Here is a 487664-nt window from a genome sequence, read left to right as displayed (position 1 = left end):
TTTACATAAGTATCGGTAAGAGGGGCTTTTGTTTGTTAATTACTAAAATATTATAGGGTCATTTCGCCTGTTCGCGACCATCGCCCAGTTCGCGTCCATTTTGCCGATCTCCTTTAAAAAAACTTCGAAAACAAGATAATTAACACACCAATCAAACGAAAGATCATTACCGCTAATACGTTAATGTATAAGAGGCACGCACAGATAGACAAAAGTTCTGTGCGTCCAACCAATCCTTTTAGAAAAAATAATTAGTCTAGGCTCTTCAACAAGAAAGCGCAAACACGTTGAATTTTAGATAAAAATTAGTGTGCAGCGGCGTGTTTGATGGTAAGTTTTATATTGTTTTATGTGAATTTTAGGGTAGATAGGTATTTCTACAGTTTAATGATGAATAAAGGTATAATGTTTTTTATGAATTTGGTAATGTTTTTTATATTTAACGAATAAAATAAGGTGGACGCGAATTACTACATCGAATTTTACAAAACTTCCACTTTGCGTCCACAATGGACGCGAACTAAAACTATGCTCTATACTAATAAACCAAATTGCGTCCACTGTTTTCGTTAAATACTTGCTTATAAAAAATAATTAAAACATGGGTACTGTTTAATATATTAAGATTAAACAGTAATTTTTTTAATTTTTTTTGTTATTTTAAATAAAAAATCAACATTATCATCATTTAAAATTCACTTTAAAAAAATAAAAATATTTTTTCTCAACATTGGTTTAAGTAACTTAAAATTAGGCAATTAATTTTGCAACTTGAAAAATAAACAGTAATCAGTTCTGTTAATTTTACCCTAAAATCACAGGGAAAGACCCGCGTTGATTATAGTAAGTTTTTGGCCATATTAAATTAACAAAACAATATAACAATTTTGTCTAAACATACAACTAAAAGAATTGTTGAGTCAATAAATTATCAGACAAGGCATATTCTTTGAATATTTTTTTTATCGATTTATTCTTCTCTCGAATATCATTTAATGCTTTCTTTAAGTCTTCTTCTGTGTATGTTGTCTTTTCCTTCTTTTTTCCTGTATCCGAAGAACTTATCTTAAATGAAATTACTTAATATATTAAGATTAAACAGTACATTTTTTTTATTAAGATATATACGTGGTTATAATTAAATTATATTTTTTTATGAAGATATATACGTGGCTCTAATTAAATTATAATTTTTCTATTTTTTTATTAAGATATATATATATATACGTGGTTATAATTAAATTATAATTAAATATTTAAATTATAATTATAATTTAATTATAACCACGTATATATCTTAATAAAAAAAATACTGTTTAATCTTATTTTAAGTTACTTAAACCAATGTTGAGAAGAATTATTTTTATTTTTTAAAGTGAATTTTAAATGATGATAATGTTGACTTTTAATAATTAAGTTTATTGTTAAATAAAGAAATTGATCTAATACAATCTTTCTTTATTAATTCTTAAAAAAATCACCCCTATATTCCTTTTCTAAGCTACTGGACGCGAACTGGACCATGGGTGGACGCGAATTGGATTTTGTGGACGCAAACTGGGTAAAACGCCTAATTTTGAGGTTTATCGATTTAAATAGAAAACTTAAGATATTTCTAATACAATTGAAAGTTAATTTTAAAATAGAGTATATAAGGAATACATTACACCAATTTGACATGGAAATGAGTGCTGGAGCATTTTTATTATCGCCGTCAAACTTGCCAACTGCACTAAATGGTCGCCAACAGGCGAAATGACCCTAAGTAATTTTTTCTCCATGTGAAGTATAATACCCATGTTACTCCTATTTAGTTTTATTGATTCTAAAGTAATAAATAATGCTTTTACTAGATGAACAGGCTTTGGGATACTCCCTTTCCCATCCTCTTCCCTCCCTATTCTACATAATCATAAAGCACCGAACGCAACCATAACTGCGCAACGAACGCCAACCTACGAAAGACTAGGCAGTATGGTCGAAAGACTTTAGCCTGCCCTATGGGCAAAAAAAAAAAAAAGCAACGAACGCCATCTTTTGAACTCATAGACAAAACTCCAGTTACGAACTCGGCAATGGCCGGCCGGCATCGATAACTGCGCGCGCGGTGTAAAAAATCAAGTTAAACCTGTGAATACGACTAAAAGTGCTCTGGTGTTGTGATCCCTGTGTTCCTGGCATCCTGTAAGTACTTGATCTTTCATTCAGTTAATCTCACAGCCTGTTTCTAGCAAAATACCTAAATCAAGGCGTCCCCGGCTGGACGCCAAACTCAATCATATATTTTGTGGTCCATTTTATTTGGTCATTGTGGTCGAATTCCTGTAGATTACAGCTTATTTAAGCATTCTCAGGTTCAATTTCTATCGAAAACTCTGAGATTATCTAGATTTTTCAATTTTAAAAGTATTATCCTACTAAATATTGTTAGTCATATTCGCCGTGAGTACCTAACCTATGTGGATTCACAGGTCATCTTCATTTAGTCGGGTTATATTACAATAATTTTCGTAACTATTTACAAAGTAAATTGTTTACTATCTTATATGAATATAACTAATTACAATTAAAACTATTTCACCTAAACGTATTGATTTACTCCTAATACAATCTCAACTTAGGTTCGCATTTCATACGTGATTTCTTAATACCTACATACTTTACGAAACAATAACAAAATGGAGGAGGGCAAACTAAAACTTCTTCAATCTCAACGCGAATATGTCTATCGTGATATTCAAATCCTTTATGACTTATCAATAGCTATGATTCAAGATCATTCAAAGGTATCGTCGTTCAAGGCGAGATATTCTCGGATACATTCAATTCGCGAAGAATATGTTTCGTTATGTAGTAAAATACAAGCATTTTAGTTAGCTATAAAACCTGATGCGCAAGTGTCCCAAAAATCTTTGAGTTCGTGTGATGATTTGTACTATGCCGTAATCAGTGCAGCGGCTAACTTGCCTACTACCGAGAAGAGCGGCAACGTCGACGGAACGTCCTCGCATACGTCATCGGTTCTAGCGCGAGCGGAAGTAAAATCTAACTCGGGCCGTAACACGCGGCTACCTAAACTTGAGTTGCCTAAATTCGATAGCAAAATAGAAAACTGGCCAACATTTTATGATATTTACAAAAGTTTGATTCACGATAATAAGTCGATTTCGGAAATAGAAAAATTTCATTATTTAGCGTCTTGTTTACAAGGCCCCGCTTTGTCTATTGTCAAAGGAGTTCCGATGACCGCCGATAATTACGAAGTAGTTTTTAATAGTTTAATCGAGCGTTATCAAAACAAGCGTCTTATAGCTTTGTCATATCTTGATAAATTTTTCAACCTGCCAGCTGTAAAATCAGGCAACTTCCAAGATCTGCAAAAGTTAACAGGTGAGGCTTATGAGGCTTACCATGCTCTCTAATCAATGAAAATCGAAAACTTGGGTGATTTTGTTTTGTTTCATTTAACATCGCGTTCGCTCGATCCGGACACGCGCATTCGATTCGAAACTCAAACAAACATTTCGCAAATACCTACCTTTTGTGGATTGTTAAAGTTTCTTCAAGATTATGTTAAAATCTTAGAAACTAATCAGCTATCTTCTAAATCTAATAATAATTTTAGTTCCCCGCGTAAACTCGCGTATACAAAATTTCCGCTCGCACCCGCACCGCGCGGGCAAAATAGCAGCGGACAAAAACGCTCATCTTATCTCGCTAAATCGAACTCACTTGCAAATGTGGCTTGTGCTCATTGCAATAATGCGCACTCAATTTATCAGTGCCCTACCTTTCAATCTTTAGACTCTCGTGCTAGACTCGCATTAATAACAACTAAAAATAATATGTGTACAAACTGTTTACGTACAAATCACGTCATAGAAAAATGCTTATCAAAAATGACTTGTACGGTGTGTGGTTTACGTCATCATACCCTGCTGCATATAGACCCAGCGCCATCCACCAGCGCTGAAGCGAACGTTACAGCTCATTCTCACGCTGCAGTTCCCAATCGCGACATGGTTTTACTAGGAACCTGTCAGGTGCGCGCGCTCAACGCAGGATTGTTTTATTACTTCTGCATGCGCAAAAACACTTGGGTTGAAACTCCGCCGGTGCAATTTTACCATAGCCGGACTAGGACAAAACTCAGTTACACACGTAAAGGGGGTGACAGACTGCACTATACTACCTGTACATGGTGATGCCGCACTTTAATATCAAACCAGTCGTATTAGATAACATCACAGCTCTAATACCTAGCGTTAAAGTACCATCAGTCGTTCGAGAACGCTCCAAACATCTCGTGTTAGCTGATCGCGACTATGATGTTCCCGCCAAAATTGATTTATTAATAGGAGCGGAGCTATTCCCCGATATTTATGACGGTCAACGTATCAATCTGGGGCCCGGTTTACCTACCGCGCTGCATAGCGTTTATGGGTGGATTTTGACAGGGGCAGTCAATTCTAATTCTGTACCCTTGAACACAGCGTGCTCTTTAGTGGCCACCACATTTAAATTAGAGGAACAAATTCAAAAATTTTGGGAAGTGGAGGAACCACCACGCGCTATTATCACCGTACCCGAGAATGATACCTGCGAACGTATGTACACAGATCTAACCTATCGCGAACCTAACGGCCGATATGTCGTACCTATCCTCTTAAAGGAAGGCGATCGGTCATTGGGTGAATCTTATAGTAATACACTCTCGCGTTTTACTAATCTTGAAAAGAAACTTAATCGTCAGACTGAACTTAAATCCGACTATGTAAACTTTATGCGCGAGTACGAGAATTTAAATCATATGTATCCTGCACCTGACCCTGCAGTACCTACTCTCAATCGTTATCTCATCCCTCACAGTTGCGTCGTTCGCCCAGAGAGCACGACCACTAAATTGAGAGTAGTATCAGGCCTCTGTCACTCTCTGTACTTGCGCGCGATAAATGCCTACCGCTCGCTGGGTTACCGGTAGCCCCACGCGGCTCAGGGCGCACAACAGTCACACGCGCCGCGCGCGCACCAATTAGGGCATGCAATACCGGTTAACCGGTTTCGTTTTTACCGGTAAATCGCCCATTTTTGCGAGTTTTAAATTACCGGTAAAAATAATATGAAACCGGTAATTTACCGGTTTTTACGTTTTTCTGATAAAATATAGCAAAATTGTTCATTTAACGTCAAATCTTTGTTATGTAGCCTGAATATAATGTAATGTTGCATTCATTATGTATTGTAAGAGTGTTAAAGTTGCTGTTTTTTAGGAAAGTAAACTTGTGTGTCCTTAACTATCTCTAGGTTAGATACAAATCTTCTTTCTCATCTTAATTTATAAAATCTAAATTAATCTGTTTTTCCTCATAGCTGTCAGCTCATACTAGGTACAAATGTATCTAATGCTTATTTTACCTACTCTATGACCTTACTGAGCAAGGGCTTTTACTTCACCACCATGCGGACAGCTCTGAGGACACGGTGGAGCACACAGTCCAGGTGTGCACTGCCTGGGAAGGGTACCGCCGTGTTGTCGTCGAGGCAATAGGCAGCGGCGACCTTTCGCGTCCTTCCCTGGTTCAAGCCATGGTCCGGAGCTAGAGGGAATGGGAAGCCGTCGCCTCCTTCTGCGAAGCAGTCATGCTCGAGAAGGAGACGGTGGAGCGACTGCGAGAAGCACCTCTCATCCCAGCCGCTGTAGTGGACCAGGAAGACACCATGGGCGCCAAGGCTCGAGACACGACTCCCGGCCACCGTAGGCGTCGGTCAGTGGGCGGTGAGTTCGGGTGGCTCATCGTTCCACCGTCTGCATAGACAACAGACCCGTGTCAGCGGCGCGCGTTGTTCCACGGGCTCCTCAGGGAGATGTCAGCAAACCCAGTGGGGCTCAGCAGGGCCAAGGCCTGCCGGGGCCGCGGGATTGTTCGAAAGAGTTACCGCGACCCTGGTCCATAAAACACCTACTAAAATACATGGTAAAAGCCATGTATTTAGACAGAAAGAGTCTGTCATTTGATGATTTACCATAAAAAAGGGCTTTCACTTCAATGAAAAATATATTTTTTTACGGTAATTCTTAGCGTTTATCCCGTCTTGTGACGGGGTCGGCTTCTTCCACTTCGCTCTATCCTCATGAATAGACATCTTCCTCTTCGAGTTCGCAGATTTTCATGTCATTCATTACGACACTCAACCACCACGGTTTCGGCCTGCTTTTGCGCCTTTGACCGGGTATATTGAGATTGAGTATTACACACTGCCGATGTCCTCAGGTGCCACTCCTTTTTACATGTCCGTACCATCGCAGCCGTTTCTCTTGCATTTTGTCGGTGACATCGCGTACGGATGGTCTGACATGTTTTTTGTTACGGCCCACGTCACAAAAAACGTTTACCACCTTATACTTTGCATATTTATTTAGTTTGTGCTTTAAGACTACCCAATCTTATTGTTATAATATCACATTTTAAAAAAAATTACAAAAATTACCGTTTTACCGGTTTACCGGTAAAAATATTTTTATTACCGAATTTTTACCGGTAATTTTTGTTTTACCGAAATTGCATGCCCTAGCACCAATATTATTATTTTTATTTCGTGGCATGTTATGCTGTTGGTTTTTATTAGGTTTTTAAGCTTCTCACAAACTGATGGATTATTTTGAGTTGTGTCGGTTTATATGTGACTATTGTAAGATTTAGAAACATTTTATATGTATGAACTTATCTAGTAATTCTATTTTTTTTAAATAAATTAATACTTATCTACTTTATGATTTTAACAACAGAGATCATTAGGTACTTATTTTACTTTAGATACCTACTTAGTTATATGAACTGTATCTGTATTGTGAGTTTTGTAGCTCAAAACACATTTCGAGTATAAGTAGGTATAGTTCTCGTCCAACTAAATGGTGGCTTGGAACATTGCATATATCGCTGCGCAGAAACCAATTTTGGGTAAGTAGGTATGTATCAGCGGTCAGCGGTGTTGTGCCGGGGTAATAGGTAAGTATAGAATACTTGCGTGTTCTGTGCTCGAAAAGTAGTCGAACACCTCCATTTTTTTGGGAAGTAAGTTACAAATAAGCGTAACTTTGTTTCCCTATTTAATTGTAAGAGGCAACCCTACGCTCGCTGTCGGCACGGTCGCGGTCACTGAACTGTGCGCTATCGCATTGAAATGACAATCGAGTGCTGGAGCTTTTAAGGTTCATTTTCTAACGCAACTATGAATTTGTAGGTAGTTTGGGAACTTGTAGGTGCTTATAACAGTAGGTATTTACTTTTTTGTATGGAGTGATTTATCTGTTACGTAGTAACTATTATATAATCTGTGGTAGTATTCGATGCTAGCTCTAAAACTACTAACGGTCTTTCTTTAAATGACATTGTTTATACTGGCCCAAAGCTTCAAGTAGATATTGTTGACATCATAACTGGCTTCAGATTACACACAGTAGTTTTAACGTGTGACATATCCAAGATGTATAGAGGGATCTTAATAAGACCGGAGGATCGGAATTATCAACACATACTATGGCGAGAATCTCCCAGTGATCCAGTAAAAGAGTACGAACTCGCGACTGTCGCCTACGGAGTTAGTAGTTCACCTTATCTGGCCATCCGCACCCTCCACCAATTAGCTGTCGATCATGGCGCCGCGTATCCACGCGCAGCTGAAGCTCTTCTTCATGAGACATATGTCGACGATATAACTAGTGGCGCGCTCTCTGTACGTGAAGCTATAGAACTAAAAAATCAACTTATCGCTTTACTAGGTTGTGCTCAACTTGAGCTCCGAAAATGGAGTAGTAATTCGCAATCTGTTCTTAATACTTTGCCAGTAGATCATTGTCAAAAACCTAAACTTTTTTCTGATGAAAGCGATAAATCAACTTTAAAAATCTTAGGAGTCCAATATGACCCTGTGAGTGACAACTTCAGTTATTCACACTCCCCTATCGAGGACGGTGAATGTACGTCAGCACCAAAAGTCGATGAACAGAATCAACATGACAAAACACCTGTTCACAATAAAATGCCATAAGTTATAGTCGCAACTAGGAAACAAAATAGACTGTACACCAGAAACTTACAAAAGTCGTTAAACACGAGTATTTCAAAAGTATCTGTGCACTAGTATTCCTAAAGTCGCTATACACCATCAATCCAAATGTCGCTGAACATCATTGTATCAAAAGTCACTAAACAGCAGTAAATACAAAATTAGGTTAACAAAGTGTATTTTTAATGTTGCCGTGTGTTAATGTACTTTTGACGCTCATGTTGTTCAGCTACTTTTGGGACAGTACTTGCTTGACCTCACTAATGTATGGTAACACGTTAGTATCTATTTCAATAATTTTAATAATTATTTTGGAAATACACTCTTTTGCAAAAAAAGCGGGCCCCTATGCGAAATCTTAGTTTTAAGGACTTTACGTGTATTTCAAAGGGTTTTAATGATTGTAGTATGTTTCTAGCATCAAAAGGGTTAGCCAAGCATGCGTGAGAGTGTATTCTAAATTTGAATTTTGTACAATTGCTAAGAAATTGGTTAAACCTTGTTTTGGACTAATTGCTGGCAGAAAGTTCGTCGGTGTTTTGAAAAGTTTTTGAAGTGATTTTCAGAAAACTGATAATGTAGTTTTAATAAATGATTAATGTACCTTTTTGTTAGATAAAACATTTTTGAAAAACTATGCGTATTTGATAAAATTTTCACCTGCTCTAAATGGGCTATACTGATGATTGATGGCAATGTTAAGAGTTTCGGTATTTTAGTGTAAAGCGTTCTTCTGTTTAGATATTATACCCACGTGTTTTAAAATATCGCTTTTTCATAATTAAACACTATTTACAGGAGTATCAGTACATTGGGCTGCGACAAAACCAATTTAAAGTAAGCAGTGCCGATCACAACTCGTCTCCTTTCGGACTTTAACATTTTTAAAAATCTTGAAATTCTACAAAATACAGAAAATAGCGCATAGACTGTGAGCACGAGGTCTTAAGGTCTCGTAATCACTGATTTTCAAACAACCTCGTCTCTTGGGAAACTCTGTAGACCTCTGAAGATCTATGAGTCTGAGCGTTCAAATGGCGTGTTTTCATCCCACTGACATTTTATTAAATAAACTTGCCTGCACCGAGATTTTCTAGCATCTACAGCACTTTCCTGCTTAAATCATAACAATAATTGGCTATCTGCTCATTTCTTAAGAAACATACGTTTGGTCAATACTTTTGAATTCTTAACTCCCTTGCAGCGAAATCATCGTTTATTAACCCGATACCTACCGATATGGAGTTATAGAGAGCTTCAACGCGGCAATAATTAGACTTTTTAGATAGCTTAAATCCTCCTCATCATTTTTCATGTGGTTAATTTTAACATTTATCACAAAATTTGGTATTTTTTAATGTCAAAGTCCGATACGAGACGAGTTGCGATCGGCACTGCTTACTTTAAATTGGTTTTGTCGCAGCCCAATGTACTGATACTCCTCTAAATAGTGTTTATTTATGAAAAAGCGATATTTTAAAACACGTGGGTACAATATTTAATCAGTAATTAAAACTGCATTATCAGTTTTCTGAAAATCACTTCAAAAACTTTTCAAAACACCGACGAACTTTCTGCCAGCAATTAGTCCAAAACAAGGTTTAACCAATTTCTTAGCAATTGTACAAAATTCAAATTTAGAAATACACTCTCACGCATGCTTGGCTAACCCTTTTGATGCTAGAAACATACTACAATCATTAAAACCCTTTGAAATACACGTAAAGTCCTTAAAACTAAGATTTCGCATAGGTGCCCGCTTTTTTTGCAAAAGAGTGTATTTCCAAAATAATTATTAACATTATTGAAATAGATACTAACGTGTTACCATACATTAGTGAGGTCAAGCAAGTACTGTCCCAAAAGTAGCTGAACAACATGAGCGTCAAAAGTACATTAACACACGGCAACATTAAAAATACACTTTGTTAACCTAATTCTGCTGTTTAGTGACTTTCGATACAATGATGTTCAGCGACATTTGGATTGATGGTGTATAGCGACTTTAGGAATACTAGTGCACAGATACTTTTGAAATACTCGTGTTTAACGACTTTTGTAAGTTTCTGGTGTACAGTCTATTTTGTTTCCTAGTTGCGACTATAACTTATGGCATTTTATTGTGAACAGGTGTTTTGTCATGTTGATTCTGTTCATCGACTTTTGGTGCTGACTGTACCAAGCGTTCAATCTTATCTAGCTTCGCGCGTATTTTCGATCCTCTAGGGTGGCTTACACCTTGTATCCTAAAAGCCAAATTGCTCCTTCAAGATTTGTGGCGTCTTAATATTTCATGGGACGAACCTGTGCCCAGAGATGTAGCTGTAGAATGGCAAACCTTTATAGCTGATCTCCATAACTTACTTCGGGCCCTCACTTCGGAGGCATATTCGAGAGCGGTATAAAATCTACCAAATACCATCTCAAACGTATAATCGGATGGCAGGTTCTTACCTTTGAAGAATTTTATACGATCTTAACGAAAGTAGAAGCCATGTTAAACTCTAGACCTTTAGTGGAATTATCTTCCGATCCCGACGAGGTTGACGCTCTTACAGCTGGTCACTTCCTCATTGGTGGACCTTTAATATCTCTGCCTGAATCGGTACATTCTGAAAACGTAAGTTTACGTACTCGTTGGCAGCTCTTACAGCGCCTATCTCAGAGTTTTTGGCGCACTTGGCAGAGGGACTATTTACATACTTTGCAACAGCGACTAAAATGGTTTAAACATGGCAACCATCAGCCAAAGTTGAATGATCTTGTAACCATTTACGAACCCAACTTACCTGCTAACGAATGGAGGTTGGGTCGTGTTGTACAGCTCCATCCGGGTAAAGATAACATAACTCGTGTGGTAACAGTCAAAACATCAAAAGGCTTACTTACAAGACCTGCTGTCAAAATTTGTCCTCTTCCAATTGAACAAAACAACTAATTTAACTACGCAATTTTTTATTACACATTATCTTATTATCTTAATTATTTTCTTAAATGTTTATTATTACTCACCTATCTCAAAACTTATACGTATCTATTATCTTATTATTAATCTATTAACTAAAAATCTTATAATGATGACATATGAATCTGCATAGGCCCTCGATCTTAAATCTTAAATTATCAAACCGTATCTTATGAAATCCCTGGGTGATTTCAAGTGGGGGGATATGAACAGGCTTTGGGATACTCCCTTTCCCATCCTTTTCCCTCCCTATTCTACATAATCATAAAGCACCGAACGCAACTATAACTGCGCAACGAGCGCCATCTATTGAACTCATAGACAAAACTCCAGTTACGAACTCGGCAATGGCCGGCCGGCATCGATAACTGCGCGCGCGGTGTAAAAAATCAAGTTAAACCTGTGAATACGACTAAAAGTGCTCTGGTGTTGTGATCCCTGTGTTCCTGGCATCCTGTAAGTACTTGATCTTTCATTCAGTTAATCTCACAGCCTGTTTCTAGCAAAATACCTAAATCAAGGCGTCCCCGGCTGGACGCCAAACTCAATCACTAGATATGATTGGGAACTTGTTTACCTACCTCATCCATCAAGAGTCATGTCTTGCAGTTTCATTTAAAGAAATACTTAAATAAATAAATACTTAGGTATAGTATTCTTGCCAACTCATTAATTTTAAAGAGTTTAGTTTGCAATCTGAGGGCACGGCAGTGCCCCAGCCAAGACTCGAGCAAAGCGGGCACGGCCGTACCATCTTTTCTCGAAGCGTTTCGCGGCTATTTCAGCCCCCTGTATCTTCCATGTGAACAAAGCTAGGAGTTTAGGTTTTCGATGACCAAGAGTAAGTATTAGAACAAGCTCAGTCCCAAAATTACAAGAAATTTGAATAAATAGTTTACGAGTTATGAGCGATCAAAGTTACACCATTTTGTCACTGACTCACTCACTGACCGATCATCAAAAGTCTAAGGTACTTCTAGCAAACTTAGAACCTTCAAATTTGGCACCAAGATAGGTTATTGGCTACATATAAAGGGAAAATTATAAAAACCTTAAAACTTAATAAAAAAATAGGAAACAAATTTATATTTGCGGTTTTTCAAGAACATTGTGTATGAATTTTGACTGCATTGATAACTTTGTTATTTATTTATGTATAAAATGTTACTATTTGTTTTATTGTAACTTAGTGTGGTATATTGTTATTATGTATTAAATATACATACATATGAATAAAAAAGCTAGGTTAAAATAAAATGAATAATGATAAAATCTTTCATATTAATGAAGTGCGATAAATACTGCATGCTCGCTCGATAGATGGCGTTGTCCTGGTCTAAATCGCGCTACGGTTTTTAGTTAAAAATTCATGTGATAGCGCCATCTACCTCTGAAATAAATCTCTTTTATTCTAAAAGATATTCGATTAAAAAATTCGACAATTTCGAAATTGTTTAATTTATTTAAAAAAAATGTTGTTTACGTGCTAGTTTAGTTCTACATATTTAGTTTGTTATATATTTAGTTAGTTGCATGTAAGTTAATTTAATTTGTTATATACTTAGAGAAGAAGGAGACCTACAAAAAATAAATTAGATCCCACCAAAAACATTAAATGTAAAAAAAGCCAATCCTCTACGCAATTCCTCCACCGTAAAAAGTTTGGAGATCGCATAGAAGCCAAGTCCTGTTCAACTTTATTTGTAATAATAAATCAATATTTTGTGACTATCAATAGTTTTGTTCACATTACAATAATATTGTCTTGGCCATGAGCACAAGTTAATAGTCGCTCCCTGAAATAATGTGTAAATACCATTGAATTGATACATTCTATATGGACATGATTTTACGATTGGACTGATTGGAATTTGAGATCACCATGGACTAAACATGCGCCATAGTAAATGTGCAGTTCATGATTTTGGATGATACTGACTGTCGGTCATTTAGTAACAATTGAAAAAACTAAAAGTATTTAATTCTGTGATATTAAACTTCATGATTGACTTTCACCTCTCCAAGATATGCTGTATTATATTTGTAGTTTATTGTGCTCATGGTCAAGTCAATATTATTGTAATGTGAACAAAACTATTGATATAGTCACAAAATATTGATTTATTATTACAAATAAAGTTGAACAGGACTTGGCTTCTATGCGATCTCCAAACTTTTTACGGTGGAGGAATTGCGTAGAGGATTGGCTTTTTTTACATTTAATGTTTTTGGTGGGATTCATTATTACTAAAGTTTAGAATTACTAACTGCAGTTAGTTAAATGTAAGAAATCGTTATGAAGAAGTTAATATGAAAATGAGTAAGTAGCAATTTTTAAGAAAATTGTTGATCATCTTGTACACCTCGAACAACGCCAGCAATAAGCTGGCGTTTGTTGCATGTTGTAACTTATTAGAGTATTCATTTCGTTATTAAATACTTGTCAAATTCAAACTCCCTTAAATAAAATTAACATATACATATCAGTTGTGTTAGCACCCATAACACAAGTTGATTAATAACTTAGCATGGGGCTAGCCCACCGTGTGTGAAAGAGTGTCCTGACATATAACCTTATTTAAAATACCCTTAATTACCTGACTGCAGGCTAAATGTCGCCACACTAGTGCAAGGCATCGATTATATCCAACATGGCGACGGATATCAACAATAACAGAAATTCATTAAACACACCGTATGTGTGTCAGACTTGAGTGAAACTGTTTGTGTAGCACTTTGAATATCAGGTGAAGAATGTCGTGGTGGCCTAGTGGGTAAAGAACCAACCTCTCGAGTATGAGGGTGTCAGGTTAGTATAGTTATCGGCACGGATATCGAGCCATGACCTTCACCTGCGCAGAAGCGATTTACTGCCTTATTGCCTTATGCGTACGGGTGCGCAAAGCGATCCCCACTCTTCCGCCGAGAGCCCAATATCCGTGCCGGTATCTGTACCAATGCAATTTTTCTAAGTTTGTATGTAGTTTCTAAGTATATCTTGAACACCAATGGACCGATTAAAGGTGAAGGACCTTGAGGAAACCTGGATGTTAAAGTCTGAAGTCACCAACGTAACGCATTGAGCAAGCGCGGTGATTAACGCTTAATACATTTTCAGATTACTATGAATTTACCTACTTAAAAATCATTCCTAAAATGCTATTCCTCTACTACTTGCTTGTAAACAAAAACCTCGTCACAATAAACTAATAAACCGCCAATAAACATTATTACATACCTACCTATCGCATTGCCGAACAACAGTGAGGCACTCGCCCTCCCTGAGGACACCGGCCCCGACACGCGAACAGATGCGCCAGTAGGCAGGTAGTAAGTAGGTAACATTATTTACGTATCGGTGGGGCTATATTTATTTGACGTAGCCACGCGGTTTTGTTTTGGGGGCTGTTGGTATTGATTTCCCTTTTTTTTGAGGTTAGTAGAATTTTCGAAGATACATTAAACATCCATGTAAACATCTTATCCTCGCACTCAGAAACATTCAATGATTACATAAGTCACTCTTTAGTGACGGATTCTCATAGAAATTCTGCACTAAGGAACCACTTATGTTACCTTTAAAATATGTCTCTGAGTGTGTCCATTAGGAACTATTTGAGTGCATTTTAGGATATTTCTCGTAACTGCTACTAAGTTATTTAAATCATCTTCTGATTTTTATGTAGTAGGTATGATTACAAAATATAATTTAAAAAAATCTAAAATACTCATAATTGACAAAAACGCAGTTGCAGCGGCTAATCAGTTTTTAACAAACCATTTTTAGCGATGAGAAGTTTATTCATTTTCTCTCACATAATTCTAAATATTCTCTATTTTAGTTTCTTAACCTATGTTTTACTAATCAAAAACTTAAGTCCTAAAATGCAAATGTTCTGCATTCTGCACACATAGCTCCGCCCCCGGGACTGCGCGCTAAATTAAACATATCCTAGACAAGAGGAGACAAATTAAAATTGTTGTTATTTACATGCGCTGTAATTAACGATGAAACCAAGCGGTATGTTTTAGTTTTAATTAGTGGATTTAGTGGCATTTTTTATTATTTTTTGTGTATCATTAGTAACTTTGAAATAAGATATGTCAGTAGGGCCCGATTGGATTTATTTAAAGTTTTTTGTGAGTATGTGTGAATATTGTTACTTATCCTACTATGTACTCGTAATATACTTGATTTTTATCGATTCAGTTATCGCTTTGAACGTTATACTCGACGTTAAAGTATAACGCCTCGTTTTTTTTTGTTAGCTTTTTGTGACTCAACTCAAGTCTCAGATGGATAATTAGTTCAATTCGTGGAGTAAGCAATATTTGTTCATACATGGGTTAGGAATCGAACTTAGATAAAGCAAATTAGTGCCACCCATTTTAATACAAAAGGCAAAACACATGATAACATAAACTTTTTATTCTCCACACAATATAAAACGGTTCGTGCCGCTACAGCCGGCGCTCGGATCACGCGCGTGTGTGGAGTTGCACTTCTGTGTGCTTTTCATAATCTTTGACTATTGGAGCGTAGTGAAATGCTGTGTGTTGGATGTGGGATTGTTGTGGTTTTAGTAAATTGAGATTATAAGGGATTATGATTACAATTGTTAGGTTAGGTTTTGAAGGAGTAGTTAAGAAAATTAAAGGCTCCTAAACGGGGTCCAAGATATTTTTATACTTATTTGAGTTGTGTGGGAAGCATTGCATATGCGTTTTTTTTTTGTACAAGGACATCAAGCATGGCAATACTGAACTATAGTGAAGGAATTAATAGCTATTTCCTGAGTTCTATGGTTCCCTGACCTATCAACACAAGCATAAATACCTACAAACATATATGAAGGCATGAAGGCAGTCGAGCGCATGTCGAGAGCTTTATAGCGTCTATAAAGAAGTCCAGTTCGTCACGATTCACATCACTCTAGCGGAGTGTTACTCAAGTCATTTCACTACAGCTTCGAGTTAAGCTGCTGTTGCTTGAGTGTTTATTGTACAGGTTTAATTTAACTTGTCAAGTTGAACTATATTTTGAGCTGGAAAGTAAATGACATTCCTAGGGTGAATGCAGAGGTACATGTATCATATTTATATACGTAAGAAATTGGGAATTTTCTTCACCTGATCAACATCGTGGAGTCTTGTCATAGTCAGGAAAAAGATACGAAAATATGTCTTTAGTGTAAGTAATGACTAATGTGTAAGTAAGGTCAACGACGTTGCAAAATCCACAGTGAAAATTATGATGACTATAGTAGTAAGTAGTATATTTTTTTCATCTCACCATCTCGGAAAGAGTAGTTTTACCCTTTGATATCTGAGCGCAAAAGCCGTTTTTATCCTCTAGAGCGGCAAAGTGATTTGAATTTAGAACATCGTGTGCAATACTCCATTTGTGACAATTTTGATAAGACTTTTCAAACAAATACATATTAAAAAATAAAATACTGATTAAAATAATTATTCAATTAATTAAGTAATTTTTATTATTGTTTTTACATAGATTTTTAACCTCCTTTCATTTTTAAACTGAGTTTTCAAATAAATGAGCTTTAATAGTTAGGTACTTCTTTTTAATTTTGTTTTTTTGAGTTTAGACATTTCCTCGATGAGGTGGGATGAAAAGTTACGTGTTGCACTCGAGTGCAAAGATTTTTCACCTTGTGCTCTTTTGATTCCCTCGCTATCGCTCAGGATTCTAATTTTTTGAATCCTTCGCTTGCTCGGTCATCAAAATTGAGCCCGCGGTTAAAAAGCAACTTTGCACTCTTGTATAAGAAATAACTATTTCGTATGACTTAATCGCGAAAGTTCGAAAGTCAAATGTTTGTGCGTCACAGTTGGTCACAGCGCAACAGTTCGGTGGAATCTCGTCTTCAAGCCTACACTAGTGAGGCTTCTCCCCTTCGGTAATTTCTGTAAGTACTTACTTTATTACTTACTATAACTAAACAGCTGATACATCCTGTTAGCGACTGACATATTGCAAGCTTACGATAAACTATCGTGGTATGAGATCAACGATTATAAATTGGAGATATTTTAGTTGGTTGTTACACATACCAGGGTGACCATTGTTACTACATAAAGGCTTCAAAACTACAGCACCGATTCAAAAATTCTTTCACTTTTGGCAATTTACACTGTTCCCGAGTAACATAGGCTATATTTTATCCGGGCAGGTACTATTTATGTATTTATAGCTAGTATTTCCCGCGGTTTTTAGGCACATGTCGGGCACGGTTTTTAGACATATTTCGGGTAGAAAAATCTTTAATCTGACAAAGCCGCAAAATTAATTTTAATACTGTGAATAATTTCTATAAAGAAATATTTATAAAACAATACCTTACCCGAAATTGATCCAACCAGCGACTACTCTTACATGGTTTAGAAATTAACAACACATATTCTAATTAAAACCTACTTAACAATCTTGATCCAAACCTAACATCTTTCTATCCAAACAAAAAGGTACCTACAGGTGTACCTTGCGAGAGCGAGACAGCAACATATTGCGCAGACGCACCTGACGTGACGTCACAACAGGTGGCTAGGATCGTTACACTTAATGCCACAGGATAAAAACATGAGCGGAGATGCCATAATACGTATAGTTGGCATGGCCAAAACGATCAATAGTAGTTAACTAACGAAGCGTTTTGGTTCTTTGAGACATTTTTCAACGATTTTTGATATTACCGGGTCCAAAGAAGGCGTATAAGGGCGAAGACAGTAACGTTCCTCGGCCCCCGCTCACCCGCATTTTGTCGCGCTACTTTCTTAGGAGATTTTCCGTTATGGCACCTCCGCTAGTCATTTATTCTTCGTCTACCAGTCTTGGTATACTGGTGATTGGAAACAAATAATATATGGGATGTATTTAGGCTGTGTGTTTGTGTTTTTGTACGAGGGTGAGGTGAGAACAGCTGGTAGGCGCGTGCGCTCATGTGTAAAAGTTATAATAAGAAGGTTTTTGAGGTTCATTGATAAGTTTGTTGTATCGGTTTTATGGTGTTTTGGGGTAAGGAATAGTTTTGTGGTGTCTTTATAGGTGAACATTATTTTTGAGACAGAGTGTGCAAACTGAAAACTTTTCTATGTGAAAAAAGTATAATTAAAAATACGTATTATCAGTCATACATTCATTTTATTACCTTACCTTACCTTTTTATAAAAATCAAAACGATGTAACTTAAACATTTAAACTAAAATGGGAAAAATACAAGACTTAGGTACGTTACTCCGTGTGTCTATTTTGTCACATGCAAAATAGCCATTTTTTGCATTTTTTTGCAAAATGAAGTAGGTATCCGTAACAATCACATCCGGACTCGAACCCACATCCAGCCTCACAGTATCCCACAACAGCTATCACATTACCGATTGTCGTTCAAACCACAGAGTTCACAAAAAACCTCCGTCTACAATAAACATTAAAATCACTATAGCTAGTTACGTATGAACATTATGGACAGGAAAACAACGATTTACTTTTAATTCTATATCCCGTTATACTGCGACACTACCATATGTACAAAAACATTAGTTTTCAAGTTGTATAATAATATCTTACTTGCCGTGTTAAAGAAAGTAATTCTTTACTCGATTGCGTCAGAAGGAGTGATATGTTTTTGTTGCACTGTTTTAAAGTTATTTAGTGAATGTAACGAGCTTTTGTTAATTAAATTATTTATAATGTAGATTTCACCGGCGTGGAATAGATTTTGCATTCTACGCAAGTTATGGGAATATTATGTACCACAAACATATCAAAGTATTGTCAACTACAGATTATTATTAAATGCATCCTACACAACACTACCTACTCCATAGCATTCATTGTTGACACAAAACTACACGTGTCTTTGTGAGTACATGTGTCTGACCGTGTCTCACCGTCCGTCGTGTCCATCGACCAGCGTCTAACAAATGGACGTGTCAATCACTAGCCGACGCGGAGACATGCTCAGACTTGTGTAGGCTGACACGTTGTGTGTAGTACATTTATTTTGTGTTGGTTGTTGTTACCCAGAAAGCGTAGTTTGATGTTGTCTTACGGTAAAAGCAGATTCATCAGAATCAAACTGAATTTTAGGATTCTGTATATGAAATCGTATGTAACCTCGCACGAATCGGTCAAACGTCCGAATTCTGATGACGTATGAGTACATTTAAACGATTGCTTCCTGAAAATTCAAAAAGCTCCATTGAATTCAAGGTCCTGTTCTTCAGTGGCACTCATGACCATTAAGGCTTAAATGTTAAAGTTAAGTGAAAGTATCTTAAAGGGACTTACCCATTTGCTAAAAGTCCCTGTTTTATACAAATCTTTGAAGCTCCGTTTTCGGCTGTCATTTGTTTCGAAAAGCTAGAACAACCACAATATGGTTACAAAATGCTTTAATAAAATTCTATAATATATGAAACATTTCATATCAAGTCCTGGTTGACCTCAGGTTGAAATCTTGACATAAACAGTCGCGCTTGTAACCACAAAAATAACCACATTAGTTCTAAGCTTGTTGGACCTAAGGCTTTAAAACCTCGGGTTGCCACAAATAAAAAATATCAAATTATATTTTATAGAATACACAAAAAGCCACGACGTAACAATAGCAAGGAGATTTCAATACAATAATTCAAAATACATTTTATATTATTTTACAAGTGGCAACTCGAAGCTTTTAGCAGAACGGATTTCGAGTAAGTTTTGAGTAAAAAGATGAAACTTTACAAAATATTCATACACGATTGAATTTTATATGTATTTTCAAACGATATTTTTGTTTGAAATGTTTTTCTTTGAGTTTCAGTGGTATTGTTTTTGCTTTTTATTGTAGGGTCTGACCACAGATTATATAATAGTTACTACGTAACAGATAAATCACTCCATACAAAAAAGTCCATACCTACTGTTATAAGCACCTACAAGTTCCCCAACTACCTACAAATTCCTAGCTGCGTTATAAAATGAACCTTAAAAGCTCGAGCGCTTGATTGTTATTCCAATGCGATAGCCCACAGTTCAGTGACCGCAACCGTGCCGTGGCCGTGCTTAGGGTTACTTCTTACAATTTATTAATATTTAAGTAGGAAAACAAAGTTACGCTTATTTTAAGATAGCCTTTTTTAAAACTGAGTTTTTAAATAAAAAGTAATATCAAGAATATTTTTCTTTAGTTAACTATTGTATTGCCTACTAAAATGGAGTATGGGTACATATTACTAAATATTACCTAATACGTAAGCATAGGTAAGTGTTTAAGTTAAGTTTTCGTCAAAATGAAAGGCGGTTTCCAGTTATTTTTCGAGCACAAGTGCCATACCCCATATGGTACAACTCTGTCGAGTGTTGATACATACCTAAAATTGGTTTCTGCGTAGCGACACGCGTAATGATCCGAGTCGTCATTAAGTTGGACCAGAACTATACCTACTTACACTCGAGATGTGTTTTAAGCTACAAAACTCACAATACAGTTCATATAACTAAGTAGGTATCTAAAGTAAAATAAGTACCTAATGATCTCTATTGTTAAAATCATAAAGTAGATAAGTATTAATTTATTAAAAAAAATAGAATTACTAGATAAGTTCACACATATAAAATGTTTGTAAATCTTACAATAGTCGCATATAAACCAACATAACTCAAAATAATCCATCAGTTTGTGAGGTAGCATAAAAAACCTAATAAAAACCAACAGCATAACATGCCACGAAATAAAAATAATAATATTGGAGCGCGCGCGGCGCGTGTGACTGTTGAAAGCCCTGAGCCGCGTGGGGCTACCGGTAACCCAGCGAGCGGTAGGCATTTATCGCGCGCAAGTACGTCGAGTGACAGAGGCCTGGTCTGACTTTTGTTTTTATTCGTAGTTATGTAAATACGAGATGAGTTTTATGACATTGTTCGTCCTAGTGCAAATAATCTGTAAAATGTAGAGCAATATTTAGTATTAATACAATATTTATAATGCGTGATGGTCATACATTGTTACGATTAGGTATTGACATGTTTTGTTTATTGTGATAATATACGTAAGTTTAAATAAAATAGGTAGACAGACTTGTCGACTTACGACTTACAATATAAAGAGAATAATAAAGCTCTTAACTACTGTCAAAGTTTGAAGGTAATATTAAAACCAGTATAATAATTAACACTTAGATCATTACGCTATGGGAAAATAAAGTGAGTTTATGTATGTAATTAACTCACAGTTGACATATCATTAAAGCCCTTAAAAATAAAACAAAGACCCATAATTTTCCCACACAAAATCCGACTCGAAGGACCAAATTTTCCATAGGAACATCTTTTTGCGAATCTTCTTGAACATAATATTGAGAAAAGTAAAAAAGACGTATAATACCTCCTTTTTGACCATTCCCAGTGTTAAGGCTAGTCCTGTGCGCACGACGCGTAAGGTTTGACAGACGGAGAGTGACAGCTAACCCTTCAGTCGTAACTCAACCCTTCTCACGTCTATGGGAATGTGAACAAGTGACAGTTATAGTTTACCACAGGTTCCACTTGGAATTGTCAAGGAATAACCTCATAGAAGAAAGTTTTACAATCAAATGTTTAGTTTTTTTTGCCAAATGTAGCGAGTAAAATAACCTATCTTGACTTTCACAAAGATAAAAAGAAAGAAAGAAGAAAAAAAAACCGGCCAAGTGCGAGTTGGAATCGTGCGCGGAGGGTTCCGTACCATTATTTAAAATGAGCAAAAAAAAACACGTTTGTTGTATGGGAGCCTCCGAAATATTTATTTTATTTTAGTTTTCAGTATTTGTTCTTATAGCGGCAACAAAAATACATCATCTGTGAAAATTTCAACTCTCTATCACGGTTCATGAGATAAAGCCTGGTGACAGACGGACGGACGGACTGACAGAGGAGCGAAAACAATAGGGTCCCGTTTTACTCTTTGGGTACGGAACCCTAAAAAAGTTATGCAACATGAATTCTAGAATAAAAGCTTAAGGTTACCTTTTTTAGAAAGGAGCGTAAAATATAGTTTTTATAGATAGTAACTCCAAAAGCTGAACCCTAACATAATATCATTTGTGGATTACAAAACGCTACACTTTTTGTGAACTGAAGCTCTAGAAAGCCGTTAGAAGCTCAAAATATCCACATTCCCCAATTTTTGCCAAAAGTATTTTCAATGTTTAAAATATGCCTAAATTCCCCTAAATCTTTACATTTCTTACAAAATTCATAATCATATAAACCGAAAACCAGTAAACAGAATATATTTATTAGATGCAAAATGGTGCACACATCTCCGGAGATGCACCGTGCATACCCACTTAGTTTATTATTCATAGGAGTTATAGCATAGCCGAGGGCACGGCTGGAATTAGACCAAAACCCAGCCTAGAATATTTAGAACCTTAGCGTACCGCAACGTAGGACCAATTAAGCCTATTACTTTAGTCCTACGAAACTAAGGACTCGGTGTAAGCCCATTGTGTCATTTCTAGTCGTTCTAGTGCTATTTAAGTAAAGGTTTATGTACATTTTAAGTTACATTAACTTTGAAGTAGGTTTGTTATCAAATTATCGTTAAAATTAAGTACTTGAGTCAAAAGAATTTTAAAATGGTTAGCTTGTTATAGGTACTTGTAAAATTCTAATTCTCATCAACATATTTCTAAGTAAGTTGTAGATAGAAATACTTTTGCGATCCTAAATTTAATTTAGAATGTCAAACTACACGGTTTATTGTGAGATTGATTCTCAAAACTAGAAACCTAAAGGTGAAAATGACCCAATCTCACCCCAAATCTGTAGGGTTAGGGATTAATCGGGGGATCTCGATCCCTCAACATCTCCGATCCCTTACCTGATTAGAAATATCCCCGAGATATATCATGTACTGGTCCTCTTACCTTCACGAATTTATTTAAACGGTCAGAATTCCGTCCTCAGTTAATATATTTTATTAATTTTCAAAGGTTACTTACTCATGTAAGTACATTTTATTTTTGCCTCAAATTCGAATAAAGGATTATTGCTTTCAAAAAAAGTGTAGCAGAGATAGAAAAAGTAAAAACTAATGATAGTACAAGACAAGTAAACGATGCGTTAGTAACTCTTCATTACCCTTGATCTTAACCCGATGCAAAGCTTCAGAAAATAACTATTTTTTCTCTTCACACATAAATGGTAATCGTAAATTAATTGTTTTATACTCGGACAAGCGCAAAAGATTTATATTTACTTACTAAAAGCTTGCACTAAGATGGGAGATTACTCTAATCCGCAAAAATACGTAACTATTTTGCGTTCACTGTGAAGCTTAAAGTCTGGAGCGAGTAAATGAAATAATTTTGGCAAAATCTGGTGGCTTGGTACCTCGTGGACAGTGGCTTTGTACCACTTTGTACATAGTCGTGTAACCGCTAACAAATTCGTCTAGAGAGATGAGAGTGGCGCACGTTCGCTCCCCGGTGTCGATTTTCAGATCAAACAAAGTAAAATTGTGTTTTCCTCGATACAGTGAGGATTGTAATTCTGTCAGTAACTGCTGGTCAACTTGTGACGGTTTATTGCTGAATGTGTGGATGTTTCAAATATCGGTTTGAGAAACATGACGATAAACTGAAAAGCCATTTGAGTAAATATTTGGGTGGTTTAGTCATTTAGTTTTATTTGAATTCTGAAATCCGATTAAGCAAAAGTTTTATGGGGCCCCTGGCATTAGCACATGTATGTTACCTAGTTGACCGCTGAAAAAGTCTCATAGAATTAAAAAGGCCAAAAAGATTCACTTAGATATACTTATAAAACCTCGCGACTACAACTAAAGTGCACAATAATATAAAGTAATAATTAAGACATGAAGTCGTACAACGTATTTACACGTAGTTTTAATAAATGTTCGCTATTCATATGTCGCGAGCGAGTGCACGCTGACCCGGTTACCTGTCTCTACAAAGTGCAATTTAATCAACATCTAACTTACATATTCATACTAAACGAAGTTATAAACAGTGTTTTAGCACTAATTGTAATTCCGCTCTCACTTGCACGGAACTGCGCACTAAATATACACTAAAAACTTAATCGAAAAACCCGCAAAACGTGTTTATTTGTGAACCGATTGAGTCGTGGAAATAGTAATTTGTAGCTCACACAACGTCGCCACAACATCATCTCTAAAGTTAGCTTTTGTTTAAACCGCTTTATTCGAAAACATGCCAAACACATTACTGTAGAACATACTCGCAGTAAAAGGGTCTCTAATGTAAAACCACAAAGATTTAACGCCACTACTCATTGCGAGCACGAAAGGAATTCATGTAATTAAACTCGACTCCCGAAGAATTAAAATTCATTCTGAAAACCGCATTGTGCTAATATACTAACGTTTTTAGAGGTAATGTGGTCAGAGTTTCCTCTGGGCTCCTAGGCAGGAGTTGCGTGCATTCCGCGGCCTGAACCTAAAAGAGTCAGTTAAAATAGGGCACGCCACTTCACAACGCTTGTCTTCACCGAATTCTGGTGACCTGGAGAGCACGCACACACGCGCATAGCCACCCCCGTGCGCACGGCGACGCACACACGCGCGCGCCGCCCCTGTCGGCCCAGTGTCGGCTCTGACGTCGCGGGGAGCGCTCGTCGCTTCATGCCATCCGAACGACCGAACGCGCCGAATGTTTTCGTATCTGGATTAATAAACGTCGATGCTTTGTGTCAGTATTTACTACAATAATATCGTTAAATCACTGCGGGAATTGTGTCTTGTTGGATATCGTGTGCGAAACTAAGGTTTCGGTCAGTGAGCTGTGATTTTCGGGTGTAACTATTACCCGAGGAAGTGTCAAATTTTTGTGATTTCAGTGTACGCAATCGCCGACCGTAAGCTATTTTGAATGATTTATATTATTTTTCGTTGGTCCGCGCCGCTCGTCCGGCGAATGAAATATATTCTCGTCTTATATCTGTTCTGTTAGCTAGATTAGATTGATGACGTTCGCTGGGATGCTGCTCTATTATTTTTTCAGCGCATTAATCATCGCTGACAATACCTTTCAGGCACATTCATAAAATATTGCCCAATCAGGTTAATTGATTACATTAATATTCGCACCACCATACAAATCACGATCCCAAGTTGGTCCTTTTCGACAAAATTTCGCACATGAGGTATAAAAACACAAGTCGATAAATGTATAGAAGTGTATGGGTTCTATGTTGACAATATCCTCGAGACCCATCTGGGCTAGCTTGTGGGTATCTATTACACGAGCACTTTCGTTAAACTAGCAAACAGTGCCCACTGACCGATTTCAGCAGTCTCTGATGTTTTCTATGATGTAAAATAGTAGCCGCGCCTCAAAGGACCAAAATTTTGAAATAAAAAAAATCTGATGGGAAATATTGTAATTGGGAAGCATTTTATTGCGAGCTTTCACCAAAGCTTGCTATAACTGTCATTTAAAATAAATTTTTGTTTGCATTCCCTGTGAGCCAAAATAGAATTTTGTTGATAGCCTTTTGAGAGTCAACATTTTACTGTTTACTGATATTTTATCATCAAATGTACATATAGGGGTTGAATTTCGTGGAATTTCAAACGTGAATTATTCCACAAAAGTTGTTCGTACGCTGAATTAATGCTTGTTTGTAAAGAGTTTATTTAATCACAGAACACGAGGCAACATTTTCAGTTCAAATTAAGACTTTAGCTCACGAAGAATTTCTGAATTAATTTACACAGAATTCGTTACACATGAAGTGTTTAGAGTACCTACAAGTACGAACAACTTGGATAGAACAAGACGAGTCTAACGAACTTCTTCAGAACACTTCGACACATAATTATTACAACTCAATTCTTAGTACAAAAGGATCAGAGTCTAAACAGAACACACTTGAATTTGCTAACATGATGGAAAATATTTATAAGTACTACGAAAATCTGTTTAAGTTAAGGTTTCCTATTATAAAGAAGTTTTAGAACCAAGGATTAATAGGAAAATGGTTTATAGATTTGTCTTTGTATCACGATAGGGTAGATTGTAATGAACAGTAATTTCCTTGGCGCTGTAATTATGAAACACTCATGAATGCGGTTTGTTGTCTTCACATTATTGCCATTAAAGTAAATTGAGGTATTGCCTGCGATAAATAACTGAGTTATTGCCTCTGATCGTTATATTCAGCCGATTCCTGTGAAAGGAATTCAATTTATTTCATGCGATAATAACAGGCGCTCAAAGGTATTATAGGATACCTATATTATGCAATTTTAGTAAAAGACAACAATTTGTTTTAAAATGTTCCTAGAAATGCGTTTGCATAATGCCCCTACATGTTTCGTAGCAATTATTTTCAGGCTTTTCATTTAATAAAAAACCCATTTTCAGGCTTGATTATTTATACAAATTTGGAGATGGGAATTTGAATGGTAGGATCCTCTTTAAAACATCTATGACTGGTATTTTCGTGTGATTTTTTTAGTGATCTAACTTTTGGTTTATCATCCAATAATTCATCATACACCCAGATAAAAATTCCACATTTTCCCATGCTTCTTTATTACTTAATACCATTTTACAAGTACAAACACTGAAGGTACATAAGTATAGTATTAAAAACAAAAGGTAGGCAGATACGCGGGTTCACGTTATATTGTAACGGTTTTCGTTTGTTTCAATAAGGAAAGGTAAACAACTGGTATCCATTTCCATCATATTTTTTTCTCTTAATGGAGATAGGATTGCATCAATGGTTTTGCCGGAATTGGTGTTTATTTGCTGTGTGAAAATAACTTGCTGTGGGCTATTAAATCTGTCAGCATCTTCACTAATTGTCGAAAAATTCTGCACGTCAAAAACTAGCTGTTTAACGTGGTTTCACCCGAGTCCCTAGGAAACTATTTCCCACTCTCCGATAAGCCATAGCCAATGCGCTTTCTCAAGCACTTTTATATGGGTGTACCTTTCATTTAAAGTTCAGTAGATTCGGTGTGAAAGCGTGAGAAAAATACAGACAGAGTTACTTTCGGAATCGAAAATTGGTAACTTGTTATTAATTGATAGGAATTAGAAGATGAATCTAAAATCTCATAAACTCTGGCTGGATTTCATTCTTAAATTAATCGTGCAATAAGTACGTCTATCAGATGGTAACGCGTAAAAGCCATCTGAAAACAAAAGACAATCTATTATGAATCCGCTATTGGAGTAATGTTAAGCGTAAGGACCCGGTATTTTGGATAAAAGGACCAGAATTTGTAGCAGAATATAAAGTCGCGTTTTCCTTATAGATAGAATATTTAAAATTGTTGCTTAGAGTGAAAGTCGTATTGGAAATTGTCGTGCTTTTCGATAAGAATGTTTGCGTTTTGACTTACAATTTGGCATTTTTCAAGTTCTTGTTAATGATGCAATTGAAAGTTTAAAGATAACTTTTGACTTTTAACAACCTAGCAAATAGGTACATAGCATAGTAAACAATCGGGATTCAATTTCAAGTTGTATAACGTTCAAGTCTCAAATACGTTTTTTATTTCGTCTTTTAATTGACTCCAGTGACCTTTCCCTAACATACGACGTCTCACGTTTAAGGGCGAAATAAAACTGAACAAACAAAGGATTAGAATTCATTCTCGCCAACTTTTTACAGCTCATATTCATGACTATAATCCTGTCTGAACCAAAAATACAAAACAAAAACAGATCTATGAAAAACCGGCCAAGTGCGAGTCGGGTTCGCACACGAAGGGTTCCGTACCATTATTTATAAAACGGACAAAAAAATCACGTTTGTTGTATGAGAGCCCCCCAAAATATTTATTGTATTCTAGTTTTCAGTATTTGTTGTTATAGCGGCCACAGAAATACATCATCTGTGAAAATTTTAACTCTCTAACTATCACGGTTCATGATACAGCCTGGTGACAGACGGACGAACAGACGGACGGACAGAGGAGCGAAACAATAGGACCCCATTTTACCCTTTGGGTCATCATCATCATCATCAGCCTATCGCAGTCCACTGCTGGACATAGGCCTCTCCAAGTGCACGCCACTGAGATCGATTTTCGGCTTCTCGCATCCAGCTCCTGCCAGCCGTCTTGCGCAAGTCATCACTCCACCCTTTGGGTACGGAACCCTAAAAAGCGAAATATTCAGTCGTCTGACAAAAATGCCCTAAAACGTGTTTCAGATCTGCATGGAAATGTCTTTATCTCGTTTATAGTTCAGATTTACGATGCTGTGTAAAGCAAATCGCTTGTATTCATCAATATCGACAATATCGGTCGGTATTATGCATCTGTAGTTGTGTATGTTTGTTTGTCAGTATTAACATAATGTGATAGCGTTTCATCTAAATTGGTTTTGATGTGAAAGAAGGAATTTTATTTGTTTTGACAGATGAAAGATGGCTTCGATGAAGTACTTGTGGAAATCAATACGTGCGTACAGAAGGACCAAAAGCTTATCGTTCATGAACGTTATAAATTAATTAGGAGTAAATACATATTTTTATCTAAGAAGAAGTCTGTGCTGTACAATGGGAAATTAAAAAGGTCGATGATGATGACACATTTACAATAAGTTTGATTTCATCTCACGCAATGAAATATCAATTTTTAAATAGTTACTTACTAATATGTACTTTGTAGAGGTATTCGTGCTATAGGACGAACATTTTGGCATTAGCTCCCAGTAACTCCGGACGCTGGTGAATTTCAGTGATTCACAAAGTAAACCTTTCCAGCGCTCATGGAATCCGACTAACAAATTAAATGTACGTGTGTGCGTGATCATACAGACACGCGCATGTATGTGTGTGTGACGTCATTAGCATAATGTATTTCTAGTTATCGCGGATTGTGGGTCTCGCTTTTGATTCGCATTTGGGTAAATGTTTTGGGGCCGTGATCTCAGAAAAGTTGAATAAGGGTTTGAGTACCTATATGTATTTATTGACGGAACATATGTACCAAAGCAAATAATACCAACAGATTAATGATAGGCGTGATTGAGTCTGCTATTTTAAGCATAAAAGAGAACTTAAGCTTGCAATTTCAAACCAAAGGCATTAACAATACCACAGATGTGTCTAATGATAAAATATGAATTGAAAACAAAAAGACAGAGGGACTTTCCTTGTAAAATCCGTATTGTAACAGGCAGGTGGCAACTGAAATCATTCTTGAATAAAAGAGAAAATGTATTTGTCTCGCCTGTTTTTTCGCTCCCTCAAGACTAAAATGTCAATATAAACCAGATTGACATTTGGTTCTTCGGGAATGAAAATATTTCCGTAAAACAGTATTTGCGTTTTGGATTTTTCTGGTTATTTCTGATAATTGTGCACGTGATTTAAATAGGAAATGTTTAAGAGGGCACTGGCTTTGCGTACAGTTGATAAGATCGGTAACACTTTGTTTTGCAAGACCGTTAACTTACTGTACTCTGAAAGATTATGAAACGTTGTAACGTAAATGTAAATCTCATTTAAATAAGTAGCGTCTTGGACACTGAATCTCAGAATTTAGCGTCTTTTCTGTAACCTATTTAATATTTACTTAGCTCTTATTGCTAGGACTCAATCTTGATTAAAGTTACCTTACCGGATAGTTATTAATAGCCTTACTTATAAACGTGAATTAAATATAAGTAATACTTAAGGGCTGTTTAAGAAAATTCTTACTTATAAACGCTGCTTAAGCATGTCTTAACGAACATTTAATCACTACTTAAGACTTTAAGTGGTGATTAGTTAAAATGTTGCTTAGAAGGTGATTAGACATTTTATAAGTAAGGGGGTAAGTCTATATTTAGAAAACGTTTCTCTTAAAAGGTTGCCTTTAAGATTTTATTAAGTTCCATGATTAAGGTGACTTATTAAGACTAGTTCTTCTCCAAAACCATGAGTACCTTCATATACATACATATAATATGTATAGCTTTCTAGCTATTTGCCGCTATTTCGCCCACATCTCGAGGGAACGTCTACACGCAAAAAGGAAACGAAATGATCGTAGTGTGTCCTCCCACACGTATCAATAGAACCGAGTTATTTGCATCAAGGAATAACATTCATTATTTCTGTATATTTATTTATTCAGTTTTACCTGTGTTACTCGGTTGTGGAGGTCAGATAGAAAGTCGTCCATGAAGAACACTGATACTTTACACTGGGAACCGACCCCAATAATTGGGAAAAGGCTATGCAGATGGTGATACTTTGTCAGTTTCACGTTGATACCAAACTAATATACAGACAGATTTAATTCCAGATTTAATGAGTAAGAAGTAGTAAACTGAAGTTAGTTCAATATTTTCTTCTACAAACCATTTCTCAACTACCGTCGACATCGCTATTTAAACTAAATTAATCATACTTTCGAACTTTATAAAAGCAAGTGAAATATTAATTTGATTTTCTTTATAATGGTGAAGATTGCAGGAGTATCGGGTAGCTAGAAAACGTTCTGCAGCTCGTTAATGCATCACGCCAGGGGGGTCGGCAGAGTGGAACGTTACATGTTGTTAGTCTGTTTTTTAATTGTGTTCCTGAGGTGCGTGTAATGGAACAAAGTAAGATAATAAAGGGTTTAGACGCTGGCGTGTAATGTGTTGCTTTTATTGTAGTTTTATAATTCAATTATTTGTGCAAATTGGGCGAGTGTTAAAGAGAATTTGACAAATCTGTTCTATAGAAATGAAAAATGTGTGTTACGTTTTTTTTGTGTGAACATAAATGCTACAGATTTTAAGTAAAAAAACATAGAATAATACAAGTTGTGGAAAGCGAGTTACGAAGTATAATTATTCAGGGCGGTGTCACAGCGTCCACCATTAATATTAGTCCATTGCCTGTCTGTTACAAACTCGCCGCCTCACAAACTTTCCTTTTTGTATAATTTCCTATATAGCTACTATTTTTTATCGAGAATTAATAGGACTATTATTCAAAACTGGTCCTTTTTTGGTTGGAAAATCATCGAATATTCCAGCTGTGGGTGCAGCATGAGGGAGTGTCAGATTCTTACTGACTAAAATCTACCATGTTTCTTCTTTGTGTACCAAGTACCTTTGTGTTCTTTGTGTACCAGGCAAAACTGATCCTTAGATACGAATTTTCACCAGTCATCGTATCTCTTGTAAAGAGATTGTCACACATTGGAAGAAAATATATAAATGTTTGATCAAATTGATATATTTTTTTCAATCCCAACAAATAGATAGTATCTAGTATTGAAAGCGCAATTATAGCACTCTAATGATTGTGGTGAAAATGTGTGGAAACCGCAATTATCTATGCATTTGAATCGTAAAATGTTTTGTTATTGCAATTCCCACAGGGTTTGTATGTGCTTATACTATGTAGGACTATGATATGTATAGAGCTTCCATGCAAGGAGGGAATAATAGTATTCTATACATATTTAGTTATCTAAATATCTAAACTAAAGAGGAACATTTTTTAACTGAATTCCCGAAATAGAGGTGATCCTCAATTCGTCCGAATCTTTTTTAAACCTTTTTTTTTGTATGCAAAATTCCGAAACTATTGAGTTATTTGGAAAATTCTTTTACTATTGAGAAGAATATGAATAGTTGAATGAATTCCCTTGGGACGCGGGTGAAATCGCGAGAAATATCTAGTTAACAATAAAAGTCTTAAACAAAACAGGTTTTATATTATTAGTATTTTGCATAATCTCATTTATTCCTCTAATCGGAATTCTTTAGCGAAAGGATTGTGAGGGTGATCTCCGATGTTATCTTGTTTATTTTAAAAGTTAAATTAGATTCAGATATCTCCTCGTTTGCTCACAAATATTAAATGCAGCCGATGTTTTCATTGAAGAAAAACATCGAGTTTCATGTTTGTTTTATAAAGGTTATTGACAGAGGCGATGTCAAAGTTTTAGGGATATTTGAAGAGACGTGATGATCGAGTGATGTTTGTGACTATGAAACATAAGCACGTGTATTGATCCTAAGGTTAAGCAACGCTTGGTCGTAGTCGGTTCGTAAATGGATGACCATCTTGTCATAATGACTTTATCATATGCTATTACGCTAAAACGGCTAAAATGATTATGGTGACATTTTTTAGGAAGATAGTTGGCATCTTAAAAGGCCAAGATACCTTATCCAGGAACGTTCCGATGGCAAAATGTAATAAATAAATTAATCCTAAACGTACACTGTTATGATACTAAAAGACTGCAGATTGTCTGTATCGATAGACATTTTAATACAAATTCAAGGAGCAACAATTTGTTGGAATCGCCCGGGCCGCTGCGACTGTTTATTTTTATGATTCTCTTCGTATTGGAGTTTCTACAATTTTGAGTACAAACAGTACTTCGAGGAATGGTAATCGCTTAATATACGTTTAATATAAAAGACTTATTTTAAGTGTCATGCGTTTAGCAGAAATAACGACTGTGATAGCATATTTTGAAAAAAAAAAACTAAATGGTTTTTTGTAAATGAAGTATGTCAATCAAAATATCAGAATTCAATGAATTTGAAACTATTTGTGTTAAAAAAATTCAAAAAATATAGTATAATATAGTATACGCTGGCTATTGCTGTTATTGGAAAATTCTGCGTTTGACATTCAAAAGCATAAAATTATTATCATATTTTTTATTATTTTTCATTTTTGCTAAAAATATTTATTTGCTTTTGGACTATATACTCCTTTCTACCCACACAAAATAACGATTGAACTCGTCTATAAAATCCCTCTACGGTAATAAAAACTCGTATACTTAGTAAAAGAGATATAAATAGTATATTTAAAGCGTCCTATTTCGGTAATCTCATTAACCGCCGTGATTTGCTCGACATTTATCGATTCTGTTTGGTCGTAGTTAAAAATAGCTCCCTTAGTTTGTATTATGTATGTGTATGTATAAAGGTGAACGCACATTTAATCGACGCCGAACGAAACGAATTTTAAAATGTTCTCTATGAAATATTATGATACAGCAAACTTGACAGCGTTGAGTCATTTGATTCTGATGAAGAGGCTCCTTAAATGATATACTTTGAATGTCGTTATTAGATTCCATGCAGTTTACAGTGTGTTTGCCAGGTATGTAATTACACACTAGCGGAATGTCAGCCCGGTTTTCCGACGAGCCTTGACGGGCAGAAAAACTAAGCCGAAAAACCGCTAGTACTTAAGCCCTTTATGTATCAAGGCCGCGGAAACTCTTTCCAACAATCCCACAGCCGTGGGTGCGAGCCTGACTTTGATTAGTTCGGCGGATAAATGTGTGTCCACCTTTACTTGCACTCAGCTGACGCGCGGATGAAATGTGTCTGTTTGTGTGTTTGTACTGACGTGTGGAGAGATGTGATGCTGTGTATTGATGTCTTTCAGCCGGTGGGGCTAATTGATGATTTGTTTTCAGAGTTTAAATAGCGTGAAAGGGTTTTCTTAACTGATTTTCTGTGGTTAGCCGGTTTTGTCGACTGAAAATATGAAACCGTGAATTTTCTATTTTATGTTCAGTCTATCTAAAATTAATCAAGGAAATTGGTCGAGCATTCTTCTTGCCTCGAATATGCCATAGATATGTAGATAGACATAGACGAGCCTGTTAGTTAAACGCTATATAGATAAGATTAGAGATGATATAAATCTCTATAATATAAGGAGCTATAAAAAGAAATTCAGAACTTTCGAGTTCGAGTTCGAATGTCAAAAATCTTTCAATATCTCTGTCATTAACAGTCATTATACTAAACATTAACAAGTATGCGAGCTATATCCCTGTTAGCGAAACGAAATGAGGGCAACAGAACATTTCACATCATTATAATTTGTGGCGCTGCTCTAAATCCGACCTGTTTGATACCACAGCTTTTAATATAATTTGTTGGAATGCATCCCGAGGCATTAATGACCTATTTGTAAAAATATGAAACATTACTTCCAAATTATATGAAGAAGAGCTGATCAGGTCATTTTATTAGAATCAATGAGATGGGTTTTAGGTTATCTGAATCCAGAGCTTTTTAAATGAACGACCTAAAAATCTTGGTAAAATAATGACCTTTCTGAAATAATTATGTTCGGTGAATGGATCTGCTTGACATAAGATTCCACCTTGCCTATGGCTAAATAAATAGGGTCAAGGACGCCTGAATCTAACAGAAGACCAAAGAATTACCGCGGCCCTGGTACTTACTCGAAGTCTGATACTCCTTACCGCTGCACCCAAAGTAGAAGGAGTCATCTGACGATTTCACACTCAAAAGTGTTACAATATTTGGGCGCTTTTCCCTCTTCACACATATTCAGTCATAGCTCATAGTGAATATCAAGATTTGAACACAAACTGACAAAATGTAGGTGAAATACCTCTGCTTATCCCCCAGAGAGTATAGTTATTTGAAATGCAAGCATTTGAGTTCATGCCGCGCATTCAAATCAATGGCTTTGTGCATAGTTTTCATATAAAAACTACTAGTATTCTATACTTTATTTATTTAGACCTTGCTTTCAGTTGTTCGTGCCTTTTATTCGAGGTTTTTTGTTTTTATAGTGCGAGGGTAATCTCTGAATTTGTGTTGTTTTTATGTGTTGGTTATCTTGAAATTTTTGTTTGGCGAAATAAAACTGGGTCTGAAATTGTATTTGAGAATTTTAGGTTGTTTTTTTTTATTTTTAATTTTGGTATGTTAAATTTTCATGCCAACATGTCGCGTGCCATATTCAAGTAATACATTTTACCTGTAAATAGTTTTTGTCTGGAGAAGTTTCAGAAAATGCCTGCAAGAATCCAACACTTTACAGAGGATTAAAGTTGGCACCTTTCCTCTAATATGCCATAATATGTAGTTGCATTAAGTGACGACAAAAAATAGCACGTAAAACTCACAAATATTCGCCCGGTAAATATGAATAATTTCCCTTTACATTCGTATCGCAGTAAACCCGTGTGAACCCGGCACTACTCACTTTTAGCTACGCTTGACCCAAATACCGTGTGTTCCCGCCTTTACGCCGAGCGCCTGGAGTGCGGCTTTAGAAATTTTGTTTTATTCAGGATACTTACTTCTTAGTTCAAGTACTAAGGTCTAACGTTTATTCTGCCTGGGGTAGTAGCTCGTATGGTCTGTGCCTGATCTTAAAAACTTGAGTTACCATGACGCTTCTTACTAGGAAAGCTAGGAGTTTTTTCGCTACTCTTTCTTTTGAACGCAATAAAGGCGTAATAGGTGGTGTTGCCTTAAGAATTCTGTTACTTGATGGCAAAATTCTGCACAGAATTCCCAAGAATAAAACGGTCTTGATGAAAAAGTTTTAATTCGGGAATAAAACATGCGATGTTCGGCAGATACAATAACTACTTCGCTATCTTGTCGCCAAGTGATGGTCCATAGTTTTCATAAACTGAACAACACATACAAACGTGATGTTATGCAAAACACCTGAAAGGTCATTGCCCTTAAATAAACAAAAGCTAATTAGCGTTACAATGTAGAACTATGAGTATTAGTAATAGTGAACTAAGACAAACCAAACATAGCGGGTATTGAACTAAACTATAGTACTCATTCATAGATTAGTTGCGAACTTCCGCGTCCTTACCGAAGTTATTGATGGTACAACTTTACATAACAATATTATTAACGTTTGCCTACTATTGTTAGCTGAATTTGTAGCCCTCTATAAGTATAAGTATACCCATTTGACCGACACAACTTGAAAGTAATATAGCATTTTGGAAAGTTGTATCGAAGTGTGTAAGACGGAATGGTTTGTATTTGGGTATCATTTTTAGGGTTCCGTAGCCAAAATGGCAAAAACGGAACCCTTATAGTTTCGTCATGTCCGTCTGTCCGTCTGTCCGTCTGTCCGTCTGTCACAGCCGATTTACTCGGAAACTATAAGTACTACAGTGATGAAATTTGATGGGAATATGTGTTGTATGAACCGCTACAAAAATATGACACTAAATAGTAAAAAAAAGAATTGGGGGTGGGGCCCCCCATACATGTAACTGAGGGATGAAATTTTTTTTTTCGATGTACATACCCGTGTGGGGTATCAATGGAAAGGTCTTTTAAAATGATATAAAGTTTTCTAAAAAACATTTTTCTTAAAGTGAACGGTTTTTGAGATATCAGCTCTCAAAGTCGTAAAAAGTATGTCCCCCCCCCCTCTATTTTTATAACTACGGGGTATAAAATTCTAAAAAAAATAGAGGTGATGCATGCTAATTAACTCTTTCAACGATTTTTGGTTTGATCAAAGTATCTCTTATAGTTTTTGAGATAGGTTGATTTAACTGTAATTTTTTTACAAAGCATTCAAGCATCCCAGCAATCGAACTTAAGTTTATAAAAATTTGTCAAGCTTACGATTCCTGATATTTATGTGACATTTTTATTAATCTTGTACTACACTTTGCGCTCAAAAAATTTTAATCAACTAGACAGCTAATAATTAATAAATTGGACTTATTACGAAGTAAGAGTTACAAAATTGAAAAAAAAAAAGAAAAATACAAAAGCTGATAAATACATAACCCTCCTTTGCGATGCACTGTCGGGTAAATGTAATATAGATACGATGAAATATTAAACTCCACGATTGTAATAGTCTGATCGGAACAAATGATTGTAATTAGTGCATTAACTGCATAACACTCATGTGTAAAGCGGATCAAATTAATTTTATTGAAAACACTTTCATGATTAGCAGTTTTAATGTTTTCATTTGTTTGATTTTGTGTCATTATTTCAAATAGGGATCGTGGATTTTAATCACATGTTATGAAACAATGTTTTTGGGTTCGCGATTAACTCAAAAACTCGTTATTTTCATCTATAGATAGAGTAGAAACTACTTTCCGCCCCGGTCATATTAAAATAAAAGTATTTACACGGATTTTATCGCGTTTATATTAATATTATTTAATCCCGACTTTTCGGATCCTGTACAGCATCCATGGTCACGGTAGTAGATTAAGTATATGTTTTTCTAATACACTTATAAGCTATACATATATGAACACCAAGTTTCATCAAAATTTCTTGGAACAGGTACAAACATCCATAAAGTACAAACTTTCACATTTTTTCAAATATTAATAGGATTGATTGTTATTTAATGTATCATTGAAATAATCAATTGCTCTCGTACTGAAACTACATACGAACATACAAACCCACGGAAGCAATACCTACTGATTAGTATCCAATCAGTTGACTGCAGCTAATCAGATGCCAAATGTCGTGTTCAACAAAGAGCTACAGAGTGACGTGTAGCGTGACATGGTTGTATGTGACAGTTATTGCCTGATACATTGCACCTTTGTCACACTGTCTATCACAATTTTAGAATTCAGACTTCATGTACAAAACGGGAGAAACTATTCAGTTCATTGACAACAATAAAGTCACTTTTGCTTTGAAAAGCTGTTTAATATGAAAATTGCAAACGCAAAAAACGCAACGCAACAAATCACACGCAAAAATCATAGTTGTTTGAAGTAAACTAACGATTATGTTGTCGCTATATTTGGTACTTTTTTATACCGAATCTATAGATGAATGATTTCTAATGAAATTAAGTCACAGATATGCTTACACCTTCATATTGATTGAGAGATGACCACTGCCTGCTTTCTGATCATGATCCCATTTATCTAAAAATATGAGATGAAACGTACGACCCATAATCCCTACATCATCGCACTAAAATATAATTTGAGTACAAAATCTTCCTTTAATTACTGCATCTACAATAATAATCATCATGACTCCTTCACATACATCATTAAAAACTATTACAGCACTTACATCATTCACTATTACTCAAGCAGTATTTACAGAGGTGACAACTAGGAGTTATGCCCGATTCGTCATTTTAGTGATTTGGCATCCATAAAAAACGTGTCCCAGTTGGTCATTCAATAAAATATTTTATTTTGCTTAGTCCCAATTGGTCATCCGTACTTTATTTTGTAAAAAGTACTGTCAACAAGATAAGCTTTACAATATTGTAATATGTTTTTTTTTTTTTTATTTTGGTTATGTTTTTTCCGAATATGGCAAGACGCTATTAATAAAATCGCGAGTTCAACGGCGTCACACACCGCACGGCCAAAACCAAAATACCAGGATCGCATAAATCAGATGAGTAATATACCAATCAACGAGTGTCCATGGAACTGCCCACCGTGTACTAGGACCGCATAACTTACAGGAGTATAGCAGTCAAGAGTGTCAGGATTTAACGTTTTTTTCCTAATTGTAGATAAACATACCAATTTACACCATCATTCATCATTTTTATGTATACAATCTCTTTGCTAGTTATGGGCCCCTGGTACTTTTGTTACCGGTACAAAAAGTCGAGTCACATTTTCGGGTTTATAAAATGCCCATGTTGTCTTCACCTGTGTTTTAATGTTTTTATTATGAGAGCTATACCTTTACCCACATCGAAGTTTTTTCATTTAAAATTTCTTCTAACACTTTTATTTCTGACGGTATTCTGATACGTGAAATTTTATGCGGGTGACCAATCGGAACTCAAAATTTAAATATTAAATTATTTATTTTGCTCGAATGACCAATTGGGATTTGGTGTATGGAAAAAATAGTTGGTGACCAATCGGTACTAATGACAAATTGGGAATAACTCACAACTAGCATACCTGGCTGTCTACTGGTAACAGCCAGCATTCCTACTGTCTACTGGTGACACGAGTACTTCGAGCGATGACTTCAACAGTATATTATGTCACACGTAACATCTCAATGTGATTTTTATTTAATTAAGCGTTCAGACTTTCATGCCAAGTTTTTGTATCTATGAATGTGTTTTCTATTTACCTTTTTTTCGGTCTTTACAATTACATGACTACAATTTTGTTGAATGCTGAATCTAGATTTTGAGTGTTTTGGATACAATCACACAATTCCCGAAACTGAATAACATGAATTTTAAACTTCTGACAATTAACCACTTCCCACGTTCGTATAAAAGTAGCCTGCATATATGTTATTTTGATATAAGCATACTTATAGGTTATCGCTGCCAACTTACATCAAAATATCTGATAGTTTTAGCCTGAAAGAGGAACCACACACACTTTCGCATTTATTAATATATATTTTATAATATTAATACCATATTGCCCTTGCAAAAGTCAAAATAGTACATGCAAACAAAAGAAAATCGAAAGTGCCAAACAATACTTGTAACATTACCAAACAATGATTTCTCAAGCGACCCCCAAACTAGCTGCGTCTATCATTACATGAACATTAGTACTAACCTGTAATTTGTACACGCAAGCTAGTTATTCCCACATCATAACTACTGTTGGAGCCTTTTCCTATGCTAGTTAGAATCGGCTTCTAGTTGTGCCAAATGCAACTACTAACTAGTATCTAATACCTACCTGTGCTGAATGGTGAGATTATCTCCTGTATCTACAAACCATTTCTGGCTTTTAGACTTTCTAGCTTCTACTCGCCATCATCTACATGTATGATCAAATACTACTCAGTAGCAAGCGTTGTTATAGTTTCACGTCAGAGGCCGACAGGCTTATTTGAGAAAACTCTGACAAAAGGACTTGTTGGGTGATTTAAACCTGCAGCTCACTCGATAAGAATAATATATATATGACCTTGTTATATTGCCCCACAACTAGGTTAACAAACTTGCACATTTCTTTTAAATATCCAGGTTTCCTTATGAGCGTTTGATCGCTAGTTAGATACATTAGCACAAACCTTTACTTTACTATTAGTAAACAGGTCTTGAGGAGATGTCTTTTCCACCAAATACCTACCAAAAATATGATCAAAACCATAGAATCTAAAAGCACAAATATTCCACAAACCTACACTATAGTCGACCTCGAATTCCCGCATGATACGAGCTTCATCAGTATATTTAGTATGAATGGAGCGACAGCGTTCGATCTATTTGAAGCGCGTTGTGTCATCAAGCGAAATTATACTTACTCGATTTTATTGGTTGATTTGATGTTTTTCCTCTGGTTTTAATAGACGATGTAGGTAGGTCTTACTTCCGATTCATATAACATTAATTTATTCATACGTTAATTACTTTTTATGACGAAGGGACAAATGACTGATTTGTAGATAAATACCAGTCTCCTTACATGTTTCTTCATTGATAAAAATATGATGTTGGCCTAAAAATATCTCAAGGGTATCCACCGATTTAAAAGAGCACGCTTATTCAATCCAAACAGTGCAAGATCATTACCTAAAATCTTAAAGCACAGTGGTCACAAAAAACGAAAACTTTGGATAAGAAATTCATTAGTTCCTATAATAATTCACCAAGAAGTGATAAAATCGTTTCGTCGTTTTCGTCCGTCTCGTCGCCATTGTGCGGTCACCCAGTGAAAGCTGTCCGTGGGAAGTTTATTCTGAAAAGCGAATGAAGCGCGACTCCTGCGCAGCTATGTAGGTCAGATGACGTCATCACACGTCGATAGCGAGCGACTCCTATATTTATTTGTGTTATTGAAATATAAAACATGTGTGTCGAAGAAAAATGGATTTCGTATGATTCCAATATGTGTTCAATATGTTCTACATTCATAATTTAAATCTCGGCAATAAAATAAAAAAAAAATATGTTTTCAAATATCTTTTAAGCAATCCTATTATTAAATGCTCGTGCACACTGCAGATTTTTTTTTTAAAAAGATTCCAATCAAAGTTTTCAGTCGGTTTGATACCGGCTAAATACCTGATCTTTGCAATGTGCGTACTACCATTCATCTTTGTACTGATTTATGAGCCCAAACAAACTATTCGACCAACTAAGCCGACCAAAAGATTGCAGTGTGCGGGGGCTCCAAATACGCATTTTCAAACCAAAATTTAACACACACAGTCAAACCTCAACATGTAATGGTTATGTCTGTTCTTCAATGCGAGAAAGGTCATAAGAAAAAGCCTACACGTCTTTATCCACAACGCAAGCTAAGAAAATCAAAGTAAGCAATCCTCACGTAAATTTTAACATTCGCTACATTACCCACTACTTGCACCCACATAAACCTCCCAAGAAATTGACCGAAAAAATATTCCCCGATGTAGTTGTAAAAAAATATTCGATTCGTTCGTTCGTAGGTCATTTCTATTTACGTTTGGGTCGAAGCTGCCATTCCATTTTATGGGCCCTTGCTATCGGTTAGATATTTTTGTCCCAGAATTAGTTTTTGCTAAAGACCTTTGTAGTTTCATTTGTTTGTGGTTCGCGTTTATTCTTAACATTTGTATGTTTAGCTTCAATGTTTTATTGTAAACATTTAAATTGGGAATCAATCGGAGCAAATAATTGTGGCCTTATTTATTTTGAGATAAAAGGATTATCGCTATGTTTGTTCGATTGATTGGTATTCGTAACAAAAGCTGATATTTTTGAATGTTAGAATGACATTTTTGATACTGTAAACAGAAAAAGAGATCCAATAAAGAGAGAACGAATATCGGAGAGATTAGGCAATCTTATATGATAGTTCATCAATGAAAATAAAATAGAAGCATACCATGCTGTTACGATATATTAACAGCCGCGTCGTGGTCGCCACAACTATTTGTGTTACGGGGTTAAATCGACGATAATATCTACAGCTAAACTGTTCGTTTGTTTTGATCTTTTATATCCTACACTTGAAACTACTCCATATGTATTTTCATCCTGAAATGTAACGCAACATTTTAATGCACTTTTTGCTCAAACATCATCATCATCATCATCTTCCGAGTCTTTTTCCCGACTATGTTGCGGTCGGCTTCCAGTCTAATCGAATGCAGCGGATGTCTGATTTTACTCAAAGAGGTTGACAGAATGAAGTGTTAGTCATATTTATTTCTAATTTCAGACCTCACATTAAAAGTTATACATACTGAGTACCTATGAGTTGTTGGTTCATTAATCGCCCATACATTGTAGCCACTTTGTATAGCAACTGCGAATTAATTACAGAACACAGCAAATGTTTCGAGCTATTCTCTTGCAACGTAAACTGCACTTGTATATAACAGGTGCAGTGTCAATGGCAGTGAGATTGCAGCGTTATGCAATACTGCAGTAATGTGCTGATACCGACTTGACGCACCTAGTTAGGTGTTTGGCTAATCAATAGTTAGCTTCATAGTGTTTGCTCGTGATCGCAGTTTCTTGCTCTGGCAGTGTGTTTGGTGGGAATTGTCGTTAGTGATCTTCGTTTGGTTTTAGGGAGATTTTCTTCTATTCTAAAGGGATTTGAATATTGGAATACGTTTTGGATTTTTGTTAAAAGCTAGATTATCATCGGTTAAATAAGACGAGATTAATTTAAAAGCATACCTTTCCCATTTCCTGGAATTACTGTGAGAATTGCAATTTTTGCATGGGATTACCATCAAGCCGACTATCATCTTTCTTCCAAAATATACTGATTAAAAGATATTAAAATATAAAAAAGATTATAAAATATTAAAAAAATAGGTATACTGATATATGAAAGGTAAAGTAGTGGATGCCAAAATAATTTTCATCAGCAGTAAATCTTTCTTTTTTATTGCTTTCAAGTGAACGAAACTCACCTAACTTTCCACCTCTAACTTCGTACATACTGGTCAATAGTAAAAACCCAGCTATTCGTAAATAAAAACATTCTGCTTCGTATGCAGTTCCGTGTCGACGGAATTCCTTAGTGGTGCGAACTATCTCACTCGGAGTTAGTTGTTAACTTCTAATACTGCTGCTTACCTGGTACTGCTCAAGAACTAGGTCACGTCGAAGTCATGATCTGAATATCTTTCTGTGTTAGAATTAATCATTTAAACCATTATCATTATCATCATCATCGATCTATTACGGGTATTGACAAGGTCCTGCATGATTGATCTATGGCTCATTTTGCAAAATTGATCGCATCACGCTTGCCTAAGTTTGACGTTTTGGCCAAAGTTTTCTCGTCATATTTTCATTCGTCATTTGTCAATGGTACACTAATATACACTCAGAATGCATAAGTACCTAATAACTGAAGTTACACTGTTAATTGGACTTTCTAGCCAGCCAGTTTCTTATCATCATCCGTCTTAAGATACCTGTATCTTAGCCAAAGCCTTATCTTCTTTCCTATTCTACATTGCCTTTAACACTATCTCAAAAATCTTCACCTAAATTCTCTGATCAGAATTTCGCACATTGTGGAATATTTCGCAAACGCACATCTAATTCGGTAATGAGTTCACGAGCGCCGCGGTGGTCTGTCTTGTTAGTTATTACTGATCGCGTATGTGGATGTTTAGGAAAACTGACTATCATTCTGGAAGTATATCAATGCCTATGGATGATGTCGAAGATCTAAGGTGACATGAGATGTATCTTATACAAATGACATAGATTGGGTGAAGGATAGGAGAAAAACCATGGAAAGCTGACCCCAATACCATATAGGATATATAGAAGGAAAAGAAGAAGAAGAAGGAGTATTGGATGTTGTGTCATGAAGTATGTTAGTATGTTGAATCAACAAAGGTTTCAGTACTCTAGAAATATGTAGGTTTGATGATAAAGTACGATATGAAATATAAAATAGCTAAAAACACAATAATAAATAATCTAAGGTTTAAATAAAACAGCAGGTAAATATTGTTATTTTGATAACAAATGGTATTGGAATTGATTTCACTTCGCAAATAAAAACGAAAGCGATTCCAATTGAAATTGAAAGATGTTTATCCAATTAGTGAGAGCTAGCTGTGACACTAACTGTTATTGAATCAATTCCTGCAAGTTTCTGCATTTGTTTTATGCAAAGCTATTGCTGCTATAACTATTAATTAAACAATCTATGTGCTATTTTATCTTTGAATTATTTTTTTTCCTGAGTCAATCTTTATGTGTCAAATCGATTGATCAAAGATATTCATACTTATCTCACCCCAAGCTATTTACAAATTTTATTTTGGTTCATCTTTCTTAACCATATATTCTTCTTTAAAAGCTTTGCTAGCCCTAAAAATATTTCTGATGTCATTGTCACATCTAAATTCAGCATTTCTTACATCAACTACGGATTCAGTATCAAGTCATAACATCGCCCTTCCTCAATTCTGAGCCCAGTATTACGCGTGCACTGCCGGTTTACGATCGACACGCGCGCCGGTTTTAGAATAAACACAGCAGTGTATGGCGAATCGTCAGCCTTGGCGAGCAAGGTCGGGAGTTATTAGTTTATGACTCGTTATTGAGCTAGGTTATTGGGACGTGTAAAATCCCCTATAGCTGCGTGGAGTTTTGTTTTATGTAATATCAGAAGTTCTATAATCATAGCTTTAGACTTACCAGTAACTATTCTGTCAGTTGATAGGATAACAAATAAAGTTCCTCCGTAAGTACACATTAAATAAGTGTATTGAAAAAGGCAACAACAATTTTCTCGTATTGTGGACAGGTGATCCTCCGATAAATCAAAGTGATCTTAAGAATACCTATTCAGAACGAATTCTCTTCCCTCGAAAAAACAGCCTTCCCTTCGTAACAATATAACAACAAACTCTTTTATACGAAACAACCCTTCTGTACCAGTGACCCCAAATCGGGGTGCCCCGAAATACTTATGACTAATCAATTGACTAACTAAAGAAACTGACTAAATGGTGGAAATAATACCGTCCGAGGCCGAGCCTGGTCAGTCAGTTGGCCTCCATCCAAATGCTACCAGCGCCGCACCGACCCAAGCCATGAGCGATGGAGATTTTAAATGCAAAGATTCACCCAAAATTTCCGCCTTTGAAAAGTAATTTTATTACCAAGATGGTAATGTTGAAAATTGAATAGCCCAAATTGGCGGGTTATTCGAATTTTTGGGATTATTTCTCTTGATTTGTGCGCTGAATATAAAGCGTTGATTAGGCTCCGTTTTGGAGGTTGATTTGTATGGAAGAGCAGTATTATAAGTGATTGTACCTTTCATCCGGTTTAGCGCTGGCAATATTGTAGCCGGTGAATGTGATTTGTTTAATGCAGCGGCTTGGAACTGTACCAATGCGCTTCGATCTGTTTCACTGTGATAGGTTTATACAGCGCTGTCCTTGCACTACGCAGATTGCAATTTTGATATTAATTTCCACGTTTACATAAATATCTGTTTTGGCTTCACACATGAATTGGGAAAATTGTGTTTATTCTGTAACGAGCTGGCTACAGAGTAGTATAGATTTGTTATAACGGTTATCAAACCACAAGAGCAAGATAAATAATATTCCAATCTAAGTGAAATTACAGGACAAGAAGGTACTAATAAAAGGGGAAAATAATAAAATTATCTTGTAGCAGATTCAACTAACAATGTCCGTAACACATTTTAAAAACTAATTCAAGTTTATTAATTTGTTAGCTTACAATGCGGAGATAACGTACATTTTAATATAGAATTTGGAACTGTTCCAAAAACTTACTCGGCTAATAATTTACTTTGTTGATTTAATTAAAACGTTTTAAAACATTAGACTTGTAAACTATGATTTTACGTCAGAAAGTTACAGACAACGGCTGAATAGAACTTGCGAATCATTTGATAAATTAATTCGTGAAAGTTTTCTATTATTTGTAACGTTTTTGCTTGAAATAGTTCCAAAAGCTCTGATTGATGTTCTTTTTTATCTAACTTTAGAGCTGAGAAATTAGGCCATTTGAGTGCATCTGATGGTTCTAAATATTCAGCAGATTCGTTACACTGTCTAATTAGTTCAGTCGAAATGGGCGTATGATTAGAAGCTCTTTCATCACTAATGAAGACGAATCATACGAGGATATTAACGTTTGGATGTGAATTATTTCCGACAATGATGTGTTTAATGATTATTAGTAGTGATGCATCGGTCGTTTGTGTAATTTTGGTGATACTAGCTGTCTGATTTAATTCTGAGGGAAGTATCCTGTTTGTAAACAAGTCATGTGTTGCCCTTTTCATGTGTTCTACCTAATTTCTGAGCCAACTGGCATATTGATTGATTAGCATCAATTTTGGACGTATTATTTTGGTTCTAATTAAAAATCTTCTCAACTGCAGCTACATTAGATCGCGTTATATTGCAATAGTAATTTTTATGTACTTTCGTTATATTTTCTTCATTTTTAACAATAGGTACTTCTGTCATTGCGCTCATAACTTGGACCACCACACTACAAAACAAACGTGGTACCAAAATGAAGCTAGAGAAGTAATGAAAAATTTCCAGCAGTTACATTTGAAACAATAATCGTTTTTATTATCAAAGCTATAGAGACCATAATCGGGTCACGTAGTCAGCGGCGATTTTTCTTTCAATAAACTAAGATGATACTTTTATTTGATTCGGACAAACGTTTTCTTTAAGACAATATTTATTTAACGTTTTTAGATTTTTATTTACGATTCATATAGAATTACTAATTGATTTCGCTCGTTTTGCGAAATGACGGGAAAGACGAGAGGTTCCTTCAGTAATTTGACGGTAGCGCTTAATAGGAAACGGATACTGGGATTTGTTCAGATAAATCCAAATAAGTTATTCGATTCACTTAATGCTTTCGCAGAAGAAATTGTAATTGAATGTTATAAGATTCTTTTTGAAGGACGCTTAATGATTGGAGACTTTAGAGAAATGTACTGGATATACTGTTCCAAAAATAACACTAGTTTACAAAAAAATATTTTTTTTTTGTTCATGAATTGAAACCTATATTATTTAAGTAGGCTATGGACGGTTACTAAAAAAATATTTTTTTATTTTTCGTAGCACGTCACAATTCGGAGATATTGATGACTTTTTTTTTATCTACCCGCAATTGTTTAAATGCGTTTATCGTTCTGTTTTGTTAACAACTGTGTGAATCAAAAGTCTCATTTTTATATAAAAATGTCATCTAGAGTGTGTAAACTACATCTAGATCGATTTTGTTATGTTTGTGGGAAAATTGTTCAGTTAAATCGTGGTTTCCCTCTAACAAAACCATTGCAAGAAGCCTATTTACAATATTTTGGATTTCCGGTGTCAAATCAAGATAAAAATTGGGTTCCTCATGTGATTTGCACTAATTGCAGATTGGTCCTCAGCTCCTGGTATTCAGGTAAAAATAGATCACTGAAATTTGGTAAACCAATGATGAAAAATGTTACCAAAGCTTTGGATAAGTCCAAGCCTGCATTTCAATATCTCGGCTCTGTATTTACGAATCTTTCTGCGGCTAAATTAAAGGAAGATAAGAAGAAGATATTTGTGGGTCCTCAAATCAAGAGAATATTGGACGATACAAAATTCGAGGGCCTTTTAACCGATGTAGAAAAAGCAGCCTGGAACTCTTTCAAAAGTGTCGTTAAAAATTTTTTAGGCAATAAAAAAAGTGATAATTACAAAGAGATCGTTGAAAATTTATTGCATAATTATGAGCGTATGGGTGTAAATATGTCACTAAAAATTCATTTTTGCATTCCCACTTAGATTTTTTTCCAGAAAATCTTGGTAGTGTGAGTGATGAACACGGTGAGCGATTTCACCAAGATTTAAAATTATTTGAGCAAAATTATCAAAGTTTTTGGGACGAAAACATGCTAGGGGACTATTGTTGGTCTGTTGTGAGAGATACAGATGAAAATATTTATAAAAAAAGAGCAAAAATTACCCATTTTTGACTGTCTATCGTTTATTTAGATGTATTTTTTGTAAAAATCTTCTTAATAAATATTTCAAAAACCTGACGTGCTGGATTTTTTTAAATATTTTTTCCGAGATGTAGATACCCAAAGTAATGTAACCGTATGTATTCCATTTCATGAACAAAAGTCATGTAAACTAGTGTAATTACTGTGTTCAATTTTATGTCAGAATATTAATGTTTACGACAAAAGTTACTGTCGGTAAAACTTTTACTTGTCGACGAATTATTTCTACTCCTACTTATACTATCTCTACATAAAAATTATGTACTTCCACCTGCGGTTTTAGCCCAGTAATATCTGTAATATCTAATTTGACCCATTTCTTTCCAAGTTTCAGCAAAAGCTGTTAAACATGACTGAGGTTCTCACATTCACACCCATTTCTTAACTATCAGTAGGTATTATTTGATATTCCCCATTATTGTAAAATCTCGTTCCCCACAAACGAAAACAGTTTACATCGGTTGGTCCGGGCAGTAATTGTTTACATGTATCTTGTCAAACCGCCAACTGGAACGCCAAGATATTTGTACTCCTTCAAAAACGTTTGCATACGATCTAGATCGAAGTTTACTTCAACACATTCTTGTACCATCCTTCTTACATTCCTGATTCTTGCTTGCTTACGTTCAAAAGTCTTGCTTATTTGCAAGTTTGAGGTAAATACTTCTTTAATGCTCCCTTGCTTGTTGGTTGGTTTCTGTTGGCAGACAGCGTGATCTAAATTTAATGATAAGTCATGTTGTGTGTTTAGATATGATGTGATTTCTGCACGTGTATTTAGAGAATTCGTAGAAATTAGGATTGTAGCTTCTTCTACTTCAGATCTTACGTGTTCAATCGCTTTAATTTTCTTAAAAATATCATGCTCAAATATTTCGATAACCTCTATTTTAAACTCTAAAATAATAACTAAAACCACGACTGTATCTGTAACTAGTGTATGACATACCACTGACCTATATCCCAGTTCAAAATCAGGTCAATGTTAAAACATATTTCATGCATTAACTTCTACATAACCAGCTTCGAATACCCCATCCATTGATGACTCCCCAGAGAACACACCAGACATACACAACACAAACCACGCAATGAATGTCAAGTGAAATGTACGCAGAGCTTCGAATGTATGGTCAGCGTCATGGTAACGATGTGACCTTGACTGCCGGAAGACATAAACGGTTTATTGCCCCAACGATGGCGGGAGAAAATAACTGGCGGTTCGTGGCAACGGAGTCAAACTTCTTCACCTTGAGATATATTCTGAAACGTTCATTCAGTTTAGTAGATTGTAGGACGTTTGGACATGGATATTATATGTCAGATATTGTCCGGTGGATCTGACAAAAAAAGCTTTATTTGTAACGTGGGTTGCCCATTATTTGTACACTTGTAAAATCCTCCTAATCGAATTAATTACGTCAATAGTGCACTTGTCTGGAATCGAACTCACGACTTCTCGATGGTTAAACTGACAGCAATTGCTGCTTAGAAAACCGCACAGGACACATAATAAGAAGTTTATCTAATGCCACATTATGTTGCCTAGCTGTTTGCGACAAATTGATAATTTTATATCCATTCACAGTCTCCATTTCATTTTACTAAGAAAGAAAATCATATCTAGTCTGTGGTTGAAAGGTCAACAAAAAGCATTGCACATTTATGTATATACTTAGCAAGGATTAATGAGGATAAAGGTTTTAACTTAATTGATGTTGTTAAACGTTGAAATAAAACGAATATCTTTTCAAAAGATTATGCAAATTAACAAGAGTAAACAAAATACCTGACACTAAATAACATCAAAGCTTACAACTAATTCAATAAAATTAATTTAAAACCCTCCATTAAATGACAGTAACAAGATTAGCAGATTCAAAAAATAATTCCCATTCGTCCCTCAGGCGGGGGTTGTTTCAAAAGGGGTGGTTTAATTTAACTGTTTAAATGCAGAGAGCATATCATTGGCTACAATTACAGTAACGATAGAGCCCAAGCTACGTAACTCATGATAGATCACTTCACTTAATTCTGCCTTTGTATCAACATTGCCCTTTTCAAACTACATTTTTCTAAAAGTATTTTGACAAATACAATTTGGAATTCTTTCTTTGTGAGCATTAAATTGAGTAGAAACTGATGTTCAATGCTTTTATTTCGATAAAGCGATTTCACTTGCATTATTAAGCAAGCTGACTTGTGTTGTTATATTGCTCTTAGATTGATAACTTAGATATTTTAAGTGCATTTTGATTTTGAGTCTCATTAAAAACATATTTTTGATTTCATTAGTCTTTAAGTTCAAAGGCTGAAATTGTATAGCAACAAAAAAAACTGTTGCTAACACAAGCCTTTGCTAAAAGCTTTTCGTAAGAAGTTTATTCAATAAGAGTTTGTGTAGCGTCTGAGTATATTTATTCAGTATTACCGTCGGCTTCAGCACTGACATTATCCCTCCACGAATATTTAATTTTGCGACAAAATTTTACACCTTCCCTCATATTATTTGACTCGGTATCAACTACAGCGACAACTTAAAATCGTTGCATTTGACAGTTCCCAAACTAAATAGCGGTGTCGGTATTATCGGGCCCGAACCTAATCGATCCGGTTATAGCCAGTTATTACTAGTTGTTGCTGGATATATCTCGTTATAGTAAACAATGGCCGGTTCGTGTTGTCGATTAGGTTATTGTTCAGAATAACTGGGATAATGTTGATAATGCTTTTGTTAGCAATGGCTGGTTCGCAACATTTGATTTTGAATTTGTAATGTGCATCGACTTTGTTCTTGGAAATATTTAGCGTTCGCCTGTTTACCTTGTCTATTAATGTTATCAGTATGTAGCAGTCAAATGCCTTCCATTTAATTTTCATATTAATCTGAAGGAAAATTGAAGTTTCCTAATACTGGAATGTATTCATAGGCAATAAGGAATGTTTTCTTATAATCTACCTGACTACTAAAAAGCTGTTATTTCGGAACGTCTCAAGAGACTTCAAGTACTCCGTTTTTGTTATTGGTTATGATTATTTCCCATGAAAAACGAAATAAGATTGCTCAAAAAATGCAAATTCACAAACCTTCGAAGAACTACATCATATACCTAAGCATATAACCTTTGGCTTGACATAAAACACACCAAAGTAAGCAAAACAAACAAACCTACACATACTTTCTCATTTAGAACATCAGTAAGGAAACTCATACATCTGTAGAAAGAGCCACAAACAGTGAGGAAAACGACACATCACACACACACACATACATACACAACACACCGAGGAAGGAAAGATAATGGAGTACTCATAGGGCAGGCAGATTAGGCGCCTTCTTGTAGGTCTAGTAACTCGGGTTTCTTGTCAAATCAGGAACAATCTGTCAAAGATTGGTCGTAATTGATTGGTGATTTTATTTTGAAAATCATGGGCTGGTTCTATAGAGAGCGTGTAAGGGAGCTCGTAACGTTCCGCGTCCCCTTAACACTCGCTTTTGTCGCGCTACTTTCTCAGGAGATTCTGCGTTATGACATCTCCGCAAGTGATTTCGTTCTCCGTGTCACAACATGACATGTAACAGTAATGTAATATCAACAACAAGTTATCTGTGACGTCACAGTCACTCGCTTTGCGGAGAAAACATGTTGATTATGTGATGAAGGCGAGAACATGTTAGGAGAGATACAAATGGGTGATGATGTAGAATTTAAGGATGATATAATTAGGGTATTTTGTTTGAGTAAAGATGGGTTTTGTGGGGTTGACTGTAGGTTATTTTAGAAGTGATTATTTTTTATGGTGGTAAGTCTTGTAGATGAATTAATAAACTAGAGAATCTCGAAAGAAAATATAAACATAGCCCCCCAAATGCCCGCCCTTCACCATTTCTTATGTGTATTTTTCCTATGTGTTGTGTGTCGTATGTATGTGTCTATTTTATCCTATCCTTCATTACTCAATCTTTGATGATTATAATGAATACAATATAATTCATATGTTTTGTATAAGAACTGATGAGTACCTAGTATCCCGTGACTTTCATTAGATTCCTTTTGGTATTTTGCATGATTTTCCTGGAAAGTACAATTTTGACTATCCTTTTACATCTTTTGAGAGGAAACTGCGTCAAAATTCCTTTGTAAAGGTCAGTGGGGCTAAACCGAAAGCTCTATTGTTAGGGAAAATGTTCCTATTTTTGAATGTATTTTAAAGTTCCCTAAAGCGTAAAAGTTGTGATGTTAAAAACTTCGGTTAAACCGCAGTATTGGGTTAATAGATATGTTTGTTGACAAAACTTGTGGTTAGTTTGCTTCATTTACCTTTAATTAATATTGTTATGAGAGTAACTTCTTATATTAGTCTGTTTGTCACTAATATACTCTATTATAGGTAAAAGTTTGTCAGTCTGTATGTAGGGGAATAATAATCTCTAAAATATCCTTAACAAGAAACAGACTAAGTTAAGTATGCTACATTTTCCCAGTACCAAAACGTACCAAAACGTAGTAAATACCAAAACTGATATACATTTTTTAAACTGTAATTAAAGATCCAAGATATTACGTAGCTTTTTACTCATGTGAGTGAGCCACTTCCCGCACGTGGGCAAAACCACAGGAAACACTTTGTATGAGGTAAAAGCTGATTATTTTTACGAACAAAAAGTTTATTTCTAGCTGAAAGAACTCCTACACACATCCGTACAGGCTAAGTTTGTAACTGAATTGTTGCTAACTAACTTGTTGATACCTAAACCTTATTTTCTATGTATTTAACTCTTTTATTTAACTTCTCGTAATCCCAGTTAACAGCGTTCGTACACATTATTTAACTGACAACGTGACGAGTTAATGTTGTAAATGAGGAAAATACATTTTAAGAGTACGCTTATGTAATTCACTTGACTTTTCATGTTTATTAATGGGTTACGAAAGGAACGTGAAGAAGACCTCAAAATTCACGAAATTACCGGTTCCAAATCCGATGAACTGACGATTGGTAACTATAAAAATTGTTTGAAAAATCTTAGAAGTGTGTGGAGGCTCAAATTCAATCTTAAAGCAGTTGTATGTAGCAATAACATTAGAATACCTTATGAGAAGACAACTAGTTATCCGGGTGCCGGAAGATGCTCTCATACAAATTAAAATTTAAAAAAATATATGAAAATTCTAAAACATTGATTAAATAATGTTTATGTAAAAAGCAAAACACAATAAATAAAGCATCCTCCTAAGTAAAGTTCACCACAAGTAAGTTGAGATCTAAGTTAGAAGGCTTCTGCTCCATGTAACGGATAACGATAATTGTTTGGACAATCGTCGTTATTCCGTTACTGTAGCGTCGTAGCGTCGTTACGCCGTCGCCGTTAACTTTGTGTAGATGACAGTTAGAAGCACGAGATAAAGGAAGGGTGACCATGGTTTGTGTTGAAGGGAATGATGTATTTGTGATTGTTATCTTTGCTTGTTGGTTTGTTAATGAAGCTGTGATTAAAAGGAGATGATAAATAAGTAAAAATGTAGGTTGTTTTGGTGTATTTACTTGGTTACTAATTGTTTCTGACAGGATAAGAGCATCAGAATAAGGTCTATTATAAGTTATTTCTTAACTTTTTGATCTGCTTAAGACATAATGAGTGTTAACTAAAAGTTAGTACACAGATACAAGAAACTCGACAAGCCTATCCTTAAAAATGAGGACATCCTTTACTCTATTAAATTAAGAAAAAACCCATCCATCACACACCTATGTCCACAAACATACAAACATTATCCCATACAATTATCTCATCCATCAAATTATTACATTGTCCCCAAAATCATGGTCCCCCTAGCGCAGAGGCTACAGTTAATTAAGCCACCTGGCGTAATTTATAATCTGTTGTACAATTATGGAGGAATAAGGGTGTCCCTTGCAAAGTCGGTAGGTTCAACCATGGAGAAATAAATGACGAGCAGAGATGTCATAACGGACCGGGGCTGCGGGATTGTTCGAAAGAGTTACCGCGGCCCTGGTACATATAGGGCTTAAGAAGGAATATGGTGGGTTTTAGTCAGTAAGAGTCTGACATTCCCTCTCGCTGCTAACCTACAGTGGGAGAGGTCGTTTGATGATTCCCAGAAAAAAAGGACAATATCCTAAGAAAGAAGCGACGCTAAAAATATGTTTGGGGGAACGAGGATCGTTTCTGTTTCCTTATACGTACGTCTTTGGAACTCGCCCATTTTTTGTAAAACCATACATTTTTGACACATTTTTGTCTCAAAGAACCCGAACGCCTCCTTTATTTACTCGTAAATGATCGTTTTGATCATGCTCACCGTACCTACGTATTTGACCTAAAAGAAGGTGCCGGACCTACCTGTCTTATGGAATCTCCGCTATATTTCCTTACTCCGTGGCTAAGGGTAAGGGTTTGGGGTAAGGGTAAGAGGTACACGAATATTTCTTACAACTTCGGAAGCTTTGAGGAAATTTCCCAACGATGACTTTTTAACATGATCAAGTGTACTGAGTTTATTAATAAACTGTGAGGTGGGAAGGTTTAACTCAAGAAGGCGGGTGAGGTTTACTTGTGTGTGTAAATGTCCGTGTATATTGTCTTTGTATGCGTAAGCTCAAGAGCACTCATTAGTTCTTGGTAATACAAAGACAGTGTGAATGTATATTTACAAACACAAGTTTGTCTCACCCGCTTTCGTGAGATACATCTATGACTACTGTGGATCGATCGATTAGATAGGTCAAGGTTGGTCTTTGTATGGATAATCGTTTCCTTAAATAAGCTTAAAACTAGTGAGATGGCACCTTAGTGCTCGCACCTATATTCTTGTGTATTAAAATGTCACGCTACTACAATGCCTGTTCTTTCAATTATGTTCCATCGTCATAATCCTATGAGTTTCATAGTGATAATGAGGTGCAATATCGAGGGTAGGTAATCAAGTGAGCTGTTAAGTGTTCTCCTTAGTATTTAATTGAATTTTGGACTTCTAACAAATCCTTCATATATGAGCCTTTATAGACTTTCTTGGAAACTAAACGCCAGTTGTAACTCTTGTCTCAGAGAAGATCCCACGTGTATTTTGTAATATAGGTACTTGTTTCCATTAAAACAAGGCACGTGGAAACCCACTTATTTGTGGGAACCTTTGACCTTTAAATAGGAACATTAAAAAAAAAGTGCAACATGTCTTTACTGACCTTAAATAAAAATATGAAAATGAAGTTCTTTGAAGAAATAAACAAAACGAAATGTTGATATTCAATTCATAATGCTTAGTAAATTTTAGTACACAAAACCTTTATTGCCTCTACACAACTAAAAAAATTATAATCAACTTTTGGCTCAAATATAAACTATAATTAATAACTAAAATAGACTTAAAACAAAATAGGTGTTAAGACACATGGTTGTTACCTACAAACTTCATGTAATTTTTTATATATCTTTTGACCCCATATGCCTAGTTAAGGGTTAAAATTTCACCAGTACATGACGGCTGATGTAAAGCGTTCTAGAGAATTCTAAGCTCTGTTAGCGCGATCCTAGTGTTCAAAGGTTCAATCATTCGGGTGTAGGTCGATTAGCTTCGATAGATAGTTCTAGTTTCTGTCTGACTGACGCGTTAGGTGAGGTAAAGCTACTGTTAACATCAGATGAAAAGTTTTTTGAGATGAAAATTTCCCCCCTTTGTTACTTTAAAGATGGGTTAATTTTAAAAATGTGTTACATTGCTTCACTAAGAAAGGACTGCAGACTAAAGACATAATTACCATGATTATTAAGTGGCTATTGATACATATGATATTGATTACAAAACTTGCAACTATAGAATTAAAATGGCAACTCTAGATGTATATAGTAAAATAGTTTGGTATCCAATAAGTTTTCATAACATACAGAACAAAGATTTTAATGTAGAGGTAAACTTAAAAAAGTTTTTAATGTCGGACCTTGATAAGACCCATCTCACACAATCAGTCTTATCTTCCAAACTTAAAACGGAGCTTCCAAAATGAAATCCACTTTCGAACACTATCTTCGAATTTTGAATACCTATACCGAAGTGTTCCGAAGTGAATGGGAGCCAATAGGAGCAGCGAGTGGCCCGCTCCAAACAATGGCTTAGGAAGGTCGCACTGGTTAGACAAGGCTCGGACTATTGTGTAGCGCGTGACGTCACAGCTCCGTCACTATGGAGGTTGTAATGACGTGGTTAAGTCCTGTATAGTGATTCGGGTTTGCTTGGTTTTGGTATAAAGTGGGCTTTGGGCTAATAATGTGGTTTCTGATAAATTGAAGTTGTTTTAGGCTAAGTTTGTGTTTTATTTAGGTGTTACATCTATATCTATCTACTTTCTATGTCACTATGATAGTATTCTCAATTCTGATTCCAACGATTTAAAGTTTTTATTTGTACTTATTCTAAAATTTTGAAAGAACGGGAGCATGAAAACTGCTCTACTGAAACTAACACTCATCTGCCTAGAATGAGTCCAACTATGGTGGAGCCGGCTTCCACTCTAACCGTATGCAGCTGACTACCAGTATTATTATTGAAACTATCACTACCATTACCAAGTAACTGAAATTTTCACTCTTGTATCTTAGTCAACCAAACCCAGTTTAAAGCTTACTGAAGCAAGAGCATAGCAGGGGATTCCGTCACAAAGTATTTCAATTTATCTTCACCGATATTTGAATTTAGTGAAGCGTTTAAGTTTCGCATCTTCGTTCAGTTAGCTCCCTTCGAGTTTCATCTAACTGGTTATACTTAACCCCGGAAATTTGCGTTCGGATCCGCCCGGGACACGCGAATATTGCCAATAAATATTATAAGTGTTGTGTATTATTTAGCACTTGTGTGGCTTCCCTGTGATTAGATGTAACACGTTTATTAATATTATCTGGGATAGAACTTTAGTATGCAGTGTAATGTCGTGTGTATTCTGCATGTTGAGTAATGCATAATATTAGTTTTGCTGTAATTAAGGTGCGGATTCAACCTCTGTGTCTACTAATAGATCCGTGTAAATTGTTTGTCTGTTTACTGCTACATTACGTTTTTATGTCACAGTTAATAAAAGCTTAGTTTTAGTCAGTTTTGACTTAGTAATTAAACAAATTGATAACCTAAATAATAAAGTATGTCCATAGAAATTCTTGCCGGCTCTTCTTCTTGAGACCAACTTTTTGGAACCATGCAACTAGTGTGACGTTTCATATGAGCCTGTCAAGGTGTTTTTGAAATAATTATTTTATTTGTTGAAAAGGTATCTGATCCTCACTAAACACAAAATGAAGCAAACCTCAGTAACACAATACTACGCCAATTTCAGGCTATATAACCTGAAATTCAATTTGGCCCTGTACACCGAAATGTGCAAGTGGTAGGATAATATTATTCTATATTAAATCAGCAGTAACAAGCCAGTTCTCTGTATTTGTGCAAACTATCTGCTTGAACTGGTGGCCTGGCGGTGGAATCTTTGACTTTACTTCATAGTACGTAATGAGGATAAAGTTTCTGAACTACATGATGTTGGGAAAATGTCTCTATATGAGAGTAAAGAAAAAATGTGTTTGTATTATGTGAATGCAGGAGCTTTTTGTTAGAGCTGGTGTAAGCTGAAAGAACAGCTGAAATATCAGTTCAGATGAGCTATAGATTCTTTTTCTTCTTTCGTGTCGATGACATGTCTTATAGAGTCTTATGAGTCTACACTTTGTCAGCCCAATATGCCGCCACAGCGAGAGCTATAGGTACTTACTAAGTAAGTAGTCTTATTAAGTAATGGATCATGGTCATCGTCATGTAATGTAAGATTCTCAGGTTAACGTTGCATTTAGTAAGGTCTAAGCTCAGAAAAATACAGATTTTAGTTTATTTACAACCGAAACCTAAGTTTTCAGAACCAAGGTGACACTCCCTATTCATAACAATTTCGTGTAAAATTCAGAAATGTTCAGTCGCATTAACCTTACAATACAGGTAATTAAGAGGCCCGACGAGACTATATAAATTAATAAAATAAAATAATTAATGAAAGGCATTAATCTCAGTCTAATGGACGCCTTGAGTAATGATCAGTACTACGACATTTGCGAGTGTGTGTGTAATGTGAAATTTATTCAAATCGAGCTGTTTGGAGAAGTAAATTGAAAAGGCTATCGTTTAAATTAATCTAATTGTTACAAAACAACGAGACTGCTTAGAAAGCGTCGTGATTTATAACAAGCAGTTTAAATCACACTTGATTATACATGTTAAGTTTTCACGAGATCGTTTGTCACCATCAAAATGCTTTCCAAAGGAGATTATTTTTCAAGCGCTTATGGAGGTACAAAATGCAGAAAAATCACTGTTTAATAAGCAACTAACAGCTGAACCAATTTTCCATCTATCCTGAAAACCCCTCACTTACCACATTTGCAAAAGACCTTCAAAACTGTAACCAAACAAAACCCACAATAAGGCCTAAGCTCCACCACTCCTCCCAAGGACACAACAAACAGTTCACAATAAAGGAAACCTTCCGACAGTAGCTGATTGATTCGCGTCCCGTCAGCGGTGATCAGACGCAGGACAATATCATTGCTAGTGTAGACACCCTAGTGTGGGTGGTACAAGAGGGTAGATAGGAGCGGGTTGGGTATACTTAGGGACGCGTAGTGGAACTTGAAGATAATATACTGCGTGGCTATTAAACACAACAACCAGGTACCTACCAACAACCTACCTACTTTTTATTAGGTATTTTATCATAAAACAGCGTCTCAGCACAATATGGTCAAGGTATTCACTTCGTCAAACTTTCTCTATGAATGAACGGAAAAAGGTCCAAGCTTTTCTCTCACTATCGTTGTCACAATTTAAATAAACGTTTTTGCTAAATAAACGTTAAATTCTTAGTTCTCGTTTGGTTTTGAGAAAACTGTCATACGTATGTCTGACAGCTAAGCAAACCTCCGACTTACTTGTCTGGAAGGAGTAAAAATATTGTCGTTAACATCATTTTCAACTAACAGAACACTACCAGCTTCAATCGCTTCTTCTTTAATCTTGTACCACAATCTAACAGTCGTCAAAGGGAGTCAATATCCCATTCTTCTGTTTGTAGTGGGAGTGACACGCGGAACATGCGGTTATCAGCCACCAGCCACCTTTGATGGAGCCACGAGCCACTCCAACTGAATGAATTAGCTTTATTGGATTTTTGATGGAGTTTCCTTCTCAATTGTGGTAAACGACGACTTTACATGAGGAAAAGAAATCCCTGAATTGCTTGATTTAGTGGTGTATTTTGAAAGGCAATTGAATTAGGTCAATCAGTAAACTGCTTATATGATATGTGAATTGTATGCTTGTGTTTGTGTCAGAAAAATAACCAATCAAAAACCCTGTAGGGGCAGAAATAAAAAAGCGTTTAATTGTGTGATTGTAGACGGAGACATTATAATAAACATCGAAGTATGATGTTCTTACAACTATCCAGTCGTAAGATGAAAAGTGAAAGGATTGAAGACTGATTCAGGACTAACATTAACTGAATGGAAATACCTATAGACCAATGAAAGACGAAGATTCCACACAACATGAAACCTTACTAAACCTATACATAAATAACTAACACCCCATAAACTCAGGACATCCAACTTCGCCACAAACATCGGACTACAAATCTGATAGTTGGGCCAACATCGCCATAGTTGGCGCACATACTTGCAGCCATGTAATGAGGCAGACATTGTTGGGAGACCAGGCTCGGGTTAGATGGACGGACTTAATTTACATGCTTTGGAAATGGGCCGGATTTTTGGAATGGTTTTGTAATAGTGATTTGGTTATCTTCTTGCAATTTAAGGACAGGTTTTTAGTAGTATATAGGTGGATGAAAAGATTCCTCTGTTGTTGTGAATTTTGAAATTTGGTGCATCGAATCCGTTTTGGTGAAAAACGTAAGAAATAAATAGAGCTACTAGTGTGTTTCAATATACCTACCTACTCTTTGACAAGTACACTATGAGTTTTCCACGTAAAATAAACTCTTTTGCAAAAAAAGCGGGCACCTGTGCGAAATCTTAGTTTTATGGACTTTACGTGTATTTCAAAGGGTTTTGATGATTGTAGTATGTTTCTACCGTCAAAAGAGTTAGTCGAGCATGCGTGAGAGTGTATTCTAAATTTGAATTTTGTACAATTGCTAAGAAATTGGTTAAACCTTGTTTTGGACTAATTGCTGACAGAAAGTTCGTCGATGTTTCGAAAAGTTTTTGAAGTGATTTTCAGGAAAATGATAATGCAGTTTTAATTAATGATTAATGTACTTTTTTGTTAGATCAAAACATTTTTGAAAAACTATGCGTATTTGTTAAAATTTTCACCTGCTCTAAATGGGCTATACTGATGGTTGATGGCAATGTTAAGAGTTTCGGTATTTTAGTGTAAAGCGTTCTATTGTTTAGATATTGTACCCACGTGTTTTAAAATATCGGTTTTTCATAATTAAACTCTATTTAGAAGAGTATCAGTACCTTTGGCTGCGACAAAACCAATTTAAAGTAAGCAGTGCCGATCACAACTCGTCTCCTATCGTACTTTGACATTTAAAAAATACCAAATTTTGTGATAAATGTTAAAATTAACCACATGAAAAATGATGAGGAGGGTTACAGCTATCTGAAAAGTCAAATTATTGCCGCGTTGAAGGTCTCAATAACTTCATAGGTATCGGGTTACTAAACGACGATTTAGCAGAAAGGGAGTCAAGAATTCAAAATTATTGGCCAAACGTATGTTTCTTAAGAAATGAGCAGATAGCCAATTATTGTTATGATTTAAGCAGGAAAGTGCTGTAGATGCCAGAAAATCTCATTGTAGGCAAGTTTATTTAATAAAATGTCCATGGGATAAAAACACGCTATTTGAACGCTCAGACTCATAGATCTTTAGTGGTCTACGGAGTTTCCCAAGAGACGAGGTTGTTTAAAAATCAGTGATTACGAGACCTTAAGACCTCGTGCTCACAGTCTATGCGCTATTTTCTGTATTTTGTAGAATTTCAAGACTTTTAAAAATGTCAAAGTCCGATTGGAGACGAGTTGTGATCGGCACCGCTTACTTTAAATTGGTTTTGTCGCAGCCAAAGGTACTGATACTCTTCTAAATAGAGTTTAATTATGAAAAACCGATATTTTAAAACACGTGGGTACAATATCTAAACAATAGAACGCTTTACACTAAAATACCGAAACTCTTAACATTGCCACCAACCATCAGTATAGGCCATTTAGAGCAGGTGAAAATTTTAACAAATAAGCATAGTTTTTCAAAAATGTTTTGATCTAACAAAAAAGTACATTAATCATTAATTAAAACTGCATTATCATTTTCCTGAAAATCACTTTAAAAACTTTTCGAAACACCGACGAACTTTCTGTCAGCAATTAGTCCAAAACAAGGTTTAACCAATTTCTTAGCAATTGTACAAAATTCAAATTTAGAATACACTCTCACGCATGCTCGGCTAACTCTTTTGACGGTAGAAACATACTGCAATCATCAAAACCCTTTGAAATACACGTAAAGTCCTTAAAACTAAGATTTCGGAAAGGTGCCCGTTTTTTTTGCAAAAGAGTGTATTTTCTCATAAATTTATAGGAAAATGTCTGTTTTTGAAATGAAATCAGATATCATTTCATTAACAATTCAACATGAATTCTTAGTAGCGTATTAAAATTAAGGCTAATATCTGCCATGACCTCGGAAAATTCCATGGTAACGTGATTCAATGTCTTGGCCATTCATTTATTAGTCACCAAACGGTAATACAGAATGTTTCTCACAGTCCAAACAAACATGAAATAATTATTTTGAGTCAAGGTTAGTTTAGTCTAATACGTACCTATTGTCTCCTTTGCTTTATTTTTGTTATAAAAATAGAGGTAAGTAAATCTGATTAAATATAAGGTACTCTTTATAACTACAATATTGCAAAATTACCTACTCCTAAACATTAACGCCAATTTTTGATACCACAATAAGAAAATATTTTCAGCTCATAACTACGCCGCTCGGTAAATATCTAGCAAAAACAAAAGAATATTCTTTATTGGTCTCACAAACAGGCTTGTTAACTAACCAGATGTGACTCAATAACTCTATTCTATTACCTCAAGAATAATAATATTTCTACCTTTTAGTTTCATTTGGTAAGAAAACGAAAGTGAGAATATCTAGACTTAGCTTCACGTAATCATATTCGCGTATCTGGCTAGTACAGAAATAACTTCAGTCTGCACTCAGTTTATTTCTGTTAACGGAACCAAACTCATGTGGTGAGGAGTATAAATAGATCCTGCATGCCCACTGCCCAATTCTCCAGAACAATCGCTTATCAGTCTTCTTTCGGGTCAAATTTCATTTAAAAATATGATATTTTTAGTTTTTCGATCAGAGTCGACCATTTGATACGATGGTTTAGTGTGCAATGTCAGGATTATATGGAAAATTGGCTGGTAGTTAACATTTTCGATTCACGGGAAATGGTTTAGTGTAATCGGCAATATAAAACTGGTTAATATTTGGTTATGTACTGATACTAAAGAAGTAAAAAAGATTTTAATGTGGAGTACCTTAAGGACGATAATTAGGTCCACTGGTTCCATTCAGCTGGTATCGCATTACCCATGTTTTTAATCCGTAATACGTTTTCCCTTTATACTTTACTGTTACAAAATTCACGTTTTGCGCGTTGGACAATTGCGCTATACAGTCACATCACAAAACGGTTAGTTTTTTACACAAATACCCATGTAAGAGAAAAAAAATACTGAATACTCTCGTACAAAATGTAACTAAACCAGCATACTGCATATTGTGAAAATATGATCATAAATATTGTGCTCGTGCAAACATATGACAAGACACATTGATACATTACAGGTAAATGTTTCAGGAAATCGTTTGACAGAAACACAAGCCCCACGTGTTTAGTTCATCGACCATTAAGCGCAAGTGATTGATCACTTACCTGTGTAATTGTTGCCAAAACATGCAGTTTCTTCATACGAGCTTCATGAAAGATATGCTAGTGAGCCAATCATTTTTCTAGTAGTAAGAATTCGCAAAGGGAAATGACTTCATCGAAATGTAGGCGAACTCTGGCAATACGCCATTGCTAGTACTATTTGATCTTTAACCTAAACACAGCGATGCGTTATATTGGACGATGCCAACATGTTGTAAAGATGGACCCTGAAAAAATTAAGTACCTGTAAAAACTAGACAAGTTTTTAGATAGATTCTAGTAAACTATGATTCAACGATGAGTAATACTCTAAAAACGTAACGATGCACCCATTCAGCAGATGTTTACAAAACGTGCGGAAAGTTTTCTTACAGGCAACTTAGAAACTTTCAAATTATCTCATGATTTTGAAGGGTATTAGGTATTCGTTTTTATCCGCGTTCCGATGAAACTATTTTTCGCACCTGGGTAAATATGGCCTATGTCACCCGAGTGACGACGAGCTACCCAACAATGTACATTTTTTTCAGGTTGGTTCTGAAGTTTCGGAGCCTTTGTGGTACAAACTATCCTCTTTATAATATGAGTATACCTACACATAGATTGACAAATTCACTAAACTAAGTAGCACACTACAAATAAAGAGACAAAGTATCGAATTAACCAAAAGCAGACACCAGTTTAATTTGAATGAGGTGTTTAAATATTTCGCTGAACTAATCCGATCGCCTGCTAATGCTAATTGTTCGCGACAAAATACAGCACACTCCGAAATAAAGCAGACAAACTAATTCCGATATTGAATTAGGTCACAACACTATGATTCACGGATTTCGGGAAATTGCTACTATTTATACTATTCTCATTTCTGTATCATGAAAATGAGCAAAGAATTATAATCATAACCTGTTATGTGCTGTGCTTCGGATGGCATGCTAAACTGTGGGTCCCGGCTGTCATTTAACATCCCTGACAGTCGTTACGTGCAGTCAGAAGCTAGTAAGACTACTAGTATTAACTAGTATTACCAAGGGGTATTGGGTTGCCCGGTAACTGGGTTGAGGAGGTCAGATAGGCAGTCACTCCTTGTATACACTGGTACTCAGCTGCGTGCGTGCGTTAGACTGGAAGCCGACCCCAACATAGTTGGGAAAAAACTCGGGAGATGATGGAACGTCCTGTGATGGTAAGGAGTTTAGCAGATGCTGAACCGTTTTGTCGCCAAAGTTGAACGGACGACATATAGAAACTTAGGTTAATTCCCATTTTATTTGTACCTATTGTAAGTCAAGAAAGGATTAATCATTTATTCAATTCTAGTAAAGTTTAGCTCTAAAACTAAACACTACACCAAAAGCCACACAAAACAAGAACTATTTTCAAATAATAGAAAATTCATGAGGTCGCACCAAAAATAACTGTAGAATAGAATTAAGTTTATTTGAATTGTCCAAACTTGAATTGAATTAGAAATAGAAACTAACTTAGCTTTTAGTAAATAAGTAAATATACAGAGAGAGAGTAAATAGCCAAGTGTTGGATTACAAAATAGAAATAATTGAAACGATTTTGATATAACCTTTTGTAATAAATACGATATTGTAGGAAGCTGAATTGTTGTAAAACTGAAACTTTGATTGCCGGCTATCGGGTTGCGTGAAGCCGCAGTTAATTGAGTCCACAGGAAGGAATCGGTTAAATGATACGTATTCATTGCTCATTCAACCGAATTGTTCAAAAATATACCCTCTACCATTTTTATAAAATTGTTACGTACATTTTGTTTTCTAAAAAGGTTTTTCATGACATCACAGAAGAGTGAAGGGAGTTTTAGGTGTTTGAAATTAATCAACCTAAGTACAAGATATTTAGTTGAACTAGTCAAGACTGATTTCAATAAAGTAGCATCCTCAATAAGAGTAAGTTTCTAGGCAATAAAGTAGATGAAACCTAAGAAACACTTAATTTTATTCACTAAGAGCCGTCAGAGTCGGTATTAATTTACCCAACTATAATCCAATAAGTCAGAACTGATATTAATATTATACGAGAAGCGCGGACCAACGTGAATAATATACACGCGAATTAATATATTCAACCAAACACCGTTTATTTCGCAATCCACAATTCCCGCTAGAAAACCTATAAATGTACAATTTTATGCAATTAACAAATAATTATAAATAATGTAAGTACTTACGTGTGTTTTTTCTTTTTTCAGGTTATAATTCCGAATGAAAACCGACTAGAAATGTTTTGAGTTAGTTATCAGTGTGTGTGTAAATAAGCTATCATAGTGTGTGTGTAGTGGTAATGGTGTGATTAGTGCGCGCTGACACGAGATGGCGTTGAAAGCGGTTTTGATCATTCTCGTTCTGGCCGTCGTCGGGGGCGGACGCGCTGCTGCTGAAAGAGGTAAGATTTTGATAAAATTTGAGTTAAAGTGTAAGGAAAAAATCATAGAAGGGCGAAATTTTATTATTTTCTCTGAAATATCATACAAAAAGCAGAGAATCACTTTAATTATTATTTTTGTCAATAAACGATCAATTGGTTTTTTGATCTCTCTTGTCAACTTCAACTTCAAATATTTATTGCGATCATGAGTGCTACATAGGTGTTATAGAATGTAGAGGTACATACGTGATACCCTGTTAGGGCGCAGCAATACAATTTTAATATACAAAAACATGTAAAAGCGATTTGAACTATATTTGTACAGCTTTTAACACAAAGTAAACTTTTTATACAAATATTTGTAATTTGTGCAGTGTGCAAATAGTTGTACTAAAATACCATGTAATTGAAATGTAACATGTACTAACAAATTAAAATATATTGTAGTTTAGTGAAGTACACTAAATTGCAAACTATTGAGCCACTGACCACCCATTGACCTACTCTATAATATGTTCGCAGCTTCGAGTTTGGCTCACAAATCTGATTATTAATTACACTGTAACAAAGTAAAATGAGTTACATTATTTATTACAGCACTTACATTGTTTAGGACTAATCTAGGATTATTTACATACATTTTAGCTTAAAATTACTCTCAACAACTATGAAAGCAAACATTAAGGTTTTTGAAACTGACCCAGATTTATTGTTCTCAAGTGTAAAGCCTACACTTTAGGACGTCCACCTACTTCAGACTTTTTGTAGGACCGATAATAAGACCGATTTTATGTAGGACGATCTTACTAAGATTTTCTGACAGACTTTTTGTACGATGTGTAACCAGCACTATTGATCAGTTTGTTTAATTTTTCTCTTACAAAAAATCGGTCACCGATTATCGGACGTGGGCAGCCTCAGGCACAAAATTTTGCAAGAGTACGTGTTAAAATAAAGCAATAATTGGAATAAAATAGTTGCACGCGCTGCATGGCCAATTTTATTTTAAACTGTGTTGCAGCCATTCCGGGCCTTTCGTATTTTATTTAATTTTCACACAATGATTGGGCCAGTTGGCTCGTCAGAATATGCAAATTGATAGTCATTAGTAAATTCATTTGATTCTAATACAATGGGCTGCAATTGACGTTCCGTGGTCGGTCATTGGTTCTAAATTATATGCATTTGTAGAAATCATTTTTGATATTATTATGTAATGTTTCATTTAGTTGTCATCGGCAAAAATGTGGTTGAAAACTAATGTAAGCGACGTTTGATGATGAAACTGACCATTGTTATAATATTGAGGTTAAGTCATATATTAGATACGAGCTATAATAATATGTGAAATACGTCGAGTAATACGGAACCTGATTCAATTAATTTAAGGTACAAAAAGCCCGCTCGAACATTCCACTTATTTGATATTCTGTTATCGCATAGAGCGCGCGAGATTATGAACGCTCGCGTATTTTCAGTTCGCGTTTCCACATTGTTACAACTATTCGTGAAAAATTCGCATTTACGAACCATGTTTATGTATTCATGGCTTTTTGTTTAATAATATTACCGTTGCTGGTGTTACAGCAAATAATTTAATTATTGAAAATGTTTGGCTCACACAGATGAGCTTACATTTTCGATATTAAACAACGCGCCATGCAAACATTGAAGCTTGAAAAATTATTACTTACCAGAATTAAAACAACGCGGATGTTGTTTTGTAAATACAATGATGATGTAGATGCATTAAATATTAGTACAACTGATGTAATAACTTATAGTTCCTCAGTAGGTATATAACGTAAGTTGTTATTCAATGACTTCTCTGATTCTTAAAGTGACAGTGCCTAGCCATAGTCAGACTTTTGACCCATTCACGTTCCTTAGTTTCAAACTATCCTGTAGTTAGGGTAGGATCTAAGAACTTAATGTGAAGCACATTCGAACATCTTATTCTGTTGTAGATATATTCAGCTTCATATTTTCAGGTTTCAGGTTTTTATTTACCAATATTCCAAATTAAAAAGCCACTCTAATATCCGGCACTCACAGAGTGCAGCAGCGAAATAAGGCAACATTTTAGGCTATCTATCGGATAGCGAGGAAGTCAAATAAGTGAATTATTGAGCGCACAGGTAGTGTGCAGTTGTTGGGGATGCAACAAAACAACTAACTGACAGCTCGGGTGTGTGATGGTGGGGGTAGACGGGCGGGTATGCGGCGGTTGAACGCTGGATTGAGCGTTTTTTTGGACGGTGTTTTATGTCATCATCGCGTACGATGGTTAAGGTCATGCTTTATAAGGTTACTAGTTAGTGGTATTATACGAGTTTTACTGTTATGTAATTTAATTTGTTATGTAAGCACTCCAGAAGCTGTTTGACTAAGTAGTTAAAGCACAAGCGCTCAAGCATGAATTTGCATTCAACCAATGTAATTTTTAAGATTAATTGTAGTGAAATTGTAGTAATTGTAAGTAAATAACATATATCTATTACGTAAACGATGTGTAAAAAAAAACAGATTTTTTTACTTTTATATAAGGCTTTGTTACATAATCCAAATAAATAAAATTTTACGGGTAAATACACACTATCAACCGCTGGTCTGCTCAGCCCCCAATCAGTTTCGTCCCGTAACCGCGGTGACGTGAGCTTAAAAGCTTTCCAGGATTTTTTAGTGTCGCCATCTCTGTGGCGCAGCCGGAACTACCACTAATACTGCAGACTATGTATATTTTCATGGATTTTCATAATTTATCATCGTATGAAGCTGGAATTATTAAAAACTTACTTTAAAGGACCACGAGAAAGTACAAAAGGAAAATAGCATTGGTAAAAAAGTTAAGTGTAACGTGCAACGTTATTGTGATAAAGAAGTACATAATAAGTTGCTGGGAAGTTTGTTCTTCACCACTTCTTCTTCCCAGCCATAACACTAGGAAGTGGTGAAAGGGGGGTTTTGGGGCGTTTTGGGGGTGCTGTCCTTTTGTTTTGACGTGAAAAAGGGCTAAAACCTAGCCTACTTTCAAAAAACGTTTTTGACTTTTGCATAGTAAAGTAGTAATAGAGTAAGTGCATTGCCTATGTTTCAAGAAAGAAGTACCTGACTAATTAAAAAATATTAAGTACTATACTAGGCAAAACGAAACATAAAACTAAAGGTACAATTTTCCACCAGAATCAATAGTTGAAATCAAAATGATAACACTTGACAGAAAACTTACACTACCCAATGCATCATTAACTTCGCATATAAATCAAGCGACATAACCTACTTTACATCTGTCTAAGACTACTTTATATTGTAAACTAGATCAAGTTCAAAGCTTACTGTCGCGTACATCTGCGGTGATGTATGGCACATCGAGGACCGAACGATATTCAATTTCACAGCGCTCGTTCCAGCCCGTTCACGAAATTCTGCACTTTTTAGAGTTACGCACGTTCCTAAACGTTTTGAAGTTAAATTATAAGGGTTGCAGGTCAATACAGAATTATTAGAGGTGGATTTCTATTATATCTCTATCCGTTGATTTGAGAGTAAAGATTGAATGTTGACATTAGATCCATGTAGATGATGTCCAATTTCTGATCGCAAAACAATAATGTATAGGTTATAATAGCAGCTAGATCGCTTTCATGCTAATGTATTCTGCTGTGCGTATAATTTGGACTACGCCAGGCATAAAATCTGTTGAAAGAATTTGGGTTTCATCGTTTGAACCGGTAATCGTCAGTTATTTAGGCTCAGGGTCGTCAAGAGAATCGTCATCGTCAGCGCGAAAAATTTAGCCGATTTGAACGAAATTTTGTACGTCATAACAGCATTATAAAGAGAAATCTTACTAAGACAGTCAATGCTTATTCATATTCCGATATCAGATAGATTCAGATATTTATAGCATCGTACACTTAACCATGAAAGAATTGCCCGAAACATTCCTCTGACCACTTTAGCTGTCAATACAGGTTCAAAAATAGACACAAAACAAAACACGGCATGCGGAACCACTCGCCGCGCCGACAACTTTGCTATCTAAATCTATTTCAATCCTTTTGAAGATACTAGGGGTATACTGACGTTTGCTAGTTTTTGTAGCATTCAGTTAATTAAAGTTTCGCCAGTCTAGGTTTCTGTCTAGTCTATTCTAGTTTTCTGTTGCATTGTTTGTCCCTGTTATGGAAGAATGGAAAAAATGCTGCTTTTTTGACCTGTCGTGCGTGTTTCTGAAAACATGCTGGTTTTTATCCAATTAGAGAGGAAACCGAATCGAGGTTCCTCACATGCTTTGTGCATTATTCTGTGAAGGTATGGTGTGTGTGTGTGTGTTAGCTCGTGCTGTCAGAACAACAAATATGATTTGTATTCGCGCGTGTGTGAGTGCGAATGAGGATGAAATACTAATGTTAGTGAGTTGAAGAACGTTATTTGTTTATGCTGATGAGACAAAGACGTGAGCTTTTGTGTTTTTGAAAATACTGGATGATGTTACCTACTAGGTATTCAAAGTATTGTCATAGGATCAGAAATCGATGTAGATCACATTATATAAAGTATTTTAGGGGTAATGTAGAAAGTCAATGATTGCTAGTGATAATCAACATTTTTTTTTTCACAAAACTTGAAATTTAGTAAGTAACGTTCGCAAAAAACACCAAAACGTTTACAAACGACCAAAAACGCCTATAGATCGGAAATGTATGCGGAAAACATGCTTGTTCCCCTAAAACGTATTTAAATATTATCAAATAATATAGCAAATTATTAAACGTGGCAATATTCAGATTTAATATGACGAGGGGAGCCGGGGGCCGGAGCCAGGTCAAATGCAATTTATGAAATGACTACCCAATTTTACTTTACAATTTCCGTACGTGCTCGCTCCATGTATACGAGTAGTACGGGTGGCAAATATGTCAACGTGCCGCTTAAAATATATTAATGTATAATGAATTATTTAAATTCGGTTTTGGAGTGGTTAAGCTGCACCACTTAAACCGCAGAATGTGTCATAAAATTTATGCAGTGATATTCATTTTCGAGTTTGCTAAATTATTTTCGGCTCTCGAAAAATTGTGTTCTATACCGAATATTGTAAGGAGTTATACAAGTATAGAATCGCCCACCATCTCCAAATATTTCAGTAGACTTAGTCTAAATATTACGGCGTTGCTACCTCAAAGGAAAGACAAAATATCCCATTACAATTCGTCCCACCACGTTCCAATTTGTGATGTAAACAAAACGTCTAGAACGCCTCTCAGACTCAAATACTTTGATGTCACACATATTATTATAAGAATACCCACAGACTGCAGACTAAACAGTCGGCTGACAGTTGCCCTGATAGCAATTTTTTTTAAAAGATAATCTTGATTTCAAACAAAGTTTTTAGCTCGTCTGATAATGGCTACATACCAGATCATTGTAACGTGCGTACCTACTACCATTCATCTTCATACTGATTTATGAGCCCAGACAAACTATCGGCCGACTAAAAGTTTGCTGTGTGTTCTTATTTTAAGTAAACAGCTGTAATGTTCGGGATACAGCAATTGTTTTTTGCGTTCCAACTGTTAGCGAAATCTATAAAAAAATTGAGTTGGTAACCTATTTCTGATACTAAGCCGTAGGTAGATGTATTTGGAAGGGCGTGGCCTTAAGTAGAAGAGACGGTTAAAATCTATTTTAATTCAAAATTTTATTCTAAGAATTAAAAGGATAGATCAAACAGTGGGTGGGTTTAATACAATATTTTAATAAGGCTGATTATAATTGCTTGATTATTTTAATGTCGAATTATTTCACTCTTTTTTTAAAGCATTGTAATTTTTTAAGGATCCTATTTAAACATAGATAAAATAATATTACAGAATACTGTTAAACATTTACCTAATCTCTTAAAACACTTGTATTGGTAAGGTCAGAAAAAGGCTGGCACCTACTTAAAATTTCTTTTAGGCGAAATTATTTAATTTATTAAAACAAAATCTTGTTTGATCGCTCATTCCGTTAAAAGTTTTATCTTTTGGTATTTTAAATAACCAGATCAAAGCTTGTTTTGTTAGATAAGACGAGAAAGGGAATCTCTTATAATATTGGCTGGAAGATTGAATTAGTCATTTATTATTTTTAGCCATAGATAATTATTATATTTCCTAGGACTATCTATAAGGCATGAAAAAGTAGTAGAAAACTATAAAGCGTGAAATTATTATTAGCTACCTGTTCTTATTGCTTGTATTTTCGTAAATAAATTTCTTCTCAAAAACCTTTTCCTTTACAATTAGGCACGGAGTGAAATAATGCCAATCGCTCGAGTTGTTCATGCGGATACTGAAATTTTATTTATTTAGATTGCTTACTTTTTTATAAAGATTTATCTATACTTTGGTTCGGTTTTCCTTGACCCAAATTTTGTAAGAAAAGGGTTTTTATCCTGGCAATGTAAAGATGATGCAGCCTCTTAACCAAGTGCGGATAAGAGCACTTTGAAGGCACGATGGGGACTTGACTTGAAAAATATGGCCACCCATCCAAAACAATGCAACATTGTTGAATATTGCTGGATTTCTATAACCTTTCTATGCAAAGATAAAGTATATAATAAAATAATAATTTTATCATTAGCTGCATATAAATTATATCAAATTCCAACTTCTACAAAATATAGACTGATTATTGAAATCTGTAGTAGGTATATAAGTACTATTCTATTTATTACGTTTATCAATACACAATTATTATTCTATATTGTACTAGCTGTTGCCCGCGACTTCGCCTGCGTGGGCAATATAGAATTTCCAATTTCGTTTATTTAATCGTTCATTGCTCAACCCCTGTGGGTGATAGCGTGATAATATATAGCCTATGTGTTGAACCGGCCTTCAGGTAATAGTCATGCAAAATTTGATTTAAATCCATGCAGTACTTTTTGAGATTATCCGGGATAAACATACAGACAAACAGATAAACAGACATACAGACAAAAATTCTAAAAACTACATATTTGGGTTCAGAATCGATCATGGATCACCCCCCAAGTATTCTTTTAAAAAAATATTCAATGTACAGTTTTGACTTTCCTATCATTTTATTATATGTATAGATATTTCAAGTGCCATTAAATAGTGGAATACTCGTAACGCATTTTGACCTAATAACTTACACATAATTCATAGAAATTATTAGAATACCTGCTGATTCAAATTAACTGCAGTACATTAATTAAACAACCGACATATTGTTTGTACATTGGTATTTCTAGTTACATAATACTAATCAAAATTATTTTTAAATTCTTTCCCATGTCAGATCATTACTTCTTCCAGGTATCTGACCTCACTTAGTAAGCTTTTACCTAAAATCCAATCTCTTTATTAGATTGACCAATCAGGAAGTAAGTATTTCCATAAATTGTGCCTTTGAGCAGAATCTCAATAAAGTCATTAACAATATTGCAGTCCTTTACACTTGTGTCAATGCTCTCGGGACATCAGATATTTACGAGACCAACCTTTGATGTGAATAAATAAAACATTTTAATGAGTTGCTTCATCTGCCGACAGTACCGCGTAATACGTTATTACGCAAGGGCCCCGGGGAAGTGAACGATTCATATGTTTTATATATTAAATTTACCAAATATTCCGGCCAATTCGCCTAATATATGGGTTATGTGCCCTTGTTTAGGTGAAGTGTGATTGTTAGGCCATTTTTCTATATTTGGTACGGGCTGTTTCTCCGTGATTTGACCTGTATCTCGCGGGAATTTCTTCCTGTACCTAGACAAAATATAGCCTATCTTACTCGGGTAAAGGCTTGCTTTAAATCGGTTCACTTATTAGTTACGGAGCCTTTAAGGCACATACAAACAAACAAAAAATGTTTCTCTTTATTATACCTACTGGTATTAGTATAGAAGAAAAGATAGAGTAGACAGATTTAATCAGATTGGCCTATTTACTGTACATCAAACCCGGAAAATAATAAACAGTCTTTCGAAACGTCATCATGCTCAATCAAGCGAGGAAAATCAGAAATAGTTTTATACTTAGAAAAAAATATTTAAATACAAGATATCTAAGCAAGACGGAACACTAAGACAGTCCTAGTACTAGAATCATCCGATACTTTTGTTCACACAGATTTCCCAACAGGCAGCCAGCCATTCAGCATGCACAGTGGTAGATTTTTAACACCCTCCAATTTTACACGCGGCGTTAAAATTTCACACATTTGAGGTTTTAGTGATCCAAAATTAAATATGTATGAAGTGCTTACAAAAGTTTTATTGGATGCCAATTGTTGAATGTGATTTTCAATTGGAAACGAACAAGCAATTTATTTTCAAAGGACTGATTATTCGTAAAATAAAATGTTTTATTTTGTCCGAAAATAAAAATGATGAGTGTTGTACAATGGAAAAATGTGTTAAGGCTTAATGAAACGGTTAGCTGTTTTTAATACAACTGTTTTTAATACCTGTTACTGTTACAGCCTTTTTATTATTCCACTGCTGGGCACAGGCCTCCTCTCACACGGAAAGAGATTGATTCTGACGCTAGCTCAATGCGGGTTGATGATTTCAGACTATACATATAGTCCAGGTTTCCTCAAGATGTTTTCCTTCACCTTTTTATCAGCCATTGGTGTCCAAGATATACTTAGAAAGTACATACAAACTTAGAAAAGTTGCATTGGTACTTGCCTGACCTGGAATGGAACCCGCGCACTCATACTTGAGAGGTTCGTTCTTTACCCACTAGGCCACCACGACTTCTCTTTGCGACTGGTATGTCTCAAGTTGCCATATTAAAACAACTTTAGCTATTATATATAGCCGAAATTCACTGTCTCCCACATCGAACACTGTAGCAATATTTATGATGTCGTGTAGTGGTTCCGTATACACGAAACCTTTAATTGTTGGACTGCTGTAAACAGCTCCCCGAAGAATATCGACGCTGCAATATTTAACCACTGCAGTGGCCGAACGTTTTTGGTGCAGTCAAACTTTTACTTACTTTATTATTTTTATTTATTTCAGTAAGTACGGAGATTTTTTTGGCTGTCTTTACTTTGTGTAACGTAAAGAAAATGTATTTTATATCTTTTTTTATTCGAGTTTATTCATTTTGGATTTTAAGACAAAATATTCTGATATTCAGTATTTTTCTTTATTTTTCATTTTTCCTGCACATTATGTCTCTATTTTATTTTGTTCATGAATGGACCTGCTTCAATTATAATTTCACTACGTACATTTTCACGCTGATAACACTAGCAAATTGAAAGTTGAAAAACTCTTCAAAAATCAAAGCTGTGTAACAATTGACTTACGTAATACTGGGGCTGCCCCCTGGCCGGTCCAAACATAACGTAATTATGGGAGGTCCCCTATTTGAATCTAGGATGGCATGTCTGCCTCTGCAATTGAATTTTGAAAGTTTTTTGTTAGTTTTTAGTCCCTGTCTTTCTAGGATGTTTTGAGGCAACGACCCCGGTAGAATATGTTACTTTTGAGGTTTTTTTTGGTGCACACAAAGGTCAACAAAATGTTTACTCTATATGAGTTGCAGAAGCTATTTGGAATTTATTTCTGTTTTTGATTTGGAAGCTGTTACAATGCAAGATATTTTTAAATAATTGTGTCATTACGAATCATATACGATAACCATTCACTCCAGCATCCATATAACTATAACACATAAGGAAATCACACAATACTGACAAGGAACTCATTAAAAAATACCAAAAATACCAGAACACGAGCGTATTCACTCGCGGAAAAGTTGGAAAACCGGCACTCTCTGCCTCACAAACTATTATTACTTACAAATAGGACATACGATTCTCTTGGAAAACAAACTGCTATATCACAACTCTTCCCAATATTAAACCTTAACACTTACAACATAAAGTTCAATTTCCCACTTCATAGTTTACTAGGAAAGTGGTAGCGTATGAAACTTAGAAAGACAAATTTCGTACATAACTGAAGACCAGTGAAGTTTGATTTTGGTTAGAAACCAACTAGATATGACTGGAATACTGAAATTCTAGCGACAATTAAACTTATTCAGATAGAAAACTTTATGGAAAACAGAACGTGAAAGTGTTGTAAGAACAAAATAAGTTAGTACTTCTTAAAGTAATGCTAATTGTAGTAGAAATAAATGACTAGAAGCGACAGTTTTGAAACATATACAGCCTTACTACAAAAACTTAAACATCCGTTGAACACTTGTGTAAAAAAGTGTGGCTGCAAAACGGACCTTATTGCAACGTCATAATCTGAAAATTTTAGACAAGTGTTCAACAGACGTTTAAGAGTGGTACGACCAATAATCTTCCTAGAAATATATACACAGTACATAAGGCAAATATAAAGCTTTCTGAAGTTGACAAGGTAATACACAATGATAATAATCTCTCCACCACGTGTGAAATTGTTTGGGAGATAAAAATAAAAATATATTTCTAGTGACCTTGAACGACACAGCTGTTTATACTCAGATTCAATGTTTACCTTAACTCAGCGGTTTTCATATTAATAATATTTGAATAGTTAGGAGAAATTACATCGGTTGCTAAGCATTATTGAATAATGACTAAGGTATGTATGAGTATGAGATTATATGTTTCTATAGGTATATATAAACTTCAACTGAAGATCCTCGTTTTAACCGCGCACATGTTGTGTTTTAAAGTTAAGGCGTCAATGTATTAAATTCAAATCAGTGGATAAAGACATGGTAGAACTGGCTTGATAGACAAAAACGCTGAATTGAGAACCCCCTTATTTTAGGGCAATCGTTTAAAACATTTCTTCAAATCTCAGTATTTTCAAGGTCACGTCAAAGCCACATCTAGACACGTATGTCCTTGAGTCAGTAATAATAGATGGAATAGTTGTCCAAGTATTCGGGACTGAAGGCAGTTTTGTTTGCGGTCGTTTTGACCCCAGCGAGGGTTAATAGCGGGACCTTCAATTATAATACGCAATTTAATTGTTCGGATAATGTTAATTAAAGTAAAAGCTTTGGAATTTTCTGCTGGTTTTTTTAATTGCCTTTTTAGAGTAATTTTCACTTTTAGAATAAGACTCATGATGATTATCATTTTTAGTCTTCTACTGACCAGAGTTTTCTTAGTCTAGCGACGCAATGAAGCCCTTTTCCAAAATACCAGTCCCAATTTAAACCTTGACCATTAGAAATATTGAACTTTCGCCATTCTAAAATTACTCCAGCACACTGTAGAGAATCTTTACCCCAGTTTGAAATGTCAGCCGTGAAGTGGGTCATTTTAATGCTAATAAGTAGTGAATCGTGTTGTGTAAGTGGGCATAAATTACCGGCTTCTGTCCGGTACCTAAGGGGACGTAGGACACAATGGGACCCTTTGTTAAGCCATGGCTGTAGAGCGTAGTGAAAATTTAGTGGAAGAATATTTGGAAACCACAGTAGGGTCTATAGTTTAGCTATAAAGTTATAGAGACTTTTTTTCTGTTATAGGTAGGTTTTTCTTATTATAAGAATATTCTCCAGAATCATAAGTGCGTTTCAAAGGGAACATACAGGAAACGCATCACGCATACTAAAACCATGACTTGCCATTCGATGATCTTGACTCTGCATCAAACATACATGTTTACAAACAATTAAAGGCACTAGACATTTAATTATTGCAACACAAAACGTCCCACATCGCCAATAACCCTCAACAACAATAACCTTTCCATCAGGAAGATCCCAATACATAGCAATCCAAGAACTCAGTACAACATCAAAATGGCCGTTGTCCGGGTCAGCCGTAGATTCCGGTCAAAGGTTGCTCGTATAGCTGTCCGCTGTCCGGTTGTCCGGCTGTCGTGTAAACCGGTCCGGACACTTGTTATTTAAGGCCCGGGACTGCAGAATGAGGGGACTCCGTTCATATTTAAACTGATGGTTAGTTATGGTTTCAACGCTCGTGAACTACTTAAGGATGGAGGGAAATGGGAAGTTAAGACAATTGCTTTAAAGAGTTCTCGGGAAATGGAGGAGGAATTTTATTTGGAAGTTCACATTTAACTTTTTACCTGATAACGCCAGAGAGTTTTTTTTTCAACTTGATTTTAGGTAGAGGAAGAGATATACGATCACAGTTAACGTACTAATTAAAAAATCATATACATATGTGGTTTAGATCTAAATACAACATATCAACAAACTAGAATATTCTATCTTAACCCTTTGATACACTTCGAGATGTCCATAAAACTCAGAATTAATTAAAACAATAACACAAAACAGAAGTTAGAACCGCAGTGGGCCGAGAATAGCTCCCTGTGGAAGTATCGCAGCAAGTTGGACAGAAGCCATACACATCGGTAATTAATACCGATTCGGGCGGTACGCAAATAGTCACGCTATTGGAACTTCCAGTAAATGCTAGTTCCTTGACATGTTGGGAACTGTTTGTTCTCCAAAACTTGTACATGTGTAATTTGAGAATAGAAATGACACAGTAATGATGTTGCAGTAAAAAAAATTGCAATTATATTTGGTTTAGGTAGTGATTTATTGAATCCTTTATGCTTTTCTTTGCTATCATTATCAATACTAGTTTAAGCGATCGGCTCTGCCTTTCTCGTGGCGTGGGGTGTAGAGTAGCCTTTTTAAAGGAAAAGAAGATTTGAATTTGTTGCAGTAATTAAAAAATCTTAATTTACCAAAAAACTTAATTTTGTTTCGATCTGAGTTTTGATGGAATTTTCCTACATTCTCTTTCATTTCTCAATCTAGGTCAGCAACTAAAACCGTTTTGGTTATTTAGTCGTAACAGACATACACATGATCTACTTTATCATGTATGATGTTAGTATTTACAGCTCGAAACATTTATTTGCTTTGAATATAGATAGGATCAATGTGATATTAAAAGTTCAGAGTATCACCCTCGGGTTCGTGGAATATATTGATTCCTATGTGTTGGGTGATTACATTGCTATTTATTTTATCTCGTCCAATCGTTGTGTTTTATTGAGTGGAAATTGAGTCTTTGTTATACGTGTTTTTTGAATGTTCAACAATTTTTTATGTGATAGCTGGAACTGAGAAATTATTTTCGAAACAATTGTAATGTAATTCGTCGCTTTTGTAACACAATTTGTGTTTTTCTATTTACTTCAATTTTCTCTTCTTAGGGCCAATTTTTCAATCATCGGATAACTTCTATCTGATTATTGCTTATAATTTATGCCAGATTTCGCTTTCTGTAACTATCTCTACCTGTGAAACCAAAAGTTATAGTTTATGTATCAGACAAATTCCCGATAAGCTATCAGAGACTTTATCAGTAACCGGTGAAACCCATAAATATATTTGTGCAATCAAGTTGATAACCAAAAACTTAAATCGCCCTAACACCCGATTATTTAAACCACTTGATCCCCAAAAACCTTCAAAAACAATAACAGCAACCCCGATCTAAAGTTGAACCATAACAGATATAATATCGATGCTTACGAAGTGTAAATAACTTGCCGTTTCAGGGGTATTGTGCCCCCGTTAGAAACAATGGGGGCTAATGTTACCCTTTGTGGAAGGTCAGTCATTGTTCCGCGGTAAGTGTGCCGATTTTTGCAATCACTGGGATTTTTGGGTGGTTACTGGTAAATGGGAATCATATTTTGTGGGTTTTGGTTCTAGATAATAATGCTCTAGGTTAGGTTATTTCTTATCTTAACGTTATGAGTCCTAACTTCTAAATACTTCATGTATTTTTACTTAATTCGGTTTCCGAAAGTTGTTCTTTAGATGTTCTATTACTATAAAAGAGTTACTTACTCTTAACAGGTAGAAAATTACTAAAAACTGGTATAGCAAAAGTCACATTAAACAAGTCTATATTACTATCTTGCCAAGCCCTAGGAAAAGCGTTTTATACTTTTCATAAAAGTGTTTCATGTTTTCCAATATAACGTCAAATAACTTCACTCTTCCAGTATCATCAACATTTAGTATCTTATTAACTCCATCTCGATTACATTACACGCGTTGCCATGCTCACTAAATCAGACTAATCAACCACTGAAATATTACCAACCAGTCTAAACCAGTTATTGCCAGTAAATTCCAGAATGAACCAGTAATATTGATCAGATAATTTCTCATCACGGCCGACCAATGTTTGCGGGTGGAATCCCGTAATTTCTCAGTAAATAGCCAAATAAATTTATTTAATGGTAATCCAATGATCCTGGGTGAATTACTGTCAGGTAGCGAGTGTTCTTAGTGCTAAGACCCTCGGGGAATAAGGCTGGGCCTGTTATTGTTGTATGAGCGTGACAGTGGGTCACTTTTATTTATTTGGGTTGTCTCATGTTGGGTAGCTACTGATCTTCTTTCTATAGTTCCTAAATAAGTTATTTTTGCTGGCTTCTTGTATTCGTACACGCAATATACTTATCTCTCCTCCCATATTTTACTCTGTGCACAATTTTCAGTCAACACATACCAATAATATGATTTGTTAAACATAATTACTTCTGCCTTCGTGTTAAGGGTTGTTATCAAAATGTTAAACGTGTATTCAGCTTATGATTTCCTGGTATCATCTGCGTCGCAATTCTGTACAATTCAATAATGTAACCGGTTTCCTAGAAACAGCTCGGTTATCGTACGACTGTTTTCAATTAACTATTCCTCTAGTTTAGTTCAGAGATAAGTTTGAACAATCAACCTGTGTGGCTTTTCCGCCCAAATTCGCTAGTTGGAAAATGTATGTAACCATATGGAATTTGTACTAGTGACTATGTAATGTACATACAAGAATTGTCATGCTCCAATCGAAGGTTGCAAATTTTTTGCAATTTTGTTACAATCAAGACGATTTATACGATGCATACAATTTTCCATAAGGACCTATATAAAATAAAAACTTTTGACTTTGACTAAGGACCTTCACATTATGGCATTCATTCATAGAAAGCTTCTATGTATACTTAAAAGCTTTGCTACTTATCGTCCCTCAAAACAAATGAAACTCAACACCCTCAGGGTTATCATGACCATTTACAAGTTAACACAAATAAATCAATAGGAGACACTCGCTAAGCCGAAGCGTGGAGCTGGCTGCGAAGACACCTCCTGCCCACCCCTGCTGACTTACCATCAATCTTGCACCGTCGGATTAAAAGCTCGCCCGCCCTTTCGGGTTGGGGATAAGAAATATTTGACAAACGACTGTAAATCAGAAGGTATACGCGCAAAAATTAATGAGGTACCTATCTATACCTACTTATGGAGAACAAAATGAAGAGCGGACATGTTATAATGAAAAATATTAAGGAAGTAGTGTCGGCGTTTTGATCACATCCACCGTGCAATATGATAGGTACTGCAAATGTGACATTTTAAGATTTTAAACTAGAAGGCAAGAAAAATATGTTAAGTTTGTTTATTTATGTGTCATCTAAAGCTTATTTGTTTCTAACTATAAGCCATTTGAACACTTCTAGCAGTGGTTTCAGCAGTTGATCACCACATTCGAACTATTTTGTATAAAGTGGTACTTCTGCGTGAACTTTAGTAAACGAGCTAGGGTATCGAGTGTAGTATTGCGAGGATCCCCGGATTATGAGGGATTCAGGCAATTGTGGACACATTCGGCTGCGACTTGTATTTCCACTAGTTTGGACGTTGGAGACTTAAGATTTTGCGGGTCACTTCGTTTTGTTATAACTGTGTTGTTGTGAGCTTTCAACTGGATTAGTTTATGCTCAATGCATTTGTGGTACTGGTTAACTTTGTGTCTTAAGAAATTTATAAGTTTTAAGTATAGCATAAATGCCTTTTGACGTGACTAAAACTTTTGTGTCTTTAAGAGGTGCCACATGTGTGCTACTAAGTGATGTTACCCCTAAAACAGATACTAAGTACAAAACAACTAAAACGCACAACACATAAAACACAGCCATTCATAACACGAATGAAGCTATCTGCAAAAACATAAACCGTTTTTTCATCTAAGAAATAACTCACAAAAATGTGAGATAAAGAAAGGGGCCACATAATGTGAGAGAAGATTGCATTTAACTATCGTGTGGAGATAAATGGCGGAGGGAGGCTTGGCCCTCTGCCCTCCAAGTCCCAGCTTCCGTAACACAAATCAGATGTAACGCAGTGGATAGGCCCACTAAGGTTCGGCGCGCAGCAGGCGACCAAGCGACTGCGCGACTTATAATAATCGTGTACGAGATTGTGTCTGCGTTGAATGTGCAATTGTTTGGAATACCCCCTCTTCTCTATTTGAATGAATGTGATTTATATTGTGTTTATCATTACCGTTAAATTATCTTGTTAAGAAATGATTTCATTTCTCAAGATAACAAATGATGATGTTTATTATTTTAAGCACTTGAAAGGTAATGATGTAGTTGATATTGGTACATGAGTGATTGTGCACTAAGTTTATCTATAGGACTCTTTTGATTAATATCACACCTTACTGTAATTTTCAACGCTAGAGTATCTGAAAGAGTAAAAACAGGATAAATGGCTGAGCTTCAACGGGTCTTTTTCATCCAGCAAAACATTGCAGAATTCGACAAGAAATCGCGTCGTTATCTCGACCGTACTCAAGTGTGTGCTCCCCTAAATAGATTTGCCGTAATTCGTAGTATTTTGTTAAATTAGTCCCGTTTGTTGTTCCTCCCTGAATCGCGCTAATGAAGTTTTCTTATCGACACAATGGACCGATTCATTATCGTCAAATGCTTGTAGAAATAAGCCGACCTTTTCTAACTCAGCGTCTGTCGAGAGAATGGCCTCGTGGCTAAGTGTCGATCGATCTGTGAGATTTAGAACTGCTATTCCCCCAACCTTATTATTTACTTCTTCTTCAGCGTTTGTTATAAGTTCAGCTTATTTCAATTATTCTCCAGCATTCTTTGTAGCTTCCTTATCTGTTAATTTATTTATTTTATCACGTAGGACAAATCTCATCAATTCTGTTGTTGTCAAGTAAGATCGTGTGGATCTGCTGAGTCGTGATAACCAGTAATGATGTTTTCTTATTAAGTTGCGTAATTTTCATGATTTGACTGTTAATGGGATCGGAAACAGCCTCTGGTTGTTACTGAAACTGGTTGTTTAATAAGAAAACAGAATTAGCGTTCCTACGTGTGAAGTTATTTTACATTTATTATTCAGAGCAGGTTATAAAAAGTGTAATGTTACTATAACCGTATACGATGCCTCTAAAGACTAGCTAAAAAGACTAGCTAAGTCTTTCGTTATGTTTTACTATCAAAAGCATAGTTATTTGAATCTCGTGTATATAAAATCCGTCAGTATCAACAATTGCAGTGATTTCAGCTAAACATTGAAGTTACTTGATGCTCTGGAACTTTTAACTCATTCTTTATTTACGTAAAAACCACACAGTTGTCGCGAGCACTAGCATAAGTCTTGCAAACACTTGCAATAAAACTTCAATTTGTTAAACCGCTCACAACCCTCTCAGGAACGAGGGAAAAAATAAAATTTCCATCCCCACACGACTGAGAGAAAAAAAAACATTTATCACCGCAATACTATGGATTCTTGAAACAGTCATATCAGCAGCTTTGACTAAACAGACTCGACACAATCTCTGCTTATACATCCATTGCCGTTTTTCTTCTGTATCAAGTAGACTGGTTCGTGCAAAAGCAGCGATGTACATCGAATGGTGTTAAACTGTCGTTTTGTTTATCCAGTTGTGTGTTCCGTGGTAGGGGGTGAAGGGAAGTGGGGAGTGTCGCGAAATCGCCGCGTTTTGTACACGATAATACCTCTTAGACGAGCTTCCCCTTGAAATGGGGTGACGCCAGCGGATCCTAACAGAAGATTTAGTAGGTTTAGATGGGAAAGTAACATGACGATGTTTTGTACTTGAATTAGGAGAAATAATTAAGCTATTGGGAAGTTGTGATGTGATGATAAGATATTTCACCGTGATGATTATCCTGAAATAAATAAAATCAAAGAGATTGAGCCCCATTTGTTTTTACTCAACTTCGGTTTTTGAGCCAGACACTAACTAGTCAGCTATATTAATTGTATACTTTTCTAGGAGCAAATACCAGGTTTTAACTACTATTCAGCTGTAAATGAAAGTTAATCGATTTTTCTAATGAGAATTTTTCATGTTTTTGTAAAGTGTACTTTCTGTTATTTCTGCGATACAACAAAAAGCTGTAACAACATAATAGTATTATGCTAGGAGTTATTTTAGTAAGGATAATTGAATGAACGTAATTCCCATGTTTGTAAGGAGTTCTTCTCAAGTAAAGCCGGGTGAGAGTACTGGTGAATGTTTCATTTGTTTTTGACATCTGTCATTGTGGTGTTTGGAGATGAAAACTTTTTGGTAGTTCAAGTTTGACTGTCATGTCGTTTCAAGGAAATAGCTTTTGTCTTATGTTAATTATTTTATAAAGGATATCTCAAGTATAAAAGCGTTAAGGCATGTTTGGTTTACATCATCATCTACACCAATTGTATTTTTGACATTATTAATGATGAATTAATTACATTACAAGACTCTCTTTGACTCAAGTTTTTTAATCTATTGGTATAAGTATTTTGAATGCCAAAAAACTTGTCACACATTATTTACTCCAAAAGGCATTACAAACTCTTTGGAGTCCCAAGTAAATAATTCAATGCACCCAACTTAAAGTACCCTGCACTTTAACAAACAAATACCCTCAAGCAAGGATTACAAAAGCTAAGTAAATACACTTTATTTAAATCCTTCCTACCAATAATAAAATTCAACGATAGTAGGACCCCTAACATATAGACCCCTCGAAATAACCCCTAGGAGATTACGTGTTATCAAATCAAATTGTGCCAGTCTGCTAAGCACGGGAATCGAACCCCTAGCTAGAGCCATTGTTGGATTTCACTAATGACGTATTGAAGTTTCATAATCTGGTCATATGGAAGTTGGTGTGTCTTGTTGAATTGTGTTCGGAAATGCTTGAGTGATTTTGATGGGGTAGTTGTAGGTGGATGTAGAGACAGGTATGTTTTGACGTGGGGTTACTGAATACGATTTGTTGATATAAAACGAGAAGATCGTTTCCCTTGAAACCTATACACATGATATACGCAGAAATAAAATTAATGTACGTTTCTCAAGTTGGTGGAACTTAAGAAACGTATATTACAGTTATACAACAGAACAGTTTATACAACAATATTTTTTGTTATTTGTTAGAACTTCATTTATGTGGTTAAGACTATACCAAGTTTTTACAAGATCATTTGGTTCCCCTGTAGCTAAACAACCGAGTGCAAGCAGTAATAAATTACACCTACCTACAAAAATAACTAAGTATACCAATACTTTACCAACCTTATCTTCTCAAAGAAAAAAATAGCGACATATCTAGCTATAAGTATTGCATTTTTTGCCATTCCTCTTTTCTAAGCCATCATTGTCTGGCCGCGTTATCATGATATATGTTCACGCCGCGACGAGTAGGGAGCAAACCTTACCGTAACGAGGACCAAGCGGCCATATTGATCCGTTTAGTTTAGTGGGGTGAAGTCAGATGAAAACTTTAATGTATTTATTTATTTTATGGGCTTACAACTGTATTGTGATTTTTATGTGGGTTATAAAAGATAGAGGGAGTTTTAGGGTAAAATGGAAATATTCAGGAATAAATATTTTATCCCTTCTACGTGGTTCATCAAACTGGCTCAATAAATTAAATGAAAACATAAGCCTTGAATTAAGACAAAACATTTTCTTATTCTTCTTCTTCTTAGCGTTTATCCCGACATTAAAACATTTTCTTATTATATGGTATTAATTGGTATCAATCATATTGACAATAAGAAAATTTTTACGTTATTTTATAGATTGGTTGGCGTCTAATTTGTATTAAAACAAGTATTTACTTATCACACTTCAAACATCAGCAAAACCATAGCAAACAGCAATTTTACTTTACCCTCATAACTTTAATTCTAACTTTACTAGACATCTTAATAGAGCAGTTAGAACAAGGTCCCTTATTGTGGAACTAGGGTAACTAGTACACGAAATAATGGCGCCCAACAAGACTTGCCTACATCATACGTGTCGTGTGTAATGAAGACATGAGTCTGTCTGTCTGTAGGGCCTTTTAGTTTGTAATTTTGAAACACTTGTTTGACTGGAGGGCTAATAATTATATACTGTTGTTAAGTTTGAAGTTTTTTGAAGATTTTGTTATTTGAGAGATACCTTTTTAGTAGTCAATGAAATATATCACTGTCAAAGAATATGTTACCTAATTATGTTAAAATTAAAAGTTTTTATCTGCCATAACAAGTGCAACAAAAACTACATGATATTTTTATACAGCTCATCATTATGTTACATGACCCTATGTCACCAATAAGGCACAAATCTTTTACTTCGCTCAAAAAATCCGATAGCATAGTAACATTTTGCGCTACTTGGTAATCAAACCCAAGATTCCGCACCAAACGAAACAGCCACACAAGTAGAATAACGAAACAGAAAAACTTCGGAACAACTCAATAATTATCCAATAATACCGTACTAAAGCAATCGCAGGCAAACCCGCGGCTTGAACCAATGCGCCGTAACTCATTTACTTTCCTAATAAAAGGCGATGTCATTATCCTAACAATTTCCCTTAAGGGTTAGTGCACACGGCCTCAGTGGGGCTCGTTATAATCTCCGGACTTAATCTTTATTGCAAGAACATGGAGCGTGTGGATACGGCCTTAGTTTGGGGATGTATGCGAGGCCTCGGGATGTATGCGAGGCCTTCTGATGTATTGTTCTGATACTGAGATTTAGGAGGGGATGGGCAATTGTTTTTTTCTTGAGGAACTTTGGTACTAAGTATGAGAGTGTATGTACATATTTCTTGTGGAACTTTGGTACTGAGAGTGTATGTCTATGTACCTAATTGAGTTTGGACTGTAAGTTGCTAATGTGAGTGTTATTAATATGGTCTTACGAGTTTTCAAAGTCGGCAAAAGGAGGCCGTCTGAAATACAAATTACGTAAAGATAAAGTAATTTTTTATTTTATTTAAATAGGCCTATTCAGCTCTTTCGAAACGTCAAGCTAGTTACGTGATTCCGTTCTCGTGGAGAAGAACCGGCAAGAAACTCGATAGATACTCTTTAAAAAAAAGTATTTTTCTACATAATAGTTCATAATAGTTTCAAGCTATCCATAAGAAAGTAGTTATAAGTCTAACAAAGAACTAAAGTATTTCAATTAAAACAAATTCTGCTTCATTTCCCTAGTAGTTACAAGCAAATTCAACATACTTTTTGTTACTTGCATAAACCAGACCCCCTAAACGACACCTCGTTACATAGTTTATGAGGCCTAATGTGGCGTCTAGACATTTTTTCCTCACTTTAAGTTGTTGTTCAATTATTCGGGGCGTGTTCCGTGTGAACAAGCCCTATTTAGTCGAGTTAGTACGAGTCTGAACTAGGATTTATTTAATTTGCAACTTGTGTTGTATGTTGTTGGTTTTATGTTAACACTTTTTGTGGGAAAGAAAGAAAGAAAAGAAAATTCTGAGAACATAAAGAGGTTGAAAAATAACCCTGTTCTTTGAAACCAAATTATTAAAGGAGATCATTCAAGTCTCGAACAATTTGTACCCAAAAATGAATGTGCCGGCCAGAAGAAAAAAATAGTAGATTCTTGTAGAGAATAATGCCCTGAAGATTTTTTACTATTCCAAGAATCGTCTACAATTAACCCCCCGGCTGCTATTTGACTTTGAAAATACCAAAAAATCTCACAATGTTTGGAGCATTACATAACGGCCCCAAACTGGATAGGGCAGCCGCTGCCTTCAAAGGACTCCTGCCCAACCTGGGAAGTCATCAAATGACTTGGGCTGTGGGGAAGTCAGACACTTACAGATTAAAACCCATCATGGGGAAACCAGGGTCGCGGTAATTCTTTCGAACAATCCCGCAGCCCCAATAGGCTTTGTCCCCGCTAAAAATATCGTATGATTCTTGTCGAGGATGTCCTGAAGATATTTTACTAATATAAGAAACATCTTCGGTTAACCCCCAGACTGCTATTTGAGTTTAAAGTGTGAGAACCGTGAATAAAAAATCTATACTTGAATGTTACGGGAAATAACGTCCACAGTATTTTTTTAACTAATCGAACGTCTACGATATACCCTCCCCCCCTCCTGCTACACCGAGTAGACTTACTGATTTAAACCCATCATTTTCCTTCTGATAATGTACCAAGGCCGCGGTAACTCTTTCGAACAATCCCGCAGCCCTGGCTGGTTCTAACCCTGGTGGGCCCCACTGGGGTTTGCTAACTGTCTGAGGAGGGCTTGACTTGTCAACGCTCGCCGCCGAAACGGGCCTCTTGTCTCCAAGGAAGCGGAGGGACGATAAGCCTCCCTAAAGTCACCGCCCACACCCAACGCGCGTGGTGTCTTCCACGTCTACCTCAGCGGATGTAATGAGAGGCGCGAACTCTCAGTTATTGCACTGCCTCCTTCTCTGGCATGCTGCGCAGAAGGAGACGAAGGCATCCCATTCCTCCTCGCCCCTATAGATTTTCCTTTGGCTCATAGTGCCTCCGTCTCCTTGGAAATAGCAGGTGTCGGTGGCGTGCATTGTTCACGCCCCTCTCAGAGAATCAGTAAACCCCAGGCGACCCCCAAAACCTGGCGGGACTTCGGGGTTCGAAAGGGTTACCGCGGCCCTGCTGCATGGTCAGAAGGAACACAACAATCAGTAACAGGCTCCTCGGTGTAGCAGGAGGGAGGGTATATCGTAGACGTTTGATTTGTAAAAAAAAACTGTGGACATTATTTGCCGTAACATTCAAGTATAGATTGTTTATTCACGGTTCTAACTTGAAACTCAAACAGCAGCCTGGGGGTTAACAGAAGACGTTCCTTATAATAGTAAAAAAATCTTCAGGGTATCCTCGACAAGAATCGTACGATATTTTTGCGGGGACAAGGCCTATCGGGGCTGCGGGATTGTTCGTAAGAATTAATAATAAATAATGGCGTCCACGGCCAATTTCGGCCAAGGCGCTATTCTCATTTTAAGGAGATCAGCCAGCTGCGCAGGACATATTATAGTGCATGAGCATTTGAGCAGACACAGGTGCAGTCCCTATTCCTTCCCTCTCATAACCCGATGGGACGGCAATCCGACACGACCGGAGAGAGATCAGGCGCAGGATCGACATTTACGTGCTCTCCGATGCACGGGTGAATCAATCACCAACTCCCAGACTGGCTGGGGCTGCTTTGTGAAAGTTTAAGAAAACCCACAAAGCGATTTCGGCCCGACCCAGGAATCGAACCCGAGACCTCGAGCACAGCAGCCGCGCTTGCAACCACTAGACTAACGAGGCAGTCTAAAGAATCGAATGAGTTGAAAGAATTACCGCGGTTCTGGCTACCCCATGATGGGTTTTAGTCAGTAGGAGTCTAACTTTCCCACAGCGAGAGGGGAGTCATTTGATGACTTCCCAGGTTGGGTAGGAGTCCTTGGAAGGCAGCGGCTGCTTTCTCCAGTTTGGGGCCGTAATGCAATGCTCCAAACATTGTGGGATTTTTTGGTATTTTCAAAGTCAAATAGCAGCCGGGGGGTTAATTGTAGACGATTCTTGTAGTAGTAAAAAATGTTCAGGGCATTATTCTCTACAAGAATATATTATTTTTTTACTCTGGCCGGCACTTTCAGTTTTGGGTACGAAATGGATGATCTCCTTTTATTGAGAAAGGCCACTTATCTACACTAATATAACAAAACCATTGCCAATTTAATAAACCCGGTAAAAACGTTCCGAAATGACTTAAGCGTTTCTTTCACTTTTGTACAGTAGACTGCACATCAATGGTAACTGTCATGCACCTTAACTCAATAATAATAAGTACGATTTTCCTATAAAACTGTTACCACTGACCTGAAGTTGACTGTACCATTTCCGAGTAACATCTAATAGGCTATATTTTATCCAAGTACCTAACTAGCCAACTAGCTATGTTATGTGACCATCTCAAATTAGGAGTCTACTTCAAAAACTAGATCATCTATCCAGGTTTCCCACAAAAATCTAAAATAGAGTATCAATGTGAATACCCGCTAAGAGATCATTATAAAGCCTGGCAGCATCTGCAGCAGAACTGGGTCACCGTTCAGTTATACTGCAACACAATTAAAATTCTCGCTTAATTAGTGTCACAGTTATTTGCTTTATTTGTTGCCAAAGCCTAAAATGATTTTCTATGATCAAAAAAATTTTGGAAATTCGAGTTCACATTTTAAAAAACCTAGGGAAGGCTTTTTCCGGGAAAAGAAAAGTGTTCTCTCAGAATATGTGGAACTACTAGGTTTATATACCTAATTATCGTAGTATTTTATAAAAAGTGTATTCCTTCTCAGAACATCCTAATATTTTGTTAGTTAAGTTAAATTACTTGTAACTTAGTAACGAAAAATCCGTGTAACATCTGTCCTCATTATCTTTAATAACTGTGAGGGCAAACAATACCACTAAATACTAGGAAAAAGTAATTTATTTCATGTTCAGAAAAGTCTAAAACCATTTTTGTTTAGTCTAGACATCACAGTGTTACCGAGAGATTTAGAATTTTCCTCAATTATTTCGTGACAACTTCTTTAAAGCTTATAATACCCTAGTACATCATCTATCTAGCCTTGGGGTCGGCCAGCCAAGACCAGTGTTTTACAAGGAGCGACTGCCTATCTGACCTCCTCGACCAAGTTAACCTGACAATCCTAGGTTGTAAGACTAACTAGCTTCTGACTTTAATCGAACCCCCGCTTATACATGAGAGGCTGATTCTTTACCTACTAGGCCACCACGACTTTGAGTCAACTTCCTTAAAGCTCATAATATCCTGGTACATTTAACAAAAATTCAATTACAATAAATTATCCGTCCAGTTTGTCCCTTTCGGCTTAAAGTGTTATCTATATTATTTGATAGTCTCTAAACGGGGTTGTATCGGCACATTAGCCGCGATATAATCTATGTTGCTTCATTGTTACCTCAAATAAACACCCCCTAACCTCTACTAGGGGTGACAAACTCGAACGATGTGAGAAAAAGCTGACAGATACGAGTTTCCTTAGTACCGTGTCAAAATATGAATATTATTTTTTTTATGCCTAAATAATTAATTTAAGTTTTTTATTGAAAAACTATTATGTTGATATCAATTACTGATATAAATGAAAGTAATTGATTCAGTGAAATTGATAAATACAATTTATTGAAAGCACATTTAAGTCTACAAGTGTTAATTTCAAAAATCCATTTTGCTGTATTTGTTAAAATTACTCGGATATTGTTTCAATTTTGTTTTTTTGATGTTAATATTTTTAGTATGTTTGTTAGAAAAATATTATACAATTTCAATTTTATATAATTTTACAGTAAGTAACTAAATCACATAATGGAAACTGTAACTAAAACTAAATCGCTTGCATACGATTTAATCAAAGTAATGCTTCATTTAACGAACACGATGCAAGTTTCATTACTTACGTCCAATCAATTTGAGGGTAGGACGCAATTTGTTTGACAAAAGACGTTCGAGTTCCCCTAGTAGTGGTAGTTATAGTGAGATGTTTAGATACACATACAATGTATTAGAATTAATCATGGCTAAGAGAAATACGAAATTTTTTACGATAAAGTTTGTTAAAAATCTTGGAGGATAATAACAGTCTTTTTACATTGACAGATTTCCTGCTCGGTTTTTCGATGTTGAAAAATCAGCCAATGTAAAAAGTCCGTTATTTTATTTTGCTGAGAAAATATTATTTCAATTAATAATCTGACTTCAAGTAGGCAGTGAATGCATTTTTTACAAAATGGTAGTATATGAAAGAAGAAGAAATATTACACATACAGAATTATTATGTAAAACAGTAAGTAAGAAAAACTGGTTTAAAAGAGAACCTTTATAAATAAAAAAATAATACTTATTACAGAATATCATACAAAATGAGTCAAATAAAATAAAGCAACGCGAGCAGTTTTCTTTTAAGCATTTCACCACTTAAACCCAATACAATGTAAAACCCATCAAATAAGTCCAGCTGTTATCATCCTGTCTATTCCCAACTAAACATGATATATCTTCTCTCTACACAATCCCTCCTAATCGACAAGGGTGAAACGTAATTTTCTACAAAACAAATCAATGTGAAACTATAATGTATTACATTAGTTCAAAGGCTGGATGCAGCCATGCCTTTTGCCCGAACGTGACCTAATTTAGAAGAAACAAAGCGATCCCAAACGAAAATATTAATCTTAATTCCAAACAAACAAAAATATACCTTAACACTTTAAGAATAACGTTTGTTTCAACCGAAAATTGAGATTTGTTCCTCCATTTTGCTGTACAACGGATAAATGCCGATGACATAAACAAAAACAACCCTTATGCCCAGGTAATAAAGAGAACTTCTAGCGCAAACGGAAAATAGTCCGTATATTTCAGGACATCAGTACAATTTTCAGTGTTTAAACAAAATCGGCTTTTATGTTGGAAAGAATAAGGGTTACAGCGAACGCAAAAGAAAATTGGCGCTGACGCCATGGATTCGATAAGGCCCTTGGTTTCAATCATTGGCAGAATAAAATTCGGTATCTTCTATTTCGTTTTGTGTTTACTCGATTTTGAGTTAAACGTGATTTTGAATATATTCCTTACGCAAGAGAAATTGAAGAATAAAGTCTCATAAACGAAACATTATTTTATACGACGCATTTGTAGTAAAACTGCGGAGATATGAAAAGCAATTTTCCCGTCCATAGCCATTTAATTTCACTTATGAAACTACGTAACCAGGACTGTAGAAATTCGAGCGATCTCATCGATGCGATAGGCAAAAAGATTCAAGCTTTCCACTCACCTGAAAGCACCACCATTTTAATAATAAAAATCTAATTCGCCCACAAAATGGCTAGTAAAATCTAGCTACCTGAATAGTGGAGCTTCCTTTATATAACAGTGAGGAAGAAGTGCCGTGTCAGCACATAATACATCTTAGTGCGAGCGCAGTCGGTCCGGTCATGTCGTCGCTTCGCTGACTTGCACTTCTAAATACATCTCTTAGAGGGTTATGGGCGCCTGGTACCTAAGACGTTATGCGACGGCTGTTTGGCCTGGGTACATATTAGCTCGCTGTTCACATTTCGGATTCCTTTGCTGGTTCCAAACTGTTTGTTCACGCGTGGAACTATGTTCATCTTAGTGTAAATGTAAGCAGGTAATTTATGTTAAATCCTCGTGTATAAATTAACGGTTAATATGAATTTCCACACGGGTACACTAAATATGTTGAGCTATATAAGGATCTAGTTTAATTATGTCGACTATAAACCAGGCCATTACCATTTTGAATGTAGCAAATATCTATAATTTTCAATTTCCAAAAGTATTATCTAGTCCAACTACTTAAGTTAATTCTCTATTCACTGATAAAACCATTTCAGAATCTGATAAGGCTCGCCCGTCGTAAAACCGTAATTCGTGAAATCCATCAGGTCGGACATTGCTCAAGGAAAGTCAAGATATCCAGTCGACGAAGTAATTTCACTCGCTTAAATTGTGTATAGCTCTGAAGATGTCTGGTAACCTAGTACTTGCACAGCTATGTCAGGACATAATCCGTCTTATTGCAAACTCTCGAACTGACTTGCAATTCCAACTGAATACCTCTTTAGATGACATGCATGCCTGGTACTTCTGGTTTTGAAGTTTCTAAATAAAATGTTTGCATGTTCTAAGCAAACCGTAGTAGAGAGAGATATTTTACTGCTGGTATCTTTTATGTGTTTTCTTTATACTATGAAGTAAACATTTTCTGCTTAAATTATCTTTTTTCACGATAACTACTCACTTCTCTGCTGTGTATAATTTCATATAGAGAATTTTAATAAAATCTTGGCATATCGTGTTGGTACTCAAAAGCATGTTGCTACGAAACTTGACCTACTAATGTTAGATTCTCGTTAAATTTTGATATTTTACTGTATATAGGTTAGTCTAGCCGCCGTCAAATTCTGAAAAGGCCACACCTATTTTTAGTACTATGTGGGTTCACTAGTATTGCCTCTCTTGGTCCTTCAAACAAATGTATACAAAAATACAATGTTTTATATGGAGTATTTTGACGGCGTATGCTTCCAGAGCCTATCGGATCACGTCCCAACTATTATGTCTAAATTTTATCCAATAACTGAAATATTGGTTGGACGTGATGTCTTTTTTACGCAGCCATTATTTTTTGCTTTTACGCGAAAAGTGGACTTTTATTTTGTAGTTTCATTTTGGTAAGAGTAGGTCAAAGTGGTGTTATGATTTTTAAGTAGCTACGTTCGTTACGTAGACACAATTTTAATTTGTGAGCTCTAAAAATAGACTGGTTAGTAAAATGATGTTGGAAAAACAGTTACATATATTAATGTAGGGTTTTGTACATTTGTAATAACATTTAAATTCAGCTGTCAGTGGATTCGAACCCACATCATTCTATTTCCGACATTACCCATAGAAATAATGTTGATTGTGTGATATGCCATGGCATCCCATAAAACATTCATTATTGTGTTCCGCAACGGAATCGAACCCACAATTGTACGATAAGGAAGGATATCATAATTAATTTTCTTTATGTAAACATTTACTAGAAAGTTAAACAATAATATTCAACCCCTGACACGTTATTTCATCCCTTAACCCAGTAAAGGGTACATTTCACGATATATGTTGGAACAATCCTTATTTACTCATCCCTTGATAAACTGCGTTCATTATAAAGAAAAATATACGCTCGCCTTTTTTAATTTAATCAAAATTATATGAAAATACGCGACCAAATTATATTACTTGCGACAAATGTAATGTAAACCTTATTTCGTTTGTGATAGGGTCGTGTTTTGATTCGTCTAGTGCAAATGTGTTGGTATTTGAGTAAAGGGCGATCGCGAATCAGTCTGCTACGCGAACCTCTGAAAAATAACAAAGATCGTGCTGAAAAAAATTAACAGATGCCTCGGTTTGTACGGAGAAGGCTTTTGAAAGTGAAATTCTTACAATCTGATTTAAATATGAAAACCGGTCAAGTGTGAGTCGGTTAGTATTGATAGCCTTTGCAAATTTTTCTTAGCGTCCATATCTTTTGACAGCAAGTTACGCAAGGGACCATCTATACTATCACAGGGTCTATACTCTGTATTTAGCATTAATAGAAGGTCACTTAGGCAGACAGAGATAACGCAGTGATCCTATAAGGGGCTTTATTTTCCTACCCCTATTTTTCACAACCTCAATTTTCCGGCCCTCAAAAGTATTGTAATTGCGGAGGATTAACAATTTATTAGAATATACTAAGTTCTATCTCAGGTTCAATCTATCAATCGAAACAACTCGTTATTCATAAAATATCGTTATATCTTCAGTTCTTTATGAATACTTTACATTCCCTGTTATTCCACACAGGTATAAAATGCAACATACAGTCGCTTTTCCGTAATATATCCTGAAAACGTTTCATACATATACAAACATTTACTCAGATCTCCGGTACCCACACGAAAGAGCAAAAAAACAAAATTAAAATATAAAAAATCTCACTCCATTTAAAACAACAAGGGTGTAGGCGTTATCAGTCGGAGTAAATAATGAAAAACATCCCTTATAAATGAAATCAGACCGGTTTCGTACTGTTGTTTCGACGGACATATATTTTATATGTAGATATAAGTGTATGTACGACTGGGAACAATTAAATTTTCATTGCTTGAACGGTGACTGAATTTACGTACATGCACCTACTCAGTCATTCTGCTGCCCTGGTGCTTGGAGTTGGAGATATTCCTAGAAGCAACGCTTGTATGTTTTCGTGTGTCTTTGAATTACTTGTGTCCGTCCACATGAAAATTCGAAAATTAACACACTGGCGGATTTTCCGCGTGGTTTTATTAATCGATAAAAATATATATGTAACGCCTTTTGGCGCATAAGAAAGTATACAGGCAACACCGCTCCGCATAATCTACTAAGAGAAACCGCGCGGAAAATACGCTGGTGTGAAAACGTTGCTTAAATATTCACAAACATTTCTTGTTTTTTTAATCATTGTTTTTAAATAAAGATGGCAATTTTAAGACTGTAGCTTTAATTAATTGTGTTTTCATGTCCTGTTTCCTTTGATATTAAATATTTTTTCTTTCTTTTACAGGTAATGTTGTCATATCCAGTCCATTTGATTCTACAAAAGCAAAAAGAACATGTAAGTTAATAATATTCATTGAAACTCGTTGGATCGCGTGTAAAGTACGAATATTTAATTAAAACATTCTATAGGAATCAATTTATGTCCATACAATTCGATGGGCTCAAAAAAACTCCAATTTATTCATGTGGTTTTTACCTTGAAATTGTATAAAAACTGCAAACTCACCTCTATTATGCAAACCCATGCAATTATGATTAACCTAATTTTATATGACCTACCTTTGACATAGAGTACCACTATCAAAATACTAGCGTACATATTACATTCATACACCCGGGTAAGAAGTAGCCTATAGCATTCCTCGATAAATGGGTTTTCTAACACTGAAACAAATTTCAATTCGAACTAAAAGTTCCTGAGATAAGTGCGTTCCAACTTACAAACACAGTCTTTAGGTTTATAATACTAGTATTAATCCAGGTTTACTATCTGTATGTCATGGTGATTCAAAACGCTTTGCCCGTGCGACCATAACTGTACAAATAACATATTATTGTGGGGTGTAGTTCATGAAAGGTAGCGGGAGCGATAATCGTTACTAGTGATGGTGTTAAATATCACGCTTTTTGAGAAATTATTCTTAGTAAAAAGTTAAATAAGTCTCGTTCTATCTGCGCTTTAGAGCACTTTCATATGGAGTGGTAAAATACTTGGCGTATGTTTTCAGACGTGACTTTAGCTCAGTAGTTATCAATGGTTTGCTATCACAACGCCCAGTACAGCCACGCGAAAAATCCGCTTGTTTGAAAGCCAATGTAAAATAAAAATAAATACGGTAAAGTCTTTAAATAACTATATTTATGGTTACGAATCAATATTTAAGTCTTTAAATATTGATTCGTAACCATAAAATTCATCAACTTGTGTGTCGCTTGACATATTCCTACCATAAAAGCCAGCAGCCCAGGTCTACTCTCACCCGCTACCTTTTATCCCTTGCTCCACTCTTCCAATGAGTTTACCCAACGTATGTAAGTGACGTCCTGAGCAAACGGTTCCCGTAACTGATCCACCATCAGACTCGACTTGAGGAGATATCCTGTGTGTGTGTGTGTTTGTGTGTGTGTCAGTTTTACGCCTTTGTCACGGTTTAACGTGATGGCCGGTGTTTGCTTGTGGAGTTGATCTGAATTCGCTTATGTGGTAGGAGTAAACTTAAGATGAAGTACGGTTTTACGATGATAGGTGTAACACATTTTCTAGTAGTAATACACATATATGTCCTGAGGTTTATAAGTACCTGCAAATGATTTACTTTGGAATTCAACTTACAAGTTGTAAATCGCCAATCCGCCTTGTTACTCAAGGTGTGGTGAACAAAAGTCTTTCCTTTTCTGTATGAGAAATACCTTACAGTGCGACAGAAAAAAGACTGATGATGAACTTAGTTTTCGGTTTCCATGTTTTTACAAAATAACTTATACAAAATATCTCATTCTCTCTTCCTGATTTTCTCTGAATATTTCCCTTCTAGAAAGTTTTTGCTACTCTCCGCAGGAACCCCTTTGGTGCCCGACTTAAGCCTAATACATACGGCGTCTGCAAAGTTTCTCCGCACATAATTTTTACTTCGTCTTTTCAAAGAGACAACTTTTTAACAATCTAGTATATAATTCTTATGAGAACGCGGTAACCTGCTTGTCTAACACCCTATCTTCAAGCCAATATACCCCATATTTCAAACGTCACACGGTCCATAATTGCTTAAATGGGCCATCGGTATACTGATACAGAAATATGAACTGTATGGTTCTTAATTTGAGGTTGAAATTTCAATGATAGTGAACTTGTCAGTGTTAAAACAATCGTGGGAATTTTTCTTGGTATTGTTTTTAAACTCTCCACATAACCTTAGGTTCATTTTGGTTCAGTGAACCTAGCTCAGTCGAGTGTGACACAAAACGTGAGGTTTTTGCTAAAAGATAAACCTGTTGTATGGAAAGATGAGGTAAAACATTATTAGGTATTTTAATGTTCATGGGAAAGTGGAGTTTTGCTAAAGAAATTGATTAGAATAGATTCATATTCAATTTTCTTGTCAAAGCTTGGAGATATTGCGTGTATTTCTGCTGTGTCTAGCTCTGTGACTTAACTTTTTCTTACTAAACTTCCACGATCACGCTTCAAATTATTTCTTATCTTCGCCATTATTACTCTTTCTCGAGAAACCCGATCTTAATGTTCCTATCTTTCTTCTTCCTACTTGGTAATATGCCCCAAAATATCAAACACAGTACAGTACGAAATGGAATTTACGCAAAATTATATACTTTTCAAAAGCAGCTCGACACACTAAAGAAATCACACTTAGAAAAACAAAAAACACCGAGTAGAAAAAGAAAATTTTTGTTCATGTTTCTGCTTAGGTAGTTCATGTTCCTTAAATTATTCTGGTATGTGTTTTCCAATAGCTCGTTATAATCTTGTACGCCTGGTAGCAGCCGGCCAGTCTCAACCACATGATACACGTGCGAGACGGACAGACGGACGTGTATCATGTGGCTGAAATAGACACGGCTTCTAGAATCTTCTAGTCTTCTTTCAGTACGTAGAATCTTCTAGAACCTAGAGTGAGTTTAAAATGGTTAGAGTAACTGTTCCCCGTGGTTCCATTGGCGTTCCGAAAGAACTACCTCGCGCAGCCAGACCAAAACTATGCCCCCATGTTCTGTTTTAGGATCTAGACTATCTGTGTACCCAATTTCATTTAAATCGCTTCAGCAGTATTAGCATTAAGTCGCGATAGAAAGACAGATGGAGTTTGATAAGTAAAGTGTGGATAGTGCCAGTAAATCAGGAAACATAATGTTTTTGGATATTTCGAGATCGATAAGAAAGAAAACCCCATTAAATGAAATAATTCCTAAATTACTGTTAGTACAGATTATGAATGAGTGGTATTTTGGTTAGTACTATACAGATGAAAAGTTAAATAACTAACTCAAAGCCAGATGACATGCAACCTAATTTCAACATGACATGAACAAGCAAATATCATAATCCAATTCAACAATTTGTTCAAATACGGAATGAATATTAGTAATACCGCATGTTAGTCGAAACCTATATTATTTAGATAGATAATATACCTACATATGTAGTTTATGTATATGGCCGATATTTGTAGGTATATTATATGTCAAAGTAAACGAGGAGGCTACATATTAATGTCAAATAGAATGTATTGGTCTTGTTTATTAATTATTCCTAGAATAAATACGTAGAAGTTATGTACTAGTTAATAATTAAACGATTACGGTTTTCTTTCTAAAAAATAAGAGTATATTTATTGATTAGGCACATTTTGAAATTAGAAGAATACTATGATCTCCAATACTAGCTTCTACCAACAGTTCCACTCGTTTCCCGTAAGAACAATCCGCGCGGGGTTTCCCAGATAAAAATAGCCTATCGTTTTTCTGGGAACATGGGCATATTTAGTAGAAATAAATAAAAAAATAACGAGGAAGTTAAAAATCGATATTCATAACTTCTGAACAGCTAGATTTTTTGATTGTTTTGTATACAATTTGATCTAGACCCTATAGGGTCTGAAAACGATTTTCCCATGCGAAGTCAGGCTAGCTTATATATTTTTATATAAAAAAGATATAATATGTAACAGTACTTACGTGATATCCGTGTAGTATGTTTATCCAGTTTGTGAGTATAACGGTTCACTCCGCTTTTATATACAGCCGTGTTTGTTTACACCTTATGTTTTGCTAGTTTTCAGCGGTTACAGGCTGTTTTATTTAGTACAATATTAAAATGAGTCAAGGAAATGTAGGGAAAGGCAAATTAAGTATGAGATTGTATTTTAATATTTTTGGAACAATATCTGCTATTTTAAATCGTTTTCGTACTTATTTTGGTTACAGCAAAGGGTTTCGTATTTTAATGTGTATTTCTTCAGTTTAACTTATGTAATCCACAATGACTGAATAAATCTAATGTGCAGACAAAAGTAAAATAAATTACCTATATTATTACATCAGCCTGTATCTTTGTCGAAAGAAAAGAGGAAAATGGGGCTTTGTGGCAGCATTCCAAGAAAATATTAATTTTCGCTATGATATGATAGAAACCTACTTTTCTTCTGTACTTAACAGATTTTCCGGTAAATTACTTTTAATACAAAATTGTATGATAATGGTAACTCCTATAAATTAAAAATGTTCAAACCGATTTTATTTATTATTGACTCAAAACTCAACTCAGCCGTTTAACAGTGAAAATGAACTAATGACTAGTGAAAATACTTTTTTACTTTTTTACTGTGATCTCAAATTTATATTTGAAATTTTATTTACAATTAAAATTAAAAATTATTTATAAATAGTTTTATAAAAAAATAATACTTGGTAATTTAGTACCTACATTTGCCGTTTCTCCTCTCTTATTTACTCAAGTGTTTACAATTTTTGTTTTTTGAAGGACAATACAATGCTGGTAGTAGTATTGTTTTGATTACATAGTCTGACTGACGTAATAATTTTCACTAAGTACCTATGTATAAAAACATAAAAAAAAACACAATACAATGACAGTAAGTAGTAAATATTGAAACAGTTTTTTAGTATCACAGAACAAAAGAATAAACGTCGTCTTCAACAAAATCGAAGAAAATTTCTTTCCAAGTACATATGTATTATATGTAAGTAGACAATGTGACAATTAAAAAATATATATAGTTTGTTTTGTATTAGGAAGATATATTTTTATAGTTTGTAGGTAACACAGACGACTCTTTGTGCTAAAACTGGTTTAAGACATTGTACTGTTAAATATTGTAGGAATAATTCATTTATACAGTTACACGAATACACCTGTATTATCGCAAATAGAATTTAATTTATTGTTTAATGAGCCAAAGTCCTTTGCATATAATATCAATTGCAAACCTTTGGAAAAGTACCCCTTACGGTATATCTTTCTTAAAAACGAATGTCAAATATTTTCTCACCCTTCTTCAAAACTGCTGAACTGATTTAGATGAAATTCGGTTCCCAGCTAGTCTAGAGCCTGAAAAAGGACATAGACCACTATTTAAGTGCTTGCGGGTAGTGGTTCTCCCTGGGACATGAGCGAAAGCGCGTTGAACAACTAGTCACAAAATATAACCATTTTTCAGTTCTGCACTTTTTTACAATTGTAATAAACGCCTGCATGATTCGCATCGCAACAGATAAACTAACAGAAGTTTATTTCTGCTATTATTTTCAGTTTTAGTCTGAAATTGGAGCGTGCTCACAAAATATTGACAGGCGTTTTACACGTAGCTGTGACCTACATATCCGACTGTTTTTACTGACGACAAATTGTTGCACTTTTGATATTAACTGTATCTTTTATTGTGATGCTAGCTAGTGTCTTTCACTGTACCTGTATTTTCTTCCTAACGTCTTTCAAAAGAAGGAGTTAAAATGCCCTCTGCGTTGTCTTATCTAATGGCGCTTTTACACGGGCAAAGTTTCTGCGCGACAACGCGCGTCACGGCCGTAGAAACCTTCAGGAGTGATGCGTGACAAAATCCTCTAGTGTGAAAGGACTTTCACTTTGTCAGCAAGTTTCGTATCTTAGCAACAAATACAAAAATTTTTGACAACGAATCGATTTCCAAATTTTTCAATTTCCAAATCGGACGAGTGCAAAAGTGAGTTAAAAATCTCCGACTTATGTTAGATCAATTTTATGTTAGCTAATGCTTTGTAAGAGCAATACGTATTTTATGAACTAGGTTTTTGAAAACCAAAAAGGCTACATCTAGGTAGGTGGTACCTACCCACACAACAATAATAATTCTGTTAAAATAAGGCCAACATTAATGATAGGTCATGTTTGACAAGTGTTTAAAATAGAATCATGTTTATTTTATGCCTTAAAGCGGTTTCACGTAGATTTTCACAAAAACGAGACGTACCCACTCGTTAGTAGTTTACTTTATTTCTTTTTACTCACTTTTAATTAAACAATGAAGTGAATAAAGTTTTTGAACTACATAAATGAGTTTGCTCTTTTGTTATTGTGCTCGGTGGGAGGTGGACTGTATCAATAGTTTGCGGTAATCACCGGGAAAGAGGGAAAACCCGGCCTTAAATTAAACAACTAGTTAAAGAAGTCACGAAAAAAACGAGGGGGGGCTCGCTGCGAGACGGCGCGATGACAACTCAAAAAACAGAAACAAAAGACGAACTAAAAAGTAAACAGCTAGTTGCAGCCAGTACTGCAAGGAGTTCGGAATGCGTACGAGCCTCGCCCTCGTTGGTCAATTTATTAGTTTAATGAAATTAAAAATATTACAACAAAAAATCAAAGGGTAAAAAATACAAAAGATAAAATAACAAAAACTAATTCCATCGTTAACATCCCCCACCCCAGTGCGTCAGCACTCATTCCCGATAGCTATATACACAACTCGTGCTACCGGTCGTCGCAATATGCCCGACTTTGTTTGCACCTCGGCGACTCTGATGCGGCCGTCTTGGCCTGGCATCACCCTTCGAATTATGCCGCGTGGCCAAACGTTTCGTGGGGATGCGGGATCGACAATTAAAACGAGGTCACCCACTTGTAAGGGCCTCTGCTCCTGCTGCCACTTCTTTCGCGGACGCATGTCCGGCAGCACCTCCTTCACCCACCGTCGCCAGAATGAGTCAGCCAGCTGCTGAGCAATCCTCCACTGTTTGCGCAAGAATGTATCTGACTCATCAAAGGTGCCCATAGTCGGTAGGTTTGAGGATGAGCCAAGGAGGAAATGGTTGGGTGTTAATGTCTCGTCAGTGTTCGGCTCAACGCTCACATGGGTGAGGGGCCGACTATTTACCATCACTTCAACCTCTGTCATGAGAGTTTGTAGAACAGCGTCTCGAGGTGCTCGCTCTTTCAGCACGACCATCAGTGCGTTTTTCACGCAGCGGTTGAGTCGCTCCCATGCCCCACCCCAATGTGGGCTGGCAGGGGGGGAAAACGTCCATGTAGTGGTCATGCTGTAACTCTGTACTCCGTCAGCTAAGAGTTTCTCATCCAATTCGGAGACACACTTCTTCAACTCCTTGTCGGCGCCTCTCAGATTAGTAGTACCATTATCCGAGTAAAGGTGTCGCGGCCACCCGCGTCTCGCTGCCATTCGTCGGAGAGCCATTATGACGTCATCGGTAGTAAGGCTTCCTACGAGCTCAACATGTATAGCCCTCACAGTGAGACAGGTAAACAACACGCCGTACCTTTTTTCTCGGCGGCGTCCTATGGTCACTTCCATAGGTCCGAACAAGTCCACTCCAGTGTGGGTAAAGGGACGCTGATGATGCGCCAATCGTCCCTCAGGTAGGTCTCCCATTCGAGGAGGTCGAGGCTGTGCACGCCTGATTCTGCACAGCATGCATTTTGAAATGACATGTTTAACAGTAGGTCTAATACGTATAATCCAGTACTTCTGTTTCAGCTCATTTACCACCATCTCCTGATGGCCGTGGAAAGCTCTTTGGTGATAATGCTTCACAATCAGCTGAGTAATGTGACTGCGACCATCTAGTATAACAGGTTGCTTAACATCTGGAGTTATTTCAGGAGCAGCGTTGATGCGGCCTCCGCATCGCAGGACTCCGTGCTCATCTAGGTACGGAGACAACGTAAGTAGCTTACTCGAAGTAGGTAGTGGCATAGACGCTTGAAGTAGCTTAATCTCTCTTCCAAATGATAAAGCTTGTGAGTGCTTTATTAGTAAGCGTTCAGCCCTGTCCATCACGTCATCATTCAGATTACAGGTGGAAGCTATCTGTTTTCTCTTATTGATGGCCTTGATAATGTTATCAACGAAGGTAAGTACTCGACTTGTTATTCGTAGCAAGCGTAGCCATGAAGAAAAGCGTGAAGGTTCAGGTACAGGTAAGGTACAGGTTTCTATGGTGTTATCAATTACTGTTACACATTCTAATAACTCTTTGTTCGCAGGTTCAACGACATCTAGCGGCCAATGCTTATACAAGAAGGTAGGTCCCTGTAGCCACTCATCTTGTAACACCGAGCAATCGTAGCTTTCTCGTGTGGCTATATCTGCTATATTTAGCTTAGTCGGCTTCATAATAGTTTGCTTGAGCGACGTCGTCGACAGCGGCGTAGCACTGGTGTTGTCCGCTACGGGCGTAGCGCCGCTCGTAGCACTCGTAGGGTCGACGAGGTCATTAGCCGACAGCTGATGCTTTGATGGTGAAGCACCGATTGGCTCCAGCGTGAAGTAGCGTCGCACGTCGTCATGCAGCTCGGCGGTCGCGGAGACATCGGCAGTAGCGACGACCGACACACACAACGTTATGTGCTCAGTTTGAGTACCCGGTACTCTGCCGTGCAGGCACCAACCCAATGGTGTGCGGGTGGCGCATGGCTCGCCTGGCTTGCCTACTAGTGTCTCTAAACGTAACAATAAATGGTAATTATCCTGCCCTATAAGCACATCGGGTTTTTGTGACGTAACACACAGATCGTCCTTAATATCGCGTAAGTGGTCATAGGTCTCGCACTTAAAGTTCACTGACCCTTGTTCAGGCAAACTCAGTTCGTTGACTCTACGCGCACTTATATTAAACTTTTCACCGAGTTTGTTAGACACGATTAAGTTCACTAGTTCTGCCGCACACACTAACTCGTTCTTGCCCCATGCGCCACGAACTCGCATGGTCTGTGTACGCCAGCGACCGGCGCGCGCAGCCAACGATGCGCTGATCATTGAGACGTTGGAGCCTTCGTCAAGAAGTGCACTTGCACGGAATGCACCATTAGGTCCGTGAATAAATTCGGGAACCACTTTCAACCGCACTGACCATTCGTTGTGGTTGGTGTTAATGTGAGTTACCACTTCAATTGGTTCACTACCAGATTGTGTTGCCGTGCTTGGGGCGACGACCTCTTCGGCGGTAGCGGTCGGCACGTAGTGCGGCAAGCGATGATGCGGTTGTCCGCACGCAGTGACGTCACATAAGTTTTCTCGGTCGCTAAACTTGCAGACTTGAGAAGACTCTTCATATGCTTGCTTAAACTGTAGCCAATCAAGCGGGTCACCGTCAAACTTCGGTAAGTCTTTTGGCATAGACAGTCGGTTAAGCAGCTTAGTTTCTGCCTGGTTGGCGTTGGTGGTTGCGGTGGCGGCGGCTAGGTCCTTAAGCACACATGCCGATTGCATGTGCATAGTGCCGTCGTCAGTACCGCTCTGGTTTGGTTGCACGTTCCCGAGCTGAGATGGGCCGGCGTTATCCAATTGCTGCAAGACAGCGTCTTGCCGTTGTGCCGGGCGCAGCGCATCGTCGTAACAGCTAGTGACGCGCTGTATCTTCACCCACTCCTCGATCCGAGACGCATTTTCCTCTTCACCAGTTTCACCATCAGCTAACGACTGCGAGCCGCAGCTGTCCAGCTTCGCCAGGTCGGCAGCCAGCTTCTTTTCAATGAGTTCCATTTTCAGAAGCGCCATTTGTTCCGCCGCCTCGAGTATCAATCGTGCCCTCCTCGCCTTCACTGTAGACCTCGCAGAAGGAGATTTTACCAATGGTCTTCTGCTAGCCTCGGACTTCTTTACATTAGTAGGCGTAGGTTTTTCAATATCTTGTTCTCGGCGCGCCGCGCTTCCCGTGTACACCATGTTTTTTTTCTCAGTTCGCGGTGTACGAAACATCCGAGTTGCTGGAACGATCCGGCTCGAAGGACCAACGGATGTGCTCGGTGGGAGGTGGACTGTATCAATAGTTTGCGGTAATCACCGGGAAAGAGGGAAAACCCGGCCTTAAATTAAACAACTAGTTAAAGAAGTCACGAAAAAAACGAGGGGGGGCTCGCTGCGAGACGGCGCGATGACAACTCAAAAAACAGAAACAAAAGACGAACTAAAAAGTAAACAGCTAGTTGCAGCCAGTACTGCAAGGAGTTCGGAATGCGTACGAGCCTCGCCCTCGTTGGTCAATTTATTAGTTTAATGAAATTAAAAATATTACAACAAAAAATCAAAGGGTAAAAAATACAAAAGATAAAATAACAAAAACTAATTCCATCGTTAACAGTTATTTCATTTTAAAGCGTTTTAAATGTAGTTCGTAGTGTTTTCTTTTTTTTGTAAATAGTGGTTCTTTATGTTCTTTGGGTGCAAGCGATTTACTTAGGGGTTTTAAGTAGCTTATAGTTACTATGTGTAGTGTATAGGATACTGCAATACAATTTTAAACATAGGTTTTACTCTTCTCTCGTCTCTTTAAATTAATACTTATTACGACAGATATAGTTGAAACATAAAGTAATAGTAGATAAAATAAAATTGCAACAGAATCAATATTTATTGACAAAATAATAAGCAACACAATACACATATTGGTCATTTACTAACAAGGCAAATAGGTTACAGTTATGTACGGACAGTTTTAAATCAACCGAGTATTTCAAACTTTACATAAACTTGACCAAACAATGTATTCCACTAGATATTCCAAGCTTCACGGATGATAGCAGCACCATACTCAGCCACCATCATAACAGCAGCATAAATCTTCCCTCGAATCAACGTGGGCATCACAGATGCATCCACAACACGAAGTGACTTCACTCCAACCACGCTCAAGTCACTATCTACCACGGTTCCCATAGCGCAAGTACCAGCGTAGTGCCACATCGTCGCTGACATCGATACTGCATAGCACTTCCAGAAATCATAGTCACTTGTCGCTTCTTTGCAAAGCCCTGTGTCAACTAAACTTGCGTTGACCGCTCTAAAGAATGTCGTGTTTAGTACCTTATTATGATCCATAAAAGCTCTAGCTATTAAATCAATATCCTCATCATTACTAAACATGCCTGTGTAAATAACAGGATTGTGTTTTGGATCGGTACTGGCTAAAGTAATGTTGCCTCTAGATTTGGGCATGACCAAACCGAGCAATGTGAATAATACTTTCCTATCTTTACTTGCATCGTAAAAGGCTTGGGAGATGTTGTATGAGTAGCTGAACATGTTAACGCTCAACTGTAGAAGATCGCTTGAGTTACATTGGAACTCCAAGTTGATTGTATCATAATCTGCCCAAGGGTTTGAAGAGTTGAGTGAAACATAACCGTTGAAAGAAGGTACGGGAAATTTGTGAGGGTTCGAAGCTGGAGGATTTGGATCACAAACGTCCATTTGATATGCTATTGCAGCACACGCATGATCCTGCAAGTTTTGTCCAACTGGTAGATCTGATATTACTTCGATACCTAGTGATTCTAAGTGTTCCTTCGGTCCAATGCCTGAAAGCATGAGCAGTTTCGGACTATTTATTGCACCAGCAGAAACTATCACCTCATTCTTTGCAAACAATTCATACGTTTCTCCAGTGGATGAGGTCACTTGAACTCCTTTGGCTACCTTGTCCTTAATCAAAATCTTAGTCGCAGTAGTGAATAGAGATAGACATAAGTTGGAGCGATTTTGAGCCCGTCCTAGGTATGCTAAAGCGCTGCTCTGACGTATTTCATCAGCGATCTCGAACAGATTCTCTCCATAGCCAAGAGCAGGGTCTCGTGAGTTTATATCTGCCACTATATCATGCCCAAGTTCAGCAAAAGCCTCCAAATAATTTATATTCGAGGCATATCTTTCTTGAGCTATCTTTAATGGTCCATCCGTGCCATGGTATGTACCGTTGTCTAATGCGAGAAGTTTCTTATCTACTAAAGTTTCCATTTTCTTCAAATATTTTTGAACATATTCGAAGGACCACTTTGTATCGTTTAGGATTCTTGCCCAGTTGTTATAATCCTCTGGGTCGCCGTAGGTGTGCATCATGTGATGTAGGCCACTGCTCCCGCCTAGCATCTTGCCTTGGACCATGGTGACGAAGTTACCTTGAAGATTCTGTGCAGTTATACCATCATTCACTGATGTGAAGTTGTAGTCGTATTTGGAGCGTGCTAGAAGCGTAAACCAGGCTGGCAACTGTAAACAAACAAGTAAGCTCGAAAATATGGCTTTCAAAATTTACTCTTATCAAGAACTGGTTTTGAAGATCTTACTTCTGACTCCAAAGGAGGATATCCTCCAGCTTCAATAAGCAAAACGTTGACATCTTTGTTTTCTGTAAGTCTGCTAGCTATGACGGAACCAGCTGATCCTCCGCCCACAACGATGAAATCAAATGTATCACCATCTGAAACAATTATGTTAGGAAGAAAGGCTTTTGTAAAATTAGACAACTCCCTTAAATCCTTAATTATATTAATTCCCACTTTTTGTGCGATAACGTGGGGAATATCAAATATATATGCTACTTTCCCTGCTTTGGCTAAGAATAAATTGCATTTGTTTCACGTTGCTTCAATCTGCTTGTCATTTTTAATCATCTATTCATCATCATCATCATCATCATCAGTCATTTTCTTTCTGCATGCCATATGCCTTATGCTATGGGGAAACCAGGCCAGCAGCTATACTTAATACATAAGAAAACAAAATACTACATACTGTTAATGGCACATTGAGATGGAAACCTCCATGCACTTGGAGTAACAGTCTGCAGCAACTGCAGAGCTAGTTGCATGGACTGAATCGTTGTGATCGCTGCAGCTGCGTCCGCCATCACTGAAGAATACATATAAGTCTATAAATTATTATTAACTAACTTCCGCCCGAGGCTTCGCTTGCATGGTGTGTTGATAAAAAGTATCCTATATTCGTTCTAGTACCAACAAGAAAATGTGCACAAAGTTTCATGATAATCGGTTAAGTAGATTTGTGTGAAAGCGTTGCAAACAAACGACCTTTCGCATTTATGATATTAGTAGGATAGTAGGATCTATCGAACATAAAGATACTACAATATAATAATGTAGATGACAAATGGCAAGAGCTGTCTCGTTATAGCTCAATTTGAAATTTTGAAATTACACCCCATCATTTTATTATTTTTTACAATTGATTTTGGACTTACCGAGAGAGTTGTAAGTTGTGCCTTATCCAGAAGTAAAGATGAATACCCCAAACTGTTGTTGACTTATATACTAAATGATTTTAAAAATATATTCAGATTGGGTAGAAGAGGCAAGAAAGTTACACATACATATAAAATAATTTATTTTTAATGGGAATACAAAATGGTTCAGTTTTAGGGAGATAGTGGTATTATGAGTGGTCAAAATCCAGTAACTTTTTGTTTAGAACAGAGTCTGTCTGAGTACCATGGAGTTGACCATGTCAAAAACCTTTTATATTATATTTCTTGATTTTGCTGATTGTAGTCACTTCTGCCTTATTTCCCCAAATGTAGAAACAGCTGGATGGAAATTTTCTGAGTGAAAGAACATTTCATTTCATTAAAAATTTTATGAGCAAATAAAGTAATAATAGGTTTTGACCTTGTTATAGTTGTTATTGACAGCAGATGATATTACAATATTTAACATCAAATGTGTCGATGTTAAAATCTTAACTGTTAAAATATACAGGCATACTTTGTCCTGTTTTCGTTTTTAGACTATCTGTACGTACCAAATTTTATTTTTATCGATTCAGTTTTTCCGTGAAAGCAGTACATATGCAGATAGAGTTATTTTCACATTTATTATATTAAGCATGTGTCATTTGCGGTTTGTACATAGTGCATAATTAAGTTTAAAGTATTTTTGTCAATTTCTTTGTTTATTTCACAAACACATGTAACACGTGTTTATACCAATGCCATTGGCATTAGTATAAAACAAATTCCAACCAAATTATTTTCTTTTCTTTCTGCAAGAGACCGCTGTGAACACAGGTAGTAAGAAGGTAACAAAATTATTGATTTCCTTGTTTTAATTTTTTACTAATTTTATCACAATGCTTTTAAAATATTGATAATAATGTCGCTTAACAAAACTTATTAGTGTTAAATAAAAAAAAAATGTTTAATTTTTATTAAAAGCCAAACACAATTGCCATAGCATCATTCCTATTCTTTTGTCGAAATTACATGCCTGAAATCTTTACTAAAAGCTGAATACCTTTACCATCATTCTCATTTTTTTGTTGAACGTAACCATATTCTAGAATTTTCCATTAAACACATATATTCCATGCATCGAGAATAAAGTCAGCAGCTCTTTCAGCCACCATCATCACCGCAGCATTAGGGTTAGCACTCACTTCTGTTGGGAAAGTCGAAGAATCTACTACCCTTAGACCATCTACCCCCTTTACTTTCAACCTACTGTCAAGCACAGAACCCATCGCACAAGTTCCTACGTAGTGCCAAAGACTAGAAGACGTAGCTACTGCATAACATTTCCAAAAATCATCGGCAGGTACATCTTTGCAATATCCAGTATCAACCAGTTTAGCATCAATACTGTTAAAGTATGTCGTCTCCAACACTCTATTGAAGTCTTCTAAACTTTTTGCCATTAATCTCAAATCTTCTGTTTCGTTGTAAGTTCTAGTATATACCAAAGGATCATCTTTTGGATTATCACTAGCTAATAACACTTCTCCTCGTGATTTTGGCATTAACAGATCAATAATGACGAACAAAACACTCCTGCCAATATTTGCGTTGTATGCTGCGTCGCAAAAATCATTTGAGAATTTAAACACGTTTGAACATAGTTGGATTAATGCATCTGAATCGTGAGGGAATAAAAGAGTTATAGCTTGATAATCTGGATAAGTTTGAGAGTTCAGAGCTACATGACCAACTGTCATGGGAGGCAATTGAGAAGGATTGGCAGCTGGGAGAGGTGATGTGTTATTTTCCATCTGATAAAGCAGGATTGTTGTTGGATGATCCTGCAAGTTCTTTCCTACAGGAAGATTAGTAACCACATCAATACCTAGAGAGTTAAGATGATCTTGAGGCCCAATACCAGATGACATCAGAAGTTTGGGACTGTTGAATGCACCTGCAGACACTATGACTTCTTTATTCGCAAAAAATACTTGGCTATCACCATTTGAATCAATAACCTGAACACCGATGGCCTTTTTGTTTTCTATTATAATTTTAGTTGCCGTTTTATATGTAGCTACGCATAAGTTTTTACGTGCTTTTGCTTCACTGAGGTACGTGACTGCAGTGCTTTGACGAAGGCCATCAACATTGTTGTATAAAGGTTCGGTATATCCAAGCAAATTTGGCGCACTTAAATCATCGAAAATTTGATGCCCTAATTCTTCAAAAGCAGCCAAGATATTTTGGTTATCAGGGCTCGAGTCTCTTGCTATTTTAACGGGTCCCTTAGTTCCATGTTTATCCTTAGATAGTGTTGCTAGTAATTCTTTATCAACCAAGTTCTCTACATTTTTGAAGTATTGTTCTAAGTTATTGAAGTTCCAGAGGGGATCGTTTAGTATCTTCGCCCATTGGTTGAAGTCATGTGGATGACCTTGAACGTAGATCAGATGGTTAAGAGAACTACTGCCTCCTAGCATCTTGCCTTGCGTGAGACCAACGTGGTGACCTTGTAAGTTCTGTGCCGTGTAGTTGTCGTTCACTGACGTTAAGTTGTAGTCGTAAGGAGTACTTGGTATGATAGGGAATAGTCCAGCCAGCTGTAAAAAAAAGAAGAAGTCCATTACTTGGGGTAGATGCTCAATAACACTTTTGCATGAAGAAATTAGAAGAAAGCAAAAATGTATAATATTTACTGGCACTATGAGATGAACACAAAGACGGAAGAATTACAAACTATAGATATGATAGATCCAGTTCAGCATATGCATTCCCAGTTGCTGATAATAGTTTTGGAAGTATTTCATGAAAATGTGGAAAGGAAAGCAGCAATTAAAAGTGTATCTTAACCTAGGGTAATAAAGTTGGAATTTCAATAGCAACGTTAGGCAATTGTTCAGATGTTCTAGAATGTTCGTAGTTACCTGAGATTCTAGTGGTGGTGGTCCACCAGCTTCTAACAGTAGAACGCTGACGTCACTGTTAGCTGATAATCTGTTTGCCAGGACTGATCCTGCAGACCCCGCGCCCACTACTATGAAGTCAAAGGCACTGCCATCTGTAATATATTCAGAGAAAACAAGTTAACAGCTGTTTTGTATAAAGAAAGGTCACCAAATAAAGGTAGACTTCAATCGTTCACTCTCAAGTGTAAAATATTGTCAGCTGTGAAGGACTTATTTGAAACAATATAACACAAGATGTTACTGTTTACATGAGCTGAACTAACTCTTCGGTTTTAACAAATTTCTGAAGACATTTGTGTATAGGAATAATGCCTTATACCTAAAAGGTTTTTTTTTTTGCTACAAGACGTATTAGATTTGATCAATCCTCCATGAAATACATACACTGTTTCGCGCGATTCTGCCCATGTTCTGAGAGCTACATCACACATCCAGATAAAAAGAACATTAAGTACTTTAATATTGTTAGAAAAAGGTGCATTGAAAATCTGTACTTGTGATGTATTAAACAAAAGTCTAAATCACTCACTACTTGGGCTGCAAGCTGTTGGAAACCTCCATGTAGTCAGCTGCAAGGTCGAGACCACTTGGAGCGCCAACTGCACCGTCTGGATGTCAGACAGGATTGACGCTGATGCTGACATATCCTGAAACAGCATGTATATAGTATGTACAGCATATTATGCTTGTATACTCACTAACTTCTAGTCGGCCGATAGTTTGTTTGGGCTCATAAATTAGTGTGAAGATGAATGGTAGTATGCACATTATAAAGATCAGGTATCAGACCAACTGAAAAGTGTGATTTTATTTATTTACTTTAAAAAGTACTGCCACATCACAAACATTTAACATTCGATTACTCTACTAAACTAACTATTTTTTTTAGTTTATGGCCTAATGCATGTGACAATAATGGCGTACATTACATCAAGATTTTCTTTAAAATAAAAATGTGCTGACTATCGGGTCATTTCTCGGCCAGTCTAAACAGTCGACCAATTACTTTAAGTCTTGAATAAATGATGATCGAGAATATAAAATTACTAACGACGCACTTAATATCTCTATATGTATTAGCTGTAGACACTTGAAGCTAAAAAGCCTAAATATTTTTTTCATAACCTTCTAAAATTATATTCAACATTATTCATTATTAACATTATCATAATTTTATATTATTTTAGTGACGATATTATTTAATATCGTTAATAATATTTTGAGTAAGTTCTCATCAATTACAAATAATTTTGGTTGACTTTGATACTCTTATCGTCTAAATCAAAGCGAGCTTTCTATTTTAAAGCTGCTATTTTCTCTGAATTAATAGTAAATGAAACAGACTTTCTGCGATTTATCTGCAAAGTTCTGAATTAAATGTGAATTAACAATCTAACAATTGTTTTTAATTCAACTTTCTTAATGAGACCGCGAAGAACAATTACTAAGAACTGAAATTATTTTCTTGGCCTAATGTAAGTGCTAGACTTTAGACAAAGAAATAATGAACATTAAGAAAAATAATTAATACAAAGTAATTAAGAGACTTACCGAACTATTTCACTTTCAATTGAAGAGAAAACATGTGGACTGTTTATCTGTTTTTCAACATCTTTTTATACCAATTTTTGAAAGAGAGGAGAAAGGAGTCGTATGGACAAATACTTAAAAATAAAAATGTATACCTATATAATTGTGTGAACATAATTTAATGTAAATATCTGGTTGGAAAGTTTAATCTCTTATTAAATGTCTGCTAAATTACAGTCAAATCTGGTAAATATTTTTTCGAAAACAAAAATGAATAGAAGATGATAAGGTGTAAGAGTTTATTTTTATTAACAGGACATAGAAGTTTCATTTTCACTATATTATTTTATACATTCACTATGTAGGTAATTAAATTCATATTTATTTTATACACAGCGGAATCCACAAATTGGATGATAAGCATTCTCAAAGTTTTCAATAATGTCTTAGAATGGCATTGAGAAAAAACTTCATAGCTCATGAAAATAAAACAGAGTCTTTAATACATTTATACTGTCAATTAACCTGACGTTACCAAATTCGAATTAAAGTGTAAAAAACATGGAAAATTTTGCTACTATTTGCATTAAAATGTTTTATTGCTGCAACTGTAACAACAACTTTGTGTATTTTGCAGTAACGTCATTACTGAATTAAAACTGCCTGTCATCCGACTTAAAATTAATGAATTAACTAAGTATACTTATTACAGAGCAATAATTTCACATTTATGTTTAGACTGAAATAGACTAAAAAATAATGATATACCAAGACCACTAAAAGGCGAACTATTTAGTACATTTATCTGCCATGTGGCAGGTTGCGGGTTCGATTCTCATTGTAATAAATGTCGAGCCAAACTTACAAAACCAAACTTATAAAAAAATTGCTCATTCCTAACTGCTCATCTTAATATGCAAACAAGCTTTCGAAATCAGTACGGATTATCTAAATATTGTGTATCTACATATGTTTTTGAAATACATAGGTAAACAAACCCAGCACAAAGATTAAAAAGTCTTTCAAGGAGTCAAGAAAGTTTAAACGTGTATTATGTGGTGCACGGCACTAACGGCTGACATAGTCTACTGGTATACTCGAAGATCAGAATCCGAATAGGTAGATACCTATACACAAGAAACGATTCGGTTTGCGTTGTAAAAAAGTAGCGCTGTCACATGAACTATTTTCGACAACTGTATGCGGTTTTTCTACATACCTACGATACGTTCATTAAATAGTTGTTGATCAAGTATTTTTTTTACAATTAAGGGGTTTTTGTTTAATATGAATATATCACCCCATAATCAAGTACCTATTTATCGACGCACGTATGATCCACATGGCAAAACTGAGTGGAAAATCCGCTAGTGGGCAATTTTAATTCTATGAGGCTTATTTCCAACATCTACCATCCGTAAACAAAACGAATCGTTTTTTCTCTGACTGCTAGAAGATTATGGTCTACTAGACCACATAGCAGACCGAAGCCAGCCCACCTGAGGGTTCGTGCCGTGATGCCGTCCTGTGACGATTGACGGACCGACGCGTCAGCAGATCTGAAAATACATTTAAATAGTTTATTAGTATGGATCTGATAATTATGAGAACATAAAAACATTCAGTTAAAATAATTAGTTATTTTGACGTGCTCAATACTGCTTCACTTGGGTTTTGTATGTATACTTCAAAATTAAGACGACAGCCGGTCTTAGTAAGTCCAAAATCCATGCAATAGTTTTGAGTTTATTGCCAGCTGACAGAAGGCGCGGAAAAGCAGTACTGTAGTAGGTGAAAATTCATACTTATTTATTTTGTTTTATTTTTTATCAAAAGGAACTCCAACAAAGGATACACATTACATGCATAATTAGAAAAAGTTATTTAAAGATTTGTGTTCCTTCAGTTATAGGAAATGCTGATAACTTACATTTACAGGCCATATTTGCCATTGTTGATAACATCCACTGATGTGCTTCTGATAATCTTCTGAGGCTTATTCGTGACTATGATATTCGTGATATGTATATGAAGTAGTCACCGCCCTTCAAACTTATTTATGTTGTAAGTTTGACAGAAGTTATTCAGCTCTAATCTGTAATGTGAATACATTTTGTTAAGTTTTGTTGTTTTATGACTGAGGAAGAAAGAAGATCATGTTTTTGGTTATTGAATCTGTGCATACGTATATTGATTCTGATGATTTTGACACCTCTATAGCTCAAACGCCTAGGTGAGATGTTGGGATAGTTACACTGGGTGTGTGAGTAAAAAAACAATAAATTATGGAAGATAGGTATTCAACAGTTGTTAACAAGTTCTATTCGGAATTTGACAAAAAGGGTAATTTTTTTAACAAAGATTATTGCCTAGTTACATATTTTTAACTGATAGGTATCTAGCCAGCTTTCGGATTTCACGCTTCCACGATATCAAGAGAGACTCTAGTTATTAATTAAGCAAAAAAAAATATTAATTACTACTAATATACCAGTTGGATATCGTATGACCACATACTGGCTGCACCCAAGTAAACGTAACTTTAAAAAAAGTCCAAGATAACACATATGGGTAGGTTTCTTTAACTTAAGTTCAACTTACCGGTCCGTATGTACTTAGAACTGTACGTAACTTAGTTCCAGAAAGTCAATATTATCATGAACTTAACTTTCCCTTTAGTGGGCAGTGATGCATTCCGAACAACCATGTCTGTTAAGTAAACGGAACCATTAAAATAACTATTGTTTCGGGTTAAAATAAACTTAATTGTGTCTTTAAGTAGGTACATTTGTGGAATTACAACTAAAGAAATAAATAATAATATACTAAATTTTGGTCTGTCTCCAAGGAAAATGTATTGTTTATCTTTTTTATCATGAAGTTCTACTTCACAATATTTTTGGCTCCATTATCAGGTCAGTTCGTCAGTATCATATTGTCATCAAAACTACACACAGCTGACAATTTTCATGAGCCTAAGATCCTTGGAAGATGGTTAAATTACAAAGTTACCTCAAATCAACCTCATGAAAGCGTGTTAATAATATTACAATAAAATATGGAAAACAACATAATATAAATAGGGGAAAAAAATTATATTTTTCAAAACAACAAAACAATAACAACTAAGTTAATCCTATTATCAGAACAGAAATATAAGAGGCCTGTAACTTACCTATTAAGGAATTTTCCGCCGACTGGTAGCCAAATATTCCACATCAGGTATTTATACTGAACAAACAGATGTACTGAAAATATTCATAAAATTAACACCAGACGCCTTTTTACATTTATGTAATTTATTCATTTGGTAAAATAAAAATTGATGCAAAATAGCTTTGAAAAATTATTTATTTTGTCCAAAAAATTGTGTCAAGTGTGGAATACAAGGTTCGCATTAATTTTAATAATATTTTATTTTATTAAAAATATGTGTATTGAAATATCCTTGAAAACTCACAATCAAATAAGGATGTTTTTTATATACTTAACATATTTGTACAAAACACGTGCACATATGGATTGACAACTGGCCAATATATTATTGAAATATTGTGATTATTATATGTTTCGCCCGTGTTCCGTTGAAACTACTCCGCGCGTCCGGATAAGAAGTTCAATAGATTTCTTCGATAAATTGGCTATCTTGAGTTCTTAAGGTTAGCGCGTTCATACACCCATCGTTTAAGAAATAGCCCCTGACAGGCTTTGGTACTGATAGGCCAATTTCCCATACAGACTACAACTTCTTGCAAAAGTATCCAGCTACCCAAATTTTCATCTGCCTAGCTTTTTCCCAACTATTTTGGGATTGGCTTCCTGTATAACCGGATGCTGCTTCAGCTGAGAACCAGTGCTTTACAAGGAGCGACTGCCGGTCTGACCTCAACCCGGGCAACCTAATACCCCTTGGTAGGACTAGTTGTCACTTTCTGATTTATGACCACCCGTAACAACTGCCAAAGATGTACCAAGCTACGCATATGCTAGATGCTCGCAATAAATAATGTTATTGTAAGCCACAATACATCATTAAGGTTTTTTCTGCCTCAAATGAAGTAGTTAAATATTAAGAGAATCAATAGAAAATTACAGCAAAAATCACAACTGTTTCCCTATATGTTTGCTTTTCGAAATAAGTGTAATAATTTCTTTAAATACCACATTGTTTACATAGTCTGGTTTGTAATTACAATTTACATTCTGAAAATAAATATTTGTACGTAATTTACACTTATTTGTTTAATTTCTTTCATTCACTGGAAAATTATGAATATTCATAACTTCAATTTTTGATTTCTTCATTTCAATATTTGTTCGTTGTTTAAATAAATAATGAGTAGATACAATATTTTTGAATACTAACAAACATTTTAATTCAACGTTGATTTAATTCCAGACGAAAATGGTAAACACAAGTTTGATTTTAAATATTATTTACAACAAATATCAAGCAAGAATAAAATATAAATTAAACAAACAAAACAATAATAAGCCATAGATATTCATACATCGTGCGCGCAAACCGAATTACTTGTATTAAAACATTCCGATCATATCTGAAACTCCATTTGCATACTTACTATACATGGAGAACAAAATCACTAGCGGAGATCTCATAACGCAAAGTCTAAGAATGTAGCGCAAAATAATGCTGGTGTTCGGGGGTGAGGAATACATACACCATCTTTGGAACTCACACATTTTTTTAAACCAATTCCCCAATCAATTAATACCCATCCCACCCGAACGTTACGTTAATTTTGTAGTACCTAACTGATCGTTTTAGTCACGGCTACCGTGTGTTACTTGACCTACAAGCCCGACTTACCTGTCTTATGGCATCTCCGCTATATTTCATTCCTCCGTGATACTATCTCATTATACAGGGCGTATTTTTACATAAAGGACCAATTGTGATCAGAAGGTACGGAACCAATGTTATAAATACAGTAAAACCGATTTATTTGAACATAAAAGGGCTTTTTGAATGATGTTCATTTATTTTGAGTGGCCCAAGTTTGAAATTATTAGAGACATGGAAAAAGGTAATTATGGGTAATAGAATTGATTTTCTCGATGAGATGACTTTAAATATAAAGGGGATAAATATTTTGCTGGTTTCTTCCCTAAAGGCTCTGAAACTACTGAAACGATTTGTCAAATTATTTCACTGTTGTGAAGCTACACCCTCCTTTAAAACGCATTTGAAACAGCAAATTCACAAAAACAGTAACTATCAGCTTTCTTAAAATATCAACCAGATTTCAGCCTTTATCGAAAACCCCCAAAAAATTATCATTCTCTTACAAATTACACCAAGGCAAGCTTAGGAAACGAAATCGTCAGAGCGTCTGTAAGAAGTCATTGATTTTGTATCGAGAGTCGTTTGCGACAAAATGGCCCGCCATTTGCTTTGCCAGCGAGTATTCCAGAATAATTTATTGTAATCTGTACCTGTACGGAAAATCGCTTATTTTTTATCTGTATCCTTTATTGGTGATTAAAGGAACTCTTTGAAAAAGGTTTTAAATGGAGACGGTAAGAAGATTTTGTGTTTATTTATTGTGTTATTCTTAAACTGTTTTATTTCTGTGTTTGTAATAAAAGGAGTACTGTTCTTTTATCTTATAAGACGATTTGATTCTCAAAGGCAAAGTTAAAAACTTTTGCGTTCTCCTTTATTGAGTAGCATGTACGGTACTGTATTTAAATACATATGAATAAGTAAAAAACACACAACAATTTCATTAGTGGGTCCTAAAAACCGGTTTCTATAGAAAGTAATAACGAAATGACTAAGTTGTCCCTGCCTTGGAAAGTTACAAAAGCTAACAAAATTCTCACAAACATAATACAATGCACTTCTTAACTATAATGAAAGAAAAACTTCAGAATAAAAAAACTCTATTCAGTCTTAAGTAGTTTTTTGAACCATTTTCTTATCGAAAAAAGAATAGCTCGTAGTCTTTACAAAACTCTTAAAGTAATTCTAAGCAATTTAACTTGGGACTGCATCAACCTTTGCTTAAAAATAAAGAATTTAAAAACGCGTTTAAATCTGCCTCTAAGGGCCCTACAGGTTGGAAAATAATTTCTTCAAAACGAAAAGAGTTGAATTGCGAAAAAATGCAAACCGCAGACTAAATAGTCGTACGACAGTTGACTCGATGGTAAGCACTTTTGTTTTTGAAGAAAATCTTGATTCCCATCAAAGTTTTCAGTCGGTCTGATACCGGCTGGTATAAATACCTGGTCTTTGTAATGTGCAATATTGCAATGATAGTGCACCATTCATTTCCGTCGGCCGACTAAAAGTTTGTAGTCACACTATAGTCTATAGACTATGCAGTCGGGAGACAGTTAGTGCGGTGGTTGGCAATTTTAAAAGAAAATCTTGATTCCCATTTCGTACGTACTAGGTATGTGCGCACTACCATTCATCTTCATACTGATTTATGAGACCAAACAAGTTGTCGGACGACTAAAAGGTTGCAGTCTGTAAGTACTCTAAATCTGCAGCTAAGAGCCCTACAGGTTGGAAAATAATTTCTTGAAAACGAAAAAGAGTTGAATTAACATTTAAATGAATAGAAGTGCACAATTGTGAGTAACGAACTTTAGTATTCAAGCCGCGTAATTTTTAGAGCAGGTTGGAAAAATTACACAAATATACACGTTTTTATACAAAGGATGGAAGAGGTTATGTTATTTGATATACCTAGGTATTTGCAGCTTGGATTAATCTATACTTAATATGATAAAGATAAAACATTTTTTGTTCGTTTGTACCCTAAAAGCTCCGAAAATACTAAACCAATTTGAAAAATTCTTTCACTGTTGGAAAGCTACACTCTTGCCGAGTAACATAGGCTATATATTTGATCCTGTTACAGACAGCAGTTTCCACGAAAAACCTCGGGAAAACGGACAGTTGGTTATACCTAGTTAGTTTTAGCCTGGAATATATTATTAGAAGAAATTCCTGAATTTTTAGCCTCTACTGCATTAAAAGTTTATTAAGATCGACTTTTAACCTTTATTTTTTAATTTCACGTAGTTTTTCCTTTTGGAATGCTTTGTAAAGTGGAGTTTAATTAAATTAATGAAAGCTTTTGTCGGCCATTGCGAAGCATTGTCTGTTCAATAGCTTGATAAACATTAATTCATATGTGTGGTCTGTTGTTTATTTTCGATGTTTGTATGAAATTACAGCCTTTGGTAAGGTATTTTATAACTCTCAATACATATATGAATCATTGTCACCTCACTGATCTGAACGAAACACATATAGAGAGTTGCTACTTAGTTGCTACCAGCTACCACTAGTTGCTACCAATTGTTATTTTAAAATAATTGGAAATTATTTTATGGTTGTCTTAAACAAAACATTAATGGCTGATTCTGATCACCCTTATTGAAAGTATATGTTTTTATTTTTTTAGAAAATTATAAAAGTTGGTCTGAAACCAATCATTAAAAATGTAACAAACAAAATATTTCATTACTGACTAGCTTCCATCCATGGTTCCATCTGTCCCGCGGAAGCTATTTCCCGAACATGGATAAAAAACAGTAGCGTATATTATGTTATTCTCATTATAAGCATTATTACTTATTTACTATATTACAATAAGGAAGTAAGTAATAACTATTCAACAAAACAGGTTCCCATCACTTACCTGTACTAATGTTGAAATTAATGATTTATTGGTATCGTATGTCTCTAAGAAGATTTACTACACAAAGCTCTTTATCTGCTGTATGTACACGATGTATGACGTAATAGTAATGACGTCATAACAGTCTATTGTGCGGTTAATTACTGGTAGTGTGATATCACCGTTGCTGGTTAATCTCCGGTTCTGTTAAACTGTGGTTAGTGGGATCTTTTTGGATTAAGTTTATTTTTATTTTATTTAAATTGGGTTTTATTTATCTTGGATTGTATTTAGTGGTATTTTTTTGGGATTGTACTTTGTCGGAAAAATTAAGTGTATTTTTTAGTAAAAAAATACTTAATTTCTGCTGAAATGTTACCGTTCGCTGCAGACTTATGACATCTGTTCCCGTTTCTAGTTCCACTTAGACAGTCCCGTTGCATCACTAGTACATAATTAAAATAATAGTGGCAGTACATAATGGAGTACATAGTGTAGTACATAGGGGGAGAACATAATGTAATACATAGGGGCAGCACATAATGGAGTACATAATGTAGTACATAGGGGCAGTACATAATGAAGTACATAGGGGCAGTACATAATAGAGTACATAGGCGCAGTACATAATGGAGTACATAGGGGTAGTACATAAAGGAGTACATAGGGGTAGTACATAGGGGTAGTACATTATACATATATCCTATATTAAAAATCTTACAGCAAAATCGAATTAATATTTTTTATGCTGCTATCCATCTCCGAGCAAGGAATTTATCTAACTTAAATAAATAATAATTTAATAGGCTAATGTTAAATAATAATCTAATTTTGATGTTGAAGTGGAAACACAACACTAACACGGTACAATCCGCCCTCACGTTATCTTTCAGCACATTGCCTCATTATTTTCAGTTAATTAGACATTAATTCGGGGTTATCTTTGATTAGAAGTTATTGTTCAACAGATTGCAATATTTGGAATTTCCGAAATAGTTTCAAATATAGACAAATATTTACTGGAAATTGAGATTCCAACAAATGTTGTGCACTTACAGTTTCTGAAAATAACCAAAATATGACATTTCTACGAATTAAAGAAAAAACGTTTAAAGCATTGACATAATAACATACAACAGTATAAAATTACATATTCCAAAGAACTCGCTTATTACACTATTTTACCTCTTTAAAATAAAGCTTATTTTTACAAAATATCTCCGCTTACATCTTCATAACTGTAATTTACAGCATCCAGCTCCGTACTAACGCACTTTAATATAAATAACCAATTACTTTAAAAGTGCTTTTACTAAACATTTTCTCGGGAAATGTTTCTTGAGATAATTCTGAATAAAACTCATACGATTTTCTTAACAATTTCATAATAGAATCTAACGCTGGGGCACCAGTATAAGTTGACCTGCTATTCTATCCACATTTCTTTGACGCAGGGGTCAAGTTATAGTGGACTTATGATGAATATATAACTCTGTTGTCCTTATAAAGGGTATGTGGCTATAACGTGTTGAATGTCTGGTATTTGGTATCAACATTGCTTTGATGTTTGAGACACGATAGCGAAAAATATAGCTTTGATAATTTTGTTTTAGAAGACGGGTGATTTCAATTAGTTTTTTGTAAGGGTGGGAGTCTTATTTTAAAACGTTTCTTTTATTATTCTCGTTTAGTAATGGGGTTTTTCTTCTTTTAAAAAGAAAGAAAGAAAGAAAGTCTTCATACAACCAACCCATAATCTGATTCACTAGGTACTAACTTAAAGTAATTATGTAACAAAAGCCGTTTCAATTTGTTTCTACCACATTGATATATAATAATATACCTGTGTATATGTATATTTTTACTTACAGATGTATTTTTGTTTGTTACAGGTAACAATAAAACATCAAAAAAATAAATTGTTGAACAGAAACAGGTGAAAATCCCGCGTTCAAATTAAAACTCGATCCGGCAGTAATATGTGAGTTATGACAGTTGTCCGTAATTTAATCAATATAACATTGATGTATGTGTGTTATTTACCTTATTTTTTTCATCAAAAGCAATAGCTTAGGATTCTATCTATGTTTGTATGTATGCATGTTGTGTTCTCCGTTTGAGTAGGCAGTGCTGAAAAGGCTAGCCAGATGATGACCTATCTCAGGACGTAGGTAGATCTTTATATTGTAACTAGCTTCTACCAGTGGTGTCACCAGCATCTCGTGGGAACCTCTGCACGAACCCAGATAAAAAGTTGCATTCCTTAATAAATGGGTTACCTATCCAACACTAAAGAATTTTTCAAATCGGACTAGTAGTTCCTGAGATTAGCACGTTCAAGCAAAACAAACAAACTCGTCGGCTATTATTAGTATAGATAGCCACGGGCCATGTAGCTATTAGAACATGATATATATGTTATGGACCAAGTGATAAATTGGGCAGTATACATAATGCCCGGTCATTATGAATAATGCCCAATATGAGAGTGCAATTTGATAATAATTATTCAAACAATCAAATTGACCGGGCACTATACATATTGCCCGTGACCTTTTGGGCAAAGTAATACAAACATATTTAATTTCATTTTTTTATTGTTATTGACATTTAACTTAAAATAAACTAAATATAACACATCCCATATCAATTGACAGAGCATAGAAGTAAGCATGCAACATGCAGCAAGCATGGCTTCTGTCACGGCTCCGGCGGTCCCATGCGAGCTTATCGTCGCAGATGGTTTTCACGCTCACCACCGCAGCTTCGGCTTGCTGGCCGGCTCCGCCGGCCAGCCTCAGCCGCGGCGGCGAGCGCTTCAACTACCTGCGCCTCAGCTCGCAGGCCGCCTCGCTCCTCCGAGCCTACGCGGTTTTGAATTGCACTCTAGGGGTAGGGCAGACAAGACTACGTGGAGTCGGTTTTGCAGCGATTCGTTTTCGTCACTAAGTTCAGTTTTTAATACAATGTTTTGAATCCAAATTAAATTCTACCATAAAAAAAAAACGAGCCAAGAAAAATATTATAATTTCCCATTAAAATAGAACATATAATTTAAAACAATAATCATAAAATATGTTGCAAGTAACAGGATTTATTTATTAGAACAACTGCCACCCTCGCAACGCATAAAATATAGCTTTATTATCAAATTGCCCAACGATCATGTAGCAATATAATAATGCCCGTGCAATGTGATAAATAATGAAGTTAAGATAGTTATTAATCACTTGGCCCGATAAAGCTAGACATTATTCATAATGCTCGGGCATTATAAATAATGCCCGAATTAATCACATGGTCCATAACATATACAACACATTATTTCTAGATTTGACTATCTTGCACTAATAGATTTTATTTTATTTTATTTTATTTTTATTTTTATTTTATTTTATTAATTTTAAGGAAACTTACAGCTACATACATCGTTTAGTTTAGGGTAATAATGTGGAAGAGGGCCAATAACAAGTTTCCACTCATAACAATCAAAATGGGCATTTACACAACGACGAAAAGTTTCAGTGTACATATCAAATTACAGAATTCTGCATACAGCCAAAATACAAATACAAACAGAATAAAAAACCATGATGACAATGTGTGAAATGCACAAAGATACTATTGTAAAAAGTTCCTATTCAAAGAAACAGCAACACAAACGTTTCTTTAATTGACGGATACTGGTTGTAAACAAATCCAGCTCTGTATCCTGACACGCTGCATTAAAAGTTCTGCAAGCTCGTAACATAAAAGAGTTCTGTCTATAGGCCTTTTTCTCAATCTGTACATTAAGGAGATGTGATCGCCGCAGAAACACAGACGGCACACGCAGTGCAATCCTACTCACCAGCTCAGGGACATCAACAGATCCGTTTACTAAATTAAACAGAAAAGCGAGATCCGCGATCCTTCTCCGCTCATGTAAAGGTAGAATGTGAAATTTCTTACATCTGCTTACATAGTTAGGTAGGTAGCAATTAGAACGATACTGAGTATACCTTAAAAATCGCTTTTGAATACCTTCAAGGCGATTTATGTAAATATTATACTTTGGGTTCCAAACTTGAGAGGCATATTCAAGATGGCTACGGACAAAAGCACAATAGAGAATCTTCATCGTTTTGACATTCTTGAACCCAGAGGAGACCCTCATAATAAAACCCAAAGCTCTATAAGCCTTGTTTGCGATATTATTAATATGCTCATCAAATATAAGCTTTGAGTCAAATATTACTCCAAGGTCTCTGATGACGTTGACCTTGGCAATTGGCGTATCAGACAGCTTGTAGTCATACTTGATAGGGTTTGGCTTACGAGTAAAGGTGCACACATAACATTTGGATACATTCAGATCTAGCCTATTTTTGACACAGTAATTATGGAACCGGTTTAGATCATCCTGCAGTAGGTGAGCATCCTCAATGGTTGACACTGGCTTCAGAATTTTCATGTCATCCGCATACAGTAAGATTTTACAGTATTGGAAGCAAGAAACAATATCATTGACGAAAATGTTAAACAAAAGAGGTCCCAACAAGGATCCTTGAGGAACCCCTGACGGAATGTAAATCGGTCTTGAAGTGTACCCATTGAGGACTACAGTCTGACATCTATTTTCCACATATGATGAAAACCATCTGTATAAGTTACCCCTCACACCGATCCGTAAAAGTTTGTTAATCAGAAGCCCATGATCTATACGATCAAAACACTTGCTATAGTCGGTGTATATAACGTCAACCTGGGACCCCTTGGACATATGCTCCGACAGAAAATCACTGCAGACCACGAGATTGGATGTGGTGGAGCGACCTTTTAAAAATCCATGTTGATGTTCTGAGAAACTTAGTTTAAGTGACGATGACAATTGAACATGTACAATTTTTTCCAAGATCTTAGCAAAAACACAGAGTTTGGATATCGGTCTATAATTGTCGACGCAGTCCTTAGGTCCTTTTTTATGAATTGGCGTTATATACGCCGACTTCCAAATAGTAGGCACTACCCCCAATTCAAACGAACGTTTAAACAATAATGTCAGTGGAACAGTTAGACACCTGGCACATTTAACAATAAAAATTGGAGGAATATTATCCGGGCCTGCAGTTTTGTTGATGTCAACTTGCTTCAACAACCGAAAGACCTCCTCCTCTCTCACATCAATGGAACAGATGTCGGATATGCCAGTAGTGGACAGATCACCAGGTGAGTTTATTCCAGCAGTGGAGCACTCGTTCGAGTCCTGTCGCTCTTGGAAGTTGGAGGAAAAGTATTCGCCAAACATATTACATATAACCTCCCCATTACTAGATGAAATATCACCAAATTTAAGAACCGATGGGTAAGAATTGGTTTGTTGTTTGGATTTGACATATTGCCAGAAAGCCCTAGGGTTTTTAGAAATGGCTAATTCAATGTTCTGTATATAATTATTAAACATTTCCTTTTCCATCTCTTTAGTCCGTTGCCGTAAAGTTATAAAAGCTTGGTAGTCCGAAAGATTTCCATATGTTTTAAATTTAGAATGATATTTTGACTTTTCTTTAATGATTTTGATAAGGGGGCTTTTGTACCAAGGCGGATACTTACCATTTGGGACAATAATTTTTGATGGAATGTAAGTATTATGAAGCAAACTGATAGTATCATAAAAGAATTTAATAGCTTCTTCAATAGGCCTAGCACTCAGCTCAAGAGGCCAATCAATTGCCATCATTGCTTCCATTATAGCATCATAGTTCCCTTCCGCATATAAAAACTTGACTCTAGGTCGAGAATGCAGCTGATGAAGTTGCACAAAGTCGGCAGAGATACACAGTGCCTTATGGTGTGAGTCTTCATGCACCAGGGGATCCTGACTGCAAGTGACAATAACTTCACTGTTCGACAATACGAGATCAAGAATCCTATTGTTCACGTTACGGTGATAATTGTACTGTAACAAACTACAGGCGCTGAGAGTATCAAAAAAGTTGGTTTGAATAGGTCCTTGCAAGTTACTCGGGGTTAGGTGATCACCGTCTGCCGCAGACTGCCAATCTATATTCGGTTGATTAAAGTCCCCAAGCACCAAGAACTTGTCACTAGGATGTTTAAGAATGATATCAGCTAAATTACTAGAAAAAAGGTTAAGTTGTTCCAATAAAGAATTTCCGGATTGTTGACTACATATGTAAACAACACATAAATGTATTTTATAAGTTACTTTAGGCTTCTTTTGGTGTAAAGTCATGGTAATCCACAGATCCTCGGCAGACGAGCACCATTCACTGCGAACACTAGCAACGAGCTCCCGGCGCATGGCTATTAACACTCCCCCACCCATAGTTTGTTTAGTTTGCGAATAGTTACGGTCGCGTCTCCATACAATATATCTGTCATCAAACAGTTCACTGTCCGATATACCGTCAATCAGCCAGGTTTCCGTCAAACAGATTACATCAAAAGAATTCATACAAACGTTTCTATAGAAAAGATTTGTTTTCGTCCGTAGCCCTCGAACATTTTGGTAAAAAAAGCTAATAGGTGCCATAATAATTCCAATTAAAAATCAGCAAAATGAATAAAATAATATAAGGTACACTCAGACTATGTATCAAATAAAAAATCCTAACTCCAACCGCATTCAATGTGTTAAAAAAGTCCGTTTTAAAGTAAAGGATATAAAAAGTAAGAAATTTAAAGTGCAAGCAGATTTCAATCCTAACTGCAAAAAAATAATGCATTAAATGGCAAAAAACAAACACTAATGAGTTGAATGAATAGGCGACCCAAAGCGATAAGGGAACAAAGAGCTGGCGAGAATGGAATGCGCGCAAAAAATACACACCTGCGTTTCTCAAACTTTCCACTATGGATTTTACTATTACGACTTCTATGTCAATATAAACTGAGCAAACTTTCTTAAATCTAATTAACAACTTGAAAGACACATACATCGTTTTAATTAGCCCACAAACTTTTTTAAATCCTGTTCTGTTTTGATGCAGTATTTTGGGGACGAGGAGTTTTTTCGCACAAGGATTTTGCAGCCTCTAACCCACACATGCTCAAAGCCACGTTCAGCCGCTTGTACTTTGGTCTTATTGAGCAAGAGTTAAACCACACAAAAAAATATTCATGCATATAACAACCTTGATCTCTGCCAACCCCCAAACGACACTTGTAATATCACACCTAGAGGTATTTGCATGACAAAAATCCATAATTTATACACCGTCCCCTTCCCCATACCTTGAAGACATATTAACAACATTCACAAAGATAAAAGAAAACTTGTTAGAACAAGAAAGTATTCGATTCCAGTCGATCTCAAAGTTCACTCCCAACTTGAGAAACTCTGTAATGATTTGGTTTTGAGATAAACATGCTCGTACGTATATACAGTATTGAATCAAGGCAATATTTTGTTGACAAATTTACAGATTAACATTTTGTGTATAATTACTGTTGTGTAGTGTAGTGGAAATAGTTATGCTGTACAGAGTGTCTAATTTATAAGTAAAAGGTACTTATGTTTTATATCACAAAAGCTTGTGAGCCATACTAGTAATGCTACCGAGCTTACGCATACAAAGTCTATGTACATGTACATGAATATGATGTACGTACCATTATTATTACACACATTAAAGTATTGCTCTCCAAAAACATCCATAAGAAAATATTCCTCCGAAAATCCCCGATTATGAAGTCACCCCCTTGTTTAGGCAAACCAAACGTTATCTACCGCACAAATGACACAATAACTTTGAAAAATTACACGAAAACGATATAACATCTAATCTTGTACCGTTATAGCTCAATCTAATCAACCCTAAACCGTCGGTTAAAGACACACTGAGCAAACGGCAAACTTTAAGTCGGCCGATAGCTTGTTTGGGCTCTTAAATCAGTATAAAGATAAATGGTAGACGCACATTACAAAGATCAGGTATTTAGCTAGTATCAGACCTACTGACAATTTTGACAGGAATAAAGATTTTCTTTAAAAAAATATGCCAACTGTCGGCCGACTTTTTAATCTGCAATCTGCGAGTCTAACGATATAGGGGTACACCCGACCCAGCATATGAGGGTTAAAATTTAAAGCTCGTAAAAGTTTATTTCAGGGTTATGGTATTATGAGCCTGCTGGAATTTTCTAGAACAATGTAGCAATGGCGTTTTAATGTTATGGCTTTTACAAGTTTTGGGTGATTACGTGGGAATCGGTCTAGATGACCGTATTGTTGCTGGGACAGCAAAAGGGTAAAATCACCCTCATTATAATATAAGCTACAGGTTTCACTTGCCTACATGGAAACATATTGATCGTAAAAAAATCTCAATTTCATCTACATATGTCTTATATAATACCTAAAAAGGAAACATTTTTTGTTTGTATCCTAAAGGCTCCGAAATACTGAGCCGATTTGACAAATTCTTTCATCATTGGATAGGTACTCTATTTTCAAGTAACATAGACTATATTTCCTAGGCAGAAGTTGCCACGGGATACGGGTGAAACCGCAGAAAACACATAGTCAAAAATAAAAATCGTCTTTTTTCAAATATCCTGGAACAGTCTCATAGAATTTTTCCCATTTTCATTTCCAGTCAATAATAGTTCCATGTGGACTGTAGGTAACGCATGCACTGAAGTGCTTACTTCAGCGTTTGCAACGACAAACTTAGCCTGTAAATCTTGATGCTTTTTAGTTACGAGTCGTCCTGCCAAGATGTTTCCTACTAAACACATTTTTACAGGTACTTTAGCAAACTCAAAATATACGAAATTCACATGCACATACAAACGTAACGTTTAATTAAATTATACTTGAGAAGTAAACACAGTTACCCCTCCACTCAATCGTAAATATAAGGGAGGGTACATATTCATCCCTTATTATTCCCTATCGACTCGAGAGCCGAACAAATTCCCGATACATTTGTCTTTTGGCTAATTATTCAGAAACCCTTCAAATTGCTACCAAGCTTACTCATGAAAAAAATGTACCTATCTATCAATCTACATTTACGTTTCGTTTCCGCGAAAATAAGCTTTATTTTTTGTGCAATAAGGTTGTAAAGAGAGAATTTTTAATTTTGCTAAGAGTTTTACTGAAGAGATTGCCAAATTATGTTTGCTGTTGAAAATACGTAAATTGCTTTTACTGCTTTTGAAATAAGGTGCAAAATTGCTCGGACGAAATGTAAACCGAGGTTGGTTGGAAGTATTTTTGAGGCAATTAAGTAGAGTACCAGGAAAAAATGTCGGTATCTTTGTAATAATTATGTAAAATATGATGTCAGTGTTTTTAGGAAACTGCTGAAACAGAAAGAGTACGTTAAAAGGAATACCACTTCATTAGAGCTAAGTGTTCGAGGTTTGTTCATTGAAACTAATGTTGACGTTCTTAAAGGGTTTTCTGAGCGAAAAGGAAAAATTCTTGAACTTTAGTAAAAGAGAATTTTACTTTTATTAAATAAAAAGAAAATGTTGGCAGTACATTTAATAATTCATTAAAGAAATCATAAAGAGGTTTCTTTGAAATTATAAAAATGCCTCCGCTAGAAATATGATTTATAATGACTTAGGAATTATTTCAAAACGATCAATTATTTATTTATCTTCAAAATTGAAACAAAAAAAAAAATAATTTCATTTTGATCATGACGACAACATAAATTCTAAAGTCAATTTACTTAAAATGAACTATTTACTTAAAAAAGAAGCGGATGAGGATGAACAAAAATTGTCTCAAAAATAGCCTAGTAGTCGAAACTCAAGCGCCACTAACCGCAGCTGGTTTATTCACACAGATGAACAACCATAACACTGAAAGTGGATGACCTGGCAATGTTAGCAAACTCCCACAGATGCAGGCTTTAATAATTACAGAAGCTACAGACGCAGAAAAGGGTTACAAAGCTAGAAGTGGAAATTTAGGAAGATACAATAAATGTAGGTTAGACAAAATCAAGCTTAATAGACAGCTAGAAATGATAATGAACATTAAAGGCGGTACAAGCATAAACAATAAACAACTCAGTATGAAAACAAAAACGATCCAGTTAATTATGTAGGACCCCATGTTCCCGCTTGTGGCTCTTCCTACCTCCTACAACATTTAATCACTTTAACACAACATGTTTTTTTCAGAGATTCGCTCAAAAACAAACATAAGAATACGTATACATCATCGAAATGTGTAATATCCCAAACATTCCCACGAAATAAACCCAACATCAGTATAAAACACATTTTTAGGAACGTTACGTCTCCCGGGAGCAATGCTTGACATGAAACAATGTTTTGACACCATCCATTTTACAAAGACCTGCCTCACCTCCCCACTCGTAAACAAGGGTTACCAGAAACGGGAACACAAACCACTACTGAGGGCTCAACTTATACTGGGCATAAAGTACTAAGACCATTTAATAAAGAGCTAGTATTTCAAGTAGGTATTTCGGCCACAGAGGTCATGTTATAATGGATTTAGAAAGTCGGAGCTTGTATGGTTCACAAAAGATTTGGTTTTATAGTTTAATATTGCAGTTATATTTCTTAGAGAATGCGCAGTTTGTGTGGATTTTTCTGGTTCCCTCCTTTTATGGTTAGGGGTGTTAATCTTTTTAGTAATTCAGTGTACATAAGTCTGCCGGGGAAGACAATATCGCTGTTATAAAGTAACATTAATATTGTGCTGAAATAATAAAAGTTCCGAACTTAAAAGATACATTTTTGCACGCATATGAAGTTTTAATAACGCTGGAAATATAGCTGAGGCAAGATTATTTCATAAAAGTATATTTACGAGTATTTTTCCTATATTTATAATGAATTTGCAAATTACTGAAAAGGCAACAGATGTTTTTGCTTCGTCAAACAATTCAATAAACTCAGAAACGTATTTACTATTTACACGTCGTGTTAACTCAGGTGAGTATCATAACAAGCATTCGGCAAGTAATCATGTCCTCAATTGAAGGAAACATTTTATTTTCGACAGCAAGGACATAACAGTTTGTCACTGGATACTTCCAAAGGCAGGTAGATATGAATCTAATTTAGTTCATGCTGACACAAATAACAGAAAGGTTACAATTTATTGGGAAAAGGCGATTCAGTAAATTGTGTCCCTCAAGGTACTATCTTTGGACCGATCTATGTGGAAGACAATGGGAAAGTGCATTTATACAGGTATATTAAAACAATATAGATGCAATGTACATATGTATATTAAAACAAAAAACACATACTTCCAAAGATAAGCATTATGAATCGTACTTTATCAAGATCAAAATATTTTGAGATTTTTTCTAGACTACGCGCGGCATATTTCTTTCCCATAAAAATACAGATTTTATTAAGACCTCATTTTTAGGACTAGATCTAAAAGAATACGTTCCATGAAGCAGCAGCTACTTATTACTACCCTCACAATTGGCTTTATCTGAACAAAAAACGGATCAGAAACATTATTCCGGGTATGGGTCAGCAAAAAAGAGTTCAATTTAATACATTTTATTACCGGGAAGACCTTTCTTCTACCAAAATAGACCTCACATTTATTCAGGAAGATAAGAGTATCACGATTCGATTTCCACTTCAATCTCCATTGCTTTATTTCAATAGTCTATCAAGGGGTGATATCGTAAAAATTCTGCAATGGATAGTGAACTTAGAGGAAGTTAGAGGTTTTTTGTCGGTTGCGTTTCTCGCGTTATAGGCGCAAGATAAAATAGTTTTATTACAGGAACACATAAACCATTTGTGAAGAGGTTTATGAAGATTTTATGTTGGTGCGAAGGTATAAAATATTATCAGTGGTGTCGAGTCAGTGATTTTAAGGGCGCTTAGGGTGTAGGGGTCGTTAAAGGAGCAAAGATATAAGACCCGGTAGTGGGCCGTAGAATTATCAGTTATGTCTCCTTTATTTTACCACTATACGGAGATAAGTATAGAACTTACAACGTTACAAGGCTTTTTAAGATGCTGTGTGCGACTGTAAGGTTGTTTATGTACCAATTCTGTCAGGGTTTTTTAAGCTGTTATAAACAGATGAATGTCTCTAAGTTTCCTATTGCCTAATTCTTCCTTCATAGTGTACGTGATATAGCAATAAAACTTAAAACTCTTGTAACAAAACAACAAATCAATAGCGACCTTGGAAGCTATTCAAATTGAAAACAGTTTGCAAAGACGAAGTACACTGAAACAAAACAGAAACTTTTCCAAAAAAATATTTCCTCAGATACATGATTAATGATTTGTAAAAGTTTTGACTAATTTTCTTGAGTTTTAATGAATTCCCTTTGGCGTCCGACATTGGAGACCTTTTCAACTTATTTTCTGTTTAATCTCGATAGGAATTTGTTGTAACAGTTCAATAAGTTCTTCTGTCAGATAATAATAAGTTTTGGGACAAGACATTTTGAATATAATTTGTTGAAGATTAACTTTTTGTTGGATCTTTATTGAAATTCGTATTAGATGGACCAATCTATTAGATAAATGTTTTATGATAGGTATTTTTATCGATTCGATTTTAACAATTCTACCAAAATTATAACAAAAATAATAACTCAGACTGAGAATATCTGAGCATCAACTTTAAAATGTAGTATTCATCAAAAGGGCCCAAAACCCTCAACAAAAAATAGTACTTCAAAACAAATCCCAGAAGTTTAAAATTACGTCCATTTACGAGACCCAGCATTCCAACAAACCCGCGAACTGGCCGCGCATTCATCACAGACAACAACTGAAAACATAATAAATCCTAAAACAACTTCGCCTTCAAACATGAAATTACATAAGAACTAAGAAAAACTACGGTCCGGGATCGAACCTGCGACCCAATAACCTTCAAGGCCGGTTTTATTTCCAGCCAGTTTACGACTTCGTCAAGAGTTACGACTTTTCGTCTCAAACTGGGCTGCCAAGTTCGGCTGTTAAAAACTCCCTTGAATTGGCTAAAAATACTTCCAAAGGAATGCGTGAGCAGAATTCTTTAAATATTGTGTTGTAATTTGTCAATGTTGGCGAATAAATGGAAAGCTTGTCATGTAAAATATGGCAACATTATTTGTTGTATGTAAAAACAGGATGAAGCGCGTTTGATGGATTGTTGGACTACATTGGCAAATCACATTTAATCGTTACTACTGAACTAGTTTTTTGTTCCTGCGAACTTAAAGTGTCCTATTTATGTTTTTGCAGAGAAATTATTGGTAAAGTAACTTTTATTCCGATTACTTGTATAAATACTTGTATATTCAGTATTGTTATCACAAAAATAATCGTACATTTGATTTTAAGAAAAGATATTTCCTCCATAATAGTTAATAAATTACCAAGTTGAAATAGCAATGGGCAGGCCATATTACTCGCAGAGCGGAGGGCCGATGGGGTCGAAAAGTGCTGGAGTGGAGACCACGGACTAGCAAGCGCAGCGTAGGACGTCTACCAACGAGGTGGACAGACGACCTTATAAAGGTCGCCGGAAGACGCTGCATGCAGGTCGCCTCCAACAGGTATCTGTGGAGATCAAAGGGAGAGGCCTATGTTCAGCAGTGGTCGTCCTATGGCTGAGATGATGATGATGAATAGTTAATAAAACTTCTACAGTATTAAGTGTGTTTCAGTAATTACAACAGTTGTCAAGTTGATTTCGTCAAAAGCTTATTTATTTCAAAGTTAAAGCCGTCACAAACTTCGAGTGTTGAGTACTAAACTTGCTTTGAAACGATAAAAAAATTTACTACACAATTTATGTGAAGTACACAATTTTCGTATTATAGCACATATAAAAGTTTTTCAGGAAGGCTCAAGTGTCGTAACCAAAAGTTACCGGAATTTGAAAATTTTATACGAATATTGTTGCCTTAAGCAGGAATTTTCTTCCATTATAAACTTAATAGTGCCATTCACAGCTAATAATAATGTACTTTAAAATTAATCGATAGACGAAGATACATTGAATACAAATAAATATGATCTCGTAACTAAGTTTCCCAATTGTTGCAAACATCGCAGAAAAACCAAACTCTCCCAACAATGCAGCAAATTTTTCTATAATAGCAACACCAAGCCTCTTGTCCCGACCTCTCGCCCCTGTAAATTTAAATTAAGACATTCCCTTTGTAAATTTTAAGTAATGTTTGCTTTCTCCAAATTATTTTGTTTTTGACCATCGTCGGGTTAAGACGTTGTGTTGTCTTTAAAACGTGAATAAATTCATGAGGCCCAAATTGTGAATTTATTTTAACCAAACTGGGAATGTGGGGAGATTAAATTGTTTTCTCTTTGTACGCACGGAATTTACGGTCAATGGAAGAGATTGTACGGAACTCGAGTTTTACATTGTATTTAGGATTCGCTGCAAGTGGAGATTCTTTATTTAGGATGCAGCTGTTTGTGGTTCATTACGTTTCTTCATTTACAACTATGTAGCCACTATTTCTCTCTTCTAAGCCTGTACAAAATATTGGTGTACTTATAGCTACTAGAGTAATAAAATATGAAACATACTAATGGATTGGTACATAAGAAAGAGAATAGACTATTCTTTCTAAAGTATCAAATATAACAACCAAATCAGATCAACCCTCACTTTAAGATAAAACAAATGAAATCCAGAAACAAATAGCATAAAAAATAAGTGTTTCAGAGGGACAAAGAAAATAAGCAGTTGAGTTATTTTTGCAAACAAAGTCAATAAAGGGATCAATCGGGGCGCAATTATAGTAGGACGGTGGAGGCACGAGCACTCGCGCTAACAATTCGAAGGCAAACGCCAACTTTGATCGCTATACACGCGTGGGGAGTAAGCTAGGAGAGCATAGCGATTTTATTAATGATAATACTTAATAAAAAAAAAAAGAATTTAAGTAAGAAATTAGTGATACAGCAAAATATAGCTGAAGAGTTTGCTTGAACGCGCCCATCTCAGGAGCTACTGGATCGATTTGATAAAATATTTCAGTGTTAGATAGCCCATGGATTGACAAAGTCTCATTATTTACCCATTGTTTACAGTAATTATATTCGAATTCTCAAAGTGGTATTAGTTGTAGCGTTCGAATAAATAACTCGCTCTAAAATCCTTTTCAACATTTAGTGAGTATTAACAAAGTAATTCTATAGTTTCAAGTTATTAGATACTCTGTTTTATACTAAAGGGAATTTCCCCAAATTGAGTTCAGAGTCTTTAGGTCTTAAACTAAAGTATCCAGGTAACATATTAGAAGAACCTTCATTCAAAAGATTAACTTTAACAAATCCTTAACTTGTTCTATCTTCGAGGTGTCAGTTAAGTGAGCTGTTAGCAGTAACTGCTAGTAACCCTTTGATGTTACTTTTATCTTTAAAGTTGGAAGTGTTGAGACCTCTGGGCTTTGGTGCCTAAGCTCCAACTTTACTGTTGTCAGTTAACTTCGCACAGTTTTGAAGGATTCCTGTGAAACATTAGAGTATTTGTTTCAGATTAAGAAGTGAGTTGGATTCCGTTTGATAGTGTATTTTGTTACGTTCTCAAACTAGGTCTTAAGTTATTATTTAATACTAGGGAAGATGCTAACAATACTTACCTGAATTGAAGCATGATATTGTATTTAAAAGCTTTGGATAATTTACAGCAAGTAATTGAGACATAGTAAACCCAGTTTGTGACCTTAAAGTACCGAAATAGGTCCCTAATTATATTCTTGGATTACTCAAAATTATCTACTTTACTAAATCCCCAATAATTATTTACTGAATTCTCCATAAAATCGTGTAACTTGTTCCAAACGCGAAAACCTTGAGGTATGTTTCAGTTAGCACTCAGTTAACTGAGTCGGCACTGCCTTGTTCACCCTTTGATGTAACTTACATCTTTAACCTCTGACTTGGCAACTTAGCAGTACTTTGGTTTTATGCCTAACCGAAAGTTCAGGGAAAAATACTGAGTCGGCTTGTTGTGTCTGGCTTTTATTTGTCGAAGGGTATTGTTTCAATTGAAAACAATGTACTTGATGATATTTCTATAAAGCTAATTTAAGGAATAACAGAATTGATTTGGAAAATTATTTCAGTGTTTGCTGAGAAAGACTGTAACTTTTCATTCAAGAGCGCGAAGTAGTCCTATGGGACGCAGTGGAAACTGCGGTTGAAAATAGTTTGTTTAATTTGACTCTCTCATTGAGCATAATTTCAGTACGAGCCTCCTCATTTTGCAGTTGGTTAAAATGCATCAATATCTGCAAAAAGCTTCAGGAAAAGTCATGAGGTTACATCTACAAATCAAGACAAAAGCAAACCCACAGAGACTTTATTGTATTAGGCTATTATGTAGTCCGTTTTCCCTGAGTCTCCTGACAAAGAAAGGTCACCTACTTTGTACACCCACGACTAGAGGATTATGAAAACATACTGCGATCGTCAATTTGTTACTTTGACGAGATCCTTTGCGTAAGTCAGAACATGCTTTTAGAGCACACTACAAACTTTTAGTAGGCCAATAGTTTGTTTGGGCTTATATGTCAGTATGAAGATGAATGGTAGTACATTACAAAGATCAGGTATTTAGCTGGTTGACTAAAAACTTTGATTAAAGTCACGATTTTCTTTAAAAAACCACTTTCGGGCCAACTGTCAGCCGACTGTTTAGTCTTCAGTGTGTGGCTACTCTAAGTCTAGATAAATACTATTTTAGCAAGGTTTTAGGTTCCAGATTTTGACCTTTTCGAATTTAAACCTTTAGGACTTAACCAAATTCTGGGTAAAATACTGATACTCAGCTACAGTCGAGTAGACTGAAAGCTAAATGGGAAATATCTAGGCAGCTAATGATTATGATTGTATAAGAAAGCATGGCATAGGTAAAGAGCAAAGTATATAATCATTATTGTACCTACTATCATTTACAAATATTTACACCATGGTCAATCGGTCAGAGTACAGTCAACCAAGTTTCACTACTACTATACCTGACCATTGAACTAAACTCAGAAAATCACTCTGTACCTAAAAACCGTAGAGAGAAAACTTCTCTAAAACAAATACAAGAAGATACGTGTACGAAACAAAAGTTTTAGATTCGATAGAATTAAATCAACAAAGTCCAGTACATTGTGGAATCACTCGCTTATTACATTTGGCCAATCACATTCGAGTGTTCACGACGGCTGTTGTGACGTCACTGGGGCACCTAAAATGCTGCTTTCTTAAGTATGTTTTGTTTGTATTTTTTTTTGTTTGGTGATGAAGGTGACTTGAAATTTTCTTAGGGCTATAAGTTTTATTTTTGTCAAAGAAATATAATTTTCTAGTGTTTGAAGTTATTTACTAAGATAATATTTATCTATTTACTTTAATTTCGATGTTTTGCTCATTTTTAAGAAAATCCCATGAAAGGGTCTTAAATACTGTCTTTGCTGCAAGCTGTGTATGCTTTTGATAATGATGCTTTTGATGCTTTTGATGAATTGGATAATGATACTATAAAGATAGATGGTAAGCCACTAGAGGAAGTAACCCATTTTAAATACCTAGGAAGCAATATCAGACATGATAACACCCTAGCTTCTGAGATACCACTACGCATCGCAAACTCCGCTGCAACCTTTGGACGACTGAGTGATCGTGTTTGGAGATCCCATGACATAAAGCTGCAAACTAAAATTGACGTGTACAAGGCACTAGTAATGCCTGTGCTTATGTACGGCGCAGAAACTTGGTGCCTGTACAAGTCAGATATTAAAAAACTCGACACATTCCATCTCAGGTGTCTGAGGTCCATCCTTAGAATTAAGTGGCAGGATCGCATTCCCAACACAGAGGTGCTCCGACGGTCCAATATGTATGGAATGGAGGCGTTGCTAATGCAGCGACAACTCAGGTGGTGTGGACACGTCCTTCGAATGGACAACCACCGTCTACCTAAAGCGGTCTTTTACTCAGAGATGGCTGAAGGTAAACGGAAGCGAGGAGGACAATATCTACGCTACAAGGACGTGTTCAAAAGACATCTGAAGGCTTGCGGTATTGACCCTAATGATTGGGAGAGGCTTGCTTCAAATAGGTCATCTTGGCGCAAAAACATCTACCAAAATGTCAAGCTATTCGAAGCAAAAAGACTCGAGGCTTTAGACGAAAAGCGCCAATTACAAAAAGAGAGACCTAAGCCTTCGTACACCTACACTCTCAATGCTGCGGGTCAGTTGTACTGCAGCGCTTGCGACCGAGTCTTCAAATCAAAGCTCGGTTTAGCCAGTCACATCAGGGCTCACGCTAGGAGGTGAATTTGCCATGGGTCGCCGTTATCGAAATCGATAAGGAGGACTATATATATATATATATATATATGTATGCTTGCTTATGCTATGTGTATGTTGCTAAATTGATTTTTTCATTACTTACACAATTTAGTTTTCTGAACAAACCCGTAACTATAAAGCAAATTTTAATCCAGAAATACCTTTCAAACTTATGCTTTCATTCCATGCAAACATCCAAAACCAGCCAACTTACCGTCTTCAAAAGTATATACCTAAAAGGTTCTTCTCATCGACGTTTATTTCTAAACAGAAAATCAGTTGGAACACATTTCCATCAGCTTTCAGAACGCTTATCAAGAGTACATCAACACATACAATCTATGTATTATGTACGTATATATGTATTATGTATGTATGTACGTCTAAATCTGCGTAAGCCGACGACTGGGACTTTACACGTCATATACTTTGCATTCGTTCTTGTTTTTGAAAGGAAAAACTTGGAGATAGGATGACTGTTACACCGTTAAGTAAATAGGCTTTTTTATTTGTGTTCGTATTTAAGTTGGTACTGTTGGTTAACTGAATAATTCATATTTATTTAATTAATTAAATAAAATATTAGTCATATTTATAGGTAGGATTGAAATAAACTTTGCTTTTGAAATAATTGATATCTACGTATGCAATATGTTTAACTCCTAAATTGTTTACTCTTAACGCTCGCTACGTTTAATATTATACCCTTACACATCTATTACTTAAATATGTCAGACACAAGTCTTTCAAATACAAACTGCCTTCCAAAGAAATTATTACAAAATTAAAGCTTTTTATCTTTCTAATATTGTAAGTATTCCATTTGGATTCATCCTGAGCGTATGTAGATGTGGGATAAACGTTTGTTACACGTCATTTGCACAAACAACATTACACAACGGTGTAACAGTCGCCTAACCCTCCGACCTCCACTTAAAATAATACCTTCATTTGCGACATTGCATACGTAAGCTTACCGTGCGAGTGCGAGTGTGCGAGCGTGCGAGCGTGCGAGTTACCCGCACGCCGGCAACACTCGCACAATGAACGATATTATACCACGGTTTAATTTGTGAAGAGGTGCTCGTGGCTCGTGGCTTGTCTACGTGGTTTTGCTATATTTCTGTTTTGTTAAAGGGGTTAGGTTGCCGATTGTTTTGAAATAAGTGGTTTTAAGAGATATAAATGAACTCCGGAGTCTATTTATGAGTAGGTAAAATTATATTGAACTTACTTACCTTCTAACCTTAACATTAACTAAACTATCGATGTTGCTGTCATATTGTCATAAATACTTTTGTGTTTTATCTCAAAATCGAAGACTTTTGGAGTTCAGAGAACCTGATTCTTACATAACATTAGTTGAAGTTTTATAATTTTCATAAATAAAATCACGATAACATGATTTGAATTAAAAAAAAAGAGGCATAATGAAAAAATTATACAAAACTAAGTCAAGCCTTTAAATAAAACGATAATGTTGTTTAAAATTTTGTGCTGGATTATTTTTATTGGTCTCCAGGGATCAAAAATTTTGATATAAAATATTAGGGCCTAAAAATCTAGAATAGTTTTAACGATTATGACAAGCGCTCCCTAGGCCTTGTCTCAAAACTTTCCAAATTGGTTCATTTGTTCAAAATTACGTAATAACAAAAGTAGTTTTTTTAATTGTTTTACTACTATGGTTTTTTGTGTTGTAAATATCTATGTATATAACTATGTAAATAAATAAACAAAAGTAGTATAAACTATGTTAAATTATGTAGGCACAACTTATGAATAAATTATTGTAACAAAATTGACTGATCCTGTAATCGAACTTAAATCCTTATGCTCAATAGTGACTTATCTAATACATCAAGAGTCAGTCTATAAAATATTAAGTTGTCAACGTAAAAAAGAAAACTATGACAGCCAATCTTATTTGAAGATGTCACAAACAAATACTGAAATCCAATGCCTGTCTCATAAAATATGTAGTTAAGAAAATTCAGTCCTTTGGATAAACTGAAAGCCGACCTATGTAGCCAATAGGTAAAACGTCAGAGTGACATGTTATAGAGAAAGAAACCTGTACATTGATCGAAAGATTTTTTCAATAATGAAAATGTTGCGAAAAGTTATGGTTTATGCACCTGGGTCGAAGTTACAATGCAAATTTTAAAATTACCTACCTATTTAGTGTAGTTATTTGGATATATAAATAACTCGAATAGTGTAGGAAAACAAACAAAAAATATTTTTTATTTATTTATTTAATCTTTTACAGTCAGGCAACAATGGCCCATAGATACATAACTTAAAACCGCGTATCTATCTTGAGCAAGCGTGATGATTAACGCCCATTCCTTCTCTGTATGAGAAAACGCCTGTGCTCCACAGTGGGATAGTAAATAAAAAGCCTGACTAAGATCGCTCAATATCCTTGAGCCATACACAAAGGTACATTAATAAAAAGGTCTGTATCTATATTTGTATCCATATCAAGTTCCCACCTGACGTCGCCCGCGAATTTCCCATACATTCGAAACAAAAGAAGTAACTCTTTATTCTGCACACATTTACACGTAATTTATTAAGAACACACACAGAGATGAGGTAGCTAAAATGACGCTTGGTGAGTTGGTGAATTATGGTTGGAACTGAGTTGCTAATTGAGTGAGACTTTTGTATGTTCTTAATAACGTTGTTGCATTGTTGCTAGGCGATTTGCTGTGTAGTTGTTAGAGAAATATGTTGTGTAGACGATTCACTAATTGGATCGTGTATTTATGGTTTCACATTTTTGTTATAGCTATTAAGCTATTACAAAAGTATAAAGCATTAATAAAATGAAGTGGCCCCCTCTATCGCGAACAGGGTACAATCTAGCGATAGTTAGAGCTCTAGAGACATTCTTTTGTAAATTGATCAAAATAGGAACTCCACTTTTTCCTACCCCGCCCCTAAGACGATCCACTGACCACTTTATTTTCTACAAATTAACAATAACAAGTATTTAATGCACTCGTAATAAACCACTAACAAAAAACTGCATCTCAGCAGCATTTTACCGCTCCAAAATTCTTCCATGTAATATACAAACTTAATATGATTATGGTGATGTTTGACAAAGACGACTAAAAGCCTCTCCTATGATATGTAAAGCGCGCTCATCTCGCGTTATTGTTTCATACTTTTGTCTTGTGAGGGTAGCCGAGTATTCTGTGGTCGATAGATGTATGTGTTACAATTTGTTAGGGATTTGCTTGTTTGGTTTGGTGGGGAGTTTGTTTGATCATGTTTTTGGTCTATCGTTAGATAAAGTGAATATTATTGGCATTTGGATCTAAGACTGGGAATTGAAACTAGGAACTCTTAGATCGAAATAAGTGAGGTGTATTTTAATTGTCTGTTTCCTTCCTGTATCATGTGTTATCTTCCCATCAGATAGTTGTACTCAATATTGACAAAAAATATTCTAATATTTCAATAAATTGCCAAACATTTTAACCAGACCCCATTTTTTAGCAAAGAACAATTTCACAAAAGCTTTAAAACCCCTAAAGGACTAAAATACCGGCAATGTTGCCAACGTCAAAAAAGCCTCCGTCCACAATGACAAATAACCGACTATTTAATTTAATCATTCACTCGCATGCTCACCGTTCACTCATTCGTTCTGACGGCCCTCGCGGCGCGTCTAATTTCATTCACTTTTTGTCACTCTTAAACCATTGAGCGTGAATATTTTTTTATTGTTGCAACATTTACCTTTTGAAATATGCAGTAGTTTTGCTCTTTTGTCTCGTGGATAGTGAATTTTATTATTGTGATAAAATGTCAAGTGTTTTCATTGAGTTATGTAACTTACTGCAAAGATTTTAGATAATATTACATACCGAAGGATTTTTTGACGTTGATTTTTACAAAAAAAAACCGACTATGATAATATACCTACCTAAAACCTTCTCCTAAGTCTGATTATACTGAAAACCGCATCAAGATCCGTTCAGCCAAACATGAGATGATCGCGCGCAAATACACATACTTATAGGCCAAATAAGAACCTCCTTTTTAAATCAGTAAATAAGTACCAATACAAAACAGCAAATTCCTTTGTTCTCCAAATCAATTCCGCTATTATACCGACAACAACAGAGGCGTATACTATTTAAAATTGTACTACACAATCATTTTCCGTGTGACAGTCCCCATTAACATGACACCCCGGCCGTGGGGGTCAGAGACTCAGACCCCTTCATTTAACATGCACCCCTAGTAACTGGACACAACTCGACACAACTGGACACAATAATAATTGATATTGACAGATTCTAAAACTGTAAGCTGTTGTTGAGATTAGATTTATGATGATTTTGAAGGATAATCTTGAATAGTTAATTATTGTCGATTGACTTTAGCTATTTTGTGGGTTGAGGTGTTGACAGCGTTTTCAATAGTTTGATTTTGATTTTAAGGTGAAGATAGAATCGTATAATTATTGAAAATTGATAATTCCTTCTAGTCAGTACTTCATTTATTGAATAAATTAGAGCTATTCTACAATACTTGTAATGTAGATATTGTTGTTGTCACAATCAATTATGTATTTTTACCCAAGTCAGTAATTTGTAAGTAAAATAAGGTTCTTAAATTAATCTTGTAAGACTATAGATTAACTGTAGCTTTTGTTTCATCTTATAATTCACCAAAACACAGTCTTCATACACTTGCTTAAGCTTGCATGTACTTATTTTTAATTGCATGTTAGTATTTAAACGGAATTCAAACAAACTTTACATCGGTACACTCCGCCACAACTTTTCACATTTGGCAAACATTTTTGAACAATTAACCTTTTAAAATTGTACTGTTTCGCCTCCAAAATAGGTTAGTAGCCAGTTGCCAAGATACCACTTACGTACCAAATAGGCGAAAATGTACTTTGTTTTCTTGTAAATAGGGGTGCTAGTGGGTGAAAAGTTATAGTTGTTTTAGTAAATGCCGTTTCCTTGCCCCGAGCAATTTGTTGGTTAATTTCTTATTATTTCAACTTTGGAACTGCTTAATTCTGTTGTCAGTTATGGACGGGGTAATTTTTTGGGACAAAACAAGACAAATAAGGGATGAATTGGGGTTGTATGTGGGATGAGTGGGGTTGATATGACGTGTGTTCAGGAAAATGAGATAAACTTTCCACGTGAAAAAATAGGCTACTAGAGTAATGTTAGGTAGAGTAGGGTATTGACTCAAAAGTGTATTCAACTTTTGGTGACATGTTCACTCATTTAAGGGTAAACGAGTAATTTCACAGATGAAATGAAACTCAAATGTTTCTTAAGAAAACCGTTGAATATACAATTAGGACATGAGTTCGATTCCCATCCATTACATTATTGACATGAACCATCTTCATAATCATAATCATCGTTTATTTGTTTAACATAAAGCATATTAAGCTTTATTGAAGGAATGAAGGATCTTGATCACAAGATGTTACCAAAGCCTAAAAATTATCAACTAACTAAGCAACAAACAACTTGAAACACTAACCAACAACCCATTTATCGTAGCAAACACTAACATTAACAAAACACGGGCCGAGGCTAAAGCTTGGGTTTCCTAGGAAAGCGGTGCCGTCATATAGCGGCCGTAACATTACGGACGCAAATAGACGGTCGTCTTTACGGTGATGATATGTGGAAAGTTCCACGGCCGTTTTAACACACCGTCATAAACTTTTTGTTAGTTGTATCATACTTACTAACCTGTTTTATTTAATATTTCTCCAATTGCACGTCACCAATTCTGTTTTAGTTAACTTTTTCTATAATTTTCACTTTTTATATTATTTACTAGCTGTTGCCCGCAACTTCGTCTGCGTGGGCAATATAGAATCGTCAAAATACTACTTATCCCGTAGGTGCATTCTTTCACGTGACAGTATAATTAGGATTAGCACTTAGCAGTCGCATAGATTCAGTGATCAAGGTTGTGTTGTGGATGTGACCATTTATCTAAACAAAAGAAGTAAAGTTTGTGACGTTGTGAATATCTCTGAATCTAGTCAGCCAATTTGGAAAATTATTACGTATAGTGCGTAAGTAATTTTCACAGGAAACAACTATAATCTATGTCTACATGCTTTGAGTCTGACAAAGCTGTCATTTGTACATTTTCTGCAGCTGCTGTGACTAATCAGAAGCCAGAAAGTCTGTCAGTCTTACCAGGGATATCGTCTTGTGTAGTTGACTGGATTGAAGATAGGTAGATAGGTAGTCGCTCCAAGCAAAATATTGGTACTCGAACAGATTCGGCGACTGGAAGCCAACACCAACATAGTTGGGGAATAGCTGGATGGATGATGAAATGAGTCATCATCATCAGCAGGCGCATAGGGTAGGATAGTTTCACTTACTCACTATGGTAAGGCTGACCCCACATTAGGCGTGCGCGATCCTCGGGCGTGTGAGTAGCGCGGGCGTCGCGAGCGCGCTGCGTGAACATCGCGTTTTGCTGCCCTGCGGCATGTGTAAAGAGTGCAAGCGACGCGCTCGAGGCGAGCACGCGGCGCTCGAGTTGCGTTCTTACCCCTTCGCCCGCTATCCCCGCCGCCCGCTAAACGCCTTAGCAGTTAAACGTCAAGGAGAGCGGCGCGTGCGCGCCGCGAGCGCGCTACAAATGCCGCAGGGCAGCAAAACGCGACGCTCACGCAACGCGCTCGCGACGCACGCGCGGCGCCCGCGCTACTCACACGCCCGAGGATCGCGCACGCCTAATGTGGTGGCCTAAGCCGGGACTCCACCGAAATGTTTGCATTAGTTCACGAATAGGCAAAATGTACGTATCTGAGAGAGTCCACTTCATGTGTTCGTACTTGAAACCTGCAGTTTTGCCAAGATTTTCAAAATGTACGCTCGCAATTTGTCATTTCTTGGTGGAGCCAGCAAATCAAAAGAAACATAAGTGTTGTATACTGTGCGTCACTACCGCACACTGGGAAAATTTCGCTCTTGCGGAGGACGTTTATATACCATATTTTGTGTCACACGTAAACAGGACGACAGTAAGTATCCACCGAAACACTTTCAAAGATCTGATGAACGAACAAATCAGACCTGACTTGGTCACCTGGGGCCAATCAGAGCTCTATGAAGCGATAATACGCTTTGGCTCCTACTGCTATTGTGGTTTCTGAAAATTTATTCACCTCATTCAACGATGAATGTAATTCTGATGGTACTATTAAGAACACTTGCTTAGCGCAGAAGCTGACGTTGGCAGGTCAACTCTTTGACTTCTCGAATAGGATACCATTGGTTTTTGTGCAATGCACACCTGCAATGCATTCTGGATTAGGATAGGATATAGGTGGATAGGATTTGCAACAGAGAACAATTCTGTCTTTGTAATTGAATGATATCAGACGTAGTTTTATATAAAAGGTGTTTTTTTAGACTTGGCTCGGGTCTAACTGAGACTGTTCGTAATCGTGAACAGTGTATTAATTGCGATCGGAAGTTGAAAGTAAGCATGTCTCTGGTATGCGACGCGTATTTTGTACGTTTTCAGACGCGATAAGGCAGCTCCCATTTCTTATCTGCACGTTGTATCTGGGCTGGTTTTTAAAGCTACAGAAGCCTACATTATCTCACGCTTAGCAGCGCTTGCGAGAGATAGATCCTGATTTCTTCTAGGATTAAGTTTTCATATTTTGCATCAGAAAAAATAATACTACTCACTCAAAGTAATTTGTTTAAGGCCACCACATTAGTGGAAGATAAGCTAAACTATGTTTATGAAAAATCCTGATATGAACTCCATCTGTAACTTTAAATTATAATTAATTGTTCCACTAAAGTCATCATTTTTGACATAATGTTCAAAAAATAATTTAGATGGCACCGTTTTAAATTTGGCTGAGATCTATTAATTTTCCTTTCATCAAGGTAATAATTATAGTTGGATTTAGATGTGGCACGGCAAACTGACAAACACTATTGAAATGTCTATCGAAAAATTACACTACGTGTTAAAATATGGTGAATTACGGAAAATACACAACTCCATCTATTGAAATAATAGTATATAAAGAATGTAAATGGTAATTCATTGTTATTTACCACCTCGCTTCTTGATGTATTTTATTTACCACAGATGGAGCTACTTTAACCTGTACTGTTTTGTCAAACAGATTGCGTGTCGTAATATTTTACATCTTGAATTCACTAAAATAATCATATCTCTTGATAGAGTGAACCGATTTCGATGAAACAAAGCCTAAATAATACCCCAAGTTACGTAGAACTTTTGTATATAAGCATTGTCTGCATTAAATTCGTATATTTTACGTGAATCCCGAACAAACAATCCCTTTCTACAGATTTATTATATGTATAGATTGCTTCGTGGTTACGAACGAAATCTATTAAAATTTCGTCGTCCTCGCTGCTCCAAAAGTTGGAACTCATATTTGACGTTGTTCCGAAAAAAAAAACACAAATACGTATTAAAAAAGCGTCACCGCTTTCAATAAAACGTTCACCAAACTATCTGACACCGTCAAGACGGCCGTCATGCAAATGGCGGCACCGCTTTTTGAAGTTACGGCGTCAGTTACCGCTCTCTAGGAAACCGCCCCATTTTGTTTACATAGACAACGTTCTGGTGACGTCATTCACCGCTGTATTACGGCCGCTACATGACGGCACCGCTTTCCTAGGAAACCAAAGCTTAAAGGCCGTTCCCAAAACCTATCTATCTACTTATTTACTTATAGATAGAATTTAGACATTAGCCCCATATAAGTAACTAGTTTTGCCATCAGTTCCACCCGCATCCTGTAAAAACCTCTGCAATAGCCCAGATAAAAGGTAGCCTTCCTCCTTAAATGGAGATAGGCTTCCTCGATAGATGGGCTATCTAACACTGAAAGAATTTTTCAAATCGAACACGTAGTTCCTGAGATTAGAGCGTTCAAACAAACAAAATGTTCAGCTCTATAATATAAGTATAGATTTCAAATTCCTATCTCCAGTCACCAAAATCATAGATAGATGGAATATAGGGAGCGGCCATAAATCAATACTAGTTTACAAAGCTAAATCATTCTGACATGACTAAACATTATCCTGTGTGTAAAATATTAATAACTGTTTGGAAGCGAGCGTTGCTATCAAACTGTGATGTATTTGCGGTGTGGGCTGTTATGCTGGTTAAGGTATGGACAGAGTGGAAACTTTGATAGTTTATTTATTTGTAATTTAAAATTGTTTTGGCTGTAGGAAAATTGGTAAAGATTTTATTGATGATTGATTAGGCATAGGGTGGAAAATTCGTCCTGTATCTGGATAAATATAGCATGTGATATCACTCGGTCAAAGTGTAGCTTTCTAACAGTATAAGGATGCTTCAAATCAATTTAGTACTTTTTGAGCTTTAAGAGAACGAAGGAACAAAAAAAGCTCTTCAATATCAGTTTACATTAGGGAGGAAGGTGTAATTCGCTGATTTAAAGACCAATTCTCTTATCATTATAAATAGCTTAAAGTGATTACAACAGGACATGAAGTGTTATCATCAGTATTACATGTTGCTTGATGAGGTAAAAAGCGTTACTTTTTTCAATTGAAGTCCTTAGTAGAATTGCCTATTTTCCCCACATCTATCTTTAGCAATAAGAAAATATTTATTTTTGAAATAATATTGTAACGAACACTTCATATTCGACACTTACATATCATTTTCCTTCTCAAGTTCCTCAAAAATAGATATAACAACAATTTCACTTCTGAGTCAATTATTTGCGATTAATGACCATGCTATATTTTTCCTTGTTATCAGGAAAGATTAACTTTATTATTTCTATGGAACGTTTTTCCATGACACGTGTAAGATGGATGATAACGTTTATATTCATGCGGGTTTTCTGAGGCAGTACCTCTGTTTCATGAATTATCATACGTTATCGTTATTGGTTATTTCTGTTAATTTTTCTAAGAATTAGTTTCAGTAATTAGTCCCTTTTATTTGGAAAGGCTTTTATCGCAGCTTCTTGGTAAGTCCGGTTCTCACACTTTCTGGCTTCTGACTACTGCCAAAAATGTTCAAATGACAGTCAACTTAACGTGATTTCCGAAACAAGGAGAACTTTTCATGTCAAGGTCAGTCATCCACGGACGGATCGCGCTTGTGGCTATTACATATAAAAGCTCCGAAACTACCGAACCCATTTGAAAAATCCTTTCACTGTTGGGAAGCTAGACTTTTTCCGAGTAATGTAGAGTATACTTTGTCTGTGTACGGGAAGAAGTTCCTTCGATACCATGGGGCTAGCTAGTTATATAATAACGAAAGAATTACTCGTTTAAATCAATAACTTTTTAGGGTCCCGTTCCTAAAGGGTAAAACGGGACCCTATTGTTTTCGCTCCTCTGTCCGTCCGTCCGTCTGGCTGTATCTCATGAACAGTGATAGTTAGAGAGTTGAAATTTTCACAGATGATGTATTTCCGTTGCCGCTATAACAACAAATGACTGAAAACTAGAATACAATAAATATTTTGGGGGGCTCCCATACAACAAAGGTATTTTTTTCTAAATAATGGTACGGAACCCTTCGTGTGCGATTCCGACTCACACTTGGCCGGTTTTTTATATCACCATGTTTCTATGTAATTACAAAGTTCTAAATTAAGTTAATTATGGTATTCAATGTAAAATCAGCTTTACAGCAATCACGTATAATGACATCGTCGGTGGCGAATAGTCGGATTTCATTTAATTTATTGGTTTTATGGCCACCATTGTTTCCTGTACAATTAACGCTATGGGATGGGTCTGTAATGGGAGATATTTTTTTATGAGGTTATATAAGCTGAATTTTATCGTGTAAATCATAGGTTACATGGATGTGTACACAGATCAGTATTTGTTCGGTTAAGTCTAAGATCTGAATTTATTTAAAACTGGGGAAATTCTGTAATTCGTTATGTTGCCATTGCTTACTTGTCTTCGAAATCACTTTTTTTTCATGTTTCCTTAAGATCGTTCATGCATATTACGCTGCGTTCTCTCAACTTAACGTTTAATTTTGATTGATGTGTACTGCAACTTCACCACCGATACATATCGTGTAGGGTTCCATAGAAAATCCATTTGGAACCAAGGTAAAGGTACCAGTGTCGCGTATTATGTGTAAACGCCCTAAGAAATGTGCATATTAAGAGTAAAAGTACCATTTCCAGGAAGGTTTCTTTAAAATATAATTAGAGCATACAATAAACTGTTAGCATGAAAAATGTTTTCAATGTAATATAACAGCATTTGCTTACTTTATTTAATACCATAATCTGTGTTCATTTACCAGATGCTCATTACTTGAAACCGATCAAATAAATATGCAAAAAATATTCGCATTTCTTTTAACAAGTATTAGAAAAACTCAAATTATTACTCAATTAGCCTAATACTATCATCCGACCTTTAATCTCAGTAAAACTTAATCTACCCTCAAACGAGTCTATTAAATATTGGAGCGATATCAATAATCATAACCATTTACTGTCATTTATTGGACAGAGATCTTCAGAGCTAAGAAATATTTTAATAAACTTAATCCAATTATCTCATAAAACCTTCAGCCGTGTACCCTTAATAGAGAATCCTCCAAAAGGTATCCCCATCTGAATTTCAGCCAATTCTTATATTTAACGAACGAAAAAACTCCATGTACCCTCCAATATAAATTATCTGGTGTCAACTGCGTTCTATTTTATCTCCAACGACTTTCAACATGCAATTTTTTACTCTAATACCTTCATCTTAAAGTTTAAAATTCCTTGAAACAACCAAAGATGTAACCTTCATTCAAAATTGGTATTTATGCGTAAAGACATAGATTTGAAATTAGGGTTGTTCTAACAATCAGAGTTCATTAAACGGTTTTCAGATCTATCCTTGTAGTAATAAGGTTGTATTTTGATTGGCAGGCGTTTGTTAGGAGTCATTTATCAGGCTGGATAGGAGATGTCAGAGGTTGATATGGTGTGGTATATAAAAGGTGATGTTTTTGCGTGATATAGGGTGTAGCGTGCCTAATGTGTGTGCAACTGGGATTATTTTCTTGGATTACGTGAAGTTATTGCTTGTGGCAACACATACACACACTGAACAACCGATTTTTTTAAGAAGTGTAATATTTTTACATATTTTAAAAACTATTTTTTTAAGTTCTGTATAAATCTAGGTAACACTGTAAATGGTTAACATACATAACCTATAGCCACGTTTAAGCGTAAATGCAGTATTTCTTAGTAATTTAATTTCTGTATCTTTATTGAACGTCATCAAGCTATGATTACATTTACAGGAAAATCAATCACACTTTTCATAGAATTCGAAGAACAGAAATACATTTTCCATATTCCATGGAATTCAAGCCGTAGTAAGCTACCAATCATGTTTTCTATAGCTTTGTTTAATTACTTTTACTTCACAAATCGTGCCAAAACTACTACATAGTTCTTCAAACAAACCAAATTATTTCCACAAGAAAAAATAACTAGTAATTTTTGGTACTCGATTTTAAATCTTAAGCTCATGTCATAAGATGTCAATTTCTTTGACAAGTGCAATCCGAATAGGCATAAAAGAGCTTTTAATTGAATATTAGCGTGTCAAGAACCATTAGTAAAGGGCTTATTACATTTGACTAAATTCAGTCGTCTAAATAGGTTTGTCTAATTAGGTTTCTAAATGATTTAATGAAAATTACCTTCCTAAATGCGATTACATTTGACTGAATTTAGTGACTGAATCATTTAGACGACTGAATTTAGTCAAATGTAATAAGCCCTTTACAGTTAATTGGCCTTCCCTGATAATGATTTACTGAGTATAGTTTTTGACAAAGGATTTGCAACTATAAACTCCACACAATAGAGTTTAGTTTCGTTTAACAAAACTAATTTGTCAGATTGCTGTTTAAGAAATAAATTCGAATTTCGAATGTCAATTCTTCATTTAGTTTTTATTGTTTGATTGTGTTAGACTAATTTGATCCTTAAGCTTGGTGAATAAGGTTTAATTTTATTTGTGTTAATTGTTTCAGGTACTTATCCATTGTTTTGAAGTTTGAACTGAAAAACGGGCAACAACCGATTGAGTTTATGTAATAACGAGGTGAGTTTGAAAATGGTATTTCGTGAAAGTATTGAAAAACTCGCTAGACGGAAATGAAGTATTTTTACACGCTCAAACTACTGAACAATAAACTATTTAAATAGCGGAGTTTCACTAATTCGCTAACTCGATTTTCACGAAATTTCTGAAACTAACATATTTTTGTACGATTATGATGAGATCTTTCGGAATTCAATCCTTAGAAAAGTCATGACAAAAGTTATATGACTTTTCAATGTTTTAACATCTTCAATAAATGCGTATGCGAGCTTGATAAAAGGCGAAACCAAACGAAAATGATTGCAGTTTCAATGAACATATGAAAATATCATTTATTTGATGCTATTGAAACTGAAGTATGAACCATGATTTATATCTTTGAACTAAGCTAGGTGCTGCAAATATTCTTTAAATAGAAAAGCAATAAGTCATATAAAAGTATTGAAGCAAGAACTTCATACATCCGAAAATCTCAAGACGCCAAGAAACAGACCCACTAAATCATTACTTCCAATACAATACAAAATAAAGTTGGAAACAAACTTGTATCAAAAGTTCTGTACTTACCATTCATTGTAGTACAAAAGGTGCTCAGTAGGGACCCATACATCATAGAAAAACCGGCCAAGTGCGAGTCGGAATTCGAAGGGTTCCGTACCAGAGCAAAAATGAGCAAAAAAATCACGTTTGTTGAATGGGAGCCACCCAAAATATTTATTTTATTCTAGTTTTCAGTATTTGTTGTTGTAGCGGCAACATAAATACATCATCTGTGAAAATTTCAACTCTCTAACTAACACGGTTCATGACATACAGCCTGGTGACAGACAGACGGGCGGACGGACAGAGGAGCGAAAACAACAGGGTCCCGTTTTACCCTTTGGGTACGGAACCCTAAAAATCAGCCATAAGTTGTAGATAAGGAGGTTTTTCTCGGAACTTACAATGTTCGTGATATATTAGTTTAGTTTTCAATGTTGGCCAGTGGGTCGGACGAAAGGTAATTCGTAAACTTTGAGAAACATTGTATTTTGGTATTTGTAAATGGAGTTGTTGATAATATCTCTAAATATAATTGTGTACGAATAAAGTCAGTTTGTATTTGTTCAAAAAGATCATTCGGCTTTTTGTGAAAAAAACATGAATAAGGAGAAAAATCTAATAGATTGTATCTTTTTCATGAACAAGACATGAATTATTATTTACTTGGCAAAATATACAATATTTACATGATATACATAATAATTGCACTATAGATGCTATGGCTACTATTTGCCTTATGACCAGTTGCTAAATAAGTATAAGTTGTTAACTCTAAGTTCCAGACGTCAGTATCTGGAAGCCATGAATCTCTTTAAAATTGTCAGAAATAAGTTGGATTGTATAGATTTAAACAACTTGTTATGTTATCTTGTTCCTAGAACCATACATAGACGACGGGTGTGTGCCGGTAAACTTTTTGCAGTGGGCCATTCCCGAACCAATACAGGTCTCCGTTCCCCCGTTCGTCGTATGGATGCTAATTATAATAAGAACTTTGTACATATTGACATATTTACTTGTACCATGGGCCAGTTCAAGAGTCTTATTTGTAAATCACTCAGTAATATTAACATCAACACGTAGTTTATTCCCAGTATTGTTTGAGTATGTATAGTTAGTCTTTGTTTTTTTTTAGTCTTCTAACTTTAGCTTAATTTTTTTTTTATGTCTCTATATGTTTTTATTAATTTGTAGATAACGTTGTGGGTTGCATTGTTACATCTATTTTAGTTTATAATGCCTGTGTTCACTATTTACAATGTAACTGTTTGTTGTCTCTTCCCAATAAAATAAAATAAAATAAAAATAAAATAATTTTCACATAAACTTACATTTAAGAGACAAAGTTATTTTTGCTATCTTCAATTCTTCAATCTTACTACCTTTTAAAGGAATCGAAATTGACAAAACGAAGGTCAACAAACAAACAAAGGATCAAAGGGAACAAAGGGATCGAGATTGACGAAAGTCGTGGTGGCCTAGTGGGTAAAGGACCAACCTCTCAAGTGTGAGGGCGCGGGTTTCGGATGGCACGTTAAACTGTAGGTCCCGGCTGTCATTGAACATCCTTGGCAGTCGTTACGGGTAGGTAGTCAGAAGCCAGTAAGTCTGACACCAGTCTAACCAAGGGGTATCGGGTTGCCCGGGTAACTGGGTTGAGGAGGTCAGATAGGCAGTCGCTTCTTGTAAAGCACTGGTACTCAGCTGTATCCGGTTAGACTGGAAGCCGACCCCAACATGATTGGGAAAAAGGCTCGGAGGATAGGAAATTGACAAAACCGAGCATTTATACGTAACAAAATCCCATAGAGTGAAAGCGCTTTTAGAGTAAATAAATAAAATAACGATCAAACAACCAAAAATCACATCAAAAGTAAACAATAATCATAACATATCATCAACTTACTATATTTGTAGAACACACTAGAAGCGAATGAACCAAGCAAACCTAATTAATCTTAATCAATGTAATTACACAACAGTATAGATTATTGCTTCAATGTGAACTCAATAGATAACAGGCTATCAATGGACTGTCACGGAGTAAGCAAGAAGAGCGGAGATACCATAATGCAGGTAGGTCAGGCATTCTTCTTCAAGGTCAAATTCGTACGGTGACCATGACCAAAATGATCAGTTCGAGTGAACGATTTTTCGCAATACAAAAAATAGTGGGGTCCAAATAAGACGTAAATGGGCGGAAACAGTAACATTCCTCGTCCTCCGCATTTTGTCGCGCTACTTTCTTAGAAGATTTTCCGTTGTGGCACCTCCGTAAGTCATTTTGTTCTCCATGATATCTGTCTATACGTAAGTACTAGTCGTGTAGATCAATTTGATGTCGTGTCTGCTTGAATTAGTATATAGTCTATTGTTTCAGTGTTCTAGCAGTCACGTAGGACAACTACTATGCATAAGGTTTTTTTTATGGAAAATCATCAAATGACTCCTCCCGCTGTAGGTTTAGCAGCGGTGAGGGAGTGTCAGACACTTACTGAGTAAAACCCACATGTTTCTTCGTAGGCCTTTTATGTACCAGAGCCGCGGTAACCCTTTCGAACAATCCCGCTGCCCATGCATGAGGTCTCGGGTTCGATTTCCGAGTTGGGCCGAAATTGCTTTATGAGCTTGATGAAACTTGAATAAAGTAGCGAAGTCTGAAAGTTGGTCATATACCTGTGAAATATTTCTTTTAAATAGTTCAGTAGTTGACTGAAATTAGCCATTCAAGCAAGAAAACTCTATTGTAATATTTCAGCATAGATGGTACAGAGTACCTAATGCATGGGGATCCGACTCGCACTTGGCTGGTTTTTTTTTAACATAATTTTCTCACGGAACTTAAAAAAATATTTACTTTACTACATATCTACTATCTATTTCAAAAACAACAAAACCTCACTATTACATCTCACTAAGACCCAAAAACAGATGAACTGACGTACATTAATTGTTCAGCACGACTGAAGCCTGAAACTACAGACAAACAGACATTTGTCTTAATCTCCACAGTTATTCCTGAAGTTCACAGTTAACCAGAATCAATATGTTTGAACTGTAACTGAATATCGATATGAAACGGGAAATGACGAGGGTGAGCCTTGAAGATTTGGTAGTCATTGTGTATGTCAATGTTTGGTCAAAGAAATCGCACTAATATTGTAAACGTGAAAAAAATATTTGTTACTCTCTTATGAAAAAACTATTGAACTGATTTTGATGTAAGTATTATATCATGATATGCTGATATGTAAGCTATATTACTGGTAAATTTCATCAAAATCCATTCAGTAGTTTTTGCATAGAAAAGTACATATGTACATAAACCCTTACATTTTTCGCATCTATGTAATGTAAGACTATTGGATTGAAGAAGTATATAAGTTACAACAAAAACTGATTTTAAAATACTCGTATATATCTTAAAACTCAGTCACTGAGTATTTAGGATTAACCATACTCCTCAAATAGGTAACCACAAAACTTTTTTCCCCTAACAACCTTCTAACTTTAGCACTAGTTTCCTCAAACAGGGTTAGAACCAATATGTCTGACTGGCAGTCAAATATCAGCGCTTGACGTGAGCTGACGAGGGTCTGACTATCCTCAGACGCCATCTTGGATATAATCAAATATAAGGCTTTTCTTAAGGAAATGTGTTTGTATAGCTGTTACTTTATATTTTTGGTGATTTTATTCAAAAATGTTTCGGTATTTTTAACAGATTTTTATGTTATTTAAATGTCCTTAGCACCTTTTTGGGTTTTACATGTTAGATTATATATTACATACTTGTTTACTACTTATATACTTTTTTGTATAAATCTACATAGATAGTTTTATGTTCACGAGAATTTGTGAATCTTAGTTCAGTAGTTACAGTAGGTACCTATACTTATTTCATTATGTACTTCTATCTGCATTTTCTTGCTTATCTTTTCGGCAATTTACAAATATTTTACGATATAAAAACCCTTCATGTACACATGTAAAACAAAATGGCCGTGTATTCAGGTAATAAAGAATGTGATGCGCATTCATCCAGCTCGCTGAGCGTCAGAACAACTCAATCAAAATAAATCCGGCCTACACTCGCGGACATAATAACAGCACAGCACGTAACTCCTCAATTATTTACAAATTACATCGCACGATACACATTAAAACACAATAGTTTCCAATTAAGCATTTTTAGTGCAACTTCGCATTCCCAGTTTTTAATTAACGATTGAATTATATATCGCTTAATTCGAATACTTCGGTGTGTACTTTCGTTTGGCCGAATCTGTAATTTGTGACTTTTGTCCCAAATTAATAGTGCTGTATTTGCTTCGCTCTCGATTCGATAAGCACTTTAATAATAAATCTAGTGATGTGGTTAATATCGATATGTGCGTGTTGATAATGTGCAATTATAGTGTGCTTTGTATGAATATTATTGTTCAGTGTTCGTTCATTTATTCATAGTTGGGTAAATTTTATCGACCATCCTCGTTTACATCAAACTGTTTGGTGCTGTTTCAAATTTCGGCTGGCAATTAATTAAATGGCTTTCATTATTTATGAAATACTAGATGATATACAGTAAACATACATACTGAATACAATGCTTATATTTATTTATTACATACCTAAAATTTTTCTAACATGTTTCGATATTGATCTTAAACATAATTTAACCTTAGGCATAAAATATCTAATTAGTCGTCAAAGAATGTGACCCAGATACATAGTTAAGTTCAGACAGCTTACAACTTACTTCTACGACTTGATTGATTACCTGATACCTACCGCCTTGAATTCCTTACATCATAGGTACTTAACCGCTACTTTTCCTAATGTTAGGAAAGTTTTTACGCCCCAATAGGAAAGTTTTTATGAACTTTAATGATAATGTCACTGATCAAACAGTCAAATCACAAATTCTTATTTTGATTTTCACTTTTTGTTCTTGTACTCTAAGCTCTGAAACTACTAATCCAATTTGAAAAATTCTTTCACTGGCGGGAAGCTACACTATCCAGCTATAATATAGACTATATTTTATCCAGGTACGCGAAGTAGTTTCGACGGGACGCAGGTGAAACCGCAAGAAACAGCTAGTAAGTTATTATAACTGCACTTTTTCAAACTACCAGGCAGTCAGAAGATCATAAGAGCTTGTAAATCTGACCCCTCATCTAACTGAAAACGAAAGCCGTGCCGTCAGTAATGACTCGGCTAATTGTATTAGCTTGCCCCCCGGCGTTACTCGCGTCCAATGGACGCTGATCCGTTTGGTACTAGTGGAAGTCGAACGCGGATTTGGTATAGATATTTTTAGTCAGTTTTTATCGATTCAGTTAAGGTCTGCTAAGGTTTAGTGCTTTGTTCCCGACTCTGATTGGGTGACGAGGAAACCACGTCGCGCACAAAGAGGTGCTGCGGTCTTAGCAGTTTTGAGTGAAAGCACTTTCATAATGGTGCCTTTTCGTACTGCCTAAAAATATTGAGTCTTTCCTCAACTGTTATGAATGTGTAGGTAATTGTTATAATCCTGACTGTACATGTTTCTATGAGGTTAAAACTGACTCATAAACTGAAAGCTATTCTGTAACTTGTCGGCTTTATAATCATGCCTAAACGTGTGAATATAGTGGTTGAGTCACTCTATTCAAAGCCCAAAATACCATTAAACTCCTGAAACTGTTATCCTCAAAAAAAAACATCTCGCTTGAAACAAATCGAGAACCCTTAATACCGCCATCTGTTGAGGAAAAAGAAAGAAATAAATTAGTCTAGAAATTAAATAATGCAATTAGGCGAAGGGAGGGAGTGGCCTTTTTTATTTTTGCGAGAATTACAGGCTCTGGAGTGGACGGCTGGATTTCACGAACGTTTCAGATGATAAGCGAGGGGGATTCAACCTTGGGGTTTTTTGAAAGATATAGTGTGTAAAGCCGTGGGGTAAATATGTAAGGTTAAAGTAATAATGATGGGTAACATGTTAAAATATTGGGGTGAGACGATTTTCAGTATCGCTTACTGCAGTTTGTAATGCTGTGAAATTGCGTAGTCAGAAAATATTCAGTTGTAAATAAAAGGAAAATATTTTATAGGTAAAATATAAAATATTTCGCAAATAAAAATGTGTTAAATTTATTCTTGGCAATATGAAATTAATGCTTTGTGTAACAACAAATTAATACAATCTATGTATATCCAATATCGGTTTTTTTCAATGAGAAAAGCTTATTTAAGTACTATAAAGTGTCGCTAAAAGGTTCACAACCATATCAGAAACAGTAGAAAATATCAGAACTACCTTAAATGCTCACAAAAACGAATATTTGAAGCACCCCGCGATAGTTTTTCAAGAAAACTGACATAGTAGTCGGAACTTTGGCAATAACCCGGCAGAATTTAGTAGCACCCCATCAATTTGGAGGTTCGTGCTAACATCGCCTCATTCTACGTGGCCGGGTTATATATTGGTGTTGGGAGTTTGAGTTTTTTTGGACGGATTTTGTGGAAAAAAAATAAAACACTTACGGTTGTAGTGCAGTGAGGTAAATGGTGGTCTATCTGAGGTTAAATCAGTCTGTTCGACTATGGCTGACTATTTAAGCGCTTTATACAGAAAACGATTTTTTACAGTCTTCATTTATGTATAGGTAGAACTAGATAGTCTGCTAAACATGATTATTTATTTCGAATTTTATCAAAGTAAAAACATTAGGTATATAGATTCCATTCCAACTATATTAGAGTTGGCTTCCAGTATAAGCGGATGCATCTGAGTACCAATGTACCACAAGAAGCGACTGCCCAGCTGACCTCATCAACCCAGCTACCTACCTAGACAACCCGATACCCCTTGATAAGACTGGTTATTCAAAAGACACCCTATCAATTTAAAACCTTCCAAAATTATATCTATCAGAACATTTACCTGAGTATTACCTCCAAACAATTTTCTATCAAATTAACCTCTGTCTACACACCGCCATCTATTCCACGTTTACATGAAATCATCTAATTTAGCTAAACCACTTCACTATACGTACTAGTTAAAACTAATTTAGTATCGGATAGCCGGCAGCACTTGATTTATGCTGGCGAGGGCGTTCTCCGAAACTACTGTCATTACTCACTGGAGCATCGGTTTTTATGCTAACCGTACCGTGAGTGATTACCTAGCGAGAGGAAGATGTATGTTAACTATTGATTGTAGGAGAGATTTATTTTTAATTAATTTGTTGGTTTAAAATAGTTGTTTATACCGATTTTTGAAATTAGCTGTCTTCTTTTCTACATATCTATATTAATATTATAAAGCTGAAGAGTTTGTTTGTTTGTCTGTTTGAACGCGCTAATCTCAGCAACTACTGGTCCGATTTGTAAATTTTTTTCAGTGTTAGATAGCCCATTTATCGAGGAAGGCTATAGGCTACTTTTTATCCCGGTACGGGAACTAGTTCCCACGGGATGCGGGTGACACCGCTGGCAGAAGCTAGTTATGATATAAGGAAGAAATGGAGATGATATATGAATGGGATAAGGGTAGGAGGATTATGATGATGATGATAAGAATTTAGTACGGGTATAATTTAGGCGGTCACCAAAAATATTTTTAAGACTCTAAGCTGAGGCACCAAATAAAATAAACAACTCCAAAAAAAATAAATTGACTTTATTAAAAGGGCACTAAAGTATATAATGTTATGATCCAAAAAAAATTAAATAACATCAGAAAAATCGCAAATCTCGCACAAATATTATTTTTGGTTCCCAAAATGGATTAATGGTCACCAAATTCTATCCAACTAAAAGATTAATATTACTACCAAAAATCAAAGTTAGTGACGAAAACGAATCGCTGCAAAACCGACTCCACGTAGTCTTGTCTGCCCTACCCCTAGAGTGCAATTCAATTCCGCGTAGGCGCGGAGGGGCGAGGCGGCCTGCGAGCTGAGGCGCAGGTAGTTTTAAGGCTCGCCGCTGCGGCTGAGGCTGGCCGGCGGAGCCGGCCAGCAAGCCGAAGCTGCGGTGGTGAGCGTGAAAACCATCTGCGACGATAAGCTCGCATGGGACCGCCGGAGCCCTGCAGCGCCGGAGCCGTGACAGAAGCCATGCTTGCTGCATGTTGCGTGCTTACATTTTAAACGCACTGAGTTACACACAAATTCATATAAAAATAAATAAGCGACGTACGTTTGGGAACCCTAGTATATTAATTGGTATTTGGGAAATATTCTAGCGATCGTTAGCTTTTTTAGTCTAACAAAAATGACCAAATTAGGAGTCATGGTATTACATAATTGGTAACATCTAAGTAGTGACAATATATAATATTTGGTCTAAAGTGTATTTTAAAGGCGTCCATATATCTTTTTAGTAGTCAATAATACGAAAAAATGTTTTTTTCTAATAATATTTTTGGAAACGTTATTTGGTGACCATTTATCCATTTTGGTAGGTAACCGTTTAGAATTTTTTTGGTAGTAAAATAGGTACTTTTTTGGGTGGTGTTTAAACACAAGCCATTTAGTACTATCAGCACAAAGAATATTCTATACGTATTTGCATTTAATATTTCTTGTTATTGATCTTACAACAAAACGTATAAACTGACCAGACTAAATACTGTAAATGAAATTACATCTTTGTCATATGCACTTATTGTACTCATTTATGAAAAATGACTGTAGTAATTTCGATTGATATGACCACTTTTAACCCCAAAACAGTAACATAACAAGCAATTAATTAATCATTACATTGCCATCATTTTGAAAGGCCACCAATGATTTAAAAGCATCACTCGTGTGATAATTTAAATTATACAGTGTCATGTGAAACGGAGCGCAACGGATTGTAATAGGGCTGTCACGCGTCTGAAATTCAGGCTTAGTGACGTACCACCCGGTCTGACCGTTATCAGACTGTTTAGTTTCAGTAAGGCTTAGAATACCAGTGTTAGAATTAGTGTGCGGAAATTTCTGGATGCGGAGGATTTGAAACGCTGTCAATTATGTCTAGTGTGTTTGGGATAGTAATTAACGCTGTTTAGAGTCTATTAATTTCGTCTATTTTGGGGTATGGTGATAGCTTCGAGATATGTGATGATATTCATGCATATATTGATTAGAAAGATACTCAACTTGCGTCTACATCACTAGGTGTCAAATAAACGCCCAAAGCAATAGATCGCACCAACAAAACACCCCGTAAATAAACTCTACTCTCTTAAAAAATAAAACTAATAACACTAGCCCCCCATTCTACCCGAAAAGTCCCCAAAAGCTGTCAGCCCTGAACTCGGCCGTATAAAGGGCAGTGATTTGTAGCTTCGGAACGTTGTACATCAAAGTTCCGAACACCAGAACACCTGGATTTGCGACTCCCCCGGGGGATAAACTATAGTTTTGCTCGTTTTTTGGGGGTGATCGATGGGGGAATAGGGGATGAATGGGTGACAGGTTAGGATTTTAGGTGAACTAACCTTGGCCTGGAGTTTTTGATGATTTATTGGTGCGTTAAGCTATCGTGGGAAATATTCTGTGCTGTATTGAAGTTTGTAGGTCGAAACTATTGATTGAAACAACAAACTTTTTTAGTAGTAAGATTTTGCATTTCTAAAATTACTTACCCAAAGAGGTATATATTTTGACGAGGATATTTTTATCAGTCTTTAGACGAGACAGTGGGCGGTGAAACGTCTGTTACCATTATTTATACATATTTATTTAAATATTTTTAGGGTTCCGTAGCCAAAATGGCAAAAACGGAACCCTTATAGTTTCGTCATGTCCGTCTGTCCGTCTGTCCGTCTGTCACAGCCGATTTACTCGGAAACTATAAGTACTACAGTGATGAAATTTGATGGGAATATGTGTTGTATGAACCGCTACAAAAATATGACACTAAATAGTAAAAAAAAGAATTGGGGGTGGGGCCCCCCATACATGTAACTGAGGGATGAAATTTTTTTTTTCGATGTACATACCCGTGTGGGGTATCAATGGAAAGGTCTTTTAAAATGATATAAAGTTTTCTAAAAAACATTTTTCTTAAAGTGAACGGTTTTTGAGATATCAGCTCTCAAAGTCGTAAAAAGTATGTCCCCCCCCCCTCCATTTTTATAACTACGGGGTATAAAATTCTAAAAAAAATAGAGGTGATGCATGCTAATTAACTCTTTCAACGATTTTTGGTTTGATCAAAGTATCTCTTATAGTTTTTGAGATAGGTTGATTTAACTGTAATTTACGGAACCCTTCGTGCACGAGTCCGACTCGCACTTGGCCGGTTTTTTTCGACTTATATCCGAGACGTCAGAATAAAAATAACCTTAACATGGAGTTTATCTTTACTAATAATAGTAAAGAGAAAACATTTTTTTATTTGTTTCTATCTTAAAGGTTCCAAAACTACCGAACCGATTTGAAAAACTATTACCCTATTAGAAAGCTAGCCCTGAGAGAAATATGTTATGTGTATTTTATCCATGTTCGTGAGGAAGTTCCTCCAAGACGCACGCAAAACCGCAGGAAAACAGCAATAAAATACATACTCCATACAAAAATGAATATTTAACCTACGTAAATAAGTGGCAGACCTTTGGGGTCCCTTGGCAAAACTATTAATTACACATTAGTAGGTTTGTTTGTTCGCTCATATTGTAGTTAAGTAAATAAATAGCAAGTGCCTAATGAGAGCGGGTGATGAGATTTCTGTATATCATGTTTATTTATAAGTTTGTTATTTGTAGATTGGAGATACTTTGAATTTTAGATGGTTTACTGTTGGGAAAACTGGTGAATTAATGGTTATTGAGTTTTTGTTTTATTAACAACTTTTTTTCCCGTGGTTTCACACGCGTCCCGTGGGAACTACTATACCGAAATAAAATATAGCCTATGCCATTGAGGAAGAACGTGAACCTACAGATAAAGAATTTCTTAAATCGGTCCAGTAGTTTCTGACTTTATCCATTACAAACAACAATATTTTGCAAGAAACTCAGAAACTTATTTCAGAAATTATCATTGTAGGTTTACCTTTCATATCATTTTATATTTTAAATTGTGATTACCAAACTGAAAAGCTGTCAGTGTTTCCTTAAAAACACCTTAAGGCCGTATTGGCGTAGGTTGAAATTAAAATTATTTGCCATAGATATATACCTATGTGAAATAGTTTTGAAGTTTGAAATATATTCGATACCTATGTGTATTTATATTCTAGCAAAAATAAAATTCAAAGAACAGCACAGTCAATTAAATTAAAAGGTGAACAACTCAAAGCAACATATTGGTTCCTAGAAAGGTTTTTCAAATAAAAACTGCTGTGTTTCTATATTCCTTTTTAAAAGCAAAAACTAGGCACGCCATTTTAAAACAATTCTTGAACTTTAGAGTTTTTAAAATGTCTGCAACAGAGTGTTTCAACGTATTTTTTTATTATTTTTTAGTGTTTCAAAACACAATTTTCCTCTTAATAAAACTTTTTGAAAAACTTCGTCTTTGTCGAAGGGAACTTTGGAACGCAAAAAATTGTAGTTTTTTAAACTAATACTGAGATTTTTTTTTGTATTAAAAAGTAAATAAAACCCTTTTTAAACTTTGAATGGTGATACTTATAATAGAAAACACTATGCTTTCTGTTTAAAAGTGTTTTAAAAAAGAAATTAATCCCGAAATCAATAAGTCCATAACTAACAGTACCTATAACTAAGTTACCATTAGTCTTTGTACGTTACTATATCTTAGTTTTCACAAAAAACGAGATGTTCTTTATGTTTCACCTATGTCAAATAAACCTATAAACAAAATCTTAAAAACTAAAGCACACACAAACTCACAAACAAACATAAACCGTCCCAATAAACAAACACAAATAGGTACAGTCAACGACAAATGTGATTGTCCACAAAAACAATTGATGACAACTGTACTATGAATAAAATTCGACGATAACACTTGCGTGCTCGGCCGTACGTGAATGTCAAATGTTACGCGACTGGATTAAATACTGCTTTGAATATTCGTTACTTTTGTTTTTATTTTTTTGCTATATAAAGTACTCAAAAAGTAGGAGTGGCCTAGAGGGTAAAGAACCAACCTCTCAATGTATGAGTGCGTGGGTTATATTCCAGATCAGGCAAGTACCAATGTAACTTTTCTAAGTTTGTATGTACTTTCTAAGCATATCTTGGACACCAATGACTGTAGGTCCCGACTGTCATTGAACATCCTTGGCAGTCATAAAGGGTAGTCAGAAGACAGTAAGTCTGATAACCAGTCTTACCAAGATGTATTGTGTTGCCCGGGTAACGGGGTTGAGGAGGTCAGATAGGCAATCGCTCCTTGTAAAGCTGGTACTCAGCTGCATCCGGTTAGACTGGAAGTCGACACCAATATAGTTGAGAATATAGCTCGGGAGATGATGATTATATAATGTTAGCTTGTGCCCACGGTTTTACTAGCGATTAAGTAAAATTACTTCGTAATACCCGATAAAAAGTAGGAAATAATAATTCCAAGGAAATAGAGACAGGAAAAGATACCTATCTCACCTCAGCCTAGACATTTGTCAAACAAAAAAACTTTTACGATTATGACAGCTCACCATATTTTTTACCCCTTACAAGATGACATGTACAAATGATACCCCATTTTGTCCCCAAATCCTTACAATTTCCTCCCTTTACCTTGTAAAGCTTGAAGGTACGACCTGTCGCATGGAGAACAAAATGACTAGCGGAGGTGCCATAACGGAAAATCGCCTAAGAAAATAATGCGCCAAAATGTGGGTGAGCGGGGGACGAGGAACGTTACTGTTTTCGTCCGTGTACGCCTTCTTTAAACCCGACCATTATTGTGATACCAATAAATCGTTGACAGATATCTCAAAGAACCCATACGCCTCTTTAATTCGCTCGTAACTGATCATTTTGGTCATTCCCACTTTAAGAATTTGACCTGGAAGAAAGCGCTTGACCTACCTGCGTAATGGCACCTCCGCTCATCTTTCAATTCTCTGTGACCTGTCCCCACAACCCCCCACAATAACATATAACTTGTTTATGTTAATGTTAAAATGTTCACTACCGGCTCGAACTAGTTAAAACCAGTCTGAACCAGTTTCAACCGCCGTAGGGTTGCCGCTGTTATGTAAAATAATATTAGATTTTAATTTAGTTTGTATAATGAGTTCATTATGAGTTGCCAACTGTTATTTTATGTGTAAAAATAATAGTTCTATGTTTTTGTTAATGAGTTAGTTATTATAATGGCATGTGGGTCACATTACATAGTTTTATTAAAGTTATTCTAATTATGCCGACCGTTTCTCAATTTATCATAGTTTTCTTTACATTTATTAGGCACAAGGTCCTTTCCTTTTTAAAATCCTTTCATCAATATCACAATTGAATCTAACTTGGTTGAGCCACAGAAACAAAAGGATACAGAACAGATAAGCAAAATAAACTCAATAACATTTTGTACACCATTTAGACGAAATATGACGAACATCAATACATATTTAATCACACATGGGTAAATTTTAAGTAATTATAATAACCCATTGAAACGGAAAGTGGATTGATTGCGTAATCATTGAGTGAAAAGTTTCAAATTAAATTGAAAATAGTTGTGGCAACCCTGAGCGAGTTTTATTGATGAAAAGTTATGGCAATAGCGGCGAGAAACAATGTATTTTATTATTACAAACATTTTGTAGCTAGCTATTTCTAGAATGTTAGGCATAAGTTCCTACATTATAATAGGATTTACCTAGATTTTATTTTCACACATTATCTGCCTACATTATTACCAAATAAGAGATGGCTTCCAGTCAAAAAGTAGCTAACTTGTTTATATGTATTCTGACGTATCAGCAATGTAACTGCAAAGTTTCATCAAACTCCGTTCAGTACTTTCTGGATGATAGAGTGACCAACATACACACATTGTACAACCTTTCAGTGTGGTGGAGCGGTAGGCGCTTAAAAATACTATTTTCATGATGTTATTTCTGCGAAACGATTAATATTAATAGTAACTTATTTTACGTAAATGGGAATTACAAAAATCATATAGTTTCCTAGAACACTTTGAATAATTAATTAATGTTATTTCTCATAATTTACACATAATTTTTTAATATTATAATTACATTGCTCATCATTTGATATTAATAAGCCACTTTATAACTTTAATTGTTTGTGACACTAAACGCTAAATTTTCAGTTAGGTACTCGTAAATATTAAACTTATAATAATCCCTTAAATGTTATGATTGTTAGTAGGTAATCTATACTTACACAAAAAAACAGGAGAAGTTTGTAAAGTTGCCGTTGTTTCGTAGAGTACTAGGTACATATGTTCATACCTTTATCTGGTTTTATTGTTCTAGAAATCTTTCAGTATCAGGTAGTCTATTTACCTGGGAAAGCCATAGGTCATTTTTTATCAGACTTTTAGAAGAAAGAACAAATTCCCATCGAACCATCTCCCGCAGCTGGATAAAAAATAGCCTATGTCCTTTCTCGGTGTACTACAATTTCATATCAATCCTTTTTCAGTAGTTTTGGCGTGATAGTACGACTGACAGAGAGAGATACTTTCGCATTTATAATATTAGTAAGTATTAATCAGAATGTAGCAAATTATTCGCGGTGGTAGATACTCAGAATTAGCCGCGTATCGTCCCGGGTCAGTGCGCATTCATTTTCACTTAATTGACTATGAAAAATATCATAAAAGAGGTTTTTTTGGGAAATGGCAGATAAAGGCTTTTCCATAAAGTGTGCAACAATCTCTTCTGAGTATGAGAGAGGCAGATTGATATATGTAGCAAAAGCAGTGCTTACATTTTTTGCAAAAATACCTACCTGATGTTGTTACCTGTTTACTGTCAACTAAATATAGTGTTTTAATTAAAGAAATGCTATATGAGTGAAATGTAATTCTGTTAAATTGTATCAATTTTTTAACCTGCAAAGTTAAGTTAGTTAATTATCAAAGCTTATATAAAAGGTTACTTTAACAAATAACCAGTTAGTACCTACGGAAAATATGTTTGGCTGTAAATATCTATGTAGTACAATGCTCTAAACATACAACACATCAATTTAGCACTAACGCACAGACAGACAGACATGTAACAGGTTACATTACACCCCCCGGGAATGGGGGGAAACCTAAAATACGTCACTCCACGTAATGCCTTTAGTGCTGTCTAAACTATCAATGGCGCATTTATCCACAGAGTAGGTGCATGAGAATAGACAGTACCTTGTTATACAGGTGTAGGGCTGTTCACTTAAATCTATACTATAGTATATTACTAGCTATTGACCGTTATTTCATCAACGTTCCGCACTCGGAAAATATAGAATATGATGTTATTCTGTTGTATATGTTATGCCAAGTTTCATCGAAACACATTCAGTAGTTTTAACGTAGAAGAATAATAGACAACCACATAATATTCCGGCTAGTGATTACATAATATTGCGTTTACCAAGCTGATGAGTTTGTTCGGCAAAACGTGCTTAAAATTCAGGAATTAATGTCCCTATTTAGTGATAGTGAGAGCTAGATAGAAAGTAGAAACAACTAGTTACCAATACCAATCTTCTATTATTTTGTAGATTTAACATTTGTCTCTAAAACATTTTTGTCGCAACGTATGTGATAAATTGAAATGCGCGTTCGTGTACCGTTTTCACAAAAAGCAGCTTTACCTATTTAGTCAACACTAAATATGGAGAAAGGGAATTTTTCCAAGTTTCTGAAATTCCCAGAGACACTAGCTCAAACTAGGACAAATCCTCGTGAACTAGTATAAATGGCAGCCCTGCGAGGATCTAGTTGGAAACTGTCGGAAAGCTAAATGACTATCGATTGCTGTTAAATCGCTTTATCCTACCTGATGCGAGAGTGCAGTCTTTAACCAAATGAGAGCCGGTTTGACTATTTTCTTTACGTTTGAGAGGTCTTAAATAACTAAGGATATTATTCTGTCTTGTAAAGTTATCATGAACTTTTTAATTGTTAAGTTAAGTGTTGTGTAAAAAGTCGTGGTGGCCTAGTGGGTAAAGAACCAACCTCAAGTATGAGGGCGCGGGGTCGATCCCAGGTCAGGCAAGTACCAATGCAACTTTTCTAAGTTTGTATGTACTTTCTAAGTATATCTTAGACACCATTGACTGTGTTTCGGATGGCACGTTAAACTGTAGGTCCCGGCTGTCAGTGAATATCCTTGGCAGTCGTTACGGGTAGTCAGAAGCCAGAAAGTCTGACACCAGTCTAACCAAGGGGTATCGGGTTGCCCGGGTTACTGGGTTGAGGAGGTCAGATAGGCAGTCGCTTCTTGTAAAGCACTGGTACTCAGCTGAATCCGGTTAGACTGGAAGCCGACCCCAACGTGATTGGGAAAAGGCTCGGAGGATGATGAACTTTTTAATTGTCCTCCTGATGGCATGTACCTTTACTTAGAATATTTATGCCTATTCAAGAATGAGCGCTACGCAATGCTTTGCTCAATGCGGATTGGTGATTTTGCACATTATACTTCAGGTTTCCTGTAGATGTTTTTCATCTTCTTTATCCAAGTTGCATGAGTACTGGACTAACCTAAAATCGACTCCGAACACTCTTACTTGAAAGGCTGGTGCTTTAATCACTATGCCACCGCTTTTCATGCTATAACTTGGACACAAGTCCCTCTAAAGGAGATATTATTTCTAAAAACTGTACTGAAATAGTAAACGGTTTATCTTCATGCATAGCTACTTTTCCATAAAAACTAGGTACCTAATCCTTTATCGAATCTAAAATATTATTCCGAGTAAAATCTCAAGTTTTTATAAGAAAACACCTCGAGAGCTTCCTTCAAAACTAGGAACGAACAAAATCTGCGAGAGAACACAATATAACGATATTACCCACTGCAGCGGAGCGAATTACCAACCCACGCCTTCAATACATTCAAAAAACACCCTTATTTTCTGCACACTAAGTCACAAAATCCTCTACACCCAACAACAGAAATGGAAAATACAAAATTAGACTCTACATCTATAGTTTTAAAATTCAATTTTCAATAAAAGCAATTCCACTTCTGTTATGAAAAGGCAATGATTTTCCGATTGTGAGCCGTATCGTTAGTGCATTAGGGTGCAATATCATTTGTCTTGAATTAAATGTTTGTATTTCGCTGGTAGAATTGGGATACATTTACTTACCTTACACTAAATGTTATTCAATTTGAGTGTTTTTAAAGGATTTAAGTGTGAAAATGTAAGAGTATCTGGTCTCTACGTTTAAAAGCTTTATAATATTTGGTTACATCGAGTTTTAAGTTACACGTTTTATGGTTTTAAGGCGATTACACGAGTATGTTACTCAATCTATGAAATTAATTTCTTTAGAACTACTTTTGGTCTTTTGTACATCATAAAAGTTATTCGGACTACTTATTTAGGTGTTTTATCTATACTTATAAAAAGCTCCGAAACTACTAATCCTATTTGAATCTTACTCTTCCCTAGTAACATAATAGGGTTTTAAATTGCGGGAAACGTCTAGTGTTAAAAATAAACTACTAAAGAATGAAATGAACAATAAACATGTAGCTTTTAAAAAAGCCAATATTAATGTAAAAAAATACCTAGATCGACCACCATTATCTTCCTAAAACATCGTTAACGTCTAACCTAGCTTCTTCAACAAAGCTCGTCTTAGCATTTTTTCCCATACACCATAACCCAAGCCTATCTTATATCCAGCATGTGGTATCTTCCACCACCATCATAACCTGACCTTCCCTGCGTCCCCATCACCGACCAAACTTTTCGAGATAAAGGGATCTTTAGAAGGAAGAGAGGGGTCTAATCAAAATGGTTTTTGAAACCCGATAGGTGAAGCCTTAAGAGTTGGTAGGATCCACTTGGGTGGGATGTGAATGGTACCTTTATTTTTTTATTTTTTTAGACAATTTGCCATGTGGTGTAAATCTGGTGTTGTTTGAGTTTTTAGTTGCCAAATGGTGTGTGTTTGATTGGTTTTGTAATATTTATGTATTGATGCAAGTTTCAATGCATTGTTTAATTTGAAGTAATGTTACAAAGTTTTCAGCTGTGAGAGAAAACGAACAGGGAAGTGACTTGATTAGAAAAGTTATTTCAATAGATCAAACACAATAAATTGTTTGATAATTATTTACAGAAGAAAGCTCTTTTGATACAGATTCCATGACATAAGACTCTTGAATTAAAGAAGCAAAAGAAAATACAATTATTTTAAACAAGAAACAGAAAAAAACTACGTTTTTAGGTTTGTAGATATAGATTAAGAATTTATAGATAGTTTTAATTTTTTATTGTAAATAAGTATTTCAACTTATAAATGAAAAAAATATGTGAGAAGAACTCTCCACAATACATTAATCCCCAATTTACAAAAAGCACATACGTAATAATACGAGTAATTACGATATCACAAAAACAGTTTCCCATAGTCCCGGGGTTCGAAGCCGGCGGTGGCAAGCGGAGCGTAGCAGATATTAATATTAACGCGCCCGTGGGAACAACTGTACTCAGTCAAGTGGTTCTTTACTACGAATAGTGCTTTCCGTATAGGTTTTTAAAGTTTTTAGAATTAGCTATCTTTTGTTATCGTCCTTAAGTTCTATCTAGTAAACTAGGAATTACCTAGCGCACTAGGATAAAAATTGCTTTTGATACAAACCTTCTTCGATAATGGACTGTCTAACATCAAATGATTTCTTTATAAGACAGATGGTCTCACATTTTGGAAGCATTTCGCTGATCATGATTTGAGTATTATAATCGTCTGCACAATATCACCTGTCTTCATAGAAGCATCTTAAGGTTCAGCCGTTTTACCGTTTTAAAAATAAACTTGCACCCTAATATAATGAAATGCGATTAGTATACATATTACCTATACATATATTTGGATATCTGTACATTGCTTTTTCACGCAAAAACTACTGGATGGATTTTGATGACATTTGGCTTTTACTTAATAAAGCTTACATTATATCGAAATAACATACTCATAAGCTACATTTTATTCATGTTCCTTCAGGACACCGTTGAAACTGGAGCCAGAATCCTGTTTATGTAATATTAGTACCGACCGAGGGATTATGACTTACATCTGTCAATAATGATACTCGTACTAAACCACTCTTCTTTTACCTATCACAAGACAAGTAGCGTAATATAATTACCCCATCCATACATCAGAACAACACAATAATTGTTTTCCCAACAACATTCACAGCGTGTTCTCTTTTCTAAGACCTTGACATTCCGAGGTCAAGGTCAGAGAGAAATACGAGACGAATCAAACATAGGAACACCATTTGTGGACATCTAATATTTATACAACTCTATATACATTTACCGTAATTTTGCCCGCGTCCCCAAAGTACTATTTACTACACTCGGATAAAAAGTTGCTATTATTTTTTTCTGATTTAAAATTCCAAATTAACACTTCATCAGGTTTGACTAGAGACCGATACCAATGTAGTTGGAAAAAGGCTAGGCAGATGATGATTTAGGGATATGTTTGGATTGCAAGTATTAGACACTGTTAAGCATTACGGCGTATTTAGACTACATTAGGTTTCTAAACTTTATTTTCAAGTGAAGTGAGATATTATTGGTATTTACCTTTTACAGTTTCGTAGAACGTACTCTTGGTATTTACATGAAGCTTCCATTTGATACCATCTATTCTCGCTACTTCTTCTAAGAATGTCTGTTTCTATGTACATACATATAAGTTACGTGCCTACTAGGAATCGTCTGTGATAAGATTCAATACGGTAATTATTCTATAATTTCTGCGTATTTGTCTTTAAGTTTGTTATTAAACTACATTATATTGTTGAAACTAGATAATACAGAATTATTATTTAAATCGTAGTGCATTTAGCACGTGCCATTGCAGCGTTGCAATAATTTTTGGAGACATATCTTGGTCAATCGATGATAGAAGTTAAAAAGCTTAAACTTCTAAATAAGCTTAAAACTTATTTCAAGTCAAGTTATTTAAAGCTGTACAATATTAAAACATAGTCAAACTTCTACGATTGTAAAAGTTACGAAACCATATAGATAATTTCCCACTGTGACCTTGACATTTGGAGTTCAAGGTCACCCGGAAGATTAAGTGACAAGCCTCGGGAAGTATCTTTGAAATAAAAGGTCACGAGTTTTACGGAGTAATAGGAATACCTTGTCGTTGCTAGGCAACGCTGTATTACACTGTGTGGAAAAATATTCGAGCCCTTTTGTTTGTGATATATCGAAGAAAGTATTTATTTACGAGAGAATGTTTATGTGAAAGAAATGTGGTATTGATTGAAATAGTTATGTTGCTGACTTACTAATGGGTTTAATGTTAAGACTCAAAATAACATACCTGGCTAAAAAGTCATACTACCTATTCATCATCATAAAAAATATTTTAATTTACGCTATAACTGTTCATAAAAGTGAGTTATTCCCAATTTGTCATTAGTACCGATTGGTCACCAACTATTTTTTCCATACATCGAATCCCAATTGGTCATTCGAGCAAAACAAATAATTTAATATTTAAATTTTGAGTTCCGATTCGTCACCCGCATAAAATTTCACGTATCAGAGTACCGTCAGAAATAAAAGTGTTGGAAGAAATTTTAAATGAAAAACTTCGATGTAGGTAAAGGTATAGCTCTCATATAAATATAATAACATTTACATTAAAACACAGGTGCAGACAACATGGGCATTTTATAAACCCGAAAATGTGACTCGATACTTTTTGTGCCGGTAATAAAAGTACCAGGGGCCCATAACTAGAAAAGAGATTGTATACATAAAAATGATGAATGATGGTGTAAATTGGTATGTTTATCTACAATAAGGAAAAAAACGTAAAATCCTGACACTCTTGACTGCTATACTCTTGTAAGTTATGCGGTCCTAGTACACGGTGGGCAGTTCCATGGACACTCGTTGATTGGTATATTACTCATCTGATTTATGCGATCCTGGTATTTTGGTTTTGGCCGTGCGGTGTGTGACGCCGTTGAAATCGCGATTTTATTAATAGCGTCTTGCCATGTTCGGAAAAAACATAACCAAAATAAATAAAAAAAAAACATATTACAATATTGTAAAGCTTATCTTGTTGACAGTACTTTTTACAAAATAAAGTACGGATGACCAATTGGGACTAAGCAAAATAAAATATTTTATTGAATGACCAACTGGGACACGTTTTTTATGGATGCCAAATCACTAAAATGACGAATCGGGCATAACTCATAAAAGTCACACATAATAAGATTCTTGCAAAAACCTTCTCACCCATTTGATGGCTGAGCCGTTATAATATTGTAAAAATACCGCCAGTGTACACACAGGGTGTTGTGACCTTGTGCGGAGGATTCACGCTTCGTTGCTCGCTCCTTGATCACGCGTTTAGAGCGTACGATGCGGGGGCGATACGATGTCGTGGACGTTTATTTTAGTATGGTTAGTCAAAGTATGTAAAGATTAACTAACGTTACAATTAGTAATATAATATCTTATGTAGGAACATCTGAACTGGGCTTATGTATTTTTACATAACTGAACATTTTATGATAACTGAGCGATTGTGCACAATAGTTGGTTTAGATTTGAGACTACGATTTTTATTAAAATAGTACGTGGTTACGTACTTACCTAAGTATGTCCAAAATATAAATTTATCATCAATCATCGATTTTCTAGTTAATTAAATAGCACACATTAAAAATAGTTTGTAATTGAATAAACCAACTTTACCAAAGAAGACAAACATCCAATCATAAAATACTACAACGATTTCATATACAAAATCGTACACTCTAAACATCCTCAAGTATTTTGTACCCACGATGGCGGATAACCGCGCGACACGGCCCAGCGGGCACAAGCTTTGTATTTTTATTATTATACGTAGTCAACACATACAGACAGACAGACGGAGGTGACAGCTTTCTTGCTGTGTCAGTCAGTTCAGTGATCTTGACCTTGAGTTTGCACAAGCTTTATATTTTTATTGTTATATAAGTAGTAACACATACTTACATACATAACGACAGACAGATGGAGGTGACAGCTTTCATGCTGTACCAGTGATCTTGACCTTGAGTTGTGACATAAATGGAACACGATGTATTTACACTGAATAGAATAAAAGCGAGTTTTCTGTTCGTAGAAGAAATATCTTTTTTTTTGCCAGGTTATATTATTAATAGGCTATGTTGTTGAATATGATGAGATGTTATGAAGTATGAGGTTTAACAATACTTTATACCGTCTTACCTAGTACAAGTGAAAAAGTCAAAGTAACAAAAATCCAAGTAGTTAGTCGTGTATAATATGGTATCGGTTTAAGAATACGCTCTATTGCGAATCAAACCCCAATTTCATCCTAACTCTTTCAATTATCACCATCTTCCATCCTAATCTACACAAAACTCACTGACACCTTACCACAAACACACAACACCTCAAAAGTGACACACATGACTAAAGCACACCTTACAATAGGCACATCCTTATCTTCCCCTTGGACCCTCGAACCCGTTCACGCGTGATTCCTGACCAACCAGGATGATGCCAGGAAACCGTTGGGCGCCGTCGAGTGGAACGAAGGACGTAAAAAAGGGGAACATTGTCTTAGAAACCGGTTTTTTTGACGATGAGGTGTCAATTTTATTTTCGTTTGAAACGGGGTCGGTTTTTTTGGGGTTAAGTGTAATTTTTATAATGTGGTGTTATGGTGGTTTTGGTGAAATACGTAGGTTTTTATGTAAATATGATCAATTTTATGCAACTTTTAGAATCGCTACAAATTAAAAGTGGAAGTATTCAGTAATCCATAATTAAACTGGCCTAAAACATTTAGGCAATTCCGTATAACAAAAGCTATTGTAAAAAACAAAAAGTTATAAGTACCGTATTGGAAAAAACTTAAGAATTAAAAGGAAAGTTACAGTGGACATTGCTCAAAGAAAGCCCTTTCTTCGAATTTTATTATCAAAAAGTTGTTGTCAATACACTCATATAAAAGAGCGTGAATTCAAAAGATTCATTTAGCAATTAAAAACTAAACGGAAGTACGATTGAAAAGTTTCAAGCAACTCGCTTAAAACTCCATCATTCATTCATTCGTTCGTTCTTATTAAAGTCCGACAATTACTGCGAATGAACGATCCGAAAGATCTTCGGTGTCAATCTAATGGAATATTTTAACATATTTTTTGATAAAACGGGTGTTAAGAAATGTATCTCGATGAATTTGTGAGTCGACAATTATTTTGATGATGTTTTCGTTCTCGATACTGTTTGCAGCTTTTTTTATTATTTACTGGTAAATAATAAATACTAGCTTCTGCGTATGAATGATCAATAATACCAGGATTTAACGAGTAAAAGGCTTACAGTTACAGTTGAACCAACATTCACAAACATATATTTGGTAACTTTAAGTTTATGTTCTAGTTAGAAGATTATACATTTACACCCTATGTCTGTCTGTCTTATAGGTAGGTGTGAAGAAATAAAATAAGGAGTTGGATCCTACCATAGTATAATTTTTTTTACTTCGATTACTGCCAGTGTACTCTCATCCAAAGCATAGACTGAAATGTCCAAAGTCTTTGATAAAAAATCGACATAATTGACAAGGTCTTTCTTTATTAAAGTTGGTTAAAAATATGGATGCAAGCAAATGTCACAACACAAGTTTTTCTATCAAAACAAAACAAGAAGCATGGTGGAAGTTTATCAAACGACCATCATAAAATATTTTCCATGAGATGTAGCAATTTGTTCAGAGTTCCCTCAGACGGACTCGTCTCCTGAGAGAACTTACACAAGTCTCCGATGAGTTACTTATTAAAATTCCATTTCAAACTGTTCAGACGTTTAGATATTTTGTAATTGAATACGAGATTGAAACTGCTGTTAGTGAATTAGTATGACTTGTGTGTAGGTTGTAGTTTTGTAAATTTTGGTTAATTATATTAGTACTAGCTATTTCACCTGCGTTTCGAAGTAACTGTTTTCCGTACCTGTAAAAATCATCTATGGTACGTAGGTGTAGAGGTATGCATGGTGAAAGACTTTGAAATCGGTGGACTAGTATCTAGTTTTTTGGTAGCAAATATGCTCCTATGATAAATATGTACTTAAGTATGTACCTAGTTGTTAAAAAATTAAGCCCGGGAAGCAATTCCCTTGGGACCAATAAATAGTTGTTTACACATGGGTAAAACAACAATAAACAAATCTAAGAATGTAATTATGGATCCAGGGAGCTTGATATTACCGCGCCACATACGAAAACCATGAAAAATATTAAGATTAAAAATACAATTACCATACATAGTGAAATGATCCACCCAATGCACTACAGTCACAATACAAACTCCATATACATAAAGTAAGTACTTAGTTCCGTGCTTACCTCAGGACGAACTTTTCTTTTACCAATTGAAAACAAGTTGTAGTCGAGTTGAATTCAATTTTACACTTACTTGCCGAGCCAGTAATGGAAAGGTAAAGAAAAATTGTTGTTTATGCATAGTTGAAAACTGGCGGTTTTAAAGGAAAACTGTGGAGGAAAAGTTGTTTATGTTGTTAAAGGAATAATGTTATAAATATATTTGTAACGTAAATACGCGTCAATGGTTTATTTTTAATTTTTTTTTTCACATTTCTAGTTTTGTGTCGTGGTTTTTTTTTTAATTTAAAACAATTGAATGAATGATTTTTTTTCTACATAGGCAGAGCGGTTGTTTGTACATAATAGTATTGTTGTATTTGGTTTCTTCTTTATGCTTTATAATCAATATCTCTAAAGATTCAAAAAGTATGCACAGTTATTGAGCTTTTTGTATTTTATTGTATCCAAATAACAATCAAACACAAAAACAAGACAAAATTAATAATTTTAGATACATAGGTATAATTTAAATGGCCATATTTTTCAAGCCAACTACACTACCCACAACAAATACTCCTATTACCCATCTCACCCCGTCACGACAACACAACGACTGCAAACTACCCCATAATTAACAAGCCTATGAAAAAAATCCACGTGAAAAATGCTGCTTGCATTTTCCCTATTTTTCTTAAGTCTTCAAATTGTAAAAGGCTCTCACGGAATAATAGAGGGGTAAGCACAAGTGGTGCTCATGCTGAGACCGCCACTGAATGAGAAGTACCTTACCCTAGCAGACATTGACGGAAATGCATTTTTTTTCCAACCTAATTGGTAGGTGGGAATACTGGCAACACTGCCCCTCTAAATTGACTAGGTAATTCCAGTGTATTTACTTGTTTCCGTTTTTAATTCCGCATTCACATTTAATTAAGGGGCATTGTGCAAATTAAGTATTCTAAAGCCGTGTAATTACTTAGTTAAAAATGTAATGAGGATTATTATTTCCTTGGTGCAGGGTGACTTACAGTTGCTTATTACAGCCTCAGGGTAATTTCTGGCCACTAGGGTTTTGTTTGTGACAAAAAAAATGGTAATTTACGAAAGCATTAGTTACATTTTACAGATTTAGTAATTTTAGTTTCTGTTTCTTTATTATCATATTAATTAAAAAAAAAACCGTCGACATTTAGAGGGCATGGAATAAACAAAAAAAAATATGATCAAAAAAAGATGAATGTCAATTATTATTGATCTCAACTAAACCTTTTATATTTTATGAAAACACACACCAGACATTATTATTCATCCAATACCACTCCTTTTTAACACAAAACCAAAATTCGAGTACATAGCTTCGAAATTAATATTCAAAAGCAAAATATCAAACAACCTCTATAGTGTTTTATAAAAACTAAAATCTGACTTTAAAAGAAGAAAAATATGCAAAACAAAGCATAGAAGCTGCATTAATAATAATATTTAAAAGAGCTTTCCAAGAAATTTTATGCATTCTGGTTTTTGCTGAATTGAAAAATTTAATTGGAAAAGGCAAATACTTTGTTTTCAGCTGCAAAAAATATTGAACTATGAGTAAAATACATAAAACAAAACAAAAATATCTTTTGTTCGTTCATATATACGGATCATTGAGTTATGACTTTTAATCCCGGTTAGGATAACACCTAACTAGTAAGTCTGACACCAGTCTAGTCAAGGGGTATTGGGTTGCCCGGGTAACTGGGTTGAGGAGGTCAGAGAGGCAATCGGTCCTTGTAAAACACTGGTACTAAGCTGCATCCGGCTAGACTGGAAGCTGACCTCAACATAGTTGGGAAAAAGGCTCGGGAGATGATGACTACTTGGTAAATATTTTATACAACTTTGCTATAACAGGTATAAATAGGGACAGTTACAACACACAAGCTTTCATGGATACTTGCATATCTGAGTCATAAATGAATAAAAAAATCTTCACACAAATACAGTAGATAATAGAACTTAATCTCATAAAACCAATGCACTAATCTGTTATTAATTCATTGAGTAGCCTTTTACAAGATGGAGAAATGCCTTCACTCAATAAAAAATGCCAGATTTTTCATCCCTTAAGCTGCTTATAATATAATTCCTTCCAAGAATCTTAAAATTTCTCCTGAGTAGGTTGTTGACCCGTCTGCGACTCTGCTTAGCCAATCGATAGTCTAGGCAATAAACTTTGACAATAAAATATATGGCCATTCTAGACCGATTTTCAGGAAAAATTGCTTTTTCATACCTATTTACGGGCGTTTGAATACCTATCTGTCATTCAGTAATATATCAAAAGGTATTAAACGCATTAGAAATGAAAAAAATAAATCTTCTTTAACTTTTGATTTGTAAAAATTTCCTAAGATTTTTTACTAAAGGATTAAGTACCCAATAGTTACTACGCACTAAAAGATAAGTTTTAAATAGTTTGTGACTGTTTTTTTTGTAATTTTCATTAAGTTATTAGATGCCTAATTACCACTCTAACATAAATAATATGTCTAATCGGCTTTCTCTCAAGTAAGAGAAACATTAATTTCTTAAAACAGCGATTATAGATATAAATTGCAATGGGTTCTTAAATTATTTGTCAACATTTCATTTCCGAAACATGAATAAAACAACTACCTATAAAAATAACATAAAATTCTGACAGCAAAAAACCTTAATCCCGCGATAAAATAAACCGACTCATCCCCATAAATTAAAAAGTTACATGTTCATAAAAACGTCATCCGCCAAACTGAAAAATACCATAATTAAAATATTATCCTGTAAAGTGTGTAAAAGCCTTTTAAAGTGGGTGGGGTGAAAACAGCTCATTTTTGCTCTCGAGGGGGGTGAACTCAGCCTAAAACTGAGATGTTCAGTGCTTGCCACTTGAGACCTCAGGGTGGGGGGCGCCCCATTCATTGGATTGTCGACAGCACTCGGATTTCCCATTGATTGTATTGTTTCGTTTTTCCTCATATTGTTAACAGCAGTACTCAAATTAGTTCGAAACTTCGTTCTATAGAATTTTTGTAATGGAAATCTGTTTTAACGGGTGGAGCGATTTTTTTTAAATTCGAAATACGCTGCAGTTTTTTGCTGAGATTGGAGTTTATATTGGAAAAAGTATAATTCATTTTACATTTAATATGTTTATCGGGAACGACTATTAATATAAAGTGGGTTCATTATCACAATGAAATTATATGAATTGATAACATTATAAAGCATTTCAAAAACATGGAAACATATCTAATTAAATATAATTTGAGAGACCTAAATGTAAATCATACCCGTGCTTTTAGTACTGTATCTATTTTTGGTTTATTAACAGTTTCACTTTATACTATGTAGTAGTAGTATGTATCCCGCGGTTTCATCCCAGTTCTGAGGTAACTTTCGCCCATACCGGGTAAAAATATTACTCGGGAAGAGTGTAACTTTCTAACAGTGATTTTTTTTTTCAAATCGGCTTTGCAATTTCGAAGCCCTTAAGGTACAAACTATATTTTCTTACTTTTAGGTATTAGTACAAATACACGATAAATAAATCACCATTATATTCCCCCCCCTAAGAATAGTGTATTAATAAACAAATAAATATTCCACCCAAAAACAAAAGAATGAACATAAAAACACACACACTCGTCCAAACAGAAACACAGGAAGGTCGAAAAAACCCCATTCATAGCGGTCCCATAGAATTTTCAATTAAAGCCATGAATCTTGCAGTACATGGCTATGTCCTCTATGGGCACCATTGAACTGGCCGGCCGGGATCGCCTTTTATTTTGAAAACCTATTGAAAGAAGGTTAATGAGAAACATTATGTGTTGTGTTGTCGGTGGGGCGAAAGCGGATTGTAATAGTTGGTGTGGGGTTATGATATATTTGTTTACCTTTGTGGGTTTTTGTTACAATTTTAACTATGTATGAATGTATTTGTGTATACTGACAAGGAATGCGAATATGCATTTGTTTGTTTTCTATTTCTCACTCTAAATTACAGACCCGACTTTGATAATTGTTACGGCCTTAAATGGCGACGATTATCTTTCTTTCGAATTTCCTTGCTGCGGAGATAGATTTGCATGAAAACATTGAATAAATAAGTGCATCATAACAACATACATTCTAAAGTAACACACATAACTAAAAACAACCTTAACAGCAAAAACATACAATTCTCATCTGCACAAATTACTTCAAAAAGAGCAACTTAAACTCGAAAGACTGAAACCTACCGCATCAAAATAATATAATTTGAAACATAATCACAACAGCCCTTGGTTAAAACAACATTTATTTCTGCATTCTAGATCTTTCTAGTGCATTCTAGTGCATTCTAGTGCTTTCTAGAGCTTTCCATGCATCTGTCGTACTTGTATGGAGGGCTCTAAATAGCGCATCCAGCGTGCAATATTATTAAGAGCGATGTATGTATGTGTATGTATGTCTGTTTGTAATTGTATGCTTTAGATAGGATTTGTAAATGTTTGCTGTGAACTTAATGTTTTTTATTATGTTGGGTTTTAGAGGAAGAATCTGTATGCGTGTTTGGTGGAAATTACTTTAGGTTTATGATTAGTATAGCAGGACATTGATTCTTTAATTTTTCTTCAGTTGGACAGTTTTGAAAAGCACTGTGTGAGTCTTGGTAATAAAATAGCTAACTATATCGTAACTATATATATTTGTCCAAAAAAATTTATCTATCGCGACTAGTTTCCGCTAGCGGTTTCACACTCGTTCCGAGGAACCATGTAGCGCACGCGGTTAAAATAATCTAAAGTCTTCCTTCATAAATGTTAGCTTACTCGACTTACTCTGACAAGATTATTCAAATTAGAACGGTTGTTTCTATGATTGAAATAAGCGTGTTTCAAGAAAATTCAGCTTTATAATATAAGTGTTGATATTGGTAACTTGATACAAATCATTTACAAGTAACAGATACTTTACCTATAATTTTTACTTTTCTCCACAAGTGATTGATCATTCCTGAATTCTATAAGAATATTGAAGGCAATTGTTATGTTACACACAACACAAGATTGATTGATTGGAGTACATCTAGTTTATAAGGCCTAAACCATTGTGCTCAAATGTATGAAAGAAATCAAAAATTTTTATCTAATAAGTTAGAAAAGGCTGTTGAAAAGAAAGTTAATAAAAGAGGTGTACATTTCAATGGGTATGTAAATCATAATATTCTTTAAAGTACGATAAGTTGTGGTTAGATACAAAAGGTCCTGTGCTTAGGTTAAGCTACAACTATCTCCGTCAGTTTATCTTATAGCACTTTGATAGTACTCTGAAAATGTCCAAGAAAGACTATCAGTTTTCTTAGTATTGAAAAAAAAAACATTCGAATTAAGAATCGCCTTCTTTTTGGAATTTCACTTTTGTTATAACAGTAAATTATGACTCAATACACAATATTTTATCTATCTATGGTATATAAAAGGTACATAGTGTTATAATAAATAGTGTAATTCTACCGATAACAACAAATATAAATGTATAGTTACTCGTCAAAACCAAACTCATGTTCAATACCTATTCACCTATGAAATGAGTCATATTATTTAGTTCAAATTACTAATGAACTATGATCATCAGTACATAATGGCCAAAATACCCAATTTTTGCTCCAAAATTAGCGAGTGAATGAACGAATGATATGAACGAAAAACACAGGCCGTGCTTTCATTCAAATGTAAATGTTCACATTTGCATTCAAATGAGCCTGTCTAGAATTATTACTGTCAACGCAGAGCCTAACGGTTTAAATTAATATTAATATGAAGCTGCTAATTTAATAAGGTTATATGAGAACCTACTTATCTTGGCAAAAACACCTCTAAAGATTTCCTTTCCAGAGTCCATGTTTTCTTTTTGTCAATGTGTCTACGTTTCTTGAGTGATTTATATACCGACCCTAAATGCGCCTAAGGTAAGTTTTTCGTACCTTAAATTACCTATGAATCACTAACCTCTAGCGTAATGGACAATATCCATATCGTTTTTGAGTTTAACGCGAACATTCAGACAAACATGACTATGGACTTTGTTTTATAATATAGACTTAATAGGTGAATTAGGCATATTCTTATTTTTGGCTGTAATTATGATACACACACCAAAATATACAGAAACTCCACCCTCCAGTCCATCTAAACCTGAACCTATTATAAAACGTGGACTTAAAAAAGTATCAGCTTGAGTCGAAACCACCATCTTGACCAAAGTTAATGGTTTTAACCTAGCACTAAGGTTGGCACTTTTTAAGACCACATTTCATACTAAGGTGGCAAAATTCTTTAATGCTAAGAATCCTAACTCAAAATGAGAAAGGTCATAAATCCTTAAAGATATCTCGAATCGTACAACCGAAAATAAAACAGGCTATTTATTGCAACGTCTGTAAATACTGAAGGTATAAATAAAAACATTGATCACGATGCTTTGAATAGATTTCTCAGATCTTCATTCGGTATGTTATCGTGAGGTCATTGACATTATAATGTATTTTTCTTTTTCACTAAGAGTGTTATTTTCTTTCTTTTTCAGGTAAGGTTTTTGCTGACTTCTTCATTCGAGAGATTGGCTTCGTTTGTGAAAGTTTATTTTATTTTTTGGTAAGTTCCAGGTTTTGATTTTTGCGATGTTGGAACCTTTCTTTTATTTTACTGTTTATTATGTATTGGTCGCGAATACTGAATTAATGTAGTATTTTAAAATAAATATCCAAATTAATGCCATACATATTTTATAATCTTACCCCAGTTTCAAAATTAAATTGAAAGTAAAGTATTAAATTAAATTAAATCTTCGAACCATTACACGGTATTGGATTCAACTTTTTGATGGAGAAGCATCAAATGACCCTTCCTGCTGTGGGTGCAGCGTGAGGGAGTGTCAGACTCTTACTGACTAAAAGCCCACCATGTTCCTTCTGGCCCCGCTGGGGTTTGCTGACACTCATTGAGGAGTGCGCTGGCTTCCCCTGAGTATAAAAACAGAACCCCTTTTCAGACAGTCGCGTAAAAATAACCAAAAACCACACCCCCATTTTTGCCGATATTTTGTGCCAACCATACATACGAAAAGAACTCCACTCCATTCATGATTACAAATTCAGTTGGCGTGGACAATGAATGCGAAATGTTCCAGAATCAATCTATTGTTTTTACGTTATGCCTGGATCTGCGTTTATTTGACGATTCCAAACGTTACAGCTGCTTGTCGCTTCTAGTGGTTTTTTGTTCTTTATTCTTTGTTTGTTCACGGTTTAACGGGAGTTTGGTATGAAAAGGTTAAGCTGTGTAGGGTTATAGATGTAATTTTTCTTTTGTAAATATAATAATAATAATAATTTATTGAAATCAAAGCCAACATGGACCAATTACAAATTATAGCATAACATAATCATAAATATACATAAAATTAAAAAATTATACAAATACATTTAAAATAATATTTCCACGTTAGCCCGTACATGTACCATGTCACAGTGATACACGTACAGGCAGTCAAAGCGCTCTGCAAATGCGCTCAGGATACTATTTGGGCTGACCCGCATCCTGCGCACCAGGGATGTGCACCGCTTGCGCATGGTTGTATAAAAACAATCCACGCGCGCGTCGGCGAACATCCCCGAAGCGCTACCGAAGCGAGGCAGCCCCAACAGCATCCTGAATGCATTATTGTACTGGACGCGTAGAGCGCTGTACTGCTTTTGCGTATAATTCACCCACAGACTGCTCGTGTAGAAGGACGTGCAAAATGCCCTGAACAGGGTGATTTTGACGTCTCTTGAACAACGAGCAAATCTGCGTGCTCTCATATTTGCTCGAACAGACAACGCTCTACGCTCCCTTTCGATGTCAGTGTCGTCTTTCAAGTCCGGGGTAAGAATGTGCCCAAGGTATTTAAATTGTTCTACCCTATTTAGGGGATACCCATTCAATTTAATTTGAGGTGTTTGACTTAAGGACCTTCCCCGAGCCTGAAAGACCATCCACTCACTTTTCTTTGCGTTGTACTGCAACCCGTGTTGGCTGGCATATTTTTCGCAAATGTCAAGCAGCTGCGACAATCCACCTGCAGAAGCACTCAGCAGCACCATGTCGTCCGCGTAGCTAATATTATTAAGGCATATTCCATCAATATGGCAGCCGACATGTGTGCTGCTGAGCTCCTCCACCAGTGCGTTTACATACAGGTTAAAAAGTTTCGGCGAAGTCAGCCCCCCCTGCCTCACGCCGCTCTCCAACCTGTATGGTGTCGAATACGCCCCCGACCACCGAACAACGTTGATCTGGTTCCCATACCAATATTTTAGAGTACGGATTAGTTCCTCTGGCATAGGTGTCCGATGTAGTTTTTGCCATAGAATATCGTAGGAAACCAGATCAAATGTTTTCGACAAGTCAAGGAAACAACCAAAAATGGGCGTATTTTTATCTGTGTAGTATTTGACAGTTTGCTTCAGACACAATATAGCCGTCTCAGTTGAAAGACCTGACTTGAAACCAAATTGGTTGTCGTGTATGTGTACTTTATCAAGCTGAGTGTTCAGCAAACTGTCAAACACCTTTGCGACAATCGTAGCCAAAGAAATCGGACGATAATTGCTCTTGTCACTAATGTCACCGGTTTTGTTTTTGACAACTGGCACCACCACAGTCTTCATCATCTGCGCAGGTAAGTATGAATGCCCCACGCACAAAGAGTAGAAAATCGCTAGCACTCTAGGCATATGACTTCCCGCGTACCTTAGGTGTTCAATGCTTAGGTTGTCATGGCCCGGAGACTTACCTCGTGACATTGATTTAATCGCCCATCGGACTTCCTTGGCCGTAAACCGGACGCTGACTTTCCGACCACTACAGTCATCAGCGCTCGACGACTGTGTAATATGGTTTAAGTACTTTTTTGGGGATGTTGCTGGTTGAATTTTAAATTGGTACCTAAATTAAATGCCAGCATTTGTTTGCTTTATTGGCTTTTAATGCATAACTTATAGTATTCACTAATAAATAACATATTTTTTCTCAACGGCGAACAAAGCAACACAGTTTACCTACATTCGATGTACTTTATTTTAGTCCCGTTTAATATAAGGCTAGCTTATTGCCAGTAGCCAGACAAAAACCAGGCTCTTGATTAATTCCAATGAAGAAATCTAATCACAGTCCCGGAATCTAATTGAACATTGTCCTACTTACTAATGATTATTCTGTATCTATGTAATCAATATGAAGAAAAAAGCCATGAAATTATTTGCTTTTTCGGTTTCATCCACGTTCAAGGAGAATAACTTCTCAAATCTGGATAATCCTAGACTATGTTTTATTTGAATGTATAATCTATATTACTACCAAGTTTCATCAAAACCGCTTAAGCCGTCTCCGCGTGAGCAGTTACAAGCACACTCACAAACTTTCTTTATAACATTACTGTGACAAAAATAGTACAGAAACAACACTAGCCAACAAAAAAAAAAAACAATTTTACTTAAAAAAGGGCAGTCGAAAAAACGGCCGACACGACAATATAAAATAATTCGTACACAAAATTCATACGGTGGCACGAAGTTTTAAAAGCTTTTCGTTCGGCGAATATTTTACGGACTCCTATTGTGGGACGTAACTAGATTTGAATGAGTTGACGATGAATCGGTCGCCAATCTAACGGGAGGGAACATTTTTGTGCTGTCCATATTGGGTTTATGAATATGTTACTTTGGTACTTTGCTTGTTTGGTTTCTGTGTGTGACTGTGGTCTTGTGTTTTGATTTGGGGATGTTCATTATGAGAGATAACTAGCTCATACATAGTTTGAGATGCTATTTGGTTCAAACACCAAAATTAGGTATTTTCTTTCTATAGGCTTTAAATACCTGAATTTGTAGTTTCAGGGTTATGGATGTTGATGAAGTTCAGCATTTAGAAAAATACAATATTCTTCTGTTTTTGTGCCAATTTAATTTGTATTCAGCGCAGCATATTTTCTTCTATCATACTTCTCTGTCTTACATCGTCTCACAAGTGACGTTTTTCTAGCCACATCTTTCATAATAATTCACCTATATTTGTGAATAGGTAGGTAAACAATTTCCGTTCTACTGTACAGAACTCGTTCTAAAAACACATCAACATTTAGACATAAACAATAAAATTTTACTCTCCAAAATAAAAACAACAGTAGGTAAATAAAGCTTCGATGGCCACATAAAAAATACATGAAAATCAATCGTTTTAACTGAAACTCATAAAACATAACACAAACAAGGATTTATAATTTATTCTTGCCAGTTAATTTTTAACACAGCGTACATGGCAGTAGAATTAATGAGAACATTTTAACTGGCAACCCAGGAGTTTGAATTTTTATGGCAACATTGGAATATATTATCTGTGCGTTAATTGTTATGTGTTGCTGTTAAAATTTATTTTATTGGAAAATTTTATTTTAGGTTTGCGTTATAGAATTTTGTTTTGTAAAACTTCGTACCTATTGGTAATTTAGAGCTTAAGTATAATATTTGTTCTTGGCTTACATTACCTTGATGTATTAAGAAAGGTAGGTAAGTAGTAGAATCAGGTAGGTTGTCAGAATTTCACATCGAGAGTAAATTTATAAATTCATAATATTATCTTTTTTTTAAGAAACTGTTCTTAACGGTTTTATAAAAATACTATATAAAAATATCATCTAGTTTGCATTGTGTAAAATGATGGGTCAAATTCATACCACTATACAAGCCTCTATTCATATTAAGTGGATTTTTAAAAGGCCAAAATGGCCCTCGTTTCACACAATACCTACATAGTTCCCCGAATTCATTTATTGCACGGTTAGAGTACACTTTGACCCGTTTTAAAAGGATTATTTTATAGTGATGGCATTTGAAGTCCATTACGACCTCCCTACTGACACACTAGTGCTGACCAATATTTTTTTAATAAAAAAAAATGCAAATGTAACACTCTACGGCCAACGTCAAAAAAAAAACTGACAAAGCGCGCATATTTCCCCGGAATTTTTAACGCGTTCCGTCATTGCCAGTAAAAAATACACGCCCGCCATGTTAATAGAACATTTTTGAATTTGCAACACTGACGTTTGTCGTCGGAGTCGTTCTAAATTCAAAACGCTAGCTTCGTGCCGTAGGGCTATTTGTTATTCGAATATATTTTCGAAATCGGAACATAATATAATGCGACCGTTAGAAATAATCGGTTCCACGTACGACCTTTGTGTAACGGGATACCTTTGTAATTTGATTGCGTTATAAACGGCCATTTTGTTTTGGTATTACTGCTTGGTATTGGCGCGGAATTTTTAGTAACATAGCTGGATGGAATGCTTTAATAATTTTGCGTTATGATCCTTTATGAGTCTCCCTGGCTAGACTAAAATAATAAGTTGCAATAAAAAGGGTGGTAGTAAGAATCCATACTAATATTATAAAGCTGAAGAGTTTTTTTGTTCTCAGGAACCTGGACCCTATTGAAAAATTCTCTTTATCATCGAGCTATTGTAGGCTACTTTTTTAGCAGGTGCGTAGAGTAGTTCTTACAAGACGCGGTTAGAAACCGCTGGCAGTCACATGATGAACTTTTGTTATTTTTTAAATAATGTAGGCTTCAAAAAAACAACGTCCTGAATCATAATAATAATATCTATTATTATGGACCTTGTTTAGTTAGTTACCTAGAACCCATTTTACACAGGTGCACACAATTTTAAAGTCATCTTCTTCCAATAACCTCTTTACGTAGCATATTTACAAACTGTTCAAGTATTCACCAGCGTCACATCATAAGCTGCATCACGCCATCTCATCAAACTCTAAGAACGCGCTCACACTACAAATATTTAGTCGGCCGATAGTCGACTTTTGCTCATGTGGCACGTTAAACTGTAGATCCCGGCTGCCATTGAACATCTTCAGCAGTCGTAACGGGTAGTCAGAAGCCAGTAAGTTTGACACCATTCTAACTAAGGGGTATTGGGTTGCCCGGGTAACTGAGTTGAGGAGGACAGATAAGGCATTTGCTCCTTGTAAAACACTGGTACACAGATGCGTCTGGTTAGACTGGAAGCCGAACCCAACATAGTTGGGTAAAGGCTCGGAAATAGAAGAAATCAGTATGAAAAATGAATGGAAGTAGATACGTAACTACGGTTAGGTATTTGTTATCGAAACGACTAAAAACTTTGATTGAATTCACGATTTTCTAAAAAAAAAAAACCTACCAAGGACCAACTAAATAGTTTGCAGTGTGTGTTCGTTCTTATGCAGCGAGCGACAATATCGTTTAGAAACTACATCGTTCCAGATTGTTCTAAGCGAAGTTATAACAACATGTGTAGTTTAAAAGTTAGGGATTTAGTTTGTGACCTTGGGTTTAAGTTTGAGATTTACATAGCTTAACGATTAAGCACGTACTAGTAAAATAAAAGTATAGTACATTTTAAGTAGTTCGTAGGTACATTTTAAGTCAGATTTTGGATTTTGGTGTTTTTGATGAATAATTATCTTTCCACTACTTTCCGTAGGTGGGTAAAAAGTATGTCTATGTAATTTCTAAGGCTTGAGACTATTTATGTACGAAACATTTACAGTGGTTAAATAGTTTTGTCGTTAAAATCCAACGGACAAGCTTACAATGTACAGACAGACTTCAGGCGTTTTTCATCCATATACTTTAATCTTTTTTATATGTTGACTTTTACACTAATGCTAAAATTAATGCTACTCATATTAAACTGCAATAATTTGTGCGTCATAGTCCACCGGTCTTCAACTCTACGGTATTAGCGAAATCACAATAAAAACACAACCCTTCTCAACAGACGGGAGAAACAAAAGACAAGCCTTTATACTAAAACAAAAGGCAATTAGCACAAAACGCTACAAGTGTAAATATCAATGAAAATAACCATTACAGCAATACCTCATTACGTTCGACATCTCAAGTTTCCGCGATTTCCTCCCTGAACATCAAACCGAAACGCACTGAAATAAAAACGCACATTAAACGCAATAAAAACGCTGTGGCAAAACCAACATGTATTTACCACCCACTATTTTAACCTACACCCCTATTTCTATAAGTTTAAGGTCGATATTCCAATGACATTTAGTTTGACAGCAGCAAATAAACTGTATATCGTTGTATCGCAAATAAAGAGGCCATTGAGAATTTTTACGCGGAGGTATAAAACATGTCTTTACGACTTCTGCTCCCCTAGTACTTTTATGATACAATAGCTCTTACCGTTCCTGCTTTTACTCCAATCGATGGCACGTATCTAAGTCGTTAGAATATGTTTATCTTAAGGGTTTCCAGTCGAGCGTAAACGCTTGAATTGAGTGTAGAATATTGTCGTGTTATGTGTAGAGGGAAAAGTTAATTGATTCATTTTGGAAGATTTTTCTTTTTCCTACCTCTTTTTGTTTGTTGGTTTGTTCTTTTGTGCCTAGAGCTCCAAAAAACACGGAAAATTAATTAAGTAACTGTGATCTTTCTCGGTTGAAACCGCGGCAAACGGCTCGTTCTCGCACAAAAGGATATTTTTTTAACTACTAAGTATGTATATACGATAAATATGTCTAAAATTATCTAACTTAAACAATGTCACCTCGTATGAAGAAACCTATATGAATGAATACCCTAAGATCGATTAGTACTTAACTGAGATTTCAAAATGGCTGACTTAAAGCTCCATTAGACTTATCCCATTAGCCACATCAATCCAAATCACATATTACAATACCTAGCATTCAAATCTCAAACATCATTCAAATACCGACCTACCATTACTCATTCAGATACCAAAAACATCGAACAAAGACTATATTTGCACCGAAGACTTTATCTAAGTTTTTATAACATAAAAGGTTTTTATTGTCATACCACAAAGAGACAATAAAACTCAAAAAAGCGAGAACACTTGACAAGTTGTTAAAAACACGAACAAAATATAAGTATAACATAGAAAAGTTTTGCGAAGGCTCCAAGTATCGGAACGTCAATGTACCTCTTAATATAAGGTTGTAGGTTTATTACTACTCTGCAAGTTATTGCGGGCCTAATGATGCGTAAACTTACGTGATGATCGTAAATAATATCTGCGAACCAATCCTGACTTTACAACCATACAAATTGAGACTGTTTTTCATTGTATCACTCCCCAAATAGGGTTGTATACGTTTTGGGTTCGGATATCCGAAATAGTCTGGATCGAAATTTGAATTAGGATTCCCGGATGGGTATCCGAAATATTCGCGGACGGTTTTGTGTGATGTCTATGCTTGATATTTCAAATCATAATTTCAAATATTTGCCTCCATTTTATATTGTTGGCGAGGCGTTTTCACGGCTCAAATAAGCTTATTGTTATTTCCAAGTAAAATCCTCGTAAACACTGAAAATTCCACATTTTAAATTAAACATAAATCATCGTTAATATTGGTTGCAGTATGAAGTGGAATTTAAATTCAGGCTTTAAAATACGCGGTACGAACGCTTACTCATTAATAATTATGATTTTTCAACAGAAAATTTTATGTGTATTTTAATAAGTTATTTATTTTGCTGAATATTCTTTTAATTAATGTTAATATGAAATTGTTAATTGCATATTTAGCTTTTATTTTCCGACAAATTGTGCTAAAATAACAGTAATATTTTCTCATATAATAACGGAAAAGTTACGTTTTATCCGATTACCGTTTGCCGACTTCACTAGTGACCGAATATTATCGAGAAAACAAGGCGAACATCGATATGTTTTATTAAATCGAGCGAAAATTTGGACAATGGTCGATATGGTTGCAGGCCTGTATCTTATTACAGGAACCATATTTGGAACTAAATATTATTGCGTTATTATGGCCACAATGTAGGGACCTCTCGCGTATATAGGTTGCATAGTTACAGAATCAGGTAAAGCTTCGCGAGTTACGGTTTCTCTTTCGGATTGGTGACCAGATTTATTATTTTGTTTGTCTGTACTAATATAATCACACTCTTCCCGAGTAGTATCCTACTAATATTATAAACGCGAAAGTTTGTATGTATGGATGTATGGATGTTTGTTACTTTTTCACGCAAAAACTACTGAATGGATTTTAATGAAACTTTACAATAATATAGCTTATACATCAGAATAACACATAGGCTATAATTTGTAAACATATTGTTCGAAATACTAAACCTGCGCAGACGAAGTCGCGGGCACCAGCTAGTAGGCTATATTTTATCCCGGTAAGAGCAGTAGTTTCCATGGAAAGCGGGTGAAACCGCGGCAAAATGGCTAGTTTCATAAAAATGAGCACACCTCTATTCAAGAACTTCTTCGAAATATTGCTATAAATTTTAAAAACTACAACAAAGACAAAGTAGTCTCAATATAAAATATTTTTCAAAGGCAAACTTGGTTATACAATAAAACTGATTCTAAAATCACCGTCGCCATGTTGGAGAACTTGTTCACTTTGACAGCAGCGGCCGAAGCTAGAAGTTCGCAATTTATACACTGAATTAGATTTTAACAAGAACAACTAGTTGTTGGTATGTTTCATGAAACTAGGAATAGCATGACTTGGTAAATAGACTACAATAGAATAAAATATGTTTGTTGCGTTTTTTTCAAATTTTTTAGCTTTATTGGATGGATGTATAAAATAGTTTTCTTTCTTTTCCTTGCTGTCATTGAAAATGTTTGGCAGTCGTCACGGGTTACGGGTGTCTTACAAGGTATTGGGTTGCCCGGGTAACTGGGTTGAGGAGGTCAGATAGGCAGTCGCTCCTGGGAAAAGGCTCAGGAGATTCCGAAATAACAACTATTTTCAATTTTGCATAACACATTTTTTGTCCATTTTTATCTGTTTTAATGTGTCCAAGATCTTTCTTACACTACCTATTACATCCTTTCAGATAACTCGAGTAATTAGAGTAAAAAGACTGAAAGTTAGACAGACTGAAGTTCGAAGCTTATTACCGTTCGATTCTATAGTAAAGTCGACGATTAAAACTTAGTCCTAGAAGTAGTCGATAACTTTCAGAAATTACCGAAAATTAGAGTCTGACAACTGGTCTTGCCAATGGATATTGTGTGAATGGATTGAGGAGGTCAGATAGGCAGTCACTCCGTGTATCATTCGGTACCATTACGTATTCAGTTAAAGTAATAAATGTCATCTATGCTTATATAATATACAGGAAACACTTTTTGCTTGTTTGTTTGGACCCTAAAGGCTCCAATACAGAACCGATTTGAAAAAATCTTTCACGGTTGGAAAGCGACATTCTTCCCGAGTAACATAGGCTATACTATATCCCAATTCGGGCAGTAGTTCTCACGGGACGCGGGTGAAACGGTGAGAAAACGGCTAGTAATCTATATGGAGTTTATAATGCCCATATAAACATTGTAACAACTATGGCTCATCGAATACTTGTCATACCTTCACTCATAAATTCAAATGCAATTTCCGTACGATATAAACTGGGTACCTTACCTCGTAAAACCAACTGAAGGTAAAAATTTAACTGTTTCTGGTAACATTGTAAGTAATACCACCTTTATGGTTTTAAGTGACTCATGGTTAAGAGTTATTGAAATGTCAAGTTAGTCAATGTTTAATCATTTGAAGATGACATTTGAGAATGTCAAATTGTTGGTCCCGGGTTCGATTCCCGGTACGGTCAATACTTTTGTGATGAGGATGCTTGCTGACAGTAGTCTGGTTGTTAAAATAAGCATTTTTAAGGTTAAATATATAAGGTATATGCAGTTTGTCAATTGTGTTAGCATCCATAACACAAGTTAATAAATAGCTTACCATGGGGCTAACTGACCGTGTGTGAAGGTGTCGCGATATATAATTGTATAACGTATGAAGATCTGTTTCAGTATAAAAAGCTTAAAAAATAAAACCATTTCATATGTAAAAATATACTTACATTATATTCTATGCTGTAAAATGTTTGTAAAAGCCAAAATATTCAATTGAAACGCAAACGACGGGTAAAAACACTCAGAATGTTTATTAACGCTTGTTTCACAGATCATTACACTCGGAATTGTACAAAAACAATAACAATAAACAAAATAAAAAATACCTAAAAACACTCCGGAACGCATTTTGGCACTACACCCAATTTGCACAATTTTAAACGCAGCAGCGGCGAAATATGGAACTAAAATAAAATCGTACAATTTTCTCCGTTTAAAACGACTACTAGCGCCACGGTTGCCAGCAAAAACAAAATTGCAGAACTTTAGGTTATGACATTCCCGCGCAAGATTATAAATTGTTGCTTTTAGCCAAATTAAATTCGGAACACTTAAGAATGAGGGAGATGGTGCTATAGGATATTCAAATGGGGGAAAGAGAGGGGTGTAGTTTAGGTGTTCTGCTTGAAATCACGTCGTAAATGTGTTGTTTATAGTAGGCATTTCGGAATGATGTCTTTTAATAATATCGTTGTGTGGTGATAAAACTGTCCTTATTGCTTATATTAGTGATATGTTGGTGTGTGTGTGTATTTATGTCTCTCTCTGTGTGTGTGTCTGTGTGTTTGTGTGTTCGCGCTATAAAGGGTGCTATTAAAGGGCGAGGGCACAATATTGTTGTAACAAATTATCGTGAGCATGATGTATATTGTTTGGGTAACTGTTTGATAATGTTCTAAGAAAAATACATAAAAGACACACTTTCTTGGTTACATCACATAACTGTGCCTATGTTTCATATAGATGTAAGTAGACACGTAACGGGTTCATTTAAAAAATGCCAGTTGTAATTAATTCCAGTTTATCTATTACACCTAGACAAAATTATTATCCCATATCCATTTATCTGGTCGATTTATTTCGCGAGGTACTGAAAAAATTACTCGTTTAATAATATAAGTCTAGCAGAAAAGATATAACTGTTTTTGAGCGACAAACACGCCTAATGTAACGAATAAACAGCTACTCCAATTTTATCGCTATATAATCTCAAGAAGCATAAAAAAACCATTCGCATTTCAGCACTTTTCTCAACTGGCCATTAATAACTTACTTTACATTTATATAAGTACATCACTACACTACAGTGCAAATAAATAGACCACTCTTAGTCTTGTCAAAATAATAAATTTCTGCCTCTCAACTGTAGCGGGAACTGCTAAAATATACCTATCTCGTTCTTACACGAGTATTGAAGATATTGCCGTCTTTTTTTATATTAATATCACTAAAAGAAACGATTTGTATGGGAATCCTTTGTATTTGCTATGTATCAGACATCAATCGTTTGGCGTGATCATTTATTTCTTACCCTCCTTTGAAGAGGTTGATGGTGAAAAACGACGCGTTTTATGGGAACACTCTCTTGAGATATGTAATGGCAGAAATACGTAATATTTGTGACGTTCATTGCCTCGTTTTTATGAGGGAACAAATTATTTATTTGCGAGAATTTGTCTTTGTATGTGTGTGCATTAAATTCGCGTTAGTCTTGGAGGCTGAATTTTTGGAAATCTGGTTAGAGAGACGTCGTTATAACGATGCTTATATTGTATTTTGTTGGTGCTAAACTGCAGTTTAGAGTGCCAACAGTAAGTATCATACATGTTGTTATGTGGCAAATATACTTACCTATGTAGCTGAGGTAATAAGTCATTATTATTCAGTACTAGCTTTTGCCCGCGACTTCGTTCGCATGATATAGTGACTTCCGGCATATTTTTGGTTTGACCAATAGATGGCGCTATATGTCCGGAATAAATTTTATTTTTTATTTTTATATATTTTTTTTAAATAAAAACTATCCTATGTCCTTTCTCAAGTTCCAAACTTTGTCTGTACCAAATTTCACACAAATCGGTTCAGTAGTTTAGGCGTGAAGAAAAGACAGACAGACAGACAGACAGACAGAGTTACTTTCACATTTATAATATTAGTTAGGATGATATCAGTGTATATAAACCTTATCTTCGAACGCTACAAAACCTATACAATATACCATTTTTTTGTTTATATTATCCATCACTACAAAGTGTAACTTAATATCAAGCAAATTCTCCTACGTCGATATTTTCCAAGTTTCTCTAGCTAAAGTGTCGATGTCAGAACGGCGAACAAAAGTCTAACTATCGCGAAAAAAAGAAAAAAGACCCAGTCAACAGAAGTGAGATGTAGGTCAACATTATTGCAAGATAGTGTAAGGTTTTTTGTGTCGTTTTTATGCAAATATGGGAGCTGCACTTAAAAAGACGGGGCTGAATTTTTTGAAATATTTGCAAGATGTCGTCTGACGTTTTGATGTAAAAAGATCGGTTTTGTTGATGAATTCTGAATATTTACTATCTCGTGGTGCATTTGACCCAGAAAAAAATATCTAAGTAATTGAAAGAAACTCTTGACTGATCTACAAAATTTTTGTGAGAAATGTATATTTGATGCAATAAAATATTTGGACAGCCCCATGGCTCACACAGAAATGTTTGGATGTCTGAATATTTCTGACTCTTTCTGTCAAAAACGACTAAACGGATTTTAATGAACTATAGAATGAGCAGTGATGTAGCTTACCCTAATATTATATACCTAGATGAAAGTTTGAGGCTTGTGACTCTTTCACGTATTTTTGCATAAAATGGCGAATGTTAATTAAATGATGAATTAGTTATAAAATATCATATAGACTTTGTATTCCAATTCAAAAACTAGTTCCCTCGGGCCGCGGGTGAACCCAAAGGGAACAGCTAGTAAGTCCATAATTTCCTACCCCGTTAATCTAACCGAGGCCATAGTTAGTAATTTCCTGAAGCGAAGGCTTACAGCTGAAAGCGTCGGTAACGCGCGCAAATAATTTCACCTCAACATTGTTCGATCCGCTTACTGCGATCCGAACAGCGTTGGGTGGAATATTGAAACATTCTGTCTTGTATACTTCATTTACGTTACCAATATGTGTATAGTAAATAGGGATTCTTACTAGACTTTGCTTACCTGTAAGCAGGCTGAATCTCATAAACGCTATAGTTAGACAGTTGAAACTTTCACAGATAATGTATTTCTGTTGCCGCTATACTTCTATAACAACAGTGATTTTTTACGGATTTCTTCGTGCGCGATTCTGACATGAAAATTCATTATTAAATTAGTTGAGATTTGAAAATAATAATGGCGGCTATGGAGCTCTGTGTCCCTCATACAGATGTGTGCAAAATAATTAAAGACGCTCTAATTTCTCAATTGAGTTTACTTTAAACAATATTTCACAGGTATTATAGCTGAACTTCGGATAAATACTTATCTCCGTTTTGACTTACTACTTCATACCTTCCACTTCAGGATACAAAGGGTCACATACAACCAATAACTTGAACACAACATGGCGACACCTCTAACTCCTGCTAACTCCTGCACAGATGACAGCATGGCATATTTCAGTCAGGTTTACGAACCTCACTACCTCGTAAACTATGGAATAATAACTTCTATGCACAATGCATCGGGTTCTAAGGTTTTCTTTTTCTTTTATGTCTTGAGATGGCTTGTGCAATAGTTTTATGATGTGATTAAATCTTTGGTTACAATGAATTTATTGGGGAGTCTCATATAATATGTACTTAAAATTTTGAATGTATTAATGGGTTATTTTATTCGTTCAATTGTAATAGTCGAACTCCGAAAGTCCGACTTATAAAAATTCCTTTTAAGAAATCACTTATAAAAAAAATATTAGCTTGTTTATTATTGTTCCCATGTAAATGACTGTGTGTTTTTGAGAATAACAAATATCTTTGAATATCTTTGATATAAAACATTAAACAAACTTTTAGTCCTACTTAAAACTCTCTTTGTTGATGCAATTTACGAAAGTATGACACTGAAAACATGATGTAAAAGTAGCACTAAAAATTGATTGCCGTTTCAGTCAGCCTTGAGAAATTCAGAGAAACTACTTAATACATTTTGTCTATCACCCATATATCATACAGACTTCCACTTCTACCCACCTCCCAACACACAACACGTGAAGATACACAACGTCATATAACGGTATAAACTGAATACGAAAGCCAACGATGATTGGTTTCCATTGATCTTCCTCTGTAATTCGCCTTAACTCCTAACTCAACCTGAATGTATTTGACATGAGTGCCGTAACAATAGGGTTTGTGTATTGACTGGGTTTTGGTACCCGGTTGGTGGTTGTACCTGTAAAGAGGGAACTAAAGCAGTTCCCTCTTTAAGTATGAAAAAGTAGTATATAGCCTTCCTTATGGGCAATCTAACAATGAAATATTTTATCAAATAAATTGGCCCGTAGTTTCTATTTTAACTTTCTTTTGAAATATTGTTTGGTCCATTTTTATACTTTTTTCTGTTTTTGAAACATATTTAGTCTATCAAAGGGCGTGCAAAGAATAACGTCTAGATATAATATTTTTATACTTCGTAATTAACTCGACAGTTACTGAGTAGATGCTCATGCAGTTTTCACCTGGAGTTAGAGCAATCAAGCAAGCAAGAAAATTATCGTATATAACATCTATTTACCTATATATCCAAGGTGTAGACAGTTCAGGCTTCTAGTCTAGACATAAAACAGTATTTATACTCTAACCTAGGTGGCTTTGTGGTCGTAAAACAAGTGAACTCGTAAACTTTCAGGAGAACGCGTTAGTACGAACATTCTTGATGTTTTACTTGTCATTCGGAGGGTAGTTACAGACTGGGAGATATAGATTTTAAGTTAGCTAGTCGGAAAGTGATAGTTTTACTACAGGTTGATATTGAATATTGGTACTGAATTTTGAGAAAGAAAATAGAGGATTTTCTTTGTCAGAATATTCACATTACTATTGTAAATCTTGATTTTAGTATATAATTCTTAGGCTTGATTGTTTGACTGCTTATGTGAACTTGTTTAGAGAGTGGATGAAATTCACAGGGACAAAAGTACCTATTTCTCAAAAGATACCAAGTACCAAAGATATGCAAGCCCCCACAGCCATTAAAACTGTAAAAAATCTACCAAAAAATACTTTCATCCGAATCAAAGATTCTCCTTCTTGGGGAGTCGGTTAAAAATGTATACACTGATAGAATATTACAAGACCCAAACCAAAATTATCCTTGTTCACTTGTTTCGAGATCATCGTAGCTTTGTCGATCAATTCCATCAGCATTGCTCACAATCCCAACTCCAATATTTTTTCATTACCTGTCCGAAGTCTGGATCTATGCCAGATTGTCAACCGTCCCCTCTATTGTCTATGCGTATTGTCTCACAGACTAAACACGCATGTAGGTATATAGACTATAGATTCCTCTGTCTATGGGCCCGAAGCCAATACGCTGAAGCCCTTAAGACAAGTTTAATTAAATGTAATGGTGACATATAACCGACGATTATCCCAGAATAGAACCTATCTAAAGGTATGTTATACATATTGTTTACTCTATCTATAGTATGGTACTGTTGGGGTTGTGCACGGGTGAACGACCATCAAGTTTTGGAAGGTACAGTAAATTGGTGGGTCCCGGCTGTCATTTGAACATCTTTGACAGGCGTTACGGGTCAGTCGGGTCAGTCAAGTCAGAAAGTCTGACAACCAGTCTTACCAAGTACTTTGGCAGTTGATAATAATATATACAATAGTCAGAAAGTCTTACGAGTCTTGCCAGGTTGAGAAGGTCAGATAAGCAGTCAATATATATAATAATATTTAATCAATCAAACAGTCAATCAATCAGTCAATCCCAACATAGTTGACAAAAAGCTAGGCAAATGATACTACTAGAAAAAGAACAAAAATTTCCCCCACCCATAAAACATTTTACCTGAAAAGTTACTTGTACTTTTAATTACTACAAAATCCCGTCACACTTAAAACAGCTATAACTTACACAGATAAACATACTGAAAACAACATTGTAAATATAAGCAGGGTCGTAAACGTGGCAACGATCGGCAACAAGGTTGCGCGAGTTAAAGTTGCGCCACTTTACGATCGAGGCTGTAAATGTTACAATGTTACAATGTCGCTGATTTTGTGTCGTTGTTCTGTGGGCTTTTTTAAACCTCTTTTATATTTATAAATGTGTAAGTAAAAGATGTGCTTAGGCCGCTTCTCCCAGTAACTCGGGTTAAAAGACTTGTAACCATTTCTATAACCATCTATCCCATAAACCAAATATAACCTAAAGTATATGTCGTTTTTTAGTCAGGGCTGACTCATTGATCAGTAAATGGCAAATTACTTACCTACAGTAATTCGCTATGACTACCTGAGTACTATTTCATGAGAAATAGAGAAAGTTCATCATCATAATCATCTCAGCCATAGGACGTCCACTGCTGAACATAGGCCTCCCCTTTAGATCTCCACAGAAATCTCTTAGAGAAAGATGCTGTAAATATACTAAAATAAAGACTCTACAATGCTAAATTATAAATTATAACTTTCTGCAAATTGTTAGTATCATTAATATACCTTTCATGTAACAAACATTGCTACCTATACTTGTAAAAATAAATCTGTATTTCTCAATCATTAATTAACGTCAATGTGTACTGTAAAAAATATCATAATGATACAGTGATTCTGTGTAAAAAACTTGCAACTACCGCCGGATGACGTCATAAACGTAGTCTCGTTTGTAATAAATCATATACGGTGTATTTTTGCCTGGCACGGGATGAGACATGGAGGAGGTAGAATACAGAGTGTTTAAATTATTATAGTTTTTAGTATAAATAATTTATATGTAATTAAGGCGCATTTATCGCATTGGGGTAACCTGTCATAGTAAATGTGTGTAGATGAATAAATAAATAAATATAACAACACATTACCTTTATTTAAGTCGCATATCCCATGGCATGTGTACCTTTTGTTGAAGATATTTAATAAAAAAATATGATTTAAAAGTCGTTACTATATACTATACAGACTTACTTGCTTGATTTTAGGTAGTAAAGTACCTAACATTTAGATGCCTTTTAAAGCTTTGCAAAATACAGTTTTTAGGCACATTGACAAATTGGACATTATTTGAAAGACATTTATTTTAAGATCTATGTAAAGCCACAACTTATCAAAAACCTAATAGGTCATTTGTTTTATGTTCATTGTCTTGTCATATAAAATGGTGGTATTTAAACTTATTAGGCTATTTTCTACATATCTACATCTAACTTTTAGTCTAGCTAACCGTAACTTCAAACCAGGTATTTTACAAGAATATACAAGCTGCAATGTTCATACGTTGTAATGATGAGTGAGTACTCTGAACGTATTATACTCTGTTACAAATATTCTGTGTAATCGAATTAGTTGTTATGATAGATCGTGTAACAAAGAGCTGATTTATGATGTGTGAGCCATCATTGTGTATCATTGCTATGGGGGTTATTATGGTGTTGAAAGTATGGGGTTACTTTCATATCTTTTCTCGATTCTCTAATAATATGCGTGTGCGTGAGTGACATGAAAGGATTGCATTGGTTGCAGTAAAATAACTTCTTAAAGTTTTGTAAATGTATTTCAAAATATAGCTTGTTTATAATATACCTAAGCTAAATTTTATCCAGGTGTGGGAAGTAGTTTCCTCGAGAACGACTGGAGAATAGTTTAGACAATAATCACCAATTTATCCCAAAACACTCAACACTTGATCTTAGTTATTTCAAAACAATAAAATCGTGTAAAAAAAGATTTTCTAGCTACTAAAAAGGGAATTATATTTCACATCAGATGATTTGCTACGGCGTAGCAATTGACTACGCTTGCTACGTAGCCGCGTAGCAGAGTATGAAAGCTAGTTGGCTACGCGCCGATAAATATTTTTTCGTTTCTCGAATATTTTTTTTAAGGATATGGTTGATTTGATGAGTTTTGAAAACGAATATTTTTGTATAGAATTTAACTGATTTTGATTCTATGAAATAGTTTACTGAATTCCATGAATTACTGAATAGATTTTAAAATATCACAAGTGGTTTCGATCGCTTATAATTATTTGTTGTATGATAAAATTGTTCCAATATTTTGTAAAAAATATTCAATAATCTATTGAGACGAGAGCCACTCTTTTCATATTTGTTTACTTTCAAAACATTTGAAATCTGTTCCCACAAATCCAGCTAAAATCTATCATATTTCCCCGCTATTTTAAAACTCCATAATTTCCTAGAAATGGCCATATAAAAAGTGTCCCTTTCTCAAAGGAAGGCGTTTCCACGTTTTGTGGAACAAAGTATAAAATATAAGATTGGTAAGCGACAAACTTTGTCTCAAGCGAAACCTGCTCTGTTCTATAGCTATGCGTAGGGTTGCCAGAATAAAAAAAAAGTTATGAAAACACATCATTCGAGCAGCTTTAAATTTTATTTACATACATGCATACATACAAATAGTTACAGTGCCAAATAAATATTTTGATTAAAAATTTTAATTTTGTGTCAATAAACTTTTGACTGCTTTATTAGCGTTCTGCATAAAGCAGATAAAAATCTTTCACCGTGTATGCTGTGTAAATAAAGTAAAGTCTCATACATGTAATAAATCAGCATATTTATAAAAAAAAAAAACAATAACTGAAGCAAAAGTAGGTACACTTTTTACTAATTTACCAAATCATTTATTTACGAACGATATTTGTTTCCACATTTCATTAAAAAAGTAAAAAATTACCCGCAAATATTCCACAACTTTAATCATCAAAGCATTATTACTTTTCTGAACTTTCCAACCCGTTCACAACTTGCCTAACTTCGCAAAGTATAATTACGTTCCAAATTTTTTTGCTCCACAAATATTCGGAAACTTTCGGAGCTGGCAACCCTAATGCAAGTTGTAACCGGTTGAAACCGGTTTCAAGTGACACTTCTAAGTTCGACTGCGAGTGCACAAGCTCGCGAAAAAGTTATAAAATTACGAATGCTTATTCTTATGCCGAACTTTGTTTTTTTTTTCAAAGTTATTCGTTGGTTAAAATAAGCTTATTTTAGAAATAATACGAATCAAATTTTGTGAAAAAAAAAATTACACCATGTAGAAACCTGAAACAAAGAACTTGAAATATTAAAATCTCGCCGTGGTTTTAGGGAGGAGTAAACCATGAATACTTACAGTTAATTAATATAGCCCTGTTAGTAGTATAGTTTATTTATATGGTACTCCTGCTTAGAATGGCATATTTATACAAGTACTCTAAAAACCAAAACAATTGCTATAACAATGTTTATTTCCATCAAATTAAACAAGCTATTCTAACCTTTCTAAAGGGTACGAATGTACCACTGTTTCCCTTTCGCCCCACTATGTAACAATTTCCACTTAGCCCCATATTACCATAAGCCCCACTCTACAATATTAAAGGTACCAAATAACTATGTTACACATTCATGATTGCCGTCAATTAAGATCTTATTGCGAATGTAATAGGGTTCAAATTTAATCGTTTTATGTGCGTAATAGAATTTGTACAAAATGTGAGACGGTAGCAATAATTCTTCAATTAACTGAGCGTTTGGTGCGTGGGGGGCGGATGGTGTAATTTTAGAGTTGGCATTACTATTTCTCATAAAAAAACAAGAATATATTAATTGCCTCACTTATAACGTGTTAAAGAAGCATAATTTTTAACCGATTTTAAAATAGGAGCAGTTTCTCAATTTGACTTTTTTTCGAATCTTGAAATCAAACTTGAAATATTCGTAACATATCATGAAATCAGCTGATAGTAAATTGCCCACGAGCAGAAAATATGCTCTCAAAAAAGTACAAGAAAACCTTCACTATCCATTTACATGTACTTTGTTCTAACTGCTTGTTATTTTTTTTTGCCAACAAAATGTTACAGACGCTAGTTCGCTTCCCGCTCCGCTTATGCCTTTGTACCACACCCTAACACATCAGCGGTAAGGTACAAATCAGTCGTGAGGCAGCGATTTATGCCTCGCTCGTCTCAAGGCGCCTCGATTACTTGTAAACCACCTTAAATTGCGCTATACACGTCACAGGGAACTATTTGATGCGTCTTATAAGAATGTTCTTGGCGGTAATTGCTGTGAATTGTGAATTGTTTTAAGTGATTTTGCTGTTAAGAAGGCTATATCTATCTTATGTGGGTTCTTAACAGTGTCATGTATATGCTTACTTCCTCAAAAAGAGATAGCAAACCTATCGGGGTTCGTTAGTGAAGAAACCAGCTAATATTGCGGGGTTGTTCACGCGAGTTACCGCGGCTCTGATACATAAAGGGCTCCAGAAGGAACATGGTGGGTTTTACTCAGCAAAAGTTAGACAAAAGGGTCACTTGATGATTTCCCACCAAAAAATAACAAGGTATTTTCTTACTCAGTTTCATGAATAAAGTTTACGTGCTTCGTGGTTCGATAGTAGGAACTGGATTTTAAAACACTATGATCAGGTGTATGTGATGTTGTCTATAGAAAGTTAGTTACAAAGGGTATTTTTTGAGAAAGAGGAATTTCGTTTTCTTTCTGTCTTTCATTAAAAATGGTCATTGACAATTTTCTGCCTAATTCTTCAAGCTCAAAACATTTTGAGGTCTTTATTTAATTGAACTTCAAAATTAACGCGCACAAGTCTGAACTGAGAGAATTAGTCTAGATATTATGAAAACCGTCCTACTTTTCAGTCTAGGAATAAGAAATATTAATTTCTAGGTCGACCGCTAGGCTTTTGTCTCTGCAAGATAATTAAGTGGGCGAGGAATAAAACCTTCAACCTTTAAAAGCTTGTTCAATTCAACGCTATTGTGATGTACTATTCGTAATAAAGGGACATTTATTTATTTATTTAAAGCAGGCCCAACAGTTATAGACTTAGAATAACAATAGTGTTACACACACAGCCAATTACAGAATCTCAGATATACAGGAAACATAGAAAGCTATAGAAACAGGATCGAAAAAGAACGCACTTTTGAAAAAGTCAGTGTTTATATAGCCAATTGCGCACAGAAGGGCTACTGGTGTTAAGAGGCCAAATGCAAACCTCTTACAAAGATTGTTGAAGACCTTTTTAGCTAAATTAATTACTTAAAGAAGTCAAACGCGTTGGTGTTTGTACTAAAAATATCTTCAAAAGGTTAATAGTATAAGTCGATGTTCTTAATAAATAGCTTGCTAAATATTCACGGTAAGCCCTCGAAATAATTCTAAATGCTGAAAAGGATTAACAATACCTACTGTGTAAACAAGTTTTCAAAGGAATAAATACTGTTCCTAAGGTATTAAGAAACCTTTAGGCCTTTTTGCCAATTAAAGTTAATAATTTTTCAGTGAAATACTTATCTATTTTGTATCATCAGCCAATTCCCTAACACTTCTGAACGTAGTGGTTGTTTGTAGCTGAACCTATGAGTTCCAACTATCCCTGTCTTGGGCAACCCGCATACATCAACTATCCATCTTCTTCAAACTGTGGGTCATTAATATAACTATAATATATTTTATATATTAATATATGTTAATATAACTATAATTAATATAATATATTAATATTGTTTAAGTTTCTTTAATTTTAACTGAAGATGATGTATGCATGATGTGTTCTCCTGTAATTGAAGGAGCACAAATCTACAAATAACTTTTTTATAATTACGCATGTAAGGTGTATCCTTTGTTGGAGTTCCTTTTGAATAAAATAAAATAAAATAAAAACTAGCTTTCTCCCGTGGTTCCACACGCACCCCGTGGGAACTACACTGTACTCGGATGACAAAAAAAAAGTTTTACGTTCTAAGCTACTTTCCCAAGAATTTTTAACCAAGTAGGTTCAGTCGTACTTCAGTTATAGGCAGTGTACCTGACATATTTTTTTTTATATTAAGTAGTTAGAAGTTATATATTGTAAGTTACCTTCTCAATTATTAGCCAAGGCGATTCACTCTATCTTGGGTCATAAATAGTGTTACTTACACGATATTCTTTTATACTAACAACATAGACTTCAATGAAATTCACTCTCAGACACAAAAAAAATGCATGCAACTCTACCCCTTTTAATAAAACGATAAGACAGAATAACCCTAGTAAAATTCATATTCGTACAAATGATGCAATTCCGTGAATAGTGCAAAAAGGGTTAAACTGTGCAACACGGTATATATTATGCTGTGAAAAATACAGACCACTTGAGTTCCGACGGGACTTAGCGCGCCTTATCTTCAGTGACATACGGACGATAAGGATGGTGAACGAACAAGATATTATTTTTCAGATAAGGTAATTCTGAGACTTTTGCAATACTTTGGGGATTTGTAACTTCTAGCTGTAGTCCGTGCTAAGTTCTATCTTGGTTATAGAAAGGGTTCAAATTAAGCCAAGTACAGTATAGATTTTGAGACTGTTGTTTTATCCGCCAATGCGAGTATTATAAAGGGTGAAAAGCTTACTTGATTGCTTAAATATTCTAAGAAACATGATCGAGGAAGGCTTTTATCCGGGTGCGCGGAGTAGTTCCTACGATCCACTAGAAATATTACTAGTGGATTCTTGTCATATTATAAAGCTCATTATAATCTCAGGAAGCATTGGTCCTATTTGAATTATTCTTTTAGTGGTTGATAGCCCGGGCTACGTGTGAAAGTTTTCTTCGTGAATAAGTTACAAACATCAACACAAACTTACACCTTTACAATATTAATTTTGAAAACAAATGAATGTTATCCATCTTTGTGGTCCGTATGTCCATCGTTATCTGAGCACTAACAGCAGCCCCCGGCCGGTACTTACTTGCGGAATAACATTTTTGATTGTCATCCCCTTTCTTTCTTTCTTTCCTTTTATCAACCCTTTGGCTATCTTGATGTAGATTATGTTTCTTTTATACAAATGCTAACTGGGCGCCATTAGAGGTGGTTCTGAGGGTTATTGAAGATTCTGCTGCGAATTGTTATGATGTTTCGTTGTTTATGATTTTGAGGAAAAATCGCTGTTTTGGTATGTAAAGTTGTGTATGTTTGTTAAAGGAATTTGACTGTTTATTACACCAAGATATTCATTTCTAATATTTTTTTGCATGTACGGTATGAAATTTTTAGGCAATCCGAAAAATAATCTAATCCAGATCTTCAGCAGTAATAAAAGCCTTAAATGATTTTTGGAGACTCGAAAATATTACTAGCAGAGGAAATAGTCGTAAAACCATTAAAGTCTCTATGTAAGAGGGCTAAACAATCAAATATTTTTTGAAAAGGGACCGGTAGTTGCTCAGATTAGCACGTTCAAATAAATACACTCTTCAGTTGTATAATGTAGTAGGTATAAAGATGCAACTCACATCATTCACTTACCATCCATGTAACGTAACACGACTATATTTTTGTCTGTCACTAGTTTTTCCCCACAAAGTCTGTTGAGGCGAACAAACCACAGTTTTTAACTCGGCTTCGCTCACAAATGCGGTCTGTGTTCACTAGGCTTTGTTAGCGAAAACGTAAATATAGGGTACCTGCCTATGTAAGTAAAAATCTAAGCACAGGTGACATTTTTCTTTGTACATATGTTTTTAATGTTGAATTTTGTGTTCCTGATAATATGTATATATTGTAAAATTATGAATTGAAAAGGTATTATGAATGAAATGTATTCAATTCGTAACCCAGACACATATTTACTTTCACGATAATAGATTACACAAATTGACTCTTTCAATTCAATTCAGTTATTTCATGAAAAAATATATTATTCTACATTCAAATATCAAGTTCGCAAACATAACTGTCACATTTTTTCTTAATTGTTAAACTAATTACTTTATTTTAATTGTTTCAGGTATACATCGATCGAGTTGGATCAACTATATAAAAAAATACGGATTTAGTCACAAACATGAGTATGTAGAAACACACATAATATTATAGAAAAAAAATATATATTTGAAAAACATAATTTCCTCCAACAAGTATCAATTAACTTGAAACCCTAGCCTCTTAAAGTACTAGGAGCGCATAAAGCCTAAGGTTATACATTTTTCTCGATGGTTTTAAAATGGCGGTCATAATGCACCTCTCATATTTGCATTGCTGAAAGACTCATAATGTTGCAGCCAGGTAGGCTTTTATGCTGATGGAAAAAGGCCTTTGTAAACTGAAATACTGGTACAATAGTTTTGTTGTAAGTTTTATTTATTTAAATAGTGTAAGTATCAAAATTGTTTGGATTCGTTAATCGAGTCAAATCAATTGTGGTAATTTTATCACACTGTGCAGTAATCGGTCTAAATGCTGTTTTGTTTAATGCAATCACTGTATTGTAATTTTTGTGTGAAACACAATGTTTGTCAGTCTGGTTCTATGTATGCATAGATCTACAAAACCAAATTCTAAAAAAATGGTGATATGTACACTAGATTGTAAAGTGTAATATAAATAGTATTCCATATATACTTTCTGTGGCTTCAGACAACTTTTTGATTCATATTAAATAATTATTTTCGTTTTCTTAATTGCTTGTTTTATGATTTTATCAAAACTAATAGGGGGCCTAGTGTACTCTAAAAACATAACCTAGAAACTAAAGATTAATTAAACTCCCAAATGAAACGTAACCAAACAGTACACACATAGTTATTATCACTGTTAATTGCTGATAACCAATTATCGGGACATTCTGTTAAATAATTGGCACCAGTTAATTGTGTAGTGTTGTATTATTCTGACGCGTAGTGCCGGATTATATCGATAAAATATTATTTCGGTAATCAGAGTTCATTTAAATGAGTTCTCTTTGGTTCTTTCGTAGGAGAAATCGTAAATTGGATGTCAGTTAATTATGCAAATGTTGGTGATTAATGATTAATTTTCTGGATTGATATGTCAGTAATTAATCTTCTTGGATCATATTTTTACTTTACCCTTTTTGAAAAATATGTGTTTTTTGTAAACTGATTGTTCGACTAGTTTTAAGGGAATAAAAATGGTTTCCATTGAATAAAAATTTGGATTGTAAAAACACTTCAGCTAAATCTTCATCTTCGATGCCAAAATCCTAAGCATACTGCTCATAAAACACATTTTTTATGTATGCCAGCACTGAAATGGAGCGCTCCACTCCAAAAAGAACATGTCGATAAAGAAAATATTTTCATAAAATTATCGATACATTTTCGGCGACACTTTCCCATCACTAAATCATGAGTGTGCTAAGTGCTTCAGTTGTGTTCAGTGTGAATCCCAGTCGCTGTCACAGACACGCCACTTCAAAAAACTACCTCAAAACATGAGTAAGGGCTAAGGAAATAGTGATTATAGGTATATTATAAATGTTTATTTGTATATTTAAAACCTTACTAAATGTTTGGGACACAGATATTCCAGAGTGACAGAAAGAACACAGGCTACTTTTTACCCGTGTAAAAACAGTAGGCCATAATTTTTAAAACCGTTGTATTACAATCTTCTATGTATGAAGTGAGTGAAGCTAGCATGATTTTGTGTAATTTAGAGCCACCTCAAACTACAGACTAAACTGTCGGCCGATAGTTGACCCGCTGTTTTGCTGACAATTTATTTTAATGGTGATCATGAATCCATTCAATCTATTAACACGACTTTTTAATACCAGCTGGATACCTAATTGCTGTAATGTGCACACTATTCATTTCCATATTCATTTATGAGACCGATCAAACTATCGGCCGACTAAAAGTTGCAGTAGCTCTTACACCTAATCTTTTGCTAACACATACGAAATTGACCATCCACAATGGCGCTCAGTAATATACCGACTTCACAAAGAGAGTATTCAAAGCTTGAGTGCATCTGTGGTTAATTAATGATCGCTGTAACAGAATATGTTAAGATTCGGGCCATTTTAGACGTGATTTATTCATGTTACTAAGTTATTTTGGTAATGTGGGACCTTAGTTAGTGAACAAGGGGTTTCAACAGCGTCAACTGGGAACTACTTCGCGTACCTGGATAAAAAGTAGGCCTTTTCACTTTATCAATAATGTATTAAATAATTACATAACATATAAACAAATAATAGGCCACCGATACTAATTTTTCAAATCGGATCAGTAGTTTCGAAGATTAGCTCGTTCAAAGAAACAAACGGGTATGTTTGATCAGTTTTATAATATTAGTCTTCCTAGATAATTATAGAGTTAATATCTATAGAGAAACGTGAATATAAGTTTGTTTGTTACACTTTCATGCTGAAACGGCTAAACCAATCGAGGTGAATTTTGGCATGGAGAAAGATGGACTTAAATTATTAGATACATAGATTACTTTTGGGCACCTTACACCTAAGTAAGATCATTAAGACATAACGTTCTCATCTCACCTCCAAACTTAACGAAACACAGCTTAACTAAGTTATTGCTAGATCATATAAACTTGACTTTAAATCTAATCCTTTACTGAAATACAAGGACCCGTTAAAGTAAAGCTTTTAAGTTATGTTTGTCGGAGTTTAGTAAGAAACACTATTTATTGGTATCTTGGAAGGCTTAGTAATGTAAGCTTTGTACCTAATGTAAATAAGGCTAGGAAAGGACGATGTAAAATGATATGTGTTTTTCTTTTATCATCTATTATTTACAACTTACTAAACAAAACTATAATATTACTAGCAATTTTCAGCAGTTTCATCCGCGTACCGGGTGCATAGACTTAGCTTTCCAATGACGGAAGAATTTTTCAAATCGGTTCACCACTTTCGAAGTCTTTATTCTACAATCGAACACATAAACAAAAAAAATGTTTCCTCTTTACATAGTAGTACTTTATACATACGAAAATAACAATTATTTTTGTACCTATGTGTTTTGCTTCCACGCCAAAATTACTAAATCGATTTAAATAAAGTTCAGCACACGCTGTTCGGATCACAGTAAGCGGATCGAACAATGTTGAGGTGAAATTATTTGCGCGCGTTACCGACGCTTTCAGCTGTAAGCCTTCGCTTCAGGAAATTACTAACTATGGCCTCGGTTAGACTTTGTTATGCTAATCTTTTGTAAGTGGAAGAATTTTGTGTTATATGTATGTGGAAGCCAGTAAGTCTGACGCCAGTCTAACCGAGGGGTATTGGGTTGCAGTAACTGGATTGAGAAGGTCAGATAGGCAGTCGCTCTTTGTAAAACACTGGTATTCAGTTGCTGCTAGACTGGAAGCGAACCCCAACATACGGAGTTTCTTTCCCGTTATTATCCATAGGAAGGAAGCTATTTTTGGAATGAGCAACTAGAGTCAAACTTATTCGTATTTTTGACGTTCATAAGTGCTGGTAAAGGCCTAAGTGAAATTGAATGATTTAACTTTTTCTTTGACATATTTTGGCATGAGCTAGCCAGATGACTTCTCCTTATAAGAAAAGAGTTGATGCTCTTAACAAAACACAGAATACCATACAATTCCTTAAAGTCGGCAAAACACATTTATTATCAAGTCTTGTTCATTTAAAAGATGTTCTCCTTCTAAAGGAACTTGTACAACTAAGATGCTATTTACTTGCGGAGGGGTTGAGACGGGGTAGGGAGGGGGGGGGGGCTGAATTTGCAGCCTCAGTTTACGAGATTACGTTTTGAGTATACGGCCGAAAGACTGGGATGTTGCGAAGATGTAGGGTATCTGGATGGTGCATCATTGATGTCGGTTTCAAAGGGGTTGAATAAAGTGTTAAGAAGTTGTGAAAAAATAATTGTAAAATTACCAGTCTGAAGCCCGCTTGGCTATTTTTTAGTTTTGTTTGTCATTGGTCATATTGTTAATTTTTTTTTCACTAGTCCAAGTCCGTTTAAGACTCACAAAATCTTACGTGAGTCGAGTTGTAATGCATTAATCAGGCTTTCAAATCTTACCTATTCATTTTATTGATATATCACTCTGTCTAAATGAATACAGTAGTCATAATTACGCAACATTATTAGTTCCCTTTCAGCTCAACTCAATGTATTATTTACTTCAATTATGATGCTGCATTTCACCGTCCGATTTATGCGAATTGCGATGAATGACCTTCCAACTCTGAATACATAGTGTATGTAACTTTGAATTTAGAAAACGAATACATCATGACCATGGAGAACAAAAGACTATAGTGGTGCCGATGTCTCAAAGAATCCCAACGCCTCGTTAGTTCATTCGCAACTGATCATTTTAGTCATGCCTACCATAAGTACTTGACTTTGAAGATGACACCTGACCAGATTAGCGGAGATGTTATAATGCAGGTAGCATTATAGCAACTCCGCTAATGTGGTCATACTCCGTGATCAAAACACACTTCTCTCTTCAACTACATCCAGCTACACTCAAAAACTACGCTCATCTCTTCCAGTTTATCTAAATCTCAGTGTAAAATCCCTAAGTATGTATATGCCAGGCTTTATTAAATTTTAGACACTTACTCGGCCGGCATTGTTGGAACTTTCACAGGATTATGTGCTTGTAATAAACTAAGTTCTTAAAACATGCCATGTATTGAAATCTGGTAGAGAGAGTTTACAAAACAACCTTGTTCGTAACATGTACATTATTATCGAGTTCTTTAGATACGTTAAAGAAGATGTTAAGATACGTGGAAGTTAAGTATGTACTTGTCAAAGTTGAACCATCATCATCACCCTTTTTGTTTTCCTGTGTATTTTTATAGGCTGCGGCCTCTTTTCATACAGAAAAGGAATGAGCGTTAATCACCACGCTTGCTCAAGGCGGATTGGCGATTTAAGACTGTTGAGTGCAGGTTTCATTAACAATGTTTTCCTTTCACCGTATGGTGTCAGTGTCCAAGATACACTCATTATGAAGTATGCCCAGGCTTTTCTCGAGCGACTTAGGCAAGCGTGAGTGCCAGTGTTTTACAAGGAGCGTCTACCTACTGACCTCCTTAACCCATTTACTCTGCCATAGATGTTTAACTGACAGCCTAAATCCACAAATTTTACGTGACTTTCAAAACACGCAGGGACACGTTATGACAAAATGATCACCCATCCACGGAGCGACACTTAATAAGTAGCTATATAACTAAAGAAAAATCATATTGTACAAGTACTTTAGTTCTGGATGTTATTGGCTACAAAAATTCCTATTCCATGAAAGACCTCTTTTGCCCGCCATTCTTTACTGAAAAAAGTACTACAAAATGTTTCAAAGCTAGTTTAAGTAAAGAAAGTCAAGTGGCACATGCACTAGATCGATAGCTGATGCATATGCGAGCAGGTCTTTGTAGTTAAGTACCGCAGTTACTGTCTAGCACAGATAGTCTAGTTATGTAGACTGTAGTTAAACTAGGTTGTTAGGTAAGGCTGATGAAGGATGAAAAAGTTTTATGTTACCTGCTTGAAAAGGTACCTAATGTTTGTGTATCTAAAGTGCCTGTAATAGGTCTGTATGAAATAAATATTTGACTTTAGGTTTTGACTTTTCTAGATGTTTTTTTTGTGAGGGAAATAGTTATTGTATAGAGACAAAACTGTAGCTGACGTATTTAGCTATATTTCAGTTAAGTTTCATCAATATCCGTTTAGTAGGGTTTGACTGAAACTTAATAAAACTACTTACGAATATGCAAACTTCACAGGTAAATGATAAAAAACTCTAACGTAGGTGTGTAGGTATGAATTTTTCTACTCAAATACATTTAATTAACACTAAAATAAATAAATAAGCTACTTACTCAAAGTCCTAAATCTACACATTATAGAGGTAATGAAAGTTTAACTTTACAGTGAAAACAGAAGTTTTACAAAAACATGGCGATCCCATCATAACTTGTTTATTTACTCAGCTCGCTTGTAGGCAGACACCGCAGTCATTAACTAAAGTAAATATCGAAGAGCACTTGACTAACTGGAACCGCCATAGCTCGAAGCTAAGTTATAGTCGCGCGGGTCGATCGATCATAAGCTTAAGCAATGTTTGACGTGGTTTGTTCGTGGATGAGTGACCATCTTACCATGACGGGATCCTCCGTGTTTTGAAAGTGAGTCCTGGCTGTCATTTTAACGTCTTTGGCAGTCGTAACGGGTAGCTAGAAGCCAAAAAGTCTTACCAAAGGAGTTTTGTTGCTCTTGAATTTTAGATCACAACGTTACGTACATGTACGACAAAGTGATCAAACACTAGTAGGAGAGTATTGGGGCATCTGGATCAAATGATGATCCAGATACCCCAATACTCTCTTTTCAAAATGAGTACTGTATTCAGAATTTTCTATTCAAAACGAGACTTCTATTCAAAAACCTTTATTCAAAGTAAGACCTCTATTCACTGAATTAAATAAGTATCGTATCCAGAATTCTCTTTTCAAAATGAGACTTCTATTCAAAAACCTTTATTCAAAGTAAGACCTCTATTCACTGAATTAAATAAGTATCGTATCCAGAATTCTCTTTTCAAAATGAGACTTCTATTCAAAAACCTTTATTCAAAGTAAGACCTCTATTCACTAAACTAAATAAGTACTGTATTCAGAATTCTCTATTCAGAATGAGACTTCTATTCAAAAACCTTTATTTAAAGTAAGACAACTATCTTAGTTACTTAGAGACCCATCTATAGTAAAAAGGTGGTCCCTCAATACTTACCTTGTCTTTTAGGTAACTTCAATTTAATATGTTTCCTGAATTGCATTCCCGTATATAATTATATCACGTTTATATATTGTACGTTATTTATGTTGCAACTGCTTACAAACAGCATTTATTTAGACAAATCGAATGAGCGGTTCATACTAACAGACAAGAGCTGTTCTATGTCTTTGGAAAGCAAATAACATTATTTGATGTTAAAATCATAGGTGTTCCGGAAATAAAACTAGAAACTAATGTAAGATGATGATTTATTTATGTTAATAGAGTTCTTAAATAAAGACTTTATTTTCTACACACCACTTATTTAAACAAAATACATTTCTTAAAGCACATATATTGTTATGATGTAAACAACATACAATATCTGGAGAAGTTGAATAAGTGTTATACAATGTTTCTAAACTAGGACATTTTTTACTCTCTAAATTATGTACATTATCTATTTCTAAGATATCTTTTAACCATACCACTTTTTCACTACCTTTAGTATACACAGATTTATTTTTAAAAAAATTACCGAAATTAGCTTTATAGTTAAAATATGGTACGAAGCCCTCGTTCCAGTTTATTCCTTTGTTTTTTTCTATCCAAGCTATTCGCGATCGTTCTTTTTTAGACAAAGTATAAAACGGTTGAGGTGGTTTTATCAATAAAACCTGAATGCGTCCTTTGCACATTATTGCTATTTCTTTTGGAATAAAATTGTTTCCTTCAGTTTTAAACCCTTGGACGTCAACGATAACATTCATGATAGTTTTCTCACAATATTACTTAAAGGTCTGTATTCGTAAAGTCGATCGTTTATAATTAAACAATAGGCAGATGTATTATCTGGAATATCTTCAGAACATTCAACTTCTATTCTCACGTCAACTGGTCCCGTTTTAAGTGAATCGTTCTGTCTTGAGCAATCAATCACAAAACTGGAGCTATTTCTTTGAATTGATTTAAGCTCAGCAACGGATCAACGCCTAAGTTGTAGTAAGACTGACGAAAATTAGTAAACATCTCATATAATATACTATATTTGCCTTCATGAAATTTCAGATTAAGAGAGTCATACGGATAGTATTGCGAGTTTAGAAACAATTTAATATTGCTTACATTGCAATGATCAAATAAGGCAGAGCTTCTATTTTTGTTTGCTTTTCGGTTCGTTTGCAAACCAAATATCACAAACCTGGGTTTCTCTAGCTGGGAAGTAGTCTTAACTGACCATGAATGTTTCGTTGTTCGTGGCAGCAATGGATATTCATACAAATCCCAATTTCTAAATGCTATCTGTATGGAACGATCTCTCTCTAGGCTCTTGAGCAATAATAATTTATTACGATCTGAAACTTTAATATGCGGCACACGCCACTGTATTTTCTGTATGTCGATTTCTACGTTATCATTTTTTTCTGTAAGCACACAGCATAATGCGGAGCTACTTCGTTGTAATATAAGTTCATGTTTACAATTGATAATAATTTTGTCATAGTCTTCTGCAAATCCCAGTATTCTATTTAATGGTACAATAGCACTAAAATATCCATTTTCTAGTTTTGTACCATTTAAGTTCCATCCCAAACTGCAGCAGCTTTACTTTCACCTTCATTCATTGAGACATATGATTTTAAGGTTGTTGTAATACCAGCATTTTTAATACGATCGATTTCAACACCATTCAATTCGTACCTAATATCTTGAAACAAATATGACATGGGGTTGTTTATAAAACAACATCCTTTTTAACTATTTTTCCTGCAGGATCTTTACTAGATACACTTGCATACCCTTCTATATAAATGGAACTTCCTGATGGTAATAAGTACAAATCTTGTTGGTGAATGGGTATTCTGATTTCATCATTTTCTTTAAAACTGGTAGTATATGGATTGTAGCTATGGATCTCATAGCTCTCAATAGAGTTGTCATGTTGTGGTAAATCCATTATTTGCAGCATTTTTTAATTTAATTTTAATCCAATATCTCGTAGAAATTGTTTATTTTCTTTTGTAATCTTTTTTATTTTTATCGTTTTGAGACGTCTCTCTTCTTTGAAGATAGGAAGGGAAATATTACATTTTCCTCTCACATTAGTTGTTTTATAGAAGACCAACATTTTATTCTAAATTTACAAAAGAGATTAGGTATCTTAAATAATTCAAATAACACGACTAGTGCTTGTCATCACTTACATCCTTAGAATGCGAAGATGATTAAAGAAATAAGTATTTTATAATTAGTGTGAGTTACAAGGGTATAAATAATTTTGTAATATAGAATAATAAAAGACCTTTAATTAGGTTACGATATTTTATTACTTTTCCAAAATGATTTCAGAAATTTTAGACACAAGTGTCCACAATTGTACAAGTGATCACGCTGTATGTTTTCATAATTATACTGAATATTTTTCTTTCCTATGTACTTCATAAATTCTTTAGGAGGTTTTAAGTTACCATAACTGTCGAAATATTCTATGTAGTCATTTATTTTGCCATAGGCTACCCAATGAGTACCGGTGTTTTTAGAAGAGTCAAGATTGATCACTCCGCATTCTATTGATGAAACTTTATCCGGTAATTTATCTCTCATAAATACACCTCGGAAGAATGGAATATTATTTGAATGCTTAATTATATCAATATTGGTTAAAGCTCTATTGGGTAGCCGAGAGTTTAGTTTTTTTTCTTTGTGACATAAATCCCTAAACCATCTTTGTAAGGTTTGAGGTGTAACCCTCTTCCAATCAATAACGTTTCCATTTCCTTGTTGTGTCGTTCCGATTCGGCTAATTGTTTCTTGGCTATTTTATATGCATTAATAGCTTTTACAATCCCAGCAGCACCTCCTGCCAAACTGCCTGCAGCAGATAATCCAGCAAATATCGGTACTAACGGAAGAAATCCACCAGTTTTTGGTACTGGAATTATCCTGGGTAATTTTATCGGAAAATCGGATGCAAAGTCTTTAGCTGCTGTGTAAGCTAATTCCATCAATGCTTTCTTACATGAAGGTTTAATTTTTTTTATATGCTTTTTAGTATGAGAAACAACTTTTTTAAGAGTTTTCTTAAAACCAGCTCCTGATCTTGTTTGACTGGTGAGTTTATTTGAGGTTGTTTGCTTACTTTTGTTTGCTATGTCACTTCGTCTTATTTTCATTGTTATTTCTTTAATTTTCTCCAAAGAAATAGCAATGCAATTTAATTTTATTCGAAACAAATACAGGACTTAGTTGTTTAAAGAGCAAATCCGTAATGAATAGTAATCATATATGTATTTCCTTAAATACAGTTTAGAATTATTTATTTTTTTCACTTAAGTATACTTATAATACATTTGTTTTATCGATCCAGCTGTTTTCACTAGGAGGAAGTCCGAGCCATTTAACATATACCTGGTTTCCTTTTCGTTTTAAAACCTTTTCAACTAAGTATACATCAGGATGGTTGGTTTTCTGAAGTTCTTGTGGATAAAAGCTCCTAGTATAGGACGACATCTTGCATCTTCTAACAAATAAGTCCTTGGATTCGTTTCTTGTATTTTTTTAATCTTGAATATTTCTGTGGACCAGTTTGGGTAATATCCTTTATCAAAACATCCTTTGTATTTACTTATTCTAACAAAGTCACCGATGTTAAATTTCCTACCCGTTGTTTTCTTCCTACATTCTGCTAGGTGAATGTATCTCCGCAATATGTTCCTTTTATTGATATGGTTTACAGAAGCTGGTGATTGTCCAATAGTTCTATGAGTAGCGTTATTGTACTCATTTACTTTTTTGTCGAGTGTTCCATTATACCAATTATAATTTCCGTTAAGACTAAATTCTTTGTATAGTTTATTCTTCAAAGTTCTTATTAATCTTTCAACGATTGAGGCTTTTTTAGTGGAATATGTAGAATAATGGTTGATTTTATACTTTCTCACAATATTTTTGAATTTATCATTATAAAATTCTTTTCCTAGATCTGTTTGCAAATTTTTTGGAACACGTCCTTTAGCTAATAGAGCTTTAAACTCTTCTGATACCTGTTGCTTATTCTTTCGTTTCAGAGGAATTGCCCAAGCGTATTTTGAAAAGGTGTCAATGATTACCAGTATATATTTATAACCACTATTCACTTTCGAAATTGCTTGCATATCCATCAAATCAGCTTGCCAAAGATCATCAATATCTTTAAGTATGACCTGCCTTCTCGGAAAGTTAATTCTTGCACATTTATGAATTTCATTTATGACGTCTACTTTGCTCATAATGCTTGTTTAATTTTCCTGCTATTTCTTTTAACTCAATACTTTTTCAACATTTCTTATCCTATAGTCTAAATTTAAAATTAGTTTCTTCAATTCTTCAATTTTTTTAAAAGCACCATCAACTTTTAAAATAAATTGCTCTTCAGTAATAATTTTATTTCTACTAGATTCCTCAATAGTGTTTTCAATTCGCTCAATATTTACGCTACTATCAGCTCTGACTGATGTTTGTTCTGTGTGAATATAATTAACATGTACATGTTCATTCATCTTCCGTAAAAGTAAGTAACTGAGAATATTTCAAAGCTTATTATTCTTTTATAATACCAGCCTCTTTTAACTCTTCTACTATGGATAGAATTTCATTGTCATGATTTGTATGACCAGCATGTTTTGAAGAAATCAGGAGTTTCAATCTTTCAATTAATTCATTAGGGTCATCCCAATAAACATAATCTGTATTGCTTTTATATTTTTTTAAGGTTGGTAAGTTGCCACCACTTTTGGTTGCATTACCTGCTCTTCTACTTGAACATCATTTTGTTGTGAAAATAAAGGTTTGATAATTTGACGATATTTCAAACTTTTGTCTCCTTTATTTGACCATTTGAGTGAAAGTCTCGTTTGTGTGCATGTGTATTATGAAGCATATCTTTGTAGACAATTTTATCTACTTCAGTTACCAAACTTAGGTTGGGTTTATTGCGTAGCAAAAGTTCTTTTAAACCTGGTGTTAATTCATAATGCTTATTGTTTATAGTGACTATATTTGTTTTTTGTGAATCATTGACGTTATTTGAAAGAGAAAGTGTTACCTTAGAATTTCCCATCATAAGATTTTTGTTTTCACTACGTATCCCAAATGGTACATTTATGTTATTCTCATAAATTTCCATCATATCTTCTTTGTTCAGTGAAATTAGTGAATCGGTGGACTTTTTTACATGATTTCTTGATAGAGTGTCTTTATATTCAGAATGTGCACTATGGTCTGTTTTTATAAATTCTTTAAAACTTTCATAATCTAGAGATGAGCTGAGTTTTCCAAATGTATTGTTTTCATCTTTAGAAATGTCAAATATCTTTATATCTTTATCATTCACTTTAACTAAAGTTTCCAAGGGATCGGTTATTGGTTTAAACGCCTTTTTAAATTTTAAATTAGCGTTATCTTCTTCATCTTGTAATATTTTTATTTTATTTTTTATAGTATCTGCTGATTTTATTAATTGTTCCTTAATATTAATATCCATCGTTTGATTTTCAATCATACGCAACTGTTATTACAGCTATTGGAAGTCGATTGATATGTTTTTCCATTGCGCGGGTATATATGCATATTCTAAAGGCATATAAATGTATCGAAGCCTTGTCTGTATCTTCCTTTATTAAGAGCGCAATCTTTATTTATTAATAAAAAATCAAACCGATCCTGCCATATCATAGAGCAAAGTTTTTTAAATTTTAACCACTCCATATCCGTATTTACATGCTCATTGTAAATATGTTTTAAATTTTCTCGTCCTGTCTGAAGATAATTATAAGATTAACGTTGTCTCGTATTAGTTGTTTAGGTATTTTGGAATAGGTTTGTGATAAATAAAACAATCTATGTGTTTATGCCTTCCCATTGCAAAATAATTACGAATGTTAACTTGTTTTTCACATGCAACGTCATCAAAAATCATTAATGAGTTAGCTAAAGCATTATTGGGATGTATTATTTCTTTATTATCATTGAAGACCGAGAATTTAGCACTAGGAACATTCTTCATAACTTGTTTTAGAAAACAATACTTTGGCTGGAAAGCTGTCTTAGAGTATAAATATATATGCTTGAATTTCAAACCGTTTTCATGCAATATTAAATTGAGCATTACATTCGTTTTCCCGCAGTTAGATGGACCACATATTATACATCTGATTGTATTAGGCAAAAGTGCACTGTGTTTTATTTTGTGTGATTGATTTTCTAACTTTATATTACTAATTTCTAAAGTCTGGGGTTGCTTGATGAACTTCATTGTGAAAAGTGAGGCAAAATAACGTTACTAGTCTATTTATATGTTTACAGGTTATCAACAAATAAAAATCAACAAAGAGTAAGTAGCATACGTATATTTTTACTTATAATTAAAGTACAGTTATTATAAAATACAATATTAGTATTTAATACATTATACTAAAACTATTAATACACAATACTAAAACTATAATACATTAACTAAAATAGAGTTTTATAGTGACCCCAAGGTAATGTCTCAATTTGATTTGGGAGTATGTATCGTTTATCATCGTTTTTGTTCATCACCACTTTGTTCACTTCTTGTGTGTATAATACATGCTTGATTGACCTAATCATATTCATTTTACATGATTTACTCTCATTATGAAATAATGCCTTATTGTAATGCGATATATCTAGTCTATTTGTAACTGATTTTGAAATACCTTTTGCTTTTTATTTGTACTTTGGAAGATAGCAAACAGTAAAGTTTCGCTCTTAAGCCAGTGAATTCAGTGATCACGTCACCACCTAGTTCATCTTTAAAGAGTCCAGGAACTTTTTCATTTATTCGTGGTATTAAATAAGGATTATCTAAATGAAAATTACTTGTGTCAAAATCTTTTAAATTATTTTTATATCACTGTAAATATCTTTTGTATATATTAAATAGAGTAGACTGTCAGTGTCTGTGTAACAAAGTCTTATATTATTCATGTATTTCTTTTTCATATTATAATGATACTGATAAAGATGTAATTTAGCATATTCTAAAACACTGAAGCCTATATAAATTGGTCTGTCTAAAAAAATTTTCTCGGGTTTTAGCTGAACTGCTACTAAATTTTCTGAAAATACAGATACAGATTTAAAATTAGGTTTACAAATTAGCTTTTCAGCACCATGTTGCTTATTTGTAATATTATCTACATCAACCCATTTTGTCGCTAATTTAATATCTACTTGTTTTCGTTTATTTTCAATCGTTTTACCGAAAATAGAATTATTTAAAAGCTTGAAAAAATCTTTCTCGAATGTAGTTGTGGATGCTTGACGCAGGCTAGTGTTTAAATCAATATATTTTTTTAAATATTCTTCTTGTCTAAATGTTAGAATACGGTGGATTTTTCTTAAAACAAGTCCGTTTTTCAAACATTCCTGTAAATGAGTGTAATGAATTACATAATTAAATTTATCATATAAATTAGCTATAAGTTTAGCTGTCTTTCCCCCTGGTGGTATAAACTTTTCAGGAGCAAAAGGTAAATCACTATGAAAATCATGTACGTGCTCGGGATATTCGAGATCTACTTCTAATATAAAACCATATTGACTTTCATCCGATATACTCATTACATCAAAGCAATTAACTTCCTTCTGATTTAGAAAACGAAACTCTGTAATTGGGAACTTTTTAGTCATTGCGTAACCATACAGATTATTGCAATCGAGATATATCAAATAACTAGAAGGTTCTAGATCATTAAATTCTGGCAAATATTTATTGTTAGCCTTCGCATGACGTAATGAGCACTGTGCTAGACCACCGCGTATGCCCTTCTCTAGCATTTGATACATTTCTAAGTCATCTATTAAATCAAGCTCAACCTGTGTATAGAGCAGCATAGCATCCCAGCTTAAACTAGGTGCAGTTACGTAGTAGGCAGGATCTAATTTATAATATTTTAAACTTATATTTCTGAAATTTTCAAATATATCGCACAATAATAAAACATCACATTTCAGGTATAGATCAGTATACTCGCCAATAGTTGTTATTTTAAATGCATCCCATACAGTTTTTGCATGCTTATATTCTTCATCGGTAATATGCTCCATTTTCAATGTGTTATAAAAGAATTCTTTCGGAGGAAGTTTTGTTTCTTCATACTTTTTCCAAGTATTCATGTAATCATAAGGATAAATACCTTTAGTTTTGAGCAAATATATTAAATTATCATTTCTCATTTCCGTTGATAAATGCAAAAAATCTTTATCTGTCAAACTTTTGCTTAGTGCATCTAAACTTGAGCTTAGAAACTGAAACGAATCAATAAATTTAATTTGTACAGGACGGTTACTATTATCATGATCTATGTATTTAGTAATGGTTAAATATTTTTCTTTAGTTTTGGGTATTATTTTAATATGACCTTTATGTTTTGCTAATTCTTTTATAAAAAGATGGGAATCATAATTCGATAAATTATGAAAAATTACAGGTATAAATGGACATACTCTAAACATTAGATTACATTGAGTATGTGCAGGTCCTCTATACTTTCCTGTCACATGATCGTGGTCACGCACTTTATCGTCGAGTAACAAGCGATCACAAATATGACAAGTACTTGCATTGTTATATTGGGTTTGTTCTTTTTTAGTTAAAGGTATCATTTGTTTTTTAATTAATAATATATCATTTATTTTCTTCACATCTTCTATTAATCTAGTGATAAATACCTCCACACAATCTAGACCTCTATATGTTACATATCTATTTTGGCGGGGATCATGTGAACAACATATGTAATATGCAAAACATGAAGGTTGGTGTTTTTTTAAATTATGTGTGTTTTCAGATTTCTTTTCGAAACAATTTACCAATAGACTTTCAAAGTCTGCGTAAATTACATAGTTGATTTTTTGTTTTCGTTCATAATTCTTGAAACCCAGTTTACTATTTTTATCAGGTAAAATTGATAAAGTTTTAGAACAGATATGAGATCTATACTTAGTTTCACAGCTATAAAATTGTAAACATGACTCACACAGAAAAAAATTACCTTTATGATTTGTTACTTGTCCTCGTACTAAACGTGCCAGGTCTTTGATAAGACAGTAATGACTCATTCCTTTTCTTTCTAAATATAACAAATTTACATGTATAGATCTTCTTTTGTTTGTTAAATATAGAGGGCCGGTTACTGTTTCGCTCTTATTTTCTACTCCATAGACATTGATACTTATATTATTGTTGGTCTCAAATAATTTTATGTCTTCATATGAAACAGGGAAAGACATCCCTTCAATATTAAATATAGAACTGTAATGTGGATACGAATTAGTCCTGCATACATTCTTCTTAACGGGATATAATGAAGCTACTACACTCCATAAAAAGCAGCAATTGTCATTATTTTGAATATTAATACAACTTTTCGAGTTTTTAAGTTTTTTTGGTAATTCAAGGTAAGTACCACCTCTCATAGGACAATATTTATTAACATTGATTTCAAGATGGCTCACTGATTTAAAAGACCATCCAGATTCTTTGTGTTCGAATTCTGACATTTTGCATTTTAAAAGTTCAATAGCATTCGAATAGAAGTCACTTAAAATCGTGTTATTACAAATAACTTTATATTTCGTATTAAACGACTTAAGTTGTTGCTCACTTGTTTTTGGTAACACAAAGTGGGCAAACAACTCGAAGTTAATCTTGACACAAGTATTCTTCAATAAAGACATATGTATAAGTTTCAGGACATCGTTCGTATTCTCACACAAGAATGCTTCGGGTGTACAGTATTCAACACCTTGTGCAGGGTTTAAACGATATGTTATGATTCTGTTTTGAAAGCACTTGCAATTACAAAGATATTGTTAAAATGGCTTTGAACTAAACTATTTGACTTATGTACATTAGTTCTTAAATGATATTTCAATTCAGTTTTCGGTAATTCAATCTGACATTTTTTGCATATTATTAATTCATTGTTAGGATCATGGATATCAATTTCTTTTCTATTAATTCATTACTAGGATTATGGATATCAATATCTTTTCTATTAATTCATTATTAGGTTCATTGATATCAATTCCGGATTCTTTTCAATCTTCCGCGAGGAAGATACTCGAGGTGCTGTAAAATAAAACAATAATAGATCTAAATGTATTTTTATACGTGAATAAATTGTAATTACAAACTAAGTAATTGAGTAAATACTGATTGATTACATTATTGACATGAAAGCATTTCAAGTCAGTCATCATTTAAAATAAACAGCAATAAAAGAAATATAAGATTACATGTACCTATTACATTTATAAGTATTTTTAAAGTTTTTTGTAAATAGAAAAAAAAATCGTAAATATAAAGAAACGTTAATAGTAACTGCTTACAAACTCTAAAGGACAGTTCTTAAACTCCCGCCTGGTCTCGTCAATAAAGTCTTTAAGCCGAGCCCATGCTGGCGTATTATTTTCAGTGCGATTTTTATTGAAATAATTGAATGACGCCACCGATTTATAGGTGCGACATGTTCTATCGTTTTCACATCATAAATTTTAATTCTATGTAGTAAGGGCCCTGTTTTAACTCATCGGTTTGCCGGCTTAAGCCGTTTGCAACCCTACGTGTGAAATAGGAGTATAAGGGAGTTATTTTTATTACCCTTTAAATTACTTGCTGCTATCTCTTCACGATCATCGTCGCTGTCACTACCAAATAAGTCATGGCTCGTGGTCTTCATATCGCTTCTCTGGGGCTTCATAACAGGACTGATGGGATGAACAGTAGGCGACATCGTCTTGAGCTTCTTCTTCTTACTGTCCGGATGCGATGATTTGCTGGCGCTTCTCTTAGCAGCATCGCCGGAGCGTGAAGATGAAGACGCTGATGACGAATCCTTCACGTGTTTCACCCGTGTCTGTTGTTCCTCATATTCGTCTTCGGAGGAAAGAGGTGATCAGCAGAAGTTGGTCCCGACCTGAACAAAAATACAGATAAAATAATTAGAATCAATAAAATAAAAAGGATTAGGTACCCAGATACCATAGTCACAGGTAAATAGTTCGAATATAATAATCGAAAAGGTGAATAGTTCGAATGAAGAAATAGATTACATTGTGATTGTATTGAATCTATACAAACATTTTATTCTGTTCATTCATTAGAATCATTCAATATTATTATTTTTTATATAATAAAAATAACAGATTAATAGATAATTATATCAGGACATGTAATGAATGAATAGATGAGTATTATAATAACAGGATATACAGGTAGGTACTTACATTCTTGAGGATTTGATTGAATAGGTTAACACTTTTGATAAAATTAAACTTGCACGCTGATTTAGTTCAGGAGTGATTTGTGTTGTTATTCGGGAGCCGTTTATATAGGCCTAAAATCACGTCATTCTAACCAAATATGTAAAAATGCACGCTTGCAAAAAATAAAAACTAGTTGTCACACGTGGTTTTACCCGCGTCCCGATGGATTTAATTCCCGTACCAGGACAAAATATAGCCTATGTTCAACGCATTTAGTGTAGCTACCTAATAGTGAAAGAATTCGGTTTGATCGTTTCGGAGCCTATTCGCGGCAAACAAAAAAATAAACAAACAAACAATCAAATCTTGCCTCTTTATAATATTAGTAGAGAAATGCTGAGACTGCAGATGCTGCCATATAAAGATTATTTGCGATGGTGCATACGAGCGTTTAAATTGTAGCGTTTTCGGTAGCTCAGTCAGGCAGACAATCGTTTGTAAATCGCATATTATGTAGATGTTCTACCAATTGTAGAAACGATGTATAGCAACTTCTACCCACGATCGACGCAAAACAAGCAGTTTATAAACTTTTTCCATGTATAGGTAGGAAATATGTTTATCAGCAGAAACGCTGCGGTTTGCACGCTCGCGTACATTATTTCAACTTCTTACACGTGGAGTACCCAAATAAGAACTTGAATCTCACGTTTCTATAGTATATTTAAAACAATGTATAATTATGTATTTAATTTTATAATTTTGAACCTTAATGACAAGAAAAAACAAAATGCGAGTAAGTATAAAACCAGAATAAAATCCTGGAGAAATCACATTCCCGTTGAATATCTCGTTCTACAATGTCGGTAAGTCAGCCTTTTCTAAATAATCAAACATTATTTTTATTTTTGATACTTTTATTCAAATAATATCTACATAATAATTCTACTTAACCATTGTATACTTACGAATAGAAACAGTTGATATTTAAAATAATAATTTTAATTATGTATTGTTTCAGAACTCCAGTGATATTTTCATCAATGATTCATCATGCTCCCAAATACCGGCAGCGCAACAACTACGTCAAAATGTTTTGAACTACCTAGAGAGGGAAAGACCGTTCCGGTATGATGAAATAAGATCGAGTCCATCGTACTCTCCGATTCCAGCAGCATCAAGAGAAAGACCCTTTCAATTCGAAGAAAGACCGAGCAGCAGCGGCCCTGAAAGAGTTCCTAATAGTAAAAAACGAGGGACCAAAACTTTGTATTCGTACATTAAAAAGCCTGCAAAGGGTTTACAATCGAAAGTAATACGGATCCAAATCTATGATGCAGAAGATTTAAAAAGTTCTAAATTATGTGAGTGTAGGGCTAATGTATGCGCTCAGCATATTGTTGAAAATGTGTTTAACGATGATATATACAAGTGCGCAAAAGATATGATAAGTAAAATTCAAAAGAAACTGTAAATAATTCATAAATAAACAATATTACTGATGTCTGTCTTTTAATTACCAGATTAACCTATTATTAAACAAGCATTGCTCACTTATGTACCTACTTACCTACCTACTCAACTGTATATAAATTAATTACCTATTCGTTTTATCAAACATAATTCCTATTGTTTGATGTATAGGTACCTATTTGAGTATATATCTGCTCATATCTTATGAACTTAAGCCTGATTGAATCATATTCAATAGTAGCAATTTTTATATGAATAAACATACATTGGTATAGTTACGGAGGCCTATGATGGGTAGAATCAGAATGGAATGCGCTCAGTTTCCTTTACGGGAATATGTAAACATTCTAACGCACCTAGCAACGCTCGCCAGTTGGATCATTTATAATTATTGTCAACCATTAATCATTATTAGGTAAATGCTTTTTATTAAATGCTATATTGTGTTTTTGCTCTCCAAAGACATAGAACAGCTCTTGTCTGTTAGTATGAACCGCTCATTCGATTTGTTTAAATAAATGCTGTTTGTAAGCAGTTGCAACATAAATAACGTACAATATATAAACGTGATATAATTATATACGGGAATGCAATTCAGGAAACATATTAAATTGAAGTTACCTAAAAGACAAGGTAAGTATTGAGGGACCACCTTTTTACTATAGATGGGTCTCTAAGTAACTAAGATAGTTGTCTTACTTTAAATAAAGGTTTTTGAATAGAAGTCTCATTTTGAAAAGAGAATTCTGGATACGATACTTATTTAATTCAGTGAATAGAGGTCTTACTTTGAATAAAGGTTTTTGAATAGAAGTCTCATTTTGAAAAGAGAATTCTGGATACGATATTTATTTAATTCAGTGAATAGAGGTCTTACTTTGAATAAAGGTTTTTGAATAGAAGTCTCATATTGAAAAGAGAATTCTGAATACAGTACTCATTTTGAAAAGAGAGTATTGGGGTATCTGGATCATCATTTGATCCAGATGCCCCAATACTCTCCTACTAACACTAGAATAAACTTGGCGCACAAATATACACACGAAAGTGAGCGTCGCTTTCGTGCTTGGTAGAGCCATGACAGTGGCGCCTCCGGTTAGTTGAATAGTCCAAGGTAAATATTGAGTCGAAAACCCTGTATTTCGATTTGTGATTTTCGCCGAACGAATAAGGTTATGTTTTTGTGTACAAACCGTGTATATGTCACATAAAATATATATCGCTTGAATAATATAATTGGTTTAGCTGAGTTGTGTCTTTAGTACGAACAATTTGTCTCTTAAAATTAAATGTTTTTGCATGTAGAATAAATACCTAGTCCCTGCTTATTGAAATATATTAGGGAACTCTTATTTAAGCAAATAATAATGTCAGTTATATCGTTAACATTTATGTAAATCCTATATACCCTAGAAAAAGTATTCCAATCAAGATTATTAATAAAATAAAAAAGTAACTCTTATATTTTAAATGTCAAAACCTATGAACTAGAAAGTTACTCAAACGCCCACCCACTTCCTACGTATTTTTGAAAGCAGACAAATTACCTAGCAACGGACAGACAGCTGAAAATATATATTTTTATAACGAATTTAATTAATATCATGTTCCTTTCTAGACTGGAAGCCGTCTAAATCTAATTAGGTATCCGAAGCTAATTGATGGAAAGATTTCATCTAAAATATATACAAAATCTACTAAATATACATTACATTAAAAAGCTGCAGAGTTTGTTTCAACGGCCAAATATCAGAAACTACTGGACCGATTCCAAAAAATATATAAAAAAAAAATTGTCCATTGATCAAGGACGGTCCCAAAGAACAAATAGCCTATCTCCGTCTTCAGTGTACTCGTCGCCAAATTCCATCTAAATTAGCTCAGCCGTTCTAGCGTGAAGTCAGAGTAGACAATCTCACTTTCGCATTTGTTATATTAGTATTGACTAGTAAGGATTATATGCTTATTCCTCGACGCCATCTTGGATTATGTCTGTCCGACTTTTCGTTAGGAGATTAATACTCAAAGTATGATTGATTAAGCTCAGGATTATGTATATAAAATTAGATAAGCTTATGAATAAATCGCGGGGAGATTAGTTTTTATTTTCAGCATCAGTTATTATATTAGATATTAGGAGTCATAGAGAATCGGTATGCCTAAGATTTGATTAAATAAACTGAAGTCTGTTAGGCACCTATTGTATAGTTTCTGTATTATATCAATAGGATAATTAACTAGGTGTATACTGCCATGAACTCGGTGTTCAATTAATATACTTTACCAAGGTTGAAAATAATGACATTTTCAAACTTGTAACTCTTTTGGATGGGTATGACAAATATCTACCCGTTTTTACGAAGTTACCACAATTGTATCTCATAATCAACATTTACAAGACTATTTCGGTATCTCAAGCCCAATTTCACCGACAGTATAAACGTCAATTTACTTATAAAACTATTTCACGTTCAATTTTCAATTCAAACGCTTCTTTTAAGAAACTAAGTCCGCTACCCTTATATTGTTCGTGAAAATAGCCACAGTACAAAACTCTAGTCCCAATCTATGGTCACTTTAACAACTCTCAAGAGACAACGTTGCTTCTTCCTAAAATCTCAGCACTACCAACAAGTTGCATCACGTGCACACTTCGCACGTTTAGCACGCTTCGCACGTGCTCAGTACGTGCGAGGTACACGTGATGGAGCGTGACCATATCGCTTTGATAGTGGCGTGTCATTCAGCTGTGACTTTTGATAAGGAAATTGTTGGAAGTATATTTCATTTTGTTGGTTTCAGAATCCCTAAAGTTTTTAGCCGATTTCCCAAAAAGAAGAAGGTTATCAATTCGACCGTTTGGACTATTAAACAGACTGAAAAAAGGAGGTAGTCCGAATTCTTTCACCTTTCTTTTCAGCACCTATTCGTATTTGTGCTTTATATCTATGTGTTGTTATTCGAAATTCTATGTAACATCATTCATCTGAAAGTATTTTGTTTAGGTTAAAATTGCAGTAATACGCTGCCTATTTATCGTTCCTAATTTTGAGACGCCTTTCTTTTTAACTCACATAACTTTTACTCTATGAAGTTCATTAGTTACATCTTGGAAAACCTACTTCTATTCCCAAAAAAACACTTCAAAACTACTCAAATGCTCACTCATACATTTGGCACTTTCCTCTCGGCGACAAATTGTCACACAGTCGCTAAAGATTTCTTAGTAGTAACTTGTCATTCAGGTGTTATGTTCGATAAGCAATGGATAAAATATTTTTAAACTCTAACACTATAATAATACTTAGATCTTAAAAACTCTACACCCATAGAAACCGCTTCAAAACTATTCAAATGCTCACAATATTCACACCGCTACTTTTGACACTCTCCCCTCGGCGACAAATTGTCGCTCCGGCACGTCGCGTGACGTCACACAGTCGTTAGTGCCATCCATCGGCGATTTAACTTGTTCATGTCGATTTCATAGATTTTTACACCATAAGCCCTCGCAATGCATTTTAAACTGTGATGGATTTTGTGTCAGAATAATTTGTGATGCGAATTTTTGTATAAAAAGTAGGGTATGAAAATTTTGTGGGTAGGGGTTAAAATTACCTGCATAGTCTGTTGTGATATTAGATTATTTTACCGTTAATGTTTGACAGTTTGAGTGAGAATTTATGTTGTTATCTTAACTTGTAGGATAAAGAGGAAATAATTTGAGTTAGTTTGCACTCTAAGGCTCCGAAATTGAGCCATATTGAAAAATCCTTTAAATGTTAGGATGCTGTGCTGTCCCCAGACGACAAGGACTATACATATATATTTTATCCAGGTGCAGGAAGAAGTTCCCTGAAACCGATGGAAACAACTCATTTACGGATAAAGCTAACTTCAATTTGTAAATGAAACTGCTGTCCTAATTCGATACTCCAATTCAGATTTAATTCCAGTTAATGCTTGTATCTAGAACACATTACAATGAAAATTGCTAATATTTGTTTCAGAGCATAATGTTAGTATTAAGGCACATTGCAATACAATCACAACAATGTCCATTTGTTCCTACTAGTAATTGCAAAACGAGGTTATTGCATATTTAACTTTATGTCCAGTGCTTAATGTTCATATTTGTATGGGCCAAATTGATATTTACCGATGGTGTAAAGTTTTCAGACACAGTCACCAAAATCACTCTGTCAATTAATTTTGTTGTTGTTTTATGGAAACTGATAAAGCCTAGTCGAAAAGTTTCACCTTTATGATGTCAGATAAATTCATACGTGGCCTAAATTCAGTCTCACTTAAATCCATCAAAAATGCATCAGCTCAAAATACACACCCCAAACATAGAACCATTTCATTTGCAGAAAACACCGAATCATCCATATAGAGTTGTGCAACAAAACGAACTGTACAAAAATAGCCGGTCAGCTGTCAATTGGATCACTAACTAAACGGAACATCGGATGTGTCCTAAACTTTGACTTTACAGTTACCTCGCACAGGTCACAGGCATTGTTCATGAAACTTTCATGCAGTTATTTACAAAAGCGACCGGACACAACACTGTTGGCTGCGGGAAATATTTTTTGGGAATTTTCGAAAATTTTAAACGGATACTGGATGCAGGAAGCTGGAATTTCGTAGGGAGTTCGAAATAGTTCGCTCTTTGGAGTTGTGTGGATCATAGAGCATTTTGGTAACAGAAAAAGAGATGACTTTGATTCGGATACGAGTGTCTGGAAAGTTTTTGGTCTATGTGCAGACTTTATTAATGAATCGATACTCATATTTCTAAATAAGTACCGGATCGATTTGAAAAGTCGTCAGTGTTAGATAGCTCATTGGTTGAGGACGGTTTTGGCTACATTATGTCCGAGTTAATTATGTTATTTCTACAGTATGCGCATGAATGCGAGATAAAACATAAGAATTTGGTACCAAATCCAAGACAGACAACAATGCAAATGAAACAGTTATTTACACTGATTTCTGAAAACATCACCCCTATCATGTACAATACAGATACCTACTTACCATTTAACGACCACCTCCTTAGAGATTACGTTCAAAAGAAAAATCGAGCACAATAAGTAAAAACAAAGGAGCTACCAACAAGACAACTTTAAAATTCCAGTGTATTCTTTCAGCGACAATTCCTTCACGGACTGGGACGAAATATTTCTCAGTCGCATTATATTCTCAAAGTCAAGAGTACCGGCCATTATCAGGAGTAGCTATTTCCTTACAACATATCATAGAGGAAGGCAATCTGTGTGAAAAATCGCCCACTCAAGGGAATAGTCACGCCGAGTGGCGATTTGTCGACTTTTTTGTCGCGTCGAGCTGGAAACTGGGTATAAATTATGTTGGGTGTTGTAATGCGTTTTTCGGTCGAGTTTTGAGTTTATTTTTGTTGAGTTATAGTGAGGGGTGCGGTTGGGTTATCGATGTACTTCGTTTTGTCCCTGATGGATGGTTTCGGTTATTGGATCATGGGTTTTGTACGTCTCTTTTTGTCTCGTGTGCTGTGCCAATCTTTTAAGTCTACCTACTGGTTCTCTTTGCACCTTTGTGCACTCAATATTTCTTCACTCTCATAGCTTGATGTAATCCGAGACCACCGGACAGACATCGCTCAGTTAAACATATTGCTTTCATGATTACTTATATATTACTTATACTCATTATATTACAACAGGCACGTGCCAAAATATATTTTTCCAAGCAACAAAACACCCCACTAACAAGTTACACTGGCGAGCCACAAAACCGACTCAGGTAACAATTTGTAAGTGAACCACTGCTAATCCCAAACGGGATATTAATTTGATCGCACTTGGAATATATTTCGTCTACACGATATAATATTTAATCCCGGTGCTCTCAGTTTGAATATATTAATTTCAGTGTTAGTTCGTAACTTGTTTTGGGTGAAGTAATTTTCATATTTTGTTTTGGGCGTGTCTATTTTTGGCCGTGAAGTGTAATATTGTATATTTTGTGTTGAATACTGTAAAATAATAAGTTTTCAGCCTCTCAGAAATGAAGGTTTATGTTTCATTAATAATTTGAAATGTTATGTTATTATTTAATCAGTTACCTAGCTAGGATTTGCATAGGCGTATATTGATGGTCCCGCATGAAATTCCGTCTAGTTGTTCTTTAGTTTACTGAATTCAGATAAATATATTTTATTTTTATTTTATTATTTCACTTATGTATTTATTCTTTATATGTATTCCCTTATGTACCCTTCCTATTTAATACTCTATTTTGGTCTTCCCTTATTTACATACGTACCGATCCGCCTCTAAATTAGGTACTGCTAAGTTTATAAAAATACATCCACTTATTTTGGCATGAAAGAGTAACAAACATACCTTCATAAAATTTAAAATTTCTTATCATTCTTAAAATTCAAAATAATCCACATTTAACCCTCAAATTAGACACAGCAACCATACCAACTTAAACTTATAACTAAAACGCTAAGCAGAGGCATTAAATATAACATATGACAGCATTTAAGTCGCCATAACTTAGCGAATAACTTAACACTAACATAAGCGCATAAGTTGCCAAGTGCGATGCGTTTAAGCTTAACTTGACAGCAGCATGATGGGACCAACGGTGCGCGTTTGAGGGTAAAATTGTAAATGTTTGTAAAGAGGTATTTTTTTACAGAATAGCCTAATTAATTTGTCTTATTTACTGAAGGATGTAATGTTATTGAGTTAAAACCTTGCTCTCGGTAATTTAATGAAATGTATGTATGTGGATTTACAAAATAACCAATCTTGTCCAATAAAGAGAAAACAATATCTTGAGTGTTTGTTTGCACCCTGTTGGCACCTAAACTACTGAACTGATTTCAAAAATAATTTAACTTTTGGAAAGCTACACTCTTCTCGAGTAATATAAGCTATATTTTATCTCAGTACGGATAGCAGTTCCTACGAGATGCGTGTGAAACCGCGGTAAAACGGCTAGTGATGTGTATGTTAAATAAATACAATCTTTTATTGGTTTTCCTAAATACGTTGATATTTTAATAAAACTAGATGAGACGGGTATTTCTAAACTGGCCTTGAGAAGTTAGCCTGAAACTAATTCGAAGGTCTAGTCCCTTGTAAAGTCCAGACATAGTAAAATGTGTTATATATTATCAATTTAGGCTCGTGTATGAAATTAACTTGTGTTAAACCATACCTACTTTTAGAGCACACTGCAAACTTTTCGTCGGCCGATAGTTTGTTTGGGCTCATAAATCAGTATGAAGATGTATGGAAGTACGCACATTACAAAGATCAGGTATCTAGCCGGTATCACACCGATTGAAAACTATGATAGGAACCAACAATCCAGTCTGCAGTGTGAAAAAAATAATTTTTTGTTTTTTTGTTTGTACCCTAAAGTCTCCGAAACTACAGAACCGATTTGAACAATTCTTTCACTGTTGTAAAGCTGCAATCTTCCCGACTGACATAGGCTTATGTTTTACCTATACAAGCAATCAGTCCCACGGGACGCGGGTGAAACCGACGTAAATGACTAGTGTACTAACAAATAACTATATTCATACATTCATGACTTACAAGTAGGTACATGTACAAGGCATTTGACCTTTTCAAGGACCTCAGAACGGCATAAGGTCAAAGTGTGTCCTTCTACCCTCTTAGACGTTTTTACTTACATCCGTCTTACGTAAGATGGCTAAAAATAAATTGCCCATTTCGAGGTTACTTAATTTGAAACATTTTAGTATTCCTTTTGATAGAAAACGTTTAAATGCTGGCAAGAATAGAGTAACTCGAGCGAGTCAAAGATTAGATAACAGTTACAAAAGAACTAAAGAACGTAGGTATCAGATTTTTAAGCATATATAATTCTTCTAATTTCATCTGTCTGGTTATGGGAATAAGATATAATGTTTTTACAGAGCGTTTATCTGTAGACTAGGCTTTTTGTTCTATTTTTTCTAAAACCTTGTATAAATAGGACGAAACCCCGTGAACTATTCCTAATAATATTGTTCTAATAAGACGAAATATGTTATTAAATCATAAATCACCTACATCACTACCGGAAACTAAAGTCATCAACGTAATGATACGTAGACAGGTAACAAATAAACAACTACAAAGTATTATGAACAATGGCTAAATCAAAATGACATACTTTTTGTTCATACAATAATTATATAATTTCATCGTCAACAAATGCGGAAAGCTTTGTTACATCATCGGAGCTTACAAAGATCGGAGCATCGGAGGATGATGCGTAAACTGAATGATACCTGGTAGTGACGATTTAAGAATTGTGGGTTTTTCTTTAGGTACATGTCTATGTACACGACTTTTTATGATCTTTGGAAGATTATATGATGTAATAAAGCTTTCCGCATTTGTTGACGATGAAATCAAATACCAATAATGAGACATTATTTTGTGAGGAAACATCAATAAACTGAGTACAACCAGACCGGCCAGTATATTTAAATGGATGAAAATATAATAATTTTGGAATACAATATTTCAGTTTTGTTGTATCAAATTTCCATTTTGACGATTATAATTAGACTGTACCAAAATTAATAACTCCAATTAAATCAAATAATGATAATGAATAGCTTCGCTGCAATCAATCAACAGTAGGCAGTAGACAGCAGGCATCACAGTGCACGCTCATCTCGACGCCATACTTGTGAACAACTCGTATTAATCATAACACTCTTCCTATTTGCCTGGCCTTAGGATTGTTGAGGCCATAGAAGCAGCCTTAAATATTGCGTAAATCATGTGATAAACCATTAATATTTCACGTATACTCGTATATGGTAGATGATAGTATGACAATGGTAGGGTTAATCACGCTTGACGTGGTCGGTCCGTCCATGGGTAACCATCTTGTACGAGTGACGACGTGTTTCAGAAGACACGTTAAGTTGGTAGGTCCCGGCTGTCATTTGAACACCTTTGGTAGATGTCATGCGTAGTCACAAGACAGAAAGTATGACGTTAAGTCTTACTAAGAGATGAGCCGATCAACTATTTAGCAGACTTCTTAATTACAGACTTTCTGGCTTCTGACTACCCTGAGACATTGGGCTAGTAGGTGTACTAGGTAAATAGTAGAATTCCAACTATATCTTGTTAAGAACTCCGGCCTAATTATAAACCCAAATTTACTAAATATTACTATTTTCATAAAACTTTCATACACTACTTTAACTACTCTATCCTCACAAACCAAAGTTCCGACCAAAACAGCTTCAGAAAACACCTAAGAACTTTATCCCCAAAAAACCTCGTAGTTTTTAAGCTTCCTTCCCCCGCTTATTTCGTGGCCCCATCTCAAAGATGCAAACAGCAGATTTATGTTTCAAGATTAGCAGCGAATTAAAAAGTTTCTCAAACTCTGCGCTTGGAAGTGAAAAACTTTGGGAAACATTTGATAAAAGTATTCCCGTGTTTATTTATGGGTTTACGACGAATGGGGGGTTTTATTATAATAAAATGTGTTAGGTTTGTGGATTTAGTTGAAATTGCTTTGATTTAGATGAAGTTTTATGTAATTGCTTGTTATAAAAATTCAAGTAAGTGTAGCAGGGTTAGCCAAGCTTTCTACAATCGTTGCTGCTAGGTTCGACATACTAAATCTTAGCACAAGTGCAAATGGTAATAACTTTTCACAATATATTAGTAAAACTTAAAACTAGGACGATTAATAAAAAGTGTATCTGCATGACACGTCTACGTTAAAAACTTTTTTAAAGAGACGCTGCTTGTTATTTGTCCACATTTCAAAGAAAAAATATAGTTTTCTGATTATTATCAAATCATCTAGTTAAAGATTATTATCCCCAATAACTTTTACCCTCACTATTACGACTCACATCATATCTATTAATTTTCTCATACCAAATCCTATATATGAAGAAAATTGTTTTTTTCTCCCATTATCTCTGTCGTGGGATATTTTTTCATAAACCAAATTGGACGATTCCCCCTCACATTATCGTTAAGCACGATAATGGAAGAAAAATGTGTGTTACGTCATCGGTGACGTCATCGCTTTTGTCGCGAATAGGGATGGCGAGTGTCGATATAAATGTTATCGATGTTTTTTTGTTTTGGCACAGTAAATAGAAAAGCTTCAAATAAAAACAAAGATTTGAGGTTGTATTTTCTGTTGGCAAGATATGACACAGTTTTGTTTTATACATATCGTGATTTTTACCTATTCTAGGTTACCGTAAATTCTGTATTGAAAATAAAGTAGTTAATTTCAAAAGTGGTGCGCATCATTCTATTCTCTCTTCTTAACGTATTGTACACTGTAACTACTGAGTTGTATATCTAGTGAATATGTAGTTATGTAGCTAACCCTTTGTCTAACTTTCCGATGAAACGAGCTAAATATTATACAGAAATCTCAACCTATTTCTCTAAACATTTCAGATATCTGTGCAAACTAATCAATTGTCATAACAATATGTATTAAACCTCAACCATTCACAATAAACTACATTAGTTAAGTAATAGATCATGTTGGTACATTTCATTTCACATTTGAAATATGGCCGCCGATAGCAAGTTCGCGTGAAATTGTGTTATCGTAGGTCTAGTGATGTGCGGGTGTCGATAGATAGTGAAGGCAATTTATTGGGATTTAGTATTTTGAATGCATAACTGATTTATTGGATTTTTAGATATTTTTTGTGTTTAGTATTTCTTTTTAGGGTTATGTGGTTAAAATTTTAGAATATAATACTAATATGTTGTATATAAACGATGTTGTAAGATAACCTTTTTAATAATTTTTATCACATTCTTTCTTAAAACAAAATACTGACTAGATTTTCCCTAAAAAACTCTGTTATGTAGGGTGTTGTCTGTACTACACAACAGTTATCTGAAGAAATACTTGGTTTTGAAACGTCAAATTACTCAAATTTTTGGGATTAGGCAGACACACCACTTCTAAGCTTTAATTTTGCCTGCTTTCTAAGCCCAAGTCTCTAAGCAGTAAATACATTTTTTGACCCACTGACCGTATTGTCCAGTTTTCCACAGCCATGGTCCGTCTCCCTACATTTCCATTAAGTGATAATCCATGTACCCCAACTTAAAGCGGTCGGTATAAAAATATACAAAAACATTGTATTTTTGAGGTCAATTGGACCTCGCGCTTTGAATACTTAATGCTGAATTGAAAGTGTGTTTTGAGTTTCAATTGTTAAGAATGAAAGAGATTTTTTGTGTAGTTGTTGAGGGTAAAATGTTATTTTTAGATGTATTAAAGAAAAGTTAGATTTTATTTGTAACTAGCTGTTTCAACGTGGTTTGACCCGCGTCTCGGGGAAGCTACTTTCCGTACCGGTATAAAATGTAGCCAATGTTACTCGGAAAGAGTGTAGTTTTCCAACAATGAAATTTTTTTTCAAATCATTATCGGTCCTGCAGTTTCGGAGCCTTTAAGGTACAAAAAAACAAACAAAAAAAATGTTTTCTCTTTGTTATATTAGTAGGTATAGATCAGGTATTTGGTATGTCATTTACTATTACTAAAGTAACTGAAAAATCTAAACAACTATCTAAGTAACTTCAATTTTAACTAACTAGAACTATATAACACAGACTCCATCACATCATAATAACTCTATCTAAACTTTAACTACACTTGTACCTAGAATCTCAATTACCAACATTGTAGTCTTCAAAGTTAAAGCAAAGAAGTGAACACAAAAACCGATAGAAAAGTCGTTTGGCTACTCGTTTTAAGTGCACAGCGGTTTCAGGCAATGATCTGAAAACTCTGACACAAAGACTGAAAATAAAAAATAAATAGTGCAAACTGTAGACTAAACAGTCGGCCGATAGTTGGTCCGATGGTTGGAAAAAAATATTTAAAAAACAAAGTATTTTTTTTGTTTCAAATAGGCCTATAAAAGCTCTTTCGAAACTTCTAGCTTTGCAGGGTTCCAAAGAGTTGGTCTCATGGAGAAGAACCAGCAAGAAACTCCAAAGACACTCTTTTTAAAAGAAAATAAAATTATTTACAAAAGTTTTCTATCTATTCCTGAGAGAGTTATAAAATACAAATTAAGCTAAAAATCGATGTAAAGCAATTAATTAATTTAAATAATATCTTGATTCCAATCAGTTTTCAGCCGGTCTGATACCGGCTAAATACCTGATTGTTGTAATGTGCGTACTACCATTCATCTTCATACTGATTTATGAGCCCAAACTAACTGTCGACCGACTAAAAGTTTGCAGTGTCTTGTTACACTTAAAATAAACAGTAAACATTTGGATGTAGGATTGTGTCGGAATTAAATTAGACTTGCTTCTTTTACAGGGGTTGAAGATAAAGAGGTTTTTTGTTTCTTTTGCGGTTTAAGATAAAGATTTTCTTGTATAGTAGTCGATTTTCCTTTTTGCTAGACAAAGTTTAACATAACTTTATAGAAAACAATAGCATCGAGTGTTTTAAAATTAAATGTTTTCAAACCGAATGGAACGCTTAGATAGTCGAGATCAACTATAAGTATTAAGCTACTAGGAGTCAATACGAGATTTTAAAGTACAAAGTACTGGACAGTTTTTATCTTGCATAAACAAATTAATGATCAGATTCGTTTTACCTATGTATGATGTAGCGTGACATAAGTTTTAGAAGTATTTCTTTGGAAACCTTGACGAACCCACGAGAAACAGCTACATAGGTATAAAACTCATTCCTAAGCTTAACTTGAAGATACCTAGGAAAAAAGGTAAAAGAAAACTGTACGTCGTATTCCAGACGGTATAAAACTAGATATCTTTTACCTCAAACACATTGAAAAGCCAATACGTTGTAAATTTTGAAGCTTTCCAAATGTATTCGCTCAGCGGTTCGATCTCGTTCATTCCATTCGTTCATTTCGTACAACTTGCACGAAATATTAACCTATTTTGCTGAAGATGCAAGATGCAATGTTTATTTATATTACGTATGTTGGTGAGCAGTCTGTTTGTTTGTTTGTCTGTGAAATATGGTTGAGGAAGTTGAAGTTCCGTTGCTCATCTATTACTAAATTGTGGTTGCCATTATTGAGCAATTAGGGAAGAAATCATTGTGGGTAAAAAAATAATATTTTAACATACCAGAAGCCCAGAAGCCCAGAAGGGTGGGTGCACTCGGATAAAAAGTAGCGGATAGCCATCCTCACTCAATGGCCTGTCTAAGACTAAAATAATTCTCAAATCGGTGATTCATAGAGATCAGCTCTTTCTAGCGAACAAACAAATAGTATTTTTCGAGAAACAATGTTGATGAAACCTTTTACAAAAACTACAACGTTCACACCAATTTAGACAGAACTACAATAGCGAATAGCAACTAATTTGCAGCAGAGGTACTAGGGTACCATGCGCAGGTAGGAGGTAGCATTGCAACGTAAACTATGTTGTTCAGAGCTGTGTTATTAGAGCGAGTGTAAACATGCGAGCTAGTTTGTTACGCTGTGTTGTTGGGCCATTAAATCTAAAGTGATAGGTTTAATTGCTACTATGTATGGATAAGAAATCTTTATATATTGTGTAGGTGAAGAGTTTGTTTGTAGCACACTTATCAAAGGAACTACTGGGCCGATTTCCAAAATTCTTTCGGTTTTAAATAGCTACTTTTATTAAGTAGTAGAAATTCTCATGTACACGTGAAACCGCTGTTAAAAGCTAGTAAAATAACATAGGTATAATTTTAACCACTCATATTTTATTGAGCTTAAAAAATATCCTCTATACATACATGTTTTCCTAGAATCATCAGCCAAGCATTTTCACCTCAATATGTCAGTGCAGGATTCCAGTTTTAAACGGATCCAGGTAGTGTTATACATGGTGTAACTCTGACATGTTTTCATGGAATCACCTTTTATGTTTCTAGTTAAACGTCGAATAGTTTTTGAATTGTTTCTGAGAACACTATAAAGGTGAAGTAAATGGGAAAACGAGTTTGGGAATAATCGTTCATGGAAATTGGGTTGTTGTGAAGATCTAGCGAAGTGATGTGGTGAACCTTGGGGGAGGCCTTTGTCCATCAGTGGACATCTTACAGCTGAAACGACAATTCTGAAAATCATACTGACAGCAATACGTATTTTACACAATAGTAAAACCATCTCTTTGTCATCCATGATAACACAAAATTCAAAGAATAGCCCATCTTTCAAAACCCTAAATACCCAGTCAAAGATTACCAAAAGCCAGACTAGCTTCTATTGTCTAGACTGAAATACTATTGTCTAACTTTTTACCTAAAGATAAGACTGACAGCGGTCAAAATCAACTTTTTACAGGAAATCAAAATGGAACAAACTTTTACTTTCCTCAGTGCCTTTCAGAACTTATTATTATATTTCTCAAAGTTACCCTTATAGAACAAATTACGAGGTGAAATTACCCTTTTTGTCAAATAACTTTGGAACACTCAAAATTTTCGCTAATTTGTCAAGTTTCGATTAGAGAGGTTCGATTGTTTTGTAACTAGTTAATTTCTTTGGAGAGATGGTGCTTGTTTTAAAATGGTGTAACAAAGAATTATTATTTGCTTCTGTTATTTAAATGTCCTGTAGCTTTATGCTGATACTTTGTTTTCCTTGCTTTGTATGTCTTATTTACTAAATGCATTAGTACTGACATTTATTTTATAGTAAGATTAACTACCATCAGTGATAAGACCCGAGTCCTGTAGATACTAAAAGTAGCCTATAATCTTAAATAAATGGGATATCAAACACGGAAACATTTTTCAAATCGATCTAGTAGTTCCTGAGATAAAATTATTCTCATATCACTCAAAGAGCTGGCAATAGCTGTATCTTTACCTACCATTACCCGGTCTCGCTACCTCTCCTCTTATAAACCCGCTGTTTCTAAAGCCCATCTAAACATACACGAGGACAAATGAGTAAAGTTTTCTAATAAAAAACCCTTACAACGCGTGAACATACGATTTTAACTTTTTTCTGTCTAACGATATTATCATGAGTTTCCCGTGATTACCCTTTACCTCCGTTACCCTTGGGTATAAAGAGGGTATTAGGGTAAACTTTGTAAAAGAGTTTGTAATTATTTTTCCCAGGGTGTTTTTGGAAAACTTTGTTTTGTCAATAAGGTTACGACATACATATTCTATCAGTTTTTTTTTTTTTACTTTTTAAAAGGGGCTCATTTAACGCTGATTATTGTGGGTAAGTGTCGTTATTATATTTTTATCCAACGACAATCTTCCCAGTATTTCATCACCGTTCCTATCTTTAATTTCTTCGAAACGTTTCTTTCATTGCTGCTGTAAATAACTAAAAAGGTACTTCAACAAATGAATTCCGAAAACGCTCCCCTTTTTACCAAAAGGAGGGTAAGAGATAAGTGCAATACTTTCTGTCGTAGTAAATAATATTTCCACAAGCGGGTAGAGTGCCAAATCGCCGGCAACTTCGCAAATTAGCCAGATATTTATGTAGCGGTGAAACTTTTAATGTTGCGTGTAATGTACGCTTGTCAGACGTTTTGCTGCGTGCATGAATTCATTGTTGTTCCGTTACTTAGTTGTTTGGTAGTTGTTATTTTTTTGGAGATTGTTATGTAAATGGTTTTTTGTTGCTTGGGTTTTCTTAAGATGTTATTTTTTTTTGCTGTAGTATATTTAGTGATATTACATATTATCGCATATTTTGCGATATATTTTATCTGAAAAAGTATATTATATTTTATAATTGACCTACTCCTAGTTGAAAATTATGACATCATTTAATTTCATTGAAGAGCACCTTACTTAAAAACCTCTAGAAGTTATTTTTGCAGACTAATAAAATATCGCAATAATAAAAAGAAATATACGTAGTCAAAAACTCTTGTAATATTTCGATAATTAAGAGAACTTTCTTAACAAGCCTATTAGATACAAAAATATGCTAAAACTAAAAATTCTAATAAAACAATTAAATATTCCAATTTTAATAAAACTCTATCACCTATTGTAACTTTTCTCATAACCATTGTTAATAGGGACCAATCAGAAAGTCCTGAACTAAAACAATGACTGACATTATACGCTAACTGGCTAAAATTTTAGGCTAAGTGTAGACTAGACCATTTAAAATAGTAAAAAGTTTAGTCAAGAAACCAGCTTCAGGGTTATAGCTAATCATAATGCTTATTTGAATCAGTGTATTTAATTTTCATATAGTTTTTATTTACTAGACTAGAAGAGAAGTAGACCGATTTAGAACAAATGCACAGGTTATTTTTTAAGAAATCTCAAATCTCTTTCAGGATGGTGTCGGGTTATTTGTTGTATTGTCTCAATTAATATTTTTTCCTTGATGTTTTTCTTCTTCTTAATGGAACTTTTAAGTTTTCAGAATTTAATCATGCCTAAAAGTTATACTTAAAACCTTATCTTCGACTTCTAGCAAACGCTCTTCAGTCTACACCGCCCCTAAGAATTTTCTCAAAATACGTTTTCATAATGAATTCAAAATGGATGCTTAACAAGTTTAGTTAATTTCGTTTTGGCAAATTGAAATGGTTACCGAAGATGACATTCTAAATTGTTTTGTAACGAGTGCTCTAATTATATCTGGCTTTCTTAATGTTTCAATTTATTGTCAGTTCGCGGTATTACCAGAATGTCTACATTTTAATGGATTTGACGATTTTTGGGGAAAATTCGTGTTGGTGTATGTAGATGACTTTGTTATTTTTGGCTGGTTTTCTTGGGTGGTATTTTAGATTTGAATTTTAATAATTTGTAGTTTAATTTTAGCTGAAGACGTAGGAAGATGGCTGACATGATTATACTGAGATATCGATTCATACTTAATGTGATACTGATGAAATAGTTTGATCAATATGTTACACAATAAAGTACTTTATGTCCGGTCACTTAAAAGTTTACCTAAATAATGAAATGGTGCATTCTTTGCCTCAAAATATTAGGGGTTAAAGAATGAAATTGCCGTTTTATTCTAGTAGGTTTTTGAATTGCCATAGAGTCTTCATGGTTTGAGGTTTTCGAATGAAACTTTTTTCACGTGGTTTCTGTGATGTTCTTCTTTTAAAAAATGTGAAACATTTGATTATCGATGTTCAATTGTTTTTGTTATTCAACTTAAACAAGAAAGATGGACACTGCGAAAATTTGAGTAATTTTTGAATATGAATTCCGACGCGGAAGTAAACGGCAGAAACAGCCCGCAATATCAATGCTGCATTTGAAGAGGTGTCTGCTAATGAACGCACCGTGCGATTTTGGATTAAACGCTTTCGTGGTGGAAACTTCGACTTGAAGAACGAGCCATGAAAAAGACCGCCTGACAGGTGATTAACGAGAAATTAAGAGAGACGGTGAACGCCGATCCTAGTCAAACTACCCAGATACCCATCCGAAGACGAATAATGTTGAAAAAATTAGCAGTAAAACAGCCACGACTCATGAATCGACCTTCACCGTTATTGCTCCATGACAACGCGAGGCCTCATACAGCAAAAGAAACCGTTTTAACTCTTCAGGAACTGCAGTTGGAAACTATTCGTCTTCCTCCATATTCGCCAGACCTTGCTCTAACGGACGACCATTTTTTTTTGTGATTTGGACAATTATCTGCGTCACAAGAAGTTTCTTTCCAGGAGGCAGATCAAAATTCTTTCACACAGTTTGTGCAGTCTAGATCCTCAGAGTTCTATCGTAACGGCATAAATGACCTTCTTATTAGATGGCCGCAATGTATAGATAATAATGGCAACTATTTTGATTAAATAAGTTTGTTAAAAATTAAAAAAAAATACAATTTAGATTTTCAGTACAAATCGGCAATTTCATACTTTAACCCCTATTATCTAAGTCAATGATTCGTAATATAAAGGAAAATAATTTTAAAATCTTGAAATATTACGAGAGTCAAAGTAATGATGTACTTGTTGTTAAAGTTCCTAACAATATGTCTCTGTCTACATTCTTACAAGAACTTGCAACTGTTGTATTGCAACATAACTTATTATACTTGCTTCTATAGATACAGTAGGTAGTCAAAAATCTTAAAGTGGGGATTTCTTTTATTGTCGAAACTGCTTTTTACGATCATACTTAGAGTACAGCAGTGCAACTGTTTCACTGCAAACTTTAAGTCGGCCGATAGTTTGCGGATTCATAAATTGATATGAAGATGATTCATAACTTACTACGATCAGGTATTTGGCCGATATCAGACCGACTAAAAACTTTGAAGACATACACGATTTTCTTTAAAAAAAAACTTCCTACTTTTGGGCCAACTGTTGGCCGACTATTTCGTCTGCAGTTTACAAATATTCTTGCGTAAAAGGACAATTCAACCGCAAAAAAGCCACATTTCACAATTCGAAAACAGTTTAATAAAACTTCCAAGTTAGAAGGGACGCCATCCATAATACGAACATTGAACCTTTTAAAAACTATGACAATAAAAAAGATATATTTCCTCAGAAAGTTCGCCTATAAACGTGTTACATGTAATTGGCCGACAATTTATGTGGCGTTCGGAACTCTTCGGAACTGTTCGGGTGGAATCGGAAACTTGAGAATTGAGTCCTTACGCAGTTGATAGGACTTTGTCACAGTTAAATTGACTGTTTTTATTCGTTTTTTGGCAATAATATCGTTGTTTTGGTAACATTAAGCTTTATTATTTTTGTAGTTAATGTCGTGTGAAACGGTTTCTATGATTTTTATAACCATCTTACATGGTTATGGTGAAGCATTTGTACTAAAAAGTTCATAGACTTCGGTGTTTTTTTAAATAATAATAGTTTGTAGGTACAATTATATGCACAGCCAGCTGGCTGAAATAAGCGTTCGATCAAATGGTCCTTTGACTGAACAAGGCCAATATAAATATATAAAAAAACTTGATTACATTATTGAGTATGTATACGACTATGTAATGTCATTGAACATCCTTGGCAGTCGATACGGGTAGTCAGAAGCCAGTAAGTCTGACACCAGTCTAACCAAGGGGTATTGATTGGGTTGCCCTGGTAACTGGGTTGAGGAGGTCAGATAGGCAGTCGCTTCTTGTATAGCACTGGTACTCAGCTGAATCTAACCGAGACTTTAAAGCTGACCCAAACATAGTTGGGAAAAAGGCTCGGAGGATGATGATGATACGACTATGTAAATTACTACATAATTGTACTACGTAAGAAGCGGAATATACCAAACGCGGGTCCCAAAGAGAGTATGTCCCTAGTCTAGTATAATTTAAAACTGAAATAACTTCATTTGCATTCATAATCATGATTCTCTCAAAAAGAAAATCTCAGAACAACTTATTATTCATCTCAGCAGACATTTTATAAAAATTAACTACGTAATAGGACTTGAAAAGGTCTTAAATCTTTCAAACCACGTTAATAACAATTAATAAGCTGCTCTCATCAAAAATTAATGTTGCAGTCATTTTAGGCTTTGAAAAAAATTAAATATTGACTTTTCATTCAGGTTTATAACATTCTAACCAACAGACACAAAAATGGGGTTTAATGACTTTGATCGCTGTGTGTTTGTGTGTCGGTTTATGACACAGCAGCTCCTAAATTAATGAACCGATTAAGATGCTGCTATTTTAAATCAAAGTAGATTTTCCGTTGGTAGGTCTTAGTCATGTTTCACTAAAAGCAACGCAGCTATTTAAAAGCGACAGCGTCAACAGCGACAAGAATCTTGTAATGTCATATTTACGCTTGTAAAAAGTACTTTATTTCTAAAAAGCCTACTTGTGTAATGATTTATTAAGCCACATATTATCATAAGCCTAATGTATAATTTTGTTACTTAGATATACTGAGTATGGTTTAAGTATGTTTAACGATCCTTTGTTGAAGTCTTCTTGTAGATTTGTTGTTTGCTGATATACATATTTAATTTTACATTTCTTTATGCCTCTAAGTATTTTAAATATGTAGATGTAGGTTCAATTTACAAGCTGATCTATAAGAAATTTAAGTATTTTCTTATCTCAATAACCTCATACCTATACTAATATTGTAAAGCTGAAGAGTTTGTTTGTTACAACGCCTTGAATCTCAGAAACTGCTGCACCGATTAGGAACAAAAACATCCAAGTGCGCGGACGAGTTTTAAGGGGATGCGGTCGATGGTATTGTCATACAAATACGTAAGATGCTATGATCAAATATTTTACGCTCCAAAATAATAAATTAGCACACTATAATAAATAACAATTTACCTTTATACAAATACTCATAATTTAACGCAACAAATAATCCTTTTTAAAACCCAATAAACATGAAAAAGAAACATTCAAATGCTTTAAGAAAGTATCTCCAAAAAAAAGCAGTATTATAACCCACTAAGCTTATTTGTCGACCCAAATGTCCGTCACAAGTATTATCAAAACCTTTTTCACCTCTAAGTTCACGTTCAATTTAAATCTCATCACTTCACAATTCTTTTATTCTCATTGTCAAACATCAAAACACGGGCCATTAAAATAAAAATCATTTCTAAAACCATTCAAAGGACCTTAACTCAATTCTATCTTGAAAATTTTTTTTTTGCTGAAACCGCAAATTATTCTTTTCATTTTGCTTGAAAAAGCGAAATAATAAGCTTTTGTTTAAGTCAACAAAGGTGTTAATTTAAGAACACTGCCATTTGTTTGAACGAAATTACAATTCTAAATCTGTCACCCTATAAAGATATTACGCTTATAATCTGTGATTCGAAGACATTTTAATGTTGTAATTTAAATCTTAGGGTCTCCCCACATTTATCAACGCGAAACACCGTTTAAAAAAGTCTTTATATCTACGTTATAAAGGTGTTTCTAAAATGCAGGATTGTTTGAAAGAGTTACCGCGGCACTGGTACATGAAGGGCTTAAGAAGGAACATAGTGGGTTTTAGTCAATGAGAGTCTGACACTCCCTCACGCTGTTAACCCACAGCGGGAGGAGTCATTTGATGATTTCATATAAAAAAGTTTTATTAATACCAATTGCATCGGCTTGGCTCGGACAATACGTCGCGACACCGGCTGATGGCAAAACGAGCCGTTTGCCGATTAGCTGATGGCATTCGTCTTTATAAGTCGAGTAGTGTGATACGCACTCGGCTTAAGCCGATTCCGTGTCGATAAATGTGTGGAGACCCTAAGACTACCCGCACACAGCAAACTTTTAGTCGGCCGATCGTTTGTTTGGGCTCAATAATCAGTATGAAGATGGTAGTACTTAGAAAGATCAGGCATTTAGTTGTATCAGACCGACTGAAAACTGTCTTTAAGGCGAAAGGATACGCCAAACTACAAAATGGACCTCTCTTTGAAACACTACTACTACTAGACGAATTGACCAAATAATATAAAAAAAAAACTTGATACGCATAACATATTTGATTTTCAATTTTAAGTTATTTTTTTTTACTATCGTTTATACTTTAGTCGGAAAAAAATCTAATAAATCGTCTTTATTTTTCCAATAATTTCCTTACTGCTTTCAAACTACTGAAGCGATTAAAATATTTTTTTCACAATAAATTAGTCAATGTATTGTTTTATTAAGTTTAAGTTATTTTTTTTTTCACATATATTACTTTCGTGCCATTAAATCAATAAAACCATATTTTTACATTCGCGCCGGCGTTCGCGCTCCCTCGGACGCGGAGGCCAGTCTCTCCTCAAGGTCGTTGGGCTATGCTTTCGCCTTAAGATAAAAAAGAAAAAACAACCATCGGGCCACTATCGGCCGACTGTTTAGTTTGCAGTGTGTAGGTACTTTAAATCTGTCACCCTATAAAGATATTACGGTTACAATCAGTAATTCGAAGACATTTTAATGTTGTAATTTAACTCTTAGGGATAAAAGATTAGGGTCCTAATTTGAATGGGGTTGTAACAAAGGAGTATGAATGTATAATGATTGCTAGTTTGTATGTGCAAATGTATAATGTAAATGTTATATAATAAATCGCCTTGTTTTGAGAAGTTCAAAAGGAATGCCTCGTTTTATAGTGTCTAAAATATTAAGCCCTTGATATCAACTTGTGTCTAATTATTCCTTATTATATCATTCTGACTATTGGGGAATCCGCATGAACATTCGTGTTTTTTGAAGAGAACTTTAGTAGAAAATTGTTATTTTCCAAAAAATCCTTGCTATATTCTTGAATTTAAAATTGCCCAACTAGCTGCAATTACAGAAAATCATATTCATGTCACAATGACAAGTTTTCCAACCCAAATAATCACCAAAAATATCTTCAAAAACCAGTTGCCATGCAACACAATTTCCATAGCATAACATTTTCAAGCTTTTTACACGAGTTTTGTACGTTTTTACGAGACTAAACCCCGGAACGTTGAGCTGGAGGATTATGGCGCATTTTTCTCGAAACAAAATTAGCAGTTGTTCCGCTACAAACTTAAGCTGTAAGGCTGGGTCGCTTAGAAGCGGAGGCGGGAGCGGAAATTTGAAAGGAAATTTTCTGAAGTATATTTTGTGTGGGTTTTGAGGTAGAGGTAATTAGTTTGAAGATGTTATGGAAAAATGACTGTGACTAAGCTATTGCCCGCGGTTTCACTCGCGGCTTGAGGAAACTACTTTTTGTAACCGTAAAAAAATAACATATCACCTTCCTCAATAAATGGTCTATCTAACACTGAAAAAAATTTACAAATTTTTCCAGTACTTTCTGAGATTAGTGCGTTCAAGCAAACACTTCAGGTATGTAGTATATGTATTAGGGCGTTCAAGCAAACACTTCAGCTTTGTAGTATAATATGTGTAGATGTTTCCACATTTTCACTCTTCATTTCTCTCTAAAAAAGGCTTTTTCTCTTCACCAACTGACTGAAAACAAGTTTTTTTTAAACCATGTCGTCTCCATTATTGCGCATTGCACTTTAACTCGACAAAGACCAGAATAAAGATGTCATACTAAATTATCTTACAGCGCTCTCATTTGGATGAATAACACTTTCTTTTGTTTTAGTTCCTTCTTGAACAATTTGTAGTGAAAATTATTATAAAATATGTCTGTTACTGTCATAATTTGGTAATAGTTTAATTTTATTACTTCGACTGTAATTTCTTTCATTAGGCCAACGAAAAGGTACACATTTGGCAGCTGTAAAATACTGGTGCAAATGAGCATTGAACCCTAAACTTATTGATGCATAGCACACCCCTGTACCACTAGACCAACGATAAAAAAAATAAGTGTTCTTTCAGAACCTATTTTATATTTCATTTCCACAATTAAATTAACCAAAATACCAATCTCAAAAACACCCCAAAAATTGCAATAAAGCCAATTTCTAACACTTGAACCAAAACATTCCCGAACCGTGGTCTGTCTACACCAGCTTACTCCAAGCTTACACGTTCCAGTAATATTAGGATTATGCAACTAATAAACGGGAACCAAGGCAAAAATAATAAAAAAATCTTTTCAAGCAGCGAAAATATTTTAAAAAGCGTACCAGCCAAGTATTTTTATAAGTCCCACTCCTGTTTTGTTAGAGCGAAGAAAAGGAAAAAAACTCTTATTTTCTCATGTTTTCCTAGTACTTCGCTGGGGGTATTCTTATCCTGGTATCATGCAATGTGGGGTATAAAGTGTTTTAATTATGTAAATGCTTTTTATGTGGTATGTGATTTTTTTAACATATGTAGTATGTTTTCTCAAGAAATGCTACTTGAAGTTTGATACTTGTTATAAAAAAAGTGGCCAGAGATGACACAAACCTACTTCTTGTCGTTAAAATATTGACTACTTATGGCTTATATTATCTCTCAACAATGTAACAACTATGTTTTATTACCGACCACACAATAAGAACACTTACGATCCATATTTACTCTCCAGAGAATATAAAAAAAACTGCTCCAACAGTTTTAAATCCGATACCACAAACAAACAAACAGCTCTCTATTACAAAATATCGTCTAAAAAACCAACAAATAGTTACCAATACAAAATAAACGAGTGTTAAACAAAGCGAGCTATTTAATTGAACCAGATTGAACCGGATCGCTCTGGATCGCAGCGCCGATAACCGGTTCGTACCAGGATTATTCGGAATACTGAACAATGGCTAAACGGTTTTTAAATATTTTGTTGTACATTTTTTAAAATATTATTTATGCTGATATCTTAGGCCATGCATACATTACTAAACTTGCAAAAAACGAAGCAGCATATGAAAAGCTGTAAGTAGGTATTAAGTACTAGATTTAAATGCTTGAATAGTTATAATCCTTAATACTCATGCTTATTTTCAAGTTAAGCTGATGTTATAAGTGAAGACTTGTAATTGGCTTTCAAGTGTTTAATCTTGTACTACATTAAGTTATTTCAACTGTAATTCCATGTAGATAAATAGAATAATAAGAAGTATTTTAAGACATGAATACTATCTCAAACTATAGTGGGTCGGCTTCCAGTCTTAACCAGATTGACCACGCAATAGCCCATGATATTATTTGATCAGAAAATTAAAGCAAAGCTTCAAGTATTGTATTTTCCGAATACATGAACAATTGCCAATTTATCGAAAGAATATACAAATAATATTCCATATAAACTTACAACCACATAAGTACTGTAACATATATATTATAGTACATTAAATATTGGTTTAACTTGCCAATCAGATGTTAACGTGCATCGCTAATTAAGCCAATAAAGAATTTAACATCATTATTTAAAAGCTTACAACTCTGTTGATTTTTGTGTAATTAAGTAATGAAGGCTGTTTGAGTATGATGTGTCAATCTGGTTTTATGAACTTTTGCGATAAATCCAGTACTTATCGTAAAGTTTATGCAAGTTGTCATATTGTAACGAACGTTAGTAAAGGAAAATAATTTAAGAATTTGAAGTACCAAAAACACTATAATTAAATAGATTGTTCCCGTTGAAATCCAGCTCATTTATAAATAGGTCACTTAAACTTTTCATAAAAAGATTCATGCTATGGTTATGATATAAATTATTATTATTTCTTGTGAAATATGGGGGCACGGCAGTGTCCCAGCCAAGTCTCGGGTAAAGCGGGCACGGCCTTACAACTGTACAAGAAGACAGTTCGAATATTTACTTATTTATTAAAGGGTTTACCAGCAGCTTCTGTGTAGATAAAGCTGAGAGTACAATAAAACACAATTTTATACACATAACACATCTTTATAAAAATTTGAAAAACACTCTTATCACAAAAATCCCCCAATTTACCCAAACAGACAGCATTGCTCAAACTAACCGTCTAATCTTGTTTCAGATCACGCATCAGCGATAGTAGGCACCACAGCGCGCCTGCGATGCCGCATCGACGGACGTTCCTGCGGCGCCATGCATAGCATCAAGTGGTACAAGTCCGAGTCGCGGCTTTACGTGTATTCTATATCGGGGAACACGGCTATTGATAGGCCGGAGGGACCTATGAAAGACAGGTGAGAGTTTTTATTTAATTTTTGTATGGTTTTGTTTATAAATTAAGGCTTTATTACGCACCGATAAATAGACGTTAGTTCTTAAAGGAACTGTTTCACGGAATGAATTTTCACGAAATTATCAATGTAAGAGTTTCAAGAAAACCGGACTTTATAGTGGCGGTGAAAATGAGTGTAGGTGTATGGTAATGTTTGTGACTGTACAGTAGAAATATAGGCAAAATGGATCATAACAATTATGCTACTATAGAATGTAGTTTTTTGTGTATTTTCTTACAAGTTACAGACATCAGACAATAACAATACGTTTCTTAAAAGACTGTTTATCTTAGATCGGATGACACTACATCACCTTTAAAGGATTTACCCACACATACCACAATAAAACCGATAAATTTCACCGTTAAAAACCGAAATCAGCGCAAAATAAACAAGTCCACTAAAGACCTCGTGACGTAACGGCCATTGTTCATAATGCCCGCACTTACCGGCTATTGTGTGGAATGACACCGACGATACGTCTCTGTCTTGGCACATTTTGTGAGAAAATATAGCATTGTCTTATTTCTGAGATCGCAAACTGTAGTGTTATGAAATTTTGCTGAAAATAGTGCTGTATTTTTGTTGTGGTTTTGTAGGTGAGAAGTATTGGATTCGAAGATATGGTCAATATAATTATGACAAGCTAGCTTTCACCCGAGGTTTCACCTGCCTCCCGAAGAAACTGCTTACCACAGCTATGCAAAATATCCAGTATGTAAATAACTAAGTTTCATCAGTAGCCGTTCCGATGTTTGTGGGTGAATAAATAACAAATACACACTCACAAAATCATCGCCTTTGTAATATTAGTGTAATTTGATAAAGTAAACATTGTTACTTTTGAAAATAGGAATCTTCACGTATCAATAATAATACGTGTAAGGCGACTAAAGGAAATAAAGTCCAGTCCAAGGAAGTATCCAGGAATTCAAAAGTATTACTGGAATGTAGAATGTTATAGAAATTGCTGACATTCTAGTATTGTGCCAGGTTTCAATAGGCTTGCCTCCTTACCTAAATATGTACATATGGGACTTCCAGACATAATAATTGGTGAAGATTTGTGAAATTTTAGCATAACTTTGGGAAAAAAAGACATGAATAAAAGGCTAAAAATGGAAAATATTATAGTACTTTCATAATAAATCTGACTATAATTCAGTTTATCACTACGCAAACTCGTCATTCCGTCAATTTATACTGAAATCACAAAACACATTAAAAATTAAAGATGTCCAAACTATCAGTAACAGCTGATCACATTTATATTTCAACAAATTAGTCTAGACACCCTTTCTGCTACCCATCAGTACACACACGTGTTTAAATTACACATACACCCAATAAACTATATTTTCAACCTTATTCCCAAGCAATAAGGTAGTGTCCAAATCCCAAATTAACTTTGTCCAATCGTCCTTCACACTGGACATACGTAATTATCCTGCACAGACACTGCAGACAAATTTAAGCCTTAATTAACAAGTAATAAGGTGTCAATTTATATTTCGTGTGCCACACACACGACGTAAATCAATACTCCCAAATTCAATCCTTATTTCCATATACGTAAGGTGCATGTTAAGTGTTGGTAAATTTTACCGATAAAGTTTACCTTGCTACACTTGGTTTGGGAGTACACTCGATTTTGGTCTTTATTTGTATGGAGATAAGGTGCAAGTGAAGTGCAAATAAGGAGGTTGGTAGTTTTCACTGTAAAACTAATTGAATTCACAATGAGCGCAAAATGGCGGACTTATTACGTGTTCGAGTGAATTTTTAAATCTCTGAATTGGTATCGAATTACGATCGAAAAGGTTTCTCTTCAGTTTTTCCAGGAAAAGGGAAAAAATATAGAATTTTCCACTTATATTTTGTAATAGGAAGTTTTATTAGTTTCGATTCTAGGAATGATATTATGATGCGCTGTTTTTAAATTGTGATCATTTTTGCTATTCGCTTTTTACAACTTTTTTAGCTTTTATCCATATTTAACGCAACTCTTCATATTTAGAATTCCTATGAAACGTTTTTAAATATAAGTTAACATTATTCGGTAACAATTTAATCCCGATAGATAACAATTTTCTATTTCATACTAGCCTACCATTGAGTATTCAGGGGTAACTGGATTGAGGGGGTCAGATAGGCAGTCGCTCCTTGTAAAGCACTGGTACTCAGCTGCATCCGATTAGACTGGATACCGACCGCAACATAGTTGGGAAAAGGCTCGGGAGATGATGACAAAGTTTCATGTACGATGTTTGATATAAATTGCCTGCCAAAAGCAATCAAATAAAATGAGTGGCAGTACTAAAGATAAAATACTCATTCAGAACGAATGAATGAACAAATGATTAATTCTCCCTTTTATACTAAAAGAAAGTCTTGAAGGAGATTAATCAGAAGGCAATAAGAATTGTCGGTATATCTACACGTAATCCGAACGATCGAAAAAGATGCCACTCTGAGCTTTAGGGAGAGGTCGCAGTGAGAGCGGGGAGCGACTAATTAATGCATGTATGCAAATGAATTGCTTAACATTATTTTTAATTAATTTCTTCTCTTCTAAGTTCAGAAATTCTAGAAGAACTGGTTACAGAATTTTTTGAATGGATTTCGTACGTTTGCCAACATGAAATTTTAATAACACTTTCAAGTTCAGTGGAGTGGGGTTTTGAGATCTGAGCGAGATAACTTCCTTTTTCTCGGTCTTGGTGTAGAGAACATGAAACACAAATATAATGATACCGACGAAATTACAAATATTGTGAAAATAACAAAGATAAAAAGGAGTTTAACACTTAGTTTTCTACATCAAGGGCAATTACACGGTTAGAATAAGAGGCTTTGTACTGTTTTATGGAGAAAAAAAAACTTTTGTTTCAAAATCGTATAAAAATCTTAACAGATTATATTTTATACCGATGATGTGTTTTTTAATATTTTATTTGGCTTTTATTTTTAGTACATACCAGTTCCTTTAAGTCCCCATATATCGCTGTCGCTCCGCTCATGCAATATAACCTCGCCTTATATAGGATTTATTAACGAGTGATAATGGAATCTGTGCTCAATGTTGATGTCATTTGGCATTAAGTGGGTTTTTGCGCTTCACGGGAAGAAACCTTTTCACTGCAGTTGGCATATTCATTCAATATACATGAGATTGTAGCGGTTTGTCTGTTTTTTTATTGAATTTTTAGTTTTTTAGTCTCACAGTTGTACTGGTTTCTAAAAGAATGCCATTTTGAAATATCGATTGTGTCAATTCAGATCATTTTTAATTACGACTTTAAAAAATGCAAACAAATGCAACAAATAAATATTGATACAAAATCTGTGGTATAATACCTAATATAGTAATCCAAAAACAAACCTTTGTAAGTTCTCAGTCACGGGTGGGTGTATACATAAATAGCCTTCGTCTTAATTCAGTATGCCCCCGCATCATAATATAATTCACCACCCACCTCAGCAATGTAATAGAACACTAATAAACATACATACATACATACATTTTCTCAGTCTTCCATACTTACGTGACACCCAGCCGATCACGTAGCGTATTACTACGGCGTAGCGCTACGCCGTAGACCTCGCTACGCCGTAGCTCTGAGGTTACATTTAATTCTAGTCAATTTAGATTTCTTGATACTTTACCGACTTTTAATAAGTGCTTTGAGTACAAAAAGGATTTTTCTCTTTTTATATCAAATTATAATTTGGTAGACGTTCTCTCATAAATATGTAGACGTTGACTATAAGGCAGTTTTATTAAATTTCGCTGGAGGCTTTTGTCTAGATATATTTAGGTAATTTCTTTGCTGTCATTATTTTTGACTGATCTAAGCTCAAAGGTGACATTGCCGACCAAAGCTGGTATGTTTTATATCAAGATTTTTGAGTTAATTAAAATTAAATGTTTGATTGATTTAATCTCTTAGGAATTTAGTTTAAAATTGATTAGTTTAGTACAAACACAGACTTTTGAAATTAATTCCAGTTAAGAAGATAGGTATTTCATTTAAATGATAAAATACGTCAGAAGTATTATTTAGTAGCTGCTAGATAACATTTTTAATAATACCTTATGAACATTATTTGCTTGCGAAGAAGATTGATACACTATAATATAAATTTAAAAATATGTTTGATTGAATTTACTTTGGCCAGCGAAATTTTTCAATGGCATTTTAGCTCTACAGTTTTAGCTCTAATTAATTCAAACGAATGCATCAAACAGAATTTTATATGACAATCATAACCTAACAAAACTACCTTTTTACAATTCCACGACATTTCCTAATAAAAATAAAACATTTAAAACAAGGAAATCCAATAAAAACCTCAGCCAATTTCCCTGAAAAAAAAAACCACTTAAACCCAACAACAGCGAGTTACCGTAAATTACAGGAGCCATCATAGAGGGGGATTCCTGAAGACTGAATATTTTAATATAGCTTCAAGAGAATACAGGTGACAAGCCCACGTTGTGGTGTTCATAAATCTTTTGTCGGTACTGGTTTGTGTCTTATTTAAAGGCATATTTTTACACCTAGTCTTCATGTAGTAAGGTGAAAATGTAGTTATAGAACTAGAAATATATTAATTCTAATCTATTACGCTGAAAGTAATTATAAATCTGATGTACCAAACACTCAAGTGTTTAGTTTTACTAAATGCAACTATTTCAAATGAAATACAGTCGTATGATTCGCGGACATGTATTTAAATGGTAGCTTTCCTTTGTAAATAGCCTATTTAACACTAAAACTTCAACAACTACTGGTTCCTTATATTAGCACACTCGAGCAAACAAACTCTTCATAATATAGACTTCATAATATGACTAGCCTTATACTTTCCCAATATATACTTGACACACGCCTCTGACATAAGTAAAAAGATTACAATTAACAAAATCAAACATGACCATCGAAATCTGATTTGTACCAAGATACACCTCTGCTTAAACCCCCTAAGGAAAACAGGCGTCATATTATATAACATAACTTGTATAACTTGATAACATAACTTGAATTACAAGCCGACATAGGCCCAACAATCTTTGACAAACTTCCAAGTTTAACATAGGCGACGATTAAGTTAAAGTTAGTTACAACACCTGACTAGACTTAGGATTACAGAGTGACTTAGCAAGCCTCATTTGCCTAGGCACATGGTAATAATGGACTAATATGATCTACACTTAAAAAGTCGTGGTGGCTTAGAGGGTAAAGAACCAACCTCTCAAGTATGATTCCAGGTCAGGCAAGTACCAATGCAACTTTTATAAGTTTGTATGTACTTTCTAAGTAAAAATCTTGGACACCAATGACTGTTTTCCGGATAACACGTTGAACTGTAGGTCCCGGCTGTCATTGAACATCCTTGGTAGTCGTTACAGGTAGTCAAGCTAGTAAGTCTGACAACACTCTAACCACAGGGTATTGGGTTGTTCGGGTAACTGGATTGAGGAGGTCAGATAGGCAGTCGTTCCTTGTAAAACACTGGCACTCAGCTGCATCCAGTTAGACTGGAAGCCGGGAAGGGCTCGGGAGATGAATATGATCTAAACTTGCAGTTTAAAGTTTCCACTTAACTGCATCGGTAGCAGTTTAATAAGCTTATTTTAACTCTGTCGGCAGTTACAAAGCTTTCTGGACTTAACGTCGTTACTATAGAATTAACTGGTAAAATCAGTCAGCTAGTTAATTAATCCGGAATATTAATTTTGTGTTGGCGAGTTTTTGTACTTAATTTATTCATTTTGTGAAACTGCTGCAGAGGCAAAGAGATATTGGTACATAATATTAAAAGGCAGTGGTGGTTTCATGTTTTTCTTTGGATTATAGTAACTGGAAATTGGTTTTCATCACGGAAATCTAGCCTTTTTATAACCTGATATGGTGTACATAAATACAGTAACGGCCTTTATTCTTTTCACAATGTTACTAAAATGATACAATGCCTATAATTTTTTTTTGAAGAAGATAAAAAACCTAGTTGTTAACATAGAAAAGAAGTCCGTATTTTTAACCGGCTTCCCAAAAAGGATTAGGTTCTCAATTTGTCGGTATCTTTTTTACCACTAAGCACTTCTAGTTTCAAAACCACCACATTGCAAGTGAGTCAAAACTGACTTTATCACCGTCCGTTCATCAAATACCTTCAATCAAATATGAAAGTAGCGTGCGCCAAATAAAGCCAGCTCTGCAATAACACTGGGCTTAATTGGGCACAGTTTGGCGGTGCTAATTAGCCTATTCGAGCGAACTTGTAATCACTATTTAAACCTTAAAGTTGTTCAACGAGTTCTGCTTACTGATAATTTTATAACGTTTGCACTGGATTTGGGAATTGTTATTATCGAATTAGGAGTGTAGACTGCAGAGTTTTAGTCGGCCGATAGTTGGAAGATGAATGGCAGTACGCACATTACATAGATTAGGCTTTTGTGGTATGAATAAGGCGGCCAACTTTCCGAAAACTGAATGCGGGACTTAACCTTTCGTGAAAAGGGGCATTGAAAAATGATCGGAAGGAACTGATAAAATAAAAACCGTAAGCAAAAAGCTATAATTTAACCTATCAATATCGTGTCACAGCGTGCACTAATCTCTTATTTTCAAAATCATTAGGCCTCACGAGTTCAGTAGAAATAAAGAGAACGAGATTATATTATAGGTAATCTGTGTTCCTGCACTGTTGAGCGTGCGCGCAAGTGGGTGTTGTGTAGAAGCGTGGTAGAAAAATAGGGATGCGGGACATGCGGGACGCATACAACGTTTTGCGGGACTATTTTACTAATAATTTCAAAACGGGATTTCGTCAAGCATTGCGGGACGGTCCCGCGGAATGCGGGACGGTTGGCCGCCTTAGGTATGAAGTGAGGCGCGGGGGCGGGCTAAAGCGGTGATTGACCCGCAGTGCATCGCGTCATAGAAGTCACTCGGGATTGTTTTTTTGCTAATAAATCACTTCTGCGCAGATGTAGGTCAGAGCTCAAGATTCGTGCCGATAACTATATCAGACCGATTGAAAACTTTGGTTGGATTTTTTTGCTTACAATCGGGTTAACTATCGGCCGACTGTTTAGTTTCCAGTGTGTGGGTATTCTAAGAGTCAGGGTTAAAGCCTGCGTTTTGGGGTTGTTTCGACTGTAATTTTAGCGGCTTTCCCAGGAAATACCAGTCTTAATGGAAGTGTGGTTAAAGTTTTGGATAAGAACAGTTAACGCGAAAGTTTGGTTATATTTAATTTTAATTTGGATGTTTGTATGCAATGGCAGTTTAAATTGGGTTTGATACAGTATTATTATGAAATTAATATTCCTTTACTGTTAGACTTAACTTACGGTACTGTCATTGTCAATATCGGCTTATCCTACAAGCAAAATATTATATTTTCGAAAAACATTCTGTCTTTGTAGAGAATCCAGATAGATTAGCTAACTTACGAAGTAAAAAAAACTAAACTATAAAGCAACAAGAAAACAATCCAAGAATACAGAACAAAAACCATACATCTAAACATCAATTTTAATCCAAAAGGACACTCAACCAACTTGATTAGTTGGAAACTGAACCGAGCTTAAGCACCGGTGTATAAATCTGCAGTAAATCCGTTTCGGTGCGGGCTAGCCTACCCACTACTTCGTCCTACGTTGATTTGTACCGGTCGTTAAACGTTTTTGGAGCGTAATGGCACTTGCATTTGGGTCATACTGATTTCGGTTGTCTGATGGGATTGGTTTAAGTGGTATTGGTAATGATGTATGTTAATGTGTTTGTTTTGCGATTTTGATTGTTTTTTATGTATTAAATTATGAGAGAGATAGATACGAAACGGTAGTGTCCTCAATTTCTCTCTTCTTGAAACGAACCTAGATAACTTTATATTATCCGAGCAAGCCATTTAAATAAAAACAATAATTTTTCAAAACAAATTCTACGCCAGAACATAACATCCTTCATAAACGCACAGCCAGCCAACAGTAATTACATTACTAACTCCATAAACGTCAACGGTATGAAATATTAAATAAACATAAATCTCAACCAACATAGCTTCAGTTATGCATAAAAACTGCATAAGCCGCCATTTTTATTGCACCCGGTTTTACTGCCACATAAATATGAACCGCTTTGCGTTGGTTCGAACCGGTTAGAACTGGTTATGACCGGAGTGGTGCCAGTTTCAATATCGCGATTTGAGGTGATGCCGGTGTATGGGAGTAGTATAGGATTAGTTCTTGCGGTGGGAAAGATAGACCTATTTCTAGCTGTGGGAAATCCTGTATTTTATGGGAGTTATGATAAACAGTAGGTATGCAAACAGTTGTGATGCTATTGAGGTCAAGAAATCACGTTAAATTGTAAAAACAATTAGACTATCAATCTCCTTTTTGTTCTAGTTAGTAGTGAATATTCATTGAGAAAAGCTTCAAGTTCTGTAAGCTACCTCAATCATTTATAAGTTAACAAAGTGAAACGGAATAATACCTACCTGTTATTATTTCATACACAGAAACACGAAAATAAAACACTTAATAATTCTAGGCGTCTGCAACCTCAAAACGCCACAAATATCACATCTCATTTTTAGTCCAAAACAGAATTGCCATATTATAAATTAAGTTAATAATACAATCACAATTTGGCAACACCAGAGGACCAATTGGGACTCATTTGCATACTCCATGCACTATATTTCGTTCATCCACTTTAATGGGTAGTTGGAAAACTATGCCGTACGAGTTAACTTATTGGCTCTGTTCACAGGTCAACACTGTACTTGTAGCCTATTTTGAATATGAAATTGTTATAAAAAAATTATCATTGGTACATCGGTCAAAATTTTGAATATATGAAAAAAGAATTTTTGACATGACGTATGATAAATTATTTTAAAAAGGCATTACAACCAGTCATATTGACCTAGTGGTTCTTAAGTATGACTGTGCTGGTGATATTCTATGTACTACGTATATGTGCTTTCTAGAGTATATCTTGGACATGGTGAAGGGCGGGCGTTTTGGGAGCTGTATTTTATAGACCTTTAAAAGGAGCTGATTTTCAGCTTACTTTGAGTATATGAATATAGAATGACTTTTTTATCATCAATGACTGTTTAAGGAGCAAGGAAAACATCTCAGGGAAAACCGGCCTATAAAGTCTGAAAGCACCAATCCGCATTGATCAAACATGGTGATTAATGCTTAATCCTTCTCTGTGTGAGAAGAGGCCTGTGCCCAACAGTAAGACGAGTCCTTAAAATTCCTTAACCTTAAACCACCACAAGTTTAATCACAACCAATAATTAACCAATTATGTACACCTTAACATTTCTCATTGCAAAGCAGATCCTACATTGTCTAGCCATAGGCTCCCAGTAGCCCTATTTTCGGCACAAACAGTGCATACCTCGTCCGTTATTCGCCACAGTGAGGGCGCTCAATTATCTGCACTGACTAGCGACGGGGAATTTTCGATTCGAGCCAGTGGTTCTCAAACATGTTGGGTAATGGCCCCCTTGTGGGAACGTTTGTCGTGGTAATGGGGGAAATAGTGGCCAATTGAGGTGGCTTTGATTGTTGATAGATAGAATCTGATGGTCAACTAAAGAATAGAATGAGAGGAATATTAAAAGTATTATTGGTAATAGAGGTAGAAAAAAAAATGGAAGTGAAAAATATGTTCCAATGAATGATAAAAACAAGATGACTCTTGATGATTGTAAAACGCTTGCATTGAAATACTAAAAAAGTGAATTTTGTTGCCTAAAAAGCTTAATATTTTTTAATAAAAATTACAGTTTTTTGTCGCACGACTAAAAATAATAAGGTCAAAATCATCCATGTTAAATTAGCATAGTTTGAGCATCACTGGTGCAACAATATTTGTTTAACTCGGCCAATAGTGCGCAAATAGGTCGGATTCCCTCATACGCGTTGATTTAGGAAAGTGGCCTAATTATGCAGCTGTTTTGGTTCATATTTTACATGTTTTGACTAATATTACATTGTTGATTTTATTAGTGGTGTGTGATTTTAACTAACGTATCTACATGTATATACCTGCAAGTATATTTGTGCTCAGCCCTTTCCCAACTATGTTGTAGTCGGCTTCTAATCTCACCAGATGCAGTGTTTTGTATGGAGCGACTGCTTTACCCTTTAGTAAAACTGTTCAGATTTTCTAACTTCCCTTAGCGATTGTCATATTCATTTGACAGCCAGCAATTTTAGGTGCGTTCTAACACACAAAGAAACTCGTCACCCATCCACCGTCCGACCGCACCAAATGTTGCTAAACCTTATGTTCGATTGACCGTGCAACTTTTACTAATCTGTTCAAATGTACCAGCTCTGAGACTATACTCATATAGATATTGTTTAATATAATGCAAAGTTTATTCAATACTAATAACTATTTGCTAGAAGCAGGAATACAATTACAATACACTATGCTCAAGAATATTGCAATTACCGTATAATAACCCGATCGAATATCGAGAGTAAACTGTAATAACATATAAACGTGTGTACTATAATATTGTACATACAAGATTGAGTCTTGATATAAGTTCTTTGTTTAAATACTTATACATAAGGCAAACATTTTAAGAATAAACTAAGTTACAACCGCTCGGGTCGATCGATCACAGAGTTAAGCAATGCTTTGCGTGGTTTGTCCGTGGATGGGCGACCATTTTTGCTTCGGAAGACACGTAAGTTAGGTACTGGTTCGATTAGAAAATTTAATTTACTTATCACGGGAGATGGGCAAAGCTGCGGGTACAATCTAGTCGGTTATAGTAACTAACAATTAGTTAAAGCAAAAACAATTTTACAATAATATTTTTTTGTAACAAATGTTTTTTTTTTTCATCTCCTATGAGAGCCCTTGCATCAGTTATTATTTTTGTTTCGGGAATACAGCAGCAGTATTTAGAATTTCCCCGAAAAAACATATTTACAAAAATAAACATTTTGCTAAAAAGTTGCGTCCATACCGCTTTCAAGTACGGCCGTTCCGGTTTAAAACCACCCCGAACCGGAATGCGCTGGTTAAAACCAGTATTTTCCGGCCGGCCGCCCCGTATATTGGGGTCAAAGGGTTAATATTATTATTTACTTATTGCGGACAAAAAGCATCAAAATAATTTTGGTCCTTTTTTACTTGGGAAAATGTTTTTACAGGCTTTTGGTCTTTTGATGGTTAGTATTTTTTTAATGCCTAATGAATTTCTTTTCAATTACGCTTCAGTTGTTTTTTTTATGTTTACAACTGTGTGTGGGCTTACAATATAAGTCTTGGAATTATTTTTAATCAATAAAGCGTTGAATTTAATAAAAATTATTATGAAAAGAGGACCTTTTTAAAAAGTTACTGTTTTACTCTATGTACATCCATGTTTTTACAAATAAAATATCTTGTATCTTGTACCTCTCAATCTATAACTACTTACTGACTACTACCTCTTTAGACCACAAATACGTTAAGCCTTCGGTTCTGAAAACAAAGGAAGAACATTTTAAAGGTTTAATATTAACTCCAAAAGCCATTTATCAAAGTCTTTAAGTATTCTTAATATACTGAGAATAGCAACATCCGTAACTGACAGTTAACTTTCATATCCTACAGTTAACCTTAACTTCAAGATGTATACTGCAACTGCAATGAAAATTGCATTCCATTGCAAGCATTCTTCATTCCGTATTTCATATCTGAGACAAGCGGACTGAGAATAATAGAGGAAATATTGCATTTTTTGTTATATTTAGAGTAGGTACACACTGCAAACTGTTAGTCGGCCGATAGTATTTTTGGGGTCATAAATCAGTATGAAGACGAATGGTAGTGCGCACATTATAAAGATCTGCTATTTAGCCGGTATCAGGTCGACTGAATGTGACTTTTGGAAGTTTCTTCACACTGGAAAAAGTGACAGCCATTTCGATAGCAGAATCGCTGTCACCATTAGATGCTAATTACCTTCAAAACCACGAGGGTATCAATTGGTAGCGACTAATAGTAGTTGGTAGCAATTAGGTAACAACTCTCTAGAGGGGATTGATGAGAAGTGACAGCGATTCTGACGGTTACGAAAACTTTAATTGGAATCAAGAATTTATTTCAAAAAGTTTGCCAACTGTCGGTCAACTGTAGTCTGTAGTGTGCAGCTACTGTTATTGATATAGTCAGTAATATTGAACTGTATTTGTGTACTGAGTTTTCGAGTTCCTTCGTAGACCTAGTTCATGTGAAGACTGTGTTTGCATTGATGAAATAGTCGCATGTATTATTTACTTTTCTGCATTGCAATTTTGTAGTCGTACATTTTGTATTGGGAATATTGCCTAATATTTTCTACTAGCTTTCGCTCGTGGCTCGCGTACTGAGGGAACTACTTTTCATCCCCTGATGAGGATAAATAGTGTATATGTCTGAATCCCGGGTTTAAAGGTAGCTCAATACATAGATACCTTTGCTTGACACCCCATCAATGTTCAGCTAAATCAGTTCAGCTGTTCTTGAGAAATAGAACAGCTAATACGACTTTTATACAAAGAAATGAAAACCAATGAACATTTGTTTTTATTTCAGTATTAACTATGGGAGCTGTATTTAGGACCACTTACGCCAAATTTTATGAGGACCCAAGTAAAACCGCGGTAAAACGAACAAGCGTCAATAAATCTCAAAACGTTTTAGCAGATTTCCATCCCAAAATTGTCAACTGGGAATAGGTTAGTCTTGCACAGGCGATAAGCAATAGCTTGGAAATTTGCCAAAACACACTGCAACGGAATAAATCTTTAGCCGACTATTTGCCAAACGTGTTTTCGAGGCGAGCTTTGGCACTAATTGTAGTCTTGTCAATTATAAATCGCGAATTAAGGCTAATGTGGATAAACTGCGGAAAGTTCGCTTCAGTATTGAGTGCATCGTAATATAAACATACTGGATTCACTTGAAATAATAAGCTATCAACACTTACTTACGTAATGAATTCTGGTCAGAGCTATTTGTGACTCGGACTACCGTATGATCAGTCATGCCAAGGGGTATCAAGTTGCTCAGGTAACTGAGTTAAGAAGGGCAGATAGGCAGTCGCTCCAAATAAAACACAGGTTTTCAGCTGCATCTTGTAAGTCTGGAGGCCTTGTAACCTTGTTGACCCATATTTTCATAACGTCACATCGTACTATGCGAGTGGGGGAATAAAGACGGAATTTGAGCGTAAGCTTGTGCATAATATAATATGTATCTGTAATATGTCCTGCGCAGTTAGCTGATCACTTCTCACAACAGCTGTGGCTGAAGATTAGCTAAAAACACCATTATTGATACTTTCATAACCACTAAAGTCATGCTTCAAAAATATACCGGCCGAATTGAGAACCTCCTCCTTTTTGGGAAGTCGGTTAAAAAGGCCCCTTCATATTATTGCCTTCATATAATATAATTCAAAGCATCGTCCGATTTTCCTAACAAAACATGAGCATCAATAAAAACGCTAAAAGGTTCGATTTGAATCGTTTTCAAACAAATAATATCAGTTATTCAGTTCGCGTTCAGACTGCTGGTCGACATGCACTGTTTGTTGTCGCCCTTGGGGTGACGCTAAATAAATTTCAGTAGGGTGCCAGTCATAAGATGTAGGTAGAAAATAGTTTTGATTTTGATCACCATTACCATAAAAATTACCACACACTGCAAACTTTTAGTCGGCCGATAGTTTGTTCGGGATTATAAATCAATATGAAGATGAATGATAGTACGCAAATAACAAAGATATTAAGATACTACAAGATATTTAGCCGATATCAGAACGACTGAAAACTTTGATAAAATTCACGATGTCCTTTAAAAATATCTTTTCCAATCATCAGAGCAACTGTCGGCCGACTGTTTAGTCCGAAGTATGGTTGAGTGGCCCTTCGGTACGCGAAATGAGTAACAATATGGTACGTGAAATATTAGATAATTTAAAAATTAATTACATGCGTTATAATTATAACTGTATGTATCTTCTATTATTGTGTATATTATGTGACTAACAACTGTGTGTGCTTTTAACTAACACAATAATATTTTTTTACAGTTCTGAGCCTAATACAGGATCGAGGTAATGTATTTTTGCCATGTATTCTTATAAATTTTGATTTCATCACCTTTTAAGTTTTTATTTATTTCACTTGAAACAGTTGTCTATATAAACAAGTTTTTGAGTTACGCAAAATATTAAAACTACATATTCAAACTCTAGGAATCAACCACGAAATTGTAAATTGTTGAATGTATATCAACAATTTGGGTTTAACAATTTCCTGATATTTGGGATTTAGATTTCGATAGAAAAACCATTAATCCTAGTTATTTGGCAGTTTCCATATTGAATACTAGGTAACACTTTCCCGCACATGGATTTACAGTAGGCCATATGTTATTCCGATGTATGGGCCTATATTAATGCCAAGTTTCATCAAAATCCATCCAGTAGTTTTAGCGTAAAAGAGGAATAAACATCCACACATACCTATATACAAATTTTCAAATTAATCATATTGACAACCTTCATAAATACTACTCTTAATAAACTCACAAAATACACCCAAACCAATAAATTGCCATACCCAGACAAAGGCAACACATAGCCATCGGCTGTACCCAAAATAATAAAGTTTATGCATTAGACCGGGGCCCAATAACCGAGCCTAAATAAATACTCGTTCGTTGTCTGAATACAAGAGTGTTGGCGCCTGTGGCTCCGGTTTTTATCACTACTGTGGATATCGGATTGTTTTTGTATGGTAAAATGGTTGGTTAAGACATGTCTTTTATAAACATTTTAAATGAGAATGTAGATGTCATAATTTAGTTACTTATAATTTGATAGGGAAATTATTTATTTGGGGATGAACATTGGTTATTAATCATATTTCATCTTGAAATTGGACTTATACCTTTATTAACTGTTCCCTGTGGTTTCATCCATGTCCCAGTTCTCAGGCCCTAGACTATATGTAAGTATATGCTGTGTATCAAACATTTAAAAATCAGTTCTATAATTTGGCGAGAAACCGCAAAGAAAGAAAAACATTGCATTCATAATAGTGTCATATGACTGATATCAGTATTCCATAACTATTTCCATAAACTTCGAATAGCGTCATTGCGCTAAAAAAACTTATCAAAATACAAAGATACAAAACTTTAACCTCCTGAATACAAAAGAAAAAACATACATAATTAATGATCCAACATCGCTAGATACAAAAGATTATCTTCAGAAACCAACGGATAGTTTCGCATCAAAAATGTAAATCCATTATTGAAATATTAACCAAGTTGATATAAAAAGTTATAATGTATTCAATGGGAAAACTTGGGCGCGCAAGAGACGTAGTTTTGTCACAACTTTAAATTATTTAAGTTTTTTAATGGTATTTTTTGTTTGTGTATTAAAGAATTGTATTGATTTTGTGAAGTTAGAGATAGAGTTTCATATTATAACAACTGCTAGCTTACTTCTTCACGTACCTAGATAAATGGGCTATCTAACACTGAAATATTTTTTTCAAATCGGACCAATAAATCTTGAGATATAAGAGGGTTTAAAGAAACAAAATATTCAATCACTTCAATTCTTGAAACATTTACAAATAAACACTCTATGGCCTATTAACGGCCCACAAAATGGGAATCACATTCCTACGGTCATGACAAAAGTCCTCATAACCTATTCCCATAAGAAACCCATTAGAGCATAGTATACAATCGGCACGTGCGGACGAAAGGACCAGAATGGCCGAAAGGACCAAAATGGGCCACAGGACCAAAATACAACAGTATCGCATTAACTGCTATATATATATTTATATTATATTATTACGATGTTTGGGTCAACCTATATTGAAAGCCTACTATTGTGGGTGCTATATTTTTTCGTATATTATTTTTCTATAGAAGCCAGTTTTTAGCACTTGGATCATGTTTGGAATTTTTGATTTCTTTGTATAATGTAACGAACTAAGTTATAGTACGGGGTGATCGATCATAAGTGACCATCTTATGATGACGAATTCATCCATATTTTTGACGGTAAGTTAAATTGATGGGTCCTGACTGTCATTTGAACATCTTTTGGCAGTCATTACGGGTAGTCAAAAGCCAGAAAGTCTGACAACCAATCTCATCATGGGGTATCGGGCTACCTAGGTAACCGAGTTGAGGATAACATACTTTAAGAAAAGGCTAGGCAGATTGTATATAACGTGTGACCTACTAAAACTTGCACGTGTTGAAAATGCTTAAACAAGCTGAATACATTAGCATAACAACTCCACACAAAAGAAAAAAAAGCTTCTAAATGCACCAGTCCTCAGAAAATACTACAGATATTTGACTCGGCCAACTATCTCGCAATTTCTAGGATTTCCAAGTACATAGTCAGAAGTCTGAAAGTCTAACGACGGGTCTAACTTACTTGAGGAGATTGGTATTACCAAGTAATTGGATTGCGGAGTCACGCGGTGGTACTCCGTGAAATAATGATGTCTAACCGCATCTGATTAGACTGAGAGCTGAACTAATATATAAAGCTGGAGTTTATTTGTTTGTTTGATTTAGCGTCTGAAATTGGTCGTCGTGTTTAAATTATTTGAGAGTATTTTTGCGTTTTTGGATAATTGTTAAATGTAGTTTTTAACATTATGATGCTCTTCTATACTAATCTTAAGTTGATACAATAATGAGAAAACATTTTGTTTGCTTGTATGGTTGGTTACACCCAAAATGCTCCGAAAGTACTATACCGATTTAAAAATTCTTTCACTCTTGAAAAGCCCGACTATACCCGAGTAACATAGGCTTTATTTTCGGGAAGAAGTTTCCCGGGACACGGACAAAATCGGAAGAAACATCTATCCTCTACATTAACATTAAAACATAAACACATATTATGTTAATTAATTGTGTAAGATATACGAAATAACACAACTCGCCATGTTAGAAGCGGGTGATTATTTAAGCCCTTCGTAGAAGGACCAAAAGGGCCTCTATAAATCCTAATTCTGTGATATAGCCCCGGGTTTATGGCCTATCTTGTTATATGATATATTAGATATATAATAGGTACAAAGGTATGTATGTTTTGGAAACTGGACATTGTAGAAGTGATTCTGGTTCTTTGAGATTTGGTACCAAAATATATATACTTTCTTCATAATGGTGTATTGTAAAACATTGGTGTTCAGCTGCATCCGGCTAGATTAGTAGTAGTAATAGTTTCTGTGGTATTTTGGAATTTTTATTTCATTTATTTATTTAAAAAGGTTTAACAAACGCATTTTGTGTTCAATAAAGCTTAAGCACAAACTATAATTTATTTCTGACTTTCACAGTGATAAAATTACTTTTAAATGACAATTGTAAACTTTTTAATATTCTAACGACACTATTTTTTTATGATGTGAAGGAGTACCTAGAAGTAATACCTACTAATTAAATTCTTACACAAATACATAACATAGTAACAACAAGATATAAAATAACAAATTACATCGTTTGTAGTAGTGCCTCATTACTCATTAGTGTATAAAATATTAACATTAATATTTTTTGTGTTACACGTGCCTCCATACAAAAATAAGTGTACATAAGTACAAGTCCCGTCAAAAACAAATTCAATGTCACAAAAACTCGAAACATGTTAATTAACACAAAACATTTCTTTTCAACAATTTCTCGCAATTTTTTTGTTGAACAAAGTTTTACGAAACCCGACTTGTGTCACGTTCACCTTTTATGTCTTTCCCATGGAGAACAAAATTTCTATCGGAGATGTCATAACGCAAAATCTCTTAAGAAAGTAGCGCGTCAACATGCGGGCCTTCGGGAGACGAGGAATGTTACTAGCTCCGTTACACGCCTTCATTCAAAATAAGATTGGTTTTAATTTGACAAGCAACCCAAACGCCTCATTAGTTCTAGTAACTGATCACGCCTACCGAACATTACATTGACCTGCAAGAAGGCGCCTGACCTACCTTCCTTATGGCATCTCCGCTATATTTCCTTCTTCCGTGGTTTCCCGGTTGTTGCCAAATATATGGGAAACCTTGGATTGTGTATTATTCTGAGGCTATTGTCCGAATTTGGACAGAACGGCTCTGACGTGGGGTTTGCTAATTTTATGGCTTTTTTTCTTGTTCATAATGATGAAGTTTACTTTGCTTTGCGTTTGTGTCGAATGGGTTTTGGTTGATTGTGATTCACTTGTAAGAGTATTGTTTAGTGCAATCATTTGTGATTTCATGGTTTTCAAAAAGTATGTAGGTATGAGTGTTTGTGACAAATAGTAATTCAAAGTCACAAAAAATATATTTAAGCATATGTAAGCTGAAGAAGACGGAAGACGCTGGATGCGGGTCGACTCCAACAGGTATCTGTGGAGATCTAAGGGGGAGGCCTAGGTTCAGCAGTGGACGTCCTATGGCTGAGATGATGATGATGATGATATGTAAGTATCATCTCCCTGTCTGCGCAATGTGTTTTCTTATTTTATAACCTAGTCAAATTACATTTGAATTAACAAAAATACGCTCAACTTAGGTGGAGATATTTAGGCTTCTTAATATTTTATTTATAACAGTAAACCTAGGGTTACCCCCAAAATTTTGCTGCATCATTTTTATGTCTAAATTGACTTGGCTTTCATACTTCTTCTCTCACGTCTTTGTCATGGTTGCTATGGTTATCAATACAAGATTTATCCAACTTTAATTACATGTAACATATACTTACACAATTCTCCACTATTTTTAATCAACATAAGTCAACTTCTGGTTAACTGAACACCTTAATAATCGTAATTTAGCACATTATAGTAGCCCACACCACACACACATATAACTTCACAGATTACTATCTAGTTCAAACAGACTATAACATAAACAGGTAATAATTCACGCAGATAATCTAAATGAGATCTGTGTTCAGTAGGTTATAGTCGGTGATGATCGGGTGATAATGTATCAAGTTATGAAGCACCTTTGATATATGTAAAATAATGGACATAGGTCAGAAGTCCTCAATCCGAAAGCTATGTCATTTTTTAACAGTGTTGCTATTTTTTTAAGAAAAAAGTTGGTTTAACTACTCAATTCAATTGTAATTGAAATTCGCTTATAATATTTTAAATTCTCTATTTTTGTTGCAATCTTCGCTAATATTATAGGCAAATGTAAAAGTCACTCCTCTTGTCTGTTTGTCTTCAGTTTGGTCTTTCAGACCAAAACCACATAACCGATTTAAATGAAATAACAGCACACACGGAAAGTCTGAAGCCTGAGAAAGGACATAGGCTTTTTTTACCCGTTTGCGGCAAGTACCTTTGACGCGGGTGGAACCTCGTCGAATAGCTAGTTCAACATAATTATTGCTAGTATCATCTCCAAGAAAAGCTAATAGTACATAATACCAGCATTTCCTTTGTTTAAACAACAATGCAGTATTCTTACTACGCAAATATTAATGAAATGTTCGCGTTTAACAATCCAATTACTTTGTACAGTCAACAACAGCACGTTAACCGTTAAGAGTACTGTGTCCGACAAAGTGGCAATCTCACGAGATACAACGTTGTGTCGATAACTGTACCTACGGGTATAAGCTTTCGATACTAGTGACCTTTAGATCCGAAGATTTTTAAATAAATACTGTAGGTGTTCAACATCATCTGTCAAAAATGTTCCCAACTATGTTGGGGTCGGCTTCCAGTCTAACCTGATGCAGCTGAGTACCAGTGTTTTACAAGGAGCGACTGCCTATCTGACATCCTCAACCCAGTTACCCAGCTAGGCTAGACCCCTTGGTGAGACTGGTTGTCAGACTGGCTTCTGACTTTACTCTATTGTTATCAATGTGCTCTATTATTCCAGTATAAAGACACGGTCACCGATTATCGGACGTAGGCGGGCCTTGTAGGAACTGATAGTCCTAAAAAGTTAAAAAAATAGATAAAAAAGTACCAAGTAATTTCCAAAAATAGTCAAATGAGCAAAGTATTTTTTTATGAAAAGCAAATACAATATTCTACTATAATATAACAATAAAAAGGCAATATATTCCGAATATTAAATATTGGAGTCAAATTAGACTTTCCTAGAAACAAAACGTAGGCAGGTTACGTGTTTGCTAAATATAATATAGAGGTAGTTGATTCTGTATTGAGCATCGATATAGGTACCTCTAATATATAATAAGATAATTTAGTAAGAAAAATACCTTCAAAAAGTCGTGGAGGCGTAGTAGTTAAAAGAAGAGTTCGATTCCAGATCAGGCAAGTGTAAATATATGTTGGACACAAATTAGGAAATCTAGACTTTAATTTTACTTTTTAACTTTAATTAGTCTTTTAATCCATTTTTTTTTCAAAAATCAAACCAAGCAAAAAAATAAAATAAAAGAAAGTCGTAATACGTCGTATCGTAGTCGTCACGTGAGATCTAAATGAACCGGTGCCATGTTCGGACAATCGAAGTGCAATTAGATGCGTCCGTATGTACCGTCGTCAATATAGGTGTGTTAACTTAATTTCTGAGGTAAATTATTATGCAACAGGTATATTATATAGTGAGTGAGTCTTTAGCCGACTGCCGAAGAAGAGGAGGTGGTGAATGTTTAGTCGTTACTATTTTTATGCTTACGGTAAGCAAATATCGAATCAGCCACAGTTTGCAAAAATATATTTTTGTTGGAAAAGTATGGTTGAAGGAATTTCAGAGTAATCGGTGACACTCTTTGGATTCGAAAGTCGACTTGTATATTTAATTGGTCCACCTACTGAAAAAATATCATCGATACCTACTCGTTAAAACAAGTACAATTGGATAATACCTACGGTACTGTCCTACTAGTATAATTTCAACCTCTTTTTGTATGTAAAACTTGGTTAAGTTGTACTTAAATCAAGTGCACGTTAAACGTACCTCAGTTAGGAGTAAAAGTTAGCTTTATTACAAAAGTTTCCGCTTTGGTTGCTGTGCTCAGGTTCAGATTTTCATAGCGGGTTTGCTTGGACAGTCTTTGCTTTTTTATTTGACAAATATTACGTGTTACATTACGTCTAAATCTTTATTCAATATTTACTTAAATAAAGCTAAACAGTTGGTTTGCTTGTTTGAACACACCAATCTCAGGAATTACTGGCCCTATTTGAAAAAATTGTTTGCGTTAGATAGCTCATTGATGATGGCTACTTTTTATCTTGACGCGCGGAGTAGCGCCCACGGAGTGCAGGTAAATTCGCTAATAGAAGCTAGTAATATATTAAAAGTCTGCGATCATCATCACCACAGCTATGGGGCATCCACTGCTAAACATAAGACCCAAATTAATTCCCAACAGGTAGAACATTTTCAATAACCTATATCAAAAAATACATCTCACTTCCATCTTAACAATTCTGCAAACGCTACCTGCAATTGATACATCCCCCAGCTAATTGAGGGTAGGCAAGGAAAAATCGATTACTCCCCCATTTGGGGGTAATTTGGTTCCCTTACACGGAGTCCTAGCTCCGTAATGCCGGGTAGTTGAAAGTCATTGGATTATCGAACTATTGGGGGCAGCCATATTTGAGGTCGGTCTTTGTGAATACGTGCGAAGTGAAAAATATTCCTTTGCCATGCTTTTGTTGGCACCTGTAGTATGTTTCGTACTTTTTTTTTGTTCGGAACCTTTCGTGTAGAATTGAATGTTGGTTCGTTTGGTCAACTGTGTACCTAGCTAGATCTATGTAAAATGTTTTGTTTTAGTAACAAGACTCTTTGGTATATTTCTACGTGTTAATAGAAGGAAATATGAATTTTAAAACACTCGTACTCATTTGCATACAGTTAGACTGGAAGCCGACCCTAACATAGTTGGGAATTAGTCAAACGATGGGGGTTTTTTATGATTTAAGTTTAAGTTACAATAACCTAATGTTGATGTTAGGTCTTATTGTCTTCAGTGATTCATAGTGAAAATAAATATGTAGAACATGCGGAATCATTTGTATTTTCCAATTTAGCGGAAAATGGACATGAAAATACTTTAGATAAGTTAGCAATTGTTTTGATTTTTTTAAGCTTTTTCTGTTGAGCATTAAAAAAATAATAAACTTAGTCATACCTTATCAATTTCTCGTAGTTTTACATACGTAAGTAATCGAGGAAACAGCTCGAATTTCATCACGCAAAACAAACATTAATAACGAATGTTAATTGCTCATATTATGGTAATTGCTAGGAATAATTTACACGGAACTAACGCTTTAAGTTTATTTCTTTTTATTTTTTATATGGCATTTAGTATATGAAACCTTTTTATGTTTTTATGAATCATCCATGTTTTCCAGACACGATAAATTAAACAGAATATTATGGAAATCATTTTATTCTAATCATATGTTGAACTAGTTGTTTATATAGAAAAAAGGCATACCAATACAGAAACAGTATAATACAATTTTTGTTATCGTCATCTGCCTAGCTTGTAACTATGTTGGGGTCGATTTACAGTTGAACCAGAGTTTTACATGGAGGACTGCCTATCTGACATTCTCAACCCAGTTACTTAGATAACTCGATAACACATGGTGGTTAAACTTTTTTGTTAGGCTTTTTAGAGAGCTTCTGAATACCTGTAACGACTGCCAAAGATGCTCAAATGACTATTAGAACCCATAACCTTAACGTTCTTTCCGAAAACCGAAAAAAAAAACAATTAAAAATATAAATCTATTTTGGAAGATGACGAGTAAACATCATGCTCAATTTGATAATCGCATCATTTCTATGCTCACTTTCCTTCCTTAAGAAAAATGAACCACGCCCCTACCCTTAAAACCTCATTTCCTCACAAAACCATATTCTTTTAACACGAAAAAGTCGTGTCGCCGTCGTGGCTTACCACTTTTTCCAAGTTGGTAACACGTCGACAATAGCAAATCTTTTAATCCGACCTCTATGGAGTTGCGGATCGCAGTTCGGAACTCGGAGCCTGGTTAAACCCAATACGTGACTCGGTCGTAGCGCTGTCGTCGCGTGATCGTGTTCGTAAGGTGTAAATGGGATTTTTTTTTGTCCTTTTGATTTTTTAAATTGAGAGTTTTGAGTTTTTGATATTTTTTTACCTACAACCTTTACGTTATCTACCTCTAATAAACAATCTAAGGATGAATGTTAGTATAAGGTTTTATTTTCATTATTGTTAAAATGAGGGGAACATTGATTGTATAGAAAGGCAATTACATTACCTATCATACCTTAACATTATATTACCTTTAAATTACATGCCCTTATATTACATAGTCATTTTATATCAAGTTATTGGAATTCGGTAATCAATGGCTTCCCAGGAGGGTTAGCCTCCGTTGTAAAAAGTGGTCCCAATAGATAAAAAGTTACCAAAATGTACCATTAACAGAAAAATACTTCTGTTTATAACATTGTATTTATTATTTTAATGCTATCTTACATTATTCCATATCACAGTATAGACACTAGTTCTACCATTTCTCGGAAATTAACAAATTAATACAATTTTAGATTGTTACATGCAATACAATAATTTATAATTTCCAACTTTGTGTTGGTATGTTAATTACTGCATAATTTTACGTAACAGTACTGATATGAAATTGATTTTATCAGTGTGACTTTGTAACATTAAAGGGAACGAGTGTTAAGTTTGATAAACCCTATAGAAATCAATCCAATAATTTCCCATGGAAGATTATCATTGAAGGAACTTGGTTTTGGATTATATTTTGCCATCGACATGGAAAATTACACAGGCGCAACTCATACACAGAACTGCTGAGATAGTCCCAGGTTCGATTCCTGGAATGGTCATCATTTATTATGTCATGAGCATGTTAGTTGGCTGTGATATTGGTATTATATTTTAGAACCTATAGCAATGATCAAAAGTTTCCATTTTGGTTACTAGACCCTATATTATGTGAAAGGAAAAAAACATAGACAAGGATCCATTACATCAAAAGAACCCCAGCTAGTTGTACATAGGTATAAATACTCATAAATACCAGCACATCATTGCAAAAATTCACGCGAAAATTTTCAACTCACAGCATTTTCGAAATGAAACTCCAAATTGAAATTACGAGACCACTGGACCGAGAACAACAAATCACAAAAATCCTAATAAAAAATTACTTAGTTTGTAAACTTAATTAAATCCCTTATCACGCTGTATCGAGATAAGGGGAAAGTTGAAATTAAATTACACCACCCGACTTAAAGGTCCTAGTCTAAATGGAATGAATCTTTCCTTATCTCTGATTATGAATTTCGAGAAGAGATTTTTGGTCCTTTTGCAATTTTGGTCCTTCTGCCATTTTGGTCCTTAGGTTTCTGATTTATTAGTCCGTTGAAAGTTTTTCTAATTCCTTCATCAATCACGAAAAAATATTAGTTCTTAGATAGAGTGGATTAAGAAACTTTTGCTAAGTTCTAACTATGACTAATTATCTCAATCATAAAAATATACATTGTAATTTAAAGTAATTTCAAACACGGCTTTTTGTAATGGTATATTTTTGTTCAAAAGTATTTTTTCCACCCCAGCTGTCCAAAAATTCTGATTAATTTAAAACTCCCACAGGAAAAGCACTGTTCCAAATTTTTAATACCTTCCAATTTTTTTTTACGTTCAATCGAACAGAAATCGTGATATACTTAATTGAATAATTCGTGGGGACTTTCAGTAATAATTCCATTAATTTCCCCGATCGTCCCCCAATTACCCCGGGGGTGAAAGTATATTCGACGGAATTCCGTCGCGAACTAACTACGGCTCGAATTATGAGTAATCTCGGATATTTAGCTGAGACACTCAGGATTCGTGTCACACCGAACTGTAATGATGAAATATTAATTTTACTAGATATTATGTAAAATTTTGTATTAGAAAAACATTTTTTTTATTACGATTAGAGTACTATTTTTAGAGTAAAGGATGAATAGTTGTGTCCAATGTTATGCTAAGGGCAATGATTTATCTTTGATAGACATTGAGGTACTACAGAAAAGTTGTTGGTAATTGAAATAGTTAAATCGCTTGCCAGCTTCTAAGCGTCTTAAAAGTTGCTGGGTACATATTGAGTTTCATCGAAAAACATTTCAATTATTCAGTTAGATACATAGCAAAATCTGAGAAACAGAGAAAAAATATGTTATTTTTAGCTAAGCACAGTTTTAGCTTTCATACGAAAATGCCTAGAAAATCCAAAGCTGTGGCGCAGCAAACGAATTTTTCTATCTATATTCTAGTCCGTAACCGAAATCCAATTTCCGACCAAGTCTCTACGGGCAGAGCCTCAGCAATTACACTGTATAAGTTTATTTAAAGAACATTTCAACGGTTTTTTAAACTCTTGTTACGCTTCGGTGTAACGGACGGCCGGACAATACAGTTGAAAGAAGACACAACTTAGTAGCGAAGAATTAAAAAGTTTTTGATTTTTTGTGTCTCCAACGAGCAATGGACAGCACTTTGTATTAGTCCGTATCAATGAGGAAGGAACGATAGCGGAGATGCCATAAGGAAGCTAGGTCAGGCGCCTTCTTGTAGGTCAAGCGCCTTCTTGTAGGTTAAGCAACGTACGGTAGGCGTGATCAGTTACTAGAACTAACGAGATGAGAGAGCTCCCTTGTCAAGCATCAAAACGAATCTGTCGAAGATTTCTTTTGATTGATTGGTGATTTTATTTTGAAAATAATAGAAGGCGTGTAAGAGCGGAGCTAGTAACGTTCTTCGTCCCCCAAACACTCGTATTTTGTCGCGCTACTTTCCTAGGAGATTTTGCGTTATGACAACTCCGCTAGTCATTTTGTTCTCCATGACTTCTATACATTTCTGCACCCCTAGTACTTTGAAATGAAGATTAAAGTCGTCTTTTGTTTTAAACTGAGAAATACTTTGATTAATTCCCCTTAAGTACGTGATTTATATGAAATCAGAATTGACAGAACGAAAGTTATATTAATTTTTATTTCGAAGAATTTTGTATGAAATTCAGACTAAGTCTGCTTTCTGTAACATGTCATTTGAAATAGTTACTTGACAGCTATATCTAGGTATTAAGTTTGTATTTCAGAGAAACCATTCTCTTAGTATTCAATCCTTCTAGTAGTTTCGATATAGACTTAGTGTACAACTAAGTACCTGTAAGTACTATATTTAAAGTTCTGAACTATAACAGTTGAATAATTCTTAGGAAGTCGATGATTTCAAACCATTTTGCAGGAATAAATAGAATACTAACTTATTTGTGTAAAATTATTTATATTCTTTGCAATAATCCATTTTAAACTTATATTTTTCCCACCATTTAAAGGAAATTCATTATTTATCGTAATTTTCTTAAACTTACTAACCAGGAATCGTACCCCAGCTAGGTCACAATAACGAGGCAAAACAGACATTACAATAGGTACCTTAACTGACTTTAATATACCTAAAGTGCTTTAAGGAGATAAATCCTAATCCTCCTCTTACTCCCAGCATGCAAATGTACCCTAAAAACTTATCCGCATCAATATGCCAATGACGTCACAAAATTACACCTACCCTCATTATGCGAACTGTAATCAGGACCATAATAGCATACGTGACTATCACAACAACTTTATATTCAGAACTATACAAGCCAAAATCACCTTTAAGATTAAGACGTTAGAGTTGATATAGGAGGTAAAACTTAAGATTGTTTAAAGACGACATGACATGCAGTACCAATTTGTCTTGAGCTCTAAAGTTCAATACTTTGGTTTGGATTGCAGGTCAAGCTAGAGTGGTTGGTTGAATGCGGGTCATATAACTACGAATGTACTAAATCATAATAAAACTTGACTTTTATTGTTATACTGGTTTATCCCGCGGTTTTGGTCGTTTCGATCTCAATAAATATTAGGTCTGTTTTACTGTGAACTATGTGCGTTTTTATCGTGGGTTATTTTTGTCTTTTATTAGATAAAGCTATGGAAAAAATGGGTTTTTGTTTAGGAAAAACGTTTGAAATAAAAACATGGGTATGTAGGTTATTTTTTTTATGATTGTGTATAGTTTTATTCGATATAAACTTGGATATAAAAGCCGTTGTCGTCGTAATTTTACATACCTGTATGGTTTGTTTTATTGTCATTGGATGTTTTACTACGTAGATAGGAATCAAATATACCAGTAAGAGGTTATTATGAAAGGAATTCGACCTTGTTAAACATGTCATATACGTATATCATAAAGCTTATTTTACCTGATCTCAAAATACAACCTTAAATCTTCCTTCTGTACACAAAATACCTATTACAAGCACTGCTATTCTTTGACTTTCATGCCAATGCTACTGAACCGATATTGGAATTTGCTACACTGATAGTCTATAGCCTGAAAAAGGACATAGGTTACTTTTTATCCAGGTGCAGTAAAAAGTTCCTTCGGGACGCACAACTGTTTACCCAATTTGAAACAAAAGCAATAAAGAATCACTAAATTAACTTAAAACACACTAAAACACTTCTCAAAACCCAAAAAACCAATATGCTGAAAACCTTCCTTAAGTACCTACATCTTCAAAACACCAATCACTACCACTACACTGCTTGCCAAAAAAACCAGGCCACTTGCAATCTTCGAATAAATCACCTTTCTGACGCATTCGGTACATATCTTAGAACCGAGTAAAACTCACAATGGCCGTCGGGATAACCTGACTATAATTCATCCCCTCCCCAATATTAGGGGGATGGGATTTACATACCACATTTCATTCGGCCTACCCATCGGATGGTTGATTTATGCCGTCTCTCCTGTTCTTGAGTGGTGGAGTCCAATTTGAAGAATTTTTGGGTATTTTTAGTTTTTTTTTTTAATGTTGTGGAACCTTTAAAATAGCATTAAGGATTTGCAGTTTCTCCAAAGACACTCAGGAAAGATTTAAAACCTGTGAATCAAAAGTATCAGGCTATAAATATAGTTCTAGGAACTATTTGTGACCAATCTCCTTTCAAAATTACTTCAAGATAAGAAAGTTAGTTTGCTTTTTAAGGTCTCATAAAGAAATTACTGTAACTAATTAAGACATATTTTTAAAATTATTTTACTGAGAAAGATGATGAGCGGTAGCGGTAAATAAAGGCAGGTTTTATATTTTATTTTTCATATATTCTATTTTTTTTTAATTCTCCGAAAATCACATAGAAAATTAACCTTATTAAAACCCGGTCCTTCTATCCGCTACCTCCTTTAACTAAAACCATTTCCATACAACATTTGCGGTGGACCGGCGAATAAATTTTATTTTTTCTTTGGGAACGACACGCCATTCGATTGTGGTCTGATTTATGTCATATCAGATGGATTTGTAATTGGACCGATGTTCTCGTATTTACCTCCGTTTTTATCCGAGGTGACTGAAAAATGGCCTAAGTTTTTTTGCTTGTGCGCCAGTTTTTTTGGCTTCGTAGTGTACGTAAAGAACAGCGCTTTTGTAATGGTGGATTTTGGTCGTGGTTAGCATAACTGAGAGTGGAAAAATGGATAGATGTGGAATATATTTTATATCAATTGTTTTTTAAACGTCATCATTGTACATAAGTTGTACATAGTTTACAGTTTCTTCACAGAGTTGTCAATTGTTTAAGACGTGATACCATCCGTATGGGCCGAGTGGAAACTGACAGAGTTTGAAAGTCTGAAAATGCTGTAAATGTATTACTAAGAGATTGAGTAGGCTTACATTGACTAAGAGATTGGGAATAGAATAACCTAATAACTATAGATGTATCAGATTATTGTCATGTTTAGAGGTTCATCTTGACACACAAATAAAAACGAGTCGACAATCACAGTAACTCAGCCATTCACTAAGCGAATAAAACACTAGATTTAGGGGTAAACACTTTATATTACTTATTACATAGCCACTAAAAACTCAATTCCATTTGACAACAAAACTACAAAAAGTTTATGTGTCATAACTAATCGTCGTAAATAACAATTAATGTATTGCTCGTTAGTAAATAGTAAGTGTTATCGTAGCCACAGAGCCATTTACATACTTTCACGTCAAACTACCCACATTCTAACACGTGTATTGTTGGCTCGTAGCACTAAAACTATGGAATTTCTACCTAATGTAATGTAGCTTATAATCGTCTCCAAATAAGTAGTCTTTATTGCACACAATACATATTTAGATGTCCATGCCAATTTTCATAAATATTATGTTTTGCTATTTTATCCAAAAACTATAACATAGATACAATTTTAATAAGCTTCGGAGAAGTGACAATTAGCATTACCTATAAAAAACCCTGTTTAAAAGTGGATAACATTAAGTGATATGAACCAGTTTTTCTGTGCGTAATTTCAAAAATAAATTGGTTCTATTAGTGTATTCAAAGAGACCAGAATGAATGAATGGCCAATTTTTGTGGGTCACACGTTCAAACTAAAAATAATTTACAGCTCTCGTACTTTACCTATGTTTAACTACTAAATATTACAAACAACAAGTATACATTTTTACCACGTATTAATTTTAACCACCATAGGTTCAAATCACATTTAAAAAAACACTATAAAAACTGCAATGACGAGTTTAACCTTTAAAATAAACCTACGCAATACAATCCCACGGTTTTTTTTCACAAACCACAACCGCCCCAAAACACCCTTCTACCACAAAGCAAACATGATTTTCGTAAAACACGTGATAACTCACAGTGACACACAGACGGACAAATCCTACAGACACTCGAACTTACGGCCCGGCTATAATTCACGTTCACCCCTCACAGCAAATGTGAGGCGTGCATAAATTATAACTGTCCTATGATAGGTTTAAGTTTCAACTTGCTAGTGGTAGCGAATATCTATGAGAACTGTAGAACTGTGGTATAGAAGATTTTTTTCTTTTGTTGCTGTATATTGCTGTACTTTTTTGTAGAATGTCGCAAATGCTAGGTCACATTCAGCTAGGATGACACACAATTATTTTAAGATATAATTGTGCTAAAATGCCAGTAAATGTTTTATTGGTTTATTTCGTTAAAGGAAGGCATTCGCTATCTCGTTTTGAAATAGGCGACTTTCAACCAATTCTTTAACAAATCACTGGGGTCATTTAACAAATCATGTCAATTTAACAGTAAGATATCTTGATATTAAAAGTAAATCAATGCGCTTATAAGGGCAGCGTAAGCGCCATTTTCCTGTCATTTTTCCCCTCAAAACTGAGGTACTAAACTTGAGCAAAAAAACAACTACTTACGGGAAGTTTTTGCCGCTAAGTCGCGAAGATGGAACGAGCTCATCACGATATTTGCTTGAACCTGTTCGTAGGGAAAGCGCAATTCTTAAAGAGATAATCCTTGTATAAAGCCTCTTATTTATATTGTTGGGCTTTGACAACAGCGGTTTTTATGCTTTGCTTATGTGCCTTTTTCAAAAAAATTTGTTTTTTTTGGTGAGATGAAAAAGTGGTTTAAAAATATGAAATTGGATTTTTTATGGTATTTGGGTGGTCGGTAATATTTTGTTCAAATGTGTTTTCCACTTTCATTGCACATTAAGGTAGCTTTTCAAATCCTAGCATCAATTAGTTAAGTATTAATACATTTACTCATAGCATTCAGTTACTACAAAACTAACTCTAAAAATCATTCATAATATTTTAACAAAAAAAAATGACAGCAGAAAATTGAATCCACAAACGGAATGAAGTCGCTACAACATACCACGACAATATCTAATCATTCCAAACTCTCTCGCCAATTTCGGAGCCCCACTTCGTTCTAATCTCGACAGACAGCTAGTGATAAGTGCCCTCCAGCAAATCCTTAAAAATGACGACACCGTGTCTCACACAGAGGTTTTGTCATATTAGTGGACTACCACGGCGATATATTTCGGCTTACACAGAATTTTGCTGGAAAACCCAACGTTCATTAAGGAGATTTTTCGGTAAGATTGTTTGTGGAAAAAATTGTGAAGTGATGTATTTTTTTTGTGTGTACTTTGCGGGTTTTATTAGAAGGTATGATGTTTATTAGTGTTCTTGAGGTTTGTAAAGTAGTTTACAATCTTTTTACCGAAGCTTGATATTAGCCAAGATAATATATGATGACTGTTTTAATAGTAAAATATTTCGGCACTTCGAAGTTATCAGAATTGTAGAACAAAATTATATTACATACCAGCCATTTTCCTGCGGTTTCACCCGCATCTCGCAAGAAGTTCTTCCCACACCTGGATAAAATGAGTTACTCGGGGATAGTGTAGCTTTCCAACAGTGAAAGTTTTTATCAATTTTTTTCAGTAGTTTCGGAGCCCTTAGAGTACGAACTGACATATCAAAATCAAATCTTTCCTTTTTATAATATCGTGTAGTTGTAGACTAAAATTGTAATACATATATCTTTATGTAAATTCTCTTTTGACCTAAATAGCCATGGTTTCCTAAAACCGTCGGTATATCAAAGTTTACGAGATCTACGTGGTAAGGGACGAACCAATCGAATGAAATTGCTCCTTAACTTTTATTATTTGAATAGACAATTAAGACCTTTATTAAAGTAATTAGGGTTTTATAGAGGTATCTTCTTTATTGGTCTGAGGAGACGCTTTAAAATTGAAAAATTGTTCAATGTGATTTTTTTTTTGCAGACCTTTGCAAAGAATTCAAATTAAAGTTCATATAAGTTAATTATCTCGTATTATGCTTGAAGACTGCAGTATTTTCTCAAAGGTTCTGGGGATGAAACTTCAGTTAATTTTCATAATTTAATTTTCTTCCATTTTATATTAGGTACATAATACCCGACATAAAAAAAATAAATCACAGAGCCATTTAACCTTATCATTATTTTCTGCCTAGCCTTTTCCCAACTATGTTGGGGTCTAGTTCCAGTCTAACCGGATGAGGCTGAGCACCAGTGCTTTACAAGGAGCGACTGCCTATCTGGCCTCCTCACCTCAGTTACTCGGGCAACCCGATACCCCTTGGCAAGACTGGTGTCAGACTTACTGGCTTCAGACTACCAGTAATAACTGCCAAGGATGTTCAAATAACAACCAGGACCTACAGTTTATTCTACCCTCTGAAACCTAGGCATCCTAAACAATTTACCAACAGAAATATTTCCACCTTAAGAACCGTTTAAACTTTACATAAAAACAAGCAAAGAAATTATATTTATCGTCATTGCAGCTAATGCTTTGAGAAAATAAAATTTTAGACTAATTCCGTTTATTGGAGAAGTTTGCCCGGGTTTAGCCGGATTATCCTTTATTCGTATTTTTATTTGGGCTTGGGCCAACAACAGGGTTTTGGATATCACTCTTGTGTTTTTCTGCCTCTTACACTTCGGGAGTTTGCTTTGGATTTAGATTGTAAGTAAGCTGTGTTTTGGGCAAATAATTTTTGGATTTTATTTTGACTTTTTGAGTGAAACAATTTTACAAAAAAGTCAAATGTAAGCAAAATTGATTATAGGAATCTTAAACGCTATAAAAAGTTATGTCATCATCCTCCGAGCCTTTTTCCCAAACTACGTTGGGGTCGGCTTCCAGTCTAACCGGATGTAGCTGAGTACCAGTGCTTTACAAGGAGCGACTGCCCTATCTGACCCCCTCAACCCAGTTACCCGGGCAACCCAATACCCCTTGGTTAGACTGGTGTCAGACTTACTGGCTTCTGACTACCCGTAACGACTGCCAAGGATGTTCAATGACAGCCGGGACCTACAGTTTAACGTGCCATCCGAAACACAGTCATTGGCGTCTAAGATACACTTAGAAAGTACATACAAACTTAGAAAAGTTGCATTGGTACTTGCCTGACCTGGAATCGAACCCGCGCCCTCATACTCGAGAGGTTGGTTCTTTGCCCACTAGGCCACCACGACTTCTATAAAAAGTTATGTACCTAACTAAAATAAATAGTTATATACCTTTTAGGTAAAACATGTTAAGCTATATGCAGTTTATCAAAGGCATAATTGGGATTTAAACAATATATCTAGAAAACGTTTTTAATCACGCCTTACTTTAATTTCTTGAACAAACCGAGCCCTCATTAAAACTCCCAAAAATTCACACAACATACAAAAACACATTCTACACTTAACACCACGTAACAACACAGTTTTAGAAAAATGTCCCCTATATTTCATCCCCTAAATCCTGAAGGGCGTTTACATCCATCCAATCATGGGACGATAGGACCACAGCCTCCCCCGGGCCAAAGGACCGGAAGGATATGACGTCATCAATCATAATTCCGACCGGATATGAGCGGACAATTTAGATAATGTCCACAACTGAAGATTCATTTGAATTTAAAGCGATTTAAATTTGAGTTGCGTGGTGAATTTTGGGATGTAATAAATTCTTGGGAAACTAATTAATATTTTTAAAATAATAAGATTGGCAATTTAAGGAATATGCATTTACTTTTATAAATTCTTTTACTGTTAGAAAGCTAGACTATTCCCGTGTAATATAAACTGTATTTTATCCCGGCATGGGAAGAAATTCCTCCGTAACGCGAGTTAAACCTCCGAAAAATCGCTTGTCTACAGTAATTGTTTAAATCTTATCTTGTTACCCCCTAAAAAGAATCCACTCAGAATAAGACCCTACTTTCCTCATCATATCAATCGAATATTTTCAATCATCACTCACGACTTTAGATAACATATACCATTACTCATCCCATACTATACATGACTCATAGCACACTAAACTAACCATGTACAAGTACATATATAACTTTACTTACTATAGTAGGGTCAGCACATAAAGAGTGTCACGTCCACAGGCACTATAATGTTTACGATAGCGCACTCATTTGCGGAATAGCAATGGTAATGAAAATCATGGAATGAAATGTGTTGGCTTATTTCATTATGTACATACCTAGTGTTTATTGCACTCGGATGCAAAGTATTTGGGTCAATAGGGTAGTGTCCAGGGTCGAAATAATGAAATAATATTTAGTCCGCTTTTTAGATAATCAAAATATATTTTTTCTTTTTTTAATTAAACATAAAATGACAAAGATAATACACTTCAAAAATTAGGAGTGGGGGCCTTTTACGTCACAGTGTCCTGAAAATTGTAGCAACCTGTGACGTCACACTCAACTTTAACACGCTATATCTTAACAAGTTCTGATCCAATTTAAAAAAGAAAAAATACGTGTCGCTTAATTTTGGACAATCTACAAGACGGACTAATTATTATTTTTTAGGAAACTAGCCTATTGTTAAGTTTTAATGTGTATAGCAAAACAGTTTTTTTATTGTCATCTCAAGTTCCTTTGAAAGGTTTCGTCACTATTGAACTATGTTGAAAAACTGGGGGCAGCATGCATACAAAAGTTCCCGTGGTCCTTTGTCCAATATTTTACTGACTCCATTATTATGCTCACAAGTGTAGTACAATTAACACAAAAAATAACAATAACTGTAAAAGAATACTCACTGTTTATATTTTTCTTCTTCAAAGCAAGTTAATCTTATATCTATAGACTACTACCTGTTTTCCCGCAGGTCGTGGTAACTACTACATGTACTGGGATAAAATATAGCCTATGTTACTCAGGCAGACCGTAGCTTTCCAACAGTGAAAGAATTTTCCAAACCGGTTCAGTAGTTTCGGAGCCTTTAAGGCACAAACAAAAAAACGTTTCCTCTTTATTATATTTGTATAGATAGCTGGTAAAGTTAAGGTTTAAAAATAACCTAAAGGTACCTGAAATGCATCAGCTGTTAAATAAACCCATAAGACACCCACAAGGCCACAGGATCTCATTACCATGTTTTATAGCTAGTTTTATGGGAGCCCATAAATAAGCTCTGTGAGGTCCCTATATTCGGAATGTCACCGATGTTAGCAAACTTATGGCTTGTAAGGTAGACAGTTTTATGTTGAAGTGTGAATCTTGGGTTTAAACCTGATATAGGAATGAAGTTATATTTATTACTGTTATGTTCTGAAAGAGTTTTAAATGAGACGCAATGTTTCTGCAGAGATTTCTCAAGTTCCACTTTTGTTAGTTCAATTTCAGTGTTAGATAGTCCATTTATCGGGAAAACCTATAGGTTACTTTTTACCCGCGTGTGCATAGTGGCTAATGAGTTTATAAAGATGAATCAGGTTCAGGATTATTAAGAGTAAAAGGAACTGTATACAATATCTACATTTTCGATTTGTTATCTGGCAATATGCTTAAGTTCTATGTATTCGTTTATCTTTTCTCAAGACTATATAAATAATTCAAAGCAAAACAATATTTTGTATATGTTACCGGCCGAACCCGATTTTAGGACAAACCAGTTTTGCCTAGGCTCAACTAGTTCTTCCTATACGCGTTAGGATTAACTAGTATAGCCTAGTCCAAACTAATTTGTCCTAAGCCCGATAGGACGGACCAGTTTAGGCTAGGCAAAACTAGTTGATCCTAATATCAATACGCACACTCTAGGATAAACTGGTATGGCCTAGTCTAAACAATAAACAAATGTAGCAAGGTCGGAAAGTAACTGAACAAACATGTCAAGAACTGCAGCTACGAAATATTCTGTTGGTTCAGGCCAAGGTTTTGTGAGATGCAGCTGCAACAAGAACTGTTCCACAAACAGATGCCAGTGCAAGAAGGCAATGATAATCTGCAATTCTAAGTGCCACCAAAGCAAACCGTGTAAAAATAAATAACAATTTTAATAATTAACATGATACTCGTATGATTATTGCTTCTAAAAAAAAACCTGTATTATTTGTTATTGTGATTGTTTGTACTTATTACCAATTATTATGCATAACTTTTAACGACAACAATTTTAATTTGAGATTTGATTATTGCTTCAATTAAAAAACAAAAAATACTTACCTATTATTTGTTAGTTAGCTACATATATGTAGTTTGATTGTTCGTATTATCAATTTATCCATAACGACGAATCATTATAGTTTAATAAAGATGATTATTTTTCTAAACACGTTTATCCTAGAGTGTACGTACTCATATCAGGGATCAACTAGTTTTGCCTAGCCTAAACTGGTCCGTCCTATCGGGCTTAGGACAAATTAGTTTGGACTAGGCTATACTAGTGAATCCTAACGCGTATAGGAAGAACTAGTTGAGCCTAGGCAAAACTAGTTTATCCTAAAATCGGGTTCGGCCGGTAACATATACAAACCATTACTTATGCAAGTATGTTTATTATACCATACATATTTAGATACAATATATTCAAGAAGAAATATTAAGATATGTAATATAAAGAAATGTCTCAAGGATACATTAATGAACGACAAATCAAACATACAGACAACACTCGAATCATGCCCAACACAAACGTATCTGAAATAATTTTAAATCATACCTTGCCATTCAATTTTTAACCTTAACTCATTAATAATACAGTCTAAATTAATAACGCTCTATATCCCATGATAACACTGAAACACCTCATGCGAAATTGAACCCTATGCCTAAGAGTATAGAGTTGAGATTTCATTGGTAGGAAAAGTTATGTCTTCAGTGTGTTATAGTACCATAAACTATATTGCCTTTGGCCCCATACCAGTAGTAAGTACTTGATTTTATATTTCCATAAGGGATGATGGCTTCCCTTTATGGGGTTCACTGATGTGGGTTAAGGGGAAGGATTAGAGAGGGCAGAAAGTCGCTTAAACCATGAATAGGGTCTTAAAATTAAGAATGTGGTTAAGATATAGTGCTTACTATAGTAAAAACGAGTACTCTCATAGTTAAGATGGCTTTAAGGTAAATACGGCGTTTCTTTTTCAAAATTTTTACTAACATTTTAGATGCGAAAGTTACGTTCTTTGTCACGCTAAAACGGCTGAATCGATTGAGATGATATTTGGCTCAGAAATAACGAACTATGCTCTCTCTGAAATATTTTCTGCAGAAAAGGGTAAATACCCAGGGGCAGATTGTATCAATTATAACGTGCCTAAGAACGTTTTAATTACTATTTAAAAGAACGTAAATAAATAACACTTGCAATTTCAAGCACCACTTTACTTTCCCGATAGTTGCAGTATATTTAACAGTAACTTTATATTTTGCAAGTTTGATCACTAGCATTATTTATACCAAGAATCACTACAAAGAATGAGGTTCCACTAACTGGTTTACTTAAGAACTTCTTCTAGGAACTAGGTACAATAGGACCTTACTCGTAAGTAGTCTTACCAAGGGGTATTGGGTTGCCTGTTTAACTGAGTTGAGGAGGTCAGATAGGCAGTCGCTCCTTGTAAAGCACTGGTACTCAGCTGAATTCGGATAGACTGGAAGCCGGCTTGGCAAATATAACTGGTTCTTTCTTAAGAATGTCTTCTAAGAACTGGGAACAGTTATTGTTTAACCTTACCCTTAAGTAGGGTCGATCCGGTTAACCGTTTATGACGAGCATACCGCTTGTATAGCTTAAATATTTCAAGCTATAGCTGAACATTGTGAACATCAAGCTATATTTAGTAGGTCATAAACGTCTCGGCATTGTTTGTGGGTAGTTGCATATTCAGAAACATAAATGTCTATATATTGGGTGGATGTTAAATATTTTTTTACTGTAAGGTAAAGTTTAGATGTAACAGACAAAATAATTTTGTTTTTTTGCAATAGCTAAGTATAGCTATAAGTTTAGTTTCACTACTGAAAACAAACAAATGAACGTTGAAATACAGATGGCCTTACTACAACAACTTTAACCACTGTATTACACTTGTCTAAAAAATGCTCCAAACAAAATGAACCATGTCAACGTCATAATTTGACATTTTTTTAGACAAGTCTTAAACTGATGTTAAAAAGTTTTTGTGGTAAGACGGAGAAAGTCTAACGCATAGCTCATTAGGTACTTGTTTAATAAACATGCAACTGAAAGAAACATACATAAAGGTTTCTAATATTTACACATACTTAATCAGGTAGGTACCATCTAAAGAAACACAGATGTATAGTTCTTGAATAAAGTCTACTTAAATGACATTATTGAAAAGAATATTACCTAACTTTAACCAACTTAAAAAGAGTCAAACCCGCATTTTCTCGCACACTAGGGTGACCATATCGCTACCCATAAAAAGAAACAACAGCAGTTAACCACACATCCGTCATTCCATGGACATTAAGGTTTAGTTCTAACGAGAAAAATGCCATAAACCTATGGTATAAAAATTCTATGGATGACGGGAAATTATTTCCGCTCGTAATAATTTTAGTGTTTTACCGTAAAACTGTGGTTCGCCAATATGTCGCGGCTATTAATATGTTTTCAAGTAGTTTTACTAGTTTTACGGTGACATAAAGATTATGGAAACTGCGTAGTTGGTTTAGAAGCAATATGCGACTGCTGTGGTCTCGGGTTTGATTCACGAGTCGAGTCGAAATTGTTCCTCAGTCACGCTTTAAAGTGTGAACGGAAAACCACATTAAATAGATAGTAATATGGATAGGTATTTTATCCAGGTACAGGAAAAAGTTCCCTCGGGACGTGGGTTAAAAGCTAGCTAGCTTTTATTTAAAATCAAAATCTAACAAGCGTTATGACGCCTCACAGCATGTTAATCACTGAGCGAATAAAAGTTCTTATTATAAACAAAAAACAAATTCCTAAACTAACAACTAATAACAAACCAACAAACGGACAACATAACAAACTAAACTAAACACATACCTGTATCGAAATTGGAAACAATATACATATACATACATACATACCTACATTAATAGCAAGCAAAGCAATGGTATGACCACAAAGCCAATCCTACCGGCCCGATTACTGCCACAAGCCAAAGGAAACTAGCTCTTATTACAACAGACTTAAGGTCCAGTATTTTGATATAGATTATGATTTTGACCCTTCAATATTGAGGGATGAAAATTGAAATATAATTTTGGATTGACGTGCCGTATGTTTGTTGTGTATTGTGATTAGAATTTTACGAGTTTTGTGGTTTAATTTGATGCAGCTGGTTAACGATATATTACATTAGTCCACGGTTTCACCCACATCCTAGAAGTAGCCTTTATATTATTCTTATACCTATGCTGTTTTATGGCCAAGTTTCATCCAAATCTATTTAGTAGTTTTTGCGTGAAAGACGAGCAAACATTTATATATCCACACATACATTATCTTTATTCAACGAAGTAGTAACTGCAATTTTAAGAATCCTAAAAATCTTCGTTTGATCAAGCCAGCATTAAAAAAAATTGTCCTCCCTTCAAAAGTTCCCTTACTTCAAAAAAATCTCAGGAATACTATAAGAACAAAAACTGACATTTAAACAATCATTCTACCCTCATATTACAGGCACTAAAGATATTACAAAGTTCACCGCGGTTCCGACAAATGGTCTAACTGACATTCAACCTTTTTTCAAAAAAGTATCCATTGTTGCCAACAGTGAATTTAAAATCTCCCCGGAAAGGATGGCCCTGTAATTGTTCTTTACTTTGCAAGTTAATTTTTTGCAGCATTTGTGGGACTTTTTGACTTTAATGGAGTTTAGTTTGAGCTGCTTTGAAGTTTTGGACTTTAGAATCTGAAGGTATTTTTTGTAAGTGCACTATCTTTTTTTCCGCCGTTTTTGTCAACCCATTTTACTAAATATTTTAAGAGATGTGTGCTGACAAACAACTCACGATAATTAACGATATTGAGAACCACACACTGAACTTTATTGGTAGTTTAAAATTTAATTAAATCTTCTTCTTAAAAAATCATGGATACGTCACCATTGATATTGCAACAAAAGAAATGTACACTTCATTATGCTTAGCTACGGCAGTTTTTGAAAATGACATTATTTCACCGCTACATCAAAAAATATAACTATTATATCACTGTTTACAGCTATCAATATCCACAATTTCTCAGTGTTACATTCTCATTTCACAAAACAATACCCAATCTTCTTGCAGACCTTAAGCTGGCAACCCAGTCTCGATATAACAGCCAATAGTTTTGTGCGACGGCGTCGTTCCGCTCCGATGACGCACGAAATCGCCCGAAGGCGCCCGATTGTTTCCTAGCTTAGAGACGTTTTATTATCATAGGGTTATAGGTGCTGTGTTTGTGTTGGGAATTGAAATATTTTACTTTACTTTGAAATGCTTGCCGTTATACATATAACTATTATAAGTGCTCGTAAAGGCTTGTAAGTGCTTGTAAATCGTGCATAAGCGCTTGTAAAGGACTAAATGAAATAAATGATTTGACTTAAACTTTGACTTTGTTGAGTTCATTTAATTCAAAAGTGCACCGATTGGAGCTAAATCGCTCACCCAGATAAAAAGTAGCCTTAAGTTTTCTTTGTACTTTAATGAATATTCTATCTCACACTTTTCTTTACACTATCTAAAAGATGCGAATAGCTCGCTAAACCAAATAATCGTACTCTCTTGTTTTATACCCCTTACATTGGTGTTTTAAATACCAAAGTAATTCTGTCTATCCTATCCAGATTTTAAACCAAAACTACTGAACCGAATTAAATTGGTACACAGATATTTCTCGTATAAGAAAGGATATAAGGTACTTTTTATTCAGATGATGCGTGAAGTACATAGTTCCGAATACCTAGTATTAATACAAATTAACACATACATACAATACGTGATAGCAAATAGACCAACATAATTGATCTGTCGGGAATCGAACCCGCAACATGATAGTTCTCATTACATGGCACATACCTGGTTGCATTGTTGTGTATGCAAGTTGAGTGCAATTTGCGATGCATTTCCTTTGTTAAATACTGTGGAAAATGTGAGGAAGATTTCTATGAAGTAGTATTAGATGTGTATGTGAATATCTACACGTGGATTTTATTTTGAATAAATATTAAAGACATCTAAAATTTTGATTTAGTTGAATAATGTCAGGTTAACGTGAATTTCTCAACTCTATTAGGTACATTTTTAGGATATGTACTAAATAGCAAAATGTTCCTTTTAAGGAACATCTCATTTAAGGAATCAATCTCATTGAATTCATTTTAAGGAATCAACTGTTTACAGTTGATTAGATTTTTCTAGATTGTTTGAATCCACTTCTCTTAAAAATCTTCTTAAAAAATGGTTCAGAACCTTACATGCACCAGTTCGACTCAGTTGACTATTTCTTCTCACTCCACCTCCTCAAATATCACAGATTTACCAAAAAATACATCTACTGATGGCTAAAACACCTCGCTTAAAGCCTCATAAACATAAACAGAACAGTCGTGTTGTGTTAGCGATGTAACAAACTGTGTGCTGAGCTGAGCGATAGCCTCCACGAGCTAATATATGTGTTCCCCGGTCACAACAGCAGAGTTTAGTTGAAAGGATTGTTAAAAGCTAAAAGTAAAATACAGGTTGGAGTTGAAGTTTTGGTTACACTACAAAAAGATACACTTAAAATTACTTTAGGACTACTCCCGTATAAAAAATAACCTATCTACTTCTTCAGGTAACCTACTTCGTACCAAATTTTATCTAGAACCAATCTTCGTACCAAATTTTATCTAGATCGGTTCTACAGTTACATATAGGGAGAAAGCGTGAAAAAACTCACTTTTTACATCTATAATATTGAGTAGTGTACCTAAAAACTGAAGAAACACGCCTTTGACAAAATACTGGTGACACAAATAAGTTTCAATAATGTCCCGTTGATACATAATGTTATTTTATTTTTTTTCCTTTCTTGGTTGCCAGAAAAGCCGCAAAAATGTTACGTTCATTCATTCGTTTCACGTTTTATAAAAAGGCATGATCACCTTAACACAATAACACTATTATAACTAAATAAAACACGAACAAACAAAAACTCAAACAATTTTCACAATGAAGACCACTTTTTCGATTAAAATGTATTGCGCGGAATGCTACGCGGTATGCTACGGCGTAGCTCGTAGCCCGTAGCCCGTAGCTCGTAGCGCTACGACCGCGTAGCACACACCTTTAGAATAGAAAATGTTTTACGAGGCATACGTTTTTGTGTGATGTTGTCGGAGGAACATTTAACGCGAATAAAAATATGTAGTAGTGTTAAGATTTTTTAGGTGAAATTCTTGGTATTTTAAGTAGTTTTGGTGTTTGTTTTAACTGTATTTTATTTTTAACTGGCAATTATCATTTGGTAAAAAACAAGGCAATGATTATTGAATAAATACAAGCTTATAAAAGCACCAGTTTTTGCTGTCAATGTAATCACGATCTGCCAACTTTACTAAGCTCCAGGATAAAACTTTTTAAAAATACGTACATTGAAGTAAAAAAAAATATTTCGTGATCTCTGACGCTTTTTAGCCTAAGCTTCTCAAAACCGTGTCCCATAAACGGATGACATCTTAACATCCATAATTATTTAATTTCTGACATTCTCAACACACTCATAACTTAACAAAAAAGTAACATAACAACAAGTGACCCAATTTCCGTGCTGGCAGTGTACACGCCACAAGAAGCGCTTGTCTGTGGCTTGTAACAAACAGCGCTCAGTCGGACCATGGAGAATGAAATCACTTGCAGAGATGTGATAACGCAACATCTCCTAAGAAAGTAGTGTGACAACATGCTGGTGTTTGAAGAACGAGGAAGGTATGTTTAGAAACCAGCACATAAAAAAAACACCAATCAATCAAGACTGATAATTTGGCTGTCATTGAACCTTTTTGACCATCGTTACGGCAGTTGCAAAACTAGACCTTGAACTTTCCTTGGACTGGAAGCCAATCTCAACATAATTGTGAAAAAGTTAGGCAGATGGTAATAATCACCAGTTACAGACAATCTTTGACAGATTGGTTTTGATTTGACAAGAAACCCGAATCCCTCTTTATTTCTAGTAATTGTTCGTTTTGATCACGCTTACCGTAAGTTACTTTATATTTCATTATGGTAGACCATCAAATGACCTCCCGCTGTGGGCTCAGCATGAGGAAGTGCCAGACTTTTACTAACTAAAACCTGCCATATTCCTTCTTAAGCCCTTTATGTACCTGGGCCCCGGTAACTTTTACCACTTTTCTAATTCTTCATCTTCATCGTCGCAGCCATGTTACGTTGACCTACAAGAACACGCCTGACCTACCTCATGCCATCTCCACTATATTCCATTCTCCGTGTTTGTAACAAACAGCCCTGTCAGTCGGACCGATGTGCGGTTTGCCCGCGAAAACACAACACCTGCTCGTCCTAGGTATTACGTTATCTAGACATTTTATTAGAATTTTGGCTAACTGGGTCTAGCTGGGTAAATTGGGTACTATTTATTTTGGGTTTTGGTTTATTTAGACATGAAGTTAATCTGTATCCGTCGTACCACAAAAACTTTTAAACGCTAAAAAAATACAAATTATGAAGTTGAAATGGTCCGTTTTGCAGCCACTCTTTTTTTTTGGAAAGTGTTTGTTTTTTCCTTACTTAAAACTTCATTCCAACCAATTACTCAACTAAATACTCGAGAAAGTTATTAAGCTATATCTGTCAAAATTTTTGAGTTAAACCCCCTTAAAAAGCACACAAGCCATCACAACCAAATTGCTTTCATAACCAGCATATACAAAGATATCCACAAAGTTATAATGCATATTATACATTCACCCATCCATAAACCGACCTCAGTAAGCACAATTTTATTACACGATACTATCTAAATACCACAGACTAAAAACACACCACAGAGTATAAAAAGAGCGAAACTAAAAAGGTCCATAAAAACTCGTTGGAACTCCATGGTGAGTGCATTAAACTATTTAATGGTTAGCAGTAACTAGTTGGCGGTAACTGTTAGTTAAACAATAAGCCGCGGTTAAAACTACCGTTAGGTTTACTGGAGAGGGTTATGAAGTTTTTTAGAATATACTGTGAGAGGATTTTTATGTTGTTGTATGAGAGCTTTTGTGATGTGTGGTGTTTTTATGTTATTAGGGTGTTAAAAGTCTATAGTCTGTTTGATGGTTTGGTCATATCAAAATATGGATATGTACTCTTTACACGGAATATCAAAATATCAATTTCAATCCCTGTTTTATGTCATGGATAACTAAATGATGGGTCTAACGCCATTATGACCATTTAGTTTTACGGACTAATAATACGTACTCTTTGTATAGAATATCAAAACATATGAAAACCCTGCACTATACCACATATGCTTGAATTAGGATTTTTACACCGTGTAACTTGTAAATACCCCATTTCTAGAACATTTTCTTTCACTCTTTGGATAACATAAGAAAAGTGTTAATTTTCATCAAAGAATTATTTACCAGTCTGCTAAACATATCCATGATTTTTCAAATACACTTAATAAAAGCCACACATAGCCTAAATAACACCCTAAACAAATCATCGTTTTCCATTTACCCATAAGCCATGACCACCATACTTAACACAGCTTCAGTAACCAGCCAACTACCTAATGAATATTGGCTTTCCTCTATAACTATAAACATTAACTTCTAGCCGTTAAAAGCACTATAAACTAGCTATCTAGCCATCAAGTTGTAAGTTTTTAAATATACCAACTTCAAAGAGAGGAAGTTTCGTGTTTACGGTCGTGGGGATTTTTAAAACTTAAGTTATTAGTAAGTGTGGCAAACTAAGGTGTGCATATTTTATTTTTGAGCTCATTAAGAGTTTATGTTTATGTTTTATGGTTTTCTCACACGCATTCTGAGTATAATTATTTTACAGACCTCGATAAAATTAACTCTCAGTCTTTAGGCAAGTAAATAATAAACAAAAAAAAAACTACTTTTGGATCAATAAAATATGTAAAATTGAATTTCTTGCCGGCTCTTCTCCATGAGACCAACTTTTTGGACTAACTTTTTGCAACTAGTGTGACGTTTCATAGGAGCATGCAAAGGCTTATTTGGAATAAAAAAAATTGATTTTGACTTTGAAAGATTCACTATAGAGGTGAGATTTCTTTCAAGATTTCTAATAATAATTTATCCTTAATTTATATAGGTGCAAAGGTCCCAATCATAATTACAACATAATCTTAGTATTCTAAAACTGCATCTTCCTTTCTTAATTTTCCACAAGCAGGTTTCCTCTCTAACTTTACAGTGTAAACCGATTATCAAGTTAAACTTAACCTCAACGAATTCAAATATAACGACATAAATTATTCAACAACAGCACAGGTGCGAGTTGTTGCATTGTTACGAGAACTTCAGTTTTGTTGCTGCAACTGTTGCTTGCTGTTGCTGATTATGTGATGGTAAATAATAAGCTGGTAGTATATGCTACAGATTTTGTTAAATAAAGTCTCGGGGGGCTCTGCTTATCCTACAAAATCGACTTTGGTAAAGATACGTTGAATTTGTAGCTCTTGGAGGTGGTGGTCATTATGGGGTAGTTAGAAAAATGCCAAAAAATATGACAATCAGTCATATTAAGGAGTTCTGAGTTGCCCACATAATTGGGTTGACGTTAGAAAGACAATCGCTCCATATAAAACACTGGTACTCAGTTATGTAGTTGATACAGGTAGGATCAGATTCTGATGATGATAAAATCAGGCTTAAAAATCTGATGTTACTATTGGTCTGAACTTGAAATATACTCTATACTCATGTACAAACGAAACGTTAAACGCTGTGCAGTCTATCATAATTTAAACCTTATACACAATCCTTTTCTATTTCAATACATACACCATACACAAAACCCACCACAAATAGTACAATTTAATCCAATTTTTCAATCTACAGCAATAAATTACACAAATAAATTGTCCACCTGTACTAAATAGAAAGGAAATAAAAAAAATGGCTTCCTCCGGCGACGGGCAGTTAATTTGTCGATGCCACTTCCAGGCAGTCGGTTTAAGGTCCTTAATTGTATGTCCCGGCTTTGTGTATTGTCTGTTCGTTTGTAGGTCTGTGGGAATGGTCATTGGGTTAGGATTTTAGGTATTTTAGTTTAGTTAATGATTTTTTGGGATAGTGATCTCTTTTTGCAGTTGTGAAAATAAGAGGTATGAATAAGAACATAAAAAGTATATATATGACTGCTACGTCCTCATGAAACTAGATTTTAAATATAGTTTTGGAGTTTCAGTGTAAAGAAGAACGTATGAAAGAGTTCCGTACCAACTCTTGACAATGTGACTTCACTATAAGTAAGACATTGTAATATTTGTAAGACATCTTGGTCTCAAGATCTGTGAGTAATCATATAAAACAATTTCGACTATTAAATTCTAGGATCTATAACAATGTTTTTTTAGTTTATACTTACCAGGTTAATTTTAAAAGACGTATCCCATTAAATGAGATAAAACCTAATTCATCTCTTCCTTTGCCCACTTAAAAACTGGACATTTTCGTAAAAAACAAACATTGTCATCAATTATTCTGTCGTGAAGCGGAGCGTCCGAGCGTTTGAGTCATCAGCCAGCTCGGCTGATTAGCGGCCGCTCTATAATGTCATTAGTCTGTAGTCGGCTGCTTTATTCTGTAGTTATAAAGTATTGTGGATGCATAGTGTGTTTAATACATACATAAGTAGCTTTATTGAATACTAGCCGTTTTCCCGCGGTTTCACCCGCGTCCCGTGGCAACTACTGCCCGTACCGGGATAAAATATAGCCTATGTTACTTGTGAATAATGTAGATTTCGAATGGTGAAAGAATTTTTAAAAACTGTCCAGTAGTTTTTGAGCCTATTCATTACAACCAAACAAACAAACAAAGTTTTCCTCTTTATAATATCAGCAGTATAGATTATATTGAATCAGTTTTTATTTTCATAATACCCATAAATATAAACGGATTTCAGGATATATAAAATTATGAGGATATTAACTATTTTATTTTCTAGCTCTGGTTTCAAGTCAATTAGAGATTAAATATTTTTATGCAGTAGTTTTATATTACTTTTATATCACAACAGATACAGATATAAATGGTGCTATTATATACAATTATTCGTTATCATAATCCTTTTTCGATAAAAGGCATCAACAATTTTAGCTAATAACTTGGACATGTAAGATTTCAAACCCTTAATGATTTTTAATACTAATATCATAATTAGAAATGAGCATTTGTAAAATCAAGCAAAAGTCAAATTTACCTCCTCTTTTTGAAGTTGGCTTATTAAATTCCGCAAAAGCAAGTACCTCTTGGACCCCAAAACTCCCGTTGACGTAACTAAAACAAAAAAACCCAAATTCATCTAAAACTAAAAACAATTCGGTCTCCTAATCCCAACGCACAGAGCTATCAATCTATTAGACAGTCCACTTAATTAACTCAAGCTGGTCCTAACTTGCAATCTCACTGAAGGCCCATTAGCTGAAGGTTTTAGCTGAAAAAAAACACGTAAATACGCCCAATGCCCAATGAAGTTCCAGATTTGGACTTTTTTGGATCATGACTTGGTAGTTTGGAAAAGGGATTCGATTTTCGGAGTAGTTTAATTTATTGTCATTAAAAACTTATTTTACTAAACCACATTGAGCAAGGCTGGTGATTCACGCTCAATCCTTCTCTGTGTGAGAGGATTCCTGTGCCCAGCAGTGGGACGATAAAGGCTGATGATGATGAAAAGCGAAATTATAAATTAAAGAACTATGTACTTCATACAGAGTGTCCTTCGAAGTTGACAAAAAACTTCACACGACCACACCCTTGTCCAATTTAACCCATACTTTATGGGATATCCTGCATATGAGGAAATTTGAAACTGTCTCTTGTAACCAAAAAGCTAATCATCAATAAAAAAGCATCTTTGTTGATAAACTAATTTAAACTTATTTCGTCACCTGTCTATTTGACTGTTCTAACATATTTTTTCTCTATAGGTCTTTACTAGCTTAAACCGTTGTATCCCTTCATTGTCAATTCTGACACTTCTTTTTTTTTCTTTCCTTATTAGTTTAAACAAGTTTCACCTGTCAATTTTGACACTCCTAACGTTTTTCTCTCTTTGTCCACAGAGTAACAATATCGTACTCGAAGAACATGACATACGCCGAGCTGGTCATCAATGACGTGAAGCCTGAGGACGAGGGGGTGTACCGCTGCGAGATCACCTACCTTCAAGTTGGGGAGGACTGCAATACTGTGCAGATTACCGACTTTCATACTTATAGTAAGTACTTTTGTTTTATTGTAGGTGGTGATTGGGTCTTTCTAGGATGTTCTGAAGACTATAATATATTATATGCTAAAATTGTTATGATATAGAATGAGACAGAATTATTTAAATTCAGAAAAAAGCATTACTCTTAAATGCCATAGTACATCTATGAATGAATATGAATATTTATAGGTAATATTTCACGAACTTTGAGGTCTTATCAAAGCGAGTTGCTATACCTGAAGGTTGCAGTAATTCGTTATCACACATGGGTATCGACTTCTTTCTAAAGTCATAAGTAATCAATAAAACTATTCGTAGGTACTCAGAAACTTCACCCATGAGAAAAAGAAACAAAACTATAACAGGTTTCTATGTTATTGAAAGCCTCAAGTATCAACTTTAGTTTCTAATCGCTACAATTATTTCAACAACAGAAGCACAAAATACCGCAAAAATCCAATTTCAAAACTTAATTATAAGCACATTAAAACTGAAACTAACTGAAAAATCAAAACAATTAACTATTTCATAGTAGCGAACTAAGTAACCGTAGACTGTAGACTAAACAGTCGGCCGATAGTTGCAGCCATCGGGTCTGCAGGAAATGTTTTTTTTAAAGAAAATCATGATTCCAATCAGTTTTCAATCGGTCTAATTTCATCTAAATACCTGGTCAAGCATTTGCTTGGACACAGGTGCACTCACCATTACTTCACTCTCATAGCTCGATGGGACGGACGGTAATCAGACGCCACCGGAGAGAGATCAGGCGCAGGACCGACATTAACGTGCTCTTTGATGCACGGGTGTATCAATCACCAAGTTCCAGGCTCCGGGCTGCTTTGGGAAAGTTACTAACGGCCAGTTTCTTCATCAAAAGTTAAAGTTAAAGTAATGTCTAAAGTTAAAGTAACGGTCAAATTCGTTTTTTCAAGGCTAAATTGACAGCAAAATTCATAGAAAAATTGAATTTAACCTTAGACATTACTTTGACTTTTACTTTGGCTTTAACTTTTGATGAAGAAACTGGCTGTTAGACACACGAAGCGATTTCGGGAATCGAAACTGAGACCTCGTGTACATTGACCGCGGTTGCGACAGCTAGACCAAAGAGGCAGTTATTCATCTTCATAATGATTTAAAGGCCCAAACAAACTATCGGCCGACTAAAAGTCTGCAGTATACTCTAAACCGTTTTGCTGTTATTTTCTTTGTTCTCAACTATAAGTAACTTGTGATGGTTAGTGTTGCTGGCGCAAGTAGTGCGGGACATATCGCGCTCATAAGTTGTGTCAACATGACAGCCAATCAGACGGGCGGGTGGCGTAGTGATGCGGGAACGTCGATATCGATTGTTGTTGTTTAGTTTAGAATATATGGGAGGCTAGAGAATTGACTACTACTGTTTTTTTATACGATTGTCGTGTTTGAAATTATTTGAGTGGAGTTTTTTGCTGATTATTTTGTTTTGCTGTTAAATAATTGCGTGCTGGTAGTATTATTAATTAACAGTTGTCATGCATTTGTATATAGTTATATTAATGCGTTGTGTAAATTCAATTTTAAAAATGATACTTAACAGCTAAAACTTAATGCAATTATTCGTGAATTATTATTACAAATAAATAAAACTAGACAAACGTCAAAGTTATGTTTAACTTAATAATATTTGACGGACTTCAATATGTCAAGCGGGCAGATAAACTATTATTTTTCGAACTTCAACAAAGTTTAAAGTTTGCAACATCTATAATTCAATGATTAATAAATTTACACAAACTAGAACTTTACCTTTACTTATGTCTGAGAATGTTTATATAATAATATAAATATATCAAAGTATTCAAAGTTTCAAAATGTTTGCCCCCTTTTAGCGATCAAAAACTTTGTTTGATTGCTAGTAATTGATTAATGGGCTGGCTATCGATTTAATTTATTATGGTTAATGAAACTTTGAGTTTTATCGATAACTTTATCGGTAATTCTGCATACCTGTTTTATAATGTTATATATATGTTATGGACCATGTGATTAATTCGGGCATTATTTATAATGCCCGAGCATTATGCATAATGTCTAGCTTTATCGGGCCAAGTGATTAATAACTATCTTACCTTCATTATTTATCACATTGTACGGGCATTATTATATTGCTACATGATAGTTGGGCAATTTGATAATAAAGCTATATTTTATGCGGTGCGAGGGTGGCAGTTGTTTTAATAAATAAATCCTGTTACTTGCTACATATTTTATGATTATTGTTAAAATTATATGTTCTATTTTAATGGAAAATTACAAGTCTAGCCACAAAATTATTAATTGGGCAATTGTCATCTGATTTACTTACTCGGCCTCGTTTTTCTTGATCTCATTTTTCTTGGCTCGTTTTTTTAACTTGGATTCAAAACATTGTACTAAAAATTGAACTTAGTGACGAAAACGAATCGCTGCAAAACCGACTCGACGTAGTCTTGTCTGCCCTACCCCTAGAGTGCAATTCAAAACCGCGTAGGCGCGGAGGGGCGAGGCGGCCTGCGAGGTGAGGCGCAGGTAGTTGAAACGCTCGCCGACGCGGCTGAGGCTGGCCGGCGGAGCCGGCCAGCAAGCCGAAGCTGCGGTGGTGAGCGTGAAAACCATCTGCGACGATAAGCTCGCATGGGACCGCCGGAGCCCCGCAGCGCCGGAGCCGTGACAGAAGCGATGCTTGCTGCATGTTGCATGCTTACTTCCATGCTGGGTCAATTAATATGGGATGTGCTAAGTTAAAAAAATGAAATTAAATATGTTTGTATTACTTTGCCCAAAAGGTCACGGGCAATATGTATAGTGCCCGGTCAATTTGATTATTTGAATAATTATTATCAAATTGCACTCTCATATTGGGCATTTTTCATAATGACCGGGCATTATGTATACTGCCCAATTTATCACTTGGTCCATAACATATATTTCTAGTTCATCCATATGTCAAAGGATGATACTAAGATTTTTCTTTGCTTACTGTTACTGTTACAGCCTTTTTATCGTCCCACTGCTGGGCACAGGCCTCCTCTCACATGGAGAAGGATTGAGCATTAATCACCACGCTTGCTCAATGCGGGTTGCTTATGACCATAAAAATAGCAGAGTGGGAAGTGTTAATATCCAATTTAACATGTCGTATATCGAACTTCAGATATACGGGAGACACGATTGATTTTCTATTTCAGTAGTTAATTAACTTATAAACCGCTTTATAACAAAAAATGTACCAATTCACACAAAAGTTCTTAAATATTTTTTCATAAAAGCTATCGACTTTTCCCATCACTTGTAGACGTTAGGTTCTCTAGGATATTGCGCTCTACCCGCCTCGGGCCACTCGATTCACAAGGTGCCACGCACTCCATCTCTGTCTCACACACCGAACTAAACATATTGCATCCCTTTCCTTCACGAAAGCATACGTCTTTTCTATGAAACAAATGGATGTGAGATATTTTATTTGATACTTGACTGTTTACGATCGGTTTTTCTTTAGATTACAGGATATTTTCTTCCCGAGTTATTTATGGGAAAGTGTTATTTTCTTTGGGGTAGGTAAATAAGGAGATATTTTTTTGAAATAGGATTGGGACTTATTCTAACCCTCCTGTCTTTTGGAAGACACGTTAAAAATGGAAGCCAGCTATCATTTATACATTTTTGGTAGTTGTTACGGTTAGTCAGGAGCCAGTAAGTCTGACAACCAAGATATATTGGGTTGCCCGGGTAACTGGGTTGAGGAGGTCAGATAGGGCAGTCGCTCCTTGTAAAACACTGGTACTCAGCTGCATCCGGTTAGATTGGAAGCCGACCCCAACAAAGTTGGGAAAAGGCTAAACAGATGACTATAATATTTCCTTATTATATTATCGCTAAGGTTACGTTTGTTGCCATATTTTAGTACAAGCATGAAAATACGACGATTTTAAAGTGTTTCTCAAAAGTGCATGTTGATATATGCGAATGAAGTCGTGAGCAAAGCCTAGTGAGCAAAGGAAAACAAAATATCGTCCGTGTGGAGTCTGTGTCTATATGAAACCGAGGCGTTTGGCAACAAATAGAGAAGGATCTGTTTTCTGTGAATTTTTAGGGAAGAAAGAAAATGTAGAGTTCAAAGGTAAAGATGGTCGTCTTTGTTAGGTCGAGAAGTTAATTTGAGATTGTGTGACTTTTGAGAAAATGCGTTGATGACAGTTATTTGAGATATAAGACCGCCCATTGTTTTAACCCAGTTTTTTAAATATTTTTGTTGTTATATAAATTGGTGTAAATAACAAAGTCTATGTCTATGGCCTCCTTTATTCTTACAATGATGTTTAATAAATGTAGGTACTAAATAGCTTCTATTTTTGAATGAATTTGCTGTTACATTGTTTAGTAAAATGAATAATAATATTTACAATTTAACATACATGTTACATGTACAATAGTTGACAAAAATTATACGAGATTATCTACTAAGCTATTAAAACGCGAAAGGACATTAATATTCAATAAATTAAATGAACTAAAGACTTTCGAATTTGCATACAAATGTGATTAAAGATTTTATCACTATTGGTTTTAATAAAAAAAAAAATTACCAACGAACTCAGCTAGTTAGTTATTGAAAAAAAGTTTTAATGATCTTACGGTTTTAGGTTAAATAATTATCTATGGGAAAAATTCAGTATTACAGACGTATGGAAATCTTTTCAATAGTATTTTTTTTCTTTAATAGATGCAAAAGATGTCTATTCAGTGTTTGCCCACTATATCAAACAGTCTGTGACGTTGTAACTCTTAAACGGGTGAGACGAATTTCATGAGGGTTTTATTTCTTAGTTTAGGGCAAATATTGAAAAGTCTATAAAATTGGCGATATAAATATGCAAAACACTATATTAATACTGTAGTAATTAAATCCATGAGAGCTGAATCCACTACAAAAATTAATGAAAAAACGAATGCAAAATAATAATTATCCTCTTTGAAATTATTTTGTTTATTTACATCCAAAAATCTAAAATCGCTAGAAGGGACGTACTTTGAAGATGCATTGCAGACAGAATTAACCCTACACTTGCCGTATCGTTTCTAATTCTAAGCTTAACCCTTAAACGCCGCGAGCCAAGTGAGGGTTGTTCAAGAGATGGGTCGAATGTACCCTCCAGGTATTTTCAAAATCTTTGGGTTTATTTATGTTTCAAGGTATTAAATTATTCGTGGATAAATTGTAAATGACGTCGGTAATATACCATGTTATTTGAGATATAATAAAATAATCTATACTAATATAATAAAGAGGATTGTTTTTGTTTCTTTCTATTCTAAAGGCTCCGAAACTACTAAACAGATTTTAAAAATTCTTTCTCTGTTGGAAAGGTAGACTTTTCCTGAGTAACATGACTATATTTTATCGCGGTACGGGCCGTAGTTTTTACAGGACGCGGGTGAAACGACGGGAAAACGGCTAGTTTGTACTAATAGGGTTTTGTAACTCCTTATGAATGTATATTGAGAGTCTTTTCACGTAACTTTCCCAGATAAAAGTAACATGAAACATTGCCTAAGGTTCCATTTATTTCCATGCAAAATTTTATCTAAATCAGCCTAGCCGTAAAGATAAAAACTTTGCATTATTAACTAGAGGTGACTAAATACAGCATAGATTAGACATAAATCCTAGAACCCAGACTTTATGGCGCGTGAAAGAATTACAAATACTTATTAGTAATTCAGCAGATTGCTGATAAAATACTTGAATAATATGTTTAATAGAAGGTTTTTGAGACCCTAGAGAAACAACCGAGTCGTGAAATCTAATTAATTGTGAGGAGCCTAAACCAATATTGACTTCATTTAATGAAGTGAAAAAGTTTTTTTTTGCTCTCAAAGAAGTGATTTTGGAATTTATTTTTCTTTCTTAAATAGGTAATAATTTTTAAATTGTTTTAATGTAACTTTTGATCTTTGCTCTTTGAGTATTGAAAATTCTGTAAATAAATTAAATCCTTTATCGTTTAAGACAAAGGCCTATTTATAGATTCCTAATTTTACTTTTCCTAAGCTTTGGTATTAACAGCCTTTAAATACCTAATCTCTTGTTAAGATTTTATAATTAAATAATTTGCTTTGCTAATAAATTCTACCTTAAAGAAATCTGCTGACATGTACACAAGTTTAAATAAGTTTTCTATGATTTTAGCTGCCTCCTCAGGATTCCATGCTAACATTAGAGTTAGGTCAGTCAAAAGACATATCCTGGTCAAGTTCTTTAGTGATGCATGAGGTTCTTTTAGATCTACCTGAACCAATAGAACTCTTAGTTCATACTTCTTCCCTAAATAAGAAGAAGAAGAATGAATGAATGAATGAATTCGGGAAGAATTATGAACTAAGAGTTCTATTGGTTCAGGTAGATCTAAAAGAACCTCATGCATCATTAAATAAGTACATATATGTTAAGATTCAGATGCATTAGGTAAGACTGGAAGCTTACCACAGCATAGTTGGGAAAAGGCCAGGCAGATAATTTTTAAGATTTTTTCAATTATAAAATTTTATATTCCCTCTAAGTGCTTCGATTGAGTTTTATAGGCATTAATATAAATTACCAATAAATAACTCCCAAAACAAAAACATGATCCTAATAAATATTCAAAATAAAATAATTCCCAAACCACTTCAATTAACGCTAAAACAAAAACAGCAAACACATTATTAACACATGGCTGGCCTTTAAGATAAATCACCAATTTATTTCTCGAAAATTCCATCCAAAGGGTACATAATGATAAACAGGTTCTGCACAAAATGGCCTAAATGGGTCTAAATGACCCCACCATTTTATTGTTCAAAGGATTACGGGGTCGATGTGACCCCCTAGTAGTTTGAAGTGTGACATGAGCAATGGAGGGTTATAATAAAATTCAGCTTAGCTTGCGTCTGGTGTATACCAATTTTGTGCAGCGGTTAAGAGTACACTGCAAACTTTTAGTCGGCCGATAGTTTACGGCTCATGAATCAGTCATCACCTGCCTACCCTTTTCACAACTATGTCGGGGTCGGCTTCCAGTCTAACCGACTGCAACTGACCTACCAGTATTTTACAAGGAGCGACTGCCTATCTGACCTCCTTAATCCAGTTACCCGGGCAACCCAATACCCCAGTAAGACTGGGTGTCAGACTTACTGGCTTCTTCTACTACCCGTAAGGACTGCCAAAGATATTCAATGATAGCCGAGACCTACAATTTAACGTGCCTTCCATAAATCAGCGTGTAGATGGATGGTCGTAAGCACATTACAAAGATCAGGTATTTAGCCGGTATCAGACTGACTGAAAACTTTAATTGAAAACAAGATTTTCTTTAAAAATATGTTTTTGTTCAACTATCGGCCGACTAAAAGTTTGTAGTGTGTGAGAGCGCTAAGGGTTGATGTTTTTCGTGAAAAATTCTGTAGGGTTATGACGCCATAAAAGTGGTGATTTTAAAGTATAATAGGTGAATAGCTGTATTTTTATCTTCGTAGGTTTTATGAGCACTTATGACTTGCATATTTAATGGATTATTTTTCCGACCCAAATATCGACCAATAGAATTGCACCATTCGACGTCACGTGGTACAACCTACATGGTATTATACTGAAAATTTTTTGAATATTTTCTCTGGTCGTTGCTACGTCAAACTGACAGGTTGTGGCCGACATTTGGGACGGAAAAATAATCTCCCGAATACCGCACGAGCTTCATAATTATCTGGCATTTCCCTCAAGGTTCCCTGCAAACAAATAAAGTCGTCAAGTTTTTCAGGAAAAATCACTCGCGCTTCGCGCTCGTGATTTTTTAACCTGAAAAACTTGACTCCTTCATTTGTTTGCAACGAACCTATCGGAAAATACCCGATAATTTTGAAGCTCTTGTGGTATTATAAGTGAATATTATCTAGTTTGCATGTTTACTGAAATACAACTTATACCGAATAACACTCGTAGGTACTTAGGTTAGAGAGCATTTTAAACGTATTTTTTGAAATTACTTTTATTTAACTTTAGCTATTTATTTTCTTGTGAAAATCTCTTAATTTCGAAGCAGGTAGTTACTATTTGTGAATCCATGCAAATGAATTCACTACTTCTATCACTATAACTAATGCTATATCTGAAACATATCAATTCTAATTACATTTTCAGGCTTAACTATAGCTAAATTAAACCATATACTCTTACAAAGTTATTCAAAAAATTTCTGCAAGACCCAACCAGAACCAAACCCACAAAGATAATATCTTACCCAGCAAAATCAACCCCGCCGCGAAAATATTTCTCTTAAACAAAATTACCACTTGCTAAAAGATTGAGTCGGAATAAAAGCAAAAGAAACACGACGCGAAAGCATGTTTCTTTTACCCGCAAGTAATTCGTAAAAGGACATATTTTTCAAGGGAATAGCTGTTTTTAATTCTCAGCCCCTTTCAGCAAGTTTTGATGCTGTTGCCTCTTGTAGGGCCTTTTATATGATACGATTTTTTATTTTTTTCCGGTTATTTATTTCACAAATAAAACATAGGGCACTTGCTATGTACTTGTGGTGGTAAATGAAAGAAAATTGTCTAATCGTTTTTGAACATAATTTCAGTAAAAGAAATAATTATGGAATCAGGTGTTTCTTTGCGATTTATTGTCTCACGAAATTAATGCTACACATTTTTTCTAACATTTTATATAATTTTAGTACATATAATTTCGGACGAGATAAAAATAAAACTTTATACTTATACAGTTGTTTTAAACAGACTTAATTCAGAACATGAAAAAATATAAAAGAGTGCTTTTCATAAAGTGACAAAATAGTGTAATTTGTTTATGCAATAAACTCCTTTACCCTTTACTAATTTACTCACAAAAGCACAACTCACCGATTGATCCTAACCGACACGATTAATCGTGCCATCGTATCGTCTCCTCTAAACATTCCCACAAGTTTATTCAGAAAATATTGGTGAAAGCTGAAAGGCTGCTGGTATTCGAGCGGTGAATTAAAATGTCGCCGACTGTACCTGCGAGGTGGCTCCCATTCATCACTGGGGCTCGTGGCTAAGTATCAGCCACCGATCGAACGGTAGGCTAGGTTAAATAGTGTGGGTGATCAATGTTTTGAGAAGTTCTTCTGTGGCTCGTTTAATTGTAGCGGTAATTACTTGCACTTTTCTGTTATTCAATTAACTGGGTTGAGAAAGTCAAGTAGGCAGTGGTAAGTGTGATTTCTAATAGAAGAAAACTCTATTGAGTATACTAAATTTTCTCTTAGCCCTGTGTCTTATAGAGCCTTGTTATTCCAAGATGAGAGGTATTTTTATTTAGTGATCTGGAAAGGTCAATGCGACGTAAAAGGAATAGCATTCAATTAATAACTAAAAAAATTAACAATCAAATCGTTGCCCAAATTAACATCACCAAAAATAGATTAACCAAATTGATATCCCGATCACAGTGTAGTATGTCAAAACACTGTCTAAATTACAGACTCAGTGTATTTAACACTTTCATTAGAAAGCGGCGTAATCAAAGGGATTGTGGACCTTTGATGTCGCCGGCTTTGTTGCGTAGACAACGGGTACATGGTACATGGCCTTATTGGCGTTGTTTGGTTTATAATGAAGTCTCATTAGTTAGGTAACAGGGTTAGTGACGTGTTTAACCGTGTTTGATCTGATGACGGTGGGTTAGGTAAATGTTTTGTGGTTACACATGTGATTAAGGTTATTTTTGGATAGTATAAAGTTTCTTAGTCATCAAACAGAAGGTTCTTAACTAGGCCACCGCAACTAACATAAAAATATCATGTTGAATATGAATCTATTTACAAAGTTACTATAAAATATGAATGGAGCCAGAATATGATGAGCGGAATACAAAATAATGAGATTGAAAATAGATATTTAATCCTAGCTTATTCTGAGTTAAAATAAATTATTTGCTATATTTTTCTTACATGTCCATCTGTCATAGTGAAGGACAGCCACAAAAGTAAATAAAGTATATAAATTTTATTTATGTAAGTAAGTCAACCCTCACTACAATTATAATTGAGAATGTAACTTGGTCTGTGGAGCTTTTACGCCAAAATTACTGAATTAATTTAAATAATATCCTTCCTTTTCCCTGTAAGCGAAGTATACAACCTGAACAACAAAAATTATTAGCAAGAAGCAAAAGCAACCTTCAGTAAAATAACTCACATTCACAACTACAAAATAAATCCTAACAACGCTACAATATCTTCGCACCAAAAAAAAAAACATATTACACCCAAAAACAAACAACACTTACCCGACTGCGAAAGGAAGGAAACGTCCTACATATCACGCGTGTGTTGAGAAAAATGCACTTTTAGTCGGTCGATTTATTTCCAGTGTACGATATACATTGCCGGCTCGCTGTGCTCAGGAAACGTTGCGCCGGAACCGAGCGTACAATGGTTATGATACATTGTATTTCAGACGATAAAGCTAAAGTGATTCAGTGGCTGTTGCGCGATGAATTTATCGCGGATGTCAAGAGTTATTATTATTTTTCAGTCGAAAATATTTTTTGGTGTGAAAGTCTTTTTTTTAATTTTTTAGGGTTACTTGCTCAAAAGTTTAAAACAGGAGCCTATTACTAAAAGTTCCCTTTTCGTCTGTTACCAGGCTGTATCTCATGAATGGTGATAGATAGTTGTTCACAGATGATTTATTTTTGTTGTTACTATGTCAACAAACGCTGAAAACTAGAACAAGATTTTAGAGTTCTGCTATAATACATACAACAAACGTGTTTTTTCGATAATGGTACGGAACCCTTCGGACGCGCATCCGAATCACGCTAAGCCGATTTTTTCAAATTTTTTTCAGCGTGAAATGTATTTTTAATTTTTATTTCAAAGTTAATGGTGTCGTTTGTGAGAATGAAATATGAATCTAGATTTCATATTTTAGAGCTGAACATAATAATCTAGTAATGGAACTGGTTTTGATTAAAAAATCTTTTGACGCGAATGTCATCAAAAGGCAGAGATTTTTATTTGAAAAAATAGATAGGATTAATTCATATTTGCTTGATTATATAGTTCTAGTTAGTGCATGAATTTTATTCTGAAAAAATCTTTTGGCTGTATGGCGTCACACAAAGTTGATTTAAAATCGAAAAATAGACTTTTTACTCTCCTAATATGTATTTAGAACATATTCAACGTTCACATTAATTGAGTAGCTACATTTGGCTTAATACACTTCAGCACTGACCTATTTCTAGAAAAATACCACTTCTCATAGTAACTAGAACGCTTTGTGCGCTTCGCTGGACTAAAATGCAATTTTGATTATACTAAGTATCTATTTGCTTCGGTTTCAACGACACGTTACGTTGTCGTGTAGTTTTGATGTGAAGTAGAAACAAAGTAGGAAATCTATATTCGTAAAACTTACGCCTATAATACCTCTACTAGTAGGATCATAAAAAGTCTTAAGTTTCTAATAAGTTTCTAATAAATTATAAAGGCGTTTCTCAGATAGAAAGTCTTACATTTTACAACACCCCTACCTACATACTAACATACAAACAAACAAACAGACTCACGTTCGAAGCATAGATCTTAGCACCTACACACGCAAGACATTACTCTCAGATAAAATATTCGCATAGTCCCGTACCTGCACACTGCACACTTCTTAGTTGCCCGACAGTTTCATCGGGGCTTCACAAGTATGAAAATAAATGGTGATAATGATGATGATGTCCTCCTAGCCGGTTATCGGCTACAGTGGCTGTTCTCATGTAAGGAGATCAGCCAACTGCGCAGGACATATTATAGTGCACGAGCATTTGCTTGGATTGCGGGGCACTCACTATTCCTTCACTCTCATAGCCCGATGGGACGGCAATTCGACACGACCGGAGAGAGACCGACATAAACGTGCGACACAATACACGGGTGTATCAATCACCAACTTCCAGGCTCCAGGCTGCTTTGTGAAAGTTTCTAAAACCCACAAAGCGATTTCGTAATAAATGGTAAAAGAAATGGTAGTACGCATATGACAACGATCAGGTATCAGACCGACTAAAAACTTTGATAGAGTTCACGATTTTCTTTCTTTCTGAAAAGAAATCCTACCATCGGAGCGACTGTCGACCGACTGTTTAGTCTTCGGTCTATAGAGTTTAAAATAAAATATTCGCATCCTACAACTATTCAGCCATCTTGAAGTGTTACATATGTTTTACTACTAGAAATGAATTTTATTTTACGCTCTTTTCAAAAGAATCAAAGTTGAAAACATTCTGTGTCAGATATAAGTATGTTTTAAAAGGAATTTCTGAGTTTCTAAAAGCCTTTTCTGGTGAACGTTATTTTGTTCGCCTATTCTTTTTCAAATAACGTTAAAATCGTTTTTCTGTAAGTCTAGACTTAGATATTTGTATGATCGAATATGACCTTAGGCTTTCATATTTTGAGACATTTAGACTGTTGAGCACAAAATATATGTATATAAGGCATTTTGGGTATATGACAATTTGACATTTGAAAAATCCAAAGTAATAATTGAAATTCTGTTAACAGCATTAAAAACTGGCACATATGTATGTAAGGCATCAGACTTTTTGTAGGCCAAAAAATTGGGCAGATTTTTTGTAGCACGTTCTGATCACGATTTTCTGGTCAACTTTTTGTATGACATGTGCGTTACACTATTCACCTTCAGTGTTTTCTATTTGTCTCCTACCAAATATCGATCACCAATTAACATCAGACGTAGGCAGCCTAAGTGTACTTATTCAAACAATTTTCCACAATAGTGTTGTACAACAAAAATATCGATAAAATTTCTGACTCAACCCATCCCTAGTGGGTCTGAAACCGCAACAGAATGGGTGCTTCAACGCGGCTCTTGTAACAACGGGATCCCATTACACCTTGATGACCCTGTTCTAAAGCTTGAATATAACGCACCTACATTAAAGGGGTGGACAGAGATGTAGCTTGAAATTCTTTGGGTTTTAGAGAAATTATGGTCATTTTTAACCGAATTCTATAAAAGGAGGTTCTTAGTTTGGCCGTTTTATGGGGTATCTCTTTCGAACAACCCGCAGCCCCGGCAGGCCTTGGCCCTGCTGGGCCCCGCTGGGGTTGCTGACATCTCTTTGAGGAGCGCGTGGAACAACGCGCGCCGTCGACACGGGTCCGTCGTCTAAGTAGACAGAGGGACGATGAGCCACCCGAACTCACCGCCCACAGACCCACGAACAGTGCTAGGGCTTATAATTGAGTAATTTTGCATTGAGTAAGGTCTAGCTAATAAAACACGTCATACTTTTACCAATTACCACAAAGCCAAGTAGCATAACTTTTCTTCCCAATTTCACGATATAGTGGAGGTATCTTAATTATACAAATAACAGATTACTTAGTCATTGACATCAACTAAAACTGCTCATAAATAAACGATTCCCGTAACTGTAAGGTACAAGCCACTTTTAAAACAACACAATTAAAAACTTATCCCCGTACAAAACCAGGACTATGGGTAAAGTAAAGCGAATGACGTCACAGGTCAGTGAAGGGCGTCATTACACGCGAGGTGACGTTACGAGCGTCATCAGACGTGGTCACTATGTATGCGAGTAGTGATGGGACAAGAAGATATCGATAGTTTTGATAAAAAGGTTTTTTGTTGGTTCAATTTTGATGCTGATATTTGTACTGGTTTGAGAATGAGAAGTCAAGCTAATAACTGAAATTTGGCATTGATCAAAATCTGAAATACGGGCAAGTAGATACATAGAGGACATACCATCATCCTCCTGCCCTTATCCCAATTTTATTTGGGGTCGTAGAAAAATAATGAATTTTATTTTGAAATTATATATTTCGAAACATAAACAAAACCCTTGAAAGGTTTACAAGTAAAAATATCCCTAACATGTTTTATTAATTGGGAACCAAAAACATGAGAAAATTAAAAAACAATATCGGCAGCAACATAATATTAGAACGCTAAGATAAAATACATAAAATTTAATTTGTTTATAAAGTAAACAGAAGCAAAATACTAAACTAACAAGGAAAAACATTTCATTTATCTTCAGGGACCAAAATACATGTCCCGGATGACATGTTTGGAAAATAAACAAAATTGTATCGAAATTGTGGAAATAATTTCATGTCTATCGAACAATTTTGTTGTTTGTTTGCGGTAAACCATTCATTGGTTTATGCAAATTATGATTTTGTTACGAGTTTTAGCTGTCAGTAAGCCCTTTTGCTGATTTAATTGAATTCATTAATTCCGTGTTTATATTTGGTGTTATAATGAGGTGTTGTTAATAAACAATAACTTATTAACAATATTTAAAACACGTGCGAAATAGCATTATGAATCCGCTTAAAACTATTTTAAAGTAAGCTTGTTATATGTTTTTATTTCCCAGATTTAGTCTATAAATGATTAATTATTTCGTATATTTATTTTACAACATATTTTCAACTTTTTCAAATATTCAATACAAAAAAAATATTTACCATTTTTATAAAATGTGCCCCTAATTTACCTAAAAGTCAATTTCTGACTATTACAAACCATTTATCGATCTATCGATAATAGAATCGTTTCCCATCCCTACAGGATCGGAAGGGTCGTACTACAGTCATTTCACGTGACATTACTCGAGGTGACCCGTCGTATGGACGGTGTAAAACGTTGTTTGGGCTAAGTTTTAAGCGGTAGCGAGTGCGATTTTGTCCAAAGTATATGTTTAAAATTGATTTTGATTTAACTATGATCTAGTTTAATAAATACATGTTACTTGGTTCAACGCGCCAATCTCAGAAACTGTTCGATCATTCCAGTGTTAGACAGCCCATTTATCCAGGAAGGCTATAGGCTGCTTTATACCCGGTTGCCACATATTAATTTCCATGGGACGTGGTTGAAACAGCTGGCACGCAAGGTATTCTATCTATATAAATTATTCACTCCCCGCTACATCCTATAACTCAATCCACGTCATTACACGAATATTCGACAATGATTGGTCCAAAGCGCGGGCATTTTTTCAAAATGTCCCGGATTTCGACCGCGGGATAAAAATGGCCCACTTTTCGTCGCCGTTTCACCGGTAATGGTGGGTCCTATAGACCCGATATGCTGGATTATACCCATCAATATTTGGGTGTATTGATATTCGTTTAAATGGTGGAAATACTAAAATGTATGTCACTGCAAAGTAGAACGAACAACTTTTTACAAAAAAATAAAAATAGCTAAAAAACCTTCTGATAAATACTATGATGAAAATTGGTTTAGCCAAACGAGAAATAAATAAGACATACACGCAGGTCAAACAAACATAAACCGAGATCCTCCTTTTTTTAAATCGAATAAAATAGCAATATACACCACTGTAGTTGAGTAAATTTACTTTATTTTAAACCTACTATAAATTCAAGGATATCACTACGTTCCCATAACTTTCAAAAGACCCAATTCCTTAAACCGACCTAAAAATACAAATAAAACAATAAAATAGACGTCCAAAATCGCTTTAAACTGCAGACCCACAAACGTTAGAATTTAACTGCAAAAATCAATCTAAATTAAAGTAACATAGAAGGAATTCAGCGGCCATTTGTCAAGATTACTCTGGCCACAGAGATAAGCTTCTAGAATGTACCCAAAGAGTTATTTTCTGGAGTAAAACCGCTCATTTCGGGACCATTTGTCTCAACGATCACAACGTATGAACGGCTTATATTACTAATATTATTTGATGATGGTAAATTCACATTGAACGTTGCTGGATTTTATTTGAAGACAGTTTATTGGTGGAATAGATTTTGAAGATTTTTGAGATTTGAGGAAGTGTTATGGAGTGTCGGAGTTTTCTTAGTAGGGGAATATAAACTATACTCATGTTAGAAAGCTGAAGACTTTGTTTGAACGCGCAAATACCAGAAACTGCTGGTCTGATTTGAAAAATTATTTCAGTAATACGTAGCTCATTCATCGAAGAAGGTTATGTTCTCATAATGTCGGTGCAAAGCATCACAGCTGACGATACCTAGTGTGCCTTTAGTATTTCTTCTGGATGTAAATAAAAATTCTCTCAACGCCAAGAATTAAACGTTAATTAACTGACTTACCAAATAGGTAATCAAGGAAATATTCTTCTATTTATTGCGTTCTTACCAGACCAAAAACTTCTACAATTACCAATTAATGTCTCCTAACATTAATAAGACAATCTTAGGACATAGTTTCGACAGAAACATAGAGTACAGAACACGGAGAACAAAATGACTAGCGGAGGTGTCATAACAGAAAATCTCCTAACAAAGTATTGCGCCAAAATGCGGGTGTTACTATCTTCGATCTTATATACTTTCTTTGGACCCGATATATTTTTGTTAAGTATACCAAAAATCATTACACATGCCGAACGCCCGGGGCTGCGGGATGGTTCAAAAGAACCGCGGCTCTGGTACATAAAGGGCTTAAGAAGGAATATGATGGGTTTTAGTGTGGCTTTTTGTCTGTGGCAACCCTGTTGACAAGACGTCAACAAAACTTCTCCCAATTAATTAATTTAATTTAAATATAATTTTAGTGTTATTTATATAACTTATAATATTAATTCGCAATAATAACAAAATCTTATTGCTGGGACGGTAAATTTTTGTGATATAATTGTGTTTTTACTGTGTAATTATAAATAACCAAATCTCGACCTGTCAAAGTTCGAAACTTGGTAACGATCTTTGAAAGTTTTGAATTAAAGTGCATTGTCATCGTGAAATCCTGTAAGTACTATCTTTTTCAACTTTATTTATTACTGAGAACTCCTATTCTTCATCAGTGATTACTGGAGAAAATAATTTTCATCATAATAGTGCATAGAAAATAGTTTCTCACACAAACTAAAATACTTTCGTAAACATCCACCTGAGTTATTGTTTTTTTCTGTACAAAATGGAAAGAATAATGACCAGGAAAGCCACTGCACGTTTGGAGGAAGCTAAACTTCAACAAACATTAGTGGAACTTAAGAAATATAAGGATTTGTGTGGGGATCTACAGAGGGAACAGGATGACAATGAGAAGGAAGTACTTCAAATTTTAAACAATAATAGTAAACTCAAGAGTGAGATGGCAGAACTACATTGTCAATTAGTTAACATCACAGAAGAACGGGATAAGCTCCAACACATTGTTGACCAGTTTGACCGGTGCAGCGATGAGTTTGACACAACTCTCAAACACAACGCTGAACTGAAGTGTAGGTTGAGTGAAGCCCAGGATACTATTATCAGGATGGAAAGTACCAGCCAGAAACTTCAGACAGAGCAAACCAATGCACTGTTTGAGGAACTGGTTGGTACCACTCCGGTGCGGTCTGCTGACTCACTCTTGAATAATAGTTCTCAAATTGTAACCATTGACCTGACTACTGACAATAGTTTTGCATCAATATCTCAGGTAAAGCAAATCATTGGCAGCAAAAGCAAAGTAAAGAAATATGTCAAAATAAATAAATTTATTAAAAGGACTCAAAAATTAATAAAAAGTAACAAAAATAACTTCACCAAAAACCACAAATCTTTTAACAGTTGTAAAAAATTACAATTAAATTTCAACAATAGTAGAAAAGAATATGAGGTTGATATACAGGATCTGCAGTCAAGGATTCTCCATTTACAAGAATCATTGATGGCAGTTACATGCAAATATCAAACCTCACAAAGAGAAATGGGTGAGTACATACTGGCAATGAACGGCTTGGTGGATCTGTGTAGTGAAAATGAGAAAATGTTTAATTCATTGACAAACAATCGAACACCAGGTTGTGAACAAGATCTGCCAGGCTGTTCAGGGTTAGATGATTCTCATCAATCTTCTCATTGTATTAAATTAGATGGTTGTAAAAAAAGTACTTCCTTCGACACACAAAAAACAATAAAATTAATACAAAATGAAAATAATAATTGTAACAAAATAGTAATGTTTAGTGATGAAATTGGACAAAACATGTGTCACAAATTACATCAATATTTAGGTGACCAGGTAATAAACTATTGCATGCCTGAAGCTACTTATGAACAAATATTAGACAAAATATTAAGCAGTAGTTACTGTCCAACTACTACTTTAGTTGTACTAATTGGGAGAAGAGGAAATGCCACTGTTAAAACAGTAATTAAATACTTTGAGTGTTTATCGCAATTAAATGTAAATAAAATAGTTTTATATGCTTTTCCCTATGGCAAGGGCTTGTCGCAGACAGAAAATAACCATAGACATAAATGCAATCTTAAATTGCAAACTATGACATTGTATAATGAAAAATTCAATTTTATTGACTCTAATGTACTCATTAGTAATAATTATTTTATGACAAATGATAATTATTATATTTGTAATTTTATAAAGGACAAATAGCAAAATCGCTATTTTATTGTATTTTTAACAAAGCCAAATGCTTGGCTAACGATACTGCTCCTATTGAGCAGTCTAGTTTATTTTTTTCACAGAACTTGGAATTAGTTCCAAGTGATTTAAACTCCACCACCAGACAATAGAGCCAATCTCTAGCAGTCAATCAATTATTTTGAATTGTGACATAAATGCAATTATATGTTCAAATATAAATACCACAAATAATGTTGTTACTTCTAATCCATCAAACCCTTTGAGTATAAATACTAGAAACAAACACAATCTGAATATATTCCATCAAAATATTCAAGGTTTGATTGGTAAAGAATTGGAATTGGAGTTGTTCATGAACTGTAATAATATAGATATTTTATGTTTAACTGAGCATTGGCTTAAAGAGCATCAGTTCATGTTTAGCTTCAAGAACCATTGTGTAGGCAGCTCGTACAGCAGAGTAAATATAATACGTGGTGGTTCTCTAATAATTCTTCGCAATACTATTAAATTCAAAGAACGGAAGGATATTGTGAACCTTTCTGTTGAGCGAGTAATTGAGATATCATGCGTTGAGCTTGAGCAGTTCATTGTAATGAGTGTATACAGGCCCCATGTGCAACATATACAATTTTTGAGAAGCATCTGGAAGATGTATTATTCAAAATTTCTAACAATAATAAAACAGTTGTCGTCTGTGGAGACTTTAATATTAATATACTGGAAAATACTGCTATTGTTAATAATTTTATAACTCTGTTTCAATCATACAACTTGTACAGTACATTTCTCGAGCCAACTAGAATAACTAGCACTAGTGCTACATGTATAGATAACATTTTTACTAACTTAAAACCTTTAAACAAACATATTTTAAATGTGTTAGATTCTGATCACTCTGGTCAATTAGTTACCTTTCCCATGAAAACTATCAGAGCTCAGAGAAAAAATGTAAGTTTTATTCCTGTAAACAAACATCGGTTGGAACTTTTTAAAAATAACTTGATTGAAAAACTGCCTGAATTGCCCTATCATGATAATCCTGATCAAGCTTACACCCTTTTATTCAACTTAATTAATTGTGAATTTAAAAAAGTTTTTACTACTAAGTCCATATCTGTTTGTGATCAGGTAACATTTAGTGATTGGGCAACGCCGGGTATTTACAAAAGTAGACAGAAGTTGTTTGAATTATACTATGAAAGATCATTCAATCAAGATGAAACATTTAAACAGTATGTTAAAAACTATTCAAAAATATTTAAAAGAGCCTGCACCACCGCTAAATCAATACACATAAAACATAAAATAAAAGCTTCTGGTAATAAAATAAAAACTACGTGGAATATAATCAATTCAGAAATAGGCCGATCCACTGTACGGAATCGAGACTTCCACTTAAAAATAAACAATGTAGACGTTAAGTCGGACTTGGGGGTAGCATCTGAGTTTGAAAATTTTTTCACCAATATCCCTATTTTAACAACCAGAACTCTTATGTCGTCTTCCAGTTCGGCTTTTACAATATTAAAAAATTGTGTTGCGGAATGTGACAAAGGTTTTGAATTCTCAGTTGTTAGCTCTAGGGATATTATTCAAGCGTATAAAGATCTCGATGTAAAAAAGACTGCTGACCTTTGGGGATTGTCAGTTCAGATAATCTCATCGATAATTGAAATAATTTCACCTTATTTAGCTACTGTGTTTAACTCTTGTGTTGCATCTGGTGTTTTTCCTGACTTAATGAAACTTAGTAAAGTAATTCCATTGTTTAAATCTGGTAGTACAACCGATCCATCAAATTTTCGGCCAATTTCAATTTTACCCACTTTGAGTAAAATTTTTGAGAAGTTAATATTACGTCAATTGTTGAGCCATTTTAATAGAAACAATTTGTTGCACACTAAACAATTTGGATTTACCAAGGGTCGTTCTACTACGGATGCGGGCGTGGAATTGCTTAAAATATATTCGAGGCCTGGGAGGATTCGCAGGATGCGCTCGGTATTTTCTGCGACTTGTCCAAGGCTTTTGATTGCGTGCACCATGATATACTCATCAGGAAACTTCACCACTATGGTATCAAAAATAAGGCTCTTGACCTTCTGACTTCTTATTTGCATAATAGAATTCAGAAGGTAGATGTCAACAGTAAGAGGTCTTCTGGATCTACGGTCACCATGGGGTTCCGCAGGGTTCAATTCTAGGCCCTTTTTGTTCCTTATTTATATTAATGATCTTCCTTATCACATAAGGGACAATCACAAGATTGTGTTGTTTGCTGATGATACTTCACTCGTTTTAAAATCAAGCGCCAACTCGACAATTTTGACGAAGTTAACAATGCACTCTCTAAGGTTGTTCATTGGTTTAATGTCAATAATCTTCTTTTAAATGAGTCTAAAACGAAGTTAATTAAATTCTCAACGCCCAACGTAAGGCAGTTACAAACTAATGTACAACTAAATGGAGTAGAGTTGAAGCCTGTTGAGTCAACGGTATTTCTTGGTTTGACCGTTGATTCCAAACTCCAATGGGGCCCACATATTGTTAAACTGTCAGGAAAACTTAGTTCCGCCGCCTATGCTATTAAAAAGATCCGTCTAATCACAGATGTGGACACAGCCAGAATAGTTTATTTTAGCTACTTTCATAGTTCAATGACGTATGGGATCCTCCTTTGGGGAAACTGTGCGGATGTTGAAACTATATTTATTTTACAGAAAAGAGCTGTTCGAGCCATTTATAATCTGGGTCCAAAAGTTTCTCTCAGAGAGAAATTCAAAGAAATAAATATTCTGACTGTTGCCTCTCAATACATTTTTGAAAATTTAATGTAGGTACGTTCATAAAAACATATCAGACTTTGTTCAAATGTCTGATGTTCATAGCATAAATACTAGGAATAAACATAATCTTGCTGTACATGCTACTCGCCTCCACAGAGTAAGCAACTCGTTCATGGGTCAATGTATACGCTTTTACAATAAACTTCCCAAAGCGGTTCGTGATTTGCCTATCAAGAAATTTAAAAATCATATAAAATCCAAACTTTTGAAAAAAGGATATTACAAAATATCTGATTATTTAAATGATAAAAAAGCTTGGGAATGAGCTGCTCGCTTAGTGAGTGATATCTTTTCAAATGCCTGTGTATTGTTACTTTTGACATTTAAATATATATTATCATCAGATAACATTTTATTAATGACATTGTTTATTGACATTTATATATTATAATTGTATTTTTTTTTATATATTATTATTTTTTTTATTATTATTATTGTGAATGTGAGTATCGTGTATGCGAGCAACATTATATATTCTTATAACATAAATACTGTCTGGCGGGTTTGAGTATTTTTGAATGGCCTACGCAAATGTTCTGCAGATCTGGTATCGTCGTGTGACAGGTCGTTGAGCTCCCTAAGATATGGTCTGAGCTACACGACGACTGATGCATGCGTGCCGTCTGTTGGGACTGGTCAGCTCCAGCCTGATGTGGCTCTTTCCTCAAAAGGCCATTCCAGACCGCGTACATGGTGACACTCACACATGATATTACTTGATTTATAACATGTTTGGACTTTAAAAGAGACTATGACCCTTGAGTTTGTTTCGGCGTTTCTTCTCAGGGATCAGTCAGTTAGGAAATGCCGACCTCAGCATTCTTAAAATGACGTGTAAAAGTGATGTAATGTCCAACTTGCAAAATAAACGATTTCATTTCATTTCATTTCATTTCATTTCATTTCATTTCATTTCATTTCATTTCATTAGTCAGTAAATGTCTAACACTCCTTCACGCTGCTAACCCACAGCGGGTGATGATTTCCCATAAAAAAAGACTCGTTAGTTAACTCGTAACAGATCGTTTTGGTCATGTCCACCATACGTATTTGACCTAGAAGGCACCTGACCTACGATCATTATGGCATCTCTGCTCTTCCTTACTCCGTGGTATAGAAGTAATTTCTGAACGAGTGCTGCCGCGGGATAAAGTTAGAAACTTTGTAGTTTCGAACTCATTAGCTGCACATGGTCATAGTTTAGTGTATGTCTGTTCGTATGTTCGTGTCCATGTGGACTTTGTGCATTTGTGCTAATAGCGAAATTATTTTTGGTAGGATATGTACAGAAGTTATTGAAATATTTGCTGCGTCGCGCGGTTTCATCCACGTCCCAAGGGTTTTGTTGCTCGAATTTAAATAAAAAAAAGTGTTTATTGTTTTTCAGGCTTCTACTATCAGACATATTTGATCTACCAAACATACTGTATACTTCTACTATTTACCAAACATTTAAATCGATCAGTATTTTTTCGTGAAAACCCATAGAAGAAAAATAGAGTTAATTTCGCTTTTATAATATTAACTAGTTGGTTACTTTCAAAAAGCATTATTTCTCAGTTACTATAAATAAATAACGGTTAGTTTTGCCTACGAATACAAGGTATTTGACATATCCCATAGAGGTAAAGTAAATAGAAATAATACTGGGACTGCCTCCGGCTTGGCCAGCCACTTTGTTTATCAGTCTGTAAACAAACTATGTTAATTCGAATCATTATGACGTACTTGCATTAATTGAGGACAACACGAACCTAGCTGACCAATAATAACAATACCAAAAATACAAAATAAGCTGAAAACCTTCATTGAAATCCGCAATATTCCGCAATTTTCTGAAAACTAAACAAAACAAACACTGAAATAAAATCGCGCTGAATCCGATACAAAATTCCGTTCAAAATAAATATCATTTTGGAAACTATTGCGTTTCGGACATCGGCTGGTCGACAGTTTTGTTCTTAGAGCATATAATCATGGAACCGCCATTATCTATAATAGAAATATATGGCCAAAATTAAGCACGAGGAATGATAGTTAGTCACGGAGGAAGGAAAGATAACGTACGGTAGGCGTGACAAAACGATCAGTTACCACTAAACTAACTTCTAACTAACTTCTTAGGAAGTTGTCAGTTAATTTGGTTCTCCATGATAATAGCTCTCTTAGGCATTCTCACAAAATTGAACAAAAAAAGCATAAACCTGACACCTACACTAGGGTGTCCCAAGACATAAGGGGGATTTTTTTTTTCTCGAATTAAAGTACGCATACCCTCTATTTTTTTTCGTTTTGACCTCATTATCTCCTATAATAAATATTATCTCGATCAGACAGTGGTAACCCGTGCCGACTTAATGTCAAAGTTTTCACATGAAAATTTGTACTGACTTACTATGGAGAAATTTAGATCTTAATTATTATTACTAAAAATAAACCTCGAATACATCCAAATAATGTTTTATCTTCTCATATACATTGAAAAATAATTTCATTGTTAAAATTTTCATTTTAAAGTAGTTTTTTTTTTACAGTCAGGATAAATTTTCCGATGTTCTAGGACGGTACCTAACAATAATTGTTTTTGTTCCTCATCTACTGTGATTAATCAATAAAAGTCTTGCATGAACTTCACCGATCTTACGGCCACATCGTTCACTAACTCTCAGTGCTGAAACTTTGGCTTCTTGATACGAAGCATTATTTGACTAGAAGGTAGGACACATTCATGTAGAAAACTGTCATTAATTTTAAGGCGATCGATCAAAGAACTCGTTTTTTACTGAAATGAAGTTAGAGGTGATTTTTTCATACAACGTACCGTAAAGATCTTCTTTATTTAAAAAAAATTAACTAAAGACAAAATAACCCCTGAAAAACGATACATCCAATCGCTTTTCAAGAGTTATTTCCTGTAACTGTAGGCCGGCTGCTCTCCTGGCTGTCATTTAACATCTTGGACAGTCGTTTTGGGTAGTCAGAAGCCAATAAGTCTGACACTAGTTTTATCAAAGGGTATTGGGTTGCTGGGTAACTGGGTTGAGAAGTCAGATAGGCAGTCGCTCCTTGTAAAACTCTAGTACTCAGCTGAATCCGGCAAGACTGGAAGCCGACCCCAACATAGTGGGAAAAGGCTCGGGACATGATGATTTATTCTTATTAATCAAAATCAAACAAATTACATATCTAAGTTGCTGAAAAAGTCGTGATGGCGTTGCTTAAAAACGTCTTGTGTCTTTTGTCCCTCCAAACTTGATACAAGGTGACGAGTTTCGTCACACAATTAGGCAAAGATTTTGTTGGAATACGCGCCTTTTCCCAGTAGATAATGCATTCGCGAATAGTAAGATTTACGTTTTCATTCACAATTAAATTAATTTCCCGAATATCACTAAGGTAAACGTACCAATAGTCGTCGGATTTCGGAAATCACTGACTTTGAAGCGCTACTGTGTGTTAACTATTCAATAGAAAATGAAAATTTTTGCATGACGTGATAGAGTATTTATTCATTATTCTAATTAACTAATGTTTTTTTAATCATTTTGATGGGTTTATATACTTATTAAGGCAAAAGTACAAAAAGGGCGATTTGTAGCAATAGTCGTCTGATTTGTACGGATACTCGTCAAATTATCCCAGTACTCGTCAACTTTTAATGCTAATGTAAACTCTCTGCTCTTGAACATAAGGTTCAAGTTATGTACATTTTTTTTGTGCTTGAATTTGTTAAGCATACTTGTGCTTTTGAAACATCAGGTAGGTAGATAGATAAAAAACCAAATTCCTATTTAGAATAGCAGGTCATAATCTGTTAGAAGAGCAGGTATTCAATAAAACAGATACATGGTTGCATTTTAATTTATATTCCTATCTATCAAACGCTTGGAATCACAAAACCAGTCTATGTATAAAATATCTATATAGTTATCGGCACGAATTTGGAGCTCTGACCTACATCTGCGCAGAAGTGATTTATTAGCAAAGAACCAATCCCGAGTGACCGCTATGATGCGATGCACTGCGGGCCAATCACCGCTTTAGCCCGTCCCCGCTCCTCACTTCATACCACAAAAGGGACCCAATAAAGACTTCTGCGGAGGAGTAGGTCAGAGCTCAAGATTCGTGCCGATAACTATACTAATATTATAAAGCTGAAGAGTTTGTTTGTTTTAACGCGCTAATCTCAGGAACTACTGGTCCGATTTGAATATTTCTTTCAGTGTTAGATAGCCCATGTATCGAGGAAGGCTATAGGCTACTTTTTATCCCGGTACGGGAAGTAGTTCCCATGGGATGGGGGTGAAACCGCTGGCAGAAGCTAGTATGTTATATTTTTTAATCATAATAACGATGCAGTCATGTGCATATGTAGCACGAGTAAAATAATAACTTTTAAAATATTTAAATTGTGAAATAAAATAACTAGTATTCACAAAAAATAAAAGCCACATTCATTTATATAGCTTATCGCGAAATAATTACTAACATTTATAGATATGTAGGTAAGGTTGTCATTCATCAAAACTTCTGAACTGCTTAGCGCATGCTAAGTACCATTTGCAAAAATCTCTATAGACAGTTTAAACTGTCTACTGTCTTAAAGGTATCAATCAAAAAATAAAATATGATTAGGTACAACTAACGACCAGAGTGGAGTCGCTAGAGCAGGGTTAGCAGCCCTGCTCGGATGGTAGGTGCCTCGTGGTAAGTGGCGAGTGGGCCGGTGATGTTGGACCCACAGGGAGCGCGTGATCTGCGTTAAAAGTCCGCCGAGGTATCCTCACCCTTCAGCCGCTCATGTACCTGTTGAACTCTTGTTGCGATTTAGCAACTGATTCCCGGGGGCCCAGTAAGTGAGGTGGCGAGTCTCCACCTGCCATTTTAACATGTATTTTATACATTGTCATCGGCAGGTGCCATAGTTCCTCATCATCATCATCCTCCGAGCCTTTTTTCCCAACTATGTTGGGGTCGGCTTCCAGTCTAACCGGATTCAGCCGAGTACCAGTACTTTACAAGAAGCGACTGCCTATCTGACCTCCTCAACCCAGTTACCCAGGCAACCCAATACCCCTTGGTTAGACTGGTGTCAGACTTTCTGGCTTCTGACTACCCGTAACGACTGCCAAGGATGTTCAAGGATAGCCGGGACCTACAGTTTAACGTGCCGTCCGAAACACAGTCATTGGTGTCGTTGCAGGATATACTTAGAAAGTACATCCAAACTTAGAAAAGTTGCGTTGGTACTTGCCTGACCTGGAATCGCACCCGCGCCCTCATACTTGAGAGGTTGATTCTTGGCCCACCAGGCCACCACGACTTTTTTCCAGGTGCCATAGTTCCTATAGTTTCCTATATCCAATCAACATCCCTCGCAACGCAATAGCCCAAGTAGTTTTCCTCCATAGTTAGCAATACTTTAGCACAGAACCGGAGATAGTCCTTGGGTTCATTTCTATAGTATATACAGGGATAATCGTCGGTTTTGTGTCACCATTTCATTAAAGTTGTCTTAAAAGGGCGTTTTAAATTTTTTTGCTGCATCTGATGTTGTGTGTGGGCCCTTGATTTACAGCTTTTATCTAGACACACGGCAGTGTGTCCGCCAAGTTCGAGCAAAAAAAGCGACACACCGGCCGTGGGTTATATTACACGAACCATTTCGGGCCAAATTCGAACACCCTATAACTCAAAATCTATTTTATTTACGCTTATCAAATTTCAAGTATCTGTTGAGACCCCCTCACTTATCTAAAATACAAAATTTCATTAATATACCTATTGTAGGTCTTGAGATATTGACGTCAGAAAATCGCAATTTTTACTATACACTCACTGACTGACTGACTGACTGACTGACTGACTCACTCATCAAAAACCTAGACCACTTCCAATGGTCGTATTGACTTGAAATTTGGCATGGAGGTAGGTCTTTATGTCAAGGTAAAGGGAAAAATCTGAAAATGGTCAAGTGTGAGTCGATTTTAAAATAATGAAGGTGTTTTATACCCCTAAGGAACTAAAACGAACTAAATTTATCTATATTTATATAATATATCTTCGAATGGTCGTACCGATCTGAAATTCGTTACAAAGGTTTGTATTTAGTCAAAGTAAAGTAAAAATCTGAAAACGGTCAAGTGTGAGTCACTTTCGAAAATAACGAATGTGTAACTTTGATCCACAAACATAATATATGATAACATGTCATGTCAGTCAGTTACTACTAACTTAGTCATATGAAAAAAATAAAATAAACAACCTTACAAAAATAAATGAAATCCCACCCAAAACAAAAATGTGAAAGACTGCCAAGTTCGATAATATGGGAACGCTTCGCCTATAAAAGAAGTGAGATCTGAATAAGTACCAAGTTCCATACACATACCTCAGTTAAAAATAGTTACTTTTTAATGATGTTACTTGGCAAGTTTTAATAGAAAATTAAATACTTGATTCATTGCATTTAGTAGGTTTATAACAAGGTGTGTGAAAACTTGCCAAGTAGCATCATTAAAAAGTAACTATTTTTAACTGAGGTATGTGTATGGAACTTGGTACTTATTCAGATCTCACTTCTTTTATAGGCGAAGCGTTCCCATATTATCGAACTTGGCAGTCTTTCACATTTTTGTTTTGGGTGGGATGATTTTTAAAAGGCCCTTGCTTGTAGTTTCTTTCAGTCATGATCTGTTATTAAAATTACGATCATGCAATCACTAAATACAGACAATTTTAAATAAAAAATCTTACTTAAGATTACTCTTTACCCATCAATATCGAATACGACAAGCAAAGAAGTGACAGCGATGGAAGCTATGTCATCTTAGTTTTAAAACTGATTTTAATATTTTTGCGTCAAAACTAGTTGAATGACATAATTTTTATACAGGCGCTATTAAGGCACGTTAGGAAGACGCGGTACAATACGCATAACGAAATTCAGTTATTTCGAACAAAAAGCATAGTGTAAGAACAGTCAATTTTTGTTTGCCACAAATTGTAATCCAGGCGTAGTAGAAACAAAGGCTAGTGCTAGACCTACTTGTACCCAAAGCGGTAGATCTTAATCAAATGGCGGCGGCCTACAGCGGCCAATATATACCTGAAAAAACACTCGTAGAAAGTGCATACTTATAGAAAACAGGGGATTTAACCATTAAGAAACATATTAATTGAATCGAATAACATGACTGTGTACGTGCATCTAGAACCAGCAGAGTAAAATTTACCCCTAAGAAAAAGCTTAAAGGAACGCAGTTTTTAACCCCCGACGCAAAAACGACGGGGTGTTATAAGTTTGACGTGTCTGTGTGTGTGTGTGTGTGTGTGTGTGTGTGTGTGTGTGTGTATGTGGCATCGTAGCTCCCAAACGGATGATCCGATTGTAATGCGGTTTTTTTTGTTTAAAAGGTATGTCAGTCGGGAGTGTTCTTAGCTATGTTTGGTGGAAATCGGTTCAGGTCTTCAAGGTCATCAGCTCGTTTGCTAGATGTGATAGGAATGTTACACGCTCAGTTTACTTGCAAGTATACGTGGGATCTGAAATTTGAAACACTAATGTCTTTTGGAACCACTGAGCTGGTCTGCTGTTAGTGCACGAAGGTAGGAGACGTAACCCTGAACTGCCTTTTAGTAAACCCATCGAGTTTGGGCTCGTTGAATTTGTCTTGACGAGTTCTCTTCATGTTTCTGACTGACGAGAACCTGATGCTGGTAATGGAATGTGGCGGATGAAACCCTGAAATGCCGGAATGAAACGGATAAACCGATTTATATTTTTGCTGAAAATCTAGAATGTCCAAAGGTTAATCTTTATTGTTTCTCAATCTGTGCAATTCTCCCAGAGCCAGTTTGTCATGAGGATTGTTATACAGCTTCCTTTGGCCGAGATCGCATATAGCGACCCCATCTTAAGATAAAATAAATTAAACGAAAGAAGGAAAAAATAAGGAGCTCCTTTAAAAAGCATGAAATAAAATTAAATTATAAATTTAAAAAAACCCCCGACCCAAAAAAGTACGCAATAATTATGACAAAAGTTAAAACGCTAAACCCTATAAAAGCAAAAATAACTTTTAACACTACGTAAACTAAATTTTGACGTGTCGGGGGACCGCTTTTTACCTTCATAAATACTTACATAAATCAAATTATACCTACCTAATTACAACATTCGTTTAAAAAAAGAACACGTATCTAAAGTAATGAATTAGAGCGGTCCCCCGACACGACAAAATTTAGTTTACGTAGTGTTAAAAGTTATTTTTTGCTTTTTATAGGGTTTAGCGTTTTTAACTTTTTGTCATAATTATTGCGTACTTTTTTGGGTCGGGGGTTTTTTTAAATTTATAATTTAATTTTATTTCATGCTTTTTAAAGGAGCTCCTTATTTTTTATGAACAAATGTAATCTTAACCTTAAATATGTTTGTTCTAGACAGTTATCAATTTTGTAAAAGTCCCGATATTAGCTATTTATTCGCATTTTGTACTGTAAAACACAAAATATCCTCATTATGACGAGTTTAGGTGCAACTTTTGAGCATGTCCCAGTAGTCGTCATAATAATTGTAAAATTGACGGGTTTTGGGTCAAATGGGAGTTTTGAAGTACCAATAGATGTCACATTAAAAAAATATATCTTCTATGTTAAAAGTATTCCAAATTGCATATTACATCGCTAGCAAATAAACTTAACCATCTAATTGAACAAAGAAACATACCACATACCCCACTGGAGTTATGTAAATCAAAACACAAAACCACGTGCTAAGTTTCACTTTTGACAGCTGAACTTCACGAAAAAACGATTTTGTTAGGGCACACACGTTTGAAATAACATATCTTAGAAGCCGTGACTGTTAAAACCCCGTATTGTTATTTCAATTGTGCAATATATTATGAAGAATATGTTGATATATAAACCGGCCCATTTTAAGTTCAGTAGAAAATAATAATAAAAGTTTTAAGATTAATTGACGACTATTGGGGCATGACGACTTCACCCGCGTTTACCTTAAGTACATAGTATACAACAAAGTAGCTTTTTCTGTCCCCGTGTCCCGTTGTAAGCTTACCTAATTCTTCAAAACTACGCAACCGATTTTCATGCGTTTTTCTCTAATAGATAGAGTGATTAAAGAGGAAGGTTTACATGTATAATAACAAACATTAAATAGTGGAGAAATATTGTTATTCCGTGCGAAGCCGGAGCGGGTCGCTAGTTGTACAATGAAACTGCCAGAACTTGTCCATTAGACGGAAGTTTTGAGCCCTTCATTTGATGCTTTAGGTCCGCTAATTAAAAATATACCCTTTTTATAACTGCGTAAGTCTAGTGACATGTTGGTAGTTTGAAAACAATGATTCGATCACTAAATAACAAGAAATCACAAGCACATCGACGAGTTAGATCGCGTTAGTCTTAGAGAGCAAGTATGCCATACATTCAAATGTAAGTCGGCACGGGTTACCGTGGTCCTACCATCATAAAATTTTATTTATAATAGTTTTGGACCAAAAGGAAAAAAAATAGGAGGGTATGCGTTAAAAAAAAAATGATTTTGATTTTTTTGGGACACCCTAACCTACACTTACCGACAGTCTTAAACCTTTGGCATTCCACAATGCCGTATCCAGCAAGTTCAATTCTCTAAGCCTCTGTCGAAAGGCAACACAGAAACGAAATATAAAACAGAGAGCAACGCCTCCGCTGGAGATCGGCCAGGGCTAAATAAATATGTATCAACTACACTTGAATTATACTTTAGGAAAACATTTCGGTAAAAATCTTTTCGTTTCTTTTTTGGGGAAGTGAAAATTTTTGGGGTGTCGGTATTTTTTGCTGATTTTTTGGGAATTCTTGTGGAAGCGAAGGCAGCTAAGAAAGATTTTTAGACATTTCCGTGGTACCACAAAACCGATGTTTTCTAACCAGCACATCGGTCCTTCTTGTTATCTTTTTGTTTTGCTTGTATAGCCGTACAGAGATAAAGTATTTTTTGAAAATCTTTGTTTCACATAGTTTTATCTACTCTTTAAAGTGAAACAAACAAACATACTTTCACATACAAATATTAATAAGTGCAAAGTCTAATTTCCTGGCTATTCAAAAATCCTGAACCTTTTTAAATGTTTTGTATACACATTTTATACACAGTCATATAAAAAGTAACGTATGTCCTTTCTCAACTTCTAGAGCAAAGACTAGGTGTCGGAATATCGTCATAAATATATATGAATTGAATATAATGTATAATAACTTATCTTACATTGTTCCAACATTGAGGAACACAGACGTTTACGAGGTTCAATCACAATGATTGATAGACACAGCCCGCCAACTTGTTACAGTGTAGTGCCAAATATTCTGCCGCCATTCATCTTGTGTCGTTTTTATGTGGTTAGTGTAATTTGTTGAGTCAAAATTTGGGTATTTGAGCTACACTTAATTGCTATAAGGATCAGCAGAATTTTTATGTTATCTTATTAGGTTTTTCTTAACTAAATAGTTGTCTGGTTTGGTCGGCTTCCAATCTCACTGAAGGCAATAGTAACAGCGTTTTACACAGAGTGACTGCCTATCTGACCTCCTCAACCCACTCAACTAAGCATCCCGATACCTCTTGGTAAAGCTGGTTATCAGACTTTTCATCTTCTAACTATTCTTAACGACTGAAAAACTTCGCTTAGCTCTCAAAAATAAAACTGACCTACCACAACAAGACCTAAAACTAAACAAACATAAAAACAATTTTATATAAACATACATAATTAAAGCTTATCCTAAGCACGAACAATTTAAGAAACTTGAAAAGGAAATGAACTAAGCCCCATGCGTTGTTAGTTTCATTGCCATGGAGAACAAAATGACTAGCGGAGGTGCCATAACGGAAAATCTCCTAAGAAAGTAGCGCGATAACATGCGGGTGAGCGGGGGACGAGGAACGTCACTGTCTTTGCCCTTATACGCCTTCTTTGGACCCGAGATTTTTTGTAATACCAAAAATCTTTGACAGATGACTGAAAGAACCCGAACGCCTAGTTAATTCACTCGTAATTGATCATTTTGGTCATGCCCACCGTACGAATTTGACCTAGAAGACGCGCCTGACCTACCTGAATTATGACATCTCCGCTTATATTTCCTTACTCCGTGTTCTTTCCTGATAGAAAAGTCCAAAGAATTTACAAAGTTTGCCTTTAATTAAATCCGGGTAAGAAAGAAAAAAAAGAAAATATATTACTTAGTCCAAGTAATTCTGTTTTCTGATCAGTGGATGGGAAAACAAATGAATGAAAGAAGATGTATGGCGCGCTTTATTTAACTATTCTTATTTATTTTCTTTGCTTAGATAAGATTTTTATTGAGATTGATATGTGTGTATGTTTGGTTACTTTTTTATACGGGTGAACGTATTTTGATTAACCTTGCCAGTAATATAGCAAAATATAATAAAATATGGACTATTTTAACCCTGTTGCGGAAAGTAATTTTCTCATTGAACGGATAAATCTGAAGCTAGTAGTTGATGAATCGTGCTCAAAGCATCAAAAATTAATTCCCACACAAAATACTCTAAATTAAACATCTCATATGAAGCTGAAAACCCAAAAATATCTTCTGAAAACCACCCAAACTCAAAGTGCACATGTTACAAAAGACTGCATTCACACAAAGTTTATAATAAGCTGATAGTTAAACATGAACCAACAGTAATTAGGAACGCTAGACTTTAACCAAAGTTGTGACTTCTCAGTTTTTAATTATGGACTCGCTAGTTTGTGCGAGTTTTGAAACTGTTACATTTAGAGTAATATTAATATTGGTGTAATAAGCCTGTTTTTGTTAAAGGATTATATAGAGTTAGATTTGAGCAGAATTCTCCAGAAAATTTGATATAATCTTTGAGTAACTTTTAATAACTTTGAGTAATTTTCATTCAACCAGGCTGTAATTTTGTCTAAGTTTAAAAATGACTGAAAACTGAAACTATCATCCAAAGACAAGACAAATGCCATAGTTCCATCAGCATGTCGATTCTATAAAATATCACAACTCACTTCGACATCACTCTCACTTCGACTTCGATCTAAAGGTAGAATTCCGTGGACGCGACAATAGTCAACCTATGAAAATGTATGGCACCGTTGCCGAGGCCCGTGACAGTCGCGCGCGGCCGACGAATTTCGTAAGCTGCTCGCGGCATTGTCAACAATTTAATTCTGGTTTTACTAAAATTCTATAGATGTTATTAAGCGCTAGACCATGTTGAGAAGCGTACGGCCGCCAGCGACTCACGAAATTCGTCGTCCGCGCGCGACTGTCGCGGCCCTCGGCAGCGGTGCCATACATTTTCATAGGTTGACTTTTGTCGCGCGCGGCTGCGACAATCGCGACCCACGGAATTCTACCTTAAAGTTTCGTGATTGACATTGTCAAACTACACTAGCGCTACACTATCGAGCGTGTTGACAAGTTGAACTAAATTAAAGTCGAGATTTTGACAGATCTGCCAAAATCTGTCTATCTATAGGGAGGTAGGGAGAGATGGGCAGTTGGGAGACATGATCAAATCAGATTAAAGGGGTCCTTTTATTCTGATTTGATCATAGTTTTTATTGGGTAGTTTACGTTACCGACTGGTAACGGTGTTCATCCATAGACTATCTGTCATTTCTGTGAGTTGTCAAGAACAAACACTCGTAAAAGTACTTAAATATTTTGTTGCGGTTTCGGATCGTTATAAAGAGAAAACTAATGAAAGGTATGTGTATTTTCTATTATTAATGATTGATTGTCAAAATCTCCAGTTACGATTATAGTAAGTCGATGCAATCCACACCTATTATACCTCTAGAAGAGGTACTACAGCAATAGTTTATGGGCCCCACGTTTTTATTTTAGTCTAATATGACCGGGACCACCTACGTAGGTTGACAGGTAAGTAACTATTTTTTATTTTCTAGTTTTCAGTGCACATAAGATAAAACCGTTTTACTTAAGTTTTTTTACCGATTTTTTTTTTATAAACTAAGTCAAAAGTGTCCAATGCTCCCTATGGTACCATGTAATGTATAATTTGTAAATTTTTGTTCTTCTTCTTCAGTGAAAATTTGTGAGGTTATAAATCTGCGCTAAAAATCCTTTATAGAATCTTGTTTCAGGTACCGTTGCCAACTTGATCTAGGGACTCCATATTTATCAGCTGTTAATTTTATTTTTTAACCTTTTGATACCTCTTGTATTGCTCGTTATATTAAATCTTTAGGAATTTCCCGTCGCAAACCATTCTTTTTAACCCCCGACGCAAAAACGACGGGGTGTTATAAGTTTGACGTGTCTGTGTGTGTGTGTGTGTATGTGGCATCGTAGCTCCCAAACGGATGATCCGATTGTAATGCGGTTTTTTTTGTTTAAAAGGAATGTCATTCGGGAGTGTTCTTAGCTATGTTTGGTGGAAATCGGTTCAGGTCTTCAAGGTCATCAGCTCGTTTGTTAGGTGTGATAGGAATGTTACACGCTCAGTTTACTTGCAAGCATATGTGGGATCTAAAATTTGAAATACTAATGTCTTCTGGAACCACTGAGCTGGTCTGCTGTTAGGACACGAAGATAGGTAACCCTGAACTGCCTTTTAGTAAACCCATCGAGTTTGGGCTCGTTTAATTTGTCTTGACTAGTTTTCTTCATGTTTCTAATTGACGAGAACCTAATTCTGGAAATGGGATGTGGCGGATGAAACCCTAGAATTATATATAACCCTGGATCAACAAAGGTCCATCTTTATTGTTTCTCAATCTGTGCAATTCTCCCAGAGCCAGTTTGTCATGAGGATTGTTAAACAGCTTCCTTTGGCTGAGATCGCATTAGCGAACCCATCATAAAAGAAGGAAACATTAAGGAGCTCCTTTAAAAACCATGAAATAAAATAAAATTATAAATTAAAAAACCCCGACCCAAAAAGTACGCAATTATTATGACAAAATGTTATAAACGATAAACCCTATAAAAAGCAAAAAGTAACTTTAAACACTACGTAAGTACCAACTAAAGCATGTCAGACTAAACAAAATTTTGACGTGTCGACGGTTTTATTTAAACCGTTTAAATATCTCGTAATGTTGAAACTGATTGTAATTTTTAGGATAGCTCTTTGATTTTATCTAGCCAAACATAAGAAATGGCAATAAAAGTTGATTATCTGTAAAATCTGATTTTTTATGCAATAAATGTGAAAAAGTGCCCATCCCTCCCCTACCTCCCCTAAAGTATGAAATGACATTACGAATCGAAGTGAAATGCGAGTTGTTGATCGAGTTTTATAGAATCCCAATACAGGAATCAAATTTATTATTACTATGCGAGATGAACTAAAACTTTTGATATTTTTATAGATCTAAATTCGTCAATATGTCATCTTTTTTGAGAAACGTAAATTCAACTATGACAGCTTACTTTAAATACCTATCCTTTTTAAATTTAACATTAAAAACAACGTAAAATTAAATACCCAAAACATCTCAAAAATCTATTAGCCAAAACAATATATCCAACCACATCGCAGTACTGGAAGTCTGGAAGTCGGTGGCGATAAAGTCGCGACTTCTGCCAAAACGTTCGTTGGTCCCGTGATTATCTGTTGGCTTCGAAAGCCGGTGCTTCAACTGGGCTGCAGCCAAGATATGGAGACGAACACTCTTATATTAATTGTGGAGGTCTGAGAGATTTGTTCTGAGGATTTATTTGGGAGAATACATCGTTGCTTGTGTGATCCTTCTAATATTGCAAATGTGGAAGTCTGTAGATTTAGATGTTTGTTCCTCAATCACGCTGTAAGTCTGAACGAAATTTGTTCAAATGCACCCCTAAAAATTGGTGTCAAACTGAAAACATAGTGAGGATATTTTTAACAAAGTGCAGGAAATATTTCGCTCGGAACGCGGATGGAACCGCGGGTGGATGCTAGAGACTATATTCATCTCAATATCATAATCAATAACCGATAATAACTGCATGAAAATACCGCTTTGATATCTGTAGATCTTGTTTATTTTTACCCAAACCAGGTAATTAATTTTCACTATACGTAGCACTTCTCAGTAATCACTTCTAACCTATTTTAAAATCACTAAACCAATTACCAAAACATAAGAAAAAATTTCTTCACCCCTCCTTTTAAAGCGAACCCAAAAAAAGCCGAAAACTCCAATACACTTCAGCTATTAATAAAATAATTTTGCTTCAAAACCTTTTCATGATTTTTCTAAATCCAAACCTCGATATTTCTTTGAGGAAAATTTTTCATTTGATAAATGCTGTCGGTGGCGCGGTGGCGCAAGTAGTGGGTAGTCGGGCCCGCAAATAGGGCGCAGTAGCGAATCATACATAATTATCTCGTAGGCGCTTTGAGAGGAGTCATCTCATTATAGAGTTGAAGCTGTTTATAGATCACGATACGATGGATGGAATTTAGATTTGGTACATATCACATATCAAAGGCAACTATAAATATCTTTGACATTTGAGTCTTTAAAATATCAGGAATAAATCACTATTCTCCTATATACAAGGTTTTTCCAAAAACATTTCTCGGAATTTGAAAAACAATTTAAATGACAAAATATATATTTTTCATTTTACATATAAGCAGCAAGTGCTACAAGAACTTTTTCTGTAGTCGGATAAAAATAAATTAAAAGTTTATACATCAAAATGCTCATGTGACATAACTAAAAAATCGTATTGTGTATCAAAATGGTCCTATATCGATGTTTAAAAAACCGTTTTTCAAAACTACGTATCGTCCCCGTCCCGTGACATATAAGAGGACCGCAATAACGATCTCAGATCGAAAGTATTTCATAAATAACGAGAAGAGTTAACGATGCACTCACAGCACTAGTTTGTCCTCATTAAAACGAATTAATTGACCGTACTCGGTTTTTATATCAACGTCCCTGATAGCTATGTAACTGTGATGTGAAAAATTTCTCATATACATATAGCTTTTAAGACCATGTTACGAAAAACATGATAAACTGTAGGTCCTGGCTGTCATTTGAACATCTTTGGCAGTTGTTACGGGTAATCAGAAGCTAGAAAGACTGATAACCAGTTATCCGGGCAACCCAATAAGGGGTATTGGGTTGCCCGGATAACTGGGTTAAGGAGGTCAGATAGGCAGTCGCTCCTTGTTAAAAGCTGGTACTCAGCTGCATTCTGTTAGACTGGAAGCCGACCCCAACATTTTTGGGAAGAAGGCTAAGCGAATATCTATTATTATATTTCTTCAAATTATATTGATCTTTGAAATGATGTCATCATAATAAAAAATACCAAAATAAGAATTCCTTCTTTTTTGAGAAGTCGGTTTAGTATAATTGACAATGATGGATACAATATCGGTATCTTAACTGTAAAAGAACTAACAGTAGACACACATTACAACTTGCTTATGACGTTAATTATATGAAATTGACAAAAATAAATTCTTTTTACAACTCCCTACAAACAATTAATTAGAGTATTGTTAATTCATAAAGTGAAATTACTCTAAAAATAAAAGATTCCTTCAATTTTTATCGAAATCAAATTTGAAAAGCCATTAAGAGTTCCAAAAAAGTTTTTTTATTGAAATCTTTGTTAGACAAATTGTTCACGAACATAATAAAATTATAAAACAGTCTTAAGTACTTATTACATTTATTGGAATTTGAGATTTCAAGCAAAAATAATAAAAAAATGGAGCGAAATTGCTAGACAATTGAACTATTGTCAAGCGAAATTTTTCTATTTAAAAACTTTTATGAATTGCTTTTTTAAATAGACTGGGCTTAGAATTTTTAAATATCAGTCCATTAGGTTATTTTTTGTCCTATTTTATTGAGTAAAGTGGTGTTTTAGAACGATTAGAAATAGGTTTTTTTTTGTAATTAACCTTTGAATTGTGAAGTGAAGAATAATAGCCAAAAGAGGTATATAAAAGTTAGCATGTTTGTTAATATCAAGTTATCTGAAATACAAGTTTCAAACATTTCATACAATTAACGTTGGTAAATACACTCAGACATATATTTCGTGCAGTTGTTTTCCAAGAGTTACGTTACGTATTTTCTTTACAAAGTTTCTTTACTTTATATTTTACATTTCTGCAACTTTGTTGTCAAGTTTTAAATTATTTACTCTTTAAATTCACAGCTTGAGAAAATTATTGCTTCCTTAGAACTGTTTTCTTGGTAAAAATTCAAGATATATATTACTGTTTAGATTTACCAATGGCAAAATGCGATGCATTGTCGGCTTGCCACTGACAGCGAACTCCGTGCCAAACCGGAGTAGGGATGGCGGGTGGCTTATCGATATTTTTTCGAAAATATCGACAATTAGTTTGTGTTATTGTAAGTCGATAATAGGAATGTATTACCTGTCAGTTAATTAGGGTTATTGAAAGTAGAGTTAACCATAAACGACCTTACAATATAACATAATTTGGCATCATAAATATTTCAATGTACATAATATTCTGAAAGTCTAACATAATAATTAGCCAGCAAGCAAGTCATAGTCATAGTTTAAACTAGATTCAAAATGAAGCAATATCTTTTTTTATTTATTCCTTTATTTCAGGCAACTGGGACCCACTGAAAATACAATACATAAATAAATGACATTACAACGCTTATACACTAATATATACAAAAATAAAATAATTAAAAGCTACGCTATATTGAACATTCTGCTTTTTTTAATAAAATACTTTACCATCTACTTAGTTAAAAAGTTTTATTAACACCTCCCTACTTTTCTCTAACCTCAATTTTAAATCACCGCAATAAATTCAAGTCCACACAACACAAATCCCCGCGAACGTCGATAAATAATAGGATATCGATAACCAGTGCCGCCCCCTGCATTAGTGCAGCAAGACGTGGCGATAGGCCAACGCGAGATTCTGACTTATCGATACATACGCCACAGCACTAATGTGTTTGCTATCCAAGTTATTTGTTCCGAATGAAGTATGTTTGTATTTTTGCCCACTGTTGGAGATAAAGTATGGTTTGTTATCTTTTTGTGTGCATTGGTATTTCTGTATGAAAAAAATAAGACATCTTAAAATTAAAATGTATGTTCTTAATTACGCACGAAATTATAGGTATTGTGGCTTTTTAAATTCAGTTTTTTTAGGAAACCAAGGGCTGAAGATAGTTTTCAATATCCTAATTATAATTCTTTCTTGCTTGCCTGTTTGGTCAACTCCTTACTCTCCTTAGTTTGAAGAGACCCTTTTCCCAACTATGTTAGTACCAGTTCTAACATGTAGCGACGGTATATCTGACCTCCACAACCTACAACCTGGCCGTCAGACTTTCCGGCTTCTGACTACCCTACTAGGAAGGAGATACCTTTATAAAATAAACTACATACAACTACAGTAAAAATTCCTCTACTACATACAAGAACATATTTCTACAATACACGGGAGGAATATTTGTATGGACACGTGTGACGTCACCGCGCTGCACGTTATTGAATTTTTGAATACTTCTCAAGTGGGAATTTTTGAGGAACATTAGATATAGCTTTTCGGGGAAAACTTGTTGGTTTTTGGGGAGTTTTTCTTGGTAATCGAAGGTAGTTAATTGAACCTTTCATCTTATTGCTTTTAACTAAGATGCCTATATATGAATGAGCGATGGATGTTTATTTTTCATACATAATTGTGTACATACCATATGCAAACTTACTTTCTATAATCAAATAAAAGTTATAGATAATTAAAATATGGCATCGATAAACTCCTCATCACTGCCCACTGGAAGCGTACTTAATGTATTCGGGGATAAGAAATAATGAAATTAACAAATCATCCTCCGAGCCTTTTCCCAATCATGTTGGGGTCGGCTTCCAGTCTAACCGGAGTCAGCTGAGTACCAGTGCTTTACAAGAAGCGACTGCCTATCTGACCTCCTCAACCCAGTTACCCGGGCAACACGATACCCCTTGGTTAGACTGGTGTCAGACTTACTGGCTTCTAACTACCCGTAACGACTGCCAAGGATGTGCAATGACAGCCGGGACCTACAGTTTAACGTGCCATCCGAAACACAGTCTATGGTGTCTAAGATATACTTAGAAAGTACATACAAACTTAGAAAAGTTGCATTGGTACTTGCCTGACCTGGGATCGAACCCGCGCTCTCATACTTGAGAGGTTGATCCTTTACCCACTAGGCCACCACGACATTTGACCACACACTAGACCACAATGAAATTGACAAATGGGAGTCTTTATTTCTTTTTAAAGGCCAATTTGACAAAAGGCAGCCCCCAAAAACCTTCACCAACATTCACTAATTCCAATGCGTTTTCTGTGAGAAGAAAAAATGGTGAAAAAAACTCCTTATGACATTTTACATAATTACTTGTAGATTTCCGATACCCAATTTCCCAAATTATTAAGTTTCAAACCGAAATCAAAACGCTACAAAACACTGAAATTCAAGCCTGACACGGCTGTAAATGCACCCGTAAAGGTTTTCATACGAATTTGTATACAGTGTGTTCACAAATTGCGCGTATTTATCAGCTATACAGGCGGCTGCTGAACCGCGATACTGTTTGAATACAGGATGCTCTGTTTTTGTGTACTGGATATGACTGCTCTTTTGGCTTTGTTTACGAGAATTCTATGTATGTTAGTTGAGCATAGTTGTTGTTTTTTTGACTATTTTTAGTATCGATTTTGTGAACAATGACTTTATTGCCGAATAGTTGGGATTTAGGTTAATTTGCCCAAAAATGCTCCATACGAAAGCGATCAAATATAGATTTTCATTTTCTACCTAATATTGTTTAATCAAATGTATTATTAAGTGGCTGTATTGGTTGACCAGGATAAATAAAGCGTATGAATGTCACCTGGGAATAGTATAGCGCCGGAACAGTGAAAGAATTTTTCAAATCAGTTTAATAACAATCTTTGTAACACAGTGAGCTCTTATTAACTGAACAAGGGCCGAAGTAAATTTTTCCCAAATCGGACTGATACATGGACGAAGTCGCGGGTCAAACTTATCAAATCTGCATGAGACTGACTTCGACAAAGTTGCCTTCAAAAACTATAGTTTCTCTTCAAAATAGTGATGACAGAAACACTTCTAGTCATAATCCAGAACCTAGTAATAGTATTAACAGTGATTATGTTCACTTTATATACAGAATATATCTGTATAACGCGCGATTCGCACGATGCGTGCGTTTTACTGTGGACGTTGTTAACGCTGTGCAGAGCAGGGGTGGGCGAACTTAGGTGAATGTTTTAAGGATAAAGTATAGCGTGAAAATAGATTAGTACATGAATACAGACAACTTAAAATCATTTCTTCAAACTTGGCTGCTAAACAGCACTTTTGAACTTAAAAATTTACAAAAGATACCCTCCAAAACGCTCTCCTTTCACCACTGCTTACGTATTTTTGTAGGGAAGACCTGTAGATGCACATAGGTAATTTTTTAAGGGTGAAATGTGTTTTATATGATTGACTGGAAGAGAATGTATTTTATCATTAAGTTTTCCTATAAGTATATAATTTTTAACCATGAAGCTTAAAGAAATTACTGCATAGCTTCTCAAGTCACCATATATTGAAGTGACAATGAGCGACAGTCTATTTAAATCTGTTGCAAAGTAGAAGTCTCGCTCTGGTACAGCTTTCATCCAAAAACTTCGGTTTGGTGACGCTAAGTAGCTAATTACGTGCTTAAAATAACAACAATATTTGTCTGTGATTAGACAAATAATTCTTCTGCATACCACCACTGGTTGACCATCCCTGCAATAGTGTATATACCGTGACATGGTCAATTAGCATGCGCGTGTGTGTGTGTGAACGCGCTCACACGCCGTGGTTACTGAGCTTAATCAGGTTAGCTGGAATTTTAGATAATTTGTTACTGATTGCGTTTCAAGGGAGTTGAGTTTTTCAAGTAAGTGGTGGTCTTACTAGATTATTTGTAGTTAATGCTGTTCTCTAAGAAACTTCTCTATAGTGGTATTTATGATAATAACTAAGGATTGTCACAAACATCTGTTTTGGATATCTGTACTAACAAAAATGTGTCGCTAACTTTACAATGACGATAAAGCTACCATAAGATATTATTTTATTTTTTACCCCGTAATCCCCGTGTTTCTTACACAGTTTGGCCCGTCCACATTTAGGTAGAACAAGTTTTTCACAGAGATTAGGATTTTCCAAGTCACATAACAGGTATTGACCGGGACAAATGCAATCACAATTTAAAGCTATCACCACAAATTAAACCAGGTACTTATCACCCTAAACCTCGATAAAATTACAGTTAAAAACACATCTACATTACAACAGTCCCATAAATTAGTTTCAACCAGGTTATCTACCATCGATGAATATATTAAGTTCTAAACACCTCGACTGTAGTTAGGATTAATTAAAGCATTTTAACAGTATAATTTATTCAGTTTAAGCATTTGAGTTTAACTCTTAATGTTGTAACATAAATTGAGGATTATTACAGCTGAACGCTTGAGATAAACGCTGAGTTAAAAATTAAGAAAAAGATGGTGTTTTCTTAAAGTATGATGATATTTTAACTTAGAACATACTTAAAATTATTTTTCTATAGGTTTCTTTAATTATGGCGTAGGTAGAACTTTAGTATTCTGGCTTAGAACTCAATAAACTACATAATTGTACATTATTATTTGTTTTTAGTACATAATAAGTACGAGTACAACAAATTCGCAGGAAAACCAACAGCATTAAAAACGAATATATAAAAAACAAAAATTGAAATAAAATTCTAGTTTGCTTTGCCTATTATAGGTGTCCATATATAATATTCCCGTTTTAGTACTATCAAATGATAACTTGAAAATTCCAAAATAAATAAAGAATATAAAAAAAAACTTACATATTCAGTAGAAATTCAGGAAGGTTGTAACCTATTTCCCTGAAAACATCGTAAAACTACATCGGTCAAGTATCGTGGAATTTGTCTTACATTTCGGAAATATGGACGGATCTCACCGGTGAACATGCTCTATATTATTATGCATATTTTATTTTAGAGGACAGGTATCTTTTCAGTAGTTTTGGTCTTCATTTTTATTTCTTACTATTTTCTGCCCATGGTTTCACCCACTTCCTGAAGTAATTCCTACCCATCCATGGATAAAATATTATTCTAATATAGGTATTAAGTTTATTCTTATGGCAATTTCTTATTCTTATGGTCTTATCTTAATTCATTCGGTAGTCTCTGTGAAAGAGGAATAAACATCCTTACGTACAAACATTCATGTTTTTAATATTAATTAAGACTAGCTTATACCCGTGGCATTACCAGTGCTCTTTTATACGTCAAAGACCCGAAGTTATTCGTCTACCTATGGTCTCGTAGTAGGTTTCGGAGAGACCGTCTGCATTTGAGATTCTACACACCTTATTAATAAAAATACTTCTACTTAACTATTAAAGAAATCAGTCTAAATTGACCGGTCACTTCTCACTTTTTTTTTCTTTGCCTTAAAATTGCGGTAATTCTCACCAAAGAGTATCAAAAACACAATTAAAACTACCAATACAAACAAAAACGCGAATACTATCTTCGCTCGCACTCACGAAGTAGGAACAAGTACAACTCGTAATATATTCTCACACAAACCATGTGTTTGGCACTAAGCCGGCAGCTCATTGCTATGTGCACATTTGAGAATGTCTCACTGATAGCGAGAAGCGATTTTTATGAGCGGATGACTAACTAACGTAATCTTAAAAATAATTGGCTAAGTAACAGCCGTATAGGTCAGAAACTACTCAAAAGCTAATCAAAGGTAAAGCTTGGCTCGGTCAACCCGTGGATGAGTGACAATCTTTGTAATGTGCAGCTCCTCTGTACCAAGAAAACCATGTTAAGTCGTCTTTACTGCTATTTTATATTAATTTGATAGCCATCAAGAATATTGTGAAGTCATAAAGACTGATATATAAAATCTGACAATTAATCTTACCAAAGTAAGTGAGCTGGTAATTGGGTTATAAAGAGGGTCCACAAATGTACATAGCTGTAAGCTTATTTTGTAACACCATATAAAACTTGTGGAACGCAATAAATGATATGAATATGAATATGAGGTAAATAGTCGCTCCATGCAGAAAATCTGGTACTCAAATAAGTCCCTAGTTTTATTTATATTTTTAGTTCCCTAGTTTTATATATATAGTAATTTATACTAGAAGTCAACCTAATTGGGAAAAGTCTAGACAAATCAAAAGAAAGAAAGCAGGTTAAACTAGTAAAAATCTGACATTCCCTCTAAACTCATAGCGGGAGGGATCATTAAAAAATTTTCTATTTACAAAAAAGGCTCATATAGAAACCGCTAACATTGAGACCTTGCCCCATGCTCTAGATCCAACCACACTACCCACGAACAAGGGGTAAGAAGATACTAAATGGTCACATTAATTGTACATAAAATCGCTTTATTTAATCCACTAATACACTCAGTACTAAAAACATTTAATTTTCTATAGTTTTATTAGCCAATTCCAACTTGTTAGTTTTTTATTTGCGTGTAACGGAACGTTGGATAAATTGTGCGCGGTTTGCATAAACATTGTAATGGCGTTAGTAATTAGGTCCCGAGTGTATAATACTCTATTATTCAGTATTTTTTTTCTTTTTCTGTCTTTGTTATTGCTGTTAAATGAAGTGTGTGGGATAGAAAATAAAATGTAGTAACATTTCCACTGTGCATTGAAATAATTGATGTTTGTTTGTTTGTACCCTGAAAGCTCCGCAACTACTGAACTGCTTTTATTAATTCTCCCATTGTTGGAAAGCTACACTACCCCTGGATAACATGAGCTATATTTTATCCAAGTACGGAAAGTCATTTCGATGAAATGCAGGTAAAACTGTGAAAAACAACTAGTATCTTTATAAAACCATATATATCCTGATACTTCATAACAGATTTTCTTCAGAAGTCAAATCTTAAACCCAGTTTCCTACTAGCACATGTAACACAAAGATAAAGTTACATAGTTAATCTCGTATCCCCTACAAACATGATCCACCAATAATTTAGATAATAGTTTTCAGTTTGCAACTCATACACAATAATTCAGGAGAGACCGAAGTCCACTTAATGAAAACAGAAGTGGAAGTGGGGCCTCTAAAATAGCGGGAACGGAAAACAATAATAATCCGGTTTCATTCTCTTCTATGGCAGCTGTTCTCATATAAGGAGATCAGCCAGCTGCGCAGGACATATTATAGTGCACGAGCATTTGCGCCACGATTTGCGCAGACACAAGTGCACTCCCTATTCCTTCACTCTCATAACCCGATGGGACGGCAATCCGATACCACCGGAGAGAAATCAGGCACAGGACCGACATTTACGTGCTCTCCGATGTACGAGTGAATCAATCACCGACTTCCAGGCTGCTTTTGTAAAAGTTTCTAAAGCGAATTCAGCCTCAGCCGGGAATCGAACCCGAGACCTCGATCAAAGTAGTTGCGTATGCGATCACTAGACCAACGAGGCAGTAAATGCTTACTTTTCGAACTATCAATAACAACTCATACATAAACATATATAAATATATTTTAACTCCCAAACTCGCTAGTTTGATGGCTCCACAAGTCTCGTGTTTGCAAGACGCAGATCTGTTGGTTATTGCCATAACTTGTGCAGCGCTGAGCCCAATATCGTGAGATTTCATTAACTACTACCCCACTTATCCTGGCTAAATCTTACTTGGAAGATTATGATATTTTTGTTCGAGTATTGATATTCAAATAACTTAGAAAAACAGTCAAAAGTAAATCTTGCAAGAATTGGTTTTGAAACCTAAAATTACTTCCTTAGTGAATCCCGATCCTGTATTAGTGTCTCCAAGTAAAATCATCAATAAAAAAATCTAGTCTATAACTTTCTTAGATTAGGCTCTACGTTTACCTATACATATACCTAAGACTGCCTAATTTTTGTTGCGAAAGTATATGTCTTTTGAAATGAATTCACACTCTGGAATTTATTAAAACCTTTATTGGTATAAAAATATCCAATGACATTTCAAACTCATCGCAGGATTACACAAAACTTAAAATAGAACCTTTACAAACCCAATTTATCTTACCAAAACACTGTCAAATTAATAATTAACTTCAAAAAAAAACTCACAAAATTAATTAACATGTCCACCACTCGAAATTTGATAAAAACATAATAAAAACCTTTATCATTATCCTCATTCATCCCACTTACTCTGACACCTTCCATATATGTTTATCTTACTTGCCAAAATTTATACCATAAAGCGCTTTCATCCAAAGTTAATTAAGTGCCCTGAAAATGACACCAGTTAATGAAAATCCAGCTTTAATTCAAGCGGAATGCTTAAAAAACTTAATTATCAGATTACACGGAACCCCTGTCATCTGTTGACAAGTTAGCACCTTATTAAATGTGCGTATGATATAGGATGATCATGTTATGAATGCTTTTTGGGTCCTTTTTTATGTTACTGTTTATTTTTGGGAGTAATTCTTTGGCTAAGTACCTACCTAAGTAGGTTATTTTTGCAAATATATCTACCTAGCTTTTTCTAAACTATGTTGGGGTCGGCTTCCAGTCTAACTGGATGCCCTGAGTACTAGTGGTATACAAGAAGCGACTTTTGTTGCTTATCTATATAAATAAAAATGAATTGTTGTTCGTTAGTCTGATAAAAACTCGGGAACGGCTGGGCCGATTGAGTTGATTTTGGTTTTAAAATGTTTGTCGTAGTCCAGGGTAGGTCTAAACGGTGAGCAAATAAGGAAAACACGGTACAAAGTTCGCCGGGTCAGCTAGTATTATCTATAAAAAAATTGATGCAACTGAACGGAGTGAAAACGATTTGCATAGGGAATTGAAGATTCATAGAAAGTCTAGACACCTTTAACTTTGGCGTGGCAAAAAGAGTAGTCTATATTGCCATAACTTGATATAGCTATACAAATATGGGAGCGCTCTTAGTTAAATAATTATCATGGGCATTTAGAGATTAGTTAAGTTTATCTCCAGGCTCGACCATTTTGAAAACAAATTAATTTGGAAAATTGCTTTTCTCATCCAGATAGTCCCCTTTCATATAAATAAACAAACATATTTCTTTCCCAAATATCAATATGTATAAACAAGAGCAGACTATTACCACCACATCTTGCTTCCCAATGTTGGGGTAACGGGGTAATTCTCCTCAAGTCGGGGGGTAATTCCCGCCAAGTTGAGGATAATGCCGGTCAAGTGCGAGACTTGGCTTAGCGGATTGTGGTGAGGAATAACGAATATACGTTGGGGAAGATAGTATTAATGGTATTAACGTTGCGTAAGATTAAAAGTTTTGGGGGTTTGTTTTAGCACTTCTAGAGGTAATCTTTTTATGGAATATGTTATCTTTGTTACAAAGAAATAAAGTTATACTTTGAAATTATGTTTTTGTTAGAAATTCACCTTATGCGTTTTCCTGCGGTTTCACCCGCGTCTCGTGAACAATTGCCCGTACTAGGTTACTCAAGAAGAGTGTAGCTTTCCAATGGTAAAATAATTATTCAAATCGGTTTAGTAGTGTCAGAGTGTCTAGATAACAAAGAAACGAAAAAAAAGTATTCCTCTTTATTATATTAGTGCAAAGAGTATATTTTATTATAGGTCAATATTGCATACACTTACATATCCAGTTTAGTAGTTAGTAATGGCCACCCACAAACATATACACCAACATAGCACAGATGAAAACATACATACATAGAAACATCGGTAAAACTATGTTGGACCGTAGAACTACCGTTATCCTTCAAAACTTGAAGCGAAGCTATAGTATATGTTTAGTGACTCGGAATATTAGTAAAGTTTCCTATTGTTAAAAGGAGGAAGGAACGGTACGAATATTTTTTCCTGCATACAAGGAATTGGGAAAGATATTCACGACTTTGAGTTTATGCATGATTTTGTATTAAAGGATGTATTCTATTGATGTGTGTATGTATGCGTGATAGTCAGGCATGGAAGTTATTTCTTGTCACCATTTATAGTAATTTACAGTACGCTCATTCCTTTTCTATGCGAGAGGAGGCCTGTGCCTAGCTGTGGGACGATAAAATCATCTCCCGAGCCTTTTTCCCAACTATTTGGTACAGAGATAAAGTTGACCTTGAGAAAGATCATAGGATAGTTTTTATCCCGGACTTTTGAAGAATTTTCTTAGAATTGCGATATAAACGAACTCGTCACGGGCGAAGCCGCGGGCGAAAGCTAGTTTATGATAAAACCAAGGTCTCACAGCACCCCTTTACACTTCTGTTTTCCAAGAACCTATCCACTAGTCTCGGTCTACAAAAAGGAATCAAAACTTAACCTCACCCAATCACAGTTAAGCTTATGCAGCCATCTTTACTGAAAGGCAGCGTGCAAATATTTTTCCTTTGTAAATTCCATTTTCACTCTGCGGGATTTTAACCAAATGAAATTTTAAATCCTCCTATACATATACGAAATATTTTGTTTAACGAAATATGTTTTCCATTAATTAATTGTTTTCAGAATTTGGCTTCGTACTCATACAATTCGGTACACATGGGTGATTCTATGTTATCGTAAGGTACGCTGTATTAATTTGTGTTTACTTTATTTACTATTTTGTGTAGGTTTATGTGAATTTAATTAACGAAGTTATAGATATATTTAGCTGGCTTTATAAAATACTGTTATTGATCTAGCCAAGGCACCTAATGTAGAGTTTTGAAAAATCAAATTATAATGTAAAAGCATTTTATTTTATGTAGACCTATTGAAGGTTCTTACAAACCATTTCCAATAAGTTAGTCCTATGGAATGAAACCAACAGGAAACGTCGTAAAGTGATTGTTTACGGCGTTACTTTTCGGCGTTCTAACTTTGTATGAAAATTATTTAGTCAGTCAAATTTTTTATTACACATTTATATATTCGTGAACAGCATGTCGATTCTATAAAATATCACAACTCACTTCGACATCACTCTCACTTCGACTTCGATCTAAAGGTAGAATTCCGTGGACGCGACAATAGTCAACCTATGAAAATGTATGGCACCGTTGCCGAGGCCCGTGACAGTCGCGCGCGGCCGACGAATTTCGTAAGCTGCTCGCGGCATTTTCAACAATTTAATTCTGGTTTTACTAAAATTCTATAGATGTTATTAAGCGCTAGACCATGTTGAGAAGCGTACGGCCGCCAGCGGCTCACGAAATTCGTCGTCCGCGCGCGACTGTCGCGGCCCTCGACAGCGGTGCCATACATTTTCATAGGTTGACTTTTGTCGCGCGCGGCTGCGACAATCGCGACCCACGGAATTCTACCTTAAAGTTTCGTGATTGACATTGTCAAACTACACTAGCGCTACACTATCGAGCGTGTTGACAAGTTGAACTAAATTAAAGTCGAGATTTTGACAGATCTGCCAAAATCTGTCTATCTATAGGGAGGTAGGGGAGAGATGGGCAGTTGGAGACATGATCAAATCAGATTAAAGGGGGTCCTTTTATTCTGATTTGATCATAGTTTTATTGGGTAGTTTACGTTACCGACTGGTAACGGTGTTCATCCATAGACTATCTGTCATTTCTGTGAGTTGTCAAGAACAAACACTCGTAAAAGTACTTAAATATTTTGTTGCGGTTTCGGATCGTTATAAAGAGAAAACTAATGAAAGGTATGTGTATTTTCTATTATTAATGATTGATTGTCAAAATCTCCAGTTACGATTATAGTAAGTCGATGCAATCCACACCTATTATACCTCTAGAAGAGGTACTACAGCAATAGTTTATGGGCCCCACGTTTTTATTTTAGTCTAATATGACCGGGACCACCTACGTAGGTTGACAGGTAAGTAACTATTTTTATTTTCTAGTTTTCAGTGCACATAAGATAAAACCGTTTTACTTAAGTTTTTACCGATTTTTTTATAAACTAAGTCAAAGTGTCCAATGCTCCCTATGGTAGGGAGGCTTGGAAAGACCATGTAATGTATAATTTGTAAATTTTTGTTCTTCTTCTTCAGTGAAAATTTGTGAGGTTATAAATCTGCGCTAAAAATCCTTTATAGAATCTTGTTTCAGGTACCGTTGCCAACTTGATCTAGGGACTCCATATTTATCAGCTGTTAATTTTATTTTTAACCTTTTGATACCTCTTGTATTGCTCGTTATATTAAATCTTTAGGAATTTCCCGTCGCAAACCATTCTTTTAACCCCGACGCAAAACGACGGGGTGTTATAAGTTTGACGTATCTGTGTGTGTGTGTGTGTATGTGGCATCGTAGCTCCCAAACGGATGATCCGATTGTAATGCGGTTTTTTTTGTTTAAAAGGAATGTCATTCGGGAGTGTTCTTAGCTATGTTTGGTGGAAATCGGTTCAGGTCTTCAAGGTCATCAGCTCGTTTGTTAGGTGTGATAGGAATGTTACACGCTCAGTTTACTTGCAAGCATATGTGGGATCTAAAATTTGAAATACTAATGTCTTCTGGAACCACTGAGCTGGTCTGCTGCTAGGACACGAAGATAGGTAACCCTGAACTGCCTTTTAGTAAACCCATCGAGTTTGGGCTCGTTTAATTTGTCTTGACTAGTTTTCTTCATGTTTCTAATTGACGAGAACCTAATTCTGGAAATGGGATGTGGCGGATGAAACCCTAGAATGATATATAACCCTGGATCAACAAAGGTCCATCTTTATTGTTTCTCAATCTGTGCAATTCTCCCAGAGCCAGTTTGTCATGAGGATTGTTAAACAGCTTCCTTTGGCTGAGATCGCATATAGCGAACCCATCATAAAAAGAAGGAAATAAAATGAAGGAAAAATTAAGGAGCTCCTTTAAAAAACCATGAAATAAAATAAAATTATAAATTAAAAAAAACCCCCGACCCAAAAAAGTACGCAATTATTATGACAAAATGTTATAAACGATAAACCCTATAAAAAGCAAAAAGTAACTTTAAACACTACGTAAGTACCAACTAAAGCATGTCAGACTAAACAAAATTTTGACGTGTCGACGGTTTTATTTAAACCGTTTAAATATCTCGTAATGTTGAAACTGATTGTAATTTTTAGGATAGCTCTTTGATTTTATCTAGCCAAACATAAGAAATGGCAATAAAAGTTGATTATCTGTAAAATCTGATTTTTTATGCAATAAATGTGAAAAAGTGCCCATCGCTCCCCTACCTCCCCTAAAGTATGAACTGACATTACGAATCGAAGTGAAATGCGAGTTGTTGATCGAGTTTTATAGAATCCCAATACAGAAGTCCTATAGTGTATTCAAGAAAATTATGTCGATCTTAACCTAGCTAAGAAAGGAGTAGTTTCAGGGGTATTAATTATTTTTCAAAACAAACATTAATAAACACTTAAATCACGCTAAAACTTACCGATCCCCCATAACTACCACCAGATGTTAGCACTAACACTAAATTAATATAACCAACATTTCGCAATCAAAGTTTAACGAAACTTTCCAATATTAGTGTGCATAAGTTGCGAAGGTCCAAGTATATTACCTTGAGGAACGCTTTATGTTGGTTACAACCTGTTACGAGTAATATGGCAATTTAATCAGTTCTTTATCGCTGTTCGGGTCTCCATATTGGTGGGGAACTTTTGTTAATGCAGTTTGAAAGGTCCTTGGGTTTTGTCTTTAGTTATATTGGGATTGTTTTAGTGTGTGGGGTGGTTGAGTGTGTCATTTGCTTGGTTTAGTATGTTGGATTGAGTATTCGGGACGATTGTACTTTAAACGAACGTTTCAATAGCTAACCCTTTAACCAAACATACTAAAATATCAAAACTTTGTAAAATAAGTTGATTTAGTACCTCATCTAAACATATTTTTATATTTTAATAGATCAGTTTGTCAACTTGTCCACAAAATCTTCGTAACGAGCGCGAGATTTGTTCTATCAATCATTTCTTATTAAAACATCTTCAGCCACCTTGCTTAAGTTATTCAAATTACTCCAAGCAAGCGACAGGAGTCCACAACTTGTGCCAGTACTCACCTCAATAGAGTCTGAAGTTCCACAAAAAATTCTTACGGGCCTCATAAAAGCTTATCTCTTCCTCAATGAGGCCTTTAAAGCCATCTGGTGCCAATAACCATTTGGGTACCTAAAAAACTGGGACATTACCATTAGAGTCTGTCATTAACCTTTATTTTCATGAAAAATCTATAGATCCAACGTCATGATTGGTTCATCTGGATTGAACAAGAGTGTTACTGTAGGTAGTCATTACAATATCTGTCCGAAAATATCTATATAATATCTGTCTTGAAATCATTGCAGGAAAAGAAGTATTCATTTGTTCAATACTATAGTAGCTTTTCAAGCTCTATTCGTATTTAATACACAAAATATGAAAGCAAAGTAGCTAGGGGAAAGCAGGCTAAACCGCTTGAGAAATAAATAAAGTCAAAGTCATTAATTTATATTTATGCATATTAATAAGTATTTTTTCAAAAACGCCCTTCATTTACTGCAGTAAGACTTTTGTAATTAAAAAACACAGAGTATCTTGTATATTCTAATAGTTAAGGGTGTAAGCGATACAGTGAAAAACAGCTTATTATTATAACTTATACAAATAGTAATATCTACTAAATAATAACAATAACACTATTATCCATCGGAGTGACAATTAATAATTCAATAATTGCAGCGATCAAGCCATTTAATGTTTGGTTATGAAATTAATAATTAATTGCTATTTAACGTTATTAATAATAATTTAGCTGTAATGGCGGTTACATAACTGTATGATACTTATTTATTTATCAAAGCTACTGGTGTTGGTATTTACTGCTTATTAACTGCCGTTTCGAATATGTAAACTATCTACATATTTGTTGATTGGAGATATAATATTGAAATCAGCCCTATACAAGTCCTATCAAATTCCTACATCTAGTAAATAAATGTGATACAAAAGATAAGACGAATAAGATAGATAGAATATGTTAAAAGGCCATAAATCGACTTCAAGAATTATAAATTATTAGCGTTTTTTTTGTTGCTATTTTACAGCAAAACGGCTGAGTTTATTGAGATTATGATTAAGTATTAGCACCCTGAAGATCGTTAGAAGTTATATACTCTTAAACGGGCTTGTTAAATATCCTTTTTGAGTGAGGGAAAACCTCAAAATAAAGCTAGTATCTATAAAATATCAGACCTAGATTATATTAGAGCTCCTGTATAAGTCGAGGCTAAAATACACGAAAATAACATTATACTCGTACATTTTGTAATAACCTAGTTAGGTAGTTGTTCAGTACTTGTATGAATACATTTATATAAAGTTAAATTACATTTCTAAATTAATCTTTAGGTTAGATATAACCAAAACCGAAGGTCCATCCACGACTAGGTGAACTACTTTCTGTTACTGGGTAAAAAGTCGCGTACAATACCTCATCGTTTATGTATGTATATAGGTAGTTTAGAGCCAAGCAAAATATGTTTTCAACCTATCTACAAAATTGATTTAGGCACATAGGACTCAGTAGCTTTGGCAAGGTAACAAAGAGATAAAGTAACTTTCGCATTTATAATATTACCTAGTAAAGATTAAAGTTTCTCATTCATCATCATCTGCCTAGCCTTTTCCCAACTATGTTGGGGTCGGCTTCCAGTCTAACCGGATTCAGCTGAGTACCAGTGTTTTACAAGGAGCGACTGCCTATCTGACCTCCTCAATCCAGTTATCCGGGCAACCCAATACGCCTTTGTATGACTAATTCTCAGACTTAGTGTTATAGTTTCTTCCTACCATATCCAATAATTTTTCCACAGAGACAATGGTCATTATGAATATTTAATAAAAGAAAACATGGTGGCCCAAATACCGTGGGACATACTCATTGTACAAAAGTTTATGCCGTCACCGTTTACTGGTAATTAGAAGGGACGTTAGTGCCACATGGTGCAGCCAAATTTGTGTAGACCCTCGGCCAATGGGGGATTGGGGGCTTGGGGGATTGGGGGCTTTAATATATGGGTTATGGCTTTCAACAAGTTGCTGGTTTATATCGTGTTGCGGTGGTTTCAAGGTCAGGATTGTGTGTTGATTGTTGTGGAAGTGAATTTTGATAAGTTATGAATTATGATTTTAACAGTGCAGCATCAGTAAGACACGTTATGGAATGTAAATAAATGAATACTGTAGATCGTTTGTTTGGTTTATACGTCTGCGTAGTGAACAATCTTTCTAGCCTTTTCCCAACTACATTGAGATTTCAGATGAATACCAGTGTTTTAATGGAGCTACTTCCTCCTAAACCCTGCCTAGGCATCATGATACCTCTCTATAACCCAGTGGTAGTAAGACAGTCTGACTGGCTTGTAAGGACTGCCAAAGATGTACATAACAAATGACAGTCGGGACCCAATATTCAGCGTGCCTTCCAAGACTCACTTTAGTGCTTGCGTCGTAGATTCCCTTTTAACCGTTTTCTTGACTTCGAATATTGAGATTCTACAGTATACATGCTTTACAAAAATAAAAATGCAAATTCAAAGAAAAACAGAAAATAAAATTGACAATGACAAGGAAACTGAAAAATATAAATAAAATGAAACTCGATACATAGAAAACGAAGTGTTGTATTCTGGAAATTCCAAAAAGAAACAAAATAATTCTATTTGTCAGTATTTCGATCATCAATTCATCGGTATGTGCATTTTCAACTTTATTCGTATTCAGTATTTTATCTCCAACGAAGGAATTTCAGTTCGAAACGTATACGTAATCTAAAAAACTGTATCATGCATTTTCGAACCGATTTCACAAACATTTTATTTTACTTGGGGCAATACTAAAATGCGAATCTCTTGCCAAACAAAAATAAACCTTATTTGCAACAAAATAAAACTGAAATCAATTCGTAACATATTACTTCTGTTTTCGACGTGCATCCAACCACTATAACTCACTTCGGAACTTGACAAAAGTTGAAATTTTATCGTAAACTCGAAATATTTCCAAAACTTATACGAATATCGGAACTTGAGTGATTTACTGTACAACTTGAGAATATAAATGAGAGCTTCGGTGTACACTCGGCGGCGCAGCTTTCCAATTGCCAATTCCAATGAATATTACAGCAGTTTTTTTTTTGTGATAAATTGGTATAAATAAATTTTCAAGAACAATTTGCATTTTGTAATGAATTTTGCTTCGACCACCTTTTTATTTTGATTTCATTAAAAGTTTCTTTTATAAATATTTACATCCGTTTCGCAAATAGAATAACATCTGACATTATACCATCATCAAAAGACATCAAAACATTTCAATCCAGAACACTAAATCAAAGCGAAATCAAAACTAGCTTCGCAAACGCTAATGAAACGCGTCACGAACAATCGGACAAAATAACAATTAAACATACCGTCGGGTAATAGCTCCCCTCATAAACGCTCACTAACTGACAGATGTCAACGCTGTCAGTTTTCCCGCCAATTTCACTGTCACAGCGGTGAGGTGTTTTCATTGTACGATGATTTATTTGGGCGGGAATAGTTTATAGGCATATTTTGGGAATAAGCTATACAGCCTAGGTTTTATTGATTCTGATTTATCAATCAGTTTCTACTTTTTATCAAATTAAGGGTAATCTTTTACATAAACTTAATCGTATCTATCTTAACGACTCGAAACTTGAATTAGTCCTTCTTTATGTTTTATTTTATATCCATTCAATATTGTTTGTCTTTTACAAGCTAAACCTTAAAATCTTATATTTACATAGCCATTAGGGAAGAGTCAGTTATCGATAATGTATTGACGTGTAAGATATTTAAAAGATCAATTCATCGATTAAATCTACTGCAGTAACGCAATTTGAGCAAACATAAATTAAGATTAAATCATATCAATATTTGCAAATATTGTATCCTGGAAAATTTCAGTACAATTTTTTTGTTATTATAAGCAATCTTCGTCCAAATTATCGGAAAAGTACCACCACCTTTAGCTAATATTCTAAAACTGGCCGAATGTTCTAAAGTGTTTGATCAAAGCGTTTGTTGGTATTATTGTTTAATTAACGCCTCGTTATTGGTAGACAATACCGCGGTATATTTAGATTTAGACAAGTTGTGACGGGGGACTGACGGCTTTATTGTTTGAGGCGAGAAATTTCAATAGTGGTTTCTGTATTTATTTATAGTGTTAGGATACAGGGTTTAAAAGTTAATGTGAAGGTACTTTTCAGTTTATTAAGTTTTTAATTCATTTAATTTTTATGATAGTCAAAAACATAAGCCTTTGGCATTAGGTTTTTGCAACTTTTTACAGGAGGTTTTTTTATTGTAAAATTTCTGAAAATTCTTTCAAGGCTGTCATTTCAGTTACATGTTACCATAGACTGTCATAAATGAAGACTTTTGTAAGAGAAAAAATATCATTATGTGAAAAAATCCTATCACATTTAAGGTTTAATAAAAGTGTGACACACCACAACCTTCAAGAAGATCATTTTTCTCAGAAAAGATGACGTTTTAGAAAAAAAGACATTAAAATAAAATAATATCAGCTGCGAAATAAACCAAATCAGAGTGTCACAGAATATTCGTCTAATATTGCGTATCTGTCAAAATTCCCGCTCTAATTCCCAAACTGTCATGGCGTCGCAATACCTGTCAAAAATGACGTGTTTATTTTATTAACAGGGTGACAAGGGCAGGGCAAAGGTAATAAGTAATAAGATATTATTTTTTAATGTAATGTATTTTTTTTCTTTATTTTGATTTCGGGAAAGTAATTTTGAGTATTTTTTGTTTTGTATGATGTGGATATAAGTTGGATTGGGCAGGGAAATACATATTATGTGCTTCTAGTAAAATTAAGGATAATGCAATGGAAATAGGTAATAAAACTTCATTTCATTAAAACATTCGAAAACAAAATATGTGTTATGTTATTTTGTAGACACGTGTCACAAAAAAGTAAATTATTTTTAGTAATCATACATCATTCCTCATTTATGAGCTTGTGACTAAGCCGCAATACTTAATTAAATAAACAGAAAATATAGAATTTAATTAGAAATTGTATAATACATTGTTACTCTCCTAGAATTATCCCAATTTTAACAAACACAAATATAAAATTATAAAGAACGCCACTTAGGACAAAATATCAACAACCACTAAATAAAAATACAGTTCCGCAAAATAAAACTGAGTTTTTAAACTCAACAGGCAGTCAATACGTTCAAAATAAAATCCGACCACGGACAATCTATTGAAAAGATTAGAAAATAACACAGTGTGTAAGGAGGTTGCAATAAAACAAATTGATAACAACGACTGAAAAGTATTTACCTCGACAAATAGAAGAACCGAAAGCTTTTACAAACAGCTCTTCAATTTACTCTATTACTCTTTCAAGTCTGATAGTAATTAATAATGCTGGGATTTGTGTCGATAAGCTGAGATATCGATTGTTAATACTCTTACTGAAGTGAGAAGATATTAGACTCATCTTTATTTGTGGTGTTTGGGTGTGGGTACAGGGAAAATTTTATAAGTAGAATTTAGCATTGAAAACTGTAATGAGTTATTATTTATCTAAACTAATATATAAAGAGGGAAGATATGTTTGTTTGCAACGATCTACTGAATCGATTTGAATCATTCTTCACCATTAGGAAGCTACACTATCTGCGCTGAACATGGGCTATGTTTTATCCAGGTACGGAAAGAAGTTTCCATAAGACGGGTTTTACTATATTTCTGTGTGAAGTTCCCAAATTGGGCTTTTTGCCTACACAAACTTCATAAGCACGCCAAATTAACAAAATGCAATGAGAAACTTAAATGATAAAGTGCTAAAACTTCCCCAATACTTGGCATAACAAGACAAAACATCGTTATCGACATTTCCAATCTCCAAACCGCAAAAGTCCAAACAATTCCATTACTTTCGACATTTCATTTTAACTAACGAACTTCACGTGCAACCAAAGATATAACGAGGTGCAACCAAATTATCGATAACCGCAACTTCGAGCGGACAGTCGGGAACTTATCGATAACTGTGTATCGACATTTCCCAGCACTAGCAGACGACAGATAAGCATCAGTTGCACAGAGTTAATTAAAGTCGGTCTCTTTTAAATTAATTAGAAATGATACAGAGAGAGATATTTAACTGTGTTCTAACGCTTTTGAAAAAGATTTAAAAGTGGATTTTATTTTCAATTTAGTAATGAAAACTATTGTGAGTGCGTTGGGGATGTTTGTTTTTGTTTTTATTGCAATGTAATCGTTGTTACATTGTGTTTTGAAAATGTTGAGTACTGTCTGGTTTAGATTTTATTTTGAGTTCGATTTTATTAAGTTGATTTCTAGAATTTTATACTTGCACGCAGGTTACTAATTTATTGATTTAAATCCATATTTCACTACCATATTTCTTAAAATAAAAACCTAATATATTTTCAAACCGAAAAAAAAACATTCATATTTTTTCTGAAATAAAAACGTAACAGATATGAAAACCATAACAGACTTCATGATTTCATTTAATTATTTGCAAAAGGAAGAATATATTTTATGAGCACTAAAGCGGGCCATTCACGGAGCGACAAAACGCTGCGACGTTTCGCTGCACCTACAATTTAGGTGCACATGTCGTACGATGCAACAATTTAGGTGCAAATGGAGACTTTAACTCTAGGTGTTGTAATATTTCATACGTATGCACATTAGTCGTATCTATTATTTCTCAGAAGGAGGCGAGATTTTACTAGTTGCACCTCATTAAATTTTCTCAAGAAACATGTGTTTTTGTGAATATGTGTGAATGTTTCAGTCTGAGAATGTTTTTGTTTTACCAATTTGTAGATATTTTTGTCTTTTGACCATTCTTTTTTAAAAAGACAGTTATTTGTTATAGCAAATTAGTGAAAGTTCAGGAGTGCTTTTATTCCTCAATAAAAAAATGACACTTTTTTTCTATTCACTTAACTGACTTCTACATATTTACTCGTCATATAGTAATATAAAAGTAATACAAATTAGTTTTAACTCAATTCCATGCTGAATATCATAAAAATCAGTACAGATTTTCAAACAAAATTAAATCACATTTACTTTATAGATTTATTAAATTGCATATTTTCATCTTCAAAACGGCAAGGTTCTTAAATTCTCTGTACTAAAGCAACTTGCGATTAATACCACAGTTTGGCATTCCCAATCGATTGGAAATTCAATTGGTTCTAAGTATTGAAGATATGATTGGAGGGCTGTGGTTTCAATCAAATGCAATACCGTTGGTATTAGTTGCAGTGTGTATAGATTTTCATTGATTTTGGCCTGGCTGTGGACATATTCATTTGTTTGGAAATGGCATTTGGATGTTGTAGCTTTGGTAAATTAAAGCCGTTTTATGTATGATTATGCAGGCTATGTTATATTAGTTGCGCTATATGCATATTGACACATTATGTACCAATATTTTTTGTTAAACTTTCTTCTTTATACATGAATATATGGCTAGAAATAATGTTACTTGTAAAATGACGGCGGATAGAAGAGTATGAAATGAGAAAACATGTTGCACTAAACCCAAATAAAATTGGGATAAGGGCAGGATGACGATGATGATGATTCTTCTTTATGTGAGAAATAAACCTTACGAAAGAATCCTTTTGTTTCCTATAATGGGAAAAATGAATGAGAACCACCTTTTAAAATGTACTTTGTAAATAAAATGTAATATTTCGACAAAACCAAGGCTTTATTAAACAAAAAATAAATAGAGATGAAACATACTCAGCACAGACACAGGCAAAAAATTTAATAAACAAATCCTTCGTTCATAAATCCGAAAATGCATTGTCATTTTGCAAAAGCGACATTTCAATAAATACGTTGACCCGATTTTCCACAAAAGTCTACTAATGAACAGGCAGCTTTACCGACTTACAGGTACAGTCGAGTACAGCGCTGGTGAGACAATCAGCTAACAGTATTATCGATGACAAGAGTGTTTATGTACTGAAATACAGTTGAGCTTTTCGCTTATTTTCATATTTACTAGAGTTTTTTTGCGGGTGTTTCTGGGTTTCAACACTAAAAAGTGGCTTAGTAATTTTAACTGACTTCCCAAAAAGGAGGAGTTTCTCGTTTCGTATGTTTTTGAACTCCATGCTAAATTAAATACCAATCAGTTCAGCCTTGGTGCACAATTATGACAAGGAATATGATTGTTTATTTATTAATGTTTAGTGTTTTTAATACGGATAAAAACTAGAGCCAAATTCTACTTCATTTATTTTTAAGTATTTTGCATAATACAAAAATACATTTACCACACTTATTATAAGGGTCTCAACAAAGGAAGGCCTCATACCAGAATACTTAAAACCCAGGCACAGCTGTTGTTACCCAATTAGCTCACCCTTTACGAACTAGATGGCGCTGTCCTCAATTTATTATTCAATATGGCGGTTTCCACGATTATTTTCCGTGTTAAGTGATAAATTGGGTACATATGTTTGAAAAGGCCATTAGTGTGGTCTGCCCTTGGGTCCAAATTAACGGCCTTTTCGTTCCTATTTCATTCATAGCTATTTTTGTTGGGCCCCACATTTAATGGGGTACAATATGTATGTATGTATGTAAGATTATATTCTTGTTTCTATTTATATGCTACAGCTAGACATAAATTGGAATTTAATAGTATTAATGTACCCTGAGACCGTCTCTAAGGATATTCTCTACAAAATTCATCAGCCAGTTTACCGTTACAAAAAAAATAAAAATAAATAAGGGTGTATATTTTCACCTCATGTAGGAGGTAATCTTTGGAACCGCTGGTCGGATTTACAAAATTCTTTCAGTGGTAGATAGCTACAATGTTCCTGCGTACCATAGGCTATATTTTATCCCGGTGTGGGTAGTAGTTCCCAAAGGACACGGGCGAAACCCCGGGCAAACGGCTAGTTGTCAAAAAAAAAACATAATTAATACCCTCTTTTGTCCACAGTAAAACCGAAATCAGTGGAAGTGGTAACCGGTGATGGGAAGGCGCTATCTGATGGTGCTGTCTTCGGGCCCCTGCTGGAGCGAGCCAAGGTCAACATCAGCTGTACTGTGCACGAGGGGAAACCTCAGCCCAAGGTCGTTTGGTACTTCAGGAAGAACAGGGGAGATGATTTGAAGGAGTTGAATGGTGAGTAGCTTTTATACTTTATTTTTTAAGGATTTGATAATAAGAAAATTGGCGGTTCGCAGCTGAATTTCGAGCACAACTATCTACTTAGTACATACATGTGGCCTACAGTTTTTCTGGCGGCTTCAGATATCCTGATACCATGACGACAAAAAGTTTGGCGTGATCATAACTGTATAATGTATCTCTCAACTCTAATGTATCTCTAATTTAACTTTAAATTCTACCTATAAAATATAGGTATCTGCCACAGAAATCGTAATCCTGACAGTGATAGAAAAGCAAGAAGCCTTTAAAATTGCGTGTTGTTTCGTTATTCAGCCATTAATGTCTCAATTTGATCAAAATATCAGCAGCACTGAATATTTTAACCTCAAACGTCTTTCAAAATTACTCTCCTACCAAATTCCCCAAACTTCAAAATAATTCCAGTCCTTCAGCCAGATTTAATCTCAACACCAACATCTAGAGGTAAATACAACACTCGTGTCCAAAATCTATAATTTAGTTTAACTCCATGAAATAATCGGTTATCGAGGCTAAATAATCTCTCGGTTATCGGAGGCTAAATTAGGCTAAAATTGAAGCCTGTCCGAGATTTGTGGTCAATCGTTGGGCATTAAATCAAAACGTATCCGGTCCGTTTCAGGTGGTTTCGACCGGTCCGGTTCAGGTTTTCACCGGTTCTACAGTACGCATAGATTCGTTGCGGTTTCAAATACATCATGGTTAGAAGCAATCTCGGTTATGGGTGTTTTATGGGTTTTATGGTTTTATCGGCGGAACATAAAATAGGGTTATGAGTTGTGATATCTAATTATGGTTATTCGTTTGGCACGCATAGCATAGTTGTTTAATTCTGAATTCTTGAGTACTATAATAAAAAACTGGCCAAGTGCGAGTCGGACTTGCGTCGGACACTTTTATTCTAGTTGTCAGTATTTGTTGTTATAGCGGCAACAGAAATACATAATCTGTGAAAAATTCAACTCTCTAACTATCACGGTTCATGAGATACAGCCTGGTGACAGACGGATGGACGGACGGACAGAGGAGCGAAAACAAGAAGGTCCCGTTTTACCCATTAAAATCTAAATCAAAGCCAGAAAGTCTACCTTTTAGTATTCACATCTTTTCAGCGCTAACCACAAGACAAACAGTTTTGACTCTGCCCGGTCGTGAATTCGATTCCCGATCTGTCCATATTTATTATTTGGGTAGCTACGCCGAATGTAAAGCAGTATTGATTTTGGTTTCGGTCGTAGGTCTCATGAAAATACTGTTTTTCTTTTGAATGAAAACTTTCAGTAGGTTGTGTACTACTTTCCCTATCAATAATTTCGGACTTTCCCCTGGTTTTACCCGAGTTCCCAGAGAACAATTTTCTGCAACCGGATAAAAAAAAGATAGGTACCCTATGTATGTATGTCTAGAGATTGAGACCTTTCTCACTCTCACCAAATTTCATCCAAATTAGTTCAGTAGTTTTAACGTGAAAGCCGAACAAACAGACATATGACAGGCAGAATAACTTTCGCACACTTTACCCAAAAACATTTATAAGCCATCTCCTTTAAAAGCATGACCAGCTATGTGACAATCCAATTGGTCTAGACATTTGAAATAAAATCAATTTTATTCGCAGCACTCAGCAGATTGAAGCGGAATTCTTCAGGCGAAAATATCTAGGATTAAATATTTCCGCCTAGGCTAGAGTGGAAGTGACGGTACTGACAGACGAACTAACAGTCGGGTTAAGAATTAAAGTTAACTGAAATAGCTATTTATTGATTTGTTTGTGACCTAATTTTTAAGGTCTGTCTTTGCTCATAAAGCTGAAGATTTTGGCTGTGTGATTAAATACCGCATACTGAAAAAGATTGCCTATAAGTTTTCTGAATAAATGGTTTATCTTGAAAGGATTATTTAAACCGGACTTCTAGTTTTTGAGATTTTTGAAGTCAAGCCTTTATAAGTACATAAGTATAACTGTAAATTCGAAGACATTTTCTTCAAAGGCATTTTATTAAAAAAAAACTGCGTAATCAATCCTTCTCTAGCAAATGTCATGATATCTTATTCTCAGCATTATGGCAGCAATTCCCTTACACCAACGATTATATGAAAGTAAATCTCATTATTACTATTTAGGTCAACAATTTTGATAGTTCCCACATATACATAATTCCTCTACCCCTTTCTTCTAAACCCTGATGATACTATCAAGTACTAGAATCGAGCACAATATGGCCCACTTCAGAATTCCGTAGCTATCTGTGAAACCATTTGTATGCGGAACCCGGCAGCGAGTGATAAATTACACAGCTTGGCACGTGAGCTCTATGATGCATTCATATCGAGTTTTTAGGGATCCGTCGTTATTTTTGTTGAAGCGTTTCTTTTTGGGGTGTTGTTTCAATTGTTTTTGGTCATGAAAGATCTGTATACTATACTAGGCCTCTTCTAAAATAATGGTATCATTGAAGTTAAGGGAAAATATAGCCTTGTAAAATAATGATAATTTGGAAATTAATAGAAAGTATAGTCAAGATTTTCATCTTACTAATCCTGTGTTGCAGTAAGATTTTGAATAAAGTTGAACCTGTATCTTTTTTCACCGTCATTACAGTCTTTCGGTTCTTTGATTGCGTATCTTCGAACATAAGCTTGATTTTAATTTATAACCCAAAATAGTCGGAAAAAGGCGGAAAACAAATTTAGACTGTGAACACTGAAAAACTGTCAGTTTTTCTACTCTACATATAATAATCCAGTAAACTTGTGTTTTTTGTTAGCTTGTGCTGTTTCACTGCAAATATAATTTTTAGATCTATTTCAGCATTATTTTTACCAAAATATGTACTTCATATAAATATTTTTGTATATACGGAACCTTGACCCACAACTCATGCTTGGCATTTCAGTGGGAACGTGTCTTATCCAACTCGTTTATGCTATTAGCAGAGAATTTGATACTTTCATGTAAATTATATCATGCCGGATTATAATACTTTGTATTTTTATATTATTAATGACAATAATACGTGTGGCGTAACGAGTTAATGTCGACAATTTATAAAGCTTAAACTGACTTGAATAATGGGTTTTTAAAATGTTAAAGTTACGTTCTATATAATTGGTCAAAAATGAGTATAACCTTCATTAACCCACCTACTTACTTTTATGAAATTGATAACTTTAATCTCAGATATATCTGCTTATCCGATTTACAAAAATATTCAAGTATTAAATAGCCTATTTATTAAGGAAACTTAATTACATTTATACTCCCACTAGACGTGGGTAATGTCCCTGGCAAAAGCTTGTCAATAATACATATCAGTGCTATTATTTTCCTTTGCAAAGAAAATTATATATCAGTATGAAAATTCATAGAATTTCTGTAATTGTCTAACAAATTACTATGGGGGAATATGACTGTGATTTGAGACACAATTTGTAGAGAAATAGCATCAATTTTGTGTCCCTGAATAACATATCACAAAGCCATATATGATTTCATCGATATAATTCTGAAATACTGTATAATATTCACTTATAATACCACAAGAGCTTCAAAATTATCGGGTATTTTCCGATAGGTTCGTTGCAAACAAATGTTTTTCAGGTTAAAAAATAACGAGCGCGAAGCGCGAGTGATTTTTCCTGAAAAACTTGACGACTTTATTTGTTTGCAGGGAACCTTGAGGGAAATGCCAGATAATTATGAAGCTCGTGTGGTATTCGGGAGATTATTTTTCCGTCCCAAATGTCGGCCACAACCTGTCAGTTTGACGTAGCAACGACCAGAGAAAATATTCAAAAAATTTTCAGTATAATACCATGTAGGTTGTACCACGTGACGTCGAATGGTGCAATTCTATTGGTCGATATTTGGGTCGGAAAAATAATCTGTAATATTCATAGCAGTAATTTTGAAAAAAATATTTCAGTGTTAGATAGTCCATTTACTGAAGAATTATATTAGTGACCTTTTGTTAGGGTGCTGAAAAGTGGTAAAACATACTGGAAAAGCTATAGGTAATAGTAATTGATATTTAATAAAAAAGTCATCCGTGATTATTTGGCATTCCTGGGAAGAATCTAAAGAGAGAGAATCTAAAACTGATAATTCGATAAGTATAATTTTTTTGTGATAGATAAAATAAAATATGTCAATATCTAAACATCATCAAAAACTTATGGAGAATACTCATTTATCTTTAATAGTGATCTCATAGCTTTTCACATTTACGACTACAATCAATAGATTTTACTTTAAGACAACAATTTAATTCCCCCATCTTTCTAATACTAAGTGGTGAATATTCATTCAGTAGTTGTTATCCCCACTGAGGTCAAATATTCCAGTCGAGTCGCCGAACATATAGGTATCTGGAATTAAATAAATCGAAACCCATTGCGAAGTAACAGACAAGCTCAGATATTCATAGAAACCGTTTGGAATATCGTTGCTACATCTACAGAATATATTAGTCCAACTATGCCAGTTAACAAGGGAATTTCAACCTTATACCTAAAGGATAAAGTATAAATTGGTTTGTGGTTGAAGTTATTTTTGAAAAATCATTTTGAGATATTAGTTATTTTGGACGATGTGGTCTTGTTATCTCAGCAATTGGATGAATAAATAAAGGATTGGACAAACAATTGATTTTAGGAGATAGAGTTATAAATTGCAGTTAGTATTAGATGGCATTTTTTGTGGCGATAAATGGTTGAGTCTTTGTGAAAAAAGATCAGTTTGAAGCTTATTGAACCTTAAAACTGATAGCGAAAGAGTTAATTTTGAATTGACCTTTTATAATGTGGTTACAATTAGGTACAACAATATTTATGAATTGAAGACTGAATTATTAGTAAGTTTGCTTGAAGTACTGAGAGATCAAAGTACTAGTCATGTCCTTAATTAGTGTAATTGGCTTGCTATGTCTAATTATCTAAATGAATAAATACTAACATTACCTACTAAACATACTGAATAAACGAACCATTCCGGATTCTATATAACATGTAGCTAAATGAGTACATATTTAGATATATGTATATCTAATTTCGATGAAAAGTATGATATCTGTGCAAACCATTAGATATTATGTCATGAAAATCCATTCAGTAGTAAACTTTATGATATAAAGCAATTATTATATAAAGCCAAGTATAACACTTAAAATTACCCAAACTCAAAACTCCACTCAATTCAAAACCCATCAAAACTACTTCCAAAAAATAACTATTCCGTTCCCAAAAACGGTTTTCCAAAATAAAATCCCCGTTCCGATCACTTCCAATCTAGTCAGGCGTCAGAATGACTCCCCACAGAGTGATTTGAGTAAATCTCTACTACTATACAATACATATGTCTATCTGTACGTGTGTGTCAGACGCATGGAGAACAAAATGACTAGCGGAGGTGCCATAACGCTGCGGGATTCTTCGAAAGCGTTACCGCGGCCCTGGTACATAAAAGGCCTACGACGGAACACGACGGTTTTTAATCAGTAAGAGACTGACACTCCCTCACCGTTGCTAACCCACAGCGGGGTCATTTGATGATTTTTGACGTCGATAAAAAAAATGTGCCATAACGGAAAAATCGCCTAGGAAAGTAGCGTGCCAAAATGCGGGTGTGCGGGCGACGAGGAACGTTACTGTTTTCGCTCTTACACGCCTTTTTTGGACCTGAACATTTTTCATAATACCAAAAATCGTCGACAGATGTCTCAAAGAACCCGAAGGTCTCGTTAATTCACTCGTAACTGTCATGTTCACCTTACGTATTTAACCTAGAAGAAGGCACTTGACCTATCTGCATTACGGCATCTCTGCTCATATTTCCTTACTCCGTGGTCAGACGTGTTCTGAATGTAGCTGTCCTGTCAATTGTCATGGGATTATGATGGTAATGTCATGGTGAAAAACGGAAAATATGGAGTATTATAAAATTATGGGTATATATTTGTAAATTGCGGATAAAATCTTAAGGTTCATAAGGTTACCAATCATAAGGTTAAGTAGGCTTGGCGTTGTCGATCTATCTGTGAGTGACCATCTTGTCATGACGAGTTCTTTCGTATTTCGGAAGGTACGATAAATTGTAGGGTTCCGACTGTTATTTGGATATCTTGAACAGTCGTTATAGCAGTTAGAAAGTCTGACAACCAGTCTTAGCAAGGGGTTAACATGGTAACTGAGTTGAAGAGATCAGATAGGCAGTTTCTCCTGATCAAGTGTCTGAAACACTGACAGTTGACTACATCTAATTAAGACTGAAATTCAATTGACCAGATTTTTTTGTACCCAATAACTTATTGCATCTGAAAAAAAAACATATTCATACGAATGAAATTACGATCTTTCCGTAGGTCCTTTTCGAAATGAATAAAATTTCGTTTAGAAAATCCTGTGACGACCCTCGCTGTGAGACAATTCTGTTGTATGGGTTACCGACAGGAATTCACAATGAACCGGTTTCAGGCCACCTGTACTGTAATATGACATTCAGGGAAAATATATTTTGTTTCATATTTTGATGGTAAGTTTGATATGAGGGTGTTTTTTCCCTTTTCCAATTTTGTAAGTAATGAGGTATGTGAATAGTCATTTAGATACATATTTTTCTGCTATTTTGTTTACATCATGTGTATTTTGTTTACTCATAAAATTGAAATATCAATTGCATGTAAATCGGCAAGGATGAAATAACGAGATTGTTATCCAAATTCAATTTAATAATGCAACTTGTACTCATGAAATAACTTTACCGTTCTAAACTAAACGAAACCGAATTCTAAAAACACCGTACCATATCATAATACATTAACGCAACATTAGCTTAAATCAAGAAAACATTAAAATAACCTTCAAATTCCAAAAGGCATGTGCAAGTAATAATAATTTGCGCGGAACAAAATCCCCGACCGGGAAATATTCTAAAGCTCCCAATCTTGGCCTTGGCCCAGTGGTGGGGAGACTGCAAGTCCGGGTATTCCGGAAAAAATCCCCACTTTTAGCCGGACAAAATGATGGTTTAGATATTTTAAAGTTACATAGGTATGTGTGTTTGTACATGTTTCAGTTAATGACTACGTATATGCAAAAGTCTGAATTGTTAATGCAATTTCAATGAAAAAAGTGAGATTTAAGAAAAAATATCTACTTTATATCCAATAGTGGCCGAATTCATTAAAGTTCATTCAGAATTCTTAATGTAATTTTAAGCTATCAAAAAACGACCAGCTTCAGCTTTATTACCAGAAGCACATACACATTTACAACCCAAAGAAAACATACCAAAAACATTTATTGATTAACACAAAACCAACCAAACTGAAATCAAATCAAACAATACAAATTCATGAAAAATCTGAGCCGAGCACAAGCATTCTCTTTTGAGCTCAAAACTGTATTTTATTTAAACTTCAGTTCGAAGATAAATATTTCGAACCCTAAGTGAGACGTCAAAGGGCTTCAGCAGAACTATTTCTCACTGTCGAAAAGCCAGACGGTCAAGACGTAGGTACATTAAACAAAGATTTTTCAAACTTCACTCGAATAAAGATCGACTTTGCAAAATATTGCGCTGCAGGCATGCAAATATTGAAAACGAAAGAAGGATTACTTCAAAAAAGAATCTTAGAAATATATTAGTTTAATAACGTACTTGGACCGTTAGAATTTGGGTTGTAATATCAAAATTTAATAGCTGAACTTTTACATAAAAAATGTTTTGATATCATTAAATTGGTGAGAGTTCACGACCTTTTCTGTTTCAAATAGAATTTCTAATAAAAGGTCTGTTACTCTTTGATTTCTGTATCTATACCATTCATACATCTATTGATTTTCAATGAATTAAATATAATTGTACCTTCTCTTTCTTTATTTTGTATCAACAAATCTACCGATACCATTTCTATCTTCACTTCACTCATTGAATTCGAAACGTGAACTTTATCAAAGTTTATTTAAACAGAACTATGTAGTGAGTTAATTAATTTCTTTTCATACACCATTTTCTTGTTTCTTGAAACTTGTTGTTTCATTAGTGAACCGAGTAGCACCGAAGTTGTTTACACAAAATTACCTATCTGCCCCGAAGTCACTAGCCTGGGGTTCTAAACCTTTGCAGTGGGTACCAAAAGTACCCGAGCTAATACTTTGGCGAAACTTTGAGATTCCTTGGCAAAGTTTCCTGTGCACTTTAGCGTCGGAATCTGGCTATCCTTTGTTTCTTGGTGGTCTATTTTTAATTCTTTATTGAAAGAGGTATTCCTTGGAATCAGGGCTTGTGGATTCTTGTTTGAACTGCTTTGGTTTTATATTCTATGTAAAGATTGTCTTTAAGAGATCGGTTTTAGTGATAAGATCAGCCATTGTGTCACTAAGCTTTTTTTAATCTCGGTTTGCTTTTTGTAATTTAAATTTCTATACATATAAAAGAATATATATCTATCTGTTTACCTCTCCAGGGTGATTTTAAGATCAATTTACGTATTTTCATCAAGTGCTTTTAATATATTTTTTTCGGGTTTGAATACCTGTTACCTAAAACACCTTAGCACTGCGCAAACCTGTTTCGTTCCTATACAGAATAACACAAAGAAAACACCCACACCTATCAGACTCAACAAAAAACGAGAATTCGAATATTTTCCACCCAATCTAGTTCATCGAGGAAAAAACCTCAAAAACCCACTCGTTGTATGAAAAGGAAATAACAAACACTATAGAGGCTGATACTGAAAAATGATAGCAACCATTCAAGCGGAAGGTTTTAGAGGCAAAATTATTGGTAGTTTATTTCCAAACGATTTGAGAGTGGCAAAACAACGTAAAGTATACGGAGCACGGAGGAGGAAAAGATAGCGGAGATGCCATAAGGAAGGTAGGTCAGGCACCTTCTTGTAGGTCAAATTTGTACGGTGGGCATGACCAATGCGATCAGTTACGAGTGAAGTATCGAGGCGTTTGGGTTCTTTGTGACATTTGTCAAGGATTTTTGCTACTACAAAAAAATGTTGGGGCCAAAGAAGGCGTGTGTGTTCGTCGTCTCCCGAACATCCGCATTTTGACGAGTTACTTCTTAAGAGATTTTCCGTTATGGCACCTCCGCTAGTCATTTTGTTCTCCATGGTCCGAAGTGTCGCTTGCACTATCTCAGAGATATGTCATTTTTATGCAGAAATTTCAGATTTCAGATGCAAATATAAATACAATCTTATTTCAAGTTACAGTCTTGTTCGGAACTTATTTAAAGATTCTGCATAGTTTAAAGTATTATTATAATATTGTGCTTCTGAGTAGATATTCTTAGTTTTCTTGGTTTTCAAGTTGTCAGTTTATGAATAGAAATGACGGTAACAGCATTGAGCGTGTTGCTGAAAACCTTTGATAAAACTAATTGAAACTTTTGTTCTAGAAGCTTTAAGTTTGATAAAATTGATTACAATCTTTTGTTTTAAAGCGAATGAGTAAAATAAACATGGCTTAGTAACGATTTTACCAGAAATAAATGCTACAGCTTTCCTTCGATTCAGCCAGCATCCAGAGAGATTACCTACTTCTTACTCTCTGGGAAAAGTAATCTATAATATTCTCAACACCAAATTGTATTGCAATTGATTGCAATTTAAGCCTGAAAATAGGTTTATGTACAAACTAAACTATTGCTATATTAAGGATCATTTTCTTATAATGTACGCTTAAGTTAGGTAAACAGACATAGAGGGCAATAAGTAGCCTATCGTGATAGTTCAAACCAATAACCCACCGTAATACCGTAATAACAACCAATCAAAGGCCATCATGCCATAGTTACAAAACTCCAAATGATTCCTTTAGTAAACACTTTCCACAACTCAAAGCAATATCTTCTTCTCCCGAGCCTTTTCCCAACTATGTTGGGGTCGGCTTCCAGTCTAACCGGATGCAGCTGAGTACCAGTGCTTTACAAGAAGCGACTGCCGTATCTGACCTCCTCAACCCAGTTACCCGGGCAACTCTGGCTCTGGTATGTTACAAAGCTCTTCACGATTCCTATGAAAAATACTTGCCACAGCTTGTAATAGTATCCATGGTAACCAAAAACAACGAACTACATCTGTCAGAACTCAGATTCAAAAATTACATTCCAGTGTATTGTGTACAGCGGTTGTCAAAAAATTGTTATGTATGTGACAACGAGGGGAGCGAAACCATAACCGAGCTACTATCAGACAGTGATGCTCAAATGTTTTGTTTTTTTTGACAAGAGAAAAGGAAAATAAAGACGAAGTTTTGTGAGAGTTTTTGTCACTTCTTGATGTAAAAGCTACTGAAAGATGTAGTTGAAATGGCGGGTGAAATGATTTTTGACATTGCTGTGTTTTAGTATATTTTTTAAGTTGGTGTTTTTTTTTGAGTGGTTGTACTTTTTTTGGTTCAATGCAAACTGCTGCACCTATTTCCTGTTTTGTATGCTCTTTGAATATAAAAAAAAAATCTTATGAAATCATAAATATTTTTAAGGACGGGCAATGGTCATGAAATAATGGTCTTAGGCATAAACAACTTAGTAAATACACACTATTATTGGAACCCTAGATTCATTTTGGTACTACTTTTTTCTCTCACCTAAACCCACATGCAAGGCCAAATAAACTTTGAAAACCATTGTCCCAATCAATCAACGGGCCGTCAACCACGCGATATGAACCGGTATCGTTAACCAATCGTTTGACAGCTGACGACCGATTTGAAAGTTTTGCAAAAAAAAAAAACTTTTTTCATTTTTTTTTGCAATTTTTTTAGTTTTTTTTTTTCATTTTTTTACATAGCAATCACAAACGTGTGATCAGATTACAAACGTTTCGTTATTTTTTTTTTACTTTTTCGGTGTATGCTTTGATAGAAACCTTTGATGTATGCCGAGGATTTTTCGATTGGGATTTTGAAAGCTGCTAGTAAAAAATAATGGTGGCTGCTAGTAAAAAGTGAATGTTTCGTTCGGTTCAAATATTGATCGCGGATTTGGGTTACGGATGATTTCTGGTTGTGGATACAAAGGCATTTTTATTCTTTTGGTTTTCTCGTCGTCTATAGGCACTGTCTAATATTATGAAGCTGAAAAGTATATTTGCCTGTTGGTTTGAAAGCGCTAATCTCAGGAACTACTACTGTCTGATATGAAATATTTTTTCAACATTAGACAGCCCATTTATCTAGAAAATTACTTTTAATGCAGAGACTTTTGGAGTTAACATAGGTTTCCTACTGTTATATACTCTCAAAGTAAGGACAACTTTAAACACCCTGTATATCACCTATATCACCGTATTATTTTTTCATAAATAATTCTAAATCACCGCAAAATTGAATCATAAATTAATGACCTTACCTTAACCGACCTTCAAAACAAAACCACTAACGGACTTCCATAAAACTCCTATAAACCTCATACAACAGATTAATTATAAAGTACTTAATTATTAATTGGCATTTGACCGTAACAGTACACGCATACTAGAAACTTTTAGTCGGCCGATAGTTTGTTTGGGTTCCTAAATCAGTATGAAGATGAATGGTAGTAAGCACGTTACATAGATCAGGTATTGAGCCGGTATTAGACCGAATGACAACTATCAAGACTTCCAGCCTAGAAGTCAAATGGTGCGACTGCCTATATGACCTCCTCAACCCGGGCAACCCAATACCCAATATATGACTGGTGTCAGACTTACTGGATTCTGACTACCTGTAACGGTTGCCAAGGATGGTAAATGAAAGCCGGCCGATTTTAGAAAAGTTGCATTGATACTGGAACTGGAATCGAACCCAAACACTCAAACTGGAGAGGTTGGTTCTTAACCCACTAGGCCACGACAACTTTTAAAGACTGAAAACTATGATTGCTATAAGGATTGTTTAAAAAAATGTTTGTTTATCATCAGGGCAACTGTCGGCCGACTGTTTAATCTGCAGTGTGCGGTTACTCTCCCGGCCTAACTATAAAACTGAAAGTCGCTACCCTAGGGGTTCGTTTTAATTAAAATTTCTAAATTAAAATGCCAATAGTTTGTCACCCCTGTGTTTTAAAGTTTGGTATTAGGAAGGAGGGTGAATTTGTGCGGATGTTTTTGGAAATAATTGTTATTTTAATTCTTTTTGATTTTGTTTTTTTAAAGTGTGAGTGATTAGTTTGTGTCTGTCTTAAAAATGTCCCGGTTAACTTATGGGTTTCCTACGTTATAATGACTTTTCATTTATTATTAAGGTACTCTTAAAGCTTAGTAAGACCAATTAGGTATCCTAAACGAGACATACTGGTCAAAAGATTTGATTTTATTAATTTAACCTGCTAACTCGTACTCAAAAAAAAATCGGTAAAAAAACTTTTAAGTTAAACGGTTTTATCTTATGTGCACTGAAAACTAGAAAATAAAAAAACTGTTACTTACCTATAAACCTACATAGGTGGTCCCGGTCATATTAGACTAAAATAAAAACGTGGGGCCCATTACCTAACTATTGCTGTAATACTTTCTTCTAGAGGTATAATAGGTGTGGATTTCTACTTACTATAATCGTAACTGGAGATTTTGACAATCAATAATCAGCCGTAGCGGCTTCACCAGCGAACGCCGAGCTCACGATCTACCAAAATATAAAGATATGCTTTGCCACAGGTAGGATTTCAGAGGGCCCCCACGTTTTTATTTTAGTCTAATATGACCGGGACCACCTATGTAGGTTTATAGGTAAGTAACAGTTTTTTTATTTTCTAGTTTTCAGTGCACATAAGATAAAACCGTTTAACTTAAAAGTTTTTTTACCGATTTTTTATTTTCTAGTTTTTAGTATTTAAAGAAAATGCCTACCGAATATTCCTCATTCTATATATGGGTCAGCAGCGGTGAGGGAGTGCCGTACTCTTTCTGACTAAAAACCGTTGTGTGTCGTCGTAGGCCTTTTATGTACCAGGACAATCCCGCAGCCCAGGCAGGCCTTGGCCCTGTTGGGCCCCGCTGGGGTTGCTGACAGTATTCTACTTGAGTAGCCCTTTCATTTGATACCCATATTGAGGGGGTTGTGGAAAAAATATGTAATCCGCCATTTTGTACCGGCAGCCATCTTGGATTTACAATGTTATTGATATTAGTATATTGTATTGTCATCGGAATTAAAGGTGTGTACCAAATTTCAGATCAATCTGACAACAGCAAGGTACTTAAATTTGAATTACTAAATTTGACCCAAGAATAAATAAAACAAACAGGGTAAGCTAAATAAAACCGTTTAAAAACACTGGTACTCAGCTGGTCCGGTAAGACTGAAGGCTGACCCCGACATAGTTGAGAAAAGGCTCGGCAAATGATGACGAAATCTAGAACTAACTAACATATAAAATAACATATAATCTCCGTTGAAACTTGTCACGGTATTATCAAGAAAATAGGAAAGCTCTTAAAAGTTAATCCAAATTCTATCAAAAAGCCCTCCTGAAAATCCGTCCAACTAGAAACAAACAAATCACTGTTTAGCATTCACAAAAAACGTAACCTACATACATTCTCTAATCGCAATTTCAAACGGTTTGCTTCAGAAACAAAACACGGCGCGACAAGGGAAATCACGGTCCACAAGTTTAATTAAAATTAATTACAATGCGTAATTAAAAGCTTACTTTTGCAACTATTTTATTATCTCTATCCCTCTCGAACGTTTGCAGTCTGTATATTGCTATCTCGTCTGACCGTTTCTCTGCATCGCGTTTTAATTGGGGAAGTTTTTAGATTTGGAATGAGAAACTATTGTTTGTTTGTGTTTTTTTTTTTGCAAAATGTTGTGTTTGTTTTGGATATTGAGTAGTGATGAAGTGTAAGGAATTTCATTTATTTCACGAACTAGTAGATTCAACATCATATACCTACAGTTTTTTCTACCATGTTGGGGTCGGCTTCCAGTCTCACAAGATGCAGCTGAGTACTACAGTTTTATAAGGAATGACTGCCTACCTGATCTCCTCAACCCAGTTACCCGGGCAACCCAATACCCCTTGGTCAGATTGGTTGTCATACTTTTACGCTTCTCTCTAACGACTACCAAAGATGTTCAAATGACAGCCGGAACCCACTAAAGTGCCTTTCGAAACGTGCCTTTCGAAACGTGCCAATTTAAAACTTGCTGAAATAAAATAAAACCTAACACGATATTATCATACGGTAGTGCTGGAGTTTTAATTAAACACAAGGCTAGATTTCCCCAGTCGCAGCGCCTGCTGGCCACAGTTCTACAATATTTAGTATTTTGTATAGACAACGATGAAACTAGGACTTTTGGATACAAGATGTATGAAAAACTGGTGATTATTTGGCGAAGATGATAAGTTAGAAAGAAAGAAAATACATTGTTTGATGTTAGGTATATTGGTAAATAAAATAAAAGGGGGTTTGTTTAATATACTTCCATTAAAGATACCTTTTTATTCATCACCATATTATCCATTGCCATTGAAACGATATTGCAAAAGTTTGCTTATGTTTTTGCTTCTATTCTACGTAAAAAACTACAGAAAGGATGATGAAACTCAGCAAAAAGATACCAAAAATAACATAGATTACCTTTTATCCAGGTTCAGGAAGTAGTTCCCTCTCCGTAAACTACTAGTCGCTACTAAAAGCTCACGTAATTAAAGTCGTAAAAACTAAACTACAAGACACGTTGCTATGATATAATGGATTAGAAACTTCCAGATGCTACAATAATATAATTATCTTTTATGTTCATATGTCTGGAGGTCTGACTTTTATTATGAAAGGAACTGTTTCTCATATCCTGGTAAAAACTATCATATTTCCTGTATTTAAATCCTGTGTTCACATGCCACAGTCTTCAGTATATAATATCTTTGAAATTGACAGATATACAAGAGTTATTCGCAATTTATTAAACGTATCAAAAATGAAAAATTAAATTAAATTAATTAATTATTAACACTTCATTCCACCATAGTTACGTCGCTACGCAACATCATACATACATATAAATAGTACACAAAAGCCTTCTTTTTTATACAGGCTATATAAAACAGAAATATTTTTTAAATCCGCCTAGTTTCTGAGATTAGTTAGTACAAGCAAATACAAATAAACTCTTCAGCTTAGTCAGTTAAGTACAGATTTTAATATTTATTTATTAAATATTAAAACGCTGGACTCTACAATCACTACGTATTAAAATATTCACAAATACGTAGTTATATATAGTTTCACAAAACTTCAGCACAGCAATGTCGGAATGTTAAAGTTTCGCGCCTCTATACACAGGGGGAGACTAATTAAAAACCGGCCGACTCACGCCCAAAGAAACGGCACAGAAGCAACACCCTGTATTTAGGTCACCGCTTCATTATACGCCTTTTTTGCTAATGACTGGGTATCTGGATTTGTGGCTTTTTGTATACTTTTTCCAGGCTATATTTTTATTATCTGGTAGTTGTTAGTATAAAAACATCTTAATAAAAAAAACTACCTCTACAATGTAAGAGACATTTTAATTATATTATTAAAATTGACTGCCTCGTTAGCCTAGTGGTTGCAAGCGCGACTGCTATGACTGAGGTCTCGGGTTGGATTCCTGGGTCAGGCCGAAGTCGCTTTGTGGGTTTTATACACAGCAGCCCGTAGTCTGGAAGTTGGTGATTGATACACCCGTGCATCGGAGAGCACGTAAATGTCGGTCCTGCGCCTGATCTCTCTCCAGTGGTGTCGGATTGCCGTCCGAACGGGCTATGAGAGTGAAGGAATAGTGAGTGCACCTGTGTCTGCGCAAATGCTCGTGCACTATAATATGTCCTGCGCGTCTGGCTGATCTCCTTATGTGAGAACAGCCGACGTGGCCAAAATTGGCCTTGTACGTATTATTATAGTTACGTTTCATCATCAAAATCCATTGCATATACCTAAATTAAACTTTCCCCAACTATTCCCGTATAGGTCAACCGACAATCTTAGCAGTAGATTACACTACCATACACTGGCTTGCACAAAACACGGCACAGTGGACAAAGTAACGGCAAGTTGGGCATAAGCTGCTTCAATAATAACTGGGAGCTAAACAAACCAGCGTCTAAGTTTACGAGACCAGCTAAAATCTAGCCAAGTCGTCAAGTTGGGGATGGTCTTATCCATGAGCGAGAGCGATTTTGAAAATTTATGTTAGTAATACAGAAGTAGCAACAATAATATGTTGCTACTTCTGTATTTTTTTTGCAAGGAAAATTGCAAAATTGTGCTAGGAAAATTGCTCACTATAATTATAATAGAAATGCGTCTTTAGTAAAAAAAACTATCATAAAATCCCAAGGGATTGAGCCAATGAAAGGAACCATTATTTTTTTAGTGCATGTAGGTAGGTAGGAATTTAGTTTTTAACATGTTTTGAACAGATTTTTAAGTCTATTTAAAATTGATATAATAAGGCACTCTTAAGTAATTCCACAGCCATTTACACGTTTTCAGACATTTCATGTGTTATTTTCGACTTCTAAAAAGGCATCAATTAACTTATTTCTGTCTTCTTTGATAAGGCTTTCTACTACTAAATCATATACTTGAGCAACTAAAATAAGTTCAGTCGTTACTTAACCCGCTCCGCTACCTCCTATGCCCTATTACCCCCACTCTTGCATTACCGCTGGAATCTAGTGACAAAGCCGATGTGGACCAACTCAATTACATACTAAGAGCGCCCACCAACACGATTTATACATACTAAATACTATAGTATGTTTGATTAATTTATTTCCTTGTTTTTTGGGTGCTGTTGTGAAAGACGACGTTCAGTGCATGCTTCTACAAGATGAAGTGTTGATTTGATAAAGATTTTAGTTGTATCAAGTGGAAAATCTGTCTGCATGGCCACACACATACTACCACTGTTATAATAAATGTGGAAGTAACTCTGTATTATCTGTCCGGCTGTCACTCCAAAATTACTTAACCAAATGAAATTAATTCATTTGCACTACTTATTCAGGCGCAGGAAGTATTTCTTGCAGGACTTTAGCGGGAAAGCAGCTTGTATGAAATTAATGACATAGAACTGCTCATAAAATGCAATAGATGAAAATAATATTTTTATCGATTGCATTTAGATAGATAAGTAGTTAGGTGATAGGCAAATCTTTCTCCAAAAAACCTATCAAGCGACATGTGAACTAAAATAATACCAGTAACTGCAGTAACTTAAAACTACAAACCAAGAATCACCATTCTAACAAATTCAAAACTCAAAACCAATCGGTTAAATCTTAAGTACTTACTTTCCACCAATTTCGCGTTCATTTGTTTTCCGAATTGGAAATTTCTAGTAACTTGTGCGAACGCTTCACCGGGGCTCAAGGCGCAGAAAATGGGAGAAAAATCAATCACTAAAAGTTCACAAAACTTGCTACTTAAGGGCCTGACTTAGTTTAAACGCCGAGAAAAGGACACAGACTTTTTTTGTTGGATAGCTTTATGCAATAGCAAGGAAAAAGTTTTTTTTTTCTTTTTTTTTGCTTTGGATTTTGAGTTTGAAGTTTTGCTAAGTTTTTTCGTGCCTGCCAGTGAGTTGTTGAGTCGCATTTTATTTTTAAGTGTTTGAGTTTTTTAGTAAGTAAGGCTAAGAATTTTGACCTACTTACATTTTTTCCATCACTTCCAATCATAAATTATTATAAAAAAAAAAACTACTTAAAATTCTTCCCCAAAGAATTCAAGATGGCATTAAACAAAAATTTCTTGAAAACAGTTTCCTCAAAAGACTATATTATGTTTATTAGACTCGTATAATATATTGACCAATAAAAATGGTAATTTCGCGGACAAAATGAAATTAAACCGAGGGGCGTTTGTATGAAGAGATTATCTAGCACGATGAGCAATTTGATATATTAAAGCAATTTTATTTATGACTTGAGGAAAGTAAAATGATTGTTAAATCTGCTTATTCGGCTTTGGAGAATTATTGCTCGCCTCGCTTTTGGTTCGTGGAAATTTTTCCATGGCTTTTTAACAGACTGCGTAATGACGTCCGCGTGTAATATTTTATGTTTTGATTCGTGACAAATCTTGTACCGTAAAAAGAATAATTTGATTATGCTTAAAAGTATAAGCACTGGTAAGATATTTTCGAATCTATAGGTTTTTTCCTTTAGACTTATTGAATGCAATATTGGAGGCAACATTTTTGAGTAGCATGTGAACTCAACATTTTAATAAATGTTGATACAATCTATATTAAAATTTTTCGTGGTTTTAAAAATCACCCATATTTTAAGCCAAAAACATTATATTTTAGAGACCTCGAAAAAAATCGGTACTCAGATGCAAGTGGTTAGACCGGAAGTCAACCTCAAGATAGATATACCTGATCGTAATATAAGCAAAAAATATTTTTTTCAATTTCACTATTCTAAAGAATAGTTCCTTCTCACATATCACTCTCATGAGTGGAAGTATCTCGCTCCAGTGGGCCGGAGCGTCACACCAAGGCAAGGATTCCTTCGACTGAAGTGAAGGCCAAGCCTTTTATTTGGGTTGTAGCTTCCTTGGATACTTGGATAGTTGGATATACAGGGGTATATTGGATAGTTTCAGATGCTTTGAAAGGATGAGTGAGCTTTGTTGGATATTGTTTAATTTTAGGAGTTATAGTCACGTTTTGCCAAGTATAGAAGGTTGAAAAGATGGCTATTTTAAAACAATATCTATATTTCCAATTTATAATATTTGTAAGTAGTTAAAACTGCAATCTAGGCGATGGTTTCAGAACTTTCATTTTTTTTTTCATTTCTCATTAGGTATTAAAACGAAAATATTTTGCGATATGTGTAGTTTATACAACTTAACCGAATAAATTTATTTTGCAACCCAACCAGAACTCCTATAGAAAATTCTAATACACAAAATACCTAACCTTTCTTTCAACGCACCCTATAAAAGGCTATTTCTATTCCACTCGCAAAGGAAATCAACTACCATTTAAAAAACAGGAAAAGCCGAAACTACCCACTATATGGGGTAACTACAATTTATGGCTGGCAACACAAATTAATAGCAGTTTTCGGAAGCGAACCTAATTGAGAATTGTGCTCGATGCGTGCTTGATAGCTTAACTATAGAGTTTGTATTTATTTTGGTAGTTTTTTTTTGTATGTTTTTATAGATGAATTGGGTGGTTCGCTAATATTGGGTGTATTTGGACTTGGTTTCTTTAATGGAGGCTATTTTGGCTATTGGATAATTTGAAATAAGGAAAAACTTCAATTTAATCATTAAATATACGGCGGTAGGAGTCACTTATTACACTTATTAAAAAACTAAATTTTGGTTATTAATTACAAATATATTTTTAGTCTATTTCCATATCAAATATTAAAATCTTTTCTGCAATTTCGCAGTGGCAATATTGTATGTATATGTTTAATGTTTTAATTAATTGCACTCAAATGCCATCATCTTAAAAACGAGTAATCACAAATCAAAGTCTAAAAGTATATCTTACATTTCCACTGAAAGTCAAAGTCGAAGTAAAAGTCTTTCATCGAGAACGGATTCAAGCACATTGATTGCCACGCTTGTTCGTCGAGTGTTAGCCATTTCGGTCCATTCAGAGTCTTTGCTTGAGATTTTTCCTATACCAAAGTCTTTGTAAGTATAGTTGAGGGCAAAGAATGTAGGTCACTTGTGTGTTCAAGCTAGGTAAATACAAAAATGATTTTTGATGTTCCGTACAAAGAAAATTAGTAGTCAAAGAATATTAATTGACATTGATTGCTCATAGCGCAATTGAAGAAACATTGTTCAGATAGTCTGCCTTTGTTACGTTATAGATTTTTGCCTAGAAATAAAGCAATTACTATAATTAAAACATTAGATTTCCAAAGATTAAATCCTACAAATATTTTTAATGTGAAAGTTTGTGAGAATTTATAGATGTATGGTTGTTATTATTTCACTCAAAAACGGCCAGACCGATTTATTTGAAATTTGGTATGTAGATAGGTGACCCTGGATTAACACATAGGCTACTTTTTATCAACACACCAAACAAGTTTTCCATATTTTAAGGTACCTACTGAAAACATAAGCGACTTTCCTCTACCTTTTTACCCAGAATTCGGAAAAGATAGCCTCCCAAATATCATAAAATTTTCAACAAATTCAAACATTATCCAAAAATTACAAAATACAATTTATACGGAAGGTAAAGTAAAGGGGTATCAAAAATGTGGTGTTACAGTTTCCAAAAGCAGGTAAAGCAAGGGTTTATATCCATATTTCATGAGATCCCTCACACAGATGGCAGTTTACACTTCATTGCAAAACGTTCCGTTTCACGTAGAAATACCTGAACGGTTCAATTGATACGATTTATTTTTAGTTTGGAAAGATCGAGAAATTAGGATTTGGAACGTCATCTGTGAAGTTTGATAGGATTTGTGTGAGAATGAAAGATTTCTTGTGATTTATGATGCTTGTGATATTTTTTGTGGATTTACGTGGGTTGGAATGAAATTTTATTTTTTCAGTGAGAAGATGTCTTATGCCACCTGGTAAAATTATATTATTCAAATATGAAAAGAAAAATAAGTTTATCACCTATCGTAATGTAATGATGTTCCCAATAATCTATTTGTTAGTTTGGTGACTAGTTAGGTATAAGAATTTTACATCTCTCCTAAGGGGATAATTTCAAAATTCTATCTTTCAAACAAATCAAGCAAATCAACCAAACAACGGGCTTGTGGTCGTAAAAGAACAGAGCAATGATGTTCAAAAACAATTGAAAAGTAATTGCTTTATAACAACAAAAAAGTGTTTATTTAAGTGCCAAACTTCTGCCTACATTAAAAGAAAAACAAGCGAGAATCAACACTACCCAAATGAAACCATCTATTTTTCTTATTACCTCGAAAACAATTCGCAAAACGGTAACAAAACATTCATCAATAATAGATTGCGGGGTCTAAAGTACCCGTAGTACCGTTTACCTCAACCGTGAAGCACATTTCATATTTTCGGAATCCAACCCCCGCTGTTGTCCAAATACCTTCCCATTTCGTGTAATAAACGGGGTCTTTTGTACCCGTATCAATACAGGGTTAAAATACGACTGGTATCTATCACGATGATGTATGGGCGGTTGAGGGTTATTTTTTTTATTTTGCAATTACTGGTAGCCTTGACTAAGTTTGTAGGTGATGGAGTGGGTTTTGCTCATCATGTGGCAATTTTGGAAGTGTAGCTAGGGTAATGGATTTCGTACTGATGGGGGAAAGTCTTTTTTTGCAATTAAAAGACGTATGAACATCATGGCTCGTGGCTAAGTATAGTTATGGCACGGATAATGAGCTCTCGGCGGAAGAGTGGGGATCGCTTTGCGCACTGTATACTTAAGGCAATAAACCAATAAATCGCTTCTGCGCAGGTGAAGGTAAGGCCTTAATATCCTTGCCGATGATTATAACAGCCGTATGTGTCGATCGATCACAAGGTGAAGCAATGTTTGGTGCGGTTTGTCCTTGGATGGGTGAGTTTCTCCGTGTTTCTGAAGACATGTTAATTTGATGGATTGTGACAGTCATTTGAACATCTTTGGCAGTTATGGGTACCCAGAAGCCAGAAACTCTGACAAGGGGTATCGGGTTGCCCGGGTAACTAGTTTGAAGACAGAAAGGCAATCGCTATACCTATATATAAAACACTAGCACTCAACTGCAATCCTACAAAGCCAAGTTAAGCAGTACACGGCCTCCTAGGCTGAACTACGAGATGCCATTACAAAAAAAAACTGCAACCCTCTAATCAGCTAATCTATGAAATTCAAATTTTAGAAAAACTGAAATTGGTTTATGTTCCAAGCATAACACAGTCTAACGATTTCTATATTACACTCAAGTTATCTGTCAAAAGTTACCCATACAACAGACAATTTCTTTCGAAACTTCGAGAATAACTGTTACATTTCAACGCTACACAATAGAAATATGAAATCCAGGCTGAAATTCAGACAATACAAAAAGCAAGCTGGTGAAATCTTAGCCTGTTTCACTGAAACAGCAGTTTTCAGGCTGAAAGCTAGGCGTTTTGATAGCTCGCTGAATTTTAGTTTACACATCGTTATGAAGTTTAGAACTTGTGTAGCTATTGTTTTTGTACAAATATGTGTTTTGTTCAATGGTTTAGAGGTTTTATTTTGAATTTATTTGTATTTTTTTGAGCCAATTAGGTACTTCTACACTAATGTTATAAAGCTTTCTTATTTACTTGAACGCGCTAATCTCGGGAATAATTGGACCGATTTGACAATTTCTTTCAGTGTTACATAGACCATTTATCAGTTGATTTTAATGTTGTACTAATGATAAGTTTTACCGGCTACTGATAAAGTCTCTGCTAGCCTATAGGGAGATTTTATGAAGGGTAAATTATAACTTTGTTTCACAGGACTTAGATAGCAATATCTGACAGAAATTATAAACAGCCTTTATCTGGCAGATAGCTTTAATTCTCGGATAACTAACTTACACTTAATCGGAAACAAGTGATACCGGGCTTAAGCTTTTAAACTACAGAGTCTAATCTCAGGAATATCAGAAAAAAATATCAGTTCTAGACCAATTGATTCCAAACCGCACAGTGGCCAATCCATAGATCGTACTCAGAAAAAAATCACTAGAAAATTTTAAAACGAAATCCCACGTATATTGTATCGCAGGCGAGCTGTTTGATCGCGGCAGGCACGTGCTATAAATCTCCGCTCTGTTCCGTTCTGTGGTCGACATTTATTTTGTTTTGTGTACGATACCTTCTAGGTTTTAATCACTGGGCTGCTATATGCGATATATGCCCTTGCGTCTGCGGTTGATGGTTGCGATGGGTTTTCTGTTTATTATTTAGTGGTAACGTGAAGGAAGAGTTATTTCATATTAATCAATGATGAAATTATTGTTCTATAATGTCACTAGTTAGTTGGTATTACTAGAAAGAATGTTACTTGTAAGATGACGCTGACGGAAGAATATGGAAGACGAAAACATCCTGCGTTGACCCCAAATAAAATGAGGATCAGTGCATATGGAATAATGTCATTGATTTACCTATATGGTTTTGTCGTCAAAACTGCAACAATAGGATTTATTTTATACCTTGCTTTTGTCCATCAATAAAGAAAACTTTAAACACTATGCAACAGTCAAAATTACCCTTAAAAAAACTATCAAAATCAAAACCTAATCACTCCAACAACCGATTGTTTCACAATCTCCATTCGATTAGTCTACTAACGTTTTCTCGATACTCGGCAATAATCGAGTTAGCACTCGAGAGGCAGTATCGAGATTCCTGCCTCAGCTGCTAAATGAAGAGGTGCCTCGCTCGGATAAGGCACGGCGTTTGAAGGGTTAAATCGTTTAGTTGCCTAGTGTAATGTGACGCATTGCGTATTACAATAGCTTCAATAACTACTGATAAAGTCTTACAGGAACTTATCTGACAGATAAAGTGTAACTTTTGAATATAAGTCTTGGATACAAATATCTGGCAGAAATTATAAGCAGCCTTATTTGGCAGATAGCATTAACTATAGTTCGGCCGCTCAGAGAATGCGTTTCTGACACATCGCGATTGATCTGACGACGTAACTTTGTAATGGCGTTGCAGTACGATAAAAATATTTTTGCTGGTTGTTTATCGTTTTAACAATTGTTGAGCATTAAAACAACATTATTATATCAATAATAATCAATGAATGTTGTAATTTTGTGCCAAATAACTTGGCAAACAATATTTTTCTAAATCTATACTGCGCTATTACAAGGTTATGTCAGCGCTTTATATTTGTAGTGCTGTGCTAAAAATAACAGGCAAGTATCGTAATCTGTTCTGGTTGATGGTTCTTATACAGTTATACTTATAATATAAAATAATACGTTTTGTTTTTCTTTTTAAGAATTTGAAAATAATGGACTATAGGATAACTTTTATGAAATATAAAAATAAAACTATGATCAAACTGAACGCGCGAAAGAAAGTAGCATTTTTATAATATATTTAGGTTGAAAATGGTAACCCCAAATGGCATCATGGGCCGTCATTTTGTGACGCTAAATAGTCATTTGTTGTCGTTTCGTGCGCTAAGACTAAGTGCCCTGCCTCATTAGGACGCCAATGGCGACGTCGCCGGCTACGTATCCAAGCAGTTAGTATTGAAATGTATGGAACCTAACTCACTTGGCGACGGTTTGGTAACGTCGCCAAATTGGAGGCGTGGCCACGAGCTACAGTTCCCTATGTGGCTTCTGGCTACCGTGGCAGATTGGCGACGTGGCCACAGTAGCCACTATAATGTACACGGTAAAGCGCACCTCCCTCACACAGTCGCCAATGTGGTCGCCAGTCAGCTTGCAATTTCTTGAGCGACGACGTAAACAATTGACTGTCGAGACGCCATGGCCACTCGACATGGCGACATTTGGATGCCAGAAGTAGCCAGACCTGTGCCGCTGGCGACGTCGCCATGGCGTCCCAGTGAGGTAGAGCTCTAAAAACCTGATTTTGGAAGATTTTGACCGAGATATCAGGATTGATTCTGTTATTGATAATACCACGTAATATACACGTAGGCGAAGATGATGATGAAGACACCACCTCCTCAAGCGAATCGGAGTCTGATTAACATTCTGTACGCACATTCAATTCAATGTACTTACTTTATTGCATAGAAATACAGATTGTAACTTTGTAACAAAGAATAAATAAAACGATTTTATTATATGAATATTACCTTTTTTATAATATATTTTAGTTATTTAAGTGGAATCCACTTTAATAACTAAAATATAAATTTTAAATGATTCCGCCAATTTAAAACGAAAATAATCTTAAAATAATGCGGCGGTTTATTTTGGGGGAACGGTAACGAACTCAGTGTTATGTTGTGCCCATCACTAGTCCTGACTAACTGATAGGTGTCAGGAACGCATTCTCTGAACGGCCGAACTATATCAGATAAGTAACTGGCAAATTATCGGCAACCAGTGAAAACGGGCATGTTTTTGAGTTAGCACTATGTATTTAAGTCGGTCGATAGTTTGATAGGGCTCATAAATGATGAATGATAGTGCAGACATTACAACATATTATGTTTCATCGATCTCAGTGGCGTGCACTTGGAGAGGCCTATGTCCAGCAGTGGACTGCGATAGGCTGATGATGATGATGATGATGTTTCATTGGGATCATCATTCATCGATGTTTTTATTGGATTCACGATAACATGTAATTAAATAGTTTTCTCTCAGCATGTATGTATCTTCAAAATATACTATGAACTAAGTGCTAAGACAGTATAGAACACAATGTTCCACGTTCTAAAGGATATTATCATATTCTTTAAAATCTAACCTAAACATATATTATCCTTGGTTCCAGGTGAAACCGTGACTCCAGATAACTCCACCATCACTCGTATGCTGCTCCTCACGGTGACTCGCGAGGAGTTGGGGGGAGAGCTCACCTGCGTGGTCAGCTCAGCAGCCCTGGATGCTGACATTGTCAAGAAGATTAAGCTGGATGTTAGAGGTAAGATGTGGATGTTACTATAATACCTTATGGGTTCAGAGATCGGCAGACTAAAATGGCCATGTTAGGTTATTAAAAGCGTAATATCAAATTGGTATGGATGGAGTAAGGGTACTGATAAAAATGGTGTCACCAGGGTTTAGATTTTTATATTTATTTTTTAACTTTAATTTAGTGTATATATTTAGGAGAGGTATCTTCTGAAACTTCTTCTGAAAAACTGATCTTAACAGATGGCCAAGAAAAGTGGTCTGTAAAGTAAACATTGCTCACTGTTGTATTTATTTATGACTTAAAATTTGTTCTAAGTGTAGCCCAATATTCAAAATCTACATCAAAAGTCCACCAAAAGTCAGTAACATAATTTTTAAATAAATAAATACACTTTCTCACTTATTTTTCAAAAGGCATCACTTGAAGCAGAATAGTATGTAGTGCAGTGCGCGCATCGTTGCACATCGAAGTGCATTCAATACACTCGCCTGCATTTTATTGCAATCCCTATGAGATATAACGCCATTGAATTATTATATACGTAAATATGTATGTCTTTTGGATGGCCTGTTGGTAAAAAAGTAAAGTATTTTAGTGTCAGTAAAAAAGACATCTGACTGTAAAAATAAAACACAATTTTGTAATGTAATTTTGTTATTAAATTAAGACTTTTTCAAGAATACAAATGTGATATTATTGAATTTTCATAATGTCAAGCATAGATGCGTGATGCCGAACACGTAAAAAAACTATCTAAATATGATAAATATTCCTCACATAGGCACACAACGTCATCTAAATTCAAACTAAGCAGAGATCGTACTATTACGAAGTGCTAAATAACTGAGACTTCTAAACCTCAAAACTAAATAAAAACACTGAACCTTCAGACATACATATTAACTACCTATAGTTATCGGCACAAATCTTGAGCTCTGACCTACATCTGCGCAGAAGTGATTTATTAGCAAAGAAGCAATCCCGAGTGGCTGCGGGCCAATCACCGCTTTAGCCTGCTGCCGCGCATCACTTCATACCACAAAAAAGACCAAATAAATTACTTCTGCGCAGATGTAGGTCAGAGCTCAAGATTCGTGCCGATAACTATACTTCGCCACTTGCCCTTCACATCATAAAAGTTACTCAAAAATTGCAAAATTCACCCAACTTCAGTTTACCCCATCCATAGTAAGCCATCAGAATTTCTGCTATTCACCACAACCGCTACTCAAGCAAACCCAAGAGACAGGTTTTATTCAAATCCAAAGGAACTTACTGAAGTTAGCACAAAGTTCTAACTTTGGTGTTAAAATTATAGCATTGAGCCCTCAGTGGGTAGCGATTAAATTGTTAACCAATTGTTTTGGGACGTGGCTAGTCGTTTGTGTAGGTGATTTTGAGTACAAATGTCTTAGGTTTACATAATAACTAGAAGTATTCACACGGTTTTACCTGCGTCCCGTGGAAACTACGGCCTGTTCCGGGATAAAATACAACTTATGTTAGGCCGTATACAGAAAGAAAGCTGGAAGAAGCTGAAACTTATAAGCGCTTATCCGCGCTTGACCAGCTTCTTCCAGCTTTCTATCTCTAACCTAACTCGGGAAGAGTGTAGCTTTCTATCAGTGAAAGAATTTTTCAAATACATAGGTTGACAAGTTTCGAAGCCTTGAAAATTCGGGTACAAACAAACAAAATAATGTTTTCTCTTTATGACGTGAATATAAATTTTGAAAAGAAAGGTCCTAGATTTATTTAGACAGCCTAAAAGTAAGAATTAAGGCTTTTTTCTCTTTAAATATTGATTTTGTTGGCAAACAGGATTCAATGCAGCTGACTATTTCCAATTACAGGTATCATAGCAAAATACATGTTATAAAATAGAATATTCGATATGACCGACCATCTACCTACAGGTTTGGTCGCAAGTCCCAAAGTATATAAAATTTCGACCAAAACCTTTAAAATATTACCATTTCAGGTAAACTTTACGCGCTGATATTAAAATAATTACTTGTCGTCCTCCAAAAAATTTGCAATATTTCTTCCACGAAAATCCTCGATAGCTATTAAACGTTAAATTGGCTCCAATTTTTAACCGCCATCTTAGAAACATAGTCCTTATAATTGAAGACATTAATAAAATGGTATCACAAGACTAAATGAAAATTTATTCCTTCGCCAAATTAAACGCGAAAAAGTCAACGAATTACAGCTAGGGGTAACGATTTAGAACTTGCAGAATTAGTTTAATGGTTCTCTAGTTGCGATTGTTTTTACATTTTGGACTGGTTAAAGACATTTACTTAAGGTGTGATACAAAAAGTGCAAATGACATGAAAGTATAATTACTCTTTGATTGATATTAACATCAGAAAAAAGTTGTGATCTACTAGGCCAGTGATAAAAACACCATCCTCACAAATAATAAGTTATCAGGTTCAATACCAGTTGAGACAAGTCTCAATGTAATTTTGCAAAATTACAGACACATTTAAGTAGGTATATCTTTTACACCAATGTCTGAGTAAAGGTCAAGGAAAACATCTTGAACCTGGACTTTTAAATCTAAAATCGTCTCTGTCTTGACAAACCGTAGTGATGAACGCCCATTCTTTCTTAATAATGAAGAAATTGTGATGATGATAGCCTGGAAATGGAACCTATTAATACTAGCAAACGTTTTTACCTAAATTACTTAGCCAAACCACCACTTCCCAAAAACCTATCAAACTTCAAGCAGATAAATTAATCAATATATTTCACAGGTCAGGTAAGTACCAATGCAACTTTTCTAAGTTTGTATGTACTTTCTAAGTATATCTTAGACACCAGTGGCTGATAAAAAGGTGAAGGAAAACATCTTGAGGAAACCTGGACTATATAGTCTGAAATCACCAACCCGCATTGAGCAAGCGTGGTGATTAATGCTCAATCCTTCTCCGTGTGAGAGGAGGCCTGTGCCCAGCAGTGGGACGATAAAAATAGGCTGTAACTATTTCACAGTGATTAAATAGCCGATAGCCAACTAACACATCCAATTATGTTTGAAAGCTATCCTTCTATCTTGTCTATGGTCCCAAAACGTTTACTCAATGGCAAGTAGTTTGTATCTCGTGAGGGACAGGGTTCGAACCCCGGTTGTTGCCCAATGGCCGTTTGACCAAGTTGTTTATTAATTGACAATTTATTAGCTGGGCTGTTATTGGAAAGGGTAGTTAGGGAGTAAGGGTATGTTCAGGATGTTAATTAATTTGAATAAAAGCATAGTTGGTTTGAAAAATATTAGGTATTAAAATATAGGTATATGAGAGTCCAAAAGTTGTCAAAATCAGCCCCAAAAATCAATAAACACATCAAAATAGTCCAAACTTTATATAGCATCAATAAGTTGCTTAACAACATACATTAGTTTTACTTAACATAATTTGAGATCAAAAATAGTTGAAACTTCAATTGACAATACTACTCGTACCTTAACAGGTCACAAAAAGAAATCTTGGTAAAAATATAAGAATTTTTTCTCAACTCATACAGTTATCTTGGTATCAGTGCACTTAAGATAAAGCAAAGCTATTTTAACATTATTGTATGAACATTATGCTATCAGCAATTTTACTTACAAGTTAATCAACCAAGATCTTATAAATCTTTAGATATTTTTAGCTCATCCATTCTCTCTTCACCTAACACACCTACCTTACCTTAATTACGCAAATGACCTTATTTAAATAAACATTACCCACCCCAATGAAAACCATATTAATGTAAATAGCATCAAAATGTCTGGTAAAACTACTTTGAACCAATTATCCTTTACCCACGCCCTCAAATACAACACCCTATATTCTACATGTAACATTTAGAACACCCTGTACTTTACATGTAAGGTTACATTGAACCATCGCTTAACTAAGTTCGGTTCACAGAATAAGGAAAGATGAATGGATATACCATAATGCAGGTAGGTCAAGTGCCTTCTTCTAGGACAAATTCGTGACCAAAACGATCAGTTACGAGTGATCTAACGACGCGTTTGGGTTCTTTGCGATATCTGTCAACTATTTTTGCTATTATAGAAAAAATCGGGACCAAAGAAGGCGTATAAGGGCGAAGACAATAACGTTCCTCGTCCCCCGCATTTTGGCGCGCCACTTTCTTAGGCGATTTTCCGTTATGGCACCTCATCATCTTCTTTTTCTGAGCCTTTTCCCAACTATGTTGGAGTCGGCTTGCAATCTTACCGTATTTAGCTATGTACCAGTGTTTTACACGGAGCGACTGCCTATCTGACCTCCTCAACCCAGTTATCCGGGCAACCCAATACCCCTTGTTAAGACTGGTGTCAGACTTACTGGCTTCTGACTACCCGTAACGACTCCCAAGATTGTTCAATGACAGCCGAAACCTACAGTTTAACGATCCGAAACATAGTCATTGGTGTCTAAGATATACTTAGAATGTAGTACATACAAACTTGCATTAATGGAAAAGTTGCATTGGTACCTCCACTGGTCATTTTGTTCTCCATGCTTTGGTACAACACGCGAGCAATTTTCAGAGGCCAGGCCGATAAATTGCGAGACCATATAGCTAATAAGTGGCAAGATAGTGTACTATATAATAGTGTTGGGATGAGTTATATCGATAAACAAGAGTGAAGTATTAAGTAATTTGTTAGTGTTGTTTATAGTGGCTAGTATGTTATCCTTAAGTGTTATAAATGTGTATTTATTTGGTGAGTGTGGTTTGTCGGTAAAACGGCTAAGCCAAAGTAAATGAAGGTATGCGGCCCATAAAAACTCTTCAGATGCAGGTAAAATTGTAAGGAACAGATCGCAAATGAAGAACAAGATGTAACTTCAATAAAAAAATAAAGGTACTAAGCTATTAAATAAATCAGGTCTAAAACACTGGTACATAGCTGAAGCCAGTTAGACTGAATGCCGATCTCAACATAGTTGTGAAAAAGCTAGGCAGATAATTAGATAAACTGTAAAAACACGCAAGAAAAGTCCTAACCAACTATGTGAACTTCACATTTAACAAAAATACTTATACTTAATTTTTTGTAAATACGTACCACAAAGAAATATGTAGCACCTAATTCTCATCCCGGGTCAAAAAAGTAACGTGTCAATATGTCAGAAAAAAACACCTCATGAACGAACCAAAATCTCTTCAACAAAATCCTTTTGAAATTCCAGACCCAATTTCCTAAATAGCTTTTACTTATCACTATAAAAAGATGAGATAAAAAATCGAAGGGCCCGCAAAAAGGTTGAAATCTAAGTCTGGGTCCCTTCGGTCCTAAACTGAACTATCTTCTATAATTAGGTTAAGTAAGCATTTCTAGGATACTGGTACCCGCAGCGGCCATCTTGGATTTAGGCTGTCATTCCTATCTTATGGCGGTATCTGAGATGTTAGATTATGGGTATTGAGAGATTTATTAGCTTCAAAATGGTTTAAGATGGTTTGTTGGACCTTAAATTGTGGTAGTTTTGATTTTAGGCATTTAGATCTGTAGAAAATACAATAGAAATGGAAAGTATCGTGTGGGGGATGAAAACATAGTCACCTCCGAACATTTGTCAGTGTTAAAACTCTATTGAAATGACGAAAAACATCGAATTCGTTGTTCGTAAATTTTAACAATGATGTTAAAAAATATATATATTATCAAACCTACCCAGCAGTTTACAAATAATTAATTACATCGATAACTCTTTCATGTAATCTACGTTAACTTTATCGATATCGACATACCCACATCACTATGCGTAATGGGGTCGGGAATTTTACCACCTTGCAATATTGGGGGTCGATAGGATCTCAGGGGTGGGACGGCCAGTGTTGGACACTACGGGAATATGTATGTACGAATATTTGAGTGGTAGCCATAATAAGTGTAAGGGTTTTTGGGTTCTTTCTAGAAATAATTTATGTAGTGATTTGAATAGGAACAGTAAGAAGTTTTTACTTAAATTAACATTAATTACTATGTTCTGTTACGTATAAAAAGTATTTGTAACACGCATGGTTAGATATTTTCCTTTATGATTGCCCCAGAACCTAGTTAATTTATATAGACAGCAACAAACAGCAAACAGCTTCTTACTAATAACTGACTTTAATATAGTAAAGTATAGGTAATTAAATAAAACAGTTGCAAAACACAGTACAACATGTCAACTCAGATATGCTACTCTAATTGCTGGTTACACTTAAAATTTATATACTACCTCACACAATATACTTCTTCCTACAAATATTTAAGCCATTCCGAGGCGGTTCTCGAACATTCTTTACAAAGTTATCCCGAGTCTAGAATACTTATTAAATGTATCCGCGCTAATTATGCCGCGTAAATTACACTGCACTGAGAAAATAGCTGCATTGTGCACTCGATGGAAAGGCTACCTGTTACTTTTGGTCTGGATAAACTGTGCTTTCAAAATTAGGAGACTGAGGTATTTTTGAGATCGCCGTATTACTTATACTCTCTCGAACTAAAAGATTATCAATCGTTATGTATCTCTTAAAAACCTTATTACTCCTTTGAACTAAAATAAAACCGACTCCCAAAAACACTGAAAAGCAAAAAAATACCATTCTTAGGTGCATCGGCCTAGAATTCGGTGTCTAGTGTCACGCGCACGCAACGTAAATGTAAAAAAAGATACCATATTACTACGTAGCCCAAAGATATTCATATAAATCGCTTAATTTTATAGCACACAATCGTCATTACATTTTATTGTTCTAGCATAATCCAGTCTCATAATAACTATGAATTATACCAACCTAGAAAGATAACCAAACCCCTAACTTCCCACTTCACCCGCGACGTAATATCGGAAGTATTAAGGATAAATGAATTAGGGCCCTTAATATACACCAATTTGTCGTCAGCCTAATAGATTCCCTTGGTTATTATTATACGCACTTATATTTTACCTTGGCGAGGAAAAATTATCGTAAACACTGTATGGTTGCCATGGCAACGTACGTAATGTTGAATTGATTTTTTTAATGAGTTAGGCTGTGTTGTAGTGTGGAAGTAATGATCATGTTTCAAATGTATAGCCTAGTAGGTTAAATTGCCAGGTATTGGGATGAAAACTAGATTCTAATAAAACATTAAAAAACGAAACCCTTCTTGACTGTCGGGTAAACGATAACAACTTTTAGTTTTTCATTTCATTTCGAAAATGTATGCCTAATTGTGTAGCAAATAAATAAATAATATCAATTTGTAGGCGTGCACTTGGAGAGGCCTATGTCCAGCAGTGGACTGCGATAGGCTGATGATGATGATGATGATGATGATCAATTTGTAGTTTATTTCAACTGAAAATATTTTTTAGTAAACTTCAAAAAAAGAAGGGTCTTCTAAATCAAACGTTTATAAGACACATATTTTTGCAAATTCAGCTATCAGCTATTGAGCAAAACAACAAAGCACACACAAAACATTTAGGAACACAAAACTCGTTCTACCAATTTCTTGTCCAATATTTTCGACGAAACGTAATCAGGTATTAATTAACCTTAGAGGTGCTGAAAGGTATTTTTTTCCTTTCAATTACAGTATATTATGTCACGTCCCTGATTGGGGCCAGTCAATCTAAAGGACGGTAATAGGCGCCGCCACCCTATTCATTTGCTATCTATTACGTAGTGATATTTTGGGCGTAGTTTTTGTCAAGGTAGGTAATAGTTAATTTCTTGGTCGTTTTTGATCGAAATATTAATCAACCCCTTCTTATGTGTAAGTATTATAGATAAGTCAAAGGTTTTTAATTCATGTAGACCGGACGATGATGTCCTCCTAGCCGATTATCGACTACGGCGGATCTCATGTAAGGAGAATAGCCAACTGCGCAGGACATACATATAATAGTGCACAAGCATTTGCGCAAACAGGTGCACTTACTATTTCTTCACTTTCATAGCCTATGTATATTGTATATCTATGTATATCTCATAGCTTATGCAGACCTATTAGGGGCCTATAAACCTGTCTCTCTATCCGGCAAAATGTCAAAACTATTGAACCGATTTACACATTTTATACACAAATACATAGTTTAACCTCTAAGAAAAAACGGGTTGCTTTTTACCCGAGTGCGGGAAATAGTTCCCTTGGAACGCAGGTGAAAGTGATAAGAAGAGCTATTTTAGGTCTAATCCTTTATTTAATTGAGTATTGAAGTAAATCATATCCAATAATGTATCTAAAATGATGTTCTATGATCATAAAACGTTTTGATATTTACTACATTATCATGTCAAATAACTAAATCCCCATAGCCTGTAAACAAGCAATAGAAAATGTTACGAATAAAACTACATAAAAACTTAAGGTAACACAAAAGTTGGTCCTTTTAGTCTCGGAGGAGCAATAGGACCGAATGACGATCCAATATTATACGTTCCTTACATAGTTTTAAGGTGCGGTCATAGAAAGAGCGAGAAACGTAATTTAAAACACTATTCTAATATTATGAAGAGGACTTTTTTTGCTTATTTATAACGAACTGAATAGATTTGGACAAAAATTGGTTGTATTTTATTCGAATAAGAATGAGAAGTCATTTTCAAAAACCCCCGACCCAAAAAAGTACGCAATAATTATGACAAAAGGTTAAAAACGCTAAACCCTATAAAAAGCAAAAAATAACTTTTAACACTACGTAAACTAAATTTTTTCGTGTCGGGGGACCGCTCTAATTCATTACTTTAGATACGTGTTTTTTTTAACGAATGTTGTAATTAGGTAGGTATCATTTGATTTATGTAAGTATTTATGAAGGTAAAAAGCGGTCCCCCGACACGTCAAAATTTAGTTTACGTAGTGTTAAAAGTTATTTTTGCTTTTATAGGGTTTAGCGTTTTAACCTTTTGTCATAATTATTGCGTACTTTTTTGGGTCGGGGGTTTTTTTAAATTTATAATTTAATTTTATTTCATGCTTTTTAAAGGAGCTCCTTAATTTTTCCTTCTTTCATTTAATTTATTTTATCTTAAGATGGGGTCGCTATATGCGATCTCGGCCAAAGGAAGCTGTTTAACAATCCTCATGACAAACTGGCTCTGGGAGAATTGCACAGATTGAGAAACATTTGGACATCCTAGATTTTCAGCAAAAATATAAATCGGTTTATCCGTTTCATTCAGGGTTCCCATTTCCAGCATCAGGTTCTCGTCAATCAGAAACATGAAGAGAACTTGTCAAGACAAATTCAACGAGCCCAAACTCGATGGGTTTACTAAAAGGCAGTTCAGGGTTACGTCTCCTACCTTCGTGCCCTAACAGCAGACCAGCTCAGTGGTTCCAAAAGACATTGGTGTTTCAAATTTCAGATCCTACATATACTTGCAAGTAAACTGAGCGTGTAACATTCCTCTATCACATCTAGCAAACGAGCTGATGACCTTGAAGACCTGAACCGATTTCCACCAAACATAGCTAAGAACACTCCCGACTGTCATACCTTTTAAACAAAAAAAACCGCATTACAATCGGATCATCCGTTTGGGAGCTACGATGCCACATACACACACACACACACACACACACACACAGACACGTCAAACTTATAACACCCCGTCGTTTTTGCGTCGGGGGTTAAAAAGCACGAAAATAACTATTTTCATATATTTTTAAGAATTTGAGGAAGTCTAAAGATAGTCTGTATGGCATTTAGTAATTGCACATAGTTATTTTAAGATACATTGCCTATTTTCTCTTTTCTTGGCATGTATTAATTTTGTTTTTAAAAAAATTGTTGAAAACCGATATACATTGTTTCAAGACAATATTATTTACAACAAAACTGAAAATCCATACGGGAATGCCGTAGGAATTTAACTTTTTTTTTGTAAAATTGCTACGAGTTACAATTCTTTACTTACAAAAAATTTCACCAAATCGCTATACGCTATCCGTTTGCGCTATAACCGCAGCCTTAAATGGTACCATAAACCCAAACACTGATCCAGCATATTTTTTACTGCTGCCAAAAATTGGATAGATATCATATAAAGATCTTATACCACAGACTATATTCTATAATAAGTCCTGCCTTTAAAACTCTTTAGAGACAAAAATACTGGACTCTATACTCAATTGTAAAATCGACTAAAATGCTTTAATAATAAAGTCTATTTTCTTTTGTTCTGTGAAAACTAGTTTTTAAAAAACTATTTATTTTTAAGCGAGTTTCTTTGCTGATACGAGTTTTGAGCTGAAAATGAGAACTTCGTTTATGGCAATAGTTTTTTAAGCTATTATGAACTGGGGATGAAAACAAAGGCTTTCTGATTTTAAAATACATTTGAATAAGTGTATAAGCCATGGAATTAAATATTTACCTTATTCTTAATCGTCTTCTGAGTCTATACTAATATTATAAAGTCAATGATACCTCTAGCCCTATCTTATAGTGTTATGTATTCCATTTACTAAGAATACTTAGCTATAAACGATTTTTTATCCGGATATGCTCAAGTTTCCACGGGACACGGATAAAACTGCTTTCAGAAGCTAGTTACAATAAACGAAAATATACTGTATAGTGATATATTTATACCTGCATATTTTAATACTTATTAAAACCATTATGTTTCTCTTCCCAGTGCCCCCCAACAAGACGGTGATCACGGGTGTGAAAGACCACGCGACTCAAGGCACGATCCTGACCCTCACCTGTACCGCATCAGGTGCCAGACCTGCTGCCAAGATCGACTGGTTCAATGGCACCCAGAAGCTGGATCTGCAGGAGAGGAATATTTATGTGAGTAGCTTTATTTTAAGTATTTAAGAAGTACTTATTCAAGATTGCCTTGTGATAACCGACTTCGCAAAAAGGAGGAGGTTCTATACGGATGTGTTTATTTTTTCAAATAAAAAAGTTACTTTGCGACTCGATTTAAAACTAACATTTTTTAAGACAGTTAATGTGATGAATAAAGAAATGTAGTACCATTTCTTCATAGGCAATTAGAAAATAATGACTAGAACAGTTAAACAACCATTCAACTAATTCTATTGATAAAAAGTTACACTATCAAATTCAAAAGCGTTTATTGAATAAGCCAATTAAGTCAACACTTTTTCACGTGCAAAATTACTTGTGAAAGCACACTCAAAAACCTCTAACATATATTACTATTAAGCTTTACTAGTTTTCAAAATACAATCAAAAACAGTTGATCTCTACCACCTTTACGAAACCAGACCCGTTGTATTTTCATATTCCAAGGAAACACAGCTATCTATAACTTCTAGAGTACTAGTACATTTATGGAAATGTTCAAGAAAACGGTGAATGCAAAGATTGTTTACAGGAAAACGTCTTCGATACAGATAAACTTGAAGATCAGGAAACTCTGGGGATGACAAAATTCCGGTAATAACCAGGAAACTGGGGGTTAGGGATGTCACATATTCGTGTGTATTTATTTAGGCTGTACCAATATTATTACTGTTCAGACAGTATGTGCACGAATGTGCTGATTATTCGTGAAATCACAATTTAGCGATCAATAATAAAATTCGTGCTTGCTTTTATACTTAAACGACCTGTATTATATGTTTTAAAAATGAATTTAGGGTACAATAAAAACAATATAAATATCTAAACCTACCGTATTTCCATGCAATTTCAAAATATCAACAAATTTAATAAGAAAAAAAAAATCAATCATTTTTTTATTGATAAGCCCTGTAAAAAATTCTTAGTAACAACCAATTCATAAAGCATATAAAAATCATAGCAACCAATTTATAGAACACAAAAAAAAACATATCTTTTAACCGTTTTCTATCAAAACCCGTCACATTTATCATACTTAAGCCTCATAAATAATAATAAGAATTACACACAAACATTTTCCCACCGTGACAACCCTAGTACCTCCTCACAATATGCTTGAAACGTACCGTATTGCAATACTACGTGAGTTAGTTTAAATTCGGTAATGAAGACAAATTCGTGCTCTGACAACCCTGCGAATGGAAATTAAGCATTATTTATTTTTGCTTGTGTTTTGGCGGGGTGATTTTGGACTTGAAAAGGTTATGGAATGTCTTGAAAAATATGTTTTTTTTAAATCCATAATTTGTAAGAGGTTATCTTGGTCATTTTTATTTTATAAACTATGTATTTTCAACAAAATATTCTATTTGTTAATACGTAATGAAAGCGTGCGTGAATAATTTATTTTTATGCACAAATCATTTCAATTAGAGTTTGTTTGTTAAAATGCTATAAAACACTATTTAAAAAAACAATGTTAGACATACAATTTTACAAGAAGCTTAGCTACTCGTTCCAGGTACATATTTTCAACCGACTTCCCAAAAAGGGGGACGTTCTCAGTTCGATTTTTTTCTCTATACAAAACCGACTAAGCACAAGCGACATCAAAGTTAGGTATACATTTTCTTGATGGAAAATTACATCAATCTTCTAATAATACGGCATTATATAACTTAATATATTACATTACTACTTAGTAATAGTACTTAGGACAAATTAACGCGAAGTTTGCAGACACTAATCTTACAAGTTGTTTGAGTTCAGCAATCTAGTATTTGGTAAGTTATATTCAAGTAACTACATCTAAGTTTAAGATTTGTGGGTAACATCAAAAAAAATACTAGAACCATAGGAGTTAAGAGATTTCAATCGCATGTACTTAAAGACTTAGTCAAAAAAAATTAGGTAAATAAGATATTTTTTCGAAGCTTTAGTTATCTTAATAACAAATTTTATCGAGCTCTCTTCAACGGTTTATAATTGAAAATGGTAACGATATACAGCGCCACTTCTGTAGTTATAAAAACAGCCTAGCTACCGCCAACGGTTTTACTCCTGTCCCATGGAAACTACTAAGAGCACTGGAATAAAAGTTTCATATGGCTTACTTCGATAAATAAGCTATTTATAACCTTAGTTAGTTTCTGGGATTACGGCGTTCAAAGAAACAAATTTTTCAGCTTTATGATACTAAAGATACGTTTTGCTAAGTCAATCCGGCAGTCTACCTACCGAATGAAAATCACTATTCTACAATACAGTGTATTTCATTTCTCTTGTTTGCTTTAACTTTTTCTGGATTCCAACCTTTCGAAAAGTTTATTTCATACCCTCCACTCGTACCCTACAATTCTATTTCAAAACACTGCTAGAAAACGCTCCGTTGGATCCCTATTTTGCCTTTTTTTACGAAAAACTTTTCAGTAACTGAAAACTGAATTGAATTTCAGTTCGGCAAATCCTGAAAGTTTTTCTAAATTTATTGATGTGTCTACCTGTTTTAGTGAGTTGTGTTAGGTAAATATTTTGTTCTGTGTTATGTGTTGCCAAATATTTGTAGGCTTAATTAGTTTTTGGTGTTTGAATATTTTAGAGATTTTAATAGTACCTATACATGAAACTGTTTGTAGAAAATATTTTATGTAGTGTCAATAAAAGTTACACAGCAAAATATTGAAGTTGAATTTAGTAAAATATGTAAATGTTTCAAAGACACTGTTTTGCCCGCGCCCGCTAGTACTTTTTGGTCACAGTAAATCTAACAAATAAACTCTTAAGTTTTATTATTAGTAGTAACTAGCTGTTGCCCGCAACTTCGTCTGCGTGGGCAATATAGAATAGTCAAAATACTACTTATCCCGTAGGTGCATTCTTTCACGTGACAGTATAATTAGTAATATCTCTGGATCTAGTCATCCAATTTGGAAAATTATTACGTATGGTGCGTAAGTTATTTTCACAGGAAACAGTTATAATCTATGTCTATATGCTTTGAGTCTGACAAAGCTGTCATTTGTACATTTTCTGCAGCTGCTGCGACTAATCAGAAGCCAGAAAGTCTGTCAGTTTCACCATGGATATCGTCTTGTGTAGTGAGACTGGATTGAAGATAGGTAGATAGGTAGTCGCTCCAAGCAAAATATTGGTACTCAAACAGATTCGGTGACTGGAAGGCAACACCAACATAGTTGGGGAATAGCTGGATGGATGATAAAATGAGTCATCATCATCAGCAGGCGCATAGGGTAGGATAGTTTCACTACTGCGGAGAAACACTTGTATGACGGGAATTTTCTGTGCACTTACTCACTATGGTAAGGCTGACCCCACATTAGGCGTGCGCGATCCTCGGGCGTGTGAGTAGCGCGGGCGTCGCGAGCACGCTGCGTGAACATCGCGTTTTGCTGCAATGCGGCATGTGGGAAGAGTGCAAGCGACGCGCTCGCGGCGAGCACGCGGCGCTCGAGTTGCGTTCTTACCCCTTCGCCCGCTATCCCCGCCGCCCGCTAAACGCCTTAGCAGTTAAACGCTGTAGGTAAATGCCGCAGGGCAGCAAAACGCGACGCTCACGCAGCGCGCTCGCGACGCACGCGCGGCGCCCGCGCTCACACGCCCGAGGATCGCGCACGCCTAATGTGGGGGAGGCCTAAGCCGGGACTCCACCGAAATGTTTGCATTAGTTCACGAATAGGCAAAATGTACGTACCTATCTGTGAGAGTCCACTTCATGTGTTCGTACTTGAAACCTGCAGTTTTGCCAAGATTTTCAAAATGTACGCTTGCAATTTGTCATTTCTTGGTGGAGCCAGCAAATCGAAAGAAACATAAGTGTTGTATACTGTGCGTCACTACCGCACACCGGGAAAATTTCGCTCTTGCGGAGGACGTTTATATACCATATTTTGTGTCACACAGGACGACAGTAAGTATCCACCGAAACACTTTCAAAGATCTGATGAACGAACAAATCAGACCTGACTTGGTCACCTGGGGTCAATCAGAGCTCTATGAAGCGATCATATGCTTTGGCTCCTACTGTTATTGTGGTTTCTGAAAATTTATTCACCTCATTCAACGATGAATGTAATTCTGATGGTACTATTAAGAACACTTGCTTAGCGCAGAAGCTGACGTTGGCAGGTCGACTCTTTTGACTTCTCGAATAGGATACCATTGGTTTTTGTGCAATGCACACCTGCAATGCATGCTGGATTAGGATAGGATACAGGTGGATAGGATTTGCAACAGAAAACAATTCTGTCTTTGTGATTGAATGACATCAAACGTAGTTTTATATAAAAGGTGTTTTTTAAACTTGGCTCGGGTCTTACTGAGACTGTTCGTAATCGTGACCAGTGTATTTGTGATCAGAAGTTGAAAGTAAGCATGTCTCTGGTATGCGACGCGCTATTTGTACGTTTTCAGACGCATAAAGCATTTTACGTGTGTAGGGAATTACACCACCTACCTCACCTAGCAGCGCTTGCGAGACAGATCCTCCTTTCTTCTAGGATTAAGTTTACATATTTTGCATCAGAAAAATAATTAAGGTCTACTTAATACTACTCACTCAAAGTAATTTGTTTTAAGGCCACCACATTAGTGGAAGATAAGCTAAACTATGTTTATGAAAAAATCCTGATATGAACTCCATCTGTAACTTTAAATGATAATTAATTGTTATACTAAAGTCGTCATTTTTGACATAATGTTCAAAAAATAATTTAGATGGCACCGTTTTAAATTTGGCTGAGATCTATTAATTTTCCTTTCATCAAGGTAATAATTATAGTTGGATTTTGATGTGGCACGGCAAACTGACAAACACTATTGAAATGTCTATCGAAAAATTACACTACGTGTTAAAATATGGTGAATTACGGAAAATACACAACTCCATCTGTTGAAATAATAATCCTCTATAAAGAATGTATGGTAATTCATTGTCATTTACCACCTCGCTCCTTTGACAAATTTTATGTATTTTATTTAACACAGATTACCACAGATGGAGCTACTTTAACCTTGGCTAAACAAAATTTTCATTTTTTTTTTTCTTCCGAAGTTACTTATAAAGGTGTGATTTTCTGTGTAAAGATTAATAATAGGCCGATCAACTAATATAAGTACAACATTCAAATGTACAGTTTTGACAAACAGATTGCGTGTCGTAATATTTTACATCTTGGATTCACAAAATTAATCATATCTTTTGATAGAGTGAATCGATTTCGATGAAACAAAAACTAAGTAATACCCCAAGTTACGTAGAATTTTTGTATATAAGCATTGTCTGCATTGAATTCGCAGATTTTACGTGAATCCCGAACGAACAAACAGATAAACAGACAAAAATGACAAAAATGATGGAAATGGGTTCTGTTAGTTATCCTTTAACATGCTGGCTATTTTTTTTGTCAATTTCTTCAATGTACAAAAATTACTTTTCTACAGATTTATTATATGTATAGATGTAAAAAATTTCTTCGTTTTTAACAATTCATTACCATTTGGAGTCACTTAACAAAACCTTGTCTAATTCATACCAAAGGGTTCCGAAAGTGGCTGTTGTTAGCCAACGAAACGAAAATGGCCCTCAATTCCGTTAATTACGCTATTTTTGGTTGAGAACTTCCTAACAAGGATTACCTTAATTTTATGGCGTTCTTCAAGTAATAATTTAATTAATAGCTATGAAAACATTTGAGTTTTTTTTTTCTTTTGATTGCGTGTTAATGTTAAACTGTGTAATCTAAGCCAATTTTCATTGTATTCAGCTACATTAAACATAGTTTTAACACTGTAGTAGGTAACTCATCCTCCGAGCCTTTTCCCAACTATGTTGGGGTCGGCTTTCAGTCTAACCGGATTCATCTGAGTACCAATGTTTCACAAGGAGCGACTGCCTATCTGACCTCCTCAACAAAGTTACCCGGGCAACCCATACCCCTTGTTGAAACTGATTTTCAGACTTACTGACTTCCGTCTGATACTCTGTGTATAGTTTTTATTAATATGAGAGTTTAGTTAGCTTATAAAAGTTAGCTTGAGATGAAAATAAATTCACTCCATACTAATAAAAATTAATCCCAGTCCAACACAAAACACATAATAATTTTCTCAATAAAGTTTCCCGCAAGTCGGCACCATACTGTCAGCGACGCTATAGGAAGCTATATATCTTCGCTGTTGTAATTTCAAATGGCTGAGGAACAGAATTCTCGCAGTGACTGCCCACCTGCCACCGCTGCCGGACTTCGAATATAGGATGGAGTGGAGTCGATGGCTTATATATTTTTTTGTTTGATTTTATTTTCATTTTTCGAAGCATGTAAATGAAGTTAGGAAAAATTATGAATTGAGTAGAAAATTACAATCATCACATTTATTTAAATGTGTCTAATTTGAATATTTGTATGTTTACTTATTAACAATGTAAGGCTTACACTTTTAATATTTTGTTATTACTACTCATTACATACCATATTCACAATGCGACCTGTCGTCTCCTCCCCCAAAGAGTGCTAACCTTTCCGATCCTGGGCAGCTCACATCACATCACACATCACATCATCAGCCTATCGCAGTCCACTGCTGGACATAGGCCTCTCCAAGTGCACGCCACTGATATCGATTTTCGGCTGCTGGGCAGCTCGTATCCATCCAATGCCATATATTCTTTTGTAAGCTTACATTTACCTAGTAGGTAATAAACTAGGCACTTTCCCTAAAATAATGTAACATACTATAATATTCCAAGAATAAAGCCTATATTACTACCCTTTATCCTAAAACATAACACATACACTAAAAACAATACAAACACATAAGTACCAAAGTTGTTTGTAACAATTACTCACTTTACTTCACCTAGCACAAAGCGACAGGTTAGACGTCAGAACATTAGACAGACGTTCTGAAGTACTGTTCAGACTGAACGTTTAGACTACATGACTAGATATTCAGTTACACTCACATTTGTTAGTTAAATGTGTTAAACAAAGGATAGAGTTAGGTCTAAGAATTTGTATGATATAACGTGGATAGAAAATAAAAGAGATCGGACAATTTTCACTTATGTTCATTAATTATGTACATTATTACATAGCTACAGACCATCTCTTTCGATGAGAATATAAGCCGTAAAGATCATTAATATCGGAATTAGATTTAATTAAAATAGAAAAAAAAAACTAATATAATATTTATTCTAGGTATCATACTAAAATCTGGTTAGCAGTTTTTTAACGCACTTCCAATTATTTTGACCTACCCAATGTATTCGATAACATACTAAACTAACGAATCGATCAAGTATTTTCACGCTGCTTTATTCAAATTAATATACTTAACTCCAAAAATCCATGAAAACACAAACAAAAATATACACAAAATCTCCAAAAATATAAATCTAAGTCGACTTCACTCCACCCCTATCCAACGAAGGTGGCCGGTCCAATAATTCAAATTCAATAATTCTCACAAATGAAACGCCTCCCGTCTCAACAGTTTTATATTTCCGAGGGAAGAAACCTTGGAAAACTTTCCACCTTTTTGTTCCAACACTTTTTAATGGAAAAATTGTTTTCCAAGTTCATTTTGAAATGCTGACTATTGATTTTGCTGGACTTATAGAAATTTGTGTTTGTTTTAAGGTAGCACTATTCTTACTAATATTATAAAAGCGAAAGGGACTCTGTTTCTCGACTTTTTATGTCAAAACTACTGAACTGCTTTAAATATTGATAGATGCACAAAAAGCCTGAGAAAGGACAAATGCTACCACTAATATTTAAAAACTTTGTAATACTACTTATTTACCAAAGGAAAGTTTAGTATTGTTTACCTTTTCCTAGATAAGTACCATCGCAATGAAAACAATACACTCATTTAACACTATGGAACATAATGAATCTATGTAGTTATATATTGTCCACTTCACCAAATTAACCAGAAAAAAAACACTTCCCAAAAAAGGTTATACCTACCCAACTTTTTAAATAACAATTCTGCTGATCACCCGCTGTCAGGATTGATGATAAAATAATACGGGAAGGTAGCAGTTTTTACGTTAAACCGACGTTGACAGTGAGAAATGGCCAGATTAATTTCTTCCCCGTTTATTTGTAAAAGTTACAAAGTCGCTTAGTTGAAAAATTTTCGAGTCCTTTTTTTTGGCACGGGAGAAAAAAATTAAGCTGAAAGAAGTAGCGGTAGAAAAATAGTATTTGCTGTAAACGACGTTGCAAGACGGGATTTTATTTTTGTAAGATTAATCTGGTTATTTGTAAAAGTTTTGGAGAGATGACACATACAATAACTTTGTGCCTAAATCTGTAAAGTTCGTGCAGAGAGGTCTCAACTTTGCCTAAACGACTCTTTTTCTTTCAGTAAAAGTAAGAAATAGTACCTAACACTAAAAAAAATAATCTGAAGAGATTGTTTGTTTACTTGCTAATCTCAATAAGTACTGGACCGATTAGAAAATTCTTTCAATGTTAGATACTTAGCTCATTTATTCAGGAATACTATAGGCTACTTTTTCTTCGCGTACATGGAGTTTTTGCCATGGAATGCGGGTGAATCTGGTGCTTAATAACTGTTACTGTTACAGTTATCAGTAACTGGTATATTTTTTACTGTTGATAACACGAATTGTTGTTTATATTGTAAACAAGAAATAGGCTGATATCTATAAGCAGAAAATTATTCTACGCCTATTTCTAAACCCCCACAGAAAACCCGTCTAAAAACTTAATTGAAAAAAGTTAATAAAACACCAGTACACTACAATACAGACTACAAAATACAAATTGCAAGCGATACAAATACAAAAAAAGGCCTTTTCAGTACTAAATCGATGTTCATTCTTTAACATTGAAGTATCTATACAGAAATACAATGGGGATTGTACACAGCCGTAATTTTTAAAGTCTGCAATAGGACTGGGATCGTAATGTCTTCGTCTTCTCAAAAAAATAAGAGAAACGTACAATTCTCTCGATTTTAGCACAATAGTGTTGGTGTGTGGTACAAAAGATGAGAAGGAGCGAGTTTGTCTGCGTAGAATTTATTGGTACCTACATTAAAATCCTTTTGTGTTATTTATAGAGTAAGGCTATGGTTTGGTTCAATGAATTCATCATCATCAATTTGGGCGTTCATGGTCAAAAAACATCATGACTTGATAATTTTTACCATTTCATAATTGGTAACTAATCCTTACGTTATTGACCTCATACAGTTGCATATTTGTAAACATTATTTCATCACCTTTATCCTACCAATATTTGAAACTGTAACGGGTGTATATATTTTTTTCTCTTGCACGTAAAAAGCATCAGATGTAATTTTATAAAACTTGGCAGTCAACTTTTATCCATGTACTATAAGTACTTTTAGCTAGTAATATTCTAAAGGCGAAATTTTCCGCTGAAATATTTTCTCTTAGACCACAGCCTAACACCGACAGGCGAAGAGCAAACGAAAGAATGAGTAACGCAGCGCAGTTTCTAAGATGTCGTCTATTAAAATAATTGCACAAAAGTTTACGCAGTAAACTATGTGCTGTTATCTCTTTTAAACTAGGGATGGGAATATATCGATAGAATTTGATGTCGATGTATTTTTATCGATATTGCGTTGCTTTTAGTGCACTGCGTGAAGTAAGTTGAGCTCATCATCTGCCTGGCATTTTCCCAATTATGTTGGGCTCAGCTTCCAGTCTTACCGAATGCAGCTGAGTAAAAGTACTTTTCAAGGAGTAACTGCTTATCTGACCTCCTCAGCTGCCCGGGCAACGGGGTTAAAGGACTTGCGCTAATAAAAATATAATATTACACAAAATTTCAATTAGTTTAACCCACAACTTATCGCGATAACCTAAAACTTTCACAGCTTTCCTGAATAGTGTTTATAACATAGATTTCCCTTACGCAGGTTGATAAACGACTACTATACCCAAACGGGAGCCCTTACTAGAACATAATTACTACAAATGTTTCCCCAACATGAATAAAGTAGCCGTATATTTCTTTTCATCCTCAATATAATACGAAAACAAGGTTGAAGATTTTATCGACGTTTTTATAACGTTATTAGGGTCCTACCCCTAGGCACTAAAATATTATTGCCAGTTTACTTTGTAAGGCCATATTTTATATAAAAACCTTTGTAAGTAACCTTTCCAATCTCATTACGTTTTGTTTGTGCTGTTTCGTATCAGAATATAATAAAATCGATGTAATGGATTCGATACAAAGATATTGAATGTTAATGTAGGCATATTGTTTGCCGATACAATGATATTGCTTTTGAAAAAATATTAATTCTATATGAAATCATTTATTTGTGCTTTGTAAATAATGGATAGAATAACACTAAAGCACTACTTTCGTCCTATTTTATTCACATCGGCAATTTCCCTATTTCCGGACTGCGTTTACAAACACAACACTATTAGACCGTAATCGAAATCTGTGGGACGCACAAATATTTGCTTTGTCAAGACATCAAACCTACCCAAAGGAAAGGTCACACGTTCTCACACATTAAACATTGCCTTTGAATGTAAACCTCGTGAGATACGCAGTAAACTCAAAATAGTCATTTATTTATATATGTTAAAAAGTAACAAATATTCATCATCTTCAATGTAAGATCAAAATCAAAATTCAAATCAAAGTTAAATATTGTAAATATAGGTTTTCAAAAGAGTGTCTATGGAGTTTCTCGCCAGTAGTAACGGTGTGTATGAAATAAAAAACTTTGACTCTTACACTTAGGTATATAACCAACACTGGTAACAAAAATCTCAAAACTCAACATATGTAATATTCGTTAATAAGTCAAAGCTATTTATTATGTGTTCAAAAGATACAAATAACAGTATTTATAAATTTTGATAATAATGTTAAAGTATAGCTTAACGGTTTTTTTCATTGCAAATGTGAGGGCTTATAATATACTTATATCTCACCAATAGTATCGATATCGACACAAAATCAGCACATCCCACCACTATTTTTAATTTGATCACATTGCAACGGACAACAAAGAAGGTTTTCCTTCACTTTAACGCTCATTTGACTCCAGGACCATGAATCGTCGTATCTTTTCCTTTCTTTACCTTTTTTCTTTAACTTTGCAACTTTGTCAAGCCCTTGATAAGAATTGCTTGCAAAATATTATTGTGTTGGTTTTGTAAAGAGATGGACTCATTTGTTTAGTTAATGTTTAAGTCGTTAGAATCAGAATAACTTTGGTCATTACTCTTTAGATATTAAATGAGCAGTACCTTTGGAAATAACTGCAAAGAGTTTTCAAACGAAATAAAAAATATTAACCTTTGCTTTGCTAAAATCCTGCAAAAATATAATTATACTTGAATTTCTAATGATGTTACAGTCAAGATGTTTTCAGAAATCAATTTAATTGTAAAACTCCGTAGAGAGCAAAATGAAATTCATTTTCATTATTAAAAAATTATTTCAGACAGTCATTGTATTGTCCTGTCCTGTGTAATTTATTTTTCATCGTAATTCACTTTTCGCGGAAGCAATTTCACCTTTCTATAGTTTCCGATATCTATAGAAAATGGTATCGAAACTCTTTTCCATTTTTTGTCCTTTTTGTGGCTCTAGAATGTCTGTTATTTAAATCGGGTCAATAGTTTTGGAGCAAAATAAGACAGACCGAGTAAACTTTGTATTTAAATAGGTATCTATTAAATTAGGATAATTTTTATTGATATTCAAACTTTTTCGCATCATTAATTCTGTCACAACTGTCACTGTCACTTCAAACCAAGATGGCGCCAACCCCATTTCAAAATAAGAACGTCTGGCTTCACCCAGCTGTAAGCATACATTTAACATTCAACCTCATAACCGGCTTATTCATTATTCATATTAATTTAAGCTCAACAAAATTTAATAAACGACACATATCGTCCCCGCATTAGCGAAAGACATCAATCGACCTATATCGTGGTATCCTTAATTAAAACATCCTACTACCAAGGAAAATTCAATTTTGCAAGAATAAGGTCCAGCGAAGAGTTAGGGGATACTGGATGTGGCTTGTATGTGTAGCTTTGTAAGTCTGTTTTAGGAAAATTTCGTCTCTAAATTAATTATTTAGCGTCTTAATAAAAGAAGAATAGTTCAAAACATAATGCTGACGAAATACTTTTACAAGATATTTTATAACACTATACAAGCCGTTTCACTGCCACCTGCGCCCAAAAAAGGACTGCTGTACCTATTACCGTTTAAAGCGTCCTACACGAAAAAATCTGTCAGTTGAGCCGTTTAATCTTGAAAAGCTCAAAACAAATTTTTCAAGGATCCAGCAGGTACCTACTTTTCACAAAATTTCTCTTCTATCCCACATTTTTATACACCTTGTCCCTACGCACGATTATCACAGCTATCCTCTAGCAAAGCCACTTCATTTACCTCAACATCGGCGTCAGACTAATGGTGAAAGGAATTAGGTCGTTCCTCGCAATTTTTCATTCTGTCACCACGGGAGTTCTTTCACACGCTGTGGAAAATTATGGCTACCGATACTGTACTGATACAGGTATATATAACGTAGCCTATGTACAAATATGGTACATTTTGTGGTTCATGCAAGTTATTGAGAGATATTTACTTGTGTGGGTAAATTTCTTTGTATGCGTGAGATCAAGAGCGCTCAGTAATGGTTGAATCGCCGAGTCATAAAAAGACAATACTTACGCACACAAGCTATCCCGTTTTTTTTTAAATACCGAGTGCTGGTAACAACGTTTTGTAAAAGTCATACTTCAACGATTTTCCATTTATGTATTTCCATACCGAATTTCAACTTAATCAAGACAGCCGTTATACTGCCCTTAAGAAAAGAAATATGTAAAGTGTTATGGCTTCCAGTCTAACCAGATACAGCTAAGAACCAGTATCTACCTATACATTGTAAAAACTCTAAAATATGACATCCTAAACTAAAAGCAAAAAAATGGCTGAAAGTAACGGTCACCCATCCAAAAAACGACCTCTAGAACGACCTCTTAACCTTTACCGCCAACCCTCAAGCTACACCCATATTTGCGAATCTATTACATGAAAAATGTAAACCTTTATGAAAGGTTAAGCTTGTTAATTTTAAAGTAAATATGTTCAGTATTCTTTTACAAACGTTTATATAAAGGGATGTACCCTAGGGTCTGTTATAAATGTGTGCCTTCATACACAGCTGACTCAAAGGGGGTACATTATATATGCCTTTTAATGCGGGCCTGATATTTTACGTAATGAGACAAAAATACGTATCTCTTGCTTTGTTATTTTAAGTCTTTTTTGGGAGTATATTTTCTTTTCATTTGAAGTATATTAAATGGTTAATATTTTTCATTATACTGGGTATTTTAAGGCATACAGAGATTGACCAAACATTTGAGATTGAGAGTGAACGTAACTACACCTATTTCCACCTTCTAACTAATAGGCACAAGTTTGTTTGTCTGTAAGCGCTACACTTAAAAACAGCTGAACAAATCATCATGCTATTTTAACAATTAATAAAATAATTCATGAGCAATATTCAGGTATATAATAAACTAGCTTCAACCCGCGGTTTCATCTTCATCTCATAGGAACAAATTTAGGCACACTTATTACTACGTGTTAAGGTTTTCAAGTAAAACAGTTTTTTATTACTTCCCAAGGTTGTTAGACCTGCAATTCGTGCGTGAAATAATAATAATTGTAATTAAGGCTCTGTTAGACATGCTCTGTGTAAACTCGGCTGAAAACAATCGCGACGCCATGTAAAAAGTCTTTAATGCCCAGTCTAACTACGGTAATCCGATTATAACGTAGTGATGGGACATGGGCTGCAGTTTTATCGATGTTTTTTCTTTTATTTAAAAAAAAAAACAAACATTCTAATTGAGGAACTTTTCCTTTTTGGGAAATCTGTTAAAAATAATTTTAACCTAACCCACGAAACAAGAGTAACAGTTCATTATTTGTACCTATATATTAATTTTAGGTTGAACAGATTCCTACAAATAACCCGACATACATATGTAGCTAACCTGTCTAAGCTCAGAGATAAGCAAAAATACAACCTATATCTAGTCACGAAAATAGGTAAAGATGATATAAATAGTAAGCACCTATTCAACCTTTTTTGTCAAAAAATATTCGGTACAAAATCCGTACTTCATAGTTTTTACAGTGTCTTATCATTTTGCTTGCCTGTCACACGCCGACATGAAATATTTATCGGTGCCGTTGAAAAATCGTGTTTACGTTTACTGAGTAACAAGTAAGCTAAAATACAGGCGAAAATTTCTGATATAAAGTAATTTTCTACGTCATAATTTATTATTATGAATTCATGTCGTGTTTTGAGGTTAGAATTTTGTTAGCTTTGTGCGATCTAGTTAAAAAAGGTGGGATGAATATTTCTAGGTCTAAAATCTTGTCTAGGTTTTATTTACACTATGCACACTGATGTTTTGTACCAAGACCGTACATTCCCATATCTAATAATTACGTAATTATGGAATAAGGGCGAGCGACTTATATGAGATTATTTCGAGCAAACTTATTAAAAAAAACAGGCCAGGAAGAGAATTAATAACTTTATAAAATCCTCATTGAAGCGATAAATTAATACAGATACCATCTAATTAAAATCACACAATTCAGCCATTAATATAAAAAATATTTACCATCATTTTATCGACAAACACAGCTGCATCACATCACTAAACAGCAAAAACCCTCAAAGTGAATATTCCAACCAATTAAACGCTTAAGCGAAAAAATTTCGTCAAAAAACGACGAAATGCAAAGCATAATCAACATTTATAATTCTTCGTTCAGAAACTCGTTGAAAATCACACAAAATGTTACCACAATGAGAGAAAAAAAGTTATTTAAAGCTTCAGATTAATATTTAAATTACCTTGAATGTTAAATTTTCTATATTAAGTGGAGTTAGAGAAAAAACGAAGAGTTAACTTAAATAACTTAGGTTGAGAATCAAAAGATTTTTTGTTACGTTTTTGCGATGGCCTTTTTGGTACTTAAGCAGTACTCTATAATACTCTACTACTGTGTTTAATTTGGTAACACGAATGAACGTTCATGTAGCTTAGAGCTGCAATTTCTGAAAAATGCTGATAGAAAAATCTCTTTTAACTACTTAATAGAATATTATTAAGATAACTTTTAAGTATAATAACTAGAACAAAAAGCTATTTACAAAAGTTACTCTAATGCACCCATTTTTTTTATCACTACATAGTCTAAAAAAAAGTCGCTTATCCTGTCCCTATGTCCTTTTGTACGCTTAAATCTTCAAAACTACATAACCGATTTTCGTGCGGCGTTTTTTAACAAATAAAGTGACTGAAGAGGAAGGTTTATATGCATAAAAACAGCCATTAAATAGTGGGGAAATACTTCTATCCCGTGCAAAGCCGGGGCGGGTCGCTAGTAAATGATAAATTCTAAAAGAACCTGAACTAACGTAGATATGTATATAAGTTCAGCTTCAGAAAACTTCACATACTTTTGTCTAACATATCTGAAATTGGTACATTTTGGAATAGATATACTTTTTATACATATGTAATATAGATAGTAGCAATCCACTATACATGTAAGATATTTTAGTTGACTTTTACGAGTCCCTACGGAGCAGATAGGGTGACAATATCTTACAGATATATCTTGGCACATGTAAAGTAGTATCTGAAACTGTGTTTCAGTAGAAACATTATGTAATTTTAAACTTTTATGCAAATGGATTAAATGGTTTTTATTGGTTAACCAATACCGCAACAATATAATATGTGTGTGTGTATGTTGATTGGTTAATGGTGTTAACCGCAGAAAATTAAGTAATTTAATGTAGTCCACACTTTCACTTTTGAATCGTACTTTATAGTTACACAGATAATTAATACAAACCTGTGGTTAAAAAATACAAATAAGTATACAAACTTCAACTTGTTTATTTGTACTAATAAAAACCAGACGATATTTCTTACAACACACCAAGCCATATTTATTTCAGACACATTTTTTCACAAAAAAAAAAAATAGCAACCACACAAATTCTAAAAAAATAAAAATAAAACGCAACCTTTGACTTTCCAGCGGCAAAAATTGAAGTCCCCACTTTCTTAAATGCAAGGAATACGAAAAAAAGATGGCGGAAAAAAAATATCGAACATGGCCGCTTCCCGCCTTTTTCGCGTACGCCATTTATCGTTCACCGAGGTGTGTTCGCTTCATGTGCCATTACGTTACTTTTGCCAAACGGTGCATCTGACGTTTTGTCTTTATCATTGAGTTTGTGAATTTTAATGAAAGAAAATTTTGTTTTTTTTGGGCTTGTTTACGATGGCTGTTTTCCGCGGTTTTCTTGTCGTTTTCCAATTATTTATTCGTAAAATATTTATGTGCCTTATATTTTTTGCTTTGTTTAACTTATTGAAGAATTTCATTAGGTACATTGAACACGTTCTAAAAAGAAACCATTTTCATTAAATTCTTTGATCAACTATTTATTCCATCACATCAAATTAATTAAATAAATATTTTTGATATAATGTAAAAGAGATATACAATATTTCAGTAGAAAATTTAGATTAGAATTCTTCAAGTTCTTTTGTATGTAATTTGTATTACACTATGAAAGAATTCTGATATTCATAGAAATATTAAAACCGATAAATCTGGAACATAGTTCAATTTTTAACCCACAAGTTTCTAAAGGTAACTAGTATATTGTAAATCAAAAAACCTTTAGCAGAAAAGGATTCTAGCGACAACATATTATTTTATCTGAACTATGTAAAAGTATATTCTTTAAAGAAATAAAGCCTAATTTTGTATCAAATGAATGAATTTGTCCGATTTGTTCGTTGTCCGTAGATTCGATAATTCGCGGTTATTTTTTTCGAAAAAAATTACAATATTTACATGTACGTTTGAGAACAAACTTTTTGTTTATAATATGTCGGAGACTGTCATTAGTACGGACACTAAACATCACGCAAGCGCGCCCTCTGGTGGCGTTTCCGGGGAAACAACATTTTGGCGCGCTTGGCAGAGTAGTGGTGGTCGGCGTGGCGTCCGCGGAGCTCAGTCTTGGTCGAGTCGTCGTGCTGCGCACATCTCGAAACTGCCTTACGTCACGTCTAGTGTACCTAGTGTTATTACCTAGTGTTGTAGTACCGTTGTAGATATTGTAAAGTGCAAAGATTATTGTAACGTCTATCGTATGGTAAGGTTCTTCTAACAGACTGACATGTGTTGCTGGGGAGTTTGTTCCGCCACTTCTTCTCCCCAAGCCAAAACACATAGGAAGTGGCGAAGGGCGGGCGTTTTGGGGGCTGTCTTTTGTTCTGACTAATTTGAATAAACGTTTGAGTTTTTAGTTTGTTTGAGTTTTGAGTTTCTTTGAGTTATCTCTTTGCTTGATTACCCTAACTGATGTCGGACGATAGTGCCATCCTGATGATGCCTCCGACAAATATTATAGTATGTTTTTATTTAATTTAAACTAATCAAATATGTTTTTTTTTTGTTCCATGTACGGCCAAGCAGCAAAAGGATGTCGAAACGGTAAGTTAAACACGACATTATTAAAGAAAATCTAGACATAAGTACAGATTGACCTAACAACTGCATTTTTACCTTATTTTAAAGGTATAAGAGCAAAGAATAGGTAGTCATTAAATTCCTTTTGAATCTGATAAATTATGAATAGAAAATCAATGGTCCATTGAACAGTCAATAGGATTAACCCAACATCCTGGGACACGGTAACTTCAACTCGGATTAGATTAGATTTTAAAATAGATTTTCTCTTATTTAAGTTTTCCAGTTAAATCTGTTTGTTTAACTTGGTATTCTAAGTCTATTTATACGATTTTAATATCAGTGGATGAATAACTATTGGAACTAAATTATGATTAGCTAGCTACCGTTAGTAGTTTCACAGTTAAAGCACTACTCCGCGAAACTGGATAAAAAACAGCTATCTAACCCGTATTTTCTCAGATTCGCACGTCAGCAAACTCATCAACTTTATAAAATTATTTATATTCTTCCAAAAACATAATATACATTTAAATGAAACTACTTTTACGGATTTTATCGCGGTTATCATTGTCAGAAATCAATACATAACATTAGGACATTTTTTTGCATAAAGGCACTCCAACCTAATACCAATCAATTACCTCGACCCTATTTACACAAATCGGTCCAGCAGTTCCCAAGATCACCACCTTCAAACCAATACGCTCTTCATCTTAATAACATTACTATAGACAGATATTAACAAAAGGCACACACTCAGGTTACCCCGCTACAGCCCTAACACTGTTATTTTCTATGCATATTTAATTAATAAGCATTTACATTGCAAATGGTAAACGGGATAACTCCAAGAGTTAGTTTTCATGGAAGAGACGTTTGGGGATTTTCTGAATTCATGTGAGAGCGTAGTTTGAGATGGAACCGGTCGAATGTATTAATCCTTGTTATCTATACTTGTATTTTAAATGCGAAAGTAACTCTGTCTGTCTTTCGGGCTTTCACGGAAAAACTACTGAAACGATGTATTTGAAATCTTGTAGACGGATCAACTTTCATCTGAGAAAGGACTAGGTACTTATCATCCGGGTGCGAGAAGTAGTTCCTTTGGGACGTAGGTGAACCCATGGGGACTAGCTAGTTTATAATATTTCCAACCAAAAATCATTGGTTTAGTGGCAATAAACTTATTTGGTTGTTACTTTTCTACATCTAATATGTATAGGTAAAGTCACTATTTAATATCTTGAGAATTATTTCAATTACATTTAGAAATACCAACCACCTTCAAAACCACTATTAAAAAACCAGTTTTTCTCCAACTCAACATTATGACAGCTCTATTCCACCCAGTATTAAGTGTCGAGTAGACAGCAGCCGCCATTTTTTCTTCAACCGCGTCTCAAGCCACTTCAAGTGACTTTATATCCGAACTAAACTTTACAAAGACGTTCTGACAGTTTCAGACTGTCGTAGGAGCGAGGTGAATTTACAATTTTTATTGTAATTTCTAATTATAATATTGCTCTTTTGTGGTGAACTAGCTGTTTCTTGCGGTTTCACCTGCATATCGTGGAAACTACCTCTCGCACTCAGATAAAATATAGACTACATATGTTACTCGGGAAAAGAGTAGCTTCCCAACAGAGAAAGAATTTTTCAAATCGGTTCAATAGTTTCGGAACCTTTTAGGGACAGTTACAGTTAGAGCCTTTTTTATCGTCCCACTGCTGGGCACAGGCCTCCTCTCACATGAGGAAGGATTTTAGGGACAAACAGACATTATTACAAACTACTTATTCCCTTCTATTCCACCTGTGTCCCGTGGAAACTATTTCCATCATCTGGATAAAATATAGCCTATGTCACCCGGGTTTTATGTGACTTCCCATCAGTGAAAAAAAAACGAATAGGAACTACTGATTAGTTTCGAAGAATTCAGAATACAAACATACCTACAACAATATTTACCCCTTTTATAATATAAGTAGGATAAAACTAAAATAACTACATGCATAGCCCAAGATCATAAGCTTCTGTTTAGCTATAATAATGTTTTAAGACTTTCAGTCTGCAGTATACTATGAATAATAAACATAGCGAGTTTAATATTCATACACAAGGATTTATTATTCCGTCTCGATAGTTCTAACAAACAACCAGGTTAGGTATTAAGTCGGTTACAATTAGTTATAGGTGATTAAACAAGCCCTTTACATATTACAACATTTTATATAAAACTATACTACGTTTAGGGTAAGTTGCATCGTTTAAATATAACGATAACCAAACCATAACCAGCCGTATACTTGCCGCGCATTGGTCATCTCTTCGATTTGATAACTGGAAATGGTTCGGTTATCGTTATAGTTAAATGAGGCAACTCGTAATAATTAGCGTAACTTGGTTAGAATAACAGATATGAGCTAACAGAGTTTTTACACTGGCGATTTTATACTGGCACGTTGCAAAGCCGAACATATTCGCACCTCATAATTCACATATGTAGTTGTCACCCGGGAAAACCGAGCGGAAAATCCGCTAGTGTGAAAAAACTGTGAACCTAAAATGACATACCTTGTAACTTTTAAAATATTTTGTCATATTTTGTATAATGGCTACTTATAAATATGACCAATCCTTACAGTACTTACAATTTATTTAAGTCATTTGTAAAATTGTCATTCTCATCAAGTAAAACTTCCCAAAGTTAAATCCAATCACGTGAAAGCTAACCAAATACTTCCCAAATTTCAGGAGGACACCACATTCGAAACTAAATCCAACTTCACGTTTGAGGCGACGAGGTTCGAGAACGGACAGAAATTCCACTGTGAAGCTTCAAATGAAGTGACTGTGGAGACCAAAGACCAACCTATGCACGCTAAGATGGAACTCGAGATTTGGTGTAAGTACCAGCTTAGAGCATTGAAATAACTGGACATGATGTCAGCGGAAATATGAATGTGAATAGAAAGGGTTTGGTTACATCTCGCTCTTTTCAAGTCTGGCTTGTGGCGAGATGTACTCGGTGGTCAGATATCGGGCTCGCTTTCGACCGAATACATTTCATGTCTGAGCCAGTTGTCTCCAAGAAAAACTACTGTAATTCAAATGACCAACTGAGGCAGATTCATGTTACATGGTAATCGACAATGCAACAAATGGTGAATTTCTGCTAATTTTCGATCGTTACACACACAATATGATAGAAAGAATGAAAGAATTTTCAATAAACCAGCATAAACTTTATGGCCACGAGTTAGACCGATGTCCGATAGTGACACCTTTGGCAGAGTGAAGGCACGGCAGCGTGTCCGGTTAGTTTAATGTTCTAAGAAGTATAAAGACGATTGCATTGATAACATAGCTTCGATATTGCTCAAATTCAGTGGCAATCGGACTAAATGGTGGTTCAGGAACTATCAAAATAGTTGATGGTTAAGCTGTAGTTGATGAAACTGTACTATCTTTGCACACTTTCGGTGATGAAAGTTATTAAAATGGAGGGTAGAGTTGGATGTAGAACGAATCTTAATTATTTCATCGAGCCTTTTTGTACATGCTGAGTACTTTTATTTAAGATCGTAAAAGTTTTGAGATCTCATTCTTATAAGGGTAGATGGATTACAATAATACAATTATAAGTGTTTCCTAATTTTCAACTTGCATGTTTCAGATCCTCCTATCGTGCGAGTAGAACCGAAGAATATAACAGTGGTGGAAGGGGCGAAACTACTCCTCAAATGTGAATACGAGAGCAATCCTTCTTCTCTGAATAGTGTCATTTGGTAAGTTATTGTGTGTATTTATTTTCGGCATATTTACTATGGAATATAATCATCTGCCCAGCTCTTTTGCAACACTTTTATAAGGAGAATCTCAAATTCTTACTATTTTCATTACTCCATTAATAATATTTCTTTACCTGGAGTTTCAACTGTTTCTGTAAATTTCTTGCTTACTTGGGCAAACTATACAATGTGTCCCAGGGATAAGTGACCGCCCGAAATTTTTTGAATATTTGTACAAAATTAAGGATAATTTCTTTTATATTTTTGAAAAAAATCATTAAAAAAAATTTATTGTCAGGCCTGTTAATAACAGGCTTTGCTCTTTTTTTTCAAATTTCAACTGACTGTATTTTTGCATTTGTTTGAAATAGCAGCAAACATTGTTCTGAGCTATTGTAGGAAATATCATGTAGTTTATTAATAAATTAAAAGAAAGTGATATTAAGGGGGCATTTATTGGACTTATTTTGAAAAAACTGAAAAAAAGGCGTTATTTTCTTTGAATTTTTATTTTCTTTTTTTCCTAATAAATGTTTTATTACGTTTTTGTTATGTTTGATAATTTTAATTGATAAACTATGATGTCGGCTAGTCAATAAAGAAAAAAGAATTTAAAAACATGTAAAAACTTAGGAAATATCTTAAAAAAACTGCAGCACGTCACAGTATTTACTAAAAAAAATAAAAAAATCATTAAAAAAAAACCAAAGGCGGTAAGTCCCAAATATAAAGGAAATTATCCTTAATTTTGTACAAATATTGAAAAAATTTCGGGCGGTCACTTATCCCCGGGACACATTGTATATATTTGACGGCGCCACCGTCGATGTGTCAACTATCGATGTGTCAACCGTCGATCTGTCAACGGTGGACCTTATATAAAGCGGCGCGCGCGCACGACACGGGTCACGATAACTCACTTATCGTGTCAGCCAGTAATTATACTCCCTCCCGCATCAGTAGGATTCGCCGCCCTAGGCATGCCCTTCTAGAACCTGACGATGAGATAACTGTCCTCCAAGAGAGTAGTAAACTCACTAGCACCCTACAAAAACACAAACCGCGTTCGTACAAACCTCGCCGCCGAGGTCCGCCGCGACGTCCCGTTCTCTGTCCTCCCGACCCTTGCTCATCGAGCCAGCCCGCGAGCTGAGCCAGTAGCTTTAAATTCCCCATTTAATAATAATGATCATATGATCCAGCCTGTCCCTTTGCTGCCTCCCCAGCGACGCCCTAAGCCGAGGTCCGACCCCACAGGGGGTACCCTTAGCGCAGTCGCTTAGTTTATAAGTTGTTTACGCCCCTGGCTGGAGGCCTTAAATTCTAGGCATCCACAGGGAAAAGTCCGGTTAAGCAGTACACGGCCTCCTAGGCTGAACTGCGAGATGCCATACCAAAAAACGACACGGGTCATTCGTTCGCCGACCGTTGCCGAGTGCACACCTCCCACAAATTCGTGATAAATAATTGTAGTGACTAATATTGTGTTAATTGGAACAAACCAAGTGATCGTGTGAGAACCCCTTTGTTTTATTTAACGATGTCGGATTCTGACGCCGACGTCAGAAGTGGGATGCAATCCAAATGCCCACATCTGTTAAGGATTGCCCTGCATCGCCCACGTGTCCAAAATGTGAAGATTCTAGTGGCAAAAGTTAATACGCCTGATGCAACACTGCTATCGTATTGAATCAAGCCAGGCAAGCACAAGGAAGAATCCTGGGTGGTGAATCTCGTACTTCAACATGATGTTGGTTGGTTGGTGAATGACCAGACTGATTTCGGGAGAACTCGCCACGTGAAGATAAATTGCCTACCCACAAAAAAAAATGGAAGTCGAAAATTGTAGTAAAAGATTTATTAAGAATTTCAGCGAAGGTACAAGTATGGTAACCACGGTTATGGTAATGGTATCGGTTTCCATTGTTACATGTCAAGCTAGTTATTGAAGGTATGCTAGAAAATTAACCGAATTTGTCTTTTTTTTTTCTTCATGTTTCAACAATGACGGTGATCATTGTGCAATATGGCGAGAAAATTACGACGTTGAATGGAGCATCCCAGCTGCCTGCCAGGAGCCCAACGTGTCATTGTGAGGTCGGAGTGTTGGTGCTCGTGCATCTCCGTGGCTTCACGTCCGCGAAAGCTTTGCTATACTGCGCGCCATAGCGATGTGCGATCGTCACGCACGTTGAGTGGAAAACCTGGTGAGACCAATCCATTGTTCAATCCATAAAGTTCATTTGAAACCATCTTATAATGAATTCGAGTAGTAGTAAGAGCACTCGAAATATAAGACTTCACTCTAAACTTCGCATCTGAATCCGCCGTAAGTTTCGTGATTGGCATTCTCAAACTACACTATCGCTACTCTTGTGAGCGTTTTTGCGAGTTGAACTAAATTAACCTCGAGATTTTGACAGATCAAGTATGAGATGACTGTTAGAACGTTTTGAACCGAATGCGAAGTGAGACTGAATAGCGAAGTGAAATGCGAGTTGTTGTCTGAATTTTATAGAATCGACCTACTGGTGCCCGTGTAAGCTTACTTGAAGTGGCTTGTATTCCAACTAAGGACTCAGGAGGCCGAGACGGCGGCTCACGATCATGGAAGGTATAAGGTGTCATCTGATAATGACGGTGACAGTGACGAATTTCAATAATGTTCTTTGACCTGTACTTATATGACACGACTTCAGAAATGATCATGATGTTCGACTGACATGACTTCAGAAAGTGATGATAGGTGGACTTAACGTAACTAACTTAACTGAACTGGCTCGCAGGGCCGTATTCCATGACATGTGACAAGTGTGACAAACCTTGGGGACTGCCCTGACACGTGACTGGTGTGACTGATTCTAGGAACTGGCTCTCTGGGTTCCACGACGTGTGACATAATGAGTCATGTTAAGAGCTGGCCTTAACGGGTTGTAGGTTCTGGTGACTAACTGACTATTTTGTGTAGATTGTGTGAGATTTTGAGATAAAAAAAGTAAGCTAAAGAAAAAAAAAGAAAATAAAAAGGGGAAAAAAAATATATATGGTGTAACAGTCTCCGGTTGTAATACCGATGAGAATGGTTTAGCAGTCTCTGGTTGTAATAAAGGGCTTGCCGGACCAGCACATTTAAGTCTGTTGTGATTGACCTCGCAACTTAAAGATTTGACTGACTGATTTGATGTGACTGAGTATGTCAGGATGATCGAGCAGTTTGCTGTCTTGTTTTCAGAAGACGCTCGAGGACGAGCGTATGTCAGCATGGCCGTGACGGCGCCACCGTCGATGTGTCAACCGTCGATCTGTCAACGGTGGACCTTATATAAAGCGGCGCGCGCGCACGACTCGGGTCCTTTTTTTTTTTTTTTACTCCACTTCTGACTCTCGTCGTGTACGGACGTGTCGCTCTGCGCTCGCCCGTTTACGACTTTTGTCTTTGTTACGCCCGACGTAACGCTCACCGTAGTCGCTCTGCCGACTACAAATATATCAATCTAAAGCTGCTTTTTTCAAAGCGGCGGACGATTATCCTGTTTCTAAAACGTTTGTGTCAAGTAAACTCAGTTGACCCCTTCTGGGTAAAAGCCACAGTTTCGTGGTTCTCGGTTGAAACCATACGGTGACAACGAAGCCGAGAGGGTGTTGACCCAATCACACCCGCCGAACCCCTTCAGGGCAAGGCAGTCAATTGGACGGGAGCTCGGATTTCGGCCTTGGGGGATCTCCTAGTCGTGCCTTGCATCTGGTTTGCTTTCACAGCTACACACCTGGTGTCGGTTGGGTATCTCTATACCCTTCGCACTAGACTGGCTAGGGCCCGTTCGCACAATAAGACTGGCGAACGGTTTACAAGCTTAGGGCTCACCAATAGGTACTCACCTCCCTGCCTATACCCGGCAGGGAGGGTTACACATCCCCGGGCCCATCCACCCGGGGAGATAGGAGATAGGTTGTTAGGTTTTATAATTAGGCCCCCACCTCTTAGCTCGGTAGCCCTCTTCCCTCACGGGAAAATGACTACCGAAGTAATTAAGTTCTTCTTTGAGGTCCTCCTCAAGGACCAAGACATCGTCGCCAAATATGGCGACATTATTAGTAACCTTGATATCAAGGACCCGCGCCTAGCGCGCTATTGTGTTATAGATAACGGCTCAACAAAGGAGGCCGGCGCAGCTGTGCCGCGCCCCATTGTCGAGCCTATAATTGTCTCTTCGGGGAAAACCGCCGCATTAGCGGAAACGGTAATCCCCAATACAATGGTCGATGCCCAGCTGCACTCGACCATTGTTTCTAATCCCATTGTCTCACAGACAATGGAAATAACTCAGGCGAGTGCACCTGCGTCAAACGTCGACGCCGAATGCATGGACACCTCGTCCTCCCGCTCTGCCTCACCCGTCCCTGAGGATGCTCAACCCTCCGAGCCCTCTGACTCCTCTTCCTCCGACGAAGACTTCACCGTCGTACAGGGAGGTAAGAGGAAAAGAACAAAACAACGACAAGGCGCGCAAGACCATCGCCCTTGCCGCATCTCCTCTCCTAGCCCGCCCGCTGTGTCTACAGCATCCCCGCCCGTCACCCTCGACCTCGCAGGTCGCTTCCTCCCAAGGTGCCGCTAAGCCCAAAAGCGCACCTAAAAGCAAACCTCCGCCGCCTGTATACTTACAGGACAAGGCGAAATGGACCGAAGTGTCCAAGCTGTGTGTTGATCGTAAGATCAACTACAGATCGGCCTCCAATACCGGCAACGGTATCAAAATCGTCCTCCCTACGTCAGACGACTATAGGGAAATAACTAAAGCGCTAAGAGCGAGGAACATTTCGTTCCATACGTACTCCCTCCCTGAGAAAAACCTCTCCGGGTCGTCATTACCCGTATTCCGAAGGAAATCCCTTCGGATGACATTTTAAGTGACCTTAAGTCACAAAACATCCCTGCGACGCAAGTCCATAGGATGCACCGCGCCCGCAGCGGCCACGCCTTCGACATGGTGCTCGTAGTATGCGAGCCGTGTCCTTCCAAAATCCACCCGATTTTTAACATCAAATCGGTGTGTAATTTAACCGGCATCTCAATCGAGAAGCCAAATAGATCTGGCATTGTATCCCAATGCCACCGTTGCCAACTGTGGGGTCACTCACAGCGCAACTGTTTCGCCCAGCCTAGGTGCGTGAAATGCCTAGGCCAACACGGCACCTCCGACTGCCCGCGACCCAAGGACCGCACTCTGTGCACCGAGCCTCCGAGCTGTGTACTCTGCGGCGCCTCAGGCCATCCCGCCAACTACCGCGGCTGCCCAAAGGCCCCAAAAACGTCTCCCAAGCTGGCCAAGCGTGCAAACGCCCGCCAGCTAAGGGAAAGCCCATCAGCGAGGCTACCTACCGCTCAACTTCCCGAGCGTCTCAGCCCACAACGGCCCTCCCCATGGAACCCTCTCAACCATCAGAGAGCCTTTCCAACCCCGAGGCCAACTCAGCCCCATCCAACTCCCGCCCCGGTGAATAATTCCACCGCGGCGCCCGCGAGCTTACCTCGCGTCCCTCCCGTCCTTCCCTCCGCGCCCTCCGCGCCCTCCGCGCCCTCCGCGGCTCCTATAGCCGCCAAGCCCGCGCAAGCGCAAGCGCCATCCAAATCCGTCGCGCCCTCTTCTAGCCCAGTATCAGCGCTCAGTTCTATGAACGTTATACTGAGCACGTTCAGTGTATTCACGAGCGACAGAGCTCAACAACTTTCGAGGGAGATAGTCGCCAGCAATGGCGACCTTATCAAACTCTACTCCGTTATGCAGGAGTATTCAGACGTCGCCCAGGCAGTTCAAAACCTGCCTCACTTTAGGAAATAGAAATGGATAATACATCCAAAATTAAACCCCATTCCCTTAGGCTTGGCTATTATAATGCCAACGGTATTCTCGGCCAACGCGACGAGATTTCCGCCTTCCTACAATCCCATAAGATAGACATTCTTCTCGTACAAGAGACCTTCCTAAAGCCGCGTGTACGCGGCCCTAATATAGCTAACTATAAGTTAATTAGAAATGACAGGATCACACGCCACAAGGGCGGCACGCTTATCTATTATAAAAGATCGCTACATTGTGTAGAGATCACTCCCCCCGACTTAAGCTGCATTGAAGCCTCGATCTGTCGACTAGCCATGTCCCAGCACCAGTCGATCACTCTCGTATCGGCCTACTGCCCTCCCACGTCCTCATCCTTTCAGTCCTACGACCCGATCCTTTTCACGAACGATCTCAGAGCCTTACTAGGCCTGAGCGACTCTGTAATAATAGCAGGCGATCTAAACGCCAAACATCCCGCCTGGAATAGCAACACTACTTCTCCAAGAGGCAGGTTGCTATTCAATCAGTGTGAATCCTCAACTTCGATGTCATCGCTCCGATGCATCCCACTCACTTTCCTAATATAGTCGACCACCTTCCCGACGTTCTCGATGTAGCGCTCCTCAAGAACGTAAACTTACGTTTACATTCGATCGAGGTACTACACGAGCTCACCTCCGACCACAGACCGGTTCTTGTGGAACTAGCCTCGCGCTCAGGCCCACTCGACCCGGATCGCCCTCCTCCCACCCAGATTGTCACGGACTGGAGAATGCTAAGCGAAAGCTTGAAATCCTCCTCCGCCCAGTTAGAATCAATTCCCGATGAAATCAACTCAGTCGCTGACATGACGGGCGCGATCGGCTCGTTCACCGAGCACGTACAATCCACCGTGGACAAGTGTTCACGTAGAGTTGAAGCGACGAGCTTTCATCGCTTCAAGCTCCCGGATGACGTGCGTGCTCTGGTGACCGAGAAGAACGCGGCTGTCCGTGCCTACAGTACTTTTCCCTGCGACGCTAACAAGTCTCACATGCGTAACTTACAGCGTGCTGTAAAGGAACGCCTTGCTGAGATGCGTCAAACGCGCTGGGACATGACGCTGAGCGAACTCGAGCCGACTCATCAAGCCTTCTGGCAGCTTCAAAGGAAACTCAAATCCGATGAAGTAGCTTCCACCCCGCCGATCAAACGCCCCGACAATTCCCTCGCCTTCGAGGACGATGAAAAAGCGGAATGTCTGGCCGACAGCCTCGAGGCTCAATGCTCGCCTAGTACCCAACCGGTCGACCCGGCTCACCTACTAAAGGTCGAAGCCGAGGTCGAGCGCAGATCCTCCTACCACCGCAAGAAGACCCCGACGATCCCTTGCCTCCCGTCACTCCAGACGAAGTGGCAGAGATCATCAAACGTCTCAAACCCCGTAAAGCTCCGGGCCCAGATAGAATAACCAATAAAGTTTTCAAAATCCTACCCGCTTCCCTCGTAATACTCATGACCGCGATCTTCAATTGCGCCATGACCCATAACCTGTTCCCACAGGCATGGAAAGAGGCAACCGTAATCGGTATTCCCAAACCCGGTAAACCAAAATCAGACCCGTCCAGCTATCGCCCTATCAGTTTACTCAATGTGTTCGGCAAGATCTACGAGATACTTATCTATAAGCGTCTCAAAGATTACGTCGAAGCAAAGAGTCTTATTCCATTAGAACAGTTTGGTTTTCGAACCCATCACTCTTGTGTCCAACAAGTCCACCGCATCGTGGAAGGTGTGAGCCACGGATTCCAACGTGGCCTACTCACCGGCACGATTCTCTTCGACATAGCAAAGGCATTCGACAAAGTCTGGCACAAAGGCTTGATTTACAAGCTTTACCAACTCGGTGTCCCAGACCGTCTCGTCGTCATCTTACGAGACTTTTTGTCGAATCGCACCTTTCGCTATCGCATAGACGGCACTCTTTCTTCGGCCCACCCTATAAAGCTGGCGTCCCACAAGGCTCGGTACTCTCCCCCATTCTCTTCACGCTATACACTAGCGATATTCCTAAGAACAAGCATGTTCAATTAGCCCTATTCGCCGACGACACGGCAATCTACTGCTCAGGCCGCAGCCCAGCCGCCATAGTGAGACATCTCCAAGCCTATTGCAACACCCTAGGTGTCTGGACTAGGCTATGGAGAATCGAACTCCACCCCGACAAAAGCCAGGCCATACTCTTTTCGAGCCCCCACCGTAGGCTTCCTCCCGCGCCCCCGTCAGTCACCATGTTTGGTAGGCCGATTCCTTGGAAGGAGCATGCCAAATATCTAGGTGTAATCTTAGACCAGCGCCTCTCATTCGCCGAGCACATACGTAAGGTGCGCTCTAGAGCAGCCTTTGTGTACGGCAGATTGCACTTCTTGCTCAATTCAAAGAGCAAGTTATCTCTTAAATCCAAGTTACGCCTCTACGGATCGTGCATACGCCCCGTCATGATGTATGCTTGCCCTGTGTTCGCACAGGCAAGCCATCGCCTCCTTCACAGAATGCAAGCCCTTCAAAACCGTGCCTTACGGAAAATCACAGGAGCTCCCTATTATGTTCGAAATGAGATTCTTCATGTCGACTTAAAAATCCCTACCATCCGCCAGTATATGAAGCGTGCCGCCATACGGTACTTCGAACGCGCTGAGAAACACGATAACTCACTTATCGTGTCAGCCAGTAATTACACTCCCTCCCGCATCAGTAGGATTCGCCGCCCTAGGCATGCCCTTCTAGAACCTGACGATGAGATAACTGTCCTCCAAGAGAGTAGTAAACTCACTAGCACCCTATACAAACACAAACCGCGTTCGTACAAACCTCGCCGCCGAGGTCCGCCGCGACGACCCGTTCTCTGTCCTCCCGACCCTTGCTCATCGAGCCAGCCCGCGAGCTGAGCCAGTAGCTTTAAATTCCCCATTTAATAATAATGATCATATGATCCAGCCTGTCCCTTTGCTGCCTCCCCAGCGACGCCCTAAGCCGAGGTCCGACCCCACAGGGGGTACCCTTAGCGCAGTCGCTTAGTTTATAAGTTGTTTTACGCCCCTGGCTGGAGGCCTTAAATTCTTGGCATCCACAGGGAAAAGTCCGGTTAAGCAGTACACGGCCTCCTAGGCTGAACTGCGAGATGCCATACCAAAAACGACTCGGGTCATTCGTTCGCCGACCGTTGCCGAGTGCACACCTCCCACAAATTCGTGATAAATAATTGTAGTGACTAATATTGTGTTAATTGGAATAAACCAAGTGATCATGTGAGAACCCCTCTGTTTTATTTAACGATGTCGGATTCTGACGCCGACGTATTTATAAAATTTTACTTATTTACTTCCTTACACTAAACAAAAAATATATAATGATACTAATCATTACCAGATGCGGTCACATCACCCAAACCATTCTACTCATCACCTACACTTTACACTTGAGGAACATATTTGGCACACACATCACTATTTTTATGTTATTTATTCCCTTTTTATGTGTTTCTTATGTAACGTCAATATTTCTCTCTTTTTCTTCAGGTACCGCAACGGAGAAAGAGTACCAGTCCACAACACGAGCCACTATGAAGGTGGTACCACTGACCAGCACTCGCTGATCATCTTGAATGCTAATGGAGATGATATGGGCAATTACACCTGTCTGCTTGGAAATGCTGTGGGGAATGGCACCAGTGAAGACAGTATTGATGTTAATGTTCTTTGTGAGTATTGGTTTTAAAACGTTATTTACAATTTCTTCAAAAACTTTATCAACGAAAGCTAAGATATTTTTTTAGTTTTCCGTTGGGTAATTTAAATAATCTTCTTGACAACTTTAGGGATCTCAATAACTTGAATTTAGATCTAAAAATACTACCTGGTTCCAACCGCATCTTGAGGGTAATTAGAGAAATATTACCACTACCATGACTCGGATAAAAAGAGACCTATATCTTTTTTCAGTTTTTAGGCTTTCTGCGATCCAAATTACATTTTAATCGGTTCGTGATAAACAGACTAGAGCTACTTTCGTAATTGAAATGACAAAGATTATCAATCATTAAGTATAAAACACACATAATCTTCCAAATTACAAAATGTAAAATAGCTATCCATCCTCCATCCTCCGAGCCTTTTCCCAATCATGTTGGGGTCGGCTTCCAGTCTAACCGGATTCAGCTGAGTACCAGTGCTTTACAAGAAGCGACTGCCTATCTGACCTCCTCAACCCAGTTACCCGGGCAACCCGATACCCCTTGGTTAGACTGGTGTCAGACTTACTGGCTTCTGACTACCCGTAACGACTGCCAAGGAAGTTCAATGACAGCCGGGACCTACATTTTAACGTGCCATCCGAAACACAGTCAATGGTGTCTAAGATATACTTAGAAAGTACATACAAACTTAGAAAAGTTGCATTGGTACTTGCCTGACCTGGGATCGAACCCTCGCCCTCATACTTGAGAGGTTGGTCCTTTACCCACTAGGCCACCACGACTTAAAATAAAATAGCTAACTTCCATATATTCTTAGTATTCTCCATTAAAAATCTTCTACTCACAAAAAACATCACACGTTCCAGTCAAACCCCAAGTCCGGCTGACGATGAGCTCTCCAAGTCCTATCCTGGAGACAGACCACAAAAACGTGACCCTGACCTGTGAAGTAGTGTCAGGCAACCCCCCCATACTGGACGAGGTCATCTGGTTCCTGGATGGAGAGGTCCTGAAGCATCTGCCGGAATGCAACGATACTGAAGGCGAAGGTATGTACTTATGTAGATGATTTGATTTGTGGTACTAGATATACAATAGGTAGTATGGGGAACAATATTAATCGACTTCTGAAGGTTTAAAAAAATCTTATTTTTACCCTATATTGACTGACGACTATTTATATCGTAATGTTATAATTCATGAATAAATACTTTTTACTGTAAGAAAGATGAACATTGTTTTAGTATTATCAATACATATATTAAATTCAATACAGTTCAACCAATCATACATGAGATCAGAATGCTGCAAGATTTTGCAAAAGAAACAAAAGTCAATATTTCTTCCCTAATCAACTCACATGGTACAAAACGTTATTGAATGTCGCGCACACACACCGCAAAAAATGAAATAATCAAGAACACATTATAATTTAAAAGTTCGAACTTTCCAGAAAACCTATGTAACGAGGTGGACCCATCGATGCTACTACTACAAGACACGACAAAGAGTTTCCACGGCAACTACTCGTGCAAGGGCAAGAACTACGCTGGATGGGGCAATGTTAGCGCCAAGACTGAGCTTGTTGTCAACTGTGAGTATATCTAGAGTTTTTATATCTTTGAGCTTCTTTCAGCGTAGAAGTTGCAACCATCTCTTGGATAACAAATGTTTACTACCATTTTCTAGGCTATGAGGCTTTTAGAAGAATAGTTCTAGCAAGTACCAAGCTTGTACAGATTTATGAACATTGGTTTTCCTTGATGATTTTGTCAGTTATTAGGCCGAAGTCTGAAAAATTTGCAACTAATAGATCTTAAAATATTGATCGCAAAATGTAATTTGAACTTTTGGGGAGATGCGACTGATCCTCGCCATTATTCTTTGCCTTTTCCAACCACTTTGTTTATTGACCGTTTGCCAATACAATCTTCCAGATCCACCCGGTCCAGCAAAGCTGACGTACTCCCCGTGGCGAGTGGTGAAAGGCAAGAGTTTGGTGCTCAGCTGCAGTATCAAGGAGCGAGGACGACCTGAGGCACATCGGTAAGGATTTACGTGACACGTTCTTGACTAGCTTCTACCAAAGATTTCAATTGCATCCTATGAGAATTTGGCTCACCCGGACTAAAAAGTAGGATAAAAATAATGAGCTATCTAATACTGAAATCATTTTTCAAGTCGGACAAGTAGCCTGAGATCAGAGCGTTTAAGCTCATCAGCTGGAAAAACCGTTTCATCAAAATCCGTTCAGTATGATGTGGCAGTTTGTGCAAGAAGATGTTACAATAATACACTTCACACGTAACCTTCGCTTCATGGTATAAGTGTAGATTAACAACACCATCCTTACGATATACTTTATCATACCATTCCATATCATCATCATAATCTTCGTCCCCCCAGTTTCCGTTGGACGCGCGGCGGTCGTCCCGTCAGCGACATCGTCTCCCAAAACTGGACGATCGACCCGGTGACGCTGGACCATCGCACCAACTTCTCGTGCTGGGGGATCAACGCGGGAGGGGGAGGGGAACCGGCCTATACTTCCATTGATGTGCTGGGTGAGTTTGTAGGAGATATTATATGAAGTATAAACTTTGACTAGCTTAGAACAAGTCTTAGGATTCTTCTTGGTGGGATACAACAAATGTCTTTTCAAATCAAAGTCGAGTTAGTCTTTAGAAGACATTTTTCAGACTGAGAAAGAAACCATGACCAAAATTGGTGGTGTAACAAATATGCGTGTATATAACAGTGTTTCCACTGGCACAAAATTATATAATATTGAACTTTCTTTTATTTTCCAGCTCCACCAAGCTTCAAATATGCGATGAATCATTACAGTGGTGCTTTATACAAGTCACAGGTGAGTTTCTTAATCCATATAATAATATTTTTTAATTTATTTAATAGGGGTTTGAGTTGAAAATCCTCGGCAACGGGTCATCTATGTAGATTTTTGAATTATGTAGTACATGTAGACACCTATTTACCCTATTTTACAAGATGATCGTTTCTTAAGCACCTGTAATAGGTCTATAAAGTAAAAACATTTCAATTTGATATGACAAAACGTTGTACTTTTACAATGCGCGATACAAATAATCGTGACTAGAAACGATAAAATAACAAAAACTTTTCTTTCCTCAGAACATCTCCCTATCCTGCACAGTGGAGTGTGCCCCGCTGTGCAGCGTGCAGTGGCTGAAGGACGGACAGGTCATCGACCCCGACAAGACTGATCGCTACTACGTCATAGAGAGGAAGATCGAGCCGCAAGTTAATAGGAACGACTTTGAAGCTACTGAGTCTACGCTGGTAAGTATGATATTGAAACACACCATGAATAAGAAATCTGGGCTGTAACTGTTTAGATCATGAAGGAAGGAAATTGCGGAGAAGGAAGCTAGGACAGGCACCTTCTTGTAAGTCAAGCAACGTACGGTAGGCGTGATCAGTTACTCGAACTAAGGAGGCGTTTGGGTTCCTTGTCAAATGAAACCAAATTATGTCAAACAGATTATGTCAAAGATTGGTCTTAATTGATTGCTTATTTATTTTGAAAATAATGGGCACCCCCAAGTAAGGCGTATATAGGTGGAACTAATAACGTGCCTCGGCCCGAAACATCCACAGTTTTGCGAGCTACTTTCTCAGGCGATTTTGCGTTATGACATCTCATGATGTTCTCCATGCTATCCACAGTTATTCGTTATGTATCTAACTAAGTTTGAACCCCTGTATTCCCCAGCACTGGAACATGTCGGCGTGGCCGTCTGCGGCGCTGGACCGCGCGGCCGACACGGCGAGCTACACGTGCCGCTCCTCGCGCAACCTCGCCGGGCCCGCCGTCAACAGCACCACCAAGTTCGCTGTCGAGTGTTAGTAGTACTATTGTGGCTTGTGTTTAATCAGCTAATCTAACTTTAAGAAAGAAAGATAAAGCATCAAAATCTTCATGATGCCATTATAGCACAACATGAGAATGATTGAGATATCCAAGGAAAAGATCCATTAAGTATTTTATGCTAACTCAAAATATTAATTGTGACGTAGATTTTTCTTCAATTTGAGTATTAACAAAACAACGTAAGGAACTTCGCTCTTTAGACATACTTTGCTAGAATTACTGGTGAAGGTAATTAAAGCTGCCAATATGAATCTAAAAAAAAACCCTCACTTATAAACTTGACTTCTGTTTTCAGATGAACCTGAAAACATCACGGTGACGCCCAAAGTAGTACAAGTGACTGAAAACGAAATACCCGCCAAAGTTGTGTGTTCCGCTAGGTAAGTGCTTTCAAATTAGTTTTACACGAAGCGACTGCCTATCTGTCCTCCTCAATCCAGCTGACTGGTTCTCAGACTTACTAGCTTCTGACTACCCATAACGACTGCCAAAATTTTTGCTTTCTGAAACACGGAGTATCTGGTCATGTTATGATGACCACGCATTCACCAACTGACCACTCAACTATTCCTTTACCTTAAAATCGTTCGACTGTTACTTAGTCACGAGCCCTGGGCTATCTATCTTAACATTGTCATCATATTTCCATTGCAGAGTTGAGTTCATCTACCTTAATATTAACATAATATTTTTCCCCCACAGAGGTTTCCCAATGCCCTCCTACTCTTGGCGTCGCGAGCACCCCAGCAAAGCACTCGGCAAGGAGCACGGCAACCAGTCACTCACGCTCTCGTCATCCAACACATTACTGCTAGGCCCGGCTCAACGTCGTGATGCTGGAAACTACGTCTGTGAAGCGTATAATAGACATGGATCTGTTAATACTACTGTGTTCTTGGATGTTTTGTGTAAGTAAAAATTTTCGTTTCGGGTTAAGCTTTTGATTAGGTCAAGCAATGTGTGTTTGCAAAAAAGCACAAGTTTGTTTTGGTGGTAGATAATTATAGTTTTAAGTGTTGGATTATTGAGTTATAATTATGATAATAGTTAGTTAGTAAGTTACAGCCTATTTATCGTCCCACTGCTGGGCACAGGCCTCCTCTCACACGGAGAAGGATTGAGCATTAATCACCACGCTTGCTCATTATGATAATAAATAGTACATATTTTTATTGCTTATAGTAAAACAAGTTTGTTTTTTTAGTATAAGAAGTGAAGACAGTTGAGGAGTACCACAAGGAAATGTGCTAGGGCCATTTCAATATTTGGAATAGGGTAGTTTCCTAAAAAATAATAATTAGTCCGTCTTGTAGATTGTCCAAAATTAAGGGATACGTATTTTTTCTTTTTTAAATTGGATCAGAACTTGTTAAGATATAGCGTGTTAAAGTTGAGTGTGACGTCACAAGTTGCTACAATTTTCAGGAGACTGTGACGTAAAAGGCCCCCACTCCTAATTTTTGAAGCGTATTATCTTTGTCATTTTATGTTTAATTAAAAAAAGAAAAAATACGTATCCAATATTTTTTGATTATCTAAAAAGCGGACTAAATATTATTTCATTATTTCGACCCTGGAAACTACCCTATTGTTTTATATTTTTTGTGTATTTCGTTTCAGTTATTCCTGAATGCGGTATCAAACAGAGTGAAATGGATGGATACCAAGTACTTGTTTGCACAGCACATGCTAATCCTGCAGCGGTAAGTATTATAATGTCAAATATGAACTGTAAATGACCAGACCTCTAAAGCTGCAACTTATTTTCAATATCATAAACGTCATAATCGAAAGCCACTAAAACGTCCACCAAGCGTCCACCCTTTATGTGTTTTATAAAAAGAAAGATCTGAATGTTGTTATGTATTGAACTAGTAATCCCATTTAAAAAAAAAACTCAGTTGAAATCTAGGAGACTTGTCACTAATTTAGATTATCTTAATATTTCCCAGGTTTCTTTCTCCTGGAAGTTAAAGAACGACAACGACAGCTTGACCGATGAGAAGATCTGGCAGCAAGGCATACACAGCTACCTTCGTCTGAGCTCCAGCGTCGAGGTCTACAGAACTTATCTCTGCTACGCGAACAATAGTGTCGGCATGTCCAGGGCTTGTGAGAGGGATGTTATGGGTGAGTACAAAGATTTCATGGGGTTTTTATGAGATTTTAAGTAGAGTAAAATAAAATCTTGGGCAGAATAATCCTTAGAAATATCAGTATGGTATCATTACTGAATATTATAGTGGTATAATATAATATTAAATTATAGTGGTGTCTACAAAATCTGTAGTAAATGAAATTTTCTGGTTTGCAGCCAACTTGGAAAGTTTTGGTAAGTCTAATGGGAAATTGGCTATTGGCAATATTGCAGCATTTATTTTTATTTCAATGGTTACAGAAACAAAAAATATTTATTTATGCAATACATTCAACAAGAAAGTGGATTTTATGAATTATATTTTTTTAACAACACGGCATTATATGCTTGATGCTGATTGGCGCTTTCGTGCACATTGGTTTTCGTCGTCATTTAATTACAACTATACTTTCAAAATTCAAATGACAAAATCTTCGTTTCGGCCCAAACTACTACTTCTTTTTTTTTAATTAACATTAGGATTTAAAATTATAAATGGCTTCGATACAAATGCTTAAGCGTTTTGTAATCACCATTCCCTCGTTGATACTATTCAAATATTTTCTTTTCCCTTTTTTGTGTATTTTTCTCTTTTTTCGTCTTTGACAAATCAAAACACATATTTGAAAACATTTATTTTTCACTCAAGCCATATTTTACCCATAAACCAATTACAGAGTAAGATCAAAGTTAGTTCTTAAGTAAATCAACATTTTGTATGTCCCATGCCCATGAGTACATCCGTCACTTTTTGTCGCACATCGCCAAATAATGATGCTACTATAAAACAAAGTCATCTTCCCAAACAAAAAAACATTAATCCCTTAAAGTCGGATGGTGATTACAAAGTCCCTCCATCTATTAAACATATTTAACTCATATATTTAATCCCCAGGTACAAAAGTCTGGTGGCGTGACCAACAGAAGCTCATCCTCATTGGGGGGATAGCCCTAGCTATCCTTGTCATCACCGTTATACTCTGCATCATCATCATTTGCATCTGCCGACGAATGAGGGCCAAATCTAAGTGTAAGTACTTCAATATACCATTGTTAGTCTTTCTGACGACCTGTATCAATATTTAAATTTGTAATTTTTGGAAGCTGTATATAGGAGTCGTTTTGAAAATATTTTGCACGTAGTATAAAGTAGTTTAAGCGGATAAAAGAAAGTTTTCACTGTTGAATTAAAAAAAAGAGTTTCAAAGTCACAAGTAGATTCCATAAAAAGGTGTTCATCGTATTTTATTGTTTTACTTCAACCATTAAGTTACGATTAAATATTGAATAAAAAGATGACTGTAAATTGAAAAATAATTTTACTAAGCTTTATAAAAAAACGTGCTTAAATCTTAAGTAAAGACTGATGGTGAATTTTTGCTTGATTCTTTTAGTGTTGTATTTTTATATCCTCTGTAATATAAACATCTAAATGTTCAGTAACTAATACATGTTTTTTAAATATCATCTTTTCTCATTCAAGCATTGTAACAGAAAGATCAATGTTGTTTCGCCATAGTTTCTATAATATCATGATATTTTTCAAATTCATTTGTAATTTTAAAACTGCCATTAACATAAGTCATTTCGTTATCATGTAACTGAAGTTTTTTTTGCGTTTTTCGTTGTTTTTCTTTTGTGTTGCAAAAACTAACTTATTTTTTTCTTCATCCTATCTTTCCCGGATGCTGCTACTAAACACGACATCGACTAACATACAAACATATAGACAATAATCCCGTCGAATTAGAGGAGCGCGAGAAGTAAGTTTTTTCTTTTCAAGTTTTTTATTTTTTTGTTAATTTTATTCTTCTAGAATGTCTAGTACTAGTCATTTTTATAAACCTCTATAGATCTAGGTATTGTTAGAAAGTTTTAATATTTTTGATTTATCACTTCTTCGTCTATTTTTTATTTTGAAATTATTTTTTAATTCATCAAAAACTTTCTAACAATAAAAACCCATTTTTTAGATTGAAAAAAGTGTAGTTCCCCAATTTAATTTTATTATTTAAATTCTAAACCAAATAGTACCTATAGATAGATGCCAAAAAATGTTATCCTTTTAGCTTCACACATTAAAATATTTTTTCGAATATGTTTTATTTATGTATATTTAGATTCCTTTATATTTTATATATTTATACTTTATAAGTTATGAAAACGAAAAAAAACATTTATTATTATTAATTTTTATAAAAAAATTACAAAAATTTTGCAGCTACGCCATTGGTCCGAGCAGATTCATGGCATACATTGTCAATGCCTCCCTCAAGGTCACCAGTAGTTGTGCCCATGACGAGACCCTATCATTAGAAGGTCAAGGACGTTCCCAAGGTCAAAGTTTGAGTTTGAGTGAAGCGCTATAATATAATTATGCTTGGACCAACGGCTGATAGTTTTGGTTTCAGAGTCTTTTGGCGCTAAAATGTGCTGGTTAATTGAATAATAAAAATATATGGTTTGACAGCGTAGTAATGTTATCAATATTAAAATCATCTGAAAAAAACGTTTCGATATATCAGGATGAGTGCCCGATTCCCGGGGTTCCCGCCCCGGAGGGACCCGAAACTAACTTTGATTGTTTTTCAATAGGTGTAAAATAAATCGGGTCTCCTCGAGAGATCGGGTTCCGGTACTAACCCAATTTAAATTGTGGCCTGTCAATCAAAATTGATGAAACTAGCTGTCAAATCATAAAGTCAGCAGAGTTTTAGCAGCAAAGTTGAGCTTGATAGTAAAAAAATTAGAAGCATGTTTTTATTTTATTACTCTTGACAAAATAACACTTGATTTCAAAAATATATGTATAATTATCGTATTATTGTGTACTATTTAATTATTAATAATAATAATTAATGTGTAGGTTCCTAACCGCTCTTACCCCGGATGTTCTCAGATTGACCACAATTAATACTTCAGGTACTTTTTCAAAAAAAAAATGCTAACAAAAATAATTTATAAAAAAAATTAAAATATTTTCTTTAGCTGGAGGATGCTTTCTTATTATTTAATGCAGCTGTTTGGCTAGTTGAATTTTTGGCGTAAAGTGTGACCACAGTAGAAAATTTTGATGTAGTTTAATTTTTTCAAAATTTTTTGTACAAGTATTTGTTGAGTGATGCATGATCTGAGACTTGGAAAGCATTCTTCTTGGTAATCAATTAATTTGTTTGTATATATTTATTTTCTATTGTTATTTATGTAGGTAGTTTACGTATATAGAATAAACCTTATCTATTTATTTTATTTACTTCGTTGGTAATTTTTAAAAGTATTGTTCAGATTATTTATTTAATTTAATGCAGAAATATACTTTAATCTTTCCTTTTGTTAAGACTAGGTTTAGTTAATTTAAAACCTCGAGTAGGTCAACTTTTATGTCGATATCGTTTTCTATATTTACATTCAAAACACAAACATTTTTAGTTTTATCAATATCTATAACACTTTCACCGCTTATATTCAATCATTATTTTTATTTCTTTTTTTTATTTCCAAATTCAGTCCTGACGGTAGCTGTATTAACGAGGTGTCGATAGCTCAGTCTATAATATCACAAGCATTGCCTGCTTTATCGCCTCGGCTAAACCTATCGTTTAGCCCAAAGACATCAGACAGAACAAGACTAGTCGACTCCCAAAGTTACCCGCACAACTTAGAAATGAACAAAATAGAAGATAAACCAACTGAACAAAACACTACTCAAACTGAAACGAATCAAGAGACAGAACTACAGACACCCAAAACTGAACCGAAAGCTGATAGCAATAAAGGTCAAACTGTAGTGACGCCAAGCAAATGGCCTTTGAAACCAGGCGTATTAGTACATGTTAATTCGAACCATACGCTTAGTCCTAAAAATCAAGCGAGATTGCAAACTAATAATACAGAAGAATCAAATTTGGGACTGCTAGAAAGAAATAAGCCTGAAGATAAATCTCCACCTAAAGTTGAATATTCTAAAAAAGATGGAAAGCCAAGACAAAATGTTGTGACGGGTATATTTAAAAACCTTCGAAGGAAAAGTGATGATTCTGATGACGATAGTGGAAAATACAAGAAGATTAACAAAAGTAATAAACGGGCGATGTCTTTAGTCAATATGAATAAACCGGGATATGTCGTACATAAGAATAGATTACGATCTCTGTTTCAAAGTGAAAAACCTAATATTATCGTGACTGAAGGAGGTAGATGTTTAAAACATGAATTTCTTTATCGATAATGAGTGAAACAATATTGAAAACACCCAAAATTATTATCAGATTCTTCAATTTTGTTTCTTCAAAAGCCTTATCTTTAATTTTGTTTTACTTTGCATTATTGTATCACACATTATCACCGAACACTATACTAATATCACTGAAACATTCCAATTCTTCTTCATTGTTTATCTTTGCTTTTAACTTACATTGCTTGAGAATGAACTGTACCACCCACAAGCTAGATTAATTGGAATTTCTCACACTGTTTTTGGTTATTCATATGAGCCCATTGTTGATTGTGCAATATTTTTTGAGATTACAAACTTCATCGTTCGTCGCTACTATTATTTTTGTTACTGCCGCGAAAATTTAGTGTACAATGCCGTTAGAATTGTCCATAACGTTCCATTGATCCAGCAATGAGTCAACTCTTTGTTTGCCATTTTGATAAACTACTTCAAAATGGGCTCATCAGAATAAATCTGCAACTACATATAATTCCCCACGATTCGCTATAGCTTCACGCATGTTACGCTTCAACGCTAAAAGCACGTTTTATTTTGCAATGTTTTTCAATGTGAGCATGTTTTTAGTTGTGTCGTTCAAAAGGCCTGATAGGATAGTCACAACTAGTGCCAAAGTTAAGCCTTTTAGTGATGAAGAGCCGAGGAATACGAGAAAGAGGAAGAAACCAGGTGACAGTGAGTAGAGCATGCTTTGGTTGGCTTCCGTTTTGAAGTGTGTTTTAGTTTTGTAGAAGATAAATAGAGCTATAAAAATAAAAGTTAATTTTGACAAGTGTAAATATAAAATAAATCATTTTGGATCAACATAATCGCGGGTCATACCATGAATCGTTTTAACTATCTACAAGTGCTGGCTAGGCGTTACATTTCTCTATTGCAAGGCGAATTATTACTCTCTAAGAAGTGGTATGATCCTTGATTATTTCATCAGCCGAATAATGACACCAAGAGTACAAAAGAACTACAAATTCATCAATTTCAAGTCCAAGGTTCTCAAAATTATACTTTCATACTTTCCTAAATATTCTCAAAATCATACTTTCCAAAATTCTCACAGTGCTTTTATTTCCAACAGGCCCACCTACGAATGGCGTAGATAATGCGGCAAATGGCAACCTTGGAGCGGACAACCCGGGTCTCTATGAGAACCTGCCGTTCCACGGACTACAACAACCCCCCAATAAGGTACTTTTGGACATCATTTTGAAAATCATTAGCTAGAATCATCTACAATTCGTTTGGTATTTCAGTAAAGTTAGTAGCACTAACTCACCTTTTGAAACAGCAAAGCTGAGGGAGCTAAAATTCTTAAAACTTGGATAAATGTTTTACTGAAATACTCAAACTGAAAAATCATTTTAATAAAACTACCAACACTTACAATTAATATTCATGTTATTTTGTTTGTTTTGCTTAACTTATAATTTGCATTTATTTTTGTTTCATGTTTAATAATTTTGCATGTAAAGCCTGTACAAGCGATACAGCCTAGAGTTGTCGAAACAAATCCAAAAACGTCGAAAGGAATTGAAGCTTTACAAAAACAATTGACTACTAACCCATCGTTCACACCAAGATTGGTTTGCCCACCATTTGTACAAAATGCTATAGGATATCCCATGGCTTCTAATTCACAATACTCTTATGGGATTCCAGTATTATCGCCAATACAGCAGATGTATCCATTGCATCAGACAGTTTTACTAAACCCTTATTTGCCTCCAATGCAACCTTCATACTTAAAACAATTCCCAACGATAGATGAAGAAATCCCTGAAGGTGACAAAAGAAAATTCTCATCCCTAAACACGAGAATACAAAGAAAGCCACCTCAGTTCCAATCAATGAGAGTTGTAAGAAAACGCAATATCGAAAGATTTTATCCGAACACAGAATATGGAGAGAATTTCAATGAAATCAATAATAATAAGAATGAGAATCCTTCACCTGTTGCAGAAGATTCAATATATGTAAACTGTCCGTCTTTACTTAAAGTAAAATCTAACATCAGTGGAGTAGAACAATTTGAAAACCTTACAGATTCAATACAAGTATGTGATGAAACAGAACTAAATAAATCAACCACTTCTCTAAACAGACCGGTACCAGCACCCCGAACTAAGATATCTCCTTTTTCTTCGCCTGCAAAAACTGATCATGTTTACGTAAATCTTTCTATGCCTTTGATTAATACAAAATTTTCAAAATCCATTGATACTATTGACGCACCTGTGCGACCAACAAAATCTGCCGAAGACATCTCTAAAACAAAATTTGAATTGCGTAAGACTGACGAACAAATAGAACAAGAAGACAGTGATGATGATAAGGGTAATGATGAAAATCCTGATCTATCGAAACCAAATATTATAGGAGCTACTCCTAAAAGGAATCTCTCAATTACACTACCATCTACTTCTCTAGTTAAGTCTGTGGTGAAGCAATTGAACGATGAGGGTATAAACAAAGTTGGGTTGCCAAAGAAGCAAGTGATACCTCCAAATAAGACGTTACAAATACCAAAATTGACGGAGAAACCGGTACCAAAGCGATCAGTAGTCAAACGTAGTCATTCAGTACAAAGTACAATAACAATGGATAGTGATAACGGTCAGGTATAAAAAGCTTATTTGTCATTTTTCTGTTTTATGTTCCTTCTGGCTAATTTGTGTGTGCTAATCACTAACAAACTAATTTCATTTTCAGAATACTAACATACTCCAACAACAGTACATGCAAAAACGTAACCACTTCACAAACTTAAGCAACAAAGGGAAGAATAAGAAAAACTTTCAAATACCGCTCCAAAAACATCATAGCTTTTGTTACTTCCAACCTATTAGAGTAGACAAGCGCATCCCAGTAGACCAGGAGAGATCTTACAACAATACTATAGGACCTCTCATCTACCAGCCGTCAGAAGCACAATACTACACAAAAACATTAAACAGGACGAGAGAAAAGAACAGCCAAAAGTTAAACCGCTTAAAAAAGTCTGAAAGCTTAAGAGAGAAGCTGTCCTGTGTCGGCGTTTACGATAACTATCAGAAACCCGATTACCCAGAACCAGAATACAATGAGTCTGAAAGAAAGTCATACTTGCAATTGCTTAAAGGCAACTACATATCAAACTCAACGAGAAACTTAGGTCCCGAAAATTTCAGCTCGAATTACTCGGGCACGAAAGATGACAAGCCTAAACAAAAAAAGTTAGTGTACGCTGATTTAGCTTTAGGTAATCATAATATGAAGTTTAAAAACACCGTCAATTCAAATAGACATTTGTATGATACGTATACAGTAGGTTCAGATAGTACTAACAAAGATACTAACAGTAGCTATAAGAATATGTCTAGTAATCAGAGAAAAAGTGGTCACTCGCAGCCTAGAAGTGACTATGCTACTCTCAAATTCAATGAGATCGATGTCTGAAAGGTGAGTTTCAACGTTTTTATTAAAGCTTTTAGTTTTAAGAGTGATTCTATGGACAATATTAATAATGGCTCTTAAACTTCTGATTGATGTATTAAAAAGATAATCTTATTAAAAATATATAGATAAGTAAAACAATTGTCAAGTTAATCTGTCCACGGAATCGACAAATGCATAATTATAATCAATACTTAAGACAAATCTCTCTTATCTAGAAATTATCAAAACTCTTAATCATGAAATAAAATATTATATTAGACACTTATTTATTAAAGTAAATTTTAATTTACAACCTAATTTGATCCGATAATTATTATTTATGAGTATTATCAAAGATAAAACAACATAAGATAACTCTTTCAATAAAATGTCGTGATGGTAATATGTGCGTAAGTGGATTACAATTGGCTTTCACAGCATGAAATTTCCGACACCACGAAAAAGCCTAAAATAATAATAAAATTGCCTATAACTCATACATTTACAATATTCATTTGCTGCCCACCTAAACTGCTTATTTTAAACTTTAATGCTAGGGAATAGAGTCCATTTTCATTTGTAGTTTTCTGCTACTTAATTTGCTCATATGATTTGAAGGAGGTTCATAAATAAATGCCCATTTTCTTTGTAAATGTATGAGGTCCCAATAAGCATGTATTTCGCAATGTTGTGACGTTTTTATATTTTCTTCTAGGAGCGTTTTACCAAGAGTGACACGTACATATTTTAAAATAAGGTAATACATTTATTTTTCAAAATTCATTTCGGAATCATATCGCTTTTTAGTTCATCGCTTTTAAATTAAAAATTGACACTGTACACGAAATTTTATTTTTTGGTTATTAAAAAAATCGATTCATTTTTATAAACTAATCGCAAACTAAAAACTAAAATAAAACAAGGCTTTTTATTTTAATCTTCAAAAAATAAAAGCTTGTAAAAAAGCTGTGCACTTAACACATATTACCATTATATTTTATGTATGTTGTTTTTTTGTATCTATTGTGTATAGTTAGAACTTCTGAAAAAATTCTGATTTTTTTTCCAATTGTTTCTCAGCCGTTCAGACCCGAAGACCAATTCATTTACGCAGACGCTGATATGAAAGACTACGGGCCTATTAACTACAAAGCAGCCTCGATCTACGCTCAAATGAAAAAAGTCAAAGAACAACAAAAATTACAGGAAATTTACGATAAACAAAACGAAGACATGTTGTGATTACTAATTGGTTGTCAAAAGGAAAAAGTTTTTTTCCAATTGTTTTCAGTGTAATTGAAAAAAATGTCAAAATTATCTTGGTGCTTTGTGAAATTCTGTTTTTAAGTACTTGAAAGTAACTGGTAACTAACTTTTTTGTATTTATTTTAGCATCAATAATGTCATCGCATTTTGTTGTTTTTGTATTAAGTAATTTAATTTAAATTGTTGAATTGCCATTAATTAATGTATATCTCTGCATTTTTCCTTTCAATTAATGTATTTTATTTTTCTACTTTTTATTGTATTTTAGAATCTTTGGACAACCAAGTGATCAACGTCAAATGATTAGTAAAAAAATTATTAAAATTACATTGCTGGAATAATCCTGTAGGTATTTGTACATTTTAGAAGGTTGTCGTATAAAGTGTAAATAAAAATAGATTTCTTATATAAATGTAACTTACCAAAAGATCTAGTTGTCAGTTTAGTATGAATTTTATGCTAAATTAATTTTATTTTGGACCGGAGCCGAATATTTATTTGCGGCAATTCCTGGAGGAAACTTGAACGAATCAGTCTAAAAATTAATGATTATTTATAAATGGTTTTCCTGATAAAATTGTACCCACTGATTAAACTATACATTGTACCTAATGTGGTAAAAATTAACTACTTTTTAAATCCATGTTCCATGTTTTTTAATCCAATGTTTTTTGTTTATTATTTTTAAAGATACCTGATAAAATGCACGTCCGCCATTTATTACGAATATCTATGTTATCAAGATAAATAAAGTATCTGTCTACGCTTGATCACGTGTAAGACGCAAAAAGATATAATTGTCTTTATCAAAAGATTTCGCCTAAAGATAAAGTATGGAGATGAACTTCGAACTCAATGTAAGGTATGTTTCTAAATTGAGTTTTTTAGTGAATGATTCTTTACGCTATTTTCTGAGATTCGCAGATTGTAAGTACCAATTGTAGATCTATTTGAGTCAATCTAGTTCAGATGTGGATAATATCTTACAAACGAAATCTTTTGTGAAGAGAAAATACGGTGTTTTCTTCTTTACCTATTGATATGGATGATTTAGCAGTGTTATTCAGTTGAATCAAGAATGTAATAATTTTATAAAGATTCACTCTTATGAAGTCTGTTTTTAATACCAAATCTATTCAGTTTAGTACAATTTTTAATTTATATTTACGAGAGCAAACAGTATTGAAATAGCCAATAATAGTTGGATGTATTTTGTAGCTCAAAATTGACTAGCAATTTCGAGTTTATGAAGAGGTGTCGTTTATTTATTTTTTGAGCTACAAAATAGATTTTGAAAATGCACAGCAAAGCTTCAAGTAGGTCGACAACACATAGAGATTTTAATATCCGTCCAAGCGGGAATGTCTACAAAGATTAGTTGATTTTTAGCTAAAACCGTATCTTTGTAAAATTTAGTGTAAATTACATTTATCGTGTAAAAATATTAGTCGCAAGACCTAAGACTATCCAAAGATAGATGAATTAGGGAGTGTATTGTGCAATCGTGCAATTATGCACAATTGAGTAGATGTGTTCACAGTTTAATATTAAACGATGGCCCGTAGCACAATCGGCATTTATTTTTTTACTTTATTTTTTGTTTCTTGACACTTTTTGTACGATTTATTACAACGAATCACATTTTTGTATTTTAAGTTACAAATTAGTGACATTTTGTATCTTTAACACGACTTGTTTGTAACCTTGTTGATGTAAATGTGATAATAGTCTGAAATGTTAACTCTGTATTAGTTCCGTTTGTTTTTACAAGTGGCGCGTACAGCTTCGATTTTAGGTTTTTAACCATTCTACAATCGTGATTAAATAAAAAAAACTTTGTGAGACTAAAACAATTTTTCGTACTTAAATAAGTTTAACTGTCGTACTAATGTAAATATAAACAGGGAGAAAAAATTACAAAATGTCGGCGAACAGTTTTCCAGTTGGAAAATAAAATCCACTTCTTTTATTTTATTTTTGTATTTTTCTAATTGGAAAACAATGCTTGTTTCCCGCCGATATTTTCGTATTTTTTCTAAATAAAATAAAGCACTAGAGATGCGCTCAATGCGAGTGCTGTGACACGTGGGGGATTATTTCACTATTTTGACTTTTATATGAAACTTCCTTTTTTTCATATTTTAACTATCACTGTCAACTTTTTCTGAAGTAAGCATACTTGATAAAATAAATTTCTTACCTGCATTCATTAGTCCCAATTCTCTAGTAAAAGTGACCTTTATTTTCTTTTTATAAAGATGCACAAGAATAGTGAAATAGTTCCGACATGTCGCTAAACTTATAGAAACAAAATATTAATAAAGGTATTAGATGAGGTTTTGTACATACAAACTTGTTATAATATGTCGAATAGTGTTATTAAATTAATTTATGGATTTTTAATCGTCGTTTTGTTTCATTTTATGACTGACACGCTCAAAAATATACACATCCAGAGAAAAAAACCTAACACCATGAAATAGTCAAAATCTTGCAGAGAATTAACCCCAAAATATTAGGTACAGCAAGACCCAACTAAAGTCATGGAAACTAAACATGAAAGAAGACATGAAAGTAAGTATACTCAACACTGAACAAGGATTTCACAACTAAATAAAACAACAGTAGATATTCATATCAGTAAAAAGTAATTTTACTTTATTTACTTAGATACTTAAAATCTTATATTCTTAGTTACTTCTTCACTTCAGACGTTTAAATTGCACACTTACATAAATAATATTTACAACATTACACATTAAAAGAAATATTTACATTTTTATCACAGCTTCAATTTTTGAATCCAATTCAGATTCAATTTCGCATTTTTTTTCTATTTAACAATATATCTGATGAAGTAGTTTATTTTAGTGAAAACTAAAATAAAATCCTAAAATATTTGAAATTTTAGTTTCACATACATATTTTAGTAATCATGTTTATAAATCACATGTTTGTGTATGAATCACAATTCGCACGGCTGCGCAAAGGTTGCCAATTAGCTTAATGATAATTAATATTAATTAATGTTTAGTCCAGTGACCACACGGATATATGTAATACATAACAGTAATTAGCGGTTCTAGACATATTTACTAACTAATGTCTCATCCTCTAACTATGCTGATTAATCTCTTCAAAACAAAATAGGAATATTTTTACAATGCAGGTCGAGACCATTACAGGCAGTAAATTTTTGTGAAAGGTTGCAAAGTTCTAAAAACATGTAGAAAGTTAAAAGAAAATTTTCTAAGAAAGTTCTCATTTTTTTAGTTGATCCTTATGATTATTACAAGATGGTCTCACATTGAGAAATATATTTCAATAAATTCAAAATGTACCTATGTATGTGTGTCTGTCTATGCGATTTAAATGCTTCTTCTCTCTTAAATTACACCTAGCTTATTCACTATAATTATGTACAACATTTGTTATAAAAATAACTACATTTTAGTGTATAAAATACATACTTATTTAGTTCGGTATGACTGACGACGCAGTTTTTCAAAACTTGGACTTATTTAGAATAGCGGATCTTTGAAAGAAATTCTTATAAATATCATTTGACTTGAAAATTACTCAATTTGAGGAAAAAAATATGGAAAAGTTTCAAACAAGAAATAAACGAAATTAGTGTCAAGACCAATCGCAATATATAAAACACATTTTCACCTAGTTTCTTGCCTTAATTTTTCTGGTAACAGTAAAAGCTATTCAGATAATTCTAGCACAAAAATATTTTCAAAGACCGCCCTCCATTACGTCCAAAAAATACTTAAAAGAAGACATTATCAGTAACAAAGTTGCTACTTAAATTAAATGCAAAACGCCTTCTTCACCTTTTGTCAAAAGGTCAGTCAATCTACCACTCCTAAAGTCAAACTTATGACTACTTAATGACTATTTGTTGGTCAGTAGAAGTCATATTGACCTCTGCCGAAATATACGTAGTCAGAACACCACTTTCTGGCTTGAAGATCTGTGGAGCAACATGCTGGATATGCCAGTTTGGACTTGGTGAGCTTGGCGCATCTCTGGCAAAGGTCTAGTAGCTCATCCTGTAACAAAAGATATAGAAATTAGTTAATGGAAACTTTTTTAAATAAGCCTTTTTAAATTCAGGATTGGTACGTGAGATTTAGATTTTGCACACACACTTAGTTTACAGCTGGGATTTACAAAAAGGATTTCAAATCCGGTGTAAGTATAAACGAACATATAAAGATCCTACAGACATGTTTAGTCTAGGGAAATAGCTACCTATTTGTCAATATACTTAAAAGCAACTGATAATTTTACTTAGACTCCATTTAAGCAAGAACTTATCGAATGGAAAACAATCTTTATAGGGCTTTTACTTAAATAAACTAGGTACTACTTAAAATAAGTATTTAATTGTTTTGTTCATATTAATTTTAATCGTATTGTATTTTGAAACTGATTTTTTAAGTTAAAAGTCATACCGTGATTATTCATTCAAAGTTGAATTGAGTTCCTGTCTACTGGGTATTTAAAGCTAACAGAAATAAATGTCATTGACACATCGTTATTTACTTGTATGTATAAATATCTCAAGAACAAGGAAGAGAAAAAGTTTCCACTTTATATTGCAAAACTTATAAACAACCGGATAAGAATTAACCTAATTAACTACAGTCTCGTTTTATCTGTATTTCGCACCCAAAACAAAACACTTTGAATAAGTATAAAACAAATGAACATGCTTTGTTACATATGGATAAGACAGATATATTTTTCGTAAGTTACGATTAATGCTTTGTTTTTCCAGGTAAAACTTGTTGGAACAATGTATTCTATAGAGATGCTTTAACTAGGGTTCTTCTCAATCTTATCTAGCATGAAATATTCATTCAAATCGGACCACTAGTTCCATTTAGCGCATTCAGAAAAACTTACAAAATCTTCAGCTTCATAATACTAGTACAGATTCTCTTGAGTTAACTTCAAGTTTCTACAAAATCGACATGTAGGTATTGGTACTAAATAAAGAGGACTGTTTTCACCAACAAGTGAAGCCAAACTATCTCCGGCTGATATAGGCTATACCTATTTATCCGGGTCCGGGATGGAGTGCCCTCAGGACCAGGGTGAAATCTTGGGAAACAAATAGTTAACCATTATAAAAGATGCAATAGTACCTAAAACACTTACATCAGTATGACATTCAGCGGACTCGGTAAACACTCCGCTGCCGGGCGCCAGCCACGGGGGTCGCGCGTTTGATTCCCGGACGAGCACCGCCAGGCACAGCACTAGCAGAATGCACACTATTGAGTTCAGCTGTGGACAAGGAAGGAAAAGTAAAATTAGATTGAGAAAACTTAAACTTGATATCTGAAATTATGAACACGCCAGAGTTTATTGAAATTTCTGCATCAGATTCAATAAATGTCAGTGAAAAGTCTAAATAAAAAAGATTCAATAAGAAGGATCCTAATTCGAAATTAAGAAAAGAGTAGCTTTCCTACGATCCTAAGGTACCAATTCATAAATAGAATTAGGTTCTTTGCACACGAAGCAACTATCAGCTATTTTTTTTGTTTTTTAACGACGTCAAAAATTCCGCTGTGGGTTAGCAGCGGTGAGGGAGTGTCAGACTCTTACTGACTGACCTGACTGAACCGTCGTGTTCCGTCATAGGCCTTTTATGTACCAGGGCCGCGGTAACTCGTTCGAACAACCCGCAGCCCCAGCAGGACTATCAGCTATTTGAAAGGATTCTATGAGGCGTCTATAAATATAATGTTGCTATATTTGTGCAATCCCATTTCATAATATTTCATAATAATTATTTTGAAAGCTAGTTGCAATCAATCAATGTAATCAATGGCTGCTTTAGCTCCATGTGCAAAGTGACTTAGATAGCCACTTCAAAAAAAGTTACTCCATGTAAACACATCTCTTGATTTCCTCAACAAAACACTTCTAATCAATAAGTGTCGGTATTGTTTATCTTAGAGTCCATTCATAATTGTCAGTGAAAGTATAATTTCATAAATGTCTAAATTTCCGATGTCCCAACTTAAAAATATCCCATTAGCGTCTCCCAATTCAAGTTGCATACAAACAAACAAACAAAATACTTGCGCCATAATGCTACCATACGATAACCCGTTGAAGGGGACCGCTATTTTGTAACCAAACAATTATTTTATCTAAAACAATAATTTATGACAATCACTCAACAATAAATATCGGTAATTAATGATAAAAAGCTACTTGTAAAATAGGGCATGTGTATTTGTTTAGCCAATATAGGTTATATGAATCGTACGATGGGTCATGTTGTTATGTTCAAATATTCGGTTTAAACAGGATGGCGAAAGGTCAAGAAAATAATGATTTTGTAACCAATATACCTACTTGAGTTACGCAGTAATTTTCTTGCTTGACAATTGTGTAACACTGACGATGGAATTCATCAATGAATCATCATGAATCGCTGAATCAAATATATATATTTTTGGAAATTACGATTCAATAGTGACATTGCCAAATTAATTAAAAAAATGCGTGTGTAACAATACCCTTATCCTCATAGTAAACAAGATAAGAATCAAAATAAACAAAGTAGTACTGTAGTAACCTAATTCATTCGATACAAACAAGCTCCGATAAGAAGGGCTTTTTAGCTATAAATTGTGATAACTCAGAAGATGGTCCATTGCTGATTAAACGAGTACTATGTGGTCGATATAACCTAGTTTGCAAGAGTAGTGGAAGTACATAATTGTTTTGGTCGACACCGTTTGAAAGTGTTACAAGGAAAACGCGATTGAAAATTCCAATTGTTTATCTACTTGGTACTGGTTGATTGTCTAAATATTTGCGGAGATATATGAATGAAATGTTGTGCAATCTTAATAATCATGTCTGTCTAGGCTAATTTTGGCCACGGCGGCGATTCTAATTTAAGGAGATTACCTAGCTACGCAGGACATATTATAGTGCACAAGCATTTGCGCAGACACAGGTGCATTCGCTATTCCTTTACTCTCTGCGCCCGATGGGACGGCAATCCAGCACACGTGGAGAGAGATCACAAGCAGGACTGACATTAACGTGCTCTACGATGCACGGGTGTATCAATCACCTTTCATCGTACCTACGTCTCCGGTAGATATATATTTTTTAACATTACTTTCTGGACATACCAACATTATCTCACGAATCCAATAAACTTAATAAAGAAAAACAGAGTTAGAGTAAAGATAAAACGGTTTAGCTAATCGAGTCATGGCATGACAAGGTGTTTCCTGCGGTTACTCCCGTGTCTTGGGGATCTGCGAAGTTTTTAGTCTCAAGACTATCTGTGTGGGTGCCAAGTTTCATTTTGGTTGCTTCGTGACACTTTGTACTAACAATTTTTTACGTCATCATTTTAGCCTAGAACCTTAAAAAGGACATAGACTACTTACTTTTTTTTATCTGGAAGCAGTAGTTCCCTCGGAACTTGGGTCGAACCGTGGACAACACCCAGTTTATAATAAAACAAAATAGATATTAAAATATGTTAGCAAAGTATAAAATACACGTTTTAAGGCCATTCCCCTATAAATAATTACAAGTAACTGCTTGATCCGGGTCATTAGAGGTCCATATTTATCACTTGTCGCTAAAATTACACCTAATTAAAGGTAAAAAACATTTAGAGTTGTTTTTGCGTGACTATTAACTTGCTTATCTAAAGGGTTAAAAAGCAATGGAATTATAAGTACTTGTGCTCGATCTTTACAATTTCATCATTGGGTTACTCTAAACTTCAAGAAAAACTCGTGATCGGTCCATGGATATGTCACCATTTTGTTATGACGAGTTCCTCCGTGTTTCGAAAGACTGTAAACTGCTAGGTATCTTTGGCAGTCGGTACGGGTAGTCAGAAGCCAGAAAGTCTGACAACCAGGTTTACCAAAGTCAACTGGTTTGAGGAGGTTAGATAGACCATAGCTGAGAAAAAGCTAGGAAAATATGCTATTCTAAACTTCGCTTAAATATTTGAATAAATTTTGTAACAAGGAACGTGTACGAACTAGCTGTTCCCCGCAGTCCCACCCCTATCCCGAGGGAACTACTTCCCGCATCGGGATAAAAATTAACCAATGTCCTTTCTATGGCTCCCAATACAACAAATAGTTCTTAAATAAAGTTCAGTGGAAGTATAGTGAATTTTATCGTTACAACCTTTTGCTGAATTAGCAAAATAAATACATTAATTAAAACATGTGCTATAAATTATCATTAGATAAAATCAAACTAGTAATTACTACAGATAAGTGCCTACCTGACACGATATTCATCAGATATCATTGTTATAAAAGACATGCTAATTAAATATTTTGATATTATCTATGTGATCGATCAATATGTTATCGTAAGTCATCAGACACTTCCCTCTTACCTATTTTATTATACGAGATTATTTTAAAATGAATTGAAAAGAAATATTCTAATAATATAACGAGGATGTTTTCAGGCTTTTCAGGTTTTCAGGCTCTAAAACTACAGAACCGATTTATAAAATTCTTTATCTATTGAAAAGCTACACTTTACCCAAGTAGCATGGGCTATATTTCATCCGGGCAACCCGAAATCGTTATAAATGCCCCTTGGTAAGACCGGTGGTCGGATTTTCTGACTTCTAACTATCTAGGTACTTATCCTGCATCTAACTACCGCCAAAACTATTTCAACAAATAGGACCATGTGCCTTCTAAACAAATAGGAACTTGTTATATTATGACATACTGAAATGATCACCAATATTGTACCCTGATCTACCTGGGTTATTTATCAGAGTTTATAAAATATATTACGATACCTAAATATTAATAAATAAATCATGATCTCGCCACGTGCTCGGCATTCATACAATGGACCAACCTATATCAAAAACTATAAAAACCTTGATAAAATATCAGTGTGAATGTTTCAGATTAATGATGAATGGAAAACTTCTAATTCGGCGCATGATTTGCATTAATATTATGAACTAGCTGATTCCCGCGGTTTCAACCGCATCTCTTGCGAATGACATCGCGCAGCCGCATAAAAAGTAAACTATAACCTATCTCGATAAATGAACTATCTAACACTGAAAAATGTATTCAAATCGGTCCCGTAGTCCCTGAGATTAGCGCTGTCAAACGAACAAACTCTTCAGCTTTGTAATATTTATTAGTATTAGTAGAGATTAGTAGACCGGTATCTAATTCTTGTATTACTTACATGTCGAATCGGCATGATCAAGAATGACTGAACATTTTCTAATCGTGTGAATGGTCATAAATTATGTAGGTATTTACATAACGTTACATAAATTACAATTCGTGATTAGATGTCATATTCTATTGATTAAATAATGCCTGTAACTATTGATTATTCGTAACTATAATTATCAGAAAGTACTCGAACATAGTTATAACCGCAAACTTTTTCCCAACTATGTTGGTATAGACTTCTAGTCTAACCGGATGCTGCTGAGTACCAGTGACACATACATACATAGATCTATTGCCTATCTGATCTCCTAAACCTAGTTACCCGGGCAGCTCAATACCCCTAGGTGAGACTGCTTGTAAGACTTTCTGGCTTCTGAATACCCGTACCTAACCAGAGAGGTTCAAATTACAGCCGAAACGTGTTTCCAGGAATACGGAGGAACTCGTCATGATGAGATGACCACGGATTGTCGAATCCAAGCATTTCTTAACCTTAGTAGACTTATGATTAATCAAATCGTATGCCTTTTACCCACGTGCTCCTATTCCTCCTCCTCCTATTGTGACAAATACCGACAGAAACGTACAATTACTTACTAAATAAGTACATAAGTACTACGTAATACAATGTTAGTATTTCAGTGATCTGTAACGATATCACAAACTGCTTCGCTCCGGATCGAACCCGAGACTTCGATAGTCTTTGAACCTCCGTTTCGGAGTACGAATATGAATTACAATAATGATTGTCATTTAGCACGTGTTTCAAAGCGTGATCATGTTAATGGGAAAGTAAGGTGCTTAGATGTGTAAGGTTTTACAATTTAATAGTGTTTAAATACTCTTTCGATTATAAAAGGTTTTGAGAACTGGCAACTGACAACTGACGTCAGACGGAACGCCGGTTTCTTCAAAGAAAGAAAAACAAAAGAAGGGGAATAAAAGACGGGACTTGGCGGGTCGGGGTTCGCATTTTTGGTTAGCAATATTAATTGTGATAATTTTGTAATTGATTTTGATGATACCGACTTGTGAAGCTAGAAATAAATGCTAAATATAAACTGTAAAAGTAAACTGGTATTTCTTCTACGAGAATCCTACTACTAACGAATTTCTACTACTACTGATACTTCCACCACTGCAATCTGAAGGAGATTCTTACAGACGAAAATTGTTAATAAAGGTTGCACCTTGCAGTGATTTCAAGTCACAGCGGAAGGAAAGACAAGCGAAGATGCCATAAGGCAGGTAGGTCAGCCAGTCAGGCATGGTTTAAGGCTATTCTTTTCCGCGTAGGTACAATAGTAAGTTACCTAATGGAAATTCATCTTAGGAAACCAGTTAGTAAATAATACATGGATAATAGGAAAGTTGTTAAAAGCTATTTTCATACGATTTCAAGTAAATTATAGATAAGTAAGTGAGTGGAAGCAGGTTCTAATTAAAGTAATTAAAAAAAATAAACAAACTAAATAATAATATGCCGTGGGGTCCGAGCGCCCACCTTCTTGCCAGGGATATTTCCCAGCGCCTGGTTGACACTTCCCGGGACCCAAAGGCTGGCTTTTATTTCGCACAGAGGTTGAGCATTGCCATCCAACGTGGCAATGCTGCCAGTCTTTTGGGTACATTACCCAGTGACAGCGATGAGGAGCAATTTTTTGATGCCCTGTATTAGTTTTAAGTTGTATATATATATAAGTTTATTTTATTTTCAATTAATGTAAATATTTTGTGAATAAATAATTTAGGTAATAAAGGTGGAGAATAATATGATTAATGAAAATAACTACATATCAGATACTCATTAAAATCTAAAGTGCGAAGAACAATAAGCACCTACATACCTACATAACCAATTAACTGATAAAATAAACTTGTAGGTACTTAAGCACAATCTGGGCGGAGTTTACCTAAAGTTGGGCGGAGCCTCGATGCGCGAGCGACGGTATCTTATAGAAAACCGTATAAAAATCTAGCTGTTGGCTCCGCCCCATCCCCTCCCACCTACGAACGAGTGTACCTACAACATACCACTACCACGTGTTGGGTCATAGGAGAGAAGATTAGGGACAGGTTACTAACATTTATATCAAGTGAGTCACAAATGAATGCCAATTAGAATAATTAAAGAATTATCTGTAAATAACTTTGAACCTAGATTTCACCTTTCGCTCGGTAGACATTCGCTTTCGCGTGGCGTCTTTTTGCTCGACTTCAGAGAGTCATAACATTCATAAAAGGGTCATTTAACAGTCATAAAAGAGGTGTATGGGTGTTTTAGACTCCGGATTCTTACGAATCATCAACGCCCATCTTTCGTGGCGTTTAAGAACACCTAAGACTATAAAATGAGAAGATAGTTTTCAAATCTGGATAGGAAACTAAAACTAAAGTTGTTCCCGCAAATATTGTTTTCCCACACTGCGGAGCAACTTATACCATGCAAAAATGTGTCTTACCCAATCGACAGATTCGCTGATTTTACTTTAAACAATGGGTGATGGGAGAAAATTGGTTTACAGCCTAGCATTTTCCCAAAAACTATATTGGGGTCAGGTTCCAGTCTAACCGGATGCAGCTGAGTACCAGTGTTTACATGGAGCGACTGCCTATCTGAATTCTGACCTCCTCAACCCAGTTACCTTGGCAGACTTTCTGATTACCCGTAACGACTGCCAAAAAATGACAAATAACAGACGGTAGCGACTTAACGTGAATTCCAAAATATGAAAAAACAAAATAATTTCTTCAAAACACGTTTGTTGACATTCTCTCAAATTATAGGTAAAAAGCATTAAACGCAGACAAAAACAAATCTGTTTGTTTGTATTATGATAAGTCTAGCAAAACTGTCGCCAACTGAACTTTTGTATACAAAATACATTTATATACAAGTATTTATACGTATACATAGTTGTTAAGAGGTAGATATGGAATTTTTATCGTATTAAAAGTTTGCACTGGGTCATATCGTGATTCTTAAAATAAATAATTGCCAATTAATTCTGCGATGGAGATAAAGTTGTTAATAGGATCCGCTTTTTTTTAATAATGATTAATTATTGGTTGTCACGTTTTTAATTATGATAAGTTAAATTTTGGCTATTTGATTATTTATTTTGACTGCTAGGTAAAAGTGCTATGTATGTAATTTACAATACTAAAGTAAATAGGATCCTCTGTATTTAGGTAGGTACTTCCGTAGTATTTTAAATCAGATTTCCAAAAAAAAATTACACTACCTGACGAAAATCGACGAAAAACTTCAGTCATTGGCAACGTGAAAAAAGTCAAGAAGATTAAACGAAAATACATTGAAAAACTTTACAAAAGGATTGTTAGCCTAACTACATGCAGTAGTTTTCAAAATAAACTCTAGTTGATAGTCTGTAAATACAGAAAAATAATAAATAAATTTAAAAAATACTCACCGAAGTCATTTTAACAGCCATTATCCCAAAAAAAACAGGTGAAACACAAACACAAATTAAGCAGAAAAAAAAACAAAAATAATCGCAACGCAAAATAATCGATATTAAAAAACGAATATAAAATACCGATTCTCGTATCGATTCTCAAAGAGGTGCGATTCTCGGTGAGGTTTTAAGCAAAATGATAAGTGCAAACGAAGATTGTATACTAAATCGTTTTATTTATGTAAGTATGTACGTTTTATATATCGGGAACATTGTTACGGCGCGTGCTATTCTTGTGATATAGATAATTAAGTTTTAGGGGCCCTTATCGGAATATTAAAACGGTTGAAAAGTTATCGTGGCGTTACATCAGATAGGAAGTTTTTTTTGTTGTGAATGTAATAGTGGAATATTTTTTCAGTTGCCTATTGACATTTACATTTAAGTACTTTTCAAGTTTTTCGTGCATTTTGAAGTAGTAAAAATTTCATTTTCTGTCCTTCTGAATTTATTGTGATCTGTTCAACTCTGTATCATACAAAAAACTTAAAATAGGAACCAATTTTTATAAGCTTTTACAGTGTTTTTGCAAAAAAGTTATATAGACGTTCGACATAGGTTTAGAAAGAAATTGGGGTACCTAAAATTTTCTTGAACCGTGTTAAAAGTCTTTTTTTTGTAATTGTTTGTAATTTCATTTTGTTAATAAATAAAGTGATAAAATTTCATTATCCGTTTGATAAAATCTTCCTTCTTCCCAAAACTTTACCTTTAGTCATTTAATTTCGCAAATATTTAGGAAGCTAATTAACAATATCGTATCATACTTAATCTAATCAGCCTAATCCTCGATACGGAATCGTCACATTTCCTTCTATATTATTATATCCTTTTTTATTACACCTCAGTGCACACAAACCTTAAGCCTGCGCGCACACAAACTAAACAGTTGACCGACTGTCGGCCCACTCGCAGGAAAAAAATATTTTTTTAGACAATAGTGAATACAGTAAGTTTTAAATTGGTCTGATCCCGAACAAAACCTGATCGTTGTTACGTGTATACTTCCATTCATCTCCATACTGATTTATGACCCCAACATAGTTGGGAAAAAGGCTCGGGAAATGATGATGACTCATTTATAAGCCCAAACCAACTATCGGCCGACTAAAAGTTTGTATGTGTGCGTGATTACAGATTCAGTATTTACAGAGTCTAAAGATCAATTTCAGGGTCGCGTTAATTTGCAATTAACGACAAACTATCAGGTACTTATCTCTGGCAGTTGACTCATATGACAGGTGACAGATAACAGACTAGACTATGTTTTGTTGATTCCTATCTTGTTGTTATATAATCAAATGTTCTTTTTTTATCTGTTGAAATGTAAAATAGGAGCTATATCTGATATGGCGGTGAAAGGTAGCAGATATCAGACGTTTTTTGGTAATTATTTAGACATTCAATTATAATTATATTTTAATAGGTACAAAAATAGTGGCTAATTATGTCTAAGTCCAATTATGATATGGTATGGCAAAAAATTACCTTCATACAAGCGCATCTTACAACCACCTGATATAAAACTCTTTGTAACTATGATAGGTATATAAGTATGAATGTAGATGGATGGAGAGGAAGAGGAAGACCTAAGGAAAGATGGATGGATTGCCTGAAAGATGACAAGAATAGGAAGGGAGTGAGTGTCAGTATGACGAGTGATAGGGAAAAATGGAAGAGGATGACATATTGCGCCGACCCCAAATAAAACTGGGCACAGGGCAGGAAGAAGATATAAAACTATACACTATTAAAGACTATAAAACTATATACTGTCAGGCGGCCAAAGAAGCGTTCTGTAAGTCACATTGACTCCCAACGCTTCTGACCCAAGTACTAAATGACTCCAAAATCCTTAAATATCTTCAATAACTCCATCAAATGTAAATACGTACATAGAGTATAACTTTGTTTATTTGTGTCTATTGATTTAATACTTAATTTAGTCCTAACGCATTTGAATAAGTTATTATAATGCCTAATGTGTACCTTTAATAGTATGGGTACTTAAATTTGTATTAATATACCTAAACTTTAAGGATAATTGATTCGCTAAAATACCTTTGATTATGATCTTTCGCCTCAATTTATGTTTAAGTGATAAAACAAATGTAAGTAGGTATTGTAAACCATTATCTTATTATTTTAAAAACTTTGGACTATTCTCTATCTATTTACTGTACCTATTGTTTAATCTCCATATTCGTGTTGTACCTAAAATATATTTTCTAGTCTAAACAAAATATGTTTATATTAAAAGATAAAAAAAAGCTGGTTATCAACAGTTGATAGAACTTTCTCTTGCTTGTATTTTTCCTCCAAATCTATTAACCGTAATACCTAAATCAAAAGTAAACAATAATAAATAATAAGTCGTGTACCACATTAAGTAAAAACAAAACATAACAAATACATTATTAGATTGTATATTTTTAATTATGTTAATGTAAATTTTAATTCAGAAAAAAAAACTTCTTAAAATGAAAAAAAAATGTTTGTACGGAACCCCGACATTATCACACGCTCGCCGCTGCCAAGTTTCCACAAAACGTATGCCCCTATCACTAAGGGGCTCGTGATTTAATTACTGCCGCCAATTAAAATATTTACATTGATGACGAATTAGTCTGACTGGTCTGACCTCGGGTCATCGGTAATTTTGAGTCAGGTTTTCATCACAGATTTGTGTATTGCGTAAAAAGGTATGTAGCCGTGGTTAGACACGTGTCTACTCTGTTATTTTAAAATTGTACATAAGTAGATATATTAAACAAAATTACACTATGATTAAGGCTACTTTTTGCATCAAATTGTCTGGAATGTGGTGATTGATAGCTGTGCATCGGAGAGCACGTTAATGTCGGACTGCGCCTGTCCTCTCTCCGGTCGTGTCGGATTGCCGTCCCATCGGGCGCAGAGAGTTAAGGAATAGAGAGTGCACCTGTATCTGAGCAAATGCTTGTGCACTATAATATGTCCTGCGCAACTGGCTGATTTCGCGTAATTAATATTATCATACACAGGTTTGATTTTAGCCGGTAAAAGCACGCCTGTCTTACGTGTCTAAGTAGAAGACGTCAATTTTAGCATTTTCGACGTAAAAAAATTCGCCTAACTCTTGTAAAACGTACCTTCTTCATTTCATTGAGTTCTGCATGCCAGACAGTGTGAGTCAGTGTCTTGGTATGCTCGACAGATCCTGTATTCTGATACATAGACAAGTAATTAGTATAAGATAACTTTTAATTAGATAACAATGTAACAGTATGACACATAGTGCTTAATTAACAGGTAAAGATGTCGGTTAATAAGTTAATTTGACTATCAATCAGACGATTAAGTTTAAAGTTTTCAAATAAATTGGATAGAGATTAAAGCGATCAACACGTTTGGACCTTCAAATATTAACATGGTAATAAGGCATATTGTTTCAATTATTTACCTCGAAAATGGCTAATTTATCTGATCCACTTTTTTACCAAATTACGATAGAAACCTATTCTGAGTCAAATTGAACTGAAACATTACGAATTGTGAAATATTACGACTCATTGCATCATTAACTTGATCTTTTCCCATTTAAATTGAATTTCCAATTCAGATTGATCTGGTTTTCAGCCATCTAGCCACTATAAATACCTATTGTAATTATTTGACCTCTATCAGTTACAAAACGTAAAATATAATATAACTAGCTGTTGCCCGCGACTTCGTCTGCGTGGGCAATTTCGTTTATTTAATCGTTCATTGCTCAACCCCCGTAGGTGATAGCGTGATAATATATAGCCTATGTGTTGAACCGGCCCCCAGGTAATAGTCATGCAAAATTTGATTTAAATCCATGCAGTACTTTTTGAGTTTATCCGGGACAAACATACAGACAAACAGACATACAGACAAAAATTGTAAAAACTACATACTTGGGTTCAGGATCGATTATGGATCACCCCCCAAGTATTCTTTTAAAAAAATATTCAATGTACAGTTTTGACTTTCCTATCATTTTATTATATGTATAGATTAGCACCTCTTGAGTAGGTGCTCACACTTTCTGGAAATAAAGCACATTTGGTGATTAACACCCAATTCTTTCTCGGCATGAGAAGAGGCCTGTGGCCTGCAGTGAGACAATTTAAAGGCCCATGAGGAAGGTATTGGTCTTATTTCTCTTCTAGCGAACATGTTCTTATTTCTCAAACATTGTTACCTATTTAGGTAATTAGGTATTACCGAGCGAGTGTGCGGGTCTACATTGCAAAGTTTTCGTCGGCCGATATTTCGACCGGGTTCATAAATCACTACCTATATTATGTAGATATGAATGGTAGGTAATTTAATACGAACCTTACAGCACTCACGTATCCGGTTATCAGACTGACCAAATAGTTTGATTGGATTCGCGACAATTGAGTTTACAGTGGAGGCATTTATAGTAGAAAGCATTTTCCTTTCCCTCTATCAAAAGAAATTACACAGAAGTACTTAGCTCTTGAAATCTTGGTATTACATAGTAAATCCATCATCAAGTTAAGTACACATGTAGTTACATTAATTATTGTACAGTTAATGTTATTAATTAATTTAAACCACCGGTTCCGAGGTCGCCATAGTAATTGAGGTTATCGAAGAAAATTGTCACTTGCATTCCGATATGATGTGTCGATTCTGTTTTCTAATTCTAATGTATAGTAAATCTTATAATTATGTTGTCATTGATCGGTAAGAGTCTATATCTCAAAATCCATCGGCTTAGCGGTAATAAAATTATATATTTTATTTATCTTAGACACCAATGACTTTGTTTCGGATGGCACGTTAAACTGTAGGTCCCGGCTGTCATTGAACATCCTTGGCAGTCGTTACTTATAGTCAGTAGCCAGTAAGTCTGACGCCAGTCTAACCAGGGGGTATCGGGTTGCCCGGGTAACTGGGTTGAGGAGGTCAGATAGGGCAGTCGCTCCTTGTAAAGCACTGGTACTCAGCTACATCCGGTAAGACTGGAAGCCGACCCCAACGTAGTTGGAAAAAATGCTCGGAGAATGATTTATTTGGACATGTGTTTCCTACGCCTTATTAAAAATGATTTGCCCCATTTCATTTAAGCTGCAAAATCCATATTTATAATCAGTTAGCAGGAAATCGTAATGCAATCTAAAAAGAATTAGTTTGGTACGCCTAATTTACTGTTTCCACATCGCATCAGAAAATAATAATTGACCTAATAGAAAATAAATCACCATTGACCTAATTGAATTTGAACTTAATGTAGGAAAACTAGCTTTTGCCTGCGATTTTCTTGCAGTCCGTGGAAACTCCTACTCACACCTAAATAAAAATTAGTCTACCTATATACATATATATATTAGTCTCCTTTCTTAGGACCGAAACTCTTTTGTCTTAAGGTTTTATTTATTACTAGCTGTTGCCCGCGACTTCGTACGCGGATCCTGTCCCTTATGCCAGTGACTACGGGGTCAGCAAAATCAAAGATCTGAATAGTCTGATATTGAATTTTAAGGGACCGAAGAGAAACGTTCTATATACTTAATTTTTGTACTTTAACAGCAAAAGCACAGCAGACTAAACAAAACGCTGAGAACTGAACCGCAATAGACCTGACCATAGGGATAAAAGTAGTGATTCTAATTAGTCCGCATTTGTGTGTGGCAAAAATATTACACGTATTATTACGTAAAAAAACATTAAATAGATGACAAAGTCGTGGTGACTTAGTGGAAGTCGTGGTGGTTTAGTGGGTAGAGAACCAATCTCTCAAGTATGAGCGTGCGTCTTTGATTCCAGGTCTGGCAAGTGCCTGCCAATGCAACTTTTCTAAGTTCATATGTACTTTCTACGTATATCTTGGATACCAATGACCGTCATGTTGTATCTTCGTTATTATTTGTTTGTGAGAGAGAGAAAAGAAAAATACGTGTCTAAAAGACGGACTAATTACTTTTTTGATTCACCATACCACCTATTTCATAACATTCATTTCTATACATTTCAAGTGTAGTATTGCTCCTGAAGTTCCACATCAGGTGTTCCAGATTTTCGATGTTTATACGTCAATAGAGAGTGCATCAGATTGAACCACTTTTGCTAAAACGTCATATCTTCATATGCTATAGTCTAGCTGGGCTCCTGGAGTTCCACATCAGGTGTAGGTGTGGTTCAATTTTTATAAGTCAACAGAGAGTGCTTATCAGATTGAACAACTTTTGCTAAAACGTCATACCTCTATATGCTATAGTCTAGCTGGGCCCCTGGAGTTCCACATCAGGTGTTTTAGATCTTCAATTTGTGTAAGTCAATAGAAAGTGCTTATCAAATTGAACAACTTTTGCTAAAACGTCATACCTGTATATGGTATAGAGAAGCTGGGCTCTTGGGGTTCCACATTAGGTGTTCCAGATCTTAAAATTTATTATCTCAGCTGAAAATGTTCATCACATGAAACAATTTTTGCCATGGCACCATTTTTGTCTCTCTTATAGTTTTGTTGGTCTGTTGGAGTTCTGCATCAGGTCTTCAAGTTTCGAAGATAAATTATAGCCTATATGTTGACCAGGCTTAATACTGATACAACAAAGAAAAAATCATTGAAATCCGTTCAGTAGTTCGGAAGATTAGCGTGTACAAATCTAAGAAGATGTATACAAACTTTCATCCCCTATTTTATCCCCTTAGGGATGGAATTTATCAAAATCCTTTCTTAAGGGTTGCCTACGCCATAGTAGCTTTATGCATGCAAAGTCTCAGTCCGATCGGTTTAAAATTCACAAAGTTTCATACAAACTTTCATCCCCTATTTTATCCCTTTGGGGGTAGAACTGATCAAAATCCTTTCTTAGCGGATGCCTACGTCATAACATCTACCTGCATGCCAAATTTCAGCCCGATCCGTCCAGTGGTTTCAGCTGTGCGTTGATAGATCACTATGTCAGTCAGTCACCTTTGAGTTTTATATATTTAGATATTTTATTAATGTCTGGACAACTATGTAAATAAGTTAGATGTAAATAGAATAGGTTTTTATATTGAAGTTGTGACTTCTCTCGCAATCCAAAATAAACCAAAGTTAAAGTTCTTTTTTATTTTTAATTAAATATAATGTCCCTGATATCCCGGTGCCGAGCGTGCTACGCGCTACAGTAGATACCAAATATCAGTTCAGTCATTTTGGTCAGACAGACAGAACTACTTTACATTCTTAACGTTAGTAGGGATTACTTTTCCCATTCTACCATCACTACTCTTACATGAACGAACATGAAACAATGACAAATATTGATAATACATAGTACTAATTTACACACAGAATACTACGCAAAGTAGTAAATAGTATTACATTGTATTAACATTAACAATCTAAGTCTAAACCATGGAGAATAAAATGACAAGCGGAGGTGCCAAAAGGGAAAATAGCGTAAGAAAGTACCGCGCCAAAATGCGGGTGAGCGGGGGGACAAGGAACGTTACTGTTTTCGCCCTTATACGCCATCTATGGACCCGACCATTTTTTGCAATACCAAAAATCGTTGACAGATGTCTCACAGAACCCGAACGCCTCGTCAGTGCACTCATAACAGACAGTTTTGATCATATCCACCGTACGAATTTGACATAGAAGAGGACACCTGACCTACCTGCATTGTGGAATCTCCTCTCAACTTTCCTTACTCCGTGGTCTAAACTCAGCGTATTGTTATCAGAAGAGGCGTGGTCGTAACGGTTCAGGAACTTATCATATGTCATGATGCAGCTGACACAAGTGGTTCCAGGTGGTGGCACGTGCTGGTATGATGATGTACTGTCTGCGTAGATGGACGTCAATGACTGCCCTATTGGTCTTTGAGAGCACACGTAAATCGTCGTAAATAGAAATGAATGGTAGTATGCACATAACAAATATCAGATATTTGGCCGATGTTAGACTGAGTAAAGACTTGAATTCATGATTATTTCTTTCCAACCATCGAGCGAACTGGCTGACAGTTTGATCTGCAGTGTATCTGCGATAGCGAAAACTGAGGAATCACTCTTGATCGGAACAAAGTATATTCTTTGAAACTTGATGTTGCTTCAGAGAGCACGTATTGGATCAGACACAGTCTAAAAACATCGACTGCTGGACTGCTGCCTGCCCTGAGCTATGGGCATTTGTCCATACTCACCGCGCTGGGCTAGCGTGTTGGTGAGCGTAGTGTGAAATATTTTTACCTTCGGAGATCCAATCTTATTTAATTTTCCACTGTGTTTTCCACCAAGTGGAAAGTTGGGTATTGGGTACCAAGGAGTATTGGGTTGCCCGGGTAACTGGGTCGAGGGGGTCAGATAGGCAGTCGCTCCTTGTAAAGCACTGGTACTCAGCTACATCCGGTTAGACTGGAAGCCGACCCCAACAAAGTTTGGGAGAAAGACTCGGAAAAAGACTGTGTGGTGGTTATACCGCCGCCAGTCGGTCGCCAGAGCTTCATCTGTTTTTGATCAGGGTGCACTACAAACAGGTGAAGTTAGCAATTTGGGAAAAGACAATGTTGGTTTGCCCCTTACATCACCTGCTTACTTACTATCATCATCATCATCCTGCTGCCCTTATCCCAATTTTATTTCAGGTCGGCGCAGCATGTTTTCTTCTTCCATACTCTTCTATCTACCGTCATCTCACAAGTAACATTCTTTCTTACCATATCTACTTTCACACAATCCATCGTTTTTTTGGTCTTCCTCTTCCACTATATCCGTCCACGTTCATACTCATCACCTTCCGCACAACATGACTCTCATTCCTCCGCATCACATGCCCATACTATGACAGCCGGTTTCCACGAAATTACTTACTTACTACCTACTGGGAAACCCACATCCGCTTCATCTGTATTATTAATTAAGTGATAATAATCTATTTTCCGCGTAATCTTAGTCGCAGGTGCAAATATCAATGAAATTATTGCACCTGATTATTGTTTATGTTTTGTGTTTCAACTTAGCTTTTGCCTGACAACAATACGTAGCTATCAACAATAGGTATGGGTTTTCCCATAGTTTATTGAAATTTTAACAAACGATAACATATTTTTTTCCTGTTTTTTTATTTAAATTACTACACCCCAAAGGTCAGAAGACTTATAAGTAGGTACTTGTCGATTTTTGGTCGATTTTCCATCGTCAGTTATTTCAATGTGTGGAATTAATGGGGCAATTTAACATATGCTCTTTAAAAAAAAATTCAGCTCCATCGGTTGAAGGCAAGTGCCTTAAAATTGAGTTGTAAAATTCCACCCGAACATACATAGTTACCTACATACATACATACATACATTGCAAGTTAAATAAAAGCTTGTAAAGAAATATGTTAAGAATACATAGGTAAATACTTCAGTCTAGCCAGAAAGTCTTACAACATCTTAGCAAGGTGTAAATTGGATTGCCCGGGTAACTGGGTTGACGAGGTCAGATAGGCAGTCGCTCCATATAAAACTGGTACTCAGCTACATTGTAGGACTTGTCAAAGCACCCGGATATGACCGTATCAAACAAACAGACAAACAATCTCGCTTCCGTGTATTTGAAACCTTGTCTGGGTAAAGGTGAAGTATTACTGATATGAGTCAGGTGCAATCGACTGAAACTTCAATACCTATAGTTAATTTCCACGTGTAAATGATCAGCTGAAATACAGGTGTTTTTACAAGTCATATTGTTTGTTTAGTATTATCAGGACTTATGTTACTATGCTATGGCATGACTTTCTAGCGCTTTTTAGGGTTCCGTACCCAAAGAGTAAAACGGGAGCCTATTGTTTTCGCTCCTTTCACCTGGCTGTCACCAGGCTGTATCTCATGAACCGTGATAGTTAGAGAGCTTAATTTTCACAGATGATGTATTAGAAAACTAGAATTAAATAAATATTTTGGGGGGCTCCCATACAACAAACGTGATTGTGAGTTTGCTCACTTTTGCTCTGGTACGGAACCCTTCATGCGTGAGTCCGACTCGCACTTGGCCGGCTATTTTTTTAATTTTCTGTAACCGATCGTTTTTCATAAAGCGTGGCAGTCGCTCTATATAAGACGCTGGTACTCAGCTGCATCTGGTTAGACTGGAAGCCGACCCCAACATAGTTGGGAAAAGGCTGGGAAGATGATGTAAAGTCGGGCGAAAATCCACCAGCGTGAAAAGTTTATTACGGCATATATAACTTATTTATATTTTATGTAAATTAACATTAGAATGATATGAATGTAATAATACATTTGAGGTCAGATAAAAAAATATAAATATCTATTTGCAATCAATATGTTATTGAGAAATATGCAAGCCATCGGATTATCAATACTATTATCAATATTCGATAGTTTTAGAATAGTTATTAAAATGAAGCTATCTCTTGCAATCATTTTGTTAGATCTTAAGCTGTTAGGTATTAGAAATTGAGTCGATCCTGTACCTAAATGTTTAGACAAATTATATTAATATTAATAGACAAAGGATATAATTGAGAATACCAGAAGAAGACAATCAAAAAAGTGTAGGAAAGTAGCCTTAACATGCCTATACGATTGGATATCTCAGAAAACTTTTAATGATCCATGCCTTTGGAAATTAGGTTTTGAAAATGGGATGGAAGATAAATGAGGGATATTTCGTGTGTGCTAATGCTTTCATAGTAAACTACTAAACTGTTGGTATTTTTTTAAACAATGATAAATATATAATACAACATACAACTAACTTATTACCTTATATATAAACTTACTATAAATGTAAATGTTTAAAAAATTGCATCAAAAAACTCCTCCCCATCGCTGCCCACCGGGAGTGTACCCAAGAGGCTGGCAGCATTGCCACGTTGGATGGCAATGCTTAATTTTTGGCCAAAATAAAAACCAGCCCTTGGGTCACCTGAAGTGTCAGCAATTGGTAATTTATTTACATTTTATTATCTCACAAACTTTCACAAAGCAGCCTGAAGTCTGAAAATTGTGGACACTATTTCATTCGAGCCTGTGATCTATCTCCGGTGGTGTCGGATTGCCGTCCCATCGGGCTATGAGAGTAAAGGAATAGTTAGTGGACTTGTGTCTGCGCAAATGCTCGTGCACTAAAATATGCCCTGTGTAGCTGGCTGATCTTGGAAAATTGTTACCGTGACCAACAATAGGATGAATGCCATTCTCAAAGACTAGATTTTTGAAACTGTTCGTAAAGAGTTTCAATATAGGCAATGCCATGGAAAAATACCAGTTAATAACAAAAGATAGTTTTTCAAATCACGCATTATATCAAACATTCTCATGGTCCATGGTCCAAGGTTTAAGGAATTAGAAATTCAACAATGATGATATTATCATATTCTATCTGTCGATAGTGACGTGGGATCGAACTGATGATTATGGCATGATTTCTTAACACTATCTATCTTAGAATAGTTTTTTGAGATGGCTAGATGATGTAGAAGGTCGTGAATCAGCCTGCAAGTCCAAAGTTCGATACATACTTATTTTGAGCGAAAACAGCCTATCTGTTATACACTGTATACTATGTACCTACCTATCCCTACTAATATTATAAATTGCGAAAGTTACTCTGTCTGTCTGTCTCTCTGATACGCTTTCACGTCTACTTTTCACGTCTGCTTTCACTGAACTGATTTTAATAAAATCGAGATCGAGTTGACCTTGAGAAAGAACATATACAAAAATAGTTTATATCCCGGATTTTTGAAGAATTCTCTTGGAAACGCGATATAACCGAACTCTACGCGGGCGAAGCCGCATTCGCAAGCAGGTACACTTACATTCAACGATGACACATTAATACTTATCTAAATGATATGATACAAGGAAGATACATCGAATTACATACATCCGGCTTAAATGTCTTTTTCTATATCTGTTTATCATAATGACATAGCAATTTTTTGGTGTTACATGATTTTCAAGACTACTGAACAAAGGTTCTAGGTTCTTCTTACCAACCAGTCTTGCCAAAGGGTAGGGCTCTCAGGTAACTGGGTTGAGGAGTTCAGATAGGCAGTCGCTCCTTGTAAAACACTGGTACTCAGATGGGCCCATCTCATAGGATAATTGGATAGGCAGAGAAGGACTTAAGAAAGTATGGATGGATTGCCTGAAAGATATCTTGAATGTCAAATACCCGAGTTGGAATGAAAGCAGAAAATAAATTGCCTCGCCCACAAATTAATTTACAAACAAGGCAGGAAGAAGAAGATATATAAAAACTGCAATCAATGCGGTATAAAAAGTGCGCATTATTATCTATGTTTGTTAAAGCCTGTAGGCATATTATAGTTGTTGGAAAAAACAAGGCCTTTCGGCCCGATAACAGCCTTAACGACAGAACGCCTATAACGGTAGGCACACGATAAGAGATAACGAAAACACGAGTATAACGGATTGTAACGACGTAACGATTGGGTGTGGCGCAATCGTTATTTTTCGTTACTACAGGCTATGAAAGGCTATCAGTACGTTTAAGTTGTTGTTCTTTGGAACTAAGTTGGTATTTTTCCATGTTTTTGTGTAGGTAACTCATTAAGATGTTATTGATTTATGTAGGTACCTAATTAATATTATATAACTTTCGTTCACTATACCGTTTTTGAATTTTAAACACCCCAGTTACCTACTATAAGAACACTTACATTAAGAATTAAGTCTTTATAAAAAATATATTTATAATTTTTGAGCAGAAATACCTCTGCTTCAGTAAATCAGTACTGAATTCAAAACTAATTGAGTTGAAATAAAAAATTGAGTTGCACGATTCAACTGTCACGCACTTAAACACAATTGGTCTTACTACAAAAACTTAAACATGTGTCTAAGATTTGTCTAAAAAAAGTGTGGCTGCAAAATGGACCTTATTTCAACGTCATTTAGACAAGTCTTAAATTGACGTTTAAAAGTTTTTCTGGTAAGACGGTTCGTATGTAGTTTATTATACTTAGGTAAATAAAAGCTTTTAAAAGCGACCCCAATTCACAAATAAACCGGCCAAGTGCGAGTCGGACTCGCGCACCGAGGGTTCCGTACAAATGCTGTATAGATAAAAAGTGAGTTTCGCGCCAACCGTTCAGTTTAGAACAATCATAGTTATGGTAATTTCGTGAGAGTCAAAATAGTTAATATTTTTTACATTACCAGAATACCAAATAGTAGGCCAGTACCTTGTAAAAGTTATTTTATTGAAGTTATTTAAATACAACATTTTATAGTCATCATTCAGAAATCTGATTGAAAATAACTAATTATGTCTTAAAGGTCATGGGGCATATCTGACCCGCTTTGTAAAAAGTGGCGGACATGAATCAAAGTAGTTTTAAATCGTGGAGAATGGTATGACGTTTTTTTGAATATAAATATTTTATTAAAATTCCATGGAGACGAATGTCCAGGATCGTTTGAAAAATATAAAAGACAAGCAGTTTCATAGGATTTTACAGGTTGCAATGCTAGTTTTTATTGTTAAAGACTTTTCATAAAGAAGGAAGGTGCCAATCCGGATGACCAGGATCTGATGAGGATCTGTAAACCCTGAGAAATCGAGGGCAACTCTTGAATATTGTAGGCACGCGTATCGAGTCGTAACCAGACATGTGAGTGTATTTTTGAGGGTACTGGTAAACAGTGAAGGTTTGGAGCTGATTTGATTATGGAGACTACAGAGAGTCAAGGGAACTCCCGAACGGTATGTTGCAACTACCACGTGTTTGGGCTTATTTTATACGTATTGGCGAAGACTTTCCACAAAGATAGGTTTGACTGCCATTGTGGGATCGACAGCTAAGACCAGATATAGTTATGGGAACTCCTTTACAATTTATAACGTAACCTTGTGTTGGAGCTTATTTTATTTTAGGTGATGAGAATTCAGTACTAATGAGATCTTTTATTTTTGAGGGATTAATCACCTAACGAGCCCCAGTTTCAGTTTTTTTTCGAAACTGCCTGACGACTTGTAACTTTCGAATTGTAACAACGACTGCTAGAGTGTAGGATTCGGGGCTGCTGGCTTTACGTTTCTAGAGCCTTGACAAAAGTGTAATTCTGTCCTTTTCTTTGTTTTATAAAGTCGGCTTTATTTTATTTTGTAGCATTTTACAAACAAATCCAACTTCAAACATATAAAAAAGCAAAAAGCAACAAGAAAACAAAAGCAAGAAATAAATTAAAAAGATGATAGGTGCATCGGTCTAGAAGTCGGTGTCTAGAGAATGCATCTATATTTATTTAACCACCGAGATCTAGACCGATGCATATAAACAGTTTCCTTGTTGTTTTTTTTTTGTAAAAAGTTTTTATTTTTAACTTTTGTGAAAAGTTCTCGTCAATACGAATAATATAAGCCCAAACACGACGTTACTAAAACATACCGTTGAGGAGTTCTCTCGACTTTCTCACGTCTCCATCATCAGGTAAGCTCTAAACCTTCACTGTTTGATAGTATCACCAGACATACATCTGAGAATCAAGTTCTGATCCTATGCATGCCTACAATTTCTGATAGTTGCCCTCGATTTCTCAGGATTTCCATCATCAGATCCTGACCTGATGACAATGGAAATAAACGGCGAGTATACTCTTTTATTACAAAGAAATGTTTTCTCAAATCCGTCAAACTTGGTCGTTTAAATTCCCCATTGAAATGAGGAAAATATTTGATTTGATTTGATAATATTTTAATTTTTTATGTAACTTCAAAGGACCATGGGCAAAAATGTATGAAGCCTGGGCTCATCCACCAACAGAGATGAGACCACTTTGAATATACTTGTAAAGCACTAAATATAAAGATTTAAACTAATTTTTGCGAAGAATCCATGGGGTTATTTTGCTATAAATATTTTTCTCCGACCATAAATAAACTAATATTCTGCAAAAAGTAGTGCTGTTATGGCATTGTAGGTTTTGTTATTGAACACCTTTAACTAGTTTTAAGTCCAGGTTTAATGTATACATAAACAATAAAACAGCTGCTAACAGTTAAAATTATTTTTGTTAACATTTCAATCAATACCAATAATAATGTCGTCTAAATATCCTGCCGGTGGATTATGCATATCTACAATTTTCGAAAGTTGCCCTCGATTTCTCAGGGTTTCCATCATCAGATCCTGGCCTGGTGATGAAGGTGGTCCCATAATCCTAGCATAATCAAATCCTGCGAATTAGGTTTTATGTCATGTATAACCAAGCGCACTACGACTCTTAACAATTGTCTTTTTCTACAAAACCTATTTAGGTGCATATCTTTTTTTTGCCATGGAATTGAAGATAGTGCCCATAGTAACAATTTTAGTACAAACAAAAACCTTCACAATGGCATATGCTATAACTCTGTTGGACAATGAGCCCAATTTGACTCATGGTCCTTTATCATTTTCGCAATTTTTCCTTTATCTGTACTATATAACGGTGCTTCTTGCCGAATTTCAAGATTCTAAGTTCACGGGAAGTACCTTGTAGGTTTTGATTCCCTAGCGTGTGACGGAAATTCGTCTAAAGTGTCGGTATAACTGCTGTATCTTTTGATCGCGTTAACTTAGAAGTTTGATTTTTTCACTGCCTAAAGGGACAATAGACCTAGGTATTTGGTATAAATTTCAATTTGATACCTTTATTCGTTTGTGAGAAATAAGGTAGTAAGTTTCATTTTATTAAAATATTTTTTTTTACATTATATAACTAAAAAAATGAGATTTTCGTAATTTTTCCTATATTTGCATTATATGACAATGCTTCATGCTAAATTTCAAGACTCTGAGTTTACGGGAAGTATCCTGTAGGTTTTGATTCCTTTGCGAGTGTCGAAAATTTGTTGAAAATATCGACATAATCGGCTGTATCTTTTGATTGGCTTGGCTTAGAAGTTTGATATTTTCACAGCTTAAAGGGACAATAGACCTGAGTATTTCATGTGAATTTCAGCTTGATACGTCCACGCGTTCTTGAGATAAAGGGTCTTGACAGACAGACAGACAGACAGACAGACAGACAGACAGACAGACAGACAGACAGACAGACGGACAACAAAGTGATCCTATAAGGGTTCCGTTTTTTTCTTTTGAGGTACGGAACCCTAAAAACAACATTTTTTGACAACCCTTGAATTAGGTTTCGTTACAATAACCCCGGATTAAAACTGGTCAATATTCTAGAAAATAACTTATTTACACTACATGTTTGGGCCGAAAATCATATACTCAGTCATTTGTTTTATTTCAAAATGCCGAAAGGCGTAGATAGATGAAAGAATATTGATCTGCAGGTAGAATTTAAGAAGAGCTATTGAGTAATACAGAATAGTTTCGGAACAATTCTAGTACTCCTTGTTGATGGGTTGAGTTTGAGTTTCTGCAAAAATCTGTAAAAATTATTGTTGGAAAAAACTGCTTGAATCAAGGAATGTCTAACTAGGCCTATATGTTGAAATATTTTTACACATTAGACAGCTCTCCGTCAGCTCTCCGTCATGTCCCTAGAAATATTTTCAACCTGTCAAATTACTTCACCACCATTTTTTTTGGAATTTGTCCCCTTATCACCAATTCTAACGCACAAAAGGTATAAAACAAAAGATTAAGCATCGAATGATCTTATTATCAGTAAAAAACACCCATCATAGGTACATAGGAATGCTTAGTGATAACCTTGGGAGACTGTCACGCGAAGACCGCTGGTTCGAGTCTCGGCTGAGCCATGAAAAAGATAAGTTATTCCGTGAGGCAATATCGTGTTATATTGCAAGAAAAACGTGATATATATTTTATCTTTAAGTTAACAATTTGGAATTTTGTATTCCAATTTTTTGGAAATAAGATAGTGTAGCAATTTGTACAAACATTAGGTAAATAAAGAGGATAAATAAATATTTTTGTTTATTTGTTTGTAAAGGATAAACTCAAAAACTACTTTATACCTACTTATTTCACTGTTGGTAATCCCGAGGAACCGAGCCGACCCCAACATAGTTTGGGAAAAAAAAAGGCTCGGAGGATGATGGTAATCCCGAGGAACAAAGGCTATATTTTATCCCGGTACGGGCAGTAGTTCCCACAGGACGCGACTGAAATCGCGGGAAAACGGCTAGTTGAAAATTAAATAGTGTAGGTTCTTCGAGATATCTGTCAACGATTTTTGTTATTACAAAAAATGCTCAGGTCCAAAGAAGGCGGAAAAGGGCGAATACAGTAACGTTCCTCGTCTCCCGCTCACCCGCATTTTGACGCGCAACATTCTTAGGCGATTTTCCATTATGGCACCTCCGCTAGTCATATCATTTCTAGGCATGCTCTAACTAATCAGACTAAGGCCAGCCGCTGATTGCAACTTTTCGTCGCCGTGACTTTTTGTCACTGTCACTGGCTGTCACCCACAATGCGCTCATTGAATCTGTTCTTGGGTGACAAATCGCGTTAATTTTAAGTATGCCGGCTGAGTGACAAAAAGTCACCAGTGAGTGGACTCCCATTGTAATGTACAGGGCGAGTGACAGTCACGTCACTCCGGCATTGCCTGATGCTGCAACTATTTGTCACCGTATTGTCACGTCACCATAATGAGCGCACTCAGTATAGTTTTCATTGCACTTGACTAAGTGACAAAAAGTCACGGTGACGAAAAGTTGCAATCAGCGGCTAGCCTAACTGCGAGGCATCGGCCGTGGCGATCGCTCTGACTAGACTAGGTTTACGAATATGCACCGACCTGCCAGCCAGATCTTATCCTAGTGCTGAAGATTGATTACGATACTAAACGGTACCTATTAATATAATAGAACAGGATATAGCTACTCGAGCCACAAGGAACCGTCATGTTTCATGCGTGCTCGCCACATGTTACGCGATGTCCGATACGGAAAATGCGATGACGGTGGAGACGAACAGGTTAAAACGTGTTCCAGTGCTTCGGTAGCATATTAGATTATATAACTATGATATTTATCAGTAATAATCAGTATACAGTAAAGAGGCTTTTCATGCGTATATATTTCAGTAGCTGTTCCCCGTGATTTCACCCGCGTCTCTAAAGAAATATTTACCACCTGTAGTCGGATAAAAACTATAGACTTTGAGCTTTCTCAAGTCCTTCTTGGATATCTGTATGCCAGATTTCATTCAATTCAGTCCTGTAGAAACGAAGATAAAGTTACTTCTGCTTTTATCATATAAAAGAAGAAGATGATGCACCTACTACTTAGAATCTAAGAGAATAAAAAATTAAAAAGGCAAGCAGTTTCTTCAAAAAAACTGATTTGAACTGCTAATGAGAAAAACACTCCAAAAAAACCTGACACTTACTTAAAGGCTATCCAGGTATCTAATTTCTACGAAAACAAAAACATTTACATAATCTGTTATTTTGACTTGTTTTCCAACTAATTTTAACCGGACTTATCTTACAGACTGTTTTGTGAACATAACATTTAGACTACATAATATTTATTAACAAGATACACTACTTAGTATTTTGTTTCTATAATTAACAAATTAATTGCTATTATCTTTCTTCGTAGACGTGTTTTTCTTAGTTAGAGTGTCAAAGGCTTGGGAACGTGCTATACTTTAAAGAGCGTTGACCCCTTGTGGCCCGAAATTAGCAGGACAGACAGAAAACAGAAAACATTGCTATCCGCGAAGATATTAAATAATGTAAGCAAACAAAAAAATATGAAGAGAATACTATAAGATTTCTTTAATCAGCCCAGTGGTTCCTGAAATTATCGCTTTTAAGCAAACTAACAGCTATATTTACATCAGATTAAAGAATTCTTGTCGCCATCTACACTATGTATTTAATAAAGTGCCAAGAGGCACTGATCATTTTGTTTGTTTATTTGTTAGTACCCTGATTGCCCCGAAACGACTGAACGGATTTGAAAAATTCTTTCTCTGTTAGAAAGCTACACTCTTCCCAAGTAACATAGCCTATATTTTATCCCGGTAGGGGCAGCAATTCCCAAGGGACGCGGGTAAAACCACGAGAAAACGGCTAGTTACGTATAATTTACCAAATTATGTCATGTAAAAATTATCACCCAGTGACCTACTAAACGCTTATCTAACAAGACACGCACAATTGCGATTTTTTTGTAAATTCTAGTAAAAGATAAGTTATCAGTGATGTAGTTCTACTATACAGTAATCAGTAACACGCCTACAATAAAATAATCGAGTGTAATTCTTTTGTTCTAAGAATGGGTTTCACGTGATCTGATTAAAGTAGTTACCTAACGATTAACGGTGGATTTCAATAACTTATCTGTTGTTTGTCTAGATATGGAATTTGGACACTAGAATAGAATACCTAAATGTAGTGTCAAAGTCCTATTTCTGGTAAGTAAAATTAACAGATATTGAAATCCGGAATAACAGGATTTGTTGCAATAGATTAGACTGAAACTTGTAATTTTTTTTACATTAATAATCTCAAGTTATCAAAGGAGATCAACCAGCTGCGCAAAACATATTATAGTGCACAAGCATTTGCTTGTACACAGACAGATGCACTCACTATTCCTTCACTCTCATAACCCGATGGGACGGCAATCCGACACGACCGGAGAGAGATCAGGCGCAAGACCGACATTTACGTGCTCTCCGATGCACGGGTGTATCAATCACCTCGCTGCTACATAGCTGTCTGTAAATGTCTTATAGCAACTAGATTAGACAGCTATCTTAATTGCAATTGATCAACGAAATCCCCCAAAAACGTATTGCAGTCATAACAGAAACATCAAATATTAATCAATAACTGCGCATCGTTCCGTCTGACCCGATTAACCCTGCAATTTTCAGTTAATTACGATTTTAAAACTTGTGACTTTTTCATAAACAAAATAATAAGGAGATAAGACAGTTTGTGCTAACTCCGGGTGCAAATTCTTGACCTTCGCGTTTGACTCATATGCTTTATGAAATAAGGAAAGATGAGCGGAGATGCCATAATGCAGGTAGGTCAGGCGCCTTCTTCTAGCTCAAATGCGTACGGTTAGCATGACCAAAACGATCAGTTCCGAGTGAACTAACGAATCGTTCGGGTTGTTTGAGACATCTGTCATCTATTTTTGGTATTACAAAAAATGGTCGGGTCCAAAGAAGGCGTGTAAGGGCGGAGACAGTAACGTGCCTCGTCCCCCGCACACCTGCATTTTTTCTTAGATGTTCCGTTATGACACGTCCGCTAGTTTTATTTCTCCATGGTTAATATCTAAAAGGAAGTACATTTATATCTAACTGATTTATCAAGCGATTATATTGTGGCAAGTCATTGAACTTCTTATCTTTAGTGGACTATTGATCGTCTAATTTTTTGAGATACGGACGAGTATTTTTGTCACAAGATTACAATGAAACGGTACTTGAAAAATCTATACTCAAAAAGGTTGTTGGTTTTTGAATTTACTTGCTGTCCTGCGTCCCGAGGGAACTACCTTCATATAGCCTATGCCCTTTCTTAGGCTATAGGTATGTAAATTGTCTGTGTTCCAAACATATGAATCAATCAAGTATTTTTGGCTTGAACGCATGCCAGACAGAATTAATAACACTTTTATAATATTAGTAAGGATGGTGCAACATGTTGGTTTATCCATGTTGAAGAATAAAACCGCATTTTCCTCTTGGAACCTTTTTAATTAAAAACTTTGCCAATTTGCTATCAAAAACTGAGCGACCCAATGACCGAACAGAGGAAAAATTTGCTCTTATCTACATTCTTGCCAGACACGAGACAGATATGTGATTACTGTCAATTGTTTCTATTTATATCTGTATAACTCAGTAACACGCCGGTCGGTCCGTAGAGGTTAAGCTACCCTTATCACTGCTGGTCCTTGGATGGGTGACCCTCTAGTCTGTACTGATTTCCCGTTGGTATTAACGATCATAACATGAGACATCATATTACAAGAAGGAGAGTATGTACTTCGTATTAAGGTTTAGAGGCCAGAAAGACAGTCAAACTGAAGTAAGGAATAATTGTTTAAATAATGCATATAGGTAGTGCTTATTAACATTACTTGATAGAAAACATAGGTAACACTTCTTGGCAGTAGGGTAAAAAGTAGAGCTCAATTTATTACCTGAATAACCTATTATTACACAAGAAAGTTCAGTATGCTATCTGGATTCTAGAATCTACCCAGACGAAGCTATGGGCAGATGTAAGCAAATAAATAAATCTTCAAGAGATTAAAAGATATATTACGTCCCAGTAATAAGACAAATAACTGCGGAAATGTAAACAGTTTACATACATGTCATCGTTATATTTATTTTAGTCGTAACACTGTATAATAATATTACAGACAAGTTATTTTTAGCTAAACTGTAATGGGTGTAAACTTAAGTCTCATTGTCATATGAATTTGTGTTGCTATCTGTCATGTTTTTTGTGTATTTATCACGTGAATTCACGTGATGTATTGTCTACCTACAGAAACAAGTAAAGTGGCAGTCCAATTCGAGCATTGTGGGTTCCGTAATTTCGTACATAAAAAGAAAGCGTCTATGTGGTCAATAATGGCCTACGTATTGAGTGCCTCGTTGCAAATACATACTTGAGGTTTTCTCAAATCAACTTGACAGCCTCTGATCTGGAATTACTACTATTGAATTACATTCGAGGACGCTTTACGTGCCTTCCCAGGCACGGGGGCGTAACAACACTTTGACTCAGCACAGCTTTGTGAAAGTTTCCAATACACTCAAAAGCGCTGGACTTTGGCTGGACCCTGGAAATGAACCTCGTGCATGGCAGTCGCGCTTGCAACCATAGCGACCACCTGGCAGGTTTTTAGTTAATAAAATGATAAATACTCTCTCCCATTCCACTTTTATTTCATGGAGTCTATCTTAAAAGTATACCACTTTATTTGGGAAGCAAATTAGTTATGACGCTAAGATTTTACCACAGTCGTTTGTACTTTAAAACCTCTAAATCTGTCTCGGAATGTATAAACTCGGAAATAACTGAACATTCCTAAGTAATCGCTGAAGGCCGAGATTAACTGATAAGAGAGTGACGTGTCGCCTTATCATCTGTCTGGTGAGATCAAGCTCAGACGAAGTAAACACGCGTTATGTGTTGTATGTATGCTTGTGTGCGTGTCTGTGTGTTCGTCTTGTAGGGGAAGGGCATTTCCGTATAATGTTACGTTGTAGCAGTAGGTATTTCGATCTTTTAGTAAGAGTTAAATCTGGTGATGGAATGAACTGTTATAAAATAATAGTTAACTACTACCGTAATGTTTTAATGGGCATAGCTATGCCATCTTAAACATCTTAAGGCTAGTTTCTGAGCAACAATATGGGTGGTTTATCTAAAAAAATTTCAAGACGTTAATATGTAAATCAATTGTATAAAGTTTCTCAAAAACGTGCCTACCTATATCCCGACAGATATCTAGGTCTTATCTGTTCCTCAAATCTTAATTTTAATTTTGAGTACCGACAAGTCAACTTGCCAGTTGTTCAACTTTGGGTCGACGTATTAGGCAAAGCTCCAATACCAGGCGAAATCTAGATTTGTGCTGAAAATCCATCCATAATAAAACCCACTTCGTACATCAGACAGTCAGACAGTCTCGCAACTTTATTACTAAGGATAACTCCAGACATTTGTGGAAATAAACAGAGCATCATAAAGCAGGTGCGCTTGACCCGCCTGACACGTAATGTTGTTGTTATTAACTTAATGTTATTAATACATTGACTGTTGTCCTGATAGTATGTGTTTATTTGCGGAGGGAATGCTAATTGGTGCAGGGCTATTTTTGTCCTGTAACGTCTATTTTCTGACAAATAAGGTTGCATGACTGAAAGTTTTGACTTGTGGCTAGCAAAATTTTATCAAATACACACGTTTGATCTACCTAAATAGTGTCAAAAGTTGTAAGCTACATACACTCATGGGCTGATAAACATATTGGGAACCCACTTTTGAAATGCACAATCGGTTTGACCCGATTGTGCATCATAGGTTTGGCTCTTCCAGAATGACCGCCATAGGTATTTTACCTATACCTATTTAATAATCTGTCACCCAAAAACTACTGAATGTATTTTGTTGAAACTTGGTAGTAATAGATAGCTAATGCTTTCAGATAAGAATAACGGTAACCTAAGGCACAATATTAAATAATAATAATTTAATAATCTGTCACCCAAAAACTACTGAATGTATTTTGTTGAAACTTGGTAGTAATAGATAGCTAATGCTTTCAGATAAGAATAACGGTAACCTAAGGTATAATACACGTGCAGGAAATATTTTCCTTCTCCCTATGTTTTGGGGTCATAAGCTCTTCAATTCTAACAAGCTTTAAATGGGAACAAATATAATGACCACCATAAAATGCTTTGATACCCTAAGTTTTGTAAGCAGAAATATCTACTGAACACCAGAAAAATAAAGTCTAAAAATGTAATAGTACCAGCTATTTTAGTCACGACTTCACTTTAAATTATTGTATTTGACCACCAAATTTAGTAAATGATCACCAACTCTTGACGACCAAATTAATGTATTAATTTTGCCTAAATAAGTCACTGTGATTGCTATAAAATGTAGGCTTATTACCAAATAAAGTATTATGATGCCATATTAAGTTATGTGTCCGGCTTGCAATGCATGCGTGAGTGTCAGTATGACGAGTGACAGGGGAAAATGGAAGAAAATGACATATTGCACCGACCCCAAGTAAAATTGGGAACAGGGCAGGAGAAAGAAGAAGAAGAATGTGTTTCTCAATACACTCCCTCGAAAACACGCTCTTATCGCACTGTTTAGAGGCATGCAATAGACAATTTTCCACCTTAGTGCAGGAAAAGGGTCCCCATAATGTTATAACTCTTATTGTATCAGGCCGAACTTATTTTTTTGGAGTCAGTTTACTTAAACAGGGTAGCAAGATGTAAAAACTTTGATTTTCATTTTATATTAAAACGCTGGCATAATTTTTCATGATCATTTACTACTTTTGGGATAACAATGATTTATTTGGACTCATTTTGCTTAAATATTTGGTTATAATCTTACTTTAAAATGGTGGTATAATTTTGGTGATCATTTACTATTTTTGGCTTACACATGATTTATTTTGGAGTAATTTCACTTAAATAGGATAGCAAAGTGTTAAAACTTTGGTGATAGTTTTACATTAAAATGCGAGTTTAATTTTGGTGATCATTTACTATTTTTGTCTACTATTTGTTACTATATCTGGTGATCAGTTAAACATAAGCCGCTTTAAATTAGCAAACAATAATTAAAAATGGGAATTTCAAAGTCACGAATCCAAATGATGATACTTCGGTAGTACCTAATAATGGCTAATTATACAAACTAATAATTATAACCAAAGTCCAAAACATTTCAACACACGAAACCATTATTTCATAATCATTAAACAAATGACATTCAATCGTTCTGGGAATCATTAAGAAGTCAAACTATATAGGTACCTACCTATTATAACTATGTAGTTAATTGGGCACGTACCATAGTAATGACATTCGGTAATTAAGTACCTACTTAGTTCATTAACTAAGATGACATCATTGTGTGATCTGAGGAACCACTGGCTGGTTATATGTAAAAAATTCATTCAGTGTTACAAAGCTCACTTATCGAAGAAAGTTTTTAGCCACGTGGGCGAAGTAGTTCCCACATAAAAATAATTGATTTGCTTGAACTTTCTGTAGACAAAGTTAGTCTGAAAATTAAGAACCACACTAGGTTCATTAAATACGTCCAAAAATATAATATCAGTCCTTATGTTTTTTTTGTAATGTGTCAAAATTATTTAGTTTTAAAGTGACATATGGATACTAATTTACTTTGGCTGTCATTGAACATCCTTGGACGCCAGTAGGTCTGACGCCAGTCTAACCAAGGGATATCGGGTTGGTCGGGTAATTGGGTTGAGGAGGTCAGATAGGTGTCGCTTCTTGTAAAGCACTGGTACTCAGCTGAATCCGGTTAGACTGAAAGCCGACCCCAACATAGGTAGTTGGGAAAAGGCTCGGGAGATGATGATGACGATAATGATGATGGATACCGAGTTATATAAATTTTAAATCATGTAGGAAATCCCTATTCACAAAACGTTGTATGTAACCTTTTATCACTATAATATTCCGAGTGACTAATAACAGAATCACGCACAAGATTAGCAGGCGTTTTTATAATAATTAATAGTCTATACATTACTTTTAATTAATTAGCTAATTACAATCAGTCGTAATTAACTGAAGCACGACAATAAATCGTGTTTTTAATTGTGTTTTCAATAATAACAGCTTTGTTATCGGGATGACTTCTTTATACTTTTATTTCGTTGTAGAAATACCACTTTGTAAGTTCTTGGACCAAATTCATCGGCATGGGTAGGCAGACACCAGAATGTGTGATAACCAGTCTTACCAGGAGTTATTAGGTTGCCCAAATAATTGGTAAGAGATCGGATAGGCGAACGCTCCGTGTAAAATAGTGCTACTCGGCTGCATCTGGTTAGACTGGACGCCGACATTAATACAGGGGCCCGATTCTCCTAATTTTACTTAAGCGCCATTCGATTGACGTTCGACTCGATTCGACTGAGACCCAATCCCGACTCGATTACGATTGAAGCGTATGTGGCATTCCGCTATTTTTTCTTTGAAATAAACGATTTTATCCTTTTCTGTCATTCAATAATGAATCATTTTGTCTGCAAATGATTTACGATTGCAAAATGATTGTACAGCAAACTACCGTATAGACCAAAATCATCAAAATAGCAGACCAATCGCACACCAATCAAATGTCAATCGAATACGATTGGTCTTTTATTAGTAGCAGAATGCCCGATATGGTTAAAACTGCTATTACGATCATATTGCGATTCGATTTCTATTCGATTTTGACATTATTAACTTAGGAGAATCGGGGCCCAGTTTAGTTTGGAAAAGGATTACGCAGATGATGATGTAGGCAAAGTGCACTCAAATCAACGTACCTACAGGGTACCCGCGGAACAGACAAAGACAGAGGTGACCGAGTTATGGATATGTAAAACTCTTAAAAATTGAATTCGTTTTACGCGTTTATCATAAAAGTGGCTAAACCAAATTGAGATGTTTGCTATGGATATTATATTAGTCAGACTGGCGATTATTATACTTTAATATTTATCAAAGTATCAGTGTGAAATTTTTCCCTGAGCATGTGAGAAAAGCCGCAGCTCAAAACAATAGCTAAACAACAGCCATTACCAACATTTATAATTAACACAATAAAGTTATTATTAGCGTCCACCTCCAGACTAGCATATCGTCAAATAGACGGTTATTGCTATGTATTAGGTGTTTGACCGTCGGTCAGTTAACGACTGGTTATCGGTTACTGGGTAGGATTTTTAATGAGTTCAAGGCTCTCAGAACATGTTTAGCTGGGTATAGGTACTGACTGATTGAGTTTGGCGTCCAGCCGGGGCCTTGATTTAGGTATTTTGCTAGAAACAGGCTGTGAGATTAAATGAATGAAAGATCAAGTACTTACAGGATGCCAGGAACACAGGGATCACGGCCATTGCTGAGTTTGAAACTGGAGTTTTGTCTATGAGTTCAATAGATGGCGCTCCATGCGCAGTTTTGGTTGCGTTCGGTGCTTTGTGATGATAGAGAATAGTGAGGGAAAAGGATGGGAAAGGAAGTATCCCAAAGCCTGTTCATATCCCCCCACTTGAAACCACCCAGGGATTTCATTAGATACGGTTTGACAATTTAAGATTTAAGATCGAGGGCCTATGCAGATTCATATGTCATCATTATAAGATTTTTAGTTAATAGATTAATAATAAGATAATAGATACTTATAAGTTTTAAGATAAGTGAGTAATAATACAATTTTATAATATAATTAAGACAATGTAATCATAAAAATGTGTAGTTAAATTAATTGTTTTGTTCAATTGGAAGAGGACAAATTTTGACAGAAGGTCTTGTAAGTAAGCCTTTTGATGTTTTGACTGTTACCACACGAGTAATGTTATCTTTACCCGGATGGAGCTGTACAACACGACCCAACCTCCATTCGTTAGCAGGTAAGTTTGGTTCGTAAATGATTACCAGATCATTCAACTTTGGCTGATGGTTGCCATGTTTAAACCATTTTAGTCGCTGTTGCAACGTGTGTAAATAGTCCCTTTGCCAAGTGCGCCAAAAACTCTGAGATAGGCGCTGTAAGAGTTTTCAGAATGTTCCGGTTCAGGCAGAGATATTAAACGTCGACCAATGAGGAAGTGACCAGCTGTAAGAGCGTCAACCTCGTCGGGATCGGAAGATAATTCCACTAAAGGTCTAGAGTTTAACATGGCTTCTACTTTCGTTAAGATCGTATAAAATTCTTCAAAGGTAAGAACCTGCGATCCGATTATACGTTTGAGATGGTATTTGGTAGATTTTATACCGCTCTCGAATATGCCTCCGAAGTGAGGGCCCGAAGGCTATGGTAAGATTGCACCGGCGGAGTTTCAACTCAAGTGTTTTTGCGCATGCAGAAGTAATAAAACAATCCTGCGCCCCACTGTCAACGAGTGCGCGCACGGTACATTGCGTGCCGGCGGCGGTGTTGAGCGCGCGCACCTGACAGGTTCCTAGTAAAACCATGTCGCGATTGGGAACTGCAGCGTGAGAATGAGCTGTGACGTTCGCTTCAGTGCTGGTGGATGGCGCTGGGTCTATATGCAGCAGGGTATGATGACGTAAACCACACACCGCACAAGTCATTTTTGATAAGCATTTTTCTATGGCGTGATTTGTACGTAAACAGTTTGTACACATATAAGGTATTTTTAGTTTTTATTAATGCGAGTCGAGTACGAGTAGGGTTGCCATCTCGAATTTCGCCAAACCCGGACAAACATTAAAAAAACCCGGACATTTGGCGTAAATTGCATTTTTTCCCCGAACGAGTACGATTTTTTTTAACAAAATAATACCTAATTTGTAATCCATTTACTATTAACATTTATTTAAATTCCTTGAGTTGCTTCCTTACATGAAAAGTGTCCGGGTTTTCCCCGGACACTTCTTGAAACCCCGCCCGGACGGCCCCCGGACGGCCTCCAAACGAGGACAAATCCGGGGAAATCCGGACGGATGGCAGCCGTACTAAGTACGAGAGTCTAAAGATTGAAAGGTAGGGCACTGATAAATTGAGTGCGCATTATTGCAATGAGCACAAGCCACATTTGCAAGTGAGTTCGATTTAGCGAGATAAGATGAGCGTTTTTGCCCGCGCGGTGCGGGTCCGATCGGAAATTTTGTATACGCGAGTTTACGCGGGGAACTAGAATTATTATTATTTGTAGATTTAGAAGATAGCTGATTAGTTTCTAAGATTTTAACATAATCTTGAAGAAACTTTAACAATTCACAAAAGGTAGGTATTTGCGAAATGTTTGTTTGAGTTTCGAATCGAATGCGCGTCTCCGGATCGAGCGAACGCGATGTTAAATAAAACAAAACAAAATCACCTAAGTTTTCGATTTTCATTGATTGGAGAGCATGGTAAGCCTCATAAGCCTCGGCTGTTAACTTTTGCAGATCTTGGAAGTTGCCTGATTTTACAGCTGGCAAGTTGAAGAATTTATCAAGATAGGATAAAGCTATAAGACGCTTGTTTTGATAACGCTCGATTAAACTATTAAAAACGACTTCGTAATTATCGGCGGTCATCGGAACTCCTTTGACAATAGACAAAGCGGGGCCTTGTAAACAAGACGCTTAATAATGAAATTTTTCTATTTCCGAAATCGACTTATTATCGTGAATCAAACTTTTGTAAATATCATAAAATGTCTGCCAGTTTTCTATTTTGCTATCGAATTTAGGCAACTCAAGTTTAGGTAGCCGCGCGTTACGTCCCGAGTTAGATTTTACTTCCGCTCGCGCTAGAACCGATGACGTATGCGAGGACGTTCCGTCGACGTTGCCGCTCTTCTCGGTGGTAGGCAAGTTAGCCGCTGCACTGATTACGGCATAGTACAAATCATCAAACGAACTCAAAGATTTTTGGGACACTTGCGCATCAGGTTTTATAGCTAACTCCACTCCAATGCTTGTATTTTACTACATAACGAAACAAATTCTTCGCGAATTGAATATATCCGAGAATATCTCGCCTTGAACGACGATACCTTTGAATGATCTTGAATCATAGCTATTGATAAGTCATAAAGGATTTGAATATCACGATAGACATATTCGCATTGTGATTGAAGAAGTTTTAGTTTGCCCTCCTCCATTTTGTTATTGTTTCGTAAAGTATGTAGGTATTAAGAAATCACGTATGAAATGCGAACCTAAGTTGAGATTGTATTATGTGTAAATCAATAAGTTTAGGTGAAATAGTTTTAATTGTGAATAGTTATATTCATATAATAAGATAGTAAACAATTTACTTTGTAAATAGTTACGAAAATTATTGCAATATAACCCGACTAAATGAAGATGACCTGTGAATCCGCATAGGTTACTCACGGCGAGTATATTTAGTAGGATAATACTTTTCAAATTGAAAAATCTAG

At 35.3% G+C, this 487664-nt stretch overlaps 4 protein-coding genes and 2 long non-coding RNA genes across 28 annotated transcripts; 2 read left to right on the top strand and 4 right to left on the bottom strand.

Moving 5' to 3' along the window:
- Positions 1-24607: 24607 nt before the first annotated feature.
- Nrm (neuromusculin) lies at positions 24608-447745 on the top strand. 23 transcript variants are annotated; one of them, XM_064042321.1, is made up of 33 exons: positions 24608-24751; positions 65021-65214; positions 252857-253028; positions 267186-267209; positions 301144-301298; positions 362766-362951; positions 388430-388579; positions 399218-399375; positions 417018-417035; positions 419769-419919; positions 420691-420802; positions 430206-430387; positions 431248-431430; positions 431835-431975; positions 432319-432427; positions 432788-432945; positions 433192-433250; positions 433535-433702; positions 434136-434265; positions 434590-434674; positions 434997-435202; positions 435915-435997; positions 436247-436424; positions 436609-436626; positions 437327-437461; positions 438161-438194; positions 439939-440624; positions 441233-441340; positions 441741-441850; positions 442135-443280; positions 443372-444100; positions 444792-444833; positions 445157-445251. In XM_064042321.1, the coding sequence occupies exons 2-31, from the start codon at positions 65142-65144 to the stop codon at positions 444095-444097; spliced, it is 5844 nt and encodes a 1947-aa protein (XP_063898391.1). In that variant the 5' UTR covers positions 24608-24751; positions 65021-65141; the 3' UTR covers positions 444098-444100; positions 444792-444833; positions 445157-445251. The 23 variants fall into 23 exon arrangements, 20 of the variants coding, with proteins under 20 accessions (XP_063898391.1, XP_063898390.1, XP_063898394.1 ...); XM_064042320.1 differs by lacking the exon at positions 444792-444833 and having other exon boundaries at positions 445157-445294; XM_064042322.1 differs by lacking the exons at positions 24608-24751; positions 444792-444833 and adding an exon at positions 24776-24917 and having other exon boundaries at positions 445157-445294.
- On the bottom strand, positions 105868-108604 carry LOC135119038 (ecdysone oxidase-like). The gene is made up of 4 exons (XM_064042413.1): positions 108512-108604; positions 108046-108162; positions 107598-107731; positions 105868-107520 (listed from the first exon to the last, which is right to left on the bottom strand). The coding sequence occupies exons 2-4, from the start codon at positions 108158-108160 to the stop codon at positions 106027-106029; spliced, it is 1743 nt and encodes a 580-aa protein (XP_063898483.1). The 5' UTR covers positions 108161-108162; positions 108512-108604; the 3' UTR covers positions 105868-106026.
- On the bottom strand, positions 109051-113061 carry LOC110377851 (ecdysone oxidase). The gene is made up of 4 exons (XM_064042414.1): positions 113020-113061; positions 111998-112115; positions 111427-111560; positions 109051-111102 (listed from the first exon to the last, which is right to left on the bottom strand). Exons 2-4 carry the CDS (start codon positions 112110-112112, stop codon positions 109615-109617), a joined length of 1737 nt encoding a protein of 578 aa, XP_063898484.1. The 5' UTR covers positions 112113-112115; positions 113020-113061; the 3' UTR covers positions 109051-109614.
- LOC135119051 (uncharacterized) lies at positions 113225-116251 on the bottom strand. The gene is made up of 4 exons (XR_010277949.1): positions 116174-116251; positions 115600-115707; positions 114929-115093; positions 113225-114557 (listed from the first exon to the last, which is right to left on the bottom strand). It is a non-coding gene; the product is annotated as an uncharacterized LOC135119051 (long non-coding RNA).
- LOC135119026 (uncharacterized) lies at positions 226775-227547 on the top strand. The gene is made up of 2 exons (XR_010277928.1): positions 226775-226911; positions 227067-227547. It is a non-coding gene; the product is annotated as an uncharacterized LOC135119026 (long non-coding RNA).
- A 228-nt stretch (positions 447746-447973) lies between the features above and the next one.
- Positions 447974-458236, bottom strand: LOC110377859 (uncharacterized). The gene is made up of 3 exons (XM_021336896.3): positions 458016-458236; positions 450515-450643; positions 447974-449400 (listed from the first exon to the last, which is right to left on the bottom strand). Exons 1-3 carry the CDS (start codon positions 458034-458036, stop codon positions 449254-449256), a joined length of 297 nt encoding a protein of 98 aa, XP_021192571.3. The 5' UTR covers positions 458037-458236; the 3' UTR covers positions 447974-449253.
- Between the last annotated feature and the right edge of the window lie 29428 nt (positions 458237-487664).

This window comes from Helicoverpa armigera, chromosome 28, assembly GCF_030705265.1.
Source record: "Helicoverpa armigera isolate CAAS_96S chromosome 28, ASM3070526v1, whole genome shotgun sequence".
Taxonomy (NCBI): domain Eukaryota; kingdom Metazoa; phylum Arthropoda; class Insecta; order Lepidoptera; family Noctuidae; genus Helicoverpa; species Helicoverpa armigera.
The sequence above is the reverse complement of the archived record's forward strand: the minus strand, read 5'-3'. Positions and strand labels throughout refer to the sequence as shown.

What these genes read in the sequence shown, in the direction of transcription:
- Nrm (XM_064042320.1), top strand. Translation starts at nt 65,142, where the DNA reads ATGGCGTTGAAAGCGGTTTTGATCATTCTCGTTCTGGCCGTCGTCGGG. An exon ending in TACCGACTTTCATACTTATA is followed by an intron (nt 301,299 to 362,765) that starts GTAAGTACTTTT and finishes TTTTGTCCACAG; the next exon opens with TAAAACCGAAATCAGTGGAA. An exon ending in TATTATCGTGACTGAAGGAG is followed by an intron (nt 440,625 to 441,232) that starts GTAGATGTTTAA and finishes GCATGTTTTTAG; the next exon opens with TTGTGTCGTTCAAAAGGCCT.
- LOC135119038 (XM_064042413.1), bottom strand. Translation starts at nt 108,160, where the DNA reads ATGGCGGACGCAGCTGCAGCGATCACAACGATTCAGTCCATGCAACTA. An exon ending in ATCTCAATGTGCCATTAACA is followed by an intron (nt 107,732 to 108,045) that starts GTATGTAGTATT and finishes TAATTGTTTCAG; the next exon opens with ATGGTGATACATTTGATTTC. An exon ending in ATCCTCCTTTGGAGTCAGAA is followed by an intron (nt 107,521 to 107,597) that starts GTAAGATCTTCA and finishes GTTTGTTTACAG; the next exon opens with TTGCCAGCCTGGTTTACGCT.
- LOC110377851 (XM_064042414.1), bottom strand. Translation starts at nt 112,112, where the DNA reads ATGTCAGCATCAGCGTCAATCCTGTCTGACATCCAGACGGTGCAGTTG. An exon ending in AACAGCTTGCAGCCCAAGTA is followed by an intron (nt 111,561 to 111,997) that starts GTGAGTGATTTA and finishes AATATATTACAG; the next exon opens with ATGGCAGTGCCTTTGACTTC. An exon ending in CACCACCACTAGAATCTCAG is followed by an intron (nt 111,103 to 111,426) that starts GTAACTACGAAC and finishes TTTTTTTTACAG; the next exon opens with CTGGCTGGACTATTCCCTAT.
- LOC110377859 (XM_021336896.3), bottom strand. Translation starts at nt 458,036, where the DNA reads ATGGCTGTTAAAATGACTTCG. An exon ending in TGGCTGTTAAAATGACTTCG is followed by an intron (nt 450,644 to 458,015) that starts GTGAGTATTTTT and finishes CCTTGTCCACAG; the next exon opens with CTGAACTCAATAGTGTGCAT. An exon ending in CCGCTGAATGTCATACTGAT is followed by an intron (nt 449,401 to 450,514) that starts GTAAGTGTTTTA and finishes CTTTTGTTACAG; the next exon opens with GATGAGCTACTAGACCTTTG.